Genomic DNA, 452,581 nt, shown 5'->3' on the forward strand with positions numbered 1-452,581 from the left:
AGAAATTCGTTCTAATGCAAATTGAAGAGATAATCAAATAGCGGAAATTACTGACAGACCAAAAATCAATACACTTAAAAGTTCGGCCTGTAAGGGATCCATTCAAAATATACAATTGAACGTGAATTTAGAAACTACTCGCAATTGTAAAAGTTGGTTCCAGACAAATAATTATTTAATCACACAATTCAAACATTATAATGCAACTGTGTGGACAATTACTGTTAGTGTTTAGGCCTAAGCCAGTGACGTACAGTGGTGTGACGGCTATGAGCGCTCACTGGCTAAACTCCGGGGCCCCGGGGCTTACGGGGCTAGTATGGTTCCTAAACCAGGGGCCTCAGGCCTCTGCGTTACGCCACTGCCAGCGTATCATAACGTGCAATCACCCTGCGTAGGTACCAAAGCCCGTCTACGCACACCATAAGCACGAAGTGCTAATCCGTAGGACATGGGCCTACGCACATGGGCGTTATTCCGTAGGAACGAAAGTTTATTTTGTTAATTATAAATCGTCGGAATGGAGGTACTAGTGCGGTAATTTTGTAATTGATTATTACGATGAGTGTACCTTACAGATGAACTTAAGGCACATAGGCATATACCACGCACTCGATTTTCCCTTGGCTCATGGCTACATCATATTCTCTTTGTACGTGCCCGTCTATTGATCGCTGGGTAACACGATATACTAGTAGTTGTTCGGAGTTAATTTTAACAATACGTTATGAAAAGTCCTGAACAATGTAAATATATCCTTAGATTATTTTCTAAATTTATTATTAACTCATTGGTTTTGTTTGTAGTCTTGTATTATTGTATCCACTAGCTTTATAATTAGGATAATGGTACACGATACGGTGTTAACAAATCGGCGTTTGTTTAAAAATGTATTGTCCTCCAAAAACATGAAAAATGAAGATTAATAAAATCAGAATTGAAATAGATTATTTTGTAGTTTTAATAAAGTTAATCACGTTTGTAGAAAAAAAACGGAAAAAATAATGTTTCACTTATAAAATGAAAAAAATAAATGGTTAAATTCAACCAAAAACTCGAAATTGGCTGGCAGCCAATTTGACTATTTTTTTGACAGTTTTTTAGGTAAATACATTTTTTTTCGATCCAATTTTTAGTCAAAGTGGATAACTATTAGGTGACATAAAATGGCATATTCAACAAAAAATTGTTTAAGAATTATTATTATTTTTGATTCTACATCTTTAATTTTAAATTTAAGGGTTTTTTGCTATCGGTGGAGTGTGCGGAGCAAAAAAATGCCTTTTTTCAAGTTACGTCCGTGCACAATATTCGTACTATGCTACGATGTATTTTTAATTTTAAAATTGACTAATATAGACAGCATAGGGTTTATTGCTATCGGTGGAGTGTGCGGAGCAAAAAAATGCCTTTTTTCAAGTTACGTCCGTGCACAATATTCGTACTATATGCTACGATGTATTTTAAATTTTAAAATAGACTAATAGACAGAATAGGCTACAATTTGCATCGGCGATACGGGAAATGATTTATTTTGAAAAAACACGTAAATTAGAAAATATAAATATAAGCATAATAGTAAAGAGTAGTTTTATGGCAACGGCCTAGGCCTACTATTATTAATAACGCCAATGTTTATGATATTGTTATTCATCATAATAGTAATAATTAAATTTATGGACTACAGATAAACGGTTTTTTAAGCGCGTACAATAGAAAATATAAATATGAGCTTATAATAAGGAGAGTCTTATGACAAGGGCCTAGAATTAATTACGCCAATGTTTAAGATACTGTTATTCATAATAATATTAATAATTAAATTATGGACTACATGTAAACGGTTTTTTGACGAAAACAAATGAATTTAATTTGTATTCTGTTTATCTTGTGAATTTAGACAGGTGTTTTTATAAACATCTTCAATTATTAAAGATAATGTCAATTTCAGGATGTAAACATGTTGTCAAGATACATGATGTTACGGGAGCCCAAATGAATCCTCTACGTTTAGACTGAATGTCAGAATGACTGACACTGCAAATACGTACAATCCAGAAGCGTTATGACGGCCGGGAATCTAAAGCGTGAATGGTTTCCATTTGAACGAAACGCAGCGTCGTAACCGCAAGAAATTTGACCAATCACGTTGCGATGGGTCATCAGAACTGCCATTGTGATTGGTCAACTCACTTACGTTGCGCCTATACGTCATTGAGTTGCAAGTAACAATGCAAGTGTAACAATTGCTGATTAATAAGCGGACAATGTTTAGAATATGTATAGATTTATCTAACTGTCGTATGCACGGATCATACAAGATGCGTTACAGAGGCGTGGGCTGGTTGCTGTCTGGGGGTTTTGAGCTAAGAAAATTTTGAAAAATAGATTTGCTAGGTTCCGGAAATTGGACTTATTATACTTCAAAATATGAAACGAAATTAATAAGTATCCAGGACCAGCTCTATGGTTGGAGCTGAGCAGGTCTTCATAAATTGCACTTGTATTTTGAAATGTCCGTGGACCTTTTGCCTTTTTGGTGCCCCTGTCCCCTAATTAAATAGTAGGCCTACCTTTAACAAGCTACAAAAGAAAAGAAGGTAGGCCTACTCTATTCAATTTCAGAATTACCGATATTCCATGCATCATGAAATTTCGTATGAACATTGTTCATAAAATATTGTTGAAAGGCATAGAAAATAGAGATCTGCAAAAAATGCTCACTGTAAGCTTTCGTACAATTTTGCTAATTTCAACTCTTGGCAACATGCATTTTACGAGACACGTTACGTCACATTATGTATTTCAAATGTAAAGGTCACCTGTTCCGATTTGTGGAAATGACACTGACGCCATTTCACATAGTGGACATTTTCGCCTCGGGATTTCAAAGTTGCTGCAGCAATGATTACAAGCATGAAACACATTTTATTATTAATATTTCCAAGTCTTGTCTTATTTTACACCAAAATAGAATAAGCCTAGTAAACAATTCTTTTCTGTTTCAAGTGAATCTGTCAGTTGAATTTCAATTATGAAGTGTGGCAGATATACAATACAACTGTATGCACTATTATTAGTGCTGACATCCGATAATCATTTTTTTAAAATTTATTTATTTCGGTATAAAAATATAATACAAAAAACAGCAAAACCTGAAAGCATTACCTGATTCTTTATCTTCTTTATAGTCTTTTGGAGTAAAAGGTGCACTGTTAATTAAACGTTGTTGTACGCATGCGTGAGATATAAGATTTTACCAATATTAGCACCCGATTCCCAGTGCTGTATGTCCACATACTATCTATTTCCGAAGTATCATGGGAATATTTGGTAATACAGTATCTCATTGATATCACATGTGGTGCCTGTATCATGTAAGGTTAGGTTAAGGGTTATGTTACTGCTAGATACATATGAAACACATGATGTTGTATTATCAAATATTCCTATGATACTTAAGAAATATATATACAGTACCGAGAATCGGCTAAAATGTGATAAGATAAACAGAAGGTTTTACAGCTAAAACACTGTTTTCCAAATAATAACATGAAAATGACAACATTTCACACTCGAGGTCTTCGGCAAAACTAATTTTCCTCACCAGGAGAAAACTGATTACAATTAACCTAACGAATGAAACCCCACACCCACGCGACGCCTACACGTAACGCACCTGTGAACGGGTGTAAGATTATTATTATGCAAATGCGTAGCACGACATACTAACTAAGGACATGATAATAAACATTCATTTATCGTTTGATTTAGACTTTTTTGGAGAAAATAAATTAAGTAGGCCTAGATAATAGGCCTAACTACAGAAACATAAATTGTGTCGGATTACCAATCTCGATGTGTCGTTGGGATATTTATGATTTTGTTGAAAAATATATATTTTTTTGTACTGAAAATTCAGTTCCGCCTGGTCGGTTGTGTATAAGGCTGTCTACACTATCAAACTTTATGTGACAAAAAAATGTGATGTGCCCATATATGGACATGATGATGTCATACTAATACCATATTTGGGCATATCACTACCATATTTGGACTCATCACACTTTTTTGTCAAACTAGTTTGATAGTGTACGGTAGCTACTGTAAGATGGGTGAGTTGCCACACGAAAACCTCTCCAATAGATTGGGAGTGGACAAAAGGACAAATGCCCCTGGTTTATTCCTAAGGGGCCCTCTAACACTGAGTAGTTGCATTGGACTGCTCATGCTCTGAGGCCCTTAAGCTCTGGGGTCCTTGGGTTTAGCCAGTGAGCGCACATAGCTATTACGCCACTGCTCTGTGCTCATCAAACATGTGACCTCATTGATAATTTAACCTACTTTTACTGCAGACCTATATTGGTAATAACCTATATTATTATTGGATTGAATATTAAGGTAACATCTCACCTCCCCAGTGATGATACCACTGTGACACAGATCTAATAATAATGCCGTTGCTGGGCTAGCCCTTGGAATTACTAAATAAATATATGTCTAATATAATAAGACGGCTTCTAAGAGTGAGTGGACATTTTAAAAGGAGACATCCTACTGTCTTTCCAGCTGTAAATACAGGTGTATGTACAACGAATGACAGTCGATGTGACCCGATACGAAAATAGCCTCATTGATATCCCGCAATGGATCCAAAAAAAAATCGATACTTAGGCCTATATTTTGACTAAAAAGGACGGCTTAATTATGTGGACACTAAAATGGTAACAATCTTTTAGAAAAACATGTCTAGGATGGATGGACCCAAGACAGACCGAAAATTCGATACACACGCCTATATTTTGACTAAGAAGGACGGCTGAATTATTTGGACACCAAAATGTTAAAATTGTTGTAGAAAAACATTTTTAAGTCGATTAAAATATTTTATTGCTAATTCAGGTCGTGAATATTATGATAGTAGCCTACCGTCAGGTCAACGAAAAATATTAATATAGTATCTATCGATTATGCTAGGTGTTCGCATTATGTCGCTATCCACACACAAGGTATTTAACATAGGCCAATAACGGTATAGGGGATATAATATTTGTCTTGTTTTAGGATAGGTTTGGTTTTGTTTGAATACAACATTCTCAGAACGCGAGGAAATGTTAATTTTTCTCGGTCAATTAATTTTAATAGAGCAGTACTCATTGTAATTTTAATAATATTCTAATTAACCACAACATATGTTGTATTGTAAGACATTAATCCCTTCCAACATTAATAATCATAACAGTGAGATGCTAAACGATTAAGATAAATCCGATCTTAATCGTAAACTTCTCATTATTGATAAACATGTAGACCTACCTGGATGGTAGTAACATTGATTGAATAATGAGGCAGCTTCTTACTAAAATACTAATATGTATATGTCCAATGGCCCACACGAACAAGAACAAAATTCACATATCCCTGCAGCTTTCACATCCAATAGTGTGTTCAACTTCGGATTACATAAACTAAAGTATAATGCTTGCTCATTAAACTTGTTATCAATAGGCTAGCAATTGCATTGTGATAGTGAGTCAGTAGGACTATGGCAGGAGATTTGAAACTAGGGGACTGTATTAGAAAATAGGCATAAAACCTCTATGTAAGGTACCCCAATATACCAAACGATGTAGGCCTCCCCACAGGCGACCAATGTTTTCACTTTTTTTGTACATCATTTTTGTTGTATATGTTGTATGTATGTACATGTAGGTGCATTTAAATAATAGTCACCAAACTGACAAGCACTTGCTTATTTTTGGTGTACTATTTTGGGTGTTGTTGTTGGTGTAAAATTGTAATAATTGAAATTGTAAATTGTAATTGTGAATTGAATTGTGAATAAACATTCATACTTTGGCTGGTTTAATGAAAGACAAACGCGTTATAGTCAACAAACGGTAGTATTTTAAAACAGAGTTTACAGTTCAGACTGTGATTTCCTTTTCAAAACGAGAATCGTAAATGAACAGCAGGACTGACACAGTTGAACCAGCGTGGTATTAACATTTAAAAGGCTAGGCTAACCCACAACTTGGGATAGAGCACGGTCGGTTGCACGCAAGTGGTTACCATAATAATAATAACATTTTGTAGAGCGAAAGTCCTTACTCTGTTGGAGAATTACAGCATCATTTCCTCAGTGATTTTTTTGCAGGGTTAGCCTACAATTTCAATTTATTGATAGGCCTAGTTGAATCATCAACAAATTTTATTTTGTTCTCTGTTTATGTTATATTACGCAATCAAAGTTGAGAATGTTTTAATTGTAATAGTTACTTTTACCAAGAGTAAAGATACATCATTATTATAGCCGTGAATAAAATCACGTGGTCGTCGTACAGTTCAAATTTACGCGCGTCCAACGCGAACCGAATTTGTGTTCGCTGTAGCCAATCACAGATGAGCTGAAGTCAAATAGCAACTGTGTGTTCAACGCTTGATTCCACAAGTGTATTGGCCGCAACTACACGAGAGTAACCGTTAGATAATGATACTTAGAATGAGATAATAAGCTAGATTATCTCGTTTTAGAAAATACGCCTCCGCATAGTTCTATCATTACCAATACCTAGAAATTTCCTTTTCAGTTTGTAATTTACAACATTATTGAATGGAACAGAATCAGTATTTAAAGGACAGGAAGTAGCGCGCGTTATAAGAAAATATATTGTACCGTATGTGACCAACAGTGATATTTTTCCATATATTTTGTATTTTGACATTGGCAACAAAATGATATTGGTATTAATCGTTCTGGTTTCATCGTCATTTTCTTATTGTCATCTTTATCTTCTTCTTAATCATTATGATCAGATAATCATCACCTATCATGATCATTATTATCATCACCACCTATAACCATTACTTGTCATCACCTATCATGATTATCATTATCACCATTCGGTAGCATTTTCATCACCAATCATCATCAACATTATTATCATCATCATCACTTATCATGATCATTATTACATATCACCTATAATCATAACCTCATGGTCATTATTATCATCATCATCACCTTTGTAATCATCACTTGTTATCACCTATCCTCATCACCATCCTATAACATTATCATCACCAATCATCATCAACATTATCATCATCATCACAACCTATAACCATCACTAATTGTCATCACCAATCATTATCATCGCCTATCCTAATCATTATTATTATCATCATCACCCCTATAATCATCTATCGTCATCACCATCGATAACATTATCATCACCAATCATCATCATCTCCGTCATTAACAACAATATTACGTCATCATTTGGCAAATCTCATAATAACCTTTTGACACAACCCGAACGACGATGGATTTGCACATTACCAAGACAAACTCATGGTATAGATCGTTCCATTTACTCATTCCTCAACGTTATAACATGTCGATATGTATTTGAAAATGACAATCTCACCTGCATAGGGGGAGAGAGAGAGTTCCATATTACATTATCAACTTAAAGACTACTTTCAGTATACCATCGTAATTGAATAGCCTCTAAGCATTATATTCCATCAACGAACGTTTTCGTTGTCGGGAAACAACTCATTATCAATATGAGTTTATGCTCAAAGGCATTGATGAAAGTGCAGAACTTGACCTCTTTATATCATGCGATCTCATACTCATTGTAACCATTCTATTGTGAACATCTTAAGCTCTGTCTACACTATCAAACTAGTTTGACAAAAAAATGTGATGTGCCCAAATATGGTAGTGATATGCCCAAATATGGTAGTGATATGCCCAAATATGGTAGTGGTATGCCCAAATATAGTAGTGATATGACATCATCATGTTCATATATGGGCACATCACATTTGTTTGTTAGGTAGTTTAGACAGAGATTTATTCACTTATCTAATTCTTTCATTGTTTTGCGTACAATGATGAAGTTCACATTAAGCTTGGTTCCCACTAGACGCGACGTAACGCAAGAACGTAACGCAACGTAAGTGATTTGACCAATCACAAGCGATGAATTATTCGAACAGTGGCTTGTCATTGGTCAAATCGCTTGCGTTGCATCTCTAGTGAGAACCACGCTTAAGTGATTTGACCAATGACAAGCGATGGATTATTCGACCGCTTGTGATTGGTCAACTCACTCGGCTACGTCATTGCGTTGCGTCCTAGTGGGAACCAAGCTTTTGTAAAAAAAATAATTATAATATAATTTCCAGCGACATTCATCAAATTTGAGCAATTTTAAATTTCAGCCCTTCCTTAGTCCTCATTCTTCCTAAATACCTAGATTACCGGAACTCGAATATCCTTATCCCATGTTAATCACAGAATATCCGAGGCTAAATGTTACGGATTATCTGCATTTTGAATTTGGCACTTTAGATTACTATCTTCTATACCATGAACAATTACTTGTCCTGTCGAAGTCACGAATTTTATTAAAACTCTCACGTCAAGCTGTAAAACTTAATCGAATCTAACGTCTAATCTCTGTTTCATCAGTTTTAAAAGCAGACATTTATATTCTGTAAAAAGACATTTATATGCGAATTAAACAGCGCTGTGTATGATTTGTGTCTGTCGCTTCTCGCTTCCTCGTCATGAATTAACATATCATTATTAATATTTAGTCTTAATTTCTTCATCACTGTGTGTAACGCTGAGATCAGAGATTTGCATAATAGACACTATCTACTATGTTAGAGGGAGATAGAGAAGGTGGGGGTCCGGATTTTGGGGGGGGGGGGGGGGTGTTGAAACTCAGAGAAAATATTAAAATTTATTCACCTCCCTTAAGACAAACATATAACAACTGTACAGCAAAAGAAAACAAAATGAAGATTCACACAAATCATAAAAATATACATAGAAATTATGTATGCTTTGAGATATACAAAAACAGATAAATGAAAAACAAAAACGATTACAAAGTGTTTCCAATGATTAGTCCAATATGTAACATCGGATGTTCCATATTCATTTATCTTCACATCTTGTTATAATATAATACAATATTATTGTCTGCTAAATTTAATGTCATTGAACTTGTGAATCATCATTATTCCAATTACCACTCATCAGTCGGCACTTTCATCCGCTCCACGTGGAAACATTTGTGTTTGATAGAACAAAGAGTTACTTTAAGCTTACCCCTCATTAAAATAAATAGGTGCGCAGCCTAACCTAGTTCCTGTGGTAAACCACACCCGAAAGACCGAATTAATAGATTTGATTGTCATTACCATAGCGATTAATCATACGCGCTAGACTTCTATCCAGTCACACAAAATGTTTGAAACTGAATGTTTATGATTATTATTTATAGCTACAATAGTACTGTATTAGACTTGCCCCAAGTCTGTAGTTATTTCGAGGCTTTTCGATGTTTGTCTGAAATTTCAAGCTGAACTAGTGTACGTATGAAACGCCAGATGTGCCAAAATATTTATCTTTTGACTAATATTAAGTCAAAACTCCGTCTGGAACCCAGCCTAGTACTGTCTGTGCAAAACCGCACAGAGGGATGTACGATTAGTATATAGGAATCTTTTGCCATGATTTATTATTACACCGGTGTATTCTCGAGTGAAATTCGATATACTTAATTATCCAGTCCGCCTACACGTTACCGGTACGGTACGGTTGCTGCATGATAAGGTTACAAATAGTTAAATTATTTGTAAAAATATACAATTATGATGATATTATTATGATCGACTTAACTGATATAATTGAGTGAGAATATAAAAAATAAGCTACTATTCGTACCGTAGGCGCGTATACTTATACATGCGCGCGCACGTGCCATACGTCAGGCATGTTAAACATGACATTTATATCCGTGACTTAAGATGTCTACACTATCAAACTTTATGTGACAAAAAAAATGTGAAATGTGAAAATGTGCCCATATATGGACATGATGATGCCATATCACTACCATATTAGTGCATATCACTACCATATTTAGGCACATCACATTTTTTGTCAAACTATTTTGATAGTAGACAGAGCTTTATACTGAACATTATTTATTTCATTTTTTACAATTAAGAAATAATAGTATCATATTGATGACATAAATAGGCCTAATAACTTGAATTTATGCCACGAGTGGAGGTGCAAGATTTACACCTCTGTTTCTTGTGAATAGTTATTTTTAGAGGTGCATTAACACAGTTTCAAAACATTCAGAGCAGTTGTAATCCCGTATCATCATGAGATAAAGAGTGGTCATAAACTATATTGAACAACATATAACGCACGAATAAGGGCTTATTATTCTAATTTCGACTGATTTCACATTAAGGTTAATCTGGTATAGGCCTTCCTATAAATAATTATATCAATTATTATAGTTAGGGATGGATATTCGATATTATTATTAATAGAAATCTGTATTTAAACAATATGACGTCTGTTTCTGATTAAAATGGTAATCGGTCCCATATAGAATGTCGTTAAAAATATATCACGTAGATTATAATAAAGAGATCTTATACCTTTGAGTGATTATTTCGTTGAATTTGTGAATCCACAACAATCATATCATTATAAACCTCTCTATCGCCAGATTATCACTTTCTGTAACAAAATAACTTTGAGTGAAAATCGATACCTAAAACGATTATATTTGTTTGCATCAGGCGGAAGCTTATACTAATAGTTTACTACGACTGAAAAAAGGGGTATTTGGAAACTCGGACTGGGCATGCGCAAATATCAACGCACGTCTGAAGAGAGTATGAGATAGCGGGGTTTTTAAAAAATATTTCTTGTTATGCTATATCTCTTGCTCTTACAAAAAATATTATAAATTATACACAGGTCTAGTTCTTACAAAAAGGCAGTTGTCTAAATATTCTCAATTTCTGTAAATTTCTGCCGGTGTTTATGGATAACCTACCGATTATCTGATTGATAGTAATCAAGTCACGTTCCGAATGCACTCGCATTTTGCTTCAAATAGTATATTGGAGACCTAGCGATTCCAAGTAAGCCTAGTTTTTTTTTGCCTAATATTTTCCAAAATTATCCGCTGTTCGAATATTACACGCGTGTCACAGAGGATTTTCGAGGTTGCCGAAACCACATGCGACATACGTGTGTTTGGGCCTGTTACCGTCGTTTGACAAGAAACAGCGCCCCAGTTAACTGTATCCGGCATGACAGCGTATGACAACGTTTTCTAGATTCCGATTTATATGATTTCTTTCTATTCTCTAGAAACCCGGATTCAAAAGGTACGGTTGCCGGCTCTTTAGCTTGATTTTAAACAAGGCCTGATTAAGATCATAGGCCTAATTCTTTTATTCGCACAATAGGCCAGTAGTGTTTTTCGTGGAACTCATCAGTGTATAGCTTGCGATCCATTATCGGATCAATCCGTTATTCTAAATTCATAATATTTGATAAAAAGAAAGTTATAACATAATCAGTCTGTGTGCACTGAAGCATGACAGAATTGTTTTTTGAATTTGAAGTAATTTATTACGATGCATCTCCCAGGTTGATGAAAGAAAAATTAAATTGCTTCCGCTGACAGTAATAAATAAGATTATTTTTATCTAGAAATCGGATTTGGTCTTTGATGAGATTTACGTGACTTTATGATTGCAGATCCATTCTTTCGTCGCTAGGCTCGTTTTACTTATATTGTAGTAGGCCTTCGTTTTAAAAGTTTTTATCGCGCCCCGCGTTTAGGCAGTTCAATTCAAGAGGACGGAAGCATTAGGAAACTGTATAATGCGGAAGCTTATAGTTTACTACGGCTGAAAAAATGGGTATTTGAAAACTCGGACAGGGCATGCGCAAACCTCAAAGCACGTCTGAAGAGAGTCTATGAGATGGCGTGTTTTTCTATTTCTTCCTTGTTCTCTTGATCAAGTTACAAAAAATATTAGTATATACAGGTCTAGTTCTTACAAAAAAGGCAGTCGTCAAATATTTCCATATTTGTGAAATTTAATCAAATTTAGAGAACATAAACATGCACTGTGCAGTCCACCTCACTCATTCATTTTGAATTATTTAAAATATTAAAAATGTTTATGACGATTTTAATATTGAATAATGCACTTATGAGTCAAACTTTATGCCTCGCATGATTATTACACGCGTGTAACAATTCAGTCATTCCAGTGGAAAATTACTTCCATTTATTGTCATTTGCATATAAAAGTATATACATAGAAGTTATCTTGACTCTGAGATAGGCCTATACAAAAACAGATCAATGAAAAACTAACAAAAACAATTGTAAAGTCCCTCAGACCAGGCCAGTAGTTTTTCACTCGAAATTATGAGATCTCTCGTTATCGTGCTATGGTAAAAATATTGTGCAGTATGTAGTTGAAATTACGGTATATAAACAACTGCGAAACGGTAATACTTTGTTTACGACCAGACTCTAATTTGGCATCTTGTCAAGTTTGATTCCTGTAGAGATCGGATTATTTGATGATCTGGCTTATTATTACAAATGAAACTTATGACTTCCATTCAGATTATTAGGTCAATTTCAGGTTAATTGTAAACAATATAATTTTGTTTGATAGTCAATAATCGATAGCAAACATTTAATATATGTAATAGGCGGCCTAATTAATTGCATTTTTTTGCAATATCATTCTGTGTTCCGATTAATTTTCAGTCTCCAACTGAAAAAGAGTCACTGTTAGTGTAGTGATTTACATTAGTACATATGCTCCAATGCTGAATCCTATTCACAATCAACATGGGTATTCATATGTTTAAATCTTAGAAGTATAGAAGAACTTAACTGAAATAAATATATAGGCCTACAATAATGGTAAACAAAAAGTAATTGATGTATGATGTCGGTCAATAATCTTCTGAAAGACAAGATAAAATTAGACAAGACAAATTAACAACAATCAGCTAAATTCATTTGTACTTTATTTACAACACATCTGGCTTGTCAATAGCATTATGTATACCGGTCTCCTGTGCCCGCAATGGATCCAGAGTACAATTCTTCTCCGTATTTATGCCGTAAGCTCTGTCTACATTATCAAACTGTATGTGTCAAAAAATGTGATGTGCGCATATATGGACATGATGATGTCATATCACTACAATATTTGAATAAATCACACTTTTTTGTCAAACTAGCTTCAGTCTAGTTTAGACTGTGTTTCGATTATTAGAAAAAAAAATCGAAACGCCAACTGGTTGACTAACATATTAAAACAAACAATATTTACAGCAGACACGTCATTCTTAATTAATCATGCATAACGGAGTGTAACTAGCGCCATCACAGATGATGAGTTTAATAACTCAGTAAATGACACATTATTCGTAAAATGATTAATGTTTTATAATTATTAATATCATAAAATTGTAACCTTCAAATAATTTATATACTGTATATGACAGAAAATATACATGTCGTTCGTGTTTAAAAAAATCATCATTCTTTCATGAATGAATGAATTCTAGAAGTTGTGACGCCACAGTGTGTTTCGCGTTTATGCATTACGTCATTCTTAATTAATCATGCATAACGGAGTGTAACTAGCGCCATCACAGATGATGATACACCCAGCCCGAGAATGCCTACGGTACCAGAGAGTTTAATAATTTAATAAATGACACATTATTCGTAACAATTTTTAATGTTTTATAATTGTTAATATCATAAAATAGTAACCTTCAAATAATGTATATACTTGTATGACAGAAATATACAAGCTTCGTTCGTGTGTGAATAATATGTTTATATAAAAAAATCATCATCTTTCACGAATGAATTCAGAGGTTTTGACGCCACAGTGCGTTTCGCGTGAATTTGTCTGATACCTGACAAATCAACAAATTAATGCCCACAATTCTCAATAATTGATTTTGGTAGTTTAAACTCCCAACAGGCCAGTAAATCAGTGGTTAAAAGTTTGTAATATCCGTTTTGTATGAATAATATATGATCGTAGTACACGGAATTGAGCTAGCCCGTGGGAGATCGTGCGTGTACAAATTCTGGTCATTAGTTCAGGGTTAATCAGGAAAAAAAAGTTACATAATTAAATTATTAAGCGCGCCCCCGTTAAACCAGTATACGCTAACGCATCGCTTTGCGGTGAGTTCAGTGGCGGTTCACATTACCGATGACCATTTTCCGCCAATGGCACCCAATAATCATTTGCTACGCTAAAAAAGAAGAATTACTGTACATCCAATGATTGTTAACGTAATGTGTAACATAATGCCAATGCATTATAAGCCTAATAGTCGGGTCGTTTTTTTAGTGCACTTCGTGACAAAAGCACCGAACTTGGCCGAAACCTTCTTTAGAACCTAACTAGCAATTCTAGAAGGGGTGCCCAAAAATTCTAACAATTTAATGACGTCATTTTGACCACTTATTATTAAAATAATAATATCGAAAATCATTGGTGTTAAACTGGTGGTCCAATGCTCGCTTGATATATTGGCGTATGGCCAAAAATAGGACCTATAAGCGACCTGACTATAATAAAATGTAAGATGTATCGTAATATAACATTAGATAAGTTTATCCTTAAAGAAGGAATGGAACAGTTAGTAATGAATATTGAGGATTTAAGTAGGCCTATGCCCTAGGCCTACTTTTTGAATAACATAACCAAAAGTAGTAAACCGTCATAAAGGGTATAGTAAGCATCGATCGATGTTTTCAATTTTCATAACCATTGAGGGTAGCGGATGGATAATGGCCAAACATACATTTTAACTAAACATTGATTTGATATGTTTTTATGTATTCCTGACTCATCGATAGATAATACATTAGATCTAATGATATATTAGCCTTCTTTTAATGGAAGGATGACTCATTTACCGATAATAACAGTTAAAAATCAGCGTTCCCATTCATTAATTAAGAAATTACGGCGAACAACATGAAAAGAATCATGAATAAAATATAGGCCTAGTAATTGAAACGTAGCTAAGAAAAATTATATGCAATCTGAATGAAAACTTAATTGGGTATAAAATTTGTAGTGGAAATATAAAGTGTGGTACAAGAGGACAGAAACAGTCGTCATTGTATATCTAAGCCTCGTGAGCATATTAACATAGAAAACATGGTGAAAAGAAATAGTGGGAAAATGTATAAAAATCCCACTCTATCCTGCATCCGGATGGAACAGAAGATTGTCGACATCACACTATAATTCAGAATTGTTTTAAGCCCGTCTAGAATTCGTCAATAATTTACCTTCCTCGGAATACCTGGTAGATCTATAGAGTGTGTGGTTCCCAGTGCAATCAGTATGAACCCCAGGCGCCGCAGCAGGTTCTGGTTTACTGTTTTTATCAGAGTGTGCGTACCGATGAATATAGGTGGTTATTCATAATAATTGTACTAAACCATCAATTCAATACCTTTTAAATCCTAGTATAATTCTGTCTCCGTCCTATCCCTAATGTTGCTTTTCTATAAAAAAAATTCTTCCGCAATAAAGAGAGAAGATGGGTAACGGTAAAGCGGAAACCCGCGTGCTTGTCCCAGACGTAGAATCTGTATCTATGTGGAGCGAGTTGGGTTCCGCTCAAACGCCCGTCCACTCTGCGTTTTGTGCAAAACATAGATTCTATTTTTGTTCTTACCGTCTGTTTTTTTTTTGGCCTAATGATGTAATGATCGACAAATTATGTTTACTTTCTTACTAAAGAAGTGAAACATTTATTGATTTTGCATATTTATTATTTGAATTCCAAACTTCCAATGTTCTTCTTTTCTCTGTATGTGTCCAAATCTGTTGAGTTAATGATTGACGTGTTCAGTTCGGTTTTACATTGACGCTTTAATAGCATCTTAACACTTTCACGGAACAACTTATCATACTAAATTTATAATTGATGAGATGATACTAATTTAAGCATTGTGATAAATTTCGACAGTTTACTTTTAGTTCAGGCTGACAAAACATGATTCAACAACACAGCAGGAAATATATCTAAAGCTTGGTTCAAACTTTATACGCAACGCAAAGACGTACTGGTAACTCTATATGCACAACGCAAGTGAGTTGACCAATCACAGGCGACATTTCGGATGACTCACCTGTCGTGATTGGTCAAATTACTTGCGGTGGCCTTATTCGCTACTGCTACGTCACATTTTCTTACTGAAAAACTGTTGGCCTGATTGGCATTCATGTCTGTCATGCAACATAGTGTCATTAAATATGTTATCATAAAACACAACCTGTAACCAACCCATAATCAAAACACGCTTCTAGGCATACACGTGTCTCAAGCTACATTCCTGTTAATCCTGTCACTCTTAATAATCGAATGAACAAAAGATGAGGTAGGCGCAAGGAATAATTAACCACACTGCACGCATTAAGACGCCCGGGTCACGTGTAGCCGGACAGAGCCTGTAAATTGCGTCGAACGAGAGGGTGATTGATTAGTGTAGTGAGGAACAACACCTTATGAGATAATATTAATGGTGTTCAACGAAAGCAGATTGACGGGATGAGCTTGTTCAACCTGTATTCTAGGCCTTTTGTGGAAAGATCAGGATTATTAATTATTTAATAATTGCAAATCTGATTCTGCCAGGGGACATAAGAGGCAGGGGGTAACTTTCTGCCAAGTGTCACTCAACGGCGTCTCTCGATGTTTTTTTTTATCCACATTCACTTATTATTCTGTCTTGCTGTAGAAAGCAAAATACTGGGCCTCGTAATCAATTCAATCATATAGGGGTTCACCTGGTGAGTGAGTGGCTGAGCGGTTAAGACAGTGGAACCGTAATTACGTAGCCATACATCGGCAAGGGTTCGAGGCTCACTCGCTCCATGGTGGTAGAACGAGTCTTCTAGGACTGTAAACCGTAAGCTGGTCCAGTGTACACATCTAGCTCATGTGCACTTAGAACCTAGTACATCTTTCGAGACGAGTAGGGGGTTACACCGTGGTACTAGTACATCACAGCCACTGATCATAACTGGGCCCTCTGGCAGCAGACCAGTCTTTGACTAAAGAGGTCGTCTCCCCTCTGGAAGACTAGTCTTTGATCGACTGAAGAGGTCGGCCAGTATAAATAAAAAAATATGTCAATTACTGCCCAGTATGCATGAGGATGCAATGGAGGAATATGAACCTCAGGCACCGCAATGTGATCTTGTTATCATAATTTTCCCTTTCACATACAGTGTGTAGCGTAATCTAGTTACAGTATGCGTGTCGTGGACTAATGATATCTAAAAAAGAAATTGTTCTCTTTGTTCTGCAGTTTCCGATTTAATTGATGAGCACGGGGTGTAAACGATGACGTCACGCATCCAGGTACTCATTATGTAAGACAGTTGCTAGGCGACAGTCCTGTAATTACTATCTAGTTAATTACAGTTACCTAATTTACTGTAATGATTGCAGACATGAGGTAAAATATGCAATATCGTAATTCATTAATTTAAATAAACAGTGAAAGGAAAATCCTAATCATAATTCACGTTTCTGGCTTTTATCGGAACAGCGGAATGAATTGAGGAAATCTTGTTTAACCTGCAGTAAAATAACAAAACAGCCCATAGTTATTATTATGGCAAATCGTCAGCTCTCTTACGTTTGCTGATATTAAGTAATACTATTAGGCCTATATAATATTATGAGCACACTTTGTACTATTGTGGAAATATTCTCCGTATGAAACGCCAAATCAGTAACTGATAAACATACGTACAGGTACATTGCCAGGACTATTGTCTAGAATTGTACAGAATTGATAAACAAACTACTAAACCATTTTATATTTAATAATAATATAATCATTTTAATATTTTTAACCAGGACAACAATTTTTTTAACGATACGGTACTGAACATTCTGGGGACCAATAACCAACAACTGCTGGTAAAATAGTAATAGATAGGCAGTCATGAATACTTATCTGGCTAAGTTGAATATAGCTGTGACATCTCCCTGTGGACTGTTCTAGTTTTCGATCCTCGATCGATTTTGCGAGTGAAACCCAGCGTGTCTCGCGGCTCGGGTGTTCTAAACCCATCAAGCCGACGATATGACAAAGACATCTACTACCTTACCTGGCGGCAAAACTGACACACTTCAAAGTTATCGCACACGCACATCCAATATTAGTCATCATCTACTATTTACTTTAATTTACCACTCAGCCTAAAGCAATATAATTAAGATGTACTATACTTTTTTTTCTTGGTGTCTAGAGAAGCGTCTACGAATGATCATGATAGTACCATGTGCACCGCCATCATCATATATTATGTAAAATATGGTTGTGTGGTACACCACGTATTTAATTTTTCATAAAGGAGAATGTCTCGACGTCGGACCTCACAACTTGGAACATTAAGGCCATACACATGGCTGGCCCAGTCGCGTGCGCAAATTAAACTCATTAAACAACGTATGAATGGATTATAAACATTATAAACGGACCGATATTAGTTTTTTCTCTTATCAATATCTAGAGTATAGTAGAAATTATAAATTATAGGCCTATACAGATCGGTAGATTTTTTGATTCATCGGAAGAAATTGCAATTTACCGGGAAAGCGGGAGATGACTCGAAATATCGGGAGACTCACGCCATTATCGGAAGAGTTGGGAAGTCTGCGACGTTTATAATGTTGTTAGCTCCGGCCGTCTTCTGCAGTAATAATGCTACTGTACGCCTACCGTGATAATGGTGTTCTTTATTTGAGAATAATTGATATCATGAAAGTGATGTTGGGGATTTATTGAAAATATGATTGTGATATTGAGGAAAATGTTAAGTAAATTTTGAAAACTCTGTCAAGATGGCTAATTTTGACGCTATAGGCATATTTTGGCTAATTATCATAAAGTGTTTTTCCAGATCGGGTCACACAGCTAAATGAAAATGACATATGATCGATTGATGATGATGCACTTTGGAAGATCGTGTGAATGAAGCATTATGAATAAAGACTGTGATATATGTGAAATTGTAAAATGAGACATTCGCAGAATAAAGATGATAATAATAATGATAAAAACAACATATTGAGAAAAATTAAATGTATTGAGAGTTGAGACGATGGTGATGATAAAGACAATAATGATTTGAATGTAACGATGATAGTAATAATGGTAACGACGACTATGATGACGATGCGACTAATATATGATAGACAAAATGATGAAAATGGCGATGTTGTTGAATCATATGATGAGGAAGGAAGATGGTAACGGACGTGTGTGGTGATGATGATGATGATTTTGATTATGACAATAGGGATTTTTCGATGTGTCCGGACAAACGACCAAACTAGGTCAGGTCAAAATGTGTCGTCATCTGGACTTAGAAAACATAACCTGTGTCGAGATGAGGAGTGAGCACAAGTGTCCCAATATCTCCGCATGCGCACAATGAACTAATATGACGTAGCTCTTTAGTCGCAAATCGAAAGATACCTATTGGTGGTGGATGACGATTAATATGATCATGCTCGTCCCACTGCTGATATTATATTTTGATATAGTAGACCTGTCACAATTTAAGGATTATAGAATTTTTATTGAGAACATTCAGCGTTATTAAAATGATGAAAACAAGACAAAGGCCTAAGCCTATATCCGATATCATTATACGTATTTACAAAAACATAACTCATCAAATTTCATCAACAATCTCCGTTGTTGACTAAATAAAATACCGTAAGAATTAAGACGAAACCATGAAATCGTATGTGTTTACCTTCCTATACTTACGGTAGTGACGTAGACGTAATTGTAATAATAATTGTCAATGAAACTTGAGGCGATTGAAATGATCATTTAAATCCCAAAGTGATCAAGCTGACTATAATGACATTCTTACATTTTTTTACGAAAAATTGGCGAGGGCACACGTGCTGATTAAGCTTAAGCTTCCCACTAGAACGCAACGCAAATCAGCACGTATCGCAATGCAAGCGATGCAATCACAATTATTGATAGTAGACTAGACTATTCGAGAAGTTGCTTGTGGTTGACGATTACTTAATGCGTCATCCTCTCATTGCGTCCAAGCTCGCGGTTGCATCTGAACTCTCCGATCCCTTAAGCGTGGTTCCCACTAGCGACGCAACACAAGGACGTAACGCAACGCAAGTGAATTGACCAATCACAAGCGATAGCTTATTCGCTTGTGATTGCTAACTGTCTATAACTTCGCTTGTCATTGGTTAAAACGCTTGCGTTGCGTTTACGTCCTTGCGTTACGTTCTAGTGGGAACCAAGCTTTACATGTGACTTTGCCTTGTGCTCTTAAACTTGATTCCCAGGACGCAACGCAATCGACGTCGTAAGCGCAACGCGAGTGATTTGACTAATCACAAGCGATGGATTATCCGAACTGTCGCATGTCATTGGTCAACTCGCTTGTGTTGCACTTACGTTCTTGCGTTGCGTCCTAGTGGGAAAAAGCCTTATATATAGTTACGTGCCAAGCATGGACTCGGCGTTTCTTCCATGTCAAGTGTAATGCTTGATTAGAGTCATAGAAGAAAAATGTATACGAAAGGTCGAGATTAACGTCTGGAAAGTGCAAGAGAGAAACAAATATCTAGGCCTACTAGCATTCGTATAAACAGCGAGAAGTCCAAAAAGCTGCTCTCCTCACCAGACTATAGTTTCATGTAGGCTAAATCGTAAACGATAGTAAAAAAAGTATGGGCGCCCTAAAGGCCGTTTGAAGCGTTTAGCATTTTTATCAATTATAGAACCGTATCGAATTAATTAGACAATGATTGCTGATTTAAGCTGGAGACTTGAAGACCAACAAGACTACATTGAAGTAGACTTGTATCACCATCATTTACTAATTGTTTATCTTTCTTCTGTTTTCTGCTAATGAAGCACGTGATAGGTTTCAAATGCATTTAATTATTTCAATAGGTACGTGTATTGTCGATAATGGAAAAGCATCATCACCATCGATAACATTATCATCACCAATCATCATCATCTCCGTCATTAACAACAATATTACGTCATCATTTGGCAAATCTCATAATAACCTTTTGACACAACCCGAACGACGATGGATTTGCACATTACCAAGACAAACTCATGGTATAGATCGTTCCATTTACTCATTCCTCAACGTTATAACATGTCGATATGTATTTGAAAATGACAATCTCACCTGCATAGGGGGAGAGAGAGAGTTCCATATTACATTATCAACTTAAAGACTACTTTCAGTATACCATCGTAATTGAATAGCCTCTAAGCATTATATTCCATCAACGAACGTTTTCGTTGTCGGGAAACAACTCATTATCAATATGAGTTTATGCTCAAAGGCATTGATGAAAGTGCAGAACTTGACCTCTTTATATCATGCGATCTCATACTCATTGTAACCATTCTATTGTGAACATCTTAAGCTCTGTCTACACTATCAAACTAGTTTGACAAAAAAATGTGATGTGCCCAAATATGGTAGTGATATGCCCAAATATGGTAGTGATATGCCCAAATATGGTAGTGGTATGCCCAAATATAGTAGTGATATGACATCATCATGTTCATATATGGGCACATCACATTTGTTTGTTAGGTAGTTTAGACAGAGATTTATTCACTTATCTAATTCTTTCATTGTTTTGCGTACAATGATGAAGTTCACATTAAGCTTGGTTCCCACTAGACGCGACGTAACGCAAGAACGTAACGCAACGTAAGTGATTTGACCAATCACAAGCGATGAATTATTCGAACAGTGGCTTGTCATTGGTCAAATCGCTTGCGTTGCATCTCTAGTGAGAACCACGCTTAAGTGATTTGACCAATGACAAGCGATGGATTATTCGACCGCTTGTGATTGGTCAACTCACTCGGCTACGTCATTGCGTTGCGTCCTAGTGGGAACCAAGCTTTTGTAAAAAAAATAATTATAATATAATTTCCAGCGACATTCATCAAATTTGAGCAATTTTAAATTTCAGCCCTTCCTTAGTCCTCATTCTTCCTAAATACCTAGATTACCGGAACTCGAATATCCTTATCCCATGTTAATCACAGAATATCCGAGGCTAAATGTTACGGATTATCTGCATTTTGAATTTGGCACTTTAGATTACTATCTTCTATACCATGAACAATTACTTGTCCTGTCGAAGTCACGAATTTTATTAAAACTCTCACGTCAAGCTGTAAAACTTAATCGAATCTAACGTCTAATCTCTGTTTCATCAGTTTTAAAAGCAGACATTTATATTCTGTAAAAAGACATTTATATGCGAATTAAACAGCGCTGTGTATGATTTGTGTCTGTCGCTTCTCGCTTCCTCGTCATGAATTAACATATCATTATTAATATTTAGTCTTAATTTCTTCATCACTGTGTGTAACGCTGAGATCAGAGATTTGCATAATAGACACTATCTACTATGTTAGAGGGAGATAGAGAAGGTGGGGGTCCGGATTTTGGGGGGGGGGGGGGGGTGTTGAAACTCAGAGAAAATATTAAAATTTATTCACCTCCCTTAAGACAAACATATAACAACTGTACAGCAAAAGAAAACAAAATGAAGATTCACACAAATCATAAAAATATACATAGAAATTATGTATGCTTTGAGATATACAAAAACAGATAAATGAAAAACAAAAACGATTACAAAGTGTTTCCAATGATTAGTCCAATATGTAACATCGGATGTTCCATATTCATTTATCTTCACATCTTGTTATAATATAATACAATATTATTGTCTGCTAAATTTAATGTCATTGAACTTGTGAATCATCATTATTCCAATTACCACTCATCAGTCGGCACTTTCATCCGCTCCACGTGGAAACATTTGTGTTTGATAGAACAAAGAGTTACTTTAAGCTTACCCCTCATTAAAATAAATAGGTGCGCAGCCTAACCTAGTTCCTGTGGTAAACCACACCCGAAAGACCGAATTAATAGATTTGATTGTCATTACCATAGCGATTAATCATACGCGCTAGACTTCTATCCAGTCACACAAAATGTTTGAAACTGAATGTTTATGATTATTATTTATAGCTACAATAGTACTGTATTAGACTTGCCCCAAGTCTGTAGTTATTTCGAGGCTTTTCGATGTTTGTCTGAAATTTCAAGCTGAACTAGTGTACGTATGAAACGCCAGATGTGCCAAAATATTTATCTTTTGACTAATATTAAGTCAAAACTCCGTCTGGAACCCAGCCTAGTACTGTCTGTGCAAAACCGCACAGAGGGATGTACGATTAGTATATAGGAATCTTTTGCCATGATTTATTATTACACCGGTGTATTCTCGAGTGAAATTCGATATACTTAATTATCCAGTCCGCCTACACGTTACCGGTACGGTACGGTTGCTGCATGATAAGGTTACAAATAGTTAAATTATTTGTAAAAATATACAATTATGATGATATTATTATGATCGACTTAACTGATATAATTGAGTGAGAATATAAAAAATAAGCTACTATTCGTACCGTAGGCGCGTATACTTATACATGCGCGCGCACGTGCCATACGTCAGGCATGTTAAACATGACATTTATATCCGTGACTTAAGATGTCTACACTATCAAACTTTATGTGACAAAAAAAATGTGAAATGTGAAAATGTGCCCATATATGGACATGATGATGCCATATCACTACCATATTAGTGCATATCACTACCATATTTAGGCACATCACATTTTTTGTCAAACTATTTTGATAGTAGACAGAGCTTTATACTGAACATTATTTATTTCATTTTTTACAATTAAGAAATAATAGTATCATATTGATGACATAAATAGGCCTAATAACTTGAATTTATGCCACGAGTGGAGGTGCAAGATTTACACCTCTGTTTCTTGTGAATAGTTATTTTTAGAGGTGCATTAACACAGTTTCAAAACATTCAGAGCAGTTGTAATCCCGTATCATCATGAGATAAAGAGTGGTCATAAACTATATTGAACAACATATAACGCACGAATAAGGGCTTATTATTCTAATTTCGACTGATTTCACATTAAGGTTAATCTGGTATAGGCCTTCCTATAAATAATTATATCAATTATTATAGTTAGGGATGGATATTCGATATTATTATTAATAGAAATCTGTATTTAAACAATATGACGTCTGTTTCTGATTAAAATGGTAATCGGTCCCATATAGAATGTCGTTAAAAATATATCACGTAGATTATAATAAAGAGATCTTATACCTTTGAGTGATTATTTCGTTGAATTTGTGAATCCACAACAATCATATCATTATAAACCTCTCTATCGCCAGATTATCACTTTCTGTAACAAAATAACTTTGAGTGAAAATCGATACCTAAAACGATTATATTTGTTTGCATCAGGCGGAAGCTTATACTAATAGTTTACTACGACTGAAAAAAGGGGTATTTGGAAACTCGGACTGGGCATGCGCAAATATCAACGCACGTCTGAAGAGAGTATGAGATAGCGGGGTTTTTAAAAAATATTTCTTGTTATGCTATATCTCTTGCTCTTACAAAAAATATTATAAATTATACACAGGTCTAGTTCTTACAAAAAGGCAGTTGTCTAAATATTCTCAATTTCTGTAAATTTCTGCCGGTGTTTATGGATAACCTACCGATTATCTGATTGATAGTAATCAAGTCACGTTCCGAATGCACTCGCATTTTGCTTCAAATAGTATATTGGAGACCTAGCGATTCCAAGTAAGCCTAGTTTTTTTTTGCCTAATATTTTCCAAAATTATCCGCTGTTCGAATATTACACGCGTGTCACAGAGGATTTTCGAGGTTGCCGAAACCACATGCGACATACGTGTGTTTGGGCCTGTTACCGTCGTTTGACAAGAAACAGCGCCCCAGTTAACTGTATCCGGCATGACAGCGTATGACAACGTTTTCTAGATTCCGATTTATATGATTTCTTTCTATTCTCTAGAAACCCGGATTCAAAAGGTACGGTTGCCGGCTCTTTAGCTTGATTTTAAACAAGGCCTGATTAAGATCATAGGCCTAATTCTTTTATTCGCACAATAGGCCAGTAGTGTTTTTCGTGGAACTCATCAGTGTATAGCTTGCGATCCATTATCGGATCAATCCGTTATTCTAAATTCATAATATTTGATAAAAAGAAAGTTATAACATAATCAGTCTGTGTGCACTGAAGCATGACAGAATTGTTTTTTGAATTTGAAGTAATTTATTACGATGCATCTCCCAGGTTGATGAAAGAAAAATTAAATTGCTTCCGCTGACAGTAATAAATAAGATTATTTTTATCTAGAAATCGGATTTGGTCTTTGATGAGATTTACGTGACTTTATGATTGCAGATCCATTCTTTCGTCGCTAGGCTCGTTTTACTTATATTGTAGTAGGCCTTCGTTTTAAAAGTTTTTATCGCGCCCCGCGTTTAGGCAGTTCAATTCAAGAGGACGGAAGCATTAGGAAACTGTATAATGCGGAAGCTTATAGTTTACTACGGCTGAAAAAATGGGTATTTGAAAACTCGGACAGGGCATGCGCAAACCTCAAAGCACGTCTGAAGAGAGTCTATGAGATGGCGTGTTTTTCTATTTCTTCCTTGTTCTCTTGATCAAGTTACAAAAAATATTAGTATATACAGGTCTAGTTCTTACAAAAAAGGCAGTCGTCAAATATTTCCATATTTGTGAAATTTAATCAAATTTAGAGAACATAAACATGCACTGTGCAGTCCACCTCACTCATTCATTTTGAATTATTTAAAATATTAAAAATGTTTATGACGATTTTAATATTGAATAATGCACTTATGAGTCAAACTTTATGCCTCGCATGATTATTACACGCGTGTAACAATTCAGTCATTCCAGTGGAAAATTACTTCCATTTATTGTCATTTGCATATAAAAGTATATACATAGAAGTTATCTTGACTCTGAGATAGGCCTATACAAAAACAGATCAATGAAAAACTAACAAAAACAATTGTAAAGTCCCTCAGACCAGGCCAGTAGTTTTTCACTCGAAATTATGAGATCTCTCGTTATCGTGCTATGGTAAAAATATTGTGCAGTATGTAGTTGAAATTACGGTATATAAACAACTGCGAAACGGTAATACTTTGTTTACGACCAGACTCTAATTTGGCATCTTGTCAAGTTTGATTCCTGTAGAGATCGGATTATTTGATGATCTGGCTTATTATTACAAATGAAACTTATGACTTCCATTCAGATTATTAGGTCAATTTCAGGTTAATTGTAAACAATATAATTTTGTTTGATAGTCAATAATCGATAGCAAACATTTAATATATGTAATAGGCGGCCTAATTAATTGCATTTTTTTGCAATATCATTCTGTGTTCCGATTAATTTTCAGTCTCCAACTGAAAAAGAGTCACTGTTAGTGTAGTGATTTACATTAGTACATATGCTCCAATGCTGAATCCTATTCACAATCAACATGGGTATTCATATGTTTAAATCTTAGAAGTATAGAAGAACTTAACTGAAATAAATATATAGGCCTACAATAATGGTAAACAAAAAGTAATTGATGTATGATGTCGGTCAATAATCTTCTGAAAGACAAGATAAAATTAGACAAGACAAATTAACAACAATCAGCTAAATTCATTTGTACTTTATTTACAACACATCTGGCTTGTCAATAGCATTATGTATACCGGTCTCCTGTGCCCGCAATGGATCCAGAGTACAATTCTTCTCCGTATTTATGCCGTAAGCTCTGTCTACATTATCAAACTGTATGTGTCAAAAAATGTGATGTGCGCATATATGGACATGATGATGTCATATCACTACAATATTTGAATAAATCACACTTTTTTGTCAAACTAGCTTCAGTCTAGTTTAGACTGTGTTTCGATTATTAGAAAAAAAAATCGAAACGCCAACTGGTTGACTAACATATTAAAACAAACAATATTTACAGCAGACACGTCATTCTTAATTAATCATGCATAACGGAGTGTAACTAGCGCCATCACAGATGATGAGTTTAATAACTCAGTAAATGACACATTATTCGTAAAATGATTAATGTTTTATAATTATTAATATCATAAAATTGTAACCTTCAAATAATTTATATACTGTATATGACAGAAAATATACATGTCGTTCGTGTTTAAAAAAATCATCATTCTTTCATGAATGAATGAATTCTAGAAGTTGTGACGCCACAGTGTGTTTCGCGTTTATGCATTACGTCATTCTTAATTAATCATGCATAACGGAGTGTAACTAGCGCCATCACAGATGATGATACACCCAGCCCGAGAATGCCTACGGTACCAGAGAGTTTAATAATTTAATAAATGACACATTATTCGTAACAATTTTTAATGTTTTATAATTGTTAATATCATAAAATAGTAACCTTCAAATAATGTATATACTTGTATGACAGAAATATACAAGCTTCGTTCGTGTGTGAATAATATGTTTATATAAAAAAATCATCATCTTTCACGAATGAATTCAGAGGTTTTGACGCCACAGTGCGTTTCGCGTGAATTTGTCTGATACCTGACAAATCAACAAATTAATGCCCACAATTCTCAATAATTGATTTTGGTAGTTTAAACTCCCAACAGGCCAGTAAATCAGTGGTTAAAAGTTTGTAATATCCGTTTTGTATGAATAATATATGATCGTAGTACACGGAATTGAGCTAGCCCGTGGGAGATCGTGCGTGTACAAATTCTGGTCATTAGTTCAGGGTTAATCAGGAAAAAAAAGTTACATAATTAAATTATTAAGCGCGCCCCCGTTAAACCAGTATACGCTAACGCATCGCTTTGCGGTGAGTTCAGTGGCGGTTCACATTACCGATGACCATTTTCCGCCAATGGCACCCAATAATCATTTGCTACGCTAAAAAAGAAGAATTACTGTACATCCAATGATTGTTAACGTAATGTGTAACATAATGCCAATGCATTATAAGCCTAATAGTCGGGTCGTTTTTTTAGTGCACTTCGTGACAAAAGCACCGAACTTGGCCGAAACCTTCTTTAGAACCTAACTAGCAATTCTAGAAGGGGTGCCCAAAAATTCTAACAATTTAATGACGTCATTTTGACCACTTATTATTAAAATAATAATATCGAAAATCATTGGTGTTAAACTGGTGGTCCAATGCTCGCTTGATATATTGGCGTATGGCCAAAAATAGGACCTATAAGCGACCTGACTATAATAAAATGTAAGATGTATCGTAATATAACATTAGATAAGTTTATCCTTAAAGAAGGAATGGAACAGTTAGTAATGAATATTGAGGATTTAAGTAGGCCTATGCCCTAGGCCTACTTTTTGAATAACATAACCAAAAGTAGTAAACCGTCATAAAGGGTATAGTAAGCATCGATCGATGTTTTCAATTTTCATAACCATTGAGGGTAGCGGATGGATAATGGCCAAACATACATTTTAACTAAACATTGATTTGATATGTTTTTATGTATTCCTGACTCATCGATAGATAATACATTAGATCTAATGATATATTAGCCTTCTTTTAATGGAAGGATGACTCATTTACCGATAATAACAGTTAAAAATCAGCGTTCCCATTCATTAATTAAGAAATTACGGCGAACAACATGAAAAGAATCATGAATAAAATATAGGCCTAGTAATTGAAACGTAGCTAAGAAAAATTATATGCAATCTGAATGAAAACTTAATTGGGTATAAAATTTGTAGTGGAAATATAAAGTGTGGTACAAGAGGACAGAAACAGTCGTCATTGTATATCTAAGCCTCGTGAGCATATTAACATAGAAAACATGGTGAAAAGAAATAGTGGGAAAATGTATAAAAATCCCACTCTATCCTGCATCCGGATGGAACAGAAGATTGTCGACATCACACTATAATTCAGAATTGTTTTAAGCCCGTCTAGAATTCGTCAATAATTTACCTTCCTCGGAATACCTGGTAGATCTATAGAGTGTGTGGTTCCCAGTGCAATCAGTATGAACCCCAGGCGCCGCAGCAGGTTCTGGTTTACTGTTTTTATCAGAGTGTGCGTACCGATGAATATAGGTGGTTATTCATAATAATTGTACTAAACCATCAATTCAATACCTTTTAAATCCTAGTATAATTCTGTCTCCGTCCTATCCCTAATGTTGCTTTTCTATAAAAAAAATTCTTCCGCAATAAAGAGAGAAGATGGGTAACGGTAAAGCGGAAACCCGCGTGCTTGTCCCAGACGTAGAATCTGTATCTATGTGGAGCGAGTTGGGTTCCGCTCAAACGCCCGTCCACTCTGCGTTTTGTGCAAAACATAGATTCTATTTTTGTTCTTACCGTCTGTTTTTTTTTTGGCCTAATGATGTAATGATCGACAAATTATGTTTACTTTCTTACTAAAGAAGTGAAACATTTATTGATTTTGCATATTTATTATTTGAATTCCAAACTTCCAATGTTCTTCTTTTCTCTGTATGTGTTTCCAAATCTGTTGAGTTAATGATTGACGTGTTCAGTTCGGTTTTACATTGACGCTTTAATAGCATCTTAACACTTTCACGGAACAACTTATCATACTAAATTTATAATTGATGAGATGATACTAATTTAAGCATTGTGATAAATTTCGACAGTTTACTTTTAGTTCAGGCTGACAAAACATGATTCAACAACACAGCAGGAAATATATCTAAAGCTTGGTTCAAACTTTATACGCAACGCAAAGACGTACTGGTAACTCTATATGCACAACGCAAGTGAGTTGACCAATCACAGGCGACATTTCGGATGACTCACCTGTCGTGATTGGTCAAATTACTTGCGGTGGCCTTATTCGCTACTGCTACGTCACATTTTCTTACTGAAAAACTGTTGGCCTGATTGGCATTCATGTCTGTCATGCAACATAGTGTCATTAAATATGTTATCATAAAACACAACCTGTAACCAACCCATAATCAAAACACGCTTCTAGGCATACACGTGTCTCAAGCTACATTCCTGTTAATCCTGTCACTCTTAATAATCGAATGAACAAAAGATGAGGTAGGCGCAAGGAATAATTAACCACACTGCACGCATTAAGACGCCCGGGTCACGTGTAGCCGGACAGAGCCTGTAAATTGCGTCGAACGAGAGGGTGATTGATTAGTGTAGTGAGGAACAACACCTTATGAGATAATATTAATGGTGTTCAACGAAAGCAGATTGACGGGATGAGCTTGTTCAACCTGTATTCTAGGCCTTTTGTGGAAAGATCAGGATTATTAATTATTTAATAATTGCAAATCTGATTCTGCCAGGGGACATAAGAGGCAGGGGGTAACTTTCTGCCAAGTGTCACTCAACGGCGTCTCTCGATGTTTTTTTTTATCCACATTCACTTATTATTCTGTCTTGCTGTAGAAAGCAAAATACTGGGCCTCGTAATCAATTCAATCATATAGGGGTTCACCTGGTGAGTGAGTGGCTGAGCGGTTAAGACAGTGGAACCGTAATTACGTAGCCATACATCGGCAAGGGTTCGAGGCTCACTCGCTCCATGGTGGTAGAACGAGTCTTCTAGGACTGTAAACCGTAAGCTGGTCCAGTGTACACATCTAGCTCATGTGCACTTAGAACCTAGTACATCTTTCGAGACGAGTAGGGGGTTACACCGTGGTACTAGTACATCACAGCCACTGATCATAACTGGGCCCTCTGGCAGCAGACCAGTCTTTGACTAAAGAGGTCGTCTCCCCTCTGGAAGACTAGTCTTTGATCGACTGAAGAGGTCGGCCAGTATAAATAAAAAAATATGTCAATTACTGCCCAGTATGCATGAGGATGCAATGGAGGAATATGAACCTCAGGCACCGCAATGTGATCTTGTTATCATAATTTTCCCTTTCACATACAGTGTGTAGCGTAATCTAGTTACAGTATGCGTGTCGTGGACTAATGATATCTAAAAAAGAAATTGTTCTCTTTGTTCTGCAGTTTCCGATTTAATTGATGAGCACGGGGTGTAAACGATGACGTCACGCATCCAGGTACTCATTATGTAAGACAGTTGCTAGGCGACAGTCCTGTAATTACTATCTAGTTAATTACAGTTACCTAATTTACTGTAATGATTGCAGACATGAGGTAAAATATGCAATATCGTAATTCATTAATTTAAATAAACAGTGAAAGGAAAATCCTAATCATAATTCACGTTTCTGGCTTTTATCGGAACAGCGGAATGAATTGAGGAAATCTTGTTTAACCTGCAGTAAAATAACAAAACAGCCCATAGTTATTATTATGGCAAATCGTCAGCTCTCTTACGTTTGCTGATATTAAGTAATACTATTAGGCCTATATAATATTATGAGCACACTTTGTACTATTGTGGAAATATTCTCCGTATGAAACGCCAAATCAGTAACTGATAAACATACGTACAGGTACATTGCCAGGACTATTGTCTAGAATTGTACAGAATTGATAAACAAACTACTAAACCATTTTATATTTAATAATAATATAATCATTTTAATATTTTTAACCAGGACAACAATTTTTTTAACGATACGGTACTGAACATTCTGGGGACCAATAACCAACAACTGCTGGTAAAATAGTAATAGATAGGCAGTCATGAATACTTATCTGGCTAAGTTGAATATAGCTGTGACATCTCCCTGTGGACTGTTCTAGTTTTCGATCCTCGATCGATTTTGCGAGTGAAACCCAGCGTGTCTCGCGGCTCGGGTGTTCTAAACCCATCAAGCCGACGATATGACAAAGACATCTACTACCTTACCTGGCGGCAAAACTGACACACTTCAAAGTTATCGCACACGCACATCCAATATTAGTCATCATCTACTATTTACTTTAATTTACCACTCAGCCTAAAGCAATATAATTAAGATGTACTATACTTTTTTTTCTTGGTGTCTAGAGAAGCGTCTACGAATGATCATGATAGTACCATGTGCACCGCCATCATCATATATTATGTAAAATATGGTTGTGTGGTACACCACGTATTTAATTTTTCATAAAGGAGAATGTCTCGACGTCGGACCTCACAACTTGGAACATTAAGGCCATACACATGGCTGGCCCAGTCGCGTGCGCAAATTAAACTCATTAAACAACGTATGAATGGATTATAAACATTATAAACGGACCGATATTAGTTTTTTCTCTTATCAATATCTAGAGTATAGTAGAAATTATAAATTATAGGCCTATACAGATCGGTAGATTTTTTGATTCATCGGAAGAAATTGCAATTTACCGGGAAAGCGGGAGATGACTCGAAATATCGGGAGACTCACGCCATTATCGGAAGAGTTGGGAAGTCTGCGACGTTTATAATGTTGTTAGCTCCGGCCGTCTTCTGCAGTAATAATGCTACTGTACGCCTACCGTGATAATGGTGTTCTTTATTTGAGAATAATTGATATCATGAAAGTGATGTTGGGGATTTATTGAAAATATGATTGTGATATTGAGGAAAATGTTAAGTAAATTTTGAAAACTCTGTCAAGATGGCTAATTTTGACGCTATAGGCATATTTTGGCTAATTATCATAAAGTGTTTTTCCAGATCGGGTCACACAGCTAAATGAAAATGACATATGATCGATTGATGATGATGCACTTTGGAAGATCGTGTGAATGAAGCATTATGAATAAAGACTGTGATATATGTGAAATTGTAAAATGAGACATTCGCAGAATAAAGATGATAATAATAATGATAAAAACAACATATTGAGAAAAATTAAATGTATTGAGAGTTGAGACGATGGTGATGATAAAGACAATAATGATTTGAATGTAACGATGATAGTAATAATGGTAACGACGACTATGATGACGATGCGACTAATATATGATAGACAAAATGATGAAAATGGCGATGTTGTTGAATCATATGATGAGGAAGGAAGATGGTAACGGACGTGTGTGGTGATGATGATGATGATTTTGATTATGACAATAGGGATTTTTCGATGTGTCCGGACAAACGACCAAACTAGGTCAGGTCAAAATGTGTCGTCATCTGGACTTAGAAAACATAACCTGTGTCGAGATGAGGAGTGAGCACAAGTGTCCCAATATCTCCGCATGCGCACAATGAACTAATATGACGTAGCTCTTTAGTCGCAAATCGAAAGATACCTATTGGTGGTGGATGACGATTAATATGATCATGCTCGTCCCACTGCTGATATTATATTTTGATATAGTAGACCTGTCACAATTTAAGGATTATAGAATTTTTATTGAGAACATTCAGCGTTATTAAAATGATGAAAACAAGACAAAGGCCTAAGCCTATATCCGATATCATTATACGTATTTACAAAAACATAACTCATCAAATTTCATCAACAATCTCCGTTGTTGACTAAATAAAATACCGTAAGAATTAAGACGAAACCATGAAATCGTATGTGTTTACCTTCCTATACTTACGGTAGTGACGTAGACGTAATTGTAATAATAATTGTCAATGAAACTTGAGGCGATTGAAATGATCATTTAAATCCCAAAGTGATCAAGCTGACTATAATGACATTCTTACATTTTTTTACGAAAAATTGGCGAGGGCACACGTGCTGATTAAGCTTAAGCTTCCCACTAGAACGCAACGCAAATCAGCACGTATCGCAATGCAAGCGATGCAATCACAATTATTGATAGTAGACTAGACTATTCGAGAAGTTGCTTGTGGTTGACGATTACTTAATGCGTCATCCTCTCATTGCGTCCAAGCTCGCGGTTGCATCTGAACTCTCCGATCCCTTAAGCGTGGTTCCCACTAGCGACGCAACACAAGGACGTAACGCAACGCAAGTGAATTGACCAATCACAAGCGATAGCTTATTCGCTTGTGATTGCTAACTGTCTATAACTTCGCTTGTCATTGGTTAAAACGCTTGCGTTGCGTTTACGTCCTTGCGTTACGTTCTAGTGGGAACCAAGCTTTACATGTGACTTTGCCTTGTGCTCTTAAACTTGATTCCCAGGACGCAACGCAATCGACGTCGTAAGCGCAACGCGAGTGATTTGACTAATCACAAGCGATGGATTATCCGAACTGTCGCATGTCATTGGTCAACTCGCTTGTGTTGCACTTACGTTCTTGCGTTGCGTCCTAGTGGGAAAAAGCCTTATATATAGTTACGTGCCAAGCATGGACTCGGCGTTTCTTCCATGTCAAGTGTAATGCTTGATTAGAGTCATAGAAGAAAAATGTATACGAAAGGTCGAGATTAACGTCTGGAAAGTGCAAGAGAGAAACAAATATCTAGGCCTACTAGCATTCGTATAAACAGCGAGAAGTCCAAAAAGCTGCTCTCCTCACCAGACTATAGTTTCATGTAGGCTAAATCGTAAACGATAGTAAAAAAAGTATGGGCGCCCTAAAGGCCGTTTGAAGCGTTTAGCATTTTTATCAATTATAGAACCGTATCGAATTAATTAGACAATGATTGCTGATTTAAGCTGGAGACTTGAAGACCAACAAGACTACATTGAAGTAGACTTGTATCACCATCATTTACTAATTGTTTATCTTTCTTCTGTTTTCTGCTAATGAAGCACGTGATAGGTTTCAAATGCATTTAATTATTTCAATAGGTACGTGTATTGTCGATAATGGAAAAGCTCCATCATCGAAGATTCCGCAGTTGTCATTATGCTTGCAAATTATTAAAGCCAAAGTTGATTTATGTGCATGTTTTTAGAATGTCGGAATTCAGCAGTTATGATCGTGAATCTATTTGCAGTCGTAGCCACATAATGTGTAAAAGATATTCAGTAGAGGCTATAACATTAGTATTTTCCTAAGGCCTGGTTAGAATTGTTGTCAGAAAAATCAAGGAGTTATAACATCCTTGAGAAAAGTGAATACTGTATAGGCCAAAGTGAATTTTCGTAATCTGGGGCCTACTAATATGCAATATTTTGCAATGAATGGGCAACACAGTCATGTACTAAAACAAATCATATTTTATTAAAATGGACCTGAAATGGACTTTCGATTTTCAAGAAATTCACACATGTTATTTAAATGTATCAAATTAACACAAGACCATACAAATAAAAACAAAATGAATAGTATTTTGAGAAAAAAACGAAATTTTAAGACACCTTGGTAAATTCGCGAAAATTACTCACGCCATTGCAATATTCTATTTCAACGGCCGTCGGGAGCAACTATATTCACGGCAATCTGACATTACTGTATAGTCGAGGCAATTTTGGTTTTATGAGATATCGTAATGTCTTTTTTGAGAGAACGATAAAAATGTAGGCCTATATTTATTTTTAAAATGCATGCATAAGTTGTATTGTTTTTTTGTTGTTTTTTTTTTATTAATATTATTTTATTAGTAGTTAATGGCCAACATAGTCATACTAAACAAATTCATATTTTTAATAAGGCAATTTGACATTCTGTTAGGCGAGGCAATTTTGGTTTTATGATGAAGATATAACGTCTTTTTTAGAGAACGATAAAAATGTATATATTATTTTAATAATGCATGCATAAGTTGTATGATTTTTATTTTATTAAGACAGACCGTTAAAATATAAATTCTCAATGGTTTATACATTTTTAGTAGAATTTCGATTTTAACTTTAGAAATATCTTCAGCAGATCATGAATAGAAATGGTTCTGACACGAATCTACGACTGGCGCCATTTCAAACGTGATTTCCTTACTAACTACAGCATCATGACAAAATGCATTGCGGTATTTAAATATACCGCAAAGCATAAAACGTATGGTCTTCTTCAGACAAGATTCACCGCAAGATTCCCATCGGTGTATTAAAACACCTGGTGGTGTACCGGAAGAGTCACGGCGCGGCGTTACCGGCACTGAATAATGTTGTTTTATGTCTTTTTCCCAAGCTGTTTACTGTAATTTACTGCTAATGTAAACATGTTGTACACGCTTATAATTCTTTATTTGGCAAATTGAACACATACGTAGGCCTACTGTAGGTCTACTAGACATGATAGGCCTACGAACTATAGGATGGTCACATTTTATTAAGAAATTGGCAACGGCGCGAGTGTCAACTCTTGAAGGAATGTGCGCGTCCACGCGTTCAAACGGTTACCGGTAACGAAATGAGGATCCCCCAATTCCATAAGCGAAAACAATATTTGATTATAATTTTAAGATTTAGCATCTTCTTCTGTATTTTCTTCTTATGGTAAAATATTCATATCGGAAAATAGACTTAGGGCCTACTAATAACAATATTCGTTACAGCGCTGATGCTCCTATAATTCCAATGTATTAAACGCAGAAATTATTATTTTACGATGCGAATACATTATTTTATAGTGATAACAAATAATGCAATATAAATTGTTATTAAAAAAACAATCTGAGAATTATGCTTTTAAAACTCATTTTTTCCTTTCTCCTCCGCATGCCTAGAGTAAGTATTCAAATTGATATTTTTTCTGTTTCTGTAGAATTGACTGAAGAGTCTTAATTGAGACAATCATCCCCAAGATATTATTGTTAGGCTACATTTAGGAAGTCCTTTTGACAGCATTATTCGATATTTCATTTTGAAGTTGGCATCTCGCAAAATGCATGCGCTATAGATTTGTTGTTTTCTCGGGGTCTTCTCACTGTAAGCCTTATCTTTAGTATGGGGAAGCCTTAGGGTGAAGAACGAATGACTCATGATGTACGTTTACCTCACACCGTATTATCGTCATTGAGATCAATTATAGACTTAGGCCAACACAGATGAAACGGACATCAAAATATCCCAATAACATTCGTGACGTATAATATGACGTAGTTCTGTTTGCTTGGACAGGTAAACAAGGCATTTTTATATAAAACAGACGCTTTTATGACGTCAATAATGGGCATAAAACTGTGGTCTAAAGAAAGAAGATATTCAATCTTCGTTTAGTGGATGCAATAAGCAACAGTGTCAACATTTCCATAATTGTCATTCTTGGACTGGTAGACTTCACAATTTGGTTATCATATTATTTGTGTTTTCAGGGGCTGGGCGCTCGACAGGAGTATCCCAATGTAATGTGTTGTGTATAGACTATTTAACAACAAAAGACAGAAATCCCCCTTTTTCTCGTGATATATTAAAGATATATTGTCCCCCTAAAAAAATTATTTTTTATTATTTTTATTATTCACTCTCACAAAAAATTGGGTCTGAAAAAATTTTATTTACCTGAGAAAATGTAATTTAAAGCAAAAAATGGTCAAATTTTCTGGAAGACAATGAGTTTTTGGGTAATTTAACTGTTTATTTTGTCTTTTTATAGGTGAAATCATTTTTTCCTCCGTTTTTTTTCTTATGGAAGTGAACAACTTCATTAAAACTGCAAAATGGCCTATTCAAAGTCCGATTTTAAAAATATTTATTTTTCATGATTTTGGGGGACAATACATCTTTAATGTTATACCAGGCTCATTCCTTGGTTCCAGCAATGATGACAATACCGAACTCAAATTATGAATTTCTCTGAAATTTTCATAGTTTTTGTTCAAGTCTGTAAACGTTAAAATTATACGCGACTAGGCCTATTTTTGTTTCTCTGATTGTTGTGAATTTTCATTTTTCTTTTAGATTTTCTTTTTTATTTTAATTTATTTTTTGAAATTTAGCAGGATAGGCCTAATAATATAGAATTTAGAGCTACTCTCAAATCACAATCATGGTTGAAATATATGAGTTTACAAAAACATTCAATAGGCTTTATACGTCCTACATAAAAATACAGATAACATGTACCAAATTTATTTATAAGGTATTTGAAGAAATAAAAGTGGGAAGAACCCATAAAAGACACAAAAGATAACTGTACAAAATAGAGGCCTATTTTACATGAAGAAGAATTTAGCCCTAAATGAAACAATAAGAAAGAAAGAAAAATTCAATTATGCCTTTAAAGTGATATGAATCTTTTGATGAATCAGTTTGGAATCTAACCAGACGGAGTTTTTGTAACTGGACATAAACGGATGAATTACTGATAGACCATGCATGGATTTTTGACTGTTAACATGTTCAACAGGCCCGCCACTGTGTTTTAAACATGTTGAACTGTTCAATTAGTGTATGCAGTTGATTGAACCGGTAAATGTATGGTTTAACCATGGATCTATATACGGGTTTAACTGGTTCAGTTCGCGCCCCATTCATATCGTGCTCATTAGTAATGAATAGGCCAACAAATTCAATTAATCAGATTAGACTACGACTGACTTAATGACAAATTGAGATTTAACATTCATTCCCTGATGAGACACACTTCGAAGCGGAGGTCAATTTGCATAATTTAATTTATTTCAGTTACCATGGAAACAGAACGCAATTTCCATTTTACATAGACGTTGGATGCTTTGGTTATATAATTGCAGATATGAGGGATCATGTTGAAAAGTTGAGAGTCAGGCTTTTGTGTTGTACGTATTAACATTGTGAGGAGTAGGACAAATTCATGTATTAATCTTGGAAATAATCATTTAGGCAATATTCATTCATTCAATCTTTATTTCAGAATCTCTGGTCCATATTGATAGTAAAATTAAATAGGCTATAAATCAATTAAAAAGACTGTACTAATTACTACTCCTCATCTCAGGATGGCATTCCACCTGGAGAACATCTTTGATTTATATAAGACGTTGCCTATAATTGTTGAGACTAAAACATTTTTACTTGAACTGAGCCTACACATCAGCCATATCGATTTTCTTAACAATTCATAAAAAGAAGGAATTCTACATTCCGTAAACATGCATGGTGGCACTATATAATACACGCTCAGCTCATACTCTTATTCTTATTTTTACTATTACTATAATTATACAGGGATCTATCTTTATTTCGGACTCATTTTAACTCAACTGTGAACCGACTCGAAATAGAGAAAGGAATATGCTCAAATAAAAAATAATACTAGTAAAAATATAGTAGACCTAATAAGAATGACTGCAATTTTAAATTACCAAAAAATGACACTGGCCGTTAAAAGCACCGAACATAAAGCGATGCATAGTCCCTCAAAAACATGAAATGAAGATTAATTAAATCAGAGTTTGATGGGTTATTTTGTATAGTTTTATAGTTAACTTTCGTAGAAAAAATATTTTCACTTATTTAATAACAAAATAGATGTTTAAATTCAACCAATTTTACTATTTTTTGCATTAAATTACAGTTTTTCAGGTAAATAGTATTTTTTTTCGATCCAATTTTAATGTGACATCTTTTAAGAATTATTTTCAGGACGAAAATAATATATCTTTATTAATATTATATAGCAATTAATTATATTCGATGCCACTTGGAAAAATATGATAGTAAATAAACTTAATAGGCTATAAACGTAACCATATTGAATGTTTAGCCTTGTTTACTTGTAATAATCCGCCTATTATTCCTCTATTGATGTTATTGCAATGATTAAATTTGATCCTATTTGCTCCCCATAACCGTATGACACGGTTGAATGCACAAGATCAAAAGCGGAAACAAATCGTACTTTGTGGAGATACAGTGTACAACTATGATAAAAGTCGGTTTAATAATAAGCAATCCTTGATAGTATAGTGGAGAGTATCTCCGCCTGTCACGCGGAAGACCGGGGTTCAATTCCCCGTCAGGGAGCTTATCTTTTCTTTTTTTTCCATACATATAAATATTTATTTATTTAATAGTACGTAACATGTTATAACGATTTATCGTATAAACCTTAAATACAGCATTTGTTTCAATAAAAAAAAATCATACCGCATACACAGTGCCGTATACATATTAGGCCTACTTGGATAGAAACAGAATTGTTTGTTTTTTACAATAGGTAGGAAGGCCTCATATATGGTTGTATTGCCAAAATGCTCGGTTTTCTTTCAACCTATCTTTGTCAACGTTAAAATAAACACATTTTAAATATAAATTTTCATTGTTTTTATCTGAGAAAAATAACCCGTTTTTCTTAGCAATTATAGACGATATAGAGATATTATACACTCATGACGATATTAATTTAATTTACAATCAAATAATTATTTATTGGGCCTAAAACAAAGACTGAGAATATAAATTAAAGGAGTGACCATTCGAATAACCATATCAGTGGCGGAATAGTAATTCTTGTTCATTATTGTTTTAATAGAGAGACATTAAACAAATATATACTAAAAATAAAGAGTGTGGCAACAAAATTAAAATGACTCGTTAAACTTGAATTTTACGTTTTTGATTCTTCAGGTTTTTATTTTCGCACAAGGATAAAAAAAATGTTATTTTGTAGATTTTTTTTTTCATTTTGCCCAGATGGCAGAGCTTGTACTACCTACCGTACTAAAAAAATCTAGTGATTTGGAATTTAAGAAAGTACTAAGACTAAGTACTCTCTAGAGAGAGGCTCTCTTCTATTCTCGACATAGCGCCACCAATTTACCGAAGCGTAGAGAGAGAAAAAAGCAGACAGTAAAAGAAGAAGAAAGAAGTTGGTAAAAAGATAAACAAAAGAAACATGTTGGCTTACTAAAATGCCAGAGAGATAGCCTCTAGGCCTAGTAGTCGTTATTAGTGGTCGTACTACCTTCCGAAGTGTTTAATAAGTGTGTATTTCCTTCCGAACGTCAAGTTTTTCCTTTAATCATTTCCGATTGAAGGCCTAACTAGGCCTACTATTTACTAAGCTTTGTAACTCTGGCCGATCAGAAGTCGAGGAGCCGCAGCGTATTGTATGCGTTTGTGGTCTCCTGTTGTAGGCCTAAGATTAAACATCATTCATGCAAAATGGCTGGAAATTCGTGGAATAAAAAGGTGAGGGAAACAATTTGATTAATTTTATTTTCTAGGCTAGGCTAGGCATAATATTAAATTGTCATTACATTACCTGATAGGCTAGTAGGCCTAGGCCTAATATTAATAATAATTTAATAATTATTGGATTGAAAAGAAAAAAAATATTGTCAGCAAAGTGTATAAATCAGAGATGTTCATTGTCTGGAAGTCGATGGTTTTTGGTTAAATTTAAAGCAAATCATTGTTTTTATTAATTGTGTTGAGGTGAATATGAATAACTTGATTAAATTATAAAGCATCCTATTTTAGGATTGATTTTATAAATCTATATTTTTCATGTTTTCAATGCATCTTTAAAACATTATAATGTATGATTTTATTATATTTTTTTCAGAATTATCTAGATGGAAGCAAAATGAAAAAAGTGAAAAAGATTGGCACTGTGACTCAGTATGTTTCTAATGTCATTCATTTCAGTTCTCAATATGGACGTGAAAATTCTATTGGATACTCTATGACCAACCTGGTTGGAGAACCAAACTTGTTAAACCAATATGGTGATTACACACAAGCAGCGGTGTTGGTACGTTTTAATAAGTGGAGCTGTAATTTGGTGGTTAACGTGCTTGCCTTCCAATCCCAAGGTCCAGGGTTCAATCCTGACCTAGTGCCAGGGTTGTAACTCACAATTCTTTCAATTCCACTCTCTAAGCCTCAAATGAGACTTAGTTTATAAGCACTATATTCATCCTGTAACAGGCCTTTTCTTTTAAGGTGAGCAAGTGCGATCACTCACCTAACACACTCCTAATCTGCCCTTGAGGAGTGTGATTTACAACACACTTAAATTTGGTAAACTTCTACACACCAAAATACAAATGGCACACCTACAGCACCCCTGAATGTATTGAGGAGTGCAATTTGTAGCACACCTACAATTTTAGAAAAACAAGGCCTGCTGTAATTGGCGAGTTTGTAAATATTACACATAGCAAATATAACTTTGAGGCCCTTATTTTCGTTTTCAATCCAAGTCCAAGTAACCAAATTCATTTCAAAAGTGTCTTTAATGAAATTACTGTAGCCTTTTGTGTAAAAAGATGATGGTACCTATTGTACCAGTATATTTCTCATTTATGATGTAATACATATTATACTGTATGTTTACAAATATTTTATCCCTTTCTTTAATTCCTAAAGTTGTGTGTTTACAAATCAATTTCTTAGTTATTTATCATTATCATTTTTTAAACCATGATTTAAATACTGCTTGGATATTGTACCTTGCCTAAGTGAAAATTATCCTTTTTGTAATAATAATTTATGATATCTATAGAGAACTTATGGAATCTGGTGGTTGACTGCCCCCTCTGCGCCCAAAGTAATTGACAGCCAAAGAACAAGTTATGCAGGACAGGATTTTGTTGGTGAGTTTTTGTACATTGGTATTTCTTGAACTTTAAATTAATTTAAGACTAAAATTAAAAAGGTGTACAGTACTGTTTTTATGTTAAATTTAAAGCAACTCAACATCGTCGAGACATTTTCAACCCTACTTTACTTTTCATTTCATAAACATTTATTTCTATTAATGGTGCATAGAAAATAACACATAGTTTACCACAACAAACCTAACTTTAGTAGTGTGTATTTCCCATGCAAATCTTTTAAACGATATTACATTAAAGCCATTCAACTGATTTAAAATCTAATAGTGTCAGGCCGTATCATCTCTGGGACGAATTGTCCCTATACCCTCAAAATGAAATAAAAAAACATCCATTCAATTGTGTGTTTGATTACTATGCAACTTTTAGCCACAACATAGAATAATGCTTATTTGGTTGATTATCTTTGAAGTTGAGTCAACCACTGTAGTATCTTAAAGTTTAGCTGCCTGAGCACATTGCATTTTGAGTAAGGTTAAAAATTGTTTGTCTACCACCACCTTTTATTTTATTTTTTACAAATGATATAATTAATCTATTGTAAAAAAAAAAACGGTTCAGCATTGTGCAGAAATATAAAACAAACCCTAACACTTTTAGTTTAAAAAGGATTTGCTTGCATTAAATCCAGTCAAGGTTTCCTTGCTCATTATACAAAATCCACTCTCAATCTCTTATCAGCATTTAGCTGTTCTTTTGTAAACTCTTTATCAGGAGACAATATGGTACTGTATTCAAATAAACTAGTTTGACAAAAAAAGTGTGATGTGCCATATTATGGTAGTGATATGCTTAAATATGGTAGTGATATGACATCATCATGTCCATATATGGCACATAAAGTATGATATTGTAGACAAGTGAATTTTTGTTGTTGCAGATTTATGGTTTGAGACTCCTGTGTATCCTAGCAACATTGCCTTCTATGAGACGTACCACCCTGGGGCAGTTTATGAAGTCTATGCTTGTAATATAACAGATAAAGATAGTAACAAGAAGGAGAATATTAGGTATGTATTTTTAGTTACAGTAGAGCACAGTTGAACACTCCCTATTCAGGGGACACCTTTCTGAGGTGGTCAATATATGTTTTAATACTACGGCCAACCAGGGACACCCCTATTTACACCATATTCAAGATTTTGCATTCAGGGGGAAATAAACGACCAACCCCTATTCAAGGGACACCTATTTACACCCTATTAATAATTTGGGATTTAGGGGATACTTTTCTGAGGTCAATATGTTCTAATACTTTGACCAACCCCTATTCAAGGGACACCTCCTAATTACACCCTATTAAAGATTTGGGATTCAGGGGACACCTCAGAGACAATATTTGTTTAAATACTATGGCCAAACCCTATTTAAGAAACAACAGGCCTATTAAAGACTTTGGTTTGTTGTGTCCCAAAGTGTTTTACTGTGTTTAGGTAATATTATTATTCATTTATACTATTTACTTTATACTCCATAACTTACTAAAAAACATAGTCCTATTATGGTCTTAATAGATAAAAATTGATCTAATAATTCAGACATTTCTATAATTTTTCTTGTATAGGTGGGAATGTCTGTACAGCTGCTCTGAGATGTCGGCCATCAACCAATTCCGTATTTTCAAACAAAATTTAAAGAGCTGCTCTTTTCCAACAGCGTAAGTAAACTCCCAATACTGTAAATAAAAATAAAAACTGTCCCAAAATATACATTATTGTGGTCTAAATTATTTCCTAATCTATAAAATTGATTCTTTAAAAAAAAATCTGAAAATGGGATATTGTGAGGTAGACCAAAGGGTGTATATTTGTTTTTTCCGGAAACTGTACTGTACCATGTAATATTTTTCATTTAAAAAAAACAAACATCAATTCATTTTATTAAAACTGTCACGGCATAGAGTAACAAGGTTAATCACTAAACATTTTGTTAATAAAGTTCTATAATAACTTACTTTCTTCATAGCGATATCGTACTAATCATTTTAAACTTGACCTGACATCTGTCCATTGTTTTATCTGGCTTTCTTTTAACCATGAGTAATTGTCATTGTGTATCTTCACACTCCATAAAATACAATTGTTTCAGGTTTCTACCATTGTCTCAACTTCCAAAACGTACAATAGCCCTTGTTTTAATTTCTTTTTTTATGGGATTTTATTGTTCTATGTAATTTAGTATACCAGCTAATTTCTGAAATTTTGAGCTGCAATCCAAAATCAATCTAGGTTGATATTACTAGATGTTGTACCGGCCTAGGGTTGAATATAGCCATGTCTTTTGTGCTAAAACTACAATATTTATTATTTACAGACTATTAAGAGTAGTTTTCAGACACAAACACTTAGACTATTACCCAGAGATTGATGCTATACAATTGGTAGGCATCACATCAGACTCGCATGATGGAACAGGTAAGAAAACAATTACTGAAAATATCCACTATTTTCTGTATTAAGGGTCTTTCACACCTATTCTGGCATGTTCCGATCCGGCGCCGTCAACCAAGTTGAACGTTTCATTTTCACACGGCTACACGCATATCGATTGGCGCATAGCCATGTTGAGTGTCATGAAAGCGAAACATTCATTTGCCGCTGCGGGGCCGGAACCATGCCAGAAGTCCTCCAGCATGTAACTCTCCTCCAGCATTTTTCAATTCCTTTTCTATGAAGCTGTTTGTTCAAAGTTTTCAGATATCTATTGATGTCATCTCTAAACCGTCTTTTTGTCTTCCTCATCCTCCTCTTGCACTTACTATATTTTACTGTCACTATGGGAGTACTTTTCCAGAGTTTGTTATAAATTTTCATTATTATATCATTATAATTCATTATACAGATATAGATGAACTATACAATGGCTTGCAGAAACTAGGAATTTCAAAGGCAGATGAAGGGACATCGGATTTAGAATCAATAAGTATAGAAGGGGCTGGCTCTAATGGTGGATTTGATATCCTACCGGTAAAATGTTCATTATTTGATACTAATTGTCTACATTCTGACCTAACAACAATAGATCCTTGGGGAGGAGGAATTCGCTAAATTTTGAGTAAATCAATTTTTTAGAGGGATGGTCATACTCACTTTTCAGAGCAAACCCCCTAAAGCTTTGTCTACACTATCAAAAAAAGTGTGATTTGCCCAAATATGGTAGTGATATGACATCATCGTGTCCATATATGGGCACATCACATTTTTTTGTCACAAAGTCAGCACCAATACCATGTGATTTGTATTTCTATACAGTATAGTATTCATAAACCTAAACATAAATGTTCTTTTAGGCAGAAGTGATCCAGTTAATATTTCAGCATTTAACTGTTGTTGAGCTTTGTCAAGTTGCGTCTGTGTGTCACCTCTTTAAGAAGCATTGTTATGATTCCCTCCTGTATGGCCAGCTTAACATTCAACCGTATTGGTCTAAAGTAAGTGTTAAATGCATTATGGTTATAATAGTTGACTGATTTCCAATATGTCTATGCTCTATTGCTCCAGTCCTGTTTCGGCAAATAAAATTGAACCTCAATTTTTTGTTTTCACAATGCACAACGCGACTATGCCCATCTCGATTGGCTCATAGCCGCATGGAGCATTTTGAAAACGAAACACTGAGGTTTGATTTGTCAGAGTCGGACCGGATTGTGAAAGACCCTTAAATCTGTACAGGATATGCATTTACACAGCGTTTATACAAGGCATTGAAAACTTGGAAAATCGTGGAATTTTAATTATATTTTTTGACTATTATTAAAAGTACATAGAATGAAATATAGACACCATTTATACAAGTATATCTCTTTACCATGACGTAACCCGTCATGTAGAACTCATGGAATTTTGTCTAGAATACTGTAGTCAGGGACATTCAATGTTTTGTTTTTATAATATAATTCTTGAAAATTTATTTGAATTTTTCTGTAGTTCAACAATTCTGCCATGGACAGTTTTTCATCACGATGTAGACAACTGAAGCATCTGTGCCTAGCTTGGTGTGGTAACTGGGGGATGATAACTCCAGACACATTTGATAGGTATGTAAAGTATATTTATTTATACTGTAGTATGATAATTGTATTTAACTACTGTGGAATAGCTTTGCATCAGGGTGGTGGGGTGGGGGGGAGTAATTGGTAAGGTGTTTGCTCTACTCTGACATAATTTTGTACTTTATTCTATTGTACATTATTGAGAACACGCAAGTATTTCTCAGACGGGACTCGAACCCACGATCTCCAGATGAAGAAAGTGGCTGTAAAATACTTTTGATTGCTGGGTTTCAGAAGCTATAGGAATTACAACCACCCAACGTCAACTAGTAACAAATGCAATTTACAGTAGATTACTGTATTGTATGAGAATTTTCATCACATAAACATACAGTATATTAAGCTCTGTCTACACTATCAAACTTTATGTAACAAAAAAAAATGTGCCCATATATGGACACGCTGACATATTTGGGCATATCACTACCATAATTGCACACATTTTTTTGTCAAACTAGTTTGATAGTGTAGAAAGAGCTTTAGAAATGCTTGACAGACAGCTAGTAGTTGTAAAATATTAGAATAACATGCCTATACAGTTTCTTTTATTCATGTATTTATTTTTACAGTTCTTGTTACCAGTTTTAATATTTAATATCTAGGTAACGTTATCCTTATGTTATACAATTTCTTGATTATATGCAAAGTTTTAAAACCTTACTGTTGACAGATTCATTAAGAAGTGTGGAATGAATTTAGAACGTTTACAGCTAAACTGCTGTACATTCTTAAGCGATGAGAATTTGCAGACTATAGCAGACACGTGTACACAGTTAACAGGTAACTATTCTCACAGATCCAGAGGTGTAGCGCCCAGGGTGCATGCTCTTTTGACAGCTAAAATAAAATTTAACTACTATTTATATCTATTTACTACTGTAATAGTAATATACTAGTTATAATACATTTGCATTGGTGGATACAGGATTTTTTTAAATTGGAAAGTTAACATTCAATACTAAAATAGAATAGCATATGCTTAAAGTCTTGGCATCCAATTCCTAAATAACAAGAAGTCATTTGCTTCGAACCCAGATTATGTGTTTGTACAGGATACCGATTAATGTAAAGTATATACATATTTTAATTAAGCCTATACCTTATCCATTAATTTATTATAATTTTTTTTAGTATTAAAAAATCTATGTTATTGTAAAATATATCTATTTTTAGTTAGAAATAAGACTACAAAATGTAGTATCAGTACCTGTATGTTTAAACATATATCTTAAGCATTCATTAAGAATTATGTTTAATGTTTTTTAGTTCATTATACAGTATACACAGTGTCAGTTTCTTACATATTTAGAAAAATAATTTCAAAAAACTTGTATGCGATTGTTGTTAAAATCTCCCACAACAATTTGGCGGTCCTTCGTTATTGCCACGCCACTTGGCGAGAAGAATTCACCGTCTCCCGAACCCTGTTCTCCAAAACATGTCACAGAGTTCCCCATAGCATCCAGAATCTGGACTCGATTATTTTTCCATTCCGTTACCGCTATAAAGCCAGTACGATCAACTGCTATTCCCATTGGGTGATGGAATTCTCCGGGACCACTTCCCTCTGTACCGTACGTACAGCAATACGTGCCTTGTTCATCAAAGATCTGTACGTTGTTGTTGTAAAAATCTGTCACTGCGAGTTTACCGTTTGGCATTATTGCGATACCGACAGGATCCGTGAATTCACCCGGATCTGTTCCTCGCTTACCAATATCTTTCATGTGTTTCCCATCGGCTGCGAATACTCGAACGCAAGCATTTTGTCTGTCGCAAACGTAGAAACAGGTAGAGCTGCAGGCCACGCCCCAAGGTTTGAAATTACATTTCATGTCCAACATCACATCACGTTTGTGCTTACCGTCGTTGGCTGTCATTACTTGCACCTGGTGCCCATCTGTATAGCTACATACCAAGTTACCGATCGGATCGGTTGTAACCGCAGTCACGCCAACATCAACCATTAAATTGACGTTGTGCAGTTTATAAGACGAAGAGAATTCCCCATTAGGCGAAAAGATTTTGATTTCATTCGTCTTGCTGTTGGCGATTGCGATTTTGTCATCCTTAGTGATGCAGATTCCTAGTGGGTGGTGGAGAGATTCCTCCGTGAATCCTCTACGACCAAATACTAGTGTTGGTTTGCCCTTTTTGCTGTAGTCTGGAAGCGGTGATTCAGCCATGGCCCTTTCCTCTAAAATATAACATAACATTATAAAACATTGTCTAAAATAAAACCTATTAAAATTAGATGAATAGAATAATATATTCAATTTATTTTTAAGCTCTGTCTCAAAATTTATGTCTATATATACTGTATGGAGACGATGATGTCATATCACTACCAAATTTAAGCATATCACTACCATATAACATATAAATCAAAATGATTACTAACAATAAATCAAATTTTAGTTGATAGTTTCTTGTCAAATATTAAAAAAACACAACCTCTTCTCTGTAAAGAAGAAAGTTAATCGATTGTTTTGCAGGTTTTTTTTGGCTAATTTTACTATTTATATTTCTGTAAGATGTCAAAGTTAATTCAGAGGATTTTTAAGATACGATTAGCAAGACACCTAATACTTTTGTAATTCTAAAAATATCTTGTTGTTGTTTGAATTTGTCATCAAAGATTCTATTTCACATGAATAGATTTAGAAGTTGAATAGTTGATACGCCTCAACGATTTATATAAATGAATTGTGAAGATAACTTTGGTGAACTATTTATTTTATGGAAACTTTGGTATTTGGGATAAGATCCAAGTTTATTTGAAATTATTATTTGAAGATAAAGTAAGCAGTGTTACTGGAGTAAAATACAGTTTACTTCAGTAATAAATGTAAAAACAACCCAAATTACTCCTTTAGCTCTTTCTACACTGTCAAACTAGTTTGACAAAAAAAGTGTTATGTGCCCAAATATGGTAGTGATATGCCCAAATATGGTAGTGATAGAGTTGTACAACAAAGTCAACTTACTAGATGCAACTTCATTGGAGCCTGCTTCAACAGAAATTTATAATTCCCAGCAATGTTTTAACTGTATATATGAACTATTTTATAAGTTGTTTTGTGACTGTGCAATTTGGTAGTGGTCACTCTCGTACTGTACATTTAAAAGTAACACATCCAAATGCCAACTTTAAGTCAATGGCTACCAGATGTCTCTATGAGACGGTTATTTGAACGAGTACCAGAACCAGATATGACATCATCATGTCCATATATGGGCACATCACATTTGTTTGTCACATAAAGTTTGATGGTGTAGACAGAGCTTTATTATGAAGATGTAATGTTCGCAACAAGATAGTATGTATAAAATCCAAATTCTTTCGTTATTTCATTCTACAGTATTTTCTGTTTTGTCAATCTGATATTTTCCAATCATTTTTAAGTAATAATACTTGATAATATTATAATATTTTAATGTATTTATTTATGATATCCTACAGTAGTATCCACCAAAAATGCACATATCAAAGAATTGTAAGACCTTAAACTCTGTCTACACTATATCAAACTTTATGTGACAAAAAAATGTGATGTGCCTGTATATGAACATGATGTCATATCACTACCATATTTGGGCATATCACTACCATATTTGGGCACATCACACTTTTTTGTCAAACTAGTTATAGATTGTGAAGACTGAGCTTATGGTGATGATATTCAACATTGATATGAAAATAAAAAGTATTATTGTGAAAAATACAATGAAAATCACTTAAATCTGTTACTGCACGGAAGAAAATTCACTCTTTTCAGGCCATAAACCCATCCCCTTTCAATAAGACTATAGTACGTATGTATATGTTAGACTAGCAGAACTAATGTTTTAGTACTATAATAAGTCTAAAACCATCAAAATCGCAATTAGTTTCTTGAATTAATGAAAGCAAAATAATTGACTTACCTTGCTTGGTATTTAACTTCGTCGATGTTTATCGCTAATGCGTATTAGTACAATATTCTTGACTAAATGACCCCAGGCTTGGCTGCATTTGTTCTGTTTACAAAACCTGTCCAGGGTATTATAAATAGTATCCCATACAAACCAACATTCTTGGCACCCTGCCAACATTTGTAATCAATAAATAGGTAGGAGGGTTGTTTATAGTCAAATAATAATAATAATTTATAAATAAATTTTGCCTTTGTATAACGATTATTAATTTTTCTTAAATATTTAAATAGAATTCTATTTTTTTGTAGTACTTATTAAATTTATTTGATATTTATTTGCTATTATAACATTTTGCCTATTGACCATGTAACAGTTAGATTTAAATCACCTATTTTAGAAATGGTACAGTCCATTTAATACTATCAAGTGATTTTGTTTGCCAAACAACGCTGAATAATAGATATATACAACACAAACAATGTTATCCAGAAATACTATTCATGAAAATAGCAATATAAATTTGCGTGACCTGTTTTTTTTTTATACTATTCTGTTTGCCATCAATGTAGTCTTTATTAATATTGACACTTTACCCCATAACTAGAGATAAGCTAGATAAGCTGAGTGATTATTATTAAAGATAAAATGGGCACAAAGCTACACAGAATACAAATGTGTGTGTATTTAGGTTTATCATTAAAAACTAAAGGCAATTGACCCATAATTAGTATAGATAATAATGTTCAAACAAATAACTATGATTAAAGATAACACAAGTGTTCATCTGTACTTAAATGGCGCCTATTGTATGTTTGTTGTAAATTAGATGAGTGTCTTTCTTTGGCATGAGTGGTCTGGGAAATCCAAACTTTGTAGACGTAAAATGATTATAAATAAGATAAAGGGATGGAAATGTATCTTCTTCTAGCATTCTTCATTCTCGGCAACTCTACTTGTATCTTCATGTTCTGATTGTGCTTCTCCTTATCTTCCCATGACTCTACCATCCATTACCATCACTCTCCCATCCATTCCCTTCACCCTCCCATCCATTCCCTTCACCCCCCATCCATTCCCTTCACCCTCCCATCCATTCCCTTTTCAGGTTTCTTCGTGCCTCCTTCTCTTCTTCTTTATTTCTTCCTCTCCCCACCTCCCTGTCCTCTATATTACTCCTTTTTAGCACACTTTCAACTTTTTGTTTCTGTGTTTAATGAGCTTAACCAATACCCTTTCTTTTTTCCTAGAATTGGATTTCCAGGCCTGCACACAACTAACAGGTGTTAGTTTTGGTTGTTTATCATCCCTGCATTGTCTACAACGGTTAAACCTGTACCGCACAAACCTCACAGACAATCAAGCTTGTTTCCTATTCAAGTAAGTTTCTAAATTTAAGTTAGAAATGACATATACAACAATTAATGCTCTGTCTACAAAAACTCTACTCAAACTTTATGTGACAAAAAAAATGTGATGTGCCCATATATAGACATGATGATGTCAGCTCAGCGATATTAAAATTAGTCTATCCTGAATAATAATAACATGTTACTTTTCATTTCTATTGTGCTTTTAACAAATCGTCCTTATATCTAAAAAACAGATACCTTTTACAGCTTAAGTAAGAAAAAAATTCTTTTATTTTTATAGGAATTTTCCTGAGTTGGAACACCTGAATTTAGGGTCTGTTTCAGGCATTCAGCACTTTGATGTTGTGATGGGGTCATTAGGTCATTATTGCAAGTGAGTAGTACCATGGCTTTACTTATCCTGTAATTGTATGTACTTAATGTAAGATAAAAACAATACCGTGTTTACTGTGGTTTTTTTTTTCAATGCTTGGTAAATAATTGTCAAATAATATTCTTCTTTCTCAGGAAATTAAAGAGTTTAGATCTTTGGAGAGCAAAAACGTTGACTGATATTGGACTAGGCTCCTTGGCTAATGGCTGTCCGGAGCTATTAGAACTTGACATAGGCTGGTGGTAAGTACAACATGCCTCAAGCACTATATAAATCATATTGTTACCGGAAATGTATTCATATATTCTGTGTTCTAAGTGTAATTTCAAAACAAATTTAATTCAATTTATTCCGGATACAAACAATAACACATACATCACACATGCTAGACACAGCGAACTCAATCGCTTTCAGACATAAATGCGAACATATTCAATATTTTAATATGCAGTGCATACTATTTTTGTTTATGTTTACATTACCACCACAATAAACAGTTCAAAAAAGTAATCTTTTTTTTATTTGCTATTACAGCTCTGAAGTAAATAGAATCGAGATCTTGGTGACAAAGTGTAGAAAACTGAAGAAACTATATCTAACTTCAAATAGGTAGACTCCACTAATACTTACTTTGATATTTTAAAATTAATAAATACAACAAATTTAGAATGAAACTTATGATTTTATATGTATTATGAAAAGTATATATAGGCCTATGTATGGTATCCCTTGCAGACAAAGGTAGTTGTTTTCAAACCCACAATAACATATCCTGAATTCCATCTATTGTATTAAAAAAAATGTTTTTTTTGTAGGACAATAACAGATAGAGATCTGGAAGCCATAGCTGCAAATTGTCAAGACCTGGAGCAATTAGACCTGTTAGGAATGAGGTATATTAGCCCTCATAGTCTGGAGAGGTACAGTATTCTTCTTGTACAATAGGTGTCCATGTTAGCAAACTTGATTTAAAGCTCAATTATGTTGCTTGGTTCTGGGCAATATATAATATATTGCAAATATGTAGAACAATCAGAGGGGGAGCATCAGAGACAGACCTCCCCCTCTTGTCACTAGAATAAAGGCCATATACGTGGCTGCAGTCGCTTGTGCAAATTTAAGTTAGTGTTTACCGACCGGCTTACCAACCGACCAACATAATGAGCTATAGAGTTGTGTTTGCACGCGACTAAAAATCCTCCATGGGGAATATGTGAAAATATAAATAGTATCAGCTAAAAAGATAAAGTACCTATTATATATCACATTATCTCAGGTCTAAATGATTTTAGGTTATGTGATTCTGTTGGAATATTATGAGACTTTAAGGTGGATGAACCCCGTGAAAGAAAAAAAAACAACAATAAAGCATAAAAACCTTGTCATCATAATCACTTCCAAATTGTTAATGAAATGGTGTTTTTTCTCTTACAGAGTACTAATAAAGTGCAAACGGCTCATATTTGTTGATATATCATTTTGTGAGCAGATCACTAAAGCCGTCGTAAGCAATCTGGAAGCACAGTATCAGAACGTAACTATCAAGAAAAGTTTCAGTCATCCATCTTGATTCTCTATCATCCATCTTGATCCTCTATCATTAGCTGTTGAATCCAGATGTGGAAGTAACTAGGCTAGAAAAAGCACTCAATTTTACCTCAGGGAAACTTGTGGATCTATTCACCAATCACACAATTCACATGTACACTTCAATTTTAAATTGAACACCACTTAAGTGAAATCCTTAAATATTTATTGACTTCAGTAGGAAGGGAAATCTCACTTAGTGCAAATGGTAAATATGTTTTCCCCATTCAAACTTTGGCAAGGGAAGCAGCCTTAAAATTAAAAAAATCTCCTAAGTGAATAACGGAAATTCTTAAACATTTATTGACTTAAGTGAAATACGTATTTAAGGAAAATTCTTTACTGAAGTGTGATTGGTGAATACAGCCACTGAACCATTTTACTGATAATGCCTTCTCATAAAATTGCCAGTTACAGAATTTACTGATACTTTAAAAAGTATGCAAAATTGTCCATGTGGGTAAGATAAACAAGTAAATGTACATAAACAAGTACATTTAGTCCTTCGGTACTGATGATAATGAATTTTAACAATACAATATTAATTGTGCAATTTTGTTATGGGGAAGGCAATTACAGGTGCTTGAATATGTTTTATGCTAATAAATGTTTTATATTGTTTTTTTAAACTAACATTTTAATTACTATCCATTACTCTTGGAGAGTATTGTGTGTGATTTGTTCAGATATGTTTGGTTATACCACTAATACTACAAACACTTTTGTTTTACAAAGTTTTTGTTCATTTATTAATATTTCAAGCACAAGTAAGCATACATTTTCTGAATTAGAAAATCATGGTTTTAAATATAATAATTTTATAAATTCTACACTTTCATATGACAATCATATTAACTGCTTTATATTTTTACTAACATATTCACTGTTTTAAAATTTTGTTCGTTGTGCATTTTTTTCAAATTGTTTTATAAGAAACAGTAATATTATATTTAGTGTACATGCCAATTCATAAATAAATATAATTTTGGTAATGAAAGTATTTGTCATCTGTTGTTTGCTCCAGTGTCATATATTTTATATTTCTTCATTTTTTACGGGTTACCAAGAGTTGGCGGAATAATTCACAAGAAAGTTTCCCTGAAAACATCTTTTATGCAAACATTTTATTGAACGTTTTGATGTATTTTACTAATTTTTCATCTACCTCAAACAATTTACTTGGATAAATTATTTATTTGTACTAATGTATTATGGTAACAATTTCATAATTAACAATTTATATTATGTATTTTTACAATTTGTCAAAAATCATATTTTTATAAATTACTGTACTGTATTTCTAAACACATAATACAGTAATTTATAAATATAAATATCTTAAAGATTTATTGTCCCCAAAAAAACATGAAAAATGAAGATTAATAAAATCAGACTTTGAATAGGCCATTTTGTAGTTAATCACTTCCTTAAAAAAAAATTTGATGTTTTCACTTATAAAATGACAAAGTAAACGGTTACATTCAACCCAAAACCCATTGGCTGCTTTAAATTACAATTTTTTCAGGTATATATTCAATTTTTGGTCAAAGTGAAAAACTATTATGTGACATTAAAATGGCATATTCAACAACAAAACTATTTTTTCAGGGGGACAACATCTCTAAAGAAACACATTTTTGACAGTTTTCCATTTCAGTTTTGTTGCATATTTAATAAATTAAATTTCTGTCACTTTACTGCACTTTATGTCAGAGTAGACTATCATCTAAGCCAGTAACAATATGAGTGTCCGTTTGCAAGATAATCCCAAGTAGTTTCCATGCAGTTTTCCAGGCAGCCACTTTAGCACTGACACAGTCAACAACACTGTGAATATCACAGCCACAAGGACTGGCTCCTGTTTGCACTGCTTTAGTGACCTGACTCATCCCCTGAGACCAGTCGTTGATTTCAGTGCAATTGTAGGCTAACTGAAGAAGGTAGGACTCCCAGCCTGATTGGAGTGCTCTTGCTACACTTTGTTTGCTGACCGTATCAAATGAGTCTATTGCTGCAAGATGAACCATCAAAAAATGTAAGTAGTGGTAATTATATTTATACTTAAATACAGATTACATCTCAGATTAGGGCAAAACATCTGACAAATTACTTTAGCTCCCTGACGCAAGGTTTTCTTGATCTCAAATCTCACCTTAGCCATCAGCGCACAATTGGTGATTGACTAGAGATATGAACGCCAGGTTACTGATCTGTATGTTGTGGACTTGAGTGCAACCCATTTGTGTGCCACCCTTTTGTGTTTGCAAATGGAATACAGTAGTTGTAATCTTTTCAGATGTTTTATAAATGAATAATTCAATACCTGCAATTGTAGGTAATAGCTCCAAATAAATAATACCCTTACCATCAGTTTTATTAAGGTTGTTTATTGCCAATATTTCAGCATAGCCTGCCCCAGGAATCACCTTGTCATCTAAAAGTGCTTGAGTAAGTCTGTGTACACATGACATTAACTGATCTTCTAACCCATCTAGTTGATACTGGCTTGGTGCACATAAAACAGCAGTCTAGAATAACAAAGTTATAACATTAGCTGCAGGTAGCTATTTGGCCTAAAAAAACTTTGAAAGAAGTCTGCCATCCAATCAATTGTTCAACTACCCAATGGCAGTGCTTAAGTTGATAACATTTTACCATAACTCCAATTGTTTTATGTCCCAGAATCAATGTACAGTGCATCTATAGACACCTATATTATGAAATATCTGATTATTGTATTTTATTTGAAATTTGAAAACCCATTTGATATATTCCTTTCTTGGTATTCAGTTTTTCATCATCACATTATTAACTCTAAGGCTCTGTCTACACTATCAAACTAGTGTGACAAAAAAGTGTGATGTGCCCATATATGGTAGTGATATACCCAAATATGGTAGTGATATGATATCATGTCCATATTATGGGTATATCACATTTATTTGTCACATAATGTTTGACAGTGTAGCCAGAGTAAAAAGATGGTTTACTTGAAGATTGGCTTCTGTTTGTATACTCAGTAGATAGTTCTGAATTGATGGTTCTTTTGAACTTCGACCTTCACATCGTCCTCCTTCTAATGATTTTAACAATGACACATGCCCTACATCTGTCTATTAAAAAAAAGAAGCAAGCATGAAAGCAGTGTTAAAGTGTTACCTGTTAGAATAGATAAATAAAATTAATTCCATAATGAACATCCCTTGAAAGAAAAATAGAAGACTCCTAGTAAATTGAACATTTTTTACAGAAGTATATGCAATATATATCACAATTTAATTTTAGGGGAGTCAAATCTGGGAATGAATTTAATTTTCGATATTCTATAGACTAGTTACCTCATCAGCATCCATTAGATATGTTAAAACATTAGCCTCTGATCCAGCAGCAAGTAATTTCAAAACTGAAAACTTTACTCTCTCTACAACCAAAATACCTTCAGCCAAACAATCTGCAAAGAGACTAACATCCATTGTTCCTTTGGTAACTACTACATCTATTTTTAGTTGCTTCAAGTGATCAAGAATTCTCTGTTTCCATTCTTTCTGGGAGCTTTGAGATGTTAGAGTGCTCCTAATGGTGATGTCAGGTTTCAATGAGTCTTTGTACCCAAGGTGATGGTAATTTGGTTGTACGTCACCTGAAACAAGCTAAAGATATTTCAATAATTATATTTTGTTTAGTATTGTATATCTCTTCTGCCTTATTTTTGCATGGACAATATAAATTAAAATGGTTAATTTCCATCAAAACCACTCACCAGTAGCCTAGGCTTCGAATGTTTCAGTTGTGTGACTAAGGAAACCTGATGAATTGTTATTGGCAGTAAGATCCCTGCTTCAACCCTTGATTCAGAAGAAGTAGGGCCTAGGATTCTGCAAATATGTAGCCACTTTGTATTTATTCTAAACAAAAACAAAGTATTCAAGGTTTGTTATCTTATTTTAATCTATTCTATGATAGAAGTACAGTAGATCAGAAGGAAATTTGACTTACAGATCATTCTCAATTCTTGTTCCATTCTTGAACATTTTCACTGCAATCTCCATCACTTGGTCCGATCCATATGAAAGAGCAGGTCTGCAAAAGTATAATTCATTGTGAAAAAATATATACATTTTGTTAAAGAAATTATGTATAGTTTCAGTTGATTTTTGGAAAGTGTTGAGTAGTATGCTTTTCTGTTATCAGATTACTGTACTTCTCTATTACAAAAACTAGTTAAGTTTCATATTGTAACATCTTTAATAAAAATAATAAATAAATACAGCAGTGCCTAGAATATACAGGTATTTTTACTATTTTGAGGGAAAATTGCTGTTTAGTACCTACCCAAGAAAATCCAACCTGTTTTTGATTGGTTTTGCAGAATCAGCTTCCATCTTTTGATTGGATCTTCCTACTTTCATACTGGGACAGGCATTATTGTCATTGTTTTCCACCAGATCATTATTAGAAGACTCATCATTGTTTGTTATTGTTCTAAAATGCCTACTTTGTGACAGTCCTTTTGCTATCTGTGAGGATGTCTTCATCTTTTTCTCAATGAATGAATTAACATCTATTTGAACTTTTATTGGAGACCTCTCATTGTCATTCTCTGCAAATAATGATTGTATCTTTTGTCTAGAAGCACTTTCAACGATATCATCTGATAAAGGAATGTTGGATTCTATATTTGGAGTAACACTTAAATTGCTGCCATCTTCATGTAAATTGGGCAAATCTTCAACACAACCTGCAAACTCATCATCAGAATCATCGTCTACATTATTAGCATCGTTTATCTCAACATCTTTGATGGTTCTAAAATGCCTGCTTTGTGACATTCCTCTTATCAAACTTAACTTAGAAGACTCCTTCATCTTATTCTTAAGTAAAGTCTCAATATTTTCTCTTTCTTTCTTTGCAGATTTTTCTAGTATAGATTCAGTTTTAATTTCTTTCAAACAAACAGACTGCTGGATTTTTTGTTGTTGTATCACATTTTGAGATAGATTGGGTAAATGTTCAAAACAACCTGCAAACTCGTCATCACTGTCTGCCAAACTATCAATCACATTTGGTTCACCATTCTGAAATGGATAATTCCTTGTCAGTTCTAATTGATGTAAGTCCTTAAGTATTTCTAAAGATTTGTCACCAGTTTCTGATGAACCCTGAGAATCCACAAAAGAAATTTGTAAACTGTCTGTAAATGGCTTTCCTATATTGTATTTGCACATATCATGGCTATATTCTATGCTACCAACATTTCTCCTTGATTCCTGTTGCCCTTTAACCTTTGCTGATAAAACTAAATATTCGTCAGTCAAATCAGGTTCCGAGTCCATTTCATTATGTTCATTGAAAAACCATGACACATCTTCATCATCCAGGATTCCTTGATATGTGGACCACTTTTCTCTATTTGTTGGTTCCACATATTCAGCTCTTTCATCTTTTGAACTCCATGCTCTGCCAGAGGATAAACCAGCAGCCATCATTTCTTCTTTCTTCTTAGCAAGTCTATAATCTTCTTCCATTTGATTCTCATCTGATTCTATTTTTGTACTTGCTGTCTCTTTCCTGCCATTTTCATGAGCATGACTTCCTTCAATCTTTGGTTTCTTGTCGTCACAAGTTGTTGCTAAACTTTGTATCTGGTGATCGAGTTGTTGTAGCACCAACCATTGGTCCAAAGATGTTGTTGAACTATGTACAGCATCAATAGATGATGCAAGTAAATTATCACCAATAGCCAGCAATGGTCTTACTGCTAAACCCTAAATAAGCACAAAAGCAGCATTGTATCAGGCAAGAGGAGTAATCCAGTGTTTAACAAAAATTGTGGAATAGATGCGTCAAACTGAACTGTTAGATTGACCAGGAATTTGCCCTGGACTGACCTAATCATTGAACATACTGATGGATACATATAGTAGTGCTGACTCACTTTCTGACAATCTAATAGTATCAGGCCAGATGGGGTTGTATCTTCATGCCAAGTAACAAGTCATGAACATTTGACTTCTTGTTACAGTTCAGTAACAGACATTTACCTTGTTCAGTAGACTCTTAAACTCCAGACACCAGTGACCCAGTAGAACAACCATGGTGGTAGAGTAGCAGCCATAAACACTGTTGTGAGTCTGGATAGCAGATGCTATCATCTCTCCAATAGGGTGCTGCAACAACAAATGTTTACATAGTTATTTGTCTACTCTGTCAAACTTGATGTGTCCAAATATGGTAGCTATTATGCTTAAATATGGTAGTGATATGACATCATCATGTTCATATATGGGCACATCACATTTTTTTGTCAGTTTGATAGTGTAGACACTAAAGCTTTAAACTATTTCAGATTAATTGCTTCTTAAAAGTAGTTCACACATGCTATACATAGAGAGTATGAACAACTGTATCACTTCACAAACCTGTAAATCCAGTAACTGCAGCAGTTTTTCAGTACTGGTGACACAAACACTCTCAACACCATCTCGATCAACAAAGAACTTAACACTAAAAAGATAAATAAAACATGCTTAGAGAAACACCAATACACAATCAATACACAGTACTGTATATAAATTAATTGGCCTATATTTGGCTAACTTTTATTTAAAAAAAACAATCTTTGGAACTCATTTAACATTTTCAATGCAATAGTTGGATTATTTATAATAATAATAATAATTCAACATTTATTAGTTTCTATCAATGGTATAACAATACAATAAAAAAGAATGATAATTTATAATGAGAAAATACAAAAAATACCATTAATAGAGGATCTTGCAAGAAGAGAATACTTGTCACGCAAGACCCATAAACAAAAGAAAAAAATACATTTGTATATAATTATTAAATAAAATAAAAAAGTCATGACAAAAACAGTTTGAAGGTCTAGTTTGAGTACAATGATAACAAATTACTTTTAAGTTTTTTACGAAAAGTTGGGAGAGAGGAAGAGTTAACAATACTAGTATCTAATTGATTCCAAATTAAAGGGCCAGAAACATAAATAAAGTGGGAAGAACTAGTTAATCTTACAAAAGGAATAGTTAACTGAAACTTATGAACAGTACTTCTTAAATTATGACCATGGTTGAAATCAGCAGTGTTAAATAAATTCATCATGGGAGAAGGAAGATTGTTAGAAAAATATTGAAAGACAAAAGAGGCACTTTGCAATTTATGTATATCACCTAACTTCAGTAACTTAAGTTCATAAAATATGGAGTAATGCGAGATGTAAAAGTAATATTTCTAATAGCACGCTTAATCAGCTTATTAAGTTTATCGAGATGTGATGGATAGTCAGCAGCCCAAATAATGTTACAATAATAAAGATGAGGTAAAATTAAAGAATTATATAATGAAAGAAGGATACGCCGGGGAAAAGTGTGCTTAAGATTATTTATAATCCCAATTGTTTTAGAAATTTTATTTGCAATATGATTCTGATGACTGGTCCATCTCAAGTTTTCCTGAATTAAAACACCAAGGAACATAGTCTCTGACGTTTGTTTAATGTTATCTCCATTAATAAATATATTGTAATCAGTAAGGTCTAACGATTGACGTTGTGTATGAAAAAGAATGTAATTGGTTTTCATGGAGTTTATAAGGAGTTTATTTGAGATGAACCAGTCATTATATTTTGACAATTCATTATTAACTGTAGAAAATAAAACTTTTAAATCAGAATGAGATAAAAATAGTGTAGTGTCATCAGCAAAGGAGATGACATGGAGGGTGTCACTGACTCTGGATAAGTCATTTACGTAAATTAAAAAAAGGAGAGGGCCAAGGACCGATCCTTGTGGCACCCCACATGTCATCTCCTCCTCTGGTGATATACAATTACCAAACGAGACATATTGCTTCCTCATACTTAAGTAACTACGAAACCAGTTTAAGGTAATACCCCTGATTCCATAATTGTTAAGTTTATTAATAAGTATATGGTGATCTATAATATCGAAGGCCTTGGATAAGTCGACAAAGACAGATAACAAAAATTGTCTTTTTTCAAAGGAGTTTGTTACATTATTTATGAGATCAAGGATTGCATGTGAAGTGGAATGAGATTTACGAAAACCATATTGATGAGCAAAGAGTACGTCATTGCAATCCAGGAACTCATAGAGACGGGAGTACATTAATTTTTCAATGATTTTGGAAAAGGTACTAAGTAGTGAAATGGGTCTGTAATTTGAAACTATATCTTGTCTACCTTTCTTAAAAATTGGAATAACTTTTGCTAACTTTAAATAATTGGGAAAACTACCTGAAGAAAAAGATGAATTAATACAGAACGTAAGGTGATTAATAATGAATGGAGAAATCAATTTAATAACGTATGGTGTAACTCTATCATCGCCACCTCCTTTCTTTGGATCAAGACCATTTATAATTATCATCACTTCATGTTCAGTTACAGGATTTATAAAGAAAGAATGGAGAAGGGGATCAGGAAGATATGATTTTGGATTAATTAAGGAATCTGGCATTGAATTTTTAAGTGAAGTGCCAATTTGAGAAAAATATTTATTAAATTGATTACAAATATCTATTTCAGATGTAATGGTATTGTCATTTATTGTAAGTTGTTTGGGATAGTTTCGACTTGACTTATTAGGGGATAAAACAGAATTAATAATGGACCAGGTTTTTTTAAGATTGCCTTTGACCGTGTCAAATTGTAAAGAAAAATAATAATATAATAATATAATATATATACTCATCATTCATACGCATTATTTGTTAGTTTTATTTGCAATGGATTTGTTTATGTTAGGATTTTAAAACTTCAATCAGATTCATTATACATTTCATGCCAATACTCCTGCTTTGGTTGGGAGACAATTTTTACTTGTCGCCCCCTTCATCTTTTTCATTCTGCTTATAGTTTTCTGCAAGTAAATTGCTACAAAAAAGCGAATATATTTAAGCCATTGTAAGACCACCTGCTGTCATAATTTTTTCTTTTTTTTTTTAATGTATGGGCCTAGAGAAACTCTTCCAAATACTGAATACCTCCCATTGTTTTCATGTATGTTTTATACAAACCTTTTAACTGGCCCAAGAAAATTCCTAAAGGTTGAACCTGAAAAATAGAAAATAATATATGTCTGACAAACAGGCCACCATAAGATTCGAATTAAAATTAAATAAATTTGTGATTTTTCTAGCAAGCTAATAATCAAAACTAAACCATTAATTGTCGTCATGGATATGCTTCATAGTTAATTCTGCATATAAAACTGTAATTTAAAATAGTGTACTGTATATCCACTGTATGTAACTTAGTTTAGTATGCAAGTTATTATGACTGTTACCGAGTACTGAAGCAACTTGAAGTCCTGACTGGTATTTTTCATTCACGGATAGCATATCATGAAACCTACAAAAAACAAGAAAATTTAATTTTAAATTATTAAATATTACACAATAGAAATACAGAATTACTGTACTGTAAACTGTAGTAGAAAAAGACGTAGTTAATTTTTAGACCATACACAGTTACTGATCACATTTACAATATTGAAGTCGTTCAAATCGCGCATAATTATTTATAACATACATTATGCAATTTGCAAACAAGGACGAAACGACCCAGTCCTATAGACATAACTAGACAAAATGCTCTAGTTTACTGTAGGCTTGCGTTTCTTTATCATCTAGCCTCCCTAACTAGTAGTACCAGTAGGTACCTACCTACTCCTCACTAGCTACTCTAGCTGGCGATATGTAATTGATGGTAGAATGGCCTAGCTAGTCAGCCTAAACTACTACTCTAGGCCTACCTAGAGAGTGTGGGGATCTAGTATCGGAATTTATATACACGCTGCAATACGGTTATTATTAAGAATTAGGTTATAATTTGTAAAAGTACAATCTTCCTTGTTGTGTCACGTGCCTGTACTTGTGCGGTCAGGTGGAACACAACAAACAACACAGGCACGTGATGTAAAATCTCGGAAGTTTTTTGCCTTCTCTATTTCTAAAGCCTAGCCAGATAAATCAACTACTTGAAGTTGATCTAAATATTATTATGTTGCTGATTAATTTACTACAATTTCTAATCTTTACTTTATTGTTCCGATGTTTTTATTGTAACTTATGCCAAGAGCAAACACCTTCGACGTTTCTGTGTACTTTGCAGGATGGCTCAAAAATCGACATCTCTTCGCTTGGCGATCGTAGCGGGAAATCGGCAAGGTAGGTCTACAACCGGCCTTCCTACTTACCAGACCACCTCCTAGGTTTGGCTTAGCCACTCTAAACTATGCTAGGTCTAATGACTAGCAAAAGTGACATTGTCATGCTGATGTGTGGTCCTCCTCCATGGTTTCACAGTGGTCATTTCACAATTGAATTTTATTGCGTTTTAATTTTGATGATTTGAAATTAATTAAATTGATTGTTTGAATAATAATAGAAAAATAAGAAGGAAAACGAAAAGGACTTCTTTTTTTCATTTTTCGATTGTACAGTGATCATTAATAGTAATAATGCACCTCCTTCCTCCCCATACACTTAAAGATTAAAGGTCACCATAACATTTGTCAAATGTCTTTCATAAACATACCAATAAATTACTACTGAATATTTGTTTTCTTCTACAGGTATAGTGCTGTATCCGGTGGCTATACATATACTTACAACCCACGATACAGTTATACAGTTGGACAATCATCAGTATGTAAAGATGCTGCAGTGAGTACATTACAGACAATAGACATCAGCTACTTGAATTTAACTATCTAACAATCAATCTAATCCATAAATAATTACATATTTATTTGTATAAACGGCCTGGGCTTTTATTGTTCAGGAGGGTTTTTAGGGAGGTGTTTATTTGAGGGTGGCATTTATTTTTTTGGGTGTAATATCGTAACATGTATTATCAAATAAATACCTCCAAGATATGAAAAAAATACAACATATATTATTATTAATATCGAGAAAGTGATAAAATACAGTAAAAATGTTATCAAATGGGTAAGGTGTAGCTCATTTCAATTAATGAATTATACTACAAATAGAAATGTGTTATAATACAATGTTGTGATATGCATATGTGTGTTTATTCATAGGGGTGGGGGGTGGTATAGTGATACTTTTATAGTCTTCCTGAACACCACCCAAATAAACACCATGTTGTGGAATAAATTCTGCAGTCTAATAAGCTTAAAATAAAATCAAATGGATTAGAGTTGTTGGGAAAGGAGTGAAAAGACCACACTACTGTGATCTTGGTATTTAAATAAAACTTTACAGTAGGCAGAGGTATGCACTCTCGGAGTGGCTTTCTACAGTAGTTTATTTATTAATTTGGTGTATTTTTAAGGCGTGTCAGACAGAAACAGAAACAGACTCTGGTTCAGAATATCTCATTGCTGAACAGAAGGTGGACTCCTGGAGCAACTGCCATGCAGATCAGTCTTCCAGTAACTTTGTAATTTGTATCTACTATACACCCATAGAAACTGATGCCAAAAGGTACTAAGACATATAATTACATATTGTCACCTATTTGTTATTTATCACAACCAAACATTGGTCAGAATGTGCTCAGCAATAGTTATAAAAACATAGCACTCTTATTTTACTAATTGAATTTAAATCAATTCATTTATCATACATTTTATTTAATTATCTTAATAATTAAAAAAAATTTATGATAAATTACCAGTGACAAAATAAAATAATTAAAATTATTTTGATTTTGTCACCGGTAATTTGTATGCAATGTTTTTTCTGTATTGCTAATAAAACATTTATAGAACCTTGTGTTTTTTTTAAAACTAAAACCTAAACATTGATTTTTTGGAAATCTCCTAATTGTGGATTTGAATATTTATGCTAATTTATTTAAATTTTTTTTTTTTATAGAAATGTAATTGTGAAACTAGTTTGTAATAAAGATGGTAAATCATCATTTACAGCCACAGATGGTGGAGGTACTAGTACTTATGTAAGTAACAATTGAGATTGGTTTGCTTAAAATATAGTTACCAGCTTAAGAGATTTGAAATACATGACAGACTACACCATTTTTGTGGGGTGGGGATTTCAGACACAAAGTATTTGAGCTTTTTTTTCGATGAAAATATTATTAGATTGTATTTTTAAATTTTTGTTTGTTAATCCGTTATTATCATTCATTAGTTGCATTATTTTACTTAAATTTCTTTTTTTGGAGGGTCAAATTGAACTGATCCACTGACCAAAGGCAAGGAAATTCAGCGCAGCCCGGGTTTCTCTTCTTACTGTATAAACTATGTCACTGTGTCAGTCCATTGTTTTAGTTAATTTGAATGCATTTTCCTCTCAAATAGGAATAAAAAATGATCACACATTTAGCAATGACAACAAAAAAAGTGCCAGCCCGTTCTGCACGATGCGAGACGGTTGGTAACTATGTTAAAATAAAATGTGTCTAAAAGTTGTCACAATACCAAGCACTCACAATTTAAGTCCTCTCTCGCCACTCACAAATACTTGTAATGTAAAATTTTACCTTACATCATACAAACTTGTTTTGCTAATTTTCTTTTCATTAGTCATAGTCCCTTCATTTAATTTTGTGAAGAAATATCTCAAAAGGTGGAGTAAAAAAAGCAAAAGGCATGTATGTAACTTCCATTTCCCCCTCTGTTTGATAGTAAGTGTCTCTGGCCACCCATAATCTTTGTTATGTAGTACACTGAAATGTCTTCATACTAGCATGCAGGTATTACAACTTTCTGAAGTAGTAACCCAGTAACTTTACAGTCTACTTTGAAACAATAGCATTACTATATCAGGTTTTGCTATGTACATTTTTAGACCACCTTAATATGCCTAATTGATTAAATAGTTAAACCGATTTTTAGTGTCGTGCAACACGACTCTACAGCTGACTATGTCGGTCGGATGGTCGGTGAACACTAACTCAAATTTGAGCACGCGACTTCAGCAATGTATATGGCCTTGTTAAATTTTCATTTATTACTTTTTTTAGACATTGACATTGGAGGACAAAGAAGTTTGCCCAAAATTTGATAGTGGTTTAGGTGTAGGATCTATTCTCTGCATAGTGTAAGTAACTATTAATTGCACAATGCTCAACAAAATGTCAGCTTTGATGTTGTTTGACATCTTTTTAAATCCCATTTTAATTCACTAAATGTAGTTTTGCATAGAATAAGCCATGGTTTGAGCAGTCAAATGATTAATGATTTTTATGCAATAAAAAAGATTACTTTTGGTATCTGTATATTTCATTTTTCTTTTTAGGTTTACAGTTTTGTTAATTGTGTACCTGATAGCAGGAGTTCTTATAAACCGTTTTATCCGAGGGGCAGCGGGAAAAGAACTCTTCCCAAATTATCAGTTCTGGACAGGTTTCCCAAGCCTTGTTAAGGTAAGTAAAATTACTTTAACTTCATTAAATCATTTAAATTACTTTTTATCATGGTATTCATTATATTGATGAATAAAAAAAAATTGTTTTGCTCTGAGCATGATCCGAGACTGTGTTCTGGATCTAATAATTCTTCTTCGCAGAAAACTATACCCCAAAAAACAAATCTAAATATTTTTTAAAGATATAGCTCCCTCTATCCGATTGTTATAGAGCCCTCTATTGTTTGGTCATGTTTTCATAAAATATTTCATATACTTGGTTTCAGTTTGGTTGATTTTATATTTTATGTCTGCAAAGATAATGGGTTACTTTTTGCACAATTAAAACTCTTAATTTGAAATGCTTTATGTACTTCCTTTTTGCATGTAAAATAACTGTTGTATCATCTTTATGTTAAATGTATGTATTTTGTATAAATGTATGTATTTTGAAAGAATTTGTGAATGATTTTGTTGTAGGATGGTGTGTTGTTTTCAATTTCACCATGTAAAAAGGACTCTGAATATGACGCTATATAAAGTTGAATTCAGCATTTCATTTCACTGTAAGTTCATGGTAAAAATGACCATAAACCCTTACAACCTTTGAATTTAGTCCCACCACTAAGGCAATATTTAAATATTGTCCCACCACTAAGTCAATATTTGAATATTGTCCCACCACTAAGTCAATATTTGAATATAGTCCCACCACTAAGTCAATATTTGAATATAGTCCCACCACTAAGTCAATATTTTAATATAGTCCCACCACTAAGTCAATATTTTAATATAGTCCCACCACTAAGTCAATATTTTAATATAGTCCCACCACTAAGTCAATATTTTAATATAGTCCCACCACTAAGTCAATATTTTAATATAGTCCCACCACTAAGTCAATATTTTAATATAGTCCCACCACTAAGTCAATATTTTAATATAGTCCCACCACTAAGTCAATATTTTAATATAGTCCCACCACTAAGTCAATATTTTAATATAGTCCCACCACTAAGTCAATATTTTAATATAGTCCCACCACTAAGTCAATATTTTAATATAGTCCCACCACTAAGTCAATATTTTAATATAGTCCCACCACTAAGTCAATATTTTAATATAGTCCCACCACTAAGTCAATATTTTAATATAGTCCCACCACTAAGTCAATATTTTAATATAGTCCCACCACTAAGTCAATATTTTAATATAGTCCCACCACTAAGTCAATATTTTAATATAGTCCCACCACTAAGTCAATATTTTAATATAGTCCCACCACTAAGTCAATATTTTAATATAGTCCCACCACTAATTTGCACTATTCTTCGAGGCCAATCCTTGTAGGATAATAATAAAATCAATATTGGCACAATAATTGTATTCCTATTTCCTTTGGTAATATTGTGATGTTTAAAATATCTAACTTGGAAAGGTATGAAATTATAATTACATAAATATCATAACTTTAAAATTCCTGGTCAGTTGAAGACATCAGAAGCCGTGTCAACAGTTGGGTCCCTGTCCACCATAATTATCCACAAACTTGGTTGGTAGGGGGTGGGGTAAACATACAGTGGTCACCTAATATGTGAAGCTTTATGGTACATTGGTCATTACATTATATTTTAGATGCAATTTTCAATTGAATCATTCATTTTTACACACAAAACACCATATTTGTATTTATTTTTTGGAACATGTATATTTACATAACTGTTTTGGTTTCTATTTGGTTCCCTATTTATCATTCTGTTTCTCACCGTATACTGTTTCTTGTTTATTACATGGTTGGCAATTATGTACTGGATCAATCTTGTTGGTAATACTGTATATACTGGCCCAATCTGGTTGGTAATACTGTATATACTGGCCCAATCTGGTTGGTAATACTGTATATACAGGCTCAATCTTGTTGGTAATACTGTATATACTGGCCCAATCTGGTTGGTAATACTGTATGTACTGGCCCAATCTGGTTGGTAATACTGTATATACTGGCCCAATCTGGTTGGTAATACTGTATGTACTGGCCCAATCTGGTTGGTAATACTGTATACTGGCCCAATCTGGTTGGTAATACTGTATAGTGGCCCAATCTGGTTGGTAATACTGTATATACTGGCCCAATCTGGTTAGTAATACTGTATATACTGGCCCAATCTGGTTGGTAATACTGTATATACTGGCCCAATCTGGTTGGTAATACTGTATGTACTGGCCCAATCTGGTTGATAATACTGTATATACTGGCCCAATCTGGTTGGTAATACTGTATGTACTGGCCCAATCTGGTTGGTAATACTGTATATACTGGCCTAATCTTGTTGATAATACTGTATGTACTGGCCCAATCTGGTTGGTAATACTGTATATAATACTGGCCCAATCTGGTTGGTAATACTGTATATACTGGCCCAATCTTGTTGATAATACTGTATGTACTGGCCCAATCTGGTTGGTAATACTGTATATAATACTGGCCCAATCTGGTTGGTAATACTGTATATACTGGCCCAATCTTGTTGGTAATACTGTATATACTGGCCCAATATGGTTGGTGATACTGTATGTACTGGCCCAATCTGGTTGGTGATACTGTATATACTGGCCCAATCTGGTTAGTAATGCTGTATATACTGGCCCAATCTGGTTGGTAATACTGTATATACCACGCTTCTTGACCAACCAATTTGTTTTTCTTTTCAGAAATGTTACAGGATTTCAACCGAGGCCTTCCATAGATGTATTATATTTTTAAAATTAAAGAAAATATTTTTAATTCAAAATATTGATAGAATATTTTATAAAATTTATAACTTCCAATAGATTAGTCTACACTATCAAACTAGTTTGATACAATAAAGTGTGATGTGCCCAAATATGGTAGTAATATGGCCAAGGTAGTGATATGACATCATCGTGTCCATATAATTTATGGCCACATCACATTTTTCTGTCACATAAAGTTTGATAGTGTTGTAGACAGGGCTTTTAACTTATACTTAAACTTTCTTAATCTTATGCTAAAGATTTTATAGGTGCATTTATATGAATATATACATATATTTTTTAAACATTGCTTTGTTTAAAACATCTTTTTTTATGAATATGAATGAATATGAATGTATGTAAATATGGTTGTCCAGTTTCCACATGATGATTGTGGGAACTGATGAAGATGAAGACAATATACAACCAATTTTGCCAAACCATACCTCGTTAGGCCTAAGTCTTCCACATTTGTAAAACATTTTCATAATATTCTTGCTTTTTATAGACTTATAATATAAAATTTTTATTTTTAAATAGATATTTATGTTTTAAAAGTTTTAATACAATTAGTCTTTAATATTCTTTTTATAGAAATGTCCTATTTTTCGGACATTTTATATCTATTTTTATAGTACATTATAGTTTATACACAAAATAAGAAAAGCATATTCCACACTTTTTAACAAATAGTCTTTATTCTTTTTATAGAAATATCCTATTTGTTTCGGACATTTTATAAGATTATCTATTTTTATAGTACATTATACACAGAATAAGAAAAACATATTCCACACTTATGAAGCGTTTAAAACAATTTTGTAACTTTTATACTACCATCAGTAGTACGGTACTACCACATTACCATATCATGTTATATATTACCATAATACAAATAGTCTTTTTATAGAACTGACTCATATTACCATATATATTTTGATTGTTATAACGTAGAATTTACGAAGATCTACAGTAGGTATAACCGTGGACCTTTATAGGACCATGGTAGATCAAGTCATCAACCAGACAACGACTTACACTGCTGCATAACTCATATTTTCAATAGGATACAGATCTAGGTGTAGGCCTAACATACAAACCAAAGAGGCATAGAATTAAATATAACTTTTTAAAGCCTTTTCTACACTATCAATCTTTATGTGACAACAAAATGTGATGTGTCCATATAATATGGTCATATCGCTACCATATTTGGGCACATCACACTTTTTTTGACAAACTAGTTTGATAGTGTAGACAAAGTTTATATTCCACTTTAAGAAAAACGCTATTAGAATAATGATACAAAATGAATACAAATACAAATTTCTGCATTTCTTACAGCTGTATATTCGGTATATAGTTTAATAAAAGATACTGTAGTACTGAATAAACCATGTCATATTAATACATTTCCTTAATAACTATCAATAAGAATATTTTGCCTGTTAAGGTATTTTTATTCCTGATTACAATGATAACAAAGGTGTAATAGTTCACCGGTAGTTTGTTGTATTTGATCGATTTCGTTCCTTTTTTAAACAAATTTTTGTCATATCGTTGAGTGTAAGCCAATATTGAAAACTCGATATAATTCTGTATTGGCTTCAATATATTGAAACAAATGTCGGAGTGGTCCCTTAAGGAAAGTCGGTCGCTTTACGGAAGATAGATTAGATATCGGATATATGCGGACGACGCTTCCGAGAGTATATTCTTCTCATAAACGCACCCAACAGCGAGTAACTCGCTAAATTATAGGATGGATAAATTAAACTATTTATAATGTATTGTGCTTAAAAACTAAAGTCTCATTTGAGGCTTAGAGGGTGGAGTAGAAAGAGTCGTGAATTACAACCCTGGTACTAGGTCAGGATTGAACCCTGGACCTTAGAATTGGAAGGCAAACACGTTAACCACAAAGCTATAACAGTTCCACTCTTGTGGACAAAAGTCTTAGCATACGGGTGCTTCCGAGAGTAGTCGAAGGAAGAGGACAGTATACGATCGGTGGTCCCTTACGTGTGAGGTGGTCGGTTACGAGATGCCGGTTACTTCCAAGAGAGGAAGTAGGACTTTTTAAAAATGTGTACCCGGAAATATATTTTGGTATAATACTACTACCCAACCATGCGAACAATACATGTCTATATGCTTTCTTCGTCAGTGATTGTATAAACACAAAGCATATTATATTTGTAAAGTTTAAGGATATTTCAGACCAATATTATTCTATAGGATGAATCTATACACTGGCACTCTATTGTATGTCTACCAAGCACGCGGAAGGCATACATGCCTACGAATATACTATTCTTCAGAATCGATTTGTTTGCTATTGATAGCAAGCATATTGGACAAAAACTTTATCTCAGGTCGGAAAGTGCGGTAAGTGGAATTTCTTTCCTATTTCCGATAATAAACGAATATATAACTAACTGTACAAATTTTCTATTAAATTTTTCTTCAAATAATAACCGTGCCTTTCTTTTATTACAGAGTATATTGTGAGAAGAGTTATACTTTTGACAGGTAATTAGCATAATTATTTGAAAATTATAATTAAATTAGGAAAGTGTTTCAAGAAGAAATTTTGAAAGATAAACACGTTTTTTTATACGAACTGCTTATTACACCTTTCTTGGAAATTTAAATAAATGTTTTTATTACGCTTTTAATGTTCATTCAATGCTCATCATAAAAAGTTAATATCAAAAGCTTTAAAATGTGTTCAAAATTGACGCAGTGTGGACAAAGTTCTTAATACGTCGAAAGTAGGATTATAGGACGTGTTTGCACTGCACTTTGACCAAGATGAAAAAACCACGAATTAGGATACACAGAATAACACTGTTAACACGTATTGGTTTACACGATAAATCAGTTTCTATACTATTAGACTTTCTGTATAATTACGCCTATTCATACATTAATGAACAAACATATGCCTAATTCTATAATGACCTTTTGAAATATAAACATCCCAAACAATTACTGGCCGTAATGATCAACTTAAACTTGAAGTAACGTAATTTTACTTAGAATTTAGTGAGACGAGTTGAAAAAGTAGCTATTAAAGAATCTAGATAAATACTCACATGTCTCAACGCTTTTTCACTAATTCATTTCCTCTGTATAATTTGAATGAATCACAGGGAGATACAGAAAGCCTCATGGAATCTTGGTGAATTTACACGGCAATGTGAAAAAGTAAACAGGATCACACGATAAACCACTAAGAAAATGGCCACTGTGTATATTGTAAGTATAAAAGTACAGTATAGGCAAGAATAATATACTGCAAAACAAGTACCATTAATTATTTATGTAGTGATTTTGTAAGTGTAAGTTTCTCGTGGGGGGTTGCAACTATTATTTTTATTAGCTACTTCTTTACTCCATGGCTACTCGTGGGGGATTGCAATGATGGATTTTATTAGTACTTTGTAAATGCGTGGTTGAATTTATGTAGTTTAGATAGTAGTATCCAGTGTTTAATAAAGTATAAAAGTACAGTATAGGCAAGAATAATATAATGCAAATCTATAGTATCATTAATTATTTATGTAGCGATTGGTGAGTGTAAGATTCTAGTGAGGGTTGCAATGATGGATTTTATTACCGGAGCTACTTTTAAATGCGTGGTAGAATTTATGGGGTTTACATAGTACAGTATAAAGCCGTATTGTTCAAATAATAGATGAAAATAAAACTTTAGTACAGTATGACGTTTTAGTTCCATTTAGGGGATTATAAACCTTTCCTCTTTGCGATTTAGTCCGAGATTCTTATAGGCTTTACGCAAACATTTGTGTGAGAAGTGCACATATATATCATACACTGCATGCACGGCCGGAATGTGAGCACGGTCGGGTTTCCGGATTGGGAGTGAACACTACCGTCAGCACAGTCGGGTTTCCATTATTTATCAAACATACGGTTCCATCTTTTCTAGTATTTTGTTTTATTTTAATAATAATAATAATAATAATAATTTGCCTTTGTTACGTTAATGTTTTATATTATGTGTGGGTTAATATAGTTAATATGACTTTACCAACAGAAGTTTCAATTGGAACTTTCAAATGATTTTACTTTCTGGTATAGTTTGCCTATCATTTCTAATAATTTAATCACAATGTTTACCATTTTGTGATTTGTATTTTGTATAATTTCATAAAAAATTGTATGTGTTAACTTCCATTTGATAGAAGGAAATAACCTATAAATATTTGATGTAATTGGAATGAACCCACATAGGCTTATAGAAAAAATAGCAATAGTTTAGTCATTTCACCAACCTTGATCCGATTAATAATTAACCTGAAGTATATATATCAGTTTCAATGAGAATATTGTATGCCAACAAGTTTAGTCTTTATATGGAATCATGACTCGATTTTATTTACTTAATGGTGATCTGTACTTTCTTTTTTCCTTCATTGTGGTTGTGACGAACACATGAAACATATCCCATGTACGTGTTGTGTATTCCACCTTTTGGCAACTTTATAATACCTATAATAAATAGTGGGGGATTTCCCAACAATCACTGTTATTGTATGTGAATGAAATCCGGTTGTTTGGAGGATCTTGATTTCTCATTGTTGTGACAGTATATAGGGTTAACCATTTTAGTCACGTCGCTTACGAGTAGTGTTCGATACAAAGGAAATTATATTATACCTATAATTGGGCATTACTTCCGTGATTCGAGTACTTGCAAATTATTAACCGTTGTAGGCCTACCTTAATCTAAATATAGGTGCCAACCGCATAGGACGTAGAGTATAAGATGTCTTCAGATTTTATATGTAAGTATATATAGACCCAATTTTAATGTTTGTGTGTTTGAACATGTGTAATCAGATACTTCACTTGGAAATGTTCACCGGTTATAGTATTGAGATCATGGGGTAGGCAATGTGATGGCTTGTTTTCAAGCAGAAGAACTGATTTCTGATTGGTGTCCGGTCCCCTCTCCGCAGTCTTATTCATATTAGGTAAGAGGTTTGATTGTAATGCTTGGTGATGTGTGATGATATAAGTATAGCTTGTGTGAGAATTTATTTGGATCCTCCGGTAGTCGGTACGCGTCCGGTACTGTAATTTCAAATACCATAAAATGTCTAACAATCTGTATCCTGCATCCCATGTAAGATTATGATATGACTGTAAGTCATTAGTTACATTAGTTACATTAGTTGTTGCTATATGATGAATAGAAAGGATTAAAGCATATCAATGTAGGCCTAATGATAAATAGATAGATAATTTGTTGTTTTTTCATCCGCATCATCAACAGCGAGCAACTATCCAATTACAAGATGGATAAACTATTTGATAATGTATCGTGCTTATAAACTAAGACTCATTTGAGGCTTAGGGAGTGGAGTTGAAAAAGTCGTGAGTTACAACCCTGGCACTGGGTCAGGATTGAACCCGTACCCTATGATTGGATTGGCAAGCACGTTAATCACCAAGCTACAGCTCCAGTAAACTTTATTATCTTGTATTGAAAAAATAAGGCATATCCAACTTTAACCTTTTTTTAATACACATTAAAATTCCCAGGAGAACTCTGCTTCCGTTTGTAATTAATACGTGCGTAATAAAGCCAAGCCTAGGATGTCCGCTTTGAGGGCATGCGCATATATTAAAAAAGTGTAGCGTAAAATCTGTAAATTCCTTATATATTATTCAAAAATATTTAAGCAGTTTTATTTATTTGTTGGTAGGCCTATATAGAGGCATACTCGTTCTGTCAACGCCGAGTTTCGAATCTCCTAGAATTGTTGTTTTACACAACAAACAATTTTGAACTAACTCGATATCGTGTTCCACATTTGTTTTCGATTTCGATTATTGGATAGGCCTACTTTGCAAGGCATGTTTTAGTAGAGGGACGGGACGAACATGGTTTGTGATGCATTGTAAAACACGTGTTTATACCAAGATAGATTAGGCCTACAGTATCAGAAACAACTGTGAACTGAAAATTGAAAACTCGTAAAATTCATAATTGTTTGTTAATGTAGGCATACAGGTTATCGTCTAATATATATTGGGTTGTAGTTTCAAGGTTTGAAAAACAGTATATTTCACACCTGACTAATAGCTCAAATATAGGGTATTCTATTCCATAATTGGCGAGTTTCCTCGTTCCCAGACAATCGTCTTTTATTACATTTGTTACGCAAGAATGGTTTCAATCTTTCTTTTGTATGTTTGAGGAAAAAACCTTCAGATTGCAAAAGTAGACCCTATTATTTATTAAAAAATTGTATGTAAATGGAAATTTGTTTCACTTTCCCCAGTTTTAAATATTTTATCCAGAGTACAAATGTTACAACAGCCTGATTATTTCCTATTCAGATGTAGAATTATATTATCTCTAAACATTGTCCATTTTCTTTGTAGGAAGAGGATTTTCCAGCAACGTTTAACATAAAAGATGGTGTATGATAGTGTAAACCTAGTTTGAAGGCACGAGAACTAAGAATTGCTGTTGATATTCCATACTGTGCTAGCTCGATTGACGCTTTGAATTTGACTATGGAGTCCCCAATACCGGTTTTCCCAGGCGGCGGCATGATGCCGTCATGTGTCTGCAAGATATGCTACAAGATGTTTGACGACAATGCAAACATTGCCACCGTAATACCAACATGTGGACATACATTTTGCGAACAGTGTATAGACGAACTTACTGATGACGGCACGCGGACAGTTGACTGTCCTGATTGTGCCGCCAAGCGGTCGCCGCAACCGCAACAATACGTTGATATGCAACCTGTTTGGAACGGGACTGACCACGACCCAGGGAAGGCGTGTGGATTGCATGGTGATATGCCAATTACTGAATATTGTAAAACATGTCGAGAAGGACTGTGCAAAATCTGCGCAGACAGTTTACACTCGAATGGTTCACATAGCGTCGAAAACTTACAAACGTTCGAAGAGCAGATACGATCAGAGACTAATATGCGATTAAATAGGATGCAAGTGGAGAAGGAACGGCTAATAAACGTACAGCAGTCGGTTACGACAGCGTTGGAAACCGTTAAGAGTGCTACCGAAGCAGACATGAGAGCCATAAAGGACAAGTTTCGAGACTGTCGCAAATGGTTGAAAGACTACGAAGATCAGTTAGTTTCAGAAGTGAAATCTGCTTCCGCCTTACCTTTAGCCGAGCTTACGCATGCTCAGAAGGTATTAAAGCTTCAAATCGATACTATAGAATGTCATGAGATAGACGCGGATGAAGCGTTTAAATCACAAACACAGTTTGTTCGTGCAAAGTTATGTCATTATCTTACAGAGTCAATGTCAGAGATTGAACAGAACTCTGGAACGCCACTTGAAGCTCCTGACGCAATGCCATACCGACAGTATTTCATACGAAAAAACTTGATGCAAAATATAAAGTCTGCTAGCATGAATTCTACAGTTAAATTTGATACGAAGACCGCACCGAGTAGGTGTACAGTGCATATCGGTCCAGCTTTTGTTGAAGAGAAATGCATAATTTCAATACAAGCAACAGACTATATGGGAGAAATGAATCACACTGGTGGTGATTTTATCAGGGCCACTCTGATCACACCTGACAAAACACCGACTGAAGCCATCGTAGCAGACATGGATAATGGTTGTTATCAGGTCACTTTCAAGCCTTCATGCGATGGCGAGTATATTATGCATTTGTATGTATTTGAAGAGGAACTACCGGAAAGTCCTTACACAATTTCTACGACCAAAATTGACATGGTCTCGAGAAGTCAAGCCTGGGTAGGAGGTCGCTGCAAAGTGAATATTAAGGCTTCGTGCACTGGTTCTAGTTTTCTCACTTTGAGAGACATTAGCGCCAAAATCCTAACACCAGACGGCGAATATGCCGACCTCAAGGTAGACGGCAACAACAATTCGTTCAATGTGACATTTTACACAAAGAAGAAAGGTAGACATAGAATCATTTTATCAGTACATGGCCAAAAAATTGAAAAACCATTTGACATATCAATCGCAGACCATCTTCAGATAGGTGGAGAAGACAGTCCGCCAGGGTCTTCATCGTTCTCTGATCTGGCGGTTACAGAGTCAGGAGAACTCCTTGTTACAGACACGGAGGAGAATAAAAGATTACAGAGGTTTAACCTGCATGGTAAATATCTGGGTGATATTGAAATCCCTGGCATTGATACCGGCCCGACTCGAATTGCTTATGATCACTGCTTGAACCGCCTTGTCTTGCTGTTTTACGAAACCGGCTTCTTGCAGGTTCTACACATGAATGGACAGCTGTTAAAACGATTTAAGGTAAAACGTAGAGGATCATGTGACCCTCGTGGTCTTGCTACTTGCAGTAAAGGACGCATATACGTGAGTGATTATTCGAATCATGTAGTGTACACGTTCAAAGGCAATGATGACGATTGTGGCACACCATACCCCGGTTCGGACGTGCTGATGAGTACAATCGGCGGTGAAGGATCGATACCCGGGAAATTCAAACACCCTACAGACGTTAGAGTTGACGTTCGAGATACGCTTTTCGTCCTTGATGTCGGAAACAACAGAATTCAGCACCTTGATAAAGCGGGAAGAAGTCTACACTCAATACCCGTGGACAGACATGTACGCTGGGTATCGATCACTGTCCCGCTCGACGGCACAGTCATGGCACGCGGTCACAGCAGAGATGGATCAGGAATGGCCGATAGTCAACGCATTGTTCAGTTTCATATAGAAGGTAAAAAGCAAACTAATGACAAGCAGATTTCAGCTCACCTTCCGCTTGACGCGCATTCGAACTTTGTCAGTGGCATTGCCTTAACACACGAAGGATGTGTCTACGTCTTGGATCATTTGGGTAATTGTATTCGAAAATATCGTTACGATTGGACAAGTGTGTTCCAAAAATAGAATACACTTTGATTGTAAAACTTTTTTTTCTGAAATAGGCAAGTTATAGGACCCGTATTCCAAACTGAAATTAGATTAAATTGGTCATTTACAACTGCTGACCACTGGACATCTCGGTGATCCAAGATTCAGCCATTGGCAAGATCATTATTGAACAGTTTGTTATTGCTAAAGAATGCCATGATCATACATGGACCTGGTTTTGTTAATAGAAGTTGACTTCCAAATCAACAGCAGGCGCCACCTCAACACCCGATTCCCAGTGCTGTATCTCCACATACTATATATTTCCGAAGTAGTATCATGGGAATATTTGTTAATACGGCATCTCATTTATATCACATGTGGTGCCATGGTGTAAGGTTAGGTTAAGAGTTAGGTTACTACTTGATACATGTGAAACATTGTATAACCAAAATATTCCTATGATACTTCGGAAATAGATACAGTACCGAGAATCGGCTGCTTTCAATTATTGTACCGAACATGCGTGATTTAAATGTTTAAAGTCCATGTCGACATAGAGATGCAATATCGCACAAATCTGCTGCAGGCAAGAACAGAATCAATCAATTCGTGAAGAATTACGTGGTTGAAAGAGTGACGTCACAAACGCATTATAGACTATTTTAGAGCACCGTTATAAATACGGAATTGTGGACTTTACGCAGTTCTTCATTCAACGTGTGTTTTATAGTTTTTGCCAGATTCGATTTTAATGTAACATGCATTGACATTAACAAAAATGTATTAGCCAAATGTTTTTTGGTTGTTTATTTCCATTGGATATATTGAAACTGAATATATAGACTAGAGCGTTTGTAATTTATTCATTTATAGTATACAAACAAACACCTTTTTTATAAAGCTATGTATAATAGCAATGCAATGGAAACCAATTTGTTTCTGTTTCAATTTTAAACTGTACACAATACCTTAATACTGTTCTATTAATAATTATTATTAAAGTAATGCATTCTCGTAACGCTTGCGGCTTACTGTCTGTGTATATTTCATGAAGCTGCCAATGAATAGTTATTATAACTGTATAAATTGTATTGCGTCGGTCGTTTATATTGGATCACAGAGAACCGTTTGAAATCCACGTGATAAAAAAGGCCCCTCACGACCGGAATACGTTGTGATAAAACACCATCTGACGACCGGAATACCACCGGTGGTAATACATTGTAGAGTTTACTTCGTTTCTATTGTAGTAATTGTAACTATAAGCCTGTACACTGTCACACAGACGAGCGGTAACTGTAAACCTCGTAGGTTGTCTGTATCTATCCGCCCGTCCGCTCCGCGTTGTGTGTAAATAGCCATAAGGAATAACATAGATTCTGTATTTTTTATTACCGTTATCGCTCGTCTGTGTAAATTAGCCTTAAATATTGTCTATCGATTTGCATCTCTTTTTTTCACGACGCAATAGAGATACAAGAGGTACATTAAAGTACGGTACCAAATGGCAGAGACCGATAGTAGGTCTACTTTATAATCAGTGGAGTTGTGGCTTGGTGGTTATGATGCTTGGCTACCACTCCAAGGGTCCTGGGTTCAAGTCCCGTCACATGTCAGGATTTTTTCTAAGGACAAAATTACAACTCCACTCCCGAAGACTTGTAATAAGACTTTGTTTATGTAGAGTATCTTGTGTATATGTTTGTCTTGTGAACCTTGATCAGCAATTGCTGGATGGATCACCCTCAATAAATATGGTACAAAAAAACCAAAAAAAAACTCCAGTAGATTGACGCTGCTCTTTCTATAAACAAGGAAATCAACAAATTATGGTCAAACACAACATATTAAACAATCGAAAACAGTGTTTTAATACCACGTTTCTATATTCTAACATTTACATACAAATCTATTTCAGGGTAAGATATACAATAAATCTAATAACTCCAAAATATGAAATACAATACAGGAATATTACAACGAATTCCTGCCGATAAATATTTGGTATATATATTTTTCTACAGCTATATCACTGACTACTGCTTGCTCTCCAAACTAGGTTTCATTAAGCCAGTTTTGTTGGCATTTCCAAGATTGGCAATTAAGGCAATTGGCTTAAAGATGTATTTTCCTCCTGTAAAAAATAATTCTGAAAACATTTTTGGTTGAATATGCCATTTTGATGTCACATAATAAACACAATTATTTACCTGAAAAAATATAATTTAAAGAAAAAAATAGTCTAATTGGCTGCCAGCCAATGGATTTTTGGTTGAATTTAAACATTTATTTTGTTATTTTATTTTCATTTTTTTCTATGGAAGTGATTAAATTGATTAAAACTACAAAATAACCTATTCAAAGTCTGATAAAATTAATCTTCATTTTTCATGTTTTTGGGGGACATACATTTTTAAACCAAAATTCTTTGGTATAATAGCATGTTACTTTTTCACCACCGAGCCACAATTCAATATAATTCAGTTTGTTCATTGTTTACGAAGGACTTTTGGATTGCAAGAAGACTAACGAAGCAGTCGAGCGTAACAATATGCGCATGCGCATAGCCTACTCGGCGTTATAGTAGCTTATGCGATCACGCCAAGCTACCAGAACGCCGAATTGCCTGTATGCATGTTTACCATTCCTGCAATTAAAAGTACTAAAATCTGCATAACATTTGCCACCTGTCTTCAGGCTAGCAGATGTAAACTCACAAAATAATTAATCATATTGACATCATTTATTCCTAATGACGAACGTTTAAAAAAACATGACCTTATGGCCTTGAAATCACTATTTTAATATTTGTATTAACTTTAAATTTAGTTTGATTAACTAATAGATATTATGAAGTAGAAAAAAAAAACAATCACACAAGGATACCCTATCGTCCGGCTGACTTTAAAAATCGCGTTTTGTTTTATCAAAAATGATAACGTACATTTTTAATTGTCTTGGTGTTCAAAGAACATGAAGTCCTGTAAAAAACAAAACAAAAATGAGTCATTTCATATGATTTACAAATTAGGACGTACGCGCAACGCAAGCGAGCTGACCAATGACAATCCACTGTTCGAATAATCCATCGGTTGTGATTGGTCAAATCACTTACGTTGCGTTACGTCATTGCATTGCGTCTGGATCTCGGCCCCGGCGTACATACTATTTTGAAATAGCCATACGTTATGCAAAAACGATCAGCATTGGTCTAATTTGCATTAAGACTTACAGGTGGTGCGTATTTATCATACATTAAGAATCAACCGCATATAAAGGAAGTGTGTACGTAGGTGTCGTGCTTGAATCACAATAAATGCGACCTTTGTAAGTAAACTGATCTTATATTTCATTAAATATACTATACAGTAAATATTCTTAATGTGTTTTTGTACGACTACAGTGAGCATACGATATATTAGCGGCGCATATAATTGCTATTCATTGAGGTAATTTACTTTTGTTTACATAGTCTGTGATGCGTCATTCTCGTTCGTTTTGAATTAGCAATTGAGCGTTAAATTTGTTTTCGTTCTCTATACGATATTACAGGCTATGCCCTGCAGGATAAGAATACGGAAACCGTATTTGACTTGATTGCATTTTTTGTTAATGTATGTTTTGTTTCATGGAGCGGGCGACGGTGCTGTGGTAAATACTGTAATGGAAAATCATATCAAAGAACTAAAACGGCGCTGTTTTCCTTTCCGATACGAAACAAGTGTGAATGTACCTTAAAATGGTTCATTTAGCAGGATAACCCATTTGAGCATCATTTTAACGAAAGCAAATAGACATGATATTAACACGCAATAGTACGGGGCGCCGTTCGGGACATTAATAATTTTGTCGACATAATACACAATAGGTCTACTTACAATTAAGAAAGTTCCTCCAATGAGGGCAGCCTTTAATTTGACGTCAAGGTCACGTGGAACTAGAAAGTGGAGAATAAAACGAATTGCCATTGTCAAGATTCTTATAACACTACAACTTACATTGATTTTTTTAAAGATGTATTGTCCCTTTGACTAATTCCAAAAAAATAAAAAATAACAGATTTCGAAAAAAGGTGGGTCATTTTGAAGTATCATAATACTTATTAACTATCACCAAAAATTTGTTGAAACTGAAATACAGACGTTTTTTTGTTAAAAAAATAACTTTGACTTCCAGTCAAAGTTTTCGATCAAAACATATCCCATTAAATGAAACGCGCTTGTTTGGCTACTCTGTATGCATAATCATAAAACTTCCTCACGATCTGTGTGAAAACCTTCTCAATCGTTTGTAAACAATCCTAATTAGCATCATGCATAATGCGTACTCGTGGTTTGAAATCTTTGTTTACTTTCGCTGGCGACGATTTTCCAGACGAAATGTAATCAAACTAATTTACCTGTTAATTACGTTGCTTTTGGCTCGAATTTTCGACTTAAAGTGAATAACTTTAATATTACTTTGATATGGCGAATTTAAATTTAGAATATTTTGACCTTCATTTTTTTGTGTTTCAAGGGACAATACATCTTTAAACTATGCCTACTAACTAGTGCTTAAATATGCACGGCTACAAATCATATTACAACGCACAGTTCTATGCTCTGTCTGCACTATCAAACTTTATGTTACAACAAAATGTGATGTGCCCATATATGGACATGATGATCTCATATCACTACCATATTTGGGAATATCACTACCATATTGGACACATTTTTTGTCAAACTAGTTTGATAGTTTAGATAGAGCTTTAAAAACGGGGCGTGCCTCAATTCTGAGTTTACTCTATCCAAATTAAAAAATCTTATCAACCACAGGAGATCGCCATTGTGATTGTTATTTAAACATTCGTATGTTGCACGAATATTACACGCATATCACACGCAAGACAATAAACATAAATACTTACATTGAACGCTGAAGTTGTTTGCTTTGGAGCAAACCTCCTGAAACCATCCCGCCCATTGCTTCGCTAGAGTTCCTACTTTCTCATTCGTCTGACAACTTACGATCTGCAACAGAATAAAACATTTATTATTGTATTTCCAGCACCGTCGAATAATCTATTTACGCCGGCAGAACCGCTCATTTGGGGTCATTCCTATTCAGGGGAACATCTCTATTAAAACACCCCCGGGGACACTTTCTTCTCTGAGGGGCAATATTGTAGGTCTAACAGTCGCGTAACGGATATGACCGCTCACCTGCTTATCCCCCCCCCCCCCCAGAAAAAAAATTAAAACGCCTAAAGTCTCCGGCGTTGGAGGGTCACTTAGGGTTCCTAAACCAGGGGCCTCAGGCCTCTGTTTTACGCCACACAACGGCCAGCTCTAATTAGGATGCACACTTTAAAGCTTGCTTCTCCCAATGCAACACAACGACGTAGGCACAACGAATGTGAATTGAACGATCACAAGCGACAGATGATCTATCGCTTCGCGCTTACGTCCATGAATTGCGTTCAAGATAGGGTCCGGAGGTGTCCCCTTATTAGGTTTATATTGTAGATAAATACCTCAAACTGAACATCTTCGGTGCAGCAAATTGCTTGGCAAGGACAACACGGACCTTGAACCTCAAAAATCGGGGAGCGGTTAGCGTCCAGCAACTGATAGAATGGTTTCCAGCAGGTTTTTCTAGAGAGAGGCAAGAAAGGTAAACATTACCGTACGTAAATAAAATGTAGGGGAGCTTTGTGATTATTGTAAAGCTTGCTTTCCACTAGGACACAACGTACGTAGACGCAACGCAAGCGAGTTGACCAATGACAATCTACAGTTCGAGCAATTCATCGCTTGTGATTGGTCAAATTCCTTACGTTGCGTTATGTCGCTGTGTTGCGTCTCTAGTGGGAATCATGCATAATCCAAAGTGACAAAGTAATGACAGATAGGCCTACAATTGAGTAAAAGTCAACTTAATTCTTACCGGAAATTTAACATCCGATTACCTGGCAGGTAGGAATTGGTTTTCCTCCATGGTAATCCTGGTTAGGCCTCTACTTTCAGGCTTTCAGGTCATGGACATTTATTGCTTTGATTACGGGTTACACTCCTATAACTAGCTTTCGATTTATGACGACCTACGCATGTGACCCGAATCCCCGAAATTGCATCGAAGAATTGAGCGACATGCCGCACGTTTCAGACATATTTTGTCTTTTGCATGCGGGTGGCCTTTGTTCGGGCCAACTCAAACTGTAGGGGAAATATATTTTAAATTCGCCCCTGTCTGGAATAGCAAAATATGTATTCTCCCACTAAACTACGCATCTGCCGCAGTATACTTACGATTGGCGCATGTAACCAACAGGTATGCCTGGAGGGGCTTCAATGGTGACTTCGAAGGCGCAACAATCCGCATTTGCGCACCAACAACAGCCAGCGCAACACTTGAACTCGCGGACAACGCGAATTACTTCCTGAAAGATATAATACAATTATTATAAATAAATTGTAAATTATAAAATACACACCGGCGGCATAGGTGGTACCGTAAAGAATTTGTAGAGTGATTTGCTTTAATTTTAAAAAGATATCAACTTTCTTATTTCCTCACATTAACAATTGAACCTTCTAGCTTCTAGTTATTTTTTAATCGACTAAGAGTGTCAGTGAGACTGGTTGAAGTACGGTAGCAAAAAATAGTTTATATTTGTATATTTGTCGCTTTTTGCTTTCCATACTGTATCGAGATAATTGTTGTTAGTTAATAGATCATGCATAAAAATCAATACAATGTGCCAACAATACGGTCGTTGAAAAGGGATTTCTGAATTTGAATGCGACTATTGTATATAGCTTAACACAGGTTATACAAAATTACGATTTCGCAATATTCGATGCCTTCGCTGTAGGCCTAAGGCAATTAAAAGCAAAAATTAAGCGGCGCAAAAATTACGCAGTTTCATATACTGTAATAGAAAACTCTGTATAATCAAAATGGTCGTGATAGTATACCCAATGCCAACAATGCTGTTGAATAGTTGTAATATTCTTGTTGCTTGTGTTTGCAAACATTTGCTCCATAACTAAAAAATGTATTGTAGATGGAAAGTATCTTATATATTTAAGCTTAGAGTTTGCGAATTCTCTCTTTTCTTTTTCTGTTTGTACGTTTGTTGATATGGATGAATTTTCCGAAATAAAAGAAATTGAATTGAATTATAAGCCTACATTATTATTAATTCAATTTGAAACGTACAGAAAGTGTCCAAGGCGCTTATAAATTTCGGGTGGGCATCCGACCGATTATGTCTATGCTTACCTGGCCAAAATTGTCAGTTAGATGCAAAACAAAACCACGATCTTGGTGACAGCAATTTCGCATTAAACAACTTGACTCTATATATCAAATATAAATGAAAAACACATTAAGAAACTAATGCAGAAGTAAATATTGAGTTACGTACACGTATGATAGTAGCGCAGTACTTCGTTCTCTATCACTCGTATAGATTTTTAGGTTTTTACGCCAACCGAGTCCAAACTCGACTTGCTACAATCATAGAGGAATTTTAGATAATTCGTCAATTAAAACACATGCATTGGTAGTCTGGGTTCCCGACGGAGTTTTTGACTTGACATTTTGACATATGGCGTTTCATACGTATACTACTTGAGCTCGAAACATTCAGGCCCGATTTCAGGTGCAGACAAACATCGAAAGCCTCGAAATAACTACAGACTTGGGGCAAGTCTAATGCATTGTATGCGTGGCATACAAGGTAAATAGAAAGGTATCATATTAGCCTACCTTCCATAGCAAAGAATACTTGCTGTCCGAGGGAATTCTTCAATGCATAACGATTTTTTGTCTCGAATCCAGTTAGCACTGCAAAAAAAGAAAGATCATTATTGTTGGTTTACGGGATGTTAAAGGAGATTTCTTTTTGCTGTATTGTCACCTACTGTCCTATAGGCATACATGCTCAGGATGGAATCGGTTTAGTGACCGCTCATGTGATTAAGTAATGTTAATGAATTGAAGGCAGTGAAACCATCATATAGCCACTTATAGGCCACCCTTTGCAGGGCAACTCGACCTGCTATTCACATAGCAAACAAACGGTAAACAATATTGCCTATATCACGAAAGAATCTTAAAATGTATTATATGCTTAGATCCTCACCTTCAGCCAACTCAATAACTTGATGTACGAGAATTTGGTCCAACGATGCCAGGTACTCGAGTCCAGGAGGACATGCTGTGGAAAACTGGGTCGAATCTGGTTTGGACATCCACTGAACGCCGGCCAGTCCTGGAGCTGGTGGGCCCGGTGGGCCCGATGGGGCACCTGGCTGCGTTACAACCTGTCCAAAAAAAAAACAACAGGGTTTCTTACTTACTGTTTAAATAACCATCAAGTCACTAACATAATGCCAAAAAAAAGGCTATAGATTACGGTTTTCAATTGTCATTAAAAAATAATTTGGTTCATTATAATAATTTATGCAGGCTTGCATTCTTGTGTTTAAACCATATTTTTGTACACAACCATATACAATTTAACGTATTAAAACGTACTCGCATAGAATGATATAAATAATTTATAACATAACAACATACGGTAATTCATTAATAAATTGTTTAATATCGTAATTCAACAGAATACATGCGAAGTTGGAATTCGGTTAGATCAATATTATTAACAATGCCGCGCATCGTGTTGTTGACAAAATATGTAGCTACGTCACAGCTATCCTGTAACAAACGTAATCCAATGCTTTTTCTATAGCACACAAATTATAGGCCTACGGCAAGAATTAACATTTCGAAATCTAAAAAAAATACGGGACCCTGACGCGTTATAGCAGGGGTTTCATGTTCTAGTTTTAGCTTTAGTCTTTCACAATGATTCGAAGTCATTTAGTGCGCAGGAGAAATAATGAATAATGAAGTCTATACGGTTTCTTTTCTTTATCCCTTGGATACATTCTTTTGTTTACACAAACAATTTCAATATTTAAGGCTGCTCTAACAAAACACTATATTTCATGTTATGTATAGTTTATTTGTATTTTTCTTGTATATGGTTTTATCTTAACTGTTTGTATTGTATGGAGTGAGTGCAGAATCTGTTTGGGCTTTAGCTATTCTCATTCCTGGTTATTTTTACATTGATGACCGAATAAATATTATTATTAAATATTATTATTACAGTATAAGAATTCACAACTTGTCCACATGTGAACAATCGATCCCTATCCTTACGATCAATACACTTAATAAGTACCTACTCACCGGAATGTTCGCCATATCAGATCAAAATTGTTCGGATATCTGCAAAAAGTAAAAAAAATAATATTAATATTCATCAATCAGTGGCGTAACCCTAAGTGGCCCTCCAACGCTGAGGACTGGGGCGTTTTTAGCCTTTTTAGACATATTTTAATATGCCTGTTTTTTCCTCTGGTCACTGCTCAGGGGCCCCCATAAGCTCCGGGCCCCTGGGTTTAGCCAACGCCACTGCAGCCTATGTTAGGCTAATTTATGATTTTTTTTACAGACCCTATTCATAAAATTGTCAACGAAATTAAAAGTATAAAGCTCTGTCTACACTATCAAACTAGTTTGACAAAAAAGTGTAACATGCCGTCCTAATATGGTAGTGATATGACATCACCATGTCCATTTATGGGCACATCACATTTTTTTGTCACATAAAGTTTGATAGTGTCGACAAAGCTTTATAGGCCTATATTAAAGATTTACAATATGGTGCGCACCCGTTCCAATAAAACTGCGAATTAGCAAAATCTTAATTTCTTGATAGCCCTAGTAGTAGAATATTCGAACACTTGGAGGGCTGCTGATCGGTCCTGTTGTACAGTAATTTAATATTATATTAAATTCAATCAATCAATCTCGCCTACTGCTGAGAACCTATCTTTTTTAGATATCTCGGGTGTCAAATAGTACCGTAATAATGATCGCGATCAGAAGCACTGCAATTTAAGCGTTCGCTCATTTATTGTGAAGAAAATAACAATAGAAAAAAATGAAAGAAAACACACACATAATCACATGCATCTATTTTGATCCGGTTGTGTGGTTATTTATAGAGATGATCGATTTTAAAATATAAACTAATAATTGTGGGATATAGCTTTTTTATGGATGGAAGACAGTACCTTTGTGTAAAACACATTTTGTGATAGACATTAACATGACATAATGTTTTTGTCATCAATCAATTTATTTGAATAATTAAAATTAGGCTACATCGGGTCTCAGTGACATACATCAAAACGTAAATACAATACATAAAAATGAAATTATTATATCGAAATACTAGAAAACTAGCTCTATTTAACCACGTACACCGCATACGTATTATACACCTCCTTTCTGCGCGCGGACAGAGAACAGCGTATACACAGTTTTACGACGTACGTACGTCTAATCGACATCTTTTATATAGGCCTGGCCCAGGCCTTACAATTATTTTGTCAAGGTCAACTTGTAAGAAGTACAATCACCTCAACAAGCACACAACAATTTATAATTTCCGTCAGATTACTGTTAGGCTAATTAATATAATATTTTGTGGCCGCTCATTTGACACACAGTTTCTTGCGCCTTTTCGCCGTCGTCTCTCCCCTAAAAAACGTTGACGTTTATTATAAATATAAGTTACTGCACTACCACCGTAGTAGTAGTCTAGTCGTAGCCTAGCAGTAGTATTAAGGGTTGCCTACCCTACCTATAATGAATCGCCATGTTCTACTCTAAAATGAATAACTATAGAAACTACCCATGTTCCCTCAGATAAACCATGCCATAAATTATAAGACAAGAGCCTTACCTGATAGTAAAGATAATGATCAAAACAGTTCAACTTCGACGATGTGTATAGGATGCGTAATTCAGTAGCATACAAAAAGTACAGTACACACACACCGCGCCCACACACCAAAATAATGTGATTGGATAATAATTACTCGAGCATACAGGTCAGGTCAAAACATGTGCATTGAAGTGTAAAAATAATAATATACATAAAAGGTGAGGTAAACTATTTTGTATTCAGTATAATAAAGTGTGAATTGCCTCAAAAAAAGATTTTCTGATCATATCTTCTTTTTCTCAACTTTTTGTCTTAAAGATTGTTCTGTTTGAAACTACTTATGAAGGCTTTATGTAGGCCTAACTAAAATATGTCTAGGCCTTTGTATTGATGGAAAATCATTCTTACTAATATATATTATTACTGCCTTTCCGCTGAAAAGTCTGCCGACATTTCCGCTTGGGCTGCTCCGTAAATCTCTTTTACTAGTTTCTTCCAGTCTGATCTTTCATTCTTACTAAATGAGACTATTATATTTTATAATGGCTACATAATTCTAGGGTGGCACCGACGTAGGCCTGCTGATGGACATTTAACGACGAACATATATAAAAAATACAAAAATATAATTGGCATTCATATACTTTATACATTTATGATTAATTATGATTTATTGAATAAGTTCCAAACAATTTTAAACAGAGGACTTATTTCATTACCAATTTAGGAGAAGTAGTCGTGGGAGGAGCATAGGTATAAAATTATAGCTCCATGGGGCGGGTGGGGGGAGGAGCTAATCGTAATTCTGTCATCAATTTCAGTTACCCGGGTAAATGGTGATCTAATTCCACCACCACCAAGTTAGCGATACGTCGAACAGATTAGACGTCGAACAAATCAGACGTCGAACAGGTCAGACGTCAAAACATACGGAGACTGTATACTTTCGTTTTAAAATAAATGTAAATGCCGGTAAAATTATAGCTCCATGGGGCGGGTGGGGGGAGGAGCTAATCGTAATTCTGTCATCAATTTCAGTTACCCGGGTAAATGGTGATCTAATTCCACCACCACCAAGTTAGCGATACGTCGAACAGATTAGACGTCGAACAAATCAGACGTCGAACAGGTCAGACGTCAAAACATACGGAGACTGTATACTTTCGTTTTAAAATAAATGTAAATGCCGGTAAACCAACTTTAATAACCCTGGGTGACTTTTACGCTGTGTAAACAGATGCTATTGTATAGGGATGGTTTACCTTTCAAAGTCGAAAAACATCACCACAGGAAAGCATACACGTTTTGTATTTGGTTTCTAGAACCTTTCATTGGTTCTCAGGTCAGACACCCTTCAATATGCGAAGTATCGTCTTTCGCAATGTTTGCATTCTGTATTGTCCCCCCAAAACATGAAAAATGAAGATTAATAAATCAGACTTTAAATAGGCCATTTTATTATTTATTAAAGGTTATTCACTTCTGTAAAAATTAAAAAAACGTTAAATTTTAACCAAAAATAATTGTAAAAAAACATTTTTGCTTTAAATTAGTTTCTTCAGGTAAATAATTTTTTTTTTCGATCCAATTTTTTGGTCAAAGTGGATAACTATGTGACATTAAAATGGCAGATTAAAAAAAAATCATACATTATTTTCAGGGGGACAATATATCTTTAACTTTAAGGTTTGAGTAAAGATATATAGTTTATTTGGTCAGGATACGCATCATGCATTTGGTTTAATTTGAATGCACTGATCGATTCAAAATAGCTTTAGGCGTGGTTCCCACTCTAGAACGCAACGCAGCGACGTATTGACGCAAAGTGATGTATTGCGTAATCACAAGTGGGAACCGACGACGCAACAGTGCTGCAAACATCGCAGGTTTTATTTCACGTAGGCGGGGGCAAACACAATTAAGGGCATTTTCTTACGTTGCGTAGGTTATGTTACGTTGCGTCGCAAGTGGGAACCAAGCTTAATGTTGCCCTCACGTACAAAACATCCGAAATACTAGGCACACCCGGTCTGCTATTATACAAAAGATGTTTACAACCTCGACATTGAGATTCTCTCTAGAGAGGTTACAAACTTGAAGATAAACACACATTTCAATGCTAAACAAGCACGCAGTTTTGTATGCTTAACCGTTCCCTTTCACAATATTTATACTTAAAGTTAGGCCATAGACTAGATAAACATCTCATCAATTATGTTGATGCATTATTGACTATTGAAGACAACCCTAAACGCGGCCAAACGTGGTGTAGTACTCCACTCAAGGTAGCCCCTATACGATACAGTACAGGAGTTGAATCATGTTAAAAGAAAGAAGCATATAGATCTCTATACTTTTTTTCTTTTATAGCGCGTCCAGACTGACATCATCACCCATCGCTATACATCCATATCGCCATATCGCGTGTAATTTCGAGTCCGACTCAATTCTGACTATTGTTAAGGCCAATTTACACAGACGAGCGGTAACGGTAAGCGGAAACTGCGTAGTTTGTCCCACGTATAATTATTTGTATCTATCCTGCGGAAACCGCCCGTGTGCTCCGCGTTGTGTGTAAATTGGCCTTTAGATTACCAATCAACTCGATCTCTTGTGTAGCCTAATGGAAATAATATTATATAGAGTACAGTATGTTTAAAATATTGCTTTTAAATGCAACGTAAACATTGAGAAGGCACTCTAAGCATTGGAAAATTAGCGTTCCCAAGCGGTTCGTTATCGTTCTCTACCCATATGTTTCCCTTTCTGTCTATTTTTTGTTTAGAATGTGATTAAATAAAGAAACATAAAATCATCAAAGGTAGCCGGCCTAAACTAGGCCTACGTACATCTGTACATAGTATAGCTACACAGAAGGGAAGATGATAAGTTCCGTACGGAATAGTAGGAGTCGAGGAGTCGGACACTCGGGTTAGCGGAGAAGAGATGGCACTTCCCTAATCATATTTTGCCAACACATTATCGTTAATTTACGTCATTCAGTGAAATAATTGGAGCGTTCAACATTGGTGCGTCAAACCTTTACCTTTGATTAACGATGTATTAAAATGGGTTACAAGATATACAAAGAAGGGATTTAGGCTTGAATTGTCTAGCTCCACTCATTGCAATCACTAATACCACCATGTCGTACTTAACACCATCTTCGTGTGTAACCACCCATAAGATTATGGCATTAAAAAATGACAAAGGCTACGGGAAGTGAACGCCTCCCTGGTGTCCTTCTTCACCAGTGTTTTTAATTCCAGTTCAGTGTTTAAACCTCAACTTTCACGGACGGGCGAACAACAAGTTCAGTAATACCGCAGTTGCCAAAGATCTTTGGCGGTGGTAGCAGGAATACATTTAAGTGCTAATTTTATTTTCCATAACATAGATAGGCCTATCAATTAAATTATGCATAGTTGCATGCAGAATGGTGTTACCAGAGGATTTACGAACGGCGTTGCGAACGGAGCGCATCCGTTCCATTACAATAGTGGGTTACGTGAAGAAAGACATTTTGGAAGACAAGATACAAACGGTTTAGTTAAAGTTACCGTTATAAATATCACGGCCAGAGAATCGACAGGTAGGAGTAATGTATTGTATCTACGTAAATTGTATTGTATGTAGGAACAGTCGTGCTATGTTACTGAACAGTGCAGAACTAATTCTCTTTCCTCTTTGTGTCGTCACAGTTAATGTCGTCATTTAATGTCATAACTTCGTTGTTCTACATGAGTATTTTCTCGACGATTCCGACACGCATTGTTACGTCAGCCTGACGTAACCTCAGGAGCTGTCCGTTATTTCAATGAATGCTCCACATAACATTCCCCTCTTTGTGTTGTAAGTTTAGTTACTGTCTCGTAACTCCATTGTTACTCAGGAGTATGTTCTCGTTAAGTTATTATTAAGTTAGATTAGGTTAGATTTGCTTACTTTAACCTGCCGTGTAAACTGCAGCAAATACCGATAATTTTTATAGTTCAATAATAGTTATATCAGGGAACAGTTAAATTGTAATTTAACACTTCCATGGTTATATATCCCAATAAAAAGCAGTTAAGTGTAATTTTAATTGTATCGTTTCAGAACAGGGAAGTCCAAAATCATGGAATCCCAGCAAGATATCTCCAAACTGTAAACCTGGCATCTCAAAATCTGTAAGTTTTACAATTTCTCAAGAAGACTCCGTCCGAGCACTGAAATCGCAAATCATTAACGAAGCTCGCTGCGTTGGATGGCCTGATCGATGTGTTCTTTACTTCCGGGGTACACATCTCTGCGACGATGACATGCAACTGAAGAAGTACGGAATCGCCGGCGGGGAAGCGACGCTACTTATGGTATCACGTTTGGAGAATAAAACCAGAAAGCCAATGCATACCAATGAAAATAATCAAATCGTAATCGAGCTTGCGAATAAAAGCTCTTTCAGAATAGACGTCGATTGGGCTTCTGATATTGTTGAAGATATAAAGAATAAAGTTGCAATTGTGCTAAGAGCTTCGGTAAATGGATTTCAATTACGATACGAGGAAACATTTATGAAAAACGGTGAGCCAATCACAGAATATTTGACGCCGCGATCGCTACCAACAGTTCGAATGATTACGGATGACGACATTAGGGAAGCAGAGACTGGAAATTTGAAGGTTTTGATTGAACTGGAGTCAAACGGAGATTTAATCCCGATTGAAAGTATTCATGATACAATAGCGGGATTGAAACATCAGATTGAAATAAGAACGAGAATTCCGAGGACGTGTCAAAGGTTAATATTTGAGGGAAATGAACTGATTGACGATCGATCACTTCGTAGTTACAACTTGCAAAGAGGCAATGTAATTCTACTGAAGACTGAACAATTATAGAAATTATACAACATATAGAATTTTAGATTTGCGACGACAAACCTGGACGTTATTCATGGTGCGCATGTGCAGAAAGTTTGTGCATGCTTCCTCTTCGCTCTATTCTCGACACATTTTTTTCGTTTCTACCTTCAAATAAAACTGCGTAGGTCGTACAGTAGGTGGTGTTGCAAATGAACGTTTTCTATTATCAAATTACGCAATACAAATCATTGACCAATCACAAGAGTCGAATAATCCGAACATGTGATTGGTCAAATTGTTTGCATTTACGTATTTGCGAGTACCCCGAGACAGCCAATCGGGAAGGGGTTTTGGTTTCATTATGGAATGCAATGCCGTGAAACTAAAACAATGTAGACGATTTGAAAGCAATTTTACATCAGTACTTTTGAAATTTAAACATTATATGTTTATTTTTAATTAAAATTGAATTAATTAATTTGGTCTTTAGTTACAGATATATTGACTTGTATATATAAACTATATTGAATATAATTGTTTTGTAAAGTAATATCTTTGTTATTAAATTATGAAATAGAATCTAAATTGTATGTTTACTTTTTTGTTCCTGATCTTAAGCTCTGCCAACACTATCAAACCTTATGTGATGTGTCCATATATGGACATGATGATGTCATATCACTACCATATTTGGACACATCACACATGTCAAACTAGTTTGATAGTGTAGACAGAGCTTTAGATCTTTTCTACAGTGTGATTGCTATAAAATAATTGTTTGTTTGTAATAATTTTTGTAATATACAGTATATGATATATCTATAGAAAATGTATTAATATTAATATACATGATTATGGAAAGATTACGGTAAGTCTTGAATCCTCATGTGTGCGTTGCTTTCTCTAGACTCTTGGTGGCGTCTTTTAATTTACCGACAAGATCCTATAAAGCAAGAAAAAGTATCATTTATTAATTCAAGTTATTTTTAAGTGAAACAAAGTCTTAGGATAGCAACAAAACTCACTAAAACTATTGATATTTGACACAGAAACGTTTGTGGAAATGATATATTCATTTTCATATTTACATAACGCTTTTGGTCAATAGCAACTTTGTGTAATAAGTTTCTATTTGTTTGAACAGTACTACAAGTCACCAACATGTACATCAGGGAAATCCCCTACTATTTCAGAAAGGTTTTCTATGTATAACTTTATTTATTTTTAACGCAACTCTACAGCTCACTATGTCGGTCGGTTGGTCGGTAAACACTAACTTGAGCACGCAACTGCAGCCATGTATATGGCCTTGTTATTTATTAATTTACATATTATTATAAGAAAAAAAGTAGTAGTTGTACATACAGTAAGGTCAACAGTTCTAAAGTATCAAACTAGTTTAATAAAAACAATGTGCCCAAATATGGTAGTGATATGACCGCATCATGTCCATATATGGGCACATCACATTTTTTGTTAGATGATAGTGTGGACAGAGCTTTAGTCTAGTTTCACAAGCAGACCAGTATGGTCCTTATTATACCTGTTCACATACAAACATACACTCTTTATTCTACTAACCTGTAATTGTTCTAATGTGCAGCCAAATTGGACATCTTTTATTTCGTTACTTCCATTCTCTTCTGTCTTTAATGTTATTAAGTACGTTGGTTTATTTACTTTATCTAGATAATTATTCTGAGGGGAAAAATCATAAAGATAAAATCCATGAACAAAAATTTATTTAGGCAAATTGCCAAGGATAACCATCAGCGAATGAATTCACTATCCTTCTTAAAGATGGCAATCCTGTTCACATGACAAACATACACACAAGATGCTCTACATAAACAAAAATATTACAAGTCTTTGGGAGTGGAGTTGTAAATCGTCATACAAATCCTGACATGACAGGACTTGAACCCAGGACCCTTAGATTGGTAGCCGAGCATCATAACCACCAATCCACAACTCCACTACATTGGACAAAAGACAACATACAAAATATACATTTTACTTTATACTTTACGAGTATTTAATTAGAGTTTTGTTAACTTAACTGGTAGAGCTATTAGCTGTAGATCTGTTGAAATAAGGCCTTAACTAAACTTAACAGCTACACAAATATGTTGAAAACCAATAGTGAGCCATGGCTTTGAGATGTGTACCTTCATGTAGTAATCTAGCCGCCAGTCTACATCAACAACGTGTGGGTGTGATGTTCCTATTCTGGACAACATAGCTCGCAATGCTGACTTTTTCTCTTTGAATAATGTGTTAACCATCTCTGTTCTATCAGCAGAAAATTTGCAGTCTTCTAACAAAGAGCTGAAATGAAAGAAAAGGTAAAAAAAGGTCACTTCTGATAATAAGAGTGACCTCACCTTTCTGTGGCGTAGGTAATGTAAACACAATGAAATCCATTGCTAAACAGAGGTACAATTCAGACCAAAACTCGGTCTACACTATCAAACTTTATGTGACAAAAAAAAATGTGGTATGCCCAAATATGGTAGTGATATGACATCATCATGTCCATACATGTCAGAACTGTCATAGTTGTTTTTGTCCAACTCAAATAAAACAAGTGATATGTATCATTTATTTCATTCGTGATAGAAACTGATAAATACCAATTTTATGTATTATGGTTTCTAAACTCTCGACAAGTCAGTATTTGATTATGCAAGTATCATTATAACATACCTGATATTGGAAGAAGTAGCATCATATTTTGCAGCCTCGAGGAAGAATGTAGCTAGAGCACCATAAGACTGTTTGTATATAGCTGGTTCAATGCCTTTTACAACATCGCCTAATGAAAATGTGAAAAAAAAATGATGGCTGCATATAATATTAACAATTATTGTCATAAATTCCTCATTCATAAATCATATAGGTAATAGGCCTAGGTTATATTGTTTTATTTTATTAATTTTAAAGGCACATTTTTACTTTATTTAGTCATCTGTATAATTGAAAAGGAACATATTTATTTAATAATTTAAATAGGCCTAGTAAATAATGAATTAAGACGAAAACAAAATGGCAAAAGAACCATTAATGATAATTAGGTAAACCTAGGCTATCTAAGCCACGGACCCTATGCTAGCTCCGCGGGTTGGTGGACCGACCACCGTCTGTATAAGTTTATATACACACAACAGAGAGGAGGCCTCGCTAATCTAGCTAGCTAGGCCTAGCCGATGTATTTCAAGATCAACATGTTTTCATGTACCTGACTTGTTGCCTAATACATCTTCCACAATATTATTTATTAAAGGTTTGAAAAATTCATCCCTAATATGAACTGAATCCCCACAAATCTGTAAACTTTGTGAAAGTTCTGCACTCAATTCCATTTTTGTTTTTTTCGCGAGTGAATTTTTGACATGACCTAACTCGCGCCCTCTATAATGTTAGGTCAAAGTTCAATGTCAACCATGAGCGCGCTCTGTTCAAAATAATAGAGAAAAATGTGCAGGAGGAATGGAGGATCGAATGAGGAGGAAAAATGATGCTTATTTTTCCTAATTGTTTGTCATTTATGTGTGTAAGTAATTAGGTAAAATGTTAAGTCAGGCTAGCCCAGACTTATGCGCTTGTTTGTGTTATTTTTAAATGAAAATGGCTGTTCTGTCGAGCCTTGCAAATTTGTACTCTAGGACAGGTCTAGTCTAGTAGGAGACTACTACTAGGCCTAGCCTAGGGCCTAATAAGTAGGCCAGGGCCTACTACTACTACTAGTAGCTAGTAGGCCTAGGGCCAGGCCTAGCCTAGCTAGGCCTAGTATCTAGCTAGAGGCCTAGGCCTAGTTAGGCTTTAGTTTAGTTAGGCCTATATATAGCTAGCGGCCTAGGAGCAGCCGAGCCTACTACTGGGCCATGTACTATAGTTTATTTAGGCCTATACTCTATCTAGGCCTATACTATTTATGAACACTAGCTAGGTAGGCCTAGCCTATATCTATTCTATATAAAAATAATATAGGCCTATACTAGATAGGCCTAAGCCGTAGATATGTTTTTTATACTGACTGAATTTTGATTAATTAAAAAGCAATGATTTAAATATAAAAAAAGTCCATCATCAATAAACAATTTCAGTCGTTGAAGATTTCATATTCATTTGTACTATTTTAAAGAATGGTTATTTTACAGAATAATATACTGTAGCAAGTTAAACCTAAAAAGTTGATGCCGCTCTCATAAAAAACTAAAAATCTGTCCACAGTCTGACTTGAGATGTTTCAAATCAGTGAAGTTGATCCTGCGGACCTCAGCTTTGAGGATGAGGTAAGACAGTTGCTCTTAAAAACATTTTTGCATTTGTGTTTTAGTAATTACTTAAGTTTTTTTTCAAAAATTGTGTATTGATTGTATTGATGTTATTTCTTGACATATCTTCTCACTCAGGACTTTCTAAATCTAGATGAAGAAACATTTCTAGTGAATTCGTCATCCAAATTGAAGCAAACAAATATCAATAAAACACCATCATTTAGCACTCAACTCACCCCAAAAAAAAACCCCAGTCACCAACCATTGGGAGCTGTTAGCAAATACAATTTTAAATTTAAACAAAGTTCTCCACCGACTTCTGATGGTAGGCCAAAATATAGTGCCACAACTACTAATGCTAGGCCAGCATGCAGCACCACGTCTGATAGCCTAACAACATGGAACAGGACAACATTTGGTTCTACCACCACCACCCTGACGGACTCGATTGATTCTACTGCAAGGCAACCAACAATTCCTGCTAAAGGTATCCTGGCCCCCAAAGATAATTTACTTGAAAATAACCAGCAGAAAACACCCAACAAGCAGGCTTGTTATTCCAACATGTTAGGGTCACCATCACAGCTACAGGCACCTAAATCTCAACATTTTAATTGGAAGAAACCCAGTAATGAAATAGATAAAACACTTAGCAATGACAATAATACTAGACAACAACCATGTCAAAGGTCAGCTCTGCAGATTCTACGAAAGAACATGCATAGTCATGGTAATAGATCAGGTCCGAGTATCAAAACAGATCAATCAAAAACAATAATCAATCAACCGAATGGAAATGCATCAAGTTTAAGAAGCTCTATTCAAATGAATAATAACATTAAGGACATTAATGGTAGGAATTTTCAACCATTAACTAATATCAACCAGTCTAGTGTAAGAGATACTGCTGTCAAAGATTTGCAGATGAGAAATAACTACAACAATAATCTATCCAACTCTGCTATGTCATCAAAATTGACCCTCACACAAGCTGATACTGATACTTCAAACATCGTGCTAAACCACCAGCACAAGACTAACGCTTACCATCATCACACAGGGTCTAGTACGTCTGTAGCTAATAAGCAAAGGCCAAACTTTCAGCAGCATTCACCATATAGTCCAAGACCCAGAACTCCTTGCAATAGGCACACCTCACCAAGAGTCTTTCAGGGAGCAGGAACAAGTAGGAGTGCTAGGACACCCGATCCGCTCTTTTCGACACCACAGACACCACATTTTACACCTAGGGTTGCAGAGCTGTGCAGAACACCTACTTCAGTGAGAAAAGTTGAAAAAACAAGGCTGAGGAAGTTTCCAGGTCCAGCTGGTATCCTACCAAAACTAAGTTCAGTAAGTAATATACAGTAGGCCTAAGTAAGTCAGATGTTCTGCCCTACTCTGAGGTAATTGTACTGAATGTACCGTATGGGTGGGTGGGTGGAACTTGAACCATTGACTTCCAGATCACCTATCGTCCATACCTCTAGACCACTGCATGAAACCTAAAGCTCTGTCTACAGCTCTGTCAAACTTTATGTGATAACAAAATGTGATTTGCCCATATGGACACAATGATGTCATATTACTACCATATTTTGGGCACATCACACTCTTTTGTTAAATTTGTTTGATAGTGTAGACATAGCTTAAGAAGAAAATGAATAGCTTTGCATCAATTAAGTTTTATTCGTACTCTGAATTCTCGTGTTATTGGCAAATCGAGTTTTGTTTGGTGTTTTAGTTTTTAACTGGGTTGATTCTGATGATTAGACACAAATCTATTTATCTTTGTTTCTTGTCGATTTTTTAGAGCAGTGATGAAAACAAATTTGATGTCCTGAAAACCGAAACTGATGAAAATGAAGAAGAAAATATGGTAGGTTTAACATTCCCATACTGTGATTAAGAAAGTAGGGTTAACAATTGGAATGTACTGGAGAATAACCTGTGACTCACAGCCTACTGGGCTTAAGCCCTTCCTAAACTTAAACTTTATGTGAAAAAATATGATGTCATATCACTACCATAATTGGCCATATCACTACCATATTTCACACTTTGTTGTCAAACTAGTTTGATAGTGCAGGTAGAGCTTAAAGTACCTTTGTGTTGTACAGCTGCCACCAAATGACTTCTACAATGACACAGGGACTGAGGTAGACCAGAAAGCCAGGGTAACTCTCCTAAAACCCCTAGGATTAACTCCGCTGAATAAACTGAGATGTCATTTTTTAAATGAAGACTATGTAGAATGAGCATTTCCATACGTGTGTGCAATTTAACCACAGTAGACTGTAGATACGTAATATGTAAAATGTAATAGTGTGTTAATACATATTTATATTAAATTCATTTATTGTAGGAAATACCAAGTTCACAATTCACACCTATTGTTGATGATTTCACAAGTGGAACATGGACAACAATGCTGCATGTTTTGGACATAGATGCTGAGGATCCAACATCAATCCTGATGAGAAACAACATAGCGCTGGTACTGCGAAAGGTACTGGACTGCAAAATGTATTTGATAATTGCGATACTTATTTTGATATACATACGGACACTAGCTGTGGTACCATGGCTTCATGATTAATATGCTTTGTTCATCAATACACATCTAAATTGACATTAACAACCTGTGCTTCTTATCAAAGGGTATGTTCAGATCCATGGAGTTAGCTTTTGTATTGCAAGCAAGGTCATATTACAATTAGCGTCATAACATCAAAGTGTTCAGACTCGCTTACGCTTTCGTTACGTTGAAGTGTCACTGATTTGGGCAGGATGCAGGAATAAAATCATTTATGCCTGCCTTTCGTATCATAAGCGTCATTCACTAATCTTGTACTTTGAGCTGTTGTAACAAACGAAACATCAGTGTCGTAAGAGGTGGCTTCCACTAATCTTTTCCTGGTGTATGATATGAAATCATAACTCTGTAGGTCTGAACAGGCATAGCTTAGATAGTGCCTTTTTATTTCCTTGAATGGCCTAGCCTACTGTCTAGCCTTTATGACATTAGGGACTTTACGAAACAGGACAGGAAGCCACAGGACAGTGCTCATGAGCTTAGCGTGAAATTCTGTCGTCTTAACTTTTTGAGAAAGTTGAAATAAAAGTGTACTTTTCAGCATACATACATTTATACAAGTAACAAAATAATGTATGTATTTTTCAGGCTTCGTTGAAACAGCTTCAGCAAAACAAAGTAGCGCATCTCTGTGTCCTATTAAAGACAATTCAATTCAATGGAACTGACGCCAGCAGTATCTTGAAGGATCCAACTGGAGAGATGCAGGGAACCATCCATCGGAAGCTGATGGAAGATCTGAAGGATGAGTTAAAGCCAGGGTGTGTTCTGATTCTACGACAGGTGAGGCACTGCTGTTTGTTGTTGCTTTTAAGTCTCTTCTCCCCTAAGGGTCACCTCATGTCGGTGCAGCCACTATAATGCGCTTTCTCATTTTTCCACGACAAGTGCACATGGACTAGATGTGTACACTGGATCTACAGTTTCTAGTCCTTATCCGAGAAGACTTGTTCCACCACCAGAACCGTGCAGCCAGTGAGCCTCAAATGTTATGGCTACATAATTACGGTTCCACTGTCTTAACCACTCGGCCACTCACTTAATTTATTTATTAATATACATGTGCATTAGTGAACACTTTCGATTCGCCTGAATTAATTTTTAAAAAAACGGCTTTAGTTTTTTTACTTATTTACTCGGGTAAGTTGATAAAGTTGCGGTATTGTTGTTGTCAAAGTTGAAATAAGTATACAGTAGTACCTACCAACCAAAATTAGCAATAATTGGCCCATGAAACCATTTTTCTGGGTAAATAGCTAAGCTTAAACATGTATTCTCCCCCTGAAAAAATAATTCTTGACAAAATTTTTGTTGAATATTCTATTTTAATGTAACATAATACCAACACTTTGACCAAAAATTGGATCGAGAAAAAAAGTGTATTTACCTGAAAAAATGTACTTTAAAGCAAAAAATGGTCAAATTGGCTGCCAGCCAATGGATTTTGGTTGAATTTAACCATTTATTTTGTCATTTTATAAGTGAAAACATTTTTTTTTTCTATGGAAGTGATTAACTTTATTAAAACTACAAAATAACACATTCAAAGTCTGATTTAATTAATCTTCATTTTTCATGTTTTTGGGGGACAATACATCTTTAAATGTGCACTATGTTAACATCTAATACATGCCACAATTTTCTTTTACATGCAACTAATTGTATTCATTACAGGTTGGCGTATTGAGTCCGTCCCTTCGAAATCATTATCTGAACATCACACCTAGCAACTTAGTTCATTTATTCCCGGTTGAGGTTAAAGGTCAAAATCAACGCCGGTTGAATGAAAACCAATCCAAACCATCTACCTACAGTCCCCGTTTGAAAGAATTCATTATACAACTGGGTCATGAGAGGTCAAATTTAGTTCAATCAAATACTACAAGGAAAACTCAGGAGACATTTACAAAACACAAAAACACTTTTGTTGGGAGGCCTACAAAGACACAACATTTGATGAGAAGCCAAGAACAGAGTAAACGTGACTCACTGACTACAACTGAGCATGCTCCAAAAACAGGTAATATTACCATAGACTATAACGTCAAGAGGGGGAGTGTGGGGGCGGATAAGTCGCCCAAGAGAGTATGTTTGGGAAGTTCAACTTCCGTCGGGAATCATGGAATTAATTCCGAGACAAATGCTGATTTGGGGGAAAACATTGATGAACTTTTAAAAGGAATTGAGCATGAATTATTTGAAGATTTTTAACACTTTTGTAAACACTAAAGCTCTGTCTACACACTATGAAAATGTGATGTGTCCATATATAGACATGATGTCATATCACTACCATATTTGGGCATATCACTACCATATTTGTAGACAGAGCTTAACAATAATTTATATTCAGAAACTCATCATGCCTTGATTTTTTAACAATATAACCAAATATTTTATTATTCTGATTAGAGTGTAGAAATTGTATATTTAATGCAAACTATATTCCTAAAATGTTTTCCCAGGATTGCAAAAAGACCTTTTTTAGGCAGACTATCTTCTACCTGAACACGCCTACCCACTATTTGACAAAAGCTCTGTCTACACTATCGAAAGTGGTAGTGATATGGCCAAATATGGTAGTGATATGACATCATGTCCATATGAGCACATCACATTTTTGTCATTTTTTTGTTATGCATGACTTTCGTATCGTAAGCGTCATTCACTAATCGTGTACCTTGAGCTGATCCTCTCCTGTTGTACAATGTGAAAGCAACTCCGTAGGTCTGAACAGGCCCAGCTTAGATAGTGCCTTTTTATTCCTTGAATGGCCTAGCCTACTGTCTCACCTTTGTATTTTTACACATAAAGTTTGATAGTGTAGACAGAGCCTTAGTCTGTAATCACACAATTTGCAATCATCCAGGTCTCATTGTTGAGAAATATGTACCTGTTCTATATCAAACAGTGAAGGTCGACATGTGATACCTGGCCACTAATTTTCGTAATTTCACAACATTATGACAGGCCACGTGAACAAAATTAGTTTTGTCTGCCAAGGTAAACCTTACTGTTCCAATATCAATTGTTTTAAGTGCCGATTTGGCAGGACGCCTGATTGTCGAGACTTTTGTCTGATTTTTATAAATTCTACTTCTTTTTTCTTTGTCATGTGTAAGAAATTTTTTTTTTTAATTCAAGTGTTTTAAGGAGTGGTTTACTCGGAACTGACTTAAAGTAGCTGTTTATTATTTGGACTATTATTTCACTTTCACAATTACTGGAGGCATTTAATATGAATTATGATCATGATATATACTCCAACCCTTCCCAGACCTACTCTAGCTTTTAAAATTACATTTTTGTGTACATTTCTAACAGCAAATCCTGTGGTATTAGTTAACTCGCAAGAAATAATGTTTTTTTCTTGTTTTGTTTCATAGGTTTTATTAGAATAAATTATAATTTATATACTGCATGTAAAAAATAATCGCTGAATAAACTATCAACAGATTTTCAAATATATATTTTCCAACCTTCTTTTCTAGGATTAGCCTTGCTTTAATGAAATGAGACCATTCAGTGGCGGATCCAGGATTTTGGGCCTCGCAGCTGGGCCCCCGCTTGGATCCGCCCCTGTCATTGTGCGGTTAAAAAAATGGTGTCTTTTTCTTTCTTTTTGAGAATGGAGTTGGCGGTAAAGAAACACTATGATAAAATATTTTTATTCTGTTTCATAATTTATTTAACATCAACAATCTTAATTATTTCATTACATTTCATCTAAGAAAGTAATTTTTGCTTTGTTAGCATGTGCATTGTCAGTACAATTCAACATTTTGTCTGCAAGTTTGCTTAATACATTTTTATTTTTCTATAAGGTAACATAAGTATTTAATTCTGAATGTTTTATTTCACACTGCATATTATTTTCAAACTAGTGGACGGATGAGAGTGCCAGTTATTTTGCAAATAAGTAAACAGACTTCCACCTGTATTATGCAAATTAAGTAAACTATCTGGCATTTGAGCATCCCAAGTTGTCTTTAGCTGATGGAAATAAACAGCAAAGGGATTTGGTATTTAATTCTGAATGTTTTATTTCACACTGAATATTATATTCAAACAAGTGAATGGGTGAGTGCCAGTTATTGTTAAAACAATAAATCACCTTTTTTCAGAATTATTGTTATGAATTGATACCAACTATAAATTTATTATATAAAGCAGCTATTTTATACATAATTATTTATATACTGTAATTACAGTAGGTGTCGAGTTAGTTCACCATTATCCAATTTTTTATTTTTTTTAACCAGGTAGCAAAAGCAATCAAAGTAAATAAGGTCAGTTTAAAGGCTTTTATTTTTTTTAGCTGCTTGCTTTTTCAAAGTTATAAGGTCGACAAAAAGATTTCGATCTAGAACAGCTCCTGCGCACATCAACCCACCGTACAGACCCCCAGCAAAGCCACAGGTCATAATATCCTGACCTGTAAATGAAAATCCCATTAAGATGTCATTACATATCATAAAACAAAGTTACATTTTCTGTTCTGTTACTCTTTGTTTTAGACACCGTTGGAAAAAAAACAAATTCAATTGAAACTTGCCTGTCAAGAAAAGTCCGGGTATGTTTGTTTCTGGCCGAAACTTTTCACAATTTTCTCGTTGGAAGCGTTCAAGGTTGTGGTCCATGCCATACATCTCTCCCTTCATGGCGGCAATGTAATGTCTGTTGCTAAGGGGGCTACCAATTGAGAAATACTCAACCTAAAAAAACGTAATACCATAAGCGTACAGTATATTCTGCTATACAAAAGCACACATGTTTTTGTATTATTATTCCTATTTTCATTTCTATTTCAAACTTATGACTCAAAACATTGCAATTCAAAGCTCAAGATAATCCAACTCTAAAAATAGTATCAAAAAGGAAAACAGGATTTTAATTTTGATCCTCGCTTAATTTTGCTAGAATTTTGTGCAAAATGATTATTATTAACAAGTATAGTGAAGTGACAATACCAAAAAGCTGTAGTGCTATGCCTAAAGCACTGTCTACACTATCAAACTAGTTTGACAAAAAAAGTTTGCTGTTCAAATATGGTAGTGATATGACATCATGTCCAAATATGGGCAAATTTTGTTTTCACATAAAGTTTGATAATGTAGACAGGGCTAAAGGCCTATTTTAGCTCGGTCAGGTTTCGGAAACTTATGTTTTTAAGGCATAATAATTAAATATTATGTTTTTTATTAAAACCTTTAACTTGTACAAACCTTGTCTTTAAGATGGGGGAAGATTTCACACGTCTGTTCCCACATCAAGTTACCGATTGAATCTCTAATCGTCTCGTAATCTTCTCCACGCTTCATTACCCTCTCATCTTCCCATTTCTTGAACCAGTTGTAATTGGCCAGAGAGACTAATGTGCAGTTAGATTTTCCTGTTGGAAAAAATAATAAATTCATAATGTGGCTGAATATGCAAATACGCAAAAGCCACCTGTATGATTATGCAACTTAAGTAAACTACCTGGCATACGAGCATCCCATAATAAGCAAACACCTGTATGATTATGCAAATTAAACTACCTGGCATACGAGCATCCCATAATAAGCAAACACCTGTATGATTATGCAAATTAAACTACCTGGCATACGAGCATCCCAAGTTGTGTCTTTAGCAGATGGGAATGAAATGAACAACAAAGGGATTTGGTCTTTGGCTGCATCTTTCTGCGCTCTTCCAAGGTACTCTTCTGCTAAACCATCCATCTCGCTACTAGCAAATGCCCATACTTGGCCTGCCTTGAGTTTCAATTCCTTTGATGTTCCTTTGAAACCGATAAACACCGACATTGCTCCAACACCATGTCGTCCGCCTTTGTACACATCTTCCACACCTAGAAATCGAAATTTTAGGTTACCAAGTTATCATTTAAAGTCATTTTTCTTTTCTTTCATTGCAACTAAAAGGAATTTTTTTAACAATATCTAGATTGGTTAATTTATATAAATACATTTAATTGTTCTGTTACATACTGTATTGTTGTATCGTGGGAAAAAATATTTTATTAATTATCTCTCGGTCTCATCGCAATGCATTAAGTCAACTGTCAATATCATTGTATTACAGTTAGTTGTTATGCTTTTAAACTCATGTCATTGCAATTGTGTTATACAAAACATTGCCAAAATTTTGATATTCATAATTGAATATTAAAAATATCTAGTGCTTCAAGTTTGTGGTCAATTATTATCTTAAAGTATGGCTTTTGTGGATAATAATCTTGTCTAGACAAATAACATTAATGTTTGTCTTTTTTTTTATCATAAACTATGATAAATGTCATTGTGTAGGCATACTGTAGACTGACGTTCAGCATCTGATTAGAAGCATTTCCATTTTTTAACAAAATTATGTTGTTCAAGACAATAACCAATATCGGAAATAGGGGTGGGGTCTAAAAAAATTAAGTGACTAAACCAATTATCACCTATAATGTTTTAAAAATTATGATACAGACATGACTGATTTTGAGGTATGGGCTTATTTACAACACCCATATGGGCCTATAACAGAGCAGTTTTTTTTATCAGTTAATTTTTTTTCTTCAAAATTATAACAAAATGTTCTTTACAGAAATCTACATGCAAGAGAGGTGCAGTGTGCAGTATGTGTACCTGTTAGTGATTGACTTTGATTAATATAGTAGTCAGAACATGGACCTAATTTATTATGGTAAGGTCCATGTATTGTTTGGAACAATGGTGTGCTATTGTACAAATATTACATCGCTCTATAAGATATGATAAGATAACAAAGTTTTTATCAAGGTTCAATGTCAAGTCAAACGCATGAAATCATATTTTGCTTAAATAGTGAGTTTCTGTGGTTTAATACTTAAGTCTTGTCTACACTATCAAACTTTATGTGACAAAAAAATGTGCCCATATATGGACATGATGATGTCATATCACTACCATATTTGGGCACATCAAACTTTTTTGTCAACTAGTTTGATAATGTAGACAGAGCTTTAATATAGTTAGGACAGAAATAAGCTGGCAGGATACAAAAGGTTAAGTTGCTAACTGATTATTCAGGGCAGCTCAAATTCAATAAAAAGGCTTAATGTTAATCTACTTAAGTAACAGTAGTATTACTAGGCAAAGCTTGACAATTGAAATAGGGAAGATCAGTTATCTTTATGGAGGTATCTGAGCAATTGTGAATTTTACTTTTTTATACATATTTTGTGTCTTTTTACTCTCTTAAAGATATATTGTCCCCCTAAAAAAATATTTTTTTAAATTTTTTTGTTGAATATGTTATTTTAATGTCACATAATAGTTATTCACTCTCACAAAAAATTGGGTCTGAAAAAAATTTATTTACCTGAGAAAAATGTAATTTAAAGCAAAAAATGGTCAAATTGTCTGGAAGACAATGAGTTTTTGGGTAATTTAACTGTTTATTTTGTCTTTTTATAGGTGAAATAATTTTTTTCCCCCGTTTTTTTTCTTATGGAAGTGAACAACTTCATTAAAACTGCAAAATGGCCTATTCAAAGTCCGATTTAAAAATCTTTATTTTTCATGATTTTGGGGGACAATACATCTTTAATAAAAGACCAGTATGCAAAATTAACCACTGTTGACTTAGGCCGACCCGCTATGTTTTGACCCTTGGGTTCCTCTCAGTCAGCTTTTTACTATGGAGGTATTATTATTATATCTGAGCAATTGTGGATTTCACTTTTTAATGAAGGTAGTTTTAACAGGGAGATATTTTATTTTTAAACCTACCTGGTTTTATGGTGAATAATACAAAAAAGACCAGCTTTATTTCAAGTACTGTTATGAACATATTCGATCAAAGCATATTGATAAAACGTTGAGAAACTCAACAGTTTTTTTCAGAATTGATATACGTGGTGTACCGCAAACTTCATATCAACAATAAACTGTTATTTTGAAAAATTGTAGCTAAATAATGCACTTGCGATACATAGCCAGTGAATGGTGTTTTAATTGGGTGTGTTTTCTTTAATGGGTTAATTTATTCATCTTTAATATTTAAAGTATTATATATAACTATTGTATTAAAATAAGTGACATGACATACGTCCTACTGCTTTTGATGTTTCTGCTGGTATTAGCCGTTGAAACGTGTTGTAAATGCCGGCATTAGAAATAATCACGGGAGCTTTTATATCAATAGATCCGCTACTCTTTGCAACGCGAACACCTGGAGAGAAAAACGTATTAATACTCAATATACAACAATCAGATTTTCTGATTTTTTATTTTATATCCAGTAGACCAATAAAAGATGAATTGAATTGAATATATGAAGTAATAGGGGTAGACTGTAGTGTTATAACATATATTTCAAAGACATTTTCACTCAACAGCCAACCCCTATTGAGGGGACAGGCGTTGTTGAGTCTCGAAGGTGTCCCTTAATCGGGGTTCCACTGTATTCCAATAATAAAGCTCTGTCTACACTATCAAACTTTATGTGACAAAACAATGTGATGTCCCCATATATGGACAAGATGATGTCATATCAGTACCATATTTAACCATATAACTACCATATTTCGGCACGTCAAACTAGTTTGATAGTTTAGACAGAGCTTAAGACTGTTAAAATACTTACCACATGCTTTGCCATTTTCCATGATGATTTCCGATACTGGGGCTCTGACAAGCACACGCCCTCCTGCCTTTTCTATTGTTGGGATAATGGTCATAGCTATTTCACTGGCTCCCCCTCGAGGATAGAAACAGCCGTATATAAAGTGGTTAACAAGCATGGCGTGCATTACAAATGTTGATGCTTTTGGTACCGTACCTGTAAAATTAAAATATAATTAATTTATAGTAATGTCCGTCGCATAATGGCACTGTGGGTGTGTGGTAGCATGCTTGCTTGCCAATCTCAGGGTTCTAGTTCAATCCAGGCCCTGGTTGAGTAACTTTATTTCAACTCTTTATGACAAATACAGTGCTTAAAGATGTATTGTCCCTTGAAACACAAAAAAATGAAGGTCAAAATATTCTAAATTGAAATTGGCCATATCAAAGTAATATTAAAGTTATTCACTTTAAGTCGAAAATTCGAGCTAAAAGCAACAAGTTTACGTAATTAACAGATAAATTAGTTTGATTAAATTTCGTCTGGAAAATCGTCGCGAGCGAAAGTAAACAAAGATTTCAAACCACGAGTACGCATTATGCATATGCTAATTAGGATTGTTTACAACTCGTCACGGTTGAGAAGGTATTTTCACACACATCGTGAGGAAGTTTTATGATTATGCATACAGAGTAGCCAAACATGCGCGTTTCATTATGGGGTATGTTTTGATCGAAAACTTTGACTGGAAGTCAGAGTTATTTTTTTAACAAAAAAACGTCTGTATTTCAGTTAAATGATTTTTTTTTCGACAAATTTTTGGCGATAGTTAATAACTATTATGATACTTCTAAATGACCCACCTTTTTTCGAAATCTGTTATTTTTTATTTTTTTGGAATTGGTCAAAGGGACAATACATCTTTAAAGATTTAAGAACATATAGGAAGCATTTAGTGTAGTAAAAAGCTCTGTCTACACTATCAAACTTTATGCGACAACAAAATGTGATGTGCCCATAGTAGACATGATGTCACATCACTACCATATTGAAGCATATCACTACCATATTTGGGTATATCACATTTTTCATGCACTTTATTTAAACATATTTTGTGTCTGTTTACTCTCTTAATAAAAGACAAAAATTAACCATGTCGACAGAGGCTGACCCACTATGTTTTAACCCTTGGGTTCCTCTCTCCACCCCTTCTCTTTTCTAGACTTAATAAGCCTGTATTCATGAAAGGGGACTATTTTTAGACCTGGGATTTAGTACAGGACTAAGGATAGTCCCCTTTCATGAATACGGGCCTTAAGCCCTGTTATCAAACTTTATGTGAAAAAAAAATGTGATGTGCCCATATATGGAATTGATGATGTCATATCACTACCATATTTGGGTATATCACTACCATATTTGGGCAAATCACACTTTTTTGTCAAACTAGTTTGATAGGTGTAGATAGGTTACGCACCATAGTCTCCGTAACAATAACAAAATAGCGCTTTCAAGTCCTTGTTGTCTGTTAACCCATCCAAGACCTCCTGTGTCGTCATTTTAGCATATTTGTCGTACGACGAAAAAAGCAGTTTACTCAAGCCAGTCATGTTCATCAATTTCAGCAAAGGTTTTGGTGCTATTTTTGGAAACATGAACCCAAGACTGGCATTTTTAATGTCCTAAAATTTTAAGAAAATAAATGAAATGTTATTTTAAATTTGTGTTTGTTTTTCCATGCATGTCAATAATTCTATAATATAATTCTTCAAGGAAAAATAAGAAAACATTTTTTTTTTAAAGATATATCCCCTAAAAAAATTATTCCCAGGTCTCTTTATAAGTGAAATAATTATTTTTTTATAAATGTTTTTTTCTTACAGAAGTGAATAAATTTATTAAAACTGCAAAATGGCCTATTTTTTTCAGGTTTTGGAGGACAATACATCTTTAAATAATTAATTATAAACACCTTTATTAATTTCATGTATTTGTCAATGGCTTTTTTCTCATCTGGGAAACATTTCAAAAGTCCTTGTCTGTAGATTTCTCTTGAACCACACTCCAGTTTGTAAGATCGTTGGTTTTCACCTTTTCCGAGAACCAATGTGTCAAAGTTCTGATCAATCTTCGTAAATTCCAACTTTCCATCAGTGATTTGGTCGACGTATATCTGTGTCAAGGTGTTATTCTCCATTTCGCCAACATAGTGAATTCCTTAAATTGTTTTAAAAATAAATTGAAGTATTGAAAAAGATTTATACTGGAAAAAAAATGTTATTAAACAACAAATTGTATGGAAAAATGAATTATTGCTTATTGAATTTAAAACTTTTGTAGGTGAAATTATAAGCATTATAATGCTGTAGTTATGGCACTACTGCACATTTACCCACTAATGTCTAGCGTTGCCATCATGAATCCAACTCTCAAGATAATTTAAGTTGTCAAAAGTGCAGTAGTGCCATATAATGATACCCACCGACATCAAACTCGTATCCCTTATCGTGAAAAGAATGGCAGCATCCTCCGGCTTGGTCATGCTGCTCAAGAACCAGTACTTTCTTGCCAGCCTTGGACAGAACTGCTGCAGTGGACAAACCACCGATTCCACTGCCTATCACAATAGCATCAAGGTTCTCCGGAACTTTTTGTAATGTAAAACCTGATTAAAAAAAATACATTTTAATTATTTTTAATCAAATGGCCTTTCTACATTTATTACTTACTTACTAGGCCTAGGATAGCCAGGCTAGGTCTATAAAAAGTGACTTTAAAAAGCACTTTATTTAATAAAGTCTGTTTATGTAGTAGCACTACTGTCAGCGATGTAATGTTGAGTACTGGTGGCCAACCCCTGGTCACAACCCAACCAGGCTGATGCACTTGCAGGCTAGGCCTTAGATAGTGCTCATTACCTTGTTTGATCACCTTATCTCGAGCTGCCTGATCGCTGATGTACGGTGCTGACTTGGTCTCGATCAACGTTTTGAAAGGATTCGGGCCTACGTTGAAGGCATTAGCAAATTTACCAATGTTATACACTAGGAAAAGGACCACCGAACAACCTAACACAAGGAACGGATGACCAGCTATTAAACGAAGACCTTCTTCAACAAATGCCATTTTTTATAATAATAATTGATCAACTTTTGCAAGTTAATAGGAGGGATCCGCCTCCTTCGCACAATAATCGTCGCGATAAAAAAAGGACGTTTTTTCCCGAAAAAAAAAAGACGAGACCTCGATATGGTGGTAAGTTTTCTTGTATACCGCCCTCTATAATTATGTGGCGCTCGGCCAACTTTTTTTTATTAAACTTTCTTGAATTTTAATTGTTTTTCACATACAATACGAAGATAAAGAAGAAACGACTTAAATACAACCTATGTGCTACCACTGACAATCTTTAAACTGCCTAATAAAGTCTTGTTTTTGATTATGATCGAACTTGAATAGTTGCGATTGGTCGCATAAAATCAGGTGACTTGAACTTCCGACTTCATGCTCGATTCACTTTGTGTTTTTTTTCTCAAGTTGTTATTTTATTTTTCTCATGTAATAGTCACACTACTTTTTAATTGCGTAAAAATAGACCAACAACAACAAATTTACTCAAACCGTTGAGTAATAGAATTTGCTCAATGTCTGAACAAAGCATTGGAACTGGGCATGCGCGGAACTAACCACAACTTTTTGAGGTCTTACCAAATCAAAACTTTCGGATTTAGTTAGTCGACGCTGTGGAAGCAACAAGTTGATAGGACTTATTCGAGCCGGCGTAATATTCATAAGGAGTCCGATATAGAAAACAGACAAATATGAATTCCTGGCTAGGCTTGCTATTAATTTGTGGAAGTGCTTTTCTACGGACCGCTTATTGTGGTAAGCGATACGAAGCCGTTGACGATGCAGCTGTCGATCCCGAGGCCAATTACGAGGACTTGTTACGGGGTAAAACAGAAGTTGTGCCAGAGAAGGTAAATAAAATGTCTGAATCTTGTAGTAAAGCTGAGTCGGAGAATAGCCCTACTTTTATTTGCCAGCCCCAGTTCAATATACCGGAGCATTTATCGTCAGGTGGAGCAAGTGCATGTTGTAATTGTACCTCTGGCTTGGCTGAGATGAAACAGATTCTGAAGAAAGTGGAGTCTAGAGTTAGAAACCTCGTCACAACAAAGAAAAGTTGTTTTGCCGGTGAGTAATAAGATATTAAAATATGTTTACACTTATAGGCCTATGGACTTGATATTCAGACACGGTTATATAAAAAAAAACACTTAAAATATTGGTGGTCAGTTCGTCAATTACAAAAAAAAAAAAAACAATAACAAAACAATAGTAGAAATGTTTGTCTTACGCTTATAGGCCTATGAACTTGATGTTCAGACACGGTTATATAAAAAAAAAACACTTAAAATATTGGTGGTCAGTTCGTCAATTACAAAAAAAAAACAATAACAAAACAATAGTAGAAATGTTTGTGTTACTCTGACCAATTTCCTATGATAGGAATATTGAAATATAATTATGCTTGAATTGTAATTTGATACCTTAATTATGTAATTACATCGTCCTCCTCTCTCCGTTTAGATATTAAAATCATATTTTACAAACTTTTACCAAGTTACAATAATATTGTTCGGAACACGGCTTTCACGCAGAAAACGTAGACCGTCCTCCACAAGAACTTGATCACCTCACTCGTAAATTACAGACTTCCGGATCCAATTGATAGGGATACTTATAAGTTTAATCACCTGAATTATTTATAGTAATAGACCATACTAGTTCACTTTACCCACTTACATACAGTAGGCCTACCGTAGGCGGTTGGAATAACAAAAGTACCCCACAGTTTCACATAAATATGAACCCCTCTAAAATTGATTACATTTTTGACCTGCACAAGGTGGAACAACCTTATTTAGTTTCATCCTCCCTCATTTAATTATTTTTGGTAGACTTATTACTTTCCCCACTCATACAGTAGGCGGTTGGAATAACATAAAAAAGAAGTATCCCCAGTTAATTATAAAAAGTTCCACAATAAGCAAAGAATACCTGCACTAAAGTTACATAACCACATCAGATAGGATTGTAAAATATGTTTCCTTGCACTAATTCACATAACCGGATCGGATACGATTTTATAACATGTTTCCCTTGCACTAATTCACATAACCACATCGGATAGATTTCATAACATTTTCCCCCTTCACCAATTTACATAACCACATCGGATACGATTTTATAACATTTTTCCCCTGCACTCTAATTTACATAACCACATCGGATACGATTTTATAACATTTTCCCCCTGCACCAATTCACATAACCACATCGGGTACGATTTTATAACATGTTTCCCTGCACCAATTTACATAACCACATCGGATACGATTTTATAACATTTTTCCCCTGCACTAATTCACATAACCACATCGGATACGATAACATTTTCCCCCTGCACTAATTCACATAACCACATCGGATAGATTTCATAACATTTTCCCCCTGCACTAATTCACATAACCACATCGGATACGATAACATTTTCCCCCTGCACCAATTTACATAACCACATCGGATACGATTTTATAACATTTTTCCCCTGCACTAATTCACATAACCATATCGGATAGATTTCATAACATATTTCCCCTGCACTAATTTACATAACCACATCGGGTACGATAACATTTTCCCCTGCACCAATTTACATAACCACGTCGGATACGATTTTATAACATTTTCCCCCTCCACTAATTCACATAACCATATCGGATACGATTTTATAACATTTTTCTTTACTACAGTAATTCGATAGGTCCCTCAAAATTGTAATATTATGTATTATTTCCTTTTTCCTGCTAATACCGTTAATTTCTACAGCGTTACTTGCACATTCCACACCGACCGAAAACCGAAGTAATCAAATTATATTTTTCCACTGTCTACTCATCATTGTAAAAATAATGACACTACTAAAATAAAGTCATGTGTATCTTTCTGTGTTATGGCATTTCTTCAAGGTCACGTAATAAAAGAAAATCAAATGTAAAAATACTCATGTCATAGTCGATAAAAAAATAATTCAGAAACTCAACTGAACAATATTTATCGATTATTCGTGGATTAATAACGAAAATGTCTACAAAAATAACAGTAAGGATATAATAGTCGACTTCTTATCAATTTGACAGGCAATGCATTTTTAACACGTTTATCTATTTTTGCCTAATTTTTATATCGTCTTTCTGGTACCATTATCAGGATTTTTCTCTTCGTTATTTTCATAGAAGAAAAAAAAAATTATATAACAAATTATGAATTATTGTTATTTACTATTATTCATTTTTTGGACCTTACTGATAATAGAATTTCAATGTCGAAAAAAACAATGATGAACGGTGATACAGTGACAGACATTATGATGTTATTAATTATGATCTTATAAAACCCACCGGGAAAATTAAAAAAGAAACATCTAAAACATCTTCTCCAAAAAAGCTTGGGACAAATTTGGACTCATCCTGTCGCGACAAAAATGTGCAAACAATTATAAATGATCACATCACAATAGGGAACATTGTATATAAACTCCTGAACTTTCGCTTTGTCGTCATTTCTATCACGAATAATATTAAAAATGTGGTTTTATAATTTTCAAAAATAGAATGTTCTCATGGCGCTATCCACGGGCTCCATTCTAAGATAAATAAAACTCTATACTCTATTTTTAATACTTTCTATAAAATATTGCATGTCCACTGGGTGTCAGAGTGGTTTATCATAATTTGAACATTCTGTCACAGGAATAAAATAAACATACACGTCACCGAATGTATAACAGTCAATTGTTGCCAATTATTTTCCACATTATCGCAGACCAAGGCACGGTATATCTTTCATCATTCCACCCTAGGAAAGAAATAACATCCAAACTAAGTATTTTCGTAAAAAATGGTTTGGAAACAAAAACAAGCGTCCATAAATTTTCCATTATGGATATGTGAAGGAAAGCCTTTTCTGTGCCAAGTGACATAAAGGGCAATCCTTCCTCAATAAATACAAACTAATGTATACGGTATCTCAAACAGTCAACATTATGATTGGTTTGTCCAATGATCAACCGATTCTGTAGCTGTCATCAGATTCTATGTGGAAGACTGTTGCAAGTCTACCAGATACCTATCTAACTGTATAAGTACTTATAATATACATGATATCTCTGTCATCAGGTTCTATCTACAGACAATATATAACGTCATTATGTGTATTCAGGATTTGTTAAATCCGAACCATCGAAGGTTTCAAGATTTTTTTTAAAATTCATTGGATCTCATATCATCAAAATAAAATAATATTGACAGTGTTTTTTTGTTTTTTTACAAGAAGAGAGAAAGCCTCAATCTCAAACTTATCACAACAATATTGAAAATATAAACAAAAATGTAATGCATTTTAACTACTATAATAATAAAATAAATAATAATTGAATATCCCTTTTGCAGAGCCTCTTCCAAGAGATTGTTCAGAAGTATTAGCAAGTGGTTTTGGTACAAGTGGAAAATATGAAATTAAACCGACTGGCGATGGTAAACCATTCGACGTGTACTGTGATATGGATACAGCCGGTGGTGGATGGACCGTAAGCACCACATTTTACCTTTTTTTTTTATTAAAAAACAAAGTATCATTCAGAATAATGTTGAAGAAGTGTGAAACTTTACAGAAAATAAAACATCCAACAGAATAGAGCGTGATTACTTACAAGAAGATTCAATTTAGTAAAACATGTTTTAGTGATAGACACTGCAATGCAAAAATAAATGTTTAAAAGCATCAGCTCAGCAAATCATTAAAGTTTTAAACTGAACAGTCTTTGGTCCACTGCAGTGGCGTAACGGCTATGAGCGCTCACTGGCTAAACCCAGGGACCCGGAGCTTACGGGGCCCCCTGAGCAGTGCCGAGAGGCATTAAAATATGTCGAAAAGGGTGGGAAAAAGGCTAAAAACGTAGAAGGGCCACTTAGGGTTCCTAAACCAGCGCTATGCCACTGCTTTGGTCTATGATTGGTGATTACACATATGACGTAAAACTGGAACTTGTTCCATTTCAACAGGTAGTTCAACGACGACAAGATGGACTGATCAACTTTTACCGAGGCTATGGTAGCTACCGTCGAGGTTTTGGCAATGTCGAGGAGGAGTTCTGGCTTGGAAATGAGAATCTTCATCGTCTGACATCCCAAGATGAGTACGAACTTCGGATAGATATGGAGGATTTCGAAGATAACGAAGTATTTGCCAATTATGGCAATTTCTATGTTGGCAACCATAAGGAAAATTTCCGTCTCAGACTAGGAGAATATATTGGTGGAAATGCAGGTAAGAACTCTAACAACCGGAGCTAAAATTGTTCAAAGGATTTTACAAAACCTTAAACTAAAACTAATTTTTTTCTGTCTGTCTACACTATCAAACTTTATGTGCTCATATGGGCACGATGATGTCATATCACTACCACATTTGAGCATATCACTACCATATTTGGGCACATCACACATTTCTTGTTAAACTAATTTGATAATGTAGACAGAGCTTTAAGCCATTTGAGAACCGTGAATTATGCTTATGCTTATTACAAAGTGGTTTTCCAGTATGAAGCGTAAATCTTAATGTTATGGGAATTCCGACCTTTACTTAAAACTTTAGCATTTACTAATTTTACACTAAAATGTACAACGTTTTGTGCTTAAAATCCACAAGAGAACTTTAAAGAACCGCTAACACATCCGAATAGTCCGTGTCTTGTGAGGTAATTAGGATTACTTTTGGGTAAATGTATAGGCCTGTTACATCCCAGATACAGCGCGTAACGGAACAACTATGATTTGCCCAGGGACCGAACTAAATTGAAAAAGGAACCTAAGATTTTTCGTCTGACTATTTCTATCTAATGAACTGTTAACGTATTATCCTATGAATGCTTTCATTTTTTTTTGTATTTTGTAAAGTTAGAAAAAAAAGTCGTAAATATAAAAAACTATATATTTTTAACAATTCGAATCAAAACAAAAGTTCCAGCAATAACAGTTCGATTTCTATAGGTCTAAAAAGAAAAGGTCTTTTTATCAAAAGCCTTTGTTTCCACTTCCAACCAATATTTTGATCTGGTAAAGTGGAACGATTACCCAGGGTGCAACCCTTCAATCTGTATGTGCATGTGTGTAATAAAGTTACAGATATAAACTATTGTACTTTCTTTCTGTTTTTATACAGGTGACTCATTTTCTTACCACGGTAACTGTGAATTTTCTGCGAAAGATCGTAACAATGGCGGCGGAAGGAATTGTGCCGAAGAGAACGGCGGCGGGTGGTGGTACAACCAGTGTGGAACGGCAAACCTTAACGGACGCTACCTTGGAGGACGAAATGAACAACCATATAAAGGAATTGTCTGGTACAAATGGAAAGGGGAGAATTATTCACTTAAGAAAGTCACTATGAAACTCCGACCAAGCTCATAATATGTTTAATGTTGTCCAGTTTGGTCATCATGTGGAGAGGAGGAACTAAGTGGCGTATTCAGGAAGGAGTATAGTTTAATGAGTGCTATCATTACTGGAAGAAGGCACACTGTCTGATAAGACCAAGGCAATCTAATAACAGGATGCTGAACTCCGGAGATCAAAGGGTTTATCTGTGGCTGCGACAGTCCAACAGACACCGCGTGCCGCGGTGATTATGTGCATAGTACAGTGGGTAATGTTTATATTTGTCGCAGCCAGACATAGCATCAAAGGACTGTTACGAGATCATATCTTGGCAAGGCGAGCTAGCCCAGTGTCCTGTTGTTAGATTGCCTTGATATTAGGCTAAGCTTCATTATGAACACTAGCGTTGACAGACATTATTATCGTAAAAGTAGCCAGTTAAAAACCAAAGGTAACCGTGAGCAGCTGTAGCACTTACGCCCTTCTGAATATGCCACTCTGACTTTTGTTACCAATATGCCTACCTCAGACGTCTGCATAGACCAGGCATTATAACGCCTATTTTACTTTTGTATAATTTCATTAATGAGCTTCTATCCAATTAAAGACAACATAGATTTATAGACATAGCGGATTATAGAGCTCTCTATACTCTATCAAACTAGTTTGAAAACAAAAGTGTGATATGCCCGGCCCAAATATGGTAGTGATTTGACGCCAGTGTCCATATGGGCACATCACATTTATATTTCTTTTTCACATATCGTTAGATAGTGTAGACAGAGCTGTAGTTAAAATGATTCTAATTGGAAGCAAATCTTATAATGGTGAGCTTTGATTTGATGCACAAACACAATATTGGTTTCGTCAAGAATGCTATTACATTGTATAAAGTCTTTTTGTTTTAAAATTTACACAATTCTAATCCTAATATAATCCTAGGTATAAAATATTTCTATCATAAAAGGTACATCCATCAGAAAATCTCCACTTATTTGTTGTTTGTCAGTTTAGCTATATAAATTAGTTTCATTCCCATAGTGCATTGTAAATAGCTAAAAAAAAAGAAGTTAAAATTCAGAACATTCGCAATCAGTTCATTATAGCCTACCATGAACGGTATCCTAAAGCCTGGTTCCCATTGGACACAACTTAAGGACTAAAGCATGGTTCCCATTAGGACGCACGCAAGAACGTAAACGCAACGCAGGCGAGTTGTCCAATGACAAGCCGCAGTTCGGATAATCCATCTAAAGTTTGGTTCTCATTAGGACGCACGCAAGAACGTAAACGCAACGCAGGCGAGTTGTCCAATCACAAGCGCGCGACAGTTCGGATGATCCATCGCGTTATCATTGGTCATCACTTTCGTTGCGCTTACGTCCTTGCGTTGCATCCTAGTGGGAGGAACCAACCATAATGGCCCCACTAGGACGCAACGCAAGGCCGGACGTAAGCGCAATGTAAGTATTTTTACCAATCACGACACGATGGATCATTCAACTTGCTTGTCATTGATCTACTCGATTGCGTTGCGCTTACGTCCAGCCTTGTTTACTAATGTGAACCAATTGCTTTAAGCGCGCCACAATTGACCAACCACGATTCAATGGATCACCCGAACTGTCTGATTTGTCAACGACCCTCGCTGTGCTGCGCCCAAGCCAAACCGATTCGATTCGTTTATGTTGAGGTATTAATGGGAACCCTTCCGATTTGTTACAAAATGTATATAATTTATTTCCAACTTATATCTTTGATAATAACCAATTATTAATGTAGGCCTATGTAGGCGTATAATAAGTTATTTGTTTATGATGCATTGACCGGTACAGGGAGGTATTGATGCTCCAGGGGGTCCGTTATAGGACCACAATACAACATTATAAAAGAAACGTCTTACCTGCTTTTTTGTGTGTTAACAGTCGGGGTAAGCACGTGACTACCAGACGATTGCCTGGACCTCCACTGCGTATCATCAAACTTAATTAAAATTATGATCTTTTTTTTAAATACTATGTGTGTTTTTGTACATTTGTTTGGTCATTTAATTAATATTAGTTTAAATATGACGTAATAAATTAAAAACAAATAAAAAACTATTGTAGTGACTATCTTTGTTTTACTTTAACCTGAGGCCGGTTTTTCGTGGCGGATTTGTTCGTATTATTAGGCTGCCTTTAATTCCGCAACACTTGTTAATATCATTCAGCCTAGCCTTTGTCCATTCAAAGACTTTTAAAATATATTTTCAGTGATCATGAAATGAAAGTTACCACATGAGGCGTCTAGACGTAACGTCATAATTCTTATATTATTGTTGTCAATCTTTGGAATTTCCTATTGGGCCCCTGGACGAATCAACTAATTTCATTTTTTCAAAGTTTCTTTGTTTAAGCTTTGAATCACCTGTTGACATGGACGATCAGGTGACATGAGAAATAAAGTTATGTATCAGATTGGAATTTATGAAATTAAAATACAAATAGACATATTGATCACATTCTAAGAGCCCATTATATCCAAAATACAAAATAAGAATTTGAAAATCATTGGGCTGGAATTTGTGGATTTGTTGGCAACAACTGCCCTGGTTGAGTAGTCACATGACATTATCAGGTGCTCTGGTATTTACAGGAAACAATTTAAAGACGACGGCGAGACGAAAGATGTCAAAGAAAACTCTTATAAAATTAGTATTTGCCATAAATTTATTTGCAATACTTGTGGAATTCGGCAAGGTATAATTGTATTCCATATGCCTTGTTTTATAATAATATTTATAGCTATTTTATGCAATCTAGTCAGCCGCAAAGCTAGGCCTGGCTGTGTTGTTAGTTATTGTAAAAACACGGCACACGAGAGGCCAGTCAAGAAGGCTCTCTATCCCCGTCTGTGTGAATAATGTAGATGCTTAGGCTCAGGTCGATGAAAATATGACATTTTCATTGTCAGACAGTATGAACAATTTGAATCCGGATGATTGCTTTGAAGGCATGTATAATGCCTATTAATTAAATATCATGATGATGAATACAATGTTAGTATTTTATTTAATTTTTTAATTTTAATTATCCCAATCAAGAAATTAAGTGCAGCATGCATAATATCCACCAGAGAAGGAAAATTAAAAAAAAAAGATAACAAAGATTTAGGCCTAGGTAGTCTAGACATAAGCCCGAAGCCCCAGTGCCACCATGCTCCACTTCCCCATCCCCCACTTCCACACCCCCCCCCCCTTTCACCATCCCCTCACTTCCCCATTCCCCCACTTCCACATCCCCCACTTCACCATCCCTTCATTTCCCCATCCCACTTCCACATTCCCCTACTTCCACATTCCCCACTTCACCATCTCTTCATTTCCCCATCCCACTTCCACATTCCCCCACTTCCACATTCCCCCACTTCCCCATCCCCTATTTCGTCGTTTCCCCATCCCCCACTTCAACAACCCCTCACTTCCCCATCCCCACTTCACCACCCCCTCACTTTATAATCCCCCATTTCCCAACCCCCACTTCCCCATCCTATGTGACTTCCCCATCCCATAACAGTAAACACAATATTTTCTTTATTTTAAACAGTGTCAAAAACGTTCTTTTGTTGTCAATTATGATGATGATACATTCAGCAAAGATGGTGAACCATTCCGCTATATCTCCGGTAGTATTCACTACTCAAGAGTTCCAAAAGGCTACTGGGATGATCGACTTAAGAAGATGTATGCGGCTGGATTAAATGCAATTCAAGTGTAAGTACTGTACAATACCAAGCACATGCTTGTCACAAATTTAAATTTAAAAACAAACATCTCTTGGTTTTTTTCTTTTGGGTTTCTTTAATTTAAAAATGATCATGGTCAGGAAATCAAGCACATGCTTGTCACAAATTTAAAACTAAAAAAAAACATCTTTTTGTTATTTCTTTTGTTTTCTTTAATTTTAAAATGATCGTGGTCAGGAAATGATTTCCTTTTGTTCTAGCACTTACCTACACCCCAAACATCTGCATGTTTATTTTTACCACATAGCCTTAACTTCCTTTTCCACTCTCTTTCTTTGTCAAAGTCCTACAGTACTTAGGGGACAACATTATAAAAACTTCAGACTTAGTTGTCTGATGTCTCTTAGATAAGTCAAGTGGACAAAACAGATACTGTAGATTTCTTTAAATCAAAACTGAAAACTTTTGTATAGAAGGAAGTGTTTTCATTCATTCATTTATTTGATCAAAATCACATACAAGTAAAAGGTTCATGAATAAACAGTATTAAAAAACAACATATAAAACAACTTGATAAAACCGTATAAAACTGTTTAACATATGTTCAAAATATTTAAAAACCATTAAAAATTCATAAAAGATATTTAAAAGAGTGAGTAAAAGTGATTTCAATCAGGATCGTCCAAGAAAACAGGTTTACAAGCTCTGTCTACACTATCAAACTAGTTTGACAAAAATGTGTGATGTGCCCATATATGGACATGATGATGTCATATCACTACGATATTTGGGCATATCACTACCATATTTGGGCACATCACACTTTTTTTGTCAAACTAGTTTGATAGTGTAGACAGGGCTTTACGAAAGTGCTCTTTTTGATTTGTCAAATGAGAACAAAATTGAATTTATAGTTATGAAATGTATGTTTTTAGTCAATATGTTTACTTACTCAGTGACATTTGCTTGCGGTTACTGTGGTTTTGAATGTTGTTGAATGGTTTCCATCTGGCAAAAATATATTTTATACTACAAAACAAAACTGTCTGAATGTTTTTATTTTTGTCTAAAGATTTAATTTAGATAGCGTGTTATACCTCCCAAGTTTCCATGACGGCTCTGGAATGTTTCCAGGACTACTTCTTTATCTCCATAAAAATCTGGCATTTCCTGCAGGAAAAATTGTCTAAACTTTCCTTTCCCATAAATATTCCATTCCCAACTAACATTGATGTAATGGAAATTAAATTCCATTATTCCACAGTGCTAGTTAGTTGTTATACTAGCCGAAATTTATTTTCTAATTCTAATATTCTATGTTCTAGACAGCAATTAAGCTTAGAATTTGTTTAAAAAAACATGTTTTGGCGCATAAGGGTTGTCATACTGTAGTGTATTTCGTGCCTAGCTTTACCTGGATAAACTGACAATAGCCCATGCTCTCCAGAGGGAGAGCTTAGATACAATAAGTAAACAATTCATAGAACACCCCTGTACCATAATGGACTGTAGTATACTTCTTCTTCTTCTTGAATACTGCTTAACGATCCTTAAGGATCAAAACAAGCAGGGTTTGTGCGCATGCTATTGCATGCATGCATGATATTTAGTCTCTGATTAATTGCACAGTGGCTGTGTGTGACAGTGGCTATATACTTGACCTGGGATTGGATACATCATTTATCTATTTTGCTCTGCTTTTTTATCAAGAACTTTTGTTCATGCCCAATTGTTTTCATCAAGTCAAACGCACAGATTATTATCGTATATCCTCTGGTATAATTCCACCCCCTACAGTAGAACATAAAATTGGGCCGACTTTGGTGGGTGGGACTATATATAAGCATTTCTTGTAAAAACTCATCAGAATCGGCTACAGAAACGCGTACATCCAGATCAAAAGTCAATACTGGGATTATACCCGGGGATGTGTCTGTTTGTGAAATCAGACATAAAGTAGGGGGTGGGATTAAACCTGAAGTGGGATTATACAGTACCTGAGGATATACGGTATATATAAAGACATTATCTATAGTAGAGACTCGGTGGCAGATCCAGGATTTTGAAATAGTGGATCCAAAATTAGTGAAATGAAGTGCTGAACTTAATTTGATGTTCTATCTTTTGCATTACAGTTTTGTGAAATTTTGAGTGGGACTGGGCCGGCTAGAATCTGCCCCTGAGACTAGTATTGAGCATTTATGTCCTAATGTTTTAAATGGCAAACCCACAAGTTGTTTTTTAATAGATTTTTCACAAGCTAGCTTTAACCAAATTTTGTCCTGATTACGAATGAGTTGACACTTTTAATCTTTTGATTGGATTCTTCTAAGAATCGGATGCACTTTGAGATTAACCGACTACTGCTGTTGAGGGAAGTTTGTGTAATAACATTTCCTCCCTTAAACATCACATTTTCTATATCAGGCTATAATTATAATTGAAGTGTTTTGAATGACTGGCAAGAAATGTCCTATCTGGCTGGGAGGGTGGGTTCTTTTATAACTTCCTCTAATAATATATGAGGATGATTCTTTGTAAAAAGGTTAATAAACGACTTAATTTTACAATGTCGTTTTAATGTCTAAATGTTTTTCCTGCCATAAAATTTGGTTTAGAAATATTATTCAGGTCAGGGCAATGACATGCTTATTTCTTTGCAATAATTATTTTTAGCGTGTTCATGCTCAGCAAAAACATTTTTAGAGCCTTTAACTCTAAAAAATAAAAAAAAAATTTTAAAAAATAGCAAAAATAGTAAACAATTGGACCAAAAAACTTGTGAAAAAGATATTACCTTTTCACAATGTGAGATACAAAATATAAACTTTGATTTAAGTAGAAATAGAGTATTCATAAGCACATTCGTGGATGACAATATACTTTAGGTCTAAACAAACAAACAAACAGAATCAGTAAAGATAGTGCCTTTAACTCTAAAAAAAAAAGGATATAAAGATTAAAAAACAAGGTTGGCTAGCTCTGGATACATCTTGCCGTTTAATATGCAAAGGGGTACAAACAGAACAACTGATTCAGAAAAACAACAAACAGATTGAATACCTAACTAAAAAGATGTAACTAATGATGATGCCTTTAGGGCACAAATGGAAACAATAACCTTAAAAATAAGCTCGTAAAATGTTAATTTAGTGCAAAACAAATAGTGAGCAATGCAACTACAGTAGTTACTTTAGTTAGACACGATTTTGGACAAGATAATATCAATGCCTCCAGCTTCTAGTTCTGGTATTTGAGGTTAAATATTTTGCAGTGTGGCATAATTCCATTATGACCTACATTTTAAAATTGTGTAGTTTGAATGAGAAAAAATCATAATTAACGTACACTTTATATTATTATATAAACACTACATTAGAAATATAAATTTAATTTCTGAATGACTGACTATCCCAGTATTTTTTAGATTTTAAATCTAGGGTACTTAATCATTTGACCTAGTTCCAAATTGACCTACTTTTAAAAGCAATATTTTGACCATACGAAATAATTGCTGAAATAATAAAAATATGTATTTCTGAAGTGATTTGTACTACTTTCAAGATATTGCACCTGTCTATCAGTTTTAGTTTTCAAGTGTTTAAATAATTTGCTGTTATGATATTTGTCTATATGCCTAAAGGCTCCATAGACAGGTGGAAAGTAAGTAGGTGACATATCTAATAGGTTATTTTAAATTGAATTTTAAGAAGAGATTTAGGCTATTGGACTCTTGATCTATTTGATGCACATTATGCTAGACACCAAGAAGTGTTTGGATTTCGTAAAAGTATATAATCCGTCACTTTGTGATAAAACTAAAGTACTATAAAGAATAAATAAGTCATGAGAGACAAAGAATAGAATAGCCTATAATTGATCATCATTACATAATGCAAATATTTACTTAGAGCATAGTGAGGAGGAGGAGGAGGGAGTAAATGTCCTAAAATAACATTTACGCTGAAGTTGATAACCTTTATGTTCATGTTGATAACTTTATGTTCCTGTTGATAACTTTATGTTCACGTTGATAACTTTATGTTCACGTTAATAACTTTATGTTTATGTTGATAACTTTATGTTCAGGTTGATAACTTTATGTTCATGTTGATAACTTTATGTTCATGTTGATAACTTTATGTTCATGTTGATAACTTTATGTTCAGGTTGATAACTTTATGTTCATGTTGATAACTTTATGTTCATGTTGATAACTTTATGTTCATGTTGATAACTTTATGTTCATGTTGATAACTTTATGTTCATGTTGATAACTTTATGTTCATGTTGATAACTTTATGTTCATGTTGATAACTTTATGTTCATGTTGATAACTTTATGTTCATGTTGATAACTTTATGTTCATGTTGATAACTTTATGTTCATGTTGATAACTTTATGTTCATGTTGATAACTTTATGTTCATGTTGATCAATTTAAAAATGTGTTGTCCCCCCAAAAACATGACAAATGTAGATTAATAAAATTAGACTTTGAATAGGCCATTTTGTAGTTTTATTCAAGTTAATGACTTTCATTTTAAAAATAACGCTAACAAATAATGTTTTCACTTCTAAAAAGACAAACTAAACTGTTAAATTCAACAAAAAGCCATTGGCATTGGCTGGCAGCCAATTTCACTATTTTTTTTCTTTAAATTACTGTTTTTTTATGTAATAATTTTTTGCCGATCTAATTTTTGGTTAAGCTGATATTAAAATGACATATTCAATTTAACAAAATGTTAAAAATTATTTTCTGGGAAGGCAATGTAACTTTAAAGTTTGATAGTTAGTACAGTATGTGGAGGCAGATTGACCAATTAGTTAGTCCAAGCTATTACCATTCTGTTACACCATAAATTGTAAAAAAGGTTATTTTAGTTGAACAATAAACAGCTAAAACTGTCAAATTGATGAAGATTTACAGTATACAATGGGTCATAATTTACTAGGTTATTGCACCCACTACAAAATGTAGATAAAGATATATTGTCCCCCTGAAAAAATAATTGTACATAATAGTTATTCACTTTGACCAAAAATTGGATCAAAAAAAAATATTTACCTGACAAAATTGTAAGGTAATTGAAAGCAAAAAATTGAAAAATTGTTTGTCAGACATTGATTTTAGGTTTAGGCCTAATTTTAAAACCGTTTATTTTGTCTTTCTACAGAAGTGATTAACTTTAATAAAACTACAAAATGGCCTATTCAAAGTTTGATTTTATTAATCTTCATTTTTAATGTCTTTGGGGGACAATACATCTTTAAGTTTGAGAGAAATTAATTTTGATTTTATGTATTAAAAAATACAATTTGCCAAAAAATCAAGTATGGTCTTCATTTAAAATTTACTGGGCCATTATAAAACAAAATTTTTGAATTTGGTACTTGTTGTAGTGTACTTTTTACTGTACCTTAAGACATCTTAAGATATAGTGGCTATATCTCCATTTTCCATAACAAGGAATATTGCCAAATTACTTGGATTATAATAATACAAATGGTCTAAATACTTGGCAAATAAATTTCAGTAAGAATTTGATTGATTTCATAATTATGTATGTATGTATTATGTATTTATAAATAGATAGGTAACATTTATTTGGCTCATTTTGATATAATGTTAACCAGTGCAGTATGCTCGGATGCCAATTTAAGTTCAGTTTGGTCCCTGTGTGTTCATGTTGGCCAAAAACTCCCACATCAGCAATGATTTACAATACTGTACATTACAGCAGTTAGTCAATATTTGATACAGCTCATATTGAATTTAATATGCTACTTTAAATATTACATCATAAATAAAAATGATACAATAGTACATGTATGATAGGTCAATATGCAATAAGTTTAGTAATGTGGAGCTTGGCCAATCCGGGATGTTAGGCGTTTGTGAGGGTGGTGGGGCTTGGTGTGATCTCTCAGCCCCCTCCTTTTTTTCCTTTTTCACCTTTCAAGTGGGAGACTGAAGTTGGCTCATGTTCCCTCTAAATTCACCTTTGGAAAAAGAGAACAAAACAATACAAAATAACTTGACCATGATATGGAAAAACCAATCCTCACGTCAAACGTATGAAAGCAAACTTTATTGTAAATTGGTCACCAGTTTTGTTGATCACACAAAATGATTAGCTCTTGATAAAACAATGACTTGTATACATGCCAAGTAATAAGAAAACTGCATTATCAATATATTCCATTTGATTTGCTTATTTCCAACAATCTCTCCAATCAAGAAAACAACAGACAGTAGCAAGGTTGTTTAAAAATAAACAATAATTTCCATAATTTCCACATGTGCAGGTAATATAATAAATTTGTTGTCGATCTTTCACTCATAAAAAATACTAGGTAATTTATTTGAAACAATGGTTTGACACAAGCTAAGTTACTTTAGGAAAACAATTAATTTTGATTGGCTGATTTTTTATAGCCAAATAAACAAGTTTGTGTGAATGGTTTTGTCAATTGCTTCTCTTAGAAAGGTTATAAAAGTTTGTTGGTCGTTCGTACCAATCTCTAAGCTCACTATACTACCAACAATTAGGCATATTAATTGGCCAAATTACAAAAATTCTTAGTTAAGTTAAATTCTTCCTGTGATGTTTAGTATTTCTTTGGTACCATATACTGCCTATTACCTTTGTTTTGTGGTATCATCTAAATTCGATGAAGCCGCTGTATTGTATTGAAACAATGTTCAGCGCATTAGTCATATGTTAAAAAAAGGTATTATCGGACAATAGGTCAATGGTCAACTAATACAATTTCAAATCTATAGATCTACCAGTACAAACAATTTCTTGGGAATTTCAAAGCATAGCTTTCTTTTCTATGACAATTGTGCTATTTAAAGTGAGGATGAAAATGATTTCTGAATCAGGGAATCAACTCTAATGTAATTTGTAGCTCTTGCTTAATAATCATGGAGAGGTTTTGACTATATTGAGACTCTCTCACTTGGTTGCAATTGTGTTCATACTTTATTCAATAATCAGTGTATCGCTACAAACAATGTAGACATTGTATTAGGATATCAGGAACAGAGGATAAATGATTCTGTGAATGAGGTGTTTGTCTGTAGATGTGTATGTGGATAAGGTAAAACCTCTCCAACATTTAATTGCAGAGTTGTAGAAACATCTTTCTACATAATATGCTTTCTAATACAGAACTTTTTATATTTGTAGATATGTGCCATGGAACTTTCATGAAAGAACACCTGGCCGCTATAATTTTGAGGATGACGCCGATCTGGTTGGGTTTCTCCAGAAAGCAAATGATACTGGTCTTCTGGTCATTCTACGACCTGGGCCATACATTTGTGCTGACTGGGAAATGGTAAGATCATAATTAAAAAGTTAAAAACTTTTACTACTAGTAAATTCTAAGAGAAATTTATTATTGATGAGAAGATGAGTATAGGAAACCAGAAAGTGGGAATTGAGATGCCGTAATGTAGGAATAATAGGAATAATAATAATAATGTTAAATTTATATAGTGTAAAATGCAGGGCTAAGCGCTGAACAAACAATAACAAATGAAAAAGCACTAATTAATTAATGTTGAAAAATGCAATTTAAAAGGTGGGATTTGTTTGAATGTGGCGAGTGATTCGGCATTTCTGATTGTGTTTGGAAGGGCGTTCCAAAGAGCAGCAGCTGACCAGGAAAAGGCGCATTGTCCATAAAAAATGTTTTGACGGCCGTGTATGAATGAGGTGAAACAAAAAAGCAGGTCTTTATTATAACTGTGAGTCTATTTCTTCACCTTAGTTGAAGAGTTAGTTTGGAAGAGAGTTAATTGCCAAAAAATAAACTGCAATAAATAAAAAGGAAAAGACTGAACATACCAACATAGTTTGTCAACTCTCCGTTTTTTATTCACTTTTGTAAATTTATTTATGACTATTTCTTCACCTTGCAAACCTTAAAATAGTTCAATTTAAAAAAAAATATTATGAAATTGTTTTAATTGCTTTGTTTGTAGGGGGGATTACCTTCTTGGCTATTGAAAGACGGAACCATAAAACTGAGAACAATGGATACTGGTAAGGTGCCAACAATTACTGATTACAATTTGGCAGCAAAAATTTACTAAACCAACCTTTGTATTGTATAGTAATGAGGATGGAAAAGAAATAGTGTTATATAGTGAGATTTTATTATGTTATATGCATTATCATGCATTATAACCTTATTTTTTTTTGGTAGCTTGATTTTATAGTCAAGATGGAAATCATTAAATTGTGCCAAAATATAAATAATTGCTGAATATAAACAGGAATATGTGGAAATGATGTATTTTTTTATGTTCTATTGTAATCAGCTGCCCTTGATCTTTCAGTTATTAATTGCAGTAACTAAACCTGATGTAATTAAAAAAAAACATTTTTTAAAAATATAATAAGTAGGCCTACTACTGTATAAGAAAACCAAACAAAACAGTTATTAATCTAATACCCTTTCTTTGGACACCTCTATTAAGGGGACACTTTCCTGTGAAACGACCAAGAAGCGATATCACTATTCGGGGGAACCTATTAGAGGGCACACTTTCCTATGAACGAACAACTGAACAATATCACTATTCAGGGGACACCTCTATTAAGGGGCACTTTCCTGTAAAACGAACAACTGAACAATATCACTATTCAGGGGACACCTCTATTAAAGGGACACTTTCTTGGTCCTTGTTTTATCCTCTTAATAGTGGTTCTACTAATACTGAACTAGTTATTTGAAAATAATAAATAATAACATAATAAATAAGATGTTTAAGCAGGAAAGTGGAAGTGTAGGGACATCTCAAGGGGCAATGGCTGATCCTGGGAAAGAATAAACGCCCTATATATTATGAAGTATTAACAGTCTTTAATACAAAATGTCTATACAAAACCTGCTGTAAGATGATAGTAATAGAAAGTCTTATATGAGGAAGCGGAAGGAGGAAATTAAACATTAAAGTGCCTGTCAATAATGCATTATGTTTACATACAGTGTGGCATTTATAGCATTATGAATCTGTAATTTTTCATTATTCCTTTGTTTTTAACGATAATACTTTACAATTTTAGTTTCTGTAATAATATTCTATACTACACTCAATATCCTTTAATTTAAAGTTTATTTATAATTTTTGTAGTACTTTAGAAAATGAAGAAATAAAAAGTCAGAAAATATAAAAAAATGTTCTTAATTTGTAGCATACATACAAGCTGTTGATAGATGGATGGCTGTTCTTTTGCCCAAAATAAAGCCACTTTTATATTCTAATGGAGGACCGATTATTAGTGTCCAGGTGTGTATTGATAATCATCTTTATTATCATTAAAATATTAATACCTTCCTCTAAATTACCATCAATATATCAATATTCATTGTCAACAACTATTGTCATCGTAAACATTTTTATCATAACCATTATTATCTAAACATTCAGTGAGTGAGTGGCCAAGCAGTTTAAGACAGTGGAACCATAATACCCTGCCATATTAACACTCGCTCCATGGTTCTGGTGGTAGAACGAGTCTTCTCGGATAAGAACTATAAACCGTAGGTCCAGTGTACACATCTGGCTCATGTCCTCTTTACAGAACCTAGTACATCTTTCGAGATGAATAGGGGGTTACCTCTGCGGTGTACTAGTTTTCACACAGCCACTGTCGCACTCATACACTTATCATAACTCATCAAAGGGCCCCTTGATTGTCAGCATACGCTGTTTATGATCACCCTCTATATATACAGGTGAAATAATTCAAAAATATTCACTGTTATCAAGATACAATATTCAGTAACAACTTAGTCATAATTTTATCATCTTTATTTTTATCAACTTCTTCATCTTTGTTGTCGTTTGTCACACCATCTTTATCAATATTACCATTATTGTCACTATTCATATCTACCTTTCTTGTTATCAACATGTATTCATTACTGCCACCATAAACAACTTTGCCTCAACTTACAGCTCACTTTTTTAATCCAATACTGTTTAGGTTGAAAATGAGTATGGTAGCTACGATGCGTGTGATCATGATTACATCAGATACTTAAAGAATCTCTTTGAGAATGCCTGGGGTGCGGATGCTGTGGTACTCTTTACAACTGATGGGCCTGGCACCAAGATGCTACAGTGTGGTTCATTACAAGGCCTCTACACAACAGTAGACTTTGGTCCAGGTAGGCCTTTAGACTTTTTTATGTTAGTCCACCAGTCAGCTTTTTGATTTTTGTCTGAAAATACAGAGTTTACGAGCTCAAGTAGTATACGTGTGAAACGCCATATGCGCCAAAATATTTATCTTTTTACTAATATTAAGTCAAAACTCTAGAACCAAGACTAGTAGGCCTTATGAAACAAGTGTTAAATACTTTATTATAAGTGATATTAGCATTAGCGATTTGCATTGCGCTTGTTAAACCATGGAGAAATATTTCCTCCATGGTTAACCAATGCCAAATAACGTTTTTGCTAAATTATTTGTTGATTTTACAGACCTGTAAGACAATTTTTATCATGTGCTACCATTGTCATTGTTAAATTTTTATGTTATTATGTTTACAGTAATGTATTGTATAACACATGTTGTAATGTAATAATGTTGTTTGTAGAAATCCAGAAACATTGTATTTCAACAATGGGAAAACTTGGTCATTGCTTTTTCAACAAATATCTTGACTTAGAGATGAAAAATTTTATTTTAAATTTACAGAAAATACTTTTTGTAATTTATAGGTGGAGATGGTACAAGCCAGTTCAACATGATGAGGAAATTTCAACCTCATGGTCCACTGGTAGGTCAAAGGACAACACATTTAGATAAAACTTGTTACTGAAGGTTTAGGAACCTAGCCATGGAATTTTGCTCTTGTATTTGTTGTTCTGTGCCACAATTTCAAGCATAAAGCTTGGTTCCCACTATGCCGCAACACAAGGATGTAGAGGAAAAAACGAGTTGACCAATGACAAGCAACAGTTTGAATAATCCGCCGTTTGTGATTGGCCAAATTACTCTTGCTCTTTTACGCCCTTGCATTGTATCCTAGTGTAGAGGGTTGAGTTATCCAAAGTTTAGAGACCAGGCCATGGGTCTTAATGGACCCAATCGTCTGGCTGATAGTTGTTGGTGCTGTTCTGTGCCATAAGCAGGAGAGAGTCAAGTCAGCCAAAGTTCAGGGACCAGTGGCCGTATTCACCATTCACACTTAAGCTAAGGGAAACACTAACCCTTAAAATTAAAAAACTCTCCTATCTAAGAAAATAATATTAAAGGGAAATATCTCATGTGTGATTGGTGAATACAACCACTGGCCACTAAATCGTAAATAAACTTTCCTGATATTTGTTGTCGATGACCTTTTAATAAACCAAACAGTCTGTGCTACAAGCACTAGAGGGTCAAATAATATCTATTGGCTATTAATCAGCTACATATAATTAACATCTAGTTTCTAAATATCTATGTTTGTTTGATCTACAGGTGAATTCTGAATTCTACCCTGGCTGGTTTGATCATTGGGGAATGAACCACTCAAAGGTTGCTGCAGATAAAGTAACATTCACTCTTGATAAGATGCTGGCAGCAGGTGCTTCTGTAAACATGTAAGTTATTTACTTCTCTTAACCTATAAAGCTCTCTCGTTCAAATCCCCTTCATATCTCTCTGACCTTCTTCCTCTTCACATACCTTCCCGTCGCCTTCGCTCGTCTTCAAAAAATCTTCTTTCCATTCCGACTTTTAACACTAAAACGTATGGCCTAAGCACCTTTACTTCTGCCGCCTCTCGCTTATAGAATGACCTACCCGCCTCTATTAGATCATGTTCTTCTACTATTGCCTTTAAATCTGCCTTGAAAAATCATCTTTTTCTTTCAAATTGAGCTCGCTCATACACCGCACCGCGCCTTTGATCACTTACTGCTGGAATTGGCGCATTACAAATTTGTATTATTATTGTCATTATCATTAAGATTTAATTAGCTGATTTATTGATTGGTTGGTTTGTAATTTGTGTTGTGGCTTGAGAAGACACTGGGACCTATGTCTATTAAAATTCTGTCATGTGTTTGAAACATGGACATGTGTACAAAACAGAACTGTACACGATTCATAAAAGTGTAGGATAGTTTTCTGAAGAGTAGTAGTACTGTAGGTGTTGCCCTGTTGATTTCTATGAGCTAGATAGAGGGCTTTGGCTGGCAATTTTCATTCAAGCTTAGTTTAAGTCAAGATGCAGTAGTTAAGAAGTGAAAGTTTGAGCGCTTTTTAGGCCATATTAGATAAATCTGACCCAGTTCCTCTGTCTGGTGCATGCTTCCTAAAGAACACAATAATATTTTTAATTTTATGCTTTTTTTTTTATGCTAAGGTACATGTTTGAGGGTGGAACAAATTTTGGTTATTGGAGTGGAGCAAACTCAGGGTTTAACCCACAAACAACCAGCTACGACTATGATGCTCCTCTGACAGAGGCTGGCGACCCAACGGATAAGCTTATGGCAATCAGAAATGTAATAAAAAAGGTATAGTATAATTACATTGTGGCTGCTCTGGGCTTGTACAAGGATTAATTCAATTTCCGTTCAAGTTACACTGGGAACTATTTTTATGCATTTATTTAATTTTAATATTCTTATTTATTTATTTATTCTTTTATTGACAATGGACCGAAACACTGGTATTTTTGTGCTCCCAAGATATTTTTTTTTACTTTAAAAACTGCAGTCACAGTCGGTATACAACTGTATAAATAATCTATTGCATCCTAATATATTTATCTTTTTCTTTAGTATGCTAAAATTCCAGATATACCAATGCCATCTGCTACTCAGAAACTTGCTTATGGTCAAACACAACTGACCGCTTATGGCTCACTCTATGATGTCCTAGATAAGTTAACCCCCTACGGACCAATCAAAACCGATTATCCCATCACTATGGAAGCCATGCAACAGGTCAGTGCAAATAACGTGTTTAAATAAGGTCATGATAGGCTGTGCTTGAGGCATCCTTGTTTTGGAATTTATCTCAGTGTGGGTGAAATTGGCTATTTGTTACTTTATGTATCAGTTACATAAAATAGGTTGTGCTGCCGTACATTATGTTATCATTTTGTATAGCTCTACCATTGTGTTATTAGAATTGTATTGTTTTGCAGGAGTTGTCTTTTTATTAAACATACATATTGATGAATTCTGTATGAATGTTTATGCACCATCATATTTGTCATCATTATCATAATTAACATAATACCTAACCTTATCATTAATCACCACTATTATCAATGACATCGTTATCATTACAATCATCCAAAATAACATCTACCTCATCAGAATCATAAATAATGAAGTTCTACCTATTCCGATTCTATTTGTATTTCTCAGAACTTTGGATATATGATGTACCGTACAATGATTGCAATAACTGTCAAAAATGCTACTTTACTGGATATCCCAGGAATAAAAGATCAAGGGTACATCATAATCAACAAGGTACAGTATGGATAAACAAGCTTTTTATAGAAAACAAATCATGAATTAATTTTCTTAATGGCTAAACAAACAAAGTTTAACCAAATAATAATATACTATTTTGTGATTATTTGTAACTACCTAGCTTTGCATCAGAGTTGGAGTAACTGCTACTGTGGAGTTGTTACAAACAATTACCCGAGCTTGAATCTAACCCCTACCAATGCCGTAGCGAGAGGTTAAAAATAGCTGGGGCAAAGATCCTTTAAATGTAATTAATAATATAAAATATGATGATCTGTGCTGGGGAATTGGGGTGTGCTGGGGAATTTCAAATGAAGCGAGTGCCTCATCTTCCTCATGCTGGCTACGGCCCTGCCTAGCCATCAATTTAAGCTCAGTGGTCTAGAGATATGAATGCCAGGCTAGTGATCTGGAGGTCGTGGGTTCGAGTCCCACCCAGGAATTCATTTTTCTGTTCTGAATGTACTTAGTATAAAGTACAAATTACGTAAAACATCTGACCAATTAATTTGGCTTTAATTTAGCAATTTCTTTTGAGCACTTTGATGTTGATTTTATTTTTCAGGTACCGATGGGGATTGTGAATCGTAACAAACCAACTGGACTGAATGTGACCGTGTCAAAGGGTGACATCCTGGATATCGTCGTTGGTAATCAAGGAAGGATCAACTATGGATCATTAATTGCAGATATGAAGGTAGGAAACAAGAAAATACAACCTCTCATTTTTCCTTTTTTAAAATTTTTTACAAGAACTGGTTTTGTTCGTACAGTCAAAGTACATAACAAAATCTCCAAACACTCTTCCAATGCACATGGCTATGATAAAGTTTTTCGACAATTATTCTAAAAGTTGAATTATATTGGTTGTTTGAACTACCTGAACTATTTAATTTAAACTAAATTTAAAATTTTATATTGACATCAAATGCAATAATTGTCATTTTATGAATGTATCATCATGTTAACATGTATTGATGCTGTGTTACTAGTTTTCTCAACTAGTCTCAAAGCAACACCAGTCTATGCCAACCATGCGCAGCAGTGTCTGATCCAGGATTTTGAAATAGTGGGGCCTAGGGCCTAAAAATGGAATGAAATGAAGGACTGAGCTTAATTTGATGTCCTATCTTTTCCATACAATTTTTTCTTGGTGCTAACATATAATATAAATAGTCTTTAGATTAATTTATGAACTTATTTTAATCTACAGTATATTTATACAGTATATCACAAATTGAATTCATAATTTCACTTTAGCTGTCAAAAGAAATGTGCGCCTCAAGAAAAATGGTTACTTACGTTTTAAAAATCTCTGTTTCCCATATAGGGAATAATTAGCAATGTAACGTTAGGAGGAACAATTTTAAAAGGATTTGAAATCTACTCGTTGCAACTTGATGAGTTCGTATCAAATATCAAACCAAAATCTGTTCTGGGATTCGCAAAAACCCGGCCTAGGCATCAGGCACAGTTGAGTGTTCCGACACTGTACACGGGAACCATGCCTGACTTACCTCCTGATATCACACAGCCTAGAGACACATTTTTGAAGATGTCAGGCTGGACAAAGGTAAGTATTTTATTTTCAGTCTATGAATGACCAGTATACATTATATTTACCAGTAGATAGATGTTATATTGACCAGTAGATAGTTGTTATATTGACCAGTAGATAGTTGTTATATTGACCAGTAGATAGATGTTATATTGACCAGTAGATAGTTGTTATATTGACCAGTAGATAGGTGATTATTTATTTTTGTTTGTGATTGTAGTATAGTATAGTTGTTTACTTTGAACTCCACAACTACAAAAGCATTTAAACCATTGTTTTTCTCTTTTTGCTTATTTTAGGGCCAGGCATTCATCAACGGGTTTAACCTAGGAAGATACTGGCCAGCAAGAGGCCCTCAAATTACCTTGTATGTTCCAGCAACCATCCTGAAACCAAAAGACAATGTTATCGTCTTGTTTGAGTTAGAGACCGCCCCATGCAATACCGCAAGCAGCTGTACAGTAGATTTCATCGATCGAGCTATTTTAAATGCGACAGTTCCGAGTAAACATTAGAGTACTGACTCGGTTATAAGTGCATCCAATAGGCTACGTTGAGGCTTATTTATTTACCAGGGTAAAGTTGGCTTCATGGAAAAATTATCACTAATAAGTGGAGGTCCAAGTGCTTGTTTAGAGTTTTTTTGGTAGCCTACTACACCCTTAGTGTGCTTAGTGTGTAGAGAGGTGGCAATGGGACATGGCACTTGGACCTCCGCTTATAACTTTGGTGGAAACTTCACCAACATACCTGAATAAATAATTAAGCCTGAATGTGCCCATATATAATTTTATAAAAAACCAAAATTCGATTTTGCCTCATAACTGTCTCACACTATATAATTATTCTAAACATTCCTTTTTTTTTAACATTTCTATTTCACAAAATATTTTTTATTTAGTGTATTTTCTATTAGGCCTTGTTAATATTCTATGAGATAAATGCTTGCGGTTATTATGTTTAAATTAAAAGCAGCTGAGGTGTACACATTTATATATGTTTTTTATGCACCGCAAGCAAAATAAAATTGATATATTTAAAAAAGATAGGAAAGTGATGTTCCTTCATATGCATATACCAAGTCTAGGTACAAGGGCGAAGTCAGTTTATGCCAACATTAATTTATTTTTATAAAGGCTTTCCTTCTATTCGCGCGTGTGTTGCCAAAATTATGCATTGAGACTGGCGAGTTTCAGTATAAATCAATTGGTGTAATGTAGATGGGAAATGAGCAATAGGTAGGTTTATAAAAATAAATCTTTAGTATGAAAAACTTATTTCTTCTCCGATGTATATATTGTTGTATTTTTATTCAACAAAAATGAAATGAAACATAGTGGTGTTCATTAAAAAAAAAATAGATGTACTACTTTTATTTCCAGATGACATCACACAAAAAAGTGTGATGTACCCAAATATGGTAGTGATATGCCTAAATATAGTAGTGATATGACATCATCATGTCCATATATAGGCACGTCACATTTTTTTGTCAAATAAAGTTTGATAGTGTAGACAAGGCTTAATATAATATAATCGGAATAAAACAAATTGTAAACCACTAAAAAAAAACCAAGATCGACGTTTCGGAATCATCATGGAACTATATGGAACAATAAAATAATTATTAATAATAAAAGTAAAAACACCATAGCAATGTAATACTAACATTAATATTGATTAACAATTTGTTACATCATGGAGTAAAGAATAATAATATTATTCTTTACTCCATGGTTACATTCATTGGTTTTGAATAGGTATTTTCCCGTTTTCGAGTGTCCATACCAGCGGGAACTCCTCACAGATTGCTGCTTGGCCGACTGCTATGTCTGGCATCATTGGTGGTGAAATCTCCCACTGCCTTTCCGCTATTACCGCGTCGTCGCCAAGCCATCGTGTCGATAGAATTCTTCTTGGTGCGGTAGTTGACAGATGCATTGGAGCTCCATGTAGTGTCTTCATGTGGAATATGACTGCATCACCGGGCTAAACAAAATTTAAATTTATGAAAATGATAAGTCATAGCTAGGCTTCAATTAAATAGATTATCGACCACACTACCAATTATACAAAATGAAATTTTGTTTAAAAAAAAATGTTGATAATTAATGTTTAATAATCGCGTCAACATTGCATTTGCCGTCATATGTTCCACTTTCCCTTCCCATGATGAGCACCACGTCTACCTCTATATTCATATTACATTACATGTGTACATATGAAAAAGAAAACAAAAACGAAAAAAACTGAAAAAAAAGAGGAAAAAAGTCATACCTTTTTTTATAACTTATACAATTTACATAATCAAGCTGTACAAGCGAAAGCTGTGTCACATAACATTACCACTATAATTGATTTTTTTTTTAATTAAATAATAATGACCAATACAATTCCTCATGAATTTCCCGTTTAATAATACTCCGTTTTATAGTAGGCTTAATTTTAACAATTTTTACATTTTTTAAAATAGAACATTTTACTTTTTGTGGCTATTTAAATACTGTTGAACACCATGTTTACCTGAACATCCCAACTCATAATCTCATAATCACCACTGTCAATATCTGGCACATTTTCAAACGTTTTCGTAGCATTTGCTTTGCTTATATTATAGTTCAGTGCAGTTGCAAATTTTCTTGGGTAAAACCACTTTCCCCAGCGATGAGATCCTTTCACAAACTGTAGAGATGAACTGAGAGGAATGTTATCAACTGGCAACCATATCGAACAAACCTAAAAATATATAATGAACAGTAATAACATGCCGATAGTAATAATATTAAGGTCTGTCTACACTGTCAAACTAGTTTGACAAAAAAAGTGTGGTAATGACATGCTGAAATATGGTAGTGATATGACATCATCATGTCCATATTATATGGGCACACCACATTTTTTTAAAGTTTGATAGTGTAAACAGAGCTTTAGAGTAAGGGTTGTGGTGAGCTTGAGATAAACTTCAGATAAATTTAGATCAGATCAGATAAGACAGTTATTTATTCAGTAAATATGGCACGGCAATGAAGTTGAAAAGTGGTAAAGCATCATAACTATGAACTGTCCGATTGTCCAATCAAAGGGGATTTAGTTCCTCTATTGTCCGATCACATTAATTCCTAAAAAAATTGCATATACGCTTTCACCTTTAATAACTCAGGCACATTAGTTTTCTAGTAATTTTTGTCTGAAATTGGTTAATCTAAGTTAGCTCAAATCTGTTACCTGTTCCCATTTAAGTTGACTATTAACTATTTATAAACTTTCCCATTATCCAATCACAGAAGATTTAGTTCCTCTAATGTCCAATCACCTTCATCCATAAAAACATTTGCATATAAACAAAAAATCGGCTAAATAGTAAATTTGGTACACGAGTTTTCCAGTAACTTGTGTTTGAAATTGATTAATCTAAGTTAGATCTTGTCTTGTTCCCATTGAAGTTAATAGTCGGTGGAATTTTAAGTAATTAAATCAAGTGTTAGAGATTTGCTTATAATGGAAGCTGAATTATTTTATAGGAGTTGACCAACAGTGTGTTTCTTTTTAAAAATACCTACCTTTTCGCCATCTATTGGATAGTATGACTGGTCCATGTGCCATGGAGTAACTTTGTACGTGTCCTGATCTTTGGTTAGAACATGCTCGTGGTAAAATCCAACTTTCTACATAATCAACATTTGTATTTGAGAAAATTTAGATTATGTATTTTTACTGTTGTATTGATTTTGTATCTGTTTTTCTATATATTTATTTATGCCAGTGCCACCGTTGTAAAGGTGTAGCTTCAATAAATATTACCTAGCATTGAAAAATAAGTAATTCTTTTATGGTCCTAGTAAGTCTTTTTATAGCCGTTATTGAAGGCTATTAGATCTCTTAATCTATGCTACAATAATGTTCTGCGCCGTATACTGAATGTCTCTAGAAGCAGTAGTGCCAGTATGATGTTTATTGAACATGGGGTGTCCCTTCCTTTAATGAGTATATGCGAAAATCTATCTATGGTTTCATGCAACGTATGTTGAATAGTTGTAATATTCTTGTTGCTTGTGTTTGCAAACATAACTCAAAAATGTATTGTAGATGGAGAAGTATCCTATATATTTAAGCTTTTGTGAGTTTGCGAATTTTCTTTTTTCTTTTTCTGTTTGCACGTTTGTTGATATGGATGAAATTTCCAAAATTGATTGACCGAGTGGTAATACTGGTTAGGGCCCGTTGTATTTGTTAAGAGTAGGGTCAGCTACGGGTCAGTTCATTCAATAAATGGCATAACTAAGCATGTTATTATTGATATTCATATTCAATATTAACTTACAATACCTTTGTTTCTAGTAGCTCACCGACGATCTCTGCTGCTGGTGAATACAGTACAAACTCCTCAAATTCCGAGATAGATCTCCAATTACAGTAATCGTTGAAATACTTCCCACTTCCTTCGCTACCTCGTAGATTTTCTGAATACACGCTAGGATTCTCTTTATTCTTTTGTATTCCTATTTTAATCTTCTCAATCCAGTTTGAGGAAAATACGTTTCGAAGGCATATGCATCCATTTTGCTTGTATGCTTCTATGTCAGATGATGTTACAGCCGCCATACTCACCTCCTACAGTATATCACTGTTATAATGATATGAATACCTATCGTTGAGACATACCAAACAGATGGTCGATAATCTCATTTACATATCAATTACATAGTTGGAAATGGTAAATCTTTTGGAATTGTTATTTTTCAGTGAACCATTTTTCTATACTATGCAGGAACTGAACTATGACCTAATTGAATAACTTATTTAATTCACTATATGCTTACATCGTATACGGTAAAGCCTGTCTATTTAAAATGTTTTTCTTTTTTGTTTGTTTGTATTTTTTTTATAGTTGGTTTATAAGATAAGCGGTCATGAAATTACTGCCGAGAGCTGAACTAACTACTCAAAAAAAGGTTCCCCATTTTTGTTACAATTTGAACCGACTCATTCAGATACCAAACTTCTGAAAACTGACATGGCCTTACGTCACAACATGTTTTACAAAAAAGCTGATCGTGTCTCACCATGCCATTTCTATGAAACTACACCATTATTACCAATAAATAGAGAAATTACAAAATGTGACATTAAAATGCAGTATTTTATTTAAATATCACTTTTGTCTTAACAAACATACATCCTCAATATTATTTGGGAATATTATAAATTGTTTATTGTCTTTTAATAGTACAATTGTTTCGTAACAATGTTGGAAATTATTTTGTACTACAGTAATGGCAAACGTTTCACGATCTGTTTACGAGCGGATGATTCATTCGTTATTCAAATAAATAGTAAAGTATATACGTTTTTCGTTTTAATTAATTTATTAAGCATCTGAAAAATACAGTCAATAATAATAATAATTGTACTAAAAAAAGCATACATAAACAATAAAAGCAACTAAAATTGCTAATTTCCAATCCACTTGATCTTAAGTCTTACGAAGTAAGATTTTTTTATAACCGTTATTTTAGTCAGCTTACTAAAGATTTAAATGCTAGATTAATTCCATTTTATTATTAACTATCTTGAGAATCTTTAATTATTTAAATATAATAACAGGCCTAATACCTGATACGTACTATAGTATTAATTTACCAGCAATTATTTCTGTACAATATCACCTATAGTAGTGTTTCCTATTGGCTATAATCAGCTGCTTATAAAAACAATATAGTTCATTATATTAATTTACTAGCCCTATTTCAGTGCGAGGTATATCTGGTTGACTACCATCCATCTGTTTTGCGGCATGTACAATTTTGCCTGGAATAAACTTAGGTCACGTTTTAAACTATTATTTGTAGTGCCTCGCCAAATGACTGCTTCAATCAATCGTCCGATAGATATATCTTCTATATTTTAAATGTTCTTTAGGAACAGATTCTCATACGAAGAAAGAAACTAATTTTGGCTTCTATATAGGACCTACAACTAAGGTGTTATTCGTGTTATATAATAATTTAATTTTTTGATAATAATTTATTAACATAATGTAAGCGCGGTGCTGTTATAATTGGTTGGTGCCATCGTGAAAATAAACATGCTGTTACGTAACAATTTCAAAGTAAACTTGTATAATATTATTGAAAACTAATCTTTTTCACAAAACATAGTACTCCCATAACTACGAACACTTATTCGACACGATGATTGCACGTGACAACTATCGCCTAATCAGCAGCCGTTTAACCTTTCATATTTACATATTTCGAAAAATCTCCATAGCTGTTTACAATTTACAATAAAGCTTTATACCAATTTCTTAGAAATTCCCGGAAGTACGAAGATATTTCTATTGTTAAAAATTATATCATTAGGTTCGACAATACAATATATACAGAAATTCACAAAATTTTAAGTGATTTGGTTTTTTTTTTAAACCAGTATATAAATTTATTATCATTTAAGCAGCAACTTTGTAGTTAGCATTTTCTGGACGAATGTACTACCTCTTGTTATACAAATGAAATCACAGAACAGAAGTGTTTTGCTTCAGTCAATGTATTTTAACCGACAGTTGTGCGGCAGTCTGGAAAATCTTCGCTGACTTCAAAATATCTGGAGAAACAAGCAATATAACATTAATTAATGTATATTTTTATGTTGATGAATGGAAAATATTTGATTTAATACATCATGACAGTAATGTTTCTTTTATAAGTTGCATTTTTGGCGTCCTTGTTTTAAGAAACTATGTATAAATCACTAATCAACACGTTATTTAGCTGGCGAGGACAGAAAGACATCAGCAGGCAGAAATTGTTATTATATACAAGAAATGTGCTTAGAAAGAAGAAAAAAATCCATCAACTAACATAGACAATTGAACGGAAGAAACCTAGCGGAAAGCAGAGAATCATGTTTATAGAAAGGACTGTAGGCCCTACATTGAAATGCTGAAGAGGTTTCAGAGTTGCCGAGGATCGGATGCGGTCAACGTTCTTGTAGGACATGGCACGTGACGAAGAAGAATGACTACACTGTTTCAAACGTGTTTCCGAAAACCTCACTTGGAAAATGCGCTCGTAATTGAAATTGAAAAGAGTGATATATTAAAAGAATACGCTAACTTAACCCGAGACTTCTATTGCGTTATGAATCTCCATAACGAAGTAGCTTCATCTTTTGAATCAATGGTTCCAAAGACTCACCTACAACTTAAAGCTCCAGCGGTAATACCATTTCAGCAGCGATGTCACTGGCTGCTCGTTTACCTCTGACGTCACTAGAACAACCCTGGCTGCAGCGAGAAAATCGTTCGGTAGGGTCACAGATCAAAACTCGACAACTCAAGAATACCTGATGGAAAAGGAATCGAAAGAGAGATTAAATAATGGTATATGGCAGTGTACTGTGAAGATTACAAAAACATATTTAGGTTTAGTGTTTTCAAACCGTTTTGACAATTGTCTATACAATCTTCTAACTTTGTTGATCCTCTATACGTAATGTTTGTTCATGCTACAACGGAGCATGTCGAGACCTAAAGCTCTGTCTACACTATTAAACTTTATGTGACAAAAAATGTGATGTGCCTATGTAAGGACATGATGATGTCATATCACTACCATATTGAAGCATGTCATTTCCATATTTTGGGCACATCACATACAACTAGGTTGATAGTGTAGACAGAGCTTAAGCACCTACAGATACAGGACACGTGGACAGGTTAACAGTTAGAACCTTATGAAGCAACTAGAGAAGTTTCAGAACTTCTGACTTGTGTCACGTTTACCTATTGTAAACTGTGTTTTTTCTTACCTCTCCATGTAGTCCATGGAACATAAACGAGAATGACTCCATAGAGAATCTTTGCTCTGAGATTGATGGTGAATACTCTGCTTTCATCGTGCTGTCAACAAGGCAACTGTGAAAAAAATGTATTTTATACGGCTGTAAACTTGGTTTTATGTACGAGAAGAATAAAGAAGTTTGGAATAATGGAAGTACGTGAACGTGAGTAATTGATTGAATCAGTAGACCTACCCGTCTTTCACGAACTCAAAGAGTTGGTTGGCTCTGCTTCCTGGAACTGAAGTTGGTGTAGCTTTACAGGTTTCAATCAGAATTCTCTTTGAAGGATCTCTAGATTTAGCAGAGAAATACATCCTCTGGCGCATGGCTACCTGAGCTGGGTACTCATTCAGGCTTACACGACGAGTGTAATCTGGTGCATCGAACATTTGGAAAGTGAAGTTGCTGCGACCTTCGCTCTTTGCTACATACGTCTTCTTGGCCATCTTTGGTAAGAAGTGGCCGTGCGTCAAACCTTCACTCTCCATCTCGCAGATTACTTTGATTTCAAGATGGCGGACGTCACGTGTGATCTTGCTTGCACCTTTCTCGGATCTTGGGCGGTCACGGATTGTGTTGCGATACATGGCGATGTTGTCAGATTTAGCCTGAACATTTAAAACAAAAATAGTTAAATAAAATAAATAACATTTTCTTTAATCTCTAAATAAAGCGATTTTTGTTAAAATATAGTGTAATATACGTACTCGGATGACCGTTCCGCATTCATTGTATCCAGTTTGAAGGATGACGTGTGTTTCGTTCAAATCTCTTCCTCGGCAGATGGGGTCATGCAAATGTAGACGACGTGAACTGACGTCAGCAAGGATACTTCGGTGGATGTAAACAGTCATGTGAGAATCATGGCACTCTACTACTGGTTCACGTGGGATAAGTGAAGAATCTATAGAGAATGAAAAGGAAAAGGATGTCATAGTTTAATAACTTCAGTATCATAATACGGCGGATACTTCTTCTAGTTGGTTGTATTTATCTTCCAAGAGAAAGAAGTTTTCTGTGACCAAACAAATATCTTAAAATCATGTGTCTCTACTCAATTGCATAATAGTATACTCACTGGTACGAAACATCCAACCACTCTGTTGTGTGTCAGTTCTAGCAGCACATGGATCAGGGTTCCTGACTCGCGCAATGCCTGGATCAACTGAGATCATGTGGAGAGCGTTGTCCTTCAACAACATTCCGGGAGTCTTAAATGACAGAGATGTCTCGTTGAACGTCACTAATTCGGATGCGGCATCAATCCTGAAGATTGGAGGCACGGGTTTTGTTGGGTTGATAATCTCAATGTAGGTTGGTTCGTTTGGTCTTTTAATCTGTAAATGAAATATTTAGTAAAAACCGCAATAGTTATTTTTTCAGTGGGTCTAGAGTGGTCAAGTTATGGGAGTCGCAAACCATAGCCATAACATAATATCAATAAGTCTCCCTCGACTATTGTTGAACAAATTGTCTCAGATAAGGACTTAAAAATCGGAGGCCTACATGGGACTCAAGTGCATATTTTGGCAGCAGATATAGCTGTTACACTGGTATATTAATCCATTAGCCCCTGTCGTTCATCTTGGTAAGCTCTGCGCTGATGGCTGCCGTGCCGTGGGTCCGAAGAGAACCTGATCTGAAATCGTCGGTCGTCGCAAATCGAACAACTTTCTTACCGGTTTGTCAAAGCTGATGACCCATTCGTTGTTTTCTGGCACGACATGTTGCAACGGTGATGGGTATGATTTTCTGGGAACAATCTTTGGAGGCTGTGGTGCAATTCTGCTGGTTGGCGACGCTGTATCAATTAAATTATAATAGTATGGTTGGCAAGTAGTATTTTACAATTGTGTTGAATAGAACTGTTTTTAAAGGAGAACAAGCTTGCTTTTAATTCAAATGTATATCTCTATGAAGATTTTTATTTCTTTTTCAATTAACTCATTTAGTAACTAATTTGAGTTTGCTGTTTAAACTTACCAGTAACGATTAGTCTTAGACATCTCTGGTCACTTGTAACTCTAGAAAAAGATAATTACAAATTAAAATCAAATAATTTAATACTAACAAGTACTCGTCGTTTGTCTTTGTGAGATAACAGTAATAATGAGTATCTATTTGACTTACCCGTATGTATCTCGTGCGTATAGACAAACAAAGTGAATTCCTGTCTCGCGTGGAATCCAGCGAAGCGTGATTGCGTAATCGTTCCTTGAGCGCGATACTCTCTTCACTGGTGATTTGGTCATACCGGCTGGCGATACTGTTCCAATCTCAACAATGCTACAATAATGAAACATGTTGTAAATCATTTTAACAAGAACTGCAATCACTCAACATTCCGTTGGTTTGAAAATAGAAATCTGGATTTTGTAGCATTAGTAATAGTAGTATACGTACCCAACACCTCGTCTGCCACTTCGCGCCTTAACGTCAATGCTCCACGGTTTGTTAGGCTTCAGATAGAAGCAGGTACCAGGAGGCTCAAAGATTTCAGGTTGACGACATGGCTCATCTGAAACAGAAGATGAACATTTAAAAGCACTTCATTTAGAACGAAACGGTTGAGGACATTTGTGTATTGACCCACATCCGGGCGTAGGTAACATTGTTACACGTGTAGCTGTAATGACAGTGATATATTCCTACTATCCTAGGCCTATATACTTATAGTAACTTCATAAGTCGAGTTAACCTACCAAGTGGGAAAACCTTTATAAGAAACTGGAGAGGAATAGTGCTGAGAGCTTTCGTTGAAGTTGGAGTTGCAAAATCTTCGATCATCATTGAGACTGCATACCAACCGGGTTCGGCAGTTGCTGGGAAAAATATCTCGCATTCGTCCTGTAATAGTTAACATTGAATGACTGGTAATCAGTTTAAGTTACATAAGTGTTAATGTTAGTAGTCTGTAAAGTGTAAATACATTTAGAGACACGAACTTACAGAATCAAGTGTGCTTTCCTCTGTAAGGCTACCACACACAGAATGGTCGAACTGAGTTGGTGGACATTCTTGTCTTTGTTCGCTTGTCCACCTGCATCTTACGGTATCCCTGTCCGGATCCGACACTGTGGAAAGAAGTTCATATTGTTAATACGTTTACGTTAACAATGTTTTCAAATGTACTGTATGGCTCGGAAATCCTTGTATACAGAGCGCGCCCTCTCTATCGTCACACAATTACGGTTGCTTGTGTATTATTAGTGAGCGCGCTTTATTTGAGTGAAACACATGCATCGTGACAACTACGATGATAGCCAATCAGAGTGCTTATGTTGTAAAGGAATTTTAGCTTTCAGTTTGATATGAGGAATCTAGATAGATAAACAACAATATAATATGCCATTCTGAACTCTTGCCAAAACACAATAGACCTAGTTTAATCGCAGTAGTACATCAATAAATACTCACCCGGAATTCTGATTTTACTAGAACAGCCTTGCTGCACCCTGATGATTGGAATGACTGTGGTGTAGGGTGATGAATTTGGCAGTAGTGTGTCTTGTCGAGGTCGAAGGTCAATTGTTGAAATCATGTTCCAATAGTTGGCATCACCATAGTTTTGTAAATAAATCCAGTAGCTAGTGGATTCTTCTTCATATCTTTAATGATATAATATTCCACATATTACATTTTGATTATTATTAATTAGCCTTTGTTGTCGCACATCTTTATTAAAAACTATTAGGCCTACTATTACTGATTTCGCGTACTGTATATTAACTTGGAATTCTCTCTTTGTGATAATTTACTTTATGGTTCCCTCTTTCCAAGATAAGTATCTTAGTATTCTATTTTACTGACATAGGTCTTGGAATTATTCCTTTTAAATAAACTGGTCAGTAAACATTGTAACGTTACCTAATTGTAAAGACATCTCTATCCGGGGTGTACAAGAAAGATCCGACGCCTGTACTCCAGTCCTCAATATTATGATCGCTAAAATCAGTACAATTGAAATCTAGTTGTCTGTAGATTCGTCGGCGGCATTCTACGCACAAAATGTCGCCTTCTCCACCCAGATGTTGTCCTGGATACTCGCACCAAAAGTCATTTCGAGGGGCGTACGACCGTCTCCATGATACACGCCATGAAATTTCAATCTAAAAAACAACAATAAATATCGTTCATAGCCTTGTATTCCATACTTTTCCGCAAACCCCTAAACATCTAATTACGACGTAAATTAGTTTTTGCCTGTGATCAGTCCACAGTCAATGTGTAGGCCTACAGTACCCGCTGACAGAAGTCATACGCGCAATTCTGTGTGGTCGCGTCAGCAGCAGACGACTTTAAGGTATCATACAAGTAATATCAAAATATTAGGTAGGTTATGATTGACAACATGACCAACTGTAAACACATTCTAAAGGCCAGTCCTGTAAGCTAAGTAAACAACTTACAGTACGTCAGGTATTGTGAATGATCTGTGTTTGTATATAAATTTTTCTATTTTAAATATGTTTTATTAAAACCCTCGATTGTTTTCTTAATTAAAATCATCTCATTTGGAAATAAAATGTCTGTACAACCAGGTAAGAAATCAATTTATTTCACTCTTCCCTGGTAAAACCACGTTTAAAGTTAACTAAAATATAAATATATTCTTTCCCTGTACTGTTTCACATAATTGTAATAACCATTTACAGTAGTATTATTTAATTCATTTTTAAGATTAAATGCATATTAAATCATCTTTAATAATTGAATTTTTTTTATTATCGGTGGAACTTTAATGATTTGTGTTTTTCCAAATACAAATCGTTTGCAATAGCTATAGTATTTTTTTTTGTATTTTCACATCTTTTATACATACAAAAAAAACACACATTTAAACCAAAGCAAAATTACAATTAAAATAATAAAAAAATAATAATAGCTATAGTCTGTAATCTGTAAATGTTACAGTACCAGTAAACACTGTCTAGTTCCCATAGCATGATTCAACAAACACGTATGCAATTGCTTTTCAAACCAGAAATAGAAAGTTCAGAACGTTTGTTTATTTATAAACCTTTTTAATTAAAAACAATAAACAACAAAAATCTTTCCTAGAAAAGATATAACCACATTGATATCGAAACTCAACCGCTGTTGAGTGTTGCGTTTAGTTTTTTGCGCAATGAGCGCGGCATGACAGGAATTCAACATTTTATTAGTTAATACTTTATGAAATAGTTGATGGAATGTAAAGTCCCCTTGAAGTGGGGCCTAGGCCACATTCATTTCGAAATTCGATCATGCACCCTACCGCTACCGTCAACAGGCGCCCATAAACCTGAGCATGCTATAGGCTACACAATATTTTTCATTTCTAGAGCAACTCTTAAATGTTAACTCTAAAATGGTAAGATGTTCTTATAATTTACATCACTTTTGAATCACCTTTTCTTATGCGCCTACATTAACATCAGACATTCTAAACTGAATGTTAATTAATTTGAAACGAGAAAGATAATGATATAATATATAATGTATGTGAAAAGTAAATTATAAGTTCAATTCCAATTCAATTTTATTTTCATAAGATCATAATGTAATAAACATGGTAGTTTTTTAAAACTAGAATGCACTTATGCTGGAGAAACTTTGAAAAAGTTCGCTTTCTAAGAACAAGGCCATATACATGGCCAACCGACCAACCGACCGACATAGTGAGCTGTAGAGTCGCGTTTGCACGCAAATAAAATACATTGCTTTTCTTCACAACAAAATAGAAAAATGATAGTACACACATTAATAGAAAAAGCTGTTAAGATACAAATGTTTCATTTATCATATTTCATGATTTTGACTGGATATTTGTATTTTGTACGTTCTGATACGCTTGTGCAAGGACAGAGAATATCATTTCCTTAGATTGGGTTTTTAGTCGTAGAACATTTATATGCTAATTCCTTCATGTAGACAGGCGTTTACTTTAATTCTGATTGAAGATAATTTTCTTATTTGAAAAATATATTGGCCTGCCATTGAAACTATGATCAGGTAAAAGAAAGCCTGTTTTGCATTGTGTCCTGTCTTAAATACAAAAAAATCTAATAATAAAAAAAAATGTAACATGAAAAAAAAATTAGATTGATATCTAGCTTTGAATGAAGCGGAATATTTATTTTCAACTCAATTTTCATTGAAATGTTTTAACGTGTTTGTGTTGTACACTATACATACTATGTTTACAAGTGTAGATTCTTTTCTTATTATCTTCAGTCACTTTGAAAATGTTGCCTGAACGAAGTAATTAATTAAATTAGTCAAGGTATCTCTTTACTAATTGTCAGTAGATTATAATCGTATCTCAGTTAAAGAATAATGATAGATGGCGTGTACCTTTTGAATTAATTTAAATTCAACCAAGAGACCGATGACGTATTTAAAATGACGTAAGTTATCAATTGAATAAAGTTTAATTGTGAATAAATAATTTCATTATTTGTATGTAAGTATCGGGATACAAGGTGTTTAAGATTTGATTCACCAACCACTGGTTTAAAACCATATGCTCAACAGATAGTTTGTAAAAATAGAGACACGCATTAGAGTCCATACACGAAGTTAACTGTGCTCGAATTTGTAGAAATGTCCAGATGATTAAAGATAAAGCATCGGTGTTCTTTATTCATAGCGAGTGCTCTAAATTAAATTATTGTATCGACGATTTGTAACGAGAAACGGACAGTGGTAGTTGGCTTGCTCTGGCATAGTGTGTGAAATTGAATTAGTTCGATTTGCAACGAGAGAATGGACTGCGCGAGTAGCCTCAGTTGTTGATGGAGTTTCTCGATGTCGCGGTTTTGGGTCACCCGCTGTTACTCCAGCAACGTAGGGGAGGAAATGCGATATTAAACGTATTCATAATAAAACCTTCAGCTTATTGGTGAATTTTAAAATCTATTTTTGCCGTTTGGGAAATTGTTTAGATGTTTCTAAGTTAACTATTTTTCGGAACGTGTTACTTGTGTAATTTAAAAATCATATTTATATTATTTATTCCAAATTTCAATAAGTAGTATTTAATCAGACAATATTGGATATTACGTTTGTGTGACATCTGTAATTGTTTTGTTATTTACTTCAGCAGGCGTCACCTTATCTAATTATTATGTTTACAACGGAATTGAAAAAAACCAACACATTACCTTTTATAACTTAACTGGAAGCTACCATATCTTTCAAAACATCACAATAAAATGATATATTATTGGAATTTAACGTATTTATTTAGCTGACCAATTTTCTGCTTTAGAATTCGACTTGACTCATACTAGGCCTACTTAGAGAGATATCATGCCTCAAGCCAGATATCAAGAAAAGTTGAAAAAGTACTAAAATAAGGCACCCAAGTGCGTATTTGTCTTCAAATGTATCTTAAATATTTATTAAGTCTGCTTCTCAGAAAAAAAAGGTATGCTTTAATTTAGGGCGTTTATTCTTGTACTGTATGAATTGTTAAAGTTGTATAATATTAGCAGGCATATATGTTAGTTATGCATATGACGTCATTTTGGCGCGTTAGAATTAACATGAATATTCATGACAAGGAGTTTGAAACTTTCCACCTGCCAAACAGATACTTAACTATTCATATGTGGACGATTGCAGACCGTTTCTCGGAGATTGAATCACATAATAGCATTGTAAACTATTAAAAATGAAAGTTGAAAATGAAAAAAATTAATATCACAAACATAACATTAATCGAAATACCGCCGAAACTGTATGATATTCGTTAGATCTCCGTTGGACGCAAATTCAACCGTTTTCTAAAACTATAGGTAACGGTGGAAATAAATGTTTCAATTTCAGATATAATCATTATCCCAGTTATTCCGACAGATACAGTCCGAGGTTTTAATTCAATAATAGATAACATATGTACTTGACCTTTTTTGAGACGACGTAACTATCGTCGTGATAGATGTCTGTACAGATATCACTTATTTGGTTTAATGCCTGGTGCCGCCTTATTGAAATGCAACATGTCTACTTTATTTTCCGAATGTTTTTACATCAATAACTTGTCAAACCTACAGGACCGATGTAACGTAAAAAGAGCAACCGTACAATTGTGTTGTCTGTAAACGTGACTAGGCCTACATATACGTTAGTTTCATACAGTCGTTTATTTTGATATTTAACAACCTCAATTTTTTAAGCGGTTTGATAATCGACTACTAGCTGAAAATGAAAGGTGATAAAATCAATTGCGTTCACACTGGTATTCAAGTTACGGAAATTAGCTCTCCGCATTATTGAATAGGCCTAAGTATAATAATTAAAACCCTAATTCCTTCTAAACGCAATAATAACAATCAATGATGATTTCTTTCCGTTCTCTACAGAAGTAAATTGGGTGTCTAGGAAACCAAGATCTAGAAATCTAAGACCTAAGATCTTAGATTTTATATCTAAAAGAAGAGATAATTCAGGTCTTTTTTTAAAGATCTTTTTGATTTTTAAGATCTTTTCTTTTTAAAACAAAACATGTTTTAAAGAAAAATGTTCAATATCCTACGAATACTGTATTTATTACTATTCGATATTCGCATATTATATTACAAAAAATCCATATTTACCCAAAATCATGCGGTACTAAAACAATATATATAATATACTGAAACACATACTGTCAAGACAAATATAATGAAACCCAATAATTATGATATTAAATTTCGAATTAACGCATTGTGTTTTTTTTTTTATTAATTTAAGACAACTTTAATGAGATATTAGTATTACCTGTCCTCTCGTCCTTGATGGACGCCATCTAAAAGTTCCACCTCTAAAATGAGTTGCCTGAGAAAGACAGACGACAGCTAGAAGAAGTAATGCTGTCCTTAAACCTGCCATCTTATAACCTAGAAACAAAAAATCAAAAATAGCATTGCATTTGAATATATGGAGTATTTGAGAAATGCAGTATTCGATTTTTTGAAATAGTATGTAATAGTTAATATTTTACATCAACATTTAGGACATTGCAACATATGTAAACATCTTTAAATAATATATACGTGACTAGGAACAATATTATGTAAGTAATTACGTAATGGAACTAATTTCATTCATTTTCATTTCTTTATTTGTTCGACATCATGTCCTGAGACAAACAGAGTCACCATAACATGATATGTTTGGGGTACCAGAAGAACTTAACTACATACAATTATTTATCATTATACATATACTGTATTATAAATAAATATTAAAATATATAATGTATTATTAAATTATATCTAAGATTACAATGTTCATTTACATATCTAAGCTTGTTTACTAATTGCTAAATAATTTAAACGACTTAATCTTCAAATCAAATATATATCAAGATTTCCAATTAGTTGGAAAAACGTTCAACAAAGACAGTCTAGAGTTTGCGCATTGAATCTCAACAGGGAAGAAAGTACTAAGAAACCAACAACACGTAGAGTCACGATCTTAGTGCATTTCACGGTTTGAAGCAACTATCTTGGTGTGAACATTTTGATATTTCAGTTCAATAATACATAACATGACAAGCCAATTATCATAAAAAGTGACAAACAATTATTTTCTTGTAGTCCTATAGTTTTTTAACTAAAAATAAGATAATTTATAAAAAATGCATTTATGATTTAATGAATATAATATGAAGTAGTAAGCTAGTAATAATTTCATAAATGTATACAAGGTAGAATGGAATAAAGATACTGGTAGTTTAGAAAGATTAGAGACAATAATACAAAGTGTAAGGAAACATTCTTTAAAAAACCTAATATTGTATATATTTTTTAATTAAAAATAAAATATAGAAAATGTATTTATGTTTAATGAATATATTATGAAGTATACCAGTAATCATTTTATAAATTTATACAAGGTAAAATAGAATAAAGGTAGTTTAGTTGGTGAGTTTAGAAAGACTACAATGTGTAAACAAACACACATCAATAGAAATTCTTGATCTTTTGTAAAAAAAAAATAAACAAATTGGTGCACATATTATATTAAATTTACTATTTACTTTCATTATTTGAAATTATAAATATGTTTAGTTAACAAATGTCTGTTTGAAATAAAGTATTAACTTCATTCTTTCGATTATTGCTGGAAATGGTTCTTTTTCAAAACTTTGATAAAAGTTTAAAAGTGAAAAAAAGTTGATGTACTTACTGATTTATAAATGTAGGTACAGCAGACCCTATAATAGCGCAATCCAACTTTCCTCTTTGGTTGCAGAGAAATATAATTCTAAAAGACAAGAAGAAGAAGAAACTGTGTTTTTTATATATTTGCGTTATGTCCGTGTTCTTCCGTTGTCTTCCAATCAATGTCGAAGTAAAAAATGTAGGAATTTCTTATATACTCGCATGGTGTTTATCTATTCGATATTTCGTGACGTAACAGAGACCTGCTGAGATGGTTGGAATTGGGCGACCGACGCATTGTAAGGTAGCACTTTCACCTAAATGATGCTTTAGTCAGCTCTCTGACACAGTCATTTCACGGCAGGTGGTGCCTTCTCGCTTATGAATATTTGGAATCTGTACCGTCTGAATTGTCATTTTGTTGTACAGTTGTCTACTCATTATTTCTTATATTTATATCATTATGCTTTTCGTTTTTGTAGATTATCTTAAAACCTCTACAATGTACATCTAATATTGTAAGGAAGACTTTTCTTATACACAATATAAAACGAGTGAACATGCACGTATTTAAATTGGATCGGACGACCTACTACACTTAATGATGTTACCTCCATTTGTATTCCATTTCAATAAATATTACATTACCATGTAGTGTTTGTTTTAGTTTAAAGCAAGTTCTCTGATACATATTAGGACCGAAATGATATTATATTGTATATTGAATGTTTAGTGTTGTAATTATTAGTTTGTAGGTTTGTGTATTGAATAATGCAAAATAGTTCAAATCAACAATCTGAAATAAATGGTTAGGTTGCTGATTTTCAAGAAGGAGAAGAGTGTACCGGATGTGTCAATCTATATATATATATTTAAAGTCTTAAGCAACATATTTTTACTTCTTATTTTGGTAAGATAGGATAGACAGATGCCTTTTTCACTCGAGCTCATGTGAGTACTGTTCCGGTGAGCTCTCATATGGGAGCTTGAAAGTACCGGAGAACGGAGTGGTCTGAATGGTTCCTCTGCTTTTCTAATTTTTTTTATCTTTATATCTATTTTATTGATCATTTTGTGTGTGTATAGCGCTTACAATTATTGTACTAGGCGCTATAATATTAGTAGTACTACTTATTAATGTATTTTTTTCTTTCAAGGGCTCATTCTTAAAGCATTTACAGGAGATCCTCTGTGATTGGGTTAAGTTTAAAATATCTATATCTGTTCGATATCCATCTGCATTCATTCTTACACCTTAGTATTCCTGGTCAGCTCATTCTATCATCATTAACCCTTCCTTCCATTCGATATTGATCATCCACAACTAGATTAAACACAATCTTTTAATGGATATTAAGTCACAATGTTGAATTGCCTGACACCATTTCCTCAGGCTTAACAGAACTAGACATTCCGTATTATACCATCATCACCAGAACCGGATTTTCAATGTATTAAAATAGGTTCGTTGTTAACTGAGTCAGCGATAAGACTAATGAGTCAAGCCGCGGACGTATAATATTTCAACAAAATACATTGTCACAATTTTTATTACAAATTTTTAAATTAAATCAATTGTATGCAGTTTAAACAGATCTTGTTAATTTCATTTAGCCATCAACCAAATACAAAACACACAGTGGCAAGGAATGACCATAGAACAAAATAAAACTTTGACCCTCAGGCCGGTCACTCTGCCTCAGAAAATGAAATTCAAAATATATAAATAAATATTTGTGTCTGAAAGTCTTCTTGAGATCTTTGTCTGTTTAAAATAATATCTTGTCAATGAGCTGTCTAACGTACGCGATACCTCTCTGTAATTTATGTAGGCCTATTCATGTGTTCGTTATTATAAAGTATAGTATGATCTTTCAACAAGGCCAACAGCCATAAGTCGCGTGCTAAGCATAGTGATACCAGACCGACCGACCGACCGACCGACCGACATAGTGAACTATAGAGTCGCGTCCACGCGACTAAAAATGTCTCACAAAGTCTTTGGTGTATTTTGTAGGGCGGTTTGAACCTACATATTCGAAACGAACCGCGTCACCTATAAATATATATAGGCCCTATAAAAAATGTTATGAAAAACGTTAACACTGTCTACAACACAGAGGATGTCAAGTGGAACATTAAAAATGACAATAGACTAGCGGGTATATACACAATTAAATAAAAATCTTAATATTTTAAAATTGCGAGAATGCGTATATTGCTGATAAACTGATAGTAACTCCTATTTTAAATCACGTACGAACGTAATTTTTGTGACAAATCTTACAATATTATGATAAATCAGTCCAATGGGACAATTTATAATAATAGCATATGGCAACCATATTGGAATCCAAGATGGCCGCCATTAAAAACGTATACAATGTATGCATTTATGTATTTAATCATCAAAAATATTACCTTGATTGCTAAGTGAGATAACAATGATATTTGGAACATTAGGTTCCCCACTATAGCCTACTTTAGAGAATTATCTGTTCAAACGAGAATGCATAAAGAAAATGTGGTTGTATGAATTGATATACAGTAAATACCATGGATTCCTCCATGGTATTGATATAACATATTAGATAAAATATTTTAAGAATAGTATATCCCTGCTATGTATTCTTTGAAGGTATGATAATATAATAAGATAAATATAAAAAGATTCCTAACTTCATTCTTGCTCCAAAATATGACTGGAATGCCGTAGGTAAGTTTCTAATACAACCTATGTATTGTTTAAGCGTTGGCGAATACCATGACGTCACGAATATTCCAGCTTTGAGACGTGACAACCCCGGATGGAATTAAAGGGTCTACCTTCCATTTTCGGGTATTTTCACCCCGGGTGTTTGAGAACTGAAATGGATGATTAAATACCTGAAATACAGTGTTCGATTGATTCTGAATTTATAGAAATTGTTTTATTACTAAAACTTTTTTTTTTTTTTAATCTTTTATATTGAGGATTCTATATGTATTGTTTTATTATTATTTTATGTTATCGATTATAATAAGAGTAACTATTTTAGAAACCATTTTTTGTCTCATAAAGTTTGATAGTTAGAAAGAGTTTTACACAATCCATTCTGAATCATTTTTTCCAGGAAATTCTTTTACTGCGTCCCTTTTTGCAGTTGAATAATTCAATTTCAATTCAATTCAATTTCTTTTTATTTCGGAAATATCATCCATATTAATAAACTTATAAACAGAAAGAGAAAGATCGTAAACTCTAAACTTAAGTATATAGAATGCTTCTCCATCTACAATACATTTTGGAGTTATGGAGCATATGTTTGCAAACACAAGCAACAAGGATGTTACCACTATTCAACATACGTTGCATGAAACCATAGGTAGATTTTCGCATGTACTCATTAGTAATAAGGAATAATTTAAATATTTGAAGAGTTTAGTAACAAACCATATTATTTATTTTTACTAAAAAGAAAAGTTTGCTTGGTGAAACTTTTTAAAAAATGTTTTTATCTGAAACTATGTTTTTAGAAAAATAATTACTTTAATCGGATGTGTACTTTCATTAAAGATGTATTGTCCCTTGAAACACAAAATAAATGAAGGGTAAAATATTCTAAATTTAAATTGGCCATATCAAAGTAATATTAAAGTTATTCACTTTAAGTCGAAAATTCGAGCCAAAAACAACAAGTTTACGTAATTAACAGGTAAATTAGTTTGATTACATTTCTTCTGGAAAATCGTCGTGAGCGAAAGTAAACAAAGATTTCAAACCACGAGTACGCATTATGCATATGCTAATTAGGATTGTTTACAACTCATCACGGTTGAGAAGGTATTTTCACACAGATCGTGAGGAAGTTTTATGATTATGCATACAGAGTAGCCAAACAAGCGCGTTTCATTATGGGATATGTTTTGATCGAAAACTTTGACTGGAAGTCAAAATTATTTTTTTAACAAATCTTTTATTTTTTATTTTTTTGGAATTAGTCAAAGGGACAATACATCTTTAAGCTGAAATTATTAGAAACTACAGTAAAATATTCCGCAATTGTTTCTTTATTTCTAAAAAAATTGTTCATAGTTTTTTAATTGTTTACGCAGATGGTTTTTATTTGTGTTATTACATGTACAATTTATAAACCTTATTTGCGCTCTTGTATAAGAGCTGCAGTAACTGCAGTAAAATAAAAAGTGCAGTTTAGTTCCTTAAAGGTTCGCTTACAATCTAAGTGACCGGTCATTGATACATGCGTACATTAAATACATACGTCACTCATTAAACTGAATTAGTTAAATCTACATAGAAATATGGTTATATCTGCGAAAACCTAGCATGCAGTATTGTAAAGAATTATTTTACTGACGTAAGTAACCGAATCATATCTCACAAAGTTAAAAAATTGAATTTTATAAAGCAGTGTTCCTAGCGTGAAGGGCACTTAGGAGGCATTGGTGTGTTCCACAAACAACGAAGGCTTTAGTTTGACACGGTAATGATATAACTACCGTGTTGTATATCGAAGTTGAATACGTCGGCCTGGGCTAGCTAAGGTCATGCTGTTTACTCTACCTCCACCGAGAAAGGCTTTAAGCATTACACTGTGCCGGGAATATTAAGTTTCTAAACCTCATAGCCAGTTCATAGGTATCCATAACTAATGTCTAAGTTCAGAGAAAGAAAATATGTGACCTGTTCGGTAAAGAACATACCTTCTTTCCGACTCATCATGATGTCGTTTTGTATTTAAACTAAGTCACATTACTTGTAAATTGTGTTATCTTTCAGATCATTGTTTCCGGTGACAAGATCTTTCTGATTAATTTATAATTTGTATTTAAAGATACTTTTTTATTACTATGCTTTTCCTTTTTAAACCTTAATTGAAGATTCAATATTTATAGTTATTATTATTGGTTTGTTTTTCTTAAGCGCATAAAACCGTATTTAATTATTTCTTTGAATGTCTCATAAAAATATATAAAATGTTTTGTTAGTTAATAATCATTTACTTTGGCCAATATAGCGGAAAAATGTCAATAATATGCTAAGTCATTACATTATTTCAATTTGAATAATGTTACTTATACATCTATTTAGTAGAATAACATTGTTAATTATTTCATAGTATAATCTGTGTTTGTCCAATTCATTTAAAACTCTCCCTCTATAACATGTATTGGAGATGAAGTCTTCTTATACCTACAGTACAACATTAAGAATGTCATATTTAAGACCAGTACAGAAAATGATAATTCACAACTTGTAGGCCTATGTTATTTTACAAAAATGTCTACAGTGTACAATAGAAATGGAAGCACTGTAGAAGACTTTCACATACATTTTCTGTAAAATACATTTACTGAACAACTCAAATTACTGATTTGAAATGTTTGAAATGAAACAAATAATCTAATTGTTGATATTGCTTCTTTTGAACTATCTCCTAGAAGACTGCGTTGATTGGCCGTCGTTTTTTATCTTAATTTTTGTGGACAATTGCCAAAAACGTCCTTGGAAAATATCGCAACCAAAAATGGGATAGATTTGATACAAATTGGTTCGTAATTGTCCATCGCTTTCTATTTTGCCAATGTACTCAGAGTATTCATAAAGCACGGGTAGAGATTTGGATCACACCTGTCGCTTAACCCTTGTTTAGCGGGAGTTCTACCATTGTGGTCGAAATAATTTGTATTAGTGGTCTACAAGGAGGACGTTCAACCATTGTTCCGACATGTTGGTGCCCCAGCAATTTGTCTTTTGTATGACTACTGGCTTTTATGCAAACCCAAGTGATTTTAAACAGAAAGTGCAGTCGAAGAGAGCTGCCACAGGGCTAGGCCTACGTTAGCGCAACTAATTTGAATGAGGAATGATATCACAGCTAGCAATGACATGATAAAACCTTTATGGAAATGCGAACCCCTAACCACAATAAATGCAAATGTTACGCAATTGTATTTATTTAGTAATCGTATTTATATTTCAACAGTTTACAGAATTATGACCAATTATAACGCGATATTTGATCTGCATTCGATACGCTCAGAATCCTGGCGTTTGGTATATCGCCCACAGTTTACTACGAATATTAGGAACGGTTCTGTGAATCAACGAGTCCATAAGGTACTTATGAAAACAGCAGCTATAACGTCGGTTGAAGATATTTAACTTATTTGGTGACCATGATGTTTTTAAAGATGGCAGATTGTAATAAAGTAATTTGTGTGCAAAAGTATAGGTCGTTAGTCTTCTTCTTTCCCTTTTCAGGGAATTTATTCAACTCATGTATATGGGCCATTGACCCTAATACAAAACATAATAGACTATAACTTAGGCCTAAGTTAATTGTTTCTTCTTTGAAAAGTTAAAGCAAAGTAGACGTATTTTCTTAAATTATAAGTAAAGTTTGTGTTTGAAAGTGATAAACAAGCTTGTTAATAGAAGGATAAATATGTATAAATCATGGAATAAATTTGTTTCTTAAATCATTATAAAATGTACATGGTAAAATAAAATGAAATTCATCCTCAACAATGTTCTTTTTACATAGTTTACACGTTCTCTAATATCTTTCTATTCTTTCTTCCCATCTCCCCTTTTCAATTTCAAGCTCTAATATCCCTAAATGTAACTTAGTCAAAAATGAGATTACTAAATGGCCTACTACTACACTTATCCAAGCTGCATATGATTATGACGTGGCTTTTTTTCACCAAATCTGTAACATGAAATTTCAAAATTATATCATAAACGAGTCATTGACATTTGACCTAAGGTCTTTGTCTGGGGCAGGTGTCACATATCCCCAGAGGCCTACCAATAAATTTAATGAGCGCAATGGAGCCGAATTGTTTGGATAAAACCCTAATTTGTACATTATAAAATTCAAATTATTTACGTTGCCTAGAATATTAATTAGCTACCTATGGTGCTGTCAAAGTCAATAAGAAATATTATATTACAATTTTAATAATTTTTATATAATTATAATAATTATTAGCGAAGGATTTAGATATTTATGTTGGCATATATTTCTAATTAAGTTGTATGACTAGTGATAATTAAAGGCAAATTATACAAATTGAGACCTTGATAGGTAATACGCTGCGTAATGTAGACCTACAACGAATTTAATAAACACATGAAAATACGAACTTATGTTTTAATGAACCTAAGTTGTTTATAGAAATGATATAATTTACTATTGAAAACAACATTGTTTTTAAAGAATTATTATTTTTAAACTTTATTTTAGTGATTATTAATTTAATTGGGAGAATAAAACAACACCCTGATAGGACGGTGACTTGTACTTTAAAGATGTTGTCCCCTCAACAACATGAAAAACGAACATTAATACAATCATACTTTAAATAGGCTATTTTGCAGTTTTAATAAAGTTATTCAATTCTGTAAAAAAAAGTAAATAAATAACTATTACGTTACATTAAAATGGCATATTAAAAAAAAATTTGAAAAAAAACCCAAAATGTTAAGGGACAATATATCTTTAAAGACGAAAGTACAATAATAACAAGATTAAATTAAACATATAATATCAGCAATAGTATACATTTTTAAAGAAAAAATTAAAGAAATTGTAAATGGAAATATCCTTCTATCCAGGTGCCCCATTTGCGAATTCATTGGTTGATCCTCCGTGGCTTGTACAATGTAAGTAAAGTACAGTATTCAATTATGGACCGTGCCAATGCTATTCAGTTACATAGAATGTTTTAACTTTAATCAGTGTATAATATACAATGTCACATTCTAGCTACTCGATATTGATCTCTAACATATAAAGTGTCCCAACAGCATAACAATGACATTAAACTCCCTTAACTCACCTGTCGAAAGAGGCAAGGAACATGCATTGCGTGTTGTCATCAAAAGAGAACGATACGTTGCTGTGACATGTGATTCATGCCCCGAGAAAAATAGCTGTGTCCCAACGCGGACGCTAACAGTGGTCTAATAATGGAGCCTTTAAACTTCTCTTTCAAGATAATTTGGCCTCATTTTATTTTATGAAGCTCAGAATTAAAACGCGTTTACCACTATCATGTGTCAACATGATGTTTCAAGTTATCGTGTTGGACGTGCCTTGTTATTGCATTCGTGTTGTCACTCAAACGCTTCTGACACAGTTACAAGCAGTAGCATCCCCGAATATATGATATTCTATTTTGTATATTTTCATATCACTAGTTTTTGCATACTTTCGTCCTGTTCAACTCTGGTCCTTTATTTCTATGTATTTATTCGTTAAAATCTTTGACTTGTTGAGATGTTAAAACGTACTGTTGCGTTTGGTGTTATAGTCGTAGTTACAGCTGTCACTACTGCACTGTATGTAGACAATGATTCTTGTTTCATTATTTTCAGATCTGACATATAAATGATGTCACTCCTGTATTAAACAATTTTGTTTTGTTCTTTTATGTAGTTTAGATGAAGACGTTTATAATCAGAATTAGTTGTATTAATCTGTCTACACTATCAAACTAGTTCGACAAAAAAAGTGTGATGTGCTCAAATATGTTAGTGATATGCTTAAATATGGTAGTGATATGATCATCATATCTATATATGGGCACATCATATTTTTTTTGTCACATATAGTTTGATAGTGTAGACAGGGTTTAGGAAATGTTTTTACAAATGTGCGGCAAAATAATTTATTGGATTAATATGAAGAGGAGTATTACGCCAATACCTACATAATAGGCCTTTTATTCTTGTTTTTTTTGGTCAAAATATAAGAAAATAAATTCACAACAATAACAATAAAATAGACATTTAAAATAAGATAAACATAAAAGAAAAAAACAAATTCAGAAAAAAGAATAGAGCATTATGAAATACAGGTATACAAATAATAATAGTAAACTTTTTTTGAAAATGTTAAAAGAAAACCATTATAAATTATATAGACAATAAAATATTTAAGTAAACACATATTATAACAAACTTTATTGAAATTACTAGAAAACATATAACATTTTAAACTATTTTCTCCTCTTTGTTTTTCTTTATTGCTTTCCTTTCTTACAAATACCACCGCAACATTCCTTCAGACGATGTACTAAAGGAAATAATTTGAAGAGATTAGATGTATCCCTAGGTTAAACATTACACATTAGATGTGAGCCCAGATCCTTGCAAAACATTATTTGATGTTAATCGACATCAACGTAGTGGCACAAGTCCAGTTAGACATAGTTCCAAGCATTGGGCCTGAAACAACAAACACTAGAGTACTGTGTAATAATACTACGAATTTTGCCCGACTACGCCTATTATATTGTTACATTCTAAAAATAAACTTTAAATGGATTTCTACTGATAGACACACATTTTTGGCATCAGATCAACAAAGATATCAATTGTTTATAGAATATATTTATAGGTTTAGCGAATTTAAGCCGTTTTGCCTAAAGGTGCTTGGCATGATGGGTAATTCCATATGATGGCTGGATGATAGAAAGTCTGGAGCACTTTGGTACAGTATTATTGCATACGCCCGAAGCTTGATAGTGACTTATTGTAACATATTGAACTATTCTATCATGTTGAAATAAAATAAAACATTATTTATCGAGGACATTCAAGTTAGTATTAACAATGTATTTTGTTGCAGACTGACAATTTGAAATGTGTTTTTAAATACATTTTTAAAAGCTTTATCCAAATTAAGTTAAACAGAAACTTAAACTTAAATTATCTTTCTAATATTTTCATAAATGGACAATAACAAATAAATAGCCTTTTTTCTTCTTTAAAATGGTGTAAGAAATTGTATTTTTAATTTATTTTTTGTAAATTGTATTATTATTTCTTTACTAGTCATTTTTTAACTCGTTAATATGAACTACAATATAACCATATATATAATATAACAAGTTAGCACCTTCATTGTAATAACATTGTATTTTCTAGATTTCAAATCGCAAAATAGAAGTAAAATGAAATCTTTGATACAATAGTACGTTGGTCCATACACTATATAATCTAATATATTTTCTTGATAGATAATATAATTATTATTGCCGCATACCAATCAAATAAACTAATTAATATGTTTAGCCGTGAAATCCGTTTCATCAGTGTAACCCGCCTACTACGACATATCCTGTTGTTTCCTCATGTATTTTGTTATCGAATCTATTTATGCAATGTTATTACTAGTTATAATCTTTAACACAATCAAATTTAGAATATTTCATCTCAGCGCGTTACAGCCCTTCTAAGATAACAGATGTGTCCATGTTGAATTATAAAGTGTTCATCTATCGATTCAATACAATTTGCCATTATTAAAGATTGTCAAGTTAGCAGATGGTCTAGGCTATTGTTCACTCTGTGTCCTTTCGCTGTCGTAGGTGGATCATTGTACCCCTGATTTCCGTTCTTTTCAAGTTCAGGTGTTTCATTTCCAGGGGTCTGGGTACAGCTGTGAGGAGGTGCTAGCCTGTAGAAACTTACCACCGCCATGCCTTAAACAAATCTTGTGATAATAACAGAACAGTTGCTAGAGAAACGTCTAACACTCACGAAATGTTGTCGATAATATAATAAGTTGCAAGAGGTTGTATAATAACACTCAACATATAAACCAATCAATATAGTAGTGAATAATATGAATTCAATACAAAACAGTTAAAATATTTTCGTCATATGTAATTGCAAGCTCTTAAATTCTTTCTGTGATTTCCTCTTTTCTCATAACTTCTCATCTGCTTCAAACTATACTACGAAAAATGCAATAATGTTGTTAAAGAAATACAACGACATTACGTTATGTAATCTATAAGTGAAAGGGCTTATTAATTAGGTACTTTCTTTTTGGGGATGAGGTGGTTGGGGAGGGGGGTATAGGGTGAGGGTGAGATCGGGTGAGGGTGAGATCAATGTCAAAAGTGAATAATAATATATTCCAAAGACTATAGCATTTGAACAGATTCGTGTCAGATACGGACCGATGCTCACGAATATTATTTATAGCATTCTGTACCAATTATCACAGTGTACCTAAACTAAAGGACTGAAACATAATATACACGCAAGCGACGTCGGGAAGAAGCAAATGGATAACCACGGAACAGACAAAATATTGTTCGAGGTTGGTTATATAACACCGACACGGCATAGAGTTAAAATTTGTTAAACTAATAATACAATTGGCGTGTTCTATAGCGCCATACAAATATGGAAATATCACGTTTATTGATTATGACAGAAATCTATAGAGTTATGATTTTTGTCTGCATTCCAGGTTTGTTTTTAGCCCTTACCCAGGGGTTATATATTTAACGATGTAAATCAAATCATATATATTTTATTTCTGTTTATTGTTTTTCTAAAAATTGAGATCATTTTTGTATACTTCTGTAGTATAGGACAGTACAGTGGTGTGTTTTAAAATGTTTAATCCATATAACTATTTCGAGATTGTGGTTAAAAGGACCTCCGGTGCCTCCCATAGTTTTAACCCAAAACTCAAGTACCAAACAAAAAGTATTATTATATTTAAATGTTAAGCTACATTATGATACATAATATACTAATAATAAACCAATATTTAGCATTATGTTTATCTGTTATAAACTTTGTTAACTCTGTTATTATATATTTTTATCACGATTTTTTACTTCCAAGTCTTAAAAATGAAACAACAAGGCCATATACATGGCTGCAGTCGTCGCGTGCTCAAGTTAGTGTTTACCGACCGACATAGTGAGCTGTAGAGTCGCGTTTGCACGCGACTAAAAAACTACGTTAGAATACATAGCTGTTAATTTTGTTTTAGAAATAATTTGTTTCTAAATTTCTCCGTTACGATTGGATTATTTTCCACAGTTTTACTTTCAGTATCAATCATATTGTGTTTCACATAAAAGCCATTTCTTTGTCTTTTTAGAATGTTACCAGTGGTATTCTGTGGTAATTCGTTTCCCTTGACGTACCCTTAAGCTTATAAAAATGTTGAATGTATTACCTTGTTTTTCTTGCAACATAATTCGCAGTAATGAGGTAAACTTATTGACGGAAGTTGTTTAAATTCAATAGGGGGCGCCATTCCATTGGGCACCTTATGTGGGCCCCTTAAGTCGTCAAAATATTATTTTAACCTTCGAAATAAATGAAATTATGTTCAATCCGTTCTCCGAATTTGTATCTTTGACATCATCAACGACCTCCAACTACTAACGTCTGTCGTGATCGACTATTAATAATCATAATTATTGGCTACTTAATCACATCATAAGTTGACGATCATTTGCCATAGGGGAAGAATTACAATTTGAGAAATAAAATTGTTTTTTCGTTTGTACACGACCTTAGTAATGTCCTAGGTAAACTTTATAATGCTTTTGTATCATTTTTAAAAACATTTTTTCCTACTAAATAATGCGTTGGGCTAAGAATACGGTAGGACTAAATCTTAGTCCTTGCAGACTTCACAACTGTTTAAGAAGGTAAGGTCTGTATTGTACGCCTAAACTGGTCTTTTAAATGTATAACGATGTAAATTCATAATTTTACATCTGTATTGGTGAATGTCAAATCCAGCGAAGTTCATTCCACCTTTACATGATAAAAACCTTAAGGATGACTAGGGTGTCCATGTCCACTTATGTTAATTCATCTTGCTTCTGAAAATGTTCAACTCAAATTTAATAACCAAAGTTAATAGTTCCAAACTCACATGAGACTAGGCCCAGTAGGCTTTTAGACAGGGTAAAACATCACGGCGGCGACGCAGGGCCTCAAACCCTCAATTTTGGGCTGATATCTACTTTCCAAGCCATCGTAACTAGCGGCTAAAACGCCGTTGAAGAAACTATCATATGTCATAACTTTGCACGCGATTTGTATACCACGTGATCGTTTACATAATTATGTTTATCTCGAAAACTAATGGGATACTAATCATAAACTCTCTTAATGTTAGAGGTATCGTATTAATAATAACGTTGTCGTTACATAAATAATTGATATTCTTTAAAATGACTTTAAAAAATGGGACTTCAAAAATATAGTTCTTCCGGACGTCTGCAAACAAAACGCGTACTTAAAAAAAGAGCAATTTTTTCAATATACGAGAGAAGAATTCCATTCTCTGATTATAAATGTTCAAATACTAACTTCAAGTTCGAAAATAATGCTCCATTTTAGTTTATAAAATGTCTGTCAAAATTCGAAATTAAGAGCCATGGCAAGATTTTTTTGTTAAATTGTTTATTTATCAAATTATATTACCGTAAATTGTTGATAACAATTGACTATGGGGAGCAGCAAAATTGTTTTGGTAAAATTGCCTATTTCCAAAACGGGCCCCTTAACAGACAGTGAAATAACGTAGCTTCTAGTTAGCCGCCCTCAATACACGAAACTCGAGTAAACGATTGAAAACATATCTCCTGTGCGGTACTTGTTTTAAATGTGTTAGGATGGCGTAGTTTATTTATATCTACTAGATGGTTCTCGAATTATAGTAATTTCAACGTAAAAAAAATGGCGATTTCAAATGTACGTAACGGCAGGACTATAAAATACATCGTTTACAGGAACGAATAAATAGACACGGTGATTCGTATGTAGTCAACTAAAATTAGCAATTACTTCCGAAAAAAAATACTTGTCAGAAAATGAATCAAATTTAAACAAAACCCAGTTTTTGTATGTAACATTAGGGTTGATGGATGGGGAAGAGGATGGGTGTAAGAAGGAACAATTTTTAAATATATTCTTATCCACTCAGTATTGAAATATTTGTTTTCATGATTTATAAATAATATACCACTAATAAAACATTTACGATTTAATACTTTGTTGAAACTGTCACTGTCATAGTCGATTGAAATAGTAAAGTACATATGTCACGATACACCACTACGACGTTTATATTTTTTGTAATTACTAATTAATACAAACGTTGAAACTGTCAGTAATAAAGTTTATTTGTATATGTGTTTATATACCCAGACTCACAGTAAGGCATTTGCGCTTCAAATGGCGACCAAAAATGGTTAATATGTATTTACAGTACAGGAGTACAGTATTGTCAAAAGGGCCCATAAATTAGGTGGTTAAAATCAGTACCGAACGTATGAACCAACTTTATATACCATCGACTAAAATTTCTAAAAGTAACGATTTACCGAATTTTGCCCTTACGTAAATTTATATAATTATAGATGTCGTTCCAGAGGGCGGTAAACGTCGTTACTAAAACACTAGAGTAGTTATTCCATAAAACGAGTGATGTGCCAATAATAAATAAAATAATGATAAATAAATAAGTAATAACCCATTTAAAAAAAAGAAATTTGCCTTTGAGATAATAAATAAATAAAAATGAAATTTCAACATCACAGTAGGTACTCAGCCTTTTATAAGCCTACAATTTAAGAGCTAAAGCGGATAAGCCAATAGGATACAATGCAAGGACGTAGACGCAACGCAAGCGAGTTGACCAATGAAAATAATCCGTCGCTTGTGATTGGTCAAAATTGTTTGCGCCGTTGCGCTTACATCCTTTGTGTGGCGTCCATAGTGGAAACTCAGCTCAAGAGACACAATAACACGAAGTAAAACAGCTTGTTGTTACGTGAACATAACCTACACAAACTTAGTGAAAACTGATCAGTATAGGCCTACTAGTGACATCTACCGTGTGCTTTTGATCTCATTCAATGGATACAGGACAGTAGTTTTCCCTGTGGAATGCTCATCCTTCGCCGTATTTTGTTTTCAACTGTCTCCAACATTATCGGACACATCCAATTATTGCTAAATCCTAAACTAATATTTCTTATAAAAGGCTAATATAGGATTTCAAAAATTAGACTAAATGGCGCTTAATCCACTCTCAGTCTTAAATTGTCGTTAATATATAGTAACATGACATCTACGTATTAAAATGCTGACCCCTCGTGATTTCGGCCTATATGACTGTTAATATTAACTTTTTATTGACAACAAACTAAATGATACCACTTAAACATATATTCTAAATTCCATTATGTATGATGATGAGTTTATCACGTGTGGTAAAGTCGTATTAAATAATTGTCTGATGATTCATTACTGTTAAAACTCATTCACAATGATAGTGATGATATTTCCGTGTATCAACCTTTCATTACATTACGTCATACGACGTACGATGGACTATTCGTACTGTCACTTGTGATCGGTCAATTCGCTTGCGTTGCGCTTTCGTCATTGCGTTGCCTCATATTGAGAACCAATCCTCATCACTGATCTTCATTTAAATCATACGAATGTCGCACGACCAGAAAAATGCATGATGGTACTGAATTAGTGTGATCTATGATGCTTTTACAAAGAATACAAAATGAGTATAATAATTATTATATAACAATAAAGCAAATATACATACTTGTGCTATAACTAACGTATTTATTCGTCCAGAGCGTTTATTGTTCAGGAGGTGTGGCGTTTATTCGAGAGAGATGTTTATTCGGGGGAGGCGTTTACACTTTTTTGGTGTAATATGGTAACATGGACAAAAATAATTAATATAGGGATAAAATACAGTAAAAATTGTATCAAAATGCTTGGTAAAAGATGATTTTCTTTACATTTTTTTTATTTTCTTTCTTACTATTGTATTTAAAAATGCAATAGTGAGAGAGTTGATAATAATTATTAATATTTATTGAAAGTTAAATAATGTCAGTTGTATTTGCATTATACTATTACATTTATATCAAGTGCAATACATTGTATATGAACATTTTTTACTGATGAGGAAATAAAAGTTGGTCGAACCTACTTAAGACAGAAAAAAAGGCTTGGTAAATTGTAGATCATATCAATAGATAAATTCTAGTACAAATGGAAAGGTGTGTTTAATAGTACAATATCGTTTGTTCGAGGAAATGAATAAACGCCCGGGTCGTTTTCGTTTATTCCAAATGATGTTCTATGAGGGACGTATATTCAAGAGGGAGTTTATTCAATACGGTATGTGTCAAAGCTATATATGTACAACAGAAATGTTTTTAGAATTCAAATTTAACGGTAACATTATTCTGGTGCAGGGTGTTTTGACGTGGATCAGATGTGTCGTTTAGCCTAATACCCTCTTTTTCAAGCCACTACCCTTGAAAACATATTACCGTGTCATGTGATTGTTTTCAGCTAGCTATGATACTCTATAATACTTCCACTACTTTCCAACATGTTTTATGTCTCGTGTTTTATGGAGCCAATATGTTATATCTCATTTAGTAATTAAGGTAATCTCTTTCTCTCTCAATCATAATCATGTTTTAGTGTAAATGTACTTTACTTTTTTTAATGTACTGTAAGGCACACCAGTTCATTGAGTCTAATGTGTACTTTTACCAGAATTACCTTTAACATTATGCGAAAAGGTCTAGATCAAACAAACAATCATTTTAATTATTTGGGATTACGAAATTATATGTTATGTAATTTGACTTATATATATATAGGCATATATATATATTAATACTTTGATCTCTCAATATTATTTATTTATTTGATTAAATACATAAATGCATACATTATATACGTTTTTAATGGCGGCCATCTTGTATTCCAATATGGTTGCCATATGCTATTATTATAAATTGTACCTTTGGACTGATTTATCATAATATTGTAAGATTTGTCACACAAATTACGTTCGTACGTGGTTTAAAATAGGAGCTACTATCAGCTACTACCAAAATAGGGTCGGCCCCCAGTTGCAATGAATTATACTTGTCCTAAGGATTCCAAAACTGCCAAGAACTCAATTTGAGCATTAAAATCTAACGGAATTACATTAGGTTCCCCACTACAGTATGTTTTCTTGGGATGACCAATCACCGTGTCAACATTATTCTACTGCAGTTACTTCAGTAAATACATTTTGATTTACGTTTTAGTTTATGCAATAATTAGCAAGCTTTTTGCTAAAATGATTATTTAAAAAAAATTAATACGCTAAGAAATTAATACGCTAAGTAAATATGTTAAAAACTTAAAGAGATGTACTGTATATGTTAAGTTATGAATATTATGAAATGAATATATTTTTAGTAATTAAAAAAAAGCTTTTTCTCATTAGTGATGCAGTCAACTTAATCTACATACAAATAAACATTATAAACCAAACATGTATGTATGTACACTCAACGATACATACATAGACATTAAATACAATAGTAAAACAAAACCAATGCAGTGGCTTTTCTTAACTTTTAACTTTTTAAACTTTTTTTTTGCTTTACCAACCTTGTTCGTACTTATAAAATCTTGTTCATGTTCGTGTAGAGAGGCTATAAACTCAGAGGAGGAATGTAAAATATCTTCCCTTTCCACCAAGACAAAAAGGATGAGATGAAAAAAGAGGAAGGCAAAAGTTTGAAACTAGATAATAAGGATGATAGCATGGAATGATATGTTTAATCAAAATCGTAAGGTTAGAGTCCATACACTGTGCAAGTCCAAGATGCCATTTTGGCTCTGTGTGTATGTGAGACGCTTCATACCCGATGTCATCTTATTATAATACTACTTCGTATACAATTTGTAATTGAGAAATAAAAAAAAAATATTGCATTTTAGAAAATATGAAAAAGCACTTCATACAAACTATATTCATGCTAGCAATTGTAGCAGAGTTTCCTTTTTTGCACCCCATTTACGTTGTGCCTTAAGTTACACATATGTTCATTTTCTATTAGATTTTTAACTTCAGCAGTGAAAAGAATCCAGATCTTTTTTTTTTATCATCTTTATATTTTCTTCCAGCATTGGATAATATGTGTACCATGTATATACAGAATAAAAACTATTGTTTAATTATTGTAATGTTAAGTTTAACCATATTTACAGCAGAAATATCATCACGAAATACAATGGGTAAAATCATAAAAAAATCGACCATCTGTTAGGATTTAGGCATATATTAAATTTTAAAACGTCAGCAAAACTGTTCTAGATAAAGTAAGGCAAGCGATTAAAAGTTCATTATCAAATAACTTGTATATTAACTCAATAATGTAAAGTATATTTGTGTTATATTAGCCGTATTAATATAATGCAATTTAATGAGAAATCCACATGTATTTTACAAAAATGTGCATCATTAACTGATGACGTAATGAAGTAAATGACAACCAAAAAGATATATAAACGCCTCTGTTTGAAAGTTTCAGCATCAGATCGGCAGACGTACCATACGTCTGAAGTTTATCTAGCAGAGGAGTTTAAACACAAGGTAGGAATGTTCAACTTGTTTTATATAGTAACGTGTATTACTGTACGAAAAATATAGATAAAGTACCAGTTATAGATTTTTAAATAAAATTGTTTGAAAGAACAAACTATTTAATTCTTTAGATAGTAGGCCTAATAGTTGTTTTTAGAAATAGTGATAACATAGCAAGTATTATTTATATAGATGGCTTTGTAAATTCGTTGACACATTTCGTTGACAATATCAGAATGATATTATATCTATAGGCCTAATTTTTTACAACCTACACTATAGAATTATTAAATGAAAGTTTGTTACATAAAGTTTCGTATACGCAAAGAAAAGTTCTCCTTGTGTATATTTTACAGTAGTATATTCAGTTGATTAGGATTTTTTACAAATATAAGTTTTTGGTTTTTTTTCCACGATTTGTATCAGTTCTCTCAAAATGATTGCAGTTACAAATTTGGAAGATTAGCAAGAACAACGACTCATAAAAACACGCTTTCTATAGTTCCATAGTTTGAATTTCGATTTTCTAAAAATGATAATGAGAATACTGTGAATACTTTAGTTATTTAACATTATGTTTGATTTAATACCGTATAGAATGCAATGTTTAGATAAAAAAGCGTTATTTTTAAAACACGTAGAGCATATCATTAAAAAAATAAACCCCTAATTGGCCTAGCTTTTCAAATAGTAAACGATCTTTATTAGTACGGTTTATGCAAAAGGTTTATGTAAAAACATCCAAAGAAGATTGATAAGAATATTATTATTATTGTTATTTTTCAAAGGCAATACAATTGGTACATTAAGTACTTTTCAAACTTGTTTAGTTATATATATCGTTTTACTATTTTATTAACATGTTTTGTTTCATTTCAGCGAAAATGCAAGGTATTGTACTCTTCGCACTGGTGTTTGTTCTGGGGGCAGTAGAGGCCAGCCATTACCGTGGTGGTACCTTCAGCTATGAGAAGTTGGGTAAAAACCAAGTAAGTCTATTGTATACATGATTGTCTACAGATGTGCAATGTGAACTAAAAACAATAACCGTTTTATTAGATGAATTAGTACAATCTCTATTAGACATGTTAATACAGTATGTTCGTATGTGCCATACACTAGGACGATAAAATATAAAAAGACAGCAAATCATAATGCCCCTAAAAACTAAGAAACTCGAACCATTTTTGTTTCTATTCAACATTCTTTTCAACATAAATAATAGTACATAACGTATAATTTAACGTAATACATAAGACAATAGCAATTAAGAATTATTCGATATCATCACTTAAATTCTTTCCTTTGACTAATGTAATATTCTTTTTTATGCTTTTTTCTTTTTCTTTCCCTTTTTTTAACTCGAATCATTTAACCTCTCCTCATCACTTTGTCGTCGAAAGGTCTGCAATTGCACTTTCACTTTTTTTACTTCATCTAGATTAGAGTAAAGTGGAGGTTGGCTGCCAAGAGATCATGGGGTCTTGAGTATGAATGCAAGAACATTGGCCAAACTATGACTGGTGAATACAATGGTGTATTGAGATGTATTGACTGCGCCGGAGACAATAAGGTTGCAGGACCTTTAACCTATGATTGTGTTGGTTATAGTGAAACACAAGACTGGAGTGTTGTCGAAGGATACGCCGAATTTACCGCAGATAGACCACAATTTACACTTTTGTAAGTTCTACAGCTTTTTAAAGTGATTCAATAGCGTTTATTTTATAATGATGTATGATAACGATTTATCATAAATAAGTTAAGAAAAGAAGACTAACATTTGGTGCTCACTTGGGCGCAACGCGTGTTGACAAATCATTAGCGACAGTTCCAATGATCTATCGCGTCGTGATTGGTCAAATTACATGCGTTGTGCACGTCCTTGCGCTGCGTCCTAGTGATAACCAATCTTAATCTAAGATAGTTTGTAGAACAAACAGAAACCTCAGACTCGAAATGAATTCATTTATTACAGTTATCAAGTAGAACCTGAATCCCAATGTAAAGCTGCCAGTAACTGGATTGACCTGGTAAACGCTGCCGGAAGAAGTTGCTGGAGATTGGTAACCAAAGTAGACCTGGTTAAGAAAAACCAACATTCACCCGTTGTCACTATGTTGCCTGTATTCACTGTACGATCTGGCTGCAGAAGTGTTATTCCAATTGAAGGTAACACAACATAAATACTCTAATTTACATTCATTATCCTTCTTAATTTGCATTACGTAACATTCTCTTTCATTCTTTCTTTTTCATTTAGCTTCGCTGCTGTTCCGTTCCTTCATTTCACATTTTTTCCATTCTCATTCCTTTACTCCACTTTCGATCACTCTTTCTTTATTTATTTCGGTTTTCTTTCTATTGCTTGTCCATTTATTTGCTTTCTTAAACCTTACCTTTTCTTTCCATGCACATACATAAGTATACCTTCGTTTCTTGTCAAAGTTTTGAACTTACTTTTTATCAGTATATTGTACCAACAACACTTTTAACAAATAATTACGTTGACATTTTGTCTTACTGTAGCATCTGACCCAGATGGTGATATTGTACGATGTCGATGGGCCGTCGATGCCAAAAATGAATGTCCACCCAAATTCGGAAGTGACCAACATGTATGCGGAATGGCAACCGATTACGCAGTTCTTGATAAGGTAAAAACAATCCTGTAAAATTTCGTTTTTGTTTTTGTTTATTTCGGTAACACGATTTTTGTTTAGTTTTGTAGAATCCCACAAGGTTACACTCATTGGAGTGACCCTTTTTGCAACCATATGAATTTCTTTTCATTTTTACGTTTATAATAATATACTGTACTGTAGAAAGTGTACGGTAATTCGTTATGTTGGTTACTTTATTTGGATTTTGAACTTAAATTATATTTTTCTCAATAGGATCGATGTGAATTGGAATTCCCTAAGATGGGTATTCCTGGTTGGTACGCTGCCTCCATCATGGTTGAAGATTTTAAGAACAAGAAATCAAATGAGCCACTGAGTACAATTCCATTCCAGTTCCTGTTAAACGTAACAGAACGTAAGTATTAATCAATACCAATCGATTATGATTATCAATCGATAATTAATATCCTGCCTTTGTCCTTCCCTCGAATATCAAAAACAAGTCTACTTTATACGGTATAGCAATAGTTATATACTTTAAGTAGGTATTACTGTACGTGGTCTAAGGGTTCGGTTCCACAACCATCAATAATATTAGGCGGTGAAGAATCCTCATTCTTTGCAGAGTTTGTGAACAGAGGCTTATCAAGTAAATGTAGTACAGTTGTATTTTTTGAAGTCGTAGTGTTGTTTCTAACGTTTAATATACTAAGTTTAATCATACTAAATCATCTACACTTACAGCCGGTAGCTGTGTAGGTCCATTGGTGCAAGGTCCATCTTGTGATATCATCCGACCTGGTGAGAAATGGACAGGAGTTGTAACAGCAAGAATTCTTCCAGCATCAGACGCCGAAACGTAAGTTTAGAAGTTTTCAAACACATAATTATTAATTTACCTACTATTGTATTTCTATAGCAATCAATATCATTGATATTTAAAAATGTTCTCAATCGTTTACAGTATCATTGCTATGCCAATGAGTCCCCCAGCAGGAATGAAGACCAAGATCACCACTAGCCTTCCAAGAAGCGAGGCATCTATGGAACTTTCTTACACAGCTGGCAGAAAAGAAGGAGTTGTCGGATTCTGCTACACCGCTCTCGATAACAACTGGTTAGTTTGTTTATCAAGACATAATTATTTTATCTCTATATAGACATTTTCAAATTATTGGTATTAGCATATCTGTAAAATATGTTTTTCATTAAATAATTAGATATGATAATATTGTTATTATTGTTTTTGTTCAGGGTACAAAGTGATCCGGTATGTGGCCGAATTATGATCTCAAGTACGTATAAATCTTTATTCTTTAAATTCCAAATATTTTGTGTTAATTTAAAAATATAGAAACTTCTTCCTTCTTCCTCTTCCATTGTAACAACATCTTAAGCTCTGTCTTCACTATTAAACTTTATGTGACAAAAAATGTGATGTGCCCATATATGGACATGATGATGTCATATCACTACCATATTTAGGCACATCACACTTTTTTTGTCAAACTAGTTTGATAGTTTAGACAGAGGTTTATTCATAAACTTATTCACGCTGTATATTTTCATTATATTTCTACAGAGGATCTGCCCAAGGACAAAGAAGAAGCCGAACCCGCTCAGTTACTCATGGCTAAGTCAATTCCTAAACCAGGACAAGTCTATGGTAACAAGAAAGGAGAAACTCCAATGCCTAAGACATGGAGACTCGCTTTCAACAAGCCAGTAAGCATTATTATTCATCTATGAATGTAACTTAGGCTCGATTCTCTAAAGTTTTAAATGTACACAACATACAACTGTCCTTACAATTCAGTTGGGTTTATAGTTTAAAACATTGGCTTGTTAATTGTAACAGTAATGTAAAAATAGAGGCCTATTATTGTCAGGTTGGTAGTAGTGTACTTGTGTGTAATTCTCTCGGTCAGTTAATACCAAACAAGTATACTATGGTAATAGTAATTCATGTTGGTAATGTGGGTGTGGAATTGATAATCTATGTGTTTGTGGTTTTTAAATTATTTTTTCATGAAGAATTAAGTTATGGGAAATTGTGGTGTGATAACAAATCTCTTCATCATCGTTAATTATAACCAAAGACACAAATAATTTCTCTGTTTCTCTGAAATTCAAGGTCACTTGATTAACCAACTTTATATACTTTATATTCATTTTAATTTTAGGCCTAATAATGTCGAACAATTTTTAATTTATAGGTTGCTCGACCACGCAAACCAGCATACGCTCGACTCAAGTACAGAAAGGGAATGGACTTCAAAGAATTGGCCAAATTCAACTTTGCCGATCCTAATGAAATTAAATTTGTCGAAGGAGCTGAGAGTTCAATAATTGAGTTCAAACCTCCACTAGACAAATTCAAGGATGGTGTGCAATACTTCGTTGAGATTGACTCAGGTACAGCTATTGTCTACAAACCAGACCCCTGTGGTAACGCTCCAGCAGAAAGTCCTAATCCAGGCTTGATGTACCCCTTCCAAACGGCTGAATGCAAGCCTAAACCACCACCAATGGCCATTCCAGAAGAATCTATTCCCTCACCAGATTTCGAAACCGCTAAGGAAAAAGTATGGAAAATCAAATTCAACAAAAAGGTAAGTAATACATTGGTTAAAATGGTAGTAATTGAACACGTCGTTGAAATACATTATATTCTTCATTCATTCTTTATTGTGCATTTGCCTGATAATAATTTATTATCAACCGTCTTTTAGATTGTTCGACCAACCAACACTGCATACATCTCAATTTTGGAACTTCCAAGCCAAAAAGTGTTGGCTAAATTTGACGCCTCTAAATCCAGTGATGTAGAATTCCCATCAGATGACCCAACCATCCTTCGATTCAACAAACCATCAGGCATTGAAGACGGCATGCTGTTTACTCTTCAACTGGACGGTGGCGTCGTAATGGCAGTCAATCCATCACCCTGCAGAAGCGAAATGGGCTCAGCTCTTTCAGGCGGCGGAGGAGGAGGAAAGGGAGGAAAAGGAAAGGGTGGCAAAGGCGGCGGTGGCGGCGATGATCCAGGAAAGAAACCAAATCCACCAACAACATGGGGATTCAAATCACGTACGGTCTTCTTACTTGATTTACTGCATAAACTTTCGTTATGTTTCCATCTTAAGGTATCTATTTCCCTTCTATTATACCATCTTTGTAATAAGTTCTAAAAACGTTTCTTCTTACAGCACCTCCACCAGAACCATACGTTGATTGTGGTGACTACAGCATGACGTTCCACGTTCCACACAAATACGTCGATGACATGGCACCAGAACTTCTCCACCTTCATGATCCAGAATGTACAGCCAAGAGCCGAAACTCTAAGTGGATGACAGTAACAACGTTCTATGACGAATGCGGAACTAAATCCAAAGTAAGTGTTATCATTATTTATTATTCTTTATTGACAACTGGGGATAACAGTGCCCAACATGGCACACAAATAGTAGGCGATACAAGCATGTAAATAGCAATAACATACTTAGATAATATTTTCACTAACTTTAAAAACAAATTTTGACAGTAATAAAGGTTCAATAGAAAATAAAAACACAAGATTATGGCAATGTATTCAGTAAATGGGCATTCCCATAATGCGTGAAGCTCGGTGTGCACTTCGCCGCATTTACAAAGACGTTCATCGGGTGGCGTGCGAGACCACCGCCCAGTTTCTATTCTAAAATTAAGATCATTGATCCTGTAATAAATCATTGATTAATAATATTTATAAACAAATTAACTGCTACTACTACAACACTGCTATTCACCAATATTTACACTTTTTCTCTACAGCGTCTTAGTCAACAGAAGATGCGATACATCAATACCCTCAGAAGTGATCCAAAACCAATCTTCTCTGGTGCTCCCGCTACACGAAAACCCCATAAGGTTGACCTTAAGTTCGTCTGTGACGTTACTGGTACTGGAGTAAACGACAACCAATTCAACTCCAACAACGGCGTTGACACCAAGAAGTTCACCAATTCTGGAGACATGCGCACCTACTTGTCTATCTACAGCGATAGGTCTTATTCCAGAGTCCTTACCAACAGATTCCCTAACGTTTCCTTCACAGATGTCTTGTACTTTGCTGGACATGCTGTCAACTCTGCCCACGAGCTTGAGATCGACAGCTGTCGCGCCTTCGCTAAAGACAAGACATGCACAAGATATGATGACCCATATGTCTTCATTGAAAATGGGTGAGTTATTTCTTTCAAACAAATTTCTTTTACAATGATAAACTAATTCCTTTGAAGATAACGGAAATCATATTGTAGAGTATACAGACTTGGTTTTACAGAACTATTTAAACAATGTATGTATATGTAAATGACTACAAGACAGAGACTTTGGAGTAAGATAAAAAGTTTTGAATTTTACGGAAAATACGGATATGAGAAAGGTAGTTGTAACTGCATTGGTAGAGTTGCAAATTTACGCTTTATCCCAATACTCTTTAAGCAATTTCTTGAGGCTTTTTATTGATAACTGATCAGAACAGACAATCCATTTCGTTTACCATTTTTATATTCTGTACCTATACTCATATCCATATTTATTTTACAGTTGCCCCGTCGACCCTACCGTAAGAATCAGTGGATCCGGAAACGAGAAACGAATCAGCGTTACGTCATTTGGAATGATCCAGAAAGGATTGGACCACAATGTAAGTAATACCGATTTACTAGATCCGTATACTTTGAATACTTTTCCAAACTCACCCCAACATACGAGTAATGATTTTTTTTCTCCATGCAATGCATTCATGGTACTAGATGCATGCTGGTCGTAGCCCATTGTGGATGGTACTACCATCCTACACAATCTTACCACCTGCCAGCGCCATTGTGATATAAACATTGTATTAAAGAAACTAATACTGTACTATGATTCCTTTGATAGGTAATTGTAAGATGTCGAATGGTCGCCTGTGATTCTAAGAACGCGGACGAATGTGCAGCAATCAAGGCCAAGGCCAGGAACTGTCCGTCAAGAAAGGGCTAGAAAAGGAGGGCTAGAAAAGGAGAGCAGACAGAGTCGATGTACCAACATACTTTTAAAACAAATTGATAGAAATATTATAACTTCATAATTAATAATTAACAATATCGCTATTACTATGTATTAATGATTACATTTACCGAGGAAAGACTCTGCTGACTTTGACCATGCAATATTTTAAACCGTTTAATGATTGATTTAGAAAAAATATGATCTGATTTTAGACATCGGCCTAAGTTTTTGCTTAGTTGATAATTTTGAAATCAATAAATTCCGATGATATGCAAATTATAAAGATTGTATATTATTTATTTTATATGCGGTTGTAGTAGATAGTCAACATATGCTCTTTACAAATATTACGAACCAACCCTGTGGACGTATTCACCAATCACATTTAAGGAAGGAAACATCTTTAAATTTAAACAGTCCTCTTATCTAAGTGAATATCACTTATCACTTTTTTGACTGATTGATGATTGGAGAATACGACTACTTAGACTAATACAAGGCCAACAGCCATAAGTCGCGTGCTCTCAGAAAAAAATGAACTTTCAAAAAGTAATGTACTTTAAAACTTTTCTGTACATCAAAACAGTTCAAAAAGTACAGAAAAGCGATAAAACGCATAGTGATACCGGACCGACAGACAGACCGACAGACCGACCGACCGACATAGTAAACTATAGAGTCGCGTCCACGCGACTAATAACCATCAATCTGCAACTCCTTTTGAACAATCTTTTTTAACCACTACAATAGAATAATACTAACAAGGCCATGGAGGAAATAATGACAAAACCAATACATTCTCAATATCTAGAAATGTCCCTGTATAGTAATAGAACATCCCATAATACGACATCGACGCATCATTTAACCACACTTTTTATTACAATGGTTGATTATCATATTATTTAACTTTGGAAAGAGTGAGATAACTTATTGATCTAAATGTGACAGTGTTATGCCGTGAATAATGTGAGTTGAATCTTTAACTTTAATGTTTTACTGTTAAAGTGTTAAGCTGTTTTAACAGTTTTCATTCAGTGTTATCAAACAAGCACCGCAATAGCGCTTAGGCTTTACAATTTGTAAATGTTTTATCTCAGAGAGAGAAAGCGGCATTTGTTCATTCTAGTGCTACAAATACATGTAGCTATGCAGCTTGAGTCTTAGGCCTACTTCGTATGCATGGTGTGCAGGTGCTAGAGGAATGGGATATTTGCTTAATCCAGCAAGACCAGCTGCTAATAGTTGGGTACTGACTAATATCGTCTGTAAATGTGTTAGTGATATTTCACAGCAAACTTTCAGTCAGGATAGAATCCAGATAGGTGCAGTTTGTCTTATATACTCTTCGAAATCACTGCAATGACCCTACATTCTTAAAATCCCATCCTGTTGGTCAGTATTGTTTTGTCAGTTCTTTTCAACGATTATTGGTTTATAGACATGCGCAGAAGATATAACCACTTGATTGATTCTTTGAATACAGTTACAGACAGACAGACAGATAAACCAATACTCAATATTGATGCATCAACATTCATTTATTAATTGATTAGAATATGACATTTAATAGTGTAACATTAACATGACACTTTACACTAAGATTCGCCAGGAGTAGACCAAGAAGAACATAATCTAAAACAGATCTAGGCTGACATACAAAAGCCTCTTCCCATCCGCCTTTGAAGAAGAGGCTTTTGCATGTCAGGAGAGGTCATACAGTATCCCATATCCATAACATGACATTTAATAATTAGGTGGCATTACACGTTACAGTAAGATTCGCCAAGAGAAGAACATAATAACCTAAAACATGTAAATCCAAAGTTTGTTTAATCAATATCTAAAGTACAAAGTTTACAGTATTCTATATCCATAAGATGACATCTATAATAATTATGTGTTCGTCAGGAGTAGACCATTAGAACATATAGATCTAAAGTTTGTTTCAATCATCTAAAATGATTTTTGTAGGATTCGTTTGTCGATATCTTTTGATTGTTTGATTGGTGGCTTCACAGTTTATCCTTTAGCAGGTCCACATGAGCTTCTGGCTTCCTTGAGTCTGTCACATTCATCTGCGTTTCTTGCATTGCAAGCTACCATCCGACAACGTACAATTACCTAAATAGAAGAAAGTGTTTCAAACATCATCAGTCATCAGAATCATACTGCATTATTTCAATAACTGACTACTTTAATAACAGAGACGCATTCTTATGATACAGTCACTGAAAACCTCTGAATACAGTAAAAAGTATAGTAGGCCTAGTATAGTTTACTCCGAGTTTACAGCTGTTTCGAAAATGTTTTGTAACTGTCCATTACATAACTACTGTACAGAAGATATGGACAGAAAAAGGTTAACTCAACATTCTCCGTGTGGCAATAGTCATGGCAATCGTAGAGTCTGCAAACCAAATTTTGTTTGTGTAGACTAGGTTTAACAGACTGTGTTGTAATATTATCAACCTAAGTTTTGCTTTGTAATAACTTTGTTCAACCATCTATACTGAGTTCGATAATCATTTCCCAACATTATCAATGTTGAGTATTTCTTTTAAACGTAATATTAAACTACTTACATCATGATCGAGTCCCTTTCCAATGATAGCAAACGCTGAGATACTGAATCGAAGTTCGGAATCAGTCGAGTCAAGGAACCTCACTGTTGAATCGACTGGACAGCTAAAATATAAAACAAAATACTCTTTAGCAGAAACAACAGTGTAAAAATCTCATTATTAAACTTTATGTGATGTGGACGTGCCCATATATAGACATGATTACGTCATATCACTACCATATTTGGGTACATCACACTTTTTGATAGTGTATACAGAGCTTTAGCTAGTGGTATAGTCAACTTGTCAAAGACTAGGACGTCTACCTATGTCAACTCCAGCGTTGTGGAATTATCAATCGAAATGTGTGCTACTTTGAAATCTTCAAAGAACCAACAAGCTTTTGCAGTTATCTTAAATGTTGCCATTTTCTGTTTCACGTAAATTATGTAGTACAGCGCATTGAGAGCCTGCTCATTATAATGCGCTATTATATAAGAATTAACTATTATTATTACCCATTTTCAATGAATACGTAGGGCTCATCGTCATCGGTACACGTTTTATCTTTAGCCACTGCCCGGCAGCTTTCAATCTCTAAGCCGTTTGTAGAGTCGTCTGCGTTTGCACCAAAGTACAAAACATCACTGAAGCTTACATTAGGGAACTTTGATTCTGTCTTCTTCGAAAAGGTTTTGTCCGTGTACAATGCTAAGTAGGTTTTCATGTTGGTACTGCCTGAAAACTTTCTTCCTTCCACGCCATTGTTGGAGTTGTATCGTGGAGTGTTTACTCCAGTACCTTTAACGTCACAGATAAAACGTATATCGACTTTGTGGACTTTTCGTGTGGCTGACGCACCGGCGAAAACAGGTTCTGGGGTGCTACGCAAAGTGTTCATGTAACGCATGGAATTCGGTCCCAATCTCTGAAAGCAACATACAAGTTTGTAACGTTTTAGACGTGAGTAAAACAATGGATTTATTGGAAAAATTATCCGAGAGGGAAGCAGAGAACAGATACTATAGATACACTTTCTTAGAAGATAAGGACGATTGAATGAAGTGGAGAAGAATAAAAGACGATTTCCATACACCTTTGAAGAAGAGTATGTTGTGTAAGGAGAGGTTATGTAGTATCACATATGGGTTGAAGGTGGCTGTCAGGACGCATACTGCATGCTTGTATGATGCATATCATCGCAAAATATGATACCGCTTGTGTATCGGGTGGAACTACTGTGTAACTATTCGGAATGGTTTATGGAGAGTTATTTATTGCAAAAGATTAGTCTGAATAAAATGTATGTAGGCCTACCTTAGATTTGGTCGCACACTCATCGTAGAATGTTTTAACAATCAAATAATCTTTATCAAAGTTCTTGGCTGTACATCGTTTGTCATGTAGGTGGAGTAAGGTTGGTTCAATCTTACTAACATATTTGTGTGGTACAAAGAACGTCATACTATTCTCATCGCAAGATGAAAACGGCTTCAGAGGAGGTGCTAGTAAATTTAAAATAATTTCAACAAGGATTATCAATAATGTTAACCAAACTACGCATTCGTAATTACATTTAGTAAAAGAATGTAAGCCTATAAGTAGTATTGCGATTTTTTTTATAGTTTATTAGCGTTGGAACATTATTTGCGAAACACTAATTAAAGCATTGTCATCTAAAAAAAAATTGAAGATCACAGTTAGCTCAATACTTACGGGACAAGAAGTTGTAATTCGCCATGACATTATCATTTACTTTAGGATCGCCTTTGCAGTTTGATGTCTTAGCGGCTACTGCAATGCCTTTTCCAATAGAGAGCGAATACTGTTTATCATCCTCCATTTCAAACGTTGGAGTGTAGCGCAGCACCGTTTGGTCATCATCAGGGAACTCCACCTGGGATGGGTCACTTACGTCAAAAGTAGCTGCCTCGACATTTCCATCTACCATTATGATCTTAATGAATGCAGGCTTTGTTGGACGTTTTATCTGTAAGAAATTACCTTCACAATGAACGGATCGAACCAAATTGAAGCAGTTTAATCTGATTCTTACAGGATATGAGATTCAAAGGATTAAGAATTATTGAAAGGATTTGAAAGTTCACTTGTTTTTCACTTCAAATTGTTTAATTTAGTTTCTTTGGAAAGTAGTCGTTTATTCTGGGTTTTTACTAAATAAGCAAACGTACAAACAACACTCAAGACACTACATGTAATTGCTATGGTGTGTGTGGCTTTGATTGTATACGGTAGGCTAACTTAATTATTCATCTAAAACGTTGATTCAATGAAAGTCCTATATAATATAATATATAAAAACTGAACCTTTTTGCTGAACTTGATTTGCCAAGGTTTCCCGGTGGCCATCGGCTGACCTTCCGCAGGTATAGACTCGGCTGGCAATATTTTCGGCGGAGGTATAGATTTACATTTCTCGGTTTCGAAGCCGTACATTGAGACGGGATTCTCATTTTCTGCAGGTGCGTTACCACAAAGATCTTTCTTATAGACAACAGCTGTACCAGCATCAACCTCGATCATAAAGTTTGCACCATCTTTGAGTTTGTTTAACAGTGGTTTAAACTCTAAAACAGCACTCTTTTCTCCGTCAACAAATGTAACTTCTTCTGGGTCAGCAACGTTGAATGTTGCAAGTTGTTGTAGGCCTTTTTTACCGGATGCTTTGATTCGAATAAATGCTTCTTTCTTCGGTCTATCAAACTTTATGGAAATTTAAGTCATTTACAAAGGAAGAATGTGTACAGTGTATTTTAATGATCAATCATTTAGTACACCATGATAGTTATTAAAAGGGTATAAAATAAAGTTTAGAATATTTTGGTTGTAATGATGTGATGGCGCTAGTTACACTCCTTTATGTGTGAGTTATTTATGAAGGACGTAATGCATAAACGGGCATAAATTGAGAGGAAGATCTGTACTCGTCATTTGTGAATACAGGGGAGTCTGGTAATAAGCCAGAGATGTTGTAAATAAAAGTACGAATGAATTTAGCTGATTGTCGTTGTTTTGTACTTGTCGTCAGAAGATTATTGTCTGTGTGTTCTGTCGATGTAAAATGTGTTTTATTTAGAACATATTGTGTAAATATATCTTTTGTCCTACATTATGGTACAACTGTAATCAGGATACCTAGCGACCCCTTCATGTATGCTACAATAATGGTTAAGAATGTTATTGCAAATGCCTCAACATTGTAGTGTCAGCCTCATGTTTACGGAATGTAGAATTTCCTTCTTTTTTAGGATTTTTATAATTTAAGTGAGAATGTTCAACGAATATAGACAACGTCTTATATAAGTCAAAGATGTTCTCCAGGTGTAATGCCATCCTGAGATGAGGTAGTAATTAGTACAGTTTAAATCTTTTTTTATTGATGTATACGTAATTTTTCTTTTTAGAACCAGAGATTCCGAAATAAAAGATTGAATGAATATCTGAGTTTATTAATCCAAAACTTTTATAAACAAATTGATACTCTTACCGGTTTTGAGAAAGTCAATCGCCATGTCTTCGGGATTCCTTGGCCAGGTTTATTTGAGAATTTTGCACCTGGAGCTGGAATTGATAATGCGGGAACCAGAGCAGGAGGTTCATTATCGATTGGTTCTGTAGTCACTTCATCACCTAAAAAAAATATAATTAACAATTGAATTCGGACTGTTATTAAGTTATGTACTATCAATTATTGTAAGACATATTATCCCTAGAAACGTTTCACTATATCGAATAGTGAAATCGATTATTGATTACAAGGACCGAAAACAAAATTGTTATCGATTAACGCAATTACATAAGACTTACTAGATATGAGTAACTTGCTGCATACTGGATCACTTTGAACCCTACAAAGAGAAGAGATAATTGAACATACTGTCAATGAATGTAGATATTTAGTCTTGCAGGCCTAGTAATTTGCCCGGCTAAGTTTGTTATCTATCCACCAGTAGCCCTACAATAAGTACAATAAGCGGTAATTTGGTTCATGAAGCCAACTTCGCGGGTTAAGCCTAACTGAGCCACTTAGTATTGTGCACGTTCACTCTTTTTTTCAAGAAACAAACATTTGTCGAGTCTCTACCAGTTGAATCTAGTTCTTCTGTGTTTTCTAATTCTTACCAGTTTGTTCTTACTAGTTGAATCTAGTGCTTACCAGTTTAATCTAGTTCATACCAGTTGAATCTTGTGCTTAACTGTTTAGTCTAGTTCATACCATTTGAATCTAATGCTTACCAGTTTAATCTAGTTCATACCAGTTGAATCTAGTGCTTAACAGTTTAATCTAGTTCATACCAGTTGAATCTAGTGCTTAACAGTTTAATCTAGTTCATACCAGTTTAATCTAGAGCTTACCAGTTTAATCTAGTTCATACCAGTTTAACCTAACTACTGCCAGTTGAATTTAGTTCTTAGTCTTACCAGTTGTTATCAAGAGCGGTATAGCAGAATGCTAAGACCCCGGATGCCTCTTCTGGTACTGTGTACGTCAATGTAGCAGACGCCGTAGGTGACGGTAAAGTTGTCAGAACTTCAAATGTCATACCAGTGGGTGGACTCATCAGCAAAGCTATGATGCTGTCAAACAAACAAAGAAACATCATACGTATTATGTGGCATTGCTGTAGGCCTATTCACGGATTCATTTAGCTTCAGATGAGACATGATTTGCGACTGATTTACATATATTCGTGTGTCGTTTTTCGTTATTGCGTGGGTCGATAGAACTTACTTAGTGGGATGGTTGCAACTTACTTAGTTCCTTCTGAATTTGAAGGAAGGCTAGCTGAAATTTCTCCGCTCCATTGCTGTCCAGGCTTTAAAACTTCACACTCTGGACCAATCAGAGAAGGGCCCACGCAGCTTCCAGCTACATGAATAAGAAACAAAATGGAGTGGAAGGAACTATCAACATGTCATAATATCTTACGATATAATGCGGATTGTGAACAGAAAATACTGAATTGTAAAAATGGAAACAGAGGATATAGAATGAGTGGCATGAATTTTGATAAAAGAAGATCGTTTTCAGTCTTTAAATCATCGTTTCTAACATCTTCTAACATTATACTATTTTGTTTGAAATCTTTTCTTACGTACGTTCTGTTACGTTCAGGAGGAATTGAAATGGAATAGAGCTGAGCGGTTCGGTCAAGTCATCTTTCTTGAAGTCTTCAACCATTATTGATGCTCCATACCAGCCTGGAGAATCTAAACTTGGGATTGTGAGCTCACATTTTTCCTAAACGTAAGTACAGCATTAAGTAAGCATTAACAATAATACTTATACATGTCGACGTGCCGATTTGGCATATTATACGACTCGACTTTATACGCACAAGTGTATTTTATGGCAAGTCTGAATGCCACTTAAGTCTGCAGTACTTTACGATGCATGCTGATTGTAATTGTCTTTCTGTAAAGCCTCATTCATATTGCATGGAAATGTTTAGGTAAAACTACCGGCTGTTCTATCTAGTTTAGTTTACACTTGCTTTTTGTTTTCTGAATATCAATACCTAATTTAAGGTTACCATTACGCTCTGGTTTGACTAACCTCATCCAGTAGAGTCTTTTTTGTAGCTTGCCCACAAACGCTCTTACCGCCTACCGGAAGGGGACATTCGCCGTCCTCTAAGCTAGCCCATCGACAACGAACCGTATCACCGTCTGCATCAGAGGCTAAACATAAACGCAAATAAAAACAATATTATTAGCTTAAACGCAAAGACGTAATAAGCGCAATGCACCCAATATTTTTACTAACCACAACGCGATGAATGGTGTTCCATCGCGTCGTAGGCCTAAATCTTGGTTCCCATTTGGACGCAAAGTAAGGACGTTAGCCGTAACGTAAGCGAATTGACCAATTGGTCAATTCGCATGGGTTGCGGCTCACGTCCTTGAGTTGCGTCCTAGTGGGAACCCAACTTAATTGGTACTTCCATTTCCCCGTTGCGTCCTACTGTATGTGGCAACCAAGCTTTACGTTCCGCTTGAGCATGGTTCTATAAACTTGTTATTTATTTCAAAATTACCTTCAATTGGTATCACAGTTTTGCATCCAGCTCTTACTGTATAAACTGGTAACATGGTGACAACGGGTGAGTGCTTGTTGTCTTTTGTAAGATCTACTTTGGTAACAAGTCGCCAGCACAGTCTTCGTCCGTAATTCACTAAATCAATCCAATTACTGGAATACTGACACTGCTTAATCGGCTCGATTTGATAGCTTAAAAGAGACATATACAGTACTAATCTCTGTCTACACTAGTTTGACAAAAATATGTGATGTGCCCAAATATGGTAGCAATATTATTTTTTATTTTATTTCATTATCACCCTACAGTGAACAAACGTCACCATTAACAGGGTTGAAAGTCATAAAATATAATATAATATATACAAGCAAAAATCAACAGATAACAAGACAACACATTTAAATATTACTGACATTAGAAAAAACCTTGTGACGGAAACAAGCAAGTGAATAAAAAAAATATCAACAGATCCATCAACTTTACATAATGAGTGGTATAACTTAGGCAAACGATTAACAAAACCATTTTTAGTAATATTTACCCTCTCTCTTGATATAGAAAATAAATCAGGATTACGCAATTGATATTGTGGAACAGAAGATGACATCCATATATGGGCACATCACCATTTTTTGTCACATAAAATGTTATAGTGTAGACATGAAACCGTATGAATATAATATTAGGATGTTGACGTTGAGGCTATTATGAAGTTTGGAACAATCTGTGGTTTGACATTATGTCATTGGCTAATAGTTTAGTTACGTAACAATCTAACTGATCCCGATTGGTTGGTTACTTACGTAACAGTCTAACTGATTCTGATTGGTTGTTCACTTACATTAGTTTGAACTTTGAACGATCTGCGGTGTATGTCGTGGATCCTTCTACGATACTCCAGTTCTGATCTTCGCTGAAGCTTATACAATCATACTCGAGCGGGCCGTCGACTAACTGGTTAGCCTCGCAGTCGACACATCGTAACATGCCATTGTACTCGCCTTCAAGATGTTCCCCGGCGTAGTTGCATTCGTACTCAGGCCCCCATGAACGTTTTGCAGCAAGTCTCCATCGAACCATTAACTAATGATATAACAATGTAATTATTAACTACTGTAATGTAATGCGACATTTATATAGCGCTATTTCATGAAGATCAGAGCGATGTGGACTTAGATTTTACACCTTTTCAACAACATTCATCTCCCCTAAGAGTCTCAATGTGTGACCGGCAGCCAACTACGGTGCCATTTCGTCTGTCCACGTCTGTAAGTTCGGTATACTGTAATTGTTCCAACTCTCGTAGGCCATTTTTGTAATGAAAGTTATTTTGGAAACTAAATCTTTGACCAAAGATCGAGTGTTGAAAAGAGCACAAAAAAAAAACAAAAACAGAAGACCATATTTTAAATTATAAAAGCAAGGCGTTTATTTCAAATAAAATGTGTAAATAGACTATAAAACTTCACAGCTTTTTACAGAAACTTGCAAGAAGGTGTGCATTATTTTATTGTGTTTATCGTGTTTCAGCAGACTGTAAAAAATATAATAATTGGAGAATGAGTGTTATTGTATTTTAAAATATTAAACTACTCACTTCTGATTCGCTTATCTTTTCATAATTGAAAGATCCCCCTCTGTAATGAGAGCCTGTCACTACTGCTACTAGTAGCGTCAACACTATGAAAGAACGCATTGTTTCTGAGAAAAAAATTGAATTTTTTTTTTCAAAACACTCCTATGCTCACATAAAAATCAAAGAAATGCTAAATAAATTTGAATGGCCTCTATTCTATAAACATCTATTATTTGAAAATTAATAACGATACAACATTGAAAGTACAGAATTAGTCATGTAGGCCTAACAGGCTAAGGCACTAACTCAATTCTCAGTATCAAAGGAATATTTGGTAATACAGCATCTCAGTTATATCACATGTGATGCTTGTATCATATAAGATTAGGTTCAGAGTTAGGTTATGGTATACAGTAATATAAAATTTAAGAGATACCAAGAGATACATGTAAAACACTTGTGATGTTGTATTCCTATTATACTGGAGATAATCCAGATACAGTACCGAGATCAAAGACAATGTTCGGTGTCTGTATAGATCAAACCCGTCACATGTCACTGTATTTTATCAGAAGTGGTATTTAAAAAAAATACCATTATTCTCTACATAACAACTAAAAGAATACTTAAAAGGCAGTTTGAACAATTAGCAGAAGATACACTTTAACAACTTTGTACTTACCGTTTAGCAGGAGTGCCCGCCAAAGATGACCATGTCAAGTGAAGGGAAGATGCGCATCATCCACTATTTATACCCCCATTCTTTGGCCTAAAGCGGCCTGATGATTGAAGTTTAACGACCACTTTATGATCTTTTAGGCCTACAGGTAGAAATAATGGATTGGTGTTATTACATTTTATTGGAAACGCACCTTTTAATATATCCAATGGACTCATGGGTATTCCCAGGTGAATTTGTTTGCTATTGTTTCTTGTGGATATTACCGTCAAAAAAGCACAACTTGCATTAAAGTTTAATTTTGAAAAATACATTTTAAAATATGCTGAATATTAGTTCATTATTCATTGTGGTTTATTTTTCAAAATATTTTTATTAGAACGTTTTATAATTTCCAAAATTAACACATTACTGGATATTTTAACAGGGAAGAGTGAGTGTCTATATCTCATCTTTGATAATAAATTATCAATATTATACAAAATGACGCGATGATTTAATTTTTTTTTTTTGCTTTAGTTATTTTATTAATATGATACAAATTATTTATGTTTTATATACATAGAATATTTCCAAATTAAAATATTCCTTTCTTGAAAGAGTAAGTGGAGTCTCAACTCGATTGTATACGAAATGACGCGATGATTTAATAATAAATTCATTTTATTTTTTTTGCTTTGCTTTAGTTATTTTATTAATATGATACTAATTATTTATGTTTTATATGCCTACAATATTTCCAAACTAAAATATTCGTTTCTGTATTTAACTTTGTCGGAGAAAAGGATAATTTTGACATAAGTTGTGTTTGATTATACATTAGTCATAAAGGTCGCTTATTTCATTTTAAAAGTTTGACCATATCGTTTCTTGGCTGGGATACATTAATTATTTTATTGTCGACGCCTCTTTTACAATTTGTTTAATGAATGCAAATTATTAAAAAATGACAATTGATTTTTGCAGTATTTTATTATATTATTGCATCGTTAACAGTGTGTTGTTTGTTTGATAATTTCTAAAAATAGCTAAAAATATCACACGTTTGCCGACAATAATGAGAGTACTTATTATTATATCAGGCATGTTGAAATGTAATTATTTTTGCATGTTGTCCTTGGTCGGTCCATTTCTGCAAATGACAGGATAAAGTATTGACTAGCATTTAATGATCAATGCTCGTAAAATTATTGCTGAGTAAGCACAACGCGATGATTCGTGTATCCTCCAATTTACACAGACGACGAGCGGTAACGGTAAGCGGAAACCGCGTAGCGTATCCCATCCCACGTATAATCTGTAGGCCTATCTATCATGAGCGGAAACCACCCGTCCGCTCTCCGCGCTGTATGTAAATGGTCATAAAGAATAACATAGATTCTATATTTTTTGACCGTTTATGAAAAGTAGGCATAAGCCTAGTTGAATCGCGTGTAAAATGCTTCTTGAAACACCCGTTTCATAGTAATAAGCCTACCTAGTGAAATGTTATACAACTGTACTGACTTTTCAATGATAATTAAAATTCAAACCGTTCTCATTCGTTTATAGTATTATAAACTTCATTTACATGACAATACTTCTGTTTAGGGCATTTTATTCGAGTTATTATTTTTATTCATTATTATTTGCTAGTATCAATGGACGTGTGGCATATTTAGGCTTACGGAATGATGCGTTTCTTATCATACGGTAGAATATGTGACAATTGATTGGTCATAGCTTTAAAAAAAATGAGATGGCCTATCGGTCAATGACAATTGTAATTTGAATGATTTATGTCTATAAACCCCACACTCTTGGGACAGATGTGAAATTATCAGCATAATGCGTTCAAAACATTGTAGTGTTGGACATTATTATTTACACATAGGCCTAATCTAAACAAATCAGCATTGAAGAACCTGATTGGCTCACTTTAATTATTGCCAATGATAAAAGCTTTTGATTGGTGGACGATGTATGATGATGACTCAAATAGTAAAAAATAAATAAATAAAATTCAGAAAAATAAATTAATTTGTTTTTGTGGGGTTTTTTTTCGCGTGATTCGTAGTTTCCGCGTTGTTTTTTTGATCGACGATTGATGGCATTTTCGCGGGTTTTTCGCGTTTTTATGTTTGCTGAAAGAAGAACTTAATTACAATGGTTAGTGAAGGAATCGAACCACTTACCTTGTTTGTTGTCTCAGTGTGTCTCTGCTGCATGGTGACGTTTTACTCGTTGAGCCGTTGAACCCGGGTGATGGATCGACTGTCTTTTAGAGCTTCCATAGTCTGTATTTAACCTTTGATCCCATTTAACGACCTAATAGTGGTTATTTGAGACCATCGTGGATATTGAGTCAATTGATTGATTCTAATTAGGCCTATTTATTTATTTATTTATTTTCAATAATAATAATAATGCAAGGTATAGGTAGGTAATTAATAGTATTAGGCCCTATGTTAATATTACTGTAATGTATAATATTCAGCCATCCATCCATCTTTTATTTTCATTTGTTGCAAAGATAGGTACTCGCATATAATGTTATCACTTTTCTGCAATCCGCTAAACTGGTATTATATCTGGTATATTATAAATTCAATGTATATTTTTCATTCTATGTCTTTGTGGAAAATTAATGAATATTATATGAATTTTTTTTAATAGCAGAAATTTTAATTAATATAGATTAGCGCCCTCTATAATGTCTAACAAGAAAACATGGAAAACAGTACTCACGAGGGCCTAGGCCTAGTCTAGCCTGTTTGTTGTGAGACGAATGCTGCTTATAAACACACAATACACCATTGCATTTAGAATATTTGAAAGGTATGTTTTGTCATTAGAATACTAAGTATAACTAGGAAACTGTCAAATTGTAGAATAATGTATTAAACATACTCTTTCATTCACTAAAACTGAGTATTATTAGTGGCTACCCCCAACAACCCATCCACCCTTGTTGTGGTGTGCCACATTCCACAAGAAGGAGGCTGCAGCCTCGGCGGTAAATGGTCCCGTAGAGCCCGTGTTATGTGATGTTGTTGGGCCTAGACAAAACGACAAGACAAATAGGGATTGAGTTTGAGATAATATATCTGTATATCTCAATCCATATAAATTAACAATGACAACTATAGATAAAAAACACCCCACCAGGCTGCCAGGCAACAATTTCGACTCTAGGCCTAGCCTAGTACTAGTAGTAGGCCTAGGGCCTAGGCCTATATTTTGTTTTAAGAATAATAAGGTCTAAAACAGGCCTAGTCTAGGCCTAGGTAGTAGGCTTAGAGTGGTTACAGTACCTGCATAGTAGAGAGACCAAATAAAGGGTTTGCTGAATAAAAGCAGTAGGCCTAGTAGGCCTAGACTTATGTTAAATGGTGCAGCAGTTATCTAGAATATATAGGGTCAAGCTAGGCCTAGTATTTTTATCAATAATAAATAAGAGCTGCAAATTTCCACATATTTTTGACATTTTTTGTAATATTTTATAGAAAATAACTTCATACAATGTACCGTGGAGGGGGATCAAGTGACTACTCCAGAGAGCCCAACTTGGGGAGTAGCTACAACAATGTTGGACCACCTGGGTATGCAGGCATGGAGCAGATTGAGAAGGCTACAAAACTAGTTAAAAGACACCGGTCTGAGCAAGAGTATGTTATTAATAAGAAATACAGTCAACTCTCAAAATACCGGACTCTTAATATCTGAAAACCGGAAAATCTCCCAATGCCAGACTTTTTCTTTTTCCAGTCTCAAATTCATTTTTACTATTAAAAATACATTCCGAATACTTTTTGGCCAGCTTAAAGGTGTCTTGTATTGGGAAAGTTGACTGTATATACTTTCATTCAACTATATACACTAATAATTATTTTTATAAATGATATTTTAATACTTCGTCTACAGTAGCCTGACAAAACATTACAACTACAAAGTATATAAAATCAAGGTTCAAATGATACTGTTGTTTTTTTATCATACTATTTGTTTATGATAATACTGTAGCTTTATAAATCATAATCGATAGGTTGATGAAGCACAATCCTGGCTTTAATATCTTCTTTATTCTTCAGTTATTTTGAGGACAGCGATCCGGAGGAGGGAATTGGTAATGCAGGGAATGAAAGTGATGAGGATGACCCATTGGATGTGTTCATGGCTGGGATACAGGTAAGGCCAAAGGTTAAAAAACAGCATGTTTTGTCAGTACTATTCATTCCTCATTCAGATATGGTGTACCTTTTATAATTATTTCTGCTTGTTTATTTAGGCTGAAATAAAGAGTGAAACAGAGAAACCGAAAGAGAAGTCAAAGAAAGCTAAAAGACAGGATATTGAAGACTTGGATGAAATGGTAACATTTTTATGATTTGTAAATTATCATTGCAGTAATTGCAATCTGAAAATCTGAAACTCTCACAAAATCAGACTTTTCTTGAGGTCCAAAACATCAAAAATAAATTCAAAATACCAGATTTTACAGTATTATGTAAGAGTTGACTATATTGAGTGTATAGAAATTCAACATTTGTTTCACAGCTGTGTTTTATTATGGATGATGTGAGCATAAAACAGCACCTTAAGCTATTTAAAATTTATTTATGAAAATACCCCTTATGTTGCTGTATTTTAATTATTCTTACAATTGCAACAGTTAATCATAGCCACCTACATTGTTGCTAGAATAACCACAATAAAAAAGATGATATATATTAGAAAATATTAGTCCACTCAGGCAGCGCTTATTTGCTTTATATTCTCAATTTTGTCCAAGTACTCTCACTTGCACTGATGAAGGGCTAGTGTTGCCCGAAAGCTCTGCTAATATTTCTGGTTGTTTTACTTTATTTGATTTAGCTTTTTGCTTATTTTATTTAATGTATCTCCATTTAGATACAGCCACTGATGCCCAAAGCGGTCTTTTTTTCAGTAATTTGGATTTATATAAAAAGATTAATATAAATCAACATAATATTTATACATATTTTTACTTGTACTTGTTATGTTAACAGGAAGAATATATGCAATATATGATAGACAACCCGAATGCAGGACTGAACGCGCCAATGGACGATGAAGATTACGTCGAATATGACGCTGATGGCAATCCCATAATTCCCGAGAAATCTAAAATAATCGACCCATTGCCAGATGTTGACCATTCTGAGGTAAGTTTAAACAGTTGCAAATACAATGCAAAAGATAAAACATGTGATGTGCCCATATATGGACATGATTATGTCATATCACTGTCATATTTAGGCATACATCACACCTTTTTTGTCAACCTAGTTTGATAGTGTAGTCAAAGCTTTAGGCCCAGGGGAAAATTCCTGATTAGTGTACCAAGTTTCTTATATTATTTTGTCCTATAATTTGAACTCTAGAATTTCTTTGTAGTTTATTAATTAAAAATACCACTGGTCCCAGCTTCATGCATAAAAAAGTATATTTTAATGTTGTAGAAGACTAGTAGAATCCCTATTAAGGGGACACCTTCAGGACTTAACGAAATTCCCCTTAATAGGTGTGTCCCTTGAATAAGGGTTCACCACATCATCATTCCCCTTACCTGTTTCACTGGAAATAGTTTTAATTGGAGGTGTTCTACTGTAAAATGTTTAGTGTTATCATCATATAAAATTAATTAAAAACCTCTTGAATTCAAGTAGGTCTGTGTTTATGAAAGAATGAGACTAATGAATATTATTTATGTTTTAGATTGAGTATGATAATTTTAACAAGAATTTCTATGAAGAACATCCAGATATTGCTAAGCTGTCATACCATGATGTAATAGATTTGAGAAAGAAGCTAGGAATTAAGGTATAGTGCACAAATGTATACCTTCATTATCATCTACAATAATAATAATAATATTACATATTATTATTTTTTACCAGTTCAGCAGAAACTAGGTTGACTAGCTGTATTTACTTTTTTATAGGTGTCCGGTGCTGACGCGGCCAAACCAGTTTCCAGCTTTGGACATTTTGGTTTTGACGAACAGTTGATGCATTACATCCGTAAATCTGAGTTCTCTTCACCAACTCCGATTCAAGCTCAGGTAAAAATTTGAATATTATCTCTTTTGTAAAAGATTTGGCCTGATTGGGTCGTGTATTAGCCAGAGCCAGTTTAAAAATGTAAATGTAAATGGGGAAATAACCTGCGACTTGCAGCCTGCCTACTGGGCTGAATTCGACACAGACTACTTCTCCCTTAAGGGTCCCTTCATGTGGTGTCACCAAACAGCGCCTGTTCGTCTCTCCACAACAAAAGGGGCTGCATGGATCAGTATACAGGGGTAACCCCTACTCTTCCGAAAGATGTACTGGGTTCTTTAAAGTTCACATGAGCTAGATGTGTACACTGGACCTACAGTTTTAAGTCCTTATGTGAGAATACTTGTTCTACCACCAGAAAAATGCCGACTCTATAGTTATGGTTTGTGGCACCCCTGCCTTAACTGCTCGGTTATGTATTAGCCAGAGCTAGTTCCAAAAAGGTTGAGCCGCAAGTAAAATGTTCAGTACTACCTGTTGTATATAGTTTGTAGAATAAACATTGTGACCTAATTTCCATATTTTAACAGGGTGTTCCGATTGCAATGGGTGGTCGTGACATCATTGGTATTGCTAAGACAGGCAGTGGTAAAACAGCAGCATTCATCTGGCCTCTGCTCATACATATTATGGATCAGGTATGGCACGCACAGTTATCATATATTTATTAATGAGCCTGGTATGGCATGCATTTTTATCATAATATATTTAATATGGACAGGGTATGACATACATATCTATTAAATCCTGTTCATTCCACTTATTGTACTTGTATAATATTTTTTCTTTAAAAAATGTGTTTTTGTAGAAAGAGCTCCAGCCAGGAGACGGTCCCATAGGGTTGATTTGTGCACCAACACGAGAACTCTCTCAGCAGGTATGAAATGTTTTGTTACCTTTAATTTGATTAAAGATTAATTTTTTTTTTAAACCATATTCTAATCAAGGCAATCTAATAACAGGATACTGAGCTCGCCTTGTCAAGATAGGAACTCTTACTTTTGATCTTTTGTATTGCTGCGACAAATTCCAACAGTACTGTACATATTCTCCATGACGCGCGGTGCCTGTTAAGGGGTGTGGAACAGATCGTGTTGCAGCCACAGATAAACCCTTTGATCTCCGGAGCTCAGCATCGCCTCTGTTGTTAGATTTATGTGGTGTTGACTAATACAAAAATAATAATAATAATTAAAAAATCTTTCATAAAAAATATCCTTAATAATAGATTTATATAGAATGTAAAAAGTTTGGAAAAGCATACAATATGAAAGTCGTCTGTGCTTATGGTGGAGGAAATATGTGGGAACAAACAAAAGCATGTCAAGAAGGAGCAGAAATCATAGTGTGTACACCGGTAAGGGACGCTTTTTATTTTTCCATTCCTTTCATCATATTTTTATTTTAGCTTTCCTGATAATAATAACTACTGTATATAATTACAATAATGACTGTAAATTGTGTATTAATAATTTTTTAATTCATTGAGTGATTTAATTTAATTCTTTTCTTTTTACAGGGTCGTATGATTGACCTTATAAAGAAGAAAGCCACCAATTTTCAGCGTGTTACATTTCTTGTTTTTGATGAAGCTGATAGAATGTTTGACATGGGTTTTGGTAATTATTAATTAATTATTAAATCAGGAGGTCAAACCTGGTTACAACTTGTTGTGAAAAGGGTATTATTCCCCCAAAGAATTAGAAACTCATTTTCATTTATATTAATTTGTATTTTTTTTATTGTTTGCTTTTCGACAGAGCCACAAGTTCGCTCCATTGCAAATCATGTGAGACCAGATAGGCAAAGTGAGTTATTATCATTTTACATATTAGAATAGTTAATAAGTTAAAGCATCATTAGCAGTTAAATAATCCTTTTTATTATTTTGTACCCAGCACTGTTATTTAGTGCAACATTTAGGAAAAGAATTGAGAGACTGGCTAGAGATATTCTGACAGACCCTGTGCGAGTTGTACAAGGTGATGTCGGCGAGGTAAGATTCATATTTCTTGCTATTTAGTGGATTTTTACATCCCTTACTGGGTCAGTCTTAGTTGATTTTCATTGCTTTGGTCGCACTAAGTATGTATACAGGCATAAACATGTAAACAGTACAATTGAATTTGTTTTCAGGCAAATCAAGATGTAGAACAAATTGTGAAGCTTCTACAAGAAGATTATCAGAAATGGAAATGGCTGACATCTAGACTGGTGAGCTTCATGACGGTTGGCAGTGTCTTAATCTTTGTCACCAAAAAAGTCAATGCAGAAGAATTGGCGACAAATCTGGGAAAGCAGGATTTTATTGGTAAACTATTTGATATTGTATACATCTGAATGTCTTTTATATCTGTTTTCCAGTTTAACTTGACATAACTAACCTGTTTAATTGGGCTGACCTAGTTAACTGGGCTAAACTGGTTAACTTTACAGACATGTTTAACATGCCTGACCTGATTAACTGGGCTAACCTGGTTATCTTGACTGATCTGTTTAACTTGTCTGACCTGGTTAACTTACTTGACCTGGTTAACTTTACTGACATGTTTAACTTGCCTGACCTGATTAACTGGGCTAACCTGGTTATCTTGACTGATCTGTTTAACTTGTCTGACCTGGTTAACTTACTTGACCTGGTTAACTTAGTGACCTGGTTAACTTAGTGACCTGGTTATCTTGACTGATCTGTTTAACTTGTCTGACCTGGTTAACTTACTTGACCTGATTAACTGGGCTAACCTGGTTATCTTGACTGATCTGTTTAACTTGTCTGACCTGGTTAACTTACTTGACCTGGTTAACTTAATGACCTGGTTAACTTAGTGACCTGGTTATCTTGACTGATCTGTTTAACTTGTCTGACCTGGTTAACTTACTTGACCTGGTTAACTTTACTGACATGTTTAACTTGCCTGACCTGATTAACTGGGCTAACCTGGTTATCTTGACTGATCTGTTTAACTTGTCTGACCTGGTTAACTTACTTGACCTGGTTAACTTTACTGACATGTTTAACTTGCCTGACCTGATTAACTGGGCTAACCTGGTTATCTTGACTGATCTTTTTAACTTGTCTGACCTGGTTAACTTACTTGACCTGGTTAACTTAGTGACCTGGTTATCTTGACTGATCTGTTTAACTTGTCTGACCTGGTTAACTTACTTGACCTGGTTAACTTAGTGACCTGGTTAACTTGTCTCATCTGGTTAACTTGGTTGACCTGGTTAATCAAGTTTATAAAGGGTGGGAATGTTTCATCCTCATTGTTGTACTGAAGCTTGGATACACCACTTCAGAAATAACATTCTTGCTGTTTTAGATTCTATTTGTGTATTCGCAGGAATGGAAATAAATTTGCGTTGGAATTATTTTGGTTATTTGTTGTGTTTAAAAATAAAGATTGAATTTTAATACATATTTTCTTTCATTTCAGTTGGGTTACTACATGGTGATATGGATCAAAGCAGTAGAAACAAAGTGATTACAGGTTTCAAACGTAAAGAGTTTGGAGTAATGGTGGCTACTGATGTTGCTGGTAAGGACAACTGGTATTTGACAGAGTTACCATAATAATAATCAAAACAAATCCTGTGCTGTTCTTTGCCTGTTTCCTTGACACATCATCACTCTACAACCATTGCTTAAATGGGTACCTAAACATACACATCCATTTAGGTGCTGATGATACTGGTTGGTTTCTGCCTCATTTTTCTTTACCCAGGAATATAAATAGGTAACAGCCTAAATTATCTTTACAGCCCGTGGTTTGGATATACCATCCATCAAGACCGTTATAAACTATGATGTTGCTAGAGACATTGATACACATACTCACCGGATAGGTCGTACCGGCCGAGCAGGTAATGCCGTTTTATTTTATTCTAGCATGAACGAAAAATTATTATTTTTATTAATATAATTAATATATCTTTACAAGAAAAGTCCATAATGTATGTTTTCTTCTGTTGGTGATTTTAGGTGAAAAGGGCACAGCATATACCCTGATGACCAATAAGGATGTGTACTTTGCAGGTGATCTTGTACGTAACTTAGAGGGTGCTAATCAGGAAGTACCCTCAGAAGTGATGGATCTAGCAATGCAGGTAGTATTGTAACCATATTTAAACTAGCTTTTAAGATGGTTAAACAAAATTAAATTTTCTTGTTTTATTAAATAAAATGTCATTTTTAAATAAATTACAGAACAATCGTTTCCGAAAATCACGATTTAAAGGTGGACGTGGAAAACGTCTCAATCAAGGTGGTGGCGGACTAGGTTATCGTGAGCGTCCCGGTCTTGGCAGTTCAGATGACAAAGAGGAGACGAAAGATGAACCAGAAGAGGTAGCACAGGCTGTGAAAACGAAAGCCACAGGACCACTTGGTGAAAGGTACGGGTGCTCCAACACAGAGGGACTTTACTCCAGTCGACTAGCTGCTATGAAGACATCTTTCTCAGTATGTATTGCATTTCACATTCAACAGACATGATAAGTATGTTAAATAGCCTCTTCAAACTTATTAAATTTGTCATATATTTTTGTAGATTTTGTTGATTTTATTCAATATATTCTTGTAGAAATGTAGATAAATATATATTTATTATGAGATTGACCTGTTTAATTTGCCTGACCTGTTTAACTTGACTGACCTGTTTAACTTGACTGACCTATTTAACTTGGCTTACCTGTTTAACTTGGCTGACCTGTTTAACTTAGCTGACCTGTTTAAATTAGCTGACCTGTTTTTTTGGGCTAATCTGTTTAACTTGGCTGTCCGTTTAACTGAGCTGACCTGTTTAACTTGGCTGAACTGTTCAATTTGGCTGATCTGTTTAAATTAGTTGACCTGTTTAATTGGGCTAATCTGTTTAACTTGGCTGACCTGTTTAACTTGGCTAACCTGTTTAACTTGGCTAACCTTAAATAATTTTTTTACAGGCTCAATTCAAGTCTCAGTTCCAAGCAGCTAGTACTGGCACCAATACTCTTTGGACTAGCAAAAAGGGCACAGTTATTCCACCTAAAATAGAACCTATCCTACCAAAACAAAATATTGCAACCATGCCTCCTCCAAGCTTTATACCACCTTCTAAAATTGGTGGATTTATTAGTAGTGTTAGAAACGAAACCTCAAAATCGGACAGTGATAGATACGATAGACGAGATAGAGATCGCAGAAGGGGTCGTGATGACGATCGATACGATGATCGACATGAACGAAGACGAGGTCAAGAAGATCGATATGACCACAGACGTGATGATGATTACAGGAGGGAAGATCGTAGCAGGCATGATAGGGGACGTGAACGTGGTGATCGAGATCGCGGTGATAGAGATCGCGGCGACCGTGATCGCGGTGATCGTGATCGCGGTGATCGTGATAGAAGAGATAACGACAGAGGAAGTAGCAACAGTAGATCATACAGCTATGATAATGATAAAAAACATGATGAAAGGAACAGCAGCAGAAGGAGTGACAATGGTAGAAGGCACAGCTCTGAAAACGAAAGCTCTATATCACCACCAGTATCACCAACAGTACAGATGACATCACCAGTATTACCAACAGCATCAACGACATCGCCGATCATAACTCAAAGCACCACTACTCCTGACATGGCACATGTGATGTATCCTATTCTGGGTATGAACCAGTTTGCAAGTCAAATGGTTGGAAAAACATCGAGATGGGATAGCACAGAAATGTCAACCAGTTCTCCAGGAAATGATGTCAGCAGTATGTTTGTGCCATCATCGGGAACAAGTATGCTGCCACCATCTGGAACCAGTATGCTACCACCATCTGGAACCAGTATGCTGCCCCCACTTCCACCATCTGGAACAAGTATGCTGCCACCATCTGGAATTAGTATGCTGCCACCATCTGGAACCAGTATGCTGCCACCATCTGGAACAAGTATGCTGCCACCATCTGGAACCAGTATGCTGCCACCATCTAGCAGCAGTATGCTGCCACCAACAGGAGTTCCTCCCCCTGTGAAGAAAGTTCGAAAGAGTCGTTGGGACACTTGAATGTAAGCAATATTATTTCTTGTTATAATGGACAATGAGTTCTAAAGCTCTGTTTACACCATCAAACTTTAGCTGAAAAAAAATGTGATGTGCCCATTATGGCCATGATGATGTCATATCACTACCATATTTGGGCACATCACACTTTTTTTTCAAACTAGTTAAGTTTGATAGTATAGACAGAGCTTAACACTACAACTATTTAGACTATTAACTTTTTGGGTACTGAAAATGTCACCTTAATAAATGTATTTATATCAGCAAATTTGAATATTGAATAAAGACAGAATAAATTATAATACATACTTTCTACACTTAGGATCACATGACTGAGTGCAGATAATGAACAGAGACTTCCTCCAGCCCTGGACAGAAGCTTGTATACAGGTATTGCCAATTATGCCTGTAGTAGTAACAGTCTCCCTGTGAATTCAAGCGTGAAGGAGCAAGTATGAACTAGATCAAACCGGATTAATCTCACACTTACCGGTTTAAACCAAACCTAAAATAATTTATTATGATTCTGAAAATCAAAACTATAGCTTGTAAGATTCTTGATGTATATAAATGTATTAATTAGCATACAAACTGTATAATATATTCATTTCAATATATTGTACAGTAGATCACAACTTTCTCTGTTTTTATCAATTGCACTAATTTGATATAGGATGTAATCCATAAACTTAAAGGGGAGCTCCGGGAAGCGATATTTCTTTTCGTACATAAATTGGTGACCCCTCATGAAAGGTCACAAAATAAACATGAATATTCATTAGTCATTTCCATAAGGTGTGATGTAAGAATTGAGCTAACTACAATTCGCTAATGCAAACGAGTTTTGTCGAGCCGTCTGTGTAGTCAAGTGGATTAGACTATGAACTTTAAATGTCGGAGTTCAAACCCCATGTGCAACTTCTTTTTACTTTATAGTGAGCGAGATTATTTAGAGGCTTAGATTTAGTTATTTTTAGGAAGTAGTTTGCTATCTTTCGCATAAGAGGTCCCCAACTTATGTGCGAAAAAAAAATCGCCTCAGGGTATAAAGTTTCGATCTTATGTTTTCATTACAAAAAAATTCCTGTATCAGAAACAAATAAAAAGGTTTTATTCAATCAATGTTGTTGCAGATAATAGAAATTTTAAACCTGGAATTATTATATATCCTTTAAAAATTAAAACAATACAACTTTGAAACTAGACAATGTGCGTCATTCTAAGTGAACGGGAAGGCATGGTATTTTAAATTATTGTTTCTTTATTTTAGTAATTTTATCTTCATTACTCAAGAATGTTTAGGATTGTGTGGGAATGTTTTTATAGTTAATTTACTGAAACAATATTGAGATAACATCTTTCAATTTACTGTTCATCTTTTATTATAAATGGTTAATTTTATGTTTACCTTAAAGATGTATTGTCTCTCAAAAACATGATAAATGAAGATTAATAAAATCAGACTTTGAATAGGCTATTGTAGTTTTAATCACTTCTGTAGAAAAAAAGCCCCCAAAAATACTGTTTTCAATTATAAAATGACAAAATAAACGGTTAACCAAAAACTCATTGGCTGGCAGCCAATTTGACTATTTTTTGGCTAAATAATGTTTTTTTGGTCCAATTTTTGGTCAAAGTAAATAACTATTATGTGACATTAAAATGGCATATCCAACAAAAAATTTAGGAGGACAATATATCTTTAATACTATTTAAATTTTAACTGAAGGTAAATTTAAATATGTTATGAAAACAAACTATATAACATTCTGAATGTTTTACATTAAGAAATGCATTTACTCACTCGATCACTTCTTGACACTAACATACCAGATTACTTTTTTTGGTTGAGGATATATTCTTTATCAATAAAATTTCATTTTTAAAATTAGTGATAATTTTGATAAAGTTGAATACAGTGCTTGCTATTATGTTTTTGATTTCTATATTTTGTCGATATTTTATCGATTTTCCGAATTTTTTTTCCAAAAATAGCCAATTTTTTGACATAAAAAGGTTATATTTTGGGCATTTTTCAAAAAACTTTCGACCCTTTTATTTTTCGACAAAACTAGTTACTATGGCTCGATAAGATGATACAAAGCAATATATAGCCATATTATCGCATAATAATTGAATTTTAAAAAGGTTATATTTTGGGCATTTTTCGAAAAAATCCCTGTACTATTATAGTACAGGGATTTTTTTCAAAAAATGGCAAAATTTCAACCTTTTTATTTTTCGACAAAACTAGTTACTATGGCTCTATAAGTTGATACCATGCAATATATAGCCATATTATCGCATAATAATTGATTTTTAAAAAGGTTATATTTTGGGCATTTTTCGAAAAAATTCCTGTACTATTAGTACAGGGATTTTTTCAAAAAATTGCAAAATTTCGACCCTTTTATTTTTCGACAAAACGTGTTACTTTGACTCTATAAGATGATACAAGGCAATATATAGCCATATTATCGCATAATAATTGAATTTTAAAAAGGTTATATTTTGGGCATTTTTCGAAAAAAATCCCTGTACTATAGTACAGGGATTTTTTCCAAAAATGGCAAAATTTCAACCCTTTTATTTTTCGACAAAACTAGTTACTATAGCTCTATAAGTTGATACCATGCAATATATAGCCATATTATCGCATAATAATTGAATTTTAAAAAGGTTATATTTTGGGAATTTTTCGAAAAAATTCCTGTACTATAGTACAGGGATTTTTTCAAAAAATTGCAAAATTTCGTCCCTTTTATTTTTCGACAAAACGTGTTACTTTGACTCTATAAGATGATACAAAACAATATATAGCCATATTATCGCATAATAATTAAATTTTAAAAAGGTTATATTTTGGGCATTTTTCGAAAAAATCCCTGTGCTATAGTACAGGGATTTTTTCCAAAAATTGCAAAATTTCGACCCTTTTATTTTTCGACAAAACTAGTTACTATAGCTCTAAAAGTTGATACAAAGCAATATATAGCCGTATTATCGCATAATAATTGAATTTTAAAAAGGTTATATTTTGGGCATTTTTCTAAAAAATCCCTGAACTATAGTACAGGGATTTTTTCCAAAAATGGCAAAATTTCAACCTTTTTATTTTTCGACAAAACTAGTTACTATGGCTCTATAAGTTGATACCATGCAATATATAGCCATATTATCGCATAATAATTGAATTTTAAAAAGGTTATTGCAAAATTTCGACCCTTTTATTTTTCGACAAAACGTGTTACTTTGACTCTATAAGATGATACAAGGCAATATATAGCCATATTATCGCATAATAATTGATTTTTAAAAAGATTATATTTTGGGCATTTTTCGAAAAAAATCCTGAACTATAGTACAGGGATTTTTTCCAAAAATAGGCAAAATTTCAACCCTTTTATTTTTCGACAAAACTAGTTACTATGGCTCTATAAGTTGATACAAAGCAATATATAGCCGTATTATCGCATAATAATTGAATTTTAAAAAGGTTATATTTTGGGCATTTTTCGAAAAAATCCCTGAACTATTATAGTACAGAGATTTTTTCCAAAAATGGCAAAATTTCAACCTTTTTATTTTTCGACAAAACTAGTTACTATGGCTCTATAAGTTGATACCATGCAATATATAGCCATATTATCGCATAATAATTGAATTATAAAAAGGTTATATTTTGGGCATTTTTCGAAAAAATTGCAAAATTTCGACCCTTTTATTTTTCGACAAAACGTGTTACTTTGACTCTATAAGATGATACAAAACAATATATAGCCATATTATCGCATAATAATTAAATTTTAAAAAGGTTATATTTTGGGCATTTTTCGAAAAAATCCCTGTGCTATAGTACAGGGATTTTTTCCAAAAATTGCAAAATTTCGACCCTTTTATTTTTCGACAAAACTAGTTACTATAGCTCTAAAAGTTGATACAAAGCAATATATAGCCGTATTATCGCATAATAATTGAATTTTAAAAAGGTTATATTTTGGGCATTTTTCTAAAAAATCCCTGAACTATAGTACAGGGATTTTTTCCAAAAATGGCAAAATTTCAACCTTTTTATTTTTCGACAAAACTAGTTACTATGGCTCTATAAGTTGATACCATGCAATATATAGCCATATTATCGCATAATAATTGAATTTTAAAAAGGTTATTGCAAAATTTCGACCCTTTTATTTTTCGACAAAACGTGTTACTTTGACTCTATAAGATGATACAAGGCAATATATAGCCATATTATCGCATAATAATTGATTTTTAAAAAGATTATATTTTGGGCATTTTTCGAAAAAAATCCTGAACTATAGTACAGGGATTTTTTCCAAAAATAGGCAAAATTTCAACCCTTTTATTTTTCGACAAAACTAGTTACTATGGCTCTATAAGTTGATACCATGCAATATATAGCCATATTATCGCATAATAATTGAATTTTAAAAAGGTTATATTTTGGGCACTTTTCGAAAAAATTCCTGTACTATAGTACAGGGATTTTTTCAAAAAATTGCACAATTTCGACCCTTTTATTTTTCGACAAAACTAGTTACTATGGCTCTATAAGTTGATACAAAGCAATATATTATAGCCATATTATCGCATAATAATTGATTTTTAAAAAGGTTATATTTTGGGAATTTTCAGAAAAAAATCCCTGTACAATAGTACAGGGATTTTTTCCAAAAATGGCAAAATTTCGACCCTTTTATTTTTCGACAAAACGTGTTACTTTGACTCTATAAGATGATACAAAGCAATATATAGCCATATTATCGCATAATAATTAAATTTTAAAAAGGTTATATTTTGGGTATTTTTCGAAAAAATCCCTGTATTATAGTACAGGGATTTTTTTCAAAAAATTGCAAAATTTCGACCCTTTTATTTTTCGACAAAACTAGTTACTATAGCTCTACAAGTTGATACAAAGCAATATATAGCCATATTATTGCATAATAATTGAATTTTAAAAAGGTTATATTTCGGGAATTTTTCGAAAATTTTCCCCCTTTTCCCTGTTTCGACAAAACTTAAAAAAGCGGATATTTTGGCAATTTTTCGAAAAAATAGCCAATTTTTTATCTTTTTATTTTTGGACATAACTAGTTACTATTACTTTATAAGATGATGATAACACAATATATGCGCATATATGGCAATATTATCACATAATTATTGAATTTTAAAAAGTGGATATGGTGGAAATTTTCAAAAAATGGCCAAATTTTGGCTATTTTCTGAAAAAAAATCCTGTATTATTAGTACAGGGATTTAAAAAAAGAAACAGCAAAATGTTTACACTTTTATCTTTCAACATAAACTGGTTAGTATATCATTTGACGCACATAATGTGTTCTGCGTATATTTATTTATATTATCTCAATTTTATTACATATTTCTAAATGTTGATATTTAGGATAATTATTTTTTGATATAAATGGTCATTATGGGTCTATAAAAGGTTGATAACACAATATATGTGCAAATATATGGCAATATTACCATCGGTATTAATTTTTGCCATTTACTAATTTTAAGAATCCCTGTACATAGTACAAACCTCAGCTTATTAGTTAGCTCTGTCTACACTATCAAACTAGTATGATGTGTGAAGTGTCAAAATATGGTAGTGATATGCTTAAATATGGTAGTGATATGCTTAAATATGGTAGTGATATGACATCATCTTCTGTCTGTTACTGATGGCAGAAGACTTAACTCATAGTTTAGTTCAACCCGCCATTGGCTCTCTTTTGGACATAGATGATGAATCTGAAAAAAATAATTAAAAATTATATTGATTTCATCCAACATCATTTGTCAGATGTCTTAGAAAATTCCTATAATACAGTGTGACAAATGTATCATTTGCTGTATCATGTTAAGGTTAATGGCCTATGTTACAGGCATCATATTTAATGACAGAGTTTGCGTATGATACGTTAAAAATTATACATACAGTGCCAAGAATCGTCTAAAGCTCTCTCTACAATATCAAACTAGTTTGACAAAGAAAGTGTGATGTGCTCAAATATGGTAGTGATATGACATCATCATGTCCATATATGGGCACATCACATTTTTTTGTCACATAAACTTTGATAGTGTGGACAAGGCTTAAGGCAGCACAGTGAAATGAGTAGGACAACACTAACCTGTAAGTTGTTAGATATTCTCCGCAACAACAATGCGTCCCTAACTAGATAACTTGACAATGAAGATGTTTGTAGCAACCGTAACATAACAATAGCAGTCTTGTAAATATCATCTTCTTGAGAAACATCTGAAATATAATAATAAACATTGAGACAATTATTATACAGTTGAACCTCCCATAAGCGGTCACCCTTAGGACCGGGAAATATGGCCGCTTATGGGAGGTGACCGCTTACAGGAGGTGACCGCTTAAGAGAGGTGGCCGCTCACGGATGTTCAACTGTAGTTTGTGAAAATGAGTGTTCTGGATTACAATAACTTTCAAATTAGTATATGGTACCATGCCAACATTATTTAGTATACTGCAGTAACTATATATTTTGTTTACTTTTTACCCTGCTAATGCAATTATTAGTTAGTTAGATTTTTTTGGTAAATCATACACACTGTTTATTGCAGGGACTGTCTACATTGAAACAAAAATCGTGTTATTGCAGTAAAAAAACATTACATATGATCCCTAAATAACTTGTTTTTAGTTAGTGTAGAGGATTTAAAAAAAAAAACTCACAGTGAGATAATATGAATCAATTATCAACTAACCAAAATAATGGTAGAGTCCAAATTATGCAGGTAGTTATAAACAGGTTTTATATAAAATTAATAATTTTACTTGGCTGTTCTATTTTCATTTATGGGGGTGTTTATTCTGGAACACTAGTTAGTTCTATACAGTTAGGATCTTATGAAATACACTCTTTATTATTTACCTTGAATTCCACAATCCATCAACTCCAATGAAAGGTGCAACAAATTTGGAGTCTTCAGAAAAATGTCCACACACAATGTCCAGAGATCAGTGCTCCAATGGTCATCATTATACACTGCCTCGTAAAGAGGTACACTAGCCAAAATGGACGCCAAGCAGCAGTGAGCTATATGTTGTGATAAGTTGGTCCCAATTTGAATATCTTCAGAATTCAGGTGGTGAAATGTTCGTAGAATTGACTGAAGTGATTTGATTGGGAAGATCTTCTTGCTTGACTGAAATATGAAAAATCGAATACAGTGGATGTCAAATACCTTAAGGCACTCAGAAATCATGTATCAAATATCGATCATTAAACATGAGTGAGTGGCCAAACTTAGTGAGTGAGTGGCCAAACTTAGTGAGTGAGTGGCCAAACTTAGTGAGTGGGTGGCCGAGCTGTTAAGACAGTGGAACAGTAACTACGTAGCCATAATATCATCGGCAAGGGTTCGAGGCTCACTCGCTCCATGGTTCTGGTGGTAAGAGTCTACTCGGAAAGGACTATAAACAGTACGTCCAGTTTACACATCTAGCTCATGTGAACATTAAAGAACCTAGCACATCTTTCGAGACAAGTAGGGGGTTACCCCGGTGTACTAGTACACACACACACAGCCACTGATCATTGGGTCCATTGTGCATTTGTGACTGGACCATTTTATAGGTGTTTACCACCTGTTGGTCCGATCCTTCACTAAATTCAGTTTATTTCTTTGGATGTTAGTGAGAAGTTGAATGAATAAAAAAGAAAAGAAAACTAAATATAACACAGGCAGAAAATAGACGATACTTACAAGCAGATTATATACAGCTAATTGGTAACTTATCCACACACGTCCACTGATTTCAAGTTGCTTAAAGCAATCGCAAATGATCTAAAATAAAATGGAAATCAAACAAACAGTCCAGTGTCAACTAAAATCAGAAATGCTGTACTAATTTTCTAAGGATGATCTTTAGTTTATGCATGGAGAAATAACCTATTTCTCTATGGTTTATGATATACTTTTCAAATGGGCCTCTAGACTCTTTAAAATAGCTCAGAGAACTTGCTGGCTAAACTCACATTCAACTAGAACCACATACCATAAAACTCTGTCTACACTATCAAACTTTATGTGACAAAAAAATGTGCCCATATAATGGACATGATGATGTCATATCACTACCATACAGTATTTTGGCATATCGCCACCATATTTGGGCACATCGCACTTTTTTTGTCACATAAAGTTTGATAGTGTAGACAGAGCTTTATATAGCTTTTCAAACATTTTAAATACATACCTTACATATCCTGGCTTGTCGAAAATAATCTTTAGAGTCACATGACTGTAAAACTATGTCGCAATAGGTCGGAGGTCGTATGAGAAACAAGTCATCGTTGTTCTCTTTACCCGATGCTTCTAACTTAAGATTGTTTAGAATCTCCATTGTCAGACCTGCAGAGATATTTAAGTAATCTTGAATAACGTATTAAAATATCAATTGTATATTCTGTATATTTTGGTTGGTTTTTTTTTCCACAAGAATTCCAATTCAGTAGCTTACCTAAATTGCTGGTTAAAAGGCAGCTTAATAGTTCATCAATTTCATGTGTTTCACAACTTGAAAATCTAGTAATATAAAATAAAGTAAAAATGTTAACAAATTATTTATCTGTCTAATCTAAATTTTTACAATTATTTCTCCAATCTTCAGTACGAGACTGTTCTTCCAAAGCATGATCAGCAGAACTGGAAATGATCCTACATTTTTGTGCACATGTGTAACGTATGTACGGCTTTATTTCCAATTCAAAGGATGAAGGAATAAGAGCAAAGTATCTTACAATACCTAAAGGATATAAGCAATGGCTAGAGTCTACAGTTTACACACCGGGATGCAGATCATACAAAAATGCTGGTGTATAAACTCTAGAATTTGACTATTAAGCAAATAAGCTAATAAACAGGTCTCGACACATGCCTTCAAAATGATAGTCCAATATCTCGCTTGCCGTTGCCGCTCTCTCATAAATAAATTGTCAAAGGAAATACCAACGTTACACTGGAATGAGTTAAACTCACTTTACAAAATCAAACTACATAAAGGTAAAGTAAAGACTTACCGAATGGTTAATAACTGGAAAGCAAACGTTATATTTTCACATGTTAGCCTCTCATCCATACTAGCCAGAGCAAGTTCCCTGAGCAGATCCTTATGGAGTATTGGTACCCAGTAGAGAAGTTGAACCAGCTCACGTTGTTCAAGAGCCGATACTTGCAATAGAAGGCCATCCTGATGGTCTAATGGTAGAGATTTAGGTATCAATTTTTTTTTAGTGATTTCTGATGGAATTTTTTTGTGGAGTTCACAGAGTACCTCTAAAGAGTCTTTGCAGATATACAGTTGGTGTCAATTATTTTTCTCAAGCTATTAACTATTTAGGCATATACTATATTGCAATGTTATTTTCATTTTCCAAAAAGCCTCTGAAACCAATAAATAGATTAAAATGACACTTTATATACACACTGAATTCCTTTTGGAACAGATGTTCCATTTTAATTTGTTGTCTGCCATACATACCACTTAGCTGTCATAATATGTCACGCACTAATATATATATAAGCTAAATATTAATTATGAATACAGTGTACATTGAGCTGTTATTAGCAAACATACCCATCAACTTCACAATATTTTCTTGAAGTCCTTGCAGAACAGTTTGGTGACCTCTGGATGCAGCTTTTGATATCACTTGAATGATGTCACTAATGTCACATGATTTTACATTACTTCGGTCACATGACTTTCCAATGTTTAGTCTGAGGAGCTCAGTAGGAAGGCTGCTTACCCATTCATTCACTGATTCAAAACTAGAAAAGTAAAATTCTATTGAGTATTTATTCATTATTAAGCACAAAGGTATGCTATGTTATGTCATGCTCTATTGGTCACAGGGTCAAGAGCTTTAAGTATACAATTTAAAACCATTCTCACCCCGATTCCTTCATAGCTATGTCCGAGAGAAATCGAAGAAGGAAACCCCGAACTTGTGATTTCTGATGGAATTTCTTGTGCAGATCGCAGAGTACCTCTAGAAGAGTATTTGCATCTGGAACGCAAAAGACATGCACATTATTTATCAAGGTATAAACACAGATACATAATTATATTATATAAATTGGGGTTGGTGCAGTAAGCTATCACAACTCATTGAAATGTTCATGCGTTCTTATATCGGTAAAAGTAAAATAACAATCCTAATAGAAAGATAATAATACTCTATTTACCAGATTTGTTAAGGACTTCAATTAACCTCTTCACAATGTTCAGCACGGCGGTCACATGATCAACAGTACAGTAATTAGAAAGATCATCAACAAAGTGATCATGTAGTCTCTGATACCAGCCTTTCAAAGGTTTATCTTTGTTGATGAAGTATGTCATGATTTCAGCTAATGCAAGGTTAGACATCTGGACACCAGATTGCTTCCCCTTCTTGCGTTTGTTTGAACCATGGCTGTTTTCGATGAGTGGAAACGATGTAAACAATCGTTGGCTAAATTCTTTTTTATGTTGAGCAAGGAGTTTATCTAAAGGCTAAAGAAAAAAAAACGTATTTTATAATCATGTTGGATTTTATGAAAACATTAATATTGACCGATAGGAAATGCCTGTATAAATTCACCCAGTGGTATACTGAAAATTTTTATTTATAAACGGCCAAGATGGCAAAATTATTTTGTTTCATGTATCAATTAGGAGGAATATAAATGTGAAATGATATAAAAAAAATCTGCAAAAAATACAATAACCGTATATCTTCTGGTATAACCCCACCACCTACAACACGAAATTGGGAAAACTGTGGGTGGGGAGGGGGTGGTGGGATTATACCCAGTGAAAGGCTGGTTCAGATTTCAGAAAATTATTGATAAGCATTTCTTGAAAAAACTCATCTGAACTGAATATAGAGAAGCCTACATCCAGATCAAAAGTCAATACTGGGACTATACCCGGGGATATGCCTGTTTGTGAAATCAGACATAAAGTAGGGGGTGAGATTAGACCCAAAGTAGGATTGTACCCGAGGATATATGGTAATTATTAACCAATACCTTAAAATCATCTTTCTCCATACAAGTAACATGGACCCATTTCAATAACAGACACAGCACACCAAGAACAGCTTCTAACGTTTCCATAGCAACAGGTAACAGTCCGCTTTCTGTACTCATGAGAGACGGAGACACTTCCATCCATGATTGCATAAGAAGTGGAATCACTTTGTTTACAAATGAAACCACATCACCCACACTAGATAGTTGGTTGGTCTGTGATGTGGTGTCAGAGGTCAATGACCTGCAAATAAAGATGTAGAATTGTTTATAAATGGTAGAATTAATTAACTATCATCATAAAAGAAAAAACAAGGAAAGGTAGAATTAATTTCAGCATGAGAATATCATGAAAAACAAGAGTTGATTCCACAGATATTTGTAAAGGATTATTTACACTAGAATCTTTATTATTGCGAACACATTTTGGACCCAGCATAATCTTCCCTAAATGGAGGTATACCCTTAATAGTAAAAAGGTAAGTCCTGCATTCATTTTGAATGTAGGGGAATGAGTTGTTTGGAGCTCATTTTACTAAGCCTTGGGATTTTGTGGTAGGGTGGCCAGCTCCTTTCCATGCCACCTTATCCTCCCTAGTATTCTCAACCATTTAATAAGGGAAAAGAGGGTGTCTTCTAGTGTACTAAATGCAGTACATAAATAATGATATACTTACAAAATGAATAAGTGGAACTACTCCACATTTTAACAAATAAACTACAACAAAAATTGAATAAAAATATTGACTCTAACCGTAATGTAAAACCTTCTAAAAGAAACGGTTTAAAATGCAGTTTATTTCCTCCTTTGGTTTCATCCCATCTGATAGCTGTTACCCCTGAGGTGTCTACAGCATCTACATCAACTTTCCTTGTCTCCAGCAATGACTGGAGAAATTTACGCAACCTTGCCAATACCTAGAAACAAAAAGAATAAAAATGTAATGCACAGCACTATTAATTTATAAATATACATCACACAATATTCAAATAATGTAAAGCCTATTCTACACTATCAAACTTTATGTGGTGATGATGTCATATCACTACCATATTTGGGCATATTACTACCATATTTGGGCACTAGTTTGATAGTGTAGACAGAGCTTAACAGTAGATTTAACTGCGACACTGAAATTCATTCATGAATGATAATGACCTTTAACCTCCAAGATTGTGATGTCATTTTTCTATCAGGGTTCACAATTAGCTCTAGATCTGCATTTTCAAAGTCTTGTTTCATGCTTCGCTGCCTCGTAATCTGACTGACAAAGTTCATCAACAGTTCTTGACTGTGTGGCACGATCAAATTCGGATACGAGTCGAGGCAAAGATCGAGGACAGACAACGAATCAAGTTGTACACTCTCGTCGATATGGGTCATTGCACTGCATAGGTAAACAACAAGTATGGACATAAACGGCGACATATCATTCTCATGTGTATTAGCGAACAGTAAGGCTAGCAGTGATATTGTTGCTTTTCTGACTGATGCCTGCTTGTCTGTGAATAACGTACAGAAGTTATCCACAAGGAGAGCCAAGTGTTCAGATATAAGTTCTGGGTGTTTGGTGAGAAGTTCTTTCATGCCCCAAAGAGAATCTTGTCGGACCTTGGAGTTATAGTGGTTTAACTGGCAAAGTAATTCCTAATAAAAAAAAAAAAAATATTATTATTACATACAAATATAGTATTTGTTGGTGTGAAACTGTTATAACAGAGTGTAAATAAGATAACATAAGCATAAAACCTACATCAGAAACTTATAAAATTATACAGTAAAAGCCACAATTTGTTACGTACGTGTATATTTTGTTTTCGTTGTGTGGTGGGTTGTGATTCGTCTTGCTTCAGTTGTTCTCGGATCAAGACTCCACCAGTTTTGAAAGTTGCTTTTGTGACATTGTTTGCAGCAGGTTTTGATTTTCCGACTTTTAATTTCACTTTTTGGAAGTCTTTTTTCTTCTCTTTGTTTTTTCTGCCACTTTTTCCCATCTTGATTGTTTAACAAATCTGAAATAAATCATCCAACATTTTGTTTTTCAATTAAATACTTATTAATATTACACTGGATAATAGGCCTACATCTAAGGCTAGCCTAGCTATGTATCACTGATCTAGCCCAGAGACACTTCTGGGGCCTACTAGGCCGTGTACGTTGCTGCTGGGATTACTGCTGTAGGTAGGAAGTAGGCCTAGCCTACTAGGCTAGCCTAGACGGGGCCTACATAGCTAATAAAAGGGCCTCTACTTACTAGGCTAAATCTCGCTTCTCAACGCCCGACCAGACTCTAAATATTTACTTTTAATGTTCGATAACTTTCTTTAACTTATCTTATAACTGTTGATTGCTTTAATTCAATTACTTAGCTAACTAAAACATAACAAAACTTACCTTAAAAACCCGATTTGATTTTCATTTACAACATGTGGGTAGAGGTCATAGGTTATGTTTATACGGATGAATGATTTACAAACAACACATGGTTAGTAAAGTCATACACAGTAGGTAGTAAAAGGCTAGCCTAAAACATGGTTAGAACAGGTTTATTCTCCAATCTTGCAGCCTCAGCAACAGATGGTTTGAAGAAGGTCAGATTTATAAATACATTTTCTATCGTTATAGATGTTTTCCTTTCTAATCGTTGTTGAATAACGAATGAAATCGATGATTGATCAGTTCCTCTCTTTCATGTCAGTCAGTCAGCTCACCAATTGAGCGAATGACCGTGAATGACATGTAGAGGATAACAGGGAGTGATCATCACGGCCTACACTAGTAATATGCCAAATACAATTGGTGATGTAAAAAGAAGAGACTAGTCTGGTATATTTAGTTGAATATATATATATTGATAAATATTAATATAAATGTTTTTTTTCGTTTTAGAGTATAAAACGCAGAATCAACTTCACCGATTCCCTCCGTATTTTTGTCAGTGGAGGATCTGGTGGCCAAGGGTATCCAGTCTATGGTGGCATTGGGGGAGATGGGGGAAATGTATATTTAAAACCATCTGAGAAACTGTCACTACAGAGGTTAAGGCAGAAATTTCCGACTAAGAGATTTAAAGCGGAAACTGGGAGAAACAGCAGACGGAATAGTTTACGTGGCTCCACTGGGAATGACTACGTGATCCCAGTACCTAATGGTGTTTGTGTTTACACAAATGACAACACATTGTTAGGTAAAATTCATTCAATATTAAAATCTGTATAACTGTAGTTCTGCAATGACATGCTTGATTTTTAAAATTTTATTTTTCAACAGGAGACCTAGTAAATGTGGAGGACAAGTTGCTTGTAGCAAAAGGTGGACAGGGAGGGTGTAACACCAATAACTGGAATGGCCAGAAAGGTCAAAAGAAAGTCTTATCGCTGGAACTAAAGATATTAGCCGATGTTGGATTAGTAGGGTATGGGATTGATACATAAAAAAAACGATAATAATTAAAAATAAAATAGTAATACAGTTAAAACTTTTATAGCAAAGATTAGACCAAAAGGTTTAAAAGAAACATATTTTCATTGAGATCCTTTCTTAAAACTTACCCATCCATCAGCATATATGATAATTTTCCAAACAAATTTTTTCTGTACATTTATTTTATCTATTCATAGAAATTAAATAAATCAATGTTAACTTTTTGGTTAAACCAGTTGACAAGTACTTACTTGCTACGTTTCATTCATTTTTTTTATTCATAGAAAGTACTGATAAAGAGAATGGACTCCTTCTAAGTTCTGCATTGTTTTCTTGAGAAAAGTTCCTCCACATGCGAATTCTTCTGTACAGCATATTTAAAAGATAATCTTTATAACTTCAAAACTTTAAAAAAAAATGTTGTTTTATGTCAGGTTTCCTAATGCAGGAAAGTCTACATTGCTAAGCAAAATTTCAAGAACAAAGCCTGAAATTGCTGAATATCCATGTAAGTGAAACATAATAAGCAGAAAAAGTTATTTTATCAACAAATGAACAGCCAAAGTTTGCCAATTGACTTCCACATCAAAATTGAGATAATAATTTACCGTAATTAATTCTTTTTCATTTCAGTCACAACAATTAAACCTCAAGTTGGAACAATATTTTATCCAGATTTAAGGCAGATTACTGTCGCTGATCTACCAGGCCTGATAGAGGGCGCTCATTACAACGTTGGCATGGGGCATAAATTCTTACGGCATGTTGAACGAACGCATTTACTGCTGTTCGTTGTGGACGCAACTGGCTTTAGGCTTTCGCAAAGAAGCTTTTTTAGAAATGCTTATGAAACTGTTTTGCTTCTCAATAAAGTAAGGTTCAACTTCCAAGTTCAAAGGTTACAATCCCATCATGCAACAGGGATGGATGAGGGAGTACTATAATATAATAATAATAGTCTGTCAAAATATATTTTAACCAGGACACTGGGTTTGTCAAAACATTAAAGAAAATGTATACCCTAAGCTCTGTCTACACTATCAAACTAGTTTGACAAAAAAACTGTGATGTGCCCAAATATGGTAGTGATATGACATCATCAAAACACAGGCGTACTTGAATTCAAAATTAATTTTATATAATGATAACACTAATAGATTTACAGTAGGACCTCCTATTCAAATCAATTTGTGTGTGCATGAAGCTGGGACCAGTGGCATTTTAAAAATTAATAAACTACCAAGAAATTTGTTGAATTTATAGGACAAAATAATATAATGTTTTTTTCTGGATAACCCACAAAATAAGAAACTTGGTACACTCAAAGAATTTTTGAAGGCTTCTGGGCCTAAAACTTTGTCTACACTATCAAACTAGTTTGACAAATAAGGTGTGATGTACCCAAGTAATGGTAGTGATATGCCCAAATATGGTAGTGATATGATATCATCATGTCCATATATGGACACATCACATTTTTTTGTCACATAAAGTGTGATAGTGTAGACCGAGCTTAACACAAAAACATTCAACCATTATGTGATTATGATGGTCTAAAAATTATATAAAATTAGTGGCGCATCATTGAGTAACTGAGTGAAAATTGACCCCTGGCCAAAAAGTCTACATCTAATTTGGCAAAGAATCAAAGCCAACTGATGATAATTATAATTTTAATTAAATCTTTTCTATACATTCTAGGAACTTGAATTATACAAGGAACATTTATTAGATAAGCCAGCTGTGTTAGCTATAAACAAACTTGATTTGCCAGACACACAAACAGAATTTGAGGAAGTCAAATCTCGGCTACAACAAGGTAAACACTAATGGGTTATTACTAATTAGTAGAATATTACTTGTGTATATCAGATGTAATAGAAGTAAAACCAGAAGTTAAATAAAAAAAAAAAGCTTCAAATAGGTGTGCCAAAGTGTACCACCTAGAGAGCGCTAAATAATTTACCAAAACTAATGGTCTGTCTACACTATCAAACTAATTTGACAAAAAAAGTGTGATGTGCTTAAATATGGTAGTGATATGCCCAAATATGGTAGTGATATGACATCACCATGTCCATATATGGGCACATCACTTTTTTTTTGTCATATAAAGTTTGATAGTGTGGACAGAGCTGAAAGTAGCCAAATATTGAATTAACTTAAATATAATAATTAGTTTCATAATTGCAGTTATTTTATTACTACTGAGGTTTGAAGGTGTGAACACGGGACAGTGGTTTACACACTCCAATGTAACTAGGGCTGTGTGGACGCAATGTTGCTCTCCAGTCAACACCCTCAATGTATATTCAATGTAAAAACCCAGACTTTTGCTCATTTTATGGTATCTGTAAGACAAGCCTAGCCTACATCCCTGACAATGAAAATCTTTTCAAACTTTTTTTTTACAGGTGATCTAACAGACATCCCGACTGAAATGCAACCGAAAACATTGATCAAGTTTTCAGATATCATTGGAATATCAGCAAAAAATAATGATGGTATTACAGAACTTGTGGACAGTGTTAGACACACAATTGATGATAATTTACAAGAAAGGGAAAATGAACGTATATCGGCAAATCCCACTTGAACTCGGAATATTATATGCAGTGCTAGAAACAAAGTATTATATTGACAATATATTTAGAAACATTTAAACAGTGAATATAAAACAACATGCATAACCTTAAGCTCTGCTACACTATCAAACTTTATGTGAAAAAAAAAAGTGATGTGCCCATATATGGATATAATGATGTCATATTACTACCATATTTGGGCATATCACTACCATATTTGGACACATCACATTTTTGAAAAACTAGTTTGATAGTGTAGACAGAGCTTATAGTGGTTTGTTGGGTCCAGATCTTTGTTGCCCAGAAAATGTAAGAAATGAAAATGCTTTTTCCCATATTTGTAGAGTTTTTGATTTTTTAAATAAATAAATCGTATATATCAAAACCATCATATTTCTGTTTGTAAAATAGTTGTGGATGTACCTAAATAAAAAATTTGATTTAATACAAAAATGTATCTATAGGCCTATATTATATATATAAACACCACAGGAACAGAACAAATTCTGAACCACCCAGTGATATACTAAAAATGTATTAATTAATTTGAAATGATGAAGAAATCTGTGAGAATGAGAAAAAGTCATACAAGTCAACCAAGATTCGAACCCGGAACCTTCTGCTTGATATGCAGATGTCCTCCTAACCATTAATTTGAAATGATAGACTACAGCCATTGTAACATATATATATTAATTTGAAATAACAGACAATCATTAACATTGTTGTAGAAGCAAACTTTGGCCTTGACTTATTATATTAATCTTAAGGGTTGATTTAATAATAACATTGTTTTCGTAGGGAAATCACTTTTGAAATTCAACTTATGAATTATGAATTCAATTATGAATATGATTCATATTTGTGAACACAAAATGTGTAAAGAGAGGTTTGTGTTGAGTCATGGTTTAATGAGAAGGGGAGTGTGGGTTTAGTGACGGGGAGTGGTATAAATTAGGACAAAGAAGAGTAGTACATTAGATCTGGGCATACACACGGTGAAACATGTGTGTTTAGACAAGGTTAAGTGTTTAGTGGATTTGGGGGTGAGGGGGGGGGGGGGTGGGGGTAGAATTGTTGGTGTATTGTCGGTGTATTGTCGGGGAGTGAAATATGTGTTTCCGGGGAGTAATTTAAATTAGGACAGAGGAGAGTAGTACAGTAGACGTGGGCATACGGTGAAACCTGTGTGTTTAATGGATTGGAGGGGGGGGGGGGGGAGGGGGGTGGGGGGATGTTGTAGGGAATTACCGTCGTGCTCCGGATAGACTTTAAAACTCTCCAAGCCCACAACCGGTGCATTCTTATACCCCCGACACTTCCACAATCCCTCTCATATCATATACGTGTTTATGAAACAAAATAATATCAAGTACATGCTATTAACATCTAGGGGTAAAATTAACATATTAATTTTCCAGAAACAAGTTAAACTCATTTAAAACATTGACTTTTCATTCGACACGCGTCAACAACAACCACAAAACAAAACATCATAGACGTCCTATTAATGTATTGAGGCCTATTAATATTGTCTACCAATATCTGTAAAATATTCCAAATTATTTTGCTGAATTTCGAAATATGCATGAATTTAAATGTCTGTACATAATAAGCATCAATTTACGACGTGTTTCGCCAACCACAGGTTTTAGAATTAATATTCTTTTGTAAATATTGTATGGTAATTAATATATATTATTAATATTCGGCCTTGGTTTGGAAAATTTGCCGTCGCGTAACACATGCTGCAGATTAAAATCATATTGATTGTAAAGCTTATGCTAATTGTTTTAAATCAATTTGTGCTTCCCTGGTAAAAATGTTTTGAAAAATCTTTTACAGTTTTGATTTATAATTATCATTGCATGTTGTAATTTGTTGCATGGAATTGGCACATACATACAAAATACAGTATTTCTACGAATTTGAAATGGTCCTGCTTTTTTGCGCGGTTGTATACCAAGATCAATAAATGGGACAAATGAGACAATCCGTCTTAAAAAAAATGTGAGGTGCCCATATATGGATGATGATGTCATATCACTACCATATGTGGGCATAACACGGTCATATTTGGGCAATCGCACTTTTTTTTATCAAACTAGTTTGATTGTGTAGACAGAGCTTATCGTAGACCGGAGCGAGAGTTACCTATTGTACTCACCACCACTGATATAGAGACGGCTTTAAACGTCCCTTTTGAAGTGAGCGCTAAATATTGTCGTTTAAAACGCGGTGTAGGATTGCAATAATAAGGGTGTTAGGCTCGGAATAGAAAAGTGTTGAGGCCCTTATTAGTAATGACACGTGGACCAAAAAATAAAACACAAATGAAATCGTATAGTATACGAAAGTTTGGTATAATACGATACTCGACAAAATGACGAAATTAATTTTTCGGATCGGTAGATTTAATCTCAGCAAGAACGTGTAAAACAAATAACACTACAAAGCTATAATTGTACTACCAAACAAAAAACAAGTAAAGTGTTTTGAATCGAGGCTTACTAATTATTGCAACATTGATTAGCTGACTATATTTTGCAGATTAGCACACATGAGCTCGTAAGTCAAAATACGTTTTGTATGTGTGCGTTAAATATTAAGCATATTGATTTAAGCGTAAGCCTTTATTGACAAGAGGGGAGAGGGATGGTGTGCGTGGAACGCAGAAATGCATTCAGTGTGCTAAAAGTTTAGTGCTATGAACGAAATTATTACTGTGGCCATATTAACCATTCACACTTAGGCTATGGGAACCACTCTTAAAATATAAAAAAACTCATATTTAAGTGAATACAATTTAAGGGAAATGCTTATTCATTGAGTTAAGTGAAATACTTAATATTTAAGGAAAATATCTCACTTAAGTGTGATTGGTGAATACGGCCACTGGATCCTCCACAAAATTATACCAAACTGTATACACAAAACAGATATTGTGGTTTTACAAATAATGTTTATACATCCAAAGATGTTCGAATAAATTACAGATATAATTAATTTTAGTAAGAAAACATTATTTTATTATTGCACAAGTATGAAATCTAATAATCTTCTCCTGCATCCTCTTCCTCGAAGGGTGACACTGTGTCCTCTGCTGTGGCATCTTGATATTGCTGCAACTCGGACACAAGATCATTCATGTTGCTCTCTGCTTCCGTAAATTCCATCTCATCCATGCCCTCTCCAGTATACCAATGAAGGAACGCCTTTCGACGGAACATAGCTGTGAACTGCTCAGAAATTCGCTTAAACAATTCTTGAATGGCGGTATTGTTGCCAATAAACGTCACGGACATCTTAAGGCCTCTGGGTGCGATGTCACAAGCCGCAGTCTTGACGTTGTTTGGAATCCACTCAACGAAGTAACTGTTGTTACGATTCTGAATGTTCATAACTTGTTCATCTACCTCTTTCATTGACATGCGTCCTCTGAATATGGCAGCTGCTGTCAAGTACCGACCATGTCTAGGGTCGCAAGCTGCCATCATGTTCTTTGAGTCAAACATCTGCTGCGTCAGTTCTGCAACTGTTAGAGCACGATACTGTTGACTGCCACGGCTTGTCAGAGGTGCAAATCCTGGCATAAAGAAATGCAGACGTGGAAACGGTACCATATTAACAGCCAATTTTCTTAGATCAGCATTAAGTTGGCCAGGAAATCGTAAGCACGTCGTTACGCCGCTCATTGTTGCAGACACAAGGTGATTCAAATCTCCATACGTCGGTGTCGCGAGCTTCAGAGTTCGGAAGCAGATGTCGTACAGTGCTTCGTTGTCAATGCAGTATGTCTGATCTGTATTCTCAAGAAGTTGATGTACAGACAACGTGGCATTGTAAGGTTCTACGACGGTGTTTGATACCTTAGGTGATGGCACGACGCTAAACGTACTCATGATTCTATCTGGATATTCCTCTCTAATCTTATTGGTGAGGAGCGTTCCCATACCAGATCCAGTACCACCACCTAAAGAGTGCGTCAACTGAAAGCCTTGGATACAATCACAGTTCTCCGTTTCTTTTCTGACCACTTCAATAACGCCTTCAACCAATTCAGCTCCTTCTGTGTAATGACCTTTGGCCCAGTTGTTTCCAGCACCACTTCTGCCAAACACAAAGTTGTCTGGTTTGAAATTGGCGCCCAAAGGACCTGACCGGACAGAGTCCATGGTGCCTGGTTCTAGATCAACAAGAACGGCTCTTGGTACGTATTTGCCACCAGTTCCTTCACTGTAATAGACGTCGATACGTTCAAGTTGAAGGTCAGAGTCTCCATGATAGCTTCCATTTGGGTCAATTCCATGTTCATCAGAAACTACTTCCCAGAACTGAAAGAAATTTAAAATAAACTTTTACCGATCAATTGGAAATAGAAAGCATAGCGGCAAAACGCAGTTTTGCCATCGCTTAGAAATACAAGGGTTGAAACAAGTAGCAGATTGGATTATAAAGAATTGACCTAAAACTGTCTGGAAGACTGACTACAAACACCAGCAGTATTGTTAGAAAAATTGTAATAATATGTAGCATAAAAGTTAAATATTGTAAACATTATATGCAATAATAATATTGGGAAAAGTATATATAATGAATATGGTGAAAGTGCCTAGATAAAAAATGCTGGTACCGCAAAGAAAATTGGCAATCCAATATTATATACGAGTAATATTTTAACACTCTCCGTTTAGCAGAAATAATTTAACTATACAGTAGTTCTACCAAATCATTTCTTCTATATAAAATATTAGCCAGCGTATGGTAACTTATTTCTACTAATATAACATTAGGCCTAATATTTTAGTAAAATCGATCTTACCTTAGAACCAATTTGATTCCCACATTGACCAACTTGGATATGAACAATTTCACGCATTTTAAAATCGTTTTATAAATTAGGAAAAATTATAAAATTACAAAAAGTCGGTGATAATACAAAAATAACAACCGCTCAGGAAAACAACCGGCTGGTATTGATTCTGTTGCAGATAGACTCGGTTTGGAAGAACAGATTTCATCCAGGCACTTGCGCTAATCCGTTAATATACTCGGCTCGGTTCATAGCTACTGGTAGCTTCTTTTTTTGTGGTGTGGTCCACGTCACACATTGTCACATGATGATGATTTGCGTTATAATTCCAATTTGAATTCGATATCGCTTGTTTTTGATTTATGAAAAATTATAAACTGTTTTTGTTAGTTTATGTTTCGATGATTGGATCATTTCCATTTATAATGGTTAGATTATGATGATGACGATGATTACTGTAACGAAAATATATCGGACACCATCGAAACTAATTCTTTTTTTAGGATTAATTGGGTAAAACAAAAAAAAATAAAAACAAACAATATTGTTTAAATGTTTACATAGCGAATAAACACGAGTAAAATAAGATTTGTTATACATTATGAAGTAAAGAAAGGTGAAGACCGATCGAAACTTTCTCAACTTTACTTTTTTTAGAAACACATGGTGTACACTGCAACCCGTACTTCACTAGAAATTATTGGTATTAATAATATTACACATAATATATACACATAATATATAACATATTATGACCTACCCATTGAATATTCTGACATTTAAACCTGTTCTCATGGCATTGTCTATCAATTCACAATAATCATTAATAAATTTAAATATTTTAAAGATAATTTTGCTTTTTAAAATGAATGACGATGATGATAAAGTGATATTCGAGATGATTTCACGAGTGTTCTCACCGCAAATAACATGTTTAATAACATTTATATTAAATAATAACATCTTATAACGGCCTATCGAAACCGACACATAAGTTAAGTGGATATTTTATATAGGCCTAATACCGACATACGTTTAAGCGGATATTTCATATAATATTTTCTATTAATTTTATTACAATAATTATGATATTAATGAATTCAATATAATCATTTTGTACGGGTGTTGGATAGAACCAACATCTGTTATGTTTTTATCAATGTACGGTTGCGTGATATAATAATGTGCATAAACCGCGGGGGCGTTTATACAGAAATCATGATATTACATTTGTTAGTAATATTTTTAATGTACAATATATTATTTGTAACGTTTATATATATTATTCATTTATTTATTTATGTACAACTCCAGGTCCATTGCAGAGAGGGAGAATAAGTAATGATAAAGGTCATTAATTGTTTAAATTTAATAATGTTAATGCATAGTTAGCAAAATGGTGGGTCTATTTTTTAATTACAATTTCACTATTAACATACAATAGTCACATAGCCTATTGTTATTGTCAATCTAAAACAAACACGTCGGATTAAAGGATTAATTTTCGACATTTCATAATTAAAAGCTCCAACCACCACAACATTCCCTTCTATTCTAGACTGTAATCAATAAATTATCGATTCCTAAATCTGCGCGTACATTATGCAGAAAGGAATGGTTTTAAAACAGAGCGTATGCGTAAAGCCCACACACATACATTAAAGATGTATTGTCCCCTGAAAAAATATGTTTATATATATATTTTTTTAAAATGCTATTTTTAAGTCACATAATAGTTATCCACTTTGAAAAAAATTGAATCGAAAAAAGAATGTATTTACCTGAAAAAACTGTAATTTAAAGCAAAAAATAGTAAAATTGGCTGCCAGCCAATCGACTTTTGGTTGAATTTGACCATTTATTTTGTCATTTTATATGAGAAAGCATTATTTTTTTTTTACATCTTTAAGCATCAGGGGCCTACGTGTGAAAGTACACGTAATGTTTTACACGTCACAATTTATAAAGCAAATCATGTAAATTAAAAATGTGAACGGGTGGGTACAGAAATGCAGTGTTATCTCTATAAACAAATTCAATTCAAATTAACAGACTAAACATATTTGGATTGTATTAATTTATTTTATTGGAATACAATTAGTTCTTACCTCGGCAACAATAAACTATGTTACACCTAACTCAATTAATTGTGACACGTGTCCCTCTTTAATGCTTGGTCCCCACTAGAGACGCAACGGGACGTAAGCGCCACGTAAGTGATTTGACCAATCACAAACGATGTATTATTCGAACTATCGCTTGCCATTGGTCAACACGCTTGCGTTGCGTGTACGTACTTGGGTTGCGTCTCTAGTAGAAACCATGCTTTATTCATTAAATTTAGTACCCCTTCCATACACTATAGCTCACCATTTTAGTCTCCTATGTGGCGGAAAACTTGTGCGCTTAATATAATAGCGCTCTAATTAATATACTAATTAAAGTATGTATACTGTACTGTACTTTCACCCTTATAAAAGACCGTATTTTTACTCAATTGAACCTATATCAATGATTGGACAAACTATACTATAACGCAATGTTCTTCAAAATTTGCGGCCCATGTTCAAATTTCATAATGTAATTAATTTACAATGTTACACACGATGTCGTATGTTGTTGAATTTCTATTAAGGGGACACATTATGGACGGCAACACATTTTCACCTTAGGGCTGTCTCCGGAATTGTGGTTGGCCAAATATTTATCGCCACTCATTTTTTTTCATGGGAAAGTTGTCCTGAATATGGGTGCCCTAAAGAAAGGTGTGATTCTACTACTATACCTTTCCTATTTCTCTGGTAAATCAGGAATTATCTACTTTCTTTACTTGTGCCTTCCATACAAAACCGTCATAATTTTTCATATGTTTTCAATTCCCATATATAATTTTTTTTTAAACAAATTAATGCTGTTTATAATTGCGGTCAAGTGGTCAAATATAAAAATAAATTGAGAAAAATCAATTGAATATTTATCTAATATCTAAATATTTACAAATTCAAGTATAAATTTGGCATGGGTTTGCACCATGATTAAAAAAGAGAATAATTTACCCAAAAACTTTCACTTGGGCAATGACACGTTTGAATATTCAATCTAGTTTGCTAAAAAAGGTGATGCTCCCAAATATAGTTGTGATATGCCCAAATATGGTAGTGATATTCCCAAATATGGTAGTGATATGACATCATCGTGTCACATTACGCATAAAAACAAAACATTATCACAGTTTGATAGTGTAGGCAGAGCTTTACATTCCATGTTGTTCAAATACTATATACAGTACTGAGATAGGATAGGATAGGAAGCATGCATTTTGTTTCATTGAGATTTTTAGTGACTGTTGCTTTTTGAAGACGAGCCACCAGTTTCAAATTTAAGTGGTGAATTTTGTGAAATAAAACGTCTAAAATCTGTAACATCAATTGTTCTGCTCTATTGTTTTGTCTTCTTTGTAGTTGTGATGTCATAGATGATGTAACATAATCTTTTGTAATGGAACTTTTTATTGAAGATCTATTGAAATGGTATTAATAGAGTCAAATGGCCGAGCGGTTAAGGCAGGGGCGCCGTTTACCGTACCTAAAGAGCCAACAGTATCGGCAAGGCCCCGAGGCCGACTCGCTATACGGTTCAGATGGTGGAAGTCTTCTCGGATAAGGACTATAAACCGTAGGTCCAGTGTACAGTTATATATGTGTGCACTTCAAAGAACCAACTTCATCATTCCAGACGAGTAGGGGGTTACCCTTGTGAACTGGTTCACAAAATAGCCTCTGTATCAGGGGGATTACCACCTATCTGATAGGACAGTGATTCATTTTATTTATTTCTAATGTTACCCTTTCAACATTCAAGTTCTTTAAATTTGTATGCATGATAATTTTAACGAAACAATTTAGCTAAACAACTAAAACTAATTTGTCTGTTCCGCAATTGGGAAATCCAGAATTTTTTGGTCCCTTGAAAAATACTCGGATATTTCTTCTAGCGTTTTTCCTTTTGTTTCAGGAACGCAAACAGCGACAAATATAACGCCAACTAAACAGACACCGCCATAAAACCAGAAAACTCCCGCACTTGTCATGGCACTCTGCGAAAAAGAAGATAATAAAATAAATGTGCGAGCACCCTTCTGTCAACCGAGAAAATAAAAAACCTAAATTAATACTTATTTTTAATCATTGCATGCACAATATAAATTATTGATATGCGTCGTCAATTTTGGTACAGTTGATTTCCTTGTCATTTGCCGTTTGGTGTCATAGCATTTGTGCAAATTATATGCAAAAATATTAATACAATGGTAATGATAGAGAAGACATGCTGGCGTTGCACTTTGAAAGATTGCGATACCATAGAAAATAGCGGCGATTACAACCACAAAATAGAGGGCACTGTAACATTTTATTTGATAAACAAAGTAAAGCTTCGGCTTTTGTTTTATAAGCTGTTCTAGGGAGAAAGGTAGAATAAAGATGATTACAAACTTTTTTATCAACGTTTTTTAATTTATAATATTTTCCCCGAGAAATAGCAGCGGTTGCAACCACAAAATAGAGGGCACTGTAACATTTTATTTTATACACAAAGTAAAGCTTTGGTAAATGTAGTTTGTTTTGTAAGCTGTCTTTATGATATTTTTTCTTATTTGTTATATAGCTACTGGACAAGGTGATATCCAATTTTTCTGGGAGAAGAGAATTCATTTAACGGGAAGCTTTTGACAACCTATGACCTCATATTTTGTGTCATTGGTCGTCATCTGGACCTAGGATCCGTCGAAAATGTATCGAGGAAGCATGCATCTTAATGTTCTCATATGCGCACAATGAATTTACATGTTGTAACCAGTTCCTAAGTCATAGGTCAATAAAATGTATTTTGTCCAAAGGTCACTCACTCACTGGTTAAAATTTCATTAAAAAAAACACTTACTTCCATATCAAAGAATTCTTTTGTCACTATAAAAGCACAAGTCCAGTTGACAGCCGTAGCTATTGAACTCGCTGCTCCCCGTGCTCTGGTTGGAAAAATCTCGGACATGATCAGCCATGGTATCGCGCCCCAACCAAGTGAGAACGCCGTGATGTAGATGATCATGCTCATCATGGACAGCCATGTGAGATCCGGAGTATGTGAGTCTCCCAAATCGGTGCTTGTCAACGACACGTTGGCCGATGACGTACTGTTTTTGGTCAGTTCATAATAAACACCAAATGTCGTTGAGCTTATGCACATTCCAATTCCTGTAATGGATAAAGTAAACACTCATTTAGACCCCTGGAAAAGTGACTGATGTCAATGATAAATATTCTAGTACACTAAACAACCCAGTGCATCTTCTGGGAGAGAAGAGTGTTACCCCAGTGTATCGATCACCCCAGTTCATGGCAAGCCTACATCTTCTGGGATAGAAGGGTCCTATTCCTGTGTACCGGTATCCCATGAAGTTAATGGTAGGCACTACAATGTGGCTGCAATAGAGGCCATTGAATTTCCTTACTTGAGGAAATATTGAAACAAACAGATCTTTCAGATCTTGAAAAGCAGAGTGGATACGGCTATAGTTACATACAATACAATCTGCCATGTCTAAAGCTCTGTCTACACTATCAAACTTTATGACAAAAATGTGATGTGCCCATATATGGACATGATGATGTCATATCACTGTTATTCATTACCATATTTGGGCATATCACATATTTTTTTGTCAAACTAGTTGTTTGATAGTGTAGACAGAGCTTAAGGTTGACATACTAAGATTATGGAATTCTAAAATGGTATCCTTGTATTGGCGAAATGGCTCCAAATTTTATTTCATATAAATGTTTAAAAATATTAACAATTTGCAGAAGTTTTAGTCACACTCATATTCAGGGTTGTTGTCCTCATAAAAAAATGACAAAACTATGAAAAAGACGACAAACCTGCTAATATTAAAAGTATTCTCCTTCCTGCCCTGTCCATTAAAATCACTGCGACTAATGTAGCCAAAACTTGAACAGCAGTAATGATGATAGAAGCGACATGCTCTTCAATCGATGGAGCTGCGCTCTGAAATATTGTGACGCCATAGAATATGACAGCGTTTATGCCGCTGAACTGTTGAAACACCATCAGACACAGGCTAATCGTTAACGGTATGTACAAATAAGCACTGAAAAATTCTTTATACTGGAAATCATCCTGAAAAAGAAAAATTGATTCGTATTAATAAGGTCTAAAAAATGATTTGCAGCAGTATCAATTAAAAAACAGGGTTGGTCTTTTTTTAACATACATACATATAATTTTTACTAAAAACCCAGCGTTTCAAATAGACACCGATTTGGGCCAATCCACAGACAGAATAACAAATTTGTATTTATATATTGAATATCAAGCAAGGTTCTGGGTTTGAAACTCGGTTGGGGCGACTTTTTCCCATTCTCACAGATTTCCATATCTTTATCGTTTCAAATTAATTAATTAAATTTCAGTATATCGCCAGGCAGTTTAGAATTAAATGTTCTGTGCATGATGTGTTTATATATATAGATATATATTTATACATAAAAAAGATAGCCATACTGTACCTTCTTTAAATTAGTATTATCTTCAATCTCCCTACATTCGCGATCTGAATTATAGTTGGGACCTCGTAACCATACTAAAACAGAGAGTGCCCTATCACGTTGATGTTGCATAATATAGTATTGAGGCGTTTCAGGCATAAAGAGCATGAGTACAACCAGTAACGCACACACGAGACACCCAACATTGGCCAACCACACATAGGAAAGTGGAACTCCTAATTCAAGATAAACAAAATGTAAAATACATTTAATAAAGATGATTAAATTTTAGTTTTATTGTTTTAACATTTACACAGCTGTCTTGGGGAGTAGCTGTCTTGGGGAGTAGCTGTCTTGGGGAGTAGCTGTCTTGGGGAGTATAGCTGTCTTGGGGAGGAACTGTCTTGGGGAGGAACTGTCTTGGGGAGTAACTGTCTTGGTGGGTAGCTGTCTTTGGGAGAAGCTGTCTTGGGGAGTAGCCGTCTTGGGGAGCAGCTATCTTGTGGAGTAGCTGTCTTGGGGAGTAGCTGTCTTGGGGAGTAGCTGTTTTGGGGAGTAGTTGTCTTGGGGAGTAGCTGTCTTGGGGAGTAGCTGTCTTGGGGAGTAGCTGTCTTGGGGAGTAGCTGTCTTGGGTAGCAGCTGTCTTGGGTAGTAGCTGGCTTGGGGAGTAGCTGTCTTGGGGAGTAGCTGTCTTGGGGAGTAGCTGTCTTGGGGAGTAGCTGTCTTGGCGAGTAGCTGTCTTGGCGAGTAGCTGTTGATCAGGGGTTAAATTTAAAAATTTTTATTTAATCACACACATGTATCCTCTTATATCTTTGAATGTCGTTTGTATATTTTTGTATTGTTTTAAGAGGGCCTCTTCAAGTCAGCTGTACTGCTGTAGTACAGCAGTTAGAGATACCCTTGTAAAACAAAGTTGAATAAATACTTACCAAACACATTAACTATAAAAACACCTAATGTTACAGAAAGCTGGAAGCTTGCACCAAGAGCACCTCGTATATCTGGACTTGATATTTCCGCTATGTAAACCTTTGAAGCATAAAATAAAATTTGAAAACACCTTGCATTCATAGAATTCAACTATCCGTATGGTGTGCAAAACCAGAATCCATATTTTTATAAACGTGTGGTACAAATTAATTTAAACTAATTGAAGGATTGAATAAATAAGTAATAATTGAAATTCAACATGGTTTCAATGAAAATAGTTTTTAGTTTTCATTAAGAAAAAAACACAAATATAAGACACATTTTCAGTTACTGGACCAATAAGGAATGCCATATGACTTTAAACTCTACAGTTAAAGCAATGTTTTTAAACAATTTTGTTTTTGTTATTTATTTTTATTGCCTTTGTCAGGCACAACCAAAAGATCCTCTTTTTTTTTCACTTGAATTGGAAAGAACAAATGAAAAATTCACATAAACATACAGTACACCACACCATACAGTAATACGCCCCACAAGCAAAACTCACTTCTGTTAATGATTACAAATTAAGCATTCATTTTCTTCCCTTTATCTCTTTTTATTTCTATGAATCCTGTGATTGTGTGCTGGAATTATTTGAATAAATAAATTGAAACCCAATATTGTTAAAAAACTTACAGGAGTTGCCAAAGATGTCATTCCAGCTCCCACACCCGTCAGTATCCGTCCAACATATAGAGCTGCTACACTATTCACCGACGCAATCATGGCATATCCGACTGCATATGGAAAGGCACATATCATCACGGAATACTTGCGACCTAACTTGTTTATCGACACACCGGCAATCGGCCCGCCAAAAATGGCACCAATAGCAACCATGGACTGAAATTATAAATTATCAAAAATGAATTAGAAAATGTATATAATACAAATACAGAATTATCAAAATCAATACAAAGGTTATAATAATATATTTATTTCCTCTAAAAATATAAATAAATGCATAATATAAAATGAATAAAAAATACAGGAGGGTCGACAAACTGAGAAACAAGTTTCTAACCTAAAAGGTTTTGATTATTATTAGGTTATGAGCATTGAAGAAAGATATCATTATCTGCAAATTACTGTAAAAACTCAATTTTTTATTTTGTTCATACTGGAACTAGGAAGAAGTGTTTTTTTTAAATGTTTTTAACAAAACAGAAGTACAGATATCAAGAAATTCTTGCTAAAACATTTGTTCCAAATAACATGCATTGTGCTTATGTTTTTGCGCTGCGCCCTAGTGGTAACCAAGCCTTAAGAAACCTTACCCCACAATATCCTTGTTCAAATCAAACTTCCCCTCCCACCACCCGCTATTTCAATGCAATACTTACTCCAAACCATGCTTGTTGGCCATCGGATGTAAGTATTTTATTATCAACAAGATCAGGTAATGCTGGTGATGAATAACCCAAAGTATAGCCCATGAGAATTGGTGCTAGAAGGACTACAAGCGTTGTTATGTACTGGTTCTTGTGTAATGGCTTCTGACTGAAACGCAATTTTTATTGAATAAAATATCAAGAAATAATCACCACCTCTAGGCCTACCTTTTTATTTTAATATTATACATTATAATTGTTTACTTACAACAAAAATTATTATAATTACATCACAAACAAAAACCAGTATTTTTATAAAATGTAGGCCTAGGCTCTAGCTAGGCGAAGTACAGAAAGTACCTAGGCCCTAACTAGGCTAGACAGGCCTACTAACTAATCTGTAGTAATTTAATTAAATATTACTATTAGGCCCCTAGTATTACTTAGACTAGGCCTAGTAGTATAGTATTAAAACGGCACCTGATCCGTATTAGTGTATAGGCCTAGGCCCTAGTAATAGTATAGTAGGCCTATTCTATTTATTGAGGGAAGCCTGATTAACTAGGCTACTACTAGGCCTATCTAGTCCTCAGCTAAGGCTTGAAGCCTTTGTTGGCTAGGCCTACCTATACGGCCCGCCTACAGTATTAGAAAGGTCAAGGAATAGGCTAGGCCTAGGCCCTCTATCTACCTAACTATAACGCCACAAACAAGGCCTAGCAATTAGTTAGGTAGGCCTGGCCCTATAGGTAGGCCATCATATCTTCATACCAACCTGTTTTGATTGATTGTCAAGAGTGCCTCATTCTGTTCAGCAACAATTAAAGTTGACATGATTTCCGACTAAGAGCCTAGACTAGGCCTAGGCTAGTCACTGAAGAAAGAAATCTAGGCTAGGCCCCGGCGGTAAGGCAAATAAAGAAATGCAGTCTCGTGAATCAGCTTGCTCAATCGACAATCATCGATCGATCACACAAGCATATAAGATCTTTGATCACAAGGCTTAACTTTTTAAGAGGGCGCTAAACACGTATGGCGCGCCAAAGTGCCAAAATAAATCACTCCTCACAATCGTATTTAATGTTTTAGTAGTAATACTGTATCTTTTATTTCAATGAAAAAATAGAATTTTCTTTCAATTCTATACATGCTAGTACGCCTATTGCTACATACAATTTTAAAAACATCGTTTTCATTGATGATGATGATGATCTTATCATGATGATCATCTCATTTATATGTAAAGCAAAACAATGACTACTTAAATATCAATATCGTCATCACTAAAAAATATTAACATTTAAAAGATTTAAAGCTCGGACTGACAGTGCATTATATTGTTTACCTCTATGGTTTTGTAGACTTTGGGATGCATTACCCATGGATTTAAGAAATGCTTATCTTATTAAAATAGAGTAGGCCTACATTTAAAAGTAACATAAGGGAAGATTACTTACCCGTCGATTAAGTTAATTAAAAATTGGAATAAAAAAATTACAGTACTTTGTACTTAACATTTAAACATATTTTAATGTAAATTAAAAATAATTTTATTTTATAGTTGTTTATTTATAAACTAATTTTACATATATAAACTATAGGCTTAATTATAATTAAGTAATATTTTTAAGATTTTAACTTTTAGTTATCATCTATATTATTTTATTATTTGTATTACTTAGTCACTGGTTGGAGGTACACACCTAATTGGTGACAGTGGCTTAGGCTGCTTTTGTGCTTTTCTAGCAGCTAGTGACTATGATTTTATATTTTCTCCTTGCGTCGTGTTTGTTGACTTATATTATATTTTGTATGAATAGGCATAAATAATAATAACAATATTAATCATCATGATTTAGGTAATAATTATTATCTTTACCAGTGTTGCCAAAATGTAATAATTGTCAACATCGTAATTCCGTCACATCATTATGTAAGACAATCGTAGCAAACTTTATATTTGCTGCCACGGTCAAACGTAGTTGATATTTCTTCTAACGACTTTCCTTTGGTTTCCGGCACACAAAACGTCACAAATATGACGCTTAGAAAACACATGCCTCCATAGAACCAGAAGACTCCAGCATCCGTCATAGCAGCCTAAAAGACAAAAACAAAACAATACTTAAATTTGTGTGACGTGATAATGACTGCCTCTGATAATAATTGGCATGCTGGAGGCATGATAATGACAACGACCTAATATCGAAGTTATGATAAAGATTAAATTATGATAAAATATTATGATCATCACAATGTTAAAATATTTTTTATATTACGACGACGTGACGATAGCGTTTCAGTTTAAAACCATGTATATAGTAGTTCATACTAGGACTATTATAACGATACGATTCTATTGTGTATGAAATGTGACGACACGACGTAAAAAATCGTTTATATTATATCGTTATCGCCAGTTAATCGTAGTTAACTTACCGACATGTCAAAAAACTCCTTTGTTACTGTAAAGGCCGACAGCCAATTGAACATCGTCGCGACAGCACTAGCAGCAGCTCTTGCTCGTGTTGGTAAGATTTCAGACATAATCAACCACGGTATAGAACCCCATGCCAACGCAAACGATGACGTAAACACAACCAGGCTGCTCAACGACAACCACGTCAAATCTAACGTTGTTGGTGATGACGTGGTTGCCGTCGTTGAATATGAAAGTTCGTCTACTACTGTGGACATGTTGACGTTGCCGTCGATAGATGTCATCGTAATCTCTAGGTTATTTATTGTGCCACTGTTTGTGGTGACTTCTGTCAATTGATAGTATAAACCAAACGTTGTCGTGCTTATACACATTCCAATCCCTGTATGGACAATATACACATTATTTGGTTATTTAAAAAAAAACACATTCTAAACCGACATAATACGGAAGGTCTCTCTAAACTCTGATCAGACGATCTTAATCCGGCAGCCATTGTGATGACCATAGGAAATGAAGGAAACGAAAAATGTATTGAGGAACTGCGTAATGTTCGTTCGTCCCTTATTTAACTGTAACGTTTTGCCCATTCGTACTATTGAGTTTTTAGAAAACGTTTCAAACATTATACTACCTAAGGCTCTGTCTACCTATATCAAACTAGTTTGAAAACGATGGTGTAGACAGAGCTTAGCAATATGTATTTGTATCCCATAATGTTTTTCCGTTACGTTTATAATATTTATCTCAGTCTACACATTATGTGACAAACAATGTGATGTGCCCATATATGGACATGATGTTATCATATCACTACCATATTTGGGCACACCACAATTTTTTTGTCAAACTAGTTTGATAGTGTAGACAGAGCTTTAGTAAAACAAAGTGCAATACAATTACCTGCAACAATAAGAAGTATTTTCCGACCAGTCCTTTCAATGAGCAACATAGAAATAAATGTTGCCACGACTTGCACGGCGGCTATGATTATCGCCGCGACGTTGTCGTCCAAGGACGGTGATGCCGTTTGGAAGATAGTGACGGAGTAGAACGTAACCGGGCCGATTCCACTGAACTGCTGGAATACCATCAACATGATACTGATTCCCAGTGGTATGTAGATGTTTGGCTGCAGGAACTCTATGTACTGAAACTCCTCCTATGAATAATATAATACATATATATAGTTAAAGATGTATTTTCCCCCTGAAAAAATAATTCCAAACATTTTGTTTTGTTGAATATGCCATTTTAGTGTCACATAAAAGTTATCCACTTTGAACAAAAATTGGATCGAAAAAAAATGTATGTACATGAAAAAAGTGTAATTTAAAGCAAAAAATAGTCAAATTGGCTGCCAGCCAATGGGTTTTTGGTTGAATTTGACCATTTTTTTTGTCATTTTATATGGGAAAACATTATTTTTTTTGGTTTTTTTTTTACGGAAGGGATTAACTTTATTAACTACAAAATAACCTATTCAAAGTCTGATTTAATTAATCTTCATTTTTCATATTTTTGGGGGACAATACATCTTTAACTATTTGTTATTGTTAACTATAGAAAAGATCCCCAAGCGGGTAACCCACACCGCCAATCCAAAACGTAAATGTATGTAATTGTCATCCTTTACGCTTAGCCCTCAACCCCAAACCCCCTCTCCGTGGGCGTTTATTGTTCAGGAGGGTTTTTAGGGAGGAGTTCATTTGGGGGAGGTGTTTATTTTTTGAAGATAGATAAAATACAGTCAAAATTGTATCAAAATGTAGATTATGTCAATCAATGAATTCGACAACAAATATAAATGTATATAGGCCTAATGCACGTGGCGGGGCATTTGTTCGAAGGGAGAGGGGGTTTATTCAAAGCGGCGTTTATTCGAATAAATACGGTAAATTATTTTAATAATTCACACACTCAATCTCCCTTCCCAGGGGGTGGTTCAAATGTAGTTTAAACTTTTCCAGTATAGAATTCTGTCATTTTGATAAACCCATTGCTTCCCCGCCCCCACCCCATCCCCCGGGGTGGATAATTGTCAAATGTAGGTTAACCTTTACAGTACTGTGCATATTTACAATGGTGGTAATTCACACATTATCTGTTTACATTATCATTGAAATTATATACCTTTTCACGTCATATACGTTATAAACCAAGAACTATACCCATATCTCTGAACATGCGTATCTACCAATGAGGTCAATCAAATACAATATGCTAGATGACTATTAACATTTATGTGATATATGTCATCAGTAATAAACCAAGAATGATATAATATGCGTATCTACCAATGAGGTCATCAAATACAATATGATGGATGACCTCATTTATTTTTGAAAAATATCTCTGATTCCCCTTTTTGTATCCGTAACCATGAGTGTATTCACAGATATAACAAATATATATCTATTGGTCTTGCTGAAAAACCGAATCGCAAAACAAACACAAGATAACACTCGGCCGGATTACCTGACTATCATGAGTAAATACTATATAAAAAGAGTATAATATATTTCACACTTCATCTCTTTATTTATTTTTTCTTTTGTGGGTCGTTCAACTTTTATTTCATTTCAATAACACACGGTACATGTAAAATTATAATAACAATTTTTCTTGTCCATGTCCATGATGATTTGTAGATTGTAAAACAATCAATTAGACATCTTTATTGACACCAACAATTATATTGACAGATTTTTAAAGTTGAATGTTTTTAATATTCCCAATATGTAAAAGAAATTTTTTTTAAAAAAAGTTTTTTTTTTATTGTAGAAATTGGATCGCGTTAATAAAATCGATTCCTTATTACAGTAACATGTACAGTAAACCTCTCTCTACACTATCAAACTAGTGTGATGTGCCGAAACATGGTAGTGATATGCCCAAATATGGTAGTCTAGTCAATGACATCATCATGTCCATGTACAGTATTATATCTTGTGCTGAAGGGGTACATGACTTGTCTCTCCTCTAATGGCACTTTACCTCTACCCCTTCACACATTTATATCGATCCGAATGACTGTATAAGTCTATGTGTGTTTGATTATTTATCGACGCTTTCTACTTTATGTGTGTCTCTTATCTGTTGTCTATAGTTTATGGGCCAAATAATAATTAAAATTAATCATTAGGCCTACTACACTGACAAAAGAAACCCAAGTATTACCATCTTGAGGCCTACCGAAAGCGCTTCATGGACGCAAGCAGCGTTGGATTCGAACCTTCATTGCCTCACCTAATGGTGGCATGTTACCTCTACCCATTACCCAACTTTAAGGATATTTATGAGTTGGGGATTTTTTTATGACGCTTTCTACTTTATAAGTGTTTGTCTCTTATCTGTTTATTTGTCTTTAAATGTTTGTGCCCTCCGGATGTGCGACTGTAATCTGTTATCAATGTTCAAATCTCGTTGAATAATTATTATTTATGGCATTTATATTTTCCCCGAGACCAAAGGTATATAAGCGGTACCAAACACCTTAACATCATTTCTACTTCTGAAGGTGCAGCATAACTATACAAGATGACTCGCTCAATGACGTTAGTGTTGCTTCTCTGTCTGACATACACGCTGCATACATCTGGAGCAGGTAAGTTTTTAACAGAATTGTCAAAACAAGTAGGCATGTATAGGGCCTAAGATCACCACACTCGAATGGTCTGTTCTGGTCAGGTTTTAACGCAAACTTTGTGAGACACCCAACATCTCTCTAAGTAGGCCTAGCTCAGTCGATCTCTGTGCTCATTTTAAGAACATTGGTAATTCAATTGGGAATAGTTTGATATTGTGATCTCCATAATAGCAATGTTCTCTTTAAATTGCCGACATAATGTTACCGACACATGTTTTGTATTGTCGTGCATCATAACAGTATAATCAGGGCAGGGAAGAATGAATGTTTCACTCTTCCCTGGCATAATGTTAAATATTGTACTACTTACTGTTACTTATATTATTTCAGCGAGCGTGGCAAAGCACCCGGCCGAAAAAAGCATTTCCACCAAAAAAGGTAAGGTAAACACATACGATGTTATAGAGTTATTTTGTATCCAAAAAGCTTGCTGCGTTCCAATTGAAAAATTAGCAGAAAGGAAACAAAGTTTGTTCCTTATAACAAATTATATTTGTTTAAAAACTACTATACGTATTTAAAGGGGAGAATGTTTGTGTATATTTTCACCTTAACGTCGGTCTAAATTCGTTTTAACATAAGTTGTGTTTTCTGTACCTGACACCTTGTCTTTGACGCCGAAAATCTAACTAACTTTAACCCTGTATAAATGTATTATATATATATTTAAATAAGAATATTTCTAATTTAAGATTTTACAATAATGATTGATTATAACTTTGTGCAATTTTTATATGATGGTTGTTTTTATTTTTTCGTATAGGCTTAACGTTTGACGTTTTGTATTTTTATTATATTTTGACTTTTTATTGTTATTTTTTGTAATCTCATAAGAATTTCAACTTCTGTTGCATTTTGAGTATTTATACCGAATAAATAAAAAAGTAAATAAAATAAAACAAAGTGACTTGTAGGCCAATTGCTTATCTCAACGGCTTTACGGTAATATTACGAATATAACTATTTACGTTTACGATTATTCTGGATGTTTCTCTCCGAAGTAGGCCTACACTATTGGTAGTATAAATTAATTATTAATTTTTTCAGAGAGTGTGCCAGAACCGGATGAAAAAAGCATTTCCACCAAAGCAGGTAATCAGATATTCATAGTTTTTAATATTTTGTTTAACGGTTAGCTCTGTTTTGTACAATTCCTTTCGATTTTTGCTAGATACGTTTACGTTTTGAGGCACATAAACGTAAAAAGGGTCTATTGTGAACATGGATTGTAGGCTAATAAAACTTAACAATTTTGTTTCTCATGATTTGTATATAAAACAAATGTAACATTAAACGATGATGAATATGTTAGTTAAGATCCCTTTTGTTTTTTCGGTTTGATTCATATTGGTTATTTTAAAAGGTTTTTTTCTTTTCTTTTAAATTTGTGTTTGTATTGAGATGAATATAAAATAAACAAAAGAAAAAATTACATTAAACGCGCACTTTCAGCGTGAGGAAGATTGACGACTGTCATGTTATAAGTCTGCCAATCAACAATCCAATCACCAAATGTTAAGGTATTATTATTCCATAATAACTATTTACATTATATAACTATTCAGTTTCCACGAATGATGTATTTCTGGGTACAACCTTCACACTTGAGATGGGATTCTGCGTAGGAACCGAAAACATCCCGTATACGGGCGACTTCGATGGTGACGGCAACGAGGACTTGTTGTTTCACGACTCGAAGACTGGCTCAAAGCGGATTTACTATGCAAGGTAATAAAAAACACTCCTGTAATCTTTCATAGAAATCGAAAGTAGTATTTCAATAGAGTGTATATGAGATTTTCTAAGGGTTTTATTCTAAGGTATTAAGGGCTCATTCAAATAAATCATAGCCGCAGACAAATGAGTGACAGTAAAACAATCGCCACACTTAAGAAACTCAATTTACTGTATTTGAGTGCCGTTGTATTAAGCCCCAGTCCAAGCAGGTCTTGGCACAGTACCTTTTTACTAGACTTGCCCCAAGTATGTAGTTATTTTATTTCGAGGCTTTTAATTTTCGATGTTTGTATACAAGCTCAAGTAGTATATGTATGAAACGCCATATGTGCCAAAATATTTATCTTTTAACTAAGATTAAGTCAAACTCCGTACGTCTGGAACCCAGACTATACCTTTACAGAAAACCAAGATCAAAGCCATACTATCATGACCTGTTGTGTGTAGCGCTAACGGTATGGTGTAAATCCAGAATAAGAAGAAGCCGTCAACTTGCGATACCATGAATATTAAATATAGGGCCTAAATTTAACTCTTTTTTTTATTAACAAAAATAAATTGTATTGACTAATTACAATAATAGTAGTGTTTGATGATAATCTGATTATGTTTTAGTTGATATTACATTCTTCTTTTTTCTATTTAAAGTTGCGATGGCTCGTTTAATGGTGACCGGTCGTGGCGAAGGGAGATGGCATTTTGCCACCAAAACGGATATGAACTGTTCATAGGCGACTTCAACGGCGATGGTCGATCCGATATGCTGTGCCATGTTCCTCAAACTGGCCAGAAGTGGGTAGCTAAGGCACAACCCGGGGGTGTATTCACTGTTACCCCTTGGTATTATAACATGAACTGGTGTAAGGGGTCTACTGAAACACTCTATGTTGCCGACTTCAACGCGGATGGCCGAGATGATATACTGTGCCACACAGAAAGTACGGGTTACATAAAAATATCGTACGCCAGATATGATGGCACATTTTCTACCTCAGCGTGTTATACACGAAGCATGAGCTGGTGCAAGGGTACAAATCAGAGACTTTTTACTGGAGATTTCAACGGAGACCGAAGAGCTGATATGCTCTGCCACGACTACTCAAATGGTTACATATATGTAGCAGCAGCAACAGCAACTGGCGGATTCACCTCTATCACGTGGAGTAGAAGTCTTGGTTGGTGCAAGCATTCGAACTCTAAGCTCAGCGTCGGAGATTTCAATAAAGATAACCGCGACGACATCATGTGCAGCGATACCAATGGTCCATACTGGATAGCATTCTCTCTGTACAACGGTTCGTTCTCGTCAAAAGGTTGGAGCCGTAAACAAAACTGGTGTACTTCAGGCAATAATGTGTTAGTTTCAGATGTGAATGGAGATGGTGGCGATGATTTGTTGTGCCATAATCCAGATGACGGCATCAAATACATATCAATCAACCAAAAGGCTTAAAACTCTAGGCTTATTGGCAACTCTTTTCCATCCATATTTTATATTCTTATATTTTACTCATCCTCATCAATTAAAACTTAACGAAAAATGTTAAAATCAATTGAAAAAAGAATTGTAATAATAATATTTGTTCTCATTTTACATAATAATAAGTCAAGTTGGACCTTTAAGGGCTTCACATAAAAATACAAGTAATCCATGAAATAAATAAAATAAAAAAGATCAATTAAAGTGAGAGTGACAGGTCATAAAATATATGGATCTGAATTGAATAGGGTTTATCGAGGGTGAAAATATTTGTTAAAAGGGTTTTTAAAAGTTTAAAAGTTTTTAAAAGCTGTTTAAATATTGGATATTTATTTGTAATCGATATTCTAAAATAAATTTCTCGTTTGAAATCTCTTTTACATTCATTTACAATCGCCGTTTAAATTGGTACAATAATAACTACGTATTATTGATAGGAAATGTAATCGAATGTCGACGTGTAATAATAAACACTTTTTATAACACGAATTCAACTCTCTTTTCATCAATGTTGTATTTTACCTCTTTTAACATGTTACGCTTACTGGATGCTTTAAGGCGGCTGGCCTACTGTACTAGTAAATTAACTCTCCGGGTAAGCCTCAGTAGCAAAACAGTTGGCACGTGTAGACTAGGCTAGTCACTATCATAATACCCGCTTATTTTCCACCATGGTTTGGCGGCTTTATGTAATAAAATCGTAGTAGTTGGGAAAGTAATCACAACACCGATTCTTAAATACAGAGATTTGTTACGCTCTGATTTCATGGCCGCATTCTGCACACTGGAAGTCACAGTTCACTTCGAATTCACAATTGTACATAAAAAAGACCTAGAACTTACCGAGTTCGACTTTGTAGCCTCAGCAATTTCTTTGTATTCTCTTTCGACGTCATAGGCATCTCCTCGTAACCACTTTAATGTGGACAAAGCCCGCGAACGGTCGTTTTTACCAATACAGTAATGGGGCGTTTCTGGCATAAACAATAACAACATCAAAATAACAGTTGATAACGCACTGCCAACGACTGCTAGCCAAACATAAGACAGTGTTATACCTGAGAGAGAAATTTACAATGTTAATACGTAATGTATTGTTCCGGGATGTTGCATATGCAAAAAACCGTACGCAAAAGTACGCTTATATAATGAAAATACACTGTTATACTGTATAGTTTGGTTCCCACTCGGCGGACGCAACGCAAGTACGTTAGCGCACCGTATTGCGTCCACGTTGGAATCAAGCTTTATGATAAGCCGACAGTACTTGCGCTGCATCAAGCCTAAAGCGCAAGCTATCCTGGTAAAAGAATTGGGCTACGCAAGTAGGCGCATATTCACTAAGGGACTCAAGTCAACTTTTAAACATGGTACACCCCAGCATGGACATTTGTAGTAGGCCCACCAAGGCAAGCTTAGGCCTAAAGCGCAAGTTAACCCTGGTAAGACAATTAGGCTACGCAGGGCGCATAGCCTATTCAGCAGGGACTCAAGCCAACAGCTTTGTTGCACGGGATCGATCCCAGCATGGAAATTATCAAAAGAACAGTGACAGGTCAAACACATCAATTGTTATCACGAGTCGTTTATATTTATTATGTAGGCATATATAGCTTCCGACTGTAAAACAATATAGGAATATCGTACCTAATGCATTCACAATAACCAAGCCAAATCCTAGAAACATCTGAACACCACCTACTAAAAACCCTCGAAGGTTAGGACTTGACAATTCTGATATATACACCTATGATGTTGAATAAAAAAAAAGAATTACATAAATATAGAAAAGTAAATATTGAAGTATAAGAGAACGAACAACAAAAATTAGACAAGCTATTTACATTTTGCAAGATCTCTAAAGTCAGATTGAGTATGTCTAATCGGCGTTTGTTCAATGTAAATATGAACTTATTATTTCTTTATTTGCAAAATACAAACACATTGAATAATAAAAATACTATTAGCTGTGTAAACGTACCGGGGTGGAGAGAGAAAACATCCCGGTTCCAATGCCAGTCAGTATACGTCCAACATACAACGATGCTACATTATCAAGAGATGCTATAAGCCCATAGCCGAACGCAAGTGGTAAATTACACAGCATCATAGTGAACTTGCGACCATAATGACTGAGGCAATAGCCAGCAACAGGACCACCAATAATTGCCCCTATGGCCATCAGTGACTAAAATCAAAGAAAGGGTACGATTATAGATAAAGAGATAAAGAGTTAAAGACAGACAATGTTTTAACTTTTAAGAGCGTGAGTCTAAATGTTGATATAGGCCTATATGATGCAACTTTAATTTAAATTAAAAACAATTTCATTAAAGAATTGTCCCCATATTTTGTTTGAATATGCCATTTTAATGTCGCATAATAGTTATTCAATTTGACCAAAAACTGAAAAAAAATGTTTTTGGTTAAAATTAAACGTTTCTTTTGTCTTTTTTAAAGTGAAATAATTTTTTTTTACAGAAGTGAATAAAACTTTATTAAAACTGCAAAATTGCCTATTTAAAGTCTGATTTTAGTAATCTTCATTTGTCATGTCCTTGTGGGACAATACATCATTAAAAAAAAATGACAATAGATATTTTGTTAAATGTGATCGAAATACCCAGTAGTTATTCAGTGACAAATGAATAGTCTATATCTACGCAAGGTTGTGGGATAGCCTTGATATCTATACGCAATACGCTTACACTAAACCAGGAAATTTGCGTGTCCGTTGTTAGTACATTTCTGTCCTCCATATCAGGGACGGCCGGAGACGTAAATGCCAACGTGAAACCGATCATAGTTGGGCCATTCAAAGCAATCAACGCCGCCAGGTAAAGATTCCTATGCCTTGGTTTTACACTATAAAAGACAAATAATAATTTTCGCATAATATTATTGGTAAGCCTACGGTACGAAATAGTATAATCTAGCTCTTGTATGGCATTTAGATGTGCGGGTATAGTAAACATACTGTAGAGATATTATAATGTCATGGGGTAAAAACGACTGAACAGCCAAGATGAGATTATCATTTGTTTTTATACTAAAACATAACATATTTCATAAAACTGTTGTAGGCTACAGAAATAATATGAGGGTAGACACAGTCAGGTCAAACAAGTGAAGGTCTTCATTATCGAGAACAAAGAACGTTGTTTGATAGCCTTGGCATGCCGGCACCACCAAGAATTTTGATTACAATACACATCATTTCTGAACGATTTTACGGTAGGTCTAGTAAAAAGTATAGTTACTTGGTGGCATAATTTCTCCAGTTGTTCGTTTTGGTACATTTTGATTTTGGGTATAACATACATTCAGTAGAAACTACAAACATTTAAACCATGGAGAAATATAATTACTTATTTTATGTTTAGATACTAAGAGAAAAAAAACTTTCCTCAGAACATATTATTAACGGCTTACCTTCTTTCTGTGACCAATGACTCCGCTTCTGGGGTCCCCAAAGTAGCCATAACGCCTGTTGTCTATTGCAGCAAAAGTCTGAATAAAGTAAACACAAAATGGAAATACGGGAGAATCACATACAATGCGTAGATTTGATATAAATTATAACACTAACAGAGGCAGTGCTTATTGGTCCGCCCAAGCCTACTATTCAACACGTGATTGTGTTTTGAATGCGGAGTGTTAATGGTTGACCGGGCGGTCATGACACATCATACAATAACACGACAGTAATAAAGTAACTAATATAGAGGGTAGGCCTATATATTATATTGCACTATTTAAGACAAAAATAGAAACAAAACAATTGAATTGGAAAGCAACTAATTAACCCATTTAACCAACAAAGAACTCTATTATAAATAATACATAAAATTGATAAAATTAAAATGGGAGGATGGTCTCGATCGTCTGTCAAGAATATCGAACCAGGGAGAATTGCACTACATCACAAACGAACATTTTGCCCCCCCAAAAAAAACAATAAATAAAAAAAAACCATGAAAATATGATTTTTGTATCACACAAATAATAGATAATACAAATAGAAAATGATTTTATTATAAATGTCTACTCCGCCGTCGGTAAAATAAAAAGCACAACCATAATGTCTTAACTTTGTTTTTATTAAATGCTATGTTCGTTCCATATATTACATTGTATTAGATTGTTAAAAAACAGCATTTTAATGGAGAAAAAAATGAACGTTAACTCAACAATAAATAATATATAGTAGGCCTAAGCCCAATTAAACTGTACTGAAAACAATCATCGTGTTTGTTTAATAGGCTAGTAGGCATATACTTTATTTGATTCCCTTTATTATCACCTGTATAAACAGCTAAGTTAAATTTAGTAATCTAAATTAAACAACAGTGTTTTCGGTACATAGTTATAGTCACACGACAATGTATTACTGTATTATAACTAGGTCACACATCTAAGTGTTGGCGATGTACCGATGATGATGATAACGACGACGATGATAACGACGACGATGATGTTGCTGATAATGATTATGACGATAACCATGACAAATTTGATGATTATGGTGATGATTATGACGATAACCATGACGAATTTGATGATTATGAGGCCGATGATGTTGTTGACAATGATTATGACGATAACCATGACTAATTTGATGATTATGACGATAACCATGACAAATTTGATGATTATGGTGATGCTTATGACGATAACCATGACGAATTTGATGATTATGATGATTATGACGACGATGATGTTGTTGACAATGATTATGACGATAACCATGACGAATTTGATTAATATGGTGATGATAATTATGACGACGATGTTGCTGATATGGAAGCAAGATAATGATATTGATATGAAAGATGATGATTATAGTGATGACAAGGATGATGACGATAATACGGTAGGTAGCGATGATTATGATTTCAAATCATAATCATCATCATGAAAGACTATTTAAAAAACAGTTATGACGTAAGACACAAATGACGAGGAAAAATTCAACGATGATCAGATAAATAAGGCTATCAATATAGATATAAATGATGAATTAGATCGATAGAGATTTGTCCCCCTTTTTTTGTGTGAATATGCCATTTTAATGTCACATAATAGTTATTCACTTTGACCCAAAATTGGCTGCCAGTCAATGTGGTTTTTTTTTCGGTTGAATTTAACCGTTTATTTTGCATTTTTATAAGTAAAAACATTATTTTTTTTCGTGTTTTTTTTACGGAAGTGATTGACTTTATTAAAACTACAAAATATCCTATTAAAAGTCTGATTTATATCTTCATTTTTCATGTTTTTGGGGGACAATACATCTTAGATAATAATACTATAATCATAATTGGAGTTACCATGCAAGAAGAGCAAGTATGATCATTTAAAAACGCAATAACTTAAGGTTTTATTGTCCCCATGAAAAACAATGTATAAGAGGCCATTTTAATGTTTAACCAAAATTTGGATCGAAACAGATATATATATTTTCCCGATAACACATTCGTTTAAAGAAAGAGTTCCTAGTTATGTTTATAACTATTCATTTTATGTTTTATAAGCAAAATTATTATTTTTGTTTGGCAAAAGTGAATAAGTTTATCAAAACTATAAAATGGCCTATTCAAAGTTTGATTTTATTTTTCATGTTTTTTGTATCTTTATGATTGGAAGGCAATAATACATAGGCCAAGCAAAACAACATCTAACAGTAAATATATTAACAGATTCTAAATACCTAAATAATGATACTAAAATATTATTTATATTTTTAAATTTTACACTATAATAGTAATTAAAAACGTCACTTTCATTCTTGTTATTTCTCTCTAAATAGTTCATTCATTAATACTCTTTCATCCAAGACATACTTCTGTTTTTATAAAAAAAATTATCATTCTTCACAATACAATATTTCTTTTTCAAACAAAATAAAAATTAATTCTCGTAAAATTAAAATTTCATAAGTTAAGATCCCGAGATATTTCTTTCAAAACTAAAAAAAAAAGGAGTGGTTGATTCTAGTTCGATCTAGTTTGATCTTGATCGATATAGTTTCATTCAGTTCTAGCTGGCTTGGGCTAGATCTAGTTCTTCCATATAGCTCCATATTCGGTGATATTTTTAATATAAGTTGTCCAATTAAAACAAACAAAAATTAAAATTAATTCTCATAAAATTTAAACTTCATTATTTAAGATCCCGTGATATTTCTTTCAAAACTAAAAAAAAAAAAAAATAACCGGTTCATTCTAGTTTTATCTTGTTTGATCTTGATCGATATTGTTTCATCTAGTTCGATCTAGTTTGTTCCGGACCGATATGGTTCATTCTAGTTCTATCTGGTTTGGGCTAGATCTCGTTCTTCCATATGGCTCCTGTTTTCTGTGATATTTTTAACAGAAAATTGTCCAATTTTTGTCCAATATATCAGTAATATCAACATATAAAAGTAAAGCATTGGTCTCGGTATTTTTACAAATCTCTCTGTATAGAATATGCCATTACCCTTCAATTATAGTTACATTAATTGTGAGATAATAAATATTTAATAATGTCCAATATATCTGTATTCATATCAAATATTAAATTAAAAAGTACACTATTTATACTTTTGTAAATCAAAGTCCATTTGATGATTTAATTAATGCATCTTGATGAAAAAACACTGTAACACAGATAAAAAACATGCGTGCAAGATAGAGAACTCTTTCTTCCTCAGTGGGAAGGTACACCCCTAGCCTACGGCCTTGTAGTACTGTACTATACAACCACTAGACTATAACTTACAGAAAATGATTCAAGAATAACAAAAAAATATTAAAATTATCAATTATAAGATTATGTTAGAACAAAATACATTATTTTAACAAAGAAAACTTATCAATTAAATAGTTACTAGAATGTTAGGATGATGTTAGAAAAAGTGATTTTGCATTACAATTGTGCACGTTATGTAGGATATCTTGGTTAGTCTATACCCTCTAACTGCTGGAGGGCTGCATGAACACGCACATTTAGACGATTCTCGAAATCAAAGTCCTTGTAGTTCTCCTGAAAGAGAAACAAAATTCAGTAAAATAAAAAAATAGTAGTGGAGCTGTAGTTTGGTGGTTAACATGCTTGCCTTCCAATCCCAAGGTCCAGGGTCCAATCCTGACTAGCGCAAGGGGTGCTTTTAACTCCACTCTCTAAGCCTCAAATAAGACTTGGTTTATAAGCTAATAAATTGTAAAAAAATAGTATCCATCCTGTAATTGACGAGTTACATGCTGTTGGATGCGTATGAAATAAAAAATAAATAGGGGAAAATAAAAACACAATCAGGCAATTTAGACAGTAGTGTTATACAGGAAAGAACTTTATTTAAGCTCCTGATCTAAAATCCCTCTCTTTATACCCCTCTCCTTACACTTTAGCCTATTATGTCAACCTGGATTCCATAAGTAAAGCCTCAATTGTACTGGACTTAATTTGGTGAAATAATCCGAGTAGCTGACTAAAGTGACCAAGAAAAGTCCAATTCAAACACTGGCTACAATTCCCACATGGATAAATTAACCAAATCAAATGGTTACTTTTATTGACCACTGCCTGCCCAGTAAAAATTACCATTGTCTTGGAAAAAACTTACCATGCAGCTAAAAAGTCAAATTTGATAGTGTGACTCATGTTAACATGCGAGTCAATCATTGTTTTTAACATCACTGTTAAATTTTGGAAAAATTATAGTAAAACTGTGAAAATATCAAAGTGCGAACAATGATCAAATCTTCCGATGACATTGACAAGTGCGAACAAGGCTTAAGTAAGCAATTATAACACTAACCTTTGATTTCAGTATAAGCGATTTTCCCCTACTTGCAGTCTAAAAACAAAAATAGGGAAAGAACATGATGATGATACTTTAAATCTTTAGGCATAAAAACTACTGTATATGTTTAAAATGGCGGCAATATTGGTTTTCAACATGGCAACTAGAACATTTATAACTTTAATAACAATATATTTGAAATCCTCGGTATCGCATGCATAGGTTTCTGCATTTTTAGAGTGAAGATCTCTGCGTAAACAGCAGATTTGAATTCAGCACCCAAAAATTACCCTAAAACACATGCTTACAACATTCCATTTTTTCTCAAATCTGGACTAGTTTATAACCATACTACTTAGACAATTAGTGTTTGTTACTATGTCTATACATTTTAATTAAGACTTATAAGAATTATTTTATTAATTACATGGCTCATGGAAAGGCTAACATCGAATTTCCAGAGGGCGGCATTCAAGCATATATATAAGTTGTGAGAAGCACAATGTAGATTGAATATAAATTAGTGTTTGTTGTCTATGTCTATATATTTTAAGCTATACGAATGAGGACATTCAAACAACCTGTTTTGGCTACTTATACTGCTGGTTTTAAGCATTAAAAACACCTCTTCAGGGTTACTTACAGCTGGCTTTTCAGTCAATAACAGTCCTAGTTCAAACGATGAATAAGGGGCTACGTAAGGATCTTCACATCCCTGTACAGCATATGCCATAGCATCCTCATAATTCTAGATTAAATGAGAAAAGGATAAAACATTGAAACAATTCTCTCAACATCAATAGCTTTTAGAAAGTTCACATGACAGAACGGAATATATTATAAAATGTAGTACCAAATGCAATGCACAATTCTACAAAAACATATGAAAGGTTTTCGACTGCATAAATCTGTTATTGTGTACCTATAAGACCCACAGGTATGACGCTATGTTAACTTATTGTTATTATATGACTCAATTTTCATTGATTCTAGGTCAATTTAACAAAAAGGTGGAATCGTAATTACATAACCATAACATCAGCAAGGGTTCGAGACTCACTCGCGCCATGGTTCTGGTGGTAGAAGTCATCTCAGATAAGGACTATAAACAGTAGGTCCAGTGTACACATCTAGCTCATGTGCACTTTAAAGAACCTAGTACATCTTTCGAGACGAGTAGGTGATTACCCCGGTGTACTAGTACACACACACACAGCCACTGATCATAACTGGGGCCTCTTGGACTGGAGACTTTGTGACTCTGTGACGTCACAGCAATTTACAGCGATGGCTGTACGGCGAGCGCACGCAGAGATATCCTTAATCTCGCGATTGTTCTGAAATAATATGTACATCCCTAATACGTTGTAAAAATATGATCCTCGGTCAAGTTGTCCTTTAAAGAATTTCTGCAGAAAATAATAAAAATACTGCAGTAAATTACCTGCATGGCTGCTTCTTTGCTACCCATTTGTTGATGTAAGGCACCTTTCAACATTCTACACAATGCTTGCTCTTCTAACACAAGCGATGCATTGTCCAAAGCTGAAACAAAAGATTTAAAGGAATTTGTACGGTTACTTTCCTTAACCATTTTTCTGATCTACAGCTGAGAATGTATGATAATGCAATAGTAAAGCTTTGTCTACACTATCAATTTTATGTGACAAAAAAAAATGTGATTTGCCCATATATGGACACGATGACATCATATTACTACCATATTTGTCATATCACTACCATATTTGGGCACATCATACTTTTTTTGTCAAACTAGTTTGGTAATGTAGACAGAGCTTTATGTAAGGCATTCATTTAATCTCTGTCCTCAGTCAAACTCTTAATTTCCTCATCCTTCAGATGGGTTGATAAGCTGTTGGTCGTGTGTACATGTGCTGAAGAACTCAGTAACTTATTGGAAAACAGTAAGAGATCATCTCTTGAATTGGCCATAGAGGGCCTAGACAGAATGTTCTCAGTTTTCCCTTTTATGATAACCATAAAATACATGCATAAACCACAAACAATAGCTTAATTGTATATAACCGGTTCGGACGTATTGTAAAACATTTTTCCTGTTAAGTTTCCTTATATACATTATACATCCTGTACATTTTACACTTACTTTCAAGCATGGTGTCTAGTGTTTCCCGAGAACAGGACGGAAGCGCTCGCCAAAGATAAACGATCTCGATAACCATCAAGATGGCCGCTGATTTCGTTGGCTTCTTTTTCTTATACTTATTCGACTAAAAATTTCAAAATATAAGGTACTGGACAATGAAACATATTTCTCAACAACAAAGGGCCTAGTTTAGTAGTAATAATAATAATAATTTATTGAGTGTATGCTTTTATATCAGCGGCACACATAATAAATAAAGGTGCATTCATTTAAACTAAGAAAAAAGTAGAGCATAATAGATACATTTATTGGAATGTTTTTTCCCAATATCTCAAAGAATATGGAAAATTACATGAGGATAAAATATGGTGAAAATCCTGTGATTTCATTTCATTTTTTTGTTTGACAAAAAACATCTGTAGTAGAGGTCGATGAATGGTAACAGCTAGTTATCCATTGTAATATATTATACATTTCACTTATAAAGAATACCACCACTATATATTGCACATACAGCAAATAAGAATAAATTAACTATAAATTGTAATTTTAATAACAATGAAATGAATAATCACAGGGTAGGTTATAGTTATTATAAGGTCATACCTTGCGAATAACAAATGCTTCAAGTTGATTGTTTTTCCTTTTGGAGAGCTTTGGCACTTCCTTGAACATTTCCTGAGCTGTTTCCAACTGTCCTAACGCTCCTTGACAAACTAAAAAAAAAAACAATAAATAATATAAATAAATAAATAATAAAATTCAGTCATTTGTATGTAGTTATAGTACTCCTCCACCTCCTCCCTTATTAAGGGGGAGTACGGGCGATATGTTATGGCCAACCCCTGTATGGGATACCTTGTTGGGTTTCAAAGATGTCCCCTTGATACTTTCATATGAAACGAACATGTGGAATAATGTTAAAACATTATGTCACATGGTCAACACCTAGGGGATACCCCCATTGGGATACCATGTTGGGTTCCACAGGTGTCCCCTTGATAGGAGTTGTGTATAGTTACAGTATAATTCCTCCACCCCACCTCCTAATAAGGGTACACTTTCACATGAAATGAACATGGGGTATTTGTTAAAAGGTCAACACCTAGCGGACAACACCGCTATAGGGGATACCCTATTGGGTCCTAAAAATGTCCCCTTGTATATAGTTACAGTGGAACTCCCCAACATCCACCACCTATTAAGGGGACACTTTAACATGAAAACAACATGGGGGATAATGTTAAAAGTCACAAAGTCAACACTTAGGGGACATACCTATAGGGGATACTCTATTGAGCCCCTAAGGTGTCCCCTTAATAGGAGTGGACATACAGTAGTAGATTCTAAAATCTAGTCTAAAAGATCAATCCAGTATATAGCTTATTTTATGGAGGTACAGTACCAAGTTTCATTTTCATCTAGCTCCTATCATATTTTTTTAGAAAGTATGTTTTTATTTAAAACCAAATATGTGAGATAGGAAGTAAACAAATAGAAACTGGAGTATTTATGGATTAAAAAAAAACACCAAAGAAATAAAACAATGAAACCACAAGAGAGTTTAAAGTATTGCAGCATCTTGGAAATACATTTTTTTTAAACTATAAAAAGTTTTCTGGAAATACCCACAGAGTTGACAGGAAATACTGCAAGTCAAACAACAGGTAATGTGACATGCATATCATGTGACAAATGAAGGGATCATGCATGTAGACTGAAACAGGGAAGTTAAGAAGATGCACTGTATTACTGGTTCATTTTTCAACTTTAACCTTTAGTATTTAATGTTCTTTTCACTGTTTGTCTACTTTAGGCTTGTGTCAGACAATATACTGAATAAAATAGAACCTCTCTTTGGGGAAAAATATGTTTTAAAACTTACAGGCAACCCTTATTCAGCGTACATCCATATTAAGGGGATACTTTTCTGTGAAACAAGATGCACTTTGTTTTAACACCACAACCAACCTCTATTTTGGGGATACTTCTATTAAGGGGACACTTTCACATGAAACGAATAAGGGGCAGTATGTTTTAACACTGGCCAACCCCTATTCCACTATATTTTAACATACGTCCATACCTATTCAGGGGATACTCATATTAAGGGGACACTTTCCCATGAAACAAACATGGGTGCAATAGTATGTATTAACAGTACAGACAATCTCTATTCAGGGGACACTCCCTATTCAGGGGACACTCCCTATTAAGGGAACTTTTTTTGTTGGGTTTTTAAGGTGTCACCTTAAAAAATAACTTCTACTAACCTGCTGTTAAATAGGCATAATAACTCTTGGACCATCTTGAATCTTCTTTCAGTCTAAAAACAAAAATTAGGAAACAAAAATCAATAATTAATCAAACATCAATAACCATTCAATCGATTACTGCAATCATTCTAAACCAATCAATCAATCAATAAATCAATTAATTTACAAAGAAAATATAACCAATCAATATACAGATTTCCATTATTAATAAAAATCATATAATAATTATTGTATTAATTTAACTTAGTTTAGTTGGTGTACTCCAAGTTTTTTTGTTAGCCTAAACACTTAGGAAAAATAATTCAGAGGTGTATCTTTGCTAATTTACTGTGGTCATCCTCAAATACAAGATGGCGTCCAAAATGGCCGCCATTTCTGATAAGCCAGTGTTCATAACTCAATAAATACTGTATGTATTTTATTAAAATACTTTCTAAAAAAATTTTTTTTTAAAATTATATTAATGAATAGCTATTAAGATTATCTTTTTGTAATAATTGATTTGGCTGGACAAGGAAAAGATGATGTTCTTACCTAGCAAACGCCAGAAGCCCCTCTTCCCAATTCAACTTGATGATACTGCACCAACCAATCTCATACAAACATATTAACTGGATTTCACGCTGCTCAACTGCTAAGTCATATGCTTCGTTGTACGTCTTTAACGAATCGTCTAGTCGACACTGAAGGTAATAAACAAATGTAGACGATGTTGGAATTAAATTTGAGGTTGCCCTATAGATGGGAAGGGAAATTAGGTTCTTAAACTCCTCCTCCCCCACCACTAATTGTCTTTCATTTTTTGGAAGAATCTGTTAATACAAATTGGGAAAACCTGGTGTTTTTGGTGAAAAGTTATGTTACTTATATTTCACGCGATCGGTCGAAGTGGGTGCATCACATCACAATATGAAAATATAAATCCGCACCCGATGCATGTTGGGATTTATAGTGGGCCGCTAAAATTATTAGAATCGACTTATTTTTCACAATTTAAACCCTTTAAAGAGGAAAAAAATAACACAATAGTGTATTTATTTTTACATAAAATGTAGTGTGTGACCTTAAATTAGGTCAAATAAATGTAGGTCTAGTGTCTTTAACTGCTTCCCATTTATGTTAAATGTGTCACACATGCTTGTCCTTTTATATACAATATACTGTATTTTTTTACCTCTAATTTCTCAACTCGTCCTCTGTAGAACATGACCAAGGCAGACTGTGAATACTTTACTTCATTCACCTCTAGGATCTTCTTAGCTTCCCTAATGCAGTACTCTGTATTACTACCATCAACTCCAAAGAATGGCCTAACCACTGTGTGGTACCATAGTAGTGACAGCCTGAGGATAAACGAAACATGCTTGGGGTAAATTTGTTAGTTTAAAATATGAATGCTGAGAAAAGATACTAGACCTAGAGCTCTGTCTACACTATCAAACAATTCTGAAAAAAAAAAAAAGTGTGATGTGCCCAAATATGGTATGCCCAAATATGGTAGTGATATGACATCATCATGTTTTTGTCATACATAAAGTTCGATAGTGTAAACAAGGCTTTAGGATGGGAAGAAGATTACTGCATCGTGACCTTCACATAGTTAATGGAGTAACTAATAGGGTAAAGGCCCCTGTTTTAACACTAATAAGGGGCCCTCTAATGCTGGATACTGTAGTTGGGCTTAGCATTGGGGCTACTAATGCACTGGGGCCCCCTCAAGCTCTGGACCCTTAGGCTTAGCCAGTGAGTGCTCATACAGTCGTTACATGGAAACTCGGCAAAACATAGCAAAATTATTGTGTATTGTGTAAATAATATAATGATGTGGGCATATTGTACTGAGTGTAAGTCATGTATTTGTTATTTAGTGTAAAATAGTTTTATAAAATAAAGTATACTGTATAAACATCCTGATTTACTAGTAGAGAATGTAAATACTGTAGGTATCAAACAAAAGTGAAACATTTAGTTGTAGTTTTTACAATAACATATTTTACTTTTTATTTTTATATGACATTATTTTTATATGACATATTCACTATACTGTATCTGTAACATAGTTTTGTATTAACATTAAATGAGACTTATGTAATGTAAAAAAAACCCAAGTAGAAAATGATGACATGTAGTTATTCATTCAAGGTCAATAGGATGCCAGTATGTTGATCTCTATTGCAGCTTTTACAGTGTAATTTTATTCTTCCCTGGCATTACAGTATGAATTTGTAGTTTTATTGTAATGATGATTGAAAACACTAGCAATAACATAAACAGTAACAAGGGGATAGCAAATAAACATTCATGATTAGTATTAGAAAAAATTAGGTTTATAATTATATATCTGATAAAAGGGAAGGAGGTGATATGGTTGACTTCTTTAAAATAGAGTGCGCCTTTTATCACTGTTGGCAAAACATGATTGTTAAATATGATGTAAAAGTATATAGAGGGGTTCTACTGTACAATTATTATTATATAATTGCTGTATTTCATATAAGGTATATATGTTTATTATTATACTGTATCATTATTAATTGAAAGGTCCATGATTTCAATACTTACATAGCTAGCGGTGCTTTCATATCTGCACTTTTATTTGCGTCTTCTAGACATGATAACCCGAACTCCTTATCTCCATGAAATCCAAACATATTCACCAATTTTAGCACATTAGGGGGCATCATTGATATACAGAGCTGCAAAAGTCCGAACCCAAATGCGACACCTCCTCTCAACCGACTTAAACTTTCTTCCGATATGTCGCTAATATCCATATTTTCTAAATTGTCCTCGCCATCGTTTGAGTTTGCATCGTTGTCATTCCCTCCCTCATCGTCCAGTAATTTTGTCTGGTACGGTCTTGTGATATCCTGTCCGAACCTGTCCTTGTACACCGCAGCTATTTCTTTATATGTCTTCTCATACAATTTGAACGCTTTTCGGATTAACCAACCGCCTTTCACGAAACCGGAGATTTCAAAACGAGAGAAAATGATCATGGCCATGTACAATTGGCAATCTGCCAAGATAATCAGTCGTTGAAGTCGATCTTCTAGCGACATGGGTAACGCAACTTTCTTAGAGTTTGTGTTATTTCCAAATATTTTGACACGTAGAGACTTTTCAGATTTTTTTACGGTACACATTTTTTCAGTGTCCTTCAGGGCAGCCATGGCAGAATCCATTTTGTCATCTTCGAAAGACATTATTGCATTCTAAGTAATAAAAATAATCATTTATTCAAATTTTAAATAATATTTAACTATAACTTACAAAACATAATTATAAAATAACAAATTACTGTATATAACCTGTTTAATTTTAAGAGATGATGTTAAAATTTTAAATATAAAAAACCTATTTGGACATTGAAATATCGCGCCCCTTTTCAATTAGTTCATAATCAGCGGCGCTTCACATACTGTTATAAAATTGGTTAAAATAAAAAGTCTTTAAATGATTTTTAAACTGATTATTATACAGTCATTCAAATGTTTAATGTAACAGGGCAAGCCTGAAATATAACCCTTTCTCACTTCCCCCCCCCCCCCCCACCCCCCTCTCCACAAAATTATTTAAATTTGATTGACTTGTTTCCATTAAGAAATATGGACATGTTCAATGACTAGGGCAAGCATAGATAGATAGAACGCCAAGGAAAATTTGTACATGCTATAATGACCTATCTTGGTGCCTCATTTGATAATAAAACATTAAAATTTGATTGACTTTGTATCAAGCATGTTGGATACATTCACTAGGGAGGCACTCTTGTCTGGGATCAAATTCAATGTTGTTGTACCAATTAGTGGAAAATATTGGAACTAGATAATTGATATTAATAACAATAATCAGTATTGGTTGTGTACATGTTTTTGTTATAGTAATTACATGTAAAAGGGACAAGATAATCTGGAGGTATAGTAATTATTTCTTCACATGGGTACACTATGGACATGTTATAAATTTAGAAATTAATAAATAAATTAGTTTATTTCATTATACTGTAAAATGTGTATTGATTTTAGTGTGCCTAAAGCCTTGTCTACACAATCAAACTTTGTGACAAAAAATGTGATCTGCCCATTGTAGAAATGATGATGTCATATCACTACCATATTTGGGAATATCACTATACCATATTTGGGCACATCACACTTTTTTTTGTCAAACTAGTTTGATAGTGTAGACAGCTTAACACAAATGTTTGTAATATGTAAAATATGACTTGTCGTTTAACATCACATGAAATGAAATCAGTTTCATTTTTATCGCCAAATGTCACATGAAAACAATTCAATAAACATGGGACAACAGTAATATAATAATAAGAATATTGGAAAGTTCCTGTTTAATATGAGTTATACAATGGAAAATCATAAGGTGTGAGCTGTACTATTCATTGATAAAAAATTACAGTTATTTATATTTTGTTGGGTGTGTGGCAGGGTGCGTTTTCATTCACTGTGTTTGACATTTAACTCAAATTAAAAGTTATTCTTTAATTTTAAAACTTAAAAAAATAGATTTTCAGTTCATTTTATGAAATTGAAAGGACCAGTTCATTATTGCTCAGGGGATGTAAACACATTAGTTCGTGTTCTGAATTGCTTAATTTTCCATTAACTATTAATAATTAAAAGATGTTTAAACAGATTTTTTAGATTATCCTTATATTGCAAACAGACTTCTTACCAAAAAACAGACAAAGCTATAGCCACCACTCATCAAAGGACTGTAATTTCTGTAAAAAAAAAACAAACAAAACGAGGATGTTTATTATAATATACTGTACTGTAGAGAGAGTAAACAATAGACAGTGACTTCAATAAACAATTTGTTTATCCAATATAAAATATTAATATAAACAAGGCTGTATCTAAGTCTGTAGATTTAGGTAGTGAGGTAAGGTTTCTTCTACAGTATTCTGGAGTACATTACTGTACAATTTACAATGTCAGACCTCGCAACTTGGAAAAATAAAATTTTTGGAGGATTTTTAAAAGCATGTCCAACTTTGGTGAAAATTACCTCAAACTAATAGGGTGCTATTAAAAAATAAAGATATTGGCATCTATAAATAGTAAACATGGGTAAAATGTCGAGAATATTATATTTTAGCGGGAAATGACACGAAATATCGGGAGTAATTATGTTTTAGCGGGAGAGCGGGAGACTCTCACCATTACCGGGTGGGAGATCTGCGATTTATGGGGAACACCTTAGCCTGGTTTTAATCCTAGAAAAAAAATCAAATTGTAGGCCTAACAGTAACGCATTGTTAAAGTATACTGTGGAATTAATAACAGTGCTTTCTAGTATTGTATTCATTTTTTTTATCATAAATCAAGCCTTTGTTCAGATTACACAAAGAGAAATAAAAAACAAATAAAATTTCAATAAATATTTATGAATACTGTAATAAATACTGAAAATCAAGATTTTTAGGTATTATTATTAGACTTTATAGGGTGAATCCCTTTTGTATAATTGTGAGAGTTCACAAACAAAACTAATAAAAACTTTACAATTCTAGAGTCGACTTTACAGTGTATATTCGTTACATTTCTGTAATGTTAATTAATGACTAAAATTATCATTTCTGAGATAGATAAGATTATTAAGTTCTGTCTACACACTATCCAAACTTTATGTGACAAAAAAATGTGATGTGCCCATATGGACATGATGATATCATATCACTACCATATTTGGCCACATCACTACCATATTTGGGCACATTACCCTTTTTTTTGTCAAACTTGTTTGATACTGTAGACAGAGCGTTAGATTATTTGCCCACTGTTAGTCAAAGCTACAGTACGAGTAGCATTTTTGAATGAATTTCAAACATTGTTGTAATTTTGGTAAAAATTCAAATTTATGAGACTGGAAAATTGTTCAAATGCCATGACATTGGCTATTACCTCATTAACATTAGCTAGATCTAAAACAAGCTTTCAAGTCAGAGAATTTAAAAATTATACCCACTGGAGAAATAAAAATAATATTCAAAATGTGTTTTATTCAAAATGCAGTATGATTATTGTACTTTATTTTGCTTTATTTGGGATAAATTTATTTTTAAAAAAAAGGGCCATATGACTCTTAGAAAATGGAGGCACTTTATGTGATTGTATTATACCTAACACTAACAGTAGACAATGATATGCCATGCTGGAGATTTAATAACAAGAAAAACGTTACTGTTACACAATAAAGACAATGGAGTTGGGAAATATTTCAATCTGTTTGATCTTTGAAAAAGATTATTAATTGAAATTGTGTATTATACAGTACAAATTTAAAGAAGTAATTTGTATTACAGTATTAATCATTAAGTTTCCTATAAAGAACAACTACACAATTAAGTACTCTGACATTTTATAACAAAAATGTATTTTTTTGTTTTTGTTCAATTGAAAGATTGTTCATTTATTACCATTACAAATGTTCAATTAGCTACAATAGGGAAATGTAAAAAACCATTATGATGTCACTAGAAATTGGCAAGTCAACTAAAGCAACAGTTTAGAAAAATAAAGTAGAAAATTTCGGTACACACAATTTAAGTAAAATCTAGCCTAGGCCTAGACTAAACCAAAACAACCATGTAAAAAATTATCTCTGCCTTAACAAAAACACTGTCCCTAGGCTTATGTTTTTGTATTTAAAGTCCCTACACTCCCAAGGGAGAGTGCTATAGATGGGGAACAACATTTTTCAGATCTTTTACTTCATATTTGTCTGTGAAGATGAATAAAAAAAGTCCTAATTATAAATAGTTTTTTACAATTAATACATGAGCAATTTTATATATAGTAATCTTCATTTATTGATAATACAATTTACAATACACACTCCTCTGTTTGTTATGTGTACCAACCGACCAGAAAGATCACATTTTAATAATCACCTAAAAAGAAATTTCATCACCACACGAAAAAGCAATTGGCTTTAAGTGTTTGATTGCCTACAAGTGGAATTCATCTACAAAGGGTTTTTGATTCTATGCTTGGTTGACCTATTTACCCGCTCTTCTGCCAACTACAGGTACAATGTATTATGAGTCTGAGTTTTTAATAATAATAATATCCTGGATTTATATAGCGCCTAATGTTGTGAAACCTGGCGCTGAACATTTTTACCCCGGCCATTTTTTGCATCAAACACGTATGGAAACATACTCCCATAATGCAGCTAGTAATCAGTGCAAAGTTGTGTCTTGATCTAACCGGGTACCCATTTATACACTTGGGTGGAGAGAGGCAAATGTAAGTAAAGTATTTTGCCTATGGATACAAGCAATGCGGCAGAGTTGGATTCGAACCGCGATCTCATGATCACTAGTCCAACATAATGTGCCACACGCCCTTTAGCATTATGAGTGGTAGGTACGACTACTGTATTGAGAGAAAAGACAAATCTCCATACTGTATAAGGGTCTGTTTCTGCTGCAACGCTGAATAAACCGTTTATTTCAAAATAGACTTCAAATGTAATGTTATATTGACTGCATTTCTGCTCAATTTTTTTTAATCTGATCAATAACAAAATTGTTAGAATTACCCAAAATGCAATTGGTCCTGGAAGTTAATTCAAACATTACTGCAGTGTAGTTAACTCAAGGTCAGCAACTGTCAATCATTGTTGCAGCTAAAAGTTTCCCAGCAATGACTGGTTAAATGACATTAAAACACCGAATTGAATGGGTGTTTTTAACTGTTATTTTTGCACTCCTATTTGTTACTAAAAAATTGTTCTGTTTCTGCTTCCAAGAAATTGGGGTTAATTTATTCACAACGTTTTTAACCTGTAGTCTGGTAGTTTAACTAAAAATAAAGTACGAAAAAAAGCTACCCGGAAAAAAGAATGTTTACATCATTGGAAGGAAGCAGAATTTTAAAATAACATATATATCCAAAATCGACAAAAATCCATCTTGTTATTTTTATGCAGCAGAAACAGAGTCTATGATTACAAGTTTTCTTCCTTTTTTAGTAGGCACAGAATGTGTAATGACAGAAAACAGAAATCTGATAATTGTTTCCAAGTTGGATAATTCTGTACTGGTACTGGTACTGGTTCAAATAACCGTCTCACAGAGACATCTGGTAGCCATTGACTTAAAGTTGGCATTTGGATGTGTTACTTTTAAATGTAGGCCTACAGTATGAGAGTGACTACTACCAAATTACACAGTCTCAAAACAACTTATAAACAGTTCATATATACAGTTAAAACATTGCTGGGAATTATAAATTTCTGTTGAAGCAGGCTCTAATGAAGTTGCATCTAGTAAGTTGACTTTGTTGTACAACTCTATCAAGTATTGATGGTATCTTCCGACCTCTTCGTTTACTTTGGGTTGTGTGAAAAGTAAGAATTTTTGTAGGATCTTCATTTTCTTTTCTAATTACATGTCCGATCCAGTTGAATTGTTGCTTGTAGACATATTCTTCTAGCGGTTGACAGCCAGTAATTTTGTAGAGATCGTCATTATCAATAACGTAACGCCAGTCTATATAGTTTTCATCTGTTTCTTCATCTGAGGATATGTCTACATGGTTTGGTGGGCAGACTCTTTGAAAGCCATTCACTAGCATTCTTCTTAGGAAGGTTTTGTATGTTGTGCTAAGTTTGGACATTTCACTTCCTGTTGCCCTCCAAGCATGGCAACCATAGGTGAGTCTACTCCTAACTAGACCATTAAGAAACATCATTCTTGTTTGTAAGTGGATCGTTCTGTTGGTAAGCAATGCTCTATTCTCTGCAAATGCTCCTTTGGCTGAATTGATTCTGTATTTTACTTCTTGATCTCCAATATGAACATCATTGTAGGTAGCCCATACACCAAGGTATCTAAAGTGTGTTACGTTGTTAATGTGTACACCGCCAATTTGTATGATGCATCTTGGGTATTCTTCAACTTCCTCTTTCCAGTTCCATATAATGGTTTCTGTTTTGGGGGCACTAATTCTTAGACCAAATTCCAGACAAACTTTATTCAAGATGTTCACAATGGTTTGCAGTTCTTCTTGTGACCAGGAGCTTACAGCAAAGTCATCAGCATAGCCACTTTCAAAGTCGTCATAGATGCCCTTTGATGGTGCTTTACGTCTTTGAGCACGATTTGTAGCTTCAATAGGAATTAGGTATTGTATCATTAGGCCATCCAAACTAGCATCTTTACAGCGTTGTTTGAACACTCTAATAACGTAATCAAAATATTGGTTAAACATGCTGGTACTCTCAATACCACCCTGTCGCACCCCAGAAGATGTTTCGAACTTATCATCACTCGGATCGTCGTCAGCAAGGTATGCTTTCGTTGAGCTGTACAGTGATTGTATAATGTCAATCATAGTAGTAGACTGGTTTAAGTGAAACCTATTACGAACGCTTAGGAAAAGAAGATTACGATTCACATGGTCGAATGCTGCTGTTAAATCAATGAAGCATGTATAGAGTTTGCGATTTGAGCGATACGCAATTTCCTGGATCTGCTTGATTACATATATAGCATCATTGCACCCTCTGTTGGACCTGAATCCAAACTGTGTGCGTAGAAGTTGACTTTCATAAAAGATGGAAAAACGTGAAAGAATGATAGCCATAAGTATCTTTGAAAATGTAGACCCAATCGATATTCCTCTATACATTGATGGATCAAGTGGACTGCCTTTTTTTTTCCAAATGGTTGTTAATTTGGACAGTCCCCAATCACTTGGTACTTCTTTCGTTCTCCAAATTTCCTCAAACAGTCTATGTACATGGTCGACGAATACTGGGTTCTCTGTGGCGACTTGCAACATTTCAGAAGCGACATCTAGGGTAGCTTTGCGACCTTTTAGATGTCCGATTGCATCAATAATTTCTTTCTTGGACGGAGGTTCATTGTCTATCTCAAATTCTGGTTGTCTCAGGTTGATAATATATTCTGGAGGTGTGCTAATTTCATCTGGGATTTTAAGGCTAGATTGGTCTGGATTAAAGTGATCTTTAAAGTGTTCACGTAATCCAGGACATTTTATAGGCTTTGGTGCTTTTCTTATAACATCACCGTGCTCCTTAGCTTTTCTCCATAAATCAAATATTTTTCTATTTTGGTGGGCTTCATTTAACTTGCTTGCTTCTTCATACAAATATTCATTCCGTAGTTCCTTAACCCTTATCTTAATTGCTTTCTGCATAGTCTTGATCTCCTCTTCTTTGTAGGTAACTGTGCTTTTGTTAATATTCTTTCTTTCTTTTATAAGCTGTTGTAGTCTTTCATCACCATCCCAGGGATGAGCATTTTGGTTTCTTGTTTTCTTCGGGACTTCTTCAACTGCCTTATTTAGCACTGTCATAAGTGTTGTATAGCGCTCAGTTGATGTAGTGGTTGTTGTCTTTTCAGGAGAAGTAATTTTATTAATTTCTTCTTCTATCTTTGTTATAACATTATTTCTTACTTCTCGATCTTTAAGTTTACTCATGTTGGCTCTTTTGCTCTGTTTTTTCTTTTTATGCTTCTTCCACCTGGCTGCTTTGTTGGCTGGTGTTGTCATATTACTCACAAGGATTCTATGATCAGACGAAAGATAATAGTTGTTATAGACTCTTGTGTCAGTAACATACTTCCTCAACCAGTGATCACATATGTTGTAATCTAGTGTTTTCTTTGTAACACCATCGTTGCTATGCCAAGTGATCCGATGAACGTTTGAATGGTCAAACCAGGTGTTCAGTATGCATAGCTTGAAGTCAGAGCAGTAGTTGATGAGTCTTGTGCCATTGTCGTTACTAATGTCATCTGTGTCTTGAAATCTATGTAGGTTTCCATCAAAGAGTGATTTTCTGGTTGTTATTGTTGATGTTGCATTAAAGTCTCCCATCAGTAAGAGTTTTGTGTTGTTCTCGACTCTTGTTACTTTGGAGAGTTTTGCATAGAAAATATCCTTTGATGATTCTGAACCGGATTCCGTAGGAGAGTACGCAGACACAATTCTTAATTTACAATTTTTTATTGTGACGTCTATTGCCATTAGACGTTCATATACATAATAAACATTAGACACTTTGATATGGGGTGACTGTTTGATGGCAATAGCAACTCCATACATCTTTTTGATTTTCAGTCCAGTCCAGTATACATTGTAGCCCTCATGTGAGATTGCACCGGTACCAATCCGTCTCACTTCCTGCATACACACGATGTCAAGGTTTGCTGCTTTAATTTGAATGAGGGTTTCATGTAGTAAGAAGTCATCTGAGCAGGTATTAACATTAATCTGTCCTGCTCGCCAATGAAAATATTTTGCAGGCTTTTGTTTCCTAACTGCTTCTTGTACTTTCTTGTTTATGTTTGAAAGGTTTTTAGAATCTATATCTTTATTACTCTTTGTGTGAAATTTTGACTTGCGTCCACCACGGGTACCTCTATAATGGAAAATTCCCAAGTCTTTCAAAACACTTCCAACCGCAGTAGTAATTTTTCCAGCATATTGTCTCAGGTTAAGTAGCTTTGAGTAGCTATAGTTATAGGTCAACATAGTTTACTCGCAGCAATGGTAGATTATAATAATAATATCACACATACACCGACTCTAGGCCCTGTAAACAAATCTTCTGTGCTATGCTGTCCCAAAGTTCTTAGGCAACAAAATTATCAGATTTCTGTTTTCTGTCATTACACATTCTGTGCCTACTAAAAAAGGAAGAAAACTTGTAATCATAGACTCTGTTTCTGCTGCATAAAAATAACAAGATGGATTTTTGTCGATTTTGGATATATATGTTATTTTAAAATTCTGCTTCCTTCCAATGATGTAAACATTCTTTTTTCCGGGTAGGGCCTATATTTTTGGTTAAACTACCAGACTACAGGTTAAAAACGTTGTGAATAAATTAACCCCAATTTCTTAAATTAACCCCAATAGACTTGTGACATAATGATATAATAAGTGCTGAGTTATACTTGACAGATAACAAAGGTATAGCATTTGACAATTACCATGGCACCTGTACATGGATTGATAAGACCCACTTTAAATCAAACCAGGCCTCTTGTTTTCTACCAAGGTTTCCAAACAAAAAAGGGAATAAATTCAGCAATTCTGTATAATACTATAGGCTTTAATTTACAATTAACAATAGGCTGTGAATCTGATAAAACAGAGATCTTTTGATCTTTGTACAGGGGCCACTATTGGACTTTGAATCATTATTTCTATATGACAAAAGCTTTCGTTCAAGGCTTGGAAAGGCAAGCAAAATATTAATAATTTATGAGATCTCATTATAATGAAAATAATTAAATCAGAATATTAATTTGATTGTTGATTGAAAAGGTTAAAGTGTAAATAAAATTTTAATAAGCACGACATAGTTAAAAATATTCTTTTGAGGCAGTACAGTAAAGCTGCAGTGATGAACCTTTAGAATTATACTGTAGGCCTGTGAGTCAGTTTTTATTTTCCATGCACAAAAAAACTTAACTAATTTCACATTCCTGTACTTTTAAACCAAACACCTAAGTAGTTGAATCATTTTAATTAAAATAATGTATTGTATTATTATAAAAATTGATTAAATTTTATTTTACGTTATTTGTATGTTTCTGTTACAACAAATGTTGGGGGTTATTTCTCAATAAATTGAAATTGATGAAAAAAAAGTTTATGTTATTGTTCAACACAATATTTTTATATTATTTATTTTAGAAATAAGGACCCGAATGGAAATAAGCTAATGTACTGTACTGTACTTAAAGCTTTTGGGCATCATCGGAAATATTCGCTGTAGTTACAGTAGTTAGTTTCCTAACCCTAACCCTAATGAAATAAATAATAAACAAACCAGTAAATTCAAAGTACTTACTTGTATTTTTGGAAAATACTTTCTGCTTCTCGAAAGCCATTGTTTAACATCAAATTAATTCCGGCCAATGAGAGCTGGACGTCATCGAATGCTACATCTTGGAATTCAGCCATTTTGGGATTTATTTTAAAAATCCAAGTTAAAGATTCGACTGCATTGCCTGGCTAAAAAATAAAATAACAATATTTTATAGTAGTGTATTACTATTAGTGTGTGTGTATTATTTATTTATATTACATAGCCTATGTAAATACGTGAACGTGATTGGTTGAAACTGCGTCACATGACTACCGCTGCGAGGATCGTAAATCGTATATATCCTCGAGAACGATGATATTGACTGAGTAATTTTCGCGTAATTATCGTGTCCCCTGTCATTAATCATATACATTCTCGAGTTCGATGATATTGACTGTGTAATTTTCGTGTGGCAACACTCGCGTTCGCCGATAAATAAACAAAAGTCATCTACTGGATTTGAACTCGGGTGGAATTGTCACTCCATCGCAAGACAACGCTTCCACCGTTGCGCCACGCAGCTTGCTTGAAGAAATTATTCATCTAAACTATTTAAACTATGCATACATAGCGCCCTCATTTGTTATTAGTCCTCCCTAAATGTGATGAAACACCGTTTGTGATTGGTCAATACTCACGGTAGTAACCTAGTAACTACGCGCTGAACATCCGGTGATTCGGCTAGCTCCTCGAAGAGAAGACGATGAATTGTTTATTCGGCCTACCTGATTATAATATTATTATTAATAGGCTTATTGATGGAAATTCTTCTGTTAATTTAAACGACCTAGGCCTAAGTGAATATTTTATTGCCAAGGAATCATTAATTAGTAATTATCTGTATATTATTCTTCGCAAGGTAAGGTGTCTAGGCAGGAGGCTTGTTTACATACAATACAAATACTATCTATAGAATAGGAGGCCTAGCCTAGCTTCACCAGCAGACTTGTTCTTGGCTATATAATATAACAGATATTGCCTTTTATATCGGTTAAATATAAGATTTGACATCCCCTTGGGAATGATATTATGTTCTCGGGGAATATATATTTCCCTCAGCTGGCGCTTCGGGAAATATATATTCCCTCGAACATAATATCATTCCCTCGGGGATGTCAAATCTTATATTTAACCTCTAAGCAGTCAATATCTGTATAATACTGGGTGACCTCTTCAGTCAAAGACTGGTCTCCCAGAGGGCCCAGTTATGACCAGTGGCTGTGATGTACTAGTACACCGAGGTAAACCCCTACTCGTCTCGAAAGATGTACAAGGTTAGAACTTTAAAGTGCACATAAGCTACTGTAGATGTGTACACTGGACCTACAGTACGGTTTATACAGTAGTCCTCATCCGAGAAGACTTGTTCTTCTACCAGAACCATGGAGCGAGTGAGCCTCGAACCTTTGCCGATGTTATATAAATTCAATGGATTACTCTAAGCACACTCGTACTGTACCTTTCCCACCACATTCTTGATTTAGGTCTTTAGGCAGACTTTGATTGATGTAATCAACATCACAGTGCCTCTCAATTATATGAATACCATGCATACTAACTACTGTATAACTCAACTGCATAGAAGTCAGGTCCTAAATTCAGAGTTAATTTTCATGCAAAATAGTCAGGCTATTCAACAAAAGTCTGCTTACAGGGCCGTATCCAAAGTATGGTTGGTAAGGTTTCAACCCGACCACTTTTTCACATAGGCCTTTGACAACCCAGTGGCTTGAACAGAGATTGTTACTTTTTCTTGCAAAAATTGGACCACTTTATGGCTACATCATACTAAATGTTTTTCCCCAATTTTGTTTGTTATATCACATAGATACATTTTCAAATTAAAAATACTATATTTCACCAATAATATCGTAAAATTCCCACTCTTAGGATTTGGACCATGTGCTTGATCAGTGTATTCTCAGCCATAGAAAAAAAAACTAACAACAATCAAGCCAGTCAATAAACTTTATTTGTTGGGTTATTATTATTATTGTTACATAACTGTTGATTCTTTAATGTTCCATGATATTGAGCATTAAGCTGGTGGTATGATAATGTAATGAGAGATACGATTGAAATCATGCAGCTTTAGATAGCAACTGATAGTAATTTTTAACCAAAAAGGCTAACTGTAATACACTGATTGAAGACCACTCAGCCGGAGCAGTACGCTATCAATACTAGATTAGGACTAAACAAATACTACACTGAAGTTGAAGGGCGTATAGTCTAAATTGTACTACAAACTGAACAGCACAGTATTTAATAATACAAATGATAATAAAACAAACTAGAATTTAATTCGTCACTTTGACGAATTATAGGTGATCATTTTTATCATTTTAATGAAATTAACATTTTTTTAAACATGCACGTACGTTTTATCATTTTAATGAAATTAACATTTTTTTAAACATGCACGTACGTTAACATACGATCGTAAAAAGTTGATATACGCCATCCTATGACATGATGCATATACGCTTATAGTGCTGAGTTGTACCTATTATGTGTCATATACAATATGTACAGTATATACTGTATATCTATATACATTGTAGCATAGGTGAAATTACGGGACCCAAATCATGTTCTAATTTTTTGGTATGATGGAATTATCAAAATAAACTCTAAGATGACAATTTCGAAAGATAATGAATCGAGCAAATAAATATAAGGATTGGAAGAGAATTTGACACGTAGAAGCGCAATGCGTGCTTTTTGAAATTTGTATAATTTTGACGCAAAAGATGAAAAAACTACTTTTTAACTTCAACTGGCCATATGATAACGTCACAACATCCGATAGACTTGGTTTTTATATGAATTCATATCTACATTTCAACAGCTTTCATAATAATTTATAATCATCAAGGTAACCTTCAATTCTGAAGAGCTATTAGATATTCAAATGTATGGTGTCGCTAAAATTACACGACCTAGGTTATTCAAGTTTTTACGCGTGATGACGTCATCAAAATTAAAATGTTTACAACCCATGAGAAAGATAATCAATTGAGCAAGCACATTCTAAAATTTGTGCGAAAATCGGGCTCAAATAACGGAGATGCGCTCTATTGAATGTGATAACCCACACAAAAAGATAAAAATTACTAATTTTTAAATTCAAGTGGCCATTTGATGACGTCATTCCATTTTGTACGTCTAATGTGTACATGAATATGTATCTACAACCCAATGGCTTCCCGAATAAGTTAAAACAATTAGGGGTCACCTGCCATTCTGAAGATTTATATTCATTTTAAAAAGGCCTTATTTTTCACCATTTTCAACACTTTGATGCAATTAATTTGCGCATTTTGTCATTTTTAACCTGCTCGTATAGCGTTATTTTAAGTTGGAACTGACTCAAATTTGGTGAATGTACTAAGGCTGGTGAGTAGAATGCGATTTGTATAAAAAAATTGCATTTTTTACGCTTTGTAAGTATCGCGCGCGCAAAATATTTTTTTTGCGCAGTAATTTTTTGAAACACGCAAATGGCCTAATTCATGCTCTAAATTGATCAAAACTTAATTTTGAGCTTTTTAAATTTTTAACGCGCGATTTCACGCGCATGACCCTACGTGTGCGAGCGTTTTTATTTGTTAATATTTTTACCCTTGACCTAAAGTTTACGTGTAGTGAATTTCATTAATATGTGATAATGAATTATGGAGATATGATTGATAATGTGATTTCACAAAATGGCGTCTAAATGACGTCACGGATGAGTGATCACGCTGAAAAGCTTATTAGGACTAAGTTAAAGTATTTGAAAGACATTCAGAAATTTTGGTAATCATTGACATTAAACTTTTTTAGATATTTGTTACACAAAAGCTGTACAGAAAGAAATTGCGAAGAAACATTTTTTGTTTTACAAAAACAATTTCTCACTAGAATTTAATTCGTCACTTTGACGAATTATAGGTGATCATTTTTATCATTTTACTGAAATTAATTTTTTTTAAACATGCACGTACGTTAACATACGATCAGAAAATGTTGATGTATACCATCCTATTATACGCTTATAGTGCTGAGTTGTGCCTATTATATGCCATATACAATATGTACAGTATATACTGTATATCTATATACAGTGTAGCATAGTTGAAATCACGGGACACATATCATGTTCTAATTTTTTGGTATGATGGAATTATCAAAATAAATTCGAAGATGGCAATTTCGAAAGATTATGAATTGAGCAAATAAATATGAGAATTGGAAGAGAATCTGGCACGTAGAAGCGCTGTGCGCACTCTTTGAAATTTGTATAACTTTGACGAAAAAGATGAAAAAACTACTTTTTAACTTCATCTGGCCATATGTTAACGTCACAACATCCGATAGGCTTGATTTTTATATGAATTCATATCTACATTTCATCAGCTTTCATAAAAAATTATAATAATTAAGGTAACCTTCAATTCTGAAGAGATGTAAGATATTCAAATTTACGGCGAAGGTGAAATTACACGACCTACGTTATTCAAGTTTTTACGCGTGATGACGTCATCAAAATGAAAACACTGACAACTTATGAGAGAGATAAATAATTAAGCAAGCACACACTGACATTTGTGCGAAAATCGAGCTCAAATAGCGGAGATGCGGTCTATTGAATGTGATAACCTACACAAAACGGAAAAAAATCCAAATTTTTAAATTCAAGTGGCCATTTGATGACGTAATACCATTTTGTACGTCTAATGTGTATATAAATTTATATCTACAACTCAATGGCTTCCCGAATAAGTTAAAAAACTTAGGGGTCATCGTGCATTCTGAAGAGTTATTTTCATTTTAAAAAAGACATATTTTTCACCATTTTCAGAACTTTTGTGAAATTAATGTGCGCATTTCGTCTTTTTTAACGTGCTCGTATACCGTTATTTTAAGTCGGAATGGACTCAAGATCGGTGAATGTACTAAGAATTGTGAGTAGAATGTGATTTATACATCAAATTTCATTTTTTACGCCTTCTAAGAATCGCGTACGCAAAAACGTGTTTTTGCGCAGTAATTTTTTTAAACACGCAAATGGCCTAATTCATGCTCTAAATTGATCAAAACTTAATTTTAAGCTTTTTAAAATCTTTGCGCGCGATTTCACGTATATGACCTTGAGACGCGCAAGTTTTTATTTGCTAATATTTTTTACCTTAACCTGAAATTTACGTGTAGTGGATTTCATAAATATGTGATAATGAATTATGGACATATGATTGATAATTTGATTTCACAAAATGGCGTATACGTGACGTCACGGATGAGTGATCACGCTGAAAAGCTTATTATGGCTAAGTTAAAGTATTTGAAAGACATTGTGAAATTTTTGTGATCATTGTTATTCAACTTTTTGAGATAATTGTTAAACAAAAAGTGTACAGAAAGAAGAAGAAGAAGAAGAATAATAATAATAACAACTAGAATTTAATTCGTCACTTTGACGAATTATAGGTGATCATTTTTATCATTTTAATGAAATTAACATTTTTTAAACATGCATGTACGTTAACATACGATCGTAAAAGTTGATGTACGCCATCCTATGACATGATGCATACGCTTATAGTGCTGAGTTGTGCCTATTACATGCCATATACAATATGTACAGTATATACTGTATATCTATATACAGTGTAGCATAGGTGAAATTACGGGACACACATCATGTTCTAATTTTTTGATATGATGGAATTATCAAAATAAACTCGAAGATGACAATTTCGAAAGATAATGAATTGAGCAAATAAATATAAGAATTGGAAGAGAATCTGGCACGTAGAAGCGCTGTGCACGCTCTTTGAAATTTGTATAAAATTTACGAAAAAGATGAAAAAACTACTTTTTAACTTCATCTGGCCATATGTTAACGTCACAACATCCGATAGGCTTGGTTTTTATATGAATTCATATCTACATTTCATCAGCTTTCATAATAAATTATAATCATCAAGGTAACCTTCAATTCTGAAGAGCTGTAAGATATTCAAATTTACGACAAAGGTGAAATTACACGACCTACGTTATTCAAGTTTTTACGCGTGATGACGTCATTAAAATGAAAACACTGACAACTTATGAGAAAGATAAATAATTAAGCAAGCACACACTGAAATTTGTGCGAAAATCGAGCTCAAATAGCGGAGATGCGCTCTATTGAATGTGATAACCTACACAAAACGGAAAGAAATCCTAATTTTTAAATTCAAGTGGCCATTTGATGACGTAATACCATTTTGTACGTCTAATGTGTATATACATTTATATCTACAACTCAATGGCTTCCCGAATAAGTTAAAAAACTTAGGGGTCATCGTGCATTCTGAAGAGTTATTTTCATTTTAAAAAAGACATATTTTTCACCATTTTCAGAACTTTTGTGAAATTAATGTGCGCATTTTGTCTTTTTTAACGTGCTCGTATATCGTTATTTTAAGTCGGAATGGACTCAAGATCGGTGAATGTACTAAGAATTGTGAGTAGAATGTGATTTATACATCAAATTTTATTTTTTACGCTTTTTACGAATCGCGTGCGCAAAAACGTGTTTTTTCGCAGTAATTTTTTGAAACACGCAAATGGCCTAATTCATGCTCTAAATTGATCAAAACTTAATTTTGAGCTTTTAAAAATCTTTACGCGCGATTTCACGTGCATGACCTTGAGACGCGCGAGTTTTTATTTGCTAATATTTTTTACCTTGACCTGAAATTTACGTGTAGTGAATTTCATAAATATGTCATAATCAATTATGGACATATGATTGATAATGTGATTTCACAAAATCGCGTATACGTGACGTCACGGTTGAGTGATCACGCTGAAAAGCTTATTATGGCTAAGTTAAAGTATTTGAAAGACATTGTGAAATTTTTGTGATCATTGTTATTCAACTTTTTGAGATAATTGCTAAACAAAAGTGTACAGAAAGAAGAAGAATAATAATAATAACAATAATAAAGATTTTGTACAATAACAATAGGTGATCATTTTATTCTAAATGATCACCTAATAATAAAGATTTTGTACAATAACAATAGGTGATCATTTTATTCTAAATGATCACCTAATTACAACAATATAACTGAATTTTTTTTAAAGGATGGGAATACTTCGTTTAATACCAACCACCGTCATCTGACAGAATTTAGTTTTAAATTTCAGAGTGACATGTCAAACAGTCATGTCGAACAGTGAGCTCTGTCTACACTATATCAAAATCTATGTGACAACAAAATGTGATGTGCCCATATATGGCGAGATGATGTCATATCACTACCATATTTGGTCATATCACTACCATATTTGGGTACATCACACTTAGTTTGATAGTGTGTAGACAGAGCTTTACTGATACAACTTCATTTAAAGCACATTATATTTATAACAGTTTATGATGCATGGTGCAATCCTTGTCCTTGTGTGCATATTGCGCAATGTTTTGCCCACAAAAAAACCTAGTTTTTATTTTATTCTTGAACCAAATCTAGGATTGCCATACAAACTATTTTTGCAGTCTTCTTAAAAATAACTTTGCTGTTTTCTTTATTTAAACATTTTCTGACAATTTGGATCAAACAATTTAAATTTTGGGTCAACACTGAGTTCTATCAAAACACATTTTGCCTTGGTATAGGGATGGTATAAATAATGTGTTTTCATCTTCTCAGTCTCACTCTGTTTATTTTATAGTCTTTATAAATATAGATTACTTCCTGTTTTTGGCCATTCTCAAGCGTTTGCTTACTATAGTGTGGGATTGAGGCTGAGCTGCTGTGGGGCCGAGTTGATGCGGAGGCGACTTGACGCGAGATGGTTTTAATAATAGGGCTGACTTGATCGACACCGTACCCGCTAGCTAGAGCTTTACTTTAGAAATACATTACATGGTTCTCGTCAGCGCCCGCTCGCGATTTTAGGCCCCGCACCTAAAAAGTTCATCTTTCATCTTTGTGTATTTGTTAAGAAAAAACAGGGGTAAATATGGTAAAAGTACAAATTTTGTTATATTTTCATGAAAATCCGACTCACCTCCCGTCGATCGTGAATGCTCAAACCATTGTGTATGTGATCGCACGATTTCGCAACATAAAGTGTGTATATTAATTGCCGCGGACCGCTATCAATCCGTATTTTGAGCCTCATTCTGAAACCAAGTATTCTAGTCCGGGCGGTGAGCGTATGTTTGTCATATCCACACGCGATATCCATACCTTGCATCAGAACGAGGTCTACCGCGTTTTTTTTTGGTCTGCTGCTCTCGTACATTTCGCGATCAATCGTCGTATTGCATTCAAGGTTTATTTCACTTAATTAAAATACTGTGATGAAAGATGAACGTTGACAAAAATCCCTCACTAATTTTTTGATGTGCTGACGAGAACCATGTTATGTAATGTATTTCCAGCGGCCTTAGTTAGGTGTAGTAGGCCTAGTAGACAAATATTAGGCGTAATATTAGGCCTAGTAATACTACTGGCCTATCTATCTAGGCCTAGTTCTAGCTTCTAGGCTGGGCCGCGCCTAGCTAGGCAGTCTGAGACTAGATATGCCTTCCCTTCCTCCTCTCTATCTAGAGACTAGGCTAACCTCTAATGCATGCATGCCATGCAAAAACACCTCTCCCTATTTCGTTATGTGTATTATTATGTAGGCCTACTGCTTAGCTAGTAATCAGAAATGTTATGTTTTACTTACCGTTATTATATTAAAATAAATATAAAACTTATTACATCATCAAAGACAAAGAACAATGTCTACTATTAAAAAGGTTTTTTTTTCTACTTTTGTGTCAATCTCTTGTTTATGTAAATAGTGTGAGGGCGCTACAATCAAAACAATGTTTTTTTTCACCCAAAAAACAGAGGGCGACATTCTGTATGCTTGCACGTCGTCGATATACGTCTTTTGTAAACAACATTTATTTTTCTTTTTCGCCGTATTAAAAAAATGTTAGTCATATATATATTATAGCATACTAGTTATATTACTAGACAAGACATACTTCTTGATAATTAGATTGATGCTAGGCCTGGCTAGATTATGCTAGGCCTAGACCCAGTTCAGTTCTCTCTAGCTAGTAGTGTACAGTATCCCAGTAGGCCCGGGCCTGGCCCTGGCATAGAAAGCTAGGCCTAGGGGGAAGGGCAGGCTGAGGAAGTGGTATGGATAAACGCTGGAAGTATTGAAGTTTATCGGAAGTAAAATTGTTGAAGGTCAATTATTTAAATGATTATTTATAAATAATTACCTGAAATTGTTTACACTCAGTAATTTGCGTTTTGATTTAAAAGTTACTTTAACACTTTCGGTTATGTATGTATTGTATTAAATTACTGTATTCACAAATAAATGTACACAAAATATGGACCCGATCGTTGAGTAATAGAAATTTTAAATTGTGCACCAGTTCCTCAAACTAAAATGAAACATAAACGTATTCATAAAAAAATCTTTGCATATTATATTATAAAGTTATGTTTAAATTTTGAACCTTATTTTTTTTTTACCTTGTTTTTATTTTTAAGACCAATTAAATTATGGATCCTCCAGCTGCGATTGAAGAGCAAGACAGCAGATCGTTTCTTCGTAGACGTTTTCTTGAAGTAATTGTTGGAATGAATAAGAAAAATGTAGATTTCTCACTTCATGGAGGCACAGTTGTGTCCGGCGTGTTTAAGGGCAGTGACAAGGATATTTTAAACTTCCATGTGTCAGAATTGAAAACACCAATTGGTGTCCAATCAGAAGCCTTGTTAAGATGTACAGATATTCTATCTTGTGAATTTCAGATGGATAAACTTGATTGAACACTTTCAGATGTAAATTCTCAGGGTTGCTGTATCTCCACATGTACAGTATAACAATATCATGGTAAATTTCTCAATACAGCATACCATGTTTATCACATATGGTACCTGTATCATGGAAGGTTACTTAGAACAGCACCAGGAATCGGCCAAGTAGCTGGTTGTTTAACAGAACGACGAAGCATAAATCTTAGTACATGATAAAATGGAAACACATTGACTTACTTACGTAATGTGTAGATGGGAGACGTGTTTAGGCGATGTCATTGTATGTCAAGAAAAAGAAACTCACTACTTTGGTGTACCAAAGGAGAAACAAGAAACTCATAATAACTGCACTGTTTTATTGACATTGAACAGTACTAAACAATAGTGTACTGTACCGGTACATTAGAATTATCTTTACAATCAATGTTTTGTATGAATAATGTTGATGATAATCTTGAAATAAAATTAAACAATAGCTTGCATTTTATGTCTTGTCTTATTCCAAAAGAAAAATAAATTGTATTGCAACAAATCCAATAATCAATATTATATAACGCCTAAATAAATTTCTGTCATTTGATTGGATTATTGTGGGTCACATGGCGTGCAATAGTACGCACTATTTAACGAAATTCATCCCAGGCCTTTTCAGCATGATGTAGTACATCCATAGTGCATTCTTTTTCAATTTAGTATACCATCTGATCTATTCTATTACAATTCATTTAAACTACAATAAAGTAAACTAATCTACCTAACTAGTATATCTGTCCTGACATGCATTATTGCTACACTCCAGTAATAAAAATCGCTCAGACTTTACATGCTAATTCTATGACAATCATCACTATACTAAGTGAAACCTCTATGTTACATACTATGGACTAAAGGATGCAACAACCAGGTTAGTAGTACTATAGTATTGAGCACAATGCTGTTTGTAATGTTCATTCAATGTACTGCATATTAATCTAAATATAACACGTTAAATGTACAAATTTAAGGTCCTAATGGTGTCCTATATTTTGGTTTAAATCAATAATTATCAAAACGAATAGCACATTTTTTGATGACAAATTTGATTGCAAAATTGATTATAGTCAACATTTTAGGCAAGTCTTTAATAAATACTTTATAAACTAATTCCTTCCCAACATTTTTCATATTTTGGACTTATTATATTTTTGATAAAATTTGATACTTTACATAGAAAATGTCACCGATTTCTCCTAAACTCAACAATTCCTCTTTGAAAGAATGCATCTACCACTTCTGAAAATATTGTATGCCATAACGTTTTACCTCTAGGCCAAAAGCTGTTCAGAAAACCAAGGTGACCGCCATAGTGTGTAACAACTAAGGCAACATTGCCTTGTTGTGCTGTAGCAGAAATTGGAAGGGCTAGAATGAAAAAAAAAATCCACAAATTTAATACATTAAATTTATACTATAATTAAAATCTTCAGTGTAGCTCATCTTCAATTTTTCTACATGTGAATCGTTTGGTCATTAAGAAAGATTGCGATTTTATAAACGGCTGATTATAATATGCCAATGAGATGGGGTTAAGTTTAGTATATATCTCTAATGACTTTATAAAGTCAAATTACCGAGCGGTTAAGGCAGGGGCACCGTTTACCGTATCTAAACAATATCGGCAAGGGTTTGAGACTGACTTGCTCTTAGTTCCGGATAAGGACTATATATGGAGCCAATCAGGAGTCTATTTGTGCTGGTTGGAAATCCTGAGTGGCAGGCAGGTCTGACCAGAGTGGTGAGAATTGTGACCTTTAAATAAACCTACCATGCATGGGTGAGATAGGGTCATCACCAGCATTTAGACAGACGGTTGGGATCTTAACATCCTGGACCTTGGTGTGTAGACAAGCATCTTCATAGTACTGATTAACATCCTCATAGCCAAACACCTTGGTTGTAAATTTACTGTCAAACTCTCTTATAGTGTTAGCCTGAAAAGAAACCAACAAAATAAAATAACAGAAACAGAGTCACAACCCTCTCACTAACACACAATTGGAAAGCCTTATTCTAGGAATTATTTTGGGAGATGATCCACATTCACAAACAGGCTATCGGCATGGTCAGCTTGCAAATGAAAGTTTTCTAGACAAAACTGACTGTGCTGATAGTCGATAGATGGCATGTATGTAGCCACACAATTGACCATGCCAATAGACAAATTTATACTAGACACACAATTGAAACTGCCAATAGAAAACTTTACACTATATGCATGGTTGACCATGCCAATAGTCACTTTTAAAAAGTGCTCAACTTCAGCCCCATTTAATACCATTCCCTTTGACAAGATAAAATAGTAATTAAATCATCATTACCTTTAATGCTAATGAAATTTCTGGATCATAATGTTTTTCAAACATTGAGATATGACTAGAAAAAAAAAAGTGATAACGCAGTATGTAAATTACAAATGCATTATCTACCTCAATTTTAAGACAGCAGTTTCAAAATTGTTAATTAATATCAATTGGATGTACATTAATTATAACTGTACTGTGGTTAATCTACTGTATACACAGTATATTATACAGAATTGAAGAAACATAAGATAAATCACTTACTCTTTCACCCCCTTGCGCAGATTACGTGCCAAGTGAGAGTTTAGTAGTATACGATTGATTGGTCGTTCGATATTTTTTGTAGATTCAAACACGTTCCAAGGTGTTGAGACGGTAAACGCTGCATTTAATTGTGTTTGTTCACCGTGCTTGGCAAGGTAGTTGAATAAAATCATTCTAGTTAAAAGAAAACAGTTATTTAAATGAAGAATAAATTAGAATAAAACAAGACCACTTTAATAAAAAAAGGTAGTCTTATAGCACCTAAGGCAATATGTTAGGCGCTTTACACATAGAAATTATCAATTAACTATTCTAAAGCCCTGTCTACACTATAAAACTAGTTTGACAAAAAAAGTTTGATGTGTCCAAATATAGTAGTGATATGCCCAAATATGGTAGTGATATGACATCATGTCCATTATGGGCACATCACATTTTGTTGTCACATAGTGTAGACACAGTTTAAGATAATCAACTTTAGCAGTTACTGTCTGTAACATACAACACTCCTAGCAGGCATTTAAATTGTTTCTCCGAAACTATCCAGCTCAAGTATACTGTTAGTTATGACACGCCATGTGTGCCGAAATGTTTTTATTTAACAAAAATTAAGCCAAATCGCTGTCTAGAACCAGACTAATAAGTGCATTACATATAAAGTTTGGTTCATGTTTTAAGCTCTGTCTGCACTATCAAACTTTATGGTGACAACAAAATGTGATGTGCCTATATGGACATAATGATGTCCTATCACAACAATTTTTTAGCATATCACTACCATTTTTTAGCATATCAATACCATTTTTTAGCATATCCCTACCATTTTTTAGCATATCCCTACCATTTTTTAGCATATCAATACCATTTTTTAGCATAATACCATTTTTTAGCATATCAATACCATTTTTTAGCATATCAATACCATTTTTTAGCATATCACTACCATTTTTTAGCATATCACTACCATTTTTTAGCATATCACTACCATTTTTTAGCATATCACTACCATTTTTTAGCATATCACTACCATTTTTTAGCATATCACTACCATATTTGGGCATATCACACTTTTTTGTCAAACTAGTTTGATAGTGTAGACAGAGCTTAAGAGGGTACAACATAAGGAATGCATCCATGATACTAACCCTCCGAGTGAAGTTCCAGCAGCCATCAGAGGTGCTTCGGGTAGATGTTCCTTCACACGTTTCACAGCTATATTGAAATCTTCTGTATACGCCGCAGAAAATGTATATGGTGTCTAAAGCGGACAACAGAAACTGAGTGAAGTACTTGGCAAAATATATCGGAAAAAACTATGTTCAGAGAGAGATGGCTCACTACTTGATATTTTAGTCCATGTTAAAAGAATACAGATGGCATGCTATTTAATATCTCATATGGAAGATACTACAGGTAAGTCAGATTTTAATATAATAAGCTTTTGTAACCTGAACAATATTCAATTTTCCTGAAAATCAATGTTTGCTATTTTCACTACAGTACAGATTATGTGCTATAGTAAAATTAATATCTATGTGTTCATATCAATCTAAATATCTTACCTTTAATTTTGCACCACCTAAACCCCTATTATGAAATACAACAGCTCTATATCCAAGCTTAACGACTGAGTCCACCATATGTAAAACATACCCACATCGACTGTAGCCTAACAACAGAAATATAATATAAAAATACAATTGTATAAATGTCTTATAAATTTATAACATTAAAAACAGGAGTATATTGATTTTTTAAAAGAGGGTAGGGAAGGCAGACAAAATGACCAAACAACCAAATTAAAGGAGTTGATGCATTCAAGCAATTTAGCTTCCTGTAAGTATTTTTATTTGTTCAACCTTATTTATAGAGGGTGACCCTAAACAACATATGCTGACAATCAAGGGGCCCTCATGATGAGTTATGATAACTGTCTACGTGTGACAGTGGCTGTGTGATTACTAGTACACCGGGGTAACCCCCTATTTGTCTCAAAAAATGTACTAGGTTCTTTAAAGATGTATTGTCCCCCTGAAAAAATAATTCTTAACAAAATTTTTGTTGAATATGCCATTTTAATGTAACATAATAGTTATCCACTTTCACCAAAAATTGGATTGAAAAAAAAATGTATTTACCTGAAAAAACTGTAATTTAAAGCAAAAAATGGTCAAATTGGCTGCCAGCCAATGGGTTTTTGGTTGAATTTAACCATTTATTTTGTCATTTTATAAGTGAAAACATTATTTTTTTTCGTTTTTTTTCTACTGAAGTGATTAACATTATTAAAACTACAAAATAACATATTCAAAGTCTGATTTAATTAATCTTCATTTTTCATGTTTTTTGGGGACAATACATCTTTAAAGTGCACATGAGCCAGATGTATACACTGGAACTACGGTTTATAGTCCTTATCCGAGATGACTTCTTCTACCACCAGAACCATGCAGCGAGTGAGGCTAGAACCCGTGCTGATGTAATGGCAAGGTATTACGGTTCCGCTTTGACACTCACACTGTATCAATGCTTACTTAATTGAGCCAGTCATTACGTAAACGTGAAATACCTGTTAGGCCTGGAAGAATGATGACGGTTGGTCTGGTTTTCTTGTGGTACTGGTTACCATGTGCTTCATTGTCTACCCAGTGTAGGCTAAACTCGCCTCCATCTGGGGTTGGTACCAACTCTCTGCAAAAACAAACATTAATATCTATAAATTTTCACCAATGACAATTAATTGCTGTGTAAATATTTTTTTGTTTTCATTATTACTTCCACTCTTTTCCCTCCCCCCTTTTTTTCATTACTTCTTACAACTAAGTTGACACCATTAATAAGAATGTGTTAAAATGGTAAAAGGTCTAAATTCATTTATAGAAATTGTATTCCAATTATTACAAAAATACATAGGCCCTATATACTCACGTTTTTAAACAATGCATTAAAATATATGTTTTATAGATAAAAAATTGTCTTCAACTGCTCCTTGATGCGGATTTCCTTTTTTATTTAAATACAGATATAGTACCATAGCACTCATAAACTTACACTCTGTATGGCTGTTGTGGTCTTGACTGAAAAAGGACACGTGCTATGGTTTGTAGACGACCTCCAACGCACCATGCTGTTGGCCAATACTCCTTGTTCAAGCTTGAACAATGAGAAAGCAAGAACTGTCGAAATTGAGGGCTGGTATAAATTCCTGGTTTCTGAAATTCACAAAATTATTAATAATAATAAATAATATTAATACAGTATTTTTGTTTTCTAGAATTCATTACGATAGAGAAGATAATAATGAATAAATTAACTGTGAATAATTTTAATAAAACATAATACCCACGCCACACCCCTATCATAATAATGGTATAGGCCTAGGCCCTCCTACGTACGGCCCTACGTACTAGGCCTAGCCTAGTCCAGAAAGGTTACTTAAGGTGTAACCTGCCTGCCTGTTGTGTGCGGTGGGTCGGCGTGTGCTGCCTGTCTGTCTGTGGCCGGGCCTATCTACTAGGCTAGGCCTAGCTGCCCGCGCCCTAGCTAGGCCTAGATTTGTTTTGAGACAAACTTACCTTCACTACTCTAAATTTATAATAAATTGCGTATGCACCACTTGATAAAATAGCTATTGATAAACATGTCCATTGTGCAATCCTTGAAAATGTTCCATTTTTATTGCTAGAATCCATAACAATAGCAAAGCCTAGGCTTGGCGGCCTACTAGAAAAAGCTAACCAACAAAATCTGTGTGTTGTTAGAACTGAAAATACTATTCGCTGATTGGTTAAAAGATATAGTGAAAAATTGTGAAACTTTCTGGCAACAAAAAAAATCCGCGAAAAAACAAAAATGTTGTTTTGACTTTCCGACAGAGAGGGTACAAGACTTTACGGTAATTTAGTATTAATAATATAATGTCATAATATATAGTAAAGATATGCTTTTGTGATCTGATATTGTCAAGGAAAGTAGGAAGAATCTTAGCTCATTCATCTATAACTTAAAGATGTATTGTCCCTTGAAACACAAAAAAATGAAGGTCAGAATATTCTAAATTTAAATTGGCCATATCAAAGTAATGTTAAAGTTATTCACTTTAAGTCGAAAATTCGAGCCAAAAACAACAATTTTACGTAATTAACAGCTAAATTAACTTGATTACATTTCTTCTGGAAAATCATCGCGAGCGAAAGTAAACAAAGATTTGAAACCATGATTATACATTATGCATGATGCTAATTAGGATTGTTTACAACTCTTCACGGTTGACTCGAAGGTGTTCTCACACAGACCGCGAGGAAGTTTTATGATTATGCATACAGAGTAGCCAAATAAGCGTGTTGCATTATGAGATATGTTTTGATCGAAAACTTTGACTGGAAGTCAAAGTTATTTTTTGAACCAAAAAACGTCTGTATTTCAGTTAAATGATTTTTTTTTCGACTAATTTTTGGTGAAAGTTAATGACTATTATGATACTTCAAAATGACCCACTTTTTTTCAAAATCTTTTATTTTTTATTTTTTTGGAATTTCACAAAGGGACAATACATCTTTAAGCTAGGCCTACCTAGCATAATAATAGACTCTACTACTTTAGTCTTTAGGCTACCTACCTAGACTAGAGGCTACAACTACTTTTAGCAGGAAGAGGCCCGGGCCCTACTAGCAAGTAGAGTAGTGTAGTAGTATAGACCTAAAGTTTAGCCTACCCTAGCTGACCATGTATGAAGGTATACCTTCATCTTTCATGGACTAGACTAGATAGAGTAGGCCTCCCAATGAGCTGTTCCTCCACTCAAACCAAACAAAATTATTTTAAATATATAAATGAATTACTGTAAATAAACTATATTACTAACTATTATTATTATATCAATTTATTCATAGCAGTAGGGTAGGCGTTACCAAAAAAAAAAGTAATCATGCCTCAAACTTTCCAAGCGGTTTGTTGCTATGACTGTCAAACATTTCAAGTCCAGCAGGTGAAGAAGAATCCAAAGTGGTCATGCAAGATGTGTTCCGCTAAGCAATCACTAAAGAAGGTACCAAGTGAACTTGACACATAGGTTTTCGGACTTTAAACTCAATTACGTGTCAACCTAAATAGCTATTGGGACTACAAACAAATTTTCATGCATCTTTTTACACTAGTAAAATCCACCTCTTGAGATGGGTTTTTACACTACATGCGACCATTACACGTGTAAATTGTAATATCGATATGAAAGCAGCTCCCAACTGTATTTATTATTATTGAACTATGATTACTATAACGTTTTATTTTTTAAGGTATATGGACGTGGTTCTGGTGCAGATTGCCGCAAGTTAGTCCAGAGTTTAAACATGCACAAAATGACTTCAGCAACTGTTATAGTTACTGATGAGCCACCTGATGAATATGAACCCACCTGGATAGAACCCACAACAGAGCTGCCACTTGCATCATCCTTGGAGCCAGCATCCTCCAAGTGGAACCAGTTCTTAGAGAAGGATGATACTGATAGTTTAAATGTTGGTAGCAAAAATGATTTGAGGTTTACTACTGATAGAGATGTAATGTTGAGAGAAGAAAGAGAATCAAGAAAATTTAAAAGCCAGAAATGGAAAGCAGAAAAAAGAAATAAAAATTGTAAATTTAAGGTGTGTGTGCATTATGGTATTTAATTTGTTTCTTAAAAAAACACTAACATTTTAAGCTCAATTCCTGCTGTACATGTGCAATTTCAGTAGACCTGTCCCTCGAGTACCCCTTTTTTTCCCTCCCACCTTCTATTCCATTAGAATACGACACCAATTCCTTAAACCCATCTCTAAGCCTGTGCAAAAAAAAAACCTCATAAGAACGGTCTTTTCATGGTATTTACAAAATACAGAATAATTACACTACGGTATACACAATTTTTTTGTATCAAATGTATTTTTTTTTTCAGCCTTACCAAGTAAGAGATCAAGAAAAGCATAATTATTCAAAAACATTCAATTCTAATAACAAAAATAGCTCCTTCGGTGCCAAACAAGAATTAAATCATCAACATGTTTCGGCAGACACATTGCTGACGTCTGTACTTCCCAGCCAAGAGGCGATTGCCGAGCAGGAAGAAATGTTTGACAGTTACCAAACTGATGCGAACAATCACAATAAAATATTACAAAAGAGAAACATAGATTCTTCTAACAAAAATATGTCACAAAAAATAAACATAGATTCTATTTCTTCTAATAACAATCTGTCACAAAAACATTCCATGAATAATACTCCAAAAGCAACCAGCAGTAAGTGGTCACAATTTATGGACACCAACCAGAGCAACTCTGACAATGATTCTGATGGCTCTGATGAGGGTGTTACAAACACAGCTGAAGCATTAGGCTTAAATCCAATGGTTACTGAATCTGTTTACTCTAACGCAAACACAAGAAGTGATAAAGAGCATACTGTTACTAAGAATCAGAATTTTGATCTTAATATTAATATTGATGAAGTATTTGAAGATTGGTATTAAATAAATAAATACAGTAATATTTTACTTTAATAATAATGTTCATGGGAGGCCATATTAAGGGGATACTTTGTTTGGTCCTGAAGTTGTCATTGTAGCTTGGTGTTCAAAATGCTTGGCTACCAGTCTTGGGTTCAAATCCAACCGGATGTCCACATACATTCCATCTCTGTATTGTCACTTCTAGGATGGACCATGACTAGAACCCTCGTAATACTTAATAATGTATTTATACTGTATTAATTAGATTTGAAAGATCTCCAGGATTAAATTGTTAATTTCTGAATTTTTTTCTGTCCTTTGTTTTTAATTGTGACCGTGACTTCAAATTTGTCCTCCTCCTCATCATCATCACTTGAGATTTCAATACATTCAATACTATTTCTTGGCTTCTTTGCCACAATTCTTTTACCACCATCCTTCTGTGCTTGCCTACCTTTCCTCTTTGATCTAGCTCTTGGTGTTCTCTTAGGCCACTCTTTGTACGTTGATATCCCAGTGCCCATCAATGTCATTATGATCTGGCTTTGTTTGGAAACATGTGCTGCTCGTGGGCCTGGCTGGATATAGCATAATGTGGTGTATGGCGTGAAACGGAATTTCATCTTTAAGTAGTCTTGCAAGATAAGATGTACTAGCACTTGCTCTTTTTGATTTTGGCTTAACATTGAACCTAATGAGGAACAAAGAAATAATTGAAAATCTTAGCATGGTTCCTACTAATGGATGTAAAGCTCTGTCTACACTATCAAACTTAAATGTGACAAAAAAAATGTGATGTGCCCATATGGACATGATGTCATATCACTACCCTATCTAGGCATATCACTACCATATTTGGGCACATCACACTTTTTTTTGTCAAAGGTTGATAGTGTAGACAGAGCCTAAAGCAAGTATTTTGATGAATATCAAAATCTAGCTTGTGAATATCAATTACTTGATGGAAATTAAGATAATAAGGAAACGCATACAAACTGGAAGATTATGATTTGGTCCTAAAATTATAGAAAACACCTGACAAAATAAACTATGCACAAATCAATAAACCACACTGTAACAAGACCTGCTTTCTTGTTTTCCATCCATCTTACAAGCGTCAAAACACAATGGTGGCCTTTCGTTTTCAAGACGCTGTTGGAAAATCATTCTGCACATGCTCAGTCATATGTACACATGGCGTCATCCGTACAAAACTACAGTGCTAACATTGTCTATAGGTTCACATACACTAATTTACACTTAAGTACATACTGTATACTTTTAAGTAAAAAAAGTAACCTTTGGTTCCTCGCCAGCTATCCATCAACTTATATGCAGTAATGTGTGTGTCCTTCTTGTTAGCTTTCTCTATGATACCCAAGATGTCAGTTAAGTAGTTGACTACATTTTCCTGGGTTGAAGCTTAAAGAATGAAATAAAAAATAACTTTAATTTAAAAACATACAATAAAACAGTTACAGAGGGAGTTGGGGGGATGCAAAGTTTACCAACAATAAAAATTTTGGTTGGTTTGGTTTTTGGTCAGTCCACTTCTGAGCCATGAGGTGCATGAGGGAACTCCTCTATTTCATTTACAGTAATATTCCTTGTCAACTTATACAGTATATACACTATTTGGAAGCCAATTTACTGTATATAATGTGCAGTATTTTTATTTTATATATTTACAATCACTTCATAAGAAGCATAGACGGGCCCACCCTAATTTTGGCAAAACATTATGTTAAGTTCAGAACTTTCATCATTTACCAATCTAACTACAGTATATTCAAACTGCATGTGCTTTTGCTTCGCACAAACAGTACAGGCCTAGAATGTCAGATAGTGACTTACCTTAGATTTAATAGTTACTTACCCAGACTTTGGTTTGAGCAGATATCACATTGTGATTTGCATTCACTGCTATCCCATGTCTCCGCAAAGTATTGTGCAATCAACTTTCTTCGGCATCTAAGGGAAAAATAGAAAAGGCAGAAATTCAGAATTATATCTCTCTATTTCCACAACTTAATAGTTACTTTACCCATATAGTTCTGAGCGTGTACTTACTTTGAAGCACCAAGACAATATGTCACCATCTGGAAAAGTTTTTCTAGGCCTGTTTGATCAGTGAAAACCATGGTGCTCTGACGAATTATATCAGCAAATGAATACAAAAGAATGCATGAAGCCGGTTGACCATCACGACCTAGTTTCACAGAAGAGATAAATGGTTTTTAGAAAAATATTATTGAGCCTATCATCTAGTGTATTTGCATATATGACTGCAAGAACTGGCATATAACAGAAGACAATCATTGTGTAGGACCAAACGGTTTCTCTATTAATTTTGATCTAGCTTTGATCTAGCTAGGACTACGTATCTCGAGTCTAGAAATAACTGTACTGTATGTTTTGGTTATCATTATTTGCAGTGATGTTTTGTCAGAGCCTCAAAGAAGACCACTATGCGTATTTGCTGACTGCCACCACATTTAAATACATTGTCAATACATAATACAGTAATAATAATATTAAAAAACCACCAGATCCACAAACAATGTAAACACACATAAACAAGAAATTCGCTGAAATGGTAACAGTAAAAACAATAAGTCTAGATTTTTCCATTATTTTTTAAGTATAATTTGCTATGATATACTGTACAGTACTGCACCTGCTCTTCCACTTTCCTGGTAGTAATTTTCCATGGATTTGCTCATGGAATGATGGATAACAAAGGCTCTACATTTGGTTTGTCTATTCCCATTCCAAAGGCAATTGTGGCAACTACAACCTGTAACAAAACAGACAATTTTAGTTTCAATGGTAGATATTTTTTTGTATACGCTTGTGAATTGTTTATGTTTTTTGTTGCGATTCTTTGGACTTCTGGCACTTTAAAACAGAAAAGAACTAGAATGCCAATAACCAGAGACGTAATATACTGTATGTCTATGCAGTAACATAGTATGCTTTGCTAACCAATAAGCAGACCTCCCAACTCTCCCACTAATCATGGGAATCTTCTGATATTTCGTGTTATATCCCGCTATGTTGTAAAAAAACAGTTTGGAAAATCACAAGATATTCTCAACTTGACTTTTCTTTTTCGAGACAGCGTGTACTGTAAACCTTACTTTAATGTGTTTATTTGATGTGCAAATCTTTAAATAAGTTCACCTTAATTTTGTCTTGTTGCCATTTTTGATGTACATGTTTTCGTAAGTGTGAATCTAGCTGGCCATGATATGGAAGAGCTTTTACACCAGCTTTGCTTAATCCTTCTGCTAATTGCTCACTTTCATGACACGAGAAACAGTAAATAATTCCTAAAGTTCATGGATAAGTTAAGAAAAAAAGTCAAATTTGATTAACTTGACATCCATGTTTTATAGATTTTATTTTCATTATTAAAGTGTAACCATTTAAAGAAAAAAAAATGAATGATACGGTATGATGGTTTTGTTTATCCAAGATTAAAAAAATAATAATAAATAAAATTTAATTTGAAAAATTATTACTTCACTTGTCTTCAACATACAACAAACAAACGGCAACGGATCTAGCAAAAATAAAAGCAATTGCACAGAATAGAAACAAATGGAGAAAACATGTGAGGTGTATTTCCAAGGCAGCCCAGGCAGAGAAGTACATGGACCTGTCGGTGATGAGGCTGTAAAGGGAAAGTAAGTATACAACAACAAAAAATAATTATAACCTGATTTTTCTTTAAATCTTGTATTAATTAAGCAAACTATTTCTGGAATACAATTTTCTTTATTAGGTTTTGGCTGAACCTAAAATAAAGAAACAAGATTTTAACTCAGGCTAATACTGCATGCACAAGAGATTCAACCACAGGAGGGCACGGATTGTGGTTTTGGAAAAGTTTCAATGAAGTCGTTTGCATTGTTGCTCGTAATATAATGTTGCACTTTAAAACAGAAAAGGACTAAAATGCCAGTAACCTGGTCTAAAATCAGCTGAAATGGTGATGGAAATTCAGACTGAAACTAGTTACAGAACTGATTCCAGTTTCAACTGGTTCCATTTTTAACAGGTTTCTGTACAGGTTCAAGTTTGAACTGGGTTTAGTATCAACTGTTTCTAGTTTCTTAAGTTGTGGTCTTTCATGTAAAGTAGACTAGTTGAAAAGTCTACAAACCAGTTTTACCAGAAAAGTATGCCCAAATATGGTAGTGATATGTCCATATATGGCACAATATATTTCCCACTATACCTCATAATACAGGTTGGGTCTGTTAAAGGAAGACTTGAAAACTGTAGCATTTTCAACTTGTAGGATCTTTTTGACATCACTAAGAACTGCTGGTGTTGCTGTTGCAGTTAATCCAAGAATTGGCACGCCAGGAAATTGCCGCCTCAAAATGCCAAGGAATTTATAGCCTGTAAAGAAATAGCAGAGGTTAGTTTTTGTAAAATTCTGTCCAATATACTTGAGTGTGTGTTCAGAAGGTCTTTAACACATCAGATTTCATGTTTTTTTAACTCTCTTGATCATACTTTAACCTATAATTATCTCAATGAAGGCAGAAAGAGTAATTACATAATTTTATGAGTTTAAAAATTTGTTATGGCATCTAGAACCATGACCCCTGTGTGTACATGCAGTGTATGTACAGTATGAGTTTAATGCAGTACTGCTCTGAATCATTAAAATATCTCTTTACCTGGTCTAAAATCATGGCCCCAGATACTACAGCAATGAACCTCATCAATGACAATCCTCGCAAGACATTTAGCATTATGCAACTTCTCAAGAGCAGCCATGAATCTTTTACTCTTGGCCAACTTCTCCGGAGTGACATATAGAAGCTTGATGTCTGGTTTTCCAGATGTCATCTGGCTATGGACCCATTTTGTTTCTTCTGTTGTGCTAGATGCTGTCAGACAAGCTACTGGAACCTCTAAGGCTTCCAATGCCATCACCTGGTCCTCCATTAAGGACACTAATGGTGATATGACAAGTGTTATACCTGTAAAATATAGTCAAACTTTACTAAAATATGTGCACCCATAAATTTAGTGTCCCAGATTTTTGTTTCCAAGAGTTCAATTTTTAATTTCAGCCTATGCTGTAGGCTCATTCATAAACGGTTTTCAAATTTTTAAAAATTGAAATTGAAAAATTTACCCAATTGAAATGAAACAGTGATGGAAATTCAGACTGCAACTGGTTACAGAACTGATTCCAGCTTCAACTTGTTTCACCTTCTGGTTCCAGTTTCAACTGGTTCCATTCTTAATGGGTTTCTGTACTGGTTCAACTTTTAACTGGGTTTAGTTTCAACTGGTTCCAGTTTTAAGTGTTTCCACTTTCAACTGGTTCCAGTTTCAACTGGTTCCAGTTTCAAGTGGTTCCACCTTCTGGTTCCAGTTTCAATTGGTTCTATTTTTAATGGGTTTATGTACTGGTTCAAGTTTTAACTGGGTTTAGTTTCAACTGGTTCCAGTTTTAAGTGTTTCCACTTTCAACTGGTTCCAGTTTCAAGTTGTTTCAGTTTTAACTCTGGTTTCAATTTCAAGTGGTTCCAGTTTTAAGTGTTTTCACTTTCAACTGGTTCCAGTTTTAAGTGGTTTTAGTTTAACTGATTCCAGTTTCTTAAGATGTGGCCTTTCATGTAAATTAAACTAGTTGTATAAGTATAAACAATATTTCTTAAGCTCTGTCTACACTATCAAACTAGTTTGACCAGAAAAGTGTGATGTGCCTAAATATGGTAGTGATGTGTTCATATGGACACATTATATTTTTTTGTCGCATAAACTTTGATAGTTTAGACAAAGCTTAACATTCAAAGTATAGAAAACTATCATTATTATCTTACCAACTGAAATTAAAGCTGGAAGCTGAAAACAAAGGCTCTTTCCACCTCCTGTGGGCATGATCAAAAAGCAATCTTCCTTGCATAAGGTCATGTTCATAGTTTCTAACTGTAGGGGTCGCAGTTTATCTACCTTAAATACAGACTTCATAAGCTCCTTAATCTGGCCAGACCATTCAAAATCTGTTTGAGGAATGAAAAATAATACTGAATCCCCCAATTTGCAACTATATATGTATTACATTACATTAATTTAGATAGAACCTTTCTATACAAAGTTTTGATGAAGTACTTCACAAAAAAATACAATTATATCGTTTTAAGATCTGTTTTAAATAACTTAATTGTCATTTTGATCATTAATATAGATTGGAAAATCATTATTATAAATTACCATGCTGTATGGAGTTTTGTAGGTTCTGAGGGTTAAACAGCTCTCTTGTAACCATACATTTTGTATTTTTCATAATTCCCATGCATATGAATATGAAGTTTATGAATATTACCAAGCCTGACTTTGCCACACCCAAATTAATATGTTCCTTTTTATATAACTGTATTTCAAATTGGAATGCCTTTCCAATATCCTTAAAGGGTAACAAACATTTTTTTGAACTTTTTTTTTAAAATCACTTCATCCCTTAATAATGGGCACATGTTTTGTTCTCATTTTTCCTCAAATTTGTCTATGACATCAATGAGAACACCTAAGAGTTATGTACTGGCTGGTCTATGCACCTTAAATTGCTGGTAAACAGAAGCAGTGATGTGGGTTCGATTTAGTCTTGTTTTTTATTCGGTTTTTGTCAAATTTATCAATAGTATTTAGGTTTAAGGTTAATATGTTTCATGGTTTTCACAAGCGCCTTGAGCACTTTAGTGGATATGTGCGCTGTATAAATCTTATTATATTTGTCGTGAGTCGAACAAACACGTCAAAGGAATAGACCAAAGACTGGATACGTTGTTTAGACGTTTATTGGAACACAACTTCAATCTGATACAGATGTAGCAGAACGAAAAGATAAAAGTACAAACACCCCTGAAACACAAAGTAAACAGAGAATAATCAATACGTGCATCATTACACATACCACTGATACCCCCAAATAAAAGGTTAACTTGATCTCTCATAGATCTCTTCTAATACCCATTAACAATCCGTTAAACATAGCTTAACACAAATTATCAACACATATATAATCCATAGGCGTAAACGCATGTATTTTCATAGCAATTATCTCATATAAAACTCAAGCATCTTAAATACTGTTTTAACTATTAATACAAGATCGATAACATAATTAAGCAACAAAAATCGAACCTGCAATGCCCTCATACAAGTAGCCAAACAATCAAGAGTCAGCTCCACTCTGGTACACAGTCGTCTTTGTTCTTATCAATGCTCTAAATAAATATAACCAATACCAATGCAAACTCTTAATGTACAATCGCAGGCATAATAGTATCATCGTAATTAATGATCATCGACATATAGACAGCTACGTACATCGTATCTTAACTAGATTTAATTAACAATTAGGCTATAACAATCGTAGTCACAAAAATCCAAATAAAGCCATCGAAATGCAATTAGAATTAACAATCATCAATTACATACAGCCATAGGCATTCATATTAATCATAATCAAGTAAACAGTAGATCGTATTATCAAAACGAACCATCCCAAGAGGCTAATCCATAACGATGCCCGATCGTATATGGGCGCCGCCATCTTGTTTGTTTACCTCGGACGCCCTCTATAGTTACAAGCAATTAATCAACTAACAATTGGTGTCATGAGCGAGGTCACGTCACTCGATGCGAAACACATGCTTATCAGTAAAACTCATGTCATAAAGAGAATAAATAAACAATCACCAACGCAGTCTAAACCTAACACAACTGTAGGATTTCCTCATCGTAATAACATAAAAAGATAGATTTTACAGTTAAAGACCGAGTAATATCATCTACGGTCACCATAATTGTGTAGTAACCAATGCCTATTATAGCTTGCGCCATGTGGAATCATAGGCGAACATCCATTATATCATCTTATAACAAATTAATATCGGGCCAAGCTATGAATAATCTCGTCATTAAACACCTTAAATAATGAACTTAAAATACAATCAGATAATAATCAATAAGTATAAGTTACAACGTACCGAATTACATCAAGTTACACGCTCATAAAATAGTAAATAATCAAGGTTCTCATCTGTCTCTGCCAGACACGTCTTGTCTCTCTCAAGGCAGGGTCTCCATCTCCCGCTCCGTGAGAGGAACGCGCTAGCCTAATTACTATGACACTAGTCAAATAAACATCCGCGGAAGAAACTGTAAAACATACTAGGCATAACGTAAAAATAAAATATCCCTCCCTCAGCAAAGTAGGTCTGGACAATCAAATGAATCCAGTCTCCGACATCTTCCCCAGCTTTTTCCGCTTACGTCCCGAAAGCGAATAGAATAACAAAGACTAACATTGAATAGATCTTGGAAGATGGTTGATGTTGCTATGCTGACCCTTGCGTTGTCTTTCAGACCTCCGGACTGGTTGCGGTATTTCCAAATTTCTAAATTGCAACCAAATTTGATCTTCATCATCAGGATCTTCATCAGATGAACCATCAGAGGAATCATGCTGTTCAACTTCTGCCTCTTGTTCTATGGGTACTTCAACTACTAAGTCTCTCGGGTCTCTAATTATTCTTCTTCTATTAACCCATTTAGTAGCACCTCCGTTGCTTGGTCTAAGTTGGTAAACATCACCTTCTTGATTTATACCAGTTACAATATATGACATTTCGTAATATTTATCAACCAGTTTATGTCGACCATCAAAGTGTTCCCTGTGAAGTAGAACCCGCTCACCAATTTCGAACTGCTCACAATTTGTTGGTGGGTGGCGTCTTTCTTCCCTATCCGCAGCTGCTCTCAGCCTAGAACTCACCACTTCTGCTGCTCTTTGCATCATTTTCGATTGTTGCTCTATGTAGTCTTCATCCCAAGTTGAACTCGTATTATCTAGGAAATGGTCGATAGGCAATTTGGGTTCTCTTCCCATCATCAAAAGGTGGGGCGTAACGCCGGTCACCGTATGTGGCGTGGTATTATAGATGAATACTACATGTCCTAGCATCTCGGGCCATCGTCTTCGCTCTGCTGGTTTCATGGCTCTCAATAAGCCGCACAAAGTCTTATTAAACCTTTCAGTTTGCCCATTCCCAGCTGGATGGTAACCTGAAGTTCTAGATTTCGTTATTTTGTACAGCTTGCACAACTCTTTTATTATGTGGCTCTCGAAGTTCTTCCCTTGGTCTGAATGAATTCGATCCGGCACTCCATAGCAAGCAAACCAATGATCTCTCAGAGCTCGTGCAACCCCTTTTGCGGACTGGTCCTTGCAAGCGGCAGTAGCAGCAAACTTAGAATAGGCATCCGTCATTACTAAGACATCTTCAAATCCTCCCATTCCTCTGTCAAGTTTTAGGAAGTCGATAGCTACTAGTTCTAAAGGTCTGAAAGCGAGGAGATGACGTAGTGGCGGTCTGATTTTAGGGGTTTGTGATTTACTCACAGCACACCGGAAACATCTCTTGATGTGGCCCTTGACATCAGTCTTGGCTCCTGGCCAATAACATCTATAGTAAAGTAATGCTAATGTTCGTGTAACTCCCTGGTGTCCCCAACGCTCATGTACCATGTCAAGTATTTCTGCCCGCATCTGTTCAGGTACAGCGTACTGCATTATTTGTCCATGGATTTTGTCTTTCCTGACTCTGTACAAAACCCCATCTTCGACCTTTAAGTTGTCCCACTCTCTGGTCCAACTCCTTACAGCTTTAGACTCTGCATTGTGCATTTTGTTGCCCTTGCTCTTGAGCTCGATTACTTCATTAAGTACAGGAGATTGTAATTGGAATTGTTGAAGCTGCTGCTTGCAATAAGACGGGAAAACTGTCGGATGTTGATTATCAATGGTGACAGCTCTCACCTCGACTCTAGATTTCAGGTCTTCTTTAGGTAGACGCCCTATGACAACACTCATGACATCCTTTGCGACTGGAACCGTTCTACTCAGAGCATCCGCACACTTATTGTCCCTCCCAGGCTTGTACTTAACGTCCAAGTCGAAATTGGCCAATTGGGCGACCCATCGATGTTCCGTAGCTCCAAGTCTTGCAGTCTCAAGGTGCACCAATGGGTTGTGATCGGTGTATACAATACAATGGTTGCCCAGCAGATAAGCACTAAACTTCTCCGTTACCGCCCACTTCAGCGCCAACAATTCTACCTTAAAGCTTGACAAATCACTGTAGTTCTTCTCAGCACCTCTCAACCCTCGACTAGCATAAGCGACTGGGTGAGGCTTGCCTGTTTCATCCGACTGCATCAAACATGCGCCCAATCCTTTGAACGAGGCATCTACTTCTAGTATAAATTCCTTCTGGAAATCTGGGTATGCCAATACCGGCGTAGAACTAAGCATGACCTTTAACCTATCAAACGCTTGCTGCTCTCCTTCCTTCCAATAAAAGTTCCCTGCTTTCGATGATGCAGTGCTTCTTGTTTTAGCAACCAGGGCATGCAGCGGAGCAGCGATGCGAGAAAAATTATGAATGAAGCGTCGATAGTATGAAGCCAGGCCAAGGAATGAGCTGACTTCTCGTCCGGTTGTCGGGGTGGGCCAGTCTTTGATCCGCTCGACTTTCTCTTCTGACACTTGCACGCCCCGATCATCCACCACATGTCCTAGATACTCAACCTTCTGCTTCAGCACATCACATTTCTTCCCTTTCAACTTCAATCCATATTTGGACAACCTAACTAGAACTTTTTCTAGACGAACTAGGTGTTCTTCAAGCGTCGAAGAGAATATGAGAATGTCATCTAGGTATAGTACTAACTCGACTAAGTTCATATCTGCAAAGATAAACACCATTACTCGCTGGAAAGTATTCGCTGCGTTGCTGAGCCCTTGCGGCATCCTTAGATATTCGTAAAGACCCCAAGGAACTCTGAAGGCTGTCTGGTCTATCGACGATTCATCCATTGTGACCTGATAGTACCCATGGGCTAAGTCGAGCGTGGTGAAATACTTAGCTCCCCCTAGAATGTCCAACACCTCGTCTATACGCGGTAGTGGGAAGGAGTCCTTGACAGTCATGGCATTCAGCTTCCGATAGTCAATACACAACCGTAGGGACCCATCTTTCTTTGTCACTATCACCACAGGGCTAGCGTAGGCACTTTTTGACGGGCGAATAATTTGTTGGTCTACCATCTCTTGAATCATCTTTTTGATTTCTGGAACTTTGTGCGGGTGTATTCGCCGAAATGGCTCTCGAATAATCTTCTCTGATGTTAGGGTAATAGAATGTGGAACAAGGTTACATTTACCAACATCAAATGAACCAGTCGAAAATGCGCTTGGATGTTTCTTGATGCACTGCATGACTTTAGTCTTTTCCTCTTCCCCCAAATGGCTCAAATTCAACCCAGGAGCTATCTCTTTACACTCTTGAATAAGTCCTTCGCTCTTCAGAACTCTGGATACACCACATCCGGGCGTTACTAATACTTCTCCAACTCGGACCTCCAAGCCATCAGCTACCTGCACTACCTCAGCTTCCTGCTTCTCATTGACTGCTGACGCTTCTCCTACCACAACATCCTTTCTCAACTTGATGGGTTGGTTTTCAGAGTTGGCCAACATCACCCCAAGAAGCCCATTCTTGATCGCCCCGCAACCTTCTACCAATTCTACACGCTGGTTTCCCTGAACTGGACTCGCCAACACATTACCCTTAAGGTTGCTAACTTGACAACAGATCCTTCTGACACCGCATGCCGGGACGGTAACATCTTCAGACAATCTCAGCTCGGCTACATCACACGGCACAGGTGTTTCAACCTTGCTGTCACTCTTCTCTAACATCAAATTTCTGACAAACCTCCAGGCGAAGTTGTCCTTTTGCGGAACATTAAGAACAGACAATTTCCTCAGGATATTACAGCCAAGTAGGATAGGATGATCTTGACTCCTCTTACTTGAACCGTCTTTGGACACTAAGAAACTCGCGTTCAGCTCGTTCTCACCATATTTCATCGGAAGCTCCACATAGCCTTGAATGTCTACAGGTTCTCCATTGACGCCAGTTATCTGTAGATACGTCACTTCAGGTGCCAAATTGCCAAGTCTTGGTTTTAGTTTAGTCTCATATACTGAAGCTGGAATCAATGACGTCATAGCCCCGGTATCCAGTATACATCCCAACTCAATGCCTGCAAGGGTTATGGTAGCAGAAGGACTGTTTGCTACAAGCTCGCTCTCATGTTCTTCTACGCTAGCGATACGGCCCATTTCAATTTCCACACCGTCTACAACTGGTTTTTGTGCGTCTGCAGTGGCTGAACTCAATTGTGGGCAATCTTTCCTAAAGTGTCCGGTCTGTTTGCAATGAAGGCATTTATATTGACCAGTGCAGTTTTCCTTGCGATGACCCTTCTCTAGGCACTTATAGCAGGTTAAAGGTCTGCGTTGTTGCCCACTGGTAACTACATCATTCTCAGCCTGACGATTTAACAGCGCCTTCACAGCCTTCAGTTCGGCTTTCAATGCCTCCATCTCACTCTGCTTCGTGTCATTGACAACCTCATGGACTTGCACTCTCTTTTTCTGACTCTCAATATTCCTAAAGAATTCTAGCGTCTCCTCTCTCATCTCTTCGAATGACTTATCTTTATATGCCATCTCAATTCTGCGCAATTCCCTTTGGACCCACGGTTCCTTCGCTCCTCTTGCAAATCTTTCCTTCAAGGCATTGTCCTTTAAGCTTTTCAATGCCGCTTTTTCAACATCAGACGTCGCTGCCTTGATCATTCTCTGGTAGATTCTCATCAGTATCCTACTGTAGTCGGCCAATGATTCTCCATCCATCTGTGATCGACTATGGAAATTACTGCTAAGTGACTGAACAGTATTAATCGGTGCGAATAGTGCTTCCAGTTTCTCTACGATTTTCGTACTGTCCTTCTTAACATCATCACCATAGCATAGTATCTCATCTTTCGCCGCTCCACCTAGATGGGCTAACAGCGAGTTGGCTTTGGCTTCTCCAGTTAGATTGTAGTGGGTCGCGTAACTATTGAAGTCATCTATCCATTCTTTCAAGGAGAACTCTCCAATCTCTCTTGCACAACCCTTAAACTTAGATAGCTTAACTGGTGGTGGACTTCGCTGTGTGGTTAGGCCTTGGAGTGCCGTTGTTAACGCTTGTATCATATCACCCATCTCTGCCATATTGCTATATTACGAAATGGGAATAAAAATCTATGCACAATGTAAATATACGGTAAAACAAGTAAGTATATGCAATCAAAAAAAAACAAAGCATTAATGAAAAATATCTCTAAATTGGCATCCAGGGGTCTATCAGCCAAATCCGTTCGTCTGCACCAACTTGACTCGTCACACTAATCTCGTCGAATTCAGATCTGTTCCAGTTGTATCCCACCGCTGCCACCAAAATTTGTCGTGAGTCGAACAAACACGTCAAAGGAATAGACCAAAGACTGGATACGTTGTTTAGACGTTTATTGGAACACAACTTCAATCTGATACAGATGTAGCAGAACGAAAAGATAAAAGTACAAACACCCCTGAAACACAAAGTAAACAGAGAATAATCAATACGTGCATCATTACACATACCACTGATACCCCCAAATAAAAGGTTAACTTGATCTCTCATAGATCTCTTCTAATACCCATTAACAATCCGTTAAACATAGCTTAACACAAATTATCAACACATATATAATCCATAGGCGTAAACGCATGTATTTTCATAGCAATTATCTCATATAAAACTCAAGCATCTTAAATACTGTTTTAACTATTAATACAAGATCGATAACATAATTAAGCAACAAAAATCGAACCTGCAATGCCCTCATACAAGTAGCCAAACAATCAAGAGTCAGCTCCACTCTGGTACACAGTCGTCTTTGTTCTTATCAATGCTCTAAATAAATATAACCAATACCAATGCAAACTCTTAATGTACAATCGCAGGCATAATAGTATCATCGTAATTAATGATCATCGACATATAGACAGCTACGTACATCGTATCTTAACTAGATTTAATTAACAATTAGGCTATAACAATCGTAGTCACAAAAATCCAAATAAAGCCATCGAAATGCAATTAGAATTAACAATCATCAATTACATACAGCCATAGGCATTCATATTAATCATAATCAAGTAAACAGTAGATCGTATTATCAAAACGAACCATCCCAAGAGGCTAATCCATAACGATGCCCGATCGTATATGGGCGCCGCCATCTTGTTTGTTTACCTCGGACGCCCTCTATAGTTACAAGCAATTAATCAACTAACAATTGGTGTCATGAGCGAGGTCACGTCACTCGATGCGAAACACATGCTTATCAGTAAAACTCATGTCATAAAGAGAATAAATAAACAATCACCAACGCAGTCTAAACCTAACACAACTGTAGGATTTCCTCATCGTAATAACATAAAAAGATAGATTTTACAGTTAAAGACCGAGTAATATCATCTACGGTCACCATAATTGTGTAGTAACCAATGCCTATTATAGCTTGCGCCATGTGGAATCATAGGCGAACATCCATTATATCATCTTATAACAAATTAATATCGGGCCAAGCTATGAATAATCTCGTCATTAAACACCTTAAATAATGAACTTAAAATACAATCAGATAATAATCAATAAGTATAAGTTACAACGTACCGAATTACATCAAGTTACACGCTCATAAAATAGTAAATAATCAAGGTTCTCATCTGTCTCTGCCAGACACGTCTTGTCTCTCTCAAGGCAGGGTCTCCATCTCCCGCTCCGTGAGAGGAACGCGCTAGCCTAATTACTATGACACTAGTCAAATAAACATCCGCGGAAGAAACTGTAAAACATACTAGGCATAACGTAAAAATAAAATATCCCTCCCTCAGCAAAGTAGGTCTGGACAATCAAATGAATCCAGTCTCCGACATTAATTATTATTGTATGACTCCGTCACTCCTAATGTAAACTAATTCTTCTGTAAAGGATTAACTTTGTCATGCTGAATTTTTGTACAGTACTGTAGATTCAACTAAAACAAGCAAAAAATATTAGTACTGTACCTGTTTTTGAATAATTTCTACTCTTTACTTCTGTTGCTTTTTCATTCATAAATATATCAATCTTTTCTTGAAGCATTTCTTTTACCTTCAACAACCGAGATTCCCGTTCTAATACGCATTGCATGTCTCTTTGCACTTGCACTAAATCTTCGTCAACGGCCACCATATCTGCTAAGCAACCTTCAAGAAAAAGTGAATTGATTTACAATATTGTAAATGCTAGGGACTAGCAGTGAATGATACTTACGTAAGAGAAAGTGGGTGTTATAGGCACTTTGCCTACCACACTCACCTTTTTAGGCAGGCCACTCAAAGAAAAGACGGTATGGATAGCCTGAAGAATCTTAAAATTACCCACAAAGTATAAATCATTATGACAATGGATGGAAACTTACTATTTAAGTCTGTCATGTCTATTCGTTTTTTGTGAATGATTTTTATCACTTCTTTTCCTTTTGATCTCTGTTTTTCTACCAAACTGTGTCTTGCAAATTCGTTTTTCTGTAGTAAAGTTGATTTTAATTTGTTCAATGCAACACCGAAGGAAATGCACTCAGATTGCTCTTGCAGGTGCTGGAATCATTACAATTTACACTTTTACCCAAAAGCATGACACAGCCCTGTCTGTACTGGAAAATAATTAATATTATTTTTATTAACTCAAATACAGTTAACTATAACTATGTTTATTTATCTAAATTCTAGGCCTATATTGTATGCTAACTTAAATGTAGTTCTGACAGACAGTAGCATCGAATGTTGCCAACCAAGAGTAAGACATAATTTAATAATTAATTAAACTAGTTTTTCCCATCTGATTCTGTATGCCTATGGGAATGCGACTAAAGTCTATTTATAATCATTAATAATAATAATAATAATTTAGGTATTTGTATAGCGCCAGAATCAACTAAACCGAAGTAAAAATCAAAGGCGCTTATATTGGATGTTAAAAAGATGCGTTTTAAGTTCTTTTTAAAAAATAGCAATAGAAGTTGATTTAGTAAAATGACGAGGGAGAGAATTCCAAAGAGAAGCAGCAGAGAACATAAAAGACCTTGTCCATAAGAAAGACCTTTGTCCATAAGAAAGACCTTTGTCTAGGCTTGAACCAACCCGCCACTAACAAACCCACTAGTTCGAGAGCTTTTTAGCACTGGCCTTCTACTGTAGCCGCCAGGATATACTAGGCCCCTAGGTAGACAGCTGTATAGTAGGCTAGATAGTAGTACGTGTAGTAGGTTAGCTCGGTTACTAATTGGAAATCCTTTCTTAATACTTAATCCAGGTATGGATCTTTCTTTAGCTTACACTATTTTAAACAATGATTTTTATTAAAGGTAAAATGTAACAATAAAACATAATGTTAGGCCTTGTTACAAGAAAAATCAGACTCCGAAAAAGGTACTGAGCAGTCACATATTGCTTAATCAACCGTGAAATCATAAACAGACAACACACGTGGTAGCACAAGACCACGCCCATATCTCATTAAAAAAGATTGCCAGAAAAAAGTTTATAACTTGAGGTAAACCATGTACCTATGATTAAATTAGAGTATAATAAGAAAGTAGAAAAAAAGAAATTGTGTATGTGTATGTCAATGTATTTAATTTGTTCTTTTAAACACAACATTTTTAGCTCAATTCCTGCTGTACGTGTGCAATTTTCGACGACCAGTGAGTCCCTCAAGTGCACCCTTTTATAAATTACTCCTTCCCACCTTCTATTCCATTTGAATTTGACACCGACCACTGAAACTCATCTTGAAATCTGTACAAGAATGGTCTTTAGTGGTTGCTGAAGTATGTGACAGTAGTTTACACAATACAGAATAATTACACTGTATACACAATTTTGTTGTATTAAATGATGTATTATTTTTCAGCCTTACCAAGTAAGAGATAAAGAAAAGCATCATTATTCAAAAACATTTTAAATGGTTACTGAATCTGTGTACTCTAATCACTCAGGTAGGGAGGAATACAAAATAATTTTATTTATTTTTATACCTCCCTGCTTTTATCTAAACACAAGAAGTGATAAAGAGAATTCTGCTATAAGAATTTTGATTTTGATATTAATAATATTGATGAAGTATTAGAAGATGATAATCATTTTAAGTTATATCACTGGATTAAAGTTGAACCCCTCATTCTGACATGGACCCCTGTTCAAGGGACACTCTTATTAAGAGGACACAGAGGGGGATGACACACATAAACAAAAGCCAATAGGATTAACATGGCTTGTAGCCTTGTACTGGTTAAAATTATTGGCTACCAATCTTGAGGTTTGGGTTTAATCCAGCCTGATGCCATTTCTCATTTTCACTTTCGAAAGACTTTGAAAATGATTAAATTTATTTTTTCTGTAATTTTTTCTGTCGTTTGTTTTTTATTTTGTCCATTTCAAATTCTTCCTCATCACTAATTTCAATACTTTCAGTAATATTTCTTGGTTTCTTTGTGACAGTTTTTGTGCCAGCATCCTTCTGTCCAACTTTCCTCTTTGATCCAGCTCCTTCTGCTTTCTTAGGACCTTCCTTGCTTGATTTGTGATCACCCAGCAATGTCATTGTGATCTCGGTTTGTTTGGAAACATGTGCTGCTCGGGGGCCTGGCTGGATATAGCATATTGTGCTGTAAGGTGTGAAGTGAAATTTCATCTTCAAGTAGTTTCTTAAGATAAGATGTGCTATTACTTGCTCTTTTTGATTCTGGCTTAATATTGAACCTAATGAGAAACAAAAGAAGTATTTGAAAAGCTTAGTTCCTACTAGAGGATGCAAAGAAAGTGATAGGATATTAACATCATAACTTGTATTAAATCACAGTTACTGTTACAAGTACTGTACTGTAAATTACTGTACAATGTATATAAAAGTATTTATACTTATTATATATAAGTACATATAATTCTGTCCAAATACTCTCACTTGCACTGATGAACGGCTAGTGTTGCCCGAGCTCTGCAAACTGTTTTACTGTTTTCATTTATTGATTTTAGCTTTTTGTTTATTTTATCTCCATTGAGATCCAGCCACTGATATCCACAGCGTTGTCATTTTTTTATTAATTTGCCTTTGAACTTATATACTTACTCTACATACTTACCGTAAATACATACATTATACTAATACCGTAGGCCTATACTCTAAAGTACATATTATACTTATACACATGTACTTGAGTAATTATTATCAGTCATCATATTTTGAGTGTTTCAACATAGTTTCCTTGTTTTAATTTGGAGGTACTTAGGACCTTTTTACAATTGAAGACTCAACAAACCCAACCTCATGCCACACCCCTGCCTATAATTACCCTTACTAACCTTTGGATTTGGTTCCTTGCCAGCTATCCATCACTTTATTTGCAGTCACTTGTGTGTCCTTCTTGTTAGCTTTCTCTATAATACCCAAGATGTCAGTAAAGTGGTTTACTACATTTTCCTGAGTGGAAACTAAAAGAACGAAATAAAAAATACTGTATAAAAAACATACCATAAAAAGTCAAACTCTTAGCATGTAGTATTTTCAGGGGTGATACAAGGTCAACCAGCAATGAACATTTTAGCAGGCTTCCCCATTTTAACTTAATAATACCCTACTTTGGAGCCTGCCCTTGTTATTTTTACCTATAGATGTAGTATCGCAAGCCAGTTAATAAGTAGCATAGGTCAAACATAATGGTCAACACAAAAGATAGAACATTACAGTAGGTACGACTTTACAATCTTGGTAGGTAAAGTCTAAACCTAAGCTAATGCTAACGGCCGTGGGGCCCATCTCCATTTCTTTAGCGTTTGGGCCAGACTCCACTATGTGTGTATGTTTGTGGGGGGTACGCCACTCCTCCCGCACAAACGAGTCTGATTTACCTTCCCAGTACTTTTTACATAGCGGTGCCCATTTCTATCACCTGGGTGGGGAGGAACAATGTGGATAAAGAATCTTGCTCAAGGACTCAACACTGTAGTGACCGAGCCGGGGCTTGAACCGACAACCTTGGTAAATGACATAATAGTTACTTACCCAGACTTTGGTTTGAGCAGATATCACATTTTGAATTGCATTCACTGCTATCCCAAGCCTCCGCAAAATATTTTGCTATCAACTTTCTTCGACATCTATGAAAACAAAAAATGATAATTTAAAATTATACCACTATTTGTCAGTTTTATACTTCTACAATCAGCCTTATCTAGATCTGAGCATGTACTTACTTTGAAGCACCAAGACAATATGTCACCATCTGGAACAGTTTTTCTAGGCCTGTTTGTTCAGTGAAAACCATGGTGCTCTGACGAAATATATCAGCAAATGAATACAAAAGAATACATGAAGCCGGCTGACCATCACGGCCTACAAGAGATACAAACAGTAGGTATTTGAAACATTTAATAGGGCATACTAATAATCTTACTAATAATAAATGGCTACAAGAACTGGTACATAATAGGTAGAAAATCATTGTTCAGCATCTATCAAAATTTAGTCAAGGATCTATTCTTAAAAGAGGACTATCTTTGTTCAAGACTATCTTTAGTGCAGCTAAGATAAGTCTTCTTTCAAGAAAATGGGTCTTAAAGTTTACTAGTTCCATACTTTACTTTTAAAATAAAAGCCCTTTCAAAATTAATGAGATTCTGTTCAAATAAGTTTGTCAACAGTGCCCCAAAGAAAACCAGTCTTGTCTGACTGCTAAGCCACCAGAGTTAAATAATATCAGTAAAAAGTACAATGTTCTTTATTGATTTTTAAGTATAATGATTTTCTATACCTGCTCTTCCACTTTCCTGGTAGTAATTTTCCATGGATTTGCTCATGGAATGATGGATAACAAAGGCTACATTTGCTTTATCTATTCCCATTCCAAAGGCAGTTGTGGCAACTACAACCTGTAACAAAACAGAAAATTGATATGGTAGGTAGTTATTTTTATAATTGCTTTTTGTTTACTTTCAGAATGTTTTCCACTCCACTCATTATTTAATTTCGCTGTTGAAGGGGAAGGGGTGTTAGAGCGTGCTCCACAAGTGAAACCTCGGAAGCACCCTTTAAATACAAAATTCATGTCACCTTAATTTTGTCTTGTTGCCACTGTTGATGTACATGTGTTCGTAAGTGTGATTCTTGTTGGGCATGATAAGGAAGAGCTTTTACACCAGCTTTTTTTAATCCCTCTGCTAATTGTTCACTTTCAAGACGTGAGAAACAGTAAATAATTCCTGCAAAGTTGGCAAAAAAATGATGTGATTAAGGGATACTCTATGTTTTATAGATTGTTAGTTTATTGTAATGTTTTTTACTGTGTTTAATCATTAGCCAGAATGGAGTCTTGTTTATCCAAAATTATTAATAAATAATAATTGATTTTAAAATTATTACTTCACTCATTATTACTTCCTTTCAACTGACTTACTTTCTTCAGAAAAAAATAATGTAAAAAGTTAAATTAATTATTACCTGATTTTTCTTTAAATCTTGTATTAATTAGGCTAACTATTTCTTGAATACAATTTGCTTTGTTGGAAGATTTAGGTTGAACCTAAAAAAACAAGATTTTAACTCAAGCAAATACTGCACAAGAGAAAGTACCAAATCATCAAGTTTTTTTTATTTCATATGCATTAAACAGCGATTAACTCTCCAAATACAGGTTGGATAAACTATTTCATAATTTATCGTGCTTATAAACTAAGTCTCATTTGAGGCTTAGATAGTGGAATTAAAAGAGTTGTGTGTTACAACCCTGGCACTAGGTTAGGGTTAGGACCTGGACCTTGGGATTGGAAGGCAAGCACATTAACCACCAAGACAGCCCCACTCCAAATTGGTGATGTGCTTCATCACTATACTTGAGCTGGATGAAAAGGGAAGAGTGATTATTTAAAGTTACCTCATAATATAGGTTGGGTCTGTTAAAAGTTGACTTATAAACTGTAGCATTTTCAACTTGTAGGATCTTTTTGACATCACTAAGAACTTCTGGTGTTGCCGTCGCTGTTAGTCCAAGAATTGGCACGCCAGGAAATTGACGCCTTAATATACCAAGGAATTTATAGTCTGTAAAGAAATTAGATCATTCCCAATGACTGACTCAATCTAGTAATGTTCTTTAACATACATATAGATACTTTTATGCTATATTTATAAAGCCATGTCTACACTATCAAACTTTATGTGCCGTCGCTGTTAGTCCAAGAATTGGCACGCCAGGAAATTGACGCCTTAATATACCAAGGAATTTATAGTCTTTAAAGAAATTAGATCATTCCCAATGACTGACTCAATCTAGTAACGTTCTTTAACATACATATAGATACTTTTATGCTATATTTATAAAGCCATGTCTACACTATCAAACTTTATGTGATAAAAAAATGTGATGTGCCCATATATGGATATGATGATGTCACATCACTACCATGTTTGAGCATATCACTACCATATTTGAACATAATTTGTTAGTGTAGACAGAGCTTTAGAGCAGTGGTTGGTGTTGTGTGTTCAGAAGGTCCTTTTCATTACAATCAAATTTCATCTCAATATCATATTCTAACCTGAATTATCTAAATAAAGAGTATTACATATTTGTGGATGTTATGGATTTGTTACGGCATCTAGAACCAAGGCACGTGTGTGATACAGTATTTAATATATGACTCGATTTTCAAACAGGAAAATCCAATGTCATATATCTATATCTTTACCTGGTCTAAAATCATGGCCCCAGACACTACAGCAATGAACCTCATCAATGGCAATCCTCGCAAGACATTTAGCCTTATGCAACTTCTCAAGAGCAGCCATGAATCTTTTACTCTTGGCCAACTTCTCCGGAGTGACATATAGAAGCTTGATGTCTGGTTTTCCAGATGTCATCTGGCTATGGACCCATTTTGTTTTCTCTTTTGTGCTAGATGCTGTCAGACAGGCTACTGGAACCTCTAAGGATTCCAATGCCATCACCTGGTCCTCCATTAGGGAAACTAATGGTGATATGACAAGTGTTATACCTGTAAAATATATTTATATTGTTTGATCCCAGTTTAATTTTAACTTAACCTAACCTCTGCAGGCTCCTACTTTGGAAACTGTTGGAAGAGGTAAAGAGTCAAAGTTTTAGCAGTTTAAACTGAAACACACTATATGATGGAAACAACTGGTTCCAGGTACTTTTTTCAGTTCACTTCAACCTGTTCTAGTTTGAACTGGTTTCCACCTGATCAGTTTTTGTACTAGCAGCAATTCAAGCTCAATAATGAAAATGTATTTCTTTTATGGTATAGCAAACTATAATTATCTTACCAACTGAAATTAAAGCTGGAAGCTGAAAACAAAGGCTCTTTCCACCTCCTGTCGGCATGATCAAAAAGCAATCTTCCTTGCATAAAGTCATGTTCATAGTTTCTAACTGTAGGGGTCGCAGTTTATCTACCTTAAATACAGACTTCATAAGCTCCTTAATCTGGCCAGACCATTCAAAATCTGTTTGTAGATAACAAAAATACTAGATTCAATCAGAGACCATACTCTTCTCAACAAAATTCAAACAAATTTGAATACACCCAATATTATATTAAAGCTTTCAATTTTGGTATACAGTACCTGTTTTTGAATAATCTCTACTATTTACTTCAGATGCTTTTTTATCCATAAATATATCAATCCTTTCTTGAAGTTTTTTTCTCCTCTCCAACAACCGAGATTGCCGTTCCAATACGCTATGCAGATCACTTTCAACTTCAGATAACTCTTCGTTAAGCACTGCCATATCATCTATGCAACCTTCAAGACAATTGGTTTTTAGTCAGTTGTAGCTACTGTAGGGAGTAGACGAATGATAGGGTACCTACAGTCTAGAAGGTGGGTGTGGTAGGCAAGATTATTCAGCCACTTTGCCTATTTTTAGGCAGGCCACTCAAAGCAAAGGCCGAATGCATAACCTGAAACATCATCACCCACATTACGGCCATACTTCATTAAAACACCAGTTCTCGTCAGATCACAGAAGTTAAGCTATCTTGGATGGGAATACTACAGGTGCTGTATAAACCAGAGAGTAGTGTAATGATAAGGGAATCGTAATACAGTAGTATTTGATGATAAGCATGGGTTCGACCCTATCTGTACACTTACAGATTGTATCTTTATTAGTATTAGGCAAGATACTTTACTCTCATTGCGTCGGATGCATAAAGATGTTTGTATCATTTACATAGTGCACATTAAACAACTTAAACTATATTAAAAAATAGCGGTGTGCTGATCTGGTAGGCGCTGTCGAGGATGATAATTACTACTTTAAGCTTACCTACCTAAATATAAGTAGGCCTATATTGTGACAATGGAAACTCACTTTGTAAATCTGCCATGTCTGTTAGTTTTTTGTGAAGACTTTTCCTTGAATGATTTTTATCACTTCTTTTCGCTTGATCTCTGTTTTTCTTCCAAACTGTGAGTTGCAATTTGGACAAATTCCTTTTTCCTTAGTAAAGTTGATTTTAATTCGTTCAATGTAACACTTAACAAGTTTTCCACGTCCTCCTGTAAATTTAAAATGTTAATAAATCATATTATAATGCACAGTACAGTTTGAAATTTGTGCTCAAACTGACCGACAGTCTATTATTCCATTTTTTTACAACATACATTGTACAACATAATTTTTTGCACACGTTTTTGGCAATGAAAGTTCCTGGGTCCCAGATTGTAAATTATTTGAAAAAGGATGGCTATCACCAAGAATTATATATATCACGAGCACCAGTATTAGTATTATACCTATCACAATAAGACAGGTGGGTTTGAATGGGTTTGGTTCATCAAGGCTGCAGAGGTTAAAAACAGACGAGGCAAAGATGCTTTAAATATAATTAATAACATAAATATAGCGTCTCGGCTGAGTAATTAAGGTGTGTAGTGAAATTTAAAAGATAAGGGGAGCGCCTCGTCTGCCTCATGCGGCCTACAGCCCTGTTCTATTTGATACCTAAAGCCGCTCAGAAAGGCATTAAGCTGTTCGTACAGTTAGTTATTATGTACATACAGTAACATCAGAGAAGAGTACGTGAAATTACAATCTTCCTCCTCTTCTTGTAATTTCACTCTTCCCTGGTAAAATTTACTATTTATTTGGTCGACAAGTCTTATGCAAAATTCCAGTGTAATTACGGCTTCAGGATGCCAAATTAAAATCAAACTTTTAATTTATATTATTTTTATGAACCTTTGTAATACTTGAGCTGAGCTTGATACTTGGCAGAAACTGACACTGAAGACAATGCACTCTGATAACTCTTGCAGCTGCTGGAATCATTACAATCTACACCTTCTACTCAACAGCATGACACAACCCTGTCTGGAAGTGAAATTATTATTGTTAGTAACTTAAATATATATGTTTATTTACTCTTTATCTAGGACTATAGTTTGTGCTAACTGTAATTTGTATAGTAGGCCTACTAGGCTAGAGTAGTTGTGTTATGCGCGATTTGAACGATTTGCGCAATTTGAAATTGCGCAAAAAATTCCTTGCGCAATTTGAAATTGCGCAAAGAATTCTTGCGCAATTTGAAATTGCGCAAGGATTTTCTTGCGCAGTATTAAATTGCGCAATCAACTTGCGCAATTTGAAATTGCGCAAGAAAATCCTAGCGCAATTTCAAATTGCGCTGCACAATTTGTAACATTTTCAAAATGCGCAACAGAATGCGTGTTAACGTCGACGATTGGTTAACAATAATAATTTATTGGAAACTAATAACTCAAAATGAAACATAATATATGCGAAGATAACATGTGTATAATACACAACATAAATGGCATACACAATTAAATAATATTATCACTCATTGTAACTTGAAATAAATCAAAATGAATGTAAAAATAACAAAAATTAAGGCAGTAATACACAACATAGTCTACCGCCACCACCATTTAGACTTGCTATCAAAACATAGCCAGTAGTAGGCTAGAGTAGTATAGCCGCCCGCCGGGGAACACCACCGCTTCGTTTTCCTTTGTCGGGTCTTAGTTGGTATGCTAACAATAACAACATTTTCACTATTAAAATAAGGAAATGCGATATTATCTTTAATTTTTAATCATTCTTAGAAATTACTATAAAAATATGTGTGCATGATTTGACAATCTGTCCAAAAACCTTGCGCAATTTGCAGATTACTTGCGCAATTTAATACGTTGCTTGCGCAATTTGAAAGGGATGTTTCAATTCAAATTGCGCAAGGAATTATTTGCGCAATTTTAAATTGCGCAAATCGTTCAAATCGCGCATAACAGTTGCATATCGCAATAATACATGTTGCCAAGACATAATAACATGTTTCTTCTATCTGTAGCCATTTGTGAATGCGAATAAAGTATACCTACAATGTAGTACTAGAGTAGGCTCGATTCCTACCATCCTAGCTAGTTAGAGGGCCTACACCTAGTCTGTGTAGTAGGTACGTGGGGTACGGGATAGGCCTAGTTGTTAGGCTAGCAACCTCTCTATCTAGTCTAGGCCTAGTCTAGCTAAACATCATATCGAAAATCCTCCTCTAATAATATATTTAATCCAGGCATGGATCTGTCTATGTTATTAGGCTTACAGTTTACAAAAGTTTAGAAAATGATTTTTAAAGGTAAATTGTAACAAATAAAACATTACCTGGGACGCCTTCTTGCAACAAGGGGAAAATCCAACTCTCAAAAAAAGTACAGTACTGCTTAATCAACCGTAAAATCATAAACATACAACACGTGGTAACACAAGACCACGCCCATATTCCATTATAAACGATTGCCAGAAAAAAAATAAGATCACATTAATCTTGTTCTCTCATAATTATATATACCCACATAAAATTATGTTGGAAGATTAATAAAACTCAAAATAGTGTGTTGTTCATAGTATACAGTAGTAGAGTACTATTGTTTCTTTATTATATTAATATGTAAACAGCTACAGTCGAATTAAATTCATCGATATGAAGTAATATGAAGTCAATTTGTTCATAATATTACAACTATTTAAAACAAAACATTTTTAAGCTGCATTGAGTCGTCAAATGAACTTCCCAATACTTTATATATTGCACAATCATTTGCATTCAATCAATACTATGCTCTTTCTACACTATCAAACTTTATGTGACAAAAAAATGTGATGTGCCCATATATGGACATAATGATGTCATATCACTCCATATTTGGGAATATCACACTTTTTTTGTCAAACTAGTTTGATAGGGTAGACAGAGCTTTACACATGTTCACATGATATTAAAAGTGTCCTAAAAGTTCAAAATGAATTTTAAGCGACCTTTCTACCGCTTCAAAGTGAATCTTATTAGTTATGTCAGCTTTTAATTCCTTCAAAACTGCCACAAATTCTCTGTGTTCTTCAGCGATCCATGGCCGAGCCACATCATCAACCTGATATGGTGTTACATGGGCATGGATTATGATACCCGTATTTGCTAATACTTCTAGCGTCTCCCGATCCGTCACCCAAGTATTCTCTTCTCCCGAATGTCCGCCATCGAGCCAATAAATTGCAGAGATACGCTTGACAAAGTCCTTTAGTTCTGTGGTGGATTCTAGTGATTGTTTTAACTCAAACACAATTTGATTTAAAACCACACAGCCTTTACTAAAACCTACAAGTTTTACTGGTAAAGTTGGATCTACTGATATATGCTTTTGGTTTTCGTTTGCTAGTCTTTCATTACCATCCAGCACACAGGTTTCACCTTCATTGCTTTCATCTTCACTTTGTTCGTTTATAATATTCTCCAGGCTTTTACAAGCGTTCATTAATAACAGCTGAAGATGTTCAGTGGCGTTTCTGTATTCAAATTCAATCGGAGAACCGATAATGTTACAATCGATAAAATTTTCAAAACAACTGAAAACGAACTCGTGGACACGATGCGGACGGACGACCCAGATCCATGAGGTAGGAAAGCGTTGTTGAAGTTTTCTGGCGGTCTTTTCAAAGCTCCAATTCATCCACTTTTTACCAACCCTATGCAGAGACATTTCTTTCGCAAAGGTCTGTATAAAAAAAAAATAAAATAAAGTTTGGATAATAATTCATTTTTTTAAATATTTGAATCAAACAATATATATATAAAATGTAAGTAGCCTGTCCCCACACGGACACACTCAGATTGCACGTATTCCCCACTTTTTATCACATCTAACTATTTATATAGTGATAAAGTAAATTGAGGTTGATTGAATGGAGTCACAAATACACTACAGTACTAAAATAACTCCACTCTCCTTGCCTAGATTTACTTTGTAAAAAAATAAATAAATAAAATAAAATCCCTCAAACACATGAGTGAGAATTTCTTCATGCAAACTCAATGTCTCCCAGGGGCCTCACGTGTTTTCACATACCTGGACATCTCCTGGGAAATACACAACATGGCTTTCTCTATCTTGTTTTGTAAAGCTGGTAGTAGAATCTGCATCATTCATCATTTGAACAGGCGAGATCAATGTATTTTTGCGACCATGTAAACCTTCAATAAGTTCAATCCTTCTGCATTTAGGTTGTTGATCATTAGAAGCCATGTTACTGGCATAAAATAGGCTGAAATCTACACCCATTGAGGCGAACCCATTGAGGCCCTAAACACCAGCCTTCACCAATCAATCTATCATCAAAGGATGTTGACAGGATATCCGAATTATTTAACTCTATATTGAATGATTTGAAAATTATAACAACAAATGTTGCTTTATAAACAAGTTTTACATTGTCTCGTGATATATTGTAATATTATAATGCTAACAATTTTAGTAAAGTAAATGACTGTTGTAAAAATAATGACATTTAATAATAAGTATTTTAAATATAAATCTGGCAATTATAAAAGGTCTTTTTCAAAACAAACATGTCTGCGCCCTCAACAAGACCGAATACAAGGTCGCGAAGAAATATTCAGCAAAATACACAAGAATCTAAAGTAATTCCAAGTCCTTCTCCATCCAAACGTCGACGAGGTGCATCGGTAAGTGAACCAGAACATGGTATTGCGAATTTAATTGCTACAGTTCATTGTTATGGGACCATTGTTATATCCCAAAGCTAGGCTATACCAAATGGATCCGATTTTGACTCGCACAAGTTCGGGAAATGAGCATCGTCTTCCCACCTTCCAAAATAAAAAAGAACAGGCCTAGCTGCTACAGTAGTACTACTACTAGAGACCTATAGGTAGGAAAGTCAAACTCTAGGCCTACCTAGCTAGACTAGGACTATTCCCACTCCTACTACTACTAGGAGCAGAGGGCTAGCTAACTAAGTTCACAGTACTTTATTCATGGAATTACAGTTTAGATAGGCCCTATAATACAGTATTTTGTAGTGTAGTAAGCTATGCAGACTTGCTATGTAGATTTGGAAGGATACGTGCGTACAGTATACAAGGCCTAAGCTTTTTTTATGATAATTAAACAATTTATCACATTTTTATTCAAAGACCTCAACTACACCAACTAAAAGTACAAACACAGTTACAACAAGTGTTTCTACAAAACAAGCACCACCACGACCTGTTGCTGAAGTGACCAAAACCTCTCCAAAGGTTCCACCAAAAGAAGAACCGGTGATCACCGAAACGAAAACAAGCAGCTCTCAGCAAATTGAAACACCGGCGAGCCTTCCAACCGTATCAGTAAATCCAAAGCTCCCATTTAAAAATCCACAGTACTTGGTAGGTATTGTTGTCCTTTCTTCCTTAAAAAACGTTTTTATACACCAAACACTAATGTCTAAGTCAGCATGTTGCAACTAGCACACATTTTGTATCATGCATTTAAAAGATTATGATGGCACAGAAATGATATGGTGAGAAGAGAAAGAGAGAAAAAGTTATTAGAATGACCAAGAAGTATAAATAACCAATTTATATAATATCATAATATATTATTTTGAATATAGTGTAAACTAGTTATTTTCCAAAACACATGAGTTTGGTAGTAAAATGCTATTTAAACAAAGTATTCACATTTGATTTCTTCTTAGTTTGATAAAACTGTTGGAAGGAGGAAGAACAAAGGTTGGAAGAGCCTAAGGCAGATAGTATCAGCTGAAAGAGCTCCTGGAAACCAAAACCAGATTGCATGTAAGATCCTATGTGACAAAAAAATGTGATGTGCCCATATAATATATTATGGACATGATGACATCGTATCACCACCATATTTGGGTATATCACTACCATATTAGAGCTTTAAACATTATAACAGTTATTTTTTTGTTGTTTTATATATTCTTTAAGAATATATATATATATATATATATAAATCATACTGTAAATTATAGAAACAGTGCTCATATTCGGAACATGATCTCATAATCGCGTCGAGCATAGCTCATTGGCGAAAGTTCCGTATTTTTTAGTTGTATGAAAAAATGATATTATATAAATATACCCTTGTACACCTTACACATTTTTTCCCTTTTAGTTTAATTGAAATCATCCAACCAATTGTCAATCAATTGAATCTTTAAATGTCTATTTAAATAATTTGAAACACTTCAATTATGAAACAGACGTTCTATACTGCTAAATATTTCATGAAAAATGTTTTATTATATTAGACGGTAGTATTGATGCCCCACCAAGTTTTAAACCTGCAAAGAAATATTCAGACCTGTCAGGGTTAACAGTAAGTTATCTATAGAATAACACAGTTTAGATATGCTATATGTATGTACATTACAGTACTTTTAACATAGATTCTCTATTTTAACGTATTCCATTCCTGGATGCTTGCTTAAGGTTGCTTCCCACTAGAGGCACAACGCCAAGATGTTGACAGAACGCAAGCGAGTTTGACCAATGAAAAGCAACTGTTTGAATAATCCATTGCTTGTGATTGGTCAAATCACGTTGCGTTGCATTACGTCCTTGACGACTCCTTGTGTCTTCTGTGCAAACCAAGCTCTATACGGCAAAAGTACAGTAAATAATTGTTAAACATAAAAATAAATAAATATTCAAGACATTTTTTTTTAATCACAATTTTTTTGGTTTTGTTTTGTTTTGGTTTAATTTAGTTTCTTTTGTACTTTTTAATTTGTTTATTATTGTAGTAATACATTTTATTTTACATTTCAGGCAAAATATACTGATCCACAAACAAAGCTAAGGTACAGCAACACTGACGAATATTCAAGAATACACTTGCTTCCAAGTGACATCGTAAACGGATTGCTAAGTCTTCGAAAAGCAAACGTCGTTGTTGGCTGATAAAACTCTGTAAGAGACGAAATCTAGGTTAACATATAAACATAAAACTTTAAGATTAATAAAAGTTTATTTCCTTCGAATCAATTTAAAACAAGTATTAATAGAATATAAATTATGATATCTGCAAATACTTTACCTGGAGTAGCAAGGCTAGCAATCCGAACAGGAAACCATTTTAAACTGCAGACGTCTGGTGTATGCCAAGGCTACTATCAAGCCAATCTGACGATTTTACCTAGCAAATACGCGGTTGATTTCGAAAAGTTTTGCCAGGCAAACACAGGTGCTTTTCCGTTGCTTTTTCAATCTAAACCTGGGCAGTGTGATGCGCCTCCTCTTTCTACATCAGACTCTAACATTAGAACTGATGTTCCTGCGTACTGCGTGTGGGAGAATGGGAAAAAGGTAGACGTAGTTGGTGATCTGATGACGTATGCATTTAGTGATTTCTGTACGTCGTATCTGGGATGTAGCTTCACATTTGATCAGCGCCTTCTTGATGCAGGAGTGCCACTCAGAAACGTGGAACAAAACACAAACGTCAGTATGTACGTCACCAATATACCGTGTTATTCAGTTGGGCCATTTGCGTGTAATGTGGTCGTTTCTCTTCGTCCAATACCCAAAAGCTTGGTAGAAACAGCATTCAGGATCACCAGTCCGCTTGAGAAAGCTCACGGGGCTCCAATACATATTGGAAATCCCGCTCTTATTGGCATTAATGATATATCAAAGCCGGATTTCGGAGCTGTATTGCCGTTCAAAGAGAATGATGTGCCGGTGTTCTGGGCTTGCGGTGTAACCGGCCTAGAGGCCGTCAAGGCATTGAAACCTGACTTGGCGTTTACACATAATCCAGGTTGTATGTATTTGTGCGATACTCCGCTAGATGATGGTACTGATACAAACCCTGATGATAGCCGTGTTATAGATTTAACGAATAACCCATACTCTGCTAGTGTTGCTTCAGATGTGACATTAAAGACGATCTCGAAGTTGGAGAAACTAATAGCGACAGATCCCGGTGATCGTGGAATTGGCAATCTCGTTGTGGAGAATGATCTTCTAAAATCAGCATTATCTCTTTCACACGCCTCTTCAGTAGCCATCGTCACCGGGTTTCCGTGTATGGTGGATACCCCAAGTCTTTATGAAAATGATGGTCTTTCTGGGGCTGTTACTTTAGCAGTAATGCTGCAGTCATTAGGAAAGGAAGTTTCTTTTATAGCCGATAGCGGTACTTTTGACTCTGTCATGATTTCGTTCGTTAACTCCTTGTTAGAGAAAGGAATTTTGACCAAACCAATCCCAGTTGTAACCTGTCCATCAGATATTGATAAGTCTAAAGCTTCTAAGTTTCTGACTGGCAGTGACGGCCCAAGATTCGACCACCTCGTTGCTATAGAGCGATCAGGTATAGCTGCCGATGGCAGTTTCTACACCATGAAAGGACGAGATATCTCCAAACATCTAGTCAACATTGACTTGTTATTTGAAGCTGCTAAATCGATACCGGGCGTATCAACGACCGGTGTAGGCGATGGCGGAAATGAACTCGGCATGGGCAAGGTATTGGAGAAAGTACACAAATACATACCGCTCGGGGAAAAGATTGCTTGTGTAACGAGCACGGATTATTTGGTGGCTACCGGTGTTTCAAACTGGGGAGGATACGGTCTTTCTGCAGCTGTAGCCCTATTGAATTTGTGCCCCATTCACGATCGATACACAAGGAGATCAAGCGGTTTTCCGCGACAAAAACACGATATAGTTATGCATCTGCCAACGGTTGAGAATGAGAAGCGGACTTTAGAGGTTCTTTTAGAGATGGGGATATATGATGGCATTCTGGGTAAAAGATCACTGAGTGTGGATGGGTTACCTTTTGACGGTGTTCACAGTAAAATGGTCCAAGATATTATAGCCATGTTCTGAAATCTAGACCTATGCAGTAATACATGTAAAGAAATATTGTACAAGGGAATTCTTCCATAATAACTATGCAGATATGTTCTTTGGTTAAGGGAATTCTTCCTTATTAATTATGCAGATATGTATAATATTTACTTATAGACCAATGTCTAGGCCCGGTAACTAATTGAAGTACTATACAAGGGAGTTCTTCCTAACTACTGTATAACTATTTAATATTTATGCAGATAATATTTTCTTTGGTTAAATAATTATAGGTCAAAATACCTAGGCCCGGTACCTCATTGTAATACTATACAAGAAAATTCTTCCTAATTATACATTAACTACCTAATAATTATGCAGATGTTTTCTATGGTTAAATTAAAAGCATTGGTTGATTTGAGGATAACGTATTATTATTCTTTTAATCTTTGTAGGCCCTATTATAATAATGCCTAATATTTAATAAGACAATTTTGTTGTGCAAAATAGAAAAAACATAATTTGTTAATTTGTAATATCTTAAAAAATAGGCCATCTACAATTATATGACCACCATAGTACGACGTATGCAAAAAAAAAAATGAAGTACAAAAATAAGATAGGCCTACAATCATGTTTGATATAAATTAAAGAAATAATGATATGAGGAACGAGTGTCGGTGTGATTCCGATTCTCAATACTGTATCTAGATTTCTCCAGTGTCATGTGAACAAATCACGTGTTTCGTGCCCTAATGTCTAGTATCATACCCCTTATACTTGGCTTTAAATAGGTCATGTACAGACAACACATTTATATTGATTGATATGTTCCAATAATTATCGATCTATACTATCATCATATTTTTTTTTGTATTAAGCACTTTTATAACAGTGGAGGAATAGTTAAAAATTACCTAGTAAAATCTTCTGTATACAAAGGTAGAGAGGTACATGACCTTTAAAGGTCATGTACAGACAACACATTTATATTGGTCGATACGTTCCAATAATTATAGATCTATACTATCATAATTTTCTTTTGTATTAAGCACTTTCATAACAGTGGAGGAATAGTTAAAAATTACCTATGTACACAAATGTAGAGAGGCATATAAAATAATTATGAAAAATAAAACGGTAGTGGCGAAACATGTAATCAGATGACAAGCATATTGGTAATAGATCTTTCAGTAATCAGATTTTTATTTTCGAGCTATCAACATTATCCACTGTAGTAGGTAATACCAACCATAGAGATATTATAGTTAACTATAATATCCCTATGCAACTGAATCTGCCAACTGAGAGTCGAACTCGGGTCTATTTAAAACATTTGAAATAATGCTTGAAACGATTACATTCTTTATAATGTAATCTCGTTGCTCAAGCTCGCCCTCATCGACTGGTGGCCTAAATACAATTCTATAAGTTGTTTTAAATATATAAAAAAGCACACAGCTATCAAAATATTACTCATGTCTTTGTAGGTCAAATTCTCCTATAAACACGAAGTGCTGTTTCACACGAAATGACGACGACGCATCAAGCCAGGGTATGTTTAGGTATAATAGGTAGTATTATTACCGCCTGCAGTTTACATCGTATTTTAACATCGTGGACTGGTTTCGTGGTTTTGTGGTGGTACGATTTAGAGGACGGGTCGTCACTATTGCTGTTGTTTGAAGGCGAGTGGAGTATAATATCATTGTTTAGGAACAGGAACTTCATTATTATGTAAATCTGTTAATACCCAGTTGTTGTATAATACAGTAGTAGTATAGGCTGTATCTGTATCATTGTATTCACCATTACAAAATAATAATATGAAATGAAATGTTGTGAAATTACTATTGGTGTGGGTGACCATACGAGCAAAGCTGGTTTTCCAGTTACCCATGGTGCTGAGATAGAAGCAAGTTGAAATCAGAAAAATAAGTGCAATAAACGACATTATTCCTGAATGAATTGTTATAGTGGAAATGGAGGATTACTGGCCTACCTAGGTCAAGTTACAATTTCTAAGAATATACCTACTACTGTGTGCTTATATCAGGCCTAACTAATCAGGCAATCAGGCCTACTGAGGAAAAAGTAGGATTCTTTGGAAACCATTCTTTATTATTTATTATATTATATTACTTTAATTTACATTATTTAACATCTCCTAATTGCAGGAATCGTACTACTGCTTTGTACGGTCTTAGGCTTGGTTTTTGTCCACATATCGTCACTGACATGGTCTGACCATCTAGATGCATGGTCTGTATATCTGATCTACCAGCTGAGCCTGATAACAAAGATCGTCTCTTTTTTCACGATTAAGTCATTTAAAAATCAGACAAAGAAATTCAGGCAGACACAAGAAAGGTATATCCTGCACGGACTACGCTATAATCAAACTACCATATATGGAAAGGAGTTTAATCTTGGAGATATCCACAGTCTTGAGGAATTCAAAACGAGGCATCCGTTGACCACGTATAGTCACTATGAGAAATACGTTGATCGCATCTGCGCCGGAGAAACAAACGTCATGACAAAGGATGGCGTTGTTAGACTGGCACTGACATCGGGAACTACGGGAAAAGGAAAGAAAATACCATACACAAATCAAACTGTTTGGGGTTTCGGGAAGCCTATCATTTTTCTTGCACCAAGTATTTCTAAGAAAACGCTCAGCCCGGGCAGCCCTTTTCAACGCACTCTTAATTTCCACGTGCGTCCAAAGAGTCTACCGTCTGAAAGCGGTATTTCTGTACAGGCTGGCTCAACCATTTCTCCATCCCATAAGAAGTATTTACTCATCTATTCTACACCAATTTCAGGTTTTGAAATTTCCAATGAGTTTGAAGCGTGTTATGTTCATTTGTTATTTGGCATTCGTGATAGATTTATAAAATCGATGACTGTGTTGTTCACGCCGCTACTAATAACTGCTTTTAAAATACTTGAAACACACTGGGAACAGATGCTAACGGACATCGAAAGAGGCTCATTATGGTCGAAGTTAAATATTCCTGTAGACGTACGTGCAGATCTAGAAGAGAAGTTAAAAGGTAAATGTAACACGGATAGAGTGCAGTTCCTAAGAACAGAATTTGAAAAAGGCTTCGACGGAATAGGCAAACGCATATGGCCTAAACTACGTATTTGGTTTGGAACAGATCTTAACAGATGTGCCGAGCGGATTGGCAATACATATATGAAAGGTATGTTTAATATATAGGTTGTATACAGTTCAACTTTTGACGAACTTTATTTATTAGTAGGACTAAATGGCCTACGCAAATTCTGTAATAGGACGGGGAACTATAGTGTACTGTTAAGAAAATATTACCATAAGAGTCTAGGGTTCCTTTTGGTGGTCATTTTCGACTTCTAATGTTTTGATCTGTAGGCATACCTCTGTGAAATCGATCCGACTGGTAAACATTCTGTACGTTCAGGCTTAAACCTTTTTTTTCTCTTTTGTGGCGTGAACCACCATCTTTATTCTTTCATATCATAATTAAATACATTACAAATAATCAGTAATATCTGTCTTCATATGTTCTTTCTTTAATTATTGTTTTCCTCCTTTTTTTCCCGTTAATTTCTTATATTTTTCTTTGTATTATTCTGCTCAAAAACAAAAATTTATCAGTATCAGGCTTAAACCTATAGTTTTAGTGAACACTATAATATCTCTATGTTATAATTTATTACGAGGTTATAATTGTTTTATTTTATAGGCGTAACATTTGCCTCGGAGCGGTATGTAGGGACTGAGGGCTTCTATGGTGTTAATCTAACTATTCTTAGACCGCCACCTCATCGTTATACTTTGGTTCCAGATTCACTTTTGTTTGAGTTTATTCCAATTGAGGAAAGGTAAATGCATGTTTTTATTGGGCCACAAACTTTCTAAGACGGCACAGTTCAGAGATGCAACTTTGCGAACATTTAATTGTAGGTTTGATGTTTAATGAATTGAGATGCTTACAAACCATTTGTTTTCTATCTAGGTATTACGATTGCATCATTTGTACATTCCACAAACGGTATGTAACGATTTATCTCGGCTAAACTAATAGACTAAATTTCTTCTATTTAATTTTTTATTCAGCGAAAAAAGTAATGCTAACGCATTTTTTGGAGACCAGGTCAAAGTTGGACAGACTTATGAGCTTGTAGTCAGTAACTGGACATGCGGGTTATATAGATTTCGATTTGGTGACGTCATTAAAGTTGTCGACTTTTACAATGAAGCCCCGGTCGTTGAATTTCAGTACAGGTACGATATATTTCAAGCAATAACAAATAAACTAGTTTATATAGGCTAACAAAAGTGTGCAGACATTCAGATTAAAGCGAAAATGGAGCCGTTATCTGTTTTTAAAACACATATATGTCATTTGTTTTTCTCTCCTTTAAGATACGGCCAACTGATGAACCTTCGTGGAGAGAAGGTTGATGAGGTTTGCATGCGTAAGGCTCTGGAGAACACATTCAGACAGTTTTCAGGGATTACACTTATTGAATATGCTTGTGCTGAGAGCTTACTGATGCCAGGTACTGTAGTGTTATGCAAATCAATACATATAGTAAATCAGCCATCCTATCAATCAATACACATCATACACATAATCAATAATCAATATATTAATATATACAAGTCGATTGGTCAATCAATCAATAAACCAATCAATAATTGATGAATTAGTACACATGCGTCAATAAAGATATCAAGTTCCTATCAAAAAATCAATCAATATATCAAATAAGTCAATACGTATAGCGATCAATAAATATCAGAGATTGGCCAATCACTATCAATTGATAATTAAAATATATTAATCAGTTATCAAATTACGACTTGATTATACCAATAATCATCAATAACAAATCAATCGGCCTATAAATCAAATAATAAATATACCAATCTAGCAACAATAAGGATATCAATTCATGATCAAATCAATCAAATAATGTATCAATCGATCAATAAAATAAATTCATATCGATAAACCAATCGATCAATCAATCGGTCAACCAATCGATCAACCGACCGAGATATATATAGCAATCAGTCTAATATTGTTTTCATACGCTGTAGATTCTGCCAAGCGGCAAGGTCCACATTACTATGTAGTATTCGTGGAAGTTGAAGGAAATAAAGGTGACATCGGAGAACATATAAGTACACTAGTAAGTCGATTGCTTTGTTTACAGACTTTGAAAAAAGTACAACTCTAAGTAATAAATGAGTGAAGAGGAAAACGATAAAATACCGTGGCAAAATAAAATAATACATTGTTTCCAAGGATAGAACTCGCAGATATAGACACTTTTTCAAAAATGGATGAATTATGCAATATTTAAATAAACGTCCGTTTACACTGTAATTGGCAGTAGCTACAACATAGTATAATTATACTACAAAAAATATGTATTATATGCTTTGTATGTGACCATATGAATTTATAAATTATGTGATAATACTTAATTATCTTTTCTGTTTAGCTGGATGCTGAACTTTGTGAGCACGGGGCCTTGTACAAAATGTGGCGTTCCCAAAACGGTATCGGTACAACAGACGTCATCTTTGTCAAACCAGGTGGATTTGCAAGACTGAAGAATTACATCGTTGACAATTCTACAGCTACTTTTAACCAGTTTAAACAGCCACGAAAACTGAAAACAGAAGGGACTGTCGCATTTATTTTAGGTCAGGCATCAGACTGAAGGACCTAGTTAAAAAGCATTTTGTACAAAATGTTAGTTTTCTCCTATTTTATTTAACCTTCACTGGACCATTTTGATTTTTAAATATTTTGGTGATTTAGAATGTTTTCTATCTTAAGTAAGTTTTCTATATATTATATGTTTGTGACTATATCCACACACCTAAAATCAGTACTGTGATACTGAAAGCGTAAAACGACAGAAATAAATATTATTATTATAAAGCATTAAGTGCTCAGAATGTAAATGCAGAGAACAACAGAGGGCGTTCTACTTTAACATTTGGTCCATATTGAACATACTGATAACTCGAGATTTTAATAAGCATTTGTGACGTCACCAATTAATCGATTTTTCTGAAAATCAATATGCATGATCTTTAACTAGTATATATCTATTTGCACTAACATTTACTACAAAAGTACTAAATACAATACTTTTTAAACTAAGATTGTGTTTGGCTATAAGAAAATCATATTACTTTGCTAGATCCACAAGTTGAGACATGCTAGTGTCACTATTTAAAATTTCATTTATACTGACGGAAAATGAACGAACATTCAAACTGTGTACTGTAAAACCATGTCGACCTCTAAACTGCCATCTTACAAGGACCCCCAAAGAACTTATTGCACTCGAAGTGCTCGAAGGATTACTATTTCCTTGTCGCTGTCTTCATCTTGAGGAAATGGCGCAAGGTTCCTCGCAAGGAACATGCCATGCAAAGTATGTAATAGTGGAAATATTGAAGATATCTCTCATTTGTTTTGTTTAATATGCCGTTTATATACACCAATGTAAGATTTTGATACCTTCCATACCATATCTGAAACATGTTCTACCTAAGGTCAAAACTTAGATTAAGACACACAAACACATTAGTATCACTTGCCACATTTATTGTACATAGATCACGTCAATTGTACCTATCTAATGTTCATGGTAACTTATGATACTTGTATTTTGGGGCTGACTGATTAAAATCTCTCATTGGAGCGAACTTAAAACAGAAACTGTCCGGGACAGTTTTCTATTATAACGCACCATCCTTATTTATTGCACTACCCTTTGAAATCCGAAATTCTGCATCATTACATATTGTCCGAAAAAAATGTGATGCGAACACATTAAGGATGATCTGACCACACAATCAAATATGGACAGATAATGTCGCCAAGGGTTTCAAAATGCGTTCCATAATGTTTCAAATTCAATTATATTTTGTAATGCATAAGTTTATGTTTATATATATTTTTAAATAAATATCATTATAGGCTTTTTTATCTTTTCTCTCGTTTCTGTATCGTCAGCTTTGTGCCGGTGTGAGTCACCCTCATTGACAAAATAATAAAAATACAAATAAGCTACAGTTTCATTACCATTATTAAAATTAGCAGTAACCCGGTCTTTTTCTTCCTTAATATATTGTTATTTCGCATGGGAGGAGTAAGTATAATAAAAGCGCACTCTGATAAAGTACTCTAACAAATTATTAAGATATAAAAAACAAATTGTACTAAGAATAAAATTCGGAACTATTTACGGCCATTGATGTTGTTAAACACTCTTCCTTCACTTTAAAATATCTGTAAGCTAACAAATGAAAGCAATACTGGATATGGAACTTTATACTTTTCTTTAAACTGTTCAGACTTTACGAAAATAAAAGAAGATATTATTTATTATAAAGCGATATCGCATTAACGATAAAAACAACATTGATTAATTAATCAACCTGAACGGTATCATGTTGCTCATACAGGCGGCTGTGACTCTAATGTTAGATTTCAATCGTTGTATAAATATTTACCTATGTATGTTGCCCAGTACATTAATAAGAACGGTGCGCTTTGAGGGTTATTCCATTTCGATTGTAGCCTACTATACGCTGAATGTCTAGTCATTAACACAAAATGAGGGGCTTGAAGATTCTTTTTGGTGCCGTTGGTAGTTTAGTTCTATCAGGTTGTGTATACCGCTTCATTGGAGTAGCTCTGAACTTAGTTAGCCTGCAAACTATCGAATCACCAGTGTTGCTTGTACTAGAAGGTAAGCTTGATAGTTTTAGATTTCCAGATCGGCCTACTAAGCCTACATCATTAGTTACGTTTCTCGTTTTCCAACATGACGCTTTCCCCTTATGCCATTTTACTCTGTTATAGGCAGAGTGGTTTTGGAGTGTGTCTATATAAATTTAAATTTCCTTTTTAACTTCCGTGATTCATGTTGATTTTGGTCTTGATATTTTTCTGCTACTAAGAGCATACAAACAATAATAATCAATTTTATTTTGGAAAATGAAACTTTATTTTTAATTAGGTGTATTACTTGAATCAGAATAATTATAATGTTGCATGAGGGTTTTTGACTAAAAAGTACTAATCGATTATCCGCCTGAATCCGCCTCCTGATTGAGTTTGCCTAAAGATCCTTTGCCTAACATACTTAATCGATGCAATAGTCATGTGATTTGTAGGCCTAGAATTTGGTTGAAAGAAACGTCTAAAACTCGTTTTATTATGGGTATTTTTTCTAGTACTTTCATACAATAACAACTGTGTAAAGAACTATCTAGGTTCATAGTATAAAAACATAAACATTCTTCAAGTAAAGTCAATTAGAATATCTTTTTCCCCTTAAAATATGTCGATTGTACTACGTAACCAAAAAAAAAATGAGAGGCCAGCTAGGTGATCGGTAGATTTCTGCTGGTTGTAATTAAAATAACAATTCAGTACACTACTGTAACAGCACACTATTATTAAATTGTGGAAATCTTGATTGAAGTTTTTCTGGCAACTTCATACACTTCTATCTATCATATAATTTTATATTCATTTTATTTCAATAATGACAATATAAAAAATGCATATTAATATTTTATAGACCATTATTGTGTATCTTTTATTTGAAGAAAACAATGTTTTAGATAAAGATAACTAGAACAACAACAACTAGGACAACACAACAAAACAAAACACCTTTCAGAAAAAACAATTAATGTATACGTGTCATTCGCAATTTGAAATTAAAAACCTTAAAATAAATATGTTAGATAGAACTGATATATAATCGAATTTTCGGCTGAACTCTGAAATAACAACAGATAAAAAAAGTAAGTGACTACCTGTGCATGTGGGCTACTTGAACTTTCGTACTGGGTCGATTTTGAATCTGGTTTGAAATATCAGATATCATTTTTAATGGCTTTAACTTTCTTTTCTAAATTAAACTTTTTATTTGGAAAACAAAAGGGTTAAATAGTTGAGGATACAAAGATAAATGTTTTATATAATTATCTATTCAATTGTCATTTCTACTCGAAAAATCAATGTAAAGCTTTGTAAAATGTCAATAGTTGAAATGTGTTTATACACAATGCGGTAGATTACCTTGAATCATGATTTTTTTTTAATTTCAGCTATTATTCTCTTGTTTTGTACTGTTTTGGTAGTGTGTCTTATACACATATTGTCACTGACATGGTCTGATCATTTAGATGCATCATCCCTATATCTACTCTATTGGAGAAACATAGTATTCCAAATTACGTCTTTTTTCGTGTTGAAGTCGTTTGAGAAGCAAACAAAGAAATTCAGAGAGACACAAGAAAAATATATCACCAACGGGCTGCGATATAATACAAATACCGTATATGGCAAAGAGTTTCATCTTGGTGATATCCACAGTCTTGAGGAATTCAAGACGAGGCATCCATTGACCACGTATAGTCACTATGAGAAATACGTTGATCGAATCTGTGCCGGAGAAACAAACGTTATGACAAAGGATGACGTTGTCAGACTGACGCTGACATCGGGAACTACGGGAAAGGGGAAGAAAATACCATATACAGATGTAAGCTTTTGGTATTTTGCAAAGCCTATCGCTTTCATAGCACGAACCACGTTATGCAATACGTTTAAAGGCACAGTTAATCCATTGCAACGGAGACTTTATATCTTTGTTGCGCCAAGGGGATTACCTTCTGAAAGCGGCATTCCCGTACAGCCTGGATCAGCGATGACTCCATCCTACAAGAAATACTTAAAAATCTATTCTACACCAATTTCAGGTTTTGACATTTCAACTGAGTTTGAAGCGTGTTACGTTCACATGTTATTTGGCATTCGTGATAGATTTGTAAAGGAAATGAATGGTTTGTTCACACCGATAATACTAACGGCTTTTAAAATACTTGAAACACACTGGGAACAGATGCTAACAGACATCGAAAGAGGATCATTATGGTCGAAGTTAAATATTCCTGTAGACGTTCGCGCAGATCTAGAAGAGAAGTTAAAAGGTAAATGTAACCCGGATAGAGTGCAATTCTTGAGAAAAGAATTTCAGAAAGGCTTCGACGGAATAAGCAAAAGAATATGGTCTAAAGTGTCTGTTTGTGTAGGAACAGATCTTAACAGATGTGCCGACAAGCTCCAGAATACCTACATGAAAGGTAAGTGATTTATTTTATGGTAACAGAACAAAGTCAGGTATAAAAAATACATGTAGTGCTTTAGATAAATTCAATTTGTACTATTAGAATGAGTTTTTCATCAATCACATAATTCTTTACCAAACTGTAGGCCTATCTGAGCATCAATATTTCATATGTCACACATTTTTATTATCAGTACTACCATGGAAAAATTAACACATTGTCAATGGTACTATATAGACTTGCCCCACGTCTGTATTTATTGTTTTTTGTTATGTTAGTCCACCAGTCGGCCTTTCAATGTTTGTGTTTTGAAAATACACGGAGTTTACAAGCTCTACGTATGAAACGCCATGTGTGCCAAAATATTTATCTTTGTATTAATATCAGGTCAAAACTCCATCAGAAACCCAGACTAGGTACTATAATATAACTTTCGTTAAGTTAAACAAATGTTCAGTAGCTATATGTTTATATACCTATCCGTACCGTACTAACCACAATATCTTTTACTGTAGGCGTGGCTTTTATCTCGCCGCAATATTTAGGTACTGAAGGACTATATGGTATTAATCTAACTATTATTAGACCGCCACCTCATCGTTATACTTTGATTCCCGATGCAATTTTATTTGAGTTTATTCCGGTTGAACAATGGTAAGCCGTGCACATTGTTATCATTGATTGTAGTTTTATTAATGATACACGTTTCTTTAATGTCATAGGCCTAAGTGTATCTCTGTCATGGACACAAAACAATATCCTTTCCTATATTTTTTATTCAGTGAAGAAAATAATCCAGACACATTTTTTGGAGACCAGGTCAAAGTTGGCGAAACTTATGAGCTTGTAGTCAGTAACTGGACATGTGGGATATATCGATTTCGATTTGGTGACGTCATCAAAGTAGTAGATTTTTACAATGAGTCTCCTATTGTTGAGTTTCAGTACAGGTATATCAAACAAGAAAACAAAAATAATAATTTGATATAGCACCAGTGTAGACATTTTAAAGTCAAATAGGTGAAGCTAGTTTTTTAAATGGAAAATTAGTATCGCAACATGTTAGAGCAGCTAACATTCATTGATTATAATTCTTGTCTTTTTTATTCTATTTTATTTCAACTACACCTAACAGCGAAAAATCTCAAATTATAGGATGCCTTAAAAATATTTAGATATAAATAAATATATACGTTAAAACACAGAAAAATACAATATGAAACATACAAAAAGGAGCTTTAAGATAGCTTTAAGAACTTTAGATTGAAAAATTAACAAACTGTAAAAAAAAATATCGACAGTCAAAAGAAAATTATAAATATATTACTGTATAAAAGTAAATGAATCATTTGCCAAATCTAATATTTCATATCATACATAGCAAGAATTAAGTATACTATCGGTATATTATATGGTACGGTATTCTATTGATTGTTCACAGATGCGGCCAGTTGCTGAGCCTTCGTGGAGAGAAAGTTGATGAAGTTTCTATGCATAAAGCTCTGGAGAACACAGTGAAACAGTTTTCAGGAATTAAACTTATTGACTATGCTTGTGCTGAAAGCTTACTGATGCCAGGTACTGTAATGTAATTCAGATTTAATGTAATTGATAAAAGTAACTAATCGATAAATCTATGAAAAGGTTCAATCCGGTCCAATGCGATCAATCAATTAATATAGGCCTCGTCAAACATACAACCCACCAGAATAATATTTGATGAATTAACGATGGCAACCAGTTTCAATCAATCAATGTATAAATCGACCCTGTAGTAAATGGCAATGATCGATCAGTACAAATGGTAATGATCGATCAATACAAATGATAATGATCGATCAATACAAATGGTAATGATTGATCAATACAAATGGTAATGATTGATCAATACAAATGGTAATGATCGATCAATACTGGTAATGATCGATCAATACAAATGATAATGATTGATCAATACAAATCGTAATGATCGATCAATACTGGTAATGATCGATCAATACAAATGGTATTGATTGATCAATACAAATGGTATTGATCGATCAATACAAATGGTAATGATCGATCAATACTGGTAATGATTGATTAATACAAATGGTATTGATCGATCAATACAAATGGTAATGATCGATTAATACTGGTAATGATCAATCAATACAAATAGTAATGATCGATCAATACAATATTAATGATCGATTAATACAAATGGTAATGATCGATCAATACAAATGGTAATGATCGATCAATACAAATGGTAATGATTGATCAATACAATTGGTAATGATCGATCAATACAAATGGTAATGATCGATCAATGCATGCAAAATATGAAATATCTTTATCGTGTTCAGATTCTTGTAAGCGGCAAGGTCCATATTACTATGTAGTATTCGTTGAATTGGAAGCTACGGGAAACGCAGTTGAGAATATTGGAAACATAAGCACAATAGTAAGTGGAATTTCGTAATTCTTACAAATATTTGACGATTTTCATTTTTAAAGATGCCGTCGCTGATCATCGGTCAAAGTATTTGCGCCTCTGCGACAGGTTGGAATTGATTTGATTTGATTGGTTGATTTCATATCATGTTGCGTTGGTTTCAACAACGGTTAAATTCAATATGGTTCTATTGAAACAATATGAGATAGGCCGATAGATATTATGAAAATGAAAACTAAACTGTAGAGTGCGCTGTATTTAATTGTTCCGCTACGGAGCAACAATCCGAACGGCCTCTTTCATGTGGTCATGTGACTTGCGCTCATAATAATAATATCAATAATTTTAGTATCCACATTTCTAAAATATCTAATAAGTGATTTTTTTCTAGCTTGATGCTGAACTTTGCAAATTGGCGGCCCTCTACAAAGTCTGGCGTTCCCAAAACGGAATCGGAACAATGGAAGTCATTGTCGTGAAGCCAGGTGGATTTGCAAAAATGAGGGATTTCATCATTAGCAATTCTACAGCTACATTCAACCAGTTTAAGCAGCCACGAAAGCTAAAAACATCAGGCGCTGTTGCGTATATTTTAGATCAGAGAATATGCCTATAAAGAATGTACCTATTAATGATCATAATAATATTTCTCAATATTGTAAAACTATAATATTCTTTAATTTGTGTGTATTTATAATTATTTTTAAATAAGTTAACAAACGTTTCATAAATACACAACTTTTTTCATTAAACATGCAATATATTTTGTAATAGATAACATAACACAAAATATGCAGAAAATAATGTAAACATATATGAGATTCTGTAATTGTTGTTTATGTAACATTGAATAAATAAAGGTGGTAGTTACCCACAAAAGATAAAAAAAAATGATTTTTAATCCAATTACTGTATTTAGAATGGAAATGTAGCACACATTTGGTATAACTCATTATAATTCATATTATGTATTATTACTGTAGTATTCAATTTGTATTAGGAAAGTTCGTAACCATGTATTTTTGTAGAGTTTTGCCACAGAGAGGTGACACCTTCCCTGATGTCTGGCGGTGAAACCTTCACTGAAGTATGGAGGTGAAACCTGTCTTGATGTCTGGAGGTGACACCTTTCATGATGTCTGGAGATGAAACCTTTCCTGATGTCTGGAGGTGACACCGTCCCTGATATCTGGAGGTGAAACCTTTCCTGGTGTTTGGAGGTGACACCGTTCCTGATGTCTGGAGGTGACACCTGTCCTGATGTCTGGAGGTGACACCTTTCATGATGTCTGGTTGCTGGAGGTGAAACCTTTCCTGATGTCTGGAGTTGACACCGTCCCTGATGTCTGGAGGTGAAACCTTTCCCGTTGTCTGGATGTGACCCGTTCCTGATGTCTGGAGGTGACACCTTCTCTGATGTCTGGAGGTGAAACCTTCCCTGATGCCTTGAGGTGAAACCTTCCCTGATGTCTGGAGGTGAAACCTTCCTTGATGTCTGGAGGTGAAACCTTCCTTGATGTATGAAGGTGACACCGTTCCTGATGTCTTGAGGTGACACCTTATCTGATGTATTGAGGTGACACCTTTCCTGATGCTGGAGGTGACACCGTTCCTGATGTCTGGAGGTGACACCTGTCCTGATGTCTGGAGGTGACACCTTTCATGATGTCTGGTCGCTGGAGGTGAAACCTTTCCTGACGTCTGGAGTTGACACCGTCCCTGATTCATATAATAATAATATAATATAATAATTCATATTATGTATTATTACTGTAGTATTCAATTTGTATTAAGAAAGTTCGTAACCATGTATTTTTGTAGAGTTTTGCCACAGAGAGGTGACACCTCCCCTGATGTCTGGCGGTGAAACCTTCACTGAAGTATGGAGGTGACACCTGTCTTGATGTCTGGAGGTGACACCTTTCATGATGTCTGGAGGTGAAACCTTTCCTGATGTCTGGAGGTGACACCGTCCCTGATATCTGGAGGTGAAACCTTTCCTGGTGTTTGGAGGTGACACCGTTCCTGATGTCTGGAGGTGACACCTGTCCTGATGTCTGGAGGTGACACCTTTCATGATGTCTGGTCGCTGGAGGTGAAACCTTTCCTGATGTCTGGAGGTGACACCTGTCCTGATGTCTGGAGGTGACACCTTTCATGATGTCTGGTCGCTTGAGGTGAAACCTTTCCTGACGTATGGAGTTGACACCGTCCCTGATGTCTGGAGGTGAAACCTTTCCTGATGTCTGGATGTGACACCGTTCCTGATATCTGGAGTTGGAGGTGAAACCTTTCCTGATGTCTGGAGGTGACACCTGTCCTGATGTCTGGAGGTGACACCTTTCATGATGTCTGGTCGCTGGAGGTGAAACCTTTCCTGACGTCTGGAGTTGACACCGTCCCTGATGTCTGGAGGTGAAACCTTTCCTGATGTCTGGATGTGACACCGTTCCTGATATCTGGAGGTGACACCTTCTCTGATGTCTGGAGGTGCAATCTGTCCTGATGTCTGGAGGTGAAACCTTCCCTGATGTCTGGAGGTGAAACCTGTCCGGATGTCTGGAGGTGAAACCTTCCCTGATGTCTGGAGGTGACACCTTCTCTGATGTCTTGAGATGACACCTTTCCTGATGCTGGAGGTGATACTTTACCTGATGTCTGGTTATTCTGATTTATGATCATTCTATTGTACGTAAAAACAAAGGCTGTATGTGCCTATAGAAACAAATTAGAGTACTACATAATTAAACAAACACCTATGAAATGAGTCTATTGTAATATGGTTATGAAAAATAAAGTTTTAAATCGTCTATGATTTAAGAAACTTATGATTTGCTACAATAAGAAAATTGCTCGAGTGCTCTTGACGTAGTGACTAAGCCGGAACTGGAAATGACGATATTGATGTTGCTATGTTTTATGATTGCAATAAGGTGATTTAACTATAATCTTTTTCCTGTAATGACGATAGAAGACAACACACTGTAGGCTGTTTTAATATCGCTAGACATGATACCGTATCAGGTGGTGTGACACTAATAATAGAGTTTGCAATCGTAGTTTCAATATTTGTGTTTGTTATCTTACTTGCCATTATCTTACATGCTTAATAAGAATAGTAAATTGCTGGTGTTCTTTATTGCGATTGAGCTATATAGTCATTGTTTAATTTGCTAGCCAACACAAAATGAGAGGCCCGAAGATTCTTCTTGGTGCTGTCGGTAGTTTGGTTATTGCCTGCTGTGCATACCGCTTCGTTGGAATAGCTCTCAACGTAGGCCATCAAACTGTCGAAACACTCGTGTTGGTTGTTCTAGAAGGTAAGGTGTTTAAATTCTTAAAATTTTGTTTGGATCGGCATACAAGCCCAAAAGCAAATATTATGACGACATAGGTAGGAGATTTGTATATTCTTTTATTCTTACTAGTAGACGGTCATTGAACTATAAACATGTTTCCAATTTCAGCTATTGTGCTGCTCTTTTGTACAGTGTTAGGATTGATTCTTGTTCACATATCGTCACTGGAATGGTCTGACCATCTAGATGCATCATCTCTATATCTACTCTATCTTATCAACATAGTATGCCAAATTACGTCTTTTTTCGTGTTTAAGTCGTTTGAGAAGCTAACAAAGAAATTCAGAAAGACACAAGAAAAATATATCCTCAATGGGCTACGTCATAATCAAAATACCATATATGGCAAAGAGTTTCATCTTGGTGATATCAACAGTCTTGAGGAATTTAAGACGAGGCATCCACTGACCACGTATAGTCACTATGAGAAATACGTTGATCGCATCTGCGCCGGAGAATCAAATGTTCTAACAAAAGATGAGGTTATTCAGCTGAGACTTACATCGGGAACTACAGGAAAAGGGAAGAAAATACCATATACAAACGGCGCTGTTTGGAGTTTTTCAAAGCCTATCACTTTACTGGCACCGAGAGTTGTTGTTAAAACGTTCAGTACGAGCAGCCCTTTGCGTCGCACACTTTATATGTTCGTGTGCCCAGAGAACCTACCACCCGAAAGCGGTATTGCTGTAGTTGCTGGGTCAGTAATTCCTAAATCCTACAAGAACTATTTACTCATCTATTCTACACCAATTTCAGGTTTTGACATTACAACTGAGTTTGAAGTATGTTATGTTCATATGTTATTTGGTATTCGTGATAGATTTTTAAAATCGATTACTGTGCTGTTCACACCGCTACTAATAACTGCTTTTAAAACACTTGAAACACACTGGGAACAGATGCTAACGGACATCGGAAGAGGCTCATTATGGTCGAAGTTAAATATTCCTGTAGAAGTTCGTGCAGATCTAGAAGAGAAGTTAAAAGGTAAATGTAACCCGGAGAGAGTTCAGTTCCTAAGAAGAGAATTTGAGAAAGGCTTCGACGGAATAAGCAAAAGAATATGGCCTAAACTATGTGTTTGGCTTGGAACAGATCTTAACAGATGTGCCGACAAGCTTTGTAATACATATATGAAAGGTAACATTGCTGTACTTATTATGTTAACATACGGATTTAAAGTTATAAAGCTCAATTTTCAATCAACTTGATTTTAGTGTAAGCAAATAGCTAACAGTAACTAAAAGTAATATACAACTTTCGGACATGATGGATCGACACAACTAATTCATAATTATATAACTACCGGGGTGATATCTATATATATATATATATATATATATATATATATATTGTTAATTTACAGACGTAGCTTTTGCATCGGAGTGGTATCTAGGGACTGAGGGCTTCTACGGTGTTAATTTAACCATGTTGAGACCGCCACCTCACCGTTATACCTTGGTTCCAGATTCAGTTTTGTTTGAGTTTATTCCAATTGAGGAAAGGTAAACTATCATAATGTTTTCATTGCTCCAAATATTTTAAACTATGTGATGGATGTAGGTTGCAAATCAAGATAATGGCCTAGACAATCTATTGTTTCATCCTAGTAAAATACTTCACCATCCTACAGTACATCGATGAGCTTATCGCACCATATTGTCCGCCTACGTCATCATCTACATAAATATATATATTTTTTTATTTCATCTTCTTCCAACAGCGACCAAAGTCGCCCATAACAGGATTGAATCAATAAATATAATTTATATAAAGAATTAATTAAACAACACAATTAGCTAAAATTACATTATTATTTCACTTAATGTTTCAAAACCGGCCACTGTTTTATATGGAAACAGATCATTTATCTTTCATCTACTCATATTGGAATGATCTGCCACAAGCTACTAAAGAGGCAACACATTTTTACTTCTTATTTTAGCAGGATAGGATAGACAGATGCCTTTTTTCACCCGAGCTGAATACTGTTCTGGCGAGCTCTCACATAGGAGCTTCAAAGTGCTGGAGAAAAAAGCAGTGTAAATGGTTCCTCTGGTTTTATTTATTTTTTGTTGGATATTTTATGGATCATTTTTTGTATAAAACGCTTAGAAACTTTGTATTATGCGCTATTTAAAAATACCATTATTATTATTATTATTATTATTATTACACAATAGTTAATGTTAACTGTGTATGTTCTAAAAGCGGCAAGCTTAGATGACAAACAAGTCAAAAAATAAGAAATACATATATATTAATAAATATTAGATTCAGATTAGAGGTTGACAGTCATTAATCTTGAACTCTGTTTTTCAGATGACATTAAGTTTTGGCATCCGTAATGTCCTTCTGCCTTACGTACGTACAGTACGTGCTACGCACTATATAATTATATATCTCATCTAAACTAGTTTTTTAATTTTTATTCAGTGAAAAAAGTAATCCCAACACATTTTTTGGAGACCAAGTAAAAGTTGGCGAAACTTATGAGCTTGTAGTCAGTAACTGGACATGTGGGTTATATCGATTTCGATTTGGTGACGTCATCAAAATAGTCGACTTTCACAATGAATCTCCAGTTGTTGAGTTTCACTACAGGTATTTAAAAAAATTAGATAAGATATCTATTGAATACATGAAAGATAAGTAAGAACATGATCTAACATTTAAAATGCAGCAGCATTTACCCATCATGTTTTATGATCTTACACTAAAATACAGTATAAAAACAAACAAGTTTAAAATCAAATCCATTTATGTTTACTAAATCAACAAGGCCATATACATGGCTGGAGTCGCGTGTGCAAATTTGAGTTAGTATTTACCGACCGACCGACCGACATAGTGAGCTATAGAGTCGCGTTGCACACGACTAAAAATATTTAAAATCAAAAAAGCAACACTACTGTACCATTAGAGAGTTATTAAATGCTATTTTATAATGGAAAATAAGTCACAGAGCAATACAATACTTAATGTTATAAACTATAAGTAGTAGGGCTTAATGTTTTCGATTATTTTAACACTGCTATACACACTGTACCATTGATGTGTTTTCAATCTTTAGATACGGCCAACTGCTGAGCATTCGTGGAGAGAAGGTTGATGAGGTTTGCATGCGTAATGCTCTGGAGAACACATTCAAACAGTTTTCAGGGATTACACTTATTGAATATGCTTGTGCTGAAAGCTTTCTGATGCCAGGTACAAGTTTCACACAGTGTAATCAATACAAATCAATACATTGTCAATCAGCTTCCCATCAATCAAATGATCAATCAGTACCAATCAATTACAGTAATCAACTACAGTAGTATATTAATCAGTCGATAGAGTTAATCAATCACAAAATCAAATAAATTCTACATAGATTACCAATCAATATAATTGATGACTAAATATAATTTAATCAGTTCAAGAATTGATCAATAAGATTACTAATTTATTCAATCAGTAAATGCTTGCCACCAACCAATCAATCAATACCAAATTAGTTATGAACTAGAAATGAATCAATCAACCGAAGAATCAATTTATCAGTAAACCAAGAATGTGCCAATCAATAATTTTGTTTTTAGAAAAGTCAGCAGAATTAAAGCTATGAAGAAGAATCGTGAACATAGTTTGTTCTTATTTCAATTGATATAATCCAAAAGATAATTATAATATAACTTATTTCTACGGTTTAGATTCTGCCAAGCGGCAAGGTCCACATTACTATGTAGTGTTCGTGGAAGTTGAAGGAAACAAAGGTGACATCGGAGAACATATAAGTACACTAGTAAGTTGTTCAACTTTTTATAAACTACAAATAGGTAACTTCCAGTGACACTTTCACATTCAATTAATCAGTGATCAACAACACATGTATGAAAAACAATATATAATGGTGAGAATGGATGTAGACGTGCGTTTACACTGTGGTTGTATGTAGGCCTATACAGATATACTGCTTATAATAATTAATAAATCAATCAAAAAAACATTTATTTCTCTTTCTTGTCATGAACAAATCATAATTATGAAAGAGCGGGCACAATTTAAAACAAATAAAATCTTGTGAATGGAAGCCTTTAAGTAGTATGGTACCGTCAGATTGCGGGTAGGCCTAAAAATGTGACCTTAACAATAAAATTATAATAAGTGATATGCTATAATATATTTTAATTGTCTTTTTTGTTTAGCTGGATGCTGAACTTTGTGAACACGCGGCCTTGTACAAAATGTGGCGTTCCCAAAATGGGATCGGTACAACAGACGTCATCTTTGTCAAACCAGGTGGATTTGCAAGACTGAAGAATTACATCGTTGACAATTCTACAGCTACTTTTAACCAGTTTAAACAGCCACGAAAACTCAAAACAGAAGGCACTGTAGCGTTTATTTTAGATGAGACATCAGACTGAAGGACCTAGTATAATCGTGGGGCATGTCTGAAGAAAAATCATATTTACGCGAACACCTTATATTTGAAATATTTTTTTATGTTAAAACGTTATCTGTTACGTTATGTTATTTATAATACTAAAAAATCATTATTGATCTGACATAAATATTAGTATACAAAACGAAAAGTCGGCTATCACAGTAACATTTCAGATATTATATCATCATGATTGACTTTGCTCTGGAAATTCTAACAATAACGTAAGCACTGATGTAGGCCTACTACAAATGTTGCACCCAACGCAATACAAGTACGCAAGTGCAACGCAAGTAATTTGACCAATCATGAACTTTACGTCCTTGCAATTAGAACTAAGCTTAACTCAAAATAAATGTAATTACGAACTACGAACATCATTGCCAAAGAATAATTTTATTTTAAAGAATATAATTGCCTTTGTTTAGGCCTATGTATAATATATTAAAGTGTTTTAATGTTGTTATAAAACAACATTAAAACTCTTTTGTTTTCATGATTGACTTTGCTCTGGAAATTCTAACAATAACGTAAGCACTGATGTAGGCCTACTACAAATGTTGCACCCAACGCAATACAAGTACGCAAGTGCAACGCAAGTAATTTGACCAATCATGAACTTTACGTCCTTGCAATTAGAACTAAGCTTAACTCAAAATAAATGTAATTACGAACTACGATCATCATTGCCAAAGAATAATTTTATTTTAAAGAATATAATTGCTTTTGTTTAGGCCTATGTATAATATATTAAAGTGTTTTAATGTTGTTTTATAACGTAACCCTAAGTTGTAGGGTTATAATGTTGTTTGGTTCTGTGACAGAGCCGTAAAGCAACCTTTAAATGCCGTGATATTGATGAATATCACTGAATATAATGACACATGATTCTAGGCCTAGCACTGACGACGATTATACTGTAACAGTTTAAAAACTGCAATTGCATAAAGCCTACGTAAGCCGTTAGCAATGTTACCGGTAAGCCACTGTATTATGCTTTACACATTGAGTTTTACTTCAATAACTAAGTTATCGAAACAAACAAAGTTAAACCAAGTTGAACTCATGGAAGTAATATGTTAACCGCTAAGCTACCGCCTGTAATCGGATGTTTGTGATTATAGAAAATGCAAAACGTTTTAAATCGGCTATGATGAATATAAGTTGTGTTTCGCTGTAATTTAAAAACCATGTGCTCTGACTGTGACTTAATTCTAGACGATTAGTAAACACATACTGCCATCTCTCAAATCAAACGGTTGTTTAAATATTTACTTTCGTATTGCAATCTCTTATGAAATCCCGGGCATTGTGTGAACGACGGCGATAATAAGTTGTTATTTGGCGGTTTGCCATTCCTGTCGTGTATGACTTTTACATTGTATACATAGAATTACTTTTTTAGCAAGCAAAATGAGAGGCCCAAAGATTTTTCTTGGTGCAGTCGGTAGTTTGGTTCTTGCTGGCTGTGTATACCGATTTGTTGGAGTAGCTCTGAACGTAGGCCTGCAAACTGTCGAGTCACCCGTGTTGGCTGTTCTAGAAGGTAATGTTATATCACATTCCAAACTGTGTACATTACAACATACGTCCTGATCATACAAAACATAGTACGTGCCAATTTACACAGACAAACGGTAACGGTGGGGTAATACAAATATAGAATCTATGTTATTCCTTAGGACCATTACACACACGCCGGAACGGAACTTGGCGGTTTCCGTTCAGGATAGATACAGATTGTACGTGAGGACAAGCTACGCGGTTTTCCGCTTAACGTTACCGCTTGTCTGTGTAAATTTGCCTACCGCATATAATATTTAACCATTTCTAATTTTCTTTCGGCGAAAAATATTGATTGATTGATTGATTGATCACTTTATTTCAAATGACAAAATTCCATAACCAAAAAATAACAATTATAAAGAAAACTAAAATCACACTAAAATATAATTTTATGTTCTTGTGTTTGAAAATAAAACCCACATCTTACGGAAATTAGGTTTAATGGTGAACGATAGATACATACATTTTTAAATTCGTGCTTCTGCACTTCTAATCTTTCTGAAAGAAAATACTATTTTAACAAATTCGTTCAAAGAGCAGGTTGTATGCTAGGAAGCACGTCCTGTTGGTAGCAATTTCAATTTCTGTTTGTTTTTCGAACACAAAAGGTGTATAATATTAGACAAAGCGCATCCAATGAACAATGCAGAGGGTCATAGAATAAAATGTGTTTGTTTTACGCATGCGCTGCATGTTTTACAGCATTGCATTTATTGTAAATATAACCTTATTCTTTTTTTCAGTGCTCTTGCTTACACTGTTATCTGTAATTGGCATCATCTTCGTGCACATGTCGCTTGTCTTGTGGTCTGATCACCATGGCATATATTCAATTGTCATATTATATTCACTAAATGTAACTATGCGATTACTTGCTAAATTCTCGAGTCAGAGGTCATTTGAAAAACAAACGAAATTGTTTCGTAGGACACAGGAGAAGTTACTTTTAGACGGTCTCAAGAAAAATGGCAAGACTGCGTATGGCAAAGATTTTAAGTTCGCAGAGATTCACAGTCTTGATGAATTTAAGGCGAAACATCCTCTGACAGAATACAGTCATTACATACAATACATAGATCGGATATGCAAGGGAGAAAGAAACGTCATGACGAAAGACAAAGTTGTCAGACTGACCCTGACATCAGGAACAACTGGTAAAAGTAAGAAAATACCATATACAAAACAAACATTAACTGCCATGAGACTAACAATTAATTCCCTGATATTAAACATGATTATGAAAGACAAACGGTTTAAACTGCATAGTCCATTACAGCGCAGTTTACTGGTATATTGCCCTCCGACTCCTAGACCCGAAGAAGCAGGAATACCCGTTGGCCCTGTGTCAATGTTAGAAAAATCTCACAAGAAGTTACTTGCTGCAGTTACCACCACTCCATCAGCCGGCTACGACATTTTGACAGAGTTCGAATCGGGTTATGTACACATGCTATTTGGTATATGTGATAGATACATCGCAAGTATCGAGTCACCATTTACACCTTTACTACTAAGCGCGTTTCAAGTTTTGGAGAAGCATTGGCGACAGATGTTGAATGACTTGGAGACCGGTTGTATCAGTTCAACTCTAAAAATTCCCGCTGAAGTCCGCCTAGAATTAAACAAACAGATCACAGCCAGATATGTACCAGAGAGAATCCAGTTTTTAAGAAGAGAATTTGAAAAAGGATTTGTTGGAATTGCAAAAAGAATCTGGCCGACGTTACAACACTTTACAGGTATTAATCTTGGGACAAGCAACGAAGAACTAGGCAGAACATACGCGAAAGGTACGGCCTATCTAAATGTTATAAGTGAACTATTATTAGGCAAGACATAATTAGTTCTACACAGTTGTTTCCGTTCACGTTGTCGACAATTTACAGCAGTTCTGTCGTGAGACTATAGTCAGGCCTACTTCCATTAGCTAGCATGAGGTTTTTAGTTTCAATTCATAGCAACAAGTATTCATTTTAGAAAGAAATCAGTTACTTATTATTACCTATGAAATCAAAACCTAACTATTGTTTTTTTCTAATCCTTTTCAGGGCTTTTACAAGTAACCTCAGCCTACGCTGGAACTGAAGGATTGTTTGGAATAAATCGTTCACTAACCCCTCCTTTGCGGTACACTCTAGTTCCTGCAGCAATCATTTATGAATTCATTCCTGTTGAACAAAGGTATGTATTCCTAATAGATAGAGGAAAATATGGAGAACAGACGGCGTCTTCGATCGAGCTTGGTGTGAAATCTTAATACACCCTTGGAGGGGCTAATTTATCTATTTGTAAACATTAAGTTTTCTTAATACCTCTGTTGCGAGGTTCTTCAGATCTCTCCATTTACAGTATTCTCATATAAATTAATTTTATACAAGAAATTAGCTTGCTTTAGTATCATGACATTTTGAGTAAAGCAACGATAAACAAGCACAATCAGTAGATTGACTTCCAGTGACAAATAACATGTCAAAAGATGCCTTTTGAAGTTCATACAGCAAATGTACAACCCATGCTTTTACTGAAACTAAATTTCTGATAAGGTACAATAATTCCTCTGGTAAATATACTGGCGAATGATATCATCATGGTGCCTTGCTATTTAAAAAAAACTGTTATCAACGATATTATATCTCTTATATCTTCAAATCGATCTAATCGAATACACTTTAGAATTATGTTTTAATTTCCATTATTAATTAAAACAAATAAAATGTATCATATAAAGTTAAAAGGGACTGTACAATTCCCATCTCAAACAAAAGAGTAAACAGTATGTCTTGTTTTTAGCGGAGACGCAAACCCAAAGATCATTTTTGGCGATTCTGTTAATGTTGGAGAACAGTACGAAATGGTCGTAAGCAATCCGACATGTGGGTTGTACCGATTTAGATTTGGTGACGTCATCAAAGTTGTGGACTTCTATAACACAACTCCAGTGATTGAATTTCAGTACAGGTAAGAGAAAGGGTATACAACACGTCAAAATAAATTTTGAAAAATTAGAGAAAACACTTAATACCTGCAACTTTGAATACATTGAACAGTGCAACAGACATTTTCACCCAATTCTCAGTGCTGTATCTCCACATACTACCGATCTATTTGTGAGGTATCATAGGAATATTTCCACAGAGTGCATCTTTAACGTATGTTTTTCAACAGATAGTGCATCAGTATTTTATTTTTTTACGCATGTTTCCGATTCTGTTTTATAGGTATGGTCAGATATTAAACCTACGTAGTGAAAAAGTGGACGAATCAGCGGTATACACGTCTATATTAAAATGTGTTAAAAAATGGCCTAGCCAACAACGACTCGTTGATTTCACTTCCGCGGAGAGCGACCTTCTACCAGGTTCGTACTGTAGGCCTAATGTTGGTGATGATTTTTAGGTTCCATTCTTTCCAAAAAATATGCTTGTAAACAAGAAATATGCTAAACTTGTAAATAGTAGATTTGTATGCTTTTATTTCAGATTGTGAAAGAAATACTGGACCTGGATATTACGTAATTTTCATTGAAATCAAAGGAAAAGATGGAGAATATGTGTTGACAGCCGACGAAAAATCAACGGTAAGTCATTAATTACAATCTGCTTCAAAGTCAATCAAATAAAATTAATGCACATTTATTTATTTCAACTTAAATGAAAAAGTTTAGTCTAGGCCTACAAGAAACTGATGAACCTTCGATGGCTAGAGGAAAAGCCATTGCTTTCTCTCTCTACCCAGGTGTATAATTGGGAACCCGGTTAGATCAAGACAATCACTTTGCGATGATTACTAGCTGCATATATGGGAGTATGTTTCCATAGGTGTTTGATCAGGAAATGACTGGGGTAATAATGTTCAGCGCATTGAGAGCTTGCTTATATGCGCTATATAAGAATAAACTATTATTATTATTGTATATGGTGAATGGTAAATCAAAATATGGTAAATCAAACAGCTAGCTATGAATATGTTAAAAAGCTTAGATAATGTAAATGTTCATTCCTAAATCTCTTTCTATTCCAGATTGATTCTGCGCTTTGTGATCAAGCATTTGCCTACAAGTCATACCGAGACAAAGGCAGTATTGCCCCGATGGATGTACGCCAAGTTAAGCCAGAGGGTTTTGCTGAATTTAAGAAGTACATACTAGACAATTCCACAGCATCGGTTACGCAATTTAAGCAACCAAGAAAACTGAAAACACCAGAAATGGTGGCCTTCTTATTACAAAATACATTCAAGTGAATTGACAGACTAATGTACCTACTAAAGAACGCAACCGAATATTAAATTAGCTTGACATGAGCATTCATGATTCATTCTCTCAAAAACAACAGTAATTATAAAAATGTCAAATTGATGAATTTTCAAATCATTATCTTAAAAGCGTCGTGGTATACTCAGATATTAATTGCGCAATGGTCATTTTCCCATTGCAAAATGTATGTGTTATTAAATTAGCTTTAAAAAAAAAATAAACATTTGAGTTTATATACTCTACTTAAATTGAATTGATTTATTTTAGTTGATGAATTGAAAATAAACTTGTAAATTGTGTATGAAATTAATGTTTAGCGGTAATGGAAAACAAGTGCGACATAATTCTAGATCGGAACTGGTAATCACTCTAATCACTGTGATATGGCAAACATACTACGCGTGTAGACCTACAAACATCTATCGAGTTCACATTGGTCATGCTTTCAATCACTATTTAAATATTTGTATTGCAATCTCAGCCTGGCAGTGCTTAAATAAGGACGTTTGCACTAATAGTTTGGGGTTCGCCCACTTCAGCTGTACTCCTATTGCACTGTAGCCTATACCTTAGTCCTACATCCTATAGCAGGTTACGAGAAATGAGAGGCCTAAAGATTCTTCTTGGTGCAGTCGGTAGTTTGGTTCTTGCTGGCTGTGTATACCGCTTTGTTGGAGTAGCTCTGAACGTAGGCCTGCAAACTGTCGAGTCACCCGTGTTGGCTGTTTTAGAAGGTAAACCGGGCAAATTGTATCAAAGTCTAAACTGTGTATACAACAAACAAATGAATTCACCAAAAATGTATGTCACAAAATATCAACACATTTAATAGGAATATGTGAAATATAAAAGTTTTATGGGTTTTTTTTTCTTTTAGTGCTCTTTATTATGCTTCTGTCTGTAATTGGCATCATCCTCGTGCACATGTCGCTCGTCTTGTGGTCTGATCACCATAGCCTATTTTCAATATTCATCTTATATTCAATCAATGTAACCACACAATTGCTTGTTATATTCTCGAGTGGGAGGTCATTTGAAAAACAAACCAAGAATTTTCGAAAGACACAGGAGAAGTTACTTTTAGACGGTTTGAAGAAAAATGAAAAGACTGCGTATGGCAAAGATGTTAAGTTCCACGAGATCCACAGTCTTGATGAGTTTAAGGAAAAACATCCTCTGACAGAATACAGTCATTACAGACAATACATAGATCAGATATGCAAGGGAGAAGGAAACGTCATGACGAAAGACAAAGTTGTCAGACTGACCCTGACATCGGGAACAACTGGTAAAAGTAAGAAAATACCATATACCAAAGAATCATTCACTGCCATGGAGTTATCGACCACTTGCCTGCTATTATACTTTATGCAAAAAGACAAAAGGTTTAAATTACAGAGTCCATTACAACGCAGGTTATTTATATTTTGCACCCCGACTCCTGGGCCGATAGAAGCAGGAATACCGTCAGGCCCTGTTTTAATGTTGGATCAATCTAAGAAGAAGTTCCTTGCTGCTATTACAACCACTCCAATAGCAGGCTATGATATTTTGACAGAGTTCGAATCCGGTTATGTAAACATGCTATTTGGTATATGTGATCGATATATCGCAAGTATCGAGTCACCATTTACACCTTTGGTACTAAGCGCGTTTCAAGTTTTGGAGAAGCATTGGCAACAGATGTTGAATGACATGGAGACCGGTTGTATCACTTCAATTCTAAATATTCCCGATGACGTCCGCCTAGAATTAAACAAACAGATCAAAGCCAGATATGTACCAGAGAGAATCCAGTTTTTAAGAAGAGAATTTGAAAAAGGATTTGTCGGAATCGCAAAAAGGATCTGGCCGACGTTACAGCACTTTACAGGTATTAATCTTGGGACAAGCAACGAAGAACTAGGCAGAACATACGCTAAAGGTACGGCCTATCTAAATGTTATAAGTGAAATATTATTAGGCAAGACTTTATAGTGAACACAAATAGTCCTAGACAGTTGTTTTCCTTTCACGTTGTCGACAATTTACGTTCTGTCGTGAGACTATAGTCAGGCCTACTTCCATGAGCTAGCATGAGGTTTTTAGTATTCATTTTAGAAAGAAATCAGTTACTTTATAATCTTTCTAATTCTTTTCAGGGCTTTTACAAGTAACCTCAGCTTACGGTGGAACTGAAGGATTGTTTGGAATAAATCGTTCACTAACCCCTCCTTTATCGTTCACTCTAGTTCCTTCAAAAATCTTTTACGAATTTATTCCTGTTGAACAAAGGTATGTACTAAATAGAGGAAAATTGTATGAACAGAGTTGGGTGAAAAATCATAATTGAGGGCGCTAATTTGTGTGGGGCGTTTATGTTGCGCAGTTCACCATTTATTCTAAAAATTAATTGTATACAATCAATTAGCTGTTTCTTTTGTTTCACGAATTCATGTGAAAAAGCAACGAAACATCAGTGGATAGATTTCCAGTTACTAATGGCATGTCCAAAGTTGACTGTACATACAATTTGAACACATTCTTTTACTGAAAATAAAAATGGTACAATAAATCCATAAATGATGAGGTCTACTGCAGTACACCTTTTCTCATGATTTAATTTTGCAAAAAAATGGTTACTTGTGATGGAAAAATTATTTTTGTCAAAGATGTTTATTTAGTCTAATCGAATACAATTTGCAATTATATTGAAAATTAATTTATAATAATGAATATTATACAACATTAAACGGAACGGCAATATCATTTAAAGTAAGAGAGTAAACAACCTAATTTCTACGTGATTTTAGCGGAGACGCAAATCCAGAGGTCGTGTTTGGCGATTCTGTTAAAGTTGGAGAAAAGTACGAAATGGTTTTGAGCAATCCGACGTGTGGTATATACAGATTTAGATTTGGTGACATCATCAAAGTTGTGGACTTCTATAATACGACTCCAATGATTGAATTTCAGTACAGGTAAGAGAAAGGATTTCCTTATATTTATCGTTTCAAATTAACTAATTAATTAATTAATTTTCAGTATATCAACGGACGGTTTAGAATGTATTCTGTGCCTGTTGATTTATATATGTATAAGTATCTCTTCGGAGATCCAGCTTCGTGAATTAATATATACTGAAAGGTGAGGGCGTATCAATTTAATTTCTGGTGTGCGTGCGTACATTTGAAAACTACAGTTCCGTTGTATTACGCCAACGGTGTTAAACAATCGCTATGCAATCGAATTTGAACAATACTATGAAAGCCAAAGTGGTATAATGGATTGGACATCTGCATATAAAGCAGAAGGTTCCTGGTTCGAATCTCGCCGGGTTTGGGGACTTTTTCTCATTATCACAGATGTCCCATTCTTTAGATGGAGCATAACGCGTTGGACTCACTTACGATAGCACACTAAATCTAGCCAGTTTATATTAATGGTTTTCAGTGACTGCTGAACCAGATTCTACATCTGTATTTTTCTATTGTTTACGCATGTTTCCAAATCTGTTTGATAGGTATGGTCAGATACTAAACCTACGTAGTGAAAAGGTGGACGAATCAACAGTATATACCTCAATATTGAAGTGTGTTAACAGATGGCCTGGCCAACAACTTGTTGATTTCACTTCTGTGGAGAGCAACCTTTTACCAGGTACGTAGGGCTACATTGTGTTAGTAGTGATTTTGGCGGTTCTTTTCTCTCACAAGTATGTTTGTGTAAACAAGAAATATGCTAAACTTGTAAATAGTAGATGATTTGTTGATTTTGTTTTTCAGATTGTGAAAGAAATACTGGACCTGAATATTACGTAATTTTCATAGAAATCAAAGGAAAAGATGGAGAATATGTGTTGACAGCTGACGAAAAATCAACGGTAAAGTTCAACTTGCTTTAAAGTCAATAAAAAAGTTTAGTCTAGGCCTACATGTACCTGATGAACCTTTGATGGCTCCGAGGAAAAGCCGTTACAGATGCTTTAATTTTATAGTAAATAAAACAGCTATCTAGGAATATGTTAAACAGCTTAGATAATGTAAATTTTCATTCCTAAATCTCTTTCTATTCCAGATTGATTCTGCACTTTGTGAGCAAACACTTGCCTACAAGTCATACCGAGACAAAGGCAGTATTGCCCCGATGGATGTACGCCAAGTTAAGCCAGAAGGTTTTGCTGAATTTAAGAAGTACATACTAAACAATTCCACAACATCGGTTACACAATTTAAGCAACCAAGAAAACTGAAAACACCAGAAATGGTGGCCTTCTTATTACAAAATACATTCAAGTGAATTGACAGACTAATAAGTATATGTACCTACTAAAGAACTGAATATTAAATTAGCTTGACCTGACCACCATTAAAAAAAACTGACGTAATTCTCTCAAAAGCAAAAGTAATTATAAACATGCCATTATCTTAAAAGCGACGTGGTATACTCATAAGATATTAATTGCGCAATGGTGTTATTAAAAGATATCATTTTCCCATTGTCAAAATTATAATGTGTTATTACTAATTACTGCCTTTAGGCTCAATAACTAAATTAGCTTTTTAAAAATGAACATTTGAGTTTATATAGGCCTACTCTACTTAAATTGAATTCAATATTTACCAAACCAAATAATGTTCAACAAGGTTGGATTCGTAAATACAACATGTTAAATATTTTCCACTACATGTTTATTTAGTCGGCACAATGAATTAAATCGATGTAGGTCCTACTGCGATGATAGAGCAATCTCAGAAGAAATTCCTTGCTGCAGTTACCACCACTCCATCAGCCGGCTACGACATTCATACTGAATTTGAATCGGCTTATGTACAAATGCTATTTGGTATATGTGATCGATATATCGGATGTCTCGAGTCAACATTTACACCTTTACTATTAAGCGCGTTTCAAGTGTTGGAGAAGCATTGGCAACAGATGTTGAATGACATGGAGACCGGTTGTATCACTTCAACTCTAAATATTCCCGCTGAAGTCCGCCTAGAAATAAACAAACAGATCAAAGCCAGATATGTACCAGAGAGAATCCAGTTTTTAAGAAGAGAATTTGAAAAAGGATTTGTCGGAATTGCCACACGGATCTGGCCGACGTTACAATACTTTTCAGGTATTAATCTTGGCACCTGCAACGAAGAACTATGCAGGACATATACAAAAGGTAATCTATGAATGAAACAAACATACATAAGCCTAACTGAAATGGAAAAAAAACTTATAGGCCTTATGTGAAAATGTATAAATGAAAATGTGTACACGTTATAGATAAATAATCTATACAGTAACTGAAAAACTAACTGAGTTCATTACGTGTACTTAATTAGAGATCCTGTTTATAATGTAGGCCACTATGTAATTTCGTGTCATTTTTTTGTTAAAAGCAAAATTCCAGCTGATTTAGTGTCTTTAGGATGTAAAGTAATGAAAAAAATATGTTGCCATTTTTTTAAAAAAGCTTAAGGGTGTTAAATCCAAGATGGCCGCCAATACGTAAAATATCTAATAAATGTACCATATTGGACAAAGTAACACCCTTTATGAATAATATTTTAAGTTCATATGGGTTCTCTGCTATATAAGAATTATTATAGACCTATATTCATTAATATTCTGACATTTTGAATTTCAAAATGGCTGCCATTTTTAAAAAATGGATTAAATTTCTTATTAAAACATGTGCAAGTTATGACGTTGATTGAAATCACATAAAATGATAGGCCTATGACAACAACATTGGTGATTAACACAAAATTGCGACCATTTTGAATTTCAAAATGAAAAATGGGTTAAATTTCTTATTAAAACGTGTGTAAGTTAAATAAAATTAGATTGAAATACACAAAATGATATGCTTATGACTACAACATGGTCATTAACACAAAATGTTGACCATCAGGAGGTCTATAGTACTGACAGTACACTTCTTCATATTATAACATCTCATAAACTTCTTCAGTTAAATGACAACTAACTCTGCCAAAGTCCTTCAATGAAATATTCTAATCTTGAATGCGATACAGTAAGTTGACCCTCCTTCGTTTTCTACTACTGTATCCATCAAACTTCCACAGACTGATCTGCGATCCCAACAAGCTTGTTCAGAAACAAATTGGCAAAAGTACTGCAATACCTCATTTCACCGCCAAATTATCTCTATAGGAGTCCTCTTTTACTTTGATAAGTTTGTCACCTGTATTCACCGTCATACATATTTTTTGCCAATATTCATCTTTTTCTTAGGATCCCATATAGACAGTTTGCCTTCTACAAGACTTTTACTAATGCCTCAAACATTTTCTGTCCAATTTCATCATGCCATGGCCAACAAACACCTTATTGCGAATTGCAGCATTCTTCATTAATCGGGATATTATCTCTCTTTAAATGTTGGCTTTCAAACTCATCAACTAGATTTGCCAGCTTTGATGAAATCATTAATTTGTGTTATTCCAATGATACCACGCTTAATGACCCTGATCAATTGATGTAAATCCAGCAAGTCCCACACATACATGTCCTCTCATAAACTCCAATATCTGTAATTTGAAATTGATACAGCGGAAGTAACCGGTCGTAGTTCAGGTGGTCATGAGCGAAGAAATATTTGATAAAAGCATGTGTACTTTCCATGTGTGCAGATATCGTTTTTCTTGTGTCTCGGACATATATAGGGATATAGTTTAACCACATCATTTAGATTTCGTCGACTCTCTGTATTTAAGGTAATATCTTTATGATCAACCTCTTTCAAACAAAATGATACTTCACTTAGAATCTCTTTCTCTGTCTGCATTTGTAAAAGCAAGTTGTAGAGAGAAAGCAGAATTAGTGTGCTTCTGTCCTTCCTTCGTTTTCTACTACTGTATCCATCAAACCTCCACAGACTGATCTGCGATCCCATAAGCTTGTTCAGAAACAAATTGGCAAAAGTACTGCAATACCTCATTTCACCGCCAAATAATCTCTATAGGAGTCCTCTTTTACTTTGATAAGTTTGTCACCTGTATTCACCGTCATATATATTTTTTGCCAATATTCATCTTTTTCTTAGGAAAAATATATATATATAGACATATAGACAGTTTGCCTTCTACAAGACTTTTACTAATGCCTCAAACATTTTCTGTCCAATTTCATCATGCCATGGCCAACAAACACCTGTGTGCGAATTGCAGTATTCTTCATTAATCGGGATATCATCTCCAAGATGTTTTCCATCTAAGATATTTGTGTCACTGGTTGTATAGGTAATACAAGTTCAGTTTCAACAAAAGCACTGGCCTCAACACTATTTTCACAATGCTACATGTCCAAAAGCCATGTAGTTCACCGGGTCGACATAATAATTGCTTCTTGATGTCATCTCTGTCCACCTCTACTCATCTCGGGCAAAAGTCATCACCAGGCATTTTTGTCTTTCATTAGTACATGAGTTTTTATACCACAACCATGTGCACTCATCAAACCAGTGTATAATGGTGGTCTATCTGTAGGGGTATATATCTAATGAAATCGGTTGAGATTGTAGAAGATGAGAAGTAGGAGTTAATGCTGCCTATGAGTAACCTTGTGAATGAGCTGTATCTTTATTTCCTTCAAGCTTCTGCCAAAAGTTGACAGATTGAAAACTTACCAACCATACTGGTGACTATGGCCCTCAGGTTCAGACATTGAATTACATTAGCAATAACGCATTTATTATTTAACATCATATTTATACAGGATTTCACAATAAGGTATAAATGCACTTGTTTTATATTGTGGTCCTGTCTCCTGTCAAGTTTCAGTTTCATGAAAAGAAATGAGATCTGTAATTTAGAATCTATATATAAATTATGGTTAATTCTGACATAGGCGAGCACAATGGAAACACTTTGGAACAAATCTCTGCCTTGGATACCTACCTGAACTATCTCAGATGTACCGTGAAATGTAAATTTGATAACAGTTTTCACTATTACGATATTGTTCCATATTTCTATCTTAGGAATATATTATAAAGAGTTCTAAAACAAAATTTATGATTTCATCGGTAGATTTTCAACTCAATTTCAATTGTACGCGGTCAAAGTAATTTCCGGGTTCACGATGAGTTCACAGGTTCACCTTGCAACTACACAATTATACTATTTGTAATAGAATTCATCACACTGTTAACTACAATTTACCAAGCATCATATTTTTTACCACTTTTCATATCTATTAGAGGATTTTATTTGATTATAAATGTTACGATATTATTAAAACTAAAAAATCCCTCGAATAAGCATCTCCCTCAAATGAACTCTGCCTCCGCCCTATAAGGCGACATAAAATGTTATTAATCATCTAAGACACTGTGAAACAGAGTAGGTTTAGTTTTTCGAATGTCAAGCATTTTCAATAATGGTAACCGACAGAAAACGTACGAAGAGAACGTCCTTCTAAAACCTTTTTACCCGAGTCATTACCATTCCGAGAACCATCGTTTACACTCCTAGCCCATCCTCTAGTTAGACGTAATTGTTGTTGAATATTTGATATAAATTGGTAAGTTGTTCCATACTTTTGCAACTCCAACTTTGAACGATTAGTTAATTTAAGAGTCATAGTGGGGTATTATATATCTGTTATAGAGAGAACATTGACAACTTTAGACAGCCTTATATTTAGACAATCCTGTGAGAAGTGACAATTTTAGAACATTGTGTACAAACAACAATTTATGCACACATATTTAAAAAAAATTATTTAAAGAATTTAATTTTTAGTGGCGGCCATTTTGAAATCCAAGATGGCCGACAGATTATCGCTTTACATAGTTAAGATTGTATAATGGGTACAGTAATACCATCAAAACGGACTTTTCCACATTCATAATTTGTATTATTGGTGATATTCTGATTTTTAATAGGGTTATTTGAATATTGGCGGCCATCTTGAATTTGGTCCTTTAAATGTCTTTTGAAAAAATGGCAACATATTTTTTTTCATTCTTTATATTATCAAGATATGAAATAAAGTAAAAGTTTGCTTTTAACAAAAAATATACACGACATTCATATAAACGACATACCAGCCTACACTATTACTTGACTGGAGATCCTTTCAAATTGCCATGAGCTCATTTCAGTTGACTTAGCTGGTGTTCCTTTCAGTTGACTAACTGGTGTTCCTTTCAGTTGACTTGACTGGTGTTCCTTTCAGTTGACTTGACTGGTGTTCCTTTCAGTTGACTTAACTGGTTTTCCTTTCAGTGACTTAACTGGTGTTCTCTTCAGTTTACTTAACTGGTGTTCTCTTCAGTTGAATTAACTGGTGTTCCCTTCAGTTGACTTAACTGGTTCCTTTCAGTTGACTTTATTGTAGTTCCTTTCAGTTAACCTGATGTTCCTTTCAGTTTACTTTACTGTAGTTCCTTTCAGTTGACTTGAATTAACTTTCTTTCAGTTAAATGTAACTTGTTTCTTCTTCTGATCTTTATCAGGGCTATTAGAAGTATCTCCAGCTTACGCTGGAACCGAGGGATTGTTTGGAGTAAACCTTTCACTTACGCCACCTTTCTTGTACACTTTAGTGCCTTCAGCAGTAATATATGAATTTATCCCCGTTGAGCAAAGGTGTGTATAATTTAAACATACTGTGCGTATAATTTATGGGTTATGTAGGCCTATATCAATTTAACTATTGCTTTATACGTATATTACAAAAAAATATCATTAAAAAAATTGAACAATATTTGTATGTGTTTTCAGTGAAGACCCAAATCCAGAAATCGTGTTTGGCGATTCTGTTAAAGTTGGAGAACAGTACGAAATGGTCGTAAGCAATCCCACGTGTGGGTTATACCGATTCAGATTTGGTGACGTCATCAAAGTGGTGGATTTTTATAATGCCACTCCAACGATTGAGTTTCAGTACAGGTAGGTCTGCGCATCATATAAAAGTGCCAAATAGACCATTGGATAAAGCCAATAGCTGAAACTGACTGGGTAAATGTTGGTATGTTTGGTAAATGTACTGTTTTCAGTCAGTTCTTTATTCTTTCTGGCAACATTTTGAAAATATGATTTTATCAAAACTCCGTCAGTATGAATAGTTTGAAACTATAATCAATGAATCAATGAAATTAAATAGTAAACATTATAAATAATACTAAAAACATTTTACGGTGGGATTTTGCGTTAGAAATAGCTGAGTGTAAGGTTATTAGGTTATTTTTCTTTTAACGCATGTTTTCAGTTGTTATGTTTTAAAATTATTAGGTGTGGTCAGATATTGAATTTACGTGGCGAAAAAGTGGACGAATCTGCAGTATATGAGTCTATCTTAAAATGTGTTAAAAAATGGCCTAACCAACGACTCGTTGATTTTACTTCTGCAGAGAGCGAACTATTGCCAGGTAGGCCTATGTATATATATGCTATTTGTAATTGAATCGACTAATACGTTTCTTTAATTATGTAATAAATAAGATGATTTGTATGTTTCCAGATTCTGAAAGACAGACTGGACCTGGATATTACGTAATTTTCATTGAAATCCAAGGAAAAGATGGAGAATATGTGTTGACAGCAGACGAAAAATCAACGGTAAATTACTATGTCCAATTGTCCAATCTTGCCAATCTTTAAGTAATATCACTTATGACGATAATGTTTGACAGAATCTAAAATAATTAATTCGAGATTAATGTAAATAAATATTGTTTGCCTTTCTTCTGGTAAACAGTCAAACTGTTGGGGTAGCGAAAAAGCGTTGACAATTTGGAAAAATTGTTGGCCTGCTGTAGTACAACGCCATGTTCCAAATAGCATACAGATTCAGACAGATGAAACAGTTTTCTAAAACGTTATCTTTCTACTATTCTGCATCTTTCTAAACTATTCTGGTGACCCTGTCTGCTGCCATGATTACCATATTTTAAGATTTGTCGGAATTGCCACACGGATCTGGCCGACGAAACAGTTGTCAATGAAACAGTTGTCTAAAACGTTATCTTTCTACTATTCTGCATCTTTCTAAACTATTCTGATGACCCTGTCCGCTGCCATGATTACCATATTTTAATATTTATTTTTTCCAGATTGAATCAGCACTTTGTGAGCAAACACTTGCCTACAAGTCATGTCGGGACAAAGTTGCTATTGCCCCGATGGATGTACGCCAAGTTAAGCCAGATGGTTTTGCTGAATTTAAGAAGTACATACTAAACAATTCCACAGCATCGGTTACGCAATTTAAGCAACCAAGAAAACTGAAAACACCAGAAATGGTGGCCTTCCTATTACAAAATACATATGATATGGATAGTTCAGAATAATGATCTGGGAATGTTTTTATGCTACGGTATGGTAGCTCGACAACAATATTATACAATATTATGGTGTTTATATACATTTGCTTTCAATTCAGTCAGAATTAACCAAGCAGTAATGATAGTTTCAAGAAAGATTGAATATCGGAATATATACAGTAGTTTAAACATTGAGAAATGAATAGGAAAGAAAAATAAGAGTAACTTTAAAATAAATTTTTATGTCAAATCGAATCGAAACGATGACTGCTGGACTATATAACATAAAAAGTCCCAAAAGACTCGTGGGAAAGTTAATTCGCGGTGCCTTGCAATAAACAGCTAAATTATAAGTGGAACACAAAGTTTGAAGGACAATATCGGTTTTAACTTTAACAAATTACTGTTTCACACAAGGTATTAGGCTGGTCGAGACTTCTGACACAAAGTAACCATACAATTATCCAGAAAATATAATACCATAGAAAAGGTTCAGTTTAGTCGGTCACCACAAGGAAGGTCAACCCGTAATTGAAATGCATACAATTTAATTTTTAATTAAATTTTAACAAACCACCCATGGAAAACATTTTCATACAACACGCGATTAGCAAAATCGTCATTTGAAGAAAATATTAGAGCTAGTGACACTAATCTGCTTGATATCATTTCTATTATTTCTAATTCTTACGGCATACATAAATAACAATTTGAATTGTGATTAGGCCTACATTACAAATTACAAGGACGATCGGTAATGTCGGTTGTTCACCATGGTAAACCACCAATAATACCAAATATAGTAGTAGATATTGTGGGTTTTTTTTCATATTTTAATCGATTTATCCCTTAATATTAACGCTAATCATAATGTAACATATAGTTTTAAAAATATTTTTGTTGTTGCAAATTTCGAAAGCATTTTAAAATCAAACTGATTTTTAAAGATGTATTGTCCCCCAAAAACATGAAAAATGAAGATTAATTAAATTAGACTTTGAATATGTTATTTTGTAGTTTTAATCAAGTTAATCACTTCAATAGAAAAAAACCGAAAAAATCATGTTTTCACTTATAAAATGACAAAATAAATGGTAAAATTCAACCAAAAATCCATTGGCTGGCAGCCAATTTGACAATTTTTTGCTTTAAATTACACTTTTATCAGGTAAATACATTTTTTTTAATCCAATGTTTTGTCAAAGTGGATAACTATTATGTTACATTAAAATGGAATATTCAACAAAAAATGTTTTAAGAATTATTTTTTCAGGGGGACAATACATCTTTAAACGAAGTATCATTTTTTGTTCTTATTAAACTCATATTACCTTATAATGCATAAGTATACATGAGGAAAATACAACTTGAGAATATGAACTACGGTATAACACGGTATTAAGATTTAAAGATGTATAGCCCTGAACATTACATTTTTGTTGTTGAATATGCCATTTTAATGTCACATAATAGAGTATCAACTTTGAACAAAAATTGAATTAATAAAAAATGTATTTACCTGAAAAAACTATAATTTGAAGCAAAAAATAGTCAAATTGGCTGCCAGCCAATGGGTTTTTGGTTGAATTTGACCATTTATTTTTATATGAGAAAACATTATATTTTATGTTTTTAACTTTATCAAAACTTCAAAATAACCTATTCAAAGTCTAATTTAATTATTCTTCATTTTTCATGTTTCTGGGGGACAGTATATTTATGTATAACTGCAAAGTTTTGTTGGGGTTGTCCTCGGCCCTTACGCGCTAGTAATGTGAAATGTTATGAAATGAAATGTTATTTACCATGCAGTATTACAGCCAAACTGTAAGCAAACACCTGAACATCGCGGTTTTACACTATAATACAGGGCTTTTAATAGAAAACATGCTCACAATAACTTTAACAAAGATTATACAATAGATATGACAATGATATAGTGAACAATAACATTTCAGGCGCCTGAACTGGTTTATATATAGGCTCACAGACCACAATATGACATACATGTATTATTGCGTTAAGAATTATAGTATTTAGGCCTACACTTAAAACCTTTTTTATACCATGAAAGAATTAGTTTAAACTAATCATCCATGTTTATACAACGTTCATCTGATTGGTTGTGTGATTTTTTTCAACCTATCACTCCGTGTCTTTTGGGATGACGTCACATACCTGTTACATTCTTCACACTTGGCTTACCAATAATACTTCCGCACGACTATTGTATTCTCTTTTGAATAGGAAGTACTATAGGATTTTAACGACTCTTAACCCCACGTCGGATTAAACTGTGTACTATACACCATTTAAACCTGTACCAAACATGGGAAACGATTTGAGCAAGAGAAAAGACAGTTGTTACACGGTTATAGCCAAGACTGGCGATCGTCCTCACGGAGGAACTGACGCTAACGTCTACGTCGTGTTGCACAACAAGGACGGAGAAGCATCGCCTAAAATCAAACTGGATACGCGGTTGCACGATGATCTAGAACGTGGACAGACAGACGTGTTTAATGTCAAGGGCTTAAGTACGAGTTTCGGTGATATTGTTGCAATTGATATTTGGAGTAAGGGTAAAGATCGGATTAAGGATGATTGGTATGCAGAGTGGGTCTCCGTTGTCAAGGGAGAAGAGGATTTATTTCAGTTCCCGCTGAACCGTTGGATTCGTGCCGCCGACGGAAAGTTAAGGTGGGAATACTTTGTTACGTAAGATTAAATAAAGCATAACATTAGCAAAGCATAGTATTACCATGATTAGCACTTTAAGTCAAAGTCTTAACGTGTTTGCCATAAATCGGTTGAAAGGCAGTCTAACAATGTATTGACCTGTAAACCTGTTTGAAGGGTAGGCCTGCGATGCAGGTAATTGAGAGGCTGACCTTGAATCATTGTATTACAGCCTTTTGTTCTTTGCATTCTTAAACCGGATTCGCACAGACCGCTTCATTTAATTGGAAAACCTATAAACTGCACGTAGGCTTAACTTTAACCCTACCCTGGTCCAAATTATATCACGTGCAGTACTAATATGCTTTACTATACTTACTTATATGCATTGTAATTCTCGTTTTTATAAACAGAAAATTGACATTTCCAGCCATTGTTTTTAGCATATGTGTATTAAAAGATTAGACACAACCGAATGTTAAAGCTTTGCAATAGTTGATTGCACTTCAGCTAATGTAGTAAAATAGCCGTGATTAATAGCATGAGTAGGCCTATATTTATTTATTTAACAGCATGTTTATACAGGATTACACAATCAGGTAAAAGAAAACCTGTTTTGCATTGTGGTCTGTCTTGAATAAAATCAGAAAAAAAAGTGGAAATTATGGAAACAAAAATGAGATCGATATCTAGCTTTGAATGAAGCAATTATTGATGGGGAATATTTAATATATATCGACTAAGTCGCTCTAAAATATACATTGTCATGAGACAAAATGCTCTGAGATTCGGGTACTTAATTTCTATATTGTTAAAATTCAATGAACTACATTACGTAGCATACATATTTTGTAGATCATGTTACTAACTACGGGGCGCCGTTCGGGACATCACTAATTTTGTCGACAAAAATTGTATTTTGTCGGCCAAATTAGAAATCGCCCGAATGGCGCCCCGTAACTAACTAATTCCTTTCGTTTATTGTACCCAATGTCCCGGGACAAACCGTTTGTTATTTCACTGTGTAGGGCGCAACGCAAGTAGGCCTACGTACTCTAAGCCATGCGATTCATTTTTAAGCACACACGCGACGGATCGTTCGAGCTGGCTTTGGCCAAACAAGTTAAAAGTAGGTATATCATAGGCCTAATATAGCAAGTCATAATAAGCATAAACAAACGCTTTAGATCTAACCGAATCTGGAAGAAAATCAAACTAGCTTATAAATAACAATAAAAGTACAGTTATTTAATCCACTAAATCGGATGGTTTAATACGATAACACTTATTGCGGTATTTTAATTGGGTTAAGGTTAATATATTAATACGATTGCTGTACATTTAGATAATGAATCAATCATATTTTTCCAATCCTTTATCGTATTATTGTGTTTATGTAACACATATTATTAATAACAAACAATATCTGATATCTGATAAAAGCCTGATTTCCACTACGCGTTGAAGCGTATCTTTATTCATATTTCCATTTGTTTTTTATGCGAAAAAAAGTATCGCATTTCAGGAATGTAAGATTTGCCTAGTGGAAACCGGCTTTTAAATGTGTTGACATTACAGGCCTATGTTTATATTGATTACAGATTTCAACGAAATGACTGTTGTATTCCACAACATTCAAAAGAAAAAGAGCAACGTGAAAAAGAGTTATCCAAAAAGAGACAGTTATACCAATTTTCTACCGATGAACCGGGAATACCGAGACAGGTTTGAAATTCATTTTTTATTGAAGTTTTGGTCTTATTTACATTTATTTTAGGCCTATTTGTAGGCCTATTGAGTTGTCTAAAGGCCAAGTCAGACAATGTTTGACTCATTGGTGCTGTCTGAGTTGAATCCGAAGATACGATTCATCATGAGTTTGTGTCGAGCGTAGTTTTTAGGTCGTCACGAGAACTTTAACATGTTCAATTTCCTCCCGACGAGAAGACTCGTACAACACTGTCTGAGTTGGTATTGAAATAATAATAATAATCTCTTTATTCAAGTTTAAACTGAAATGAAACTACAAAAACGTTACAAAAAAAGTGCCTTCGTGTGCAGATCATGGGGAAAGTGTAAACATTGTGTTTTATGAATATTTGAATCATGGTGGTTATAAAAACCCATGTTGTCAAATTTCTAAAATTCATCTTTGACCTCTGACCTCAATTTGAATGTTTTGACCCATTGAAATTAAAATGGTCATATCTTTGCAACGCTTAGATTAAATGAAATAATTTTTAGTGTCAAATTATTTAGGAGATGCATATTAATATTCGTTCTAATGGAAAAGTTTGTCCAAAAATGGCTGGAAGTATGATTTTTGGCATTTTTGACCTTTGACCTACATATCATATAACTCCGTAACTAACAGTTGGACACACTTTAAATAGGGCTCAAATTAATCTGAAGGTATATGTTTCTATTCAGTCTAATAAGAACTTTTTCAAGAAAATAACCCAAAATATATTTATTGACCTTTGACCTGTATTGGTACTATACATTCCTATAATCTCAAAAACTATTGGCCGTAAAAGGTTTTTTTTTGTTGAATTGTTCGAAAAATTTACATTTATATGTTGTATATAACAACATTTTATAGAAATGTAAAAGAATTCTATTTATGAACACTAACTTTGTAATTTATTAACATCACTAGCTTTTGTTATAATATTAAAATGTGTTATATATACTGATTTTAAGCACTTCACATGAATTTATCAGAATTATGTGTATTTAATATAAAGTTTTATTTTTTTGATATAAAGAAAATTTAATTATCTATCAAATAAGACCATTTTCAAATTATTATGGCTAAAACTTAATTAAATACAGGCAAAAAAGTGTATTTTTACTTGTATGAACAGCGCCCTCAATCTTCATTTTTTCCCCAAAAATGCCACATTTTTATGTGGTTTCTATAACTTAACAGGGTATAACTTTGTTTTTTACAGTAACCAGTAATTTACATACCACATTTATAACATATGTAACATGGTGGGACCAAACCCTATTAGTCACACAGGCTATTCACCCCTTATTCTCCCTGATGCCTACTTAACTTGGAAAACTACATTCAGAGGTGGGTCTTCCAAGGAAAGTCAATCAGGATGTGGTACCATTTAATTAGTCATCCTTCCTGTCCCCTTAATATAAATATATGTTTTGTAGTTAAGTTAGTTAGTTCGGGTATTGATTCTTGAGACTATAACATCAGTCACATTACATTTTCACCTTGTTTTATAATATTACTTTTGATTGAATAAATATTATATTTTGTACATTGAATAATTTTGTGCCATCGTTATTGTCTTGGCCCTCGACACGACTACCGTTACATGGTGGCAGCGGTTTTTACGAACTCACGAAGAAAAAGCAAATTTATACAGTCGACCAAACTGTAGAATTTGAAAAGAAGCTAACACTACACAAGGAAACGGATTTTGTTTTTCAACACAAGTAAAGAGTGAGTAGAACCAATCTACACTCTTGGACACAACAGACACAAGAAACATAAAGGAACACAGAGAGCAACACTAGTAAAGAGTGAGTAGAACCAATCTACACTCTTGGACACAACAGACACAAGAAACATAAAGGAACACAGAGAGCAACACTAGTAAAGAGTGAGTAGAACCAATCTACACTCTTGGACACAACAGACACAAGAAACATAAAGGAACACAGAGAGCAACACTAGTAAAGAGTGAGTAGAACCAATCTACACTCTTGGACACAACAGACACAAGAAACATAAAGGAACACAGAGAGCAACACTAGTAAAGAGTGAGTAGAACCAATCTACACTCTTGGACACAACAGACACAAGAAACATAAAGGAACACAGAGAGCAACACTAGTAAAGAGTGAGTAACCAATCTACACTCTTGGACACAACAGACACAAGAAACATAAAGGAACACAGAGAGCAACACTAGTAAAGAGTGAGTAACCAATCTACACTCTTGGACACAACAGACACAAAAAACATAAAGGAACACAGAGAGCAACACTAGTAAAGAGTGAGTAGAACCAATCTACACTCTTGGAAACAACAGACACAAGGAACACAAAGGAACACAGAGAGCAACACTAGTAAAGAGTGAGTAACCAATCTACACTCTTGGACACAACAGACACAAGAAACATAAAGGAACACAGAGAGCAACACTAGTAAAGAGTGAGTAACCAATCTACACTCTTGGACACAACAGACACAAGAAACATAAAGGAACACAGAGAGCAACACTAGTAAAGAGTGAGTAACCAATCTACACTCTTGGACACAACAGACACAAGGAACACAAAGGAACACAGAGAGCAACACTAGTAAAGAGTGAGTAACCAATCTACACTCTTGGACACAACAGACACAAGAAACATAAAGGAACACAGAGAGCAACACTAGTAAAGAGTGAGTAACCAATCTACACTCTTGGACACAACAGACACAAAAAACATAAAGGAACACAGAGAGCAACACTAGTAAAGAGTGAGTAACCAATCTACACTCTTGGACACAACAGACACAAGAAACATAAAGGAACACAGAGAGCAACACTAGTAAAGAGTGAGTAACCAATCTACACTCTTGGACACAACAGACACAAAAAACATAAAGGAACACAGAGAGCAACACTAGTAAAGAGTGAGTAACCAATCTACACTCTTGGACACAACAGACACAAGAAACATAAAGGAACACAGAGAGCAACACTAGTAAAGAGTGAGTAACCAATCTACACTCTTGGACACAACAGACACAAGAAACATAAAGGAACACAGAGAGCAACACTAGTAAAGAGTGAGTAGAACCAATCTACACTCTTGGACACAACAGACACAAGAAACATAAAGGAACACAGAGAGCAACACTAGTAAAGAGTGAGTAACCAATCTACACTCTTGGACACAACAGACACAAGAAACATAAAGGAACACAGAGAGCAACACTAGTAAAGAGTGAGTAACCAATCTACACTCTTGGACACAACAGACACAAGAAACATAAAGGAACACAGAGAGCAACACTAGTAAAGAGTGAGTAACCAATCTACACTCTTGGAAACAAAAACACAAGGAACACAAAGGAACAGAGACGTACAAAGAGCAACACAAGTAAAGGGTGAGTAACCAATCTACACTCTAATTAGCATATACTTTCATACTGACAGTGGCATTTATTTTATACTTTAATAATTCTTGTTGATAACTATATTATAATTGTCAATATTATTTATAATTGTAGTTAAGGTACAATTCTGTAATTAGCCTAATTGATTTTAAGTTATTATACATTTTCACTTAAAATGGCAACGCCGCGACTTACTCGGTCCCAAACCCGTACAACCCTTATTAGTACCCCTGGGTTGGCTCCTAACTTTGAAAGCCCACCTAGCCCTCCTCCACCATCTCAATCCGAAACAGCTATGCAAATGCGCATGCTTGAGTTAGAACTTGAACTGCAACGGCTTCGAATGCGTCAACAACCGCCCCAGGATACTCATAGCCCCATTAATAAGATCCCTAAAATCGCAGATAAAGATGACATTGATATCTACTTGTCATGCTTTGAGCGTATTGCAGCACAGTGCCAAATTCCCCCTGAAAATTGGACCCTACACCTTCTCCCAAAATTAACTGGTAAAGCCAGGGAGGCCTACAACGATATGCCTTTACAGAACTTCACATATAATGACCTTAAAGATGCTATCCTCTTGAAGTACCACCTCACATCCGAAACGTATCGGAAACAATTTAGGCAAACCCCCAAACCCCTTTCAATGTCCACTAGAGAGTGGGTTGGAAAACTTGATCGAGACATGACGAGGTGGCTCCGAAGTGCAAAAGTTAACCTACAAGACCCCAAGGAAATTCTTGACTTTTTTGTTTTAGATCAGGCAATCCAAAAACTCCCCTTTCCACTTGCTTCCCTAATTAAAGAAAGAGAGCCCAAAACATCCAATGAATTTTCTCGAATCGCCGATACCTTGATTGAAATTAAAGGTAAACCCTGGATGGAATCTATTTCTAAACCCACCACCAGACCTTCCCCGAGAATATCCGCCCCTCCATCAACAGCCCCGCCATTTTCTCGTTACAGCCCCTCATCTCAAGGTCACTCCCAACCTACACCAAGTTATTCCCCAAAACCCTTGCTCTCGATCCCATTTGATAATTATTCAGCCCCTAGCGGTACCTACACAAATCGCCAATACACGACACAAAACATTACGTGCTACAAATGTAATAAACCAGGCCACATTAGTCGACAATGCCCCCTTAACAACAACCCTGGAAAAGATCAATGACTAGGCCTGTATATTAAACACAATTGTGGGACTAACCCATGGTTACTTTCTGGTACAATTAACAACAGAGAGGCCGAAATACTTAGAGACACTGGGTGCTCCCAAAGCATTGTAAAAAGTACTTTTGTTCAACCCAAGGATTATACCAGTGAAACTGTTACCGTACAAGGCTTTACTGGTCAATGTATAACCCTCCCAGTTGTACACGTATATATTGATTGTAAGGCTTATAAAGGAAAATTAAAGGCAGCCGTGAGTATTGACACCCCTAAGGACTTATTACTTGGCAACGAAGTTATGACCGGTAACCCAAACGACGTCATATGGCCCCCTTCTATATTAGCTATTACCAGAAAACAAGCCCATGACCAAGAAAGACAAGAGGCTATTAATTTAGCTGCTGCCCTTAATGTTAAAACGTCCCCAATCACTGATGCCCTACCACTTAAACCTTCCCCAAGATCGTCCCGAATTGACAAGAAAAATGACAACACTACCACTGCCAACATTACCAATCATTCACCTTTGGACATCAAAACAACACCACATCAACTTGCACATCAACAAAAAGAAGATAAAACCTTTTGACCAAGTTAATTCCCATCGTGTATGCTTTTATTTGAAAGATGATATATTATTTAGAAAATGGAAATCTATTAAGACCAGTGTTCACCTTCCGGCCCAAGAACAAATCGTATTGCCCACAATTTATCGCCCGACTATACTTTCCGTAGCCCATGACAACCCAACATCCGGCCACCTCGGTGTAAACAAAACAACACAACGTATTCTACAATCCTTTTATTGGCCAGGTATTTTTTCGGATGTTGCTACGTACTGTAGAACATGCGACATATGTCAGAAAACAGCCCATGCTAATACGTATATTAAGGCCCCCTTGAAACCCATCGAAATTGTCGGTCAACCTTTCTCCAAAGTAGGAATTGACATTCTAGGCCCACTTAAACGTTCGAAAAACAGAAAAGCCTATATACTGACAATTTGCGACTATGCCACTCGATTCCCTTTTGCTGTGCCCCTTAGTAATATTGAAGCCAAAACTGTGGCCGATGCATTAATATTGGTGTTCAAAGATTTTGGATTTCCCTCACAAATCCTATCCGATCAGGGCACAAACTTCACTTCACGACTGATGAAACAATTATCAGACTTATTACAAATTGAAAAAATGACGTCTACACCTTTTCACCAGCAAACAAATGGTCTTGTCGAGAAGTTTAATGGGACAATGAAAAATATGATAAATTAAAGTCTCTCACCCCGGAACAATTTGATGAATGGGATAGATATGTTCCTTTATTTCTATTCGCATACCGAGATGCCCAACATGAATCAACAGGATTCACACCCTTTGAACTTGTATTTGCCCACGAAGTTAAAACGCCACTTCGACTTTTAAAGGACAGCATGACAAACACGATAAACAACCCATTTCTCATTACATCAGTGACTTACAAGACAAATTAAGGGTTGTTAATGACATTGCTAGAACCAACCTTAAACAAGCCCAAGTGAGACAGAAACATTATTATGATAAGAAAACACTGCCTCGAAAATTTAAGGTTGGACAGAAAGTATTAATTCTCCTCTCAGATGACACATCGAAAGTTAAATCTAAATGGCAAGGTCCCTATCCCATCTCTAAAGTTTTAAGTGATGTTAATTATGAAATACTAGTTGGTAACAAACACAAAACATACCACATTAATTTGCTACGGTTATACAACGAACGTCCACACAAACAAAACAATGATTGTATGTACACTGCCCCGGACCCAGATCCAGACGATTGGTTTCCCCCCGAGCCACCAGGCCCTGCCACTTCCCAGGCCCAATCCTATAAAGATATTGATATCCCGGGCTATCTTACCCCTTCCCAGAAAGACGACCTTCACCATATCTTCTACTCAAAACGATTTATGTTTACGGATATCCCAGGTAGAACAGATATGGTAAAACATGAAGTCCGTACGACAACAGATACCCCAATAAGACAAAAAGCCTATAGAATCCCTTATGCATTAGAAGACCAAGTCAAATTACAAGTACAACACACATGCATGATAATGGTATTATTGAACCATCGACAAGCCCATGGGCTGCCCCCATTGTTTCTGTCCCCAAACCTGATGGATCACTACGTATTTGTACCGATTACAGGGAATTAAACAAAATCACCATTATTGACCCATACCCTATGCCCCGTATAGATGATATCATTGATAAGGTCGGTAATGCCAAATTCATTACTAAACTTGATCTAACACAAGGGTATTACCAAATAGCTCTGACCGATGAAGCTAAACTTAAGTCTGCATTTATTACACCATGGGGCCAATACCAATACAAAGTTATGCCATTTGGCATGGCTAATAGCCCAGGCACCTTTCAGAGACTAATGGATAACATTCTAAGGGGCACTGAATGTTTTGCCCGTGCTTATTTAGATGACATTGCGATATTTAGTACCGACTGGAATTCCCACTTACTCCACATAACTGAAGTACTAGATAGGATAAACGCAGCAGGCCTCACAGTCAAACCTACTAAGTGTGAGATAGCCCAGGAAACTGTGTCATATTTGGGTCATGTAATTGGAAACGGCCTAGTACGACCCAGTCCTGATAAATTATCTGCTTTAAAGAACTATCCCCGCCCCATAACCAAAACCAATATCCGGGCATTCTTAGGCCTTGCTAATTATTATCGGAAATTCATCCCTGACTTTTCCCAGATTGCGCTTCCCCTGACTGAGGCCACTCGAAAATCATCCCCTAATAATGTTAACTGGTCGGAGCCAATGGAAACTTCCTTTAGAACCTTACAAACAAAATTGACCGATTCCCCTGTATTAGTAAGCCCAAATGTGACGCTAGCAATCAAGCTATTGGCGCTGTCTTGACCCAATGTGACGATAATGAACATGAACACCCTGTTGCCTATTTAAGTAAGAAATTAACTCCGTGTGAAGAAAACTATGGGATTATGGAAAAAGAATGCTTAGCCATTTTGTGGGCCATACGACAATTTCATGTTTATCTATATGGTCGGCCCTTTATAGTACAAACAGATCACAAAGCTATTAAATGGCTGGATCAAATGAAAACTACAAATCCTCGTCTTACTAGATGGAGTTTGACTCTACAGCCTTATAGTTTTACTGTTCAATATAAGAAAGGATCACATAATACTAATGCTGATGCTTTGTCTCGAATCTAATTATATAGGATATTTTATTTTTACATCTTATGTACAGTAGTTAAGAGTGCTTTTTTTTTTTGGTAATTTTGTGAAATCAATTTCATCTTGTATGTATAATCTTAAATATAATACGCTTATTTACTTATCAGATTGGATTTAGTTAAATGTAGTATTAAGTTTACTACCACTGTCATGATGATGATGTGTATGTTGAATTGTGTTTTATTGGTTCTCCCTTCCTGCACACTAGATACAAGACGCTTTTCACAACTATGTTCCCTGAATGAAGTTAATTACAATGGATCACAAGAAACTTTTAACACTTACATGAGAATTACTTATTGATAACCTATTTCACTATATTCCTCGGATTGATGATGAACTTGAATCCAGAAATTTAAACATTTTATTCAAGCTATAATGGGCAGTCAACTGCAGTTATGTTATTTTCTTGTTATGAACTGAATTTTGGGAAACAGGTCAACTTGTTTCTAGGCAACAGCTGATTGATGTATCCGTTGGGAGTAAATGCAGGAGTTACTGAATTTATGACCAACTGACTTTTATTTTCAACTGAACATGATTGCTGAGCTATATATTATTGTGAAAACTTTATATTATTATTATGACTTTAATTTGAGAATTTTGACCAATTTTACTTTTACTTTTGTATGTTTTGCCACGTTTGCCGATTTATTGATTTGTGACGATTTGCGTTACTTTTCCGTTTTGTTTAGATTTAAGATGTTCGTAGTTAAGTTTTTTTTTCTCCATCCATTTTGGCTCAGTGACTCGTTGGTTTCGAAGACACGGCTTCGAGTTGACGAGCGGGGGAATGTAACATGGTGGGACCAAACCCTATTAGTCACACAGGCTATTCACCCCTTATTCTCCCTGATGCCTACTTAACTTGGAAAACTACATTCCAGATGTGGGTCTTCCAAGGACATATGAATCTCTTGGTGCAAATTTTGCAACCAAACAGTGATTTTTAATATGTACCTATTGAGCTGTTTATCTACTTATAGGTTCATACCAAGTTCATGCAACCCAAGTCTTGTCATCGTCCATTATATAGGAGGGGGGTCAACCATTATGACTATAACTAATTTCCACAATTATTGATTACATGTTTTAACCAAAGAAATTAAAATGACATAAACTAGTATAGTATGAACATTTTCAAACTTCGTAATAATTACCATCTATTAATTAAACAGGTCACAGAAAGATAAACATAACCATTACCCGAGTGATAAATGGTATATCCCAGCTCGCTGGCATTCAAACATAGGTATCTTAATTTTGCAATTGTGAATATAAAAAACGACATATAGAACTAAATAACACCTAATAATTGTTCCTTATATATCAAACATTAGAATGATATAAAAATTAAAATGCTACTTACAAATTATATAATGAAAAATTAACCCCAAACTTAGCTACAATCCAACGGTCTGTCAAGTGAAGGCTTGATAACACAGGCAAACCCTATTTGAATTTTGCCGCGATTTTGAGGATTTTTTAGATTTTTTCAAAATAGAATTTGCTATTTTGACACGGTCTATTTTAAGCCAATGCTCATAAGAAAAGTATGTAAGGAATCTATGAATATTCAGCTTTCTTTTAAGAAACTAACCAAAATGATTGATGACATACAAGTGATCTTAAATTGCAAATAAAACACTGTGGTACTTTAGAAAATAGGTAAAAAATTGACCTCACACTGTCAGCGGGCAATGGATGGTGAGTTTTAAAACGTAAAATGACACGTACTTTTTTTAACTTTACAATTTCAAACATATATCATAATGTTCAGTATTGTCTACAGTTTATTTTGAGCTACTAACCAAAAGAATCCGATTTATAATAGCCGAGATATTTAGGTGGGAACATGAAAATCAAGTGTTTTGTAGAAAATCACGGTGCGAAATCAGTGGTATTCATGTCCCAGTGGAGTGTGTTGAGGCAATTTAGCTATTTCGTTGCTCAAGAGATTCATATGAAGTCAATCAGGATGTGGTACCATTTAATTAGTCATCCTTCCTGTCCCCTTAATATAAATATATGTTTTGTAGTTAAGTTAGTTAGTTCGGGTATTGATTCTTGAGACTATAACATCAGTCAGAATCATTACATTTTCACCTTGTTTTATAATATTACTTTTGATTGAATAAATATTATATTTTGTACATTGAATAATTTTGTGCCATTGTTATTGTCTTGGCCCTCGACACGACTACCGTTACAACATACTAGGTCAGTTTCTCAGAAAAAAATTGAGAAAAATATTCCAATAGCTTGATATTTTTGTTGAGGTTATTATGATACACACCAAAAAATATTTTAATTTTGAGCTAAAAGTCCATCTTTTTGGTTTAATAAAAGCTATCTAGCAGATCTTAATACACAAAATTCATATTTTATTGGATAGATATTATGATTATCTTTCCAATAAAATATGCTGTTTGTGTAAGAATGTCTGTACAAGATTGTTTGTACTGGACCAAAAAGATGGATTTTTAGCACAAAATCAAAATCTTTTTTAGCGTGCACCATGTAATAACCTCAAGAAAAATATCAAGCTATAAAAATATTTTTTTCATTTTATCTCAGAAACTTACTTAGTATATGGTAGAAGGGGTATGTAAGCTACACGTCACTGACAACAAATCTTTTAAAAAGTTACAACCAGCTAAGTTTATGAAACCACATAAAAATGTGGCATTTTGAAGGAAAATATGAAGATTGAGGGCGCTGTTCATACAAGTAAAATTACACTTTTTTGCCTGTATTTAATTAAGTTTTAGCCATAATAATTTGAAAATGGTCTTATTTGATAGATAATTAAATTTTCTTTATATCAAAAAAATAAAACTTTATATTAAATACACTTAATTCTGATAAATTCATGTGAAGTGCTTAAAATCAGTAAATATAACACATTTTAATATTATAACAAATGCTAGTGATGTTAATAAATTACAAAGTTAGTGATCATAAATAGAATTCTTTTACATTTCTATAAAATGTTATATAGAACATATAAATGTACATTTTTCGAACAATTTCACAAAAAAAAACCTTTTACGGCCAATAGTTTTTGAGATTTTAGGAATGTGTAGTACCAGTACAGGTCAAAGGTCAATAAAAATATTTTGGGTCATTTTCTTGAAAAAGTTCTTATTAGACTGAATAGAAACATATACCTTCAAATTAATTTGAGCCCTATTTAAAGTTTGTCCAACTGTTAGTTACGGAGTTATATGATATGTAGGTCAAAGGTCAAAAATGCCAAAAATCATACTTCCAGCCATTTTTGGACAAACTTTTCCATTAGAACGAATATTAATATGCATCTCCCAAATAATTTGACACTAAAATTATTTCATTTAATCTAAGCGTTGCAAAGATATGACCATTTTGTTTTCAATGGGTCAAAACATTCAAATTGAGGTCAGAGGTCAAAGATAAATTTTAGAAATTTGACAACATGGGTTTTTATAACCAGCATGATTCAAATATTCATAAAACACAATGTTTACACTTTCCCCATAATCTGCACACGAAAATACATAGGGATCTGGACTATTACATAAACAGCAGGGAAGAGTTCACCTTCCCTGATAGCAGGAAGTTGGTATGGTAAGATAGTTGCTACAATAACAAACACTCACTTAAGATATTGTTTCCCCAAAAATAGCGTTTGTACAAATAATCTCAAATTTAATGGGACATTCCGGTGGTGGCGGGAAGTCGTACCATATCTTTCTCCGAACAAGGAAGGAATACTAAATTTACATTTTTATTTTAGGTGAAATTGTTACCAACGGACGAAAAATTCCACCCGGAATATGATGTAAGTACTGTATGGATTTCCGTTACATCCTCTATATAATTTACAAGGCCACAGAAACTTCTGAAATTAGGGAAATCCCCAAGAACATCCAATGAAACCTGAAGCCTAAAACTAAAGCATTTTGACATTGTTCCAATTATTGAAGTGATAATGAAACAATAACAATTACATCATCTCAACAGTGTTAACCAAGGAAATCTAACATTGACAACGAAATTTACTTGTACATTCGAACTTTGTTAAAACAATATAAAACTAATTGAAATAATTTCCTAACCAGGATGACACAGAGCTGGATACCTTTTCTTGATATATTCATATTGTGGTTTAATAGACAGTTATCTACTTTCTATAGTGATATACAGTAATACAGAATAACAACTAATTAATAGTGCAAAATGCCTTTCATTCATTTTAAGACTGTAAAACCGTTCACCATCATTCAAAATGACAATAAAGTGCAGCAAATGTAATATACGCATAGCAATCTAACAACATGATACTGAGCTCGCCTTGCCAAGATAGGAACTCGTAGCAGCCCTTTGACCTTACGTTTGGCTGCGACAAATACAGCAGTACTGTACTAATGTACATATTCTCCGCGGCGTGCGGTGTCTCGTAAATGGGCGTGGAACTAATCGTGTCGCAGCCACAGTTAAACCCTTTGATCTGCGGAGCTCAGCATCCCTGTTGTTAGATTGCCTATCTCCAGCTATTTATTTTAACGATGATATAATAATTGATTACTTCCCCTTTGTATCCAATATTCTTTCGTTTCGTAAATATTCATATCGAATATTTACAATATTTCAAAACATGATTACTTGAACTATGGAGCTATTAAACAGCTCCATACTAGAATCATCACTGTTTCCCGTCTGAACATGATTCAGTGTGAAATTAGTGTATCAAATTTTATTTATCTTTTTTTTTTATCTGCAATAGAATTGGAAAGAGAGTACATTGAAAAACCTCAAGCTACAAGTCCTTCTGATTAAACACACAACAAAGGAATTCCTCAGCATTTCTCATCTCACGGACCTATACAAATTCGGGTTCGACGTACCAAGGGTAATACATGAATAATGTATTGAAAAATATCAATACAAGTTGTCGTTAAAAATACGAAACCCTGTAATAGTACTGTTTAATAGTCTTCATTGATTTTCTACCAAGGACTATAACAAAAGGTTTTATGACACAACGCCTATTAGTTTCATTGGTATTGATACAGCATACATCATAAAATATTACGACACCTATTATTATTATTATTATTACTTGCATACATAATCTAAGAAAATGATAGTGCCATGGATACATTATGGATACGTGTTGTTAGTGCTACTGCCAATTATTTTCATAATTTCAATGTGTCTCTTATTTGCAATGTTATTCTAATTCATACCAAAGTTTGGTTTCCTGTACACCGTGTGTATCTCCATAAAAAAGAAAGGTATGGTTTTCTTTTGGAGTACCGCACACCTAACTTACTTGTGCTTATTAATTAAACAATATTATAATACTTTTAATTATATTTTCTAATGTTATACGATTTTAAAATGAGTCACCCTGTTACTGTCCTTTCACTGTTTGATGTACATAAATACATGCATATAAAGTAAGTGCAATGTGTGGAAGGGTTGAATTTTTCCAAAATTTTTAAATATTTCATTACTGAAAAACTTAACCTGTCCCCAAAAACCTTCTGGTCAAATTGGACATTATCAATTAAATATTTATGCTTCCTTTTAACTTCAATTACACATCACATCCTTTAGTAGTAAACATCGGTTGTATTTACTTTGAAAACCCAATCAGGGAAGTAATTTGCCGTGCGGACGGTACACAGATCATAAACTTGTAATGTAAACTTTATAATGTTTGTGTATATTTTTCCAATTTCCTGTTTGTTCTACTCCCCTTTCACACAGAAAATTTTTCACACCTTTTATGCGAGTGGATCTAGACCTGTAATAGTGCAAGGATTATGTGTGAATTGATACTTTTTGTAAAAATCACTGCACTATACACGTTATTATGGTTATTATTATTTACAATACGATTGATTGAACAAAGTTCACAAGAAACATTAAAATCCGCGCAGATATCCGCGCGATATCCAGAAATCTATATCATATGACTATAATCATGACTTTAATGTTTTTTTTTTATAAAGGGTCTTGATAACTGGGAATCTGACAAGCATTTTGGTAACAATATAATGAATGGTACAAATCCTTATCGAGTCCAAATATGCAAAGAGATACCGGAAAAGTAAGTTCAAACTAATATGTTTAAGGTGGGTGGGTTTACTTCTACTAATGTTATATTGCCTGGTTGTCTAAATAACCATTATAAAGAAACAATAGAAGAAAAACTGAACAATGTGATTTGTTTTCATAGGTTTTAATAGGCCTATATGCTTAATTGTATAGTGTATACAAATAGCCTACAAAATAGGATGTGTTTTTAGGTGTGTCGATAGATTTATTAGATAATATATAATATAAGGATGTGGTTATCCTTTTATTATTTAAAAAACAATTCTCTTTAAATCAACCATTTGAAGCCTAAATACGTCAAAAAGGGAACCCCAGTATTATTGAATTTATTCATTTCAGTGCAAAATAATCTTTATCCTGTCAAAATATTGATTTAATAACGAAAAAACGATTCTATAGGCCTACGTACAATTACCGTACTCTAGTGCCGGTACTGTGAGAATATCTAAATGTTGTTAATATCTGAACATTTACATCAAACATTCAGTGTGATTTTAGGAAGGTTTCAACAACATCCTTATGTAGTTTTTACTATGAAAAACTTTGTTTTGTCTATTTTACAGATTGGCAGTAACGGAAGATATGTTAACCCCATCGTTGTGCGGTTTAACGATTACGGAAGCAATAGCCCAGAACCGGCTTTTCTATATCGATTACAAAGACCTTGACGGAATTCCCGAGGTAGGCTTAACACTGTCCAATACAATTAGTGGATCTAGTTGTATTGATGAGTCATACTAAGTAGTACTGTAGCATTCTGTTTATCCTGATTTGTTGAATGTTAAATACTTTAACCAATATTACGTTAGTCGTTCGACTAGATATTGGTAAAAATATAAACATTTTGGCACACATGGCGTTTCATACGTACTTGATATGGTAGTTTACAATACAGACAAATCAAAATGCCGACTAGAATAATAACAACATATAAAAGACAATAACTACAAACTTGTTTACGTAGGCCTGCATCGTAATTAGGCTTCATGGCGTTTTGACCGCCAGTCGGTCTTTGATGCGCCTTAGATAAGACGTCAAACATTGCCAACTTTATAATTCCAATAATAGTTGATCTGATTTATTTTATCTATGCATTTAATATTTATTTGATTTTTCATTAATAAGGTAGGCCTGGTATTTCAATACAAATAAACAAACGGAGAAAATAAACTAACTAGAAATGCTCCTTTTATATACCAATTAAAGTATACTGTCCTTTACTCGACCATGAATGAATTCTTGGTCTACTAAATCATTGAGTATAGAATAATTCTTTACTCCATGACTAAATGCATATATTTAATGAACCTTTTGTGTTTACGACACACTATATAATTTGAAAGGGAATCAGACACAAGAAGGGTCAGTTTCTTTCTACTTATTTATGGTCGACTTGTTTACTAAAATACCCACAAAGGTTAATACAATTTATTCTTTATGTGTGTGGAAAAACATTGCATTTGTCAATTCAGTAGATAACGTCCTAGGGCTAATCTCTAAAAAAATACAATTAACTGGTTACTTCTAATAGCGTGAAAGGGAATGCAAGCAGATCAAATCGGCCCTAAACCATCTCAGTCCCATCAACTCGGTTCCATTTCAACTACTGTACCCATTTTGGCTTTCTCGTGAATGCTCTGAATTGCACGTACTTCGTGTTACAACACAACAACGTGACTGTACTTTCATTGTTTAAACTTTAAACATTTATTTATTAACGAGGTAAATCCAGTCTACTTATCTTCGCAAGTTCCACTGTACCAGATACACTTACCATTATTTCATTTATGCAAAACAGAAATTACGCTTATGATTATGAAGCAGCGTACAGCAGTGGCGTAACGCAGATGACTGAGGCCCCTGGTTTAGGAACCCTAAGTGGCCCTCCAACGCTGGAGGCCTCGGGCGTTTTTAGCTTTTCCTCTTGACACTGCTCAGGGGCCCCCACAAGCTCCGGAATATTACCTATATTTAGTCATCTGATAACATTTTTTACCACACCGTTTATTTTTCATAGCTTTTTAAAATGCCTCTCTATTTACAAAATTTGTGTACAAAAGAATAGAGATTTTACTGTGTAATTTGAACTGATGATAAGAAAGTGCTTATTTTCAACAAGCTCCTGTAACACAAATAAAATCCCAAAAATTATGAAACATAGGGGAAATTATAGATCGATAATTATTGGAATGTATGATCAATAGAAATTTTTTGCCCGCACCTGGCCTTTAAAGTAATTGTATTTGTTTTATTAGATTCCCAATCCAATAGCTTTGTTGTTTGTGGATGATGCAGATGACCTTATGCCAGTTGCAATTCAACTTGAGCAAGAGCCAGCAAACGACAATCCTGTAAGTTCAAAAGATTCCATTTAAAAAACCTAGAGGATTAAGTATCTTTGGTAGGCCATTTTCTTTTCCAAGGCACGATGTTTCCATGAACGAAGCAGGGAACTTAGGTTCTTCCCTGTTCATAGTAGTAGAGTGTAGTGGAGCTGTAACTTAGTGGTTAACATATTTGCCTTCCAATCCCAAGGTCCAGGGTTCAATCCTAAACTGGTGTCTGTGTTGTAACTTTCAACTCCATTCCCTAAGCCTTAAATGTGACTTTGGTTTATAAGCACGATAATTATAAAAATAGTTTATCCATCCTGTAATTGCCGCTGTTGGATGCGTAGGCCTATAAAACACAACATAACCATCCGCTGTGTGTCGTCTTCGTTTTTACAATCTATATTTCTTTATACTTCAGTCAATCCTATGCCGCATAATATAACAGTTGACATGTTTATAGCCTATTGTTAATTTTCAACTTTTTAAACAGGTTTTCCTTCCAACCGATAACAAGTATACCTGGATACTTGCCAAAATGTGGTTCAACATGGCTGATGCATCATTCCACGAGGCATGTACTCATTTATGCTACACACATTTAGTGTCAGCATCAGCTGGAGTAGCTATGCATAGGAACCTCTCACCGTCGCATCCACTCCACCGACTATTGCTGCCGCACTTTAAAAATGTTATGGCTATAAATGAGTAAGACTTCATTGTATTTATTTGTTGTTGTTTATGATTGTGATAATGTAATAATTATGATGTCATTTTCCATCGAGGTATGTTGTACACACGTGTGCTTTTCTCGCCATTTCCTTTCATAAGAGTTTATTATAAAGGCAAACTATAAGGACACGCGAGTGTCCCGCGTGTTCTGTAAGTGATGCCAGTGTTTATTGATACGTAGTTTCTTCCTCTTAGCTTCGGGTTTGAACGGCTTTTAATGGAGGGCGGGGCGTTTGATCGTCTCTTCAAGATGGGTCTGAAAGGAAGCATACAGTTGATGAAAGGACATTTCCAGAATAATTGGAGATTTGATCGTGACTCGATGTATCCCGAACAAATAAAATCCCGAGGACTCGAAAATCCGAAGATATTACCGAAGTATTACTACCGAGATGATGCCTTGCTGTATTGGGAAGCCATCGTGAAATACGTCGGAGCAATTGTCAATGCGCATTACGGTAAGAGAAAACAGTACGGTACGGTATAAAAAAAGGCAGGGTGTAGGCAAAACTTTTCTAATTGATCATGCATTCAATAATTATTGATCTATCGATTTTGTGTTCTTTTTTTTTTCTGTGTGATTTTTTAAAACTTGGGATAGTTCAAATTACCCCAGTAAACTTCCTTTTTTTTACATACATATTATAAAAAGAAACTGTAATATTATAGGCCTATAGGTAATATTAATTTAATTTTGTCTTTGGTGTTTTTTTTAACTTCCAAAGCACCGTTTTAGCCCGGGATGTGTGTGAATTCCAGAGAGTTGTTCGACTGGAATTCCTTATAGTAAGGAAGAGTGAATTTCACGCTTCCCTGGTATAACAATTTATGTTTTTTTTCTGTAGATGAAGCGGATGCAATTAAAAATGACTGGGAGCTACAGGAGTTTGCCGCTGCCCTTCGTTCAGAGGACGGTTGTTACTTTAGGGTAATAATATAATATATTAATATAATTATAAATAGCATGTGCATATGTGTACGTATCTAACTATCTTATTATTGGATATAGGCCTATGGTGGTACCTTTCTCTCAGCATGCACCCTCAAACCTCAATATATTCAATTCAGTGCTTGAGCAAGCATTGTACTTTACAATGTACATTGTACAACTATTCTTGTTATAGGTTTATGACTGTTTAGAATGGGAATGTTTATTGACCAAAATTCCTACACATATATAATTCACTTTTGGGAAATCAGGGCAAGTTGAAAATGAACCCGTTAACAATACATTGTAGCTCGTTAATGATCGGTATAACTTCCGCGTTGATTGTCGTACCTTGTTACCACCGATGAATTCAATATAAACGTTTAAATTAACTCATTGGCCTAGTATTGTACACAGGGTTAAATAAGGAAACGTTCGTTGAATCGGATACATAACCAAAACACTAGTTATAGGGCGGGCTTCAAAACAAGGGCGATGACCCGGGGGAGAATTTTGTTTTTCGTACATAAGTTGGGGACCCCTTATGTTAAAGATAGCCGAACTACTTCCTAAATATAACTAAACCTAACCCTCTTAATAAATCTCTCTCACTATAGGCCTAAAGTAAAATAAAGTTGCTTATGGGATTCGAACCCGATACATGAACACGGTAAAGTCCATAGTCTAATCCACTCGACTACACAGGCGGCTCGACAGGAAACGTTTGCATTAGCGAATTGTAGTTAGCTCAATTCTTACGTCACCTTATGGATATGGCTAATGATTGTTCATGTTTATTTCGTGACGTTTCATGAGGGGTCCCCAGCTTATGTACGAAAAGAAATATCACAACCCGGGGAAGGGATGTTTATTCGTATATAAACGAAAACAATACTGTATTCAATCATTTTTATCATTTTTTAAAGGATTAATACTCAAATTTGATTTATTTTAGGGAATTCCTGGTGATGGAAAGTTCACAGAAAAGAAAGAGGTCATTGACGTCGTGTCAACTATAATCTTTAACCTCAGCGTACAGCATGCTGCCGTGAACTTTGACCAATACGACCAACATGCGTTTCCACTTATGTACAGCGGGTTTGTTTCAGGAGAAAGACCACGTGACAAGGTATTCGCATTGAAAAAGAAATGAAAACAGAAGCAAACATTTTGTATAGAATTCTAACTACATCACATTTATCTATATGAACATGATGATGTCATATCACTAACATATTTGGGCATATCACTACCATTTTTGGGCAAATCAAAATCACATTAGTTTGATAGTGTATTGCCAAAAGTAATATAATGTACTCTATATCTATACATTGCAATGGTTTACGGTATAGTTACTAGACTACATACAATATCTTTCGCAAGATCGCCCTATTATCAGTTGTAGGCCTAAATTCCAAAATAAGCTGACAATTTTTTTTTAAACGTCATATTCGCAATTTACTAATCACGAAATAGTCTGACATGCATGGTTTTGAACCATTGTTTGTTAGTTAGTGACTAGTAACACGTATTTGAACTGACCTAAAACTTAGTTTCCACTTGGACGCAACGCAACAATTGAGTTGACCAATCACAATCGACAGTTCGCGTGATATATCGCGTCGTGATTGGCCAACTCCTTGCGTTACGTTCAAGCGGGAACCGAGCACATTGCTTCTTCAAAAGTGAACCGTCAGACATGGCGAAGTTTTTATGATGTGTTTATTATTTATCCACAGAGTATGCGTACCGAAGCAGACATTCTTGACGCACTGCCGCCAAAATTATTGACTTTAGGCACATTGGTTATCATGAAGTTCCTTAGCATTAAAAACACGAGCCCGCTTGGGGAGATTGAAGTTCCATGTATGTACGACGAAGTTGGGGTTGCTGCTCATGCGCAGTAAGTTATTTCTATATTGTCCCCATTATTTACGTCATCATGCATAATTGCGTATGATTTCTATTATATATGTATACAAATTTATAATGGATGTTTGTGAATTTGTTTCATAAGTTGAAAAATTGATTGCTCTATTTTAACGAGGTGGAGCCGAGTTAAAAATAGAGCAGGATAAACTGAACCCGAACGCGCATTCTCATTCCTCCATGGTAGAACTTAGAAGTAATACACGTGATACGTAATTAACCAATCAAACGCAATATCTTTCATGATTTTATGATATAGTGAGGTAATACCATTGACGGCATCGTCATTAGGACACCAGGGTCTTTTAACCATAATTGCCACTAAAGCCGACTCTGTACACCAGCAATAGAACATTGCCATTCATTGTTTTACCGCTGTTTAACAACATTTTTTTTTCTTTTAGATTTCGCCGTGACCTCCGAAAGGTAGGACATGCCATCGAAGAGCGAAACAGAAGACGTGACATTCCATACACGGTCTTGCTTCCGTGTAATGTTCCCAATGACACAAGTATCTAATGGTCTAGGCCTATACGAAATTTGTACAGTATTTAAATGTTTTAGAAATACGGAGTGTGTGAAGGGATCGCACTTTCCTTGTTTAAAATCTCTAGAGGGCAGTATATTCATCGTATTCATTATTCATGTTGGATGGACCAAAATTGATGGTTGATATTAATGTATCATTTCAGTACTTTTATAAACTGCTTGGCGAATTTAGGATTTGCAATGGGAACCCGGGGATTAATCATCTGTTGATGGTAAATGTGCCCTGATATTATAACCGTGTTGCTCATAATTGTAGATAATACTACAAATATAATACAAATGCTACTATAGGCGATTATAATTTGTGAGCGGCGAATGTAATTAGAAAGATCGTATCAATTATAAAATCGTCAGTGACGTAACGGAGAAATAGAAAGTTTCGCGGTTGTAAACAAGCCATTTTTAAACAAACGTAGTGAGAATTATGTCATTAGTATCTATTGATACAGTTAGTAGATAGAGTTTTGATTGTCTATTGCTCCGTAAACAGAAGGAAAAGACAGGTTTACTTTACGCTATTGAATAAACAAAGTAGGTGTCATTTTTATGGAATTCTATGCTACCGTGCATATATGTACTGTATATAGGCTAACCGACTTTTTGAAGGAAATTGTATTTGTGCAAAATGTGTTTTTTTGCCTCTTTTAGGTAACGGTTTTGATGCGTATCTATTATAGTTATTAATATTCGTCAGAATATTTACTAAATGGTTACAACATACGTTATGCTATCTGAAATAAAATTTAGTATGAATATTGGTGTATGTTAATAATAATAAAACAAAGAACCATATGTGATATACGTGTATATTTGTAGCCTATTTTTTAGTTACTTTCATCGTTTGTTCATTTTACACCTACACATTTAGTCTGAGTTCCAGACGGAGTTCTGACTTAATATTAGTAAAAAGATAAATATGGCACATATGGCGTTTCATACGTATACTACTCGAGCTTGTATTTCAGATAAACATCGAAAAGCCTCGAAATAACTACAGACTTAGGGCAAGCCTACATCACATATAACGACGAGATAAGTACGTCGTTAATAGGTGGTAATAAACCCAATTACTGCAATACAGGTACGATACAACCAAAGCAGCATTCCTTTGCTTGAACGACCGAAATCGACCAGCATTATATATTTACATTGTTGTTACATACAATTTCTTGGATCTCACAGAGAAAAGTTTATTTTCTTTAGACCTAAGATAAATTGAGAAAAGAGAGGGGAAAAAAGAAAATCATTAAATAAAATGTCATACAGGTTGAGGAAGAAAAATATATACATAACAATATTACCATCATGATGGTAATATTTTTCAATCGTAAATCGGTCATATAAAAACTATAATCTGTAGCCTATAATTACTCCCAGAGCAAACCTTTAAGTCTTACTGTATACTCGTTCTATCACTTTAACATTCATTACTTTAAGTAAGCATGGATTAGTTACTGCAATACAAATACGTTTTTGGGTGTTTCTATTGACATATCAATGACAGATCAAAAAGGAAATTCAATTCAAATTTATTCACCTCCTTTAGGAGAAACATATAAAAACTGTACAGCAAAATAAAACACATCAAAATGAAGATTCACACGAATCAAAAGATTAAAATGGTTTTAACAAGTTAAATAGCCTGACGATGATCCATAGGTCTACATACACACATGATACGTCGACTTTAGGTGTATTCGGTACAACAAATCATATAATTATTATGAAAATTATCCGGTAATACAAAACTACTCTATATCATGTAAATCTACATGTAAACTTATACTTTATAATTCAATGGAAATCTATTATGTTGATTCATGCTTCAGGTGCTTGAATAACTTTTGTAAGTTAACTTACAAGCGCTATAAACACTATTGTTGTCAGGGTGACAAGACGCTACCATTTTTCACAAGGGTATGCCTACTGAGTGGCCGGTATTCTGATATCTTGATAAAAAGTTTTTTTATTACATTTCCATTACTAATTTGATTATACCTCCATAATTATGCATAGTTTTCATGGGAAATCGTGTTGTTTTGGACAACTAACTTATTAAGAACTTATTGTTTAAATAATTATTAAAATATAATTGTTTAAAAAACCCCAAATTCATTATGTTAAGTTCGATGGTCTTAGAATTCCCGTGTGTCAACGTGTTTTGTGGACTACTCATGCATAGGTCGTGGTAACTTGGTACGGATCTGTCAAAACGTTATCATCATTAATATCACGTAAGTATTCGAGTTTTAATTGCAATCTTGCTAATATTCTTTCTTCTAGGCATGTGACATATGAACTGGAGGCATTTGATCATTTTTATTCAATTGGCTTGCATTCAAAATAAAACAATATATATAGTTATCTAGTAGATTGTTCAATAATTGTGGGTTTGCTGTGGATGCATGATACTAATTGGTATAGGCACTACCACATGCATCAATGGGGTCATATTAGTAAGTTAAGAATAGGTTCTCGGTTAGATACAGTCATTATATACTGTCCTGAACCTAATGTAGACATTCTGGTGGACGAGAAACACACATACAGTGCGTAGACAAAATCATTCAACATTTATTTGGAAACAGTGGAAGAATTAAAAGAAGCATACATTTACAATAACTTAAATGGTAACAATAAATAAAAACTGTTTCAGGGATCGGAAAAAAGAAGTAAAAGAGCTTGTCTTATACCTATCCATAAACAGAAAACACGATAAGAAATAAATGAATCTATGACGTCAAGAAAGGAGACCCACTAAATAGTATAGAGACTTTGCCTTTGTTTATTAACCTTCAGTAGCTCCCCTAATGACATTTCTTCTTAATTCATTACGTCAGGCACAGTGGTGCTTACGTTGGGTGGATCTTTTTTGAATGGAACACATTGTTGATCTGTTATTTGTGTAGGCCATTGAGCCGCTAATTATGTCATGGAGAAATTCATGATCATACATTATTAATGGACCGAAGGTCCGTGAACATGAGCAACGTTACATAAATGTCCATGACACGATGGAATTGGTTCTCACATGTATAAAGGTATACTGCCACTCTTTGTTCAAGTGTAATGACCTGCCAAGACAAACGAACCATACCCTCAACATGGTTAATATATAACGTGGAGAGCTATAACTAAATAGTAAAATGTAAACAAATGAAAGAGTCTGAATCAGGGCGTTTAGAAATAACGCCTATTGTTACTTAGTATATATTGTATACACCCAAAAAAAACTAAAAGTTCATTTAGTATATTTCAACCTCAACATGAACTCATGGAACTGAACACATGTATGTGAACTGAACAACCAGCATCATCGTAAGAGAGCTACACGGAAAAAGTGAATAATCAATAAATACAATTCAAAGAAGGAAACACTTGTAGAAATTAATTATTAGTCTTTATTCAACAAGACCATTAAAAGCCTATTTAAAAAAATAGTTTGTTCCATATCATTTTATGTTGCTAAAAGTTCATGATTTTTTCCTTTAATTTCATAAATATAGATATACTAGTACCTCCCACACGGTAAAATATTTTGTTTTTTAAATATTATTATTATTGGCGAGTTCAGTTAACTAATTAAATAAATATCGTATTAATGATTAAGTTTTACAAGCATGTTTAAAGCACCTGCTAACAATTAGTCTAACACTCGATCTGAATAAGTATTAACTTATTCAAAGTATTGGTATTTTGTCTTTGCATACAGCCAGAATGGGATGTTCAACATCGGCATCTTCCGAGGCCGATCCCTCGACACATTACACAATCGTTGTGAAAACAGGCGACTACAAAGGAGCGGGAACAAACGCAAATGTCTACGTGGTTCTTGTGAATACAAAAGGAGTGAGATCCAGAGATTTAAACTTAGATGTGTTTTGGCGTAACGATTTTGAGGCGGGAAAAACTAACAAGTTCCCAATAAAAAACCTCACACATTTTGGTGAAATAAACGAGATAGAAGTCTGGCGTGATGGCAACGAATCTCTTGATAAGTGGTTTGTAGAATGGATTGAGGTTCGGGTTAATCATACCAGAAAGGTTTACATTTTCCCGGTCCATCGTTGGGTGACGAAGAACAAACTAAAACTACAACAGTATGATTGTGTATTGCCGCAATATGATAAGTTCCAAAATCAACGGAAATTGGAATTAGAGAAGAAGAAAAAACTATATGAATTCACACAGAAAGAAGAAGGTCTACCATGCCAGGTAAGAGAGTGCTGCTTAGCTTAAAATATTTACAAAAGGTCTGAACTGGAATTTACAGAGTAACATTTTTTGCTTAAGTCAAGATAGTTTTACTTAATTGAAAACTGAAGATAAATTTAATACATTTTTACAAGTTATTTTTATCTTGGAATTGACTTCGTTTAAAGAATGATACGCAAATATATAGGCCTATGCTTAACTTATTTAAAAAAACTAACTTAAGCAAAAATAATTTACTCAAAACAAAATTACCGTACCGTCACTACAGTATCTGTTTTGTGTACGAAGCAATTATAGCATAAATATCTTGTCAAAATGTAAATGACATGTTTTAGTATACAGTAATATTCTTGCCAGGAATGTCTTGGTTTTGAAAAGACTTTCCAATTTAAAATGTATTTTACTTTAAACAGAAAATATGTGTCTCAGAGTTAAACTTTCTCAATATGCTCAGTTTATTGCAGTTTGTTAAACTCCTAACTCTTTTCTTCCTTACAGATAAAGGAATGCCCGGATGACGAGTCTTTCTCAAATGACTATAAGGTAGATACTTTACTTTATTAGTACTTATTACAACAACCCTTCTTATTCATAACTTTTAAAGGAACTATCGCTTCTTTGTTAAAGATGTATTGTCCCTCTGAAAAAATAATTCTTAAAACATTTTTGGCTGAATATGCCATTTTAATGCCATAAAATAGTTATTCACTTTGATCAAAAATTGGATTGAAAACAAAAATATTTACCTGAAAAAAAACTGTAATTTAAAGCAAACAAGGCCATATAAATGGCAACAGTCGCGTACTCAAATTTGAGTTAGTGTTTACCGACCGAACGACCAACCGACTGACACGCGACTAAAAATAGTCAAATTGGCTGCCAGCCAGTGGGTTTTGATTTAATTTAACCATTTATTTTTGTCATTTTTTATGTGAAAACATTGTTTTTTCCCATTTTTTCTACTGAAGTGATTACAGTAAATGTATTAAAACTACAAATAACCTATTCAAAGTATTATTTCATTATCTTCATTTTTCATGTTTGGGGGACAATACATCTTTAACAATTACCCGTCTTATTAGAAAACCTTTACGAAAAAAGACAATGTTACTTGGGTTAAGTTAATTAATGTAATATTATTTGATTACAGTGGGATATTGTTCTAAATAAAGCAAAACTACTAGTGAATGCCAAAATCGTCGGTGTTATTACCGGATCTTGGAAGAGTTTGGATGATCTTGGCAATGTTTATAACAAACTACTTCCGGTGCCAATGGTAAGTGCCACCTTCCTCTCAGTCCATGAACATCATCTTCATGTAATTCTCTATCACAAAACGTTCAAATCGGTACACGAGTAAACATTCTGTTTTAGTTCTAAAATGACGTTACTTGTTGTTGTTTTTTTAGTATATGCAGTATATGCGGGCCACCAGCCCTATAATACAAGTATTATAAATTACCATGAACATTAGATAGGTGCACAATAAATTTGGAGAGTGATACAATTGTGTTTTTGTCTGTGGATTTAAATATTGACCTTAAGTAGAACATATTGAGATATGGTGTGGAAGGTATCGATCTCTTACATTGGTGTATACACGACATATTAGGACAAAGTGTAAGATATCTTCCATATCACCATTATTACATACTTTGCATACCCGTTCCTCGCGAGGAACCTTAACTCGCTACATGAGTGAACATTCTGTTTGCGTGCTACAATTACCTTTTCGGTGTTTCTATCGTAAGTTCTTACGTTACACCACCTTCTTAATTCAATACACGAGTGGTATATAATGGCTACATTAAAACCCTAAGCGGTATCGCGTCTTCTGGCAGAATCCTACATCCTATGGGTGCCATTACAGTATTTAGAGGGTTAAATTAGATAGGCATAATGTCTTTTGAGAATCATTGGCGGATAAGAGGGGCACATGGCTTAAACATAAAGACTTCCATGGTTGACAAGTCGTATGGTAAAGTCCTGAAATTTACTTATCTTTTGCATTGTATTTATTATTGAAAAAAGGTGGGAATAGCCAACTATTAATTTGGATCCACATTTTATAGATCTTTAGTAATAATCATGTTTTTATTCTACAGGGTATGCATCACTGGAAATCAGATTATGAATTTGGCATGCAGCGTCTGACTGGATGCAACCCGACGGTGATTAAACTATGCACACATGTTCCAGAAAAGTAAGAAAACTCCTTTGTTAAAAACTACTTTAAAAAAAACACATTATCGCAACACTTTATAATGCTTTTGTGTTATTTCCTTTTGTTCTCATTTTTTAACTCTAGTTTTGCTGTTACAAATGAAATGCTGCAGCCGATACTTGAAAATATGACGATCGAACAAGCTATTGTAAAGAAAGCATTATTCATTGTAGATTATAAAGTGGCCGCAGATCTGCCTTGCACAGACAATAGAAAGGTTGGTTATAACGAACATGGTTAATATTATTGCATTGTTACATTATGGTTGAGCCACTAAAAAGAAAGTTCTACTATTAGGCTAATAAGTGTATATATATAGGCATACCTTTTTTTTAATGTGTCATGCTTTTCTTCTAGATATGTAGTCCTTTAGCTCTATTCTTTGTCAACAAAGATAAACAGCTACTGCCAGTTGCAATTCAACTTTTTCAGCAAAAAGCAGACGACAATCCGGTAATAAGGACAAACTTTATTCTCGTATAAACATTTCCTTAAGTCTTAGTAAGAATCATAATTTTACGTTGCAACACGTCCGTCTTGTAAATTCACTTTTGCCTGACCATACGCCATACTATATTTGGGCAAACAAACCGAAAAACATGATTGATGGATGTTGACAATATATTTTTTTTTAAATCGTTTCTTTTACAGGTCTTCCTCCCAACAGACAACCAATACACTTGGATGTTCGCCAAAATGTGGTTCAACAACGCCGATGCGTCATTTCATCAGTCGACGACGCATTTAGGCTTCACGCATCTTCTCGTTGAAAGCGTTACCATAGCTACACATATTTGCCTCTCGACATCTCATCCGCTGTTCCGTCTTATGGCACCACACTTCTTATACCTCATAGCAATTAACAGGTGGGTAATTAATCAGTATATCACTAAGTGTCGATAATGTGAAACAGGGAAACGGGACAATAAATTTGTCGTCTGAACCCCGAGACTCGATCACGCACTCTTCATTACATGTTCATGCTACAGTATGTATTCTTCGTTATTCGGATCATCGGTAAATTGTAATTTTTTTTGAAGTCTTGCAATACAGTTGTCATAAATACAAAATATGTTGTCTCTTTTAAGTCGTGCGTTAGGGAAGCTTGTGTCAAAAGATGGATGGGTTGACAGATGTATGTTGATTGGTCGGATTGGTATGTTTGAGATCATGAAACGTTGTTGGAGCTCGTGGCGTCTTGACGTCACTGGTACACTTCCCAAAGAGTTAGAATCTCGAGGTGTCCACGACCCAGAGTTGCTACCAAACTATCATTATAGAGACGACGCGTTGTTGCTATGGAACGTCATTTCGAAATATGTCGACACAGTCGTGAGTGCACATTATGGTGAGTATCTACATGCCTCCAGGGGTGATGAGGAGAGAGACGGTGATGATCATGGTGTTACTGAATCAATGGTATCATTGTTGCCTATAGTTAATGTAAATGGAAAGTGTGGAATGGCGATGTAGAATCGGTGGCAATGACGCGGTTATGGACTTTGGGTAGAAACAAAGAAACGTGTTATGATGGTGAAACGTGATGCATGACCTTTAACATTTTAACCGTTGTTGACGGACTACTCAATGGTTTCCTTCTATTTTTAGATACACCAGAAAAACTGTCAAACGATTATGAAGTACAAGAGTGGCACAAGATGCTTTCTACGCCATACAAATCTGGCGGGGTTGGTATCAAAGGAATACCAGGAGATGGGGCGTTTAAGACCTGGGAGCAAGTTGCACAAACAGTCACCAGTATAATCTTCACAAGCAGCGTCTCACACGCAGCAGCCAATTTTGGCCAATACGACAACTATGGTTTTCCGCCACATTATCCTTCTTTTATAACAGGCGATCCACCCAAAAACAAGGTAGGCCTAAGGTCAACAAGATATGAGCAGTTCAACCAATGTTTATTAGGTCTCTGGATCTTTTATAGTTAACAAAGAAGTGGTCTTTTCAGAATCAAAATATATCATCGGAGTGGGCATAATAATATAAAAGCTTCTTTATAAGAACAATGTAGTCTACCCTCTGATTTACCACACTTCCATTGAATGTGCTCATTAAATTTACCTCTGTTTCAGGACGCAAAGACGGAAGAAGATGTGCTGAAGTCACTGCCTGACAAAGAGAAGACTCTGAGCATAATGGTTGTGACGAAGCTTCTTAGTGACAGAGGAACCAATTCTTTGGGCGATTTTGAGATTCACTATCAATATGATCCAATTGGAACAAAAGCAGTAAAACAGTAAGTTCTATCCAATGGAAATATAAAATCATGTTTGGTTCGCCGCGTTATTATGATTACTGAAGAAGTTGCGTTATGTGGTCCATGTTACCCGTGCTCCTGCATGAATAAGTCAGGTGATAATGTTAGTATACTGTAGTATGTATCCTGATATTATTTAAATAGCGCCATCCAGCGTTTATGTTCTTTTTATTAATGTTTCATATTATTTATTGTTAAAAATGCTATAAACAAATTGATTTTTCAGATTTTGCGAGGATCTGAAAGATATTGGTGATGTTATCACCAAAAGAAATACTAAGAGGGAGACCAATTATCCTTACTTGCATCCAAGTGAAGTTCCTAACGCAATTAGTATATAACTGTATAGAAAATAGAACAGTACAGAATGATAAACAGTTCATAATAAATATAAATATACTTTAAGTACTTGATGATAAAAAGGGCTATTTCCTTGGAAAGGCATAGCAGTTAAGTTCAGGTTTTTAAACCTGGCTGTCAACAACCTACAGAACCAACCAACAGAAGCCGGTCGAAGCATCAAAGAATAATTATAAACAATTATATCTAATCTTACATTAAATTCTTATACTGATTACTAAATAATGATAAAATAATTCAGTTATAATAAATAGTTTAATGTACCTGTTTTTAATAGTAAGTTGGTTGTGTCGTAAATTATACTACTTTGACGTTTTGACATGTAAATATTTATAATAAAGTTAACATAATAAAGTGGTTACATATAGATTCGTTTGCTGGTAGGGTTTGTTAAGTCACAATATTTGGACCAGATAATGCGAGCTAAATTTCCCTCTAATTGTATTCTAATCAGATAAATATATTGACAACATTGTCATAGGACCTTGTGTCATTTTCCAGGAGGCGTTTTGGTTCCTGTGCCACAAGCATTAGCGACAACATTGGGTCAACAAGCATGGATGTGACCTCATCTTCAGCGCGACCCTCCCTTTATAATCAGTACAATTAATACAGTAGAACCATTTTTAAAACTCCTATATAAGGGACACTCCTATTAGAAGGACATTCTCCAGGTCCCCTGAAATAAACTGTATGTTTTAACATTACTGTCAACCTATATTCAGGTGATAACCTATTAAGTGGGCACTTAATAGGAGTTATTGTATGAACTCAACCTCGACGGTTCATAATGTCCATGTTATATATAAGTATGTTCTTCACTTTATTATTTATTTAAAAATGGTTTATGTTACTGGTATCTAGCATATGTGTAGATATTTAAAAGAGATATATCAAGCCGTACACTGTGTATTGGATTCCGTCTTGTTAATCATAGTACAGTATAGTCACTGCTGCGACATAACAGTAGGATCAACTTTATCCGACAAAGTAAGTGTGTGTCTTGATTATAATATTAACCACCAGGACAAATGACGAGGAGAGATAAATAACTTATTCCTGGTCATTAACATTAAATTTGTCTAAATTTGTACTTTGACTGCAAAACAAGGAGATCTCGGTGTTTGGAAAAAAACAAGGCCAACAGCCATAAGTCGCGTGCTCTCAGAAAAAAATGAACTTTCAAAAAGTAATGTACTTTTCTGTACATCAAAACAGTTCAAAAAGTACAGAAAAGCGATAAAACGCATAGTGATACCGGACCGACAGACAGACCGACCGACAGACCGACAGACCGACCGACATAGTGAACGATTGAGTCGCGTCCACCCACGCGACTAATTGTCTGTACATCCAAACAGTTCAAAAAGTACAGAAAAGCGATAAAACGCATAGTGATACCGGACCGACAGACAGACCGACAGACCGACCGACATAGTGAACTATAGAGTCGCGTCCACCCACGCGACTAATTGTCTGTACATCAAAACAGTTCAAAAAGTACAGAAAAGCGATATAACGCATAGTGATACCGGACTGACAGACCGACAGACAGACCGACAGACCGACAGACCGACCGACATAGTGAACTATAGAGTCGCGTCCACCCACGCAAATAATTGTCTGTACATCAAAACAGTTCAAAAAGTACAGAAAAGCGATAAAACGCATAGTGATACCGGACCGACAAACAGACCGACAGACCGACCGACATAGTGAACTATAGAGTCGCGTCCACCCACGCGACTAATTGTCTGTACATCAAAACAGTTCAAAAAGTACAGAAAAGCGATAAAACGCATAGTGATACCGGACCGACAGGCAGACCGACAGACCGACAGACCGACCGACATAGTGAACTATAGAGTCGCGTCCACGCGACTAAAAACAAAGCTTGACTGCTAAACATGGAGATCTCTCTCTTTAAAAACGAAATCCGGTAGATAGTTAATTATCTGTAGGCCTATATCTGCACCCGATTCGCAGTGCTGTATCTCCACATAATATCTATTTCCGAAGTATCATAGGAATAATTGGTAATACAAAATTGTGTCGGCTGGTATATACTACAAATTTAGAAACTATCGGTCTGGACCGTAAACATTTTACTATTTGAAAGTAACTAATCTGGCTAAGAACGACTGTTATTAATCGCGTTCGCCTATAACAACCATGTCATTGTCTTTATTGCATCAATGTAAAAATGCTTGATCGGGTTGTATATCGGTGGTTTTTCAAATTATTTGACATTTTGATTAAAGAGTTTTAAGGATTCAATTGAATTGAATTTTCTTTCAGTATGGGGTGTGTACCGTCGTCGCCCTCTGATGATGGAACAAACTACACAGTAGTCGTGAAAACAGGCGATTACAAAGGAGCGGGAACGAACGCAAATGTTTACGTTATTCTTGTAAATGCCACTGGGCTTAAATCTAAGGAAATAAGCCTTGATGTAGCTTGGCACGATGACTTCGAAGCGGGCAAAACCGACAAGTTCCCCGTGAAAAACCTTAAAAGCTTCGGTGAAATAACCGAGCTTGAGGTGTGGCGTGATGGCGGAGATGGTCTAGATACTTGGTTTGTAGAATTGATTAAAATAATGGATAAGCATACTCAGAAGGTGTACGTATTCCCAGTACATCGATGGATAACGTCAAAACATAGACTGAAGCTACAACAATATGATTGTGTATTGCCGCAAAATGATAAATTCCAACATCAACGGAAATTGGAATTGCAGATTAAAAAGAAGTTGTATGCGTTCACACAAAAAGGAGATGGATTGCCGTGCCAGGTAAGATCTCTTACATAGGCGGGTCCAAGATGGTAGGCCTACTACCTCATAAAACTCAATGCTCAACTTCAGCACTTTTTCCATTTTCCTCGGAACGCTTCCAACGTTTTTACAACGAGTAAACATTAACTTTAGTTTTACGTCACATAAATATCACAATACAGTTAGTTTTCTACGGTTCGAGAAAATTACCACTTACGTTGAAATGTTCATTTCTACAATTTCTTATCATAAATAGGTGAAGGAATTTCCTGTTTATGAGTCTTTTTCTAACGAATATAAGGCAAGTTTTAGTCACTTTATTCAACTTAACTTTAACTTTACTCAACATATTTGTTCAACTTTATAGTAGAATTCCGTTGTATTAATCAGTAAAGCATTATAACAATTTTTTATTCTGTGACGGATCAAAGATCATATATTGAAAGAATGCATTTTACTTCTTTTCTATGACTTAAGGCCGTATTACAATACTATATCTACTATTAAACCTAAATGTTTAAGTTTGTCCCCCAAGGGCCCATACATTTACCTACTTGTGTTATACCAAATAATTTTACCTCACAATATATGCCTCACTGTATATATTATATTATTATTGTTATATTTAAATTAACAGTGGGATATTACACTAAACAAAGCAAAGTTACTAATTGATGCCAAAATCGTGGGAGTTATTTCAGGTTCGTGGGAAAGCTTGGATGATCTTGGAAACGTTTATAATAGTATTCTACCTGTACCAAAAGTAAGTTCTACATTGATAATCGTTTTCATCTTAACTATCGTTATGAGGCGTTAGGCCTACATTTTATAGTTTCACTACCTCGATCGGACCACCGTCTGCTGATGAACGTCTATAAAGGCCATATGACAAATATGATGTCATGATTGCGAGAAAGGCATCCACATTACAGAAAAAAAGTAAATTACTGTAATGCAAAGAGCAAAAAAGTATGAAATTCTTCTTAACTCATTTTATTCATACAATAAATGTGTACATATTTATTGTTTACACAAAGACGCATCATTATCATTAAAACATTTTTTTTAATTTACAGGGTATGCATCACTGGAAATCAGATTATGAATTTGGAATGCAGCGCCTGACTGGATGCAACCCGACGGTAATTAAATTATGCACACATGTTCCAGAAAAGTAAGGCTACCGTCTCTGTCTCTATTTATTATCCACTCAATGTATAGTTCTCCTTCTATCGGTTTATAAAGTCTAATGTAGGCCTACCACCGACTAAATTAAAATATATAGCCTATGATTCGGTATGATGGTACACACATTTTCTCATTCCTAATAGTTTTGCTGTTACAAATGAAATGCTGCAGCCGATACTTGAAAATATGACGATCGAACAAGCTATTGCAAAGAAAGTATTATTCATTGTCGATTATAAAATCCTAGAAGACGTTCCTTGTAAAGACAAGAAAAAGGCAAGATCTCACAGAAAATAATTACTATGAAATAAATGTAAAAAATTTTACACACAAAAGAAATAACAATATTACAATACACCTGATGAACCGAACAGCAGTATGGAAAAAAGTGCCAATATTAAGTAGAATCGTCGTCTAGAACCAAGAATATTAGCGAGATAAGAAACATGTTATAGAAACATAACCGAACCCCGCTCCCTTTTTTTACAGATATGTAGTCCTCTGGCGTTGTTCTTCGTCGACAAGGAAAAACGTTTACTACCAGTTGCAATTCAACTTTTCCAGAAAAAGGCAGACGACAATCCGGTAACAAGAACAATATAAAAACACATTATCTCTATTATGCATTTCAGAAAGCTTCCAGAAGCTATGACCAGACTTTCCCCAAGTCTGTAGTTATTTCGAGCCTTTTCGATGTTTGTCTCAAATAAAAGTTAAAGTACTATACGTATGAAACGCCATGTGTGCCAAAATATTTATCTCTTTACTAATATTAAGTTAAAACTCCGTCTGGAACCCAGACTAGCTATGGCCATGCTTAATGTCACAAGGTCTAACCTCAAACGCGTGACTTACAGATTTCACGATATTAACTCTATTAATCTGTTCTTTCCACAGGTGTTTCTTCCAACAGACAACGAATACACGTGGATGTTTGCTAAGATGTGGTTCAACAATGCTGACGCGTCATACCACCAATCTGCGACGCATTTAGGTCTTACGCATCTTTTTGCTGAAAGCGTTACAATAGCTACACACAACTGCCTCTCACAATCTCATCCGCTATTCCGTCTTATGGCACCGCACTTCTTGTACCTCATAGCAATTAACAGGTCAGTATAACTACCTCTTTGTATATATGTCCTTCTTTTAAGGTGGTGAGTCTTGCAAAAGAAGTACTATTATTTATTTTCTTTTTCTAGTCGTGGATTAGGAAAACTTGTGTCAGAAGATGGTTGGGTTGACAGATGTATGTTGATTGGTCGAGTTGGAATGTTTGAGATCATAAAACGTAGTTGGGAGTCATGGCGTCTTGACGTCAACGGTACTCTTCCTAAAGAGCTAGAATCACGAGGTGTACTTGACCCAGAGTTGCTACCAAACTACCATTATAGAGACGACGCGTTGTTGCTATGGAACGCCATTTCAAAATATGTCAGCGCAGTCGTGAGTGCACATTACGGTGGGTAGGCTATGTCGTTTGAAAGATAAATTATTATGATTTGCATGTGTAATTATAAGCTATAATAACGTTTTGATTACAGGAAACGTAACAAAAAAAGCAAAATATTTCTACACAGAAAATTGTTACTATTTTTGTGATGGTGTTGTGTCAATGAAAACATTTCCCTGGTCGTATCGTATTCCACAATCAACTGCTAATTACATTTATTTTGTTTGCAGACAAACCAGAAAAACTATCAAAAGATTATGAGCTACAGGAATGGCACAACATGCTTTCGTCGCCATGCAAATCTGGCGGGGTTGGTATCAAAGGAATACCAGGAGATGGGGCGTTTAAGACCTGGGAGCAAGTTGCACAAACAGTCACTAGTATAATATATACAGACAGCGTCTTGCACGCTGCGGTAAATTTTTGCCAGTATGACAATTACGGGTTTCCGCCTCACTACCCGGCTTATATCAAAGGAGAGCCACCAAAAAACAAAGTAAGTCATCACATTCAAAAGAGATGGAAGGAAAGTAAGCTATTTTGCATGACACTTGAGCGTAAAGTTACATGTACAGTAGGCCATAATTAAGATACAATGCCAACATGTTACAATAAATACACACTATAAGGTTCATTTTTAAAAAAATAAACAAAATCCCTCTTTTTAGGTTATGTATTGAGCACAGTGTCAAATATATCATGCTTATATTTTTTCAGGAACCAAAAACGGAAGAAGATGTTTTAAAATCACTGCCTGACAAAGAACAGACATTGAGTATTATGGTTGTTACGAAGCTTCTAAGTGACAAAGGAACCAATTCATTGGGTCACTTTGAGGTCAACTATCAGTATGATCCAATTGGCACAAAGGCAGTCAAAAAGTAAGTATACAATGCTGTTCAAAATAGTTTACTAGTATGGTATGTTGAAGCGTAAAGTTGTTGATTCTATTATCATTTTATTTTGCCTAGTGATTTTCGACATCAAAACAAGCATTTTTGAGGAATTATGTATATTGTTCTTACTTTATTTGATGTGTATGCAAAAACAAATAATTTTGAAACTAATTACTCAATAATTATTTCAGTATGCTGGAGAATTACATTATTATTATTATATTTAGTAGTACATTTTCTAGTTTATACAATACACTCTCAATGTGCTACTTACAAGTTAGGGTTTGCTTTGTCTTTGTCTACAAGTTACTATTTTCACCTTTATAATTCTTGTTCACTCTATAGATTCCAAGAAAACCTGAAAGCGGTTGGTAACACTATAAAACAAAGAAACAACAAGAGAGAATCTGCCTACACTTACTTACATCCTAGTGAAGTTCCAAACGCCATTAGTATTTAAATAAAACTATAAATAACTACCGGTAACGAATGTACGAATACATATATTTCGCACTGCTAGGATTAGGTTGGTAGAAAAAGTTGAAATGCATCTTTGTATAAAGCGATGCTTCGTGTCACACTCGACTGCACGCAGGATGTCGAGTCGAAATGTCATTCGTCACACGCTCAGAAACATAATGAGCATGTACAAAGTGACTGTTACATCATTGTACAGTAACAATTTATTATATCATGGTTATGTGGATAAATATAATCGATTCTGTGTAAAGTGTTTATGGATACACTTTTAATAGCAGTTGGTATAGTTGTAATAATTTTCTTTTTCTTACTCTTGTTATGATTTTAACAAAATCATAATCATTAAAATGATTATACAATACAATAGTACATTTTACTATTGTAACACAGCATGTGAATATGTGAATGTGAATACGAAAAGTTTACCTACAGTACAAACTACAAACCATACCTCTAGATTTGTCAGATACAATTCATCCATGCATCTACAACTTCTCTCTGTGTATAGTTACAATTCCCTTTACCGTGTAATACTCCATTCCAACGATAAATCCATCATGCCAACTCAACAAAGCTCCAACTTAATAAACATTCTCCACTCACACCAAAAATCAAAAACTCTAATTCTACTTCAGTACGTTCAAACTCCACAAAATAGTTTTGTGAAGGAACAATTCAATACCGATATCCCTAAAATATTCTTTGTGACATTACACACATATCCCTAGAAACCGACTCCATTCAATTAAGCTCAAAATCCATATCACAATTGAATAGTAAGTCTTTTCTCGAGACGAAATCCCAACAATCCAATATCGGAATACTTGTGTGACATTTACAAATTCCTGTACTTATCCCTCGGACTTAAGACTGGTCAACAGTTCCTGTTCTAATTAGATTGTCACCCATATGTTAAGTCCAGTCATTAGTGGCATACGCTCGAAACTATTTAAGTCCATTTGCGTTTGGAAGAAGACTGTAAGAACACAGAAATATTTTTCTGGATATCTGTTACAATTTGGAACATACTAAAGGCTATTATTCATTATTACTTATTCAAGTAAGTACTTTAAATATTATAAACTATCATAATTATTGGTTATAGAATTATTACTATTATTCAGATAATGTGTTAATTTATTGTTATAAATCGCTTCTTTTTTTTTTGTATCTCATTGAGATCCAGCCACTGATACCCACAGCATTGTCATTTTTTCAGTAATTTGCCTTCGGATTTATAATTAATATTTATAAATTAATTTAAAAATTGGTCTAAAAAGATTTCTGGTAGATGAAAGTAGGCCTACTCTGAAATAACTATACAATGTTAGTTCGATATAACTACCTTAACATTATAAAAATCATAATAAGGAACTATAGTTTAAATTGTTTCTTATCAACCATAAATGTATTAGGCCTACCGTACCTGATACGATCTTGCTAATAAATACAAATATGGAATAGTTTGAAACTTTTATTAATTGGGGCTCTAAAATTGATGCAAAATGTTAATGCAATAACAACATTATAATATTTTATTGAAACATATTTAATTTAATTTTACAATTAATTGTGTTAACGATTAATGCATTTATATGGTAAAGGCCAAAACTCGAATAGCGAAAGCAAATTTATCTTGGTCTTTTTGTCATATTTTGACTTTATATTATGTTATTATGTGATGAGAGTGACAAATAAAGTATTTACACAAAACTGTCCAAAAGGGACAGAAATATTACATTTTAGCGTGTTGTATATTATAGTAAAGATAATAAATAATTCCTTGCTCAAAATAGAGAAACTTAAAGATGTATTGTCCCCCTGAAAAAATAAAAGCTGTAATTTAAAGCAAAAAATAGTCAAATTGGCTGCCAGCCAATGGGTTTTTGGTTAAATTTGACCATTTATTTTGTCATGAGAAAACATTTTCTTTTTTTATGGAAGGGATTACCTTTATAAAAACTACAAAACAACTTATTCAAAGTCCGATTTAATTAATCTTCATTTTTCATGTTTGTGGGGTACAATACATCTTTAAGAAATCGTCGATCGTATTTTGAAGTCTCTGTTCGTATCTCTATCAACTTCGCCAACTTTCGTTGGTAGGCTCTTTGGAATTTTAAGTGGGATAATGCTTTAATAAATTGTAATGCTCCTTCTATGGAATAAGGTTAATGACCCATCTTTACTAATCCTTTGTTCTTATCGGTTTAATCAGAAAAGGATCCGTATAAAAACAAGGTTGATAAAATGCCTAATATATGTACACAATCATCGGGATTATTCATTAAAAACTCGAAATATAAATTGGGTAATATTGATGTTTCTTTAATAAAAAAAAACATTGATTTCAGCATGGGGAGCCACACTTCGAGGGGTATTCCTGTGAATCACATCCGTAGCAATATCAACTATACGATTTTTGTAAAGACAGGAGATCACAGTGGAGCCGGTACGAATGCAAATATCTACGTCATCTTAGTTAACAGCGCTGGCGCTTGCTCAAACGAAATTCATCTTAACTGTACGTGGAACAACGATTTTGAAGCCGGTAACACCGACCGATTTTCAGTCAGAGGTCTTCCGTACTTCGGTGACGTCACAGAGTTGGAATTATGGCGGACTGGACGACAATCCGATCGATGGTATTTAGAATGGATAGAAATACAGGGTAATGAGAAGGTATTTATATTTCCAATACACCGTTGGATCGTGCCGAACCGCAGAATGCAATTTCAAGAGTATGATTGTGTTCTGCCGCAGTTTGACAAGTTTCCTGAACAGAGGAAGATTGAGCTAGCAGAAAATAAGAGAATATATGCGTTTGCTCCTAAGCACAATGGAATACCCTGCCAGGTAAAGCGATTTTTGTTTTCTTTCTCAATTCATTTTAACTTTTCATTGATGATAACAGAAGATTAAATAGTAACTAATAGTAATATGTATTTTCTTTTAAGGTTACAACATTTCCAAAAATTGAAAGTTTCTCCAACGATTACCAGGTTAGTCTATAGAAACGTTTCTTAAAGTAAAAATTACTTTCACATAAAATAAACACCTTTCCATACCGAGGCTTATATGTGTCTTTATTATTATGTATTTTTAGTGGAAACTATTCAAGACAATATTACTGGACAAAATTGATGGAAAAATAATCAAATTTACTACAGGACGTTGGAAAAATCTAGATGATTTAGCCAATATCTACAACCGCAACTCTTTCCCGGTGCCTGCCGTAAGTAGGCATACTTCGATATGTCTCCCACATAATATATAAAGCTATAGATAGCTTTGATAAAATAAATAAGAACCTAGATGTTCAATACTGTTTTAAACATAATAGTATCATTAAAACGATTTCTAAGCAAATTGAATGTTATATATTGGATTGGTGTATAACTTGTTATCTTTTTATTTAAATTTCAGGGAATGCATTGTTGGAGATCAGACATTGAATTCGGAAGGCAACGTCTGACGGGCTGCAATCCTGCAATTATACGACTCTGCACATACATTCCAAACAAGTAGGCCAATTCATTTTGCTCATTAAGCATCTTATCGTATTTATTATATTCAAAGTGTCCAGTTTACGCATATCATTTAAAGCAACACAATTGCTGCTTTAGGCCTATTATCCTGAATTTTTTTAGCGGGAAAAGGTTATTATTTATTATAGACCTAACCTCATATGGTCATTTCATCCCTATATTGTGGAAGTGCATTCATTACGTTTTGAAGAGGACACGCAGTGTTCTGTCTATAACGTATAAGTTGTGCACATGCTCTCTGTCAAAGAAATCCAGCACAACCCATTGGATCTACCACTCTGCATATGTTTATATTTACATTAACTCAGTGGTGGATCCAGGATTTTGAAATAGGGGGTCCAGGGCCTAAAAATGGTGATATGAAGGGCTGAGCTTTGATGTCCTATCTTTTGCATTACCTTTGGATCCGCCACCGTAACCTGACATTGACACGTGACCAGTTATATTTAGCATACTGGGTTAATTTGCATACTTTACACAACTATATTTAATCTAAACATTAGTTTTGGTGTAACAAAGAAGATGATTCAACCCCTTATGGAAGGGTTGACGTTAGCGGTCGCCATTCGAAAGAAACGCCTGTTTATTGTAGACCTGAAAATATTGAAGGGAATAACAGACAAGAGTAAAAAGGTATGGAACAAATTGACAGACGTACAAAGGTATTTGAATCTTGACACAATCCAACAAATAAATAAATTGAATCGAATGAACAATAACAGCCTATAGTCAGGTTCAAAGATTTCATAAAATAGGGTCCCTTGTAGAATTTGTGATGAAACTTGGCAACTTATTTAAATATCTTTAGTGGGTAAAAATAAACCAGAAAAAAACGAATTGTTACCCAATCTGTAACCCCGTGTGGTCTTTTAGGAGCCTTTACAAGATGGCGGCCAAAATATTCAAATCGCTTATTTCTTCGTAATGGTTGGTGTTACGGGGTTCATTTTGACCTAAAGCAGAATTTTAATATAGTACATAAATTAACAAATAAGAAAGGAGAATGTTTAAAACAATTGAAACATGAGGAGCTCAACATTGAAGAAAGTACTGAAATGTGGAAACTCATTTGCATGACATGTGATAAACCCAACTTTTATCTTGGTTTCTTTCATGTTAGCTATGCAGTCCGATCGCTCTTTTCTTTGTCAATAGAGATTCTCAGCTACTGCCGATTGCTATTCAACTGTTTCAAGACAAGGCAGACGACAATCCGGTAACTTGTCAATAGCCATTCATTGTAAACTAAAACTAATATTTTGGGTGCAAAATACTATTACTTTTTGTTTATTTAAATGTTACATTCTATGTGTATTTTAACCGCAATTCGATAAAGTAATACTGAAAAATCTGGCGGTCCGAAATGTCGTCTGAAACCCTTTACCTATATAAACCATCCAATACTTGACCAATATAATATAAGAAAACATGTTACTGTATTCGAGTCCTTAGTAGTGTACTAAAAATAGAATTCAAACATGTAAGTTACTTACCTCAATCTATGACCATTAAGTCAGCTTGCGACCTCCTAATTCCACCACATTCCAAATTTGATTTCTTGAATGAAAATAAAATCGTATTATGTAGTTGTTGCAATGCCTTAAAGGCTAATTCCCGATGCAATGAGTACCGTATACTTCCAAGTAATTCCACTGTGATGTCTGTTTAAAGGCAGGTTCATTGTGCCAAATTCACAAGCTGACAGTAATAATAATGCCTATCACACTGCGACCCGCCACTTCGTAAACACAAATCCTACCACGTGGTTAATACATCATTCAAATATCCCGCATGTGACTGTAACTGTCATCATCCTGGGTTGGCCTATTAGTAACGTATCACCTTTTAGTATCCAATAAGAAACCAGAAACATAACTGATAACTGACGTCACTTTGTTTTGAACAGGTGTTTCTTCCAACGGACAACGAATACACGTGGATGTTTGCTAAGATGTGGTTCAACAACGCTGACGCGTCGTACCACCAGTCTGCGACGCATCTTGGGATGACGCATCTTATTGTAGAGAGTATTGCAGCTGCCACTCACAGTTGCCTGTCGCCCTCACATCCTCTTTATCGTTTAATGGCTCCTCATTTCTTGTACCTATTTGCAATAAACAAGTACGTGTATTTGTTTCATTATACTGACGGTGATTGTTATATATATATTTAAAGTAGATTTACATAAATAACCATTGATAATAATACAGTAATATAAAGACTATCTAGACCCAAAATTAATTGTTTGCTGGGGTTGGGGATTTGGTCGTCGGGCCCCACTAATATTTTTATCTCCACTTAACGCTTTCTGTTGGCCTAACCAATACGACAGATAGTTTTATATGGAAATAATGTTAGTGACAATGAACTGTGAATAAAGTGTGTTTACTCTAAACATTGATAAACTACTTTTGATTTTTACTGTATCCCGTAAGTTTATTCATCAAGCTATACTGCCGTATAAGACTTACACGTTATGCCATCTTTGCGCCCTCTTTTGACAGCCGGATAAACTGTTTTTAAATAATAATTAGAATACAATTATCTGACAATGCTTGATTAAATCTTTAAATGCATTTTAAAATTATTAAACACGCGACACTGCGAGGATTTCGTCATGTGCTGCGAAGAATAACGATAAGGGATGGATATTATTTAATTAATACAATTTGTTTTTTAAATCCGCTCTTTTTCCCATCTACCACTCCGCGCCCCACCCGCCCACCTCGATTACAAAGAAATACTTCTTACGTGTCTATACACAATGTCAGTGTCATGCCAGTGCTTCTATTGTAAGTTTAAAATAAACTGAAAGGCAGAGAAGCAGAACGTAGGGGATTTGGGAAACAGGGAAGAGTGAATTTCATTATTCTCTGATAAAAAAAATCAAAACAAAAAAAACATCGTCGTTGAACCACTATATCCTTTAGTGTGCTAAGTCCGGTATCAGTTTCCAATCTAATCACACGCCTATCCGCAATGGCTTACAAGAACTTTTTTTTTTTCTCTTTTGTGAGGTTCACTCACCTTTATTTCATTTCAAAACATAAATAAACAATTTTATTATGTTTGTATATTATCTTTTTAAATATATACTATTTTCATTCATAGACATAAAGTTTCCCCTTACATCTTAAAAAAACTCTGCAAGATATCATTTATACATTTACATTACATATAAACTGAAAACAGTATCAATAAATATGGAAAATCAAAAGCAACTCAATAACCAGTTGCTTGTAGAGTATAGCATTTCCCATGCTCTTTTTTTTTTACACTTCTTTTTATTGTTTTTCCCTTTTTTTTTCTCTTTTTTCTGTTTTATTTGCATTATTTACATTTTTGTACAAATTACTTTATTTACAGTAACCTTCAAAATAAAAAATTAATAAAATACATTCATGGTATACTCTTGTGTAAGTATATTTTTAAACATTATCCATGAGTTTTTACAGACTGACTTATTTAATTCTGACAATATTTTTATTTTATATATAGAATATAGAGCAATTGAGTATAACTTATTTTTTATGTTGCATTCAGACCCAAAAACAAGTTCTTCAAAAGAACAGTTACTATTATCTAACTTTTTAAATATTTCATTGATTTTTTTCCATAATAAGACATTGCTTTTACATTTGAAAAACATGTGCTTTTCATCCTCAGTTACATCACATAACTCACATTTTTTTGTGTTCTTAATATTCCATTTATATAATTGTAAATTTGTTGGTAAAATTTTAAGAAGCAATTTGTAATTAAGTTGTGCATATTTTTTGTTTTTCTCATTTTTTACTTTTCTTGACCAAATATCAAACCAGTTTGTAATTTCAATATCAATTTCTTTTTCCCATTTGGGAATAGTAATAGGAGCAACAAACATACCTTCTATAAAACTTGAATATATCTGTTTTGTTTTCATCTGAAATATCTTATTTATTTTATAATCATCTGAATTTAATTTAACACTATCTCCATTATAATTTTTTATTAAATCCAGCCAACCTTTAGGAATAGCTTGCATAAGTGTATCATATTCACTAAGCCAGTTTCTTTTGACATTTAATTTTGATAAAATTTCATGTGGGTTCATTAGTCTATTGATTCTTACTAAATCATTGATCTGATTGAAACCTACATTACTCCATGTTTTATAAAACAAAGTAGTGTTTTTACAAACAATTTCCTTATTACCCCATAGGTTTTCTTGTATAACATTATTATAAGATTTTGCCTTACTGTTTATATTTGTATTAAATTCTGCACAACTTTTTATTACATTTGAATAAAATAAGGGCATCTTAGCTAACAAAAAACTGCCCTTTCTTATATTCAAGTTTGACATATTCAACACCATATATTCACTTCCAATCTTGTTTATGTAATACAGTGGAAGTACTTTCCATTTTACATGTTTTCTACAAAGAATTCTCTTTACCCATGTGATTTTAAGTGTTTTAACTTGAGTAGAAAAATCTGGCATATTAATGCCACCCTCAATTATATTACCAATTAATGTTTTTCTTTTTATCTTTTCATTTTTTCCATCCCAAAGAAATTCATAAGACAATTGTGTTATCCTTTTAACGACACTTTCAGGCACATTAATTATGGATGCGTTGTATATTAATGGGGCTAAAGCTAAACTTTTTAAAACTGTGACTTTTCCAAAAATTGTAAGATTCCTTGCTTTCCAAGAGTTTAATACTTTTTCAAGGTTTGTTAATTTTTTAGCCCAGTTTAATTCTTTACACAATTCAGCATCATATCCTAAGTATATTCCTAAGATTTTTATAGGATCAGTGACCCAATTTAAATTAAAAGGTTTATCTTTTTTAAATCTATTTTTACCAATCCACATGGCACTAGTTTTGTTTTTGTTTAAGCTTAAACCAGATACTTCACAGAAATTATTAACAATGAATAGACCTCTTTTTATACTTTTTTCGTTTCTTGCAAACAATACTGTATCATCTTCAAGTTGTGCTATACGTACTTCCTCTTTTGTAGGACCAGGTAGCAAAATTCCATTATAATGTTGATCATTTCTTAGATTACTTGCCATTGTTTCTACAACCAACAGAAATAGTAATGCTGACAAGGGACATCCTTGTCGTATACCACATTTCATTTCAAAATTTTCAGATACCCATCCATTGTTAATAATGACACATTCTGTGTTGTTATAAATTGTTTTTACCCATTTACAAAAGGACTGTCCAAAATTAAATTTTTCCAACACCTTAAACATGAACTCTCTACTCACAGAGTCAAATGCTTTTCTTTACAAAGAAATACTTCTTACGTGTCTATACACAATGTCAGTGTCATGCTAGTGCTTCTATTGTAAGTTTAAAATAAACTGAAAGGCAGAGAAGCAGAACGTATGGGATTTGGGAAACAGGGAAGAGTGAATTTCATTATTCTCTGATAAAAAAAATCAAAACAAAAAAACATCGTCGTTGAACCACTATATCCTTTTAGTGTGCTAAGTCCGGTATCAGTCTCCAATCTAATCACACGCCTATCCGCAATGGCTTACAAGAACTTAGTCGCTTTCTAAATAGTTAAGCTTTCCTGTACACAAATTAAAAAAATACGAGTAAAGCATCCCATTTTTAATAAGCTTTTTTTTTCTAAACTGGTGCTACAGACGAAAAGCCTAGTGATTCCCACAAAAGGTCCACGCAGGCCTACGCGATGTAAATTATTAATTTAAAAAAAACTGCTATGTTACTTTAGCCAAATGTGCTAACAGTACAACAGGGAAGAGTGCAATTACACTCTTCCGAAAAATATAACTATATCGTATACATTACATTGGCATTCTCCATATTTTACATTTTTATTATATTGCATTCAAATTTTAGATTAGGGTTAGAAGAACTCATCAATAAAGGTGGATTTGTCGATCGAACGATGTCAATAGGTCGACTTGGTATGTTTGAAATAATCCGACGGCGATTTAAAACATGGCGACTCGATGTTGACGGCACCTTCCCAAGAGAACTCGAGTCACGTGGTGTTTATAACCCGAATGTACTACCCAACTACCACTACAGAGACGACGGTCTTCTTTTATGGCACGTGATATCGAAATATGTAGTGAAAGTTGTGAACGCACACTATGGTATGTTTTTAGGTTTTTTTTTCGAACTCGGAACACAAATCATATACTTGCTTTCAATTAAACACTGCACGTCACAGCTGACTGACTGAGAATACAATAGACGTTTTAAAGTCTTAAAAAGTATATCCATTTTTCTGTGAAATAGCCATTGATTTCCCATTTTTCAGATATGCCAGATAGAATTTATGGTGATTATGAATTACAAGACTGGCACAAAACACTATCGTCACCAGTTATTTCTGGTGGATGCGGCATCCAAGGCATACCCGGGGAAGGCGGCTTTAGAACTGTAAAAGAGATAGCACAAGCAGTTACATCTATCATCTTCACCAGTAGTGTGATGCACGCGGCGGTAAAATTTCGACAGTATGATAACTATGGTTTCCCACCGCATTATCCATCAATGTTAAACGCTAGACCACCTAAGAATAAGGTAGGTCGAAACAGGGTACGTTCACACACGGCGTATGACTGGCGTGGCTTACGCGAGCAGTAATGTAGGCCTACTATATTATAGTCCACGGATTAAAATCCCAAGGTGTTCACACGTATAACTGTAGCTTGGCATAAATATAGCTTTATATTTTATCTACAATTATTTACACAATTTTGTTACAGAATCCTAAACAAGAGAAAGATATAGTGAACGCGTTGCCGGATAAAGGTAAAACCTTGGAAGTGATGAAAATTACAAAATTATTAAGTGTGAAAGGAACGAATGGCTTGGGAGAATTTGAGGTTGACTATCAATTCGATCCAGTGGGAACGAAAGCTGTTCGGCAGTAAGTACAATCATTAGCATTACTGTAGTATTCATAACTTCATCATTTATCTTCAACATATCATCGTTCTCATATTATTATCATTTAATATTTCAATTATGGGTATATTTTTAAATATTCTTTCTCATTCATTTTCAGGTTTAAAAGAGCACTAGAAACCATAGCAGCAAATATTGATGAGAGAAACAGAGAGAGGGAAACGGAGTACACCGATTTGCACCCTAAAGCTGTCCCGAACTCTATCAGTATATAGAGTAACAATATAACAACAATAAAACAGTATACAACGCTAACATGATCGCTATATCAAAAGAAAGTGTTGAACCAAGAAAACACTAGTTAAGGCCAATTTACACAGACGAGTGGTAACGGTAAGCGGTAATTGCAAGCGGAAAACCGTGTGGCTTGTCCCATTTACACAGCGCGCGGAATTCGTGGAATGTAGATGCCTGTAAGCCTCGAGGCTAATGTATGTTACAGCCACTGCTTGCCTTGTTGTGACTGACTGTCCGTAGGCCTAGCACATACAGGCCTACGTTTTAGAGGGACTTGTTGCCTAACAACGTACTAAATGTTATAAAAATTTATTGATAGATGACGTCATTTCAATCATGTCGTTGGTTGGCCAGAATCCATAATTACCGCGCGGTATTTTCACAAAATCGAATCTGTTTCTATCCTGAGCGGATTTCCGTTCAACCACCCATCCGCTCCGCGTGTTGTGTAAATGGTCATGCGTTTTCCGCCTAACTTTACCGATTACCGTTACCGCTCGTCTGTGTAAATTGTCCTTTAGTTGACCGTGTGTTAGGGTATAAGTTTTGAGATTCTCTTGTACGAGTTTTGTATTTATCGCACCGATTACCTATCTCATCCTCGCACATTCCGCTCGTGTTGTATACACGCGTTGTGTTTCTGCCTATAGTATATATCTATGCGTTTCTGTCATTTCAGTTATGTTGTCTGATATTTATTTCAACAATACTTTCAAGAATATCCAAATTTCTTCGAACTGGTTAATTGATATACACCGGTAGATCCGGCGGTAGATACTATACTACGTTTTAATGTAAGTTCTCTGAACTGAAAACAAAGCCTGTAGGTCAAATCTTTATCATAGCCTTGTTTGTAATAGTGGCATTTTAAGATATAGGATATGTTACAAAATGGAAGTTAAATAAATGTTAAAAACAACATATAATATTCATAACAATTTGCCTGCATTTAGCCTGCCAATTTCGTCTTGCATGTTCCTTTTATGTCAACTCCTTTTCTTGTATGAGAACGTTTTCATTATATTCTTTCTTTAGAAATATCTTTCATCATAAAATGTGATATCTATTTACTATATTTTTTTTCCATTTTATTTCAATGAGTTGTTGTTTAAGTCAAGTTTAAGTGTGGTTAACCTCGTGTATTGTGGATTCATCTTTGTTAATGTATTGTTTTCCATGAATAAGAAGTTCAAAATAAAGAGAATGAATGAATGAATGAATGAATGAATGAATATTGAGCTGAAGTAATCTAGTTACGGTAACAAACAAAACAAAATATACACCACAACAAGGAAATAACTATCGCCTGCAAACATAACTTTTCTATACAATGCCTGCGGGGATTGACATTTGACATAAATGCAGCAAAACACTTTTGTATTTTACGGCCAATTGAGGTAATAAAAATGTTATATTCTTATTTGGAAAGGTAAATAAGATTGTGGATTGGCTGAGACTCTACAATTTTTTTCATATAAAGATATTGTGGAACCACGTCAGGTCAAGTTCAATATTGAATATCGAAACGTGGCAGGCTGAAGGCGCTTCACCTTTGACAAGATCGCCTAAATTTCTAGTTTTTTAACCTTACAATACTTGTATTGTATATTCAGGTACAGCCGCTCCATAATCTCTTTGCTTTTCTTCCTTATATCTTTTAACATAAAATTGTTTATACTAACAAACATTACTGTTTATATGCCTAGTGTAGTATGTTTTACATCTTTAACATATTTTCATAAACATCCTCTATCGTACAACTACTCGTAACAAATTTTCTCAACTTTCTATCATAATAACACATTAACAAAACGAATGCTCTTTGCACAAGCCCGAAAACCATACTATCGTGACCCATGGATCAAATTAAGCAATCTCCTTCAGTGCGATCCTAGTCAAGCTAAGAAGCTAACCCAGTCAAGGAAGCCCTTCAACAGTCGGACCCAGCATATATTTGGATGCTAGAGAAGACTGCCTCTTGGATGCGACTGGCATCAGTGGGAGGAACAAAACTGTACTGTACTGTTAGTCATGTCTCGGGTCACATTCTATGGTCACCGTACAGATAGGCTACTACATCAGTACTTCTATGAATGGATGACAAGTTGGTGACAAGAACGCTAGTTGGTCATACCCAGTACCGTTTTGATTTTGTGACGATCATTCGGGAAACCACCTCACGACAGTACAATGCACTTCTTTAGTATTTTACTTGACAATACATAAACTTTAACTAACTATTCTGGTTTTGGTTAGATTCAAAAATAATACAAGACTGGTAGAATGGTTTTATTATCTTAGAGAATTATTTCAATTTCTTTTCTTCTTTCGTATTGGTGGTAAGTCGACCAATAACTGACCTGGAAATTGATAACCTGTATGATATTATAAAAGAAGCAACGATGTGTATAACGAAACTTGGGAACTCACTGTTAGCTAGTGTAATTCACTTTACACTTGATGGCTGCAAATTTCAGGTATGTCTTGTATTACATTGTATTGTCACTATTCTATTAGATTTAGGGCCGTCATAACGAGTATAACTTAGAACTTTTGAAATCATCAAAATGATTAACATTTACTTTCTTCTTTATAATTAAGAAAAGTATACACATTTATTTTCACATTATAATGACATATTATTATATTTTTACCCTACCAGATGGGTTTCTGACATTTCTTACGTCATAGAACAATGTGACTTCTTTTATTTTGTTTGTTAACTAAAATGATTTATATTACCACCTCGATCGCTTATTGGACATTTGGAGGGCGGCAATAACCACTTACGTTTAAGCCTAATATATCAAAAATGAAAGTAGTATAATTGGGTATCAATTTGATAATATAAAACTTGAAACGATATAAAAAAGATCCGATAACATAATAAATTGAATATTAAATCTAAACAATTGTAGAAATATCCTCTTTGATTCATTTGAATAGAAAGTGAAATATCTTGCCTCTGCCTACTCCACACGACATACTTTCTCGAGTTCGTGAGTAGGCCTGTATACAGCAAAATAGTATACAAGTAAGCTGAAGAGCCCGTGGGTGATACCTAAAATGCGCGTTTTATCATTGATACTCCAAGTGCATGAAACGTGGGGTTCCCACGGTAACGTTCGAACCTTCGATTCTCAAACATACGTTATTTCCTTTTGGAAACACATGGTGTAAACAAACTTAACTGTACTGCATATGGTTATTTAATGCGTGGTTAAATTCAAATGTTTACATTGCATGTTATGATTATATACCTAAACTGGCACCGTGCATGCGTACAAAGCTGGTGCGGATTAAAACAATTAATTAGAATATAATATTGTTTCGAAAGTATTTTTTAGATGATTGTTAGTACTTAATAGTCATAACGGCGCGCATTGGCAATTATGCTTACGTCATGGTAAACATTGAAGGTGTTATAATGTGGTTTACCTACATCAGAAAGCTTCAGTGGTATATCGTATCACCAGTGGTATAATAGCTATGTGTGCTCACTGGCTAAACCCAGGGGAATAATAAATCAGGGCCCTTTGCACTGTGCGTTACGCCACTGGGTATCACGAGAAAGTACGTACGTCGTGTTATTGCTCCGAATGGGATTTCTGTCGTAACCAAACCCACCCTATACATCTATGACACTTGTTTTTGGAAAAAGTTATATTCAGACAAAGTAAGTATTTTACCTGTCTGCCTTCTTAATTACACGTCGATTATTCTATTGTAGAACAAACTTGTAGTATTATATTTGTGAACCGGTTGGATTAATCCCAGTTCATGAAATTCGAAGACCATGACGTTATACATTATTTGATTTATATACAGGTTAATTCACAATTGTCAAAATATATAATGGTCACGTCAGTTGTGTAAATGAATCGTGAAAAAGAAAAGCGTCGTCAAAGTAAGACAAATATTATAGGATTGGAAAGGGTTGGAACAAACAGCTTTGGTTAGTTTGCAAAATTCATATTCTTAGGGATATGATAATCGTAAAACTTGGTTTAGTTACCTTCATTATTACAATAATTGACTTAACAATGTGGTAATTTGAGGTAAAGGGAATTACATACCCGGATGAAGGCTTGGTCAGAATACAAATTCTCGGTACTATCGGCCTAGTTATTTTGAACGTAGTTATTTTCATAGCTTTTAGGATTATGTCCATTTCAATTCGATGATATATATGCTAGTATCATGACAAACATTGAGTTTTCTGTATAAATTAACGTAAAGTAACTTTCGTAAAGTTAAACATTGTTTTTATTATACATTAAACAAATCTATTATATCTTTATTTCTGAAAAAAAAAAGTGTATAATAATAATAAGGATATCGGATTTCCGTACCGTAACTTATATGTGATGTAATATTAATCATGTTTTTGCGCACAATCACTAACCACATGTAAGCTCAATCAAGCTGTTATTTACACGATTAACGCTCGTTTAGACATAAATAAAAGAAAACAACATTATTGTATTGAAAATAATATAAGCCTAAGCTTAAACAAATACGGTACAGTAAATCTACATAATCTGTATTCAATCAAAATAGTATAAAATAGGCCTATGCTTTGAATGCATTGGACCAAGCAATTTGTTCAAAAGGCGTTTGCCAAATGTAAGCTCTGTCCACACTATCAATCTTTATGTGACAACAAAATGTTGTCCATATATGGACATGATGATACCAAATCACTACTATATTTTACCATATCACTACCGTATTTTGGCATATCACACTTTTTTGTCAAACTAGTTTGATTGTGTAGACAGAGCTTAAGAGTAAGCTGGGGATAATCGATTATCTAAATTCGGGAAATTTCTTACCGGTCTTCACGTATCAATGCGATTTTCTACCGCTTGTTGGTTACGGTAAGTCTCTAACGAAGGTCGTCTGAGATAGGTGCGGCATACAGCATCCGATTAAACTTTGCCTAAACTCTTCACGGCACTCCCATAGTGTCAGTTATAAATAACACACTTGACATATTAATCATTAATAAATTAAATCATTGTATTACTATTGAAAAGTAATTGTTGAAAAAAATGAAACATAAAAGATACCGAAACTTATTCAAACAAAGACGGACACGCTTCTAGTTAGAAAAGTGTGACGTGTGCAAAGATCTCTTAAAGTTATTTTAGTTGGTTGTCTTGGTTAATTACCAGGAAATACAATTTAATACCATAATAATGAATAATTATAATATGAATAATGTGAATTACAAACACATTATTATGTTTTTTGATTTAAAAAATCACTTGGCTGAACTAGTTTTTCATAATGTCGGTGGCAGCAAAAGACTATAATTGGACTTGAGATTACTGTATTAAGGATGTATCATTATACATTACCCTTGATCCAAACCTCCTCTGTGAAAGAGGATTTACATAATCACATCAACCTTCAGAGTTTTTTCAGCTCTATATATTACCGCTGAATGAAGATTATTAACAAATATTGATTTATGATCAATTTTAATTTCAGTATGGGAAGTTTTTTGTCAAAGTTTCGTTCGGAGTATACCGTAATAGTAAAAACTGGTGATCACCAGGGAGCGGGTACGGATGCAAACATCTACGTCCTTCTTGTGAATGCAGATGGAAAACGATCTCAAGAAATACATCTGGACGTCAAATGGAAGAATGACTTTCAAGCTGGTAGTACTGATGAATTTCCCGTCAGAGATCTCGCCGATTTTGGAGACATTGCTGAGCTTGAGTTATGGCGGACAAAGCGTAGCGCTGATAAGTGGTATGTAGAATGGATAAAAATAAAGGGACGCAACAAGGAATATGTTTTCCCAATGCACCGTTGGATCAAACCTGAAATTAAGATGAAATTTCAGGAACATGACAGCGTCTTGCCGCAATTTGACAGATTTCCTCAACAAAGAAAACAGGAACTTGAAGAAAAGAGAAAAACGTATGCGTTTGCTCCTCCAGGCGATGGATTGCCAAGTCAGGTCCGTAAACATATTTCTCACACTAAACCGTTAGAAACTAAATAATTAGTAAATAATTTCCATTTACTAAAATTAATATAACTTTTTGGACGTATAATTCCTATACTTATAATAATTGTTAGGATAAACGCAATAGTGTACTTTTATTAGAGAAAAATATATTTTTTTAACGTAACGTATTATTATTATGATTAAAAATGTTCATCTGGTTTCGAATATCCATGAATTAGTAGTTCTTTTTGAAAAAAAACCCCAAAAGTTTGCAAAACTAACCTTCTGTCTGAGCAGGCCAGCGAAACTGTCAAAAAGGTCAGTTTCGCTAATTGTTGGGGGTTTTTTTCAAAAGGAACTACTAACTCGTGGTCATTATTGTTATTATAATTATTGTTGTATCTTCGCTTAATTTGATTTAAACTATAATTACAGGTGAAGGAATTTCCAGATACTGAAAGTTTCTCCAATGATTACGAGGTGAGACAAACGACTTTATCCAACCATGTGGAAGCCCTCCCCATGACGTTTGAAACAAAACAAAGAGTTCTAACAAACAAGGTTCAATTAGTATAGGCATGTCCCAATTGGCTACTCTTGTTAAAATTTCTCGTGAACTGAAGTTACGTGGAGTTGCCCTAAAGCTAGATTTTTTTTTTGACGCCAGGCAATAACGTAAGTGCAACGCAAGAACTTTTACCATCACAAGCGATAATTATACTGTTGCCTACCATCGGTCTAGTGTTGCGGTTACGTCCTTGCATTCCATCTAGTGGGAAGCAATCTCACAGTGTTTGCAGTCCAAGTTCCTAAGAAGTTTTATTGTAGTACTGAAACAATAAACACACTTACACAAAAAGGAAATCATCGTATGATTGGTTTAAGAGTAAAATGCAAAGAAAACAATGGGATAGAAAACAAATTTATAGAAAACAAATTTAAAAACTACATTGAGTGTGAACGTACACATTTCGAAATTTAAACCGATTAATCTGATCAATATTAAATTATTTCAGTGGGGAATTGTGACCGGTGCAATCAAAGACAAGCTTGATGGAACGATAATAGGTCTTACAAGTGGTCGCTGGGATAGCCTCGACGATCTAGGAAACGTTTACAAAGGATCATATCCTGTACCAAAAGTAAGTACCGGTACCGTAAGATTCTCGAATATGTTCACAGAGTAATAAATGTAAATAAATATGCAGTGATGTATACTTGGACTTTAGGATGTCCCACCCAAAGGAACAGCAAACAGTTAATCATTTAAGGATAGTATCGGCTCAGGCAACCTCGTATAGCTTAGGCATCATAAACCTCCTGACAGTAGAGAAAATCAGTAAAACAGCGTACAGAATAATAAGAACGAAAGATAGTAAGAACGCTAAATATATTGTTAACAGTGTGAAACATTTAAAATAATTATGTTGGATGAGTATCACCCTCTTCACCATTACCTTGTTGTTGGTAAGTCAGGGCGTTTAGTGTACCCAAGATGAAAAACCAATAGGATGAGAACTCGTTTCTCCCTACTGCAATGAGGCAAACGTTGATCATTTTATGCCAGACTTATTTGCCACTAGCCGTACTTCAAATAATCCTAATGAGCTACTGCCAATGCGATCTGACATTTTGTTATCCGAATAAAAATAAAAACATAAAACATAAAAATAAAAACATAAAAATAATAAGCAATTAACCTATCTATATAATAAACTTTTTCTTTTACATACCAATAGGGAATGCATCGTTGGAGGTCAGATATTGAATTTGGCAAGCAGCGACTGGTAGACTGTAATCCAGGCGTTATACAGCTTTGTACACATATACCTGAAAAGTAAATAATATTCATTTTATGTTAGTTAATTTAGTCGCAGATGTTCAAATCGTATACTCATTTATGGGCTCTATATTCTTTATGTCGTTGTGGCTTAAAATATCAGGTTTATCCATCTTACATGATATATCAACCTTTTCATTTCTGAGTTAAAGTATGTATGTTATACATGAAGTGATAAACGCAAACAAAATATTGTAATTAGAAAGCTGTTTTTTCACAAAAATCGTAATAATCGGCTTGCTTGCTGTAAACGTTTTCTAGATCGTCGAGGCTTTAATAATATTTCAATTGGTGCGTTGCCGATATTGTGATTATTATTTACATACAGTACATTATATGCCTACATGGATTGCTATTTTTGTTTTTTTTTCAGTTATTTTAGTAGCAATTCCAATAAATTGTAAAAATTGTATGTCAACAGTTTGTAGGAAAAAAAATCAACATTGAATAATTATATAAATAAATAACATTATGTTGATTTTTATAATTACAGCTTCGGTGTAACAAATGAAATGCTTGGCGACTTGTTGGAGGGATTAACGATAGAGAGTGCTATTGAAAAGAAACGACTTTTCATGGTTGATTATAAATTGTTGAAAGATCTTCCAACCACAGACCCATTAAAAACGGTAAATACATGTATCACGACATTTCATTCACCCATTCATCCTTTTATTTCGGAATACCATGATTGCATAATATATATATAGCAAATAAACAATCTTAATCTTTCCTAATCTAAATATATTGTACTATATTAGGTATTTTTGATAATTTTATCAATAATAGAATAAGCAAATGAATAATAAACTGAATACAGTATAGCGCCCCCTATAGACCTATAGGCATGAAACACTTACAAAACACGTCACATGACTGCGAGGACAAACTCATTGGTTGGTAATAAGATAGAAAAATAATGGGTTGTAAAGAAATTGAGATACATTTTTGTAAGCTACTGCGGACTAAAACATGGAAAGTATACTAATGCCTACTACGACCTACCTTTTCTTTTCAAAATTGGACGGTGATTCTGATAGGTCTAGTGTGGTAAGGTAAAGTAAAATAATACAGTAATGATAATAGAATATATATATATATATTTTTTGTCAAATATTTAATTTAAAATTGAGCAAAAGAATGGATAATTTTTCGTTTTAGGTTTGCAGTCCCCTCGCCCTGTTTTATCTTCAAAATGACGCAAAACTGATGCCTGTTGCTATTCAACTTTTCCAAGACAAATCCGATGACAATCCGGTAATTGTATATTTATCATAAATTTTCTGACATGTGTAGGCCTATACGTGACACATTTTTTAGAGTCCGCTTGATATACCGAGTTAGAGAGCTTTAATTTCGATTTTTGACGAGCTGGGAACAAAGTAGATGAAGTTATTTCATTGTACGCATCAGAAGTTGTTCCTCATGCTTCCTCACTCTGCTCCCCGACACGCTTTTGCTTCCTCGTAAACCTAAGCGGTAGATACACACACACATATCTGCAAGTGTTATATGATGACACTTAAATATGACTGATGCATGTGTTCATTCATTCATTCATTCAGAAGAGAAACAATTACACCAGCAAGTTACCAATATAAGCAACTTCCACAAAACCATCTCATTAACAAGATATTTTTTACAGGTGTTCCTTTCTTCCGACAACGAATACACGTGGTTGTTTGCTAAGATGTGGTTCAACAATGCTGATGCGTCATACCATCAATCTGCGTCACATCTTGGAATGACGCATCTTTTGGTGGAAAGTATAGTTGCTGCCACACACAGTTATCTGTCGCCTTCACATCCCCTCTTCCGTCTAATGGCATCCCATTTCTTATACTTAATTGCCATAAACAAGTAGGTATTTTTATACAACAGACGTACATGTGTAAATGTTATTCATCCTCGGCATTCTTGCACGTCGATTTAGGAGCTATTTAGTTAAAAATTAAAAATAATAATAATTACATAACTTTCAAAAGCCTTGTGAATTTATTGAAAATGATCGGAAAATTGCTACGAAATTATATAACGTTACTATTTCAATTTGTCATTTAATAAATGCTAACTTTTTGTTGTACAACCATGTCCTTTTGAACAATGCTGACGCGTCGTACCATCAATCTGAGTCACATCTTGGAATGACGACGCATCTTGTGATGGAAAGTATAGCTGCTGCTATTGAACCATTGAAAGATTTCAATGGTTAGATTAATATTCATGAATTCTATCCTATTTCAGACTTGCTATAGAGTCACTTGTAAATGAAGGCGGTTGGGTTGATCGAACAATGGCAATTGGTCGCATCGGCATGTTTGAGATCGTAAAACGTCGTTTCAAAACATGGCGAATGGATATTGATGGAAACTTTCCAAAAGAACTTGAATCTCGAGGTGTAAGTGACCCGGACGTACTTCCTAATTATCACTTCAGAGACGATGGTCTGTTGATGTGGCATGCAATATCTGAATACGTTGATGAAGTTGTACATAAATGTTACGGTATGTATATTATACAATGTTATCAACATATAATATATGGTATATAAATAATACTATGTCATGGTACTTTATGTGTCCACCAATATAACACACACACACACACACATCTAATATGCGTAATAACAACAATCATAGTACAGTAACAATAACAGCTGAAAAGAAAAACTTCATGAAACGATAATAATATACTTTATGCTTAATTCGGGGATAAGTGGACACGAAACACTATAATACTTCCGGTCGTAAAGATAAACTTTTCGTGATCCGATTTTGATGAAATTAAAGAAAATTGTCGAACAACAAATACTTGTTGTCAATTAATAATCGACGCATACATGTCATTATAGCAATAATACTGCGCATACGATTTATGCATGGGTAGGTTTCGTTATTAATTATTTATTTACGATATTACCAGTCGGATTCCTAACATCCTATAAAGCGGAGAGACTAAATGTTTATGCGTTCTCCGTGGTTTATGCTATTAATTAACATTGATTTTAGACTCCATACTTTAGGTACATTTTCAGATCCTTAAGATTACCAGATACATTCATAGAGATTCAAATAACCATGTGTGTTAAAAATTTAATTTCGCAATCGTATTAAAATCTATTTCAGATACATCTGAAAAAATATCACAAGATCACGAGTTGCAAGGATGGCGCAAAGCACTGTCTTCACCTGTAACTGACGGAGGTTGTAACATACAAGGGGTACCGGGAGATGGTTCCTTCAAAAATCCAAAAGAAATCGCAGAGACTGTTACGTCTATTATATTCACCAGTAGTGTAATGCACGCAGCAGTAAACTTTGGACAGTACGATAACTATGGATTTCCTCCACACTACCCAGCGTCTATCGAAGGACAACCACCTAAAAACAAGGTAAGATAACATAATATATCTAAATTGTATGTTATTTCGTATTAGCTAAATAATTCAATATAACAGTTCTCTTTCCTATAAAATTATTAGGATCCTAAAACAGAAGATGATATTCTGGAAGCACTGCCAGACAAGCAAGCAACGTTGGACGTTATGGAGGTAACAAAACTGCTGAGCGATAAAGGAACCAATGGGTTAGGTGACTTTGAGGTTGACTATCAGTTTGATCCAATTAGCACCGAAGCTGTTCAAAAGTAAGTACTGCAATCAGGTCATGTTTTTTTATTTTTTTTCAGTTTTCAATTAAATTCAAACAAGTTCCGCAATGGATAACTATATACAATTACCGTGGTAAGACATTTATAGAATGTGTTGCCATTAAGCATTACATTAAACCAGTGCTTTGTTGAAACTTTTTCATCTCCGCTGCTGTAACAAAAAAAGGACATTATTTCATTTTTAGTGCTCGTATTGTATGCTTTTTTAATAAACATTATTGAAAATTACATGTATCATTTACTTTTAGATTTCGAGATGGACTAAAGAATCATGGGAAAACTATCAATGAACGGAACAATGACAGATATGAGAAATACACATATCTGCACCCAACAGAGATACCAAATGCCATCAGCATATAATGCATTTATTATGTCTCAACAATCACGAGCCGATTCAAATAACAATCGTTATATAAAATGTATTCCTAGCTTATAGTTATTAGCATTTTTGCCTGGCTGTTTAATTATAATATATAGTAACATTTTCCATAGTTTGTCGAAGTTGGATGTATATATGTCTAACTCAATATTAATTATAAATAAACTTTTACCGTAATTTAATACTATATAAACTTACTTCATTCATGTTAAATATTATAATAATTAGTCATAATAATATTATGTTTATTATTTTTTTGGATTGTAAAATAATTCAATTAAAACATTGTATAGCGTAATACTAAACAAAGTATATATTGTTTTTTAATATAAAATATTATAATATAATAGTATAATAATGAATAGAAGTGTGGGATGTTTGGTTAATAAGTATTTTATTTAATTTTTAAATCCGAACTAACCGTAAATGTGATTTCTTTTTAAATAATTACTGTTAATCAAATCGTTTTTTAAAGAATGTATTTGCTACAGTATTTTGTGTTACATATTGATTATTAATAACATCTATTGTAGAAATTAGAACTTCTGTGGTATCAATTCAATTCAATTCAATTTACATTTCTTTCATCTCTCTTTAAATGAACTATAAAATGTACAATATGTTTAAAATTAAAGAGGCAAAACCCTACAAATTTAGAACGGTTTCAAATATCATCATGAAATGATACAATATTAATATAAAGAAGAACAATAATACTTTTAAAATAACATTTGTATAAAACAAACAAGACAGAACCCATATCGATTGGATCTGAGTGTTATATGGGCTTCTTTAAAGTGTATAACATATCATTGTACACGTCCTGTCAGAATTATCAGTAGTAACAGTGAACACATAAAGTACAGTATTGAATTGTTACCCTCGATTGTTAAAGCGTGAACACTTTGATTGTAACGCGTTACCGGTATATAAACTGCGTTTAGATTTTACAGATTTTTACAAATCTTCTTAGAGATGTAAATGCAATTTAGTATAGTTTGCGCTTATTCGTCGATTTTTTGGTTTCTAACTACAAAGTTGAACAACGCAGATTTTTTTTTCTATTTTAAACCAAATAAAGATGAATGAATTAATAAAATATTGTGCACTGATTATTTACATCTGTTTTGTTTTAAGTGCCGTTCCTAACCGTACAGTATGTAAGTTTAATGAGCATACTGTATTGTGATGGTGACCCACCGAAATAATGGTTATCTGTGTATGTTTCACGTAAATTATATTGTAACCACTTTCATTATTCAGAAATTGTTTCAACCAATCAGGATGCAGCCAATCAAGAAGCAGGACTTTTGTATATGTTCTCTGAATGGCCACTGTCACAAAACCAATTACTTTGCTCTTACGGTATACATTATCGCATATAATATTTGCCATATTGGAATGAACGATCGCTGAAATACATGACATGATGTCTGTTGTTTTCTCATTTTCTCTCCAAGTTCCTTATTATTTGTTCACAGCTTTTTATGAAGGTTGTAGCTATGCTTCAAACATATTTTTTTTCTATCCGGCCAGTTTGGTTTACTGCCACCATCTCTCCAATTATGTGACCTATATCATCATGTATGTCTAAAATCGGTTTAAATTACTGTACATCGATTACATATTGTTTGCTATTTCATTTTCATATAATGACTTATGTGAGCAAAGGAATAGAATAATCTAATTTACTGACAGCCATTTTGGATTTTGGTCATCATCTGTGCAATGTGGCCTATAGACTTATAATATTATGTGCAATTTCTAAAATCAGTTTCAATGACCTTGATTGCCTATATTGTGACTTCTGCAACCAATTACATCTAATTTCCATTTGGGATTTCGGCCGCCATCTTGAAAAGGATGCCGACAAATTATTCAAATAATGAAGACGGCCACGTTTCCAGTTGGAACGAAGTGTGACGTGTGCAAAGTATTACTTAAAGTATTTTAGTTGGGTGCCTTGGCTAATTACCTTGAAAGAGAGTTAACATACCATCATACCTGTAAAATAGAGACCATTGTTATGTGTTTTTTTTAAAGAAATGGTTTAGCTGAACAGTTTGTCACGGGTCGGTGACAGTAAAAGACTATTGGACTTAAGATTACTGTATTAAGGATGTATCATTATTATTATACATTATCCTTGATCCAAACATTTGGTTCACGTAAACCAAAGTTTAAACAATCACATCAACCTTCAGAGTTAAGTATATATACTGCCACTTAATTTATTAACACATATTGATTTCTGAAAGTACAGTAAGTGCACTTTTAATTTCAGTATGGGAAGTCTCATTTCAAAGTTTTGTTGCGAATATACCGTAATAGTGAAAACTGGTGATCATCAGGGAGCAGGTACGGATGCAAATATCTACGTCCTTCTTGTGAATGCAGCTGGAAAACGATCTCAAGAAATACATCTGGACGTAAAATGGCACAACGACTTCAAAGCAGGTAGTACTAATGAATTTCCCGTCAAAGACCTCGCCGACTTTGGAGACATTGCTGAGCTTGAGTTATGGCGGACAAAGCGTAGCGCTGATAAGTGGTATGTAGAATGGATAAAAGTAAAGGGATGCAAAAAGGAATATGTTTTCCCAATGCACCGTTGGATCAAACCAGAAATTAAGATGAAATTTCAGGAACATGATAGTGTATTGCCGCAATTCGACAGATTTCCTCAACAACGAAAACAGGAACTTGAAGAAAAGAGAAAAGCTTATGCGTTTGCTCCTGCAAGCGATGGATTGCCAAGTCAGGTACCCGTAAACACACTTCTAAATAAAACTTTAGAAACTCAGTAGAGTCATTCATTTATATGAAATTAATCATGGTTATTATCATTATTGTTATATATATTTTTTTGATTTGGTTGAAACTATAATTACAGGTGAAGGAATTTCCAGATACTGAAAGTTTCTCCAATGATTACGAGGTAAGACAAATGAAAAAATAAATTATAAGTGTAGGCATGACTCACTTGGCTACTCAACAACATTCTATCCTAAAGTTTAGTTTCCACTTGTACGCCACGCAAGGACGTAAGCCCACTTAATTTGACCAATTACGACTCTATGGGTTGTCCGAAATGCCTACCGATTTCGAATGGTCAACTCACTTGCAATGCGTGGAAACCAAGCTTCAGACGCATTGTTTCCAGTAAGAATTTCTAAAAGGCACTACAAATCCAATACCTAAACTTACGGTACCTTTCAAATGAGATCATACAATTGGTTAAATAGTAAATGCAACAAAATACAAAGGCTAACAATATAATGTAAACAAGAGAATGTGACAATTTATGTTTAAATACAAGTAAGCATACTTCTCACACCAAACCGTAGAAATTAGAAAGTAAGCAGCTCATTTTAAGTAAAATAGCAAATATAAATTGTTTCGGACGTAATATTCTTATACCTATAATAATAGTTTCAATTCATTGAGTGAAGGGAGAAATGTCTAACTTAAAATTCATATACCTATAATCATTGTTAGGATATTTCATTGGGTGAAGGGAGAAATGTCTAACTTAGACCGATTAATTCAATTATTTCAGTTGGGAATTGTGACCGGTGCAATAAAGGATAAGATTGATGGAACGATACTAGGTCTTACAACTGGTCGCTGGGAAAGCCTCGACGATCTAGGAAACCTTTACAAAGGATCATATCCTGTACCAAAAGTAAGTACCGTACGATTCTCTATATTAAATGATTATCAGTAATAAATAGAAACGTGCAGTAATGCATACTTGTACGTGAGGATCAACTTCTTAATATCCACCTAAATGAAGAGGCGAACAGTAAACCATTGAAAGACAGTGTCGGCTCAAGCAACCTTTTATAACTTAGGCATGCCTCTAAAACTAAACCTTTTATTCCTTCCTTATAAGAATTGCGGACTCTCCTCGAAGTACAAAAGTAGATATACGTGTCTTTAATAGACCTACTAGCCGTACTTCAAATACAGTATAAGATCAGCTACTGCCAATGCAATCCTAGTAACATTTCTAATTCGAATAAAGAAACACAAATGAACAATAAAAATATCTATACAACGAACCTTTTCTTTACATACCGGTAGGGAATGCATCGTTGGAGGTCAGATATTGAATTTGGCAAGCAGCGACTGGTAGACTGTAATCCAGGCATTATACAGCGTTGTACACATATACCTGAAAAGTAATAACATTTCATTTTATTATTATTATTATTTTAATCTTATTCATCATACTATCTTTGCATTTCAGTTAAAGTATTATGATGTACAGAGGCTGCTAAATGAAAAATAGATTTTTTGTTTTTCTACGTTCTACTAACTTATTTAAACTATTGTAATTCGAAATCTTTTTTTTACAAAATCACTTAATCGGCATATTGACTGTGCCTTTAATAGTGTTTTATTTGGTGCATTATGTATTAAAAGTATCAATTAATATTATTCTTAGGCCTACATACATGATGGAATTGCTGTTTTTATTTCATTTTTTTTTCATTATTACGGTAGTACGGAAGTAATAATTCAAAACAGTTTACAGAAGAAAAAAAATCCACATTAAATAATTATATCAATAAATAACATTATGATGATGATTATTATAATTATAGCTTCGGTGTAACAAATGAAATGCTTGGTGACTTGTTGGAGGGATTAACGATAGAGAGTGCTATTGAAAATAAACGACTTTTCATTGTTGATTATAAGTTGTTGAAAGATCTTCCAACCACGAACCCATTGAAAACGGTAAATTATGCTATATATTATTATATAATATTAATTATTATAAAATATCAAATAATAGATTAAGCAACTACTGTACTCAATTCGTGTCCTAGCGCCCCCTATAGAGCTACATAGGCACGACAGCTTAAAACGTGTCACATGACTGTGAACTCACTGAATAAAATAGGTTGTGGTTTTATAGTTAAGTTTGTGAGCATATTGGAGGCTAACAAATGATTAAAAAGAAAGTAGGCCTAGCCAACTGCGACCTATCTTTGCTTTAGATCTATTTTTAGACTGATAATGTAATTACACACACTACACAGTAATAAACAAAATAATGTAATAATAAAACACAATTAATAATTTAAAACGTTTATATTTATGTCAAATATTTTAATTTAAAACTGACTGCTTAGCAAAATATTGCATAATTTTTCGTTTTAGGTTTGCAGTCCAATCGCGCTGTTTTATCTTCAAAATGATGCAAAACTGATGCCTGTTGCTATTCAACTTTTTCAAGACAAATCCGATGACAATCCGGTAATTGTATCTATATATAAATTATGGTTAATTCTGACATAGGCGTGCACAATGCAAAAACTTCGGTACAAAGTGGTCTTTTACAACGACAAAATTTAGCGTTACCTATCGAAATTTGTGGATATCACAGGGTTATTTTCACACACTCCAGCTGTTGTTCAACTGGCTTCCGGGTACGTCACTTCCGGCAAAATGGCCGTTGGTGGCGCCATTCAATATTAAATAAAAAAATAATTTAGTGGTTCAAGGTATCGTGAACTACTGAAATTAATTTGTTTTAGATATTCAACTAATCATATATTGATTAAAGGCATTTACTTTACGTGAACTACAATTTGTTTTAGTAATTTTACTAATTCCTAACCACCGATTGCTGTCAAGTGTCCATACATCATTACTGACAGGGGACGTAATCAATCATAATTGGTATACAGTTCGCATCTTATCAAACTTATTTTCAGTACAGGTTCAAATCTCACACACACACAAGACCGAATATAATAATTAGCCTATATTGTTCTCTATTCGTACGTTTTTTAAACTCTAATTTGCTATATTACCCTGGAAGCGATATTTTTGGCGTACCTAATTTATGGACCACCATGAAACATCACAAAATAAACATACATTACTCATCAGTCATATGCATAGGTGTCACCCGGGCTTCAATTTCCAGAGGCGTTGGTCATCTTTTCGAGGACCATTCGGGTACACCCACTAGAGGGTGCGCGAGCGAAGCGAACGAACCCTCTAGTATATATAATTATCATTATCCTATTTTCTTAAGACTTTGTGTTATGTAACACATTTTGTAGAGTCCGTGACATTGTGTGGTCAGTATGTGTTTGGGAGCTTTCGATATGGTTTTATATTTCATTGTGTACATACTATTGGTGGTTCTATGTCCAGACGACACATCAATGCGTAGGTCAAAGGTCGTCGGTGGTCTTTGCAAATTGAAAGCTTCCTCTTAAACTTAAGCGCCAGACTTCACACACAAGATATGTGAATTTATGCGTGGTAAATGATTTGTCTCATTAACAAGATATTTTTTTACAGGTGTTCCTTTCTTCAGACCACGAATACACGTGGATGTTGGCTAAGATGTGGTTCAACAACGCTGACGCGTCATACCATCAATCTGCGTCACATCTTGGAATGACGCATCTTGTGATGGAAAGTATAGCTGCTGCCACACACAGTTATCTGTCGCCTTCACATCCCCTATTCCGTCTAATGGCACCCCATTTCTTATACCTAATTGCCATAAACAAGTAGGTATTTTTAAACTTTTGAAATATATAAATTGTATATTCATCCTTAACGAATTATGTTACTGCCTATAGTTTTTTTTAGAAAGGCTTTCAATGCTTAGAATATTTATGAACATTAACTTTATTTCAGACTTGCTATCGAGTCACTCGTAAATGAAGGCGGTTGGGTTGACCTAGTAATGGCAATTGGTCGCATCGGCATGTTTGAGATCGTAAAACGTCGTTTCAAAACATGGCGAATGGATATTGATGGAAACTTTCCAAAAGAACTTGAATCTCGAGGTGTAAGTGACCCGGACGTACTTCCTAATTATCACTTCAGAGACGATGGTTTGTTGATGTGGCATGCAATATCTGAATACGTTGATGCAGTTGTACATAAATGTTACGGTAGGTTTAGTTTGTTTAATTCATTCATGCATTTAACATGTATAATATAATATAATAAGTTTAATATGTATATACAATATATTAGTATTATTGTCATGATCCGTGTTCATCAATCATAGTAGGTTAGGAAATTTGATTTGAGGTAATCTTTTTTAGATTAAGAACGTACGGACTGTACGAACGTACATTCAATTCTTTAATTCCGAGATAGACGAACACAATACAAATATGTTTAACATACTTAAAACTACGGTCGTAGAAAAAATAAACTTTCTGTGGCCCGATTTTGATGAAATTTAAGAAAATTGTTCGAAAACATATTTTTTTTGTAAATTAATCATCGACGCATATATGGCATTACAGCAATAAGACTGCGCATACGAGTTATGCATGAGTAGGTTTCATTTTGTATTAACAGTTGGATTCGCAACTTCCTGTAGAGTTCCCCGACAAGAGACTAAAAAAGCGACAAATAGAGTGTTTGTTAATATTGGCAGAAGTACTTTGCATAGGCTGGCGCATGTGGTTGTTGTTGAAGTCCTTTTGTTTCATTTTACCACGGACTGTACTTTTTATTACCACGATTTCCGCCCTCTCGCGAAAGCCCAAGAAAATAATAACTTAGGCCGTGTTATTCAGTATTTTTATGCTATTAATTAACATTGATTTTTTACTCCATACACTCACTGCCATTTCTCAATACTTTAGGTAAATTTCTAGAGGCCCAAGTTTACCAGATACATTCATAAATAGCATGTTCTTCTTTTTATTTTATTACAAACAACAACGGATTAATTTCGCAAACTTGTTACAATCTATTTCAGATACATCTGACAAAATATCACAAGATCACGAATTGCAAGGATGGCGCAAAGCACTGTCATCTCCTGTAACTGACGGAGGTTGTAACATACAAGGCATACCGGGAGATGGTTCCTTTAAAAATCCGCAAGAAATTGCAGAGACTGTTACGTCTATTATATTCAACAGTAGTGTGATGCACGCAGCGGTGAACTTTGGACAGTACGATAACTATGGATTTCCTCCACACTACCCAGCGTCTATCGAAGGACAACCACCTAAAAACAAGGTATAAGCAAGATTAATATATATGCCTCCTAACTGAATGTTTTTCATTCTAGATAAATAATTCAATTTAACAGTTCTCTTTCTTATATTCTCCAATGATTTATATCTTAGGATCCTAAAACAGAAGATGATATTCTGGAAGCACTGCCAGACAAGCAAGCGACGTTGGACATCATGGAAGTTACGAAAGTGCTGAGCGAGAAAGGAACCAATGGGCTAGGCGACTTTGAGGTTGACTATCAGTTTGATCCAGTTGGCACCGAAGCTGCTCAAAGGTAAGTACCTAAGTACTGTAACAAACTGTTTTGTTTTGTGTGGGTTTTTTTTTTCACTTTTAAGTTAAAGTCAAACAAGTTCCGCAATAGATAACAATAACCGAGCGGTGACAATGTTGTTACAATAGTTTGACAAAAAATGTGATGTGACCCTATATAGATACGATGATGTCATATCACTACCATATATGGGCACATCACTACCATCTTAGGGCAAATCATACTTTTTTGTCAAACTAGTTTGATAGTGAAGACAATTTTACATTACTGCAATACTTAATTAATACCATTGAAGAATTATGCAGTTCCTCAGATTAACTCATTGGGTTTAATTAATAATTTACGGTAATTAAATAAATAAAACAAATAATGGAAGAAATTACAGAATGTATTACTACTAAACATTAAATTACAGAATGTATTACTACTAAACATTAAATTACAGAATGTATTACTACTAAACATTAAATTACAGAATGTATTACTACTAAACATTAAATTACAGCCATGTCCGTTACTAGCGTTTATATCTCCACCGTTGTGACGACAAATGTGTGATATTGTATAGGAATACTGTATGGTCTTTTTATTTTTATTATTATTGAAAATATTATATTAAATATGTTTTATTTACTTTCAGATTTAGAGATGGACTAAAGAATCATGGGAAAACTATCAATGAACGAAACAATTCAAGATATGAAAAATACACATATCTGCACCCAACAGAGATACCAAATGCCATCAGCATATAATGCATTTATTATGTCTCAACAATCACGAGCCGATTCAATTAACAATCGTTATATAAAATGTATTCCTAGCTTATAGTTATTAGAATTTTTGTCTGGCTGTTTAATGATAATATAAAATAAAATTTTCCACAGTTTGTCGAAGTTGGATTTATATAAGTCTAACACAATATTATTCATTCATGTTATAGTTTATAAATGTTAGGCATAATAATAATTTTTATAATTATTATGTTAGATTGTACAATAATTCAGTTACAAAAATTGTATAGCATAATACTAAACAAAATGTATATTGTTTTTTTATTAACTGATTGTAGTAAAATTATTGAATACAAGTGTGGGATGTTTGGTTATTTAATTTTAAATCCGAACTAACCGTAAATTTATTTTTAAACAATAACTTTCTTTTTTAAAGAAGGTAGTTGAGTTACATAATTATGATCATTATTAATAGGCCTATCTATTGTATAAATTAGGACTACTTTATGAATTCAATTAACATTTATTTCCTTCATCTCTTTTGAGCGAACGATAACATGTACAATATATTGAAAATAAATGAAGAGAAAAAACCATACAAATTAAAAGCGGTTTGAAATATCAACCGAAAAAATGATACAATAATTTTAATAAGGCAGAATAATAATACGTTTTGAATAACATTTGAATAAACACATGACAGAACCCATATTGATAGGATCTGCTTGATGTTCTATGCGCTTCTTTAAAGTGTAGGCTAACATATCATTGTACACGTCCTGATAAGTAGTAACAGTAACCATGCACATAACGTACAGTATTGAATTGTTGCTCGATTCAGTTTAAAGGAATAGTATTTTACAGATATACAAATTTATTGCATTTAGTGAATTTAGTGTAAGTTATACAGGACCGTTCCATTAGGCCTACCCATGTAAGAATGAGCTTATTCGTTAGTGAATGGTGACCTACCGAAATATTATGGTCATTTTCGTATGTTTAAATAACTATAATATTTAATATATTATTAGATGTTACTGCTTCAATCAATGTGAATGAAATGTAGACCTACTAGGCCTAGGCCTACCATTTATTCAATCTGATTCAAATGACAGGAATCTATTTAGATGTTATATAAAACAAATAATGAATATTTTATATTTTATAATGGTACAAATAATAGCATTTGGTGAATGTTGATATATAACCTTTCATCATTCACCTCATGCCATTATTTGTACCATTGCACGAGTAAACATTCAATATTTGTATAATATAAAGTGGATAAAATCTACATGTATTGTAGTCCATTTAGTGATTGTTCGATTTGCGATTATTTGTTCATGAATCTAAAAAAAACAGGCTCAGTGTAAAAATGAACTTTTCATTCGATTATGTTTTCACTTGAATAAAAGTCTGTCTACACTATCAAACTTTATGTGATGTACCCATATATGGACACGATGACATCACATAACTACCATATTTAGGCACATCAAACTTTTTTTGTCAAACTAGTTTAATAGTGGAGACAGAGCTTTAAAGTAGTATGCATACTATTTTTGTGATGTGGGTAGAAAATAAATTTTCTCCAATATTTTCTTAAAGATGATTTTGTTATCTTCTTTGTTTACTGAAGTGAAAAAATAAAAAAAAGGAAAAACGTACCAAAAACACAATGTATTAATAATATTAATTTGTTGCAATTAATAAAGTTCAAAATTTGAAATCAAATCTACTGGTGCTTTTTTTTTTCTTTCGTGAGTCGATCACAAATGAATTGAACTTGAAATACAGAAAAATGATACATAAATTAGCATTTCTAAAAAAACAGAACGCAGTCACCCAGTCATCAAATGCTGAATGGGTATAATACAGTAGTTATTTCAACGGCTGTTTTTATCGTATACCGTACAATTATAAAACTCTTCTAAAAATAAATAACAGGGTAGTTTCGTAGAAAATTTAATATAGCATATGAATCGCGGTATGTGCATTCAAGGTTATTTTTGTTTAATGAACAATTGGCGCACGTCTATAATCCTGTTTAAAGAAATCGAATTATATAGTTAAGCCTACAAGGCTACCTTCCATGAAAATTACTCAAAAGGTTGTGTTTGAACATAATTTAAAGAATAATAATAAATCAAGACAAATGCAACCGAAAACCATAATCTACAAGGGTTCAATGTTTCAAGGTTTCAAGATTATCCTCCTCGACCATGGTTCTTGTATAAGGTCTTTCCGAAGAGTAGCCACTTATGGCAGAAGAAAATTGTTGAACGTGTCGTACACACTTCAGTCCCAACCGTGGTGGGACTGAGCCAGTGCATATTTCAGATTCAAATATCTATTTAATGTTTCATTTCATTTATTTCTAAAAGAAAGCAAAGCTTGTGGTGAATAGGCTCCTCAAAACAAAAAAAATAAAATATAAATAATATAACAATATTAATTAATTAATATAATAATTAGAAACTCAAAAAAAAAACAATTTAACTAATATCTTTTCACTAACACATAAGTTTAACATGTTTAAAACTAAAAAACTACAAATTTACATTACTGCAATACTTAATTAATACCATTGAAGAATTATGCAGTTCCCCAGATTAACTCATTGGGCTTAATTAATAATTTACGGTAATTAAATACATAAAACAAATAATGGAAGAAATTACAGAATGTATTACTACTAAACATTAATTTACAGCCATGTCCGTTACTAGCGTTTATATCTCCACCGTTGTGACGACAAATGTGTGATATTGTATAGGAATACTGTATGGTCTTTTTATTATTATTATTGAAAATATTATATTAAATATGTTTTATTTACTTTCAGATTTAGAGATGGACTAAAGAATCATGGGAAAACTATCAATGAACGAAACAATGACAGATATGAGAAATACACATATCTGCACCCAACAGAGATACCAAATGCCATCAGCATATAATGCATTTATTATGTCTCAACAATCACGAGCCGATTCAAATAACAATCGTTATATAAAATGTATTCCTAGCTTATAGTTATTAGCATTTTTGTCTGGCTGTTTAATAATAATATAAAATAACATTTTCCATAGTTTGTCGAAGTTGGATTTATATAAGTCTAACACAATATTATTCATTCATGTTATAGTTTATAAATGTTAGGCATAATAATAATTTTTATAATTATTATGTTAGATTGTACAATAATTCAGTTTAAAAAATTGTATACCATAATACTAAACAAAATGTATATTGTTTTTTTAAAAAACTGATTATACTAAAATAATTGAATAGAAGTGTGGGATGTTTGGTTATTTAATTTTAAATCCGAACTAACCGTAAATTTATTTTTAAACAATAACTTTCTTTTTTAAAGAAGGTAGTTGAGTTACATAATTATGATCATTATTAATAGGCCTATCTATTGTAGAAATTAGGACTACTTTATGAATTCAATTAACATTTATTTCCTTCATCTCTTTTGAGCGAACGATAACATGTACAATATATTGAAAATAAATGAAGAGAAAAAACCATACAAATTAAAAGCGGTTTGAAATATCAACCGAAAAAATGATACAATAATATTAATAAGGCAGAATAATAATACGTTTTGAATAACAATTGAATAAACACATGACAGAACCCATATTGATAGGATCTGCTTGATGTTCTATGCGCTTCTTTAAAGTGTAGGCTAACATATCATTGTACACGTCCTGATAAGTAGTAACAGTAACCATGCACATAACGTACAGTATTGAATTGTTGCTCGATTCAGTTTAAAGGAATAGTATTTTACAGATATACAAATTTATTGCATTTAGTGAATGTAGTGTAAGTTATACAGGACCGTTCCATTAGGCCTACCCATGTAAGAATGAGCTTATTCGTTAGTGAATGGTGACCTACAGAAATATTATGGTCATTTTCGTATGTTTAAATAACTATAATATTTAATATATTATTAGATGTTACTGCTTCAATCAATGTGAATGAAATGTAGACCTACTAGGCCTAGGCCTACCATTTATTCAATCTGATTCAAATGACAGGAATCTATTTAGATGTTATATAAAACAAATAATGAATGTTTTATATTCGTGTAGGCCCTAATGGTACAAATAATAGCATTTGGTGAATGTTGATATATAACCTTTCATCATTCACCTCATGCCATTATTTGTACCATTGCACGAGTAAACATTCAATATTTGTATAATATAAAGTGGATAAAATCTACATGTAGTCCATTTAGTGATTGTTCGATTTGCGATTATTTGTTCATAAATCTAAAAAAAACAGGCTCAGTTTTAAAATGAACTTTTCATTCGATTATGTTTTCACTTGAATAAAAGTCTGTCTACACTATCAAACTTTATGTGATGTACCCATATATGGACACGATGACATCACATCACTACCATATTTAGGCACATCAAACTGTTTTTGTCAAACTAGTTTAATAGTGGAGACAGAGCTTTAAAGTAGTATGCATACTATTTTTGTGATGTGGGTAGAAAATACATTTTCTCCAATATTTTCTTAAAGATGAGTTTGTTATCTTCTTTGTTTACTGAAGTGAAAAAATAAAAAAAAGGAAAAACGTACCAAAAACACAATGTATAAATAATAATAATAATATTAATTTGTTGCAATTTTTAAAGTTCAAATTCGAAATCAATCTTCTGTCATAAGTGCGCGCCTACTCTTCCCGAAGACCTTATACAAGAAGACTTGTTCTACCACAAGAACCATGGTCGATGAAGAGAACATTGAACCCTTGAAACATTGAACCCGTGCAGATTATGGTTTTCGGTTGCCTTTGCCTTTATCGTTCTGCCACTCGACAAATAAATATGTGTTTATTTATACTGTTGTAGTATCAAACAAGGACTGAAGAATTAAGACCCAAGCGTCAAGTATTTCTCGTAAACGCAGATTTTCTTCTCATTTATACATTATGTTCAAACACAACCTTTTGACATTTTGAGTAATTTTCATGGAAGGTAGCCTTGTAGGCCTAACTACATAATTCGATTTCTTTAAACAGATTATAGACGTGCGCCAATTGTTAATTGAACACAATAACCTTGAATGCACATACCGCGATTTATAGGCTATAGTTTTATAATAGTACGGTATGCGATAAAAACAGTCATTGAAATAAACTATTATACCAATTCAGCATTTTAAGCCTGGAATGTAATATTTGGTATTTGTATTTTGGACAAAAATATATTATGTTATTAACTAGTGATTCGCACGTTTCACTAAAACTTTTAAACAGAACACTGTAACTTGACTTGAGTTATTAGCAATGAATACAAATTTCAAATGCACCATATTTCATACAATACACTAGTTCTTGCAATATTGATGCTTTAGGGACGTTAAAAAGATATTTTAATCTGAAATATGCACTCAAGCCAAATTCAATGGTAAGGGCGGTTTAATGATGGGTCTTCTGCACCACCTCAGTCCCACCATGGTTGGGGCTGAGGTGTGGACGACACCTACAGCAATTTTTTTTTGACACCGCCGGAGTAATCCCTTACTCTTCCGGAAGACCTTATCCGAGAAGATTTTTCTACCACAAAACCATGATCGAGAGAGAGTCTTGAACCCTTGTAGATTGTATGCTTATGGTTTCCGGTGCCCCTGCCCTAACCGCTCTGTCATTCGACATTATTTTCAGTTCTAAATAATTATGTGGTTATTTAAACTGCTGTAGAAGAATTAAGGTTTCCACGTAAAAGCGGATTTTCTGATAATTAATTTATATTTATTTTCGAACACAAACGCCTTTTGTAGTAATTTTAATGGAAGGTAGGCTAGGCCTAAACATAATTCGATTTCTTTAAACAGATTATAGAGGTACGCCAATTATTCATTAAACAATAGCAACTTTGTTGAATTCACATACCGGGAATCTTTAATTTTTTACGAAAATAACATGTTATTATAGGATTTCGAGCAGAGAATAGTACGGTATGCTATATAAACAGCCGTTGAAATAAACTATTATACCCATTCAGCATTTGATGACTGGGTGACTGCGTTCTGTTTTTTAGAAATTGCTAATTTAAGATTTGATTTCGAATTTGAACTTTAAAAATTGCAACAAATTAATATTATTATTATTATTTATACATTGTGTTTTTGGTACGTTTTTCCTTTTTTTTATTGTTTCACTTCAGTAAACAAAACAAACTCATCTTTAAGAAAATATTGGAGAAAATGTATTTTCTACCCACATCACAAAAATAGTATGCATACTACTTTAAAGCTCTGTCTCCACTATTAAACTAGTTTGACAAAAACAGTTTGATGTGCCTAAATATGGTAGTGATGTGATGTCATCGTGTCCATATATGGGTACATCACATAAAGTTTGATAGTGTAGACAGACTTTTATTCAAGTGAAAACATAATCGAATGAAAAGTTCATTTTAAAACTGAGCCTGTTTTTTTTAGATTTATGAACAAATAATCGCAAATCGAACAATCACTAAATGGACTACATGTAGATTTTATCCACTTTATATTATACAAATATTGAATGTTTACTCGTGCAATGGTACAAATAATGGCATGAGGTGAATGATGAAAGGTTATATATCAACATTCACCAAATGCTATTATTTGTACCATTAGGGCCTACACGAATATAAAACATTCATTATTTGTTTTATATAACATCTAAATAGATTCCTGTCATTTGAATCAGATTGAATAAATGGTAGGCCTAGGCCTAGTAGGTCTACATTTCATTCACATTGATTGAAGCAGTAACATCTAATAATATATTAAATATTATAGTTATTTAAACATACGAAAATGACCATAATATTTCGGTAGGTCACCATTCACTAACGAATAAGCTCATTCTTACATGGGTAGGCCTAATGGAACGGTCCTGTATAACTTACACTACATTCACTAAATGCAATAAATTTGTATATCTGTAAAATACTATTCCTTTAAACTGAATCGAGCAACAATTCAATACTGTCCCAGCTAGCAATTTGACGTTGGCTCGACGTCGGCAAGCGTTGGCAAACGTCGACAAAGTCGCGGGCAAATGACCGACGTTGTTACAACGTTATGACAACGTTTACTATAAGTCGTGAATTTAATAGTTGTTAGTCTAACGTCTTGCCGACGTCGTATTTCCGTTGAAAAATGTGCCGACAAATGTGCCTTGGGATAACATAAATCCAACGTCTGTTTGACGTCGTTATCATTGGTTGGCACAACGTCTACAAACGTCAACATATTAGAGTTGTTTTTGACATGTCGTACCAACGTTGGTTAAAAGTTGTAAAAAGTTGTCAAAATTCTAACGTTGTCGCAACGTTGGCAATTTGACATTGTATTACAACTTTTTAAGTCGGCAAATTTCCGTTGATTTAACGTCGCTATTAGTTGTTGGCTCAACGTTATCAAATTTGGACGCTGCCTAGTCATTTTCTTACGTTGTGCCGACATCGACTAATAGTTGTAACAATTGTGTAGGAATTCTAACGTTGACCCGACGTTGGAATTTTAACACAAAATAGGTGCATGTCTAACGTCATACAAGTTGTTGATCCAACGTCAGTCCAACGTCGACAATATTGTGGGCACGTTGCACCAATGTTGGCTAAAAGTTGTCAAATTTAAAACGTCGTCGCAACGTTGGCCAATTGACAATATATTACAACTTGTCAAGTCGGAAAATTTCCGTTGGTTCAACGTCGCCATTAGTCGTTGATTTAACGTTAGAACATGTCGACAATATGTCATTTGTCTTACGTTGCACCGACATCGACTAATAGTTGTAAAAATTGAGTAGGAATTCTAACGTCGACCCGACGTTAGAATTTTAACAGAAAATAGGTGCATGTCTTCTAACGTCATACAAGTTGTTGATCCAACGTCATTTAAACGTCGAAATATCGTGGGCACGTTGCGCCAACGTTGGCTAAAAGTTGTCAAAATTAACGTCGTCGAAACGTTGGAAATACATACTATTTTCTAAGTCAGCAAATTTCTGTTGATTTAACGTCGCTGTAGTCGTTGTTTCGACGTTAGCAAATGTCGACGCAATAATAGTCATATTTTCACGTTGCGCCGACGTCGGCTAATAGTTTTAACAATTGCGTAGAAAATCTAAAGTCAGCCCACCGTTTGGATTTTTACAATTTTACAAAAAACAAGTGCTGTCTAATGTCATCTACTTGACATGTAGTTCAAACGTCGTCGCAACGTTGGCAATTTGACAAATTTCCATTGATTTAACGTCTCCATAGTCGTTGGATCAACGTTAGCAAATCGACCGTACGCACTATAGTCATTTTTTCACGTTGCGCCGACATCGGCTAACAATGTGTATAATTCTAACGTCGACCCAACGTTTGAAGTTTGAAAAAAAAATAGGTGCATGTCTACATCATAATCAAGTTGTTGATCCAACGTCAGCCGAACGTCAAACATATCATAATTGGCTGATAGTTACACATTCGGTTGGATTCCATACGTCATCCCAACTCTTGGACATCGACTCAAATAGAAGCATCGTGTAGTTGGAGTTAAAATTTGTAATTAAGGCATCTTCAGTGAGATGTACTCAGGTATACCATATAACTAAAACCAGGGAACCAGAATACAGAGAGCCCTCCTCTGATAAAAACTATTAATTATATTGTTTTAGCCACTACGAGTGACATTAATTACTCTAATGGGAGAACCTAGGTCACATTCCATTCACTTAACTGTACTTTGCCTAACGACGGAAGTCTCCATTTGAATTTTGAATTGGTAACTGCTATCATCTTGCTCTTCAGTTAATGTTGCTTGTTATTATTTTACTGGTAAGATTTTGTATTTTTAAACTTTAGGTTAGTTTAAAATGTTTTCGTTGATTACAAATCGTACAATTGATATATATCCAAGTTTTTACATCACCGTTTTGCCATTGAGTGAACCGGTGTAACAGTACTGTAGGCCTATATATTCATATTCTTGTAATACCTCTGAGTGATCGTTCAAATCGCGCATAACACTACCACTTCTTTATAGTTTTGATGTTTAAATACGTTACTTAAAATATAGCTATTACCTTGAATATCAAAATATTCGTAAAATAAAATAAATACGTATTGATTAATTTATACCTCTTGTCATTATTAGAGTATTGTAATATGTATTCATTTCTAAGTTATAGTTATAGGATAGGACCTTAATACTGCTAAATATAATCCCATATTTTATTAATCGCCATTTGATATTGCATGCCTGTCTGTAGTTTTATGAAGCTAATATGTAGTCTACTACACTGACAATTTAAGCAAAATATAATTTATCCCTCTTTTAATTGGAACACAGCATTTTTAGCATCATCATATCATAAACACATTTGTATCATATCGTTAATAATTTTTTTACAGAAATATACCAGTATAAGACCGGATGACGTGGCAACAATTTATACCTCAAATGGTCCAATCGTCACTCTGCTTTACAGTCGTAGAACAATGTATCTTATGTGCGATGTGATATGTACTTTTTAAATTTGATAAGGACACTAATGTTGAATTAGAATGAGAAACACAACTAGAACTATTTGAAGTTCGAATTATGTACAGTGTTGCAAATTGTAATTGTAACATAAAAAGAAGATCTTAATAAGAAACAAACATTTGTGTTTATATAGGTATATACAGTACATTAATAACCTTAGAATTCTTTATTACATTTTCAATCTAGAACTGTAGGATAACCATTTAGGTTGTCTATGCTGTCTATGAAAATAATATTTTCACAATGAATCAGATGACGTCAGTTTTAGTAAGAGCAATAATATCGTGATAATAATGTTATTGTTCTTATTGACTACAATACAAAGACATAAATGGCATAAATAGTTATCCCATAGTTCTAGGTTGAAACCTTGTCGATTTCTTTTGTTTTCCGTAAGAAAAATGTACAGTATGTTTATCTTCTTATCGTAGTACTGTACAGTATAAACGTGTCTTAAGCCAAAGAAAAATACACTGGTCTTTACTGACTGGTATGACTGAAATTAAGTAAAAAATATTGTTGTTTTAATATGTATTTATTGTATTTTGTATAGAATAGTAAAGTTATACAGTAATATAAAATGTAGACCTACAGTACTTTATGTCTTTAAAATTAAACCGTATTTTTTCTATTAGGAAACAGATGTTGTATAATTTTAGTTAAATTGTTTTGTCTCTACGGTATCCGTTAATAATAGGATATATTTATTAAAAACATTATTTAACATATATCTGCGTCTTGCGTATTATCAACTGTTTTTAAATAGTTTTAGTTACAACTGTAACTGAAAATATCCAAAGCTAAAACGTTGTTTTAACATAATACTTTTGTTAATATTGGTATTGTCTGTTTTTATCGGGTTTTAGTTGCAAAACTCTACAAACCCATTAGTTTAAATCACCCAGTGCTAAAATATTGTTTTATCATCATATCTGTGTTTTTACAACAGGGTTAATGCCATATTTGTTACTTTGCGCCAAGTTGTCATTGAACCGACGATGTTCCAACGTACATATTGGGCTGCAAAATGTATCTAATGTACTGATTCTACTACACCAACGTCATCAGAAGCTGGGATACCGTATTCTATGACGTTCAGCCGACGTTAAACCAAGAGGTTGGGTCAACGTTTGTCCAACGCATTAGGCCAAAGATGGCAACAATGACGTTGCACCAACGTTTGTCTAACGCGTTGGGTTCACTAAAGACCGATGTAAAAAATTACGTCGGGCCTACGTCGCAGAACGTTGATAAGCCAACGTAAACAAAGACGTTATACCAACGTTGGCACAACGTGTTAGGACAACGTCTACCCAACGCGTTGGGCCCACTAAGGGCCGATGGAAAAAAATACGTCGGGACTACGTCGCAGAAAGTTGATAAGCCAACGTAAACATTGACGTTATACCGACGTTCGCCCAACGCGTTGGGACAACGTCTACCCAACGCGTTGGGCCCACCAAGGGCCGATGGAAAAATCTACGTCGGGCCTACGTCGCAGAAAGTTCATAAGCCAACGTAAACAAAGACGTTATACCAACGTTGGCACAACGTGTTAGGACAACGTCTACCCAACGCGTTGGGCCCACTAAGGGCCGATGGAAAAAATTACGTCGGGCCTACGTCGCATAAAGCTGTTGGGCCAACGTAACTGTTGACCTTAAACCAACGTCGGCCCAACGTGTCATTACGTTATGTGCATGGTTACTGTTACTACTTATCAGGACGTGTACAATGATATGTTAGCCTACACTTTAAAGAAGCGAATAGAACATCAAGCAGATCCTATCAATATGGGTTCTGTCATGTCTTTATTCAAATGTTATTCAAAACGTATTATTATTCTGCCTTATTAATATTATTGTATCCTTTTTTCGGTTGATATTTCAAACCGCTTTTAATTTGTAGGGTTTTTTCTCTTCATTTATTTTCAATATATTGTACATGTTATCGTTCGCTCAAAAGAAATGAAGGAAATAAATGTTAATTGAATTCATAAAGTAGTCCTAATTTCTACAATAGATAGGCCTATTAATAATGATCATAATTATGTAACTCAACTACCTTCTTTAAAAAAAAAAGTTATTGATTAAAAATAAATTTACGGTTAGTTCGGATTTAAAATTAAACAACCAAACATCCCACACTGTATTCAATTAATTTACTACAATCAGTTAATAAAAAAACAATATACATTTTGTTTAGTATTATGGTATACAATTTTTTAAACTGAATTATTGTACAATCTAACATAATAATTATAAACATTATTATTATGCCTAACATTTATAAACTATAACATGAATGAATAATATTGTGTTAGACTTATATAAATCCAACTTCGACAAACTATGGAAAATGTTATTTTATATTATTATTAAACAGCCAGACAAAAATGCTAATAACTATAAGCTAGGAATACATTTTATATAACGATTGTTATTTGAATCGGCTCGTGATTGTTGAGACATAATAAATGCATTATATGCTGATGGCATTTGGTATCTCTGTTGGGTGCAGATATGTGTATTTCTCATATCTTGAATTGTTTCGTTCATTGATAGTTTTCCCATGATTCTTTAGTCCATCTCTAAATCTGAAAGTAAATAAAACATATTTAATATAATATTTTCAATAATAATACTAATAAAAAGACCATACAGTATTCCTATACAATATCACACATTTGTCGTCACAACGGTGGAGATATAAACGCTAGTAACGGACATGGCTGTAAATTAATGTTTAGTAGTAATACATTCTGTAATTTCTTCCATTATTTGTTTTATGTATTTAATTACCGTAAATTATTAATTAAGCCCAATGAGTTAATCTGGGGAACTGCATAATTCTTCAATGGTATTAATTAAGTATTGCAGTAATGTAAATGTGTCTACACTATCAAACTAGTTTTTTAGTTTTAAACATGTTAAACTTATGTGTTAGAGAAAAGATATTAGTTAAATTGGTTTTTTTTTGGAGTTTCTAATTATTATATTAATTAATTAATATTGTTATATTATTTATATTTTATTTTTTTTGTTTGAGGAGCCTATTCACCACAAGCTTTGCTTTCTTTTAGAAATAAATGAAATGAAACATTAAATAGATATTTGAATCTGAAATATGCACTGGCTCAGTCCCACCATGGTTGGGACTGAAGTGTGTACGACACGTTCAACAATTTTCTTCTGCCATAAGTGGCTACTCTTCGGAAAGACCTTATACAAGAACCATGGTCGAGGAGGATAATCTTGAAACCTTGAAACATTGAACCCTTGTAGATTATGGTTTCCGGTTGCATTTGTCTTAATTTATTATTATTCTTTAAATTATGTTCAAACACAACCTTTTGAGTAATTTTCATGGAAGGTAGCCTTGTAGGCTTAACTATGTAATTCGATTTCTTTAAACAGGATTATAGACGTGCGCCAATTGTTCATTAAACAAAAATAACTTTGAATGCACATACCGCGATTCATATGCTATATTTAATTTTCTACGAAACTACCCTGTTATTTATTTTTAGAAGAGTTTTATAATTGTACGGTATGCGATAAAAACAGTCATTGAAATAAACTATTATACCAATTCAGCATTTTAAGCCTGGAATGTAATATTTGGTATTTGTATTTTGGACAAAAATATATTATGTTATTAACTAGTGATTCGCACGTTTCACTAAAACTTTTAAACAGAACACTGTAACTTGACTTGAGTTATTAGCAATGAATACAAATTTCAAATGCACCATATTTCATACAATACACTAGTTCTTGCAATATTGATGCTTTAGGGACGTTACAAAGATATTTTAATCTGAAATATGCACTCAAGCCAAATTCAATGGTAAGGGCGGTTTAATGATGGGTCTTCTGCACCACCTCAGTCCCACCATGGTTGGGGCTGAGGTGTGGACGACACCTACAGCAATTTTTTTTTGACACCGCCGGAGTAATCCCTTACTCTTCCGGAAGACCTTATCCGAGAAGATTTTTCTACCACAAAACCATGATCGAGAGAGAGTCTTGAACCCTTGTAGATTGTATGCTTATGGTTTCCGGTGCCTCTGCCCTAACCGCTCTGTCATTCGACATTATTCAAAAGGTTGTGTTTGAACATATGTATAAATGAGGAGAAAATCTGCGTTTACGAGAAATACTTGACGCTTGGGTCTTAATTCTTCAGTCCTTGTTTGATACTACAACAGTATAAATAAACATATACTTATTTGTCGAGTGGCAGAACGATAAAGGCAAAGGCAACCGAAAACCATAATCTGCACGGGTTCAATGTTTCAAGGGTTCAATGTTCTCCTCATGCATCGACCATGGTTCTTGTGGTAGAACAAGTCTTCTTGTATAAGGTCTTCGGGAAGAGTAGGCGCGCACTTATTGGGACTGAGGTGGTGCTGAAGACCTCTCTCGTTGAACCGCCCTTATCATTGAAATTGGCTCGAACCCAGTGCATATTTCAGATTCAAATATCTATTTAATGTTTCATACAATGATTCTAAGCCTGAACTTTTATACAATTTTTACTTAATTTCAGGCCAACTATAGGTCCATATCGTTAAAATGTCCTTACTCAATCTCAAAACGGTGAGGAGGATGTAATTGTTTGGTCCATCAAAGGCTTCCAAACTTGAACCCCCCTGTAAAAACGAATTACGGGCCTGTAGTGTACCGTAGTGTATCGCGTGCAACGCGTTTAAATATATCATGTTAAAAGGCTCCAAAAACTCGTTCGTTATTTCGTAAGTAAATATAAACATATATATTTCTAGTTAGTTGAAACAAAAACTATTACCTGTTTGCTAAATATTCATATGACAATGTTCTTGATCAATGTTCATATAGAGTCTCAGTTAACCTTTGGCACTAGTTCATTATAGAGTTTTATCAATACGAGTGTATTTTGATATTAGGCACGACAATATTCGCCAGTTATTATAAATGTAAATGTGCTCCGCACAAAAATGTTTGAACCAGCTATATAAGTTAAATGTCAAAATAAGGTGTTTTCTAACATTTTGTGTATTTTTATTGTATTAGAGCAAATACTTTGCAAGTAATTTGAGACTAAAAGTATAACTTTCTGACCAGTGGTTGCCGAGATATTGATATGGTCATTTTCTTGACCAATGGTCAAAAATTAATTTCAATGTCACTGTTTGTTTCATAAAAGATGTATACTATAGACAATAGACAAAATTCATTTAAAGATCATTGTGAAATTAATCACCAACTAAAAGATGTCCAGTAGTGAGTTGATCAGAAATGAATTGCCTGTAAACATTAGTATTACTACAATCTTTCAATTCTATCAAAAAATTTGATAGTTTGACAATCACATCATATAAAATAATTAAGATTACGAAGGCCGTGTTTCCGCAGCAAAAAAATAACCGATAAAAAAATAACTGTTAAAGTTCCTGTGGAAATGAGGTTTAACCGATTCCACTCGAGAAAAATTAACCGATAATGATTTCATTTATATCGGATAAATTTTTATTTGTAGACCTACTCATTAGAGTATAACTCAAGTCAAGTTACAAAATATTCTATTTATTTACCAGTTTAATAACATAATATATTTTTGTCCAAAATACAAATGAACAAATATACCTCAACAAAGTTGCTATTGTTTAATGAGTAATTGGCGTACCTCTATAATCTGTTTAATGAAATCGAATTATATTTAGGGCTAGCCTACCTTCCATTAACATTACTACAAAAGGCGTTTGTGTTTGAAAATAAATATAAATTATCAGAAAATACACTTTTACGTGAAAACCTTAATTCTTCAGTCCTTGTTTGATACTACAGCAGTTTAAATAACCACCTAATTATTTAGAACTGAAAATAATGTCGAGTGACAGAGCGGTTAGGGCAGGGGCACCGGAAACCATAAGCATACAATCTACAAGGGTTCAAGACACTCTCTCGATCATGGTTTTGTGGTAGAAAAATCTTCTCGGATAAGGTCTTCCGGAAGAGAAGGATTACTCCGGCGGTGTCAAAAAAAAAATTGTTGTAGGTGTCGTCCACACCTCAGCCCCAACCATGGTGGGACTGAGGTGGTGCAGAAGACCCACGCGCGCACTTATGACAGAAGATTGATTTCGAATTTGAACTTTAAAAATTGCAACAAATTAATATTATTATTATTATTTATACATTGTGTTTTTGGTACGTTTTTCCTTTTTTTAATTTTTTCACTTCAGTAAACAAAAAAGATAACAAACTCATCTTTAAGAAAATATTGGAGAAATTGTATTTTCTACCCACATCACAAAAATAGTATGCATACTACTTTAAAGCTCTGTCTCCACTATTAAACTAGTTTGACAAAAACAGTTTGATGTGCCTAAATATGGTAGTGATGTGATGTCATCGTGTCCATATATGGGTACATCACATAAAGTTTGATAGTGTAGACAGACTTTTATTCAAGTGAAAACATAATCGAATGAAAAGTTCATTTTAAAACTGAGCCTGTTTTTTTTAGATTTATGAACAAATAATCGCAAATCGAACAATCACTAAATGGACTACATGTAGATTTTATCCACTTTATATTATACAAATATTGAATGTTTACTCGTGCAATGGTACAAATAATGGCATGAGGTGAATGATGAAAGGTTATATATCAACATTCACCAAATGCTATTATTTGTACCATTATAAAATATAAAATATTCATTATTTGTTTTATATAACATCTAAATAGATTCCTGTCATTTGAATCAGATTGAATAAATGGTAGGCCTAGGCCTAGTAGGTCTACATTTCATTCACATTGATTGAAGCAGTAACATCTAATAATATATTAAATATTATAGTTATTTAAACATACGAAAATGACCATAATATTTCGGTAGGTCACCATTCACTAACGAATAAGCTCATTCTTACATGGGTAGGCCTAATGGAACGGTCCTGTATAACTTACACTACATTCACTAAATGCATTAAATTTGTATATCTGTAAAATACTATTCCTTTAAACTGAATCGAGCAACAATTCAATACTGTACGTTATGTGCATGGTTACTGTTACTACTTATCAGGACGTGTACAATGATGTTAGCCTACACTTTAAAGAAGCGCATAGAACATCAAGCAGATCCTATCAATATGGGTTCTGTCATGTCTTTATTCAAATGTTATTCAAAACGTATTATTATTCTGCCTTATTAATATTATTGTATCCTTTTTTCGGTTGATATTTCAAACCGCTTTTAATTTGTAGGGTTTTTTCTCTTCATTTATTTTCAATATATTGTACATGTTATCGTTCGCTCAAAAGAAATGAAGGAAATAAATGTTAATTGAATTCATAAAGTAGTCCTAATTTCTACAATAGATAGGCCTATTAATAATGATCATAATTATGTAACTCAACTACCTTCTTTAAAAAAAAAGTTATTGATTAAAAATAAATTTACGGTTAGTTCGGATTTAAAATTAAACAACCAAACATCCCACACTGTATTCAATTAATTTACTACAATCAGTTTAGGCACATCAAACTGTTTTTGTCAAACTAGTTTAATAGTGGAGACAGAGCTTTAAAGTAGTATGCATACTATTTTTGTGATGTGGGTAGAAAATACATTTTCTCCAATATTTTCTTAAACATGAGTTTGTTATCTTCTTTGTTTACTGAAGTGAAAAAATAAAAAAAAGGAAAAACGTACCAAAAACACAATGTATAAATAATAATAATAATATTAATTTGTTGCAATTTTTAAAGTTCAAATTCGAAATCAATCTTCTGTCATAAGTGCGCGCCTACTCTTCCCGAAGACCTTATACAAGAAGACTTGATCTACCACAAGAACCATGGTCGATGAAGAGAACATTGAACCCTTGAAACATTGAACCCGTGCAGATTATGGTTTTCGGTTGCCTTTGCCTTTATCGTTCTGCCACTTGACAAATAAGTATGTGTTTATTTATACTGTTGTAGTATCAAACAAGGACTGAAGAATTAAGACCCAAGCGTCAAGTATTTCTCGTAAACGCAGATTTCAAACACAACCTTTTGACATTTTGAGTAATTTTCATGGAAGGTAGCCTTGTAGGCCTAACTACATAATTCGATTTCTTTAAACAGATTATAGACGTGCGCCAATTGTTAATTGAACACAATAACCTTGAATGCACATACCGCGATTTATAGGCTATAGTTTTATAATAGTACGGTATGCGATAAAAACAGTCATTGAAATAAACTATTATACCAATTCAGCATTTTAAGCCTGGAATGTAATATTTGGTATTTGTATTTTGGACAAAAATATATTATGTTATTAACTAGTGATTCGCACGTTTCACTAAAACTTTTAAACAGAACACTGTAACTTGACTTGAGTTATTAGCAATGAATACAAATTTCAAATGCACCATATTTCATACAATACACTAGTTCTTGCAATATTGATGCTTTAGGGACGTTACAAAGATATTTTAATCTGAAATATGCACTCAAGCCAAATTCAATGGTAAGGGCGGTTTAATGATGGGTCTTCTGCACCACCTCAGTCCCACCATGGTTGGGGCTGAGGTGTGGACGACACCTACAGCAATTTTTTTTTTGACACCGCCGGAGTAATCCCTTACTCTTCCGGAAGACCTTATCCGAGAAGATTTTGCTACCACAAAACCATGATCGAGAGAGAGTCTTGAACCCTTGTAGATTGTATGCTTATGGTTTCCGGTGCCCCTGCCCTAACCGCTCTGTCATTCGACATTATTCAAAAGGTTGTGTTTGAACATAATGTATAAATGAGGAGAAAATCTGCGTTTACGAGAAATACTTGACGCTTGGGTCTTAATTCTTCAGTCCTTGTTTGATACTACAACAGTATAAATAAACATATACTTATTTGTCGAGTGGCAGAACGATAAAGGCAAAGGCAACCGAAAACCATAATCTGCACGGGTTCAATGTTTCAAGGGTTCAATGTTCTCTTCATCGACCATGGTTCTTGTGGTAGAACAAGTCTTCTTGTATAAGGTCTTCGGGAAGAGTAGGCGCGCACTTATGACAGAAGAAAATTGTTGTACACACCTCAGCCCCAACCTTGGTGGGACTGAGGTGGTGCTGAAGACCTCTCTCGTTGAACCGCCCATATAATTGAAATTGGCTCGAACCCAGTGCATATTTCAGATTCAAATATCTATTTAATGTTTCATACAATGATTCCAAGCCTGAACTTTTATACAATTTTTACTTAATTTCAGGCCAACTATAGGTCCATATCGTTAAAATGTCCTTACTCAATCCCAAAACGGTGAGGAGGATGTAATTGGTTGGTCCATCAAAGGCTTCCAAACTTGAACCCCCCTGTAAAAACGAATTACGGGCCTGTAGTGTACCGTAGTGTATCGCGTGCAACGCGTTTAAATATATCATGTGAAAAGGCTCCAATTTTGTTATAACTCGTTCGTTATTTCGTAAGTAAATATAAACATATATATTCCTAGTTAGTTGAGACAAAAACTATTACCTGTTTGCTAAATATTCATATGACAATGTTCTTGATCAGTGTTCATATAGAGTCTCAGTTAACCTTTGGCACTAGTTCATTATAGAGTTTTATCAATACGAGTGTATTTTGATATTAGGCACGACAATATTCGCCAGTTATTATAAATGTAAATGTGCTCCGCGCAAAAATGTTTGAACCAGCTATATAAGTTAAATGTCAAACTAAAGTGTTTTCTAACATTTTGTGTATTTTTATTGTATTAGAGGAAATACTTTGCAAGTAATTTGAGACTAAAAGTATAACTTTCTGACCAGTGGTTGCCGAGATATTGATATGGTCATTTTCTTGACCAATGGTCAAAAATTAATTTCAATGTCACTGTTTGTTTCATAAAAGATGTATACTATAGACAATAGACAAAATTCATTTAAAGATCATTGTGAAATTAATCACCAACTAAAAGATGTCCAGTAGTGAGTTGATCAGAAATGAATTGCCTGTAAACATTAGTATTACTACAATCTTTCAATTCTATCAAAAAATTCAAAATTGAAGTTTTAAATATCACATCATACAAAATAATTAAGATTACGAAGGCCGTGTTTCCGCAGCAAAAAAATAACCGATAAAAAATAACTGTTAAAATGTCTGTGGAAATGAGGTTTAACCGATTCCACTCGAGAAAAATTAACCGATAATGATTTCGCTCTTATCGGATAATTATCGGATAAATTCGATAATAATAATTATAATTATTATAATAATAACTCATTAGAGTAACTCAAGTCAAGTTATAAAATATTCTGTTTATTCATCGGTTAATAACATAATATATTTTTGTCCAAAATACATATTAATGAACAAATAATATACCTTCCGGGCTGTAAATCGTTTGGTATAGTAGCTGAAAGAGCAATTTCTGATCATAGATCATGAATATACACATTTATAGACCTGTTTAAAAATGAGATATTTTAAAATAGGTAGTGTACAAAACCATTTTAAACCATATTAAACAGTTAAAAGGTTCCAGTAAAAGGCAAAATAGGAGAAAGAAATTAAATGTTATTTAGTTTTTTAAATTGTTGACAAACCTTTGGTTTTTATTGTTTGGAAGAAAGTTTGTTGGATGGTATAAAAATGGTCTTTTGCCTTGTAACTGTTTTCATTTTTTTTCCATCACTGTAGGTGATCTAAAACATAATATGATGATGACGATGATAAAATCCACAAAATAATCATCAAAATATGTATATGCTTACTGAAACGTTATATTAATTCCAAAGTTATTCTTGTTTAATGAACCATTACGCCTAACCCTATATATATTCCATTCCAAAGTTGGTCTTTACATTATCAGTGAATTCTTAGTATCGAAATAATCGATAATCCAAGCCAACGTTGCGTTTTGTTTATTAAATTGGATACCGGGTACCGTTATTTAAAGTTAGTTAAGGTAAGTGCAATCTAACATTTATAACATTGGAATTTGTAATGTTAGCATTCGAAATTCACGCCAAAATACGTGTGATTGTTCCGCCTGTATTCATTTCTCATATTATCACATTTTCCATTGCTTTTTATGTTTCAACTTTTCATAAATGATTTCTACTAGTACTGCATTCCCCGTTTATACATGTGATCTCTTTCACATTTCCATTAACAATTTGATGATATAAAAAGTTGTTTTCGCTTGTAGTTTTGATAAAAATTGAAATTATGCTACACGGAATTTGCCTATGATCAGTAGATTTTTTCCATTCCTTGTTTTTAGACATTATTGTAATGATATCTAAAATTAGCCAAACTAATACTAATATTTTATATGTCTTATAAAAGCATTTAATATATAAATCACAAATACGATGTGTCTATTGCATATGTAACTAAGAGAGAATATGCCTTCTCTTTTTCTTTTTTAATAATACTAATAATAGCTAATGTATATCTTAAAATATCTCAAAACAAAATGAAATTGGACGGGCCCATAAAAGACAAGAAAAACCAGATCCTTACTCCCTTGTTTTTTTACAAGAATAAATGAAATTGAAACATAGTTAATCAAGCCTTGTGGAATGTACACGTGGTTAAATCCATATAGGCCTAATTCTCTCTCTCTCTCTGTTAACGTTTTCCGTCTTGCGACATTACGCTTTCCACAATTTGTCTCCATTTTTTCTGTTTTTGGCAGGATGGTTTGTTATTGTGTTTGTGTCTACTTGTCCTTGTAGGCCTAAGTCTTTCTTTATTTGATTCATCCAGTTATTTCTTGGTCTTCCTACGGGTCGTTTTACTTTCCTGTTAGTTTCCTTCATTGTTTGTTTAATTGGGGTATCATCCGGTAATCTAATTATGTGTCCATACAGTACCATTTTAGTCTCCTTCGTTTAATTATTTTACTCCATTCTTCTTGTTTTGTTATCTCGTATATTTTCGTGTTACACACTCTATCTGTTAATTTAATATCTATCATCTTTCGCAACATTTTCCTGTGATATATATCTATACTCTCTTGTAATTTTTTGTTTAGTACCCAGAGTTCACTGTTATATAAGAAAATACTAGCTATGTATGCGTCAAA

At 34.3% G+C, this 452,581-nt stretch overlaps 42 protein-coding genes, 1 long non-coding RNA gene, 1 other non-coding gene and 1 pseudogene across 55 annotated transcripts; 27 read left to right on the forward strand and 18 right to left on the reverse strand.

Moving 5' to 3' along the window:
• The first annotated feature begins 39,560 nt into the window (after positions 1–39,560).
• Positions 39,561–39,632, forward strand: Trnad-guc (transfer RNA aspartic acid (anticodon GUC)). Its single transcript has one exon. It is a non-coding gene; the product is annotated as a tRNA-Asp (tRNA).
• A 951-nt stretch (positions 39,633–40,583) lies between these two features.
• On the forward strand, positions 40,584–54,510 carry LOC144840924 (F-box/LRR-repeat protein 4-like). The gene is made up of 16 exons (XM_078697016.1): positions 40,584–40,799; positions 41,176–41,364; positions 42,118–42,208; positions 43,110–43,239; positions 43,794–43,886; positions 44,543–44,643; positions 45,071–45,195; positions 45,519–45,659; positions 46,156–46,265; positions 46,951–47,060; positions 51,446–51,575; positions 51,849–51,941; positions 52,076–52,183; positions 52,476–52,550; positions 52,757–52,861; positions 53,376–54,510. The coding sequence occupies exons 1-16, from the start codon at positions 40,773–40,775 to the stop codon at positions 53,509–53,511; spliced, it is 1,764 nt and encodes a 587-aa protein (XP_078553142.1). The 5' UTR covers positions 40,584–40,772; the 3' UTR covers positions 53,512–54,510.
• LOC144840925 (uncharacterized) lies at positions 47,580–50,267 on the reverse strand. Its single transcript, XM_078697017.1, has 2 exons — positions 50,208–50,267; positions 47,580–48,477 (listed from the first exon to the last, which is right to left on the reverse strand). The coding sequence occupies exon 2, from the start codon at positions 48,464–48,466 to the stop codon at positions 47,600–47,602; it is 867 nt and encodes a 288-aa protein (XP_078553143.1). The 5' UTR covers positions 48,467–48,477; positions 50,208–50,267; the 3' UTR covers positions 47,580–47,599.
• A 654-nt stretch (positions 54,511–55,164) lies between the features above and the next one.
• Positions 55,165–63,415, reverse strand: LOC144840923 (uncharacterized). Of its 2 annotated transcripts, none has more exons than XM_078697014.1 (12): positions 63,323–63,415; positions 62,855–62,919; positions 62,586–62,622; positions 59,948–60,032; positions 59,570–59,695; positions 57,861–59,293; positions 57,525–57,608; positions 57,289–57,433; positions 56,867–57,178; positions 56,519–56,641; positions 55,894–56,056; positions 55,165–55,539 (listed from the first exon to the last, which is right to left on the reverse strand). In XM_078697014.1, exons 2-12 carry the CDS (start codon positions 62,907–62,909, stop codon positions 55,238–55,240), a joined length of 2,865 nt encoding a protein of 954 aa, XP_078553140.1. In that variant the 5' UTR covers positions 62,910–62,919; positions 63,323–63,415; the 3' UTR covers positions 55,165–55,237. The 2 variants fall into 2 exon arrangements, with proteins under 2 accessions (XP_078553140.1, XP_078553141.1); XM_078697015.1 differs by lacking the exon at positions 63,323–63,415 and adding an exon at positions 63,234–63,303.
• On the forward strand, positions 55,502–71,077 carry LOC144840926 (cation-dependent mannose-6-phosphate receptor-like). Its single transcript, XM_078697018.1, has 9 exons — positions 55,502–55,563; positions 64,145–64,235; positions 64,870–65,021; positions 65,415–65,496; positions 66,526–66,602; positions 66,801–66,927; positions 67,389–67,474; positions 69,621–70,528; positions 70,594–71,077. The coding sequence occupies exons 1-7, from the start codon at positions 55,547–55,549 to the stop codon at positions 67,446–67,448; spliced, it is 606 nt and encodes a 201-aa protein (XP_078553144.1). The 5' UTR covers positions 55,502–55,546; the 3' UTR covers positions 67,449–67,474; positions 69,621–70,528; positions 70,594–71,077.
• Positions 71,078–72,745: 1,668 nt separating this feature from the next.
• Positions 72,746–79,543, forward strand: LOC144840551 (uncharacterized). Of its 4 annotated transcripts, none has more exons than XM_078696398.1 (2): positions 72,746–72,944; positions 76,104–79,543. In XM_078696398.1, exon 2 carries the CDS (start codon positions 76,239–76,241, stop codon positions 78,606–78,608), a length of 2,370 nt encoding a protein of 789 aa, XP_078552524.1. In that variant the 5' UTR covers positions 72,746–72,944; positions 76,104–76,238; the 3' UTR covers positions 78,609–79,543. The 4 variants fall into 4 exon arrangements, with proteins under 4 accessions (XP_078552524.1, XP_078552526.1, XP_078552527.1 ...); XM_078696400.1 differs by lacking the exon at positions 72,746–72,944 and adding an exon at positions 74,271–74,497; XM_078696401.1 differs by lacking the exon at positions 72,746–72,944 and adding an exon at positions 74,550–74,693 and having other exon boundaries at positions 76,108–79,543.
• A 1,358-nt stretch (positions 79,544–80,901) lies between these two features.
• On the reverse strand, positions 80,902–87,860 carry LOC144839988 (phospholipid scramblase 1-like). The gene is made up of 9 exons (XM_078695599.1): positions 87,822–87,860; positions 86,710–86,890; positions 86,334–86,411; positions 85,845–85,921; positions 84,869–84,999; positions 84,094–84,214; positions 83,488–83,590; positions 82,454–82,512; positions 80,902–81,556 (listed from the first exon to the last, which is right to left on the reverse strand). The coding sequence occupies exons 1-9, from the start codon at positions 87,834–87,836 to the stop codon at positions 81,524–81,526; spliced, it is 798 nt and encodes a 265-aa protein (XP_078551725.1). The 5' UTR covers positions 87,837–87,860; the 3' UTR covers positions 80,902–81,523.
• Positions 87,861–92,350: 4,490 nt separating this feature from the next.
• LOC144839561 (uncharacterized) lies at positions 92,351–94,530 on the forward strand. Its single transcript, XM_078694983.1, has 2 exons — positions 92,351–92,959; positions 93,466–94,530. The coding sequence occupies exons 1-2, from the start codon at positions 92,785–92,787 to the stop codon at positions 94,245–94,247; spliced, it is 957 nt and encodes a 318-aa protein (XP_078551109.1). The 5' UTR covers positions 92,351–92,784; the 3' UTR covers positions 94,248–94,530.
• A 257-nt stretch (positions 94,531–94,787) lies between these two features.
• LOC144839562 (COMM domain-containing protein 3-like) lies at positions 94,788–97,603 on the reverse strand. Its single transcript, XM_078694984.1, has 5 exons — positions 97,450–97,603; positions 96,918–97,026; positions 96,380–96,539; positions 95,793–95,909; positions 94,788–95,154 (listed from the first exon to the last, which is right to left on the reverse strand). Exons 1-5 carry the CDS (start codon positions 97,571–97,573, stop codon positions 95,095–95,097), a joined length of 570 nt encoding a protein of 189 aa, XP_078551110.1. The 5' UTR covers positions 97,574–97,603; the 3' UTR covers positions 94,788–95,094.
• A 67-nt stretch (positions 97,604–97,670) lies between these two features.
• Positions 97,671–104,553, forward strand: LOC144839386 (uncharacterized). Its single transcript, XM_078694708.1, has 7 exons — positions 97,671–97,764; positions 98,372–98,506; positions 98,627–99,844; positions 100,305–100,370; positions 100,857–101,000; positions 101,676–101,870; positions 102,762–104,553. The coding sequence occupies exons 2-7, from the start codon at positions 98,456–98,458 to the stop codon at positions 103,296–103,298; spliced, it is 2,211 nt and encodes a 736-aa protein (XP_078550834.1). The 5' UTR covers positions 97,671–97,764; positions 98,372–98,455; the 3' UTR covers positions 103,299–104,553.
• Positions 104,554–104,751: 198 nt separating this feature from the next.
• Positions 104,752–112,892, reverse strand: LOC144839387 (all-trans-retinol 13,14-reductase-like). 2 transcript variants are annotated; one of them, XM_078694709.1, is made up of 10 exons: positions 112,598–112,891; positions 112,162–112,344; positions 111,652–111,896; positions 111,157–111,361; positions 109,701–109,895; positions 109,164–109,286; positions 106,687–106,938; positions 106,313–106,479; positions 105,643–105,802; positions 104,752–105,522 (listed from the first exon to the last, which is right to left on the reverse strand). In XM_078694709.1, the coding sequence occupies exons 1-10, from the start codon at positions 112,803–112,805 to the stop codon at positions 105,383–105,385; spliced, it is 1,878 nt and encodes a 625-aa protein (XP_078550835.1). In that variant the 5' UTR covers positions 112,806–112,891; the 3' UTR covers positions 104,752–105,382. The 2 variants fall into 2 exon arrangements, with proteins under 2 accessions (XP_078550835.1, XP_078550837.1); XM_078694711.1 differs by lacking the exons at positions 105,643–105,802; positions 106,313–106,479 and having other exon boundaries at positions 104,752–105,049; positions 112,598–112,892.
• Positions 112,893–113,396: 504 nt separating this feature from the next.
• Positions 113,397–121,275, forward strand: LOC144840431 (microfibril-associated glycoprotein 4-like). Its single transcript, XM_078696242.1, has 4 exons — positions 113,397–113,876; positions 117,197–117,333; positions 117,809–118,073; positions 118,968–121,275. Exons 1-4 carry the CDS (start codon positions 113,501–113,503, stop codon positions 119,213–119,215), a joined length of 1,026 nt encoding a protein of 341 aa, XP_078552368.1. The 5' UTR covers positions 113,397–113,500; the 3' UTR covers positions 119,216–121,275.
• Positions 121,276–121,763: 488 nt separating this feature from the next.
• On the forward strand, positions 121,764–139,252 carry LOC144841483 (beta-galactosidase-like). Of its 2 annotated transcripts, XM_078697823.1 has the most exons (14): positions 121,764–121,923; positions 122,770–122,936; positions 130,107–130,257; positions 130,907–130,967; positions 132,123–132,217; positions 132,918–133,101; positions 133,658–133,716; positions 134,403–134,524; positions 135,292–135,445; positions 135,713–135,877; positions 136,307–136,414; positions 136,983–137,114; positions 137,748–137,990; positions 138,275–139,252. In XM_078697823.1, exons 1-14 carry the CDS (start codon positions 121,789–121,791, stop codon positions 138,488–138,490), a joined length of 1,992 nt encoding a protein of 663 aa, XP_078553949.1. In that variant the 5' UTR covers positions 121,764–121,788; the 3' UTR covers positions 138,491–139,252. The 2 variants fall into 2 exon arrangements, with proteins under 2 accessions (XP_078553949.1, XP_078553950.1); XM_078697824.1 differs by lacking the exons at positions 121,764–121,923; positions 122,770–122,936 and adding an exon at positions 129,154–129,219.
• Positions 139,253–139,317: 65 nt separating this feature from the next.
• On the reverse strand, positions 139,318–142,606 carry LOC144841484 (putative phytanoyl-CoA dioxygenase). The gene is made up of 4 exons (XM_078697827.1): positions 142,302–142,606; positions 141,536–141,640; positions 140,499–140,711; positions 139,318–139,964 (listed from the first exon to the last, which is right to left on the reverse strand). The coding sequence occupies exons 1-4, from the start codon at positions 142,575–142,577 to the stop codon at positions 139,719–139,721; spliced, it is 840 nt and encodes a 279-aa protein (XP_078553953.1). The 5' UTR covers positions 142,578–142,606; the 3' UTR covers positions 139,318–139,718.
• A 490-nt stretch (positions 142,607–143,096) lies between these two features.
• On the reverse strand, positions 143,097–156,119 carry LOC144839651 (uncharacterized). Its single transcript, XM_078695106.1, has 16 exons — positions 155,976–156,119; positions 154,563–154,681; positions 149,685–149,926; positions 149,235–149,425; positions 148,767–148,891; positions 148,520–148,664; positions 148,221–148,335; positions 147,948–148,103; positions 147,801–147,841; positions 147,497–147,618; positions 146,896–147,154; positions 146,525–146,721; positions 146,010–146,425; positions 145,785–145,890; positions 145,172–145,319; positions 143,097–144,578 (listed from the first exon to the last, which is right to left on the reverse strand). Exons 2-15 carry the CDS (start codon positions 154,671–154,673, stop codon positions 145,179–145,181), a joined length of 2,367 nt encoding a protein of 788 aa, XP_078551232.1. The 5' UTR covers positions 154,674–154,681; positions 155,976–156,119; the 3' UTR covers positions 143,097–144,578; positions 145,172–145,178.
• Positions 156,120–174,113: 17,994 nt separating this feature from the next.
• On the forward strand, positions 174,114–182,154 carry LOC144841278 (uncharacterized). Its single transcript, XM_078697541.1, has 16 exons — positions 174,114–174,216; positions 175,087–175,196; positions 175,649–175,890; positions 176,186–176,379; positions 176,737–176,864; positions 177,105–177,246; positions 177,576–177,690; positions 177,796–177,948; positions 178,086–178,126; positions 178,414–178,556; positions 179,048–179,443; positions 179,564–179,921; positions 180,041–180,228; positions 180,648–181,057; positions 181,425–181,524; positions 181,761–182,154. Exons 2-16 carry the CDS (start codon positions 175,092–175,094, stop codon positions 181,860–181,862), a joined length of 2,817 nt encoding a protein of 938 aa, XP_078553667.1. The 5' UTR covers positions 174,114–174,216; positions 175,087–175,091; the 3' UTR covers positions 181,863–182,154.
• A 1,239-nt stretch (positions 182,155–183,393) lies between these two features.
• LOC144840529 (uncharacterized) lies at positions 183,394–192,781 on the reverse strand. The gene is made up of 16 exons (XM_078696363.1): positions 192,756–192,781; positions 192,095–192,198; positions 191,339–191,580; positions 190,495–190,688; positions 190,014–190,138; positions 189,557–189,698; positions 189,212–189,326; positions 188,879–189,034; positions 188,264–188,304; positions 187,944–188,086; positions 186,764–187,159; positions 186,152–186,425; positions 185,753–185,940; positions 184,954–185,363; positions 184,457–184,559; positions 183,394–183,995 (listed from the first exon to the last, which is right to left on the reverse strand). The coding sequence occupies exons 2-16, from the start codon at positions 192,191–192,193 to the stop codon at positions 183,894–183,896; spliced, it is 2,730 nt and encodes a 909-aa protein (XP_078552489.1). The 5' UTR covers positions 192,194–192,198; positions 192,756–192,781; the 3' UTR covers positions 183,394–183,893.
• A 2,661-nt stretch (positions 192,782–195,442) lies between these two features.
• On the forward strand, positions 195,443–206,771 carry LOC144840922 (ATP-dependent RNA helicase DDX42-like). 2 transcript variants are annotated; one of them, XM_078697013.1, is made up of 20 exons: positions 195,443–195,569; positions 196,238–196,399; positions 196,823–196,919; positions 197,020–197,103; positions 197,762–197,917; positions 198,471–198,575; positions 198,697–198,816; positions 199,345–199,452; positions 199,623–199,691; positions 200,043–200,171; positions 200,334–200,433; positions 200,575–200,622; positions 200,713–200,810; positions 200,951–201,125; positions 202,252–202,353; positions 202,577–202,678; positions 202,797–202,921; positions 203,022–203,276; positions 203,759–204,871; positions 205,184–206,771. In XM_078697013.1, exons 2-19 carry the CDS (start codon positions 196,254–196,256, stop codon positions 204,851–204,853), a joined length of 3,114 nt encoding a protein of 1,037 aa, XP_078553139.1. In that variant the 5' UTR covers positions 195,443–195,569; positions 196,238–196,253; the 3' UTR covers positions 204,854–204,871; positions 205,184–206,771. The 2 variants fall into 2 exon arrangements, with proteins under 2 accessions (XP_078553139.1, XP_078553138.1); XM_078697012.1 differs by having other exon boundaries at positions 203,759–204,855; positions 205,173–206,771.
• A 3,434-nt stretch (positions 206,772–210,205) lies between these two features.
• On the reverse strand, positions 210,206–218,375 carry LOC144841258 (testis-expressed protein 10 homolog). Of its 2 annotated transcripts, none has more exons than XM_078697520.1 (15): positions 218,331–218,375; positions 217,739–217,948; positions 217,095–217,583; positions 216,690–216,853; positions 215,936–216,179; positions 215,108–215,417; positions 214,815–214,929; positions 214,497–214,690; positions 213,940–214,117; positions 213,381–213,445; positions 213,117–213,271; positions 212,624–212,704; positions 211,789–212,062; positions 211,018–211,145; positions 210,206–210,634 (listed from the first exon to the last, which is right to left on the reverse strand). In XM_078697520.1, the coding sequence occupies exons 2-15, from the start codon at positions 217,928–217,930 to the stop codon at positions 210,545–210,547; spliced, it is 2,679 nt and encodes an 892-aa protein (XP_078553646.1). In that variant the 5' UTR covers positions 217,931–217,948; positions 218,331–218,375; the 3' UTR covers positions 210,206–210,544. The 2 variants fall into 2 exon arrangements, with proteins under 2 accessions (XP_078553646.1, XP_078553647.1); XM_078697521.1 differs by lacking the exon at positions 218,331–218,375 and adding an exon at positions 218,239–218,315.
• Positions 218,376–218,404: 29 nt separating this feature from the next.
• Positions 218,405–222,375, forward strand: LOC144841261 (GTP-binding protein 10-like). The gene is made up of 7 exons (XM_078697525.1): positions 218,405–218,527; positions 218,826–219,123; positions 219,207–219,351; positions 219,794–219,867; positions 219,993–220,231; positions 221,061–221,178; positions 221,774–222,375. Exons 1-7 carry the CDS (start codon positions 218,468–218,470, stop codon positions 221,953–221,955), a joined length of 1,116 nt encoding a protein of 371 aa, XP_078553651.1. The 5' UTR covers positions 218,405–218,467; the 3' UTR covers positions 221,956–222,375.
• A 1,977-nt stretch (positions 222,376–224,352) lies between these two features.
• Positions 224,353–226,992, reverse strand: LOC144841499 (tubulin beta chain-like). The gene is made up of 2 exons (XM_078697855.1): positions 226,767–226,992; positions 224,353–226,278 (listed from the first exon to the last, which is right to left on the reverse strand). The coding sequence occupies exons 1-2, from the start codon at positions 226,821–226,823 to the stop codon at positions 224,995–224,997; spliced, it is 1,341 nt and encodes a 446-aa protein (XP_078553981.1). The 5' UTR covers positions 226,824–226,992; the 3' UTR covers positions 224,353–224,994.
• A 1,827-nt stretch (positions 226,993–228,819) lies between these two features.
• Positions 228,820–236,564, reverse strand: LOC144841260 (solute carrier family 2, facilitated glucose transporter member 8-like). The gene is made up of 8 exons (XM_078697523.1): positions 236,402–236,564; positions 235,639–235,795; positions 234,932–235,138; positions 234,253–234,352; positions 233,342–233,556; positions 232,694–232,952; positions 231,699–232,009; positions 228,820–230,853 (listed from the first exon to the last, which is right to left on the reverse strand). Exons 1-8 carry the CDS (start codon positions 236,458–236,460, stop codon positions 230,677–230,679), a joined length of 1,485 nt encoding a protein of 494 aa, XP_078553649.1. The 5' UTR covers positions 236,461–236,564; the 3' UTR covers positions 228,820–230,676.
• A 139-nt stretch (positions 236,565–236,703) lies between these two features.
• Positions 236,704–248,473, reverse strand: LOC144841259 (solute carrier family 2, facilitated glucose transporter member 8-like). The gene is made up of 8 exons (XM_078697522.1): positions 248,365–248,473; positions 247,641–247,797; positions 246,914–247,120; positions 246,580–246,679; positions 245,776–245,990; positions 238,970–239,228; positions 238,066–238,448; positions 236,704–237,726 (listed from the first exon to the last, which is right to left on the reverse strand). Exons 1-8 carry the CDS (start codon positions 248,412–248,414, stop codon positions 237,556–237,558), a joined length of 1,542 nt encoding a protein of 513 aa, XP_078553648.1. The 5' UTR covers positions 248,415–248,473; the 3' UTR covers positions 236,704–237,555.
• On the forward strand, positions 241,607–244,976 carry LOC144840921 (uncharacterized). The gene is made up of 5 exons (XM_078697010.1): positions 241,607–241,673; positions 242,046–242,093; positions 242,763–242,807; positions 243,281–243,443; positions 244,101–244,976. Exons 1-5 carry the CDS (start codon positions 241,607–241,609, stop codon positions 244,903–244,905), a joined length of 1,128 nt encoding a protein of 375 aa, XP_078553136.1. The 3' UTR covers positions 244,906–244,976.
• Positions 248,474–249,014: 541 nt separating the features above from the next.
• Positions 249,015–278,871, reverse strand: LOC144840838 (tetratricopeptide repeat protein 39C-like). The gene is made up of 14 exons (XM_078696877.1): positions 278,714–278,871; positions 269,981–270,144; positions 261,815–261,863; positions 259,682–260,334; positions 258,294–258,462; positions 257,654–257,802; positions 257,117–257,169; positions 255,450–255,559; positions 254,844–254,967; positions 254,163–254,263; positions 253,362–253,466; positions 252,734–252,772; positions 249,538–251,958; positions 249,015–249,412 (listed from the first exon to the last, which is right to left on the reverse strand). The coding sequence occupies exons 2-13, from the start codon at positions 270,091–270,093 to the stop codon at positions 251,875–251,877; spliced, it is 1,749 nt and encodes a 582-aa protein (XP_078553003.1). The 5' UTR covers positions 270,094–270,144; positions 278,714–278,871; the 3' UTR covers positions 249,015–249,412; positions 249,538–251,874.
• Positions 278,872–278,890: 19 nt separating this feature from the next.
• LOC144840842 (gem-associated protein 7-like) lies at positions 278,891–280,295 on the forward strand. Its single transcript, XM_078696881.1, has 2 exons — positions 278,891–278,967; positions 279,544–280,295. Exon 2 carries the CDS (start codon positions 279,556–279,558, stop codon positions 279,823–279,825), a length of 270 nt encoding a protein of 89 aa, XP_078553007.1. The 5' UTR covers positions 278,891–278,967; positions 279,544–279,555; the 3' UTR covers positions 279,826–280,295.
• On the reverse strand, positions 280,155–286,154 carry LOC144840839 (phospholipase ABHD3-like). Its single transcript, XM_078696878.1, has 9 exons — positions 285,992–286,154; positions 285,468–285,628; positions 284,986–285,107; positions 283,979–284,085; positions 283,562–283,674; positions 282,417–282,590; positions 282,171–282,225; positions 281,618–281,783; positions 280,155–281,214 (listed from the first exon to the last, which is right to left on the reverse strand). Exons 1-9 carry the CDS (start codon positions 286,106–286,108, stop codon positions 281,030–281,032), a joined length of 1,200 nt encoding a protein of 399 aa, XP_078553004.1. The 5' UTR covers positions 286,109–286,154; the 3' UTR covers positions 280,155–281,029.
• Positions 286,155–286,181: 27 nt separating this feature from the next.
• Positions 286,182–289,207, forward strand: LOC144840840 (uncharacterized). Of its 2 annotated transcripts, none has more exons than XM_078696880.1 (4): positions 286,182–286,311; positions 287,312–287,463; positions 287,711–288,061; positions 288,352–289,207. In XM_078696880.1, exons 2-4 carry the CDS (start codon positions 287,344–287,346, stop codon positions 288,922–288,924), a joined length of 1,044 nt encoding a protein of 347 aa, XP_078553006.1. In that variant the 5' UTR covers positions 286,182–286,311; positions 287,312–287,343; the 3' UTR covers positions 288,925–289,207. The 2 variants fall into 2 exon arrangements, with proteins under 2 accessions (XP_078553006.1, XP_078553005.1); XM_078696879.1 differs by having other exon boundaries at positions 286,183–286,311; positions 287,309–287,463.
• LOC144840837 (ATP-dependent DNA helicase Q1-like) lies at positions 288,732–314,664 on the reverse strand. The gene is made up of 15 exons (XM_078696876.1): positions 314,629–314,664; positions 313,186–313,317; positions 312,316–312,503; positions 311,565–311,744; positions 311,265–311,444; positions 310,667–310,972; positions 309,853–310,019; positions 309,420–309,501; positions 309,033–309,181; positions 308,734–308,851; positions 308,177–308,315; positions 307,986–308,080; positions 307,286–307,414; positions 305,962–306,685; positions 288,732–288,814 (listed from the first exon to the last, which is right to left on the reverse strand). The coding sequence occupies exons 3-14, from the start codon at positions 312,329–312,331 to the stop codon at positions 306,312–306,314; spliced, it is 1,935 nt and encodes a 644-aa protein (XP_078553002.1). The 5' UTR covers positions 312,332–312,503; positions 313,186–313,317; positions 314,629–314,664; the 3' UTR covers positions 288,732–288,814; positions 305,962–306,311.
• Positions 289,187–305,381, reverse strand: LOC144840836 (ATP-dependent DNA helicase Q1-like; annotated as a pseudogene). Its single transcript, XR_013611965.1, has 13 exons — positions 305,261–305,381; positions 304,345–304,578; positions 303,950–304,129; positions 294,756–294,935; positions 293,598–293,903; positions 293,147–293,313; positions 292,625–292,703; positions 292,087–292,235; positions 291,581–291,700; positions 290,974–291,112; positions 290,780–290,874; positions 290,203–290,325; positions 289,187–289,594 (listed from the first exon to the last, which is right to left on the reverse strand). The product of XR_013611965.1 is annotated as an ATP-dependent DNA helicase Q1-like (transcript).
• LOC144840656 (uncharacterized) lies at positions 302,307–303,688 on the reverse strand. The gene is made up of 3 exons (XR_013611943.1): positions 303,555–303,688; positions 302,707–302,789; positions 302,307–302,424 (listed from the first exon to the last, which is right to left on the reverse strand). It is a non-coding gene; the product is annotated as an uncharacterized LOC144840656 (long non-coding RNA).
• Positions 314,665–314,871: 207 nt separating the features above from the next.
• LOC144841613 (mitochondrial protein C2orf69 homolog) lies at positions 314,872–316,642 on the reverse strand. The gene is made up of 2 exons (XM_078698058.1): positions 316,368–316,642; positions 314,872–316,016 (listed from the first exon to the last, which is right to left on the reverse strand). The coding sequence occupies exons 1-2, from the start codon at positions 316,578–316,580 to the stop codon at positions 315,243–315,245; spliced, it is 987 nt and encodes a 328-aa protein (XP_078554184.1). The 5' UTR covers positions 316,581–316,642; the 3' UTR covers positions 314,872–315,242.
• A 223-nt stretch (positions 316,643–316,865) lies between these two features.
• On the forward strand, positions 316,866–322,945 carry LOC144841616 (uncharacterized). Its single transcript, XM_078698062.1, has 6 exons — positions 316,866–316,984; positions 317,456–317,689; positions 318,001–318,100; positions 318,580–318,647; positions 319,100–319,240; positions 322,618–322,945. Exons 1-5 carry the CDS (start codon positions 316,868–316,870, stop codon positions 319,229–319,231), a joined length of 651 nt encoding a protein of 216 aa, XP_078554188.1. The 5' UTR covers positions 316,866–316,867; the 3' UTR covers positions 319,232–319,240; positions 322,618–322,945.
• Positions 319,212–321,548, forward strand: LOC144841604 (D-glutamate cyclase, mitochondrial-like). Its single transcript, XM_078698044.1, has one exon. It carries the CDS (start codon positions 319,346–319,348, stop codon positions 321,164–321,166), a length of 1,821 nt encoding a protein of 606 aa, XP_078554170.1. The 5' UTR covers positions 319,212–319,345; the 3' UTR covers positions 321,167–321,548.
• On the forward strand, positions 322,577–327,261 carry LOC144841441 (uncharacterized; the record flags this gene model as incomplete). Its single annotated transcript, XM_078697771.1, has 7 exons — positions 322,577–322,682; positions 323,305–324,339; positions 324,862–325,000; positions 325,236–325,403; positions 325,545–325,681; positions 326,226–326,317; positions 326,633–327,261. Coding segments are annotated over 7 exons (1,899 nt in total), but the record flags the coding sequence as incomplete, so codon positions are not given.
• A 1,506-nt stretch (positions 327,262–328,767) lies between these two features.
• On the forward strand, positions 328,768–334,351 carry LOC144841442 (uncharacterized). The gene is made up of 7 exons (XM_078697772.1): positions 328,768–328,903; positions 330,309–331,313; positions 331,814–331,952; positions 332,081–332,248; positions 332,740–332,876; positions 333,647–333,744; positions 334,127–334,351. The coding sequence occupies exons 1-7, from the start codon at positions 328,768–328,770 to the stop codon at positions 334,349–334,351; spliced, it is 1,908 nt and encodes a 635-aa protein (XP_078553898.1).
• A 2,571-nt stretch (positions 334,352–336,922) lies between these two features.
• On the forward strand, positions 336,923–341,677 carry LOC144841443 (uncharacterized). Its single transcript, XM_078697773.1, has 7 exons — positions 336,923–337,055; positions 337,203–338,237; positions 338,464–338,602; positions 339,534–339,701; positions 340,171–340,307; positions 340,793–340,884; positions 341,288–341,677. The coding sequence occupies exons 1-7, from the start codon at positions 336,923–336,925 to the stop codon at positions 341,507–341,509; spliced, it is 1,926 nt and encodes a 641-aa protein (XP_078553899.1). The 3' UTR covers positions 341,510–341,677.
• Positions 341,678–342,918: 1,241 nt separating this feature from the next.
• Positions 342,919–347,600, forward strand: LOC144841603 (uncharacterized). Its single transcript, XM_078698042.1, has 7 exons — positions 342,919–343,072; positions 343,836–344,882; positions 345,141–345,273; positions 345,883–346,050; positions 346,311–346,450; positions 346,572–346,669; positions 347,113–347,600. The coding sequence occupies exons 1-7, from the start codon at positions 342,940–342,942 to the stop codon at positions 347,332–347,334; spliced, it is 1,941 nt and encodes a 646-aa protein (XP_078554168.1). The 5' UTR covers positions 342,919–342,939; the 3' UTR covers positions 347,335–347,600.
• Positions 347,601–347,754: 154 nt separating this feature from the next.
• On the forward strand, positions 347,755–352,045 carry LOC144841444 (uncharacterized). Its single transcript, XM_078697775.1, has 8 exons — positions 347,755–348,081; positions 348,225–349,271; positions 349,489–349,621; positions 350,140–350,307; positions 350,372–350,394; positions 350,780–350,986; positions 351,112–351,209; positions 351,404–352,045. The coding sequence occupies exons 1-8, from the start codon at positions 347,949–347,951 to the stop codon at positions 351,623–351,625; spliced, it is 2,031 nt and encodes a 676-aa protein (XP_078553901.1). The 5' UTR covers positions 347,755–347,948; the 3' UTR covers positions 351,626–352,045.
• Positions 352,046–352,054: 9 nt separating this feature from the next.
• Positions 352,055–359,096, forward strand: LOC144839574 (uncharacterized). The gene is made up of 6 exons (XM_078694999.1): positions 352,055–352,505; positions 356,811–356,943; positions 357,079–357,246; positions 357,589–357,725; positions 357,818–357,915; positions 358,410–359,096. The coding sequence occupies exons 1-6, from the start codon at positions 352,064–352,066 to the stop codon at positions 358,644–358,646; spliced, it is 1,215 nt and encodes a 404-aa protein (XP_078551125.1). The 5' UTR covers positions 352,055–352,063; the 3' UTR covers positions 358,647–359,096.
• Positions 359,097–360,846: 1,750 nt separating this feature from the next.
• Positions 360,847–384,114, forward strand: LOC144841601 (polyunsaturated fatty acid 5-lipoxygenase-like). The gene is made up of 13 exons (XM_078698040.1): positions 360,847–361,319; positions 362,900–363,023; positions 374,649–374,693; positions 375,639–375,764; positions 376,873–376,970; positions 377,542–377,659; positions 379,234–379,329; positions 379,802–380,016; positions 380,236–380,498; positions 380,886–380,968; positions 381,924–382,097; positions 382,708–382,871; positions 383,302–384,114. Exons 1-13 carry the CDS (start codon positions 360,949–360,951, stop codon positions 383,414–383,416), a joined length of 1,992 nt encoding a protein of 663 aa, XP_078554166.1. The 5' UTR covers positions 360,847–360,948; the 3' UTR covers positions 383,417–384,114.
• A 1,495-nt stretch (positions 384,115–385,609) lies between these two features.
• Positions 385,610–392,579, forward strand: LOC144841599 (polyunsaturated fatty acid 5-lipoxygenase-like). Its single transcript, XM_078698039.1, has 12 exons — positions 385,610–385,680; positions 387,159–387,661; positions 388,160–388,204; positions 388,812–388,937; positions 389,767–389,864; positions 389,970–390,102; positions 390,243–390,338; positions 390,537–390,751; positions 390,974–391,233; positions 391,494–391,759; positions 391,976–392,139; positions 392,387–392,579. Exons 2-12 carry the CDS (start codon positions 387,164–387,166, stop codon positions 392,499–392,501), a joined length of 2,016 nt encoding a protein of 671 aa, XP_078554165.1. The 5' UTR covers positions 385,610–385,680; positions 387,159–387,163; the 3' UTR covers positions 392,502–392,579.
• Positions 392,580–393,451: 872 nt separating this feature from the next.
• LOC144841621 (allene oxide synthase-lipoxygenase protein-like) lies at positions 393,452–399,449 on the forward strand. Its single transcript, XM_078698069.1, has 12 exons — positions 393,452–393,510; positions 394,819–395,314; positions 395,553–395,597; positions 395,934–396,059; positions 396,373–396,470; positions 396,628–396,760; positions 396,974–397,069; positions 397,382–397,596; positions 397,687–397,946; positions 398,168–398,433; positions 398,655–398,818; positions 399,179–399,449. The coding sequence occupies exons 2-12, from the start codon at positions 394,820–394,822 to the stop codon at positions 399,291–399,293; spliced, it is 2,013 nt and encodes a 670-aa protein (XP_078554195.1). The 5' UTR covers positions 393,452–393,510; position 394,819; the 3' UTR covers positions 399,294–399,449.
• A 2,219-nt stretch (positions 399,450–401,668) lies between these two features.
• LOC144841445 (polyunsaturated fatty acid 5-lipoxygenase-like) lies at positions 401,669–410,026 on the forward strand. Its single transcript, XM_078697776.1, has 11 exons — positions 401,669–402,169; positions 402,271–402,315; positions 402,420–402,548; positions 402,740–402,837; positions 403,365–403,494; positions 403,982–404,077; positions 404,768–404,982; positions 408,732–408,991; positions 409,159–409,424; positions 409,610–409,773; positions 409,912–410,026. Exons 1-11 carry the CDS (start codon positions 401,669–401,671, stop codon positions 410,024–410,026), a joined length of 2,019 nt encoding a protein of 672 aa, XP_078553902.1.
• A 2,445-nt stretch (positions 410,027–412,471) lies between these two features.
• On the forward strand, positions 412,472–431,079 carry LOC144841598 (polyunsaturated fatty acid 5-lipoxygenase-like). Of its 2 annotated transcripts, none has more exons than XM_078698038.1 (12): positions 412,472–412,525; positions 415,545–416,022; positions 416,449–416,493; positions 417,030–417,155; positions 417,753–417,850; positions 418,347–418,482; positions 419,015–419,110; positions 428,232–428,446; positions 428,577–428,836; positions 429,661–429,926; positions 430,037–430,200; positions 430,841–431,079. In XM_078698038.1, the coding sequence occupies exons 1-12, from the start codon at positions 412,509–412,511 to the stop codon at positions 430,953–430,955; spliced, it is 2,016 nt and encodes a 671-aa protein (XP_078554164.1). In that variant the 5' UTR covers positions 412,472–412,508; the 3' UTR covers positions 430,956–431,079. The 2 variants fall into 2 exon arrangements, with proteins under 2 accessions (XP_078554164.1, XP_078554163.1); XM_078698037.1 differs by lacking the exons at positions 428,232–428,446; positions 428,577–428,836; positions 429,661–429,926; positions 430,037–430,200; positions 430,841–431,079 and adding exons at positions 419,499–419,713; positions 420,098–420,357; positions 420,979–421,244; positions 421,335–421,498; positions 421,771–422,960.
• The last annotated feature ends 21,502 nt before the right edge of the window (positions 431,080–452,581 follow it).

Source organism: Antedon bifida, chromosome 4 (genome assembly GCF_963402885.1).
Source record: "Antedon bifida chromosome 4, ecAntBifi1.1, whole genome shotgun sequence".
NCBI lineage: Eukaryota > Metazoa > Echinodermata > Crinoidea > Comatulida > Antedonidae > Antedon > Antedon bifida.

Excerpts from the sequence above, each read along its gene's own strand:
- LOC144840924 (XM_078697016.1), top strand. The coding sequence starts at position 40,773 with ATGGCTGGAAATTCGTGGAATAAAAAG. Across the intron at positions 41,365-42,117 it reads ACACACAAGCAGCGGTGTTG|AGAACTTATGGAATCTGGTG; the intron begins GTACGTTTTAAT and ends TGATATCTATAG. Across the intron at positions 45,660-46,155 it reads TTCAACCGTATTGGTCTAAA|TTCAACAATTCTGCCATGGA; the intron begins GTAAGTGTTAAA and ends ATTTTTCTGTAG.
- LOC144840925 (XM_078697017.1), bottom strand. The coding sequence starts at position 48,466 with ATGGCTGAATCACCGCTTCCAGACTACAGCAAAAAGGGCAAACCAACA.
- LOC144840926 (XM_078697018.1), top strand. Across the intron at positions 65,497-66,525 it reads GTGGAGGTACTAGTACTTAT|ACATTGACATTGGAGGACAA; the intron begins GTAAGTAACAAT and ends TACTTTTTTTAG. Across the intron at positions 66,603-66,800 it reads GGATCTATTCTCTGCATAGT|GTTTACAGTTTTGTTAATTG; the intron begins GTAAGTAACTAT and ends TTTTCTTTTTAG.
- LOC144840923 (XM_078697014.1), bottom strand. The coding sequence starts at position 62,909 with ATGCTATCCGTGAATGAAAAATACCAGTCAGGACTTCAAGTTGCTTCA. Across the intron at positions 57,179-57,288 it reads ATTCGAAGCCTAGGCTACTG|CTTGTTTCAGGTGACGTACA; the intron begins GTGAGTGGTTTT and ends AAATATCTTTAG. Across the intron at positions 56,057-56,518 it reads AAACAGAAGCCAATCTTCAA|ACTGCTGTTTTATGTGCACC; the intron begins GTAAACCATCTT and ends TTGTTATTCTAG.
- LOC144840551 (XM_078696398.1), top strand. The coding sequence starts at position 76,239 with ATGGAGTCCCCAATACCGGTTTTCCCAGGCGGCGGCATGATGCCGTCA.
- LOC144839988 (XM_078695599.1), bottom strand. Across the intron at positions 85,000-85,844 it reads TAACTGACAATTTTGGCCAG|GAAGTAATTCGCGTTGTCCG; the intron begins GTAAGCATAGAC and ends TATATCTTTCAG. Across the intron at positions 82,513-83,487 it reads AAACAACTTCAGCGTTCAAT|TTCCACGTGACCTTGACGTC; the intron begins GTAAGTATTTAT and ends TCCACTTTCTAG.
- LOC144839561 (XM_078694983.1), top strand. The coding sequence starts at position 92,785 with ATGCATAGTTGCATGCAGAATGGTGTTACCAGAGGATTTACGAACGGC. Across the intron at positions 92,960-93,465 it reads CACGGCCAGAGAATCGACAG|AACAGGGAAGTCCAAAATCA; the intron begins GTAGGAGTAATG and ends GTATCGTTTCAG.
- LOC144839562 (XM_078694984.1), bottom strand. The coding sequence starts at position 97,573 with ATGGAATTGAGTGCAGAACTTTCACAAAGTTTACAGATTTGTGGGGAT. Across the intron at positions 96,540-96,917 it reads GCTACTTCTTCCAATATCAG|CTCTTTGTTAGAAGACTGCA; the intron begins GTATGTTATAAT and ends CTTTCATTTCAG. Across the intron at positions 95,910-96,379 it reads GGCTAGATTACTACATGAAG|AATAATTATCTAGATAAAGT; the intron begins GTACACATCTCA and ends TTTTCCCCTCAG.
- LOC144839386 (XM_078694708.1), top strand. The coding sequence starts at position 98,456 with ATGTTTCAAATCAGTGAAGTTGATCCTGCGGACCTCAGCTTTGAGGAT. Across the intron at positions 99,845-100,304 it reads TCCTACCAAAACTAAGTTCA|AGCAGTGATGAAAACAAATT; the intron begins GTAAGTAATATA and ends TCGATTTTTTAG. Across the intron at positions 101,001-101,675 it reads TAGCGCTGGTACTGCGAAAG|GCTTCGTTGAAACAGCTTCA; the intron begins GTACTGGACTGC and ends TGTATTTTTCAG.
- LOC144839387 (XM_078694709.1), bottom strand. The coding sequence starts at position 112,805 with ATGGCATTTGTTGAAGAAGGTCTTCGTTTAATAGCTGGTCATCCGTTC. Across the intron at positions 111,362-111,651 it reads AATACATGAAATTAATAAAG|GACATTAAAAATGCCAGTCT; the intron begins GTGTTTATAATT and ends TTAAAATTTTAG. Across the intron at positions 109,287-109,700 it reads GGAAAATGGCAAAGCATGTG|GTGTTCGCGTTGCAAAGAGT; the intron begins GTAAGTATTTTA and ends TTTTCTCTCCAG.
- LOC144840431 (XM_078696242.1), top strand. The coding sequence starts at position 113,501 with ATGAATTCCTGGCTAGGCTTGCTATTAATTTGTGGAAGTGCTTTTCTA. Across the intron at positions 117,334-117,808 it reads CAGCCGGTGGTGGATGGACC|GTAGTTCAACGACGACAAGA; the intron begins GTAAGCACCACA and ends CCATTTCAACAG. Across the intron at positions 118,074-118,967 it reads ATATATTGGTGGAAATGCAG|GTGACTCATTTTCTTACCAC; the intron begins GTAAGAACTCTA and ends GTTTTTATACAG.
- LOC144841483 (XM_078697823.1), top strand. The coding sequence starts at position 121,789 with ATGACATTATCAGGTGCTCTGGTATTTACAGGAAACAATTTAAAGACG. Across the intron at positions 121,924-122,769 it reads TACTTGTGGAATTCGGCAAG|TGTCAAAAACGTTCTTTTGT; the intron begins GTATAATTGTAT and ends TATTTTAAACAG. Across the intron at positions 133,717-134,402 it reads TTCAACCTCATGGTCCACTG|GTGAATTCTGAATTCTACCC; the intron begins GTAGGTCAAAGG and ends TTTGATCTACAG.
- LOC144841484 (XM_078697827.1), bottom strand. The coding sequence starts at position 142,577 with ATGGCGGCTGTAACATCATCTGACATAGAAGCATACAAGCAAAATGGA. Across the intron at positions 140,712-141,535 it reads ATCCAATAGATGGCGAAAAG|GTTTGTTCGATATGGTTGCC; the intron begins GTAGGTATTTTT and ends ATATATTTTTAG. Across the intron at positions 139,965-140,498 it reads TTATGAGTTGGGATGTTCAG|CCCGGTGATGCAGTCATATT; the intron begins GTAAACATGGTG and ends AATTTTGTTTAG.
- LOC144839651 (XM_078695106.1), bottom strand. The coding sequence starts at position 154,673 with ATGGCAGGTTTAAGGACAGCATTACTTCTTCTAGCTGTCGTCTGTCTT. Across the intron at positions 148,104-148,220 it reads AGTGGCAGACGAGGTGTTGG|CATTGTTGAGATTGGAACAG; the intron begins GTACGTATACTA and ends TCATTATTGTAG. Across the intron at positions 147,842-147,947 it reads TACGCACGAGATACATACGG|AGTTACAAGTGACCAGAGAT; the intron begins GTAAGTCAAATA and ends ATCTTTTTCTAG.
- LOC144841278 (XM_078697541.1), top strand. The coding sequence starts at position 175,092 with ATGCAAGGTATTGTACTCTTCGCACTGGTGTTTGTTCTGGGGGCAGTA. Across the intron at positions 175,891-176,185 it reads AGACCACAATTTACACTTTT|TTATCAAGTAGAACCTGAAT; the intron begins GTAAGTTCTACA and ends CATTTATTACAG. Across the intron at positions 179,922-180,040 it reads AACATGGGGATTCAAATCAC|CACCTCCACCAGAACCATAC; the intron begins GTACGGTCTTCT and ends TTCTTCTTACAG.
- LOC144840529 (XM_078696363.1), bottom strand. The coding sequence starts at position 192,193 with ATGCGTTCTTTCATAGTGTTGACGCTACTAGTAGCAGTAGTGACAGGC. Across the intron at positions 186,426-186,763 it reads AAATCAAGTTCAGCAAAAAG|ATAAAACGTCCAACAAAGCC; the intron begins GTTCAGTTTTTA and ends AATTTCTTACAG. Across the intron at positions 183,996-184,456 it reads GAAAGGGACTCGATCATGAT|GTAATTGTACGTTGTCGGAT; the intron begins GTAAGTAGTTTA and ends TCTTCTATTTAG.
- LOC144840922 (XM_078697013.1), top strand. The coding sequence starts at position 196,254 with ATGTACCGTGGAGGGGGATCAAGTGACTACTCCAGAGAGCCCAACTTG. Across the intron at positions 198,817-199,344 it reads CAACTCCGATTCAAGCTCAG|GGTGTTCCGATTGCAATGGG; the intron begins GTAAAAATTTGA and ends ATATTTTAACAG. Across the intron at positions 200,172-200,333 it reads AAATCATAGTGTGTACACCG|GGTCGTATGATTGACCTTAT; the intron begins GTAAGGGACGCT and ends TTCTTTTTACAG.
- LOC144841258 (XM_078697520.1), bottom strand. The coding sequence starts at position 217,930 with ATGGGAAAAAGTGGCAGAAAAAACAAAGAGAAGAAAAAAGACTTCCAA. Across the intron at positions 216,180-216,689 it reads TTAGAAGGTTTTACATTACG|GTCATTGACCTCTGACACCA; the intron begins GTTAGAGTCAAT and ends CTTTATTTGCAG. Across the intron at positions 213,272-213,380 it reads CCTTTTAACCAGCAATTTAG|GTCTGACAATGGAGATTCTA; the intron begins GTAAGCTACTGA and ends ATATCTCTGCAG.
- LOC144841261 (XM_078697525.1), top strand. The coding sequence starts at position 218,468 with ATGGTTAGAACAGGTTTATTCTCCAATCTTGCAGCCTCAGCAACAGAT. Across the intron at positions 219,868-219,992 it reads TGAAATTGCTGAATATCCAT|TCACAACAATTAAACCTCAA; the intron begins GTAAGTGAAACA and ends TTTTCATTTCAG. Across the intron at positions 221,179-221,773 it reads CAAATCTCGGCTACAACAAG|GTGATCTAACAGACATCCCG; the intron begins GTAAACACTAAT and ends TTTTTTTTACAG.
- LOC144841499 (XM_078697855.1), bottom strand. The coding sequence starts at position 226,823 with ATGCGTGAAATTGTTCATATCCAAGTTGGTCAATGTGGGAATCAAATT. Across the intron at positions 226,279-226,766 it reads GGAATCAAATTGGTTCTAAG|TTCTGGGAAGTAGTTTCTGA; the intron begins GTAAGATCGATT and ends AATTTCTTTCAG.
- LOC144841260 (XM_078697523.1), bottom strand. The coding sequence starts at position 236,460 with ATGTCAACTTTAATTGTTGCTGAACAGAATGAGGCACTCTTGACAATC. Across the intron at positions 235,139-235,638 it reads GCCAACAAGCATGGTTTGGA|TCCATGGTTGCTATTGGTGC; the intron begins GTAAGTATTGCA and ends TTATAATTTCAG. Across the intron at positions 232,010-232,693 it reads AATACTTTTAATATTAGCAG|GAATTGGAATGTGCATAAGC; the intron begins GTTTGTCGTCTT and ends TATCCATTACAG.
- LOC144840921 (XM_078697010.1), top strand. The coding sequence starts at position 241,607 with ATGACTCGCTCAATGACGTTAGTGTTGCTTCTCTGTCTGACATACACG. Across the intron at positions 241,674-242,045 it reads GCTGCATACATCTGGAGCAG|CGAGCGTGGCAAAGCACCCG; the intron begins GTAAGTTTTTAA and ends ATATTATTTCAG. Across the intron at positions 242,094-242,762 it reads AAGCATTTCCACCAAAAAAG|AGAGTGTGCCAGAACCGGAT; the intron begins GTAAGGTAAACA and ends TAATTTTTTCAG.
- LOC144841259 (XM_078697522.1), bottom strand. The coding sequence starts at position 248,414 with ATGGCTACTTTGGGGACCCCAGAAGCGGAGTCATTGGTCACAGAAAGA. Across the intron at positions 247,798-248,364 it reads TCATTGGTCACAGAAAGAAG|TGTAAAACCAAGGCATAGGA; the intron begins GTAAGCCGTTAA and ends TGTCTTTTATAG. Across the intron at positions 245,991-246,579 it reads GGTTATTGTGAATGCATTAG|GTATAACACTGTCTTATGTT; the intron begins GTACGATATTCC and ends TTTCTCTCTCAG.
- LOC144840838 (XM_078696877.1), bottom strand. The coding sequence starts at position 270,093 with ATGGCTGAATTCCAAGATGTAGCATTCGATGACGTCCAGCTCTCATTG. Across the intron at positions 257,803-258,293 it reads GACGAGTTGAGAAATTAGAG|TGTCGACTAGACGATTCGTT; the intron begins GTAAAAAAATAC and ends TATTACCTTCAG. Across the intron at positions 251,959-252,733 it reads CGCTTATACTGAAATCAAAG|GAGAACTACAAGGACTTTGA; the intron begins GTTAGTGTTATA and ends TTTCTCTTTCAG.
- LOC144840842 (XM_078696881.1), top strand. The coding sequence starts at position 279,556 with ATGGATCCTCCAGCTGCGATTGAAGAGCAAGACAGCAGATCGTTTCTT.
- LOC144840839 (XM_078696878.1), bottom strand. The coding sequence starts at position 286,108 with ATGGATTCTAGCAATAAAAATGGAACATTTTCAAGGATTGCACAATGG. Across the intron at positions 284,086-284,985 it reads CATTCTTCCAGGCCTAACAG|GCTACAGTCGATGTGGGTAT; the intron begins GTATTTCACGTT and ends TTCTGTTGTTAG. Across the intron at positions 283,675-283,978 it reads TAGGTGGTGCAAAATTAAAG|ACACCATATACATTTTCTGC; the intron begins GTAAGATATTTA and ends TGTCCGCTTTAG.
- LOC144840840 (XM_078696880.1), top strand. The coding sequence starts at position 287,344 with ATGCCTCAAACTTTCCAAGCGGTTTGTTGCTATGACTGTCAAACATTT. Across the intron at positions 287,464-287,710 it reads CTAAGCAATCACTAAAGAAG|GTATATGGACGTGGTTCTGG; the intron begins GTACCAAGTGAA and ends TTATTTTTTAAG. Across the intron at positions 288,062-288,351 it reads ATAAAAATTGTAAATTTAAG|CCTTACCAAGTAAGAGATCA; the intron begins GTGTGTGTGCAT and ends TTTTTTTTTCAG.
- LOC144840837 (XM_078696876.1), bottom strand. Across the intron at positions 311,445-311,564 it reads TAGAGATTATTCAAAAACAG|ATTTTGAATGGTCTGGCCAG; the intron begins GTACTGTATACC and ends ATCTACAAACAG. Across the intron at positions 307,415-307,985 it reads CTGCTCAAACCAAAGTCTGG|TTTCCACTCAGGAAAATGTA; the intron begins GTAAGTAACTAT and ends TCGTTCTTTTAG.
- LOC144841613 (XM_078698058.1), bottom strand. The coding sequence starts at position 316,580 with ATGGGTGTAGATTTCAGCCTATTTTATGCCAGTAACATGGCTTCTAAT. Across the intron at positions 316,017-316,367 it reads ATTTCCCAGGAGATGTCCAG|ACCTTTGCGAAAGAAATGTC; the intron begins GTATGTGAAAAC and ends TTTTTTATACAG.
- LOC144841616 (XM_078698062.1), top strand. The coding sequence starts at position 316,868 with ATGTCTGCGCCCTCAACAAGACCGAATACAAGGTCGCGAAGAAATATT. Across the intron at positions 316,985-317,455 it reads AACGTCGACGAGGTGCATCG|ACCTCAACTACACCAACTAA; the intron begins GTAAGTGAACCA and ends TTTTATTCAAAG. Across the intron at positions 317,690-318,000 it reads TTAAAAATCCACAGTACTTG|TTTGATAAAACTGTTGGAAG; the intron begins GTAGGTATTGTT and ends ATTTCTTCTTAG.
- LOC144841604 (XM_078698044.1), top strand. The coding sequence starts at position 319,346 with ATGATATCTGCAAATACTTTACCTGGAGTAGCAAGGCTAGCAATCCGA.
- LOC144841442 (XM_078697772.1), top strand. The coding sequence starts at position 328,768 with ATGAGGGGCTTGAAGATTCTTTTTGGTGCCGTTGGTAGTTTAGTTCTA. Across the intron at positions 328,904-330,308 it reads AGTGTTGCTTGTACTAGAAG|TGTGTCTTATACACATATTG; the intron begins GTAAGCTTGATA and ends CTGTTTTGGTAG. Across the intron at positions 332,877-333,646 it reads TGAAAGCTTACTGATGCCAG|ATTCTTGTAAGCGGCAAGGT; the intron begins GTACTGTAATGT and ends TATCGTGTTCAG.
- LOC144841443 (XM_078697773.1), top strand. The coding sequence starts at position 336,923 with ATGAGAGGCCCGAAGATTCTTCTTGGTGCTGTCGGTAGTTTGGTTATT. Across the intron at positions 337,056-337,202 it reads CGTGTTGGTTGTTCTAGAAG|CTATTGTGCTGCTCTTTTGT; the intron begins GTAAGGTGTTTA and ends TTCCAATTTCAG. Across the intron at positions 338,238-338,463 it reads TTGTAATACATATATGAAAG|ACGTAGCTTTTGCATCGGAG; the intron begins GTAACATTGCTG and ends GTTAATTTACAG.
- LOC144841603 (XM_078698042.1), top strand. The coding sequence starts at position 342,940 with ATGAGAGGCCCAAAGATTTTTCTTGGTGCAGTCGGTAGTTTGGTTCTT. Across the intron at positions 346,051-346,310 it reads GTGATTGAATTTCAGTACAG|GTATGGTCAGATATTAAACC; the intron begins GTAAGAGAAAGG and ends TCTGTTTTATAG. Across the intron at positions 346,451-346,571 it reads GGAGAGCGACCTTCTACCAG|ATTGTGAAAGAAATACTGGA; the intron begins GTTCGTACTGTA and ends CTTTTATTTCAG.
- LOC144841444 (XM_078697775.1), top strand. The coding sequence starts at position 347,949 with ATGAGAGGCCTAAAGATTCTTCTTGGTGCAGTCGGTAGTTTGGTTCTT. Across the intron at positions 350,308-350,371 it reads ATGATTGAATTTCAGTACAG|TATATCAACGGACGGTTTAG; the intron begins GTAAGAGAAAGG and ends ATTAATTTTCAG. Across the intron at positions 351,210-351,403 it reads CAGCTGACGAAAAATCAACG|ATTGATTCTGCACTTTGTGA; the intron begins GTAAAGTTCAAC and ends TTTCTATTCCAG.
- LOC144839574 (XM_078694999.1), top strand. The coding sequence starts at position 352,064 with ATGATAGAGCAATCTCAGAAGAAATTCCTTGCTGCAGTTACCACCACT. Across the intron at positions 357,726-357,817 it reads AGAGAGCGAACTATTGCCAG|ATTCTGAAAGACAGACTGGA; the intron begins GTAGGCCTATGT and ends GTATGTTTCCAG. Across the intron at positions 357,916-358,409 it reads CAGCAGACGAAAAATCAACG|ATTGAATCAGCACTTTGTGA; the intron begins GTAAATTACTAT and ends TATTTTTTCCAG.
- LOC144841601 (XM_078698040.1), top strand. The coding sequence starts at position 360,949 with ATGGGAAACGATTTGAGCAAGAGAAAAGACAGTTGTTACACGGTTATA. Across the intron at positions 361,320-362,899 it reads GCCGCCGACGGAAAGTTAAG|ATTTCAACGAAATGACTGTT; the intron begins GTGGGAATACTT and ends TATTGATTACAG. Across the intron at positions 380,017-380,235 it reads AATGTTATGGCTATAAATGA|CTTCGGGTTTGAACGGCTTT; the intron begins GTAAGACTTCAT and ends TCTTCCTCTTAG.
- LOC144841599 (XM_078698039.1), top strand. The coding sequence starts at position 387,164 with ATGGGATGTTCAACATCGGCATCTTCCGAGGCCGATCCCTCGACACAT. Across the intron at positions 388,938-389,766 it reads AACTACTTCCGGTGCCAATG|GGTATGCATCACTGGAAATC; the intron begins GTAAGTGCCACC and ends TTTATTCTACAG. Across the intron at positions 391,234-391,493 it reads AGTCGTGAGTGCACATTATG|ATACACCAGAAAAACTGTCA; the intron begins GTGAGTATCTAC and ends TTCTATTTTTAG.
- LOC144841621 (XM_078698069.1), top strand. The coding sequence starts at position 394,820 with ATGGGGTGTGTACCGTCGTCGCCCTCTGATGATGGAACAAACTACACA. Across the intron at positions 395,315-395,552 it reads GAGATGGATTGCCGTGCCAG|GTGAAGGAATTTCCTGTTTA; the intron begins GTAAGATCTCTT and ends TATCATAAATAG. Across the intron at positions 397,070-397,381 it reads AAAAGGCAGACGACAATCCG|GTGTTTCTTCCAACAGACAA; the intron begins GTAACAAGAACA and ends TTCTTTCCACAG.
- LOC144841445 (XM_078697776.1), top strand. The coding sequence starts at position 401,669 with ATGGGGAGCCACACTTCGAGGGGTATTCCTGTGAATCACATCCGTAGC. Across the intron at positions 402,316-402,419 it reads GTTTCTCCAACGATTACCAG|TGGAAACTATTCAAGACAAT; the intron begins GTTAGTCTATAG and ends ATGTATTTTTAG. Across the intron at positions 409,425-409,609 it reads CTAGACCACCTAAGAATAAG|AATCCTAAACAAGAGAAAGA; the intron begins GTAGGTCGAAAC and ends ATTTTGTTACAG.
- LOC144841598 (XM_078698038.1), top strand. Across the intron at positions 417,851-418,346 it reads TGTACACATATACCTGAAAA|CTTCGGTGTAACAAATGAAA; the intron begins GTAAATAATATT and ends TTATAATTACAG. Across the intron at positions 429,927-430,036 it reads GACAACCACCTAAAAACAAG|GATCCTAAAACAGAAGATGA; the intron begins GTATAAGCAAGA and ends TTTATATCTTAG.